The 417,536-nt window shown below is 37.3% G+C and overlaps 25 protein-coding genes and 5 long non-coding RNA genes across 42 annotated transcripts in view; 13 read left to right on the plus strand and 17 right to left on the minus strand.

The window, feature by feature from the left end:
• Window positions 1–920: 920 nt before the first annotated feature.
• Window positions 921–8,073, minus strand: gpr135 (G protein-coupled receptor 135). Its single transcript, XM_028000103.1, has 3 exons — window positions 7,895–8,073; window positions 5,499–5,777; window positions 921–3,811 (listed from the first exon to the last, which is right to left on the minus strand). The coding sequence occupies exons 2-3, from the start codon at window positions 5,591–5,593 to the stop codon at window positions 2,452–2,454; spliced, it is 1,455 nt and encodes a 484-aa protein (XP_027855904.1). The 5' UTR covers window positions 5,594–5,777; window positions 7,895–8,073; the 3' UTR covers window positions 921–2,451.
• Window positions 8,074–8,834: 761 nt separating this feature from the next.
• Window positions 8,835–10,506, minus strand: LOC114133967 (uncharacterized). Its single transcript, XR_003593318.1, has 3 exons — window positions 10,163–10,506; window positions 9,407–9,496; window positions 8,835–9,326 (listed from the first exon to the last, which is right to left on the minus strand). It is a non-coding gene; the product is annotated as an uncharacterized LOC114133967 (long non-coding RNA).
• A 1,414-nt stretch (window positions 10,507–11,920) lies between these two features.
• On the minus strand, window positions 11,921–16,606 carry LOC114133962 (uncharacterized). Its single transcript, XR_003593312.1, has 4 exons — window positions 13,086–16,606; window positions 12,825–12,990; window positions 12,513–12,695; window positions 11,921–12,353 (listed from the first exon to the last, which is right to left on the minus strand). It is a non-coding gene; the product is annotated as an uncharacterized LOC114133962 (long non-coding RNA).
• Window positions 16,607–17,899: 1,293 nt separating this feature from the next.
• Window positions 17,900–23,220, plus strand: jkamp (jnk1/mapk8 associated membrane protein). Its single transcript, XM_028000117.1, has 7 exons — window positions 17,900–18,051; window positions 19,367–19,446; window positions 20,058–20,212; window positions 20,797–21,003; window positions 21,337–21,518; window positions 21,593–21,669; window positions 22,743–23,220. The coding sequence occupies exons 1-7, from the start codon at window positions 18,042–18,044 to the stop codon at window positions 22,959–22,961; spliced, it is 930 nt and encodes a 309-aa protein (XP_027855918.1). The 5' UTR covers window positions 17,900–18,041; the 3' UTR covers window positions 22,962–23,220.
• Window positions 23,221–27,695: 4,475 nt separating this feature from the next.
• On the minus strand, window positions 27,696–31,268 carry fam241a (family with sequence similarity 241 member A). Its single transcript, XM_028000125.1, has 2 exons — window positions 31,073–31,268; window positions 27,696–29,773 (listed from the first exon to the last, which is right to left on the minus strand). Exons 1-2 carry the CDS (start codon window positions 31,169–31,171, stop codon window positions 29,483–29,485), a joined length of 390 nt encoding a protein of 129 aa, XP_027855926.1. The 5' UTR covers window positions 31,172–31,268; the 3' UTR covers window positions 27,696–29,482.
• Window positions 31,269–31,376: 108 nt separating this feature from the next.
• On the plus strand, window positions 31,377–38,235 carry lrit3b (leucine-rich repeat, immunoglobulin-like and transmembrane domains 3b). Its single transcript, XM_028001075.1, has 6 exons — window positions 31,377–33,073; window positions 33,838–34,212; window positions 35,031–35,116; window positions 36,292–36,585; window positions 36,673–36,732; window positions 37,719–38,235. The coding sequence occupies exons 1-6, from the start codon at window positions 32,976–32,978 to the stop codon at window positions 38,036–38,038; spliced, it is 1,233 nt and encodes a 410-aa protein (XP_027856876.1). The 5' UTR covers window positions 31,377–32,975; the 3' UTR covers window positions 38,039–38,235.
• A 1,705-nt stretch (window positions 38,236–39,940) lies between these two features.
• enpep (glutamyl aminopeptidase) lies at window positions 39,941–57,480 on the minus strand. The gene is made up of 20 exons (XM_028000087.1): window positions 56,665–57,480; window positions 55,508–55,649; window positions 53,561–53,695; window positions 53,337–53,457; window positions 52,177–52,331; window positions 48,696–48,809; window positions 48,489–48,623; window positions 48,108–48,173; window positions 47,949–48,014; window positions 47,152–47,312; window positions 46,990–47,072; window positions 45,479–45,615; window positions 45,334–45,389; window positions 45,103–45,253; window positions 44,145–44,218; window positions 43,959–44,063; window positions 43,665–43,838; window positions 42,478–42,618; window positions 40,472–40,553; window positions 39,941–40,309 (listed from the first exon to the last, which is right to left on the minus strand). The coding sequence occupies exons 1-20, from the start codon at window positions 57,321–57,323 to the stop codon at window positions 40,163–40,165; spliced, it is 2,904 nt and encodes a 967-aa protein (XP_027855888.1). The 5' UTR covers window positions 57,324–57,480; the 3' UTR covers window positions 39,941–40,162.
• Window positions 57,481–60,900: 3,420 nt separating this feature from the next.
• LOC114133953 (coiled-coil domain-containing protein 85C-A-like) lies at window positions 60,901–78,945 on the minus strand. Its single transcript, XM_028000116.1, has 5 exons — window positions 78,029–78,945; window positions 65,856–65,935; window positions 64,156–64,248; window positions 63,989–64,087; window positions 60,901–63,233 (listed from the first exon to the last, which is right to left on the minus strand). The coding sequence occupies exons 1-5, from the start codon at window positions 78,663–78,665 to the stop codon at window positions 63,141–63,143; spliced, it is 1,002 nt and encodes a 333-aa protein (XP_027855917.1). The 5' UTR covers window positions 78,666–78,945; the 3' UTR covers window positions 60,901–63,140.
• A 377-nt stretch (window positions 78,946–79,322) lies between these two features.
• On the minus strand, window positions 79,323–108,602 carry ubr1 (ubiquitin protein ligase E3 component n-recognin 1). Of its 3 annotated transcripts, none has more exons than XM_028000079.1 (47): window positions 108,485–108,602; window positions 105,635–105,894; window positions 103,742–103,820; window positions 103,469–103,573; window positions 101,298–101,425; window positions 101,069–101,207; window positions 99,452–99,514; window positions 99,232–99,355; window positions 99,032–99,139; window positions 98,341–98,429; window positions 98,167–98,265; window positions 97,726–97,883; window positions 97,536–97,635; window positions 97,324–97,452; window positions 96,658–96,838; window positions 96,523–96,575; window positions 95,711–95,821; window positions 95,557–95,622; window positions 95,345–95,446; window positions 95,200–95,263; window positions 95,009–95,133; window positions 94,862–94,914; window positions 94,678–94,780; window positions 92,158–92,206; window positions 91,924–92,078; window positions 91,085–91,184; window positions 90,892–90,995; window positions 90,193–90,267; window positions 89,940–90,121; window positions 89,643–89,851; window positions 89,464–89,560; window positions 88,349–88,501; window positions 88,150–88,250; window positions 87,364–87,460; window positions 87,122–87,270; window positions 86,993–87,048; window positions 86,817–86,913; window positions 85,846–85,913; window positions 85,088–85,235; window positions 84,438–84,525; window positions 84,173–84,309; window positions 83,981–84,089; window positions 83,845–83,901; window positions 82,523–82,600; window positions 82,279–82,449; window positions 82,089–82,190; window positions 79,323–80,254 (listed from the first exon to the last, which is right to left on the minus strand). In XM_028000079.1, exons 1-47 carry the CDS (start codon window positions 108,551–108,553, stop codon window positions 80,113–80,115), a joined length of 5,232 nt encoding a protein of 1,743 aa, XP_027855880.1. In that variant the 5' UTR covers window positions 108,554–108,602; the 3' UTR covers window positions 79,323–80,112. The 3 variants fall into 3 exon arrangements, with proteins under 3 accessions (XP_027855880.1, XP_027855879.1, XP_027855878.1); XM_028000078.1 differs by having other exon boundaries at window positions 90,892–90,992; window positions 103,463–103,573; XM_028000077.1 differs by having other exon boundaries at window positions 103,463–103,573.
• A 4-nt stretch (window positions 108,603–108,606) lies between these two features.
• On the plus strand, window positions 108,607–116,261 carry atxn3 (ataxin 3). Of its 3 annotated transcripts, none has more exons than XM_028000112.1 (11): window positions 108,607–108,743; window positions 110,466–110,630; window positions 111,149–111,193; window positions 111,283–111,368; window positions 111,447–111,513; window positions 111,586–111,673; window positions 112,594–112,723; window positions 112,790–112,944; window positions 113,878–114,016; window positions 114,105–114,157; window positions 115,207–116,261. In XM_028000112.1, exons 1-11 carry the CDS (start codon window positions 108,699–108,701, stop codon window positions 115,257–115,259), a joined length of 1,026 nt encoding a protein of 341 aa, XP_027855913.1. In that variant the 5' UTR covers window positions 108,607–108,698; the 3' UTR covers window positions 115,260–116,261. The 3 variants fall into 3 exon arrangements, with proteins under 3 accessions (XP_027855913.1, XP_027855914.1, XP_027855912.1); XM_028000113.1 differs by having other exon boundaries at window positions 112,793–112,944; XM_028000111.1 differs by having other exon boundaries at window positions 112,594–112,944.
• Window positions 116,262–118,677: 2,416 nt separating this feature from the next.
• serpina10b (serpin peptidase inhibitor, clade A (alpha-1 antiproteinase, antitrypsin), member 10b) lies at window positions 118,678–128,517 on the plus strand. Its single transcript, XM_028000108.1, has 5 exons — window positions 118,678–118,826; window positions 119,899–120,534; window positions 121,177–121,450; window positions 126,643–126,790; window positions 127,221–128,517. The coding sequence occupies exons 2-5, from the start codon at window positions 119,931–119,933 to the stop codon at window positions 127,410–127,412; spliced, it is 1,218 nt and encodes a 405-aa protein (XP_027855909.1). The 5' UTR covers window positions 118,678–118,826; window positions 119,899–119,930; the 3' UTR covers window positions 127,413–128,517.
• On the plus strand, window positions 122,559–124,832 carry LOC114133944 (A-kinase anchor protein 9-like). The gene has a single exon (XM_028000105.1). It carries the CDS (start codon window positions 122,989–122,991, stop codon window positions 124,243–124,245), a length of 1,257 nt encoding a protein of 418 aa, XP_027855906.1. The 5' UTR covers window positions 122,559–122,988; the 3' UTR covers window positions 124,246–124,832.
• A 288-nt stretch (window positions 128,518–128,805) lies between the features above and the next one.
• ddx24 (DEAD (Asp-Glu-Ala-Asp) box helicase 24) lies at window positions 128,806–137,239 on the plus strand. The gene is made up of 8 exons (XM_028000089.1): window positions 128,806–130,336; window positions 131,360–131,746; window positions 132,079–132,232; window positions 133,088–133,603; window positions 133,688–133,763; window positions 135,490–135,678; window positions 135,758–135,887; window positions 136,853–137,239. The coding sequence occupies exons 1-8, from the start codon at window positions 129,565–129,567 to the stop codon at window positions 137,125–137,127; spliced, it is 2,499 nt and encodes an 832-aa protein (XP_027855890.1). The 5' UTR covers window positions 128,806–129,564; the 3' UTR covers window positions 137,128–137,239.
• Window positions 137,164–142,248, minus strand: LOC114133956 (ubiquitin thioesterase OTUB2). Of its 2 annotated transcripts, XM_028000121.1 has the most exons (6): window positions 142,137–142,248; window positions 140,897–141,035; window positions 140,689–140,807; window positions 139,143–139,227; window positions 138,266–138,457; window positions 137,164–137,503 (listed from the first exon to the last, which is right to left on the minus strand). In XM_028000121.1, exons 2-6 carry the CDS (start codon window positions 140,975–140,977, stop codon window positions 137,297–137,299), a joined length of 684 nt encoding a protein of 227 aa, XP_027855922.1. In that variant the 5' UTR covers window positions 140,978–141,035; window positions 142,137–142,248; the 3' UTR covers window positions 137,164–137,296. The 2 variants fall into 2 exon arrangements, with proteins under 2 accessions (XP_027855922.1, XP_027855921.1); XM_028000120.1 differs by lacking the exon at window positions 142,137–142,248 and having other exon boundaries at window positions 140,897–141,213.
• Window positions 142,249–142,354: 106 nt separating this feature from the next.
• Window positions 142,355–145,978, minus strand: ccdc197 (coiled-coil domain containing 197). The gene is made up of 9 exons (XM_028000110.1): window positions 145,777–145,978; window positions 145,656–145,698; window positions 145,372–145,548; window positions 145,135–145,292; window positions 144,978–145,060; window positions 143,968–144,140; window positions 143,164–143,274; window positions 142,954–143,070; window positions 142,355–142,596 (listed from the first exon to the last, which is right to left on the minus strand). The coding sequence occupies exons 1-9, from the start codon at window positions 145,878–145,880 to the stop codon at window positions 142,426–142,428; spliced, it is 1,137 nt and encodes a 378-aa protein (XP_027855911.1). The 5' UTR covers window positions 145,881–145,978; the 3' UTR covers window positions 142,355–142,425.
• Window positions 145,979–148,692: 2,714 nt separating this feature from the next.
• Window positions 148,693–157,822, plus strand: asb2b (ankyrin repeat and SOCS box containing 2b). 2 transcript variants are annotated; one of them, XM_028000096.1, is made up of 9 exons: window positions 148,693–148,931; window positions 149,805–149,951; window positions 151,784–151,953; window positions 153,258–153,413; window positions 153,499–153,744; window positions 154,454–154,625; window positions 155,549–156,134; window positions 157,185–157,338; window positions 157,442–157,822. In XM_028000096.1, exons 2-9 carry the CDS (start codon window positions 149,842–149,844, stop codon window positions 157,567–157,569), a joined length of 1,722 nt encoding a protein of 573 aa, XP_027855897.1. In that variant the 5' UTR covers window positions 148,693–148,931; window positions 149,805–149,841; the 3' UTR covers window positions 157,570–157,822. The 2 variants fall into 2 exon arrangements, with proteins under 2 accessions (XP_027855897.1, XP_027855898.1); XM_028000097.1 differs by lacking the exons at window positions 148,693–148,931; window positions 149,805–149,951 and adding an exon at window positions 151,181–151,596.
• Window positions 157,823–158,513: 691 nt separating this feature from the next.
• Window positions 158,514–161,214, minus strand: LOC114133955 (protein FAM181A). The gene is made up of 2 exons (XM_028000118.1): window positions 159,999–161,214; window positions 158,514–159,917 (listed from the first exon to the last, which is right to left on the minus strand). Exon 2 carries the CDS (start codon window positions 159,843–159,845, stop codon window positions 159,075–159,077), a length of 771 nt encoding a protein of 256 aa, XP_027855919.1. The 5' UTR covers window positions 159,846–159,917; window positions 159,999–161,214; the 3' UTR covers window positions 158,514–159,074.
• Window positions 161,215–167,016: 5,802 nt separating this feature from the next.
• LOC114133963 (uncharacterized) lies at window positions 167,017–194,223 on the minus strand. 2 transcript variants are annotated; one of them, XR_003593313.1, is made up of 3 exons: window positions 194,116–194,223; window positions 186,603–186,750; window positions 167,017–167,544 (listed from the first exon to the last, which is right to left on the minus strand). It is a non-coding gene; the product is annotated as an uncharacterized LOC114133963 (long non-coding RNA). The 2 variants fall into 2 exon arrangements; XR_003593314.1 differs by lacking the exon at window positions 194,116–194,223 and adding an exon at window positions 189,699–191,663.
• prima1 (proline rich membrane anchor 1) lies at window positions 167,541–195,866 on the plus strand. Its single transcript, XM_028000123.1, has 4 exons — window positions 167,541–167,962; window positions 171,951–172,092; window positions 178,487–178,619; window positions 192,357–195,866. The coding sequence occupies exons 1-4, from the start codon at window positions 167,678–167,680 to the stop codon at window positions 192,454–192,456; spliced, it is 660 nt and encodes a 219-aa protein (XP_027855924.1). The 5' UTR covers window positions 167,541–167,677; the 3' UTR covers window positions 192,457–195,866.
• Window positions 186,762–192,143, plus strand: LOC114133964 (uncharacterized). The gene is made up of 2 exons (XR_003593315.1): window positions 186,762–188,277; window positions 192,072–192,143. It is a non-coding gene; the product is annotated as an uncharacterized LOC114133964 (long non-coding RNA).
• Window positions 195,867–204,355: 8,489 nt separating the features above from the next.
• On the minus strand, window positions 204,356–267,393 carry unc79 (unc-79 homolog, NALCN channel complex subunit). Of its 4 annotated transcripts, none has more exons than XM_028000074.1 (50): window positions 267,011–267,393; window positions 263,290–263,410; window positions 257,510–257,823; window positions 255,247–255,417; window positions 254,119–254,214; window positions 253,974–254,029; window positions 252,932–253,061; window positions 252,781–252,845; window positions 249,654–249,742; window positions 249,267–249,307; window positions 248,077–248,102; window positions 243,903–244,132; window positions 243,640–243,811; window positions 242,524–242,754; window positions 241,340–241,530; window positions 239,854–239,977; window positions 238,451–238,591; window positions 237,170–237,385; window positions 235,051–235,278; window positions 233,383–233,524; window positions 232,164–232,243; window positions 231,941–232,089; window positions 230,751–230,908; window positions 228,125–228,306; window positions 227,570–227,771; window positions 227,312–227,494; window positions 224,168–224,505; window positions 223,894–224,076; window positions 223,042–223,204; window positions 221,980–222,129; window positions 220,027–221,247; window positions 219,090–219,191; window positions 218,216–218,332; window positions 217,023–217,125; window positions 216,797–216,937; window positions 216,657–216,695; window positions 216,478–216,590; window positions 216,232–216,317; window positions 215,779–215,952; window positions 215,005–215,073; window positions 214,813–214,923; window positions 212,257–212,361; window positions 211,848–211,925; window positions 211,650–211,739; window positions 211,385–211,560; window positions 208,631–208,814; window positions 207,754–207,957; window positions 207,595–207,672; window positions 206,692–206,733; window positions 204,356–205,440 (listed from the first exon to the last, which is right to left on the minus strand). In XM_028000074.1, exons 1-50 carry the CDS (start codon window positions 267,030–267,032, stop codon window positions 205,252–205,254), a joined length of 8,016 nt encoding a protein of 2,671 aa, XP_027855875.1. In that variant the 5' UTR covers window positions 267,033–267,393; the 3' UTR covers window positions 204,356–205,251. The 4 variants fall into 4 exon arrangements, with proteins under 4 accessions (XP_027855875.1, XP_027855874.1, XP_027855877.1 ...); XM_028000073.1 differs by having other exon boundaries at window positions 204,357–205,440; window positions 248,077–248,105; XM_028000076.1 differs by having other exon boundaries at window positions 204,357–205,440; window positions 248,077–248,105; window positions 257,510–257,664; window positions 267,011–267,392.
• A 1,290-nt stretch (window positions 267,394–268,683) lies between these two features.
• Window positions 268,684–271,307, minus strand: LOC114133961 (uncharacterized). The gene is made up of 2 exons (XR_003593311.1): window positions 271,046–271,307; window positions 268,684–268,942 (listed from the first exon to the last, which is right to left on the minus strand). It is a non-coding gene; the product is annotated as an uncharacterized LOC114133961 (long non-coding RNA).
• A 1,197-nt stretch (window positions 271,308–272,504) lies between these two features.
• Window positions 272,505–300,928, plus strand: btbd7 (BTB (POZ) domain containing 7). The gene is made up of 11 exons (XM_028000081.1): window positions 272,505–272,864; window positions 278,746–278,951; window positions 283,282–284,424; window positions 292,901–293,109; window positions 293,815–293,890; window positions 294,878–295,038; window positions 295,753–295,896; window positions 296,635–296,824; window positions 296,930–297,108; window positions 298,148–298,552; window positions 299,266–300,928. The coding sequence occupies exons 2-11, from the start codon at window positions 278,870–278,872 to the stop codon at window positions 300,016–300,018; spliced, it is 3,342 nt and encodes a 1,113-aa protein (XP_027855882.1). The 5' UTR covers window positions 272,505–272,864; window positions 278,746–278,869; the 3' UTR covers window positions 300,019–300,928.
• Window positions 300,929–308,683: 7,755 nt separating this feature from the next.
• itpk1b (inositol-tetrakisphosphate 1-kinase b) lies at window positions 308,684–349,881 on the plus strand. Of its 2 annotated transcripts, none has more exons than XM_028000106.1 (11): window positions 308,684–308,911; window positions 309,296–309,461; window positions 314,415–314,439; window positions 326,362–326,487; window positions 331,590–331,707; window positions 339,890–339,988; window positions 340,073–340,113; window positions 341,940–342,150; window positions 344,506–344,573; window positions 345,643–345,805; window positions 347,124–349,881. In XM_028000106.1, the coding sequence occupies exons 2-11, from the start codon at window positions 309,367–309,369 to the stop codon at window positions 347,393–347,395; spliced, it is 1,218 nt and encodes a 405-aa protein (XP_027855907.1). In that variant the 5' UTR covers window positions 308,684–308,911; window positions 309,296–309,366; the 3' UTR covers window positions 347,396–349,881. The 2 variants fall into 2 exon arrangements, with proteins under 2 accessions (XP_027855907.1, XP_027855908.1); XM_028000107.1 differs by having other exon boundaries at window positions 308,685–308,911; window positions 341,940–342,105.
• Window positions 349,882–351,681: 1,800 nt separating this feature from the next.
• On the minus strand, window positions 351,682–361,453 carry plk4 (polo-like kinase 4 (Drosophila)). Its single transcript, XM_028000088.1, has 15 exons — window positions 361,238–361,453; window positions 360,181–360,276; window positions 359,811–359,906; window positions 358,937–359,051; window positions 357,228–358,158; window positions 357,058–357,146; window positions 356,091–356,347; window positions 355,499–355,603; window positions 355,316–355,418; window positions 354,330–354,479; window positions 354,030–354,258; window positions 353,259–353,361; window positions 353,049–353,186; window positions 352,856–352,962; window positions 351,682–352,039 (listed from the first exon to the last, which is right to left on the minus strand). Exons 1-15 carry the CDS (start codon window positions 361,265–361,267, stop codon window positions 351,928–351,930), a joined length of 2,661 nt encoding a protein of 886 aa, XP_027855889.1. The 5' UTR covers window positions 361,268–361,453; the 3' UTR covers window positions 351,682–351,927.
• A 725-nt stretch (window positions 361,454–362,178) lies between these two features.
• On the minus strand, window positions 362,179–377,912 carry hspa4l (heat shock protein 4 like). Its single transcript, XM_028000090.1, has 19 exons — window positions 377,530–377,912; window positions 375,824–375,881; window positions 374,949–375,089; window positions 374,738–374,860; window positions 374,182–374,281; window positions 373,050–373,183; window positions 372,725–372,969; window positions 371,595–371,671; window positions 371,361–371,512; window positions 371,165–371,271; window positions 370,387–370,520; window positions 369,245–369,441; window positions 368,228–368,302; window positions 366,415–366,558; window positions 364,543–364,668; window positions 364,358–364,465; window positions 363,750–363,869; window positions 363,515–363,676; window positions 362,179–362,807 (listed from the first exon to the last, which is right to left on the minus strand). Exons 1-19 carry the CDS (start codon window positions 377,634–377,636, stop codon window positions 362,637–362,639), a joined length of 2,481 nt encoding a protein of 826 aa, XP_027855891.1. The 5' UTR covers window positions 377,637–377,912; the 3' UTR covers window positions 362,179–362,636.
• Window positions 377,913–379,381: 1,469 nt separating this feature from the next.
• Window positions 379,382–383,221, plus strand: chmp3 (charged multivesicular body protein 3). The gene is made up of 6 exons (XM_028000122.1): window positions 379,382–379,556; window positions 379,973–380,033; window positions 381,321–381,500; window positions 381,579–381,700; window positions 381,779–381,893; window positions 382,931–383,221. Exons 1-6 carry the CDS (start codon window positions 379,512–379,514, stop codon window positions 383,071–383,073), a joined length of 666 nt encoding a protein of 221 aa, XP_027855923.1. The 5' UTR covers window positions 379,382–379,511; the 3' UTR covers window positions 383,074–383,221.
• A 3,190-nt stretch (window positions 383,222–386,411) lies between these two features.
• On the plus strand, window positions 386,412–401,287 carry reep1 (receptor accessory protein 1). Of its 2 annotated transcripts, none has more exons than XM_028000114.1 (8): window positions 386,412–386,740; window positions 389,908–389,980; window positions 390,065–390,141; window positions 391,522–391,642; window positions 391,989–392,102; window positions 393,167–393,326; window positions 394,896–395,116; window positions 398,129–401,287. In XM_028000114.1, exons 1-8 carry the CDS (start codon window positions 386,574–386,576, stop codon window positions 398,198–398,200), a joined length of 1,005 nt encoding a protein of 334 aa, XP_027855915.1. In that variant the 5' UTR covers window positions 386,412–386,573; the 3' UTR covers window positions 398,201–401,287. The 2 variants fall into 2 exon arrangements, with proteins under 2 accessions (XP_027855915.1, XP_027855916.1); XM_028000115.1 differs by having other exon boundaries at window positions 386,413–386,740; window positions 394,896–395,104.
• Window positions 401,288–401,330: 43 nt separating this feature from the next.
• On the minus strand, window positions 401,331–403,484 carry mrpl35 (mitochondrial ribosomal protein L35). Its single transcript, XM_028000124.1, has 4 exons — window positions 403,328–403,484; window positions 402,972–403,137; window positions 401,685–401,829; window positions 401,331–401,600 (listed from the first exon to the last, which is right to left on the minus strand). The coding sequence occupies exons 1-4, from the start codon at window positions 403,356–403,358 to the stop codon at window positions 401,409–401,411; spliced, it is 534 nt and encodes a 177-aa protein (XP_027855925.1). The 5' UTR covers window positions 403,359–403,484; the 3' UTR covers window positions 401,331–401,408.
• Window positions 403,485–404,678: 1,194 nt separating this feature from the next.
• LOC114133948 (major surface trophozoite antigen 11) overlaps window positions 404,679–417,536 on the minus strand; it is a 16,804-nt gene continuing 3,946 nt past the window's right edge. Inside the window, exons 5-9 of the mRNA XM_028000109.1 lie at window positions 417,480–417,536; window positions 408,361–408,449; window positions 408,157–408,269; window positions 406,912–407,068; window positions 404,679–405,925 (exon numbers count right to left, since the gene is read on the minus strand). The exon at window positions 417,480–417,536 is cut by the window's right edge and continues 7 nt beyond it. Of these exons, the coding sequence (XP_027855910.1) occupies window positions 405,768–405,925; window positions 406,912–407,068; window positions 408,157–408,269; window positions 408,361–408,449; window positions 417,480–417,536 (574 nt within the window). The 3' untranslated portion in view covers window positions 404,679–405,767. The remainder of the gene's footprint in view (window positions 405,926–406,911; window positions 407,069–408,156; window positions 408,270–408,360; window positions 408,450–417,479) is intronic.

Raw genomic sequence — 417,536 nt, forward strand, 5'->3', positions numbered from 1 at the left:
ATTGCCTTTCTCTTTATTAATTTTAACCAAATTTATTAAGAGCCATTGTGAAAGGTGGCACATCCGGGGTTTTCACACCATTCCCCCTTGCCATTGTCACAATCATGCTGAATTACATTTTATCATCTAAATGACTACGTTGCAAGCTAAATATTTAGTTCACAATTAAATGTTTGGCTTAATTTTAAATATTTAGTTCCAAAGTACATATTTAGCTCGGACCAAAAGATTTAGCTCGCTAACTATTGCAAGCTAAATATGCTAACTCGTTATTGCTACATATCTAGCTCTAGCAAGCTAACTTGAAATTTGTCTTTGGGTCATTTTTGGTATTGATAAAATGGGAAACATTTTATCTTGTAAAGTAAACTACATAAACTCTTTAATCGACTGGTATTTGAAAGCTACTCCGTGTGAGAAATGACATATTTTTCCGAGTTTCCCATGTCAAAGTGATGCAAATAAACTGCCAAAAACTGAAGGAAAAAACCGCTCTTCGTTAGCATGTTGTCCTGCTGGGCTAGTATTCGCTGTGAAATGCAACTGAAGTTTGGGACTTGAAACTTGATTTATTTTTTTTTTTCGTTTTTATATATCTGCGAAAAAAGACTTGGTTCCACCTCTGATATTTCTGTCGATCTTATTCAGTTTGTGCAGTTCCAGAATGACACTAACAATAATAATAATAATATTATTGTACCTGATAGTTGTCCTGCTAGAGGTCACTGCTGTGTTTGATAAAATCCTTAAGATATGAGAGTTTGGGACAAATAATGCCTTCACTGTCCCAGGAAATAATCCTGAATGCCATAAAATTTTCCCTGTACCATCCCAGTTGTGGGTGACTTTCAGCGCCATCTGCTGGAGAAGAACTGCTACAAATCTTCAATGTTTGCAAAGAAACCGAGTAGACTCTTAAAATCTTTTAAAAATCTTTATTGGAAATCTTTTAAAGTCACAAATTCAATGACAAAAGTTAGTTGTGTGAGACAAAACAATGTATCGTAAAAGTTAATCTTAGTTCATTTTTACTAAAATACTTTCAAATGGTTAAATATTGAATGTTTGTTCTGTAAAAATATGTTTTGAAATGTTTAAAATTCTTTAATTATGCAAAGTAACACCTGTTTCAGCTTTAATGTTGAGGGTAGATTCCTAAATCTGTGAAACTTTCCAACATCAGAGAGGGACAACTGGTAACTTTGACTTCAGGCACCCATTTCAATTCATGAATAATTGAATAATTTGATGCAGCTCCCCCAAAAATCTCTGTTTATCGGCAGATCCAGCTGAAGGCACAGCTTTCAAGGGTAATAATCCAGGAAGTGAACTGGTTTAGTCCACTAAGGAACCATAACCCTTAAAGTAAAATGAATCCCAAATTTCTAATTATAAATATAATTAACCTTCCTCTTCACATCTGAAAACATTTTTCCTTTATTAACTTTTTACTGTTCATGTTTTAGATTGAAAGCAGGTTTAATATTAATTTGATCACAGAGTTTTTTGTTTTAATCTGTAGTCACCATTACACCTGTAGATTCTTTTAGGAAACATTAATCATAAGATAACACAAAACTATTTTTCTTTATGAGTGCATGCTTCAGATGAACAAAAAAGGTATTGATTAATTAGGAGATTGATTTGATTTAGGCTAACCAATGAGATTGTTTGTGTTGTTTATGGGCACTAAAGTCATTCAAAGCAACTTCAGATGTTTAGTTTTCTGAAGAAAAAAGATGGGAAAAAACTCAGCATGTTTGGCAAATTGTAGAGAAGAGAGGTCCAGAGTCCTTTTCCAGATAAATCATTTACACAAATATTCTTAAAATTGTTGTTAAAAAGCTGCTTAAATCAATGCAAAAGATCAAAAGTCAAGTCATGAACGGCTCAGATTGTCCTTAAAGCTGCTGTATGTAACTCTTATGAAAGAAATATGTTTTTTACATATCTGTTAAAACTGTCACCATGGTGTGACAGTTTGTTTAGAGACAGATAATCTGTGAAAATATCGACCTCCTCCCTGAGCTACTACTGCTTTCTGAAGAAATGCACCACCAAAAACAACCAATCAGAGCCAGGAGGCGGGTGTTAGCACTGTCAATCAACACATGAACACGCTAATATTGGAAAATAACGTACCATTATCTGTAGCCATGCTAATTAGGATTAGTATTTACTACAAAGAAGAAACTGTATTGTAATAGAGGGCAAAGGGGAGTGAGCGGCATACACTTGTATGATTGACAGCGCTAAGACCCGCCTCCTAGCTCTGATTGGTTGTTTTTAGTTAGCACTTAGAGAAAGTAGAGGAACTTCATTATTTCAGATTATCTGTCTCATACTATACTATAACAACATGGTAAAAGTTTCAACAACATTGTAAAATAAATATTTTTTTTTTATAAAAGTTACATAGATTAAATTTAAGCCAGAATTTTTCTGACCCGGTCACAGGCTGGTATCGGCTGTCTTTGTCTTCATCTCCCCCCCTGTGTTTGGCAGCGGTGTTGTGTCGTGCCGGGCGTCCCTGCAGAAGAACACGGCCGGGTTCTTGCAGGCCCACATGGCCACCTCTCCTCCTGCTGCGACCACTCCCGTTTTTCCTGGACTGGAACTCGACAGCCGGCTGTTGTTGGGCCCGGCTCGGCTCACATAGCGGTCCCTGATCCTCTCCGCCTGGTTTAGCCGGACCTCTCGGTTCCGGCTCTGGCTGGACAGGTAGGCGGCAATGTTTCTGGTCCGGTAGCCCTCCTGTCGGCTGCGGCCCAACAGCATGCCGATGTTGGGGTTCCTCAGGGCGTAGATCAGGGGATTGATGGCGCCGTTGGCCCACGCCATCAAGATGGCGACCGTGTCCATGGCCGGGTTGAACCTGTAGTTCCAGATGGCCGTAACCAGGCCCATCAGGCAGTATGGCCCCCAGCAGCAGATGATGAACACGATCATGATCAGAACCGTGGTGGCTGTTCTCATCTCGCTGTAGAAGTGCAGCAGGTAGGCATAGGTGGTGACGGGCCGAACCCGGATCTCGGAGAGCCGGACCGTTTTACAGATGTTGTAGTGGCAGAAGCACATGAGGGAGAACGGCAGCAGGTAGCACACAACAATCAGGCAGATGCTGTATGCAGTCCCTACGCCGGAACCTCCAGGGTGGAAGACGTACATGCAGTGGTAGAACCCATGCTTATGGACTCCTGTTGTGGTTCGGACCAGCAGGTACCCGGGTAGCGAGAAAACCACCGCAGTTAGCCACACGGCCGCCAGCAGCTGGGTGGCTTTCTGGCGCCCGATCTTCGCCTGAGGCTGCCGGACGATGGCGTAGTACCTGTCAAAGGAGATTAGCGTCATGGTGAGCGTAGAGATAATCCCGAAGCAGGTGTTGAAGAAGCCGTTGGCCACGCAGAAGGCATCGCCGAACATCCAGACGCCATCTTTGCTGAAGAGCATGATGAAGGAGAAGGGGAGGCATAGCACAGCTGTTAGGAAGTCCGACAGCGACAGCGACATGATGAAGGCGTTGGTCACCGTTCGCAGCTGTCTGTGTTTGATGATGACTACAACCACCGCCAAGTTACCCAGACTGGACAGGAGGAATATGAAGAGCAGCACCAGAGCCTGAGCCGCGACCGCCACGCCCTGAAGAGCCGAGTTCCCGGCGACCACGGCGCTCAGAACCGCCGTGGTCGACGGCGGCTGGACCTCCCCGAAGTCAGTGTCCCTCTGCTCCCGGAGGGCCGACAGGTTTCCCGATGTTCCCACAACAGTCTGCGTGGTGGCCGTCACCAGGCCGGTTACTATGGAAACGACCCTGGAGACATCCATAAGAGATGGAGAAATGAATCAAATACTGATCTCTAACTTCCAGAGGTCAGTAAAGTTCCCAAAAACTGTAAGAGTAAGAGCAGAACTACTTCAACATATTTACTCACCACTGGATTTCTATACATCCACAGATGTACGTCTGTCTAAAAATACTAAGTTGTATATGTGTAGCAGTATATTATTATTTTGCATATTTATGTATTTATAATTTTCTGTGTTTTGTTTCCTGTGTGCTCCGGTGGCCAAGCAATGGCATTTCGTTGTCAATTTCACTGTTTCTGTGCAACGACAATAAAACAAGCCTAAGTCTAAAGTAACCGTCCAAGAAATTACTCAACTTAAAGTAAAAAAGCATTTGGTAAAAGTCTACTGAAATACTGAGTAACTGATCAAATTATCATTTAATATTTAAAAATTATGTAATCAGGCAAGAACAAAAGATAAAGTGAGAGAAATTTTTGGTATTTTAAGGACGAAAATGACAATAATTCACATAACAAAAAATAACAAAATCAGGCAAAAGAAAATTTTTCCCAATCAGTTTCTTTCAATTAAAAATGCCAAAATTTTAACAAAAACTGCAGGTGTGTTTCTGTGTCTGTTTAATTTTTGGTTAAAATATGTTTGTTTTTCCATTCAGTGGGTAGAAAATCCAGAAATTTTACTCAAGAGTAGAAATACTTCATAATAAAATTACTCAAGTAAAGGTAAAAAGTACTCCTAAAAGTACATTGTTTCCAAAAAAAAATCTACTAAAGTAAATGTAATTGAGTAAATGGAACTAATTACCCAACTCTGCTAAGTTCACCATCCAATCAACTCAAATAACTTGAGTCAAATTTTCCTGATTACTTGTGATTAACAGAAATCGATTCTATTAATCTCTCTGTTGCATACTGAGTGAGTTTAATAAAGCTGCAACTAATGATTAGTTATCGATTAATCTATTACTCCGATGATTAATCAGATTTTTTAAAAATTGGCACATTCTGCAAATTTTTTAAGCCTTTTTATGCAGTATTAGAAATACATTAACAGATCCAAACTAATTATTTGATTCCTCTTACAAAGAAAATAAATATTTAGTGAATGCTTGATCAATTGTAGCAAAGGATGTAACAGATAAAAAAAACTGGTTTTTCCTTTAAATTATTTTTGCTCAAACCTATAGGACAGAAGTTGGTCCAAGTATTGTTTACTAAATGCTTTAATAACATATTAATACGGTTTGTGTGCATTTTCCTAAATAAACAAAGTCAAAAAAATTATCAATTGATAGGAAATTGAAACTGTTTTGTTTTACGTAGAGATGAAAAACTACAATATAAAAATAGCTAAATTTCAAAGGGGTATTTGAAACTACAGCACCAATATTACTTTGATAATATTGATCTGATTCTGATACTGATTTGGTATTGATATTATCAATATTTTGGATTGATCTTTGCAATACTTTATCCTACAGATGTGCTAAACTGACAGCGACAGACCACAAAGAACATACTGTATATTGTTGACTGAAAAAAAACAATTTTATGCAAAATTTACAATTACGTATTATTTTAGTTCGGTAGTAATATTTGTGAAATATGAAAAAGTTTAGTAATCTGGATTAGGTTATTAAATTATGCAAAACCAGATTTTAAAATCTGTTTGATGTTTTGTTGGATCACCTGGGTTCCACAGGTGAGGCGGTAATACTCGGACCCACAGAGTCGGCTGTGTAGTTGGTTCTGGACTGTAGGGCCACGCTAACAGGTAAATCCATTGGGTTTCTGCAGCCAAACTGGTTCCCATCAGCTCTTAGTTAGTTCTGCAGCTGTTGATCAATTATTGATATCGGTCCGGGCTCCATCATCATCCTCCTCCTCCTGCTGCTGACCTTCGTCTCCTGGCAGCAGCTTCCGGATGGAGAGGTCATGGACTGGCACTGCGATCGATCCGCAGGAGTCCTCATAAAATATAGATGTTCCCACATTTAGATGCAAATCACACAGAATCCCTCAGAACCGGTTTTTAACTGGTGGCTTCGTGTGGACCCGGTCCAGATGTGCTGGATCATCTACAGAGCAGCTCAAATATTTCAGCAGATGGTGCAGTCAGTTCAAAATGAATCAGAACAAAAACAAAAGAAACAGATCTGGATCAGACCCATAAACCAGATTGAGCTGATGCAAAGATCCTGGATCAGAACCGCAGAGCTACACGAGCCAGAACCCCGATCGATCCTGGACCAGAACCCCATCAGAACCGCGCTCAGCTGTTAAAGCGACCCTGTGGTTTAACATTTCTAATCACCTCCATTGATCCGCTCTCGATCACTTCCTGTGTCCGTCATCTCGCTCCGAGTCGAGCGCGCGCGGACCGGATATTACGCTGCGGGCTCCGTTGTGTTTGGATCAACACCGCAGCTGTCTTCACGATTTTTGGTTAAAAAAAAATAAATAAATAAACAAATGGAAAAGTAAAAAACCTAAAGGCTCTCCTGAGATTCTTCTGAAGCCACGGTCCCCTCGTGAACGCGCTCGCGGCTTTGTGACGGTTGCCACGGTGACCGCTGATGATGCAGAGGCTCCGCAGCAAGTCAGATAGCTGCTGGTTCGTCCCCGGTGCTTTACTGATCCACAAACCAGTTCAGACTCAATCACGTGATGACATCGGTCACGTGACCCGCGCTTCGTCGTGTAAAATTTTAATTAGGTCTGGTTCTCTTTGTGGTTTCCATGGTTACATCAGCTTTTGCACCATCTGGACCAGGAGAGGGCGTGTTCTGTAGGGTTCTGAATGGTACCATTTGTGTTTTGGGTCTTATTTTGCCCTTTACCCCGTTTATCTGAAAGGAATCACAATGCCTCTCAGCTTTTCATTTATTTGCTTTTTTATTTCTCATTCGTACACAAGTTAAAACTTTTGCCAAACATCTGTAACCCTTTTATGTTCATCACAGTTCCAGCAGGTTGACTTCACGACAGATACATTAGGTTCTCTGTATTTATTTTAACAAAAGAGGAAGTTAAGTTGTTGGTTCTACATAGCAGTTTCTACATTTTTTTGTAGAAGTTGCTACAAAAATGGAGCACATTTTTGTCATTTTCGTCCTACAAAGCAATGGCCCCCAATGAGAAGTTGGCAGCAGTTAGTTAAAATTTGTCAAATTAAACGTAGCCAACATGGCTAAAATTAATAATGACAGCAGTTAAAAACATAGACAAAACACAGCAAAATTTCTCATGAAACACTGTATATTATTAAATTTGTCTAAAATATATGTTAAAATATAATACTTGTAAAGAAAACAGAGCTGATCCTAAAACATACCAGTTACAGAAGGCAACAGACAAAAGGACAAGGAGCTGTCAGTTATTAGCAACTATCAGTTACTATGGTAACCACCAACCGTCGAGGCCAGCGTAACAGAACTTAAAACACCAATAAATGTCTGGAGAAACAACTTGTTAACTAAACAAAACAAACAAATTCGGTAAAAAGTCCCATCTATAATATTGTTAAAATAAAACCCTTACACATATGTTCATCAAAATCAGTTGCAAAGTGAAAAGTACTTCGTTACTGAACTTAAGTAGATTTTTCAGATATCTGTACTGAGTATTTATCTTTCTGACGACTTGTTACTTTTACTTCCTCCATTTTAAGAGAAGCGCCTTTACTTTTGCTCCTTAAATGTTCAGATATGACTCGTTACTATGATGAACAAAATAATGACGTGGAGTCAAAAAATCGGAAAAAATCCATCGCTCGCCCAAAAGTGTAATAAATCAAATGCTTCTCTACTTTTCCTAAATTCCTCCAACATTAATATCCTATCTCACATCTCCTACAAACTTATTGTATTGTTTAATTTTTTCCACAATATTTATAATTTTCTGTATTATGTTGCTGTGATCTGAATGAGCCGTTAAGTGCAACGTGTCCAAATCTAAATATTGCTAGTAGTTTCTCTTTTGAATCCTATACCACCTTCCTCTGTTATCTTCATCCCATTCTTTCTGCCACTTTTCCTCAATATTTGCTTAATTATACTTTTTGTTTCTGATTTGGTTGTACTTACTGTGACTTGTCCTGTTGCCTTTTGACGTTTTCATTCTCTTAATCCCAATATGTACTGGAACCCAAAATAAATATAACCGTTAATCCCACCATCTGTATCCTAAATGATTGTTGTATTTCTAATGAAATGTCAGTTCTACTATCTGAATGACTGTTAAAAACTGGTTAGTGCTGAACATACAATATGCGGCGTCAAGCGTTTCTTCGCCGTTTTCACTGTTTCCGACAGTAGTCTACTGCCCCCTATCTTTAAGGAGGATACTGCAACACTGCGCGTCGAGTATAAATGCAACACAGTCAAAAAAAAAAAGCGCTACTACAACTCAAACTTCAATCTGGGCTTTGAAGGGGTCAGAATTCACTCAACAAGACAGGATGGATGGATGTTCATACTTTATAAAACACTTTTTATGGTTCCAAGATTTGCAGATTTGAAATTAAAATTCTTAATTCATGTGAAAATAAAGTTGTCCCCAATGTTCATTTTCAAGGTTTAAAGTTGTCCCCCACTGTTAAACTTTATCCACCAATATTTGTCATATTCAATGTTAAACATTCAGCGTTACCCAGAATATTTAAGTTTGTCCCCAATTTTTTATTTAATCTCCAAAGCTTCATGATATCTTTGTTACACATTTTTAATGTTTATTGTATCTGGGATACTTAATGTCCCAAATGCCAAACATCTCCAGAAAAGTTTTGTTAGGTTAAACACTGGAGATAAATTAAACGTCCCAGATGCAATAAACCTCAGCAATAACCTTCAACATCAATGGCAATGTTAGAAATAAAAATTAAAATTAGGGGACAATATTAAATATCCTGGACGTTAATCAGTGGGATCAGGGATAACATTGTCCCTGTTTAATGTCCCTTTTTCTGTCTCATCTCAAAAAAAATCTTCCTGTCAAAGTTAAACATTCACAACTAAACTTCAAAGATTTTCTGATTTTAATCATTTTTATTTCAGACAGATTGTGAGAACATCCCTATAAAGGAATCAAAATGGTCATATCTCCCAGGACCTGAAGGGAGCTAGGACGATGGTCGGACGAAGGTAGCCAGGTTGAAGGCAGGGTACCAGGACGGATTAAGAAAGCCAGGGTCCATTCCGATGTAGTTTAGCAGTTCAGCTGGGTCTGAAAGCAGCTTCTCATCAGGATGGCTGAGTTGATTCCACGTTTTCATCTCTGATCTTCCCAGTAGGAGAAGCTCGCTGCGTCTCCTCTCTTCCAGCCTCCATCGGCTTGGTGTGACGGGTCGACTCAAACTGAACAGGTGAAGCCATTTTTAGGCTGTGGGATCTCAAATCTTCCCCCAGAAGTGGATGAGCAAGTCATAGCGATGCACTGGTGACCCTTTTAGCTCATTACTGATGGTACTGGAGTCTGACTGCATCAAGCTGCTGCAGAACACAAGATGAAATTCTCCCCCTGCTCACAGAACAGAAAATTAGATACAGCTCCAATTATTTTAAATAGACTGTTGCAAAGATTGAAAATAAAAACCCAACTCAGGGTGAAGAAACTGCTGAGTGGAGGACAATAGGGAAGAAACGCCTCTTCAGGTCCCAACAGGAAGTAAAACACTGAAAATTGAATAACTCAAAAAGGTATTTACAGCCAGAGGTTAGCTTGTCACAGTAAGCAATAAATCAATCACATAATTAAAACAAGCTCAATTTCCATTTGCATGATTTTTCCTCTTCTCCTACCAAAATCTGAAAGACAAAAGTTTTGTTTATTTTAGATGTATAAAATGTCTCCAGTTCCAGTGTTAAATGTTCTAGAATTAAAATTTTATTAATCTTCAAGAATGTCTTCTCGCATTACTTGAAAGTGGTCTCGAAACAATCATTTATCGCAATAACTTCTAGAAAAGTTATCAGCAAAATGGGTTCTGTTAACAGGTAGGCCTGTCAAGATAAATTCTACTGGACAATATATTGTCCAGTAATCAATAAACTTGGTCAAAGATCAATAACCTTTAAATCCTAACAAACATTTATCACCAACTTGAAAACATTTGAAATATCCTAAACAAATAAAATTAATAATTCTGTAAACAAAACTGTCAAAAAATAATTTTTTTTTTTTTTTTTTTTAAATTGTCAAGACCAGATTGCCTAGAGACTTCTTTAAAACCAGTTTTTGGCAGAAATAAAAAAAAAACTTTATAAATTATGCAAATGGAAATCATCAAGCTCTTTTTAATTTATCAAGCAATTCATTTATTGATTATTGCAACAGACAAACCATAGGTGCCTTACCTGCTCACATGGGAACACTTCCTGGGTTTCCCTCAGAGAAGCTGCTGAGCCTGGTGGAAGGGTCACTAATGTCATTCATCAGCGTCTCACTGGGTTTTTGGGTTAAAAAAAAAATCCCTATTTAAAATAAAGCAAGCTTAGCCTGGTGGCTCACCAGGCCGATGACTCGGAGAGAAACCCTGGTTCTGTCAACATTTCTAAGTGGTCTTTGGGCTGCTCTTGGTCCGATCCCTCACCTAGGAGCCGTCTGCCCTGGCGGACCCGACCCAAGCAGAGGCATGAAGCCTCAGACGGCTTTTAGGATCACTGGGACACACAAACCCCTCCACCACGATAAGGTGGCAGCCCAAGGAGGGGAAAAAGATAACAAAGTTTTATTACAAACTGGACAATGAGTAGGAAAATGTAACCCGTCTATATGAATGAACAGTAGTTGTACAAACAATTACCTTTTCATTCCCAGTTTTTTTGTTTCCCCCCCATAGAAGCTACACCTAGTCTGACGTTCTGATTGGCTGTAGTCCTTTCCTGGAGGAGCACATTGGCTGACATGATGCTGCCATCACCAAACAGTTCTCCCACTCCTGCTGCTAACTTGTCACTTCCATGAACATAGAAAGTTCTCCTGATCAGGTGACCCATTGTGTCCCTGCTCTGTCTTCTCTCGGCTCCCGTCAGTCGTGGCAGATGGCTGCTGGTTCTGAGCCAGGTTCTGCTGGAGGTTTCTTCCTGTTAGAGGGGAGCTCTTCTCCCCCGTCGCTTCATTCGTGGTCTGTATGAGGGATTGCTGTGAAGTCAACAACTCAACACAAGTGAGTTGCTGTTGCCCCCTGCTGGTCAGGAGGAGTGAATGCTGTAGGTCAAAGACTCCATGCAATCTGAATGGGTTTCCTTTGGTACAAATCATTTACACTACTTTAATTAACTGAATCTAATGTATTGATAAGTAGAACCAATTGGAATCTATGACTGAATTGAAGTGACTTTGTTAAATGCTTTGACGACAACATTGTTGTGAATTTTTTGAGTTGGTTGTTGGAGTTTTGAACCCTTTTGGAGTTTTGAACCCTTTTGGAGTTGGTTGTTGGAGTTTTGAACCCTTTTGGAGTTTTGAACCCTTTTGGAGTTGGTTGTTGGAGTTTTGAACCCTTTTGGAGTTGGTTGTTGGAGTTTTGAACCCTTTTGGAGTTTTGAACCCTTTTTGAGTTGGTTGTTGGAGTTTTGAACCCTTTTGGAGTTGGTTGTTGGAGTTTTGAACCCTTTTGGAGTTGGTTGTTGGAGTTTTGAACCCTTTTGGAGTTTTGAACCCTTTTTGAGTTGGTTTTTGGAGTTTTGAACCCTTTTGGAGTTTTGAACCCTTTTTGAGTTGGTTGTTGGAGTTTTGAACCATTTGGTTTTTTATATTGGTTGTTTAAGTGTTCGGTTTTGTACAGAGCCAATTCACAACAAATGTTGTCTCAATACATTTTAAAACAATTTTAGTTGATCCACATATTTCAATTGCCATTAGTCAACAGTACAATAAGCTCAATTATTAAATTAGTTTAAATAGTTTGTACCAAAGGAACCCAGTCAGATTGCATTTAGTCTTCACTTGCAGCACTCACTCCTCCTGACCAGCAGGGCACAACGGCAAATCGCTTGTGTTGAGTTGTTGACTTCACAGCAATCCCTCATACAGACCATGCATGAAGTGACAGGGGAGAAGAGCTCCCCTCTAACAGGAAGAAACCTCCAGCAGAACCAGAACCTGGCTCAGTACCAGCAGCCATCTGCCACGACTGACGGGAGCTGAGAGAAGACAGAGCAGAGACACAATAGGTCACCTGATCAGGAGAACTTTCTATGTTCATGGAAGTGACAAGTTAACAGCAGGAGTGGGAGAACTGTTTGGTGATGGCAGCATCATGTCAACCAATGTGCTCCTCCAGGAAGGGACGACAGCCAATCATAACACCAAACCAAGTGTGGCTTCTATGGAGAGAACAAACAAAAACACATTGATAAACAATCAATTCTAACTAACATTTAACACTGGAAGACATTTTAAATACCCAAAATAAAAACAAATAAAATGAAGTCTGTAAAGAGTCCATAAACAAAATTCTCCTTCCGTCAGTGGCGATGAAATCCATTTCCATCCGTGGTTGGGGCCTGGCGATGAATGGTAAAAGATGATCCAGGAAGATTCCTGAAGAACAAGACAGGAAGACAACAGGATATATGCAGGTTTCAGGTCAAAACCTTTAACGACTCTGAATGAAATCACCACACTTGTAAAGTTTATCTAAATTCCAAGTCAAGTTTCAAGTCAAAGTTGATAACTGGGATCAGAAAGCATCTGCCTAACCTGCTCACATGAGAACACTTGCAGGGTTTCCTGCAGAAAACCTGCCTAGTCCAATGGTAGGTCATCCATCAATGGGGGGTCCAGAGGGGCGATGAAGTCCTCTTCTGTTCGATGTTCGGTGGAATGATGAACTTCTCCGTTGGTTGATGAAGAGCGAAATCAGACAAGAATCCAGGAGTATTCCTGAAGGACAACAGGATAGGAAGACAACAGGATGCTGCAGGTTTCAGGTCAAACCATTTAACAACTCAGAATGAAAGAGTCACTTTTTAAAAACTTGCACTTGTAAATATCACTCCAACAGCAAAATACCTGCAGCATTTCTCGAGGAAGACTGCTCAGCACAATGGTAGGGTCACTAAGGTCATCCATCAATGAGGGGGCGGCGATGAAGTCCTCTTCTGTCCGATGGAATGATTAAGAACTTCTCCGGTCGATGGAGGGGCGAAGGGCGAAATGAGACGGTCCAGGAGGATTCCTGAACAACAGGACAGAGGAGGATTTAAGGTCAAACCCTTTAACAGTTCAGAAAGAAACTCAAGATTTGCAAGTGTCACTTAAACAGAAAAATACCTGCAGCATTTCTCGAAGACTGCTCAGCCCGATGGTAGGGTCACTAAGGTCTTCCATCAGCAGTGGTCAGGGGTGAAGAAAGCCCGTCCATCCCGTCGTTCTCAGGTGTAGTCGGTGGGCATCATCTGAAGAAATAATGGATTCTACACAGGTATTTCTAATACTATGACATATTACATGCATTTCAAACATTACTCAAGATCAGAAATTAATTCAAAATCCATTCCAGTTACCATGCCCATGATCACAACACATACATTTCATATAGCCTACCATGTTTTTCCTGTGTCTCCAAGATCTGTTCCAATTGCTGTACCCAAAATCAGAACACCTGCATTTCATATAGCCTACCGTGTTTTTCCTGCGCCGAGTGAATCCAAAATCCATTCCAGTTACCATACCCATGATCAGAACATACCGTTTTTTCGCGTTTTTCCTCCATGTAATGGATTGACCGCTTTGTTGTACTTGTTCCTTACCAATGTCCTTGAACTCATCCGATTACTTAAAATCCCTGAGGAGTGGCTACAGGAAGAAGCAAGCCACATTTCCTAATGTTGGGTTCAAAGTCCAGTACCACGGCGACCATTTTGATATCCATATTTCCTAAATGTTTGAGGCCATCACATGTCTGCAGAGGCTCCATCTCAACAAAAACAGTTGATCAGTTTCCAAATCTTCTCAGTCCAGATACCATGTGGTGTTGACAAGGCCTTAAATTCCCCAACCTTGAGCTCAAAACTACTCTCCATCACCAGAGACATCATGTGGTGTTGACAAGGCCTTAAATTCCCCAACCTTGAGCTCAAAACTACTCTCCATCACTAGAGACATCATGTGGTGTTGACAAGGCCTTAAATTCCCCAACCTTGAGCTCAAAACTACTCTCCATCACTAGAGACATCATGTGGTGTTGACAAGGCCTTAAATTCTCCAACCTTGAGCTCAAAACTATTCTCCATCACCAGAGACATACTGTAGATGCATGTGGAGAGGAAAAGCTTCCCTTTAACAGGAAGACAAAAAAAAAAAAAAAAGCACTGCAGTTATCAAATATTTGTTAAAAGTTGTGAGCTAAAGCCTCTCACTGAGGAGGCATGTGGTGACAGTGCAAAGGAAAAACTTCCTTTTAACAGGAAGTTTCTCCAAGAATGTAAACACTGCACCAGTTATTTAAATTGGTTAAAAGCTACATAAGTAAGCTTAGGCAATGCCTTATACTTAACATGCATGTAGTTACAGTGGAAAGGAAAACTTCCCTTTAACAGGAAGATTTTCCAGAACTAGAACACCAGTTGTCAAACTTTATTTAAGTTACCTAAACTTAAGCAATGCCTCATATTGAGGCTCAATGTGGTGACAGTGAAGGAAAAACTTCCCTTTAACGGGAAGACTTCCCAAAGAAAAACCTAACACTGCACAAGTTGTTTAAATTGGTTAAAAGCCAAGTAAAATAAAGCTAAAGCAAAGTCAGCTAAATCCTCATTTTGAGGCTTCATGTGGCAACAGTGAAGGAAAAACCTCCCTTTAACAGAAAGACTTTCCAAAAATTAACACTGCACCAATTTAAATTGGTTTAAAGGAAAATAAGCTTATTGAGGATCCATGTGGTAAGAGTGGAGGAAAAAACTTCCCTTTAACAAGAAGACTTTCCAAAGTCTGCATCAATCTATTGGTTAAAATTAAAAGTAAGCAAAAGCAATGATTCATATTGAGGATTCTTGTGGTGACAGTGGAGGAAAAACTTCCCTTTAACAGGAAGACTTCCCAAAGAAAAAGCTAGCACTGCACCAACTATTTAAATTGGTCAAAACTAAAGTAACTAAGCTTAAACAATGACTCATATTGAGGATTCATGTGATCACAGTGGAGAGAAAATTTCCCTTTAACAGGAAGACTTTCCAAAAATTAACACTGCACTAATTGCTTAAAAGTAGAGTAAGCTTAAGCAATGCCTCATATTGAGGAACCATGTGGTTACAGTGAAAGAAATACTTCCCTTTAACAGGAAAACTTTCCAAATTAAAAGCTAATACTACACCAATTGTTTAAATAGGTTCAAAGTAAAGCAAGCTGAATCTATGCCTCATATTGAGGATTCATGTGGTGACAGTGAAAGAAAAACTTCCCTTTAACAGGAAGTCATTCCAAAAATGAATACTGCACCAATTATTTAAAAGTTGAGTAAGCTAAAGCAATGCCTCATATTGAGGAAGCATGTAATGACAGTGGAGAGGAAATGCTTCCTTTTAACAGGAAGAACCCTCCAGCAAAACCAGAAGTTGGCTTTGTAAGAAAGGCCATCTGTCACTACCCCCAGGGGATTTGAAAGGAAAGAGCAGAGGGAGACAGAAAAAGAAAAACTCCAGGAGTAGTTCTATAGGAGAAAAGAAAATTAGTTGCAGTAGAAGCTCCTTTGGTGGCTTTATCTAAAAGAAACAATAGTTAAGTGCAACAAAAAGTCAGCCAGTGGCTTAGTCTAGGAGAGAAACTGGGTTAAAAACAGACTTATACACTGAAAGACAGGTCTCACTGGGTCATCTCTGTTAGAAAAACATGGAGTTAATTTCAGCTGAAAACCTGCAAATAAGAGATGGATTAGACAGTGTGAACATTACCTCTGTGACCTCTGATCTTCAGCGCCAGAAGATCTCACCCTTGGCTGTCATCATCCAGAAGAAATTAAATTGCAGAGTCCTTGTCCAGAAGAAATGAAGTTGCAGGAGGCCGCGCATGGTTTCGGCGCAAAACTAAATTGGTTTTTACTTTATAATTTAAATTGTTGAACGTAAATAAAATTTCTTTGAGTTTTTTGAATTATTAAAGTATGGACCCTGTCTCCATTTCAAATTATTAAGTAGATACAAAAAATAAAAAAGGTATGCAAGTTCAAATGTAAATGAGACCATTTTTACCCAAATACCAAGGTTTATTATAGTGATATTTACTATGCCTTAGCTTAATGACTTAATCCTAAATTGTATTTGCCAAATACTTGGCAACCATCTTTCAAAGTATTAACTTCAGATTCTAACACCAATTACACCTAAATTTCTAAAGGTCATAAGACATGTGCTTCAAACGGCACAAACCCCCCATAAACCTGAAGGATTGCAGCAGCAGAATCCTTCTCAGCTCATTGACCCACGGCGGAGTCAAAAAAAAAAAAAACAGAAGCGAGAGGCCTAGCGTTGGCCTTCAACAGCGTTAGCTTCAGCAGCGTGAAGCATAGCGAAACCCACAACAGCTCCTACCCTGAGATGTCTTCTGGATCCGCCATTGGAACAGTTCTTTGATTTAACCAACCTTTGATGGGTTGGGCGGACCTTGTAGCGATTCCTCAGCTTGACGGAAGCGATCCTCAGCTTGATTGAAGGGATTCCTCAGCTTGATTGTAGATCTTAGCATATCCATAATCGATCTGCGGCTAGTTCCATACGCCATTTTCGTCTCAGATATTCCAGGGACGCCAGCAGCCAAACAAACGCGGCACAGACGAGACGCCATTGCCGTGTCGCTCCTCTTCTATTTTAACACAAAAATGGCTTTAATAACTTCATCAAGGACAAAAACAAACAACTTCGAATAATGTTTCCGAACAATAACTTACCAGATAACAAAGGCAGCCATTTCAAACATGGCGTCCCTGCGGCCTACTAGCCCACGCTAGCTGAGCAGGTCGGTGCCAAATTACAAAGCCGTGTCAAGATTTTGAGGTAGAGCCGCAAAAGTTTTCCATCATTTAGGCTGGGCGTCGACGATTCGGCGTCTTAGGAAATCATAAAAGATACTTTTTCTTAATCCGGCTTCCAGAATGGATGAATAGTGGAACGCTGGTTTAATGTCTCCGTGCGGCCAGGTGCGAGCCGGACCTTAATTTAAACGCCCACGTAGAAACTGCGCCATATTTGTATTCAGCATGGCGCATGCGCATTACGCTCATAAAAAGCAAACATGGCGCCAATGCAAATCATGAACTTGGAAAAAAATGATAGAAATTCTCTGTACTTTTTATCTGATCTGGACGTTGCTTCTCTATTGCAGCCCTCAGCCCCCCCCTCCCCCTGCTCTGCACGTTTTAGACGTGCCGCTATTCCAGAACAGCTGATTCTAATGATTGCATGATCATCAAGGCAGAAGCCTGTTAATCACCCACAGATTCAATCCAGGTGTGTGGCAGAAGGGAAACACCTAAAACATGCAGGGCAGGGGGGCGTGAGGACCGGAATTGAGATGACTTCTTTTTTTAAATAGAAACAATATGTGAGTGGCACAGTCCGCTTTACCTCTGCTCTACTTAACCACTAAACAATGTTGCTAATTCAGTTTTATGTAGAATAACTACACTTGTTAGTTAAACCTGTATTCTTTTCTTGAGGAAAAAATGCAAAGGGGTGAAAAGCTAAATGTTTTTTCATATATAAATTACTATTGTAAATAATAATAATTGCACTAGTCATTTTAATGGTTCAAATCAAAATTCAATTCAAATTCAAAAATACTTTATTGATACTAAAGTGAAATTAAGTAACTGATTAAGAAGACTGACAAGAGTTTCCAAACAGCTTTTTACATTTTTATTTATTATTTATTTTGTTATTTATTCCGTTTTTGAGGAACTGAAGGTGCTGAGATGTTTTCAGTGTCACAACAAAGCACATGTTCACACTGCTTTACCCAAAGACCTTATTTGTTATAACAAAAAAACAGTACATTTTCAACATCTCGATTTAATTTCAGGCTTTATAGATTTATACTGATAAACCAAGTTAATACAAATTGTTTTTTTTTAAATAGTGAGAAGGCAATGTTACTCCGGTCCAGACGGGGGCGCTACTGCTCCTTCAAGTCGGCTGGAAACAGTAGCAGGCGGAAGCAGGTCGAAGTGTATCAACAGAACCACATTCGCCTGGATTATTCCCTTTTATTAATTCCTGTTGGATTCTTGTTTGCGCGATGAGTTCAGGTGAGTTTGAGTTTCATTTCCTCTGATCAGTAGTGACTGAACCGGAGCTCCTAGTTCTACTGTTTGGACCGTTTAAGGATCATAATTCAGTTAGCATCATCCAAACCTGCTAACCAGAACCAGTATTTGCCATTCGAACAAACGGACCCTCGTTATGTGGTTCTGGACTTTCTGCTTCGTATCTGTTTGGGTCAAAATTTAAAAATAAATTAAAAAAATTCGTTTAATTTCTCCGGATCAGGAACCGCAGGACTGACAAAATATGAACTGCAGTGACGTCACGCACTGCAGAGCAGTGATGCACTTTAAAAGAATCCAAATAAACTTTATTTATAAAGCACAAAACTTTGTAGCGCAAAACTCAAGGCGCCGGGGCCAAATATGGCCCGCCATAAGTAGGCTAGAGAGACCCATAAAGAGAGCCTCCAGGAAAGCAGATTTGTGCCTAAATATTATTTTAGCAGTCAAATAAAAATAGCCTTTAATCTACATTTTGACTAACTACAAATTATTTTAAAAAGATATTAAATATTATTTAAGTTTAAGTAATCTGTAAATGCACATAATATATGATAATATTGTTGTTTTGGGAACATTTTCTAGTAATATTATAAAAATGACATGAGAACATAATCTGGAAGACATTTTTAATATGCAAAACAAATAAACAAAACAACAGAAATGACAAATAAAATTAATTTTGTCTCTGAACAAAGTTGTCCTTCAAAAAACGAGCTAGTTGATCCCAGAGTGAAGACTTTTACATCCAGTTGTTTTTAAAAAGAGAGAGAGAAGAGAACAATAAATCATGAAAATGGAAATTAGTGAACTCTGTTTAATTTACCGTGTCATTAATTGATTTATTGCTTATTGCAACAGATGTACTTGTCAATCTTTTAGGATTTAATGTCAGTCACATTTCTTTCCTGGAGACAAAGTTTAGTATTTTCTGCAACCTCTTTTGATGTTTTCTCTGTTTGATTTGATCCTTCTTAAACAGATTAACACAGGATGTGTCTTTTGAAATATTGGTTTAAAAAATGAGTAGCTACTCTTTTGCATCAGTTGGGGTAGAGTAACTTGTCAGGTGAAAAGAAATACCTCTTTGCTCAATTAAATCAGGGGTAAACTTTTTGTGTTTGGCTGTAAGCAGAAATCGTGAAATCCCTTTAGATCCTTAGGAAGTTTTCCTCAGAAAACAAGACAAACAGCAGCACATTTTGGCCAGTAGGGGGAGACAATGAGCTGAAATCTTATCTAACTAGTTTCATTTGGGAACCGCAGCATGTTTTGTCTGTGCTTGTTTGTGTTCCAGGCGTGGCTATAAGCTCCACATGCCCCGGTCTGTACTGCGGTCGGATCATGGTGAACGGGACGGTGGAGGGAGAGTGTGGAGTGAGTACCTAACACCCGCTTTCATGTTTCCAGTCTGAACTGGGTCTGGACCTCTGAGGCTGGGACAGTCTGTTCTTCCTCACTAACAAACAAACAAAATAATCACTATTGTTTTCAGAGACATTTGTTTTGTTTTTGTGTTTTATTTTTACGATTTTCCCATGCAGATCAGATCTGTTTGTGTGAATGTTTACCCATTAGTGCTGTTGGGAAACGCGGTAATGTGGCTCTAACTCCCGACAGACAGGCAGAGTGGGAATTGTTTTTGCTGCCTGTGGTGATGCCTCATCACACTCGAATTAGAGCTGTGTCCTCAGCAGTTTCATTGTTGTCTCTAAAGGTCCAAACCCGGCAGCTCATTTCATTGAAAACCCTAAACCTCAAACAGACCTACTTCCTAAAGGAAAACCAGTAGGAGTTTGAACACCTGCTTCACCCTAATCTCCTCATTCTACCGAGTTAATTCCCAACAAGAAACTATTTAATAAAACCAATAAAATAATTGCAGGAAAACCTACAGATTAAAAAAAACATTAGCTTTTCTGATCTTTCTCTAGTTTCATCAGGTACAAACAGCTTTTTTCTAAAAGTCTGATCATCTCTGTCGGAAGGTTTGTCCTCGAGGAGAGCGGGCCAACATTGAGAAGGTCTGCCAGCGCTGCACAGAGTGTCCTGAGCTCTACGACTGGCTCTACCTGGGCTTCATGGCCATGCTGCCGCTGGTGTTGCACTGGTTCTTCATCGAATGGTATTCTGGGAAGAAGAGGTGAGACTGGACAAAGCACAAACCCAAAACATGCAGTTAGGGCAGAGTGATGAATCGATATGATCAATTTGAAGATTTCATTTTTGGAAAATCTGGATTTTGAGACTGATCAATATGAAATGACGTTCAGTGTTATTTAATTCTAAGTAACACTAATTAAATGCAGAGACAGTTTCTCATTGACATTTTAACAGCATGTTAATAGGTTTTATCAATACATTCTGGCACAAAAAGCCCTTAACAACATTCATGATCTTAATATGTTTCCCAAAATGAAAGTGACTTTGACATTTGTAATGTAAACATTTGTGGACAAGTCTAAATGTGATGTGAACCTGGTGTAAACAAGTGTAACCCTAGTGAAACCTGGTGTAAACCCTGTAAAACTGGTTTAAAACAGTTTTAGTGTAAACTGCTGTAAACAAGAAAGAACATTTGGCACAGGTGCATTGATTATTGCAGATCAGGTTTAATTTTTTTGCGTCTTGTTGAACTAAACTAGTGTTGTTGTGGACAGTACCTGCAGACTGATGATGCAGTAAGAAAATATTCTAAAATAGATTCTCTTTCTGGTGTGTTTGCAGCTCCAGCGCTCTGCTGCAGCACATCACCGCCATGTTGGAGTGCAGCGTGTCGGCTGTGGTCACTCTGCTGCTCACCGAACCCGTGGGAAAACTCAGTATCCGGTCCTGCCGAGTCCAGATGCTGTCCGACTGGTACACTATGCTGTACAACCCGAGCCCGGACTACGTCAGCACGTTACACTGCACACAGGAGGCCGTCTACCCACTGTGAGAACACACACACACAAAAACACACTGCTGGTTAGAAAAGGCAGATTAATTCATATTCAGTTTTCTCAAACACGTGATCAGCCAGGGTCAGAGTTGTCAGAGTTGATTTGAAGGTTTTTGTTTAATATGACTAAAGGTTTGGACACCCCTGCTCTGAACCCTAGCAGCTCACCACACTTGAGGTGTTCCTCAGGGATTACGTCTTGATCCTTTTCTTCTTCTGTTTTAATGCAAAGTTAGTTTGAGCTTAAAAATCTGTCCTATTAAAACATTGAATTGATCATCTCATTCTGAGTCTTTAAATCTGTTTGTGTTGCTGGTGTTGCTCAGCTACACCATAGTGCTAATCTACTACGCCTTCTGCCTGGTCATGATGATGCTGCTGCGCCCCCTGCTGGTGAAGAAGATCGCGTGTGGCCTTGGGAAGACGGACCGCTTCCGGAGCATCTACGCCGCTCTCTACTTCTTCCCCATCGTCACGGTGCTGCAGGCAGTTGGCGGCGGTCTGCTGTGTGAGTGTTTTACTGTTACACAACAAAACGTTAGCAGGATCTGAGGGTTTAAACGAGTTTCCTGTGTGGTGCAGATTACGCCTTTCCCTACATCATACTGGTCCTGTCTCTGGTCACACTGGCTGTGTACATGTCTGCTTCTGAGATTCAGGTAAGGTCTCACCTGTGCAGGTTACGGCTGGGCTATCTACGGAATTTTGGTTTTGGAGAATCTAGATCTTTTTTTTTTTTACCAATGCATACAATAGAGTACTGGAGTCACACCAAGAAAATAAAAAATAAATAAAATTATGAGAGTAAATTCAGAATGTTATTTCATTCTGAAAATATTATGACTTTACTCTTGTAATAAATTTTTTTTATTTATGACTTCATTTTCAAAATATTATGACCTTACACTGATATTATTATGACTTTATGCACGCACAACTTTCTCCTCGTAATTTTATTACTTTATTCTTGTAACTTAATTTTAAGATCTTTCTATCAATATGGCCGCCAATTTGTTGGACAAGCGTATTTTTTTTTCAGCTTCTATTTATTTGGACTTTGAATTGATGTCTACTCTTTGAATAAATATAAGGGCCTGGCTAAGTTTTTCTTTCATTATGAGAATAAAATCATAATATTACAATAACACAGTCATGATGATACAATATGTAAATAATCAAAATAATGTCAATATTAACAGAATACAGTCATACTATTAAGAGAATTATGAGAACCCCAAAACAAAAAATGAAAATAAGAAACATTGTGAAATTATACTTTGGTGTCACTCTTTCAGATGATTAAATACTTAATATTTAAACACATCAGCATCAAATTATTATCAATATAGCAAGGCTTTGAAATGACTGTGATCACATAAGATCTTGATAACTATCTACGCTCATTAAAAAACTTTTTTTCTCACTTTTAAGATGTTTTGGCAAAATCGCATTTTAATTCAGCTGATATTATGACTATATTCTCGTAAATAAATAAACATTCTTGCAGTCTGGCCCTAATACTCCATTGTACAGTTCACAGAAGGGATGATTGAAATAAAAACACTTTGAAAATATTTTCTGTCATTTCTATTTTCGTTTTTTTGTAATAGAAAGCAATTAAATCAGATCTGGCATGAGAAAATCTGATTCTTTTATTCATTTCAAGTGGCGTTAAAATGGATCAGCAGCATCAAAACATCTTTAGATGGTAATAATTGTGTTTTCCCTGCAGTCCCTCCAGTCTCTTATCTCCAAGAAGAAGCGCCTGGTGGTTCTGTTCAGCCACTGGCTGCTCCACGGTTACGGGATCATCTCCATCTGCCTCCTGGATAAGCTGGAGCTGTCGCTGCCGCTGCTCGCTCTGGTTCCAGGACCCATGTTGTTCTACATCGCTACGGCCAAGTTCACAGAGCCCACCCGCATCCTCTCTGAGGGCGGTAGCAGGCACTGAGCGCCACCTTCAGGACTGATCTCCATCCTCGCTGCTCATTTAATGTTTAAACTCTGTCTTAGTGTAAATGCTGCTCACGTGAATCTGTAAATATTGACTTCTTATTCTTGTTGGGATTAAATGTTCACAAGTTTCATTGATGTTCCTCCAAGTTCTGCTGCTCTTCTCTAAAGTTTCCTGTTTCTGTAAATATATTTATTTGTAAATGTCAGTGTATTTATGTTTGCTGGTTATAATTATACGTTTCACAAAAACAAAACTCTCTGTTGCAGTTTTGATTAGGGCTGTTCCGATCCAATCGCGTGATCGGAAATCGGGCCCAATTGCATGATTTCAGACTCATTGGAATCAGGTGTTACAACCTGATCCTGCATAGAATATATATGTATGTTTATACCCAAATAGAAATAACTGTATCTACCGTTATGTAGTGGTAGAGCAAGACTTTCTCAAACCGGCACATGCGCGGCACTTTGCAGCAGTGACAGCTGCCGTAAAGTGAAGCAGAACACAGCATCAGCTTCAAGGTGTAACGTTGTTGCTAACTTGGTGTCGTTGTTGCTGTATTTAGCGACTTTTCTGACCTTCCTATAGCACCCTTTCTTTCAAACAAGCGACTAGCGATAAATTTAGCAACTTTGTGTGGTTTATTGGAAACTTGGGCCACTGATAGTTTTGCAGTTACAGCGATTAGTGAGAGAGGCAGTTAGCCTGGCCCAACTCCGAAGCACTTGCGGTTTTCCCAAGTTTTAATATAATTTTGTTGAAATTATTAAACCAATCTGAAGTAGATTAATGATCCACAGCAGGGGCGATTCTAGGATCTGACCTTTAGGGGTGCTTAGCCCCCAGCAGGTCTAAGACACATGAGAAGATATTCGTTGGTGCTGTTTTCTACATTTAACTGTTTATCTACATACATTCACAAACAAAATTAAGAGACATGTCAGTAATTCATAGAATAAAACAATGTTCATTTTACGCAAACATATAAAGAGTAAAATCAGAGAAACTTTAAATTTTTTAAAGTTGTATAAACTCAATTTGAAACAGAATCTCAAAACCACATCATGCCTGCCAACATCTGCTAACATTAATGAGACACAAGCAGCTGTGGAGCGACATGGTGCGGTCTGCTCCCCTGGAAATTAAAATAATATCTACTCAAAACTGCATTTCCAGTTCCATCCTGGGAAGTGTAGTAGAAATGCATAAATTTGTTGATCAAAACATCAAAACAGTTGAGTAAAATATATCTGCCACATAGAAATCTGTCCTGACATGAAAGCACAGTGTAAACATGCCCAAAATCTTAAATGTATTCTGGCTACAAATGTTTTTCTCAGATGTTTCATTCAAACATGGCAGGAGGCTGTTCAATAACTGAAAAGGCTGGCTATGAGGGGATGAGCTGCGTTACACCCACACATCACCTGAGCTAAAATATTCCCAACTAGACGTGTGGCTGCAGCTGCAGGGCGAAAACGTTCAAGTTTCCAGTTCTCTCAACTCACAGCCTGACAGACAGAAGACGCCCCGGGTGAAAACGACCAGAACTATTATTCTTTTAAAGCCTCTTTAACTAAGTTTTATTTTTTAAATTTTGAGGTATGTAACATCTGCTATTAATTGAAAACTAGTTAAAGGCATCATGTTGGCAACAAAGAAACCTTCATATCTGGATTTAAACAGAGATGTTTCAGTTTATTTCATAAAATCAGAACGGATGCATTTTCTTGACATTTCATAAAAGCTGCTGGAATACAAAATACCTGAATAATCACAGTTACAACGGGTTTAATGCAATGTAAAACATACTGGAACAATTTAATATTTCCTAATTTCTTTTCTTTTTGGTCTGAGCGCGATCAGCCTATAAGACAAATTAAAATAAAGGTTAGTTTTCCATTTCTCCTATTTTTGTTGTTTCCATCACAGACAGAACAGAACTAGTTTTTTTATTTATCTGTTCCCATCATGATGCGTAATGATGTTTGAATGTCACATCCCGATTGGCTCATAAAGTTCAAAGAAAGACTTTACAAGAGGAGGGTCTCAATTCAGAGACTATATGGACCAGGTACATTTAGTCGTTTTTAACCAATTTTGCTTCTGTAATTTGATGTTGTAACATAGATCAGATATTCTACCTTTATGTAGCCTTCAATTTATTTCATGTGTGGAGTGAATTCAAGATCCGTTCTTGTTGCTGTGAAAAAAGATCAGGCCACCTATCTTTATGTAGTCTACTGTGTTTTTCTAAAGCTGCACAAATTATGCAAATTGGTTAAAAGTAACCTTAAGCAATACCTCATAATGAGGATTCTTGTGACAGTGGACATGAGAACTTCCCTTTAGCAGGAAGACTTTCCAAATAGCTTAGCCTGGAATGGGGAACATAAAGCGCTGTGGCCCACCAAGCTTTAAGGCACTGGGGAAACTCTGACTTCTGTCTATATCTCTTAGTCGTCTTCGGGCTGCTCTTGGTCCCATCCCTCCCCTAGGAGCCGCTTGACACAGCAGACCCCACCCAGATTCATGAAGCCCCTGACGGCTCCTAGGATCTCTGGGACACTCAAATCACCCAACCCCGAAAAGGAGGCAGCCCACGGAGGGGAAAAATAAAACCTAAAACTGTTAACTGATCTGGAGAAGCCTGAAGGTGGCAGTCTAGAGTTAGATCTGGCAGTATGAGCTGGTGTACAATGGCAGCTGTCAATGAGCTGTGTGTGGGTTCTGTTGGAGGAGAAAAGACCAGACCAGAAGAAAAGCCAACCACAACCAAGACAAGACTCAACTAAAGACCTGACCAGACAGGAAGCAAAACCAGACCAGTTTCCAAATAAAAGTCAATACGTGTTTTTTTTTTTCTTGCATGCAGCAAAACCTGTGTTGCTGTCAAAAAGAATAAAGCCACCTACTTTTATGTAGTCTGTGTTTTTCTAAAACTGCACAAATTATGTACATTGGTAAAGACAACTGTGAGCAATACCTCATATTGAGGATTCAAGTCGTGACAGTGGAGAGAAAAAAATTACCTTTAACAAGAAGACTTCCCAAAAAACAGAACTTCCCTTTAACAGTAAGACTTCCTAACAAATCCAACACTGGGCCACTTATTTAACTTTGATAAAATAAAGATAGTTTTCTTAACCCTCTTATGACCATAATTGTAACTGGGACCCTGTTTTTATTATTATTATTATTATTATTATTTTATGGCTGTAGAATTCTCAAAAAAAGTGCATGGAGTCTGTATTTTTGCTCTTTTTTCCATGACAACCTCAGCTTTCAGTATCTGATAGTTATTTAACGTTTCTCTCTATTAAAATTTTTGACAGTTTAAAGAGAAAAAATAAATAAATTTTAAAAATCGGAATTGAAATTTAAAGGTTTATTACTGAACAAGAACTTCAAGATGACAGAGATTAACAATTTCAACTTAACTATATTACATAAATGCAGAGAAAACTGAAGCCTGGCCTCCAATTTACAAGTTTTTATGCCTGTTCTTAGTAAATTATTTCAGGCGTTTTAATATTTTGTGGTAGACTCTAAAGCAGTTCCTCTCCAGCTACAGAAAGACTCCGTCGTCCTCTGGACTTCCCGGTACCTCAGGTAACTGAGGTACAGCGTCACGTCTCTGTCCCAGCTGTCCTTCGGCGGCGTAACGGCTCCAATAAGGCAGAAACGGCAAGCGAATCGAGGAGAGGAGCTTGGAACCGAAGCACACCACAGAGAAAACAATCCAACAAAAATAAGGAAAGTTATTTTTTAGACTTTCCTCTAAAAAATGAGTAAAGTCTCAGCAGAGTGAATATTTAAACTGACAACAGATATTGAGTTTTTCCACCAATAAAACAACAAGTCATGATAGCAGCTCGTAAGTAATATTTAATAATAAACAGTTTTAGGGTGCTAAAGCTAAAGCTCCCCTAAAACAGGGCTAGAATCGCCACTGATCCACAGTCTAATATTCCACTATGTGATATTCCACAAAATCACTTAACGCCTCCGTCATAAAAGAGCAAGGGTATACAAAGTATAGTCCTGGGGCCCTTTGTGGCCCTTTGTTTTGTTTTTTTCTGTGGCCGCCACTGCAGCTCAAGAATGATACAATTTTGTCTATTAAATTTTTCTTTTTAATGAGGGTAAAATTAAACAAATCAAATTATTTCACTCACCTGGCAGATAAGTGAAATAATTTGCCCATAGTACTTTTTCAGCAATATAATTTTTTGAAATCCCATCTGAATGTATTAGTTTTTTGTATTTTCAGTTAAAAAGAAGTAGTAAATATATGTCAAAAAGCTCAGAAATTTTGTAGAAAAAAATTTAATTTTCCGAGTTTAAAAAGTTGAATATTTTATCTAAGAAACCATGAACTAAAGCTATTTTCTGGGCTTCTTTCTTGTAATTTGAGCACCCCATCAGTCAAGGCAGATGTCTACTTATACATAACCTAATTCTGAGCTTTTCCTCCCCACTGTTGCTACATACTTTGAGGTAAGTCAGTGAAAATGTTTAAATATCAAACACAAAAGGTTCATAATCATCCTAAATGTGCTAGAATAAAAATTCTAAAAAGTTTTCCAACATGCTTAATTATATCCCTGATACAAGGGAGGGAAAGGTTAAACACAGTAAGTCATATTTAATCATCTGTGCTTTTGGTTTCACCCTGTGGTTAGACAGCTGACGTTTAAGCTCAGTGGACAGAGCGTACCAGAGGTGTATAATCAGCAAACCTTTTATTAAATTCACATTTTAAACCAACTTTGCAGTGTCAGAAACACAATTTTCTCATGTAGGAAAAATAAAGAGGTTTGTATCTTTATTGTTTTTCCTCCAAATTGATGTTGAATCTGATTTTTACAACACTGCAAAAACACAAAAGTATTTTTGGTCTGGTATGTAGTGCAATTATCTTTGTACACTTGAAATACGACCAAACATCTTGCAAGTAACTTTTCAGCAAGATATAGGAGTTTGTTTTAAGTAAATAATTCCTTAGTATTTATTAAAAATAAGTAAAAGTCTCACTTAAATCATGGGAAAATGTCTCGTTATAGGAGAAAATCTCAGTGGAACAAGTACTTTTTAGTAAATATTAAGGAATTACTGACATAAAACAAGCTCCTATCTTGCTGAAAAGTTACTTGTAAGTTAGTTTTATCTTATTTCAACTGTACTGAGATATTTGAACTAAAAACTAGAACAAAATACTTGGTAAAAATTAAATTTTTTGCAGTAAATATAGAAGAAAGCCTCATTTAATCACATTCAATGTAGGTAAAGCTTGCAGACGGTGTGACGATATGTTCAGTGACGCCTCAGTTTAGCTATTTGTAGTTTCCTCTGAACCAATAAACACAAAGAAAGCCTCTTCTGAAAGCAACTTAGCTCCAACATTTAAGTTTTAGCTGCTTATTTTATATCAGATATGTTTTTAAAGCAAAGATAAGAGGCTGTATCCATGTCTGATCTTCATCAGAATCTACAAAAAATCAGCCGTTAGGAAAACAATACAATGACTCAGAGTGAGGCAAAGCTGCACAGTTGGTTTCTCCAATTATGAACAGAACCTGAAAAACCGGGATTGATGTGAGGCAGAACTGCATTCAGAACCAGAGAAGAGTTTATCTACAAGCGATTCGAATAAATGGAAGTTTACACACCATACACCGCCATGATACTTTTCAACAAAAACACAAAATCTTACAAAGTAATTTCATCTAGTTTCTAGTGAAAATATTTTAATACACTTGATATAAGAAAACTAACTCACAAACAACTTTTCAGGAAGAAACAGAAGCTTATTTTCATTCAATAATTTCTTAAAATTGATTAAAAAATACTAGTTCTACTGACTTATTATTTCACTCATAAGAGATAAACTACCAATTGAACTTTTTGATCAATATTAAAGAATTATTTACTTAAAACAATCTCCTATATCTTGCTAAACATTTACTTATAAGTCAGTTTTGTCTTATTTCGAGTGTACAAAGATATTTGCACTAAAAACTAGACCCAAAATACCTGGTAAGATTTTGTTTTTGCAGTGAAGCTCCTGAACACAAGCAGTGTTCTGTGAATCTATTGGATGGAGGGTGATAGGGGCATCATGGTGAAACGTAAACTGGACCGAATATTTTCTGGAATACGCCGGAATGATCACTGGAAATCAGAAACGGAAGGTGAAGGCAAGTATTTTAAAAGCAAACCAGGTAACCAGTTTAGTCATTAAATAGGAAACAGGAAATGATCAGGGTGTTTGGAGGAAATGATCATCTTTGGCTGTTAATGCACAGAGCTTCGATTATTATAATTAAAGCAGGAAATAACAGCTCCATTTGATTGTCCAGGGGGAAACCCAAACGTTCGCAGATGAGGGTTTATTTCCACCTTAAATAACTTCCAACTTCCACTAGCGATGCTCCACAAAACATCTGACTATGACCCGCCATCAGCATAAAACCAGTCTGCACCGAAAGAACCCAGCAGCTCCTCTCGGATCATCACTTCTGGATGTAGATGATGATGATGCACAGAGTTCCCACCAATCCCAAAGCCTGGAAACCCAGAAACCAGAGCAGTACCCAGAAGACCAGAACCACCACTGGCTCCACTGTCCGGTCCCCGAAGTAGACCTGGTTGAAGCCCACGCCCCGCAGGCACTTGTTGATCATCCCAAACAGAGTCCCCATCCTCTCGCAGTCGTCCAACTGAGGAGCTGGGACCGCCGGATCATGGGATTGCTGCAGCACGGCTTCGTTTGGAGGGCGTGTTCGGGTCCGGCTGGGATCCATCTGCAGGGATAAAGTTTCATTTTGGTTTCATTTGTCCAGCTCCAGACACAACAATCATCAATTAATGGATAGATGCAGATTCAGCAGGGCTGGCCAAACCCTTTTTGGGACCCTAAGAATATTTTCATTTGAAGCCCCTCTTACCAGCATTACGACAAGGCCATGTTAATAAAATAATAAAATTACGAGAATAAACTTTTAATATTATGAGAATAAATTCTAAATAATATTTTGTAATATTATGACTATATTCTCGAAATATTATGATTTTATTTTGTATTATTTTGATTTTATTCTCGTAATGACTATTTTTGTCATCACTTTATTTTCAAAATATTGACTTTATTCCCATTATTTTGACTTTACTCTCATACAACTTTAGTCTCATACAAGTTCATTCTCTTAATATCATGACTTTATTCTCGTAATTTTACAATTTATTCTTGTAATTTAATTTTTTTATTCGCATGGCTCTAATATTATGGCTACTGTACCAGTATGTGTGTAACATACCTGCTGTCATTAGCGTTATTTCTAATTAGAATACATTATATCAGTGTTATTATGGCTCTTGGGGGACCCCTGGTGGTGTGGAGGCCCTAAGCAGCCCCTTGACTCTCATATGTCTTGGGCCGGTTCTGCAGTTCAGATACACAGTGACCGGAACTGATTTGAGGTACTGATCAGATGCGTGGTGTCAGACCAGGAAGTGCTGCTGTTCCACTCAGTGAAGCTCCTGCTGTGGTGAATGCTGAATCATTAACTGGGTTTAATGGGACACTAAAAGGATCTTATCCATCAGAAGTGTTGATAGCTCTTCCTAGTGGGACACAGCTTCCTGTTTTCCCAACCTTCCTCCCCGTCACATAAATCTACCTGCTCTTCGGACCCCACCCTCTATGATTCCGATAACACCACCTGTCCAACTTGCACCACACTGGTCACTTCTGTGAACATCCCCTGATATTTATCATAAAACTACTGAACCAAAATGAATAATACATAGGCTGAACTGAGCTCAGAAGCCCGCTTGTTACACATGTTTATCAGTTTTACTCTTACTAAACCGAACCGCTGAGTTGACACTAAAACGATTCAATCATCAGATTTTTCAACGGAGTTCGGACTAATCCTGATTGCTGTTTTTAACGGAACAAACTTCAAGCTAAAATTCTTTCAGTTGTTTTAACTCTGTTATTTTCTGAGCCGACCCAACAACACTATTTAAGTTTTCCGAAGAGTTTCCCCCGAGCCCAAAATCAGTTTAAAACAGCAGGTTTTGTACTGTGACAGATTTACCCGGACTGAGTGCAGATCCCCGCGGAAGGTCTGCGCCGCGCTCCGCCTTCTCTGGTCCTCCATAAAGAGCCCGTCTCCATGGTCCGGTAAGGCCGACATGTTCGGGTAACAACTTCCAGAACCCGAAGGGAACTAACCAGGGAAAGCAGCAGTTGGAGTCTGCCCAGAGAGGGAGAAGGAGAAGCGTCCCGATTACAGACAGCGAGGTGCGGCGCGCCCCCTGCCGGCCAGGGAGAGTCACTGCTTCTGTTGACATTTAATGACAAGTTTCTCCAGATTTTATAATCTATCAACTTGAAGGGCAACTTAATACATATTTACTGCATGTTTTATATTTTTGAGTGCTTTCTAATGTTTTAACTCTACATAGTCAATCACTTAATTTTGGATTCACTGAATATGAACATGATTAACAAACTTGACAGACATTTTTGCCCTTAGTTCAACTAAACAGAATTTGTTGAGAGCTGCAAAAGCTACATGAAGCAAATTAGCTTATTTTTACAGCCTCTACTGTAGGAAATCTATTGTTGTCTTTAAGTTTTATAATACTTTTTATCTGTGATTTTTATTTTTATATATCCACATTGACTGTTTTTGTTTATATAGACGGTCGATTGATGCTTAGTTAGGACTTTAGAGAGAAGGGACAATTTATGATGTTTTTTCATTCAAAACCTTTGCTTATGTCAACATGTGACATGTTCATTTTAATCTGAATAAAATAAACAAAATAAAATAACATCTGTGACCTTTACCTGAAGGTAATAAAAATGTATTCTATAGAAAGTTCAATTTCTATTCAAAAAAGGCAGTATTTTGCAACCAAAAGACACAAACTTAATATTACTTACGAAATTAGCATCATTCTTTGCTTTCATGCAAACATGAAAGATAAATGACTGAAACTGGCATTTATTTTTTATTACCTTTACATTTTAAAGCGCTACTCAATTCTTTAGCTTAAATTGGAGGGTCAAAACAGTTACATGTGGCTCCAGAGGCACAAGTTGCAGAACCTCTATGTGTTAAAATATCTTCACAACACTTGCCCGATCTTAGTGCACAATATACAGATACCGGAAAATATGATTCAAATGCTGCTTTGCATGTTTCACAGAAACCGAAATGCAGCTTCTGCAGCAAAGCATCGCCTGTTTCCAAGACTACATTTAGTTCAGTTTAGAAGCAATCTGTGCTGCAGCATCTGATCCAAACAAAGGAGACTGGCATCTTCTCTGAGGATTAATGGGTCACAGCAGTTCCTTCTACCTGTATTCCTGAGCTCTGTGTTCACATGCAAAGCTCTATCAAGCTAAAGGAAGAAATGCAGACAAAAGAAAGTAGAGGAAGTAGTAGGTACAGATAGGTAGAGAGTAGAAATGATGTGAGGAGAAAGCTAAAAGTGCAAACAGAAAAAGATTGCAAAGAGCTGCAGAAAGGACAAGATGCAAATAGGATGAAGAGGTGCAGAGCAAGAGTTGCAGAAATGACAAAGTTCATATATAAACAATAGAAACATAGAAGTAGATGCAGACATGATGAGGTGAAAATATCAAAGGAACGCGAAACAATGGGAAGAAAAAATTATAATATATATATATATATTTATATAAAGCTTCATACATAAATGATTAAAACAAGAAAAGAAAATCAGGGCTGTTTTTATTGTGGTCACTCCTGCTGAATTAATCCAGAGGATGGAGGGTTTAATTCTGCATGGGGCCCCTGCAGGCTCAGGCAGGCCCTCATTGTGTGAGCTGCCACTTTGGCACTGAGGTGAGGGATTACAATCCCGACCGTAAGAACTATAATCCCAGCTAATCTGGGATTCCCTTTCATTCTGCGGCACAGGCAAAGATGAGGACTGGGAAAGCAGAGCAGAGGATCCGTTTGATGCGAGATGTTCCTGCTGGTTCTTCTTCACATCCTGCAGTCGGCTGTGATGACCCGTTCCTGCCCAGCTCTCTGTGTCTGCAGCAGTGGACTGACCGAGCCCAGGTTGGGTTTTTTAATAATCTTTATGGTTCTGTGTGCAGCTGACTGGTTCTGCTTTCTCCATGTAATATTACCGTTTATTTAATAAATACTGAGACATTTGCTGTGAAGAGAAGGTTTCAGAAAACTGTAAAGTTTCAGATTTTTGTTATGATCTTTTCCATGTGTGTTTCTGTGATTATCTTATAAGTTTCAAGTGTTATGTTTTTTTTTCCTTTCAATTGATTTCAGAGCTCCATGCACTACAAAAACACCAAATCTTACCAAGTATTTCTGCCACGTTTATAGTGCAAATATCTTAGTACACTTGAAATAACACAAAACTAGATTATAAATACCTTGTTTCCAAGATATAGAGGCTTGATTTAAGTCAATAATTCATTAATATTGATTAAAATATTCTAGTTCCATTGGCAGATTATTTAATTTATAACAAGACATTTTTCCAATGTTATAAGTTAATTTATCTGCCAATAGAAATAGTACTATTTCATTAATATTAGGGAATTATTGACTTAAATGAAGCTTTTACATCTTGCTGACAGTTATTTGTGAGTTAGTTTTCTCTGATTTCAAATGTGTTAAGATATTTGCAGTAGAAACTAGAACAAAATATTTGGTAAGATTATGTGTTTTTGCAGTGTACAGTAACTCCAAACATCATTGTTGCACCATCCATTCCCCTAGTGAGTGATGACTTTATTGCTTTATTGTTTGTTTCTCTACAAGATAAAGTTAAATCTTAACTTTATGACTGTGTTTGGCAGGTCGGTCCAGTGCAGCGACTCCGGGATGTCAGCACTTCCTGTGAACCTTCCAGCCGACTCGGTCAAACTTCGCCTGGAGAAGACCTCGATCTCCAGGGTTCCCCGAGCAGCTTTCTACAACCTATCGGAGCTACGCTTCTTATGGTTGACCTACAACTCCATAACATCCGTCCACCCGAGCAGCTTCGTCAACCTGAAGGCGCTACGGGAGCTGCGCCTGGACGGGAACCTGCTGACCGCCTTCCCCTGGGAGGGGCTCCGAGACATGCCCCGCCTCCAGACGCTGGGGCTCCACAACAACCGCCTGTCCAGCCTTCCAGCTCACGCTGCCCTCTTCCTCCCCAACATCACCTACCTAGATCTGTCCAGCAACAGGTGGTGTGCAGCATACGAGGCTTTTATCTGTTTTTATACTTCAATTTGGGCTTCTAACAAGAGTCCAAGTGCTTAAAAAAGTTAATGTTTTTGGTGTCTGGAAAATTAGCCGTTTCAAAAACTTACACCACCAGGCGACGCCCTCAGTAGTCCTAGGAAAGTTCAACCCGTTACCTAGCAACCCCAGTGGAGCCCAGCCTGTCACCTAGCAACCCAAGTTGCTTTAACATATTTGGTCAGCTGGCTTTACGTGTTCTTTCTTTTACTTGTTTTGCCTTTGTGAAGCACTTTGTGATCTATATGTCCATGAAAGAAATAAATAGAAATATGACTTAATAAATAAAAAGAAATAAAATTTTATTTACTCTTTTTTTTTTTTTGCAGGTTTTTGTACTTTTATTTGGGTTTCTACTGCTTCTAAAAAATAGAAGTGCTTAAAAAAACATCCAGGCGTTTTTAGTAATAAGTTTTGTTGTTTGTTGTCTAGAAAATGAGTCGTTTCAAAAATCTCCTGAGTGTAGCAAATCAGCAGGCAGTACCCTGTTACCTAGCAACCCCAGCAAACTCCAGCCAGTTACCTAGCAACCCAAGCAGAAAACTTATTTGGATTTAAAGTGACAGAGGCCCTAAAACAGCTCATTCTGAAAGGAATGATGGAAAGACTAAAATCTCATTATGTAATAATGATTTTGTGGGGGGAAAAATGTGATGAACATGTTTTATATATACATAGACGTATCTTAACCTGTTCAATGAAGCATAACAGGTCATTTTTAGAGGTATGTCTCGCCTGTTCATTGATGCTCTCCTTTCCCCAGGTTGACTATATTACCTGCTGAGCTCTTGGATCTCTGGTTTCCTCTTCCAGAACTGCAGGAAGGACCAATTCAAAGAAAGATCTTAGGCAAGTATAGAAGGACACTGCAGTCCTGAAGAATCTGTTGATAACTCATCACACCAGACAAAGATGCACCACATTAGGTGTCCAGTAGCCTTGTTTGCTTCGCTACAGAGGGACTGGACACTCGGTGAATAAGAAACGATTGCTTGCTGGATGCGTGGACTCTGCTGAAGTTTAAGCTTTCACCCACTTGCCAGAGCTTGAGACAAATGTAATATGCCAGTTTGACGCTAAGAAGATTACCAGAAATGAACTTCACTGTAAACAACAATCGCCTGCTGGCTGCATTTCTGTTACAAATGTGTGAAAACTTTATTGCTATTCCACTAATGTCGAAAAAAACATTATTTCGCAATTGCAGTATTTCCATTAAATAAGGAGCGCAATTAAAATCACAGTTTGTAAAAAAACATGCTGCTCCATCATCCTCCTGCCACTTCCTGTTATTTTCTGTCTTTTCCACCTATAGCAACAGTTGTTGATCGCACAACTCGTGTGATGTAAAAAAAGTGCTGCTGTTGCAGTTTGAAGAAATTCTGTAATTTCAAAACAGCCGGAAAAACCACTTCATCCTAGCGCAAAACGTTTTATCGGAAAAATGTGAGTTTTTTCGAAACTGGCATGTTTTCATTAACCAAATTTTGTTTCATAATTCCATCCATCCATCCATTTTCTTACACCCTTGTCCACAGAGGGGTCGGGAGGCGCCGGTGCCGATCTCCAGCTAACGTCCCGGGCGAGAGGCGGGTTCACCCTGGACAGGTCGCCAGTTTGTCGCAGTTTCATAATTCCAATTTGTGCAATTTTAAGATCAGTGGAAATGCAACTATTTCAAGGAGAGATGTGCTGAGCTGAACAAGATGGCTGCTATATTTGGAAGAGTGGCCAAGATGGACTGAATGGTTTAGTTCACTTCCTCCACTGCCATTGTTAAAACTACAGACAGACTACATTTCTAAAGCAGCACATAAAATCAGGGTAATCACTCACAACTTCCTCTGCCTACTCATTGACCTGGTTTAAATTCTATCGAAGGGAATTCAAGTCAATAGGAGAAATCCCAGCGCAGTGAAGGGAGATGAGAATCCAGTGGATTGCATGTGATGGCAACAGATTTCACATTCAGCTTTTTGTGCACTCCTTTGAGCAATATGGGTCAAACTTTGCTTCTCACTCAGGTCTGCATGACAACCCCTGGCTGTGTGACTGCCAGATTTCCATGCTGACATCATTGTCCATGTCCCTGGGGAGCCCGGTGGTTCTGATGGATCAGCTGCTGATGTGCAGAAGGTCAGTGGGTCAGTCCGGGTTGATGCTGACACAAGCCGAGCTCTCTCGCTGTATGCGGCCCTCCGTCCAGCCGGCAGCCACCAGGGTCAGCTCTCCGCTGGGCAGCAACGTCATTCTCAGATGTGATGCTAGCGGTTACCCGACACCGACGCTGACCTGGATTAAAACCTCGGCTTACCCTGGTAAGCAAAGCAGGGCTACATTTGGCACTGAAGTGATGCCACAAACATCTGAGTGACTGAATATAAAGATCTGATTTTCCCAAACAGGTTGTTGTAAACAAGACCTCCTGCAGAACACTGAACAACTTCCCAAGATTTTGGAGAGCTGTAAGTTGTCTCTTGTTTGAAGCATAAATATTTTTTTCTCTTGAGTCTGTGCTACAGTTTGTGCATTGTACCAGTCTTTAGTTTACACTCAACTCTTTACCAATATCAGTAAAAATAGCACTAAATTTTAACCAGTAGTTTTGTTCTAATTTCTGGGGTGAATATCTCTGTACACTTGAAATAAGACAAAACTATGAACAAAAAAAGCATAGGTTCCACAACAAATTATTTCACTTATATCGAGATATTGTTTCTATAAGTAAAATAATCTGAAAGTAGAAAACACTAAACTAAGCTCTGATTATAATTTATAATATGGGAAAAATGTCTTCCAGATTACTGAGTTTATAACTAGAAAAGCACCAATCTGATATTAATATCTGTATTGCTCCCAATATTTACAAAAAAAAAATGTGAATGTTGACAATGTGCCTAATCCATCTGCGCAACATCATGCTTTATTTATTTTACATTGTACTTAAAATTCTTAATTGAACTTTCTCAAACATTGTTTTTGTCAGTTTCTTTCTTATATATTTTACATTGGCTGTTATACTCCTAATTGCACTGGCTGAACAAATGAAAGTTGCTTTGTTTTTACATGTTTGACCAAACTTGGTGTTTTGGTGTATTTACGTGTGTATTAGATTTTTAAATTCAGTACATTTATGTCTGTGTGTAGAAAAAAAAACATTTTCAGTTAGCATAAAATCTGCCGATACTAAACCTCAGATATCTGTATCCGTATCAAAAGTGAAAAAGTGAAGCAGTGCATTCCTATTACTTTTTTTTAAATCAACAGTAAGAAAGTATTGACTTAAACAAGTTCTTATATCTTGCTGAAAAGTTAATTGTAAGTTAATTGAAATAGTTTTATCTTATTTCAAGTGTATTAAGATACTTGCACTAGAAACTAAACCAAAGATACTTTGTAATATTTTGTGTTTTTGCAGTGTGCATCTCAAACTCTCTGCCATGTGTTTCAGTTATGCAGGAATCTCCTCGTGTCGGTGTTCGCTGGTCCATAATTAGCCTCAATGGCCTGTCGTACAAGGATGCTGGGGAATATCGCTGCCAGGCACGAAACATGGCTGGAATATCTGAAGCTCCAATCAAACTCAAGGTTATGGGCATCACAAGACTGTCTCGTGTCCCCAAGAAAAAAGCACAAAAAATGTTGTCCAAATCGTCAACAATAGAAAGAAAGCCGCCCCGAACTCCTTCCACCAGCAGCATCAAGAGAAGGGAGAGTCCGAAAATTACAAATGCCCCGCCATCTTTACAGAACAACACACAGGAAGTTTAAAACCTTATAAACAAAGACCCTCTAACAACTCTACAAATATTCTCCGAAAAGCAACACCTAAATGCGAATCACTAGGAATCAGCGAATTCAAGAAGTTCCAGTCAAACGTTTTCCTTAAACAAATCAGTAGTTTCAGCTTTCAGAGCTCTTTACAAAGTTCTGCACAGCTGTGGATACCACTTATTTATAAAATAAAATGTGATACAGAAACTGAAGTGTGTCATCTTTCACTTTTCCTAGAGATTAAAACAGAGATCAGAAAGTAAAGTAAGAAAGTTCCAGTCTAACCACAAATTTAAAATCAAGTATTCAGATCGAAACAGTTCTTTACGGAGCGTTATCAGTGTCAAAACTTAAGTTATCTTTGGAGCTAAAGAAGAACTATCTAGAGCAGTGCTTCTTAAACTTTTTTAGGCTGAGAACCACTTACTCCATTTAACAAACACTCACAGACCACCTAACTTAAAATTTCCCTCGTAAAAATACACCTTAATATTTACAACCTGAAACAAAAAGATTCGTCTCTTAACTCATTGTCTTTGTTCCTCCTGATATGAAACGTGGCGGTGTATTGTAAATGTGACTGGCGACAGTAAAACCGTAAATAAGTCATTTTGAGTTATTTACAGTTTCTGAAATCTAATGATAGGAAACATGGAAAACAAAAAGCTCTTTACCTAACTTGTGTGCACTAATAAAGTTTTAGGGCTATCTGTAATTTAGAAGCATATTAAAAGAAAAATATAATTTTAGTTACTTTGGTAAAAACAAAAATATTTTTTCAGCCAGTAGATAGTCCAGCATAAATAATTTTATTTTAGGTGTTAAAATGCAGTCAGTCAGCGTGGGGCGCAGCGCCGTTCACCGCCTCTGACCCAGATCTGCAAACCTGCAGCATGCTATGTAAAAACAAAAGTTCTGCAACTCACACTGAGAAACTTTCCACCAGAAAGGGGTATTAAGAACGGGTTTTTATCCATTATTATTTTTAAACACAATCCTTTGTAAGCTAACTGTAGTGTCGCACTTTGAGCTCACTACATGAGTGAGTCAGAGGACCACAATTTGAGAAAGACTGATTACCATACATTGATTATTGCAACAGTGTCTTCAATGACGTTCACATTAAAAGAGAGACTGTCATTGGAGTTTCAGATTACAGCTTCTAAATCTAAACACAGAGTTTATAAAGCAAGATGTTCACAGAGTGTTTTCTTCCACAACAGAACGAAACTTTTATCCAAATATTGAGTTGTAACAAAACAGAGAATAACTGTGTCAGTACAACAGTTCTAGTCCCAAATTTAAAAAAAGCAGTGACAAATTCTGCCGTAAAAGCAAAAAACTCACTTCCAGAAATCATTCCAACACAAGTGTCTCATCATAATGGAGACAGAATTTCTTGACATCTACTTTGATTTTAGACTAATATTGTGTGTTTTTATTAACGCCCTAAAACCACCAGACCTGTTTGAAATTTAATATAAATAGTTGGCAGAAAACAACCATGACACTCTAAAACATCACAGATCATTCATGTTGTACTTAAGTAGTTCAACTCATTTACAATATTACATGTTTTGTAAATACAGGAAATAGTTCATTTGAATGTATGGCATTCCGCAAGGCTCCCTTTAAGTCCCACACTTTTCAATCTGCAGTACAGCAACTGAAAAGTAAATTTTCATTGAAATGCTGATTATGACACGTATCTGCTGATATATTACCATATTTTATTTATTATATTATAATATAATTATATTATTTATTATATTGTTATATTTTTAGTCATGAACGGGAGAGAATTTCCTTCAACTCAATCAGGAGAAAAATGAATCTTTAGCTTCGTTTGGCACAGACGAGGAGAAACTAACACTTTGAATAACTTACAGGACAAAGTGATTATTAATAAAAATATTTTTTATTAAGCTCCATGTTCCTGAAGTGATTCTGATTACAAATACACATTCTAACAGGATATTTTAAAATCATAATTATAAATAAGGGCATGTAATGAATATTCTCACAATTTTCTGAGTGCAGAATCAAAAACTACTGTCTTTGTTCCACTGGGGGTAGATTTTCTAAGCTTCAGTGGACTGGGTTCTGGTTCTGGTTCTGGTTCTAGGGCACATTGCTCTCGAGCCACGCTTTGATTTCGGCCTCGTTCTTCTGGATCCACTCGATGTTGTTCCTCACCGTCTCCAGCGCCTGCTTCCTGGGCATTTCTCCGGCTCCAGCATCTTTAGTCAGATTGAAGAAATTTTCCATCTGAAGGTCCAGAGAGAAAAATACGACAAACAAAGGAGAACAAAAAGAAATCAAACGACAAGAGGGATAAATTCAGAACCAGTTTAGGCTTAAAGTGATTTCTCTAACATCATAAATTTATTAAAATATGATTAGAAGCAGGAAAACATGATGAACTTTGACCTGCCACAGCTGCATCTTGGTGTTGTAGGTGGTTGTGATCCGATTGGGCAGCCGGCCGAGGTTCCTGTCGTTGATGGTGTATCTGTCGTGACGGAGAAATCATCAGCATCGCCAACAGAGGACTGTTTACGATTTTCCAATGCAGTTTTGATTAAATAAATGATCTGAACATTAAATCATTTAGGTTCAATGTCTCAGGAGAAAAAATAAAAATACAAAATACAAAAAAAGAAGTTGGAAATACGGAAGAAAGCCTTGCCACAAAATATAATGCATAAAAACATTAAATATTAAAATGAATCAATAAATATACAACAGCAACAAAATGATTACTACCTTAAAAATAGGTTTGTGGTGGTTCTTTAATTTAAAAAAATGCAGCAAAGAAAAACTAATCAAGGTGTTTTTGTGCTAAAATACATTTAAAATTAGTTTTAATAATCAAAAATAAAAATGCTCTGCAAGATTTAGCAAATCTGTTTATTTATCTTAACCCTGCATGTGTAAAATCGTAACTAAATGCAAAACAAATTAGTAAATTTTTATCAATATTAAAGATTTATTGACTTAAAACAAGCTCCTACATCTTAAACATGTTAGTTTTGTCTTATTTCAAGTGTACAAAGATATTTGCAGTAGAAACTAGACTTGGTAAGATTTTGTGTTTTTGCAGTAAACCAATTGAAACATATTATGTAAAAAGCCGAATATTTGCAAACTTATAATTTGTTTCCAGCATAATTTCTGTTTAAATGTCCCTCACACAGTGACACAGAGTCACATTTAAGTGACATTACAGTGTGAAGCTTTATCAGAAGTAAATTAGTATGCTTTTTAGTGGCAACAATTACTGAATTTGTGAAATTTGTAACAAAAAAATTTGGAAAATAACCCCAGGAACTAGAAAACCTGACAGACGTTTTCAATAAAAAGCAAAATATATATATATATATATATATATATATATATATATATATATATAATATTTACGTATATTTTATGTGACTGTGACTTGGATTAATTAATTTAGATAATGTTTTGCTGCAGGTATTCTGTTGGACAATATTATGTTGGGCCCTTTAAGGTATCCTTAGTTGCCCTTGGTTTCTATGGTAACGATGGGTCTCTGTCCAAGCCGTTCGGAAAAATAAAGACATTAGTAAGAAGTGCAACTGTAGCACGCCCTTCCTAGCATTGTCTTCACTTCCTTGCACAACTGCATCGACTCAACAGATTTAACAGGTGAAGCCAGAAGTTTACATACACAGGTCTCTTTTTCTGATGTTAAGTTTGACCAAACTTCTCTTGTTTCAGGTCAGTTAGGATTAAAAAGTAAATTATATTTACTGATAAAGAGAGAAAGAATGTCAGAAATTTATTTGTTAATATCTTCAAATTTGAATACAAAACCATCAAATACTGAAGAAACTGAGAAAACAATAATAAATAACTGTGACAGATTCTTTCTCTCATTGTTGTGGCGTTTAGCAAATACAGTAGAAGTTTGTTCTGATTTAACTAAAGGCAGTTAGCAATAAACATGGATTATTATTTTTTTGTTTTGGTGTATGTAAACAGCAGTTTCAGGTGTGAATATTTAAAAAACAGAAAGCAGATGCACAGAAGCTCCTTTAAATTTGATCTGGACTTTGACAAGAACCACCTTTGATTAAAACAAAAACTATAATTTTATTGACATCCTGAAGAAAATATTTCACAGCTTACAGGAAGCTCCCTACGTTATCTCTCTCCTGATGAAACAGTCTTTACGGTCTGATAAGTTATCACAGCTTATTACACTACAAAAAGAGCTGGACGTCCGGTGACTGCACATTTTTAAAATATTTTTATTTTTCATGAAAGCCTCACTGAAAGCCTCACTAATTTGTCCCTTAAAGTAACAAATTAGTCTAAGTTTAGAGATTTTGGTTCTTTGGAGGATGAAACATGCTAATTGAATAAAAATGGGTAAGAATCTGAGTTTGTTGTTGCCCCGTCCCACTGACCTATTGACCAGGTAGTCCCAGTTCAACGTGGTCCAGTCCCAGGCCATGGTCCGACCCACTGGGTTGTACGACACATACCGCACCACAGTGAACAGATCCTGACTCTTCACCACGGTTTCATCTTTGGTGGCCTCCAGGAGCCTGTTGGATAGAAGAAAAGTTTCATTTTCATTATTCTTCACAAGGTTTTTACTTCATTTTGGACCAAAAATATTCACATTTTGCATATTTTTATACATCTACCCGGGTCTTGACTGCTTCTAAAAACAACCCAAGCCCATAAGAACAAATTTTCCTGCCATTTTTGGCAGGAAAATGAGTCAAATTACCAGGCAGTGCCCGTTACCTAGCAACCCCAGCAAAGTCCAGTCGGTTACCTAGCAACCCAAGCAGAACTCCAGCTCCCTTAAAGAGGTTAGGATACGTCTCTCTACGGACGATACAAAACAGCTTCATTACATTTTTCGTACAAAATAATTTTTAGATAATGAGATTTCAGTCTGGTCAGTTCAGTCTATTTTGAGTTCCTTTCAGAACGAGATGTTTTTAGGCGTCTTGTCACTTTAAATTTAAATGAGCTGCTGCTGGCCACCACCCCCTTCACCCCCCGACTCCCCAAACCCTACTTTTGCACTGGCACGTGAAAATGGCTGCAAACAGATGTGCAATTAAACAACCGTACGTCTTTGAAAAGCAGAAGTAGAGCTTCCCATCAGCAAGAATGCAGCAAGTGGTCAACAACAAAACACCCGTCTTTTCCAGCAGCCATTGCGTACAGTGTTAAAACCAGTTGACCAAACATGCTGGCGCTCAGCTTGGGTTGCTAGGTAACTCTCTGGGCTTCCCAGGGGTTGCTAGGTGAGAGGCAGTGCCTGGTGATTTGTAACATTTTCCTGACACCTAAAACCATAAACGTATTTATAGAAAACAGCAGTTTTTTTAAGTGCTTGGTCTGCTTTTAGGAGCAGTAGAAACCCAAATGGAAGTACAAAAACCTGTAAAATGTGAAATGTACATAATATGTAATATGTACACAAACCCTGCCTTACTTACTGCACACATTCCTCTACCTTTGAGCCTCCTCAACATCTAGCCTTGTTTCTTACGAGTTGCTGTTTGTCCTGTTGCTTATTGAGGAGATCAAACCTTTACGCCATCTTGAAAATGAAGGATATGTTTTTATTTACTTGTACAGAAGGTCTATGTCCTCCACCGATGCCAGTCCATACAGAAGCTTGTCCTTCTCCTGAGCCAGAGTCGAGTCTTTGTACCTCTGGAACATCTGGTTCCAGTGCTCCGGACTGCCCGACCTCTTCATGCCGTAGCGGTACACCAGCAGCCTCAGGTTCACCGGGACGCTGCTGCAGGTCCACAGGAGTGAAAATACCACTTTTAAACAACAGATGTGTTAGAAATTAAGATTAACATTTTAATTAATGGTCCTGTTTTTCTGCAGGCATGACTGGATTAATAAAGCTAACCTGAGAGGATCGTCGATCCACTTTTCAAAATTATCTGATGCTTCTTTCAGTGCGTCTGCATCTTCCATCTGACATGCAATGCTGAGGACAGTTTCCCTCAGCAACCTGCAACATTAAACAGACAGTAGAATATTATCACCATTATGTAAAAATAAAAATAATAACCACTTTGTATTACTATTGTACCTCTCCGTTTGTGTGCCCTCATCTGTCCACCCGAGTCGTGTCGCAATTGGTTTAACCAGTTCGCCAAACAGTGTCTGGAAAAATGAATAACGTAAATTTATTTTAAATACAACCAGGAAGCAAATAAAATAATAAAATTCATAAATTACAGAAACAGGTTAAGACAAAGTCACTTTTGTTGCAACAAGTTGGAAAATGTGCGTTCACAGAAATGGATTCCCTTAAAAAGATAATTCGCCTTTTTCCAGTATTTATAATTTTGGCTGCTTGGCAAAAAGTTAGACAACAATGATAGGATAAAAAAAACAATTATGCAAAAACTTTGAAACTGCTCCAATATTTTAATAACGAAATAATATCATAATTATTGCACCTGGATTTATTTTTGCAATATTGTGTTTGTATTTGTTTGGCATACTTTATGGTTTATTGTTTGCTTTATTTTTACAACAATTTCTAGGATTTTACAACTTTTTCCATTTAACTCTAAACATTTTTCTTCTTTCAGCAATTCTTAGAAAAACATTGCCTTTGTCACACTAATGAAAATAATATTCATAGTTTCCTTTTTATTTATTTGATATTAATTTATTTAATATTGTTATTTATTTATTCATTTGCAGATGGGATACATTTATAATATTTTTTTCCCCCTGCCTGTTAACTGAAAGCTACAGCTGACATGGAATGAACTTTAACTGAATAAGAGGTTTGTGGTTTTTAACAGAACATAACTTTTATGTAACAAGATAATAAAAAACTTAATTGAGATCTACAGTCGTTTTCTCCAGAGGAATCTGACAAGATGTTTCCAAGTATCGACATTTGCATTCATCCAGACAAATAGATTTCTTTAATTTTAAAATCGTCAAAGCACAAAATAATAAAAACAGCAAATTAGAAATGTAGTTTGACTCCAGATAAATATCTTTATGTTGTGAATTTCTTTTCTGCTCACCTGAAATTTGTCGTAGAGAGCTTCGTTGTTGGACAACATGTCCCGAACGTAGGCGATGGATGAAGCCACACGGCTCCAAACGATGTACTCCGACTCTTCCCTCAGGTACTTTGTGAGATTGAAGGCATTACCGTAATCGACAATATCAGCCCTAAAAACAAAACCAAATTTACAGTATTTATCTTTATTTTGATCTGTAATGTTGACAGGGTTTCCTGTCTATTTTCCTACCTCGCCAGAGCAAAAACGTCATCGATGAAGCTCGTTCGGTCGGCTGCATCCAAGGTCTGGACAAGACATCAGAACATTTGAGCTCTGTGAGTGAGTAAAACTGTAAATGTGAAAACATAAAGATCCGATCTATGGACAGAAATACCATGTGGTTGTCCTGGAGCTGCTGACTGATTACAGTCCACATGCTGTCTTCATGGTTGACTCTGTAGAACCCAATATGGTCGTTATTTATCTTCAGCAGTCCGTCTGCTGAGGGCGAATAGTCAATGACGGCATGTTCTGAAAGAGGAAACAATCATCGTGATTCATTTATGAGCATAAAGTTGTCCAAAACAGACATTTATCCTATTTACTTGTTCTTTCAGTCTCGTTTAGTCTTAAATCTAGACGTGAATTCTACACTGTAAAACATTTGAAGGTGGTTTAGCTTGAAAATGAAAGTCCACCTGCTTGGTTTTAATTCAGAACTTAAAGTTCATGAAGTTGATTTAACAACAAGAGGAAAGTTGCCTAAGCATTGATTTTTAAGTCCATTAATCTTGAATTGTGAGTTTTAACTTAATGCTGCAATTTAAACCAAATAATTATTTCACAATATGCAAGAAAAAACTGCCCTCACCTCGTTAAAGAGAAACATTTCTCTATTATTTTACTCACAATATCAAGTTAAAATAGCTACTTATTTTCTTTTAGAATAATTTAAATTCTTGTTTAAAATTTCATGAACAACATTTCTGATCTGATAAGGAATTTTATTAAATATCACAATGAATTCTGCCCAAAAACATTAAGTGTGAACAGGACATTAAAATAAACATTTGCCTTAACAAACCACTAGAGTCAGATCAATATAACGTACTTCCATCTCAGGATGCAAAAACATGCCGCTAAGCATTCTGGGAAATAATTCTCACTCCCATTTTTTTCTTCTTTCAGTTGTTTTAAGTGCTGACCTGAAAACTCCAGTTTATTCAACTGGAGTTGAGTAACACAACTTACTCCTGTAAGTTTATCGTTCACAAACTCACACATTTAGGTTCAAAATCTAAAACTCACTAAATTCCTTTGACTTAACGAGCAGAAGATAGTAGACACAACTAAACGCGGTTCAAATGTTTTACAGTGTATGCTTCTTCACATAAACAGGCAACAGCAACACAGTCATTTCTGCAGGTGAACTCCTTTCAGAATTATCTGTTTTAGGGCCTCTTGTCACTTTAAATCCAAATAAACTCTAATTCTGCTAGGGTTGCTAGGTAACGGGCTGGGCTTTGCTGTGGTTGCTAGGTAACGGGCAGTGCCTGGCGATTTGTTACATTCCAGAAGGTTTTCAAAAGGGCTCATCTTCCAGACACAGAAAGACAAACTTATTACCGAAAAATGCCTGGCTGGTTTTCTTAAATGCTTTTAGAAACCCAAATGGAAATACAAAAATTGGCAAAATATAAATTTTACTCAATATGTATCATTTGAAATGTACATGCTGTTTTTCAAGATGGTTTAATAACTTTTTCTTGACAATTTTCTTTTATGCACGTGTTTAGAGAATCTGTTTAGATTAATTTAATAAGTAAAATGACAAGTGGATTGTTTTTTTTTTTGTGCCTCAAAACACTTTAAGTTTGTCATTTTCAAGCTAAAAGGGAGAATTACCGGCAGTGCTCTTGTTAAACATCGTCTCCTCTATCTTGTTGCTTTTCATGGAGTACCATTTGACAGGAATGGTCCACTTGTATCTGAAACCCAGACAGAATCATGATAAATAATTATGATAGTTAGGGAATTGATTTATCAGTTTCTCTCTGAGGATCCTACTGGAAAGGTGAGGAAGGCTTGCTGGGGTCGGCCGAGGGGTCCAGGAGGAAACGCTTCTGGGTCAGTTTGGTGTTTGTCTCTGAGATGGTGACATCTACGACCGGATAGCCCATCTGCTTGGTCCAGGTGTCCATCACCTCTGCAACAGGTAAGTTGCTCACCTAAACACAGAGAGCAACATTTGTGTAAGCTTCAAAATGTTTTTACTTTTCCTTTTGTGAAACATTAGCTTAAAAAGAACAAAAGTAAAAGTACTGAAAGTTCTTCAGCACCAATTTAGGCCCACTCACTAGACAGAAGGTGATATTTTCCCTCAATATTTCTATTTCCTGCAGTGCATGTGTCAAACTCAAGGCTTGGGGGCCAAATCCACGCCGCCATATATCTTTTAATGTGGCCCTCTATGTTCCAGTAGCCATTTTATATCAATCATTCCTGCCAGTTTTTTGCACTAATGCATAATTGTCAGTTTATTGCAAATTTTTGAGAGAAGGGGTCAAAAACATTGGTTTAAGTAACACTAACTCCCACCTGCAGGTGGCAGTGTTTCTTACTTTAATGACACTGCTGCCTCAATCTTACTTGGTATCAAGTTTTATCAATACTTCTGACAACCAAAAATGAAAATGAGTTCAAGTCCTCTACCCTACAGGATTGTGTCCAGCTTAACAGTGTTTTGTATTAAATGGAAAAAAGTTGACCTTTTCTTACATCTAAATGTGAAATTCTATAATTTTGTCTTGCTAGAATTTATAAATCTGCCTTCATTCTGTCATAAAAAACACTTTTCAACATACTTCAGCCAGAGAAGCCCAGAAGTTGGCTGTTTTGGCGTTCTTGAAGTAGAAGTCCTTTAAATATTTCTGCAGGCAGAAGAAAGAAGAAGCAGACACCACTGTAAGATAAATCTGAATTGTAAACTTTTATTTAGATGTTCTTTGTGGTAGTCCACTCACCCTGCAGCCGTCTCTGAACGCATCCCTTCCCATCCAGTCCTCCAGCATGCGGAGAACAGAAGCTCCCTGCAAAAAAGGTTGACAGTCTAATTAGAAAACTGTTAGACTATTAAACCTCGAAGGTTTGCTGGAGAACAAAGACTAAGGAACACAGCAGGCAGGTAAGGAAGTTTAGAGGAAGTTTGAATCAAGGTTAGCTGATGTTTTTCTATATTTATGTGCTCAGAAACTGAAATGCTAAGTAATATATTGCAGCATTTTTGGTCAAAATCCACTCAGATATCACAGAGACTTCTGTAGTGTTGCCAACATGTCTGACGAACAAATAAAAGAAAAAGTACATGCAACATAATGTTTTAAAAAGTCACTGAAGGTTTTTACCTTGCTGTAGGAGATGCCATCAAACACAGAGGTGATTTCCGCCGGGCTCGATACGTCGACAATGATTGGATGAGAGGAAACGAGGGCGTCGTCCACCATGACAGGAAGCACGTCACTGATGATCACGATGTCTCTCTGTGAAAGGAGACTTCGTCAGTCTGACGTCCTCAGAGTTTCACCGCCTCTGTGGAGAACTGAAGAACTCACCATGTCCCAGGTCGGCTCGGCCTCTTCAACGCCGATGTACTCGAAGAAACTGGCGAAGCCCTCGTTGAGCCAGAGGTCGTCCCACCAATCCATGGTGACGATGTTACCAAACCACTGAGAGAGAAAACCGACATGAGGATCTACACAAGGTGAGATGGTAAAAACATTTTATGTCATCCACAAGCAGGTGGGGATTGGTATAGAAAATAAATAAAAGTGTAGTATGTTTTTTACATATTTGTTAAAACTGTTGCCCAAAACAACCAATCAGAGCGAGGAGGAGGGTCTTAGCGCTGTCAATCAACTCATGAAATCACTAACAAATATGCTAATGGCGGAGAAACAACTCACCGTTACAGGAAAACAGTTTATCTGCCATTATCCGTGGCTATGCAAACTAGCCTGAGCTTTCAAAACATGCTATGCTATGCTAGCTGCAGCTAGCATAGAAGGATGGTGTTAAGACCCGCCTCCTGGGTCTGATTGGTTGTTTCTAAATAGTACTGGGAGTAATGGGAGACGGCAGAGGGGCTCAATTTTTTTCACAGATTGTCTCATAAACTGTCACGACAGTTTCAACAAACGTAAAAAAAAATATTTTTTATAAAAGTTGCATACTTTTATAGCTCCAGCCTGTGTCTGACCTCCTGGAACACAAGTTAATGCAAAATTGTGAATTTATTGCAAATTTCCCGCAAAAATGTCAAAAATATTGGGTTTAAGTGATACTAACTTCCACCTGTAGGTGGCAGTACTGTTACGTTTATGACACTGCTGCCTTGATGTCAAGCTATCGTCCCTGATTGATATACCAAGGAACAAAACTCCACATTTACCATCATGTACAAGCACGATTATGTCAAAATTCCTTGCAAAAAAGGATCCTAAGCATTAGCACAAAATCTGGAATATTGATTGCAAAAAAAAAATCACAAAAACTGCAAAATCCTGTGAAGACTGGTTGATGTGAAAAGATTACGTCAATGTTATTTAATTCTAATTTAATTAATTTAATGTTTTTAATTTTGCATGTATACTTTAGACATTTTTTGTTTTTTATTATTTTTGCTAATTTTATTACTGAAGTTAATAAATGCATTCATTTTACAAGGGTATTTTTGTAATAAATCTTAAATAAAAATAAGATTTTTACGTAGCTCGAGTTTACAAATACAATTACTTAAGTTGTAGTTCATTCCCAGGTATGAAACATCAGAGGAAGCTGGAGTACCCAGAGAGAATCCACACATTCACAGGGAAACTCCATGAAAAAGACCCTAAGATCCAAGATCTTTTTGCTGCTAACACTACATTTTAGTTAGTTCGTTCATTAGTTCGTTCGTTCCATCCATCCATCCAAGTTGATTTTCCTAAAATTATCCTTGGAAAACTTTTGTTTTCATACTTTTCTATGTTGTGCTGAGAAAAACACTTTTTTTTCACGTTAAAAATGTGCTTTGCCATGAGTTTGTCTGCTCATTGCTGATCTTTGCACTCTGAAGGTTTAAAGGTTCACTGCACAGTTTATGTGAGTCAACTTTACTACGATTCATAAATAACCAGGAACAATCTGGTTCAGTTCATAAAACTTTAAAGATCATCAGCAGACCTCTTATCTTCTTCACCTGGAGAATAAATCATCTCACTTTGTGCATTGTAATAAAAATTTCAAATAAAACCAGTTTTAATGATTTACAGGCAGTGCAATATTTCCGTTTAGAAATGAAAGGAGCCGCAGTGATAGAGTAACTTCTCCTTATCAACAGAGCTAAAGCTTTTATAAAAGCTGAAATATTATGTATCACAATAGATGATAACATTTTATATTCGCTCTTTGTTGTTTCTGCTGGACCTCAGTGCTACAGTTGACCATGATATATTGTTTGAGTGACTGGACTCTTTGGACCAGGACTCAATTAGTTCAAATCTCAACTAGAAAACATGGATTTCTTTGTTTAAATATGCAACTTCTCATAAGAGTGAACAGAAATCAAATGTGGGTGAGTTTCGGTGAAGAGGTGGTGAGGAACATGCTGAGGACCCAGGTTGGAATGAAGAAGTGATGATTTAATGAGCCCAAAAAGCACAATAAGCCAGGCAGCACAGATGAGCAGAAGGCTAATGGTCACAACTGGTAGCAACTGGAAATACAGACAGCTGAAGACTGACAAGACGACCTGACACAACCAGACGGCTTGACCAGACAGATAAGACAAAAACCCGACAAGGAACACAGGTGGGTTTAAATACACAGGGAGCCGATCAGGGGAAACAAGAAACAGGTGTAACTAATCAAGGGGTAGACGGGAAAACACAGAGACTCCACAGAACACAGAAATCTAAATAAACACACAGAAACAACCATATCCTTACAGTGGGGTACCACAAGGTTCAATCCTGGGACTCCTCTTATTTAATATCTATATGCCCCCGTTTGTAAAGGTTTTAACAAAAAAAAGATTAGCTAGCTACGCAGATGATACACAGCTCTACATTATGATGTCACCAGGTGACTCTGAACCCACCCAATCACTGAACAGATATTTAGAACAGATAAATGTCTGGATGTGCCAAAACTTTCTTCAGCTGAACATAAACAAAACTAAAGTTATTATCTTTGGACCTAGAGAGGAACGATCTAGAGTGAAAGCACAGCTTCAGTTATCACAACTAGAAACTAAAGATCAGGCCAGAAATTTAGATGTAGTGATGGATTCTGACCCGTAACCTTCAGAGTCACATAAAGACATTAAAGACAACCCTTGAAACATTCAAGGATTGTCTCCCCCAGATCTAGAGAAACTGGGGGAGGCTGGAGAAACTGAGCCAAAAAAATCTGATCTGAACCTTCAGAGTCACATAAAGACAATTATAAAGTCAGCCTTCTACCACCTGAAGTTCATTTCCAGTATTAAAGAACTAATGATTGAACAAGAACTAGAAAAACTATCTTTAGTTGCATTGTTAACTGCAACAGCAAGATTTCAGACAGCTGCAGCTGATCCAGAACGCTGCTGCTTGCATTCTGACTAAAACCAGGAAGATAGAGCACATCACCCAGTTTTAAAGTCCCTACACTGGCTCCCTGTAGCTCAGAGAATAGACTTTAAGATACTTCTGTTAGTTTATAAATCACTGAACGGCTTAGCACCACAAAACATTAAATATCTGCTGGTGTTGTATCAACCTTCCAGACCTCTCAGGTCTTCATGGAAAAGCAGCATTCAGCTTCTATGCACCACAAATCTGGAACAAACTTTAAATCAGTGCCTTTAAATCAAGGCTAAAAACCCACATTAGATTAGTAGTAACTGGAGTTTTGATCAATGTATTTGATGTATATTTGCTTGATGATTTTGATAATTGCTATACAAATAACCTTGACTTGACTAGAAGTAAAATTTGTTCAAAACCCAAATTATTTATTTGCATCTGGATTCCTGTCTCTTTTTTCCACCAGTATGTTCTCTTCTATCCATACCTGGTGAACCAGTTCATGGGCGATAACGCTCGCCACTCGCTGCTTGTTGGAGGAGGACGACTCTTCCTCGTCGTACAGCAGGTTGGTCTCCCTGTAGGTGATGAGGCCCCAGTTCTCCATGGCACCGGTACCGAAGTCAGGGATGGCTATCTTATCTGGATCAGAACAGCACAGAGAAGCCTCTGAAGTGACTGCATATGATAAGTTTTATTGCTTTCCTGCAGTACTGCATTGTCAAGCTCTACCTTCCTTATAGAAGTGAAATTATATTACATAATAAAACTGATGTCAGGAGACAGAGAGTAAATGATTTGTAAACCACATTTGGTGAACGATGAAGCATTAAATTATGAAATGGTTAGTTTGGAGATTTAATACCTAGCATTTATAGCTAATCTGAGAGTTTCTAATCAAGATAAATTACGTCAAAAACAAACACGCAATTAGGTGTATGAACTGCACTGAGTAGGATGGAAATTTAACTAATTTGAGGAGCTATTTTTGAACAAAATAACACAGATTTTATATGATTTGTATTTGATTTATGACGTGTCTTGTAAATTTACAAAACGTAAAGCTAAATATTTAGATAAAAATAGGGTTTTTGCTGTATTTGGCATTAAATTATGGACTTTAGAGGGTGTAGTTTATTATGGAAGTTAAAAAAAAAAAACAATAAAAAAAGATTCTACAGTTAAAAGAGTAAATTATTTCAAATTGTATTGTATTTGTTTTGGATTTTGGATAGTTAACTTTCCTGTTATGTATCTGTGTAGTACTCTAGTATAAGTGGTATGTTTTGTGATTTTTATATATTTTAATTAATGATGAATGGCTAATTTAGTTTAATTTTATGCGTAGGATAGGCATAAATATAAGCTTTGTGCCATTTCAGTCAAATTGAGTTAATTGTTGCAGTGTTTTGAAATATGGATAATAAGTGATTTGTTGACTGAATAAATAACAAAATAAATAAAATCAAATTTAAAAAATGGACTGTATAAAATTGGATTAAACTGGATTGTATATTGAATGAGTTAATGTTACACTTCAAATCAATTATAATTTGTATGAAACTTATTAATTTTGAATTTCAATCTGGTATTGAATTGGTTTTGTTAGGCTGAACTGGACTGTTCCCAGCTGGTTTTGAAGCGTACCCAGTTTGGAGATGGAGTACGACATGTTGAAATACTCCTCAAAGTGATCAAAGATGACCTTCGTCACGTTTGCTGCATATTCTGCAGTTTTTAACTGGCTGGGCTGGGCGTAGATCCTCAACTGCAGCAGAAAACACCAGAACAATCACTGAAAACTCAACCAAAAGCTCATCATTTGTTTGAATATTTGTTTTAAATTGATTCGCTGATTGTAACAGACTTACAGGAATGTTGCTGGCAGAGGTTCTTTCCACATAACCAAACTGGTGGACAGCAAAACAAACCAAGTAGGTGCTCATTGGAATGGATTTCTGGAAGGTGGTTTTTAGTTTATTGCCTGGCAGTTCTTCAGGAGAACCCTGGAGAGGCAAAGCAAAATTATACATTTTAACTGTTGGCTTGTATTGATGGGAATACACAAAAACACACCAAATCTGGCTTTCTATGACTTTAATAGAAACATATTCAGTTTCTTGGTTTTGTTTGAAGTATTAAGAACACTCAATAGTTAGGATTGTGATGCAAAAACAAAAGTTATTAATTTCTATCACTAGACAATAAACTCCCAATGGACTTGATGGAGGGTTGCATGAGGAACATACTTACTTTGCTTTCCAAAATTTCAATATTTCATTACCAAACTACCAACTATTACCAGTGGAGGACCAAGTACTGAGTCAAAATATTGATCCTACTGGTCAAATAATACTCCAGTAAAAGTAAAAATAACTTTGTCAAATTATTACTTAACTGGGCTTTCAAAAGCCCAGTTAAGTAATAATATTGAAAGCACTTAAAATTGTGAAGTTTTTCTTTAGAATATTTGGGAAAATTTGCTGCTAATTTGGACAGATCATAAATCATTAATAATAATGCATTAGTCATTTGTTCCTAGCTTTTATCGGCACTCAAAGACTAAAGAAAAGTGAAGAAATTAAGCGCAAAGATGCTAAAAGACTCAAAAGGAACAAATGGGTTTTAATTGAAGATAAATAAAACACAAAAAAGCACAATTACGCATTTAAAATATTTGTTTTCACTGCAAGTGTCTGTGATTCAATGAATTATAGATTAACCACAGTAGGACATTAATGAGTTTCCCATAATGGAAATTCAATGGAAATGAACCTTTTACCGGTTTCCTGTTTTTAGACAAGCGCTTGTTTTCCACTAAAGCCTTTGGAAAGAAGTTGTTAGACTTATATCGATGGATGAAGGTGACGTCTTCCATTGCAAAATTATTTTCAGTCAATGTATTATTAATCGTTGATTGGTAATCCAGCTTCGATTGGATAGTTGTGGTCAGAAAGAGACCGATTATTCACTCAAGTTTATTTCAATGTGGTCGACATATTTATCGTAACCGGGAGGAAATGCAACTGTAAAATACCAACAGAATTTTACCGTAGTTTACCGTATAAATACGCAACCGCAGCTGCCGGAATTTTACGTAAATTAGGCTGCGTTCACACTGCAGTCTGAAGTGACCAGATTCCGATTTTGTTTACATAATGTGACCTGTGTTTGATATTTTCACGGCAGTCTGAACAACACACGTCGGATTTTTTTCGAATGCGATACGTATTGGATATCCGATACGTATCATATTTAAATGCGACCTAAAGTCCACGTTGCATTCATCCGATCTGAATATCATTGATACTCGACAAATGTCGCTATTCTGCGTCCTGATACGCGCAAGCGAGAAGAAAATCAACAACCATTACGGCCCATAATGAGGGTTAAGTTGTTACTATGCTGGATCAAAATCGCAAGCTATGCTCCACCGTTAGCATCCATGTTCACTTCCACAAACACTGAGCACTTCTTCTTTACTGAGCTCTCTCTCTGTGTGAAGTTATTGCGCCCTCTACTGCGCATGCGGGACACATTCAGGTCGTTCACAGTTCACACTGGAGAACACATACAGGTCGCCTATATTTGGACGTCTCAACAACCACGCCAAAAATAAAAATCCGATTTGACAAAAAATCGGAATTGGATCAGTTCAGGCTGCAGTGTGAATGCAGCTGTGGAGACGTTTTTACAGTGTGGACTAAAGGTCCACCAGTTTATTGTGAAACATATCAGTATTTCTTGAGTACTCCCTGGTTTTGAGAATCCGTCCTAACAGTTTGATTCAGAGACAACATGGCTGATTGCAGTCCTACCTCTGGCGGCATGTTGGAAAGAGCGCCGTAGTTTTTGTCATGAGTGATGGAGATTTTATAGGTGGCTTTCTTGTTTGGTTCGTCAAAGCAGGGGAAGGATTTCCGGGCATCTGTCGGCTCGTGATCAGTTGCAGCAATCTTCCTGGTAGGAAAATAGAGATGTAGATATTAAAAGCTCCTATCAACATCTTAATACTCAAACTAGACTTGCTATTCTGGGAGCACAATGCACTTCAATGCATCAGGGCAATCCCATGAGACATTATGTTTTATGATGTTAGGATTTGAGAGTAACAGGAGCAATTATTTCTCGTGATATTTGTAGTTGTGTTGTACTAACAGAATGTCTTCTACGGATGTATTTTGTAAATATGATGACTGCTACAAACCAATTTCCCACTGAGATATCAATAAAACTGAACTTAACCTTCTTATGACCATAAGTGTAACTGGGCCACCTGGCTTTTTTATTTTATTTTATGGCTGTAAAATTCTGAAAGATTTTGCAGTGAGTCTGTATTTTTGCTCTTATTTCCAGAACAACCTCAGCTTTCAGTCCTGATAGTTATTTAACATAACTGAACTAATCTAGTGCCATTTCTCTTTCTAGGACCCAACAGTACCACTGTAAGAAAGTATTTTTGGTCTAGTTTCTATAGTGCTAATATCTTAGTTTGCTTGAAATGAGGCAAAAATAACTTACAAGTAACTTTTCAGCAAGATACAGGTAGATAAGTCATTAATATTCGTTTTTAATGCCACTGATTATTTCTCCTATAATATGAAGAAAATGCCTTGTTATAAGTGAAATAAATAGAACTAATACTTCTTAAAATCAATATTAAGAAATTATTTACTAAAACAAGCTCTGATATGCTGAAAAGTTATTTATAAGTTAGTTTTAATTACTGCTTTAATCTATTTTATGAAATAGCCTTTGCTGAGTCTGCAAAATCCAGTTGAAAATTAATTGATTATAAAATGAGTTGACAATTATTTAAATAATCAATTAATCATAATTAATTAGTCATGATTAACCCAATTAATAATGATTAATCTGATTATTTCAATAATTGATTAATCATGGTTAAGATTAATCACAATAAATCATGATTAATCATTTCAGCAATAGTCTCATTTAATGAGTCTTTTCTTACTTGGTCTTCCCCTCCTCTGTGTAGACGACGCTGTAGAACCCCACCACCGATCCGTTGAGCCAGCCCTGGAAGTCCAGACTGAGCACGTAAACCTCTCCTGTGTCGGTGGCGGACAGCTCCTCCGCTGCCTCCAGCACCACATACTGCTCAGCTTTGTATTCAAAGCAGTGGCTGACCTCCACCTCCCTCTGCACCCCGTGGCTGTCCTGCACCTTCAGCCTGGGCTTGGCGCTGACGAATGTCTCCCTGATGTGCAGCCACAGGTGGCGGGTGGGTCGGCTCACCTCCACCTGGATGTCCACTGTGCCCGTGTAGGTGTCATCCACCAGGTTTGGCTCCAGGTGCAGGTCATAGTGGATTGGCTTCACGTAATCGGGCAGACGGAAGTTTTTCCAGTCCCCGCTGGAGTCTGACGAAGCCAGACAGGGCCCCCTGTCAGGAGGGGGCTCTGTTGGGGCTCCAGTTGGGGCTCCAGTTGGGGCTCCAGTAGGGGCTGGTGTGGATTCTGGAGTGGAGGTGGAGGGTCTAGTGAGTCCAACCCCTAAACCAACAGCCAAGGAGCAAACCACTACCGCTGCACAGATGATGGCTGCATGTTTGCCTTGAATGCAGTACCGCTTCTCCTTTCTCTCCAAGTCCATGGACAAGCTGTGGGGCATGCTAACTCTGCAAACTCCAAACGTCTGGAGGTAAAAAAGCTTTGAGTTTTTCCTGGAATCAGGAGCTGCTGCTGGGTTTAGATTAGATGTGTGAAAGTTTGTCCCTGTGCTGCTGTGGGGAGGAGAGAGGAAAGAGGAGGAGAAGTAAAAGGAGAATCTCACACAGTCACTGAGAGTCTTATTTGGTCCTGCATGATGTTAGCACGCCTCTTTTTGTTAAACATCTACTGTCTGCCTGTAAATCAGCAGTTAGGCTTTAACATCCTGTGTTGTTACACTGCAATAACAAAATCGTACCTGGTTTTTGTCTGGTTTTCATCATAGTATGCTTGAAATAAGAAAACTTACTGACAAGTGGCTTTTCAGCAAGTTATAGGAGGTTGATTTAAGTCAATTATTCTTGAATATTGATGAAAAGTGCTAGTTCCATTGGCAGATTATTTCACTCCTAAAATATTAGACTTAAAAGAAGCTCCTATATCTTGCTGAAAAGTTACTTATCAGTTAGTTTTGTCTTATTTCAAGTGTACTAAGATGCTTCCACTAGAACCTAGACCAAAAATACTTGGTAATGGTTGGTTTCTTTGCAGTTCAGGTTACAGGAATACATGAAAAACTAAAAGTTGATGTTTTAACATGAAAAACTAAAAGTTGATGTTTTAACCTGCATTATTGGAGGGAATTAAATTTAAACCCCTGTTATGCATGCTGTTGCAGGTCCTCAGAAAACTGGAAACTTTGGAAAAACACAACATCTTACCAAGTTTTTTGGTTTAGTTTCTAGTTCAAATATTTTAGTACACTTTAAATAAGATAAAACTAACTTAGAAGTAACTTTTCCGCCATAGATAGGAGCTTGTTTAAGTCAATGATAACGGAAAAATCCTAATGAATAAGACTGATTTTTCCCTAATGAACTGTCACTCTTAGTTACCAATCAGAGAAAGCAGACATGTTCAGTGTCAGTTCAGTCTGGTCTGTTCTAACTAGACAGAGTCAGTACTTTGATGAAAAGTTAGTCATAAGTTAGTTTTATCTTATTTCAAGGGTACTAAGACATTTTAAGGAGAAACTAGACAAATGTACTTGGTCAAATTAGTGTTTTTGCACTGTATGTCCTATGTCAGGAGATCTAACTGCATCAGATCAAAGTCTGGTAGTAAAATCTCCCAGAAATGCTGAGTCACTGGTTGCTATGGCGACTCCCTCCTTTTCTGGGAGGGGGGAGGTTGGGCCCACAGGAGAAATCCTTCATCGGACAAAAATTTAAGCCTCAGACAAACTGTAACTGTGCAAACTGAGAGCTGTATTAAACAAATTAAACTGTAAAACCCTTTGGTAAATTAAATTTTATGATAGATTGGGTTAAACATACTCTTCAGTTCAAAATAGATGGAAAAAACTTTCGAGTTTAAGCTAAGTCTAAGCTAAACAGTCAGCATGAAATCTGAAAACGATAAAAATAACAAAACTTAAACTGTGGTTCTGGTGAAACTGTGTCAAAGTTCTCAACTTATCTGATTTGTGTACAATTGTAATTTCTACACAATGATATAATCAACATGACATAATTGGTTTGCAAATCAAACCGATTATGGTTTATATGTTCAAGGACATAAATTCACAAACAAATAATGAATAATAATGAATATTTGGAGTTTAAATTTAGTTCATAACGTTTTTGTAACTATGAACATGAAATACGCAACACTCACAATTACATGTTCCGGGTGAAAAATGGTGAAGACCAACTAAGAAATTGGTTCAAAACAGACAAAGTTTTATTTATTTATTTTTTTTTTAAATAAAAAATTTAAAAATTAAATAGGTAAACTTAATTTTCAAAATTAGGCTTACTGAGTCGTGATGTTCCTGTCCTGAAGTGATGCTCTAGGTTTACATCAGATGTGACAGGAAGCACAACTTACAAAATTCTCCACTTTCATCTCTTTCATCCCATGAAGAAACAAAATATTTTTCCTAAAGGTTTTGAGGATTATCCAAATTTTTGGTTGTTTTTTTTTGGCAAAATTAAGATGGATATTTAAGTTTGAACTCTTCCATGGATGCCATTTCTGACAAGTCTTCGTCTGTTGATAAATCCTAAATTATGAGCCTAACTTTCTCTACTGCTACTAACAAAACATCCTGGTGATATATGACAAAAAAAATAGAAAAAACTTAGGAGACCAAAACATAAACTTCATGCACTGAAGTGGATTTTGAGTATAAAATGTGATTTGACTTTTAAACATTTGGTTTAACTCCTGTTTTCTTCATATCTGTACTCCTGTTTTATTATAATCATCATTGTTCAGTCGTTTATTGTGGTTTGGTTTCTACTTAGGATAAAAACACTTTCACAGACTCATATCTGATCCTGAGCGTCGTAAATCTTTATTGTTTTTGCAGCTTCCTGGTGATAAGATGAGTGAGATAGATAGTGTCCTCATCCTTGACCTTAAGTGTGATCCAAACATCCATCATGACTGTTCATTCACATGTCAAAGTGGTGAAAAACAAGTAAACTGAACCCAACAATCACATGTTGTAGTAGCAGGAGTATCAGGTGTAGTTTCAGTAATTACTTACTCATTTAGTTCCAAAAGTAAATAATTGTGGTGAGAACTTCTCTACAGTAAACTGTATTTACATTCCCGCAGTCTGTAAAGTGGTGTTGTGCAATAAATACAGTGAGATCATCACAAATTCACCTGTTATTATTTTCACATGAGGCAAACAGGCTGAACTGAAAACAGTAAATATGAACTCATATGAAATAATGTCGTTCTACCTGTGGATATGGAAGCTCACATGTGCCACAATTTAAATGGCCTCTCACAAACAAAGTTAGTATGTCTGAGTCTTAAAACATACAGAAAAGGTCCATTAAGAGCAGATTTTTTTATTTTTCTTTAATTAAAAGTACATAGTTTATTGTTTTAATTCTCCCTGGGAATGATGCCAAAGCAATAAAGAGATTTTTAATCCATGCATTAAACTACTGCTTTAGTTTAATTTAATGTCAATACTAGAACTTATTTAATTTCAACATCATTTAGAATTTTTTGTTCCTGTGATCATCAATTTGTTATGTTACCTGCTTATATTATTAATTTTTTTTTGTAACTTTGGATTCCGTGAAATTATTTAGATATTTTTTAGTTTTAGATTTTTAGCAGCAAAAGAAAAAATAGCGTCATGTGTAAGGAAACAGGAATATAAATTGAATAAATAAACTGAATTAAATATTTCTGCACACATGGCAATTTAAACAAGCAATAAAGCAGCACACATTTACAAAAAAAAAAAACAACTTTAATATTCACCTAAAAGTATTTTAATTTTCTTAAGCTATTCTCATGAATAACAGGTTTGCTAAAATACATCTGCAGCTACATACACACATTCAAAAGCCAGCTGTTTCTAATGTTTTTCTTTTCTACCAATCCGTACAATAAAATGTGCTCGTCTGGGTTTTAACTTACAAATAAAAGCGCTTATTTCAGACCATTAAACCTAATTTCAAGCATTGTGTGTATTTTTAAACAAAAAATTCCGAATCACTGCAGGCAGGTTCAAAATCCAGCTAAACTCCATTCATTTAACAGAAATATATGCTGTAAAATCTACATTAAGGCAGCATATCTACTCCTGGTAGCACATAGTACATACACTTAATCACCAGTGGGATCAAATTAACAACAAACCTTTGGGAAAACTAATCCTCTGTTTTCACCTTTAAATGAGGCACTAGCTCACTCAGCTCAGCCTCAAAGTAAGGCATTAATATCTGAGGTTGTTCAGGAGTTTGGAGAACAAATAAGTGTAAAGAATTGGATTATTAGGAAGTGTTTGCACTGATTTTGAGTTTTTAACATCATCTTCTAATTTCAGTTCTGCACAAACAAGCAATAAACAGCAATTTTATTTCAGCTGTAGGTAACTGAAATTTCTAAGAAGAGATTCTTTTTCTAAAAAATCCCTTTGAAGCAAAAACATGCTTTTATAGTCCTCGGATGTAGATGAATTAAAGGTCCTTGCTTTTTAGAGGATATGCATTAGCCAGCTCTGTTAAAAAAACCAACATGCAGCAGCAAACAACAGGAAGATGCCAAACATTGTGCCAAGATGGAAGGAAAAACTGCAGCATGGCTGGTACAGTTCATCATGTTTGCTAAAGTTGTAATTCTGTTGAGACTTAAAGGTGGAAATCTCCTTCTGGGTATATTCACTGAAGTAATAAGCAATTATTCAACCTAATATTGCCTTTCTAGCTCAACACTCTCTGTCCATTCTCCTCTGCATGCAACTGAAAAGTTGTACCTAATAAAGTGGCCAGAGAGTGTGTTGTTTCTGCGTAAGGCTGGGTGATATGGTATGAAAATTAAATCTCCAATTTTTTACCAGATCCAATTTCCAATTTGATTTTTTTCCCTTGCTTTCTTTTATAAAAAAAAAAGAAAGAAAAAGAAAGGAAATTATAAATGACAAAAAAGTGTGTGTGTGTGTGTGGGGGGGGGGTTCTTCCTTCTGTGAGTATTAAGGCCAGGCTACCAGAAGTTTTGTTTAATAATGAGAATATACAGTCATGATATTAGCAGGGAAGTTTTTAAAACAAAAACAAAAAAACTTTTATTAGAAAAAAAAGTTTGGGTTAGGTATTTTTATTTTAAAAAATGTGATTACTACTTAATTTCCCTAAAATTGTGACTTAATTCTCGTAATTAAGAATAAAAAAAAATCTTAGTCTGGCCCAAATATTTTGTTGTCAAAGCCCAAGCAAGTAGAAACTGTCAAACAAAATGGCGGCGCCGGACTAGCCGACATCACTCCGGACTGTGGAAACCCAGGGAATGCTTTGGTTCTGCGTGATTGCAGGATGGCGCAGAAAACAGGCAGATAAATCACAGCTTTGTCTCTTCATGAATACAATCCTCCAGTCTGTGAAGCTGAAACATGAAGCTTCGGGTTTAGAATTTAGCGTTACAACCGGCCAATCAGCGAACAGAAGAAGTTGAGAACGATGACGTCGATTTTCTGCGCTGTTTACAGTTGTAGTCTGTAGTTTTAGCGGAGGGAGTGAACGGAGCCGTTCAGTCCGTGTTGGCCACGGTCCCAAATATTAAACTAACATTGACAGCCATCTCGTTCAGCTCGATGCTTTTCTCTTCGCAGTGGAGGACGGTTGTTTACAACGCGAGCAACTCCCGATAAATTCATAGGGCCGATACCGGCGCTTTACATACGTCACGGCCGACCGTTAGCGATTAGCAATCGTTTCTAAATAGCCGCCGATGGCTCAGGCCCTTTGTAGGAAGCAAAGCGCTGTTTTTCTGGGGTTTCTTTTACCAAGCTAGACTGAAATCGGCTCCTTCAGAGTTTCCCTCTGAGTTTATGGGGGGAAGTCAGAGTTGTAGAGCAGAATGTCGTCGTTAGAGATGAAGGGAGACACGAACTCGCGCCCAGAACTCAATGAAGGGATCCCCAAGTGATCTGGAATCGATCTCCCCAAGTGATCTGGAATCGATCTCCCCAAGTGATCTGGAGTCCGTGGGGAGAAGGACGCCTTGGACCGGTTATCTCCAAGATATCAGGAAAGTGGAAGACAGTGGATGGATCTGCTCCATAAAACCGAAAATTTGCTGATTTAAAACGGTATTTACACCGTAAATCCACATGGTGGCATCAGTGAGCCGTTTCAGCATCCTGTCCAGGACTATTGAAACTTTGTGCATTTGTGTAGTAAAAGGTGTGCCCATTTTTCTCTACTGCTTCTGTTTGAGGATCATGCTGAGGGTTTGATGGTGGGTTCTCCTACTGGACCGGACCTTGGAGCTGGTTTCCTAGTAGCTGCTGTCGAACAGAGAGCTTTGAACCAGCAGTGTCGCCCAGCTTTCTCCAAACCACCTGCAAGGCAAGAAATGCAGCTCTCAGCAAATATTAACCAATCACACTGAGGCAGGCCCTTAAAAATGATATAAATCATCAAAATATTTCCAAAGATTAGTGATCAAACATTTTAAGCTTTTCATTACTTCAAAAGTTAATTATTTTTCTAGATTTGGGTTCATGTTCTGAGATGCACTCAGAGGTTACTTAAACATATTTTTACTTTGTCACAAGTAACATTTACACGATTGTTGATTAATGTGAATTGTCCCTACTAAATGAATATATATATATATATAATTTTTCTTTTTTTTTTTAAGTACCCGTACAAGAAGATATTCAAGTAAGAGTAAAAAAGTGTTTGGTAAAAAGTCTACTCGAATATTAACTGATCAAAACAACAACCATTTAATACATAAAAATTGTAAAAATCAAATGTAAAATTATGTTGAAATTTTGGTATTTTAAGGATCAAAATGAAAATTATTAATATAAGTAACATGTTATTACAAAATTATGCAAAAGAAAAAAAATTGTCTTTTTTTTCAATTTAAAACATGAAATTATATCAAAACTGCAGGTGAATGTCTGTCTGGTTTAAACAAGCTTCATTGAGACGTTTTACTCAAGAGTAATGATACTTCAAAATAAAATTACTCCTGATATTAGTAAAAATACTCCTAAAAATATATTATTTAAAAAGTTGCCAAAATAACTCAGAACCCAACTCTGGAAGTATTCAGGAGAAACACTGAAACAAGAATGAAACTTACGTTGCACATCTCTCTGACGATGGCTTTCTCCTTATCGTTGAGGTCTTCATCGAATTCCCTCGAGTTCTGACTGTCCAGCTTGTCATGGACCTCCAGCACCTACACACACTTAGACTCAATTACAGAATAATCAAAATATTTCTTACCACACAGTGTTCAGAGTTTACCTTCATGGCATGGACTACAGCTTCGGGTTTCTGTGCCAGAGGCAGGTAGAACCCCGTAGGGGACAGTTCTCCACTGGGAGTCCGAGGATGGTTCTGATGAGAACGAAGATAAAAAATCTGTCAAAATTCTGACTTTTTTCAGAATTACAATTTTCTTCTTAGCATTAAAACATTATGACTTCTTTCCTACAAATTCTGATGGAATTCTCTGAATTCAGAAGTTTTTCTCCGATTGCTGACGTTTTTTGAGAATTCCGACGTTTCTTTCAGAATTCTGATGTTTTTCCTCAGAATTTCGACTTTTTCGCAGAATTCCAACTTTTTTCGCAGAATTAAGACGTGTCCCAGAGTTCCGACTTTTTTTTCAGAATTCCGACTTTTTTTTCAGAATTCCAACCTTTTTCTCAGAATTCTGACTTTTTTTTCAGACTTCCAACCTTTTTCTCAGAATTCCAACAATTTCCAAATCTGAATTGTTTAAATTGTTTATGGAAAATCTAGTCGTTAAACTCAAATCTACCAAATAAATTTGGGACAGGCTTTCAGTTCAGGTTCACAAATACTCTTCCGTAGTAACGCCTTTTATAACATGGTAGTATGAATCATGTGGTGTAAATTCAGGCAGATATGATCTGCGACAAACAGGTCAGGAGGGAGAATGTATGGATCGGTTTCTAAACTAACTATTTCCAACTTTTATAAATATCACCGTTTACGAGGCCAAACTAGGTGTGCTAGCTATGGCTATACTGGCAAAAAGAAAAACTTGGGTAAACAATCGCAGTCACTCCATTCAATACTATTGTCCGTCATGTTGCTTAATTAAGTGACATAGTTGCAAAGGGTCAATTCTGTCACGACATAGTAACGATTTAAACAAACGTGTAAAAAAACACTACCGCTTTAACCAAAACCTATGTTATATTTCATGGTTTTTATTCATATGTTTCAGGATTTACAGGTAAAATAAATCGAACTATATAAAGAAAAGGAGGCTGGTGAAACCGAATGTAACAGGAGAGCTGCAGTGTTTGCATTTACTGGCAAGAGTCAGCTGCTCTGATTGAGCTCATCAATAGGTCATGGCGTTCTCCAATACAAATCAGACCAAAGCCTGAGGTGTTGCTCAGTCCCAGACCAAAACTGAGAGCAGCAAAAAATAAACGTTTTAAACACAATCATGTTTCTATTAAAAATAAAGGAGAAGAATCCCAAGCAAAACAACACTTTATGTTCATGTTATAGTGGAACCAGGACTATTTCATCAATGGAAAGGAATTATTGACTTAAAATAACTCCTATATCTTGGTGAAAAGTTTGTTTTGTCTCATTTTTACAGATATTGGTACTAACAATACTTGGTAAGAATGTTAGTTTTTACAGTAGAGATGGAAGTAATTTCTCCATGTGTTGAAATTCTTGTAATAAAACTCAAATACACCGTAAATAATATAAAGTGGCCTTTTAAAAACCATACTAGCATTATTGTACATCAATAAAAAGTGCTGCATTATTTAAAAAGTAACTGATGCTGATAGATTTGATATTATGAGTTATGTCTGCAAAGACAACACAAGTCCTGACATGTTGTTGCAACTCAGAGCCACTGACACAAAACGCTGTAATTAAAAACTTGTGTAAGGGGCCTACAGCAAATAAATGTCAAATAAAGTGAAGACAAGAATAAAAGTGTAAGTTACCTGCATTGTCAACAGTTTCTTTTCATCCTCCAGGATCCTCACCTTGTTCTCTAGCTCTCTGATGTAGCACTCTGATATATCTGCAAGAAAAACACATAAATACTACATTAATTAATGTTTCAGTGACAGTTTGGTGTAAATTCCTAAAGAAACAACATTCTAATTTTAACAAATCATCCTTGTTCTTGAGAAAATTACTATACAAGCAATAAGCAATCTCAGTTTTGAAAAATCGGGGAGGGAAAACAAGTAAATCTGAGTTTTAAACTCAAAAATCAGATCTTTTTGAGGTTCTTCTCATAATATGAGTTTTCTAGAACCCACGTAAATTAACCTGCACCTACAGCTGAGAACCACATTCTTGATTTTTTTTTTTTTTCAAAAGAGATTCCAGTTAAGCCGACTAATCCGGTGGCGAAATCCCAGTATTTAGCGAGACCCAACCCCAGCGTTCGAACGCACGTGCTGATTTCAAAGCACGTTTCCGTTAACGGGGAGGAATTTCTGGCACAAAAGGTCCACTGACAGCTTGGCAGCAAACGAGGGAATGAAACCTGTTCTGTCATGAACTTTCACCTGCAATAAAAGCCGTAGCTGTGGTAAATTTGAACAGGTTTTTGTTTTTATTTCAGTGAACAGCAGAACCCAAGCAGATGTTGATTTCGTTTGGCCACCATGTTTGATGCTGTTGCTGCAGGGCGCAGCTCTCTACAGGTGGCTGGCGCGTTGTTAGCTGATATACCTCACACAGATACTTTCCTGTCAAACGTAATTACAACTTAAGATATTCCAGGATGAGTTTCTGCAGGTTTGACCTGAAAGTTTAAGTCAATAAATTCAAAATATGTCTGATTACTCACCTAATTTGACTGAAAATACTGATAAAAAGAACTAGAAATTATTACATGTAATGCACAGTACATTGTAGGATATTTTCAAACACAGTTAGTTTTGATAAAAACATATATTTAGAGAAGAAACCTATTGTATAATACTTCTTGTAAAACCGTAGAGAACATCGACATTATTTACAGGATTTTTGATTTAAAGACATGTTTATATTTACTCCTAAAGACCCCATTACACTGAGCCAAGAGATTAAAAATGACAACATTTCCAGGATCTTCAGGGACCATTAAGGATCTAATGGTCGCCTCAGAGTTTCCTGACTGGGAACAAGGGGCTTTTATTCAATCCTCCAAATTATTTATACCCTGATTCACACTTTGTCAAGCTACAACCACATTTTAGGTGACATATCAACACAAAGTAGGGCATAATTGTGAAAAGAGAATAAAAAATACATGCACTCTGGCCCTTTAAGAGCATTAATGACCTTAATTTGGCCCAAAATGAAAATGAGTTAAACACCTCTGCCCTAAAGAATAACTGTCTTTAAGGAGTATGCGGCACTTTTCAGATTTTTATTAAAATAAAAACAGATTTACTTTGTGTTGGTCTTGCACACAAGACTAATTACAGTTTGCAGTTGTAGCAGGAAAAAATGTTTACTTTTTACCTCCGGAAGCGTTCCTCTTCTTATATTGAAATGTTTTCTTTTTCCCATCTGTACATTATTTTGATGCAACTTTACAAAGAATTGAAAATGTCAACCTTAGTTTTAATCACAGCCTGTCCTGACCAACTTTATCCAGAAATAACTTTAAGCTGTTCTGAATAAAAACATGTGGCAGATTTATTGGGGGAAAACACAACATGGCTCCACACCCACTCTGCGTAACTTGATGCCACAGTTTGAAATTCTTGCTGTGTATACAGACTTCCATAAATCTATTTTCATCTGGCGTGACAGGAGGGAAATAAAGTGCGGCGCTCGCTGCAACAAAACGCTCACAGCGTTCCTCTGGTAAGGTTTCAATTAAGTCCTACAAGCAGAACCAATTCAGGTCCAACGAGCGGACATGGCTGTTTGTTGGGTTGCATCATCTTCAGGTTGTTGATTTGTGTCCAGAAAAGTGACGTCCTGGAAGAAGTAGTGAAAGTCACCGCTGCAGATAAACTGCTGACCTCACACACAAACACAAGAGCAGACTGTGCTGACAAAATAAAACAGAGGGCATCCTTTAATTACAGACGGTCAGCACAGATCCAGTTAACCTTCCTGTCTTAGTGCCAGTGAGTCTCCACATGAAGACACTGTAACATGGCGGACATTGAAATACCAAGGAGAGACCATTTTTACTCAGGTTTAGTTAAATCTCTGGGTGTTTTTGGATGAGTCCTTACAGGTTTTATACATCAAGTCTTGGATAAAGTATCCAACTTATTGTAGATTGTCTTTCTCCATTAGGAAGGAAAACATGTTAATGTTTCCAATAGGTTTGAAAAACATATTAAGTTGGAGACTAATTGAAGTCAGAGCAACATATTTAAAGCACAAAAACGTAGTCACGGAAATCCACAGCGTACTTTATTAGAGCCACTAGTTTTCACACCGCAAGTACTTTTTAAATGTACGCATATCCTGTATTTTACTGTTGTTGGTTACGAAGCAGTTGATTTTGTACACATGACGAAAACCTAGTACTTTGGTTTGTTCACGATCTTAAAGCAAACATTTCAATATGCAGTATTTCTGCAGTTTTAATTAGACTTGCACCAATTTTGCTTGTTTGTTTTGCAGAGTTTCAGTGCAACAGGTTTGTGTGCGCCAATGTAGAGTAAATTGGTCTAAAGCAACTATCCGGTTCAGTCAGTGTGTCTTCCTCTGGTTAAAGTAGCATTAAACTTTCTCCGATCACTTTTAAATTGTGTTGGCTAAGCAGATCAGTAGTTGGAATCTCCCATTTTAGCTCAAAATCTAACATATTTATATTTGTCAGACCTAAACTAAATTAGTTACAAAATTATAGTCTTAAAATGCAACTTATGTTACATGAAAGTTGTATTATATTGGTGAAAACTGTCACGAGTTGCGGGTGTTGAGGTGGTGAGGCAAACGCTGTAGACCCAGGTAAGATGAATAATGATGATTTTAATAAAGAATAAACACCGTCCAGCAACGGGCAGCACGGCCGAGCAGAAGCCAGGGCTCGACGCCGGTAGCAACCGTTAACACGACTGGACACGAATGACAGCACGCACGTTAGACAATTGCAAGACAAGGACCCGATGAGGAACAAGGAACACAGGTGGAGTTAAATACACAGCGGGTAATCACAGAACGAGACACACCTGGGAACAATCAAGGGGAACACAGGACAACACAAAGACTCAAAGACACAGAAAACTCTAAATAAACACAGAAAAACACAGATCCTGACAAAAACACAATAAAATAATAATTTCATTGTTTCGTTTTAGTCTGTGGACATAATTCTGAAGTTGGCATCTGATTTGTAGCTGACATAAAGGGCCAGTTTTAAATAACAAAGATGCTATTTCAACATTTCTACAACACAATCTAACATACTTAAACTTACCAAAGCTGGACAACATTATTCTTCACTGAACAGAGTTTTTTTTTCTAAGCATTTGTGTTTAAAAATATACTTACAAATATTAGAATGCTTACTTTTTTGCAAGAAAAAAATAGATGCTCTTAGAGTGCTTAAAGTCAAACCTGGACTGAACTATTGATTTGTTATTTTAACTCTTTACTCAACTTCATAAACACAAACTGGGAATTTCAAGTTTCCTTTAAAGTCTTGGGAAACGTTTATTGTGCATCATCTTGTCTCATGAACTGTACATTGTTTTACAACCAACTTTCTAGTAGATAAAAAAAAAACCATGCAGCAAAAGAATGAAGTCCCTGTGAGAGTCTGAGTTTCAGACAAGTCATGAGGTCTCTTTCTAAAGAAAATCATGCGATTAAAAAAACATAAAACTCAACAGTGCTTGAAGATAAGAGCAATATTCAGTGGAAAAAGATTATTGGTGTAAAGGAAGGATTAGCTGGAGTTTAAAAGCTGAAAAAGTGGAGTAGCGCCAGAGCCTGCAAACATGTTTAAACTGGTTAAACTGGCACCAGCTTACTTTGAACAATGCATCTATCGAGGTACAGATACGGGCCAATAGGAACTTTACATTTTGCATATATAAAGATTGTTGCAGAAGAACTACATGAGATGAAATTCAACAGATTTAGTTCTTGAGATTGTCAAAAACCAATCGGAGATCAATTAAAAGGAGAAACGGTTTATTTAGAAATCTGTCAATGCTTGTTAGAGAATATCCTAGAAGTGAATAATGTTCCTTTGGAACTGCTTCTTCTCTTAAATGTAAACAGTTGGGTTGGAAAAAATAGTCAAACCTGTTTTTTCTAAACTCATGATCACCGCAAAACAATATCACAGATATTTCTATGTGAAACACACAGAAGCATCAGAAAAGTTTCATATTGGAGCTGATCAACCTGCAGATTCTACTGCACTGTTTATCACTTATTATATAATAAATGTTATAAGTAAAAAAAATATCTGCAAGTAGAACTGGTACTGTTTTTCAATATTTGCGAATTATTTACTTACAAGCTGCTTTATCTTGCTACAAAGTGACTTGCAAGTTATTTTTTGTCTTATTTCTAGTGCACCAAGATGCACTAGAAATATTTGGAGTGATTTTGTGCCTCTGCAGTGTGGACTGCAAAGACCCACGAGAGGTCGTGGGTTCAAATCCCGGACGAGCCCCCACTTGTCATGCCTGGCTCAAAAGCGATGACAAAAATGGGAGACAGATGATCGTCACACAACATATAGGATGGGTTTTTTTTTAATTTAATACTTCTTGCTTGTTTCATAATGGGCTAATACCTTTTCATAAGTTTATGGTGTGAAGTACTTAGAACTGCCTTGCTGCAATGTGATGTCATGCGCACATGCCCTCCATCTCCCTACTGGAGGGGAAAAACCTGTTCGCTAACAACAACTAGCATTAGTTTTAGCTGTCAAGTTGTCAACATCCATCCATCCATTTTCTGTACACCCTTGTCCTTAGAGGAGTCAGGAGAGGTGCTGGTGCCGATCTCCAGCGAACATTTTGGGTGAGAGGCGGGGTACACCCTGGACAGGTCGCCAGTCAGTCGCAAAAGTTGTCAACATAACACGCTAAATTTTAAATGTACGCATGATATAGGCTATAAAAGAAAATGGGACACAGTGCTTTGCTAATAATTGTTAACATGACATCTATATAACAAGGTCAAAGAAAAAATAGCAAGGAAGAGGGAAGTAGGTCAGTTATGCTAGCTTGACTATGACAACCGTAACATGCAGATGTGCTGCAGAATTTGAGATGTTTTGGTTCAGTTGGAGAAAAAAAAACACCCAACATACCAATTCTGTAGAGCTGGTGTTTAAATGAGCTAATAAAATAAATCACCGCTGTTTTCAGACGATCACTTATTGATAATCACAAACTAAACACCAACCCTGAAAACATAAACCTGTATCATACTGAATGTTTTGTTCTTTGTGTGAGAAATGTTTGCATGTTTTGGGGTTTTTCTTTGCATTGAATCCTGATACAGTAGTGGAACTGTTGTCAGTCAGTTGCTATGGTAATGGGTCTGTATGTACATTAAATATACGAGTGGTTTTGAGTTGTTTCTCTGTGTTATTTTCCCTTTGCTGCATTAAATTAATAATATCCACATATTCAGGTTTCATTTTGCTGACAGAATTATTCTTCTTTGGCAGCACAGCTACAGATGGCAGGTAAAAGAAAAGTCTTTCTGGCCTTCAGCGTGAGAATGTGTGAAATTTACGGATGTAAACAACATGCAACGTTTCTATTCAGATCAACTTGACGCGATTTGGAAATCCCTCGGATGTTTGTGTTTGCAGACGACTCAGTTATCTCTTACAACAAATTAAAAAGTTGTTTTACTGGAACTCTTTCCAGGAACTCCACTGAGTTTGCAGGATTTCCACCTTGAGATATTTCTCTAGCCGTTCTCAAGCTGCACTCCTTCACCCTGACCTCACCAGACAACCCCCCATAAAACCCAGTTTAACCACCGTTTATGTGCGTTTCTGGTCCTGCTAGTTCACCACTCCGCATCTGAACTGTTAAAACAGACGTCAGCTGAGGTGGGGCCCCCATAAAATCTGAGGCTCGACCTCTGACCCCGGCCGTCCCACAGTGGATGGGACAGAGAGGATTGGGAAGGGGGGGAGGTTATGGGAAGCTCTGCACAGCCACTCTTTGAAGAGCGACAGACCCCCTCCATTGTCTGCCACATAAAGCAGTGAGGCAGATGGCACAGGGAGCACAAATGTGTTGGGAATGAGGCCAACTGGGAAAAATACCACCACATCACTGGGAAAGAAAGAAGCACTGGTTCAGAGCACCCATCAGGATGTAGCTGCTTCTACAGCAGGACGACTGATATAGGGTTAATAGGTCTGCAGTGATTTTAAGAATTTATATTCTCAGCTTCGTCTCTAACTTTTGTCTTAAAGGAAGGAAAGGAAACCAATGACTTTATCTGGGTTGTATTAGTTTAGAATAAGGATGAAAGTTACACTGGGTTACAAAAATATTTTTTGGAAGTTGTCTGTTTTTTTTCAACTGAATTAGGACTATTTTGCACCGCTGAATCCAAAAAATACATCTGTTTTTCTCAATCAGTTCTTTATTCTAATTTGATTTACCAATCTTCTGACTGAACTGATGACATTTTTGTGACATAATCAGTTCATTTCCCAAAATATTTCTCATCCAGAAAATGTTTTAGGAGAAAAAAAATTGTTTCCTAACAGAGGGTATTAATTAAATGTTACAAACTTGTATTTCTGTAAATTGAATAATAAACACTAATAAGGGTAAGTGCATGTAAACTGAACATTACGTGTTCATCTCTCCTCCTGCTCATCACTCATTGATCCCAGATTCTCAGACGTGAGAACAAGTCACACATTTTGATGCTCATGTTGCTCCATAGTTCAGAAAGTTTACCTGATGGAGCAAAACCAATGTGATTTTTGGATTCAGCACGTCAAAATTACCCTAAAACAGTTGAAAACCCCATACAGTGTTTTGGCTGTTGACCAATGTTATCGATTAATGAGTTAATATTATTTTATATATGTTTATATTACATTTTTGGGGTTCAGCTGTGTTAAATACTGACTGAATAAGCAGAAAATAGCACTTTTCTCACATTATTAAACGTAGGTTCAAACATGCTTATTGGCTTCATGTTACAAATTTTTGTTATTTACTTCGTTTTTCTGTCATCATCACATCCTCGTTTTTGTAGCTAATCGGTAAGTTTTTCCTTGAATTCGCGCTTCTCTTCTCTTCTGAACAACGCAGCTGTTTAAATTTCAAAACAAAACTGCATGTTTGGATCGTTTCTCTTTCCTGTGATGGTACGGCTCAACATCGCCCTCTGCCTGATGGAGGCCAAACTACAACTACAAAGCAAAAGAAGGCTTAAATGAACGTTATTAGTCAATAGAATTAAACAAATTTTAATCTAATAAACTATTAATCGACATCTCTAGTTTAGCATCCAGCGCATAAGTAAGGAACTTGTCTTGTGACTGGGTTTTTCTAGATAACTTGACTGAGAGATCAGCTAGTTATGAGATATTTCTGATGAATTAGCACTAAAACAAACTGAAACCAATTCAGCTAAACCAAATAAAATTAAACCAAACTCAATTGTAATAAACTCAACTAGTTAGGTTAAACTGAAAATAAATAAGCTGAACTGAATCGAATTGAAATTATCTAAACTAAAATAAACTGGACTCAGAGTTCAGACGATTCTTCACATTTACATGTTATTTCACTCCTCCTGCGCTATCAGAATAAAATGGAAATATTCCCCAGCAGCAGAGCCTGTAAATATTTGACTGCTGGAACTATTGAAGATTAATCGCCTCTAAAAAAAAAATCCGTCACATTCCTGCTGGTGCTGTAAGAAACTGAGGCAAAGAAGAGAAAACAGAGAAAAACTCGACCTCAGCACAAACACGCCCTGAAAGTCCCACACAAAACGCTGCATGTGCACAATGCAAACTCGCACAATGATTTATCTGTTCTGCTCATATTCATCGATGTTAATTGCTCATTTGGCCCGTTTAACCACCTCACCAGTCTCATCCCAGCAGGTGGATTTTCTCCAGCCATGCTGGATAAAACAATGCCTCTTTATCACTTCAACATCAGGGTTTTTTCCCACAAAGCTTCCGGGGATTTGTGCGCTCAGGAATGTCAGGAATTATCACTAAGTAGCTTTTCCTCAACAAATCCCTGTAAGACTTGACAGTTTTTTACAACACAAATTACTTTGTGTGTGTGTGTTTCAGAGATTATCTAAATTGGCAGTATTGGGGAATATTTACATAAAACACAGAGCTTCTTGGTTGGCAAAACTGTGCAGGTTCTGAATCTACTCTTATTTATTTTCTGATACATAATTCAGAATGTCGTTTCACATTTAATTCTGCAGAATTAGTGTAAAAATTACCTCTGAGGCAAAGTCAGATTTATTTACCCGTGTTCTGACTGAGAAATCAGAAAAAGTGACAGAATGTGCATCATTACAGCTCAGAAACTGGGATTTGGGATTGATCTGGTGAGAGGCGTACCGCAGCTAAAGCTAAGAAAAGCAGAGAAAGAGGGCGTGGCTTCTATCAAGTAGGCGGAGCTTTTATGCTAATGCTAAAACACAGTAGAAATAGTTGGGATGTAGCCTGTTTTAAGTGGGCAGAGCTTTTGTGCTCATACTAGAGCCAAAACACACCAGAAGTAGATGGGATGTAGCATGTATCAAGTGAGCTAACGCTAAAGCTAAAAAAACACTGGAAATAGATGAGGCTTGGCTACCATCAAGTGGGCGGAGCTTTTGTGCTAAGGCTAAAACACAGCAGAAATAGATGGGATGTAGCATGTATCAAGTGAGCTAACGCTAAAACTAAAAAACACCCAAAATAGATGAGGCGTGACTTTTATCAAGTGGGCTGGGCTTTTGTGCTAATGCTATAGCCAAAACACACCAGGAATAGATTGGATGTAGCATGTATCAAGTGAGCTAACGCTAAAGCTAAAACACACTGGAAATAGATGGGTGTGGTTTATATCAAGTGGGCGGGGCTTTAGACGACTTGGGCGGGGCTTTAGCCTGGTGGGAGGGCGATTTAACCTAAAGCTAAAACACAGCAGAGAGAATAAGGGATGGCTTATGTCAGACATGCAGGGATCTAGTAGCATCTAATATTTCATTATAAGCAAAAAACAACAAAAACACACTTTCATCAACTTTAATCTTCATTAAAGTTCCTTCTAAGCAGAGATGCTGAGTTTAAGATCTTCAGTGATGTCTCTCTACCATGACAAAGTTTAAAACTCTAAGTCCTGAAATGAGTAATTATACCAAAACTCACACAAGATTTCAAGGATTCTTAAAACAACAGATGTTGTGAATGAGACCAAACTTTATGAAATTGTTTCTATTTTTTTTTTTTCTTCTTTCCTGATTAACCCCAAGCAAACCTAGTTAGTTTCTCTTTGTCAAACATTTGTGACTCATTTGTGTGCATCTAGAAAGCTGGTCAAAACTGGCCCAACAAACAATGTTTTCATTGTGTAGCCAACTCCTTTTCTTGCCATGTCAAGTATAAATTTAAATATAATTCAGGGGAAATCAGTCCTAGAGAAACTGACTCATTGAAAATTGATAAAAATAGTTAGTGTGATCAGTTAAATAAAATCTCTGAAAGGACTGGATGTAAAACCAGGTGCTGTTGGCGTTCAACCGGAACCCAAACAAGACATAATCTCTGGTCAGGATCAGTTTTCCAGTCTAAGCTCTTCAGTAAACAAACTCAAGCAAAAAACTCCTGACTTGCATCTCGACGGCGACTGATCCTCCATCTGTGCTCTGTCTCGTACCGTCACAGCTAAGGTGCTAAATCCTCGTTAGACCTGTTGGAGTAATCACGACCGGACCATCTGTGCTGACCGGGCCAGACAGAGGAAGATCGGTGACAGAAACCATCTGTGTGTGAGGCCAGAAATATACCTCTGACTCTAAAGTCGGACTCTCGTTAGCTGGTCTTTATTCAGGATAGTTACTGAAACGTTCATTTATTTCAGTAACTGAGTGTTTACCTTTTGTTCATTCCAATTATCTTTCTTGTAGGTGACCGATTATGCTTCGCTGAGCCTGTATGTCTACAGGCTTTACAAAACATGTTAATAAATTTTTTTTTTTAACAAAATCAGAGGTTTCACAGCGGTAAAACCAGCTGACCAAACGTCCTGGAGCGCCACTTTGGTTGCTAGGGAACGGCCCGGCTCAGCTGGGGTTCCTAGGTAACCACACAGTTCCATTTTCTGACTTAACAATCGTGAGGTTTTTTTAAACGGCTCATTTTCTAGACACCAAAAACCATTAACACACAAAACAGCTTGGTGGTGTTTTTTTTTTTTTTAAAAAAAACATTGTGGCTGTTTTTTTAGAAGCAGTTTAAACCCAAATGGAAATTTAAAAATGTGCAAAATGTGACTTTTAAAACCTTTAACTAATAAAAATGATAAAAACCCAAAACTCGGTTACTGAGAAAACAACAATACGACAAAAGACAAATAAAAAAAACTACTTTTAATACAAAAATGTGCCTCAACTAAAATAAAAGTTACATTCCTAAAATATTAGAATTTGAAACAAGTCTAGTTTTTGATATTATTCTCATTTATTTACAATAGATGCCCAATTCTAAGAACATGCAATCCTGTTGGTGGTTGTTATAGTAACAATATGGCTTACCATAAATAAACCAAAATTAGAAACATATTAATATATTTGGTTTGGGTTCATAGCAAAAAAGACCCTAGAGAAGGAAAAAATAAAAATAAATTTCATTATTTCCATAATTGAACATTTATACTTATCATTAGTACTTAAATAACTATTTTCAGTGATATTAATACTGTTCTAACTAGAAATTTACACTATATTGTGCTTTTAACCAGCGTGCAGCGTGTTATAAACTGGTATCTATAACCAACATTTAAATTCTCTTCAACATGAGCTGAACTTTGAATTCTCCTTTTCCAGATTAGAGCGACTCCCAAACGTTACGGGCCGATAAACCGGGATAAGTTCAGGGTTTTAAAGCTGCAAAGGGAAAATAAGTCAAATAGAAATAAGAAAAATCACCTCAGTGAATTTTTCTGCAACATCTATTTAAGAAAGCTGAGTTAACAGGAAGTAAATGGAGATTTTTTTATAGCTGAGTGGTTTTATGATCCGAGTAAAGTAGCATTTTTAAAATGGAGGACTGTTTTGTTTACATATATTGTCTTTACTTTTAGTTTATTTTGCTTGGTTTACTTTCACCTCCACTCAACATAATGTGAATATGAGCCGAGAAGAATACAGTATATTATTATTATTACTATTATAATTATTCCTATATATAGTTTTAAACACTTTAAGAACTTTTTGTGTGATCCTTTCTGCCTGAATCTGCTGAATTTCCACTTTGCTGGATAATAAAGACAGTTTCTATTCTACAATTTTCTATCCTGTTCTAATTATTCCAATCAGAAATGAAAGCCATGTTGAGCATGGTCCGTTTCGTGAACATCTTTTTATATTTGTATTGTTACCAGAGGTGGGTAAAGTGCCCAAATATTGTACTAAAAGTAAGAGTAGCACTACTTCAACATATTTTACTCAAGTAAAAGTAAAAAAGTATTTGGTAAAAAGTACTGAGTAACTAATTAAAACTTAAAATTACATCATAAAGACTAAAATATAAAGTCAAAATGTAATTAATATAAACAACATAATTACGAAAAGTAAACATTTTTCCAAATCAGTTTTTTTCAACATAAATCTTAATTAAATTTACACAAAAACTGAATTTTTGGATAAAACATGTTTGTTCTTCATTCGGTAAAGTTACTCACCATGGATTGTGCATCCAGAAATTTTACTCAAGTACAAATACAGATACTTGGTAATAAAATTACCCTAAAGTAAAAAGTACAGCGTAGCAAAAATACTCATAGAAGTAATTTTTTTCCAAAACGTTACTCAAGTGAATGTAACCAATTACTACCAACTCTGTTAATTATCTGCACTTTTAGTTTATTTTACTTAGTTTGCACATTTTTTCCTTCCACCGAACTTTTGTGGATATGCTTCACTCTGTAAAGAACCAGATTCTGCGGTAATCGATAGTTTTCACCTGATCGGAACTCAGCGGTGCCTCCATGAGCTGACAGATCGTCCACGGACCGCCTCAGCGGGCCCGCCTTCCCCCCGCAGCCCTTCAGGTAGGCGGTCTGGTGGTCCGGACTCCCCCCGCTGCTCCCGTCGCCTCCGTCCCGGGGCGGCACCGGTCCGCTCAGGCTGGACTGGCTGTCGATGGAGCTCCGGGACCCGGCTCCGCTCCTCTCCTCGTCCAGCATGAGGACGATCTCCTTGAGCTCGGCGTTCTCCGCCCGCAGCGTCTCCTGCCCGGCCTCCAGCTCGGTCAGCTTCTGCTGGTACAGCCCCAGCTCCCGCCACAGCACGCCGGCCGTGTAGCGGCCGAAGCGCTGCCACTCCCGGGACACCTTCCGGTCCTTCTGCCGGTCGTCGTCCAGGAAGCAGCAGAGCTCCCGCAGCTCCTGGTTGTCCTCCTGCAGCTTCTGGTTCACCTCCTTCAAGCTCCGGATCTCCTGGAGGTGGACCTGCAGGCTGCGGTTCACGTCCTTCATCAGCTTCCCGTGCTCCAGCATCACGTCCGTGCTGCGGTTCTGCAGAGCCCGCAGCGTCCGGATCAGGTCCTCCTTACCGAACCTCTGCAGGTCCTGGTCGGAGAGCCGGATCAGGTCCTCCATGTCCGAACCGGTATGTTGAAACGAGCAAGCAGTCCTCCAACAGGTCTGGAACAGCTAAGTTATGATAAAACCCATCCTGCGGAAGGAACAGAACCAGAACCGGCAGAGGAAAAACACAGCCAGCGGATTCAGAGAGTTCCCAACATCCCAGATCAGAATTTGTTGCTCCTGAAGTAGCAGAGACACAGAGAGAGTGAGGCTGCCACTGAAAACACGCAGGAAAAACAGAAACACTCTGCAATGAGGGGAAACAGCGCCCTCTGCAGGCCAGGCAGGGCCACTAGATTAAAAAAGATAAATTACCACTAAAAAACTCAGACATTTTGAGATTAATCTCAGAAATTTTCTAGAACCCCCCCAGAAATTTCTAATCTGAAGTTGAAAAATTTGTAGAAAAAAACCTCAGACATTTTAGAAATTTCTAGAAAAACATTTCTGAGTTTCAAATGTTCACCTTTTTTCTAGAACTTTTCTGAGATTAATCTAACATTTTCTGAGCCATTTTCCAGCCATCTGTTAAACTTTTCAAGCTCAGAAAATTCCAGGTCCTTTGTCCTGGACGGCAGCATCAAGCTCTGCTTATCCACCTCATTTGCTTTTGCTGCTCCTCGTTTTTGATTTTCTTTTAACTTGTATTGAATGTATGAAGAAAAAGAGTTCAGCTTGCATCTCTCTTTATTTCAACAGCAGGAAGTCATGTGGTACAGTCAAACAAAACAGAAAATATATATTCAAATAGAATATATATATAATAAATTGTACATTTCTTACATTTCTTTATTACTTTTCATGTAAAGAGCATTAACATGACTAAAGAGAAACGGGGTTAAGTGTCTCATAACAGTTCCTTCCATATATTGTAATTACACCATGCTTACTTTTTGGCTTACTGTTGGTTTAAATGAAATGATTTCATGATGGAAATTTTTTAAGAAACTTACATTTTTCTAGAGTTTCTGAAGGATTTAAACTAATACATGTGGGAGGCTTCATTATTATTATTTAAGAGAGAATGTGAAAGTAAGTTACACAGGAGGTTTTCTATACAGGAGTGAAGATGAGAGCAGATAGGTCCATATTATATCTATACACAGAGGAGGGGAAAATCGATTTAAATAGGATTTATAACCATATTTAAACCCTTCAACATCAAATGTTTTCAACACAGAGGAAATCAAATATATGAACTAAAAACGATGTTTTTAAGAAGGTTTTGAGTTTATCTGAAACAAAAAACCAAAACGTCACTCCAAGTGAAACTCATCCGCACCGCAAAACAGACTGAATCAAGGCGACTTAGGTTACATCCTCATCACCGCTCCGGAACGGGTCAGGCCTCTTCTGACAGGAAGGCTTTAAATACCTGCATGAGTGTGTGTGTGTGTGTGTGTGTGTGTGTGTGTGTGTGAGAACGGGGAGATGCGGCGGCGGCGGGTCGGGGAAGCGCTCAGACCAGCTGCCACTCGAAGGCGAACATGACGTTGACGACCTCCAGGCTGCGGGCGATCTCCTCCAGGATGCAGTGCTGCTGCCACAGCTGGTTCAGCTTCCTGTAGCGCTCGGGGCAGAGGTGCAGAGGGTTGCCCCGCCTGGAAAACAAAACATTTCCACTCGCAACAAGGCCTGTCGCAATAAATGATGAATTAAAACAAGCTCAATTTCATCATTCGTTTTGTTTTGCCTCAGTTTCTGACAAAACTGAACAATTTTGTTTACAGACTCCATAATTTAATTTGTTATTTTGTTTATTTATTTTGGATATTTTAAAATGTTTGGTTTGGTTTTTGACAATATGTTGACAATTATTTTAATTGATCCCTTTATTCAATTCATCATAATTAATCGTTTCAGTCCTAATCTGCATTAAAGCAACAAACTCTGGGATGTATAGAGTTTAAATATTTGAAGTATTAAAATAAAATATCTGTGGATATCCAGCCTGTATTTTGTTTTCCACTGCATGAATAATTGTTCTATAAATCTGTTTATCTAACATTTAGCCGCCAACATGGCGTCCATCAAATATTCCTCCAACCAACTCTGGATCTGTTTGTCTATTTTTCTGCCATCTGTAGAAATTATTAGACTTGTCACAATAATCAATAAATCAATTAAATGATAAATTAAAACAAACTCAATTTCCATTTGCATGATTTATTGTTTTTCTCTTTTCTACCAAAAACTGGATAATAAAACTCTTCAGTCTCAACTAACCCAACAATTTTTATTTTCAGACTTCATAAATTATTTTGTTTTCCTTATTCTAATGGACATGATTAGTTATTTGATTGGAACTAATTTTAATGTAATGAACCATTAATTGACAATTAATTGACAATTAATTGTAAGTTGATTTATTGTTGTATAATTTAAAACCCCTGTGTATTTTATTTGTAGTTTACTAATAATGTAAGTAAAAATATAACTTATTTCTGCAGGTACATCAGACTTATCCAACAAAGATAAGAGGGGAAACATTTTATGTCTTCTTTTTTTCAAAGATATTTTTGCTGACTTTCATGAAAACAGCCTGAATTTACAAGGGAATATTTCCTAAAAAGATTACTTTTTGTTCTTCTTAGTTCCTGAATTTAGTCTAAAAAGAACTAAACAAAAGAAAAAAAATTCTAAGAACAAAACACTCCAACAGAAAATATTTCTGATTGATTTATCTCACATTCAGTTCATTTTGACCCATCAGCGATTTTATTTTTATTTTATTTTTATTGTACTTTTTATTTTTTTTATTTTTTATTTTATTGTATTTGTTCTCTTTTGTATGTAATCTGGACTCTGAGTCTGTAATAAAATCTATATATATATAATGATCATGATATTTTATGCTTGTCCACCAGATGGCGGTGTTTCCCCACCAATTCAAATCAAACAGCAACATTTACCACTTCTACTGTTTTCAACAGATGATGCCTGGATCTATAAACATTAATTATTAATTATTAATATATTATAAATATGACTTCATTCTCCTATTTCAATCATTTTTGTACAACTTTATTCCAGAAATATAACCTTATATTATTATTACTTTATTCTTTTAATATGAGTTTACTCTCATTATTACATTATTTACATATTATTGTACGATTTTATTGTAATTACTATTGTAATCACTACTTTCTTTTTTATTACTTTGACCTTTTTCTCGTAATGCTATGACTATTTTTGAAATATTGTGACTTCATTCCATTTCAACTATTTCCTTACAACTGTTCTCGAAATATGGGGTTATTCTCATATTATTACATTATTTACATATTTAGACTATTGTACAACTTAATTCTTGTAGTATGATTTCATTGTCATAATTTTATTTATTTTCTCAAACGGTCCTAATACTGCGTCATATAAAACAGTGTTAAAAGTAGAAATGATGCGTCTGCAGGAGGTAAACGTCCATCTTACCCAAGGTGAGGGTCAGTTTCTCCATAGTCGTCCAGGTACGGAGCGGGGTAAGTGCTGCCTCGCATCTTACTGGCCATCAGGACAATTTCACACTCTCTGATTCTGTAACGAGCCACATCTCATTTACTTACAGCCCAGAGCTTCAACAAGCGTTGGCGAGAGATAAATAAGAGTTTAGGGATGAACTGACCTGAGGAACATTCCCACTCCGGCTCCACAGGTGGCAGCGTGGGCCGTGCACGCCCCCACGTCCTCCCCGTCCAGCTGACTGAGGCAGCAGGAGCTCTGCGAGCAAAGCATGGCGCCGCAGACCAGGCACAGCGTCGGGTGCTTCCTCTCGTCCACCGTGGACTTCGGACACCTGAGGGACCAGAACCAGCAGATGAGAGGAGTCGGATCGAGACGAAGCGAACGGAGACGACGGGGTTCCTTACTGAAAGTGGCTGGCTTTGTTCAGGAGAGCGCTGTAATCCTCTGGAAGATCGATCAACCGATTCCTTCTCCTCGGATATCTGAGGAACGAGCAAGATCACCAATTTATTTCAGGACGTTTTTTCCCGTCGTTCACATTTAAGACCTTTTTGAATTAAATTTAACACCTATTTATCCACAGAAACTTACAAACTTAGTCTAACCAACTGGCGATAAATGTTGAACTCCGGCCTTTACAGAAGCAATAAAAGATAGCTAGCTCGCTAGTTAGCAGGATACATTAGCAGTGAGTCAGAACGCAATGAAGATCTTTGTAAAACTCAACCTTTGTCTGACAGAAAAGTCCTCAGAGGAAAATAGTACATAGTACATACGACTAAATAGGCCTTCCAAGACAAAGTTAGTCAGATGTACTTAGATACTTCGAAGTAGTTAGCAGTAATTAGAATGAACTGCTTCGAGTTACAGAACGAAATAAAGATGTCATATATAAAATGAATATATAAATTACATTAAGTAATCCTACCAGAATTTAAGTCCTATGATTAACGTATTTAAAGCTAATTAACTTTTTATTATTTAAAGATTTTAAGGCTTTAGTTTTAGATATGTGAATTTAAGACTTTTTAAGGACAGAAAAGCTTCTGTAGGTTTCACCAATTCAGACTTAAGACTTTTTAAGATCATTATTAATAATCTCCAAAGAAATGTACAAACGTCGTCGAGCCAATTGTGGATGAATTTTCACTTTGACGCAACAAAAGCTAGCTAGCTAGTTAGCAAGGTTATGTTAGCAGTAAGTCAGAGCTCAATGATGTGATTCTGCACGTGACTCCTTTATTTTGCTAAAAAGTTACTCGTAAGTTATTTTTTGTCTTATTTCAAGTGTAGCTTGCACTAAAAACTAGACCAAAACTACTTTGTAAGATTTTGTGTTTTTGCAGTGCATCACATGGGTAAGCAACAAATGTGGCAAAGATGAACGTTGTCCAGCCAATTGTCGATAATTTAAACTTACCAATGATAGATGCAAAAAAGCTAGCTAGCAAGGCTTTATTAGCAGCTAGTTAGCGGTAGCCTCAACCGACTCGAGTCACAGAACGTAATGAAGATCTCTGCATGCGACTCAAACCTTTGTTTCCCACGAGAAAAGTAAAATGCATAGAAAATCCGAGATTAAACAGTTCTGTCACAACAAAATTTAAGACCTGTGTTTAACGTATTTATAGCTAACTTACATATTTTCTAGTTAATTTAAGATGTTTTAAGGTTTTAAGTTTAGATCCAGGAATTTAAGACTTTTTAAGCATGAGTTAACGCCAACCTGATGGTCTGGGTTTTCCCTTGCAGGGCTTTGGTGATAGAGGGGCTCCCACACCACCTGGGTAATAAAACATGAAGTTAGAAAACTCTCCATTTAGCTAGCGCCTGCTTCAAGCTGCAGCAGCATTTCCACTCACCTTTGAAGCATAGGAGAAACTGCGTCTCTGTAGTCCTGGAAGAGCTGAAATACATTGAAAGGTAGAGCCAAGTAGCTACACAGCGCCTCCATCTGACCTGGAGAGGAAACTACAACACAAAACATTGACCTTAATTTGAAAGGTTTCACAAATTTTAGCTCAATTTGATGCCAAACCCGGAGTTTGACTCACCAGGAGCGCTAAAAAGCTCCTCTGGAGGATGAACTCCAGTAAGGCAGTTAAAAAACAGAGCAGCACTTCGCAGGAAAGGTTCAATTCCCGCCTTCACCCTTTGAGCCACGGAGCCACCAGATAAATCTGGAACCAGCCTGAAACAAAGTAGCAGCTGTTACCACCAAGCATAGAAAAAAAAGAAATAATACGTGGATTTGACATTAAAAATGAAACTATTATCTGTGTTTTTGCAGATAATTAAAGTTAAATAAAAGAAGACAACCTTCCAGTGTGTAGCAACACTGTTGTGTATAACTCTGCTGCTAATCTTGCTTCCTCTGTCTCCTCTCCATCGCCTGCAGCTGGAGAATCTGGGAAAAAAAAACATAGATTTCAGATCCAGTTCAACTTCCTGGTTATTTTCAAATCTGTTTCCCTCCAATTTGGCTGTTTGGCTTGAAGGAATCCCATAGAAGTGAAGTCAGGGATCAATATTGGATAGAAGTGAAACTAAGATAGAGCTGGGCGACATGGCTTAGAAATAAAAGCTCAAATTTTTCCAATTTTAATTTCTCTTTTGCTTATTTTCTTTTCCAAGACAGAAATTACAGAAAATATTTTCAAAAAGTGGCTTTTATTTAAATCAATCTCTAAAGGTTTCGGGATGATGTGACAGTTCTCTTAAATGCTCTTAAAAATGAGGAAGACAGGCAAACATTCAAGTCTGGCAAGTGTCAGAAAATAGCAACAAGAAACCTGATAAACCTGCTCATATTTACAGTCTGAAGAGAACAAAATCAAAAGTTTAAGACAACTGGAACTGCGATGAACGAGGATGAACCCACTGAGCAGAATGAAAAGGAAAACTAAACGACAGCAAATCTTCTGTGTGACACATTTCAACTGAACCAGTTGTCTGTGTAGTTCTGGTACCTGTGGAGGTCAGCAGGACCTGCAGGATGTGAGCCATGGTGACCAGGTGAAAGATGTACATGTTGTTGAAGGCGGAGCTAACGGCAGACGGCTGCAAGTCGATTCCTTCCTCCTGGTACAGAGAAGGAATCGACAACACCAACCCCACCTGACGGAAACAAAGGAGGTTCAAACACTTAAAGGGGAACTATTATGCTTCCACGAACAAGCTAGCATAAGGACCGTAGGCTAAGCTACAACTGGCCAACTCAACGTTTACACTCACATGTGAAAATGGCTGCAAACAGATTAACAATTACACAACCGCACATCGTTGAAAAGCATAAGTAGAGCCCCCTGCACAACCAACCAACCAAAAAATAAGTGGTTTCTGGATGGCAAGTTAACAACAAATCACTTTGTCTTTTCCAGCAGCCATTGTACAGTGCGGTAAAACCAGTTGATGAAACGTGCTCAGCCTGGGTTGCTAGGTAACAGCGAATGTGACTTAACAATTGGGTGGCTTTTGAAATGACTCGTTTTCCAAACACACAAAAAAAGAATAACTTATTGGCAAAAACATCCGGGTGGTTTTAGAAGTGATTGAGACCAAAATGGAAATACAAAATGTAAATTTTGTGTAATAGTTTCCCTTTAAGACACCTGAATGGGGGCCAAAACTAAAAATCAACCTCAATTCTGAAATGCTTTATTATACACACGTGAATTTAAAAGTAGATAAAACAGGATGAAAGCTGCTCCGTTGAAGGGTCGCCTACCAAGAGATGGAAGAAGTCCACATCCAGAATAGAAGGCGTGTTCTTCCTGCTCAGAACCGGCAGCAACACTGAGGAGAAACGCCACGGCTTTGATTACAGGAGCCACTGAATAAACACTGTAAGGAAATGAGCTTCTCTCGCCCTCAGCAACACTAAATAGTCATTTTAGACAATATTGTAAAGGGAACACATTAAAATAAAACATTTCCTTCTCATAAATTACATATGTTAACAATCCTATGAGCTGCAAAACCCAAATATGTGTCTGCAACAGTTTATGTGCAGTTCTAAAACACATTTTTGCAACTTATTTGATTCTTACAGATTATTAAACAGATACAAAATTTTTTAGGCGAATAACTTTCTACCAACTAGCATTACTGGGTATTTAATATGAACACAGAGCTGCAGAGTAATCAATTGATCATTAACTTGAGTATACAATCTCAAAAAAGCCCATTTGCTGAAAGAACAAACTGTACAAAACATATATACATTTAGCATTTAAGATTGAAATGTCTGAAAATGTTTTCTAGCCAGAATTCCTCAATTACCAGTTAGAGCTTCACCCATTTCCAATTCTGTAAAAACGAACGCTTTGCAATCCAATTATTAATCAGTTAATCTAGAAAATGATCGGTAGATTAGCCCTGCACTGTGTTGAGTTCTGTACATTTTGTAATTTTTTTAATTTATGCATCTATTAATACAAATGATAAATAATGCACAAAAGGAATACTGTTATTGAATTTTAGGAAACAAATTATTTTATTTAAAAAAATGTATGTGTTTATTTGTACCATTTCTAATATAAGGCAAAAAGTATTTAAATAAAAGTCTGCCAATTTTTTAGATGATGAATCCATTAAGCATAAAAATAATCAATAGTGGCAGCCCCATATGATTGTTTTTGTTTTTCATTTCTGTAATCTGCCCTTCAAAGTGCTTAAAGGTGAGTTTTCTGTTCATACCTCCCATCATGTCTGCAAAGTGCCTCTGGATTACTCCCTGGGAGCTCTTCAGTCTCTGCGACGCTGCAAACTGAACAATCGCCTTCAGTCCTGCAATCTAAACGCAAACACAGAAACTTCACGTCATTATTCCCAGAATATAAACGCTCAATCTCTGTATTTCTCAGGTGTCTCACCTGTCTATTTTGTAGGGATCCAAACAGCGGCTTGTCCTCTTCCTGCAGAATGTTTTCTATAAAGAAAAGCAAACCAAACTGAGAAAAACAGATGTGGAACTGTAAACCTGGACCCTGTGTGGATGCTACCGATGGCCTGGATGGTGAAGGCGCACGTGTTCCAGGCCATGAGGGGAACGCGGGGGCAGAGCTCGTTGGGCGCCGTCTTCAGTCCCACCCTGTGGACCGTCGTGGCGCACACCACCAGCATTTCAGCGATTCCGTCTGAGAACTTTCTCCTAAATAAAACCAAAACCGGACGGAGAACTTGGCGAGGGCTGCCGTGGAAACATACGCACGTATTGCTGAAAATACTCGATGGCTGGACTCACGATTCTTGAACTCCGTAGGCCAGAATGGATCTGAAGTCCGGCTGGCTGTCACCAAACAGGCCGGTGGTGCCACTGCTGCCGCCGTCCATCTGGACGTCTGAGAGAAGCAAAAATTTTGATTTTATTTTTTTAAAAAGACATAAACCTGTTTCCTCAAGTTAAATTAGACTAATATGTTCCACTTTTTTGCTTTATGTTTATATTACAGTAATTTTGATCCTTTCCAAACACAAATAAAAACAAATACTGGGGGGAAAAAAACTAAAATTGAAATTTAAGACCTTTATCACAACAGAAATGTCCAAATGAAAGTTGCATATTTTATATTGTAGTAGTGTTAAACGTTTTTGTACCGAATGAACGTAGCATCTTATGGGTTAGCAACAGAAGTGAATAAATTTAAACTTATCCATAATATAAGCAAAAAACCTAGCCACCTAGTGTATTAGCAGCTAGTTAGCAATAGCTGCAACCGCCTGGAGTCACAGAACGCAATAAAGATGTCTACGTGCGACTTAAACGTTTGCCTGACAGAAAATATACAAGATTAAATAATCCTGCCACAACAAAATTTATGACCTGTGTTCTTAAATCACTGGTCTTAAGTTTACTTTTAGATATATGAATTTAAGACTAAATAAAAATGCGCAAAAACTCTGAGTCCTAACTAACCTGAAACAGGAAATGTTTAATTTATTTGTATTTTTCCTACTATGTTATTTCAAAAGCAGTTTGTCCTTTCCTCCAGTTTGAGGTGAAAACCTTATTTTCTGAACCTCTTCTCACCGTTGTCCTGCATGACAGACTTCAGTCCTCTAATCCTGGCAGCGAGGACCTGAATCCAGCGGGGCAACGTCAAATGTTGTCCTATTATCTCTGCATTTTCACTACAGAGAAAAACAACATCTTTACACATTGTGCAAGCAACTCAACAAGACAAACCGCCTCAGATTTATGGGTGGGGGTTTAATCCGATTTAACTTACTAGTTGAATGTAAGTGGCTCTAAGGGGATGAGAGGGATGACTGTGTTGCATAGAGACTTGCACAGAGGACACAAGTACTCTCCGTTCTCCAGATCCACGATGAGCTCAGCGTGGAGCCGGTTTCTGGTTGTGTTCTGAACTGCCTCAAAATACCTGAGGAGGACGATGAGAAAAGAGGAGAGAATGATGCAATAAAATCTAAATAAACTAGGAATGCAATTATGGATTATTGACTTAATCTAAAGTTGATTGATCTAAAGATTTATTGGTGAATGGCCATTTAAAAAAAAAAAGAAAAAAAAAAAGACCGAATCTTCTCTTGAATCTTTGTGTCTTTCCTTAACAAAAGGTTACATTTTTCATAATTTGCTGAATTGACAAAAACAAAAAAAAAATCATTTTTCATATTTTGTATCAGCTGTATTAAATACTGACTGAATGTGGTTTTCTCACATTATTAAACTTAGACATATTTAAAAAATCTAACAAACATGAACCTTTTAGGTTGCTGAATATAAAAATAATAAACTGTTAATTCCCCCTGAACAGAAATATATTCATACATAAGTACAGTTTGTAGTAGCTCTTAAAAAAAGGTTAAAACTTCTCTCCATTAAGTGCGACAGCCTCAAAATCATATACCCTCCCTTCTCCCCGCATCTTTTTTCTGCGTCATTTCCACGGCTTTTCTGTCATCACCTTCGTAGCACATCGGTAAATGAGAAGTTGACGCTGCTGCGTCACGCAGCGTTTCGGTTGAATCAGCGCTATTAAAGTGACACTTTAGTTGCTTGTCGAGAGTTTATAGTACGAAACAGAACCGCATAACGTCCATTTTTAATCCCAATACGGACTCTGAGCCGTTTCTCTTCTCCGTTCTAATATGGCCGCCATCTTTGTTTCTGCATTAAGGGCTCCGTTTTATAATGACCAGCGGCGCCTTCTACTGGCTGGAGGCCAAACTACAACGCAAAAAGTAGGTCTTAGCGGACGTTATTAGTTAATGAAATGGAAATAATTTAAATCTAATGAACCATTAATCGACAATTAATCATTATTGTTTGCATCCCTAAGATGAACTGTTCAAATGAGCACTGTTGGTATGAGCAGCTTACTTCTGCCAACATGTGGCATGCATAACGTGTCCACAGCTACCAGTGTGGGTTCCCACTGCGAGGTCAGGGGGCATGAAGAGGGGATAAGTCCCTGTTCCTTTAAGACAATAAGGTAAACTGGTTAGGTGATTCCTGCTCCAGTTTGGATTCCCAGTGCTGGCAGAGTTCAGGAGACTGACCATCTGTTCTGTTAGCTGGGATTCTCCCTCTGCACTGCGTCAACACGGTGGATCTTTGGACGCAGGCTGTCAGCACCATGGCTGGAGCCAGAGGCAGCACCTCCTGCTCCTCCTGACACAGAATGCAGGTGAGCACCTCCCTCTCAGCTGGGGTGGGTCCCCGGAGAGGCCCGAAGGTTATGCACAGCTCCCTCTGCTCCATGGCAGAGCTAAGGCGTAAAAATGACAGATTAGCGACAGATTTTTAAAATAAAAACAAAACAAAAATGCAAATAAATCTGGGAAGTCTCTGCAGACCTTTCAGAGGATGTCACAGGCTCCTCCTGTGTGCCCATCTCAGGCATGTTGTCATAAAGCATTTTGTTTGATTCGATGAAGTTCTTCTGCATCGCCGACATCTGGGCCATGATCTTCTGACGGTGGAGTTTAGCCGCCTCTGCTTTCCTTTTCCGCTCTGCCTTTTCTTTATCCTGAGAGCTCTGGATTAATAAATCAGTCGCAATCAGGTCTAATGTTCCCTCTTTGAATGCTTCATTTTCTTTTTCCTTACCTCTTCTGGCTTGGTTGTGTCCATGCTGACAGTAGGACTGGACTTCTCTCTGATGCACTTCACAATCTCAAACATCTGGAAAAGAAACAACAAAAAAAACACAAATTACACTAATATGATATAACCTAGAATAAATCATCACTGGGCTTTCCCAGAATTCATAATTTTTATATATGTAAATTTCTGACTTTGAAAACAAAAGAAACAAAAAGACTTTTTTACATCACAGTAACTCTGAAAATTATAATGTTTAGTTTTATTATCATATAGGCAAAATGTTTCGTCTGACTTATTTTTTGCTCATTTATTTTTGTTTAGGTTTGGTTTGTTTGTATGCTTTTTTTCTTAGATTTATTTATATTGTATTATTACTTCCTTTATCTTATCCTTTGATACATATTTTTATTTGCAATAACTACTATTTTCTGTTTTGTTAGTCTTTTACAGTATATTATTATTACTGTTAATTTTATTTTTTATATTTGTTTTTAACACCGGGAACTATTTTTGTGTGAACCATGACAACTGATGCTGCTGTTACACCTGAATTTTCTCTTTGTTTCTATTCTGTATTTTGTCATTGCTTTTGATTTGCTGTTTTTTAATGCAAACCTTCTTTGTTTTGCACATTTTTGTTCAATAGAAACATTTCATGAATATCCTAGAACAGGAATAATAAAAGATGATCAATGTCTGTACCTGTAGCAGCCATTTGATCAGGTCTTTCTGAGCTTCCAGCGAGGGCAGAGCCTTGATCTTGGACAATAAGAGGAAAAGCGACTTGCCATGTTCTGAACCAACTGCTGCAAAAATAGAACAACAAAATTTATTCTGCTAAAATTAGTCATGAGATGAAACACCAGGTCAGAGATGACTCAGAATTATCCCTCACCGCGGGCTTTCAGGCTGAAGTCAAAGGTCACGTCTTCCACGCTGCAACTCTCAAGCTGGGTCTTCTCCTCCACCAAAGCCTGGCCAATCAAATGCAGCGCCTGCAAAGACAGGAAGTTATTTCTGCAGCTTCAGATGAACTTATTAACTCATAAAAATTTTTCACTAAATCTGGGCGATATAAAATAAAATCTCAGATTTTTTCATATCAGATCCAATTGTAATTGTTTTTTTGATTTTGTTTTTTTACAACTATATTTTCAAAAAGTGGCTTTTTAAAGTTTTTGTTAAATTACTAGAATGTCAGCAGAAAAAAAATAAAATTTTACCAGAAAATGAGTTAAAATTACAAGATGAAACTTGTTTTAATTGGATAAAAGCTAATTAAGTTATCAGTATCTGATGTGACCAGCTCAGTTCATGGAGTTCTTGTAGTTCTTTCTTTGAATACAGTCATTTTAAAGTCCTGCTGCAAATAATAATTTTATTCTGATGTTTTAAAAGATGAAATATTTCCTAATCTGTAGAACTGATACCAAAATCCACAAAATGTTCAACAGTTCTCATTTAATTTTTTTTATTTTTCACATAGAAGTCATAAAATGACTACTTTACTTCCTTAATATTATGACAAAGTCCAAATAAACAGAAGTTTTAAAACAAGATGGCTGCCGTGGTCAAGATGGCATCACTTTGAACTATGGAGACCCAACAAGTGCATTAGTGAAAAAAAAAAATTAAGATTTTGCAAAAATTAAACCTTCAAAACCAAGATTAATTCGGTTAATTGATCAAATCTATTTTTTTCCCCAGGTCTAGGTTTAACAATGTTTTTTTCACCCTCTGGATCATGGCCTCGGTCCACACACTGGACCGGTCCTCCGCGGCTCTCTGCAGGATGCGTCTCAGGATGTGGATAAAAACATCGCAGCAGAGGAGCTGCACGATCCGGGAGAAACTCGGAGAAAAGGTTGGCGGCACCGGAGGGCGCAGAGCTGAGTGGAGACAGACTGTTAGCAACGCAGCTGAGACTCCAAACCCAAACTCATTCTGACAAAAATGTTAAAAATTCACCTTTATCATTACTCTCTTGAGATCTTCTCTTCTTCTGAGACTCCTCTGCCTGCAAAAAGTTACAAGATATCATTTCAAGCAAGAGTCGTTTGACACAAAACAACCACTCACTGTAAAAACACAACATCTTACCAAGTATTTTGGGTCTAGTTTCTAGTGCAAATATCTTAGTTCACTTGAACTAAAGCAAAACTAACTTTTCAGGCAGAAATAAGAGCTTGTTTTAAGTCAATAATTCTTCAATTTTGATTAAAAAGTACTAGTTATAAGCAGGGATGGACAGCAAATCAATAGTATACATGGCAATAGACATGTGATCTATATCTATAGACAATACGTCCATTAAAATATTCAATAATTTCACTGCACTCTGATCCAGAACAGAACAGCATTATGGGAAATGTAGGCGAAAGACAGGCTTCAGTTGTTGGTGGAATCAACTAACTTACTCACTCTTTGGTTACCTAGCAACAACCTGCTGAGCAACTGTCGCTTCATAACTGCTTAAAACACATATGTCAAAGTCAAGGAATTAAGTATCTATGGCCCTCTGGATGATATTTAATTACTATTAGAACCGACCGCAGGCCACAGCCTTTGCACACACCAACACTACATTCCCCACAATGCAACGGTAGCCCGCAAAGTCACGGCAGTGCGCACAACCGGCTTCATTGTTCATCAGCAATCAGAGCAGAGATCAACTTTCAGGTACCCCCGTCCTCTAAAATGGCTAAATGTATGGTGGACGCTGAGAACCAGTGGCGCAAAAGGTGACTATGTATGCAACGCAAAAACGATGTGGGATTTTTTTTTTCTAGTCAGCATTTTATGTACTTAACCGCTGCTTGTGCATGAAATGATCAATAACAGAGGAACAGCACTGATTAGGCGCCCCTCCCCTCCTGCCAGCCGCTCTCCCCTCCCGTACATGTAGCGTGGGCAGCGGCCCTTCAAGAACGCGCTGAGGCGCGGGGTTTTTTTCTTTTAAATTTGTAGTAATGCCTCGACAAGAGGGAGCTAAAGATGGGGCAGCAGAAAAAAAAACTCTGGGGCACAAAACGGAAGATGGGCAGGATAAAGATGTTGGAGAGACGAAGAAAAGCTTTTCAAAGTGGTTGAAAGGCAGTAGGTAAGTAATAGTGTATCAACAAGAGAGTTGCAAATATTCAGGTTAGCTTAAGCTAGGCTACAATGACAGGCGGTTGTTGTCTCCGCCCGTATTGAACCAATCCGGGACGCGATTTATTCCGTATTGCTATAAATGTCTGATAGACACACCTATCACATACATCTCAACAATAAGTGTTAAGGTCAGCTAAATTGCCGTTGCGGGACCTAAATAGGCCCCCCTCCCCACGAACTGACGCTGTTGTCACGGTTGCTTAGAGACGGACACTGCGCAGCCGCAGGGAGCTGCTATCAACCCGCGTCTTTTTAAAATGTCCACCGATACTGCACCGTCCGTAGAAGTAAAACCTCTGGCAAAAATACAGACGGTAGTGGGAAGACGCACATTCCAGGCTAAACAATTATAGTAATGTTTAATAGGGACATTAAAAAAATGTGTCAGCGATGTTCAGTGGCGCCCAGTGAAATCTTAGTGATATCTGTGTGATATCAGACAGAATGGGTCAGGAGAGGAACCGCAGACCCGTCAGAACCTAAAGAACCAGACATCAGTCTCTTCATCCCTCAATCATTTCCTGAGACCGAAAAATAATATAAATGGCAATTTAAAAGAACAAATCATAAACATAGATAATTGTAAATAGATAAATGTTTTCCCTTGAAGTTACTGACAGAGCCATAACAAAATATTGCTTTATTCTTTTAATGTACAGAACATGCAATTTTTCTTTGAAGGAAGTTCGTTTTTGTCTGTTTGCCGTTTGAAAAATGTTTTCACTTGAAATTACTGACAGATCCATAAGAAAATATTGGTTTATTCATTTAATTATTAAATACACATTGTGTTAGGTCTTGGTTCAATAGGCTATGTGCAATCATTTCTATATGTTTTAATAAACATTGAACCAGTCCGGCCCTCGGCTTGTAGCAAATTTGTTTTTTTGGCCCTCGGTGTATTTCAGTTTGACATCCCTGGCTTAAAAATAAAATCCAATGGCGTGGAGTGAAAAGAGAAAATGATTATTGCAGCTCAAGAGGAAATTGTGGGTAAAAAAAAATCAATAATTATTAATAGACTGATATGAAACCCTTAAATCATGATACATTTTTCAACCATATTGTTCAGTCCTGGTTATAAATGAACTAATTTGCCAGAGGAACAAGACCTTTTTACCATATTATAAGTTAAAATATCTGGATCCATTTATAAAGAGTACTTTTTCCTCAATATAAAGTAATTACTTACTTTAAACAAGCTTCTATAGTGTATTGAAAAGTTACTTGCAAGTTATTTTCACTTGTTTCAAGTGTACCAAGATATTTGCACTAGAAACTAAAAAACATTTGGTAAAATGTAGTTTTTCTGCATAGCGTAATCAAAGCACTTACCTTGCTACGCTGAGATCTGGAGTAGTGGTAAAAGAAAGGGTTAAAATCCATCAGCCGCTCCTTTTTCACCTCATATAAACCATGTCCAGACACGCCCGGCTTTCTGAAAACACAAATTCAATTTGTTTTAATTAAATATGTCCAAGGCAAAGCTGTTTTTTTAAAAACCATCAACTTAAAATACCTGAAAGTTGCAACTTTTGCAATTACTGCCTCCAGGCCTGTTTCATGATTTTCCTAAATACAAAAAAAAAAAAAAAAATTGAATGATTTAATCAAAACAAAACATGAAAATGTTCTTGATCATTAACCAACGTCTCGTGATTCATACGTTCTCTGGAAGGCTTTTCACCAAAGTGCTGTGAGCCATGGGCTCGATGCACAGCAGGTGGATAACCTCCCTCATCGTTACGTCCTCTTTGGTCACATGACTGATCCCGGGAACGTAGCGCTCACCTGGAAGCAACAACACCGGTCAGGTAACGCTACATTGAGCCACACCTGAAGAACACGGCGTCATACCAAAGATGGCAATCAGCAGGAACAACATCTCCTCGGTCAGACGGTTCCACTGCATCAGCTCATCCTGCATATTTAATTTAATAAAATCCCATCAGGGCGTTTTCAGGAGCAGTAATGATTCTTCTTCAGGTGTAGTGATACTCACCTGGTCTTTGCTCACAGAATTCCCATTAAAGTAGTCAAAAAGCTCAAATCTGAGCAGGATCAGCATGAGGAAGTGGTTAGGATCCATTTTGGAAGCAGCAATCTTTTAAAAAAAACACAACATACAAGACACAAGTGATAAGAGTATACTTTTTTTTTTTTTAAAACACAGAAATGGAGGTAAAATGATAAAGATGGCCGACTGATTCCCACCTGAAGCATGATAATATCTTTATCGTACATCTCGTCCCTGCATTTTACATCCTGATAGTAGTAAACCTGTTCAGGAACAAATGAAAAAAACTCCCTTAAAGAACAGAATAGATATTATTAGACAAAAAAATCCAACATTGTGACTCAAACTTACTTGGCTGACCAATGACAGGCCGTTTCTGCGCCACATTTCGGCTGTAACTTGAGCGGCGAGGACAACGCAGCGCAGAGGATGCTCTGCGAGCTGAATGAAATCGTAGCATTCCTGCACAGAGAGAAACAAAGCTTCATGGAAAGTGCAAAAGATGCATCACTCAGCATGTTATCTATAAAACAGCACACAAGTTGAGCTTTTACTTTACTGAGTAAATAAACAAAAGGTGACCTATTTTGCTTCCCTGATAGACCGATAGGTTGGGATTCGTCTATGGGCTACACAAACATTTTCTGAAAAAAATTATTCTTAGATGATGAGATTCAAGTCTGCTCAGTTCTGCCCATTTTGAGCTGTTTTAGGGCCTCCTGTCACTTTAAGTCCAAAAAAGCTGCTACTGGCCACACCCTCCAACTCATCATTTACACTTGCACATGAAAATGGCTGCAAACATATGTACAATTATATAACCATACATCTTAGAAAAGCAGAAGTGGGGCCTCCTGCAAAACCAACAAGAATGCAGCAAGTTGTTTTTGGATGGCAAGTCAACAACAAACCACCTGTCTTTTCCAGCAGCCATTGTACAGCGCATGTAGCGGTAAAACCAGCTGACCAAACGTAATGAAACACAGCTTGGGTTGCTAGGTAACGATGCAGTGTACATGGTGACTTAATCAGGTCGGTTCATTTTCCAGACACCAAAAAATCACGGTGGTTTTTTTTTTAAGCGTATGGGTTGTTTTTAAACAGTTGAGACCCAAATGGAAATATAAACCCATGAAAAATGTGAATTTTGTAAGCTCACTTACGGGATTATCCAGACGTTCAATCACTCCCGTTTTCCACATAAGTACATACAGACCTACAAATGACAAAAAACACAGAACAGTCTGGTACCAGCTTCTCTATAAGCCACTGTTTATGTCAGATTCCAGTCCGTCTACCTGCTAGTAGCCTGGAAATGGGCAGGTGTATGCTGACAGGCTCCTGTGACACTTTGTATGGACGAGCAAGCAGGATGTGCTTGCACATGTAAAAGTCAGTGGCCTCCTTATGGAAAGGCTGGTTGTTGCATTCGATCAGTGCCGAGTGGCACTCCTTAAACGCCTGCAGCATGATGTCATCCTGAGGGGGGAAACATTAAAAATCCTGATCCACTTGGAAAACAGAGAGCTGAAGCTACAAAGCTGCAGATGTTTAAAAAAAGTTGAAACTAATGATTATTTTAGTAATCGATTATTCTGACAATTAATCTAATTTAAAGATTTGGCACATTCTGAAGATTTTTTATTTAACAACTTAAGCCTTTTTTATAAATATGTTAAAAGATGCAAATAAGCATAATTTAGGGCTGCAACTAACGATTATCTTAGTAAAGATTATTTTATTGATTATTGTGATGATTAATCATATAAAAATTGCATACTCCAGTTAACGATTAATTGATTACTAAATTAATACACGATTATTTCAAAAGTAATTTCTGCCTTAGTAGATCGCAGACTAAACTGAACTGCAACAGTCGACATATGAGAAGAAAAATTTAAACTGAGCTTTTATACCCAGTTTAAATTAAAAAAAAAAAATCTGATTAATGGAGGCTCTCTTACATCAGACGAGCACCAGTCCTGAAACATGGCAAGAATGTGACGTAGCTGAATCTGGAGGGTGAAACCAGCCTCCCATTCTGGCTCCACCGCGATATGCTGCCCAAGCTGCCGCTTCACTTCTTCCATTCCCTGGTTATCAAAGTAAAGACATGTCTGGAACCACAGGCTAAACTTAATAAACTAAGGCTAAACTTGTTTGGGATTATTTGTACCTGCATGCATTTAAGAAAACCGAGGAAAATCTTGAATCCCTCCAGGAACTGTCCTCGCAGCTCCTCTGTCCACACACAGGGCTTACTGATCAGAATGTACCTGGGAGGCGGACGGATGGTTGCACATCAGATAAAAACTGAATAATTCAGGATCAAAAGAAAACAAATCATTCAAACATGTTAGAACTACCTGAGGTCGTGGAAGATAACCTGGATCCGGGAAAACTTGTCTGAGTTGTATCCCAGAAAGAAAAAGCGATTGCTCTCATCCAGATGTTCCCGGAGCAGTTCCAGGACCGTATCGACGATCACCTTGATGACATTGCACTCTTCAATCAGCTGTCTGGCCTGAATAACAAAAAATATAACCTTATGAATTAAAAGAGCAGCTTGAGAGTTAAAATCTCGTAAAAAAGTTGCAACTTCTTCTGCCATTTCAGAAAGCAAAACTCATTATGTAGACTCATTACATTCATTCATAAGGTGAAAATTGCACAAAATGCTTGTTACAGTGAAACAAGTGTGCTAGTTTAATTAATTAATTGATCAATTAGTTAAATTGTGGTTAGAGTTAAATATAAATGTCTAAAAATAGAATAGGTTTAATGATATTAGTGCAAACTGAACTCACTAGTGTTGGAACAGTGAAGATCTGAACAGACAGAGCCGTGATGGAAATACTCCTTTCATGGTCATCACTGATGAAGTCCTTCTGCAGCTGTTTATAGTGCTGTAAAAACAAAAACATGCGATACATTAAAGATTTAGATAATTAAACCAATCAATTGTTTCTGTGTTTGTTTACTTTTGTAAACTCGATCGCAAATAGCCTCTTGAAATCAGAGTCCATCAGCATGCTACCGAAAATCAACTCGTGTACGATCTTCCGAGCTCCTGAAAAATGAAAAACACATTTCTCAAAGTGTCAAAAATGTATGGCTGGAACAATTAATTGGATTAATCAGTTATTGAAACAATCAAATAACTTAATAATCGATTAAACAGCCCGATAGAGAATCAAATGGGTCCAAAAGAAGGTCATTTGCTGAAACACCACGGTGAGAGAAGTAATTAAGCCAAAACTGTAAAAAATATGTATGCAACTCAAGATTTAAGATTAAAAAATAACATTCATCTGTAAATATGTTCTACCCAGAACTTTTTTATCTGATTAATCAGCCCCATATTGACATACAGTCAAGCAGAAAGAGTTGAGCTTTTCACATTGTTGATGTCAGAAGTATTTTTAACTCCAGATGCATCCTTAGCTACAAATAATCAAGTATCCACTAAAAAAGTTACAAAATATTAAATTTTCTTAAAATAGAATGTATTTCTAGTATTGTATAAAAAAGGCTTAAGTAGTTAAATGAAAAAGCTGCAGAATGATCCAACTTTTCATCCGATTAATCGTCAGAATTATTGCTAAAATAATTGTTAGTTGCAGCCCTACAAAAATTAATTTAATTTTGATCAAATTTTAAGACGCAGCCTACCTTTATACATGCGTGCATCGTGCAGCATGAGTCTGCTGATGAGACAGGGACGATCTCTGTCTGCATTGGGCTCTAATGCGACCTGGCAGAAGGCCTGTCTGAATCCCACTGCACAGAACAGACGAGACACACGTCAAAACAAAAAAAAAACTTTAAGATTTGTTAAGATTAAATTTAAATAAGCACAACGACTGCAGCACCTGAGTAACCAATGATCTTCTGGAACCAGGAGCCCAGACGGAGAGCGAAAGTCTGATGAGCCATCACTGTTGCATGAAGGATCTCCACACGTAGAGGCTGAAGGGAGATGTGCTCGGAGTTGGACTGCAATGCAGGACGGAGAGGGTTGGAGCGATATTAAAAATGCAGACAGTTGCTTATTAGAAATATCAGTATTAGGAAAGAAAAATGGGAGTTTACCCTGATGAGGTCTTTTGCTTGCTGGCAAGAACGGAGCGTTCCTCTCTTCACCGCCCGCCGACCCTATAAAACAGTTCACCAACCATCAGGAGAGCACTCAGATTTACCAAAGAGAAAAATAAGCAACTGTGGCTACTGAATAAACGCATTTTTTTCTACTTACACATTTTATTATAAAGTAGGGATGCGAGTTATTAATGCGTTACTCTAAAGTTGACTGATTCTTAAAAACGTCAGTTTTCTCTTGTATCAAGAGGGCTAACCGTCTTTCTATAGCATAAAGGGCTAAATCTTTTAGAAATTGTCGACGCTGCTGCATCATGCAGCACTTCGGCTGAATAAGAGCTTATCGAGTGTTGGTATTTCAAAACAGAGCCGCAAAAGGCGAATTTTCCATCCCAAACCGGACTCTGTTAGGACCGTTTGTCTTTTCCGTTATGGTATGGCCGCCATTTTTGTTTCTGTATCAACGGTTGGCTCCGCTTAAGGTGACCAGCGGCGCCCTCTGCTGGATGGCGGTGAAACTTCATTAAAAGAAGGACTAAGCGGACGTCATTAGAACTAATTTTAATATAATAAACCATTAATCGACTCTGATTTAATTAAAAAAAAACATTAATCGACAATTAATCATAAGTCAATTAATTGTTTGCATTCTTGTTATAAACTTTATTGTGTTCTAGTAACAGTAGATATATTTAATACGAAATCAAAAATATAGTATTATATTTAATACTATATTAAGTAGTATTAAATATAATACTTTTAAATAGTAATAATAATGTCAATGTTGGGTTACATTGATTAATAAAATGTAACCCAACAAGCTGACAGCTGCAATTTAATATGTAAAATATTTAGTCTCAAACATATTTTTTATTTATGTAATAAAAACACACATATTTTCACACATGTGAGAATGTGTGTAAAAAAACGTTTTCTAACAAATATAAGCAGATTGGTAGTTTTATATAACAATATTTGTTTTGTCTAAATCAAGACAAATAACATGTCAAAACATTATTACAGTAAGTAGTGACATGCATTTTAAATGGGTTTTATTTGCAGAAAGAAGCAGTTCAACAAAAACAAAATGAAAAAGTACAATTTATCCCAAAGTTTTGCCTGTATATCATGACAAACAAAAGTAGCAAGCAAGGTCTGATATTTCACTGCATGTTTAGTTTGGTAATTAAAGTGTAATAGCTGAGAAAAAAAAATTGACACTGCACTTTATAAAATCTTTCATAAATAAACATTCTCTTGTTAAAAACTCAACATTACGCCTCCATATTTCCTTTTAGCAAATCTCAATCTCGTAATCTGTTGATGACAATGACAATAAATCTTATCTCATCTATCTTATCTTTAGTTTAGGTGGGTAGGATATTTAAGATATTTGATTGAAAAGCTATTTAAAAAAATAAACCTGCATATTCATACTTATACATTAAATAAACACTTTATGTCTGTTTGTTTATTCAATGGATTATCCTGAGGACATCAAATTTCCAGATTTGATTATCTGATGGTAACAGCTGTCAACACAATCAAAACTTGGCTTATTTTATATATTAAAAAAAGAAAAGTCACGAGGACATAAGGCTGAAGAAATACCTCTTTGTCAATAAGAGTTGTGTGTGTTTGTGCTTCAGCCTGATCGCAGTTAACCGATCGCTGCAGGGTGTAGATCACGTGGTCGTACGAGTGATGCTCATCGTTGTACAGCACACAGTAGTACACATTGTCTTTTAACCTGTAGTGAGGATAGAAACACTGAGTTATGAGATTATTTTGCTTGTTTTTGAATAAAAATTCCATTTCCATTTAATCTGTGAGGCCGTACCGGGGCTGGAGTTCAGCTGACAGCTCAAAGTTTTCCTCCCACACCAGAAAGTCGGTAACGTAGCGCATAAGAACCCGGAAAAGTTTCTCTGCACGTTCGTACAATTCTGGCTCTAAAACAGCTTCGTCCTGCGAAAACAGAAGAAGTAGAAGGTATGCCTACATGAAACATGCTTCCCATAAGCAGCTATGGACATAAAGCATAACAGTTATAAGCCAAAATAATAAAACTTTTAGGCTACTTTATTGAAGATTCACATGGAATGCCAAAAATGTAACCTCAAATATTTCCTATGTCCTGTGTCAGAGGCTGTAAGCCAATAACGAGGCCCTGAACTACTCCACATGATTTTCCAAATGAGCAGAGAAAAGCAGCTGGCCTTCCGACATCAACATCGAATCCCGCGGGAACAAACAGAAAATCACAAACGCCACAAAAACTAATAAAAATATTCAACAGGAGCAACAAACAGACTCTGACTGGGTGGATTCTTCCTCGGTTTAAATGTCTGTGTCAAAACAGCCACTGGAATCTGAAACCAGATACTTACACTTTAGAAAAAGACAACCGTTATTTTCTCCCCTTTCACTCTCCAATATTAACTCAAACTAAAACTATTTATTTTTGTTAAATGCCAGAATAATGAGCAATTTTCATTACTTTCTTCAAAGCCAGGGAGATTTAATCGGATAATGATGCAACGGCTTCATAAGCTTCTTCTAATTCTCAGCATTTGAGTTAATTGGAGATTTATTTTATAGCTCAAACTTACTGGTTCTTTGTGTGACATCCTGGAAATGTCTAAATAATTCAGACAAGAGAATTGATTACCTCCACTAGTACAGCTCCTCCTTATTCCCAGAAGTCTGAACATTCATCTTTCCAAATAGCTTTAGTGTCCCAGAGAAAAACGTGTTTTAGTGTGAAATAACTTCAATATCAAAGACAAAGTAACATTTAATACATCATCATTATCAACAGAGAAACAAGTCCTGCTCAGAGAAGAAAAAGTTATTACGTTTTCTGAAGACATGTTAAGAAACTGTTAAAGGAGAAAGTAGCCAGGAGGAATCGGTGCTTTGTGAGAAACAAACATTATGAACTTTGGTTCAATTTGCTCTTCCAGATGGGCAATAACCTTAATCACAACACAAAGTTAGCCATAATGTGGCTTAAGGAAAACAAAATTTACATTTTTAAGTGACTGATATCAGTCATTATAACTGCTCCGAACATCTAGTCTGATTTCATACAAAAGGTTTAAGGCTAATTGATTAATTGAACAATAAGATTGGTACATTGTGCAGAACTTTCATTTAACTCCTTAAGCCATTTTTATATAATACTAAAAATTCATTAAAACATAAATATTTTGAAAAACATTTTATTGACTAAAATGCAATAATAGCATTACTTTAGTGTACGCTTGGTCATCTACAGCTAAAAAAAACGTGAAAGGCTTTTTGCTTGACTTAACACCAAAACAGTGCCTGGCTGATCTATTGATTATTTTTTATAGCAAAAGCTGCTTAATACAAGATTTTCTTTTACAGAATTAGAACCAGGTGAAGCTAAAAATGCCATTAAAGGAAATCTGGGTAGAACATATTTAATACTAAATGCAGAAATCTATATATTTCTGTACAGTTTTGGCTTTATTGCTGCTCTGAATATGTTTTTCTTTCAGGAAATGACCTGTTTGAGACTATACTCCAATTAACAATTAATCAACAATTATTTCAAATTATTTCAGTCTTTAAAATGTTATGAGTAAATGTAAAAATCTGGTTTCGACCTGAATAATGGAGGGACTGTGGCTTATCTTGTTCCCAGCAGAGACGCTGTAGTGAATGCTCATTAAGAACAGGTTTAGATCTGGTATGGCAAACACAAAGCAGGCTGTCAGAAAGCGGCCGGACGTGTTAATGGACCACCTGTTGCTTATGGAAAAAAAAAAAAAAAAAAAACCCAGAAAGAAGCCGGCTGCGTGCTGGCTCACGACGCGCGATCTTATCACAGCTGGGCCTAAACAAACCAATCACCAAGCTGAGTTCAAGGCCGCACAGCTCTCGTTTCTGGAGCCAAACTTCCAGCAGCAGCTTCCATTAAGAAGATGGGAAAATAAGTATTCTGGGGATCACTGACACAGTAGTTACGTAACGCACCGTTACCATGGCGGCGGCAGCCCCCAGGTCATGTTTGGAGCAACACGGGCCGACCTTCCAGGCTTCCACGTCGCCGCAGTCACAGAACCCCCCGCCGGATGACGCGTGCATCTGAAGGAAAAACAGCAAATGAGTCACAGAGGGCGAGATGATGGACACACACAACAGTAATTAAGTTAGAGGGTTCTGTGGGAACCGAGCGGCGCACACAGCATCACAGAACAGAACCTAAGATTCACAGAAAAATGAGCACATGTAAATATTTACATTAACACCAACCTTGTAGCGATGGTTTTTGTGCACACTGTCCTGGAAGCAGTCCATGCACAGCACACAAGTGGGATCTATTGCACAGTCCCTGAAACAGGATGAAGAGGATAAATATAAAACAAAGAAAAATAATTTTATTTAAACTCATTAGTTTTACTAATTACTTTTCCTACTTGATAAAAATGGACAAAAACAACTTCCACTAAGAAAGACTCCAGGCTGGGATTTAAATCCTAAACCTTCTTGCAGAAAGGCAACAGTTCAACCAACTTATGATTAATTATCAATTAATGATTTATTAGATTAAAATTAGTTCCTATCAATTAATTAATAACATCCATTTAGGGCTGGACAATATGGCTGAAAAGCTTATATCACTATACAAATATTTCATATCAGTCTATATACCAACAATTGTTGTTTAGGTTTTTGTTTTAAAAATCTGAAATGCTGTTATATTCTCTTTTATTCAGCTTTCACTCCACACCGTTGTTTAATTTTAAGCAGTTATGAGGAACAGTGGGGAAACTTAAACTGCTGCTGCCTCAGTTACTCCGCAGGCTGTTGCTAGGTAACAAAGAATGAGAGTTGCTTAGCAACCAAAGGAGTGAGTGAGTCAGTCAATTCTACCAACTAGCTTATCTTTCCTCTGCCTACATCTCCCAGAATGCTGTGCGGTTCTGGATCAGAGTCCAGTGAATATTCTATCAGATGTATTGATATTGATCATGTATCTATCGTGATATATATTGTTATTGATTTATTGTTTGTTTTTAAATTTAGCATATCATAAAAAGTGTTGCTCTTTATTTTAAGGAAAGACGGTCGGCACTCGTTGCAAAATAAAACTCAGGTTTTTAAGAAAATGGTTGCTTATTGATTAATTGTTAGTTGATCTATAAAGTGAATAAACTTTCAATTTACTCATTAATCGGCAACTTGTATCCCCAATGTGAAGGGTGAGTTGATTTTCAGAAGAAAACACCAATGACTGCGGAAATAAATAAAAGGTTTGCGACGGGGATGGGTATTTATCATATCATTTATCATGATAAATTTCTTATAATAATTTGGATTTATCGTTGTCATGTTAAATTCCAGTTAATAATCTTTAAAAACCCCTAAACTGTCTGTATTTTCTGCATTGTTAATTTCACCATTTTCTTCACTGCTTGTTCAATGAAAGCATCAATAATTATGATAAATTGCAGTTACGATTCGCAGTTTAATTACATAAATCAGATTTCTTTATGTGACTGGTGTCCTAAAGAAGTGTATTACTAAGGAATGTTAAGGAATTAATAACAATTAATAATAATAATTTTTCCATTATTAAGTAATGTTTTTCAAGAGCAGTATTTGTGTTTGTGGTACTATAATTGCTGTGACACACAATCACAGCCATACAGTTACCTATTATATATATTTCTCTACAGTTAAAGCGCATTTGGGGAAAAAAAACAACCAGAGAAAAACAGCAACAAGAGGAAAACCAACATCGGTTGTTAATATCGGCCGATACCGATGTTAGTGACGATATATTGTGCATCACTACTCTAAACTACACACAATAACTGCTTTTTTTTTTTTGTTTTACCCCTCCAGGGGGTCTTTTGTGGGCTCTAGTGTCCCTTATATGACAGTAGACTGACAGGAAATGGGGAAGGAGAGGGGGGAAGACATGCAGCAAATGTCGTCGGGTCCGGGAGTCGAACCCGCGATGGCCGCGTCGAGGACTCAAGGCCTCCAAATACGGGTCGCGCTAACCACTACGCCACCACGGAACCCACAATAACTGCTTTTAATCACATCTTAGAATTTACTAATATTTATTGATGCTTTCGTGGAATAAGCAGTGGTGAAAATAACTTTTTGCGATAAACTGTCAGTCTTTGAGCAGACCTGCAGGAGTAAACAGTCTCTCCCTCCTTGAACACGCGGCCGCAGAGCTGAGACGAGGCGCTGCCTTGCTGCAGCTTCTGCCGACCTTCCTGAGGATCCTCTCCGAACAGGAAGCACTCCAGAGGATGAAGGAGCCGCCTCTGCGTCAGGTCCTCTTCCTCCGGAGGGCTGAGCTCCTTCTTCAGGCAGAAGATCTGCGGCACCTGGTCTTTCAGGTGCTGCAGCAGCTCCGCCCTGCAATCTGCCGCCTCCAACCATTCCTTTAGGGACAAGGACAAAAAAAACACCCTGTTGACTATTGAAACAAAACTGCATGAGCGTTTTTTTAAAGCTGTTCATATTTGAATTATTATTTCCAGGCCTGTCATGATACCAAATTTTGGTAAAGGCTGGAAATGCACATACATTTTATTTTAATACTTTCAATATTTAAACTCTATACTTTCCCAGATTTTGTGGGAACTCTGCTTATGCCCAAGTGTTTGCTTTCATGCAGATTAGTGCTGAAATAATTCATCGTGATGAATCGATTATTGAAATAATAAGTAACTAATTTAGTAATCGATTAATTGTTAACAGAAGCATCTAGAAAAGGACATTTGCTGAAACAACACACTAAGAGGAGTAATTAAACCAAAAAGTATCTAAATTCTGCAATTAAGATGGAAAAAAAAAACTTAATCTGTAAATATGCTAAAACCAAAACTTCTCAAATTGTAGGTTAATCTAGTTCAAATTCTGTAAATGTCCTTTTCTATTGAACTGATGTTAAATAAAGCAAAAAGGTCTGAGCTGTTCACATGTTGGTGTTAGAAGGATCTTTTAGCTAAAAATGAATCCTTTGCTACAAATGATCAGATGTACACTAAAGGAATTATGTCATTGCATTTTAGGCAACAAAATGTTTATTTTCATACTTATAAAGTGGATCATTTGTTTATTTGTATAATTTAGTGTATTTCTAAAAGTGCATAAAAAAGTTTAATTGAAAAATCTGCATGTGAATTTTTTTTTAAATCAAATTACTCGTCAAAATTATCTTCAACTAAAATAGTCTTTAGCTCAACTAAAACTGATAGTAAAAATGACAGTTGAGGTTTTTTCTATGACATTCACAACAATTACAAAGAAGTTGTACTGAGGAGAACTGTTGAAGTTACTCACATCCAACCAAAGTGGCTAAAATGTCCTCTAAACTCAGCTAATTCAGCTGCAACACTCAGACAAGCGGGTTCCACTACATAACATTACGGTACAGGAGGCTGTCACCAGACAAAGCCAAACTGTTACAGCAAAGTGCTTCCTGGTATTTATCAGATGTTATGCAAATATCGTAAACCATTACAGCCACCTTCACTCACTAGGCCTGTCGCGATAAACGATAAATCAATTAATCGTACGATAAATTAAAACTATCAACCTCATTTTAATTATCGGCATTATCGTCTCTTCCAGCCTTTTTCTCTTTCTGTTGATGACACTGAATGAAAAAAGGCTCAACTCCGGTGCTCTCCACTTTATTCATTTAATTTTTGTTTTTGGTTGTTTTGTTTATCAGTTCCAGCGTTAAGTGTTCTTTTGAAAATAAAATGTATCTATCCTTGGCAGGAAATCGCATGCATTATTACATAATTTCCATTAAATCAGTGTAAAAAGGTCTTCAAACAATATTATCGTTTATCGCAATAATTTTTGAGACAATTCATCGTTCAGCAAAATTTGTTATCGTGACAGGCCTACTCACTGGCCACTTTATTTGGTACATCTGTTTAACTGGTTGATTTAATTTGTTAACAGAACACAAATCATATGACAGCAATACAATGCATTTTGACATCTAAACCTGAAGTTGATTTTCCGATGTTCAAACCAAACAGAAAAATAGCCAGTAAAGGCATTTAAGTGAGTTTGAATGTAGCTGACACATAGATGTTCACACCTGGATCTCTCTCAGGATTTTAGAAAAGGATCTGCTAAAGAGAAAATAACCCAGTAAGGGGAATTTGCAAGGATGAAATAGCCTTTTTGATTATATCTCTGAACAAACAACACAGTGAATTTTGAAGCAGACAGCTTTAATCAACAGAAGACCACACTGAATATCACTTCTGTCAGCTAATATCACAAAACTAGGGCTAAATTCACACCAAAATTGAACAAAAGATTGAAAAAAAGTTGCCTGATCTTAATTCAGCTGCAACATTCAGACAATAGGGTCAGAACAATGCCTAAGGTGATTAATAGCAAGACTGTCTGCATCAAATCCGTATCAAATACAAAGTGTTTTATTGTGTTAATGCCCCTTGGAAAGAGAGTTCAACTGAATTTAGATCGCTATAAAAAAATAGTCAGTAGGATCAGTTTTGCTTTCACATTAAAAACATTAACGAGAACAATGACGGAACAGTCCTGATTTTCACCCGCAAAAACCAGCAAAACATCCGAAACTGAAAAGCATATTTATAAACGGATCAGAGATAAAAAATCTCTAACTAATGCTGCTTTAAACCTAAACAATGAGCTGGATTAATACAACTAAAACAAATTGTGGTTCAAAACACATAAATACACTTAAATAAACTGGTTGTTGAGCAGTAAATATAAAACAATAATGAATCCTGCTTCAAATCCATTCAGATATGTAAATAAACACGTTTATGTACATTTAATTGGAGGCTCTTTGAGGCTAGTTGGTAGTTAGCCTTAGAGCTGCTTTAGCTTAGCCGGAACGGCGCTCTGTCACAAAGCAAAAAGACCGTTAAATTCCCAGAAATGATCCCGGTACAATCCGCGGTCTCCCCTCGGATTGTCGGTCAGCTGTCAGCTGGATTTAATCCCAGAACATCTCACCTGACTGAGCTGCAGCCCCTCTGACGGCTTCTCCCCGTCCGCCATGTTCAGGTGCTGTTTAAGGAGCATGCGTCATAGGGAGACCGTTTCCTGTTACACGGTTCTGAGCAAAACGTCCAAAGCGCTGAGTCAGGCCTACCACCAGGGGGCGCCAGTAAAGATTGTCTCCTGTCGCTGAGCTGATGAATGCGGAAGAGGTGGAGGTCAGAGTTGAATGTTTGACAGAAAGCTGAATATGGATTCCATATTTCATGAGAAAGTAGGTAAAATATTTAATTTGAGTCGCTAATCTGTAAATGTTGACTGCAACCCGTCGTGTGAGTGTCGGTGTCAGTTTAGCAGCCGGTAGCTGCCGCTGCTAGCTGAGCTGTGGTGTTGTTGTTTGTTCTGAATGCTAATTGCTAGCTCACCAGCTAACAAGAAAGGCTGAAAAGTTTGTTTTCAGATTGTTTTAACAGCTGTAAACGAATAATTTGAGGTTCCCAAATTGTGATTTTATTAGTAATGAAAGTTGCATTAATAAAGCGATGTGCTGTCGCTGTGGAGTAAAACCACTAATTTGATGTTTTTGATTAGTTTGATTCCTGAAGACTACTGGAGGTTTATAAATTATACTGTGGGGTCTCGTGATCGATCGGTTACTCTTGTTTAAAATCAAAATCACTATGTTTTAAAATGATATATCCTGTGTTTACAGTACGAATAAATGTAATAATTTAAACTGGTGCGTCTTTTTAAAATCTCTTTTTAAATCTATGAAGGTAGATTCTTCTCTGCCCTTTAGCTATACTTTATTATTTGTGCTGTCTGTATTTATTTGGTCGTTTTTAAAACGTGGTTGTATGTATTTTTAACTTCTGTTGAGCACTTTATGTTAAACAGCGCCGTATGGAATAAAGTTGAACTGACTGGTTGAATTTGATAATTTACCTTCTTACTTTTCATTCTCTGATTCTTTTATTAATGCAAAATTCAATGTGCTTACGACATTCCCAACAAGTAAGATTATTACCAATAGTAGCTCTAATAGTGCTAACAAAAATAATTAAGATAATATCGATGCTAAAAATGCTAAAACAACATAATATATCGAGATAATTTCAAGTATTTACTGTATTGGTGTCCAAAGTGCGGCCCAGGGGCCATTTGTGGCCCTCCGAGTGATTTTGTGTGGCACCCAAATGAAATTCAAGAATGATAAAAAAAAAAAAGAAAAAGTGGCCTGTTCATCACAGGTGCAAACTTTTTCTTACAATAGAAAATATTGAGTAAACTGATACTTTTACTGAAAATACAACTTTGCTGCTAATAAATCAGCTTTTATTTGATTTATTTTAAAAAAAAGTGACTCAGAATTTGAAAACTAAATGAATTTTTTTTAATACAGAAAATTTGCAAAATAATTTTAAAGTTTCAGATTGTCTCTACAAAAACACAGCTAAATCAGACAACTTTAATTGCATCATTTTGAATTGTTTAATGTTTAAACATGATTTTAATTCCACTGTTAGTTTCACTGAAATCCAAAAACAGCACATTGGTTTCAACTAGCCCCTTTTTTGAAGGACACTTTTTTTTTTTTTAACCGCCCCGCAAGGGGTCTTTTTGTGGGCTCTTGTGTCCCTTTTTCAAAGTAGAGTGACAGGAAAGGGAGGAAGACATGCGGTAAACGTCGTCGGGTCCAGGAGTCGAACCCGCGACAGCCGCGTCAAGGCTACGTTGCCTCTGAATGTGGGTCGCACTAACCCCTCCGCCACCACGGCACGCCCTTTGAAGGACAATTTTGCTTACAGCAACTTCATAATTCACTATTTAGTTTTGTTTATTTATTTTTGGATATTTAAAATGTCTTCCAGCGTTAAATGTTCATTAGAAGTTAAAGTTTATTGATCTTTGAGAATGTGTTCCTTCATTGTAATGCCATTAACATTATATCACTTGGGAATTGTCTCAAAACAATCATATTATTTTTGTTTTGCAGCAAGAGGGCTCCCTGTGTGCCCAGCACTGCCTGAACAATCTCCTGCAGGGGGAGTACTTCACCCCCGTGGATCTGTCCTCCATTGCTCACCAGCTGGATGAAGAGGAGAGGATGAGGATGGCCGAGGGCGGCATGGCCAGTGAGGAGTACCGGACGTTTTTACAGGTGACTAGAGGACAAAATGTAGCTTAAAGCAGCATCATGTAACTTTTACAAAAACATGTTTTTTACATATTTGTTAAAACTGTCGTGGTTTAGAGACAGATAATCTGTAAACAAATTGAGCTCCTCTACCTCCTGCCTGAGCTACTGTTGCCGTGTGAAGAAATGCTCCTGACCAAAAACAACCAATTAGAGCCAGGAGGAGGGGCTTAGCGCTATCAATCAACTCATGTACTCAATGCTAAATGTGCAAATGGCAAAGAAACCATTTACTATAACAGGAAAATTGTTTATTCTCCATCATCTGTAGCTATGCTATCCAGCCTTAGCATTCATGACAGGCTGTGCTGGTGGATACAGTGTAGCAGGAACACTAAGGCCTGGCGCTGATTGGCTGCTTCTACTTTTTTTCCCACAAATTATCTGTGTCATCCTGTTCTGTCACAATATGTAAAATATATTAGAAAAGCTACAAACTTTAGCTTTAAATCATTCTTAATGTTGTATTTTTGTGTTTACAGCAACCCTCAGGGAACATGGATGACAGTGGATTCTTCTCGATACAAGTACGTCTTTAAATCCCACCTTATTGCCAGTAAATATAAAGTCCTGACTTCAAATGGTAGAGCTCCCGTTTATCTGCTGGTCGCTACAGGTTATTAGCAACGCTCTGCGGGTGTGGGGCTTGGAGCTGATCCTTTTTAACAGTCCAGAGTACCAGAGGCTGATGATAAACCCAATGTAAGGCGCCGTCACTGTGCTCTGAAAAAGTTAAAACTTACATTTCAGTGGAAACTGATGCCGTCTTTTATGTTTCAGAAATGAAAAAGCTTTCATTTGCAACTATAAGGAGCACTGGTTTACAATACGCAAACTGGGACAGCAGGTATGACGCCGCCTTTTAGTTTTTAATAACTCCAGTTGATGCAGTTCACCAGAAACTCTGATTTCACTGCAGTGGTTCAACCTGAATTCACTCCTGACTGGACCGGAGTTGATATCGGACACGTATTTAGCCCTTTTCCTCGCACAGCTGCAACAGGAAGGTACGGATAAAATAAATCAGAGCGCGAAATCTTTGAAAATGTTTTCAAGGTTTGAAAAGTGTTGATTTCTGTACAAAGTCCTTTGAATGTGCACAGTTTAGCAATAAAATGCAATGTATTGTTTGATTGAAGGTCTGAATTTGGAAAATGTTATTTATAGCTGAAACCAAATATTTTCTGACACCTAATATAAAGACATATTTTTTCTCGCTGTCTGAAGTTAAATCAGTCAAAACATTTCTTGTTTAAGGTTTTGTAGAATTGCCTAAATTATTTCTATTTGCTAAATGCCAGAAAACTTAGCAAGAACATTTTTGAGAATTTTTTTGTAACTTTATTTGTGTTTTAAGCATTTAATTTGAGCTCGAAGCTCATTAACCTTAACATGATTTGTTTGGATTGTTTTAGTGTAATGAACATATATTATTCCCAATTCCTCAAATACTTATTGATCATGTTATACTTTAAATATTAAGCAAAACTACTGAAGTTGTGGGATATTTTTTTGTGTTAAATTTCTGTGTTGTTCTCAGACCAGTGACGTGAATGTGAGACATTTCAAAACATAGAATTTTGTTATATTTTAGCTTAGATTGTAGAATATGATCACAAAACATTTTAACAGTAATAATTATCATATAATCACAAATTGAAACTATAATCTTCTTTAGTTCATTTGTTTATTTTGGTGCTAGAATAGTAAATTGGGTTTAGTTTTTAGTGCAAATATCTTATTTTGATGAAAAGTTACATGTTAGTTTTGTTTTATTTCAACTGATTTACCTTAACTAAGATATAAACTAGACCAAATTACTTGGTAACATTTTGAATTTTGCAGTGTGAATTTTACTGTGCAAACCCTGATAAATACTCTTACATGTCGGGTTCAGATTAGAAATATTAATTCTGTATTTCTGCAGGTTATTCCATATTTGTAATCCGGGGAAATCTACCAGAGTGCGAGGCGGAGCAGATCCTGGGCATCATGCGGGTCCACCAGCAGCAGCGGCCCAGACTCATCGGGGAAGACGAGGCCCAGACCAGCATGGGGTACGTCTCCGCAGCACGCCGGCGTCCCGACCCAAAAGAACAGCTAACTCCGGTGTTTACTGCCAGCAGGACGTCGGCCTCTCAGACGCAGACGGACGTGGGTTTTGTTGTGGAGGACGAGGATGAGGAGCTGAAGAGAGCTCTGGCGCTCAGCAGGCAGGACATGGATGTGGAAGACGAAGAGGCCGACGTTCGGAGAGCCATTCAGCTCAGCATGCAGGGTAACGGGATTAATGGAGTTATTTATCGGAACATGTTCGCCTTTATGATGCAAAAGACTTGGGAAAGGGTAATAAAACAGAAGCGGTATCAGGATTTTCTACTGTTAAATTAACAAAACGGAGTGAAGGAACAGAAAAAAAATCCTGACTAAATCAATACTCGGTTTGATCACCTGGAAAAGTCGAATACTTGACTTTTAGATCTTTGAAAAGTAAGAAAAAATATAAATTTACCAAAAGTCAATTCCCATCTGGTTACCTAAATGTTTCCTTCCTTCCTTCTTAAAATTTTTCATCCTCATGTCCATCTTTCTGTGTCTTTATTTTTTTAATGCTTTTTTTGTCTTCCTTGTTCTATTTTTGTTACTGTCTTCATTTATCTTTCATTTCTTTGCTTGTTTCTTTATGTCTTTCCTTCTTCCTCTCTCTTTCCATCTTGTTTCTTTGTCTTTTATTTCTTTTCCTTTGTTTCTGTTTTTCTTTCTTTTATTCCTTCTGTTTTTGTCTTCCTTCCATTGTCTTTTTGTCTCTGTTTTTGTATCTTTCTTTTGTCTTTTATTCCTCTTTGTTTCCTTTTTCTTTCCCTCCATTTCTATTCCTGGTTTGTTTCCAGTCCTTTTTTTGTCCTTCCTTTCTTCTTAATGCTCTCTTCGGTCCTTCGTTGTGTCCAGCCTTCAGTCTTTCCCTTTTTCCTAATTACTATCCTTCCTTCTTTACTTTCTTTTTTCCATCCTACCTCCTTTCCTTTTTTGTTTTTGCTCGACATTTAAACCCTGCATGCTTTAAAAATGGCTGCCATAATTTCAGAGCAAACTTTATTATTGATCTGTGTGAGTTTACATCTGGAGATTTACAAAAAAATAAAAATAGTTTGAACATTTCAACATATTCTTACTTTCTCCCTCGCTCCTCTCTCTCTTCCATGTTTTTCAGGAGCCGTGATGAGCAACTCGTCTTCGGAGTGCGAGGTTTTAGGTGTGAAATCCAGCAGCACTGAAGAAGGACAAAAAGTCCAGAGCGAGACGCTGACAGCGGAGGAGCTGAGGAAGAGGAGACAGGCCTACTTTGAACGGTAGGATGAAGCAGACTCTTCGTCTCCTCCTAAGAGAGGAATTAAAGAACAAGATTTAGAGTAAAATTGTCTCTGATTCCTGTTTTAGGCAGCAGCAACAAGCTCAGCCAAACATTCCCCAACAGCCAGACACAAATCCAGGTGAGAAAACTCGCTTTGCATCATTAAAATATTGAAACATTTGGGGGGAAAAAAGTTATGGAAATGTTCACATTTCATGCGTTGGGTTAAATTTTTAGTCTATTCCCATTTTACTGCATCCAGCCTTGCCAGTGGAGGCTCCTGAATATTTCTGATCCATTCGGTGGCAAAAAGACATTTAGTGAGAGTCTGAAAACCCAAAAGAAAATAAAACAAATTTTAACAAATTAGTTCGTTTGTCTAGAACAGGGGTATCAAACTCCCGTCCTCAAGGGCCGCTGTCCTGCAACTTTTAGATGTGCCTCTGCTGCACCACACCTGAACAGAATAATTAGGTCATTAAGGTTCTGGAGAACTGATCTTCACAAGGAGGAGGTCATTAAACCATTTCATTCCATTGTTTTGTACCTGTGGCACATCTAAACACTGGACTGGAGTTTTAGACCTGTGGTCTAGAAAGTCTTTTGTTACTGTTTACATTTTGTGGAGAGGAACATTTGCTGTTTCTACTTCTGAGGTTTTGGTGTTGTTTCCTTAGGTGGTTATTGGTGCAGCGCCACCACAGGCAAGGAGGGGAACAAGTTTTTAAATTTGATTTGTTTATAGAACAGAGCGTTAGGGCCACACCAAGAAAATAAAAACAATTTAATTATGAGAACAAAGTCATAATATTACAACTTTATTCTGGTAATATTATGACTTTATTCTCGTATTATTTTGATTTTATTCTCATTATTTTGACTATTCTTGTATTATTTCAACTTTATTTTTGTAATTTATTTATTTTTTCTTAGCATGGACCCAATACTCTCATTTATTTGACAGTGCAGCATGAATGCGAACCACAGCTGCTGAAAATGTAACAAATGTCGCAACTTTAGTCCCCAATCTGGTGTGAAATCACCCTAAATGATGAACAGCTAATTTGAAACATGAACACTTTCAGCTTCTTTCCACAATCTTAAGACTGTTCCTATATCCTAGAGGCAGTTTAATGCAATGAGTAAGAGTGTAATTAAATATTAACCTGAGGCCACGACTTTACCCAGGATCAGCAAACACCGGCTCAGAGGAAGACCAACAGCAAGAGTCCAGCCAGTGAAGTTGTGGAAAGTTTGTGTTGTTTACCAGCAGCCTGGACTGGAACCCCTGCCTGGGGGTAGCTTCGCTCCCTCCTCTAACCTTTTGCATATGCAAACATAAGGACGTAAGGACACGGTTTCCTGTGTTAGTTCACTGACCGACCACAGAGACGAGAAGAAGAGGCAGCACTTTGGTGCGACCCGGTGAAGCGCTCGGGCTCCAGCGGACTCATGATGCAGTAAATCCAAGATTGCAATTGCCTTTTTTACCATGGCGCCTTCTTTTCTATTGTATACAGTTTTTTTTTTATTCCAGTTCTTTTGGGGTTTTTCTGGAAGACCTGGAAAGACAAAAAAAACATGCAAGTGTTGGAGGTTAAAAGAAAACAAAAATAAGATAGGCATTCTGTGAAAGCCATACGAGACCAATGTCTTGGACAGAAAAAGCTTTATAGGCGACGACACACCCTCCTGCGTTTGGTTTGTGGAACAAAGAAATAATTAGGAGACCTAATCCATCACAACTCCTTTATAGTCTGAAATAATCCAACAATTTCTCACCGCAGCAAAGTGTCTTTTGGTCTGAAACACTAACGTCTGTGGATTGTTTATTCCTGATCTGAGTGATAGTTTTACTCAGTTCGTCTTCAACGTTTTCACTTTATTCCTTTCTTTAAATGTACGAGTAGACATTAAATTAATATAAGGGTCCAGTGTGGACAATACAGTTTTTTTCTACAACGTTCCGTTAGAATCTCTCATAAAGCACTTAGTGAGCTAAGAAGGAAATATTCAGTTTGTTATATGTCGGAATATTATTACTTAGATTATACAGCTACCAAACTACTTGCACAAATTTGACCATTTCAGTAGCATAAAGTTGAAACCAGATGTTCTCATTTTTTCCATCTTCACTTTCTGACATCAAATCTTTTATCTTTTAGGTCAGTTGGGATAAAAACAAATTCCTAAACGCCACAATAATGAGATATTTTGGTATCTATTTTCATTCCAGAAGTTTCTAACAATAGTAACAATAGAAACATTTTCTATGGTACTGAAATCAGGAATCAAATGTTTTCTTATCCTGAACCAACTTTATAGATACAGTGGTGGCATTTTAAGGATCATTCACTGGAAAAATACAAAATCCTAAGTATTTTTTGTCTAGTTTGTAGAGCAAATATTTTAGTACACTTGAAACCAACTTATAAGTAACTGTTTGACAGTATAAAAGACTTTCTTAAAAGTAAATAATTCCTTGATGTTAATGAAAACGTACTAGTTCACTAGCAGATTATTTCACTTGTACTATGAGAAAAATGTCTTGTTCTAAGTTAAATAATCTGTCAGTGGAACTAGAACTTTATTTAATCAATATTGAGGAGTCATTTATTTTGAAAAAAAAGCTCCTATTTCTAGCTAAAGTTACTTTTAAATTATTTTTGCCTTATTTCAAGAGCACTAAGATATTTGTAGTAGAAACCAGACCAGAAATACTTGTTTTTATGTTACTTTTGGGGTAATGTCTTTTTCCATGCTGAGTGGCCTTCCAGCCCATGTTGTTAAATTCTGTTTTTACTTTAACAGCTTCAGTCACAAATATCACCAGATTACATTACTTTCTAGATTATAGAACCCAACATCTACCTAATTATGATGAATGCTGGATATTTTCATGCAACGTTTGACAAAATAAACATCTGGAAATCATACCGAATGATAAAACCTGACGTTTTGAGATCCACAAGTCGCTTTCTTTGTTCGGTTTTATTTTCTCATGGCGTCACATAAAGAAACAGAGTGTTTGCCTTAAAATGCTTCCATAGTTTGCTTCCTGTTAGCCTAAATTTTGCAAAGGAAGCCCACAGATGCTTCTGGGATTTTCCAAATTGCTTAAATGATTAAATTATGTAACACGTAGAAAATAAATGTGGTTTTCCTAACTGACCTAAAACAGTAAAAGATGGATTTGATTTGGTTTCACAGTATATAAATCTGGTTTTAACTGCCTTACACTGATACTTCGGTTATTATTAAGGTTGCCAAAGGTCCTTGAACGTCATGTGTTGATAAATAATTATTAAACTCCTTTATCTGTTAAGCTGAGAAATCAGAAACATTTGGCAGGTCTGGAAACCATGTTGTAGTTTATTGCTGGTCTAAAACTATAACCATGCTGTGTTTTATCAGGTTGTTTTTTCCTGAACAGACCACATTAAAACCGTTTGTTAGGAGTCACGATTTCTGGAACCAAGAACAAGTTTGGAGGTCATGCTGTGCAGATCTGATGTTTTCACCGTTGCTCGTCAGGATTGGCTGTAATTTTTTCATTTTAAATGCACTTGTGTGAGAGTATAAAACGTGTTTTTTCTATCATTGCATTGTTTTCAATCACTTCTTTCTTACAGTAATCTGTTGTGTTTGTTTCATGTTGCGATACACATTCTTTCAGTTAATATAATGGTCAGTGTTGCAGGATTAAAGTGATATTAACTCACTGTTTGCTGCGCATTTTTATTGTGACATGTGACTACGGAAGCCCATTTCTGCCATAAAACTAAAAATAAAAGCCCAACAAGAAGTCGAATTAAGAGATTAAAATTCATAATTATAAGCTTAAAAGTCATAATTATCAGATTTAAAGTCATGATTATGAGATACAAGAGCAGTTAAGACACAAATCAGTCAACGTTAGCTTATATTAAAGGTTAGCTTCACAAATACACGGTGTATTACAGCAACAGCAGTAGGTAAAAAGTCAAAATTATGACTTATAAAGGCAAAATGATTACGTACCTCACAATTCTGACTTTGAATCTCATAATAACATCTTTGAATTTATGACTTCCGGTTGGGCTTTTCTTTATTTTAGTCTAGTTTTATTTTGGCAGAAATGGGCTTCATCTGCAGATAATGTTCCTTCTTATCAACAACAAATAAGTCAAATTTAGACATTTTATTTAATGGGGGAAGTTGTGAGCTTTAATATTAATTTGCATGCAGTAACAAAATGCCTGCCAAAAATACTGAAACTGGATAATTCCTATGTAAAGTTGCAGATAAGTTGGTTATCTTTGAGGCAAACCCAACATAGACAAACCTAATATGATAGATACTATTATTAACATAAAATGTTAATAATAATTTTACTATTTTACTTATTAATCAATATTAAGTAATTACTTACTTAAATCAAGCTCTCATTTCTTACATTAAAGTTACTTGTAAGTTAGTACACTTGAAATAAGACAAGATATTTGCACTACAAAGTAGACCCAAAATTTTTTTTAAGACTTGGTGTGAAATAGGCTACTAATCAAACAAGTGATTAATTTTTCTAAGGATAGTTTTAAGGACATAATTCTACATGGGGGTACTTGAGCCCTTTAGCCCCCATGTAGATCCACCCCTGATCAGGTGTAAATCACAGCAAAGTCATTTATGAGTAATGGGGACAATGATGGTGAAAGTTCTCCCCCCTAAAACTTTGTTGTAGTTAATATGTAACCAGAAGAACATACTTGTACTTTGTTTCCCCAAATAACAGAAGCAGTTTACAGAACTCATCTGGATCGAGCCGAAAGGTACGTATGGTGGCTAGTTGGGCTAGGAGTACATTTCGCCGCAAAATTACAGTTTCTCTGTTGTGATAAATGTAGATAATTTACATTTCTTACTCTTCAGATGAACTGCAAAAAGTCTTACCAAGTATTTTTGTCTAGTGAAAATGTTGTAATATACTTGAAATTAAACAAATATAATTTACAAGTAACTTTCAGTAAAATATCAGCCTGTTTAAAGTAAATAATTGTTGAATATTGATTTAAAAAATACTATTTCCATTGGCAAATTGTTCAACTAATAATTCATTTTTCCAGTGTTATAAATGAAAAAAAATGCTAGTGGATTGTTTACTTTAAATAGGCTCCTGTGTCTAGCAAATACATGGGGTCATTCGATGCAAAAATACAAAATCTTACCAAGTATTTTGGTTACTTATCTTGGCACACTTGAAATAAAAACATTAACTAAACTAAACAGTAACTAAACACTAAGTTTAGTTACTTAAACTAACTTTCAAGTAACTTTTCAGTAAAATACAGGAGCCTGATTTAAGTAAAAAGTACTAGTTCTAGTTGGCAGATTTTAACTTATAACATGTAAAAAATGTTTTGTTATAAGAAAGAAATCTGCCAATATTTATCAATATTCAATAATTATTTAATCAAGCTCATATCTTACTGAAAGGTTACTTGTAAGCTAGTACACTTGAAATAAGATAAAACTAAAATATTTGGTAATATTGTGTTTTTGAAGTGTTGTTCATTTGTCCACACTGCAAAAACGAATTCTCACTAAGTATTTGGAGTTGCAAGTGCAAATATATTAGCAAACTTAAAAGAAAACAAAACTATCTTACAAGTAATATTTCAGATATACGTGTGTGTTTTAAGTTTGCTAAGTTTTGTCTTACTTCAAGCGTATTGAGATATTTGAACTAGAAACTAAACCAAAATATTTGGCAAGATTTTGTGTTTTTGCAGTGTAATTAATTTGCTAAACTTGCTACAACACTGGAAGCTTTTTCAAAGTAAGAGTGACTAGACGAAAACACTTGGTAATATTCTGTATTTTTGCAATTAAAACATCTTTCAGGTTCAGAGTTCAAACCTTTCCGAGCTCCAGCTATGGGAACCCACAAACTGGAAATGCCGTTTATTTTCTTGCTAACCTGCTTGTGCTACCTGGCTCCAGTCCATCAAGCAGCGCCTCCAAACATCACCATCTCCGATCTTTCCTACAAGAACATGGACTTCGCCATGAACCTTTACAGAAAAATATCCAGCCACCACGACAACAACATCTTCTTCTCTCCTCTGAGCATCTCCACCAGTTTCGCCGCCCTGCTGATGGCGTCTGGCGGCGTGACGCACCAGGAGATCCTCAGGGTGCTGAACTTGGAGCAGTTGGAGTCGGCCGCCCAGCCGCAGCTCATCCCGAGGCTTTTCCAGCTCCTTCAGGAGAACATCGCGCAGAACGGCTCTCTGAAACTGGACCAAAACATGGCGCTTTTTGTCCGTCAGCAGGTGGAGGTCCGGAATGTGTTTGAGGACAATTTAAGGACGTTTTTCCACGCCGACGTTAAAAGCGTGGACTTTGCGGACACGAAAGGGAGCGTCGGTTACGTAAACGAATACATCAGGCAGAAGACGCAGGATAAAATTACCAAAATGATTTCCTCACTTGATGAAACGACTCAGCTGCTGCTGATCAACAGCATTTTCTTCCGAGGTAATGAAAATGACAGAGTATTAGGACCCTACTCAGAAATAAATAAGTAAAAAATTGAGTTACGAGAATAAAGTAGAAAAAATATGAGAAGTCAAAATAATACGATAGTTATATTACCAGACTAAAGCAATAATATTGTGATTTTATTCTTGCATTATTTCAAACTTATCCTCATATTGAGACTTTATTCTCATATTATTCGACTTCATTTTTGTAATTTTATGACTTTATTAATGCTATATGACTTTATTATTGTTTTATTTTGACCTTATTCGACTATATTCTTTTATTATGGCTTTATTCTTGTAATATTATGCGTTTTTATTTTCCTATTGTTTTGACCTAATTTGACTTTACCATTTTATGACTTTATTCTAATACTTTTCAATCTTGTTCCGTTATTTCGGCTTTATTCTCGTATTACTGCGACTTTATTCAACCTTATTATCATATTACGACTTTATTCTCCTATTATTTTGATCTTATTTTCATAACTTTATGACTTAACTATCATAATCTTATTTCATTATTATTTTATTAGCATGGCCCTAACACTCCATTGCAGAATAAAAAATATTGACTTGCTTTTGAGACTAACTTTAACTATTTACATCCAAGTTAACCGTGTTGTCCCCAATCCAGGTGCCTGGCAGTCGCCTTTTAACTCCGATTTGACCAGAGACGCTCCCTTTTACATCGATAATTACAATATACTGCAAGTTCCCATGATGGTTAAAGAGGACAAGTTCTACACTGCGGAGGATATTCCCCTGGGAGCCAGACTGCTGAAGCTGCCATACCAGGAAGGCGTCTCCATGCTTATCCTGCTGCCAAACAAGGGTATCGATTACACTGTGATTGATGATGAGATCAGTGCCGAGAAGTTCCTGAGCTGGGTCAAAGACCTCCGCAAAACGTAAGTTCATACTGTGAAATTCTTGCTTGGTCGTCATATGTGAATTTGCGGTTTTCACAATAATTTTTTTTTTCTTTTTTTGTGTTTAATTAGTAATTAAAGCACTAAACTTTGCTTCTAGTCCTCAAAAGTTATTGATATTTTAACTGAACAGTTTTGTGATAACGTGTAATTTAACTTTGATTAGAAGATTAAAATTTGGAAAAGGTTATTTACAGTTGAAACCGGATAAAAAATACACACATTTATTTTCTCACTAGAAACTATTAATAATAAGAACTACATTGTGCCTTTAAAAAGATAACAGAAACGTACTGAAAATATAGATGACAACATTCTTTGTTTTAACTGACAGCCATCTTGGTAGGCAGTTGCTAACAACAATAAACAAGCCACAACAATGCTAGTACCTTACAGCTATTACTCATTTACAATTTTTGAGTCTTAAGCCTGATATTAAAAACAAGGCTAAATCAATCCTAACCAACTTTCAACAAGATTTATAAATCAATAGTTATAGTTTTTATCTTTTACTTTTCCATGTTGTTAACATCTATTTATTATAAATTTTCTTTCCCACTCTCTTTTTCCACTATAAAAAAGAAAATAAATGTTTGACTAAACAAGCAAAATTAACTTCCCAATGTATAGATATTGAAAAGGTTTCTCGAGATTATCATATATGTCATGTATGTCAAACTCAAGGCCCGAGGGCCAAATCTGGCCCGCCATTGCTTTTTTTGTGGCCCTCTAAACTCCAAATTATAGCAATAGGCCCCTCCGGTTTTTCACCAATAACTGCAGAATTCACACAAAAACCAACAAATCCTCACATTTTTTCTGAGTTTATCAACATTTTTTCTCAAAATTGGCCAAAAACATTTGGGTGCAAGTGACTGCTGTCTCAGCCTTACTTGAAGTCAAGTTATAGTCCATGACCGATAGAGCAATTAATAAAAAATCATATTTAACATCATATATTAGCGCAAATATCGTAAAAATTCCTTAGAAATATTTCTAAATTAGCTCCACAAAATCTGTGATGTTGATTGCAGAAAACCACAAAAACAATCACAAAATCCTGGACGGACTGATTAGTGTGAAAAGATGCTCAATATTATGTTATTTTAAGAAACACTTACTGAATGCTGAAACACCTATTTATTGATATTTTAACAATTGAATTGGTTTTTATCAATACGATCTGGCACAACAGGCCCTTTATGAACATTCAGAGTTTAACGCCCCTGATATATGGGATAAAAACGAGTGAATCATGGACTATTTTGAATGTAAACAAGAATAAAGAGTGAGATATTTGGTGTTGGAATGATGTCACACCACCAGCAAAGGAAGATTCTGTGATGTCACTGGCATGCCGTGTGTGATGTCATCAACTGCAGAATTGTATGCAACACAATTCTGCATATTTTTCATTGCTTGCAATATCACTGACCAGTTCAGACGCAAAGCTCTTTCAGATCGACCACTCAAGTAGTTTAACAATCAACGATTTTAGTGATTGTATTTAGGAGAAAATGTCTTATCATACGCCGAGATACCAAAGTGGAATGATGGGACCAAACGCAAGAAGGGGAGTCCAGCAAAACCCCCAAGCCAGGTTCCCTCCTGCACACCCGAATGCCTTACACCCCCAAGCCAGGTTCCCTCCTGCACATCCGAATGCCTTACCCGGGGAAATCCAAAGACTCAGCTCCCTTCTGGAAATGGAGAGCGCCGGAAGATTTGAAGACAACCAGAAACTGGCCCACCTGGAGGCAGAACTGGAAGAGACGAAACTCCAGTTAAAAAGGCAGAAAGGTCTCAAAGAAATGTTTATCAACCAGGCCAAAGAAGCAAAGAGGGAACTTGAGAGAGTACAGAAGTTCAGTGACCCAGCAGTCCTTAATGCTGCGGTCATTGCTTCCAAGGTTCACAATGATGTGAAATACAAGAAGAAGAAGCCCTTGCAGCAGGACTTTGTGGAATTGAAGGTGGCCCACATTCTTAGTCAGGAAGCATTTGTAGCTGAAATACAGGCGGAGAGAGAGAAAAGTCAGGCCCTCCAAAAAGAACTGGAAGAACTCCAGACTTCCCACGAGGAATTGCAATCCAAGTATGAAGCAGACGTTGCTCGGCTGAGGCAGGAGGCCGAGACACAAAAGTGTTATGAAGTGAGGCTTAGTGAGGAACTTGATCAAGTTCGTGTTTCATACGAGGAGTTAAAAAGTAGGTATGAAACAGACATTATGGAATTACAGAGTACCCAGGCTGAGTTGGAGAAAGTTAACACTTTGTACCAGGAACTACATTGTCAGTATGAAACAGATGTCACTTCTCTCAAACAACAAGCAGAGAAATACCAGCAAGAGACAAGTTGTTTGAAAAATGATATGCAAACAGCAGTAGAGGATCTACTGCTGCCTGACACTATGAGGGCTGAGACAGAATTTTTCCAACCAAAACCCATCACAGTTTTCCAAGAGAAGGAGGAAGACTTGCAGAGCCAGGTCGACCTGGGTAAAGTTTTAAGCCAAGAGGTTTCTTCGGAGGAGGAACTCTCTGGAGAAACCTTATCAGGTTGCTCCTCGGATCCGGAATCCACGGAAGAGACTGAGATCTCTGGAGAAACCATCCTGGAAGATTTGGAAAATCCAGATATTGAAGCCATGCAGGATGGTAAAAAAAAGAAATCTAAATTTTCGATTTGGAAAAAAATACAAAAAACTCTGCGATTGAAGAAGCCAAAAAAACCCCAAAAGAGTGAAGAACCCCAAAATCAAGAACATGTCTAATGTTCTTGATATTGATATTTAGAGAAGAAAGACATGCAAGAGAGGAACCAAGGACTGGAATCAAACGCATGGAGGTCGTACCCTCTGTGTACGGGGCGCCATGCGACACTCCATCAAGATTAAATTTAAAATGTTAAAATTTGTATCCCCCATTGACAAACTAGAAAATAGATCCCTTCCCAACCCAATTGGAAAAAACGTGGGCAGCACGGTGGTGCAGCGGTTAGCGCTGCATCTTCACAGAGACCATCTGTGTGGAGTTTGCATGTTCTCCCCGTGTTTGCGTGGGTTTTCTCCGGGTGCTCCGGTTCCCCCCACATCTCCTAAAACGTGTAGGTCAGGTCAGTTGGTCACTGCAAATTGCCCCCAAAAGAGTTTAAGAAACTCCAAACATGTGCAGTATTATTGTTAAACTTGTCAAATTAAATTAATTAGCCGTAATTAGCCCTTTTCTCTTTGCTGTTTTAGTGGAAGACGGCACAGTGCCGCAACACTCAGCTCAATTTTTATAGCAACATATTGATTTAAGAATTAAAATTTCTTCTTTTAATAGTAATGATTTCTACAACAAAAAAGTGCAATTTAACATGAAAACCATGTAGAAAAGGGAAAAAGGAAGAACAATTCATGAAAGTATGAAAACAGAGAACTTAATCAGAAATCATTTCCATTACAGGAAGAAATCAATTCTTAGATGAATATTTTGTAATAAATATAAAGCTTTTGTGTTGTTGAGCTCATGTGTTGTCTGCTTGTATAAAAGAGAAGAAAAAGGGGCTAAGAAATGCCTTATTAAGTTATTTTTTTAACCAGCTTTATAGTAAAACTGCAAATTATGTTTTGTTTAGGATGTTACTTATAGGTTTTGTTTGTCAACCTGGGTTCAATTCCCAGTCCTGGGGAATCTGCTGCATGTCATTCCCTTCTCTCTCCTCCCAATTTCCTGTTCAACCACTGTTAAATAACGGCCACTAGAGCCTAAAAAACTTTATTAGAGCCCCAAAAAACTTTAAAATACTAAAAAGTACATTTCACCTCACAAGTGGACCAAAAGTCAGAATATGCTTACCACCTCATTGTGCTCGTTTCCTTATGTTAAAAAACAACTTTCTTTCCCTCTCTCTCCTTTTCTCTCTTTCTTACATAATTAATAAGTTACTTAATATACATACTGTACCCAAATATACACATACATACACACATTTACATGTCCCCTCCATGGGCTGCCACCTTATCGTGGTGGGGGGGTTTTAGTGTCCCAGTGATCCTAGGAGTCTTGCTGTCGGAGCTTCATGCCTCTGATTGAGCCACCCAATGCAGACAGGTCCTAGGTGAGGAACCAGACCAAGTGCAGCCCAAAGATCCCTTATGATAAATACGACCATTGGAAACAGTGGTTGTACTGGCCCGTATATGAGGTCCCACCCTGGAGCCAGGCCTGGGGCTAGGGACAAGTTGGGGAGCCCCTGGTGGCCAGTGGTATGACAATAAAAATCCTTGAATCCCTGAACAATATCAACAATTTGTGCATCGAGTACAAATTGTTGATATTGTTCCGGAGGACCAGTACTGCTCCGTGGACCAATTGGCCCCGGGCGCAAGAAATAATTTCCATTTTATGTATTATTTGAGTCTGAAGGGTCTTTTATTTTGAAAATCCTTTAACCGGACTCTCTCGGTTATGTCTTGCGCCAACAGCAGCCGCTCTATTTGCTGCACTATGATGTGGAGGTGAGTTCTGTTTTTTCGTAGTTAACATTTTTAACTGAATAAACATAACCACATATAATGAACATATATAAAAATGACCTTTACATATAGTAATAAACATTTCCACATATTACCTCCGATGTCCACCGGACTCTCAGTTGCCATGACAACTATTTGGGATTCCCTCCGTTCTTACGTCACCGCGCTTTCTGATTGGCTACCTGTCACATTTAACAGGCTGCGTTCTCGCTCCCAGTCAGGGAAAAAAAACCCTCAGGCTGAGATAATCGGGCCAAGACCACGTTGAATAAGCCCGATTTTTGGATCGGGGCTAAAGAAAAAAAAAAAAAAGGCTTTAGCGGGAACACCAACATGCAGAGAAGCATTATCTGACGGTTCCTTCCCCCACCCGGGCCGCAGCAAAATTGCCAAGTCTTGACCGGTCCGCGGAAATAAAAAGGTTGGGCGCCACTGAGGTACACAACCTCTAGTTGAGTAACCCCAAGATCATTGGGTCTTTTTAAAAAATACATTTGATTTTTTTTTTGGTTCATTTTTTTTTTAATCTCCAAAGTGTTGTGTTGCAAAAGTTTGAAAACATACACTAGAAAATGCTTTTAAAAACACTTGAATTTAGCTCTCTCTTTTTTAAGTGTATGAACCTTAAGTGTCTTGTTCTGTTTGCAGGAGACTGGAAGTCAACATGCCAAAATTCAAGATGGCGGAGGAATATTCCCTCCAGCATCTTCTTCCAGATATGGGCATGACTAACCTGTTCGGTAGTTCAGCGAACCTTACACACCTCAGCTTGGAACCAGGCCTCAAAATCTCAGAGGTGAGTTAGAAATTTCTCCATGTTTTAACCACGTTTGGAGAGATTATCAGTCGACGTCACGTTGCGTCAGCAGCCACTCTGCTCCGCAGGTCGCCTTCCGTTAAAAAGAAACAAACAAAAAACACCTGTCACTGACGTTTGAGCCATTTTCTCTCGTCATTTATTCAGTTACCTTCATTTAATGCTCATATGAATCATTCACTAATGTCAGTTTTATAGAAAATAACTTATTTGATCACGCTGCGATAAACCGTTGTAGTATGCTAACATGCTAGCAGCTAGCTAATGTTAAAACAGCGGTTAACTATGTAACCAGTGAGCGGTTAAATGCCGGTGTTCTGTCAGGACAGTACGTTGCTGGCGCATCCGCTCTGTTTACAGACAAATATTCCCACCTGAACGCTGTTTGTCCCTGCTGTGAAACCCGCAGGTGCTGCACAAAGCTGTGGTTGAGGTGGACGAGACGGGAACGACCGCGGCGGCTAGCACCACAATCGGCATCATTCCCTACTCTCTGCCCAGGATGTTCGTCATCAACAGGCCGTTCTTCTTCTTCATATACCACGAAGTCACTAACTGCCTCTTGTTCATGGGGAGAGTTATTAACCCCTCCAGCAACTAGTTACTGCACTGTTTAAGCTCTGGAGAAGCCAGTTGATGTATTTTCTTTAAAACAACATCAATTGATTGTGCTTTACAGGGTTTCAGTATGTTTTTATGTCAAACTTAGTTAATCAAATATAGCCTATTGAACTTAAATCAGTATTTTCCATGATTGTCTGACTTTAACACCTCTTTACAGCTACCAAAAGGTTTTGGTGAACTTTTAAGATCCCATTTTTAAGCCAAACCTAATTAAAAACATTCCCATAACAAATTAAGTAATGGATGAGATAGTTTACATTTTAGAGGTCAGCAGTCACTTCACTAAACAAGTTTTCACAGGAATTACGGACCACAACCGACTGAATAGCTAAAATCCACAAATACTTGAGGGCTATTTCTAAAAAAAAAAAGAAGAAACGTTTGTAACTTCAACTCATAACCAAATATGCATTAATACACACAGTTTCACATAAAAATTCATAAAAAGGGGGATTTTTTGCGAATAATTTGTAGTCATGTTCCGAATTGTTAATTAGATAAGAATTTTCTTTTTGCAAATAAATTGAAGACATGTTCCACTTAAAAATATGTAACCATGAAGAATTTTTTGTGAATAATTTGGAGTCTTGTTCCACTGAAAGATTCACAAACAGGTTATTCTGTAAATACTGAACTGCAAGCATGCCTGGCTTCACTGCCTCTAAAACAATTTTTTTGTATACAGTTAAGCACCAAATTGTTTATGCACAAGACAGATTTAGGTTTAAAGTAATCTTTTATTTGGACTTTAAACTGGTAGAAAATTAACACATGTGATTGGGGTTATGGCAGTGAGGCTCTCCAATCTCATAGACTTTGAGCTGATTACCAAGGATAAATTGTAAAAATACCAGTTAAAACTTTGCAAAAATTGGTCATCAATTATAAGAAGGAACTGATTGTTGTAAAGTCAATAAAGGTTTTTCCATTAATCACTGAAAAGGGTATAAATAATTTTAAAAATGCCGTTTTTTAAAAGTATTACTCATTTTACTTTGTTTTATCATCTTGTGAAAGAGTGTCTCCTATTATCTAGAACTGGAAATAACATTCTTGGTATCAATAAAACAATTTTAACTGTTTATTATGGGTGCTGTTGATACACATCATGTCGAACCATACACTGCCATCTCCTGGCCAACCAGGGTAAGTGCACAGAACTGTCTCCAGACTCATGTTGCTGTCAACAACTTCAAAACATTTTCCCAGGTTTTTTGCTGGCTGGTAGAAAAATACTCAAAACAATAAGCAACAACTACGGATCAATCTAACAGTTGAGACATGTAAATATTGATTTTTATGTTGAGAAGAGAGTCTTTAAAATGTGTGTTTTCTCTCTCTTTCTCCCTATGCTGCAAAATGACAACCAGCCTTTATTTTATTACTTGGTGCCCGCAATAGAGTGGAGCTTAGATGCTCCTGAACTTTTTTTTCAGTTTAAAATTATTACAATTATTATATTCAGTTTGAAAAAGCATGTTTTGAACAAACATTGTGGCCCCAATTTAGCTCCATACACCCCTGCTCCTTATCGACTGTAAATGCATAAAAGTGGTGGGAAATTTATTCAAATTGTCAGAATTATTTATCATATGTTGCTTGTCATAGGTCTCATATCAGTGCCACCGGTGAGTGTTGGTTTTGTTTAGGTGCATACAGATTAATATATAAAAAGTGCTTTGTTTGCTATCATAAATTTTGTACATAAAGGTTACATTGTTTACTGCTGGGCTGTTCAATTTTCTGGCTTCTCTAAAGACACAAAAACATCCATTGTAAGAGTAATTAAAATATTTTTTAAAAATGTTAAATTGTAAAATAAGTAATCATTTGCAACGAGGATGATCCCGGTTCACTGTTAATGTTTCTGGATGAATAAAGTTTTTACAAACCACGTGACGATACTGTCATGGCTGCGCCCTCGTGTCATGCGTTGTGTGACCAGACTGAAGCCGCTTCGATTTAGGTAAATTGTTGTTATTGATCGTCTTCAGACGGATATTTAGTCTAAAAACTTAACTGTTAAATACATTTGACCTAGTTTTAAAGCGCTTATAGCACGCATGCGCACTCAAATACTCGGTCTTTAATTCAGCACATTGGCGAAACTGGTTACAGTTTGAAGAAAAATGAAGCCGAAGAAGGGGAAAACTGGGGGGAAGCGGAGCTCCTCGGTCAAATTAAGCTTTGATATGAAGGGCAAATGGAAACCTGTGGAGCTAGATCCGCATTTGTTCGCAGAGGAAGGCATGAAGGATCTGGTGTGCTTCGAAGAGCTGACCTCCTACCGTTTGGTAGACAACGAGAAGGCAGTGAAACAGCTGAGAAAGGAAAATAATCGAGCGAAGAAGAGAGAAGCCGAGCAGGCTGGAGATGAACCTGTCAAAAAGAAGAAGAAGAAGAAACGTCAGAAAGTTGCTGAAAATGATCCAGAGAGGGCTGGTTGTGGTACCGATGAGGAGGTGAAGCAGGAAGGAGAGTCTTCCAGTCAGGAGGATGGAGAGAGTCAGAAAGAAACAGCTGCTGTCTCTGAACATGTTCAATCCAGTAACACGGAAAAGAAGAAGAAAAAGAAGCAGAAGAAGAAGAAATCAACACAGCAAACAGAACAGACTGCAGTCAAAGAGAACCAAGAAGCCATCAAACCTCCAGAAGTAGAAAAGCCCCGTCTGGATCAGAGAAAACCTCCCAAAAAGCAGCCAAAGAACTGGACCAACGCGGCGCTTTCTGGTTCCGAGGAGAAAAACTCTGATGTGAGTGCTTGGAAGGATCTGTTTGTCCCCTCTGCAGTGCTGAAGGCTTTAAGCAGCCTGGGATTCACGTCACCCACTCCCATTCAAGCCCTGGCTCTGCCTCCAGCTATCCGAGACCGCATGGACATCCTGGGGGCGGCTGAGACCGGTAAGACTGATCTTATAGGGGACCTATAATGCAAAATTCACATTTCCCATAATTTTTTTACATCCATTTGGTTCTGGACTCCTTCTAAAAACAACCCAAATGCAAAAAACACCCAGTTGTTTTTTGGCAATTAGTTGATGTTTTTTGGTATCTGAAAAATGAGCTCAACCCAAGCTGAGCTCCAGCATGTTTGGTCAGCAGATTTTACCGCTGTACAATGGCTGATGAAAAAGACAAGTGTTTTTTTGTAGACTTACTACTCAGAAACTACTTGCTGCATTCTCGTTGGTTGCACAGAAGGCTCCACTTCTGCTTTTTAAAGATGTACAGTTGTTTAATTGAGCATCTGTTTGGAGGTATTTTCATATGGGGGTGTAAATCTTGAGTTTGTGGGTGTGGCCAGCAGAAGCTTATATGGATTTAAAGTGACAGCTCAAAATCGGCAGAGCAGAACAGACTAAATTCTTGTTATCGGAGAATGATTTTGTGCAAAAACATAAAATATGTTTTTCCATAGCCCAAAGACCTATCCTAACCTGTTCAAGGTGTCATAATAAGTAGAGGTGGACATTTATCATGTCATTAATTATTTATCTTGATAAATTTCTTATAAAATTTTGATTTATTGCCACAATAAATTCCAATTAGTGACACTTAAAAACCCCTAAAACAGTCAAGATTATTTTTACTACTTTTCTCTATTTTTTCAATAAAGGTGTTTCAATAAATATCAATAAATTTGAAAATATGATTAAATCCAGTTATTGTGTGCATTTTCGTTATATAAATCATACTTTATGTAACTGGTCTTCTACATAGTGTATTTTATCTATCATTGCTATATCATGCAGTCAGTTATACAGTTAAACAGCAACATGTAGTTCGTATCGTCACTGTTATTGTTATCACAATGGTACCACAAGATATCGTGATAAAACTTTAAGTCCATATCGCCCCTTTAAATGTCTTGAATAAGAAAATCTTACCTAAATGTTGCTCGCTGAAGCTGTTTTGTAATTGCAGGAAGTGGTAAGACGTTAGCCTTCGGTATTCCCATGATCCACACCATCCTGGAGTGGAAGGATGGTTCGGAGATAATGTCCGAACCGGGAGACACAGATGAGCCCAAAGCGGGAGAGCAGCAGGAGGACGGCATGGAGGCTTCAGGGGAAGATGAGGACATCGAAGTGGATCAAACTCTTGGTTCTGATGAAGACGAGCAGGACTCTGAGGGTGAAGATCAGGACAAACAGCTGGGGTGTGTTCGAGTGATTGACAATGCAGAGTTTGACTTCAAGGAAAACGTACCCGAGGGGCGGAACCGGCCTCTCCTCGGACTGGTTCTTACTCCGACCAGGGAGCTGGCGGTCCAGGTCAAACACCACATCGATGCTGTCGCAAAATACACGGGTGAGTCGTGATGTGAATGTGATGAAGATAACTATGATGAATCACCTGGAACGCCCTTCAAAGTTGGATTTTATTTCTCCACTATGAGAACAAGCCCTTAATGGATGTTTTGCTATAATATTTGAACTTGTATGCCAAATCCTTGTTGGAGTTCATTCATTTTGTCTTTGTGCTCCACCAGGGGCCTCATGCATAAGGCGTGCATGCACACAAAAAATGTGTGACGCACAAGTCGGCATGTATAAAACGCAGGATTAGCTCTGATTTAGCTTATCCCATTAGCTCCGTGTAAAGACTTGTTTTTTTTCCTTTGCTTGTTTCCATCTTTGTAGACATCCAAACGGTCATAGTGGTGGGTGGCATGGCGCAGCAGAAACAACGGCGGATGTTGAAGCGCAGACCGGAGATTATCATCGCCACTCCGGGACGTTTGTGGGACTTGATCAATGAGGGGCATCCTCATCTGCTCAACCTCAGACAGCTGAAGTGAGTCACGGTTCACATTCCTTAACTCAGGGGTGCCCAAAGTCGGTCCTCGAGGGCCGGGATCCTGCATGGTTCTCTCCCTGGTGGTAGTAACAACTTTTTCAGCATGTCAATATTCTTCTTAGGTCTTCTAACGAGCCATCATTGGATCCAGGTGCATTAAACCAGGGAAAGAACTAAAACATGCAGGATGCCGACCTTTGGACACCCCTGCCTTAACTAGTAAAGATTAGAGAAAGTCTGAGACTGAGCATACTACTCCGTCTAAATACTTTTCTAAAAAATAAAATGATACAATTTACACAGAAACCTGCTTTTAAAACCTCCATATGTAGCGCGTATGGCTGCAACTAACGATTATTGGAGTAATCGATTGTTCTGACGGTTAATCTGATAATCAAATTCTACAGATTTTTTATTTGAGCCTTGTTTATACTATGTTAGAGATACACATAAATAAACAAACCAGTTTCTTTTTTAATTTAGAAAATAGTTCGCCTATGAGTAGTGGTCTTCAGCTCTGCTAGAATCTCATATCGGTCTTTGAAGGCTGTTTATAGCAGGTGATAACCAAACGTTGCTCTACTAAGTATTAAAGATGCTATTAAAGATGGATTTGATAGTAATGATGTGGTTGTAGCTATTAAAATTGACATATGTCTAATCTGGAAAGAAATGCTTGTTTTTGTTTTTAACAGTTGCTGTTTAGTATATTTTCTTTGTATATTTAGAACAAAAAACAAATAAATTGTTATGGATATCGACTGATATGAGAAGCTCATATCCTGATACATTTTTCAGCCATATTGTCCGTCGCTAAAAAAACAGAGATAATTGAGTGATGTTGTGCTGCAGGTGTTTGGTCATTGACGAAGCTGACCGCATGGTAGAGAGAGGTCACTTCGCAGAGCTGGAGAACCTCCTGGAGATGCTCAACACCACACACTTCAACCCCACCAGACAGACATTCGTGTTCTCTGCCACTCTGACGATGGTTCACGGCTTGCCCAGCCGTGTCCTGCAGAAGAAGAAGAGGAGGCAGCTGGACAACCGGAGCAAACTGGAAATCCTGATGGAGAAGGTGGGGATTAAGTCCAAACCGAAAGTCCTCGACCTCACCAGGAAGGAGGCGACCGTGGAGACCCTGACTGAAACGCAAATCCATTGTCAGAAGGATGAGAAGGACTTCTACCTGTACTACTTCCTGCTTCAGTATCCCGGTCGCACAATGGTATTCGCTAACAGCATCGACTGCATCAAGAGGCTCAGTGCTCTTCTGGTCATTTTGGACTGCAACCCTCTCCCTCTGCATGCCAACATGCACCAGAAACATCGCCTCAAAAACCTGGAGCGCTTTGCCGAAAAACAGAAGTAAGCCCCGCAGCCGTCACTTCGGGAAAGAGTTGAGTAATTATTTGTTTTTCTGACGTTGGACGTCCTAACTTGTCCCCACAGTTGTGTCCTTCTTACGACTGACGTGGCGGCGCGAGGCCTCGACATCCCCGATGTTCAGCATGTTATTCACTACCAGGTGAGGCCATGGTGTTCTCTCACCGTCAGCCTTAGAGAAGCAGCCAACTTCTCTAAGCAACTGACGATTATTTAATTTATCAATTAACCTGTTATTCTAACAATTAATTGATTAATCTTTTTTTTTAATGGCACACTCTGCATACTTTTCATTCAAGCCTTTTTTTTATACAATATAAAAATATAATACAGTTCCAAATAAACAATTTAATAAAATTTTTAAAGAAGAAAAAACGACTGCATCTCCAGCTTAAAATGAGTTCTGACATGTGAAATGCTCAGCCCTTCCTGTTTGACTTGACATCAATACAGTGTGGGACTGATCTGGTGATTTTGTTTTTATTAATTGATAATTGGATAGCAAAAGTTTCTTAATAAGGATTTTTTAAAGAATTTGAATAAAATGAAGAAAAAAAATGCCACTTGAGGAGTTCTGGGTAGAACATATTTACAGACAAATGTTTTTATTTTAGATGTTTATACTTTGTACAGTTTTGTCTTAACTGCTCTGAGTGTGTTGTTCTTTCAGCAAATTACCTTTTTGGAGCCTGCATCCTCCAGTTAACGATTAATTGATTACTAAATTAGTTGATATCTATTTCATTAAGAATCCTGCACTGATACGTTTGTATTACCTTCACAATATGAAAACTGATGTAAAAATATGAATATCCTCCTTATTATGTACATTGCATGATGATTTATGTATTTTTATTCATTTGTTTTAAACAAAAACTGATTACATTGTTTCCCATCCAAGCTGGTAGACTTACAATACATGAACAAAAATATCTCCATCCACTGGAAAACAATAAAATGTGAAATTTTAGAGATTCCTACACCAGGAAATGAAAACAAAATTAGCAGCAATAGTAGAGGATTTTTAAAAATGCATTTTGAATTGGAATGTTATGAGGAAATCATAGAAAAAAGAACTGTAGTTTCTCCTAGTAGACGCCAAAAAAAAAAAAAAAAAATTAAAAGTGACCTATTATGCTACCTTGTACAGGTTAGGAATGTTTATGGGCTTTACAAAACTATTCATTACATTTTACATTACATACTTTTTTTTTGTACAAATCGTTCTTAGATAATGAGATTTTAGTCAGGTCAGTTCTCCTTTTAGGGTCTCCTGTCTCTTTAAATCCAAATAACCTGCTGCTGGTCACCCCCTCGCCCCCAACTCAATGCTGACACTCTCATGTGAAAATGGCTGCAAACACATGTGCAATTATGCAAGCATACATCTTCGAAAAGCATTAGTTGAGCCTCCCTGTACAACCAACAAGAATGCAGCAAGTGGTTTCTGGATGATAGGTCAACGACAAAACACTTGTCTTTTCCAGCAGCCATTGTACCGTGCATACAGCTGTAAAAGCAGCAGAAGCAACGTGCTGGAGCTCTGCTTTGGTTGCTAGTTAACAGTGACCTGCCTGTCGATTGTGTCTGTTTTTAGAAGCAGCTGAGACCTAAATGGAAGCATAAAATCATGAAAAAGTGAATTGTGGTTAATAGGTCCCCCTTAAAATATTCAAGTGGCTCAATTAAAGTATTAATTATAAAATACTGTATGTGTTGTCTAAGAGCAAACAGCAGCAATCTCATTAAACAAAATGTGTTGATGGGCAGGATTGCTCCTGCATGTCCTTAGTGTAGTTTGCTTTGTGAATCCAGTGCAGAAATAAAGTAAAGTGGATGTAAAAAATTTATAATCATTTATCGTGCAGGTTCCTCGAACATCAGAGACGTATGTCCATCGGAGCGGCCGCACAGCAAGAGCCACCAAGGAGGGGCTCAGCTTGCTGCTCATCGGTCCAGACGATGTGATGAACTTCAAAAAGATTTCCAAAACTCTGGGAAAGGACGAGGAGCTCCCCACATTCCCCGTGGAAAACAAATGCATGAAGGCCATCAAGGTATAATCAATCAGCATCATGTGACAACAGAGCTCTGTGATTTTATGTCTCCATTAACAAACTGTCTGGCACGTTCCAGGAGCGCGTGAACCTCGCCAGGAAGATAGAAAAGATCGAATACTACAACAACAGAGAGAAGCAGCATGACTCGTGGTTCAAGCAGGCAGCAGAGGCCCTGGAGGTCGACCTCGACGATGACCTCCTGATCGGTAAGATTAAGTTAAACCCACTCAGTATTTACAGCTATTCTCAGTTACTTTGGCACATTTCTCAAAACAATTTATGCAAAAAACAAGTTTCTTTCTCAAAGTCCTTAGCTCATCACTCAAAAGTAAAATATCTCTCAATGATTCAGTTTGACCATTCATTTTATCGACAGTCAAATTGCTGTCATGTTAATATAACAGTGTACTCAGGACTATCTGTTTGGATGAGAAGCATTGAAATTATGGGAGATCAAAGAATTTAAATTTTGTTCTGAGAAATGCACAAAAATACTACAAAGAGTTAGAGCCATACTAATAAAAAATAAAAATTGAGAAAGTTATAACGAGACAGAACTCGTATGAGAATGAAGTAATATTACAATAATGTATAAGAATAAATAATACGTTAAGTAAGTTGTATTTTGAGAATAGTTGTAATATTATGACTTTATTCTCGTAATTCTATTTTAGCGTGGTCCTAATATGCTGTCATTGTAGCTAAAAAAACAACAACAATTAAGTAACTTTCCGCCAAAAAATCTCAAGTTTTCTGGGGGGAAAAAAAAAACAAAATTTGAGTTTGAAAAGTCAAAAAATGTGCTAAAAAATTACATTGAGAGTAATCTCAGGAATATTCTAGAGAAGTTGTGGACATTTCTGAATTTGAAGTTGCAAATTTGCTAGAAAAACTCAAATCTTTTAGAAAAAACTTGGAGATCTTTCAATGTTTGATACTCTTCTTAAGTTTCTGAAATTAATGTAAATTTTTTTCTGTCTAGCAAATTTTTGACTTTTCAAACTCGGAAATGTCCTTTATTTGTTCTAGAAAATTTCTGTTTTTCTTTTTTTTCTATCTGCAATGGTTGTACTAAAGCGGCTGAGATAAATCTAACTTTAAAAAAAACTCTCAAATCACTAAAAAAATAAATAAAAATAAAAAAATATTGAAAAACCATCTGTGTCCACAGGTGGCGCTACAGACCAGGAAACAGACATGGAGCAGAAGAAGATGGTTAAGCAGATGAAGAAGAATTTAAAACATCTGATCTCTCAACCAATTTTTAAGAACTTGGTAAAAACAAAGTACCCGACTAAAATGGGGAAGCTGGCCCTGGCGAACATGCCTGTTGCAGGGATGGAAAGCGCCCTGACCAGGATTTCTGGACAGAAGAAGCTGAAAAGATATTTCCCACAACAGCAGAAAGAACAAAAGCAAAGGAAAAGGATGAAGATGCAGGAATAATGTGGTTAAATAAAAAGTTTCTGTACTAAAGAGAGCTTAATTTTACCTTTTAATAATTTTTACTATTTGTGTAGCTTTGTGGATGGGCTGCTATAAAGTTTTGTTTTCATAATGATCTGAAAGCCTGAGTGTGTTTTTATTATCGTTATTTGGCCCCTTCCTGAACTGGTCACAGGCGAGTCCGTTGATAGAGAATGTTGTAATGTGACGTTTGGTAGAGGAGATGCACGGATGGATCCACTCCCTCGGGAATGATGTGGTGCACCAGCTGCTGCCCGTTACCCTCCATGGACACGATGTGGATCCCAAGGTCCAGAGCCTGCGACAGGGCCAAGATGTCGACGTGGTCGCACTCCATGGCCATTACCTCCACTTCCTGAACGAGGTTAAACAAAACTCCATCAGCACCACGAGTGCACCCAAATAATTCATGCCTTATTAGATTAAAATAAGTTCTGCTCTATTAGTTAATAACGTTCGCTTAGTGTTGTAGTTTGGCCGCCATCCAGCAGAGGGCGCCACCCTTGATACAGATGGCGACCATATCAGAACGGCGAAGAGTAACGGTCCAAACAGAGTCCGATTTGGGATGCAAAATGCATAAAGTGCAAATATGAACACCCGAAAAATCCGTTTTGCAACATAAATGCTCGACAAGCTCCTTAAGTTTCACCTTCATCGCGCTCATTCAGCAGAACTGCGTCAACTTCTCATTCAAAAAATATCGATATGATATAAAGACACAAGGGACAACCGATAAAAATTTAAAGGGAAAAACAACATTCTAATAAGCAAGGTTGATTTTGAGGGCTTTAATGCACTTAATGGAGCGAAGTTTAAACATTTCGTCAAGAGCAAACAGATAATACTTCCTTCTGAACATCTCCGTTTATTGGTTCACATGTTAATTCAGCAACCTAAGAGATTCCGGTTTTATAAATATTTTTTAAGTTTAATGTGTTTGACAAGACAGTAAACGCTCTTGATACAAGAGAAAATTCAGGCATTAAAAAAATGGCCGCTTATTAATCTAAAGTCGGTCCATAAAAATCAATCAACTCATTAATCAACACCTTCTTACATCCATTTTAAACTCCCAATAATAAATATTCTCAGCAGGCGTTAGGTTTATCCCTACCTGACGACAGTACACCTTCAGATCTGGAGCCTCAACGAAGTTGCAGAAGAAGTCTTCATGGGTTTGGAGGTGTGCAGACGTGAGCAACCGGAGGAACTGCACAACGCTGTCTGAGATGATCTGTTCGTTGAAGAGCCTGAGGAGAACATCTTCGCGCTCTGCAGCAGTGCACTGATCCACCACATGTAGGACCTGCAGGGCGAGACAAACGGTAAACAGATAGAGCTGCAGAGGCAGGAAACATTTCTGTCATTTTTATTTCTTGCAGCCAGAGCAAGAGATATTTTTAAAGCTGCGTTTGTTTGGATAATTGTTGGTTCTGATGCCAAAAAGTTTACACTAAGTCCAAACCAGTTTGTTGGGCTCAACTGGTTTGATTAAATGCAAGTGAAAGAATGGCTGCGGTTTGAAAATCCCCGTCTGTAGTTCTAGAAAGTTTTGGCTCGGCGATGGGGTAATGTTTATTACTGTAAGTATTTTAATTAATAATCAAGAAGCTGACTAAGACTTAAGGCAGTGGTGTCCAAACGTTTAGCCATAAGAGCCAAAATTGTAAAGTCAAGAGCATTTTATAGCACAAACAAGTAATTGTATTACCTTGAGTGTTATAAAATGCTCTATGTATCAAATATGATTAAGAAGAAATTTGTAATTTAACGCCTTGAAATTGGAACTGTCTCTTTAAGAAACTCCTCCTCTGAATCTCCGCCTTCAGGAAGTCATCACAACATAAATACTGTGCCTTTAAAAGAAACGCTTTGTGCTTTTCTATTTTATCTGTTTAATAATAACCTAAAAATGTTATCTAAATGATCACTTTATCTAAAGTGTATTAATTAGACAAATGTTTCCTAAAACAAAAGAGAGGGAAACTCACTGTGCTCTGGAGGTGGTCGAATGAAGCCTTTTCAAATCCTGCAGAAATCAAAACTTTTCCACTTTGTATTATCTGGTCCTTAAATCTGAAATGAATAAGGACCAGACATAAAACATTTTTCTATGTGGGCTGATACTGACCTCAGCTTGGCTCTGGGTCTCTGCAGAGTAAAGATACTGATGCTGGGATTGTGCAGAGTTCAGTTTATTTCTGACCTCTGAAGTGCTTTGAACAGGAGTGGCCAAACGTTTCGTCACATGGCCCAAAATTGTCAAAATGCTTCTGGTATTTATCCAATACAATTACAATGAAAAATAAAAAATCTTATCAAGTATTTTTGTGGCTTCTAGTGCAAATATCACTTAAAACAAGACTAAACTAACTTACTGAAAGTAATGTTTCAGCAAGATACAGGAGTTTGTTTTAAGTCAATAATTCCTTAATATTGACAAAAACATTCCACTGATAGATTATTTCACTTATAACAAAAAAGATGTTAAAAGTGAAATAATCTGCCAGTGGATCTAGTACTTTTTCATCAAACATTATTTACTTTAAACAAGCTGCTATATCGTTCTGAAAAATTACTTGTTCCTAAAAGAAATTACCATCCTGTCGCCATTTAGCAAACTAGCTTAATGCCGCCAGGAGGAATATGGAGCGCCGTAATTTGACGACAGCTGATAAATAGATTCATAAACATGAAAGCGAAGGATATCATATCTGTAATTTCAGTGTGTTTTAGTTAGTTTCATAAATATTTAATATAGTTCCAGTCATAGTTTTTCCCCATTAGTTACTGCTTTTATTTATTTCAGCTAGCGAAAATGTTTTCTCAGTTACAGTTCTTGTTATTTTGCTAGTTTTAGTAAAAGGGCAGTATTGTGCAAAAATCAACTTTTTTGAGCTTTACATCATGTTACATTGTTATTCCCTCCTCAAAAACACACCTGGAGTGCTGCTTTGATTCTTTCATGCATGTTTGATAAATATTTTAATCTCCATCGCAACCATTCAGCTGTGTAAAACACCTGGATGGACCTAGCCCCGCCTTCGAGCCACAGCTCCTCCTCACAGCTGCAGGTCCTAAGCTTCTGCCTGACAGTGCAGCCCTTCAACACTCAGCTCCTTCAGACTAGCCAGCAGCAATTAGCAAACACCTGGTGGACCAGTTGAGCTCATTTTAAGAGCTACTTGTTAGTAAAACGCTGGTAAAAACTTTAAGGGGTAAATAGAGGAGCAATGTGATGACAAAGATTTAGAAAGAGCAAGAGTTTTTAAACAATCCAAATTCAAGGCGTTAAATTACAAAGTACAGTTATATTTAATATATATAGCATTCTTATAACAACTGAAGTTAACATAGTTGCTTTATTGTGCTATAAAATGGCTCCATGTGCCTGGAAAACACACAATACTGCCCCTTTAAATATAATAACCTTGTCATGGACCCCAAACAATAAGTCCAAGGGCCTCAAATGGCCCGCGGGTCGCACTTTGCACACCCCTGGCTTTGTGTGTCTGCATTGCACAGGTCACTACTGACCTCTGCAGGGCTCTGGGGTTGTGCAGAATCAACTCCAGGTGTGCGAAGAAGACCGCTCTGTAGAAGCAGTTTCCATCACCGTAGACTTTCCTCACTGCCGAAAACTGGCGGGTCAAATCCTAAAAGAAGAGGAGTTGTGTTTGTTTACGACACAGCGGACCGAGTCAACCAGAAGAAGCTGCTTTCTTTTGGACATGAAGCCGCATACTTGGTACTTGGGACTCGGTGTTCCTTCGGGCAGGAGCGATGAAATGTCCTCTATGCATGAAACCAGGCTGCAGTCCTCCATCTGCCGACAACCGAGCAGCTTTGGGACCAAAGCGCAGCTTCACACGGGCACACGCAGCCTGACGCACGTCAATAGAAGCGTTGAAACACGTTTTGTAAAACAAAAAAAATCTACTTCCACTTTCCCGAAAACCGGATGTTTGCGGAAGAGCATGTGCGTAGTCCATTTAAAGGGCCAGTACACGTTTAGCAATGCTGACGTTATACTGAAGAAATTGTATGGTCGAAACATTTACGTCCTTTTAAAAAACAACAGCAAGTTAATTACTGGTTCACTTAAAATATTTAAAAATACTTCATTTGTTTTAGTGTTATCATTTTTATTGTATTGTAGCCTCTAAATTGTTTTCCCTTAAAGATTGACCAATAAAATTTAAAATAAAGCAGTAACACAATGTTACTCTGCAAAATTTAGGAAAATACAAATTTTAATAGGAAAAAAAAATAGCTGGAAAAAAACAACGATTTTAAATAAATATTGTAAGATCAGTTAAATAAATGTAGCTTAAGCGTTTATTTTTTATGCTTTGCTTTCTAAGTTGTCCAGGAATTTTAAATGAGTAATTTTTTATTTAAAGTGTCCATGAACATAACCTGAAAATATTCAAAAATGGGAAAGACAAGAAAACATGTTGTTCAAGAAAGAAATCAGAAAATTACTATTATTTACAGTCAGAATCGAATCAAAATTATTTATTGGTCAATAAATTTTTCAACCTCGTAGACATTCAATATAAATATATAAACTTTATAGGAAATAGAATAAAGAATAAAAGAAACTATATACTGTATATAAGTATGAGCTTAAGCAGCCATTTAAATATAGAAGAAAAAAGTCAGCGCAATAATTAAAAAGTTTAAAACTAGAACTTTGAAAAATAATAATACCAGGTTTATGCTCCGCATGTGTTTTTCTCAGTGTTGGATTCTGATGTAAAATAATTAGTTTTAAGATTTTATCGCAGCTTTAGCAGGTGTGCCTTTATGGAAAAGGGCAAATTAAGCATATTTAATAAAAAACACAGATTCCAGATTATCTGTAGAAACAAATAACTCAACAAAAATCCCCCTAATTTTTTCTGCAAATTGCACTTCAACCTAATCAGAGATAACCATCTCTAACCTCTAATAACTACCAGAGATTAAAACATTTTCCTTACCTGTTTGTCTTAAATGAAACCCTTGTTTTGATGAGTAATTTACTATAAATTAATGCTTGTAACCAAATTGCTCAGACACCGCATTGCATATAGTGCTGGTTATGTCCCTTTCTGCATTATTTGAATCTAATTCTTCATTTTAAAATGAAACAATAGCTACATCCCCATGACATTTTCCTGATTCTGCAGGCAAAAGACGCACTCAAGTGGGAAACTGGTTTAAAACACAAACCATAAAAACACACTTTAATATGTTTAGCAGAAAATACAAAATATGAAAATGACAGCATCAGTTGGACGAGTCGCTGATTTTACTGGCTTTACTTGAGCTTTTGATTTGAGTTTTGCTGCCGATGCTTTTCGGCGACTTTCTCCATCGTTTGTCGGTCAGAGTTGCGGTGGAGCAGGAGTCCAGCCTCCTCAATCTCCTCTCCGTGTCCGCCTTGTCCAGAACAAACTCCTGGAAAACGAAGCCACACATTTATTTCATTTTTCATCTCTAAAAACATGTAGAAAAAGACACAAATATATATATAATTTGTATAAAATAGTATATAATACAAACATGTAAGCTTCTGATGGGTTAGTTCCCAAAGTTTCAGTTAAATAAAGTCAAACCAATGGATGCTTTTCAGAGAGGAAGAAGCCATTACCCCAAAAGCAAGATAAAAAGCCAAATTTCTGTTTGCATTTGCTCATTTTGGACATAAGTTTTTTTTATTTTAATAAAGAATATGTCAGATATGCCTTATAACTCTAGTTATAAAAGTAATCTTTCTTGTTATTCCAGTTTATTATCGGTAGTAAAGAAAGTTACCTTCACCATGTCCATCATAGTCAGGACACTCATGTCTTCCAGTGGTCCAAATTCTGGGCTGTAACACTCTTGTGCAAGATTGTTGACAGCCATAAGTAATTTTCCAACTTCCTCTACCTGCGAGACACAAATACACATTGCATTTTTTCACAGCAGTTCTAATTTCTGTAAATTAACCATCATTGAACTCTAATGTTGAGAAAATCACACCTTTTCTCTGGATGCGCCTCGTTTCATCAGCAGGTTAACTTCAACCTGCCTGTTCTTCTCTCTCAGGCTTTCTAACTCGCTGTGTAGTTCAGAAAGTTCTTTACTGGACATCTGTGCATGAAAGACGCAAACATTAAAGTCACATGATATTCAGAATCAGAGCCGGCCCAAGGCATATGGGAGTTAAGCAGCTGCTCAGGGCCTCCACACCACCAGGGGGACCTCAAGAGCCCCAACCTAACATACTAAAATATAAACATATTTAAAATAATACAAACTAAATTCTGCTGCAGATTTCTGTATTATTTTTACACCTGTTACACAAATAATAGGCTAATTATTTCCTGCTGTTGGAAAAATATGAGATATTGTTAACTTGTTTTCTGTAAATTTAGTGTTTACAAATAGTTAAAATAATACAGCACAATTAAATGCCACACTGCATTTTAAAATCCTTTATTTTAATTTTGCTACTCCTTAAGGTTAAAATTATAAGCCCTAACAACACTAGGACGATGTAAGCTAATTATTAATGATGCTAACAATATTTTTCATATTCATATTCCTTTATTTAATCAGGTAAACCCCGTTGAGATCTAGATCTCATTTTCAAGAGGGACCTGAGCAAAAATTTGCAATACATAGCAACCTGGTTACAAGATAAAAACAATTAATACAATAACATAGAGTAGCTTAGGAATAACAAAGCCTCTGGTGTTGACATGTTGCTATGGGGGGCCTCAAATGAAAATCTGCTGTGGGCCCCAAAAAGGCTGTTGATCTGAATGTTTATGGATCTCTAACCAGTGTTGCTATGCTGTGCTGCTGCTTCATGTTTTGCAGCTGCCGCCACTGCCGCTCCACCTCCGCCTCCATTCGCCTCAAACGTTGCAGCAGCTCCTGGTGGGTGACGGACAGCGTCTCGTGGCGTCGAATGATCGGCACGGCTAAAGATTCGCTGCTGTTGTGGCGGGGAACTGGAAGAGATCGCACACACTTTGTTCCAGCAGAGCAAGTTGGCAAACATTCAATGTATAAAAACACATAAACCTTTTTTCTCACCATCTGTTGTTAAATCAGACTACTCCTGCTTAGGATTACAGAAAACATTTCTGTTTGCTAAATGACAAAATAATGAGAGGGGGAATTATCTAGGGCACATTTGTCAAACTCAAGGCTTGGGGGCCAAATCTGGCCTGCCATATCTTTTTATGTGGGCCTCTAGTCTCCAAATTACATCAATAAGTTCCTCCAATTTTTCACAAACCCTCAAAATTTATACAAAATCAGCTAATCTCCACATTTTTTTCTAATTTTTACTGCAAATTTGTCTCAAAATGAACCAAAAACATTGGATTTAATTGACTGCTGGCTCAGCTGTACCTGATGTCAAGTTGTAGTCTGTGATCGACACGGCGAGTAATAAGATGTCACCTCATAAATTAGTGCAAATATTGTAAAAATTCCTTACAAATATTCCTAAATTAACACCACAAACTGTGGTTTTCATTACAAAAACCACAAAAACATTAATAAAATCCTGGAAAAAATGTAGAAAAAATTTTCAATATTATTTAATTTTAAAAAATACTTATTGAATTCAAAAACAAACAGCTACTTATTGAAGCTTTAACAGTTTAACATGTTTTATCAATACATCCTGGCACAACTGGCCCTTTAAATACATTCAGATTTCTGACAGATGTAGTAATCCTTTAAGTCAGAAAGTGAGATAAAAAAAAATAGGTAGTATGACTTTTTATGAAGTGGGAGGAAGAGGGAGACAGAGCAGCTACCTTTATATTTGGACTTACGGCTAGGGAGACGATCCAGAGTTTTCATCAGATAATCCTCGTAGATTTTGTTTTTGTCTGTTCTCTGCTTTAAAATGTGTCTCCTGTAAGTTTAAGACGTGCTTAGCAAACAACGGGAACCTCTGACATTATTAAATTGTTTGTTTCACATCCTCACCTAGTTTCTAGTTTTGTCAGTTGTTCTGTTAAATCCTCAATCCGTCTCTGTTTCAGGATGTTCTGCTCCAAAGTTGCTTCACACTGTTTCAGCGCTCTTTGTCGCTTCTCTTCTTTCTCAGCCACAAACTTCTCAAATTTCATCTCCTCCTCTTTAGTCTGGGAGAAAAACCAAAAATCGCTACTGGACTTATTTTTCTTCCTGCAGTTGCAGTAATTTTAGGAAATTTCAACTCACCTGCCGTTGTTGAGTTTCCAACTCTGACCTTCTACTAGCAAGAGCCTCCATGCAGCTCCTGAAATCTTGTGTTTTGAGTGCGAGTTGCACGTCCAGTTCATGCAGCTCAGCCTGTTTTCTTGCAATAAGTGTCCTTTTTAGTGCTTTCACTCCAGCCTCTAAGAGTTTGCTTGAAGTCTAGACATTAAAAGAATAATCACAGACATCCAACTCTGGCAATGTGTAGGTAACCATAACAAGCATAACATTTGTTACACACATTTAAAAGAAATATTTATCCTTACTTCTTTTGTAGCAGGTACGCACATCTTCTCTTTTTTCCTGCCTCTAAACAAACCAATCGATACTAACAGTGTGATTTGGTCAAGACATTCTTGAATATCCTGTCCATAACGAGCAGCTTACCTCGGGTCCTCCGGCTGAGTAACAAAAACATTTTTCACTCGTTTTTCCATCTGAAGTTTTGGACAAGAGTCTCCGTCCAAAACTGGTACAGGAGTCGTTGCCATTTCTGCTGTAAATGCGTCTCCCTGCCGTTCTGGTCATGAAACACAATCAACACTCTTCTTCCTAGGTTTGAGTAGCTGTTGCCTGGCAACCACCAGGGAGACTGCCCAGAAGAATGCCTGACAAAAACCCATGGAGAAGAGTTTTTTTTTGTTGTTTTTTTTAATGCTTTATTGGGACTGAACATTTACAAAACTGAACAAATCAGAACAGAAAACAGAAAAAATGTAAGATTAAAATAATCGTAACTGATTCATGGGGCGAAATGAGAGATATTTGTTTTTGTAACAGAAGAAGAGGGAGACAGAGCGGGAGAGCAGTGTTACAATCTAGTGTTACAAACGTTAGAAGCTGAAAGGGTTTTGTCATTTACATAAATATCTTTGCATTTTTTTAAAAAATAACTAAATAACTATATAGGAATAAGTAAGTAATAAACAAACTGCAACAGCTACCATGCGTTCGGTGCTGCTATGGTTGCTAAGCGACAGGACTCCTGCTGAGGTAATGGCGGGAATAAACCTGAAAACTAGACGGTCAACGATGGGCCAAGATAATGTCCACCAGGTAGACTGGGTCCTTAGGAGGATGTAACTTCTGAATTTGGACCCACTAGCAACTTAAAAGAGGTTGTATGGAACGAGGAAATGTATGAAAAAATAGATCAAATCCAGATAATCAGAAGTACAAAGGAATGTTTGTTTTTAACCCAACTCATGTGTGAAAAGAAAAAACCCATCATGTAGGAATACCTGTCCAACAAATGTTCGATTAGAAAGCTGTTTACCAAAACCATTTTGGGTTTGGATTTCAGGTTCAAACAACTCTTGTGCCTCTTTCTCATTCTCACAAAGTTCACTCTTACATTGCAGGCTGTTATTTCTGTGCAGTCTTTTTGGCTTCTCTTGCTGGAGATAAAACCTAATTACTCGCCATTCAACAAACATGTTCTTCCAGAATAAACTTCAGTTCATTCTTCAGTGCATGAGGGCAAAACAAACGAAGCTCGCTGGAACTTCAACAGGTAGTTCTTCAAAAAAAAACACAGACTCAACCGAACCTTACAAGGAAGTCAGGCTTGTTTTTGATTTTGATCTCACACTATCCTCCATTACTCACATTTGGCAGAGAGAGTTACAAAACTCACCTGGGTGTGATGTCACCAGATATTTACACCTGTTTCCTCTTTGTCTGAAGTTAAATCAGAACAAATTTCTCTTGTTTTAAAACAATTAGCATAATCAAAATTATTTCTATTTGTTAAATGCCAAAAAGAATTGGCAAAGACTGTTTCTAGAGATTTTTTTGTAACTAACATATTAGTCTTATGGATAATTTTCTTTTAAACTGTATGAAATGGGTTAAGTGTTTTTGGGTTTCCTTCCTCTAACTGAGTCCATTTTGTAGGCTACTTCACTTTCACACTTCTTTTCAGGTCTAACTAAAACTTTTCCATAGGACTGACATCAAGTCACACCAAAACATTGACTTTGTTGTCCTTAAGCTATAACCACTTTACCTGAAGGCTCAGGGTTATTGTCCATCTTGAAGACTGATCTGCTTCAATTTTTGACTTCCTTTCCTCAGATGTTGCTTCAATATTTCCACATAATATTCTTTCCTCATGATACCATCTATTTTATGAAGTGTACCAGTTCTTCCTGGATCAAAACAGCCCCACAGCATGATACCGCTACCACCATACTTTACCGTTCCCAATCTTTCCTCCAAATGTAAGAAATGTCATTGTGGCCAAATGGCTCCACTTTAGTTTCTTCAGACACAGGACATTTCTCCAGAAATGAAGATATTTCTCTTTGTGTTATGTTTCTTTTGGACTAATGGCTTCTTCCTTGCTGAACGGCCTTTCAACCCATATCAGTAAAGGACAAGTTTCAATATATTAAACGACAATTATCCCTGATACTGACCATTTATATACAAGTTTCTGAATTCAAAGAAAGTTAAGAAAAAAATTCAAATAAATAATCTTTCTAAGTTTTTACAGATTTGGTAAATAGGAGAAATTTTGGTAATTCTAATTAAGCTAAAACAAAAGAAGTTTGGTCTGATTTAACTTCAAACAGCGAGAAAAAAAATCAATTTGTGTCTTTTTACTCTGTGTGTGTAAATATGTTAATTAATAAGGTTTTCTTAAGAATATATAATGCTTATACTCAAGATTTGAGATGTAAAACACCAAATCTATTACACATCACTTCACGTCGCTGTGCCACTTTGCATGTTAATGCTAACTACTAAAGCATTTTTCTGCTGCCAACAGGAACATACCATAACTCATCATAACAATAAAACCAGGTATTTTTCTGGTTAAACATTCCTGCTAATAAAATCAAATTGTTTGAAACGATACATGACAGCTCAATGGAACGGCTCACTTTTTTCCAGTTGGCTATTTCCTGATAAACGCCACAGGACAAGTCAATCCTGTATTCATTTAAAAATAAAAACAAACAAACAATTTAGGCAAATGAACTTCTTGAACTTCACACAAACCTCTTCTGCTTTACAGAATTGGTGAAGCTTATAAAACAGTTAATAAATTGGATTACAGTTCTGACTTGTTCTTGTTTTTGCAAAGCTTAGACAAACCCACGCTTTGCAGCCATGATATGTTGATTTAAAACTTGTTTTCCCACTACACCGATCTTTGAACGCAGACTTTGAAATGTTTTCATTTATTTCACAGTGAAAGAAAAATGTCAAGAATTTTTGACAGCTATGAAACATTTAATGACAAGTTTGACCAGAAATGCCAAATCTGACCAGTGCTACAGTGAACTTAAAGAGATTCTTCCTCCATCCTCGACTGAATTTGGTGACGTTTACTGAGGAAACGTGCATGACAAAATCTAGGGGCCACTTCCAGTTCACAATAAGGAAGCATTTAAAAAAACCTCTTCCTCAGAAGTGATTGTGAAACAAACGTCAGCTGTTATTGTGGGTTTCCTCCAGCACGTTTTCACATTCTGCCTGCAGCTTCGCAAAGAGCAACTTCTCTAAAAGCAGAGGATGAACAAAGCTTGGTGGTGGTGAGTCTTTACAATTAAGCTCAACAGATTATTTGTGTTTGTGTTGCTGCTCTTATTGTTTATGAATCTGATGAGTATTTTGGCAGGTTTTAAATGTATGACGGAGTCTCTTAAGGTAAAATAATCAACATCTCTCTTAGCTGTTTCTTGTTATAATTCCTAAGTTGTGCTTTATGGGTAGAGTACCCAAAAATTGAGCTAAAGTAAGAGTAGAACTACTTGAACATATTTTTACTCAAGTAAAAGTAAAAAAAATATTCGGACACCCCTGATATAAACTTGACAAGGAAATTTTGGTATTTTAAGGTACAAAAATGACAATAGTTCATATCAGTAACAAAACATAACAAAGTCAAGCAAAAGAACATTTTTTCCAAATCAGTTAATTTAATATAAAACTTTAACAAAAACTGCAGGTGTGTGTCTGTCTGATGAATTTTTGGCTAAAAAGTGTTTGTTTTAAGTTTTACTCAAGTAAGAGTAGAAATACTTCATTATAAAATTACTTGAGTAAAGGTAAAAAGTACAGCAGAGTAAAAATACTCCTGAAAGTATTTTTAATTTTTTCATAAAAAAAGGTTACTGATGTAAATGTAACTGAGTAACTGTTAGTAGCTCCTGCCAAGCCGTTTATGGGTCACTGTGATCCTGCAGCAGCAGACTAAACCCAACGCAGCAAGACCTTAAAAGGAATCCCCTCTTCAAACCTGTTGCTCCGATTCCTCCCAGCACCATGTTCATCTCTTTCCCTGAGGAGATGCTGAACTCCTCTCTGTGCTTTTTATTACTCTAAAACATTGGACATATTCCTACAGCACCTGGGTTTGTGCCCGTCTGTATTCACTGTTTTAAATTCTAACTTGTGTTCTTCAGATTTTATTCTGACTTCTTGGTAAAGAAGACGGCAGCGATGACGGCGGTCAGCAGATACAGGCTTTTTTACAACAGACTGAACGGGGATTTGAAGCAGAGACGATCTGCTTGCCTCCAGAGTCGCCTCATTTCACCAAACTTCTTCAGGTAAGGAAAACATACGGAAAATAAAATCTGTTACAAACTGAGCATCTCATCAGACCTGAGCAGCGACTAACGACTATTTTAGTATCGAATTATTCTGATGATTATCGGACAAAAAATAGACGATTTTTCAATTAACGACTAAAGCTTTTTATGTCCAGTTAGAAATATGTTACAAAATGCAAATCAACAATTGAATTCCTATTTCAAATAAGAAAATAAGCATTTTATTGCTTAAAATTAAATAGTACAGCACTGTTTTAGGGAATTTGAAACAGGTTAAGTGAAATCAATGCCACTTGATGAGTTTTTACAGAAAAAGGTTAAACAGGAAAAATATTTTGTGAAATGATCTGACAGTTGAACTACTTTTTAAAAGTATATATATTAGAATTATTGACTTAAAACAAGCATATTTATTTTGATCAAAAGTTACTTTGCAGTAAGTTTTGTCCTAATCTAAGTGTACTAAAATATTTGAATCACAAACTACATTTAGTAAGAGAAGTAAAACAAATCAGATCCTCACTGAAAGACATCTGATTTGTCAACCAGCAGCTTTATAACTCAGTTTATTTTATAAATATTTATTGTGTGAGTATTATTTTTTTATTATTTTTGAGTTTCAATAAGTTTGAAACCATCAAATCTACAGTGAACACAAAGGAAACTGCAGCTGCAGCCTTTACTGGCTGCAGGTGGCCTTAATTTGAATGAGCAGCAAATCCTGCAGCTTCCTGCAGACGCACGACCTGGTGACGTCAGACGTTTGCATCTGGTCGGTCACCGGGTTAGCCCCGCCCCCTGCGGTTTAACCGCCACTCATTGAACTTGAGTGGCTCACTGAGATAAATGCAGTTTTTGCATTTATTAAACAAAGCAGCTCTGTGCAGAGATCGTGTTACGAGTGTGTTCATGGCACACTTTGGAAATACATTTTCTTTTACCTGATTTTGTTATCTTTGATTTTATTATGAATTATTTTCAATTAGGTTTTTAAAAAAAAAAACTGGAATTATGTCAAATTATGTTTTTTTTTTCATCTGAAACTGAAAAAATGTTAAAAACTACTTTCCAGTTACTTTTTTTTTTTAGTTTTGAAACAAAAATAACAAAAAACCCAAAAAAGTAGTTTTGACCTTTCTTTCAGTTTCAAAATATTTTTTTCCCATTTCATTTTTTTTTTCATTTGAACAAACTTTATGGCCCCGATGTAGCTCCATAAAATAGATAAAATACACCTTGCCTCGGTATTTTGTCACCATTTTCAAAGTGTCTGTCAATCTGGTAAATACTTTCACATTTACAAGTCAATGTGGACTGAAAAAAAAAGTTGCTTTGACTTTTCTAAAGGCGTTATTTTTAAGCTTGGTGCTTTGTTCTGGAAAGAAAAAGCAGCCGCGTTATCTTCCTTATCTCTCTGCATGTCTTTGACATATAAGGCTGCAGCCGGCAGGCAGCCCGCCGCCTGACGCTTCTTTCCCAAAATAATCCGACAGCAGCTGCGCCCTGTGCGGCGCGACGCTGCGACAAATCCGCCGCCAACAATGACCAAATTCAGCTACTCCGATTATTTATCGCAGTTTCGAAACGCTGGACGTAAATGCGGAGATGATACGCGGCGCGGAGGATCTGCAGAGCCGCCGGAGTGAGTCTTTGTTTGGGCGGATGATGCGTTTAAGGTGGCTCGGTGTTTGCGGTTGCTGTCCAGAAACATCACAAACGTTACAGTGTTGTCAGCTTGACAGAATAAGTGGAATTTATGTAAAATACTTTAGGATGTGGTTTTAATTTCCATCTGTAATCATAATTTTCTGGTGTTTCCAATCTTTTAGGGATGCTGATCCGGTGGTTTCTGCCGTGAGGCGCGGAGATGTGGAAACCCTGAAGGATCTGGCAGCATCTTCCTCCCACAGCCTGCTGAAGGAAAACAAAGACGGGTGGCTACCTCTGCATAATGCTGCCTATTCTGGCCAGACTGCGTGCCTGAAGACTCTGTTGAAAGGTAAAAACATAAATATAAATCCAATTTGAACCCTTTTCTCCACATTCCCAGCAAATAAGACTTCATTTATTAAAATTGGGAGATCCTAATTATTGTTATAGAGTAGGTGAAGGCTATGGAGTCGCTGTTTGCTTCAGCAAAGAATTAACAGCAATGATCTGAGTTATTTAGCCTGTGATATAGAAAACAATGTGTTCACTTTCCAAAGTCATATTTTCACAATTTTCTTAATATATTTGCAAATATATTAATACAATGTCTGAGTTCCAAACATATTTAGACCTGAACTAAATATTTAGCTTGGAAAATAAATATGTAGTTTCAAAACTAAATATTTAGCTACATACCTAAATATTTAGCTCCAAATTAAATATTTAATTTGAACGTTAAATATTTAGTCTCCAAACTAAATATCTAGCTAGTGAATTTAATATTTAGTTTGGAATTCAGACATTTATAAATGTATGAATAACATGGTGAAAATATGACTTTTCACCAAATAAGTCAGATTATTGCTGTTAATTTTTTACAGTACAACTTTACAAATGACATTCCAAAGTAAAAATAAAAAAAGAAAACACTTGAAAACAAACCAGTAGAAAGTCCTGAAAAATATAAACGACTCAGTATTCAGTTTGAACCATTTTAGGGTTCATTTTAGGGTTTGTTTATAAAGCACTTTAAAAACAACACTGTTGACCAAAGTCCTGTACACCATAACCAGAAATTAAAAACTAACAACACAAATGTAACAACAGGAGAAATAGTCAGCTGTAAGAGAAACCTTTTGTTAGCAAGAGGTTTCTGGATGGTAAGTCAACAACAAAACACTTCTCTATACCAGCAGCCATTGTACAGCACATACAGAGGTAAAACCAGCTGACCAAGCATGCTGGAACTCTGTTTGTGTTGCTAGGTAACGATGCAGTGCCCATGGAATATGACTTAACAATCAGGAGGTTTCCGGGAACAAAAAAAACATGAATATATGGTTTAATAAAATAGAGTTGAGATGATAATTCCACACAGAACAGAAAACCACCGCATCGGTTCTTATCCTGCTCAAACTGGAGAAACTTGTGGAAAATATATATATATTTTTTAATCAGCTTTAACTGTTTTTAGAAGCAGTTTAGACCCAAATGGAAGTATAAAAAACATGCAAAATGTGAATTTTGAATAACAGATCCCCTTTAAAGAAATTGAATTTAGTCAGTGTTAAAACTCAGATCCAGTAAAACCATGTGAAGCTGCTTTCTAAATGCTTACAGTTGCTGTGTGGGTGTTTTTTCTTTCTGCTGCAGCCCATCCAGGCTCAGTGGACAAGCGGACGCTGCAGGAGCAGACTGCGTTGCTGCTGGCCGTGTCCTGCGAACAGCTGCCCTGCGTCCAGTCGCTTCTGGAGTCAGGCGCCGACCCAGACATCTGCAGCAGCAACAAAGAAACTCCTTTGTATAAAGGTACAGCTGTGAAATCAGATCTGCTAAGAAGCGTGATGACGTACGCGAGTGTGAGTGTGAAATGCTGAGTTCTCCGTCTTTACAGCGTGTGAACTGGAAAACGTGAACATGGTGAACGTTCTTCTGTCGCACGGTGCCTCTGTGAACCAGCGGTGCGGTCAGGGCTGGACGGCCCTCCATGAGGCCGTTTCCAGAGAAAACACGGAGATCTGCGAGGTTCTGATCCGAGCCGGAGCCACAATCAATCCAGCAAACACCTACAGCATCACACCGCTCACTGTAGCAGCTCAGCGAGGCCTGAAGAGGGCGCTGTGCTACCTCACTGAGAGAGGTAGCTTCCTGAAGAAAACATTCACTGCTTTCATTCTTACAAACCGTATTAGGGTCATTGTACATAGAAAAGAAAGGAGTACATTCTTGCCAAAAATATAAGAAATTCTGAGATTAATCTAAGAAATTTTTCAAAAAAACAAGAAAATTTATGAGTTTCCAAAGTCTAAAATTTTCAAGAATAAATTCAGAAATTGTGACATATAATTTCAGGAATTTTCTAGAAAAAAATTTAATATGTCTGAGTTCAAAAAGTTCAAACGTTTAACATTAATCTCAGAAATGTTCTAGAAAAAACAGCAACATATGTGAGAAAAAAATTTCAGAAATTGTTAGATTAATCTCAGAATTTTTTTCTAGAAAAACAAGGACATTTCTGAGTTTGGAAAGTCAAAAATTTAGTAGAAAAAATTCTGAAATTTTTAGATTAATTAATCTAAAAATTTTTGACTTGACAAACTGAAGTTTCCACATATTTTCCTGGATTTTTTTATATTGATCTCAACATTTCTGAGCTCTTTCTAGCAAATTTCAGACTTTTCAAACTCAGAAATTTTCTTCTTTTTTTTTTAAAGATTAATTTCAAAATTTCTGAGTTTTTTGGCAGAAATGTTAGTTTTTCCATCTGCAAAGCAAAGATTTGACATACATTCTATGGCAAATCTGCCACAAAATGTCATATCCTATTAAAAGTGTTGCTGTTTTTTCAGGTGCAGATGTGAACATGCAGACATGCGATGGTGTCACAGCGCTGCATGAAGCCAGTAGGAACGGACACCAGGAAGTCGTTGCTTTACTCCTCTCTAAAAACGCAGATGCCAACATTTCTGATAACTCTGGGCTGCTGCCTCTGCACGTTGCTGCCCAGTCTGGACACCATGAGTGAGTCTGCATGTCTCTTATTTTAATCGAAACCAGCAGTTTTACTAGGAAACAGAGGGAAAAGTGTGAGCTTGCTTAACTGATGCTAAATTCATTTTAATTTTAAACAACATGGCGTCCAGTCCAGATTTTCTAATTAACTTTATTATATCAAGTTCAAATTTTGTTACTTCCCCCCTTTTTTAATTCAATTTTTATTCTTTTACTGGAAAAAATAGATAACACAATAATATGTGATTTGTGTAGTTCATTAACCTGAATTTACCAAAAGCACCAGTTGTAGTTTTTTCTTTTTTACCATGTCATTTTTCTAGAAAAAACAAGGACATTTCTGGCAGTGAACATTCAAAAAAGATAGAAAAACATTTACTTTTTTGTCTAAAAAGTAAAAACTATGCAAGAAAATAACTCAGATTTTTTTTTTTAGATTAATCAAAGAATAATAAATAAAAAAACTGGACATTTTCTTTGTTTGTTAAAAAATTAAAAGTTAAAAAGTTGCTAGAAAATTCTGAGATTCATTACAGAAATTTTGGGGGGAAAACTTGAATATTTCTGTGTTTGTAAAGTTGAAGATTTTCTATTAAAAAACTCAGATTATTTAAGAGTTTTCTAGAATTTTTTTTCTACATTTCTGAGTTTCAAAAGTAAAAAAAAGACTTTTAAAACTCAAATTTCCTACGTTTTTCTCTAAAGAAATTTCAGATAAATCTCAAAATATGAGTTTCAAAAGTTGAAATTTTGCTATAAAAACTGAAATTTTCTAGAAAAAAGAGAAAATGTTTTAGCTTTAAAGTCGAACATTTGCTAGGAAAAACTTTTGGAAATTTCCAAGTTTTTCTCTTGAAAATTCCTGAGATGAATCTCAAAACCTTGAAGTAGTTTCATACTGTATTACTAGTTCTGTGATGTTTTGTTTTCAGGATTGTTTCCCTGCTGGTGTCCGCTACAAGCCGCGCCAAGCTGCGCCACAGCTGGATCAGCCCGCTGCACCTGGCAGCGCAGCATGACCGCCACGCAGCGGCCGCCGCGCTGCTGAAAACAGGCGCAGACGTAAACGCCACTCTGGCGCACAGCCGCTCCGTCCAGTACGCGGACCGGCGCGCCACCGCTCTCTACTTCGCCGTCGCCCACGGCAGCAGGAGGACAGCGGAAGTGCTGGTGAACGCCGGTGCGAGCCTGAGCCTGGATCCGCTCAGCCCTCTGTTGATGGCGGCGCGTCAGGGCTGCGTCAGCACCGTGACGCTGCTACTGGAGCGAGGGGCGGACCTGGACGCCACGATCCCGTCTTTGGCTACCACATTCCCAGCTCTGGTTGCGCTCTGCAGGAATAATCTAGCTGTGCTGAAGTGCCTTTTGGACCACGGCTGTGACGCACAGGCCTGTTTCACCTGTACGCACGGTGCTGCGCCCCACCCTCCTTCCGGAGGATCCGACATAAGAACTGCTGGCGGCCATGACTGTCTACCTCCTTTAAGCTGTGATGAAAGGCCAGAGCGGGCGACACAGGTGGGCAAAACCAACAACCCCATTTCACACTGACAACAGGCAGAAGTATGAACTTATTTAATTCTGCTACGTCTGTCTTCAACTGTCTTCTGGTCCTTTTATCTTCAGCTGTCTTCTACTACTTCTGTCTTCTGCTACGTCTATCTTCTGGTCTTTCTGTCTTCTGCTACTCCTGTCTTCTGGTCTTTCTGTCTTCTGCTACTCCTGTCTTCTGGTCTTTCTGTCTTCTACTACTCCTGTCTTCTGGTCTTTCTGTCTTCTACTACTTCTGTCTTCTGCTACGTCTATCTTCTGGTCTTTCTGTCTTCTGCTACTCCTGTCTTCTGGTCTTTCTGTCTTCTGCTACTCCTGTCTTCTGGTCTTTCTGTCTTCTACTACTCCTGTCTTCTGGTCTTTCTGTCTTCTACTACTCCTGTCTTCTGGTCTTTCTGTCTTCTACTACTCCTGTCTTCTGGTCTTTCTGTCTTCTACTACTCCTGTCTTCTGGTCTTTCTGTCTTCTACTACTCCTGTCTTCTGGTCTTTCTGTCTTCTACTACTCCTGTCTTCTGGTCTTTCTGTCTTCTACTACTCCTGTCTTCTGGTCTTTCCATCTTCTACTACGTCTGTCTTCTGGTCCTTTTATAAGATATAAGATAAATCTTTATTGTCATTGTCACAAGGACAACAAAATTCAAAGGGTGCCATCAGTCGGTGCACATGCCCAAAAACAAAAAATAACTGTCTCACAATTCACACACAATGCAAGAATCAACAAACTGGCAAAAAAAAAAAGTAAGAATAGCCACATTCTCACATACATCATTTATGATGCTTAATGGTTGTTTTTGATTGCATTTAGTTTTGTTATTGCTATCAGGTAGTCATCCTCATCATCGTCATCTTCAGCTGTCTTCTACTACTCGTCTTCTGGTCTTTCTGTCTTCTGCTTTTTTTAAAGCCACTGTGTGTGTCCCCCAGATTTCCACACAAATAGATGAATACAGAATCAAAAGAGATGTATGGTTTTTTGTTTTTCATGAAGATTGTTTTACTTTTTTATGGTTTTCAGTTCTGCGAGTGGATCTCAACCCCAGCTATGTGTAAATGGGCCGGCCCGGTCATAGACCTGCTGCTGGATTATGTCGGCCATGTTCAGCTGTGCAGCAAACTCTCTGCGCTCCTGGACAGCAGAGACGAATGGCGCGCCATCAAAAGGAAGTCATGTAGGTGCCAGATAAAAATCAATGCAAGAAAACACTTTGCTTTCATTTCCTCATAGAAAAATACTTTACTTTTTTTAACAACAGTCCTAATCTTGTCTTCCAGTGTCACCACGTCCACTTCAGCACCTCTGCAGATTACGGATTTGGACTCAGATGGGGAGAAACAGGAAATCTGTTACAAGTTTGCCTCTGCCAAAAAGACTAAAAACATATCTGAGTCCTGACAGCTGACTTCAAACAGATAAACCTCAGATTTTAGTCTTTTTATGCACCTCTATATTTATCTTCCTGTTTCTTTTTTTGGTCGTATCTTCAATCTGTTCTGTTTAAATATCTATTTATACTTGAAGCGATGTGACAACCAGGCCTTTTAATCTGTCATTTACGTTCTGCTTTTAAGAAACCTTCAGAGACAGCTGCCAAACACATTTCTTCAGGGAATTTGAGTCTTTTATTTAAAAATAAATCATTTTGGCAAACATTACCTGACAAAGACAGATTTCTCTTGTTAAAAGGGGAAACCGTGACAGAACACAAGTACAAAAAACACATTATTTTCTTTCTCTGTGGACACAGAGTGAAAATAAACATAAAGGTGAAGCTGATTAGTTTATCGGAAAAGTGCAATTTATTCTTTTAGGCTTAAACATCACAAATAGATGCAGCATTCTAGTAAGTGCTTAAAGAAGTGTCCGGTTTTTAAAATACAAGAGAAGAAGCATAAACATGCCACAAAGCTCACAGCTTTACCTTCGCATTTATGGGGTGGCGTTTGTAGATACAAACTCAAAAATTAACAGCAATAATTTGGGTTATTTAGCCTGTCTAAAAGGAAAAAATGGGGGTTAGTTTTTAAAGTTATATTTTCACCATGTTATTCATTCTTTTATAAATGTCAGTTTCAACTAAATATTTAAAAAATATTTTAGCAAGCTAAATATTTACTTTATAAATAAAGTAAATGTTAATTTATTGTATTTGAAGCAAAATATTTAGATATGCAAATTAAATATTTAGTTAGCAAACTAAATATTTAGCTCTGGGTGTTTTGTTTTTAGCTCTGAATCAATATTTAGCTTCTAACTACATATTTATCTCCAAACTAAATACTTAGCTTGCTAACTAAAGCTAAATATTTTTTAGCTAAATATTTACCTTGCAAACTAAACTAACTCAAAATTAAATATTTAGCTCAGAGTTAAACATTTAGTTAGCAAGTTAAATATCTAGCTAGACCCAGATTTTATTTTGGCAGACACTTCCATCTATTGGCAAGTTAATTCCAATATTAGCTAAATATCTAACTCTGAGCTAGCTAAATATTTATTTCCAAACTAAATATTTAGATTGCTAACTAAATAGCTCCGAGTTAAACATTTAGCTAGCAAACTAAATATTTAGCTAGCTCAGACGTCAGCAAACCCAGCTTTTACTTTGACAGACACTTCCGCCTACTGGCAAGTGAATTTGCATACCAGCTAAATGGGTACCTCCGAGCTAAGTAGTTAGCAAGATAGCTTTTAACTCTCAACAGAATATTTAGTAAATAATTAGAATATTTCATTTAGCTTGAAACTGTAACATTCTAAATTTTTTTTTTTTTTTAAAACGTGGCAAAAATGACTAAAAATGAAATTGTTTCTCTCGTAACAGGCTAAATGACCCAAATTATTTCTGTTAATGTTTGTCTGTAACTTTACTAACGGTACCGGATCCTCATGTGACGGGCTTAAAGATTAAATGAACCCAAACACGCTGAAGATCGGAGACTGCGCCGTGGCCTTGGTCGGTATCGGTTTCACCACAACGTGCGTGTGGAGTTTCTGTCCGTACTGATGCTCGGACCTTTGCGGCTCTGCTGCCTTGCTCCACAGACCAAAGGGAGGATGCGGAACCACAATCTGGCTGTGGAGGACCTGATGTCCGTGGAACTGGAAGGGGCAGCAGCTGCAGAAACTCACGGAGCGATGTGAAGTCAGATCCAGTTTCAGCACTTCTTTTTCCGCAGAGCTGCGCCTGCCGGATGAGGAGTTTGCGGTTTTTTGCGCGTCCTCCTGACTCCTTCTCCTCTTTTCATTCTCGCCGCCATCCGATGTCCCCGAGCTGCTGCTTCTTCTCAAATCCAAAAAGGATTTGTCTCTCCTGGCTTTGGTTAGCCTGGGTTCCTCCCAAAACGACGCTGGTAGTTGTCGTTTCCGCATCGGCACCTGGTCCATTAAGCCGCCGACGCTCTGCGCATGTTGCGCATCGGAGCTGGCCTGATCCGTCGCAGTCGCCCTTTGACGCTCAGCTCCTCTGGCGCACCTGTTGTCCGCAGAAGTGAGAGATTGACCTCTCGGGACTCTGGAGAACTTTTGTGAGAAGCGCTTGAGTTGCTTCTGTAGGTATTTCCGGTGATCCACGGAGCGCCTGCAGGGAGCCGACTTATCCAGAGCCGCCTTGATGTCGCTGGACGCCAAATTTACAAAGTTAAGCAAAGTTTTAACTTCGCTGTCTGCGCTTGACATCTTTACCAGAAGCTATTTGGCTCACTTCATGTGTCCATTGTAGAAATATGAACCATAATCCACCGACACAATCTGCAAAATATCATAAATTAGTTTAGATTTTTGCGTAATTGCGCACCAATAAATCTCCGGGTTTTTTTAACTCAAGCTCACCGTTTTAGTCGAAGCTTCCCTCCAGACTGCAGAGGTACTTCAGGAAGCTGAATGAATATAAACCCTTTGTATTTATGCTCCTTTCCTTGAACCAATCAGCGACCCCAGGCCCCTCACAATGCACTCCAATCAGTCTCCAAGCGCCTTGGTATCAAATTCTTCACCAGCGCAAATTGCTGCCATGGAGATCTGGAAAGCCCAGCCCTGGAAACGCGATATTTCCCCCCCAAAAACCGCGTCTAACTCTGCTCCTTGTACGCAAAAATAATTCAACATAAATTAAATATATCGTATTGGATATGCTTTAACTTCCTGTTGCACGGGTTAAAGTTGAGGTTTAATGCCTTCCACATGATGTCAGCTGTAGGATTTGGTGGCGGTGGGGAGATCTAAAGAGCGCATAACCATGGAAAGGGGCTTGAACGCTCAAGAATCTTGTCTTTCTGTTTGCCCCCTCAATCGAGCGACACAAAGGCTGAATTACTCATTCAAACCTGGCGGGACAAAGGGGAAGGAGCTGGATAGCACTCCTGCATTTGTAGTCAAACATTTAGAGACTTAAATCGAGTCGTCATGAAGGAAAAAAGACTCGGACAAAGCCCATAGAATTGCCATCAGCAAACATTTTCCTGTGTCATATTATGGGGTCTCCATGGCTCCCTCTGGCCGGAGGACAATGGCACAAGTTTGCACACTCGAATACTGTCACCCTGCCAACCGCAACAAGGGCCCAAAACAGGACAATCCCTAGAAAAGCATGGGCTCCACGGGGAAGGCTGCGGCGGAGGGGGAACGGGACTTGTGAAATGCTAATTGAGCTTCATCCCTTTATTGAGCTGGGGAAGTGTAGAAATTATATATATATATATATATACACACACACACACACAGCTCAATACTTAACCTTAAAAGGCAAAAAGTTAAAATTTTGAGACAATCTCTTAAATTTTCAAACAATCTGAAATTTTGAGATTAATCTCTGAAATTTCCTACAAAATACTCCCGACTTTTTTGAGTTTGACAAATAAACATTTTTGAGTTTGAACATTAAAGATTTTCTAGAATCTCCTCTTCCCCCCCAAAAAGTTAATTTATCTTAGTTTAAAACAAAAAAAAAATTCTAGATGTTTTCTAGAAAAAAATCGAGTTGTCGAGAAAAAAGTGTAAAGTATACAAAGTCTTTACAAGAAATTATTTAACTTTTTAAACTAGAAAATTGTTTTTACGTTTGAGAACAGAAATGTCCCTTGTTTTTTTTTTCTAGAAAATCTTTAAGGAAATGAAATATCTGAGTTTGAAAAGTTGAAAATTTGCCAGAAATTTTTTTTTAACTTTGATATTAATCTTAGAAATTTTATAGAAATAACTAGGACACGTTTATAGTTGCAAAAGTATTATTTTGTCTAGAAAATCTCAGATATTTTTTAATTAAACTAAAAATGATCTAGAAAGAAAAAGAAAATTTCAGTCTCAGAAATCAAAATTTTTTTTTAGAAAGACATGGACACTTCTGATTTTCTAAAGTAAAAAATAATGTTTGGTTTTTAAATAAAACAAGCTTGACCATCTTTCAGACAAGTTTTGAGAATCCAGAAATTTCACTCAAGAGCAAAAAGTACAGCCTAGTAAAAACACTCATAAAAGTAATTTTTCTCCAAAAAATTACTCAAGTAAATGTAGCTAGTTACTATTCATCTCTGCTGATATGTGATGCTGTAATATAATTTTTAGATAATTTAAATTGGAATAATTGTGTAGTTTACTTTTTTATGTTTCTCCAGAAAAACTTGCATTCCGATTTACGGCCGTTTATTTAGAGAACGACCGACTCCTGCGCTGAGTTTAGAGCCGTTGTTGTTGTGTGGCTGGTTCCGCTGGTTCTGGAGCGGCAGTCAGGCCTCATTGTCCCCATCTCTTCTCCTCTGCCTCACCTCTGTTTAACTGAAAAGGCTGGTTAACAATGGGGACCCCCGCCGTCCACCCGCCTGTCACACACTCCTGCGCTTTTGAAGTGAGGAAGAAAGAGGAAAGAGGAGGAAGCACATCCAGCATCCATCAGTGGTCGGGGATAAAATGTTTGTGGTTCATTTTAGGCATTTCTTGGTTTGAGTTTCAGAACTTTTTACACTTTTACACAGATTTTATTCCAGCTCTAGATGACCTGCACTGCAAAAGCACAAAATTTTACCAAGTGTTTTTGTTTAGTTTTTAGTACAAATATCTTAGTACACTTGAAATCAGACAAAACTAACTTATAAGTAACTTTTTAGCAAGATATAAGAGCTTATTTTAAGTCACTCTTAAGACATTTTCCCCGTGTTATAAGAGAAATAGTCTGTCAGTGGAACTAGTATTTTCTCATTAATATTAGCAAATTATTCACTTAAAACAAACTCCTATGTCTTGCTGAAAAGTTACTTCTGAGTTGGTTTTGTCTTATTTCAAGTAAACTAAGATGTTTCCATAACAAACTACCAAAAATACTTGGTAAGATTTGGTGTTTTTATGTGACAATTTACATACAAGCTCATTATAAATCTTTAAATCCATGCAAACTATGCAGAAAGTTACCACAGAACAGCATCATTATTATTTTTTTCATTTAAAGCACTAAAAATAAAACTGAGATTAAATGAACATAATATGATTTACACTCCTGTGGTTTTATATGTAAACATTCAAGCAAAAACAAATAAATTTTGAAAATTAAACAGAATATTTTATGATTTTAGTTCTTTGTTTTCAAGATGGAGTTGGAGGAGATTATAATGCAGATTGAAGCCTCTCTCTGTTTCAGGGCTGGTGGCCTATATGAGATATTTAAAGCACATAATGTTGCTTTGTTTAGACTTCTTCTGTGTCAGTCAAGCATCTGTCAAATGACTAAATATAGAGTCCTGAGGAAAAGTTTTAAACCTTCTTCTTGTTTTATTCTTTCCTTTCAAGCAGTTATTTTACAAACAAGAAAGAGTCACTTTACATTTTAAGCAGATGGATTTTGAGGTTAGACTTGAACATGCAAGTCTGTATGTTTGATTTTGTACGGAGGCGAGTTTCAAATACAAACAGGGCTGCAACTAATAATGTTTTAGTAATCGATTATTCTGACAATTAATCAATTAATTAGATTTTTAAAAATGGAGAATTCTACAGATTTTTTATAGAACCAATTATTCTTATTCTAAATGCATTTTAAAAATATTGTAAATATTTAACAAAGAAGTACTGTATATTCTATTTAAAAAAAAAATAAAAATTATATTTTGTTTTTATTCTAAAAGTAATATTTTAACACAATATTGTCATTAAAATATCATTTTTAATAAAAATATAAAAAATAAAGTTGACGGCTAACTTTAAAAAAAATTTTTTAAATTAAAAATAATATTTTTTATTACATTTTGTTAATATTTTACAATATAATTGGAAAATATATTTCTAATATTAGTTTTCTGCGACAGACTGGCGACCTGTCCAGTCCAATGTATATATTTTTTGTACAGTTTCGACTTAACTAGTGTTCTGAAAACATTTTTTTTCCGTAAATTCACTTTTTTATGTGTATACTCCACGTTAACAAATTAATTGATAACTAAATAAATCTGATTAATCATTTCACCTCTAGTAAATTTTAAAAAATGCAGGAGATTTTTAGGTAGGAATATGAGTCTTTTATTTAAAACATGGAAAAATTGTGTTTATTATAAGTGAAATACTCTGCCAGTGGAACCAGAACTTTTTCATCAATATTAAGAAATTAATTACTTAAAATGAGCTCATATTCCTACCTAAAAATCTACTTGTAAGTTAGTTTTGTGTCATTTCAAGTGTTTTAAGATAGAAGCTAGAAACTAAACCAAAAATACTTGGTAAGATTTTGTGGTTTTGCAGTGTACATAGTCAAAATCACAGTCCTATTTCCTGCTTCACACTTTTCACTAGATGGCAGTGTACTTCCACTGCTTTTTGACCCACTGTACATGTTCAACCAGATCCAATAATGTTTACACACACTGATATAATAAGAGAGAAACATAGATAGAAAAGATAAAGGCAGCTGTGCTAATCTTAGCTGAACATTACTATTCTGCGGCCGACTGAGGGAAGTAAAATCTTTCTTTCATTTCATGCACTCGGCATTTTCAGGCTTTGTTTGCTAAGAGATGCAGATTAACTATCTTGGCAAGAAAGATAACAGTGAGAGACCACAGTAATTATATAAAGAGGCTTCCCTATCAGTTTATACGGCCGTGATGTATGTTGTGCCAGACTGCTGGTTGTCGGAATGAGGTGAGGTAGCAGGAAGGAAACAGGAGGATGTAGAGCTTTCCTCTTGTCAGATAATCAATACTGGGACTGACTGCTGGAGAGGATGGATGAGCAGGAGCTGCAGACTATTTGCCAAGCTTGTTCTATCCTTCAAAACTCTGAAAAAGCTCTGGAAATGCAGCCTAACATGCAATGGCCGAGGATTTTCCACTCTAAAAGTCATCCACAGCTCTTTGTATGAGCTCATCCCATTACTGTCTGTGAAGTGCTTTTTGATAGGCAAGACATGTGATGAATGCTCAGCCACAACAAAAGGCTGCAGGGCTGGTTGCTGAATTCACTGATCTTAATCCAAACCGGTTTGAATCGTAGGCTTGGAGGTTATTTAAATTATTTGGACTGAGCAGACTCGGTTGGCTCCCATTTCAAATATTTAAACCCCCAGGAGAGGAGAGAGGACATTAAACCGCAACTTATTGAAGATGTGCAAAAATATTCATTTTCTAACACTCGGCAGAGTAGGAGAAGCATTTCTGCTTATTGTTTGCTTATAAAAAGGCAAAAAAAATCTCAGATTTTTACAGGTTTCTGGTTGAGGATCAGGGTTTTATTCTTGTTGTCAATCAGACGTTTGAATGTCACGTTGGCTCCCTGGTACCATGTATGACTGGGGGCTAATTTCATAACCGTGCCCAGAGAAGACCACCAACAACATTATGCAACTCCACTCTTAAAATCCACCCATTGTTGTCTCATATCTTCCACTCTGCCCCACAGCATCACCCACTATTCACTACAGCCAAACCACATATTTACACACAGCACAGAAAAAGAAAACCTTTCATTTCCACTGTCTGACTGCGTGTTATCTTTAATGAGTTAATCTAAAGTTCAATGGTTAAATCGATCGACTAGTTTTATCTTGTATCAAAAGGGTCGAACTTCTTTCCATGACATGAAGAAATACATTTTCACCCGCTGAATGCTAAAAGAGAAATTATTATATTTGAATTTTTGTTTTCTGTCAAATGTGTTAAATACTGATTAACAGAAAATTATCGTTTTCTCACATTACTAAACTTAGACAGCGCTGAAAGCCAACCGTGTTTATTGGCGTCATGTATTTTTATCCGCCTTTCTGTAATCACCTTCATAGCAAATCAGTATTTTTTTAAATGAGAAATTGACTCTACTCTGTCAAACTATTAAGTTGCTAACTTAAGAAACTTATCAAGTGTTTATATTTCAAAACAGAACCGCATAAAGGGAATTTTTCATCCCAAACCGGACTCTGTTTGGACCTTACCTCTTCGCCGTTATGGCGGCCAAACTACAACACAAAAGAAGATCTCAGGACGTTGTTAATGATTGGAATTAATTTTAATCTATAAAACAATTAATCGACAATCAATTAAATGTTTGAAATTTCTCTTCTGGATCACGTGCTAAATGCCAGAATAATTAGAAATATTTGTACTTTTTGACTATAATTTAGAAGATTAAACAATTTTGGAAAGCCCAAATAAAAAATATTATTTTGGTTATTTCATAGCGTTGCAGTCAAAGTAAATCAAACATGTGAATGCATTTAAGGCAACATTTCAATAACACACTCCTTCTTTGTGTCAAAACAGAGATCTAAAGAAATTAGACTTCAGGTAGAGGATCTACACTAGACTGGTTTGTGCTTAGCTGTAATTTCCAGATGCATAAAGGTGCCAATTCATTTGCTAAAACATCTGTTCAGGAAGTAGATAGATACTCTGTCCAGTCTGTGTGTGAGTAAACAGAGTAAACTATTTTAAGGTGATGTTAGTATTAGTATAATTTTATAATTTTCCACAGTGAAATGAGCCCTGTGTCAACATGAACTGAGAGGCCGCTCAGGAAGGAAGAAGCCATCACCCCAAAATGCAAAATAAAGAAGAAGATCCTGATTTTTGGAGGCGTGTTTTGAGGTTTGATGCAAGTTGGGTTAAAGTGTTCGACTATAATGATATGCTCAGATAGACACTAGGTGGTGCTAGAGTGCCTGCTCTGTTTTATTTAACTTTATTTTTATAGTGCATTGAGCAGAATACAGTGCAGAATTGCTTAAGGCAATGGCCACATTTGTTACATTTAGAGGAAAACGAGGAAAATTGCACCCCAACTATGAAAGTCGGTGGCAGCATCATGTTGTTGTTTTCCTGCAATTAAAGCTGCAGTAATCTTTATTTTAAAAAATATCTTTTTTTATATATTTGTTAAAACTGTCACTATGTTGTGATGGCCTAAGACAGATAAAAAATAGCTCCTCTACTTTCTCCCAGTGCTAACTAGAAACAACCAATCAGAGTCAGGAGGAGGGTCTTAGTGCTATCAATCACAACTCTTAACAACTAGCAAAGCCTGCTGTGAATGCTCAAGCTAATTAGCGTACCCACCAATGACGGCAGATGTCCAGGAAGATTTCTCTGTCATTTGCACATTTAGCAACAAGTACACGAGTTGATTGACAGTGGTAAGGTCATCCTCCTGGCTCTCATTGGTTGTTTTTGGTACATTTTTCAGAGTAGAAGTTGCGAAGATCAATCTTTTCACAGATTATTTGTTTTATTTTATTCTGTCAAGATATGGTGACAGTTTTAGCAAATATGTAAAAAAAAAAATTAAAAAAATAAAGTTACATCCTGCAGCTTTAATTTGAAGAAAGTCATGTCAGATCCTGCTTTCAGTTTACGGTAAGAACTGGACTTCAACATCCACATTTAGACTGAAAAGAAGATGAAACTCTTTTTATTGTGGCCGTTTGGATCAGTGTTTATACCGGCCCACTTTTGGGAGTTTGCAGCGCATCAAACACGACTTTAACACGCAACACAGACAGAAAGAAAGAGAGAGAGAGGGAAGGGAGAAACATAAACAAAGAAAGAAAGCCTGCGCTGATTGCTTTGCAGCCAACCACAGGAGCTGCTGCCTGTGTTTTGGAGGAGGAGGGTTAGTTCGTGTCAGGGGGAGCTGAGGTGAGTGGAGATGCGCCACTGCCCTCCGGACTCGCCCATCCCGAATCTTGCCTTGAGAAGTTGAGGTGATGCCGCTGCGAGGACCCGTCTCTGTTTTCTTTCAAAGATCTCCCCTCCTCCTCTTCTTTCTCTCCCTCTTCCTCCTCCTCCTCAACTTGGATGGCTTGAGCGGCTCGTCCTGCGCTCTTGCTTGCCGCCGCGGAGAGATGTAAGGTCTGGGCCGTCCACCGCCCTCACACTGCGCGGAGCAGTGGCGTGATTCAGGTCGCTATCTGACAGAAAGAGAGAGAGAGAAACAAACACACAAAGAGAGAGAGATAGGAGGGTTAAAAAAGAGGAAAAAAACTACTTTGGAGATGTGAATGATCGCGGGTTTGCTGCTCATCCCACCAGCTCGCCTGTCCTATGCGATCGACAGCGGGATGTGAAGAGGAAAATGATTGGGGCATAAACTATTCCCGGAGACGCCTGTCACAGCTACAGCCGCTGAAGTGGAAAGGGTGGATGGTTATTTCGCAAACACTTCAAGCCTATGTATACTCCTGCATTCATTTGTTGGAAACGCTTCCTAGTATCTTCGAGAACAGCGCAGGAGGAATGCTGCTCCGAGATCTGATGCCATTTACTTTAAGTTTTTGGCCTTTTTTCATCGCTCACTGCCTCCTGTCACAGCTTTTACTCTCATGCAAGGTAAGCATCGCGTTGAGGTGCATGAAGGGGGGAAGCAGGCGGCACCGATCCGACTGGAGTTGCATGTTTAACTAACTTACAGCGGTCTGTTTATGCTCATTGTGCTGCAACTGCTACTCTCCGCATGTGAAGATAGTCTAGTTTTTAAATTTTTTTTCGATATTTAGCTTCAATACAGAAAAAATGAAACAATTATTAATGGTCATGAATGACGTTTATTCCACATAATAAACGCAAAAGTAGGTTTTCTCATCTATCGCACATGAGGAGTACAATGTCACTCTGTATTTTGAAGGAGGTTTTCACTGTTTAACACGTTTAGTTTGATGCTCCTTATTCCTGAAGTGAGAATAAACACCAGAAAATCACAATATAAAATTTAACTGGACGATAAATTGCCCCAGCAGTTATTACGATAAATGATAATATCTTTGTTTTGAGAGCATTTTCAAGTAATATAATGGGGGAAATAAAACACATTCTCAAAGGTTAGTAAACTTTAAATTTTAACAAACATTTAACACTGGAACTGGAAGACATTTTAAATGTCCAAAATAAATAAAACAACAGAAACAACCAATAAAATGAATTGTGAAGTCTCTGTAAACAAAATGATCCTACTTGAGACCAGACCACCACACTGAAGAGTTTTGTCATCCAGTTTTTGGTCAAAAAGAGAAACAATAAATCAACAAAACAGAATTTATTGAGCTTGTTTTAATTTATTATAATTGATTTATTGCGACAGGAAGCTGTTTAAAGTAAGGGTGCACCAATAAATCAGCTTCGATTTCCTTATTTTCTGGAGATCGGTGATCGGTCGATACCTACATGTGAAGCCAATATTATCAACCAATATTATTTAACTCGGCAAAAAGTCTAAAAATTATCCACTGTCCTCTTTGTGCTCTGCTGTGAGAAAAATTTGACTAGACCGCCCTGTCAAGTCATGCCTGCATAAATATTAAAACATAAGTAAAATTTGATTTTACTTATTAGAAAAGCTTGGTTATAAAAAGATGAATACTTTGTGTTGTGCTAAACATTTTGCACTGAAAGAAAACTATGTTGGCAATAGGACTGAAATGATTAATCGAGTTAATCGTGAGGAATCAATTATTGGATCGATTGATTGGTATCAGTCGAAATCTGAATCGGCAGGTCAGGCATTGGTAATCGGCCACAAAGGTGCAATCGGTGCACCGATAGTTAAAGAGAAGGCAAATAGGTCTCAAAAGAACTTAAAATCAGGTTTTCTTCTGTTCAGAAAATAAGAGGACATTCAGAATCACTGCTAACGCAGCTACATCTGACCATCCAAGCAAGTTAACCTCAAAAGCAGGCCGCAACATGCCAAAGGAAGTCTCTGTTAAACCTAAAATGTTATCAGACTCTTGCTACTGTCAAGCTAAGTTTAAGTTTTTTGGCAGAGATGAAAGTTAAAGTTTTCTCAGGACAGAGGACATGTTTGATGTAAACAAAAAATTCAGCATTGCAGGAAAATAACCTTGACTCAGCTGGGAGATCTGACCAGCTTCAGAGAACTATCATGGGTTTTATCGTGTGTCAGACTCAAGGAAAATGTGAACCATCTGTAAGAAAGAGAAAAAAAAGAAAACTAAAATGGAAGTGGGCCCTGAAATATGGAAACAAACCAAAATATTTCTATAAATCCACTAACAACTGGTGAGAATAAAGAAATGTAAAATCCAGGAATGGGGATTTGAAACAACCTGAACCCCTCAAACGTCTCATGGCTGAAAGTGAGAAGAGTTAAAACTTTCCTCAGGCTGATCGACGTCAAAGACTGGCTGCAAGAAGCATCTCACTGAAATTATTTCTGTCATTTCCATTTCTTTTGGGCTCGATTGAACAACTTTAATTTCAGTTATGAGCACAGGGTTTGGGTCTCTTTCTTTCAAAATGCTTTCTATTTTAATAAGTTAAATAAAAGCTGATTTGGTGCAAAAAAGTTGACTTTTCAGTAAAAGTCTGGATTAATTGTTTTACTTATTACAAAAAATTAGTTATTAAAAGATGAATACTTTGTGTTGTGCTAAACATTTTTGCATTGAAAAAAAATGAGGTTGATAAAAAGACTGAAACAAATAATCGAGTTCATTGTGACGAATCGATTATCAAATCAGTTAATCATAACTGAAGCATAGACACTCTAAAATGTTTACTGAAAGAACAACATACTTAGCAGCAATTAAGCACCTTTTGCTTTCTAATTATTAATTTGTTAATCCAAAAAAGAATCAGCAGATTAGCCATACACTGTATTGATGATAAATCAGCAGCTTCTCACATGTTGATGTTAGTATATTTTAGCTGCAGATACATCCTTTGCTACAAATAATTAATCATTCACTAAAGGAATGTTGTTGCATTTTAGTTAATAAAAGGTTTACATTAAAAAAAGAAATGAATTATTAGTTTATTAACATCTTTTAATGTATTTGTATTATGGAAACAAGCTTAAATGGAAAATTTGCAGAATGTGGCCATTTTTTATCCGATTAATCGTCAGAATAATTGATATCAATAATTAAAATAATCATTAGTTGCAGCCCTAATTATGTTTGTAATAATTTTACCCTGATTACAAATAAAAAGTCTCCATCTGCATCAACTACCTGTGGTGGATGGGTCACTTTTTTACAATTCTTGCAGTTTGGGACCACACAAAATCAGTCCAACGACCATAAATGGCCCTCCGGCCACACATTGGACATCCCTGTATTGGGGGCTTGGTGATAGTTTTTAGCTATTACCCACAGTTTTATTGAAATGTTTTGATTAATGAGTAAAACGTTAATTTTAGGGCTGTAACTATCGATTAACCTCATGATTAAATCGATTAATCATGTAAAGAAAATTGGCACATTCTAAAGATTGTTCATTTTAAAATTAAGCATTTTTTCATTCAGTATTAGAAATACGTTAAATGATACAAATAAACACATGATTCCTTTTTTAAAATAAGAAAATAAACATTTCATTGCCTTAGATGCAGTAACACATCATTCCTTTATTGAATTTGAACAAGGTGGAGCTAAAACTACGGCACTTAAGGAGATTTGAGTAAAACATGTTTACAAACAGAGGTGGGTTTTTTGATCTTGAATGCAAAATGCATATATTTTTGTACAGTTTTGGCATAATTACTGCTCTGATCATGTAGATTTTTCAGCAAATTGTGACTCCAGTTAACGATTAATCAATTACTGAAGTTGAAGATTAGTTCGATAATAATAATAGAATAATTATGAACATTTATTTGATGAATGAATGATGAACGTTTATTTGTATAGCATGTTTTCAGCAACAGAACAGGTCTAAGATCACATAGTCACCAGTTATGAAACCAATTAATCATGATTAATTGTTTCCAATTAATTTGAGTCTTAGCCTAATTAAGTAACTTGTTCAGACATAATTTTTTTAATAAGATGAAATCAAGTATTGAATATTTAATTGTGTGTCCTAATTAGTCCTAATCAGCTCTCCTGTTCTGGGAACATGAAGTAGCCAGTTGTGTTTTCTGTTTGCAGCATTCCCACCAGGATCCCTGCAGCAGGCATATGTTACTGATGACCACTCTAACCTTTGCCCCTTGCAGCTGCCTACAGATAGTAGTGAGATGTTCTCCACATGCACGCAGTGTTGCCAGGGTTCATGTGTAATGTGATCTGCTCGAGTTTCCAAGTCCACCCACGCACACTCCTCGGGGCAGCCTGCTGCCCACTCTGCTGGTGGGTGGTTTCTTACAGAGAGAGCAGTAGCAGCCATCGACGTGATACTATTCTGCATGTACTACACACACACACACACACACACACAGCAGCCCCAGTGACAACAACAGTGGAGCTGTGATGTGAAAGGAATGCTGAGAGGAGAAAATCCACGGTGCTGCTGAGTGTACACTGCTGATGCTACTCCTGAGTAACGCGGTCTCTCTTCTTCTGCTTTCCCTCGCCATAAGGGAGAGATCCAGAGGTCATGCTCGTGGACGGTGGCGGAGAAAGTTGGCGAACAGTGCCAGGTGGCGTGCCACTGTAGGAGATACCCTCCCCTCCCTCCTCCTCCGCCTCCTCCACCGCCTCCTCGGCTTCTGGGAACCACAGGTAAGAACTCGAATCCGCTCAACTAGAGTTAAAAAACTGGTTTATTTTCTTTCACGTGTCTTTTTATTGATTTTTTAAATATATATTTTGATAGGGCACAAAATCATGTTTAGTTGTCAAATTTTGACAGATTCTAACCCACAAACAAGTCAAAACACTGGAAAATACAAAAAAGTATCTTGGGTCTAATTTCAAGTATTTTGGAAAATAAGACAAAACTAACTGAGAAACTTTTCAGCAAGATATAGGATTACATAAATAATTCCTTAAGTACTTGTTCCACTGCAGATTATTTAATTTTTCTGTGTTTTAAATGAACAATCTGCCAGTAGAAGTAGTACTTTTCTATCAATATTAAGGAATTTTTGATTTAAAACAAGTTGCTATATCTTGCTGAAAAGTTACTTGGAAGTTAGTTTTGTCCTTCCAGTGTACTAAGATATTTACACTAGAAACTTGATGAAAATACTTGGTAAGATTTTGTTTTCTGCAGTGCAATGGCCAGGCCAATACACTGCACTAACACAACGTTTTACCAAGCGTTTTTGTTTAGTTTCTTGTGCAAATAACTTGGTAAAAATAAAATAAGACAAAAAAAAATGACTTACAAGAAACTATCCAGAAAAATATAGAAGCTTGTTTTAAGTAAATAATTCCTTAATAAAAAATTTAAAAAAGTAAAATTCCTTAATATTGATTTTAAAAAGTACTACTTCCACTGGCAAATTATTTAACTTATTACATGGGAAACAATTCTTTTTATAAGTGAAATAATCTGGCACAGGAACTAGTAATTTTAAAATCAATATTAATAAATTATTAACTTTAGATAATCTCCTGTATCTTGCTAAAACATTACTTGTAAGTTAGTTTCATCTTATTTCAAGTGCACTGAAACATTTGTACTAGAACTTAGAGCAAAAACACTTTGTAAGATTTTGTGTTTTTGCATGTTCATCCTGATGTTGTCGGTTTCGCACCAGTTCTTCCTGCATTAAACGTCTACACAGCATGATGCTACCACTCCCGTACTTTACAGCTGGAATGCATGTTTCCATTTTTACCTCTGAATGTAACAATGATTTTAGTTTCATCAGACCACAGAATGTCTCCAAGAATTAACTGCAAGATATAAGCTGGCTTAGTTAGTTTTGTCTTATTTCAAGTGTATAAACCAAAAATACGTGGCAAGATTTTGTATTTTTGCAGTATGGACCTCAAGTAATAGAACAAGTTTAAGGAAAATGTTTGGAGCTTTTCTGTTTTTGCGCAGGGGGGAAAATGTACCATCAGCCCCCCTTGAGATTAGTGCAATGAGTGCAGTTTTGCACTCTTGCATCTGTGCATGTAATAGAGCCAGCAGGATGCTGACAGCTGAACACAGGACTAATTTATGCTGGGTCTGACTTTAGGGAGTACCCAACTGTCTGAGAAATCCAAGCCTGCTGGGTCGCCATGCTCAGAGCTTCAGTGGTAGGGTTTTCCCCGTGAGGAGCCCCGCCGCCCCTGATCATAACACAAAGGAGTTCGTTTTATTCGCTAATAAGGTGCTAATGAAACAGTGCAGCAGTTCCACCTTCAAAGTTTAGCCGGCAGCATGAAGAGACCATATTGGTGCTAATGCACACTGGGCTCTTACAGTACATCTGTGCTGATCTATTGCTTGTAGCGGCAGTTTTCTCCCCCTCATGGGGCCGAATCGTCTCACACTGTGAAGGTATATCAGCTGGCAGAGTGAAAAAACCAGCAGAAACCAGATATTAACACAAAACTGTACTGAAGCAAGAGTAGCACTACTTCAAACGTTTTTACTTAAGTAAATGTAAAAGAGGTGTTTGGTAAAAATGCAACTCAAGTACTGAGTAACTGATCAAAACATCAATTATTTAATATTTTAAAATTACATCATCAGACGGACCAAAATGTAAAGTTATGTATGGCCCTGTTGCAATAAAAAAATGAATCGATTAATCGTATGATAAATTAAAACGAGCTCAATAATTTCCTTTTGCACAATTTATTGTTTTTTCTCTCTCTTTCTACCAAACACTGTGTGATTAAACTCTTCAGTCTGGTGCTTTGGTCTAAACTTATCCATTTTTTGAAGAACAATTCTGTTTACAGAGACTTCATAATTTATTTTATTAGTTGTTTTGTTTATTTATTTTGGATATTTAAGATGTCTCCAAGATCCAATGATAAATGTTAATTAAAATGTAAAATTTATTGATCTTTGAGAATGTGTTCTTGCATTATTTTGCCATTATTGCCATTATATTGCTTAAAAATGGTCTCAAAACAATATTATTGTTTATTGCGGTAACTACTGGGACACTTTATCGTCCAGCAGAATTTGTTATCATGACAGGCCTAGTTATGTGGAAATGTTGGTATCTTAGAGATTAAAATCAAAATAATTCATATAAATACTAAAGTCAGGTGAAAGAAACCATTTTCAACACACCACCATGTAACACACCACACACTGCAGGACGTTGTAAGATTGTTGTAAAGGTGGGAGAGGGGAAGGCTTAGCGGGAACACCAACATGCAGAAGCATTATCTGACACCCCCACCCTCCCGGTCGCAGCAAAATTGCCAAGTCTTGACTGGTCCGCGGTAATAAAAAGGTTGGGGGCCACTGTGGTAGACCACAGCTGCAACATTTGTTACATTTTCAGATGGTGCGGCTCTTTTTCTCGTTGCACTGTCAAACAAACCAAACCTTTTAAAAAACTTGTTCCCCTCCTCACCTGTGGTGGCGCTCAACCAAGAACTACTGAAGGAAATGACACAAAAACCTCAGAAGAAGACGTTCTTCACAAAATGTAAAAAAGAAAAAAATCTAGTAGGATTTCTTTTTTGTCTTTGGTAAAAAATAATGAGCCCTTCCTTCCACAAGTGCTAGACTCTCAAATTTGTTTTGGTTGTATTTACCCAGCATTCCCTGCGCTGTAGTCCACTTCCTGCATTTGGAGCGGCCTCTGGTCCGCTTGGCGTTCATACATGCATTCAAACCACACCAGAGTTCACTTTAACCCTTCCAGATCGAACGTATTGGCGACAATCCAGCCAAATTTGCAGTACCGTAATTCCGCCACACTTTGTGCCATCTGAAAAATTCCAACGGTTTCTGAAAGGGGAGACGTTGCGCTTTCCAGCTGATATCAGGTTATTACGGTAATTTCACTCCCACCATAGAAGGGAGTGAAATTAATCTGAGGGGCGCTCTATTAAATGGCAAAAATAACTTGCTAGATACTGAAAGTTCCAGTTGTTATGGATAAATGGGCAAATATATTATATATAATATATATATATATATTTATATATATATAAATATATTTACTCACAGGACATTTAAAGAACTGCGTACAACTAAAATAAGCAAAAATATCCAGGCCGATATTTAATTAAAATATTAAAGGGTTAATCAAACCGAGACCGAGATTTTTAGCCGGACCAGAGTTAGCTTTTTTTGGTCCGCTTCAGAATTCAATTACGCGTTCACATTTCCCCAAACGAACCGGACTTTCTATGCAAACAAACTAGAGTTGGATTGACTGAACAGGAACAATCTGAATTCACCCAAAAAAAAAACAAACCAAGCGTTTGGAAATAAATTTCATCTTATTAATCTGAGCATTTCTTGCTGAAAGTTTATATAATTATATGATCTCAAGCAACCAGAAAAACAGAGCGTTGAAATATGGGACAGGCGGAGCTGATGGTGCAGCTCTTCTGCGCTACACTTTGGAATCACTCACCTCTTATCCCTGAGAAACGAAGAGCACTTAATCAGTGGGTAGGAAGGTTTTAATCTATCACTCCCAATGATTTTCTTTCTGTCCGCTCAATGTAGATGGATCTCTTCCCCGCACTCCCCACCCCGAGAGTTAAAAATCAAGAGTTATAGACCCTTCGGTGCTTGTTGTCAAGGTCACTGCATGAGTGCTGCCATGGCCATCTGACTGCAACCAAAGGTGGGGGTTTGAACGCCCAATTGTGCCCAGTGGCACATGTACCTTGCGAGTGCTGCATCCGCATGTTTTCAGCGTCCAGCAGCAGCAGCAGCAGCAGCAAATCATAAAAAGTATGATAAGTGGTCCAATTTATATTCTCCCCTAACTTAACACAGAACTGTTTGCAGGAGGTGGAGACGGTATGAATAATTTATTTTAAGAGAGGGCTGTTTTTTTGTTTTTTACTATGTAGAGGCATAATTATCTTGATATTCCTTGTGTAACCTGATTTGAAGAGGTCTTAGAGCTGAAGTTCTGTAGTCTTTAAAAATGCATCGAATATGCATGACCGACATGAAAAACTAGGACAATGACTGGGACCATATCTGTCTGCTAAAAGGAGGTAATAAAAGATTGGAGAATAAGAGTCTGTGTGCTAAAAATGGTTAATTCAAAGGACTGGAGCTTCATCACGCTGCGGTAGATCCTTAACACTGGCTGAATAAGAGCCTTCAGCCGGTGATAAAACGCAGGATTAAAATGAGAGTTTGGCAGATACATGCTTTTAAATTTACAGCGACTTATGACAGAGCCATCGCTTCACTCCGGGGAAATGAGCTGCACTGGAAAATCAAAACTTAGAGCTGAAGTATTTGTTGTTTTGGCTTAAAAAACATCATATTCAGAGTTATTAGTTTATTGTTTAGGTTGTGTGATGTATTTCCAAGATGATAAAGGTGATAAACATTTGCAGGCGACTAGTATGAAATTCTGCATAATGAGTAGAGAGAAGCAGGAGTTGCTGAGGCACGTAACGTTATACAACATCCCGGCGAGTGGTCCGACTCCACGGATCTAATGTGGAAAGAGCAGGAGGTTCTTGCAACGGTAATTGGTGTAGACAAGAGTGCTGGTGTAAGGGGGGCTGACGGGTCCCTAAATGATTCATGGTGTCATGCTGGATATCTCTGAACGCTGAACCTAAGACCTGCAGAACAGGCGAGGCCACAAGAGCATCCGTGCTGCTCACCTATTGGTCTGGGTAAAAAAAAGCTTAAAAATTCAAATATTTTATATGGTTTTCTGCATTTTGTTCAGAGCTGAAATGATTAATCGTGATTAATCGATTATTTAAATAATCATCAACTTATTTAGTAAGCAATTAATCATTGACTGACTCAGAAAAATGTCATTTGGTGAAAGAACAACACAGTTAAAGCAGTAATTAATTCAAAACTGCACAAAAAATATTTACATTTTGCATTTAAATTAAGAAAAACGAAAAAAAATCTGTAGAAAAAAAATCCTGTTGAGCACATTTAGGTATAAATCGGTAAATTCTAAAAACATTTAACAGATCAGCCCTAAAATTTATTGATGTTAAGTCAAGCAAAAAAGGTTGATGCTAAAAGTATTTTTTTTTGTTGCAGATACATCCTTTGCTACAAATAATCACCAAAGAAAATCTAGGCAGCATTTTAGGCAGCAAAATGTTTAATTTCTCATCTAAATAACAAAAATAACACTAATATTATAAATATGTTGTAAAAAGGGCTGCACAGTGGCGCAGTTGGTAGCACTGTTGCCTTGCAGCAAGAAGGTCCTGGGTTCGATTCCCGGCCGGGGTCTTTCTGCGTGGAGTTTGCATGTTCTCCCTGTGCATGCGTGGGCTCTCTCCGGGTACTCCGGCTTCCTCCCACAGTCCAAAAACATGACTGTCAGGTCAATTGGTTTCTCTAAATTCTCCCTAGGTGTGAGTGTGTGTGTGACTGGTTGTTTGTCCTGTATGTCTCTGTGTTGCCCTGCGACAGACTGGCGACCTGTCCAGGGTGTACCCCGCCTCTCGCCCGAAACGTAGCTGGAGATGGGCACCAGCAACCCTCCCGACCCCATTAGGGACAAGGGTGAACAGAAAATGGATGGATGGATGGATGTTGTAAAAGTAATGTTTTCCATATGTTTTTCAAGCATTAACATAGAATAAGCCTGTGTTAAAAGAACAATTTGTAGAATGTTAAATCGATTAATCACCATAATTAATTGATTACTAAAATAATCGTTAGTTGCCGCTGCACTTTAAATTTACATTTAAGGTGCTTTTTCATTCTTAAATTTATTTACATTACTTGTATTAGTTAAATTTTCCTATTTTAAAATATATAATTTTTCCACATGATTGAATATGCTCCTGCTTACAATATTTTGGAAATACAATAATAATGTAGTAACACATGATTCCATAACTATAGTAAACCAACCATGGTATATTTTTAACATTTATTTCTAATATTAGCATGGAATAAGCTTAAGTGGTTAGATAAAATCTGCAGAATGTGAAAATGTTTCATCTGATTAATCGTCAGAATTAATCGATTAATCGATTGCACCTGTTATTTTGCTTAATTATTTCTCTCTTTTCTCCTTTTTCTCAGTGGCACAGCCCATGGTGCCGTTGTTGAGGCCCTGGTGGACGGAAGTGGACGTTATAGTGCTTGGGACAGTGAGCTGTGCCTCAGTCGTCTTCCTCCTTTCTGCCATCATCATCTGCTACAAGGCTATCAAAAGGTTAGAGGAAACTCTTCTTATCGTGTAAAGCACCTTGAACTTGAAACTTATTTTTTGTTTAAATTCCAATATTTGGAAAACTAAAATAGAAATCTGTCCTAAATTGGATTTCAAAACATTTTGGGTTTCTCCCCAAAACAATTTCATTTAGATGTTCCAGATATTTCCACTGTCCAACATATAATTAAGCCGGTTTTAATAAGTAATAAATGAACTACACTGCAAAAACTCAAAAATTAACAATTAATTTTGGTCCATTTTCTAGTGTAAATATCTTATTACGCTTGAAACAAGACACTACTAGCTTACAAGTAACTTTTCAGCAAGAAATATGAGCTTATTTTAAGTAAATAATTTCTTAATATTGATAAAAGTACTAGATCCATTGGCAGAATATTTTACTTATATTAAGACATTTTAGAAGTGAATTTGTCTGCCAATGAACTAGAACTTTTTCATCAATATTAAGGAATTATTGTCTTAAACCAAGCCTCTATATCTTACTTTTTGGTTAGTTTACTTGAAATAAGACCAAACTAAGACATTTACACTAGAAAAAAGACCAAAAAACTTGATAAGATTTTGTGTTTTTGCAGGGTAATCCATTTAATTTATGGTATCTGTTGTGTGTGGTTTTTATCTCTGTTTTATGTATTGTTTTTGTTTTACTTATTATGGATATTTAAAATATTTCCCAGTTCCAGTCTGGAGTGTCCTTTAGAAAATTTAAATTTATTGAATTTTGAGAGGACAAACTTGCATTATTACGCCATTATCATCATATTAGTAGAACATTGTCAAAACAACAACAGTATCGTTTATTGCCAGCAATTTCTTTTTATCGTGACAGGCCTAAATCTAAAGGCAAATTTTTATTAATTGCTTTTTTGACCTTTGCCACTCTGCTAAAGGCACAGAAGTCACAAAGGTTACAAGAATCAATTGCTACAAGCCTTAAAAAGCACCAGATTCCTTCTGCAGCCTCTCAATTTCTAGTTTTTCTGTAATTTCTCAAAGTGTAGACTGAAACGATGGAGAGAGTCCAAACGCAGATCAAATCTATTAAATAAAATTAATTGTTAAACAAACTGTGCAGCGCATGGAGGAAATTCCACATCAACAGAGGAGAGCAGATCTATTTAATACACAGATGATGAATAATAATTTAGTATTTAAACAAGGACAAATTACAGGTGTGATAATTAGAAGAACTGGGCCCGGAATAAAGAAACAAAACAAAATCCAAGTTATATAATTAAGAAGAGGAGATCCGAAAGCATGATGTTCGTCAGCATGATTAACCAAACAGCAAACACAGCAAACAATATCGCTCTGAACAATTTCCATATGTGACTAATGCTTTGGACCGGCTTTGTGAATGTGAACAAAAGAGGCAAGAATTGGGTTCCCAACACAAAGCATTCTGAGCTTCCTTCCCATTCTGCAAATTAAAAGATAAAAGTTGAGCTTAGCGCCTGCAGCAGCAACAGATTCAGACTTTGTTTTGAGCAGCTTTAGCTACGAGTTGTCACACAGATTCTCTGACCTCCAGATAAAAGTACAAGCAAAAGTTGTTTACATCCTGCTTTTTAGTTAAAAATATACACGTTTCTTCTGTTTTTGCTTCTTTTTGTCACATTCATACAATAAATTCATGTAATTAGACAAAGATAAACTCAGTAAGTACAAAAAGTAATTTTCAAATAATTTAATTGATTTTCTATTATCTGTTCATCTCATGAATTTTTGTTTTGCTTTATTTTAGGATTTGTCTGTCCCTGCTTTTTATATTTAGTTCATTCCTTTGAGATTTATTTTTATTCTTTAATTATAAATCTACTTTGAAAACCTCTTTTCTATTGTTTGATTCTGTTCTCAAACCTTTTGAATCGTTATTTCTCCTGTTGTGTTTGTTTACATTTCTGTTGTCTCGTTTCTTGTGTTATTATCATCAAGTTTATTTGTGGTGCAATTTCAGCAACAAAGCAATTCAAAGAATTTAACATGATACAATTATAACACAATAAACAAATAAAAAGCATTAGATTTCAGTGGCTACATAAAGAGAAACAATAAGTTGCAATCCGGAGTATATTTAATCTATTTTCCAGTTACAGGATAATAACTGGGAGCTCTAAGCAAATGGGTTTTTCAATTGGTGTTCTAGTTTTTTGCAGTTTTCTGGAAGTTTGTTCCAGATTTGTGGTGCATAGAAGCTGCTTCTCCATGTTTGCTTCTGGTTCTGGTTCTGCTGACTAGTCCAGTACCAGCAGACCTGAGCGTTCTGGAAGGTTGAGACAACAACAGCATATCTTTAATATATTTTGGTGCTAAGCTGTGATTTATAAACTTCCAAGTCTAATTAATCTTTTAAGCAGACTTGTGATGAAACTGTCGCAGTAATCAATAAACACACAGACGAGTTTCTCTAGATCTTGTTGAGATATTAGTCCTTTAATTGTGGAAATGTTCTTCAGGTGATAGAAGGCTGTCTTTGCAACCGTCTTTATGTGGCTCTGAACGTTCAGGTTCACTGCTTGACTGCTAGTTTCCAGCTGTAATAACTGAAGCTCTAAATTGTTCCTCTTTAGGTCCAAAGGATATTTTTGTTTCTGTTCAGCTGGAGAAAGTTTTGGCACATCCACACATTGATTTGTTCTAAGCATCTACGAAATGGGTTTAGAGTCAATTGGTGACAATATAATATAGAGTTGTGTATCATCTACATAGTTATGGTAGCTACTCTTATAACATGTTATAACCTGACCTAACTGGAACATATTAAATGGGAGTGGCCCAGGATTAAACCTTGGTGTACCCCACATGTGACTTCTGATGAAGTTACCCTTATTTCTTGTCAGTCCACAGATCTTAAAACTCTTTGGGATCATTAAGATGATTTTGTTTTGCAAATGTGAGAAGTTCCTTTGTTTTAGTCTTCTATCTTACCCATGGATGTCACTTTTCTCTCTTTCTTACTGTTGAAACATAAACTTAACTAGAGCACTGTACTTTCCATGTTGTTTTGTGATTTCTTTTAGCCCTCCTGGAGGAGTCACAGATGGGCTTTTGGAGTAATTTTCTCTGGAGGGCCACTTCTGGGAAGGTTTCATGTTTCTCTCTCTGTAAATGATGGCTCTCTCTGGGGTTTGCTGGAATCCCAAAGCTTTAGAAATGGCGGATAGATGTCAGTCTGTTTCTTAACTGTTATGGTGTTTTCACATCTGACAGTTTTCACATAGACTCAGTTCGATTGGGAATCAAAATTGCTACATTTGTTACATTTTCAGCTGCTGAGGTTTAATTTCACACTGCTCTGCGTCAAACAAACCAAACTATTTGAAAAACCTGTTCCCCTCCTCGCCTGTGGTGGCGCTGCAACAAGAACTACAGGAAGAAGTGACACAAAAACCTCAAAAGAAGACATGAACGCAACTTTCTTCTTCATGGAATGTCAATGAAAATGGAGTGGCGTCAAATTATAGCGGTTGTGGGATTTCTCTTTTGTCTCTGGTAAAAGACTATGAGCCATTTCTCCAATGGGTGGTTCCATTTACCCAGAATGCCCTGCTCTGTAGTCCACTTCCTGCTTGGCGTTCACATAAGCATTAGCATCATGCCAGAGTTCACTTTTACTGAACTGAAACCTTGCTTTTTAGACGGAACAGAGTTTACTTTTTTGGTCGATTGATTCTTCACTCCTCCCCTAACGAACCGGACTTTCTAGAAAAAAAATCTGGAGTTGGATTAAAGCGGATTAAAGAGGGTTGGTGTGAACACACCCTTAATTTTCAGAGCATATTGTGTATCTTTATAAGATATGTTAGACAACTTCATGATCTGGGTGTAACATTTACCGTAGCTGTTTTTATTTTAAGTTTTCTCTCTTGATAAATAAAATCATAATTTTAAACCTATTTTTCGTTTTTGCTTAGGTTTATCCGATACTAAAGTAGGTTAATTGATGTGAAACAATAAAACTGTGACTAAGCAAAAACTGTAAATGCCCTCATCCCTAAACAAACATCTAACACACATACATGCATAATTTGGCAGATTTACACTCTCAATAAAACATGGAGCAAACATGGATCTGACACTTCATGCGAGAAAGGCCTTTAAATTAGGAGCTATTCTGTAATTTATTTATGCAGTTTTAAAGATATTTACTTTCATTCCTCTGTTTATTTATGGACGTGTATTAAGTGTGCTTTCCTCAGCAGAAACCTATTCCACCTCCTCTTTATTTAAAACAACAAATGGGCAAAGTCAGGGTGTGGAAGTAATGGGTGGTTGGCTCAGGAATTCATTAAGGCAATTCTCCATCCTCCCGTAGCCAACAGGCACCATTTTTAATGCAGCAGTGGTAAGAACGTGCCGTCGCAATACGAGCTGGGGCTCCAAACCCAAGCCATTATTTATGGATTAATTTGCGCAGTCATTCAGTGGCAGACCACATCTTTTATACATGCGAGAAGCAGGTTGTGTCCTTAAGCTGCCAGGGCCCCAGACTGCCGGCTTCATCATGCTCTGCTCCAGACTGCGTCATTACGCATTCATCAGTCACCAGCCGCGAGATGAGCTGGTCGGGTTAAAGTGTGATGCCATGAGCGCTCTGATCATCCAGAGGAAAGGGCAGATGTGATGTGTTTACTGAGCAGGGGCGTGTCTAGATTTCTCTCTGTGGGGGGGCCACAGACTGTAGAAGGGTGGTACAATAAAATTATAATTTCATCTAAATTTACTGCAGTTTTAGCTTGCAATGAACATTTATTTACCCAAACAAAACATGAGTCTATTTAGGATGAGAAAACGATGAAGTAGATTTGTTTATTACAGTGGCAGGGTTTTCCAAAGTGGAGGCCTCAGAAATTTGAAAGTAAGATGAGAAAGATAATCTTTAAATCAGACATTTTATTATTTTTTAAAATTCAGTTTTTTAGTCACTTTTGTAATATATAAGTTAGTATAACTTATTGGAGACTGAAACGGAAAAATTAAATAGTCTTTATTGTTATTTGCCATGTTTATCTTTGATTGGCTGCCAGTCAAATTTCAACAAGTTGCTTTGAAATTACATGAAAAATATGAAAGGAAGAAACGACTGCAAAAAACCCAAACTGCAGAGATTAAATAAAATCTGATGGGATTAGTAAATGGTATAAGAATACTACATATTTTCTTATCAAAAGAGGGGATTGTGGTGGAAAATTTTATTTTATAAATTTTACATAAGATTAAAAAAGTCATCATATATTTCCTGATAAATTTTCCAACACAGAACTCATAGCCAACTAAAATCAGAAGAGGGAGCATTTACGCTAAATAAATATGATAATTATTGAATGATAAATAAAAGTGAGAAAAAATATGTAAAGATAATTCAATGTTTCTTTACATATTTTGTAGAATTGTCTGGAAAAGTTTGGGAACCCTGAGGCAAATTTTTCTTGCCTGTTTAGCTTAGCTTAAATGTACAAAACTTTCTTTTTAGCACCATCATGCTGACTCTATTCATCTTATAGTCAAAATTATTGTACTATTACAGACTACAAATTGCAAACAACTGTTCAATTACCCTTTTTTCTATTGTGAGGAGTAAGATTAATTTTATTAATTGTGATTAACTGATTATTTAGTAATCGATTAACCTCTAACTGGAGTATAGAGACTTAATAAAGGTCATTTGCTGAAAAAAAGATCATTAATCAGAGCACTAAATAAGCCAATATTCACAAACAAAATCATGGTTTTGTAACGCAGCAACGCAGTCTGCTTGTGTGGAATTAACAGTAATCTAATTACTTTCTTTGCAATTATAATCTCTTATTTTACTCGTTATTTGAAATTAGTGAGCTTTTTCACGCCCCTGTTACTGAACCAAGCGAAGGCAGTAATTCAGCGTCTTGGTCAGTAACAATGTGAGAAAGAGTTTGTCACTGTGAAGAACACATTAGGTTATATTTAGCCCTTCCAGCCGCTCAGTGGTCCGGGCTTTCCCAGTGAAAACCAACTGGCTGAGGGCCAAAGCCGGAGCATCACAGACAGAAGATGAGCCAGCTCTGCAGGTCCCAGCCCTGCTACCCTTTATTTCGTTCTTATAATCTCAGTCTGCCAGTCATCTGTCAGAAGCAAAAGGGCTGAAGCAGAAAAACAACTTCCATGCAATCCTTTTCTAAAGTCAACACCACCAGGGAGTGTGCAAAGGATTCAGACACATGCTGCGTTTCAGTGTTGCTGTGCCATCCAAAGCAAAAGACATGATGCTGCAGTCCAGGCAGTTGGCCATCTACGAAGCCAAAACAAATGAAACCCAAACCATCTGACTAATGAATGCTTTTCCTAATCACTCCCTGCTCTGGGAGGCTCGTCTGAGGATAATTCAACCCCAAGCAGATAACCGCAAACAGGGGAAAAAAACTATAATCTCCAGGGTTATAACAGCTCGGGTTTCTTCGTTATAACTTCATTTTGTTTTGCTGCGACTTTTTGTTTGTCTAATTGGGTTAGTTTTTAAGACTGTCTTCTATCTTTTATTAGTTATTAGTTAAATGTTGTTTAGTTTCAGTTTAGTTTTTATAAGTTATGTTAGTAGTTTTCGTTTTTTCATACTGGCGGAAAGGCAACAGCTGAGAAGGGTAAGACCAATCAGCACCAAGGAAAATAAATGCTGCTCCTGGATTGGCTGCTTTTCAAAGACTGGCCAATAGCGTGTAGAATAGGGTTACAGTAGTTTTATAGTTTTATTTCGTAAAAAGTTAATGTTTTTGGTGTTTGTAAATGCGCTGTTTCAAAAACCTCCCACTTGTTGAGTCATAATCAAGGGACACTGCGCTGTTACTTAGCAACCCCAGCCAAGCCCAGGCCCGTTACCTAGCAACCTAAACAGTACTCCAGCACATTTGTAATCTTTTCGTTCTCTCATTGTTCTGGCATTCAGAAAATACAAAAAATTTTGAATTTGAACTTGTCTAATTCAGTTAGTTTTAGTTAGCTATTACAGTGTGTTTGCCATCTTTTACTAGTTAAATGTAGTTTAGTTTCAGTTTAGTTTTTGTGAGTTATATCAGTAGTTTTAGTTTTTTCATAACTGAAAACTGAGATGGGTAAGACCAATCAGCGCCAAGGAAAATAAATGCTGCTCCTGGATTGGCTGCTTTTCAAAGACCGGCCAATAGCATGTAGAGTAGGTTTGCAATAGATTCAGGGTTTACGTTATAGTTTTATTTTGTAAAAAGTTAATGTTTTTGGTGTTTGTAAATGCGCTGTTTCAAATAACCTCCTAATTGTTGAGTCATAGTCAATGGGCACTGCGCTGTTACCTAGCAACCCCAGCCAAGCCCAGGCTCGTTACCTAGCAACCTAAGCAGAGCTCCAGCACATATGTAATCTTTTCTTTCTCTAATTGTTCAGGCGTTCAGAAAATACAAAAGATTTTTGAATTTGTTTGTCTAATTCAGTTAGTTTTAATCAACAAACTTCTTGCAGGGGAATAAATAAATAAATTTCACATCACTTCGAAAGGCTAATAAATTTATTCAGAAACATGAAAACGAAGAATATTGTGTCTATAATTTCAGTGTGTTTTAGTTAGTCTTACAAACACACAATGTAGATCCAGTTAGTTATAGTTTTTCCCCATTAATTACAATTTTTAGTTCTGTCAGTTAATGAAAATGTTCTCAATATTAGTTTTTGTTATTTCATTAGTTTTAGTTAACTGTAATAACCTTGATAATCACATATTTGCCAACACATTATTCAGCTATTTATTAAAACTGCCAACCCAGCAGCATCAAAACTGAAGCCACGTTTTACAGCCTGTGTTTAATATTTCTACTTTTTACTCCAATTTCCAGATGGCCGGTGTAATTGTAAACAGCTCAACACATGTCCCAATTTCTCCACCATCCATTCCCCAAACTTCAAACAGGAAAGTGTGCGCTGTGATTGCACAGCTTTGACATGAAATATTCATCTCACCTGTGAAGGGTTGTGTTGCCACCTGCCATATGCCGACAGCATGACATTTATTATTGAAGGGCCGGGTAGAGGTCGCTCCGAGGGCCCGGCGCTGTGGCCCCGTGCGGTGGCCCGAAGTGACATGGTCACTCCGTGGAGAGATTACATCCTGGGGAAAATAAACAAACCTGAAATTCCATCCAGAATGACACATGAAACATCACATAAACAGCTTTTATAAGCCTGCTTTGCCTCTGATTATTTATTTCAATTAAGTAATTAAGAGAACTACTGCAAAAAGGACTGCTTCTGTAACTCTGCTAAGCTTTTGTGAGTAAAATAATATATTTATCAGGAAAAAAAATCTTTTTTGGGTCTTTTTCTGCAGCTTAAACAAGTACAGTTTGAGTCGGCAAAGGCAGTGCGCCAAACAGTTAGGAGAGACAGACAAAAAGATGCTGAGGTCAGCAGGACCAATTTACTTAATGAGAAAGATAAAGATAAAAGAAGGCAGTCAGCAAAACATGAGGTTTGGGCGAGGCGGGATTAGAAATGAACAAGCAGCCTCAGTGAGACGAAGGATAAGGAACCATAAATGGTGGCTTGTTAAATGTTGGATCTAATGAAGCTACTTAATTATATTTATTTACTTAAATTTAATCATTCTCATTAAGACAATACAGCATTTCATTAATTTAATATGTGCTCTCCTGGGGATTGTTCGCCAAATTAAAAGTACATTTTGAAAATAAACTTTCAGCAGATGTTAAACATTTCTTTATCAAAATCATAATATTCTATATTTCATTAGCTGTAAGCAGAAATCGGTGAATTAAATTAACTTTGTTTATAATGCGTGTGCGTGGACTAAAAGGATCAGAATTATTGTCTCAAACCTTTTGTTTACATTTTCAGAAGTATAGCAGGTCATGACGTTCAGAGTTTGAACTTTGTTTAAATGAGTCTAAATAAAAAAATAATCATGATGCCTCAGCTATAAATTTTGCACTTGGCCATGGTTTAACAATTGCAGAATTCAAATATTATTTCAGTTCAGTCTAGAGTCTGAAGATGATGGCTTTCTGCACAAGCCTTGATCAGAGTATGTTTTATCAGATTTTTGAGTGTCTGTGAAGCTACAATTCAGCTCCAGGCTGTTAGTCTCATGTATAGATGGAAGTATAATGCTACATATTAAACTCTCCCACTCCATATTCAGCCACTTAAAAGCATCCTGACAGAATGATACTGCCCTCACCATGTTTCACTGAAGGCTGTTCCTATATTCACAGCTGTAGTGAATTTAAATGTGACCTATTATGCTTTTTTGAGCAGGTTAGGATAGGTCTATGGGCTATACCAAACATACTCATTAGATATTTAGCACAAAATCATTCTGCCTGATCTGTTTTAGGGCCTCTTGTCATGTTAAATCCAAATAACTTGTTGCTGGCCCCAACTCAACGTTTACACTCACCCATGAAAATGGCTGCAAACAGATGCAGTGCAATTAAACAACCGTACATCTTTGAAAAGCATTAGTAGAGTGTCCTGCACAACCAACAAGAATTTAGCAAGCGGTTTCTGGATGTTAAGTGAACAACAAAACACTTGTATTTTCCTGCTGCTTTTGTACAGCACATAAAGCAGTAAAACCAGCTGACCAAATATGCTGGAGTTCTGCTTGGGTTGCTAGGTAAAAGGCTGCGCTTTGCAGGAGTTGCTAGGTGACTGGTAATACCTGCTGATTGGTAATTTTATCTTCCAAAGGTTTTTGAAACAGCTCATTTTTCAAACACCAAGACATTAACTTGTTGATAAAATAAACAGCTGAGTGTTTTATGAGTGCTTAGGCTGCTTTTAGAAGCAGTAGAGACTCAACTAGAACCACAACAAAATGCAAAATGTGAATTTTACATAATAGGTCTCCTTAAAAGGAACATCATAAATCAATCACTCATGTTATCTTAGTTGGGACAGAAAACTATTTAAACTTTTTAAAGTTGTAATTGACTTTGTATGTGGGAGCTAGTATTTCCAATTTACAAGATTATTGTTAGAATTGGTCATTGATTGGAGATTCAAATCCTTTCAGGAGCTGCAGGTTTGTTGTGATACGTGAAAAGTAGGGAAATTTCCTGGCTGCTTGTACACACCGGGATCCATCGGTGAAATTCTGGTCTATCCTAATTCCCAGAGCTACAGCTGCATCAGTGCGGCATCTCAAACCCAACAGCAGAATGTGTTTCCCCCCTGAGGCTGGGCACTTTCATTTCTGAGCGTCCACATGGTCACAGCAGGCAGCGTCTGTCCTACATGGCCATCCTGTGTCCCTGGTGTGCTCTGATACAAACCCAGCCAGATGACACAAGTCTTAGTCATCGTCTCACACTTTGTTCACAGTTTTTTTTTCTCTCTCGCTAACTTTCATGACCTTCAGCGAAAGAATGCAACTTTGAATTTATTAAAAAGCACAGGATTATAGGGTGCCGTATGTAAAGTTACACAACACAGTTAAAAAGTAATAGCAATAACTTGGTTTATTTAGCCTGTCATAAGAGGAAATAAATTAGGGTTAATTTTTCAAAGTCATATTTTCACCATATCTTTCATTTATCCATTTATAATTGTCACAGTTTCAAAATGAATATTTAATTAGCAAGCTAAATATTTACTTTACAACTAAATGTAGCTTCAAACTACATATTTATTTTTGAAAACATATGCTAAGCTCATCTAGACCAAGTCAAAAACACTAGAATCTTTCCCCAAACTACATATCTAGTTCGAAGATAAATAACTAAATATTTAGCTCGGAGTTAAATGGTTAGCTAATATGGATTTTCACTTACCGAAAACCGGAAATAAACTACCAAAATAAAAGGGAAGCAACTCTTGCTGCGTGACTGTTGCTCATGGCATCTCTTCAGTATTGCTTCTTTTCCTCTCGACTTGTACAACATTTCAGCTCAAAAAACAGATTGTGTCGTTTTAAGTTAAATATTAATTATTGTGTAACATTTTATAGCTCCAAGATACACGCTATTTAGTTAGCAAGCTTAATATCTAGCTAGCGCAGAGATAAATGTTTAGCTAATATGAAAGTTCTATACTTACCGATAACTGGAAGTGGAATACCAAAATAAAAGTTTTCGTAGCAGCTCCTGCTGGCGTGACTGTTGTTGCTCAGGTCACTTCTTCAGCATAGTTTCTTTTCCTCTCGATATGTACAACATTTCAGCTTAAAACATAAAATGTGCCGTTTTAAGTTGAAGATTTATTTTATAATATTTTATATTTATATATTTAGCTAATGCAAGTTCACCTACCGATAACCGGAAGTGGACTATAAAAATAAACTGTTTCTTTTCCTCCTAATGTGTAAAACATTTCAGCTTAAAACAAAGGACGTGGGATGTTTACCAATGGATCCACTGCCACACTGACTCACCAGCTGTTTAGAGCTAAAAAATATCTAGCTTGTTAGCTAAATATTTAGTTTGGAGCTACATATTTAATTGGCAATCTAACTATTTAGCTTATTTAGGTTGCTTACTAAATATTTAGTTTAGAACTAGTAAATATTCATGTTGCTAATGAGATATCTATTTTGAAACAGCAACATTAGTAAATAAATGAATAATATGGAGAAAATATAACTTTGAAAAATGGACTCATGACAGGTTAAATAACCAAATAATTTCTGCTAATTTTTTAACTTTACAAACGTCACCCCATACTGGATTGTCTATGTATCTCTGTACCATTTTTTCCACAATGATTACAATCATAAATACCTTTCATTTAAAATTTAATTAAACATTAGGTGTTAAGTTACTTTGTAAAACCTCTGGAAATATAGCTGTAAATATTCTAGCTTTTCACATTTATATTATTTGTTGACCTTAGATCCACAAAGTAGCTGAACTCAGTCTGACTGGAGACTATCTTTGAATGTCAATTTTCAAGTCTTGCCACAGATTTTTGTTTGGATTTAGGTCTTTGACTTCCCCCAGTTTCCAGTTTCAAGTCTTTTGTAGCTTCTAACAAGTTTTCTTTGGTCTGGTCTGATCTGCATTTGGAAACAGAACAACTTCACTGCTGGGGAAAATACTTCCCTATGACATGATGCTGCCACTACCATGTTTTGCTGTGGTCATATTTGTTTTCTTCCATACTGTGCTTTTCATTTATCTCACAAACAACTTTTTTTTGTTGTTTTTGCTTCTGTAGAATTAAACAGAATATTAACTTGAGCTTTCAGCCATGAGGACAAAGTACGAGACACACAGTAAGAATGTTGCTCTGATGGTCAGGACCAAGTACAGTGCTGAGTTGGACAATGACTGTACTCACTGTATTCAGTTCTGTCTCCAAGTTACATAAGCCTGTGTGGGGACAGAGGCTGAGGGGGCTGATGAAAAGCCACAGTACACTGGACAAATATAATATAACCAAAAAGGCTTTATGGAGTGCATGAAAAGGGCTACACTGAGTGAAACGGCTATTAGCGACGAAGGGATCATGGGTTGTAGCTACATTTTGTAGCAGACCTTACTCACAAAAAGGATGGAGTTTAGTGTGGAGCACAAATATTACATGTCATGTATTTCCCAAGCTGTTTTGACAGCCTTGCATGCTTATTACTTAGAGGGGAAATTACGTCTACCAGTCCATGTAGGTAATTGTCATATCTGCTGCATGGTGATGTATTTTTCACTCCTGTCTCCTTGCAAAATTGACTTTTAAATATTGAGCTTATTTACAGGAAGGCTTGCCCACATCAACAAATCCAGGAGAGGAGCTGCAGAAATCAAATCATCTTAAACTTGACATATTGTGCTTCCTTGAACAGGTCAGGACAGGTCTATACAGGACATCTTCATTACATTTCTGTCAGTTTTGACAAATTTTAACTTCTCTCAGAATGAGTTGTTTTAGGGCTCTGTCACTTTAAATCCAAACAAGCTGCTGCTGGCCACGACCCCAACTCAATATTTACACGCAGACGTGAAAATAGCTGCTAACAGATGAGAAATTATACAACCGTACATCTATGAAATGCAGAATTAAAAATGCAGCAAGTGGTTTCTGAATGGTAAGTCAGAACCAAGACAGGAGTTAAAAAAATTCTAATAAAATTTTATTTGTATAGCACATTTCAGCAACAAGGCAGTTCAAAGTACTTTACACCATAAAACACAAAAATCAACAATTAAAACATCACATTTTTTGCTATTCAGTTGTAAAAAACTGAATAGGAAAATAAATTGTTATAATATGGATTGTTTAAGATAATTGTATATAGAAATCTACTGAATGATACCTGTAAAAGAAGGTCACAAAAAAAGGGACAAAACACTTGCCTTTTCCAGCAAATATTGTCCAGCTAACCAAACATGTTTTAGCTGAGTTCTTGGGTTTCTAGGTGACGGGCAGAACTCTGCTGGGGTTGCTAGGTAACGGGCGGACCTCTGCTGGGGTTGCTAGGTAACAGGCGGACCTCTGCTGGGGTTGCTAGGTGAAGGCCAGTGCCTGCTAATTTGTGACCTGTTACATTCAAAGATTTTTGAATAGGCTCATCTTCCAGACACCAAAAAAACATGAATTTATTGCCAGTGGTTTTTAGAAGCGTTTGGGACCCAAATGGAAGTACAAAAATGTCCAAAATGTGAATTTTACATAATGTGTCTCCCTTATAAAGACAAACAGACTGGAAATTGTAATGACACATGAACGTTATGCCTCAGAATTTGTCCTTGTGTTTGTTGGCAGGAAACCACTGCGAAAGGAGGAGAACGGGACGAGTCGCGGGGAGTACGCCATGAGCATCCGCAACAAGAAGGCCATGGGTACAAACAACACTGTGGTATAGACTTTTCTCCTGGTCCAGGAAGTAAACACCATCATGTCTACATCATGTCTCCTGAAAACAACAGGCCCTTTCCAACCTTTAGCACAACATGAGTTCACCAGAAGCTTTCAGACAGGTAAACCTCTCCTCTTTGTTTGGCATTTAGCCCGGACTGACGATGCCCTTTCACTCAAGAGGAGCTGAAAAAAGATGGAAAGCAGAGCAAAATCGGAGCAGAAAAGACAGAGAGACAGGATCCACAACTCCCTGTGGTGTCAAAAGTGGCACAGCAGACCGGGCATTATGCTTTTAGTAACAGCAAGTGTTGCTGACAGGCTGGTTGGCTGCAGGCTGGAGAGGAGCTGTCTGCCAGTCTGCGGCAGATCCAGACCTCACGCACTGTTGACGTCTGCAGAGAGACAACAGGCAACCAGACGGGGAAACCAACAACATGCATGATGTTTTTACAGAGAATGAAAGATTTTTTTATAACCCTCCTCTCTGTCACAGTGTCCACCTTTTGTTCTCCGTTTTACCACACGCTTTGCGAAAGGCAGGATCTGCCTCTGAGATGTGGATTCATCTGACTATGCAATATAAAGAAATTAATATTAACAGAGAAAAAGAGCAGCATCAACACGGGACGTCCTGGTTGTTTTACCACGCCAAAAAAAGAGACTTCTGTTCCCTGTAATATATTTTAAGTCATTCATTTATTTATTTTATTTAACTATCTTCAAATTTATTTTTATACTTAAAGAAAACTGTCCTGTAATTTACACACATGCTTACAAATCTTGGACATTTTGAGGAATTTGTCCTTTTTCTTGATTGCTCTGTTTTTTTAAGCAAATAATTTGTAAACTATGTTAATCACTAGTGATCTTCCTGTCAGTCTGCTGAGACTCTGGTTTTTCAATCTGGGTGTTGAGATACAGACAAGGAAAGAAGAAGTTAGGTCCCTGATTACATTGGATTTATAAGGGAAATTAGCAGCCAGGTGCTGCTGATCATGCAAAACAGAAAATCTTACCAAGTAATTTTGGTCTAGTTTCTAGCAAATATCTTAGTGCACCCGAAATAAGACAAAAATAACTTGCAAATAACTTTTCAGTATAAAATACAGGCTTATTTTAAGTTAATATTTATTTAATATTGATGAAAAAGAGATAGTTCTGGCAGATTATGTAACTGATAACACTGGAAAAACGTATTGTTATAAGTTGCAAACACAACTGCATATCTACAAAAGAATGCCTGAAAAATAAGACGAATCGAGGTTTCACAATGGCCTAGTCAAATTCCAGGCTTCAGCCTGTTTGAAAAGTTGGTTGGGAATTTCAGAGAGGGTTGCAGTGATAAGACAGAATGGAGCTCCAACTTAAAAAAAAAAAAAAAGAGTTAATTTGTTCTATGTAATAAAATTAAGTTTGTAAAACGTGTTTATTTAAAGCTTTTTTAACACTACAACTTAATAAACTTAATATATTTACTTGTATATAAGAAAATATACTGTATATAACCTGAATTTGTTTACTTGTGACAAATTAACATTTTTTAAAGTGAGATCACCTATTTTTTTTTTCAGTTTGGGCAATAAAAATGTAAAATACACTAAACATCTGCTTTGTTGCTGCTAATGGTGGCTGTAAAAGCTACGGAATCAAGAGGTGTACTTACTTTATTTTTCCCATGTCTGTATTTCAGCTCACCAGATTTAAAAACTAAAGTCAGCCTCTATGATGTGCTATGTGAATGTGTGTTTCCAGACGTTTTTTTCTGTACTCCTTCACGCAATAGTCTCAAATCTTAACGGTTTGTTTCCAGTCACGTGATCAGCCTGTACGGAGAGAAATTAGTTCCAATATTATTGTGAGCAAAGACATAAGTAAAAAAAAAATTTATTGGAAAAAAATTTATTTCAAAAATTAAACTTTGAAAAAAAAATCTCAATCAAAAAATGTTAAAGAATAAAGTTAGTCAAATTTAGTCTGAATTTTTCTGGAGGGAAAAACATAAAATATATAGAAATAAATAAATAAAATATGAAAAGTATCAAACTGCAAAAAGTTAGCACAACTTTTGGATAAATATTGTAAATTACTAAGTAAATTGAAGTTTTTTTAATAAAAATTTTTGAAACAAGTATTTGGGCCAAAATACTTGTCCCAAATATTTATATTTTATTATAGATAATAATAATAATAATAACAATAATAATAATAAATTTACCATAATCAAGTTGCACAAGAAAAAAGTCGTATGCTAATATCATTTTTGTTCTCACATTATTTAGATTTTATTCTTGTTCAACTTTATTATCATAATATTATGACTTTATTGTCATAATACTATGACTTTATTCTTGTAAAATTACAACTTTATATTCATAAAATTGTTACTTTATTCTCTAAGTATTATAACTTTATACTTTTTACGACTTTTGTCTTGTATTATTTACTTTTGTAAAATTACAACTTTTTTCCCTTATGAGTTCATTCTCATTATTATTTCTTTTTTTAGCATTGCCCTAATACTCAGTCATAGAATTTTTTTTTCAAATTAAAATTTTTTAATTTTTGTTTTTTATTTGCAACAATACTGGAACAAATTCCTCTCCATAAGCCCGACACCTTCAGCCAAGTTTTGTCCAAATCTGACACTCTTCATTTTTTCCATCTTACACTGAGCTTTGCCTGTAGTTGCAGAAACAGGGGATGTGAGTGCTGGGCTGACTTTGTGGCTGAAGACTTATCCAATAGCAACAGGATCAGGTTGCACTGAGGATTTCCACAGCAGGGAGGATTGTGACTCAGTGCTGTCACAGCCATCCTCCACATCTTCAGTGGAAAAACACAACGGCTCTGCTTTTTCTTTTTCAACGTTAAAGCAGCGTGTGTCCATGCATGTGAGTGTGAATGCGTTTGGATGTGAGTATCTGTCTGTATGCGAGTGTGCATGCAGATGAGGACTTTGAGATAAGAGTCTGTGAATGTCAGAGATGCATAGATATTGGCTAAACTGTTGAATTTTGGAAGAAAAGAAGAAAAAAATTTTAAACACATGCTTGCATGTAACCATGCACAAGTATTAGCTAACAGTATACCCCACCATGTACTTATATGAGAAAAATGATGGATGCATGAATGTAAATATTGATATTTAAATATCTGCCTTCTGGACTGTTGATTCATGTACAGCGTAACGGCTCAGACGTTTATACATAGTAATTCTCAATGTGCTACCATTTAGATCCATGTAAATGTTGTCATGTTGATGGAGCAAGCCATTAATGTATATATGGCAATCAATAGTACACACAAAATTTGTGCATTATGACAGATAAAAAAAAATATGTGCAAAACTTGATCTCACTGCTGAGTTTTTCAGCAGTGAGACTGCTGAGTTGTAAATAAAACTGTAAATAACAACGTGGAAAAACTTGCAGATTCGTTTTTAGTTGCTCAGAGGAAAGCGAACGAGTCGGCATGTGATAAAATGACAGACTAGACATTGTTTTAGTCCACTTTGCACACACACACAGGAGGACATGCCCCCAGTCTGTCTCACACATTGCATCTTTAATGAACCTTACCTACCAGACCAGTACTGGGGGGTTTTAATACACAGAAAACCTACATGATCAGTCAGGATTTCATTAACGATTGTGTGTATATCAGAAAAATATAAACAAAAGAAAAAGAAAAAGCATCTCAAAGAGGTTGACCATATAAACATTAAAAAATGAAGTAAATTTGACAGTTTTCTTGTTGAAAAAATGCTTCTTGGCTATAGATTTTATACTGTTGGTGCAACATTTGTTGCATTTGTTGTAGGTTCAGCTGCAGGGTTGTCCTTTCTATCAAAGCCTAACAGCTGCTGGTGAAGGCAGTGTAATGCTGTGGGATAGCATCTGTCTCACTGGAAAAACAAAGCTTGCCCTCATTGGATAGAAGCTGATATTCATTCATTTTCCTTTATCTTCCCTTTTAGAAAGCACGGATTAAAACTATTAATCAATTTCCGATTAAATATCGATTAATGTTAATCAGATTACAATTAGTTTCGATGGATTTTCTAGTAACGTCCGTTTAGAGACTCTTTTTAGTGTTGTAGTTTGGCCGCCATCCAGCAGAGGGCGCCGCTGGTCACCCTTAAGCGGAACTGATACATAAACAAAGATGGCGGCTGGACCATTGCGGACCGGAACAGAGAAACGGTCAAAATGGAGTCCAGTTTGGGATATAAAATACACTTTATGCGGTTCTGTTTTAAAATATAAACACCCGACAAGTTCTTAAGTTTTACCTTAATACAGCCGAACTGCATCACGAAGTAGCATGAGCTTCTCAGTCAAAAATTACTGATGTGCAACAAAGACGAGGATGTTATGACAGAAAAGCGGAGAAATTTTTTTTCTGCTTATTCAGTCGGTAGGCTATTTCTACGGAGCCCTCTAAGGGACATGGGGAATTTTTTTTCTTTTGCGTTACCTCGCAAAACTTTTGCGTTACCTCGCAATACTTTTGCGTTCCCTCGCAAAACCTTTTGCGTTACCTCGCAAAACTTTTGCGTTCCCTCGCAAAACCTTTTGCGTTCCCTCGCAAAACTGTACTGGTCAGTTATGCAGCATAATTGAATACTGCAAGCCTTTCTTACGGTGGGCGCCGTACTTTATGCTTTAATATAAGGTTATGTGAGGTTTTTCCATGAATTTTAGTATCTTTTTGTGAAATATCTGAAGTTTTATATCTTTCTTTAGGATAGAAAGGCACCACAAACCTACGATATAAACAGAAACCTTCCGTAAGTAGGAAAGAAATAAAAATACATTATAATTTGGACTATTTCTGAGTTATTATCGCGGGTAATAAATCATCTGACAGTTTTGATTGTGTCTCTGTTGTGTTCTAGTCTGAATGGTTTAAAGAGCTGCTTTCAGTGCCGCTCCATCTTCGCCTTAACAGACATAAACATGCAGTAATAAATCGATTTTCAATCAGTGTTTTGCACCAAACAGTTTTTACTGTTAACAAGTTTTTATTATTAAAAACACGACAAACTAATGATGGTAAAGGACCGCACTGGGTTAACTCTGGGAATCTCATCTGTCCGTTTATCAATCAACTCCAAACCTTTTCTTTGTTCTGTCACAATTATCGATTTATTCCATTTTGATGATCAGGTTCCAAACTTTGCAAGGACTGACCGCCCCGCTCACCTGCTTCCTAATACACACAAAGCCAGTATCCTTCCCATTCATACCTGGTGACGTCACGCCCACATCGACACACCCACCACACAAGTGTCAAAGCCGCTGCTCCTGTCATATCAATAATTACTTATTTCATTCATATGGCTCTTACAGAGCCTCAGTGAAAACTTGTTTATTATTATTAACTGTTTGGTGCAAAACATTGATTGAAAATCGATTTATTTTTTACTGCATGTTTATGTCTGTTAAGGCTAAGATGGAGCGGCACTGAAAGCAGCTCTTTAAACCATTCAGACTACGAACACAACAGAGACACAATCAAAACTGTCAGATGATTTATTACCCGCGATAATAACTCAGAAATAGTCCAAATTATAATGTATTTTTATTTCTTTCCTACTTACGGAAAGTTTCTGTTTATATCGTAGGTTTGTGGTGCCTTTCTATCCTAAAGAAAGATATAAAACTTCAGATATTTCACAAAAAGATACTAACATTCATGGAAAAACCTCACATAACCTTATATTAAAGCAAAAAGTACGGCGCCCACCGTAAGAAAGGCTTGCAGTGTTCAATTATGCTGCATAACTGACCAGTACAGTTTTGCGAGGTAACGCAAAAGTTTTGCGAGGGAACGCAAAAGGTTTTGCGAGGGAACGCAAAAGTATTGCGAGGGAACGCAAAGGTTTTGCGAGGTAACGCAAAAGTTTTGCGAGGTAACGCAAAAGTATTGCGAGGTAACGCAAAAGTTTTGCGAGGTAACGCAAAAGTATTGCGAGGGAACGCAAAAGTTTTGCGAGGTAACGCAAAAGTATTGCGAGGGAACGCAAAAGTTTTGCGAGGGAACGCAAAAGTATTGCGAGGTAACGCAAAAGAAAAAAAATTCCCCATGTCCCCTAGAGGGCTCCGTATATTTCAACACATTTTCGATTTTAGTTTGTTTTTTTAAAATTTAGCATATTATGAAAAGACAGTCGATCCTCTTGATGTAAGAGAAAATTCATGAAAATCGCCGCTTCCTACTGAACCGTTAGTTGACTCAATCAACTTTAGAATTAGATAGATGAAGTAATTAAGCGACAACTTGCGCCCTAGAATACATTATTTAGTAGAAAATATGTCTGCTTGTTTTTTATATTTTCATCATTCATTCCAATAAATGGCTCCAAACCAAAGTCAGCAGCAAAATAAGCTGTTTGACATTAACAGAGAAGTTTTGAAAAGTTTTCTCTGGGACAACTTTCCTTAGAAATGTGGCACCATTTAAGGGGAAATAAACAATCTTTCCAACTGTATTGTAAAGAAGCATTGTTATTTTAAAAATGGACAGACTAAACACAAATTTTAAAATTTTTTACGCTAAGTGTACATGAACTGTAGCTCGCGGTGCAAAACAAGCACAGATCAGACCTGTCTGATGGACAAGACCAGTGAAGAGTAATGCCGATGAATTAAAATGCGAAAGAGGAGCTATAGAGTACTCTGCCTTCCCTGCTTTCGATGGGGGTTGATGGTGATGCCAGTGGACACTGTGAGCAATTTAAACATTCATGCATTGTCCAGCCAGGGAGCTGTGGATTTGACTGTAATAAAGGCAAAGTGACAGCGCTCAGCAGGGAGTACCAGGGTTTGTAACCGCCTCAACAAATTTTCAAGGCTCTCAAAGGGCACTTCAGTGCAGAGAGCGCATCTAGACTCTTTGAAATGTACATTCTTTAACCAAGGGCTGAAACGATTAATCGTGATTAATCAATTATTAAAATTATCGTCTAATTACTAATTTAGTAATCGATTAATCATGAACACAATTCTAAAGAAGGCAATTTGCTGAAAGAAGAACATATTTACAGCAGTAATTAAACCAAAACTGTGCAAAAATATATAAGTTTTACATTTCTACCTAGAACTCCTCAGAATAGTTTTACCTTCTCATGCTATCCAATTATTAAGTATCCAATCAATAATCAACATATTAAAGGGTTGGACTATTTACATATTGATGTTAAAGGTATCTGTTTAGCTGCAGATGCATCCTTTGCTATAAATAATTGAGCGTACACAAAGGAACTTAGCATGGACCCATGCTAAGAAGATAAAAAATAAATAAATTATGATGATATTGTCATGCAATTAGGAGGATAACGTTTATGAGAATAAAGTCAGAATATAACGAAAATAAAGTTGTGTGAGAATAAAGTCAAAATAATACAAGAATAAAATCATAAAATCACAAAAATAAAGTTGAAATAATAGAATAAAGTTGTAATCTTACAACTTTATTCTCGAAAAGTTATTACTATATTTTCATTTTATGACTTCAGTCTCCTACAACTTTATTCTCATAATTTATTTTTTTTAATTTTGTTTGCTATGTGTTACTTTTATTTGTTCTTCATTTTATTGCCTGTTATATTATTGCATTTTAGACAATAAAATAATTTTTTCTTCTTTTTTTAACTAATTTCATTATTTATTTATTTCTAATACTGTGCATAAAGGGCTTAAGTCGTTAAATTAAAAATCTGCAGAATATTTAAACCCGATTAATCGTCAGAATAATCGATTACTACATTGCGCCACCTGTTTCCGGAGCAAAACTGACCTTTACAACGTCTAAGGACCGTCACACACCTCTGTCTGCCGGCGTTAATTACCCCAGCTCGGTGCCTCCAGCTGCCGGCTCATCGGGTCAGCCTCCCATCTGGACCTCCAGGAGGCGGCCGGGCGGGGCGGGGAGCGAGCTGGATACCTGTGGGACTCTGATTGCATAAGCTGCCGCTAATGAGAGAGAGGCGCTCTGTCGGAAAAGGGCCTGCGAGTTCAAACGATCACAACGGTGGCAGTGGCTGACAGATGCAACCCCGGAGCAAAGGGGGGGCTTGATTAAACCCGCGCACACACCTGTGCACGAGCGGCGGACTCATGCACGTACACACTTGCATCCATCATCACTTGAAAACGCGGTAACCCACGCAGGGGGCGCAGCAGGAGAGAGGCGCTTTGATGAGCAGGACTGATGAGACGCTGCAGTCTGATTCAGCAGGTCACAGCGGAGTGTGTGTGTGTGTGTGTGTGGGGGGGGGGGGGGGCGAGGGGTGTGTGTGTGTGTGGACTTTGGATTTAGTTTGTCCATGTTTATTAGTCACACTGTCATTCAAAAATTGTACTCAAGTAAGAGTAGCACATCAACATGTTTTCATAGTAGTTACATTTACTCAGTTACATTTACTTGAGTAACGTTTTACCAATGGACTTCCATGAGTATTTTTTTACTGAGCTGTACTTTTTACTTTTACTTCAGTAATTTTATTATGAAGTATTTCTTCTCCTACTTGAGTAAAACTTCTGGATTTTCTACCCACTGAATGAAAAACAAACATGTTTGAACCAAAAATTCACCAGAAACAGACACACACCTGCAGTTTTTGATAAAGTTTCTAAAGTTTTTTTTATTGAAAGAAACTGATTTGGAAAAATGTTTCTTATGCCTGATTTTGCCTATTTTGTTATATAGTAATATTGTACATATAAGTAACAATAATTTTGTTACTTATATGAATTATTGTCATTTAAATACCAAAATGTTCACTTTTAATTAAATATTAAATGATTGATAATTAGATCTTTACTTAGTACTTTTACCAAATTCTTTTTACTCTAACTTTAATAATTTCTTGTACGGCTACGTTTTACTTTTACTTGAGTAAAATTTCTGGACACTCTACCGTAACGTCACTGTTACAAAAAATTACATAAATGCTTTATTTACAGAGTTATCTACAGTTTAATTAAGAGTAAAGTTTCTTGTTTGTGTGCAAATTTTGCTCAAAAGTAGCAACATTTCATAATAAAATTACTCAAAAGTAAAAACTACAGCGCAGTAAAAATACTCCTAATACATTAAAGGTTACTCAAGTAAATAACTTGCTACAACCCAACTCCGTTATTTAATATGAGTTGGGTTGTAACTTCTTACATTTACTTGAGTAACTTTTTGGAAAAAAAATTCTTTGGTAGTTATACTTTTGCAATACTTTTAAAATGAAGTATCTCTACTCTAACTTGAGTAAAAATACGTGACCTGTAGACGCACCAACAGTTAAAGTTTCTTGGGGTTTTTTTGCACAAATCTTACTCAAGCAAGAGTAGCGATACTTTATGATAAAATTACTCAATTAAAAGTAAAAAGTACAGCGTACTCAAGTACTTTTCCCCCCAAAACGTTACTCAAGTAAATGTAACTAGTTACTGCCCAACTCTACAGTTATTTGACCAAGTTACTCAAGTTCAATTTACTTGAATAACTTTTTAGAATTTTTGGGGGTAGTTATACTTTTATAATACTTTTTAATGAATTATCGCTACTCTAATTTGAGTAAAAATACATGACCTATAGACGCACCAACAGTTAAAGTTAAAGTTACTTGATTTTTCATAAATTTTACTCAAGAGTATAGCAATACTTCATAATAAAGTTACTCAATTAAAAGTAAAAAGTACAGCGTACTCAAGTACTTTTCCCCCCAAAATGCTACTCAAGTAAATGTACTACCCAACTCTAGAGTTACTTGATCAAGTTACTCAAGTTCAATTTACTCGAGTATTTTTTTGGATTTTTTTTCTTTGGTAGTTATACTTTTGTAATACTTTTTAAATGAAGTATCTCTACTCTAACTTGAGTAAAAATACGTGACCTGTAGACGCACCAACAGTTAAAGTTTTTTAGGGTTTTTTTGCACAGATTTTACTCAAGCAAGAGTAGCGATACTTTATGATAAAATTACTCAAGTAAAAGTGAAAAGTATAGCGTTCTCAAAATGTTACTCAAGTAAAAGTAACTTAGCTACGACCCAACTCTGGTTTTAACAAACATAAATGGACTAAAAAAAGTTACGTTTTAGCCAGAGAAAAAGGGTCTTTATTTCATCCCATATAATTCATCTTAAAGCTCGATAATAAAATCTTTGCAGCAAGGATGAAGATGAAAACAAAGATTGATGCTCTGCTCCGCTTTCTAGCCCTGCTGTCATGTCATCTGTTATTCTCAGACAAGAGCTTTGCGGTAACAAAGTTAGACAACAATGCTTAATCACAACAAACCTCATTAGTCCAAAAGGTAATTGTGTTTGCGTGGCATATGCGCGGGGCCAATCTGTTTTGCTGCTGCCAGGGTGGATCCAGCAGGTAAGGTTGGGAGTGGGGAACAACCCAAATGTTCTTGTTTACCTCCAATGTCTGGCTCCGTGTTATCGAGTTACGAGCCGCTGCTGCTGCGGCCCGATCGGCCTCTGATCGATCTGAGCGCTGATGGCGGAAGGCAGCGTGACTGACAAGCATCTCAGACTTTCTGCCCGCCATGTCAGGGATTTTTTTGTTTTGTTTTTTAATATATCCTGCAGGCGCCTGAGCTGATTTAATCGCACCTTCATTATGGTAAACTGGACATTTTCCACGTCTGCGAGGACATCAAAGGGGCTGAATGTCACATTTGAATTTTCCAGCAGGAGGAAGAGGAGGATGAGGATGGCGATTCATACAAAATGACCCTCTGTTTAGAAGAAAAAAAAAAAAAAGTTTAATATCCAGCCTGAAAATGAAGCGACAAGGATATGGGTTAAAAATGGAAAAAAAAGAAAATAATAATATCAGATGCAATTTCCGATTTTAATTGATTTTTTCCTTGCTTTATTTTCTAGAAATAAAAAAGTCAAACAGAGTATTAGGGCCATACTAACAAGAAATAAAAAAATAAGATACAATTATGTGAATGAAGTCGTAGTATTACAATAATAAAGTTGAAATACGGAAATGAAGTCGTAATTATTTCAGAATAGTTGTACGAGAATAAAGTCAAAATAATGAGAATAAAGTCGTCTGATAATAATATACTAGAAAAAAGTTGTAGCATTACAAAAATAAAGTTGAAGTACGAATAAAGTCATAATATTATGAGAATAAAGTAATACAAGGTATAGAACACGAGAATGCAGTAAAAACTAGAAAAAGTCAATATTATAATAATAAAATAACATTACATTAATAAAGTTGAAATAATGCGAGAATAAAGTCGTAATGTTATAGAAACAAAGTTGAAATTGTAATTATTAGAGGACAGTGTACGAGAATAAAGTTGTCTGATTATAAAGTCAAAGTTTACAGAAATAATATGAGAATAAAGTTGAAATAAAATGAGAATAAAGTCACATTACAGAAATAAAGTTGAAAATGCCAGAATTTACTCATCATAATAAAGTCATATTTCAAAAATAGTCATATTATTACAAAAAGGAAAATCACTAATGACAGACAATACTTTCAAAAAGTGGCTTTTATTTCAATCATCCATTCTGTGAGTTGTACAACGGTGTATTAGAGTCAGGCTACAAGAATTTTTGTTAAATTACAAGAATTTAATCATATTAGCAGAAAAAAGAACCAAAAGCTTCTTAAAATTACTAGAAAAAAAGTCGAGTCATCAGTGTGTGTTGTTCTTTATTTGAAGTAAACGCCGTTTAAAAGTCCTGCTGCTGCTAACAATTTGATGCCAGTGTGTTAAAAATAAATATTTATGTTAAAAATGAATTAAAACAAAGTATAACTTCACAAGATGTTCAGCTTTCCTCAATTTAAGTTTTTGTTTTGCATGTGGGAGTTCCCATAAAATTATTACTTTATTCTCTTACACTACACTGTAAATAAACATAATCTTACCAAGTATTTTTGGTCGAGTTTCTAGTAAAAGTATCTTATTACACTTGAAATAGGACAAATTAACTCATAAGTAACTTTTAAGTGAGATATATATTGTTTTAAGTCAATAATTCTTGAATATAAAAGAACTGCTACTTTTACAAGCATTTTTCCATTAATAATACATTTTCCTCATGTTATAGTTAAATAATCTGCCAATTAATTTGTACTTTTTATCAATATTCAAGAATTATTGAATTAAAACAAGCCGGTAAACCTTGTAGAAAAGTTACTATAAGTTTAGTCTTATTTCAAGTTTACCAAAATATTCGCACTAGAAACTAAACAAAAATACTTGGTAATATTTTGCAATTTTGCAGTGTAATATTATTATTTTCTTGTATTATTTCAGCTCTATTTTTGAATCACTATATTTTTGTAAAATTATGATGTAAACACACACAAAAAAAATTGTAACCAAGCCCTAATATTCAGCTGTAGAGTTAACTTTAATTCAAAGTCTAAGTAAATAGAAGCTTTAAAACAAGATGGCCGCCCATCTGATCTATGGAAACCCAAAGGAGATCATTGGTTGAAAAAAAAAATCCAGATAATCCATAAATTAAATCTTCAAAAACTAAAAAGTCAATCTGTAAACTTGATTTACCTTAACAGAGTCAGAAGTTTTTGCTTTTTAGCAACAATAGAAAGTTTTCACAGTCGTCCTTCTTAGGCACAAAATAAAAACATTTATCCAACTTTTAATCACCACTTTTACAGTAACTACTTTAAAATAGCAACGGTTTGCTGTACAAGTATGCTTCCTTCTGAAAATTAATCCAGCACAGTATCAGTGGATCCTGTTTTGTTGGATTTTTGGTCACATGGTCCAACCGCGGCATGCCGATAGGTCACATGGGGTAGAACTGCGACGCCGCCTCTGACGACTGGATCTCCACCTGCGCCATCTTGAACTGGGTGCACTGTAGCCATTTGCGCAGTGCGAATGGCGGTGCCCCGGACGTCTGGCCGTGCAGGCACTGGTGGTTCACCCGGTTCTGGATGGCCTGGAGACGCAGCTGCAGCCCCGCTGACAGATGCTGGAAAAAAAAGGACAGATCCGTTTGAAATGGTGGAAAAGTTCTGATTATTCTTCTAGAAATGTCAACTTTTGTTCGTATTGTTTAGTTGAGTCATTGCAGATTTGGACAATTATCCACTCTGTACAGCAGGAATGATTTTAACTCAGGATGGTTTGCTATAATGCGTAACCATGGCAACAAGGTGTTTTTGTTTTGTTTATTTTATTATGATCAAGCGATCATATCCCCTACTTCAACATCTCTTTATCCAGCTTACTAACCACAGTGGCACTCCCGAAAGGGGGCCAGCTGGAGGCCATGGCCCCCTCTTGAAAAAATAAAAGCAAATGTAAAACCCAAGAAATGAATAAATACAAAATAAATATGTGAATTAATAAATAATTTAACTAATACAATTATATTAGTATTATATATATATATTTTGTTGTTGTTGTTGTTTTTTTTTTTTTTTCTTGGGTGTCCAGGCCAAGAAAATATTTTTTCTTGGCCTGGACACCGTTATAAACGTTTTCTTTTGGCGTTACTGTGCAGCCAGACAGAAATTTAAAGAGGAGTGGCAAAAGCAAAAGAGGTGGAGTAGCAGACATTGACAACATTCTGGTTCATTCTTTGTCAGCTTTTGCTAATATTCTTTGGTTGGTTGAGGTTGATGCTGTGCAGCTGGGATGATTTTTTTTTTTATTTAAAAACTTTTGGACAGTTTGTTATTATGCATAACAATGGAAACATGTTTTTCCCCCTTTCAATTAAGGGACCATATCCCCTACTCCAACATCTCTTGGCAGAGCTTTATAGCCACAGTGGTGATTCCCAGTGGGAGGCCATGGCCCCCTTACATTTTGACTGGCCTGGATACAAAAATACTCTGGGGGTGCTACGGTACAACCAGACATAAATTTATAGAGTGGCAAAAGCTAATGAGGTGGATTATCAGAGCTTGCCAACAAATAAGGGTCTCATTCAGAACATGCTCAGGTAGAATATTGTCTCTGCTTCCCTGAAATTGAGGTGTTAGCATGAAATTACAGTCATGAGACTTTGATACAGAAACACCTTCAGTCAGAGGTCTCTTCAGACTCATTCCAACACTGACTGCTACAGGAGACCCTGCCTGCCCACAGAATCACCATCCACAATAACTCTTAAAATTCTTGGATTATATAAGTCACAAGAACATTTAAATTCCCCTTTGGGATAAATATAGTTTTTTTTATGTTAGCTGAACTCAATTTAGTGTGGAAGTCTTACCTTCAGGTTGGCCTGAATCATTGGCAGCCACATTGGAATTAACTAAAAAAAAAAAAGGAATGAAGATTAATGTAAAGTGATGTAAAAAAGTAAACATTTCTTTTGTTTTTAATTTTCTGGACACACTTAGATTTTTCGGAGTTGTACGACAGAGTATTAGGGTCAAACTATAATAATCTTTTGTTTAATTACGAGATTATAGTCACAATATTAGGAGAATAAAGACGCAATTTTACCAGAAGAAGAAATCCTGGTCTCTGAAGTTCTTTATTCAAAATGGACACATAGTAATTTGATTCTGATGTGTTAAAAGATGAAGTATTTTCTTATCTGTAAAACTTGTAATGCACAATATTCCTTATTTAAATTTTTTGTGTAAATTCTTATTAAGTCACAATTAAATTTATATGAAATTGTGACTTTATTCTGGTAATATTATGACTTGATTCTCTGAATTAAAGAAAACCCAGCCTGGCCCCAATATTTCATCACAGAGTTGGCCTCAATTCAGATAAATAGAAGTCGTAAAACACTCTTGTGAAACAAGATGGCCGCCTTGGGTATGCTGACATCACTCTAAACTATAGAAGGAACTGATAGGTGAAAAAAATATCCAGATTTTCAAAAAATTTAATCTTTAAGAACCGAGATTTCAGCGCTAACTGATTGATATCAGTGACTGTTTTCCACCTGATATTTTTTAAGTCTACTTCCTGCTGCCAGACGGGTTCTGTTTAAGCGATTTCTTAATTTTAAAAGCCAGGAAAAGATCAGATTTACTCGGATTATGTTTGTCTCATTCTAAAATCAGTTTGATGATCAGAAACAAATAAGTGTGACAAAAGGTAAAAACACTTGAAGTCTCTAAAACATTTTTTAAAAATAATTAAAGTTGAATCAAACCTTCACAAAGATGGTTGAGTTGCATTCCTGCAGTGCTTCCATCAAACTGATGACATGCAGACAAACCATCTCCACCATCTGAGAGACGAACGTGAAAATATAATCTGTTATAATCTGACATGAAAAGAGTTTATGACATCACAGGAGGTGAACTCTTACCACTTTGTTGTGGGCCATGAGCTGGAGGATGCTGGGAGTAACCCGACTCCAGAACTCAAGGCCCGTAAGGATGGCGCTGGATGAGAACTCGGTCTGGTTCTGGTTCTGGAGCGACGGCGCGGCGGCCGCCTGCTCGCAGTAGATGGTCCACAGCTGGGCGAACATGAAAGCGTGGAACAGGGAGCACATGTGCAGCACCGACGTCTGCAGACGGCGGAAAAAAAAGGTGTCCAAAACGTTGCCTCAAAGTAAAATTCATGAAATTTAACGTTTTCAAACTTTTCAGCTACAGAAGTGGAAAAAAAACAATCCTGACTTTAACCTCAGAATATTAAGGTCAGAACTCTGATTATAAAAAGTCATACTCCTGAAAAAAGGGCATAATTCTGAGATTAATCACGATTCTGAGAAAAAAAATCATAATTTTTAAAGTCAAAAGTTTGAGATTAGAATCATAATTCTGAGATTAAGTCATTTTGAGCAAAATCTCATATTTCTAAAGTTAATGTCATAATTCTGAGATAGAAGTTATAATTCCGAGAAAAGTTATAATTTTAAGATTAAAGTCAGATTTTGAGAGAAAGTTGTAATCCTGAGAAAAATCTCATAATTCTGAGATTAAGACATTCTGCGAAAATCTCATATTTATGAGGTTAAAGTAACAATTCTGAGAAAAATGTCATATTTCTAATATTAAAGTCATACTTCTGAGAAAATCATAATTCTGAGAAAAATCTCTTATTTCTGAAATTACTGTCATAATTTTGAGATTAAAGTCAGATTTCTGAGATTAAATAATTAATTCCTAGACTTACTCATGAACCAGAATTGAATTGACTAGTAAGCGACAGTGTGAGCAGATCAGTGTCATCCTGACCTTTGACTGCTCCGGGAAGCCGATCAGGATGACGATCAGATGGTCTGCGATGTGGGAGCCGGCGTCCAGCGGGATGGGCATGCAGGAGGTGGAGCCCTGGTGCAGGGCGCAGTGGGTCAGCGACCCCAGCAGCAGCCAGGACAGCTGACGGATGTGGGACACGCACTCAATGAATTCCTTTGGCCTGCAAGCAGGAAACAGAAAGTGAATTCAGATTAACAAAGCGGCTCAGGAAGCGGGCGCCGCATCCATCATCCTCTCACTCTGCCTTCACGAAGGCAGCCATGCTGATGCGCCAAGATAATTTCAGCTGGCTTTAGTAAGCATCACTTGATGTGGAAGCCCTGTAAATTATTCAGAGACCGAGCCACTGGGAAAACTCCTGATCCAACCAATGTAATCAATCTTATTTACAGTGCAGTAAAAGGTTATTGTTGCCATTATAGATTTATTGTGTTTCTGTTTTTTTTCCTGCCACAGTTTAATGTTTTTTTCAAATAAATGCTATTAGATTCAAGCCCAGTCCACATGTAGCTGGACATCTGGCAAAACAAATAAATTTTAATGCGTTTTGGTCCTTCATCCCCACATAAACTCCATTTTATATCACTAAAAACGATTATTTATGAAACACGATGTCTGCAGATTTCACCAACTAAAACGTAAGACTTTTTAAGACCATTATGAACAAAATTTAAGATCTGTATCACAACAAATGTACAAAAGACAATAAATTGGCAACAAATTTGCACTTATAAGATGGAATTAATAAAGCTAGCCAACTTTCTTTTTATAGCAGTGGTTAGCAAGTTAGCTTGCTAACCACTGCTGTAACAGAAATATATCAGCTGCTAGTCATTGATAGCTTCAACCGCTTCACGTCACAGGATGCAGTAAAGATGTGGGTGACTCAAACTTTAGCCTGAAAACAGCGCTTCTTCAGGTTTCATCAACATTGTCTTATATTTTCAGGGTTTACCCCCAGTGTATTATAAGCCTGGCGGCCCGCCATGCTTTACTAGCCCCCCACCAGGCTAAGCATTGCTTGTTTTAAGGAAAATAATTTATTCCTAAAATATAGGTTTATAGAAGATAGGTTTATACTTTATGCATTTAAAGCCGGCAGAGCGGACCAATCACAGAGCTGTAGCCTCTGCGCGTTGCCTCGCGCGCCGTCACTTCTTTGTTTTTTTTTAGTTTATCTCAGCGGGGAACACACGCACCTCCTTTCACTAAAACTGGACACAGGGTGACATGTATGGATATTTACATCAACCCCCTGTGAAGAATTATGTCTCTTTGCAGAACTCTGCATCGAGGTAACCGCAGCTCTATGTGAACCGCAGGAATAACTTGTAGTCGCTTAGAAGTAATAACTAGAACAGGTCCAATAAGTAATGTGACGTTGACCATTACTTGCTTTAGATCTTTCTCAAACTGTGGTTCCTGGACCACTGGTGGTCCGCGGGCGCCCCCTGGTGGTCCGCCAGGCATCGCATGTAAACGACCGTTTATTTGCTGTGATTTAGCTCAAAGTACGATGCTACAGTTAGCTTGCCAAAAAGGATTGTGTTTAAAAATAATAATGGATAATTGGTTTAAAACAGTTTATGCCGCAGCAGGTACGGAAAACCACAAATGCAACAATTCAGTCATATATAAATCTCTTGTTAATTTTTTCATTTTAAATAAATTATATATATATATACTTTAAAAAGTAGAACCAAGCAAGATGCAGGCTAAAAAAGAAATCTAAACGTACATAAACTGATTTATTACACCTCATGGTCCAGACTATTTTAGACCAGCAAGAGACGTAATGTTGGAGAACTTTGATCTCTTATCTTTAAAAATTATGATGAATGACTTTACTGTGGTGAAAGTGCAACAATAGCTTAGTCAGATAATTCTTGTAAAATAATGTGTTCCTTTATGTTAGTGGATAATTGTACTGAAATCCCTAGAAAACCCACAATTAGTAAGAAAACATTTATATAAACTAACCTTGGAGATCATAAGTAATAGTGATGCATGACAGTAATAAAATAAAGAGAGAAGGGTGAAGATAACAAACTGAATAAACATTTATTTTATTATAGGTTTGAACTGAAATCCTAAGGCAGCAAGTGGTACATGTGCCTCTGTGATCCGGCTCATTCGTCCTCCTAATAAGAATGTTGAGGCATGTTCAACACTTCATAATGACATTTGGTTTGCACCCTCTTAACTGCACAGCGACAATTTTATGCAAAATGTATATTTATTTTATACAGTTTCAGCTTAATTACTAATCTGAATATGAAGTTTTTTTTTAGCAAATGGCCTTTTTAAAGCTACAGTTAATGATTAATCAATTCCTAAATTAGTTGCTAATTATTTCAATAATTGATTAATCACTACTAATCCGATTAATAGTTTCAGCACTAAATATGTTAATGTAAAGATTCATCTTTTTATTATCTGCGAGCAGAAATCCATCCTACCTGACAGAAATAAAAGCTTTAAAAAAGTGTAACTTTTTAATAATATTCTATTTTTATTTACATTTGACTACTTCAGAATAATTCTAACTGAATTTTTCTTTTTCTTTTTATATGTTTATGATATTATCAGGGGGTTTTGCAAGTGAAGCTTGTTTACTGCATCAGTGAAAAGTCCCTTCCCCTTTCTTTACTCTATAAACACTATTAGAACAAAACATCTCCTCTGAATCCGGCCTCAGTGAGTGACGGGTTTCGATGTGCTTGTTCTCACCCTTGCTGCATGGTGGAAGGCGGATGGTAAAGCCAGGGCAGATACCGAACCACAGCTTTGTTATCCCGGTGGTTCCCTTTGTTGATCTCCATGGCTGCAACTTGTGCCAAACCCACTTTCAGGTTTCCCCCAAAGGTGTCCTCATGCAGCGGCTGACAGCACGCCTTCATGTGGTTCTGAAAAGTTAATTTAGAAAATGAGAAACATCACCAAAGAGATCAAATGTAATAAAAAAATAATAATCTACCGGTGAAGTAAGACATACTTTTAGTTTAGTTAGAGTATGCATATCTGCAATGAAGTCCAGCAGCTCACTGGTGTACTGCCTCATGCACTCCATTGCTGCAGTCGTACACTGTAGGGGAAGAAAACAGCTTAACTTTATAGAGGTCCGTCTGTTCTTCCTGCTGTTTTATTGGGCTCGGCTTAATAGTGTTGTAGCACACACGGTTTTATGTCTCACCCCCGGCAGCGTGGAGATCATGTGCTTCTGGATGATGGTGGATTCTGCCAGACGCGTTCCTATATCTGCACAAACAAACTGGCAACATTCACAGCATTTTAAAGAGCTGCATTCATTATCTACTATGACTGGAACAATTATTTTAGTAATTATTCTATCAAATATTCTGCCGATTAATTGATAAATCGGATAAAATCCGTCACTTTCTGCATATTTTGAGGATTTGTTTTATCTTAAATGTAAAATGTATGTATTGTTTGTATTGTTTGGGCTTAATTACTGCTTTGACTGTGTTTTTCTTTCACCAAATGATTAATTGATTACTAAATTAGATTAATCGCGATTAATCCGATTAATCGATTTAGACAGATTTACCAAAATGAACAGATCTTTTCTTCTTTTTTTTTACCTGGACCAGCAGTAGCAAGTTTGTATCAGGCAAAGGAGACTTGAACTTGAGAGCCTGCAGAAGCTCCAACACCACAATGCGGGACATGTAGAACTTATCTCGCTCCTGGATGAGAGGGGATGAAGAGGCGAGTAAATGTACTGGAGCAGCAAGACTGCCTTTTTCTATTATCACTCTTCCTTACTCATGCTGCGTGGAAAGCATAAACTCTGTGGCTTGAAAAGAGGGGGAAGGACAGGCAGCGGGAGGGAGCGGAGGGCAGGCAGGGAGAGTGAGAACAGGGAAGCTGAGGAGTAGATTTAGGCCAGTCCAGATCTCTCCTCCCAGAGTCCCAGGCAGCTCAGATGAGGCTGTCAGGCTGCCTTCTCCCTCCCTGAGGACGGGCTGCTCTCTTTGTTCATCCCTTCCACACAAAGCCCAGCTGCCTGTTTACAAACCACACTGTCATATTACAGTTTCTCTCTCTTTCTTGCTTCCTCTTTGCGGTCGTGTTTGCTCATGTCTCTTTTTGCTCCTGCACAACTGACGTTTCTCCCTGTGTGTCCATGCGCGTACCTGTTCGCCGCTCTCTTATAATTAAAAGTTAATGGAGCGTGCCGTTTTGGTAAATAGCAAATGTAGCGGCTGTTCTTAAGCTCCGGTAAGACGGTCTGGTCAAACAGTGTGCAGTGCAGCAGCGAGAAATGGTGCATGAGATGAGAAATGTTCGATGCAATCTAATCTAATATTACAGAAACTTCTTAAACTACTTTGAATAATTAAGTAAGCTTATTGTATGGTTTAATAACTAGGACCAACTGGAATGTATGTATGATTGAATTTAAATATAAAAAAATTCTGCAAAGTGTCATGAGGCAACAATTGTTGTGAATTGACACTATGTCAATAAATAGAATTTTATTAGAATTTTCCTTTTCTTTAAATTCTTTGTTTTATAATATTTTTGTATGTTATGTAAATGGATACAGGTGTGCCTTCTGTACCACATTAAATTATTATGTACCCTCTAGTAATAAAATTAAAATGGTAGTCGATTAAAGGTGACCTATTATGTTTCCTTGAACATGTCCTAATAAATGTGTGGTCTATACAAAACATGTTCATTACATTTTTTGCACAAAATTATTCTTAGACAATGAGATTTTACAGCAGTGAAACCAGCTGACCAAATGTGCTGGAGCTCCCATTGGGTTGCTGAGCAACCGGCTGGGCTTCTCTGGGGTTGCTAGGCAACGGGTGGGGCTTCTAATTCCGTTACATTCCGAAAGTTTTTGAAACAGCTCATTTTCTGGACACCTAAAAACATTAAATTATTGTCAATTTAATGGGTGTTTTTTTAAGCACTTGGGTGGTTTTTAAACCTGGAGACAAAAATGGAAGTACAACAATGTGCAAAATTTTAATTTTGCATTATAGGTTCCCTTTAAATCTAATCTACTCAATCCAATGGTCCCATCTTTTTAAAAAATAAACAACATTCTGTTGTATTCTGATACAGAAAGTGATCCTTATCATTATGAAATTATCAGACAATTTTGGCCAAACTGGGCTTCATTGTCAATGCTTGTTAGATAAAGCTATTTTCTGGTAATAGCTCTTTTGGCTCCTGTGCTTAGAATCTGAAATAAAAGCTTTTTTTTTTGTTTGTTTCCAATGCAAATATCTTACGAGTAACTTTTAAGGGCGAAATAGGAGCTTGTTTTAAGTCACTAATTTTAAAATATTGATGAAAAGTACTGGTTCCGCTGGCAGATTTTTTATAACAAGACATTTTTCCCATGTTATAAGTGAAAATATCTGCCTGTGGTGCTGGTCCTTTTGACAGCAGGACCAGAAACATTGCTGGAGTCCAACACATTCTGTTGAAGCAGCTGCAGGTTTGGAATTGCAGTGTTTGTAAGGTGAGAAATTAAACAGAGTGGAAAATCAATACAACAGGCGACATAAAGCATGCGGTGCTGACAGTGGCGGAGACCAGGGCAAGCTCCATCTCTGTCACAGAGAAATGCCCCATACATCACCTCCTCCGGCACACAAACTAATCTCGTCAATCAATACCGCCTGATTATTTACTTCATCATCTTTGACATGAGGCCACATTTCTAGCTGAGTGGAGAGCCGGGGAAGCAGGAGCGTCACCTAAAAGTGATGAGCGAGAAGCCAGCAGATTGCAGCAAACCGGTTTAACTCCTAAACCCCCGGGCCAAACCGGATTCATTTACCCACTTTTTAATTGTCCCTCTGATTCACTTTTTCCATAGTGAAATTCAAGCACTTTTCAAGCATTGTCAAGGTAAGTATTCAAACTTTTACACCACTCTGGTGTAAAAAGGAGCAGCAGGTTTTTTAAGAGGGGACAATGGCCCTTCCTGGCCCCCAGTAGGGGTGTCACTGCTAACAACACAATCCTCCAAGTTAGCATAATATCAAAAAATAGCATTAAGATGTAAAACATTTCTTTAGAAAGATGAATAAAAATGCGAGGCTGCAGCATTTAATTTTTCAAACTATTTGTTTTTCTCTGTGTGGACATGAAGAGGTTTCTGACAACAGCACCTTGTTGAAGGCTTTGTAGCAAAGTCCACACAGTTCGACGAGGTAGGAGAGGCTGAACGATCCGTACTGGATGACGAAGCTCAGCAGCTTAGAGAAAGGCTCCAGCAAGCTCTGCAACATTTCAACACGTTTCACCTTTAAAAGATAAATTTCACATCTAGTTACATTTCAAAGGTTTTGCTTTGAACTTACCCGAGTTGCGTTTGTAGTTGGGATCTTCAGAAGACAAATAATAATCCTTAAACTGGAATCCATTGGGCACTGTGGAGAGACACGTTGCAACGTATTTGATTAACAATTATTTTATTCTGTCAAGCAATCAATTATTCTGAAAATTAATCGGATAAAATTGCACGTTTTACAGATTTTTCATTCAACCACTGCAATATTAAAAACACCTAAAAAGGTATAAAGTAAAGAAACAATTCAATTTATTTTTTAAATAAGAAAATAAACATTTTATTGCCTGAAATCCAATAATATATCATTCCTTTAGTGAATTTGAACTGGATGAAGCAAAAGCTGCGCCGTTTGAGGAGTTTTGGGTAAAACATATTGACAGACAAATGCAAAATATGTATATTTTTTACAGTTTTGACTTAATTACTGCTCTGAGTGTGTTGTTTTTTTCAGCAATTGGCCTTTTCTCCAGTTAACTATACCTTGATTGCTAAATTAGTTGACGATTAATCCAATTAATCATTTCAGCCTCATATTTGACCACCATAGGCTGTTATCATGCTTTAAAAAACGGCGCTCAAACCCAAACATCTGGTCCTGTTCCTGGATGTTGCGTGCTGACTAATTTGACATCCAAGGTTAAAAGCATCAGAGTCAAATCAATTACAATTTTAAGACTCTAATGTTGAACCAGACAAGGACACCGCTAGATGCTTTTTCCTTCAGCTGTAATCACATTAAAGCATATCAGCCTGTGACTGAGTGAGCGGAAGAGTTGATATCTACCTTCAGAGGAAGAACGCAGGGCAGTTTTGTGAGGAAGGTCTGGAACTGGTTGCAGATGGTCGTCCACAGGTTGCTGGGAGAGTCCATGGGGAGAGCCTCCATGAAGGTGGCAATGTTCTCCAGGCAGTGCAGCATGGTGCCCCCTGCTGGTAGACTCTTTTTGTTGTTTAAGCCCTATGATAAACACAAAGAAGGCTTATGTAATATAGTTCTTTTAACACAGAATATTTCCACTTAGGTGATCATTTAGTTCTGATTTATCAGTGTTTATGATGTAATGACGTGGTTGAAAACAGCTCAAGGAGTTATCTTTTTATATTATTTAACAATAATACCAATAAACACTAGCATGTTTATTGAAATGTTTAGACAGTTTCTTGTTGTAAAAAGACTTCTGCGGCCAGAGCCAAGAAAAGCTTATTGTTTGACAAGCGCTCCCCCTGCTGGTTGTACCTCAAGTAGCATGTTGAGAGCAGCAACAGAGCTCAGCTCATTGAAGTCTATCAAAGACAACGCAAGTGTTCGCAGGAAACTCCCATCTGTGAAGATATTAAGAAAGAAATGATTTTATTCCCTGTAGGATTTTTGAAATCAATTGCTGGTGGATATACTGTATATTTTTTAATTGATCTGGTGGAGATATTTGGTTTGGTGTGTACGAGGCTTCAGACTGAGTTTGGGTAAAAAGTAGAAGCAGACCTTTGATGTTGCTCTGGAAGAGCTGCGGTAAGATGCCATTAGGGGCCAGCTGGTGAAACATGCAGCGCAGGAACTGCTTGGCCACGCCTGCTACATTTCCAGGGATCAACATGCTGAAAAACAGAAACAAAGTATTTCTGCATGCACACCTGAACACCTGAGGCTTGAAACTGTCTTACCTCTCGGCTTGTCCGGAGAAATTGCCACTCGACGCCAGCCTACAGAGATCAAAGCATCAGATTCGGACTCAGGGAGGAATTATGCATGAGCCAGTTATGAAACCATGAAGTGGTGTGTGGATGGAGCTGCAGCGCCCTACCTGCCCACAGACTGCATGATGTCGAGAAGCATGGGAGCAGCCAAATCCGGGCTCAGGTGGATGAACATTGACAGAACTACGACTGCGAGCGCCAGAGTCTCCTCATCGTATTCCTCCAGCACGGCGGCGCAGTCCCGGCACCTTAGGCGAGGAACAAAAAATATAACATGTGATTCTGGGTATCAAACTCTGGTTTTCATCCAGGTGGAGGCGATGAATTATTCACCGGTCAGACATGGTGGTGGGCTGCTCGTCGATGAACTCCTCAGGTGCCGGAACAAACATGCTGACTGTGCTCGGCGCTGAAAGCAAGCTGGTTTTTGTGGGACCTGCCAAGGAGAAGACGTGGTTCAGTTCTTGTTTTATCATCTCAGTAGGGCTGGGCAATACAAATGAAAAATAAAAAAAAAATCTGATTTTTTCCCTACCAGATCTATGACTAGAAGCCGTTGTAGATAGAAAAGGAAAAAAGGAGTAAATTTCTGCCAAAAAATTCAGAACTCTTCTAGAAAAAATGTGGAAATTTGAGTCGTGCAAAAAATTTCCAAAAGTAAACAAATTCGACTTTTGAAACTCACAAATTTCCAAGTGTTTTTCTAGAACATTTCTGAGATTAATCTCAAAATTTCTCAGTTTTTTATTGCAAAATTTCACTTTTCATATTCAGAAAATTCCATGGTTTATTTAGAAACTTTCTGAGATTAAAAAGTTTCTATTATTTTTAAACACATTTTAGAATTTGAAACTCAGAAACATTTTTCTAGAACATTTCTGAGATCTATCGGAAATTTACTCCTTTAGTTTTTTCTGTCTACAATGGTCCTAATACGCCATCAAACAATCTGATTTCTGATGTCAATCATGTCTTCTTTGAGCTTTACAAAGTAGTACTACTCAAAAGAAATTGTACTGCGAGAATTTTAATAATTCTCATAATTTTTTACTATGGGAATTATTAAGATTTTTCATTATGAGAATGAAGTCAAAACACAATTTTTCCAGAATTAGAAAGCTTGAGTAGAGTAATCGCAGTCTGACGTGAGCATCTCAGATCATCTGGTTCTTTCTTCAAAATAAACATTTGTTTGCACCATCAGATGATGGTGATACTCAATAATTTGATTATATATATCTAAGCCTGACCATACTACCATTGCAGAGTTGACCTGAATTCAAAGTCAAAATAAATAGAGGCTATAGAGCATGTTTGCCAAACAAGATGGCCGCTTCGGGTGAGCTGACAATGAAATCCCAAGGAGGAGTGAATTGATGAAAAAAAGAAATAAATCTAGATTTTCCAAAAGTTAAATCTTCAAAAATACAAATTAGATTAATCAAAACTGATCTGTTGCCCAGTCCTACATCTCATTTTGTGTAATTTCCTGAAAACGTTTCGTTGCTACAGAGAAAAGTCCTGACCGGTCTCCCAGGTGCAGATGTTGTGCGGCGCACTGGACTGGTGCTCCAGCTGCCTCTTCATCAGCTGACTCATCGTAAGGGCGCCCAGAGAGCCTCGCTTCGCCTGCCGGTACTGAGCTGAAGGTCACACAAGACAAAAAAAATACTAACAGTCACATAACGCTTAGTTTGACTTATTTTTGTTAGTTCTACAGTCTGAAATTGCATATGGCCACCTTTCTAAAGTAATGACCCAAGTAATTTTTTGCCAAATGTAAAGAAATCTTCTTTTTTTTTGGCAAATCTCTCTTGACATTTTTGGGCCTTTATTTTAGGAAGGTGACAATATTTTAAGAGTTGTAATCAAATGTTAACACATATCGTATAGAAAGAAACAACCCTGTTTTTCTGACTGTCTATCATTAAATCAGATTAAACTTTTCCTGTTTTAGACTATTTAAGATTACCAAAATTGTTTGTATTTGCTGAATGCCAGAATAAGGGGAGAGAAAACAAGTTCATTTATAAATGTGCTGGAGTTCCGCTGGGGTTGCTAGGTAACTGGGCTGAGCTCAGCAGGGGTTGCTAGGTAACAGCAGAATATACATTGAATGTTACTTATCGGGAGGTTTTTGAAATGGCTTATTTCCAGACACCAAAAAAACATTAAATTGTTGCCAAAAAATGTCTGTGTGATTTATTTTAAGCACTTGGGCTGTTTTTTCTAAGAAGTAGTTGATACCCAGGTGGAAGTAAACTTTATGCAATAAGTCCCCATTTAAGCCAAATTTAAAGTCATTCAGAGAGAAAAAGGGTTTTATGTATTTTTAAGAATATCGGAAATGGTTTTAGAAGTTCTTCAGACAGATTTTGTGGAGAAGTTTGTGATTCCTACTTGACACTGAGGAGCGATGGCTCGTTTCAGGCAGAGCAGCTTCAAGAGTTGGAGCTGAGGCCGATTCCCTGGGCTTTTCCAACGCAGACATGCCTTTGTGATCTGCAGGGAAATGGAGAGAACATATGCATTACAATATATTTGCACTTCCTCTGACTCTGCTTTATATATAATACAATATCTGAATAGACCTTCAACAACAGAACACAAGAGTAGTAGAAAGTGTATTTTATCCATCACAATAAAGGGTTTATGCTCCAAAAATAGGAAAAAAAGCATTCTAAGTCCTTAATATCATCATAAGATTAATTATATGCACTAAATTTTTATAAATCGTCAAGGACATCTTTAGAAATGCAAATAGGTTTTGAGGAATATCTGTTAAAGCTGTCACCATGTTGTGAGAGTTTGTTATGAGAGAGATAATCTGTGAAAAGATTGATCTCCTCCACCTCCATCCTGGGCTACTATTGGTGTCTGAAGAAATACACCGCTCCCAATTAAAAACAACCGATTAGAGCCAAGAGGAGGGCCTTAACGCTGTCCGTCAATCTCATGTACTCGCTGTTAAATGTGCTAATGATGGAGAAACAGCGTATAGTTACAGGAAAACCATTTAACTGCAGTCATCAGTGGCTATGCTAACTAGATTAAGCATTCTTGGCAGGTTCTACTAGAGAAGTGATTGCTAAGACCCCCTCCTGGCTTTGATTGATTGTTTCTAGATAGCATTGAGAGAAACAATGGAAAATACACAGATCATTTGTCTCATACCATCATCACTTAATGACAGCTCCAACAAATATGTAAAAATATATTTTTTCTAAAAGTTACATACTGCAGCAAAAACCTCAGGATCTGTGTCAACTATTAGAGATTTGTTCCAGTGTTCTTTTCCAACAAGCTGAGCTAATGACCATTTTATTTCGAGTCTTACCCGTCTCAGTCGTCGCCTCTCCTCCCAGCTTGTCGAACGTGTTGAACGAAATGTCCAGGTATTCCCTCTGGATGGCGCTGACGGCGATCTTCCTCTGCTTCCGCTGCCGGGGAACGATCTGGATTTTGAACTCTGCTTCGTCGTTATCGTCTGCGTTGTCGGGTTTGGGCTCGCTGTCGGCTTCGTCCCCCATGTCTTCGTCTTCCTCGTCGTCTCCATCCTCCTCTTCGTCGTTGCTGTCTGTCTTGCTTCTCTCTGGCGAGGAAAGCGGCTCGGCTTTGTCCTCCGGGATGTCCAAGAAGACGGTCCTGCCGGAGGGACTGGAGCCAATCACAGAGGAGTCGTCTAACGAGGAGTCGGGGACATTCGGAGTCTTCCTCAGTAGATCTCTCTTCTGCTTCAAGGTCATCGGGCTTTCATAGGAAACGTTCTCCAGGCGTTCATGGATTTCTAAAGAGGCGCTTTGAGTCAAACCTTTGAGTTTCCTCTCTGAAGATGGCAGCTCTTTTCCAACCACAGCCTCTGAGTCGTTTTTTTCACTGGAGCAATCCTCAAAGCTCACCTGAACCACAGGAGACAACCTCAACGTGTTGCTGCTAGCAGGGGATGCCAAGACCTTCGGACTTCCGCTGAATCTGGAGCCAATGATGGTGTTGAGGTCGAACTCTTCGTCGCTCTCCACGATCCTCAGCGGAGGCAGCGGTTCGAACACCAAGGAGTCGCTGTCGGACATGGAGAGCAGAGAGTGTTTTTCTGGAATGGAGGTGCAGTCTGACGACAGGTCGATGAGGTCTTGGTCCTCTTTCTCCTGAGCCGACCCTTCTAACGAGCCCTGGTCCAGTTTGTCCTCGAACGTTTCCATGCAGCTGAGCCGGACCTCTGGGATGACGGGTTTGGCCGTGTCCGACTGGCCGCCACGGGAACCTCGGCGATCCACGGGATCAACCCGAAACGAAGAACCGTCGCAGGATCCCTTACCCTGGTGCCTGCGGGACGAGGAGAGGACCGCAGTGGGCGCCTGCAAGTCGCAACGATCGATGCAGGACTTCCTGCGGTGTTCGTCCAAACTGAAAAGGATGGAGTCCGTGTTGGAAATGTCCAGAGACTTTTGCTTATGCATGGCCTGGAGGCGCTTCTTCCTGGTGCTCTCCTCCCTGACGCAGTGCAGGATGCTGTCCTGGAGCGCGCTGGCTTCACGGTACTCCGACAGCTCGATTTCACCTGACGCACAGAACAAAAATGAAGATGAGGAGAAAGGGACTCCTGAAATCACAAGCTGTGTTTCCATTAAACACAAAACTCCACAAGTTCGGAGTATGAAAATAAATTTGCTTGATGGAAACACGCAAATTTTGCTAAGATAGTTTTTCAGCCATATCGTAAAAGACATATTTCACAGAACTGCAACAGAAACACTGTTTTCGCATCACACGGGTCACGTTATCAACAGCCAGTTTTCACTCCTGGCGAAAACCACGAAGATGATGACAGGAAGTAGTAGGAGGAAGATGTTTTTTTTTTTTTTTGGACAGTGTCCAGCTGGCTCCACCAGAGCTCTCACAGCATCACAAAGTTCATAAAAAGTTGCGTGTCATGATAACATGTTGAATCAAGAGCTCTTCTGCAAAATGGCCGAATGCAATTTCCCTAAAATGCCGAATACGTATCTGCTCCCAAGTATAAGCGGATCATCTCTGCAACGGCTGAATAAGATGCTAACGTCTCGTCTGATGGCTAATAGATGATGAGCGCTGGCGCCATCCATCACTGCTGTTATTTTGAATGACTTATCACGTAAACAAGCTTATTTACGTGTGATTTTAATTTTATTTCTTATTTAACAGAAACACCATAGCTGCAAAATCATGTTTTTTTTTTTAACATTAGCAGAATATAGACAAACATTTGCAAACGCAGCTACTGATGTGGTTTATAAAGGTGAAAACTTCTTACTTCTCTTGGCGTTCAGCTCCACTGGCTGATACTTCACAGACTTGCTGCCTCCAATCCTTTTCAAACGGGCAAAAAATGTCTGGGACTCCTTGTTGGCAGCTCCAGTCGGTGTGTCATGGACGTCTGACTCATCGAAGACGCTGTCTTCCTCTGATGTAGAGAAACAATACAGGACATGGGATTTATTAAAGATGATGTATTATACTTCCTTGAACAGGTTAGGATTGGTCCATGGCGATACAAAACATGTTCATTACGTTTTTGCACAAAATAGTTTTAGATAATGAAATTTTAATCCTTCATTCCATTCAGAATAAGATGTTTAAGGGCATTCTGTCACTTTAAATCCAAATAAGCTGCTGCTCGTCATGGCCTCCAACTCAACGTTTACACTCACAGTGAAAAAAGATGCAAAATAATGTGTAACTGTACAACTGTACAGATTTGAAAAGCAGAAGTGGAGCCTCCTGTACAGCCAACAAGAATGCAGCAAATGGTTTCTGGATGGTAAGTCAACAATAAAACACTTGTCTTTTCCAGCAGCCATTGTACATTGGTAAAACCAGCTGACCAAATGTGCTGGAGCTTTGCTTGGGTAGCTAGGTAACAGGCTGGATTTGGCTGTAATTGCTAAGTCAACCTCAGCCAAATATACGTATCAACAAATACAGCACAGCATCTGTCGATTGTATGGTGTATGGAAAATGGCTCATTCTCCATACACCAAAATATATTAAATTATTGCCAAAAAACGGTTGGGTGAGCTTTTTAAGCATTTCGGTTGACTTAGAAGTAATTAATACCAGATGGAAGTATAAAAAATGTACAATGTGAATTTATATTTACATAGATCTTACAGAAAATCTCAAAATGTAATTATTTTGTTATTAAATATCCACATAAGCCTAAATATGTTAGAAAAATTCACAGGTTTCTGTGGAGTGTATTTTATGATTTTTAAAACAGCCAATCAGAAAATGCTTCTCTGCTTCACGATCTTAGAATCGGTAGTTATTAACGACTGATAAAATGGCAGAGTTATTAAAGTGTTTCTTTTTTTACCTTTCTCCTTCTCGCTGTAGCGGCTTATGTTGGAGTTGTCGCTGTAGAGCGGCCCGGCGGCAGCGTGTGGACGGCAGCTGTGATACTGAGCGTTCAGGGTGTTGATGGTGATGTGCACCAGGTGAAGCACCACTTTACTGCCATCCATCTCTCGATAAGGGTACTGCAACACAATAAGTACATGCTCTGTAGTTCAGAGTCCACCCAGGTTACAGTTTTTAATTTTTCTGACTGAAGATATTTGCTGCTTCCTGACGTTTTTTTATTAATTTCTTCTATTTCTATGGATTTTTGGACTATCTCGTCTCATCATCATAAATAAAATGTTGAAATCAACATAAAGAAACTAAATTAAAATATATTGTATTACTTGTTATTTTGTGCCAATAACAGCACAACCAGTAATTTTGTAAACTGCCTAACTGGTCTCGTTTTAGAGGTTGTAATTTTTCTTAAATATTCATTTGGAGATTTTGCCCCTGCAATAAATGTTTAATTTATTTTTATTTAAATGTGAAGGGTGCTGAATAAATATGGTTGAAACCAGAAATTACCAAACACTATAAAAGAGGCAATATTTTTTCCTCACTTTGACTGTAACTCAAACTTACCAAATTACCAAAAACTACTGTGAGAAACTTGTGATCTTTTTTTAAAAAGTTTAAAACTCAGTTATAAAAAAGTGCTACTTTAAAATATCAAGAATTATTCATGCAACTTTTTTGCTGAATTGCGATTTAAAAAATGGGTTGAAAATACTGAATTGTAATATAGATTTACCGAGATACTTCAGTTTGAGAAACCATGACTGTAAATGACTTCTGTGCTGTATTTTTTTTCTTATAGAAATACCTTGTAGAGGATAACAAGCAGAGCTTTGAGCCACATCTGCCGAATATGTGGCTTTAAAGCCCACAAAGAGCATCGGGGCGGCTGCTGAAAATAGTGTCTGAGCTGCGGACAAGCGCAGTACTTCAACACCTGGACCACCAGGGGGAGCAGCTGCTTTCCCAAACCGATATTATAATCCATCACCTGAAGGAAACCACAGTCAGAATCACATTGTTTACAATTCAAACACAATGAAGTGATGCAAAAGTGGAAAATTAAATCAGATTTCAGTCACTTGTGCAATCCCAGCAATGAAGGCGTTGAAGCAGGTGGAGGTTCGCATCTTCTGAGGTGCAATCATGAAGCAGCCTTCCTGTTGATCATAACCCAGCAGCACGTACAGGTGCCTCTTTACGGTGTTGAACGCCTTGGCGCTGCTGATGTCAGCGTCGGCGCTGCTCTGGTCTTTGGCCATGAATTTCATGAGCACCATGATGAGCTGGTGAACCGTCTGGTGGTCGATGCCGGCGTCTTCGGGCAGCAGGTCTCTGATTATGGTGTCGTCCTCAGGAGAAGGAGTCTGGCCTGTAAGAGGTGCTGAAGCGTCAGGGTTAAAGTGCAGGAGGAAGCGTGCTAAAGGGAGGAGGAGAGGACAGGGAGCAGCAGCAGGGTGGGTAGGGGCGTAACAGCACAGAGATGGGGGAGTCAACTCAACCAGTTCAGGGATAATGGAGACACAATCATGGAGCATAAACACAGAGTTTATGGGGTATGTAAATGGGAAAGAAAAACAAATGAGCAGCAATCTGTTCGCAAAGGAGCACATCTTAATTATTTTCATTTTAAATGTTAAAACTCAACGAATTTAGAATAGAATAGATCCAAAGGGAAAATTGCTTATTCGCTGACAAGCCACTCCATCTAAGGTGTTAAATATAAATAATACAAATTACAGATAAAGTCGATCAAATATGTATAACTAGAATGATGAAAGTAATTCAGTATGACTGAATATAAATGAATAAATAATAAAGAAATAAATAAGCATGCACATGCAAGCGGCCATCTTCTTAAACAGGAGTTTTTTTCTTGTGTCAAGAAGGCAGACACTTTCCATAAGATTTTCATAATATTCAGAATTTTTTAAAATAACATTATTTTTGTCAGCTGTATTAAATACTGACTGAATAACAGAAAATTGTAGGTTTCTCATTGGGCTAACCTTAAGCTACATTTATAAAACAAAACAAAACAATCACCACTATTTTTCTATGGCTGAATAGAAAAATAGATAACAGATTTGAAACACATAATTCTCAATGAACGGAGAGACGTTCATACAGAAGTATGAAGAAATGCTAAAACCTCGCTTCAAGTGCTTTAACGCACACAGCCCTGAAAGTCATCTGTGCTTCTAGGCGCCATGTTTTTTTCCCATTGTGTTACAAATTTTCTGCGTTATTTTCCCCCCCGTTTTTCTGTAACCATAAAGTGCATTTTGAATCCCAAACCGGACTGTTTCAACCGTTGCTCTTCACCCCGACGCCATCTTTGTTTTTGCATCAACGGCTCCTTTCAAGAATGACCAGCGTCGCCCTCTGCTGGATGGCGGCCAAACTACAACACTAATAGATCTAATTTTTAACTATTAACCGACAATTAATCATAAGTTATTTAATTGTTGCATCCCTAAGCTCAATTGCTCTGATTTTCACTTTTAAATGTTAGACTGAATGATTTGGTTTCTCCCAAATATGATACAATATATAAGTATGTTTCAGATCTGGGTTGTAGTTTACCTGGCAGGACTTTCTCTATCATATCGCAAGTGCTGGTGCAGATTGCTCTTGCCTGGTAAGTCTTAGTGCTAAAAACCACAGATGAAGAACAAAATTTAGGAAAATGTACAGGAGGCGATGGAACTGGACACATGATCTTTGAACATGTGATAATAAAAACATAATGAAAACGTTTGATTAAAGACAAAAACCATGACATGTCCATACAAGTCAGACTGTTTGTAAATGAATGGCATTGAAGGAAATTCATCCTTATTTTACCACAAAGAGCAGCACTAACTTGGTAAAAAAAAAAAGTTCAAACTTAAAAAATGTGCTTGGACTTTGTGGAAATAAATAGTGATTTTTGTAACAGAAGTAACTCAAAAGAGATATTTATCAGATGTCAAATGGACAGGATCAAAACAGAAATCAGCATCAAAGACAAAAAATGTAAATATTAAAATTTTTATTATTCTAAATAAATGAGAAAAATCTCCAGAAAATGTTTGAATGTCCATGAAAAAAAAAATTGTTATAAAAGACTTTTAAATTTTTTTTTAATTTGTTCACTCCCCCTTGGTAAAAAAAATAATAATAAAAAGCTTTCCACCTTTTATTGAAACAGTGTAAGCTTACACTAAAACATTTAATCACTGTTATAAAAATTGCTTTAAAGGACATTATCAATGGGAAACGTGATGCAGTCAAAACAAATGTAGAGTAACTAAGGTTTTCTTAGAGGTATGTTTTCAGAGTTTAAAGGATTTATTTCCAAGACCTACCAGGCTAGAGGAGAAGAGTAAGGGAGGGAAAATGTCCAACGCTCTCAATGGAAACTGGAGCCGCCTCTGGGGAAGTCACCAGTTCTCCATAAAAACCATTAAAAACCATTAGATGCTATCCAGTCGCCACATGTTTGCACGCCAGGAAAGAGCCTTTCAGTCCCACTCTCATGGAATGTAAATATTAAGTTTTCTTTACTCTACTGGGACTTTTCACTTGAACTGTGTGCTTTGCTCAGATCTCACAATGTTAGTATTGATTCAATACTGATGCCAACTTAGTGTCAATATTATCAATAGTTTGGATAAACTTTATTGGCTATATGAACTCATCCCAGAACATTGCAGCTGCAGCTAATGATTATTTTAGTAATCTTTAGTTGATAATGATTACTAAAATACTTATCAACTAATTGATTAATCAACTATCTGATTAATTGATTAATCAAGTAAAAAAAACTGCTTGGGTAACTTTTTAAAAAATATACTTTTATGAGAAGTTTTACTACATTGTACATTTACTTGTACTTGAGTAAAATTTCACCTACTGTGAGTAACTTCGCAGAATGAAAAAAAATGCTTGAAATACAGGCACACGTCAATTAAATTCAAGTAAGACTAAATTTTACTCTAGTAAGAGTAGCAATACTTCATAATAAAACTACTCAAGTAAAAGTAAAATGTAGTAAAAATACTCCTAAAAGTAATTTTTTTCCCAAAAACTTACTCAAATAAATGTAACTGAGTAAATGTTTCTAGCTATTCAGCTCTGCTTGTAAGAGTCTTGTGTCTTTAAAGGTCTTTGGAGGCAGAGTTTGACTGCTGGTTTCAGCGCAGTGAGGTCAAAGGTCAGATATATCGTCTTGTTCTACTCACGAAGTCGGTTGCTCAGCGACTCTGGGAGGGAAAAGGTGCGTTTCGATTCCTCCTGGCCTCCCTTCACGCTGTCACGTAGTGAGCGCACGCTCTTCTGCTGGTTCCTGGCGAAACGCGCCCGCCGTATCTTCCACATCGCCGCGTCGCTCAGGTTCGCCACATTGGTTCGCACAGCTGTGATCGCTGTGAAAAAGAAAAGAGAAACCTTAATCTGTAAAGGCGATCGGCTGTAATTCATCAAGCGTGACGACTACGTACTGGTGGGGAAGGGAAACTCCTTGTTGCAATCCAGGTGCAGCTGAGCCTCCAGCGACAGCGTCTCAAAGCGGTTGACGAAAAACTCCCAGCTCAGAGCAGGAATGTCTTTCTTCAGGAAGTGCAGCAGGAGAAGTTTGCTGAGAATGATGGGCCGATCCCTGACAACGGTGTCAAACTGGAAGTCCAGACACAGACACAAACCCTGCAGAGCCAACAGGTTCACAAACACAACAAAAAAATCATCTTACTCAATATTGATCAAGACGTCCACACACTAATATCAGTTTTGAGTACTCTGTCCACCTCTTCCTTTAAGCAATTTGACAAAGACAAAATTAGTTCATGTAGACCAAAAGGTGAACACTCACAAAAAATAGACACTTCTAGTCTTTATAAGCTTTGAAACAGCATATAAATTTACACAAATAGTTCCTCAGAAAGAAATAAAAACTTCGGACATTACTCGTGACAAACATTTGATTTGCAGAACTACAAAAAAGAAAAAAGTGACCCCAATGTTTCCTACATATCAGTTATTTTCTGCTATCGGCTGACCTGCAGCGCCGGCCTCTTGATGGTGTCCAGCAGCAGTCTGGCCCTGGTGGCCACCGAAGGGTTGACGTCCTCCACCGAGGCCAGGAAGCAGCAGAAAGCGTGGGCTAAGGAGTACTTCAGCAGGTGGTTTTTGGTCACAGCGCTGATGTCCAGAAAACGACACAGCACCGCCACCTTCTCGACTAGAGAGAAAGAAAAATTATGAGGAACAAACTGTAAATAAGAGGAAAGAAGCTACTACATGCTAGGGACACAAACAAATTAATAGTCAGTCGATTAATGCCTTATTAGATTAAAATTTATTCCAACTGATTAACTAAAACATCCGCTTTAAAGTCCTTTTAGTGTTATAGTTCGGCCGCCATCCAGCAGAGGGCGCAGCTGGTCATCCTTAAACGGAGCCGTTGACGCAGAAGCAAACAAAGATGGCGGCGGAGCTAGAAGAGTAACGGTCCAAATTTTTAAATTAAGTCCGGTGTGGGATGTAACATGCATTTTATGCGGTTCTATTTTGAAATATAAACACTCGACAAGCTGCTAATGTTTCATTTTGACAGCGCTGATTTAGCTGTGTTGAATTAAACGTTTGATTTTGAGGGTTTTGTGAGTTAGAGCACATCATGGAGCAAAGTTTTAACATTCCTTCAAGAGCAACCACAGATATGAACGTCTCTCTGTTAACTGTTTTTCATATTTTATAATTTCCATCTTTTATTTTTCTATTCAGCAACCTAAGAGGGGCCTCTACTGTTACATTTTATAAATATGTCTAAGTTTAATAATGTTAGTAAACGAAATGTTTTTATTAGTCAATACTTTGTATTGCTAACACAAAATAATGTAACATTTTTTTATATATAAATATATATTAAATTCAGGATATTATTAAAAAAATGTGCCCTTCATGTTCTGGAAAGAGTTACAAGTCAGTTTTGTTTTTTTAACAAGGCCGCTTATTAATTAATTGTAGTCAATCGATAAAATCAATCAATTTTAGATTAATTCATTAATCGATAACTTGCATCTCTACAACATGCCCAGCAGTATTTCATTTAATACAGATGATTTATGGTGTTTTAGTCAATGTATTTTTATTTGTATAGATATAATTTTAAAGTGACCAGTAGAATCAAGAAACCATTTGAATAGCACCTGCTACACAACATGAAATAGACTTAAAGATCTAAAAAATCCACACATAACGCTTCAATCTAAAAAAAAAAAAAAAAAAACCCTCAAGACTTTCTGAGAAACAAAGTCATTCTCATCAATTGTTTCTCTGTTGTTCTCAAAACAGCAGAGAAACCATGGAGAATTTGTCTTTGAGCAGCCAGTCAATCACAAATACTCCTTGTATTTAATTTCACGTATTTCAAAAAATGTATTTTTTAAAGGCAGATGTTGTAGTTCCCACATAAGTGCAATCATTGAATGTTATACCCTGGAGGCAGTTGTCTCCTCACTTTGAGAATCACTGCTTTAGAAACATTTGAAAATCTGATGTTGACCACTAGGTGTCAGTATGGGAGAACAATTGAGTTTAGGCAGCGGTCTGAAAGCCTGTTGGTGCCATTTATGACTGAAATATATTGGAAAATAATGCCAAGATGTGTACATTTATAATTCTGACACGAACTTTAGATAAATACATAGTTTCTGCATAGAAAGTCTTATTTAATAAATTCCAAAACTCTTCTTTTTCTGAAGCGTTGCTGAATCTTTGTGTTATTTCTACTTATTTCCAATAAACCCAGATATCTACTGTTACCGTATCATTTGCCTAGTGCTTTGTGTCAACATTGTAAAGCGGCTCTCCATCTGCAATAAGGCAGGATAACCATTATTAATTACTAACCTAATAGGACTGACACGAGTAAACGGCTTAATCACGATTAATCGTTTATTGAAATTATCCTCAACTAATTTACTAATCGATTAATCATTAACTGGAGTATTGAGACAAAAAAGGGAAATTTGGTAAAAGAACAAAACAGTCAAAGTAGTAATTATCCAAAAACTACAAAAAATATAACAATTTTGCATTTAAGATGAAAAGAAAATCTCCTCAAGTGGCAAAATTTTAGCCACAAATCTGTTTAAGCACTTCTTACTACCTATTAATCAGTTAATCCAAAAAAACAGACACAGATCATCCCTACACTTTATTTACAGCCCTACTTTATTTATGTTAAGTGAAGTAAAAGGGGTTGAATTTTCACATGTTCACGTTAAAAGTATGTTTTTTAGCTTCTTTGCTACAAATAGTCAAGCATTCACTAAACGTAATGGTATATTATTGCATTTTAGGTAATAAAATATTTGATTCTTATTTTAAAAAAATAAAAATTATACTAATATTGGAAATACATTTTAAAAATTAATATACAAAATGCTTAAATGGTGAAATGAAAAATCAGCCGAATATCCCAGTAATCAATTAATCATCAGAATAATTGTAAGTTTCAGCTCTAAATCCTAAAACGTCTCATTTGGCAAAACATAAAAACACTAGTTTACTAATTCTGCTTGTACAGGGAAATATTTAATAATATACAGTATATATATACTGTACATACATATATTAATGTCAGTAAAGATTAGGATACTAACAATCAAGCTCTCTCACCAGCTTCAAAGCGTATTTTCCAGTCTTTGCTGTTGAAGTTTGTGTTGATGAGCTTCCAGAAGATGTCGGCTCCGTGGGACAGTGAGAGCGCGTGGAGGAGCTGCGGCACGGCCAGCGAGGCCAGCTGGCAGAACTCGGACTTCAGCATCGACCACAGGCTGAAACACAGAACGCACCAGGAGTCACAGAGCGACCCGAAACTAACCAGACCAACCGGGGTGCAGGCCTGTCACCATAACAGATTTTGCTGGATGATAAATGGTCTCAGAACTTATTGCGATAAATGATAATATTGTTGTTTTGAGACCATTTTCTAGCAATATAGTAGCAATAATGGCTTAATAATGCAAGAACTCATTCTCAAGGATCCATAAAATTTTAATTCTAGTGAAAACTTAAACACTGCAACCAGAAGACATTTGAAATATCCAAAATGAATAACAACGGAAACAACAAATAAAATGAATTATGAAGTTTGTGTAAAAAAAAATATCTTTCAAAAAAAAAGGAATAGTTGAGACTGAAGACTTTTGTCATTCAGTTTTTGGTAAAAAGAGAGAGAAAAGAGAAAAAAAATGATTGAGTTTCTTTTAATTTTTTATGCAATTAATTGATTTATTGTTACAGGCCTAGAGGGGCGTCCAAAGTACGGCCCGGGGGCCATTCGTGGCACTAAAAACAAATTTCACATTTGAAGAATTACCTAAACTTGGTTTGGTGGTTAAAATCTTAAAATGGAAAAAGCAACGTGCAAAAAAAAAGTATTTATCCGGGGTTTTACTTTTAATTTAATTTATTAGTAATAAGGACCAAAACCATCCAGTAGCTTTTATTAAAATGCAGACCTGGGGATGCACACTGGAAAATAAAACAGGAGTGAGCCATGAACTGTTCTTGTCGCTAAAATGAGACAAAAAATCCAGAAAAAGATGAAAGATTTATGATTTGCTGTTTTGCTTTGTTTTAATCTGGCAAACCTGCAAGACTATTTTGTTTTAAGCCTACAAAGAACTACAGATATTTGACTGCTTTGCTCATTTCATCAAAATATTGTGTTTATTTAGTGAGTAAAAATACCAAAATAAAATAGTTAGAAGTCCTAAAAATGTTGTGGCGCCTGGAGAAGATAAAACTTGACATTTTTGGCCCGTATGCCAAAAGGTTTGGACACCCCAGCGTCCTTTCTCCACCTGGGGATGAGCTTCTTCTCCTGGATGTAGGCCAGGAACTGCGGGTGATCCTTGCAGGCCAGGTACAGACACTCTCCATGCAGGCACAGGATCTTCAGGCAGTTCAGCATGTTAAACAAGATGTCAGGCTCCTCAAACTTGGACATTTCCTGACAACACAGCAACAATCCATGACTAACAATCAAAATGCATAAACCAGCATGTACTGGTTCAGAGTAGCTACCTGTAGGATGGTGTATATCAGCTTTAAGGACACAGGAAGCTGCTGGTAGGAGAACTTCTTGTCAGAGTTGTTCTTCATGGCTGGAAGGAAAAAAACGATTTAACACAATTCAACTAAATAATAAACAAATTTCCTGTAAACGAGGCTCTGGTGATAAAGTTGCACATCACAAAACAATAACCGTATGCAAAAATGTAAAATGGTAAACTAAGTAGAAGAGCAGTGAATCTCAATATGTAAAAAAAAGGCAGTTTTCAGTTGTTTTTCTTTCATCTATTCAAATGTACATGGCCATAAAGGTGCTGGAATTCTGCTAGGGGTTGCTAGGTAACAGACTGGGCTTTGTTGAGGTTGCTAGGTAACGGCACAGCTCCTGTAGAATATAACTCAGTAACTGGGAGGTTTTTGAAACGGCTCATTTTCCAGACACCAAAAAACATGAACTTACTGCTGGAAAAACAGCTGGATGTTTTTTAGAAGCAGTTGAGACCCAAATAGAAGCGCAAAATGTGCAAAATGTGGGCTTTGCATCTTAGATCTAGTTTAACAAAGTTTTTGCATTAATCCTAATTTTATAGAAGCTAGAATCACAATTATTGAGCTGATTTTACTCAGAAGAAAATCCTTGCAGCGTCCTGCCAAAAAATTACAAACTGTATGCTGATACTATCATGTTTTGTATCCACAATGACTTACTGATCTGTTTTTGTAAATAAAAATTTTATTATTTTAATGATTTCAACAAAATTATATATTTTTTGTTTATTACATTTGACTTTTTACTGTAAAATGTAGATCAAATTTAAAAAAGGCCACAAAATGTGTGCTTTTTGGATCATTGATGTTGTCTTTGAGTTATTTTGGTGGCAAAACTAACCACCTTAAAATGAGCTTTTCTCCAACCTTAAAAATAGATATGAAGACTTTATCAGGTCGATATGTATCAGTGACTTTGTTTCTCACCTGTTTTTGAATTTCTTTAAATCGGGACAAAATATTTTATGAGATCTTTTACTTCATCTTGTTCAAACCGTAATTAATCCTGAGTAAGGATGGAGAAACTGAACCAAACAAATTTGTTTTATCACGGCCCGTGAATTAAGTGGGTGACAAGTTTTAATCTTTTTTCCATCTATAAACTGCATCTAAGTGTGACAAATAAAGGCATCAGTTGTTTCTGTTTCTGTTTCAAGTCAGCCACAGTGAGACTGATCCAGACCTGGGTTCTCAGGAGAATGGTTGTTGGGGTTGTCGTTGTTCGGCTCACTTGGGTTTTCTCCTTCCTCACTTCCATTTTCCGTCCCAAGAGAGAAGTCTGGTTGACACGGGATCAACGTGTCCTCCAAACAGTCCGTTGACTCCTACAGAGACAGAAAATGTCTCATTGTTAATCTCCTGCGTGATGGATCACGTCTTGACGTTTATATTCATAGTGTAGCTGAACTTCACTTTCCCAACTCTTTTTCAGGAAAATGTCACTAAATGAAGAAGCTGAAAGACGGTTTGAATAATGAGTCAAATGTGGGGTTCATTCCTGGTATTTGTGTTGGTATTTTAAAGAACAAAATAAAAATTATTTAGATAAAAAACTTATGAAACTTTAACAAAAACTGCAGGTGTTTCTGTGTCTGTTTAAGTTTTGGAAAATCCAGAAGTTTTACTCAAGAAACAGTAGAAATACTTCATAATAAAATGACTCAAATAAAAGTAAAACATACAATGTAGTAAAAATACTCCTAAAAATAATTTTTTTCCAAACAGGTTGCTCAGGTAGATGTAACTAGTTACTACAAATCCATAAATTTGACTCAAATTAGAGAAGCGATACTTTATAATAAAAATACTCAAGTGAAAATTAAAAGTACAGCATAGTTACAATACTCCTAAAAGTAATTTTTTTTCCCAAAAACCTACTCAAGTTAATGTAACTAGACTACAAATCTATAATCATTTGAGTAGAGTAGCAGCTAGTTACAGTTACTTAGTTTGCTTGAGTAACTTTTTGGAAAACATTTTACAACATTGTACCTTTTATTCTTATTTGAGTAAAATGTCTGGATACTGTACCTACTGTGAGTATCTACACAGAATGAAGAAAAAACAAAAAGTGCTTGAGATATAAACACACCTATAGATTAAGTTCAAGTAAGAATACATTTTTACTTCATTATAAAAGTACTCAAGTAAAAGTACAAAGTACAGAGTAGTAAAGATACTCAAATATTTACTCAAGTAAAAGTAACTAGTTACTACACAACTCTGGAGTCATTTGATCAGAGTTGGGTAGTAACTAGTTACATGTACCTGAGGACCGTTTTGGAAAAAAATTACTTTTATGAGTGTTTACGACTTTTACTTTTACTTGAGTAGTATTTTATAAAGTATTGCTACTCTTACTTGAGTAAAATATCTGGATTCTCTACCTACAGTGAGTAACTTCACAGACTAAAAAAAAACAACTGTATGAGATATAGACTTATTTAGCATTTAAGTTAAATCAAGACTTCTTGTTTGTGCCCAAATTTTACTCAAGTAAGAGCAGCGATACTTCATAATACTCAAGTAAAGGTAAAAAGTAAAAAGTAAAAATACTCCTAAAAGTAAATTATTTCCAAAAAGTTACTCAAGTTGCTTCGCAAATGACTCTAGAGTTGGGTAGTAACTAGTTACATTTACTTGACTAACCTTTTGAAAACAATGCACTTTTAGGAGCAATTTTACTACGTTGTACTTTATACTTTTACCCGAGTAGTTCTATTATGAAGTATCACCACTCAAATGTAACTACTTACTACCCGACACCGAGGTAGATGGAGGTATTTGATGGTTGAGACAAGGAGTCTGCAGGGCTTAAACATAAAGCAAGGTTAATTTATGCGCGTCTCACCACCAGGCGGATCTCCTCCCGGGGGGTCAGCCTCTCCAGAAGCTCACAGCCCAGCTGGTAGCACAGGATGCTGGATTGGCACAGGCTACACTCAAGGGCCTTCTCATCCTTCTGGCAGGTGTGGGATCCGCCCCAGGGGGCCTGGAAGACGTTGTTGATGATGCCGACAATATCCTTCCCCAGGCTGCTGTCTAGACCCAGCATCACACCGTCGTCCTGCAGCTCCATCTGCGCCGGCATGGGGGAAACAGACACGTAACGGGGCAGAAAGTGGAGCGTGACACAAATTTAAAGATCCCACCTGTGGGCCGCGCTGGAACTGAAATGTGTGTGTTAGATTTAAGCTACTGCGTTCAGCTGAAACCGGATAATTACCTTTTTTTTCGGTCTCTATTTTCCTAATTTAGGCCTGTCATGATAACAGCAAATTGTCCCAGAAGATATTGCCATAAACGATAATATTGTTGTTTGACACCATTTTGAAATAATATAATTGTGATGGTATAATAATGCAGGAACACATTTTCAAAGATCAATGACCAATAAATGCTAATGAACATTTAACACTGGAACTGGAAGACATTTTAAATATCCAAAATAAATAAACAAAACAACAGAAACAACAAATAAAATGAATTATGAAGTCTCCAAAGCAACAAATTGAAGACCAATTTTGATAGAAAGAAGGATGATAAATCATGAAAATGGAAATTATTGAGCTCGTTTTAATTTATCAGGCAATAAATTGATTTATTGATTACTGCGACAGGCCTACTATCATTTCTATTTGTTGAAAGCCACACCGAGAGACTTTGATTTATTGTGATTGTGATTTATTTTTACACTCTTCAAAATTCAGAGGCTCACGCACATTTCTTTAGAATTTGGCAGAATTAATTTTGAACTGTATGACACGTTTCATCAAAACACTGATTTTCATTGACCTAAAGCCACTTTGAGACTATTTTAGTAGCAGTTTTAAGGTCATTTTCCATTTGAAAAACTCATATGTGCCAAAGCTTTAACTTTCCACTGCAAAAACACAAAATCTTACCAAGTATTTTGGTCTAGTTTCTAATGCAACATATTAGTACATTTGAAATGAGACAAAACTACCTTACAATTATCTCTTTAGCAAAATGAGCTTGTTTTAAGTAAACAATTTCTAAATTAAATAATATTAATTCCACTGGCAGATTATCAAGAAACCCATTGTAACATGATCAAAACTCTTTAAAATGAGATAGTTTCTTGTTATGATAGATATAAAACCACAACCCATTCTCACTCCCTACTCGTCATATATTGACGCTTGTGCAGGTCCCTCAGCATCATATGTTGACACGTCGGGTACCCCCTTCCCGTCAATAATTGATGCGAGGGGTGAAGCGTAAGCCTAACCATAACTTTTCCCCCAACCCTAACCAGATTGTCGTTTTTTGACGCTTAGGGAGCACCCTTCTCGTGAATTATTGGCGCAAAGTGGTTTCCTGACGCGTCAACATGTGACGCTGAGGGAACCTTCCAAAATCGTCAAAATCGTCACGTCATATATTGACGCGAAGGGAAAACCCGTCGCGTCAATATATGACGCATGGTCACAACTCATCCCGACTCGTCAATATATGACGAGTCGGGAGTGAAAATGTGTTGAAAACCAGCTGGCCAAATGTCCTGGAGTTCTGCTTGGGTTGCTAGGTAACGGGGCCAGACTTGGCTGGGGTTGCTAGGTAACAGCGCAGTGCCCATGGAATGTGAGCAGTCGGTTTTTGAAACGGCTTGTTTTCCCAGCAACAAAAACATTAATTTAATGCCAAAAAACGTCTGAGTGTTTTTTTTAAGTGCTAGAAGCAGCTGAGACCCAAATGGAAGTAAAACAAAAAGTGAGTTTTGCATAATATACTGCTCAAAAAAATAAAGGGAACACTTTAAGTGTTAAACACCTGTTTAAGTGTTCCCTTTATTTTTTTGAGCAGTGTATGTCCCATGTAAATGTATAGTAATCCCAGTGTGTGTAAATTTCTGAATCTGATAAAACTATTAGAAATATAACAGGGTTTGCCTTTTACCAGTCATACATAAAACTTTCCAAGAATAAATTAATGATTTTATGTGTCACCTGCTTTAAGATGAGGTCAAACATGAGGATGAAACAGCCGAGGTTCATGTCGTCGTCGTCACAGTCCAGGTCCAAGGCACAGTTTCTGGTGGCGTGACCCAGGTTCTTAAAGGGGCTGCAGTGCAGCGGGCTCCTGAAGGGGCTCCTGAAGGGGCTGGGGAACGGGCTCAGGGTGTTGTGCTGCCCGCGTCGGCCCGGATCCGACACGACGCTCACCTAAAACGAGCCGGACCGCCATCAGACAAACAGAAACTTATTTTTCAACTTCACGTTTCAACCGTCTTTGCTTTTTTACACACGTTCTTTAATCCTGAACAGCACAAATCAAGAGCCTTGCTGGTAAAGATGTAGACATAATGTCACATCGCAGCCAATTCCAATTAAGACCCTCCAAGACGGCTATTTTTAGAGAGCGGTGGTTACCGTGGCAACGAACAGCACGTCCCAGTGAGTGATAAAAATACATATCTAGAAGAAAATACATGTGGGCAACCTGCACTGCAAAAACACAAAATTTTAACAATTATTTTTGGTCTAGTAGTTTCTAGTGCAAATATTTTAGACACTTTATTTATTTATTTATTTGTATTTTTTCTTTACTTTTTAAAATGTCAGTTAAAGTCAATTCTTCTTTTTTGTATTATCTACTTATCTATGTATTGATTTTTTTTATATTGCTATGTTTGTGTGGTTAAGTGAATAAATCTGGAAAATCAAAATAAATAACTTTTAAAAATCTGTACGCTTTAAGATTACACTTCAAAAAACACCTAATCTTACCATGTGGTTTTGTTTCTAGTGCAAATATATTACTACACTTTTTTTAACTGGTTCAAATGTCATTTTAAAGTTCTTTTTTCTTTTTTTCAGTATTATTTATTTACGGTAATTATTTGTGTGTTTTATTGTGCATTGTTATGCGTTTGTGTGGTTATGTGTTCAAATCTGGAAAATCTAAATAAATAAAATAAAAATCGAAACATTTTAAGACTACACTGCAAAAAACACCAAAGCTTACCAAGTATTTTTGGCCTAGTTTCTAGTGCAAATATCTTATTACACTCGTAATAAAACAAAGCCAACCTATAAGTAACTTTTCAGGAAGATACAGGAGCTTGTTTTAAATAAATAATTCCTTAATTTTGACAAAAAAAAGTACTTGTTCAACTGGCAGATTATTTCACTTGTAATAAAGACATTTGTCCACGTTATAAGTGGATTAATTTGCCAGTTGAACTGGTACTTTTTCATCAATGTTAATAAATCTGCCGTCCTGCTCACCCGGCGAGCGCCGGTGTTGCCAGAGAGGTCGGAGGCGCGAGCTTTTCTCTGATTGGCCAGCTCCTTCAGTGAGTTCACGCCATCGGAGAACACCCCGATCAGCAGCTGGAGAGGCACAACGATGTCCAGCTCTGACAGAACCTTGGTCCAAACAAAACACAGAAACCAATTCCAAGGTTTAGCATCTGCACATCTCAAGAAGGAACAAATTTGAGTCCTACTTACTTTTATCAAAAAATGTGATTCAATATTTACCTATTGTTGAATTTTCAATGCTGCTATCTGCAGAATTATAATCTGTAAACAAGGCTAGCATACAGTATGCCTGAGAAATAGGGCTGAAACAATTAATCGTGATTAATCAATTATTGCAATAAATCATCCTCTAATTTAGTAATCAATTACTCGTTAACAGGAGTATAAAGACTCAAAAGTGGGACATTTGCTGAAAGAACAACACATTCAAAGCAGTAATTTAGAAAATTGTGCAAAAACCAAATACATTTTGCGTTAAAGATAAAAAAAACTTTTGTCTGTAAATATGCTCTTACCAAAACTCAACTTTCATAGTTTTAGCTTCACCTGGTTCAAATTCTCTAAAACAAAATCTCTTAAGCAACTTTTTCTATCCATTTATAAATTGGTAAACACAAAAACAAACAGATCAACAGTAAATTATATTAATGTTAAGTCAAGTATTTACCAAGTACCAAGTATTTTTGGTCTAGTTTCTAGTTCAAATATCTTAGTCCACTTAAAACAAGACAAAACTTACTTAAAAGTTACTTTTAAGCAAGATTTAAGAGGTTTCAAGTCATTAATTATTTAATATTGATAAAAAGCACTAGTTCCCCTGACAGATTATGCCACTTATAACAAACATTTTTTACCACTTTATAGGCAATACAATTTTCACTTTCTTATTTAAATTAGAAACTGAATAATTTTCTTGTTTACATCTTTTAATATATTTAATATTGTATATAAAAGGCTAAAATCTAATTAAACGATTAATGGTCAGAATAATTTATAACTAAAATAATTGTTAGTTGCAGCCCTACACATACATATAAAATTTGTAATTTAAATGAAGTCTGTTGCACATGCAGCTGCTCTTTCGGATGTGATTTTGACCCAGTTTCTGAGAGGAAACATAAGTAATCTCTTGATAAAATCTGAGACAGAAATCATGAAACTCTTCCATGTGTACAAGCAGAAAACTGTGAGTGCATATGGGATGAAAGCCCAAATCCCCCGCCGCCGCCATCAGTCTCAGTCTGTGACCCAGATCCATATTCAGCAGGGCCCCCGACCGGACTCTCATGCCCGGTTACACCTGTTCAATTCACACTCGCTGTGGACGGAGCTGCAGGAGGAGAGCAGACCTGTGTGTGTTTTCTTACATGCAGCCACAGAAGAGCCTGCTCTTGCACCGACGCCGGGTAGCCGGAGAATCTGCAGCTGATGAAGCCGAACATCTCCTCCATGGAGAAAGGCAGGGGGCACAGCTCAATATCGAACATCTTACTGCAGGCAGAGGAGCAGAGAACAGAAAATCAGGTCCATACACTGCAAAAACGTAAAATCTTACCAAGAATCTTGGTCTAGTTTCAAAATAAGACGAAACAAGCTCCTTTATCTTGATGAAAAGCTACTTTTAAGTTATTTTTTTGTCTTATTCACTGCAAAAACACAAACTCTTACCAAGTAAATTCATTCTAGTTTTAGTGCACTTGAAATAAAAGAAAAATAACTTACAAGTAACTTTTGAACAAGAGCTAGACGCTTGTTTCAAGTCAATAACTGCTTAATAAAACATTTTTCCTGTTTTTAGTGAAAGAATCTGAAAGTAGAACTAGTACATTTTTAAGTCAATAATTAGGAATTAATAATTAGAAATTACTGACTTACAACAAGCTGAAAAGTTACTTTTTAAGAAAGCTTTGTCTTATTTCAAGTGTAATAAGATATTTGAACTAGAAACTAGACAAAAATGTTTGGTAAGATATTTGTGTTTTTGCAGTGCAGAAAGCACAACTTCTGTGCAAAAATAACACACCATTAATCAATGGTAATAAACAACAAATGGAGACTTCTTGTCCTTATTGTGCAGAATAACCATCGGGAAATCATTTTAAATAGCACGCTCAAGTATCACGGTGTCTATTTTAAGAGTAATGGTAGTCCAATCCTGCATCCAAGAAGTCCTTTCACTGCAAAAAACAAAATCTTACCAAGTTTTTTGGGTCTAGATTCCAGTGCAAATATCCTACTACACTTGAAATAAGATAAAACTAACTTACAATTTACTTTTAGCCAAGACAGAGGAGCTTGTTTTAAGTCAATAATTCCTTAAAATTAGCAAAAAGTAGGAGTTCCACTGGTAGATTATTTCATTAATTGGAAAAAAAAAGTCTTGTCAGCTTAATAATTTTGGCCAGTGTAGCAAGGACACAAGGAGGCATGTTACAATAAGCAATAAATCAATTAATCTCATGATAAATTAAAACAAGCTCAATAATGTCCATTTGCATAATTTAGCGTTTCTCTTTTTTCTACCACAAACTGGGTAATAAAAGTATTCAGTTTGGTGTTTTGGTCTCAACTATACATTTTTTGAAAGACAATTTTGTTTTTAGAGACTCCATGATTCATTTTATTTGCTGTTTTGTTTATTTATTTTGAATATTTAAAAGGTCTTCCAGTTCCAGCGTTAAATGTGGATTAGATTTTAATGTTTGTTGATCTTTGAGAATGCATTCTTGCATCACTGTTATATTACTTGGAAATGGTTTCAAAGCAATAATATTATCGTTTATCGCAATAACTATTGCAAAATTTGTTATCCCGACAGGCACAGACTCAACTGTTAGCAGAAGACATTTGTACCTGAGCACCTCCCTGAACTCTTTGAGCTGGTTGTCAGGCACCTCGGTGCGGATGGCCTCCAGCCACTCCGGCATGAAACACTCCCACAGCGGCTGACTGATCACATTGTAAGGTATCAGACACAGGATCCGGTTCAGACCCTCTTTCAGCTGTGTCACCTTGCTACATGACTTATCCCAGTAACCTCCCACCTGTGGGAGAAGACGCTGGTGATTAGCTGTGAGTAAACACTGCAAAAGCACAAAATCTTATCAAGTATTTTTGTCTAATTTCTACAGCAAATATCATAGTACACTTGTAATGTGGCAAAAACAAAAAAAAAATTACCAAGTAATTTTGGTTTAGTTAGTAGTGTAAATATCTTAGTAGGCTTAAAATAAGGCAAAACTAACTTACAAGTAACTTTTCAGCAAGATATAGGAGCTTGTTCTAAAGGGAAAATTTATATTTTTCTCAATTTTGTACTTCCATTTGGGTCTCTACCACTCCTAGAAATATCTGAAGCGCCTAAAAAAGAAACATCCAGCTGTGTTTTTCCAATAAATTAAAGTTTTTTGGTGTCTGTGGAATGAGTTGTTTCAAACTCCTTGCAGGCACTGCCCTGTTACCTAGCAACACAGCGGAATTCCGCTCGTCACCTAGCAACCGGCTAGATTTAAAAGAATTAGTTCCTCTGGCAGGTTACTTCACTTATAAGAAGATATGTTTCCCATGTTATACTCTGCCAGTGGAACTCGTACTTTTTTGTTAACATTAAGGAGTTATTGACCTAAAACAAAGTTCCTATATTTTGCTGAATAGTTACTTTTTGTTTTACTGCACTAAAAACTAGACCAAATGACAGTTTGGTAAGAGTTTTTTTTTTTTGTGAATAAGACAAAAAGTAGCTTTTCAGCAAGATATAGGAGCTTGTTTGAAGTAGATTTCTTTTTCACTTATATCATGGGGAAAATGTCTTCTTATAAGTAAAATAGTGTGTCAGTGGAACTAGTACTTCTTTTAAAATCAACATTCAAGACTTAAAACAAGCTCCTACATTTTTCTGAAAAGTCACCTTTAAATTAGTGCTATATTGCTTCAAGTGTACTAAGATCTGGACTGGAAACCAGACAAAAATACTTGGTAAGATTTTGTTTTTGCAGTGAATGCAAGATGATGATGAAGATCATTAGTGTTGACCCTACCCTGGCAAACTCGACCGGTTTAGGCAGCAGACACATGACCATGACGTCAAAGCGCACTTCACACACCGTCTTCAGCCATTTTGTGACAAACTGTGGCTTCAGCTTCTCCACCAGGCTTCCCACTTCATCGTCCATCATGTAGGCAGTGGAGTGAAACCACTGGAAGACCATGCTGACGAGCCGCGCCAGGCTCTCCGTAGGCGTGATCTCATTGGGCGTGCACAGGCTCACCTGAACGCACAATAAGAACCAGTCAGAGCAGGTAACTCTGGATCTAGGGCTAGGGAATTAATCAAATTCAATCAAATAATTGATTAGTCAAAATTTTGGTTTTGTAGATTGAATTTTTGGAAAATATGGGTTTGTTTTTTCACCCACTCCTTGCGTTTCCATATTTCAGAACAATGTCAGCTCACCCACGGCGGCCATCTTGTTTGACAAGAATGTTTTGCAGCTTTTATTTGTAAGGACATTGAATTCAGGTTAACTCTGACAGAATATCAAGGCCCAGCTACAATTTTATTTTTATTCTGGAAATAAAATTACAATAATGCAACACTGATTGACAATCAATTTCACCTGCTGTTGTGCAAATGGAACTTTGTACAGAACAAAGTATTCAATGAGAATATTTCTTTCATTCAGATCTAGGATGTGTTATTTGAGTGTTCCCTTTATTTTTTGAGCAGTGTATTTTTACCTGCAGATGCATCCTTTGCTACAAATGATCAAACATTCACTAAAGGAATGCTGTTATTGCACTTTAGGTGTTAAAATGTTTATTCAAAAGTGTTTTTAAATGTATTTCTAATATTATTGTAGAATGAGCTTAAGTGGTAACATGAAAAATATGCCAATATTTGTTATCCGATTAATCGATTAATAATTCAAATAATCAATTACTAAAATAATCATTAGTTGCAGCCTGGGACTAATAATCCGTTGTACAACACACAAAAGGGATAGTTGAATTGAAAACCACTTTTTGAAAATATTTTCTGCCATTTGTAGTTTTGAGAAGAAAGAAATTATAAAAATCGGCTCTGGTATGGAAATAAATCAGGGATTTTATCTTTATTTGTGATCGCCCCTCCCTCCCTTGCTGATGACACACACCAGGAACCAGATGCCGAACTGACTGAGGAGCCGCTGGTCGTGCTGGTCGTCCTCCTTGTTGTCAAACTCGATGTTGTCCAGGGAGTGGTGGGAGGCGGACAGGCCCATCTGACGACGCCTGTTCAGCTCAAACTCACGCTGCTCTGCATAGATTTCTGCCTCCTTCAGAAGGCTGGACGCATTTAAAGAGAGGAAGAGGAGTGAAAACAAAACGCATCCCCATGATTTCACGTTACAGAACCGCAGCAGATCTGCGTTTGTACCTAATGACAGCTTCCACCGTGCACACCAGCTCCTCCGCGCCGCACTCCCGCGTGTTGATGGGGGGGGGCGAGGTCTGGTATAGATGGGTCTCCGCCGCAGCCCCCACCTCGCTGCTGTGGTGGTTGACATGGCAACGCTTGCAGTAGCGGACGGGCCTGTTGCCATGGCGCTCGCAGCAGCCGGCTGAGAAGCAGGTGACCACGGCCCTCCTGACATGAGAGCTGCAGTTCTGCGAGGAAAAGGAGGAGTGGGAGGAGGAAGAGGCAAAGACTGTTTATTTCTGATGTGAACAACCACGTTTTTTTTAATCAGCTCACTACTCTCTGATTGGAAACCTGTGCACATCAAAGTGAGAAAACAGCACATGTCAGTTGCTGGAGGTTTCTAAAAATAAAAAGGGAGGCATGGTAATCTGATCAGCCTCTTATCTGGCACCATTAGAGGAATACACTGCTGCCGATCAAATTAACACATCCGTCATGTGATGGAGAGCAGCTTCATTCAGCGTTCAACGACAAAACATTCATCAGCGGCTGTTATGTGCTCCGGCACATTGTATTTATTTCTGTCTATTTTTTTTCACTTGGATTATTTTGTAAGGAAGTTAGTTGTATGATTTTTATTGTTGTTGTTTAATATACTTTGGAGTTTTGATAATTTTTTCTTGTAATTGGTCCGTTAATTTGTGACGCTGTTGGACAGCCTATAAATAGGCTGGGTTGCGCCAGGTAAAGGCGCCGCCCACTCCCAACCAACACCCAGGATGCGTTCTGACGCGGTGCGCACGTCTCCAGCCTGCCACACGGTAGTTTTTGTTAGCTGTTTGTCTGGTTGATGTTTTGTTTTTGTTGTAATTTTTGACCTGGTGGGACCGGTTGTCCTGTTTTCGATTTTTCTTTAGCAGTAGTGTCTTTTTTCTTGTAGTCCGGTACTAGCAGGGGCTTCGACGGCCCTGTATAGGGTTGGCCTCCTGCTGTACCGTTTTGTTCTTTTTGATCGGCTCATCAGGTCCAACTTTCTGTTTATACTTTGGGATTTTTGTGTTCTTTCTTTTTTGGGACACGGGGAACCGAGGATTTAATTCTCTTTTTCTTCACAGAAAAATCAAAAGAAGCTCATCTTAAACAAAAAGGTCGAGAGAATTAAAAATAAAAATTACTTTTGAATCCTCATTTTTGTCTTCGTGTCCTCAATATGTTGTGCCCTTTGTGGACGTAACAGCGACACACAGAAACACAAAATCTGAGCCCTGTTGGGTCCGCTTTAATTAAAGTTTGTCTAGAACAGTGGTCCCCAAACTACGGCCCGCGGGCCAGATGCGGCCCGCCTCCACATTTGGTCCGGCCCCCTGAACAATACCAGAGTATTTTCATATATGTGCATTTTTATTTGATAAGTTGGACTTTTGCAATAAAATGTTCCTTAGTAATGAACTTTATTTATTATTAACTACTAGTTAGTAACTATTTTATACATGCATATAATTGACCCTAACCCTTTTTTTTATGTGGAGAACCCAGTGTTATTTGGTTATTATTTATTTCATAAATAGTGTTATTTCCTGACTTTTGTTCTCTGAAGAATCCAGAAAAGGTTATTTGATTGTGCTTTCTGAAAAACAATACATTTTTATGTTTAGCACTCTTACAATCATCACACTTTTTCTGTTACAAACTGACCCCGGCCCCCCATCAGAGAAGGGACAAGTTATGTGGCCCTCACAGGAGAAAGTTTGGGGACCCCTGGTCTAGAAAGTCCCGTTGGTTTAAGCATCGAACTCTAATGCAGAACAAAAAAGCAAACTCTGGTCTGGTCGATTAAAGTAAACTATTCGAACTATGTTCGAATGTGGATCCAAGTGGACTGGAGACCACTCTGTAAGCAGGAAGTGAACAAGACTAAACCGGAAGTTATCCGCATGATCTTAGAAGGCACGTGCATGAGCAATGCATAATGAACTCATGATGGCTTCCAGACCAACAAAAAGAAAATATGTGTGATCTGTTGACCAATGTGCGAGAGAAAGATACATGGACAAAATGGCTGCTGTCTGGATCGATCTGCATGAGACGGAGAAGGAAAACATGTCGGACGATGTGGACAAGCTGCCTCCGATCTCATACTTCGATATAATGAACTATTTAATGAACACCAAGACGCATACAATCAGTGTTTCAACGGCTTTGTAAAGGACGTACGAACACTTCGTGTGAATAACAAGGTTCTGGTGACCGGCAGAGTAAGTACATGTATAATATACTTCTTAGATAGCAGAAAAGGCTAAATTAGCTAAGCTAATCGAGTAATAGTTGTAATGTGCCTGTACTATATATACAAAAACCTATCGCTAGTGGGAGAAAGGGCTCGTAGTTTTTACTAAAAACAAAAGCAAGATCATACAACCGCTACAATCTGACGCTACTCCATTTTTGTTTACATTTTGTGAAGAAGGAAGATGCGCTAATCAGTGTCTTCTTCAGAGGTTTTCATGTAGTTTCCTTCAGTGGTTCTTACTGCAGCGCCACTACAGGCGAGAAGGGGAACAGGTTTTTCAAAAGGTTTGGTTCGTTTGACACAGTGCAGTGTGACGGTGAACTGCACCAGCTGAAAATATAACAAACATTGCAATTTTGGTTTCCATTCTAACCAAGCCTAACAGACTATCAGGTGGGAAAACATCCTAAAAGTATTTTTTGTTTACTTTCTAGTGCAAATACCTTAGCATACTTGAAAGAAGGCAAAACTAACTTACAAGCAACCTTTCACCACAATATTGGAGCCTCTTTTATGTCAATAATTTCTCAGTATTGGCAGATTATTTCACTTCTAACATGGGAAAAAATGTCTTGCTATATGTCAATAACCTGCTAGTGCAACTAGTACTTTTTCATCAATATTAAGGAATTAATTACTTAAAACAAGCTCCTTTTTCTTGATGAAATGTTTCTTGCAAGTTAGTTGTGTCTTATTTCAAGTGTACTAAAGTATTTGCACTAGAAACTAGACCAAAAATACTTGGTAAGGTTTTGTGTTTCTGCAGTGCAGGCCTCATGTTGTATTTTTAGGTAGAGTTCCCGTTTAATAACAACAGCGTAAGTGTAAATCTAATTCCTCAGAGTGATCAAGGAAGGATGTGGATTACATGGTGCTGAACAAACAAACCAGGGCGGAGCCCAGCTGTTTCCACAGACAACATGGGCCTGACAGGATTACCTGAGACCTGAGTCTCCGTGGAAACCAGCAGGGAGCACTTAGCCTGTGGCAGAGCATTCAGCAAGAGCAAATAAACATCACGGCCCAGTAGCAGCAGCTGCGTTTGAAATGGGGTGTGCTGCTTTCTTAGTCCAGAATAAAATAATTTTAGATAAGAAAATGTCTTGAACACATTTACATAGATGTAATTAAATTAAATAGATTGATAAGCTAATATCAACAAAAGGCTGCAAACGTTAACCTATCTAAATTAGGGATGCAAGTTAACGAGTTAATCTAAAGTTAATTGATCTTGTGCAATGACTAATGAAAAGGTTTCTTAAAAACTTAAGTTTTCTCTTGTATCAAATAGGTCTTTACATAACATAAAGGGCAACTTTTTTCTTAATATGTTGAATTTAACAAAAACATAACTACATTTTAACATGGTTTTGTGTCAGATGATAGATTATTTTGATTTTTTCACATTATTATTCTTAGACATATTTATAAGATATAACAAAAACAGGAACATCTGCTGAAAAGAAAAAAAGGATTAAAAAAATTAAATATGTCAAACATTTAATTCCCCAAGAACAGACAGATGTTCATGCAGAAGTAGCATCTGTAGTTGCTCGTAAATGTTTCTCCATTCAACTCAAATGTTGTGAATTAAGCTAACAGCTATCAATGATATCAAGTTATGACATCACAAATTTCTTAATCCCAATGTATATAGAGGAAAGCAATTAAAAAGCCTTCTCTTTGTCATTATTCTGGCATTTAGCAAATACAAATTATTTGGTAATTCTAAGTGACTGTAAACAGGAAGCGTGATTTAATGCCCAACAGCGAGAGGAGACAAGTTAATGTGTCCTTAAATACAACTTCTGTAAATACATGGCTTTATCTGCATAAAAAAATTAAACAGCAAGATGTATTAACACAGATCACGGTGAATATAAATAATATTAATCTTACCTTCTTTTGACAAATGGCAGATATCTCTGCTGCAAAGAAAATAAAGAATGATGAAAAACTAGAAAACACAAATATTTTTATGTCATGACAGATCAATTCTAAACATTAGAAACATGATTAATAAATGGAAACAAATTTTCATTTCATATTGCCTCTTTTTTTTATTGTCACACTTTAAACTTCATTTCTCTTAAGTGCAACACTACATGTTGGGAAATCTAGAGTTTTAAAATGTAATAACAGATTATCTTAAAATGTAAAACCAATCATTTGAACCTTTGTTGCAACAGATATATATTTATATATTTCTTTGTCTAATTATGTATTTAAATTGTTTTAGCTCTCGGTGATGAAATGAGGAATCTGTCCTCATCTAATGTTCCACATTTTATTACATTTTGTATCATCTTTTACATATTTTTTAACATATTTATTGAAATGTGCTGACAGATAACGTATCTTCTCCTAGTGCAAACTAGAAACAACCAATTAGAGCCAGGAGGCGGGTCTTAGCACTGTCAATCACTCTCTGTGCAGCGCTGCTCCTTTCCCTCCCTAGACAAACACTACCACAGATTGTAGAGAATGCTAAGGCTAGTTAGCATAGCCACTAATGACAGCAGATAAACTGTTTTCCTGTGACGCTAGGATGTTTCTCTAACTTTAGCACATTGATTAGCGCATACATGAGGATGCTTGACAGCGCTAAGACACTCCTTCTGGCTCTGATTGGTTGTTTTTGGTGGGAAGAGGGAAGACATCGATCGTTTCACAGATTATCTGTCTCATAACTAACTGTCACAACATGGTGACAGTTTTAATAAATACATAACATATCTTTTAATAAAAGTTACATACTGCAGCTTTAAGAAGATTTGAGAGGTTTGCTTCTCGTAAAAGATTTAATCATGTGAAAACTGCAATTTTTTTAATCTACTAACTCAAGGTGTCTGTCTAGTACTAAAATTTGTTCATGAAAACACACAAAAAAGAAATTTGTCAGGGGGCAAATAATGTTTTTACAAAAAGGCCCACAGAAATAACCAGTAAAAATCAAAAATCTTAAAACAGTTTGAGGCAGCTGTGAACAAGGCTTTAATACGGCATACTGGCTGCAGTGTTTTGTATGAAGAACCTTTGCTAGGCATGATTAATCCATCTTAAAATGTTTATTTGCTGTACATGCTCACCTTGTGGCAATAGGACATCAACAAGCCATTCAGGATGATCTCTGCAAAGGTCATAGAAATAACAAAACGTTGCATGATTTAGAGGTGAAATGCTGCACAGAGACTTAAACACAACAAATTCAGCTTCCCAACAGAGCATAAGCACTACTAAGCATCCTGCAAAGCCATGTAATTATAATCGTCTACATTCTGGAGAAATGAGGAAAAAGTGCATGCACGTTTTTCTGTGATGATGATCTCATTAGCGGCACAGGGGAATTGCATAACCCTGGCTTTGTGCTTTGGCTGAAGTGGAGACAGGAACAATGAGCCTGCAGGCAACAGGAGATGTGAGTTTGCAATGATTGTGTGTTTGTTTAGGAGAAAAGAGGTGAAGCAGATGCATACCCAGCGATCCTCTGGCTGCACTCCTCGCATAAATAAAGAGGTGGCGGCTTGTCTCCCAGCGCTACAGAGAGAGTCGGGTCTATGCACATCTGTAAGAGTCACAAATACAGTGGCTGCGTGGATTTCCAGCTCAAATACAGAGAATTTATTCAAAAGATGACAGATTTCTATTGTTGTTGAAAGTGGAAATTTTAGGCATAATGTTTATAAAATGTTTAAATATCGAGTCGTCATTATCATTTGAACCATATCACAATTACAACACTGAAAAGACAGAAAATCTTACTTAAGTATTTTTGGTCTAATTTCCAGTGTAACTATCTGAGTACACTTCAAATTAGACTAAACCAACTTACAAGTTCCTTTTCAGCAACCTATAAGAGCTTGTTTTAAGGCAATAATTCCTTAATATTGATTAAAAAAGAAATGCTGGTCATTTGTGAAATAATCTACCAACGGAGCAAGATATTTTAACTTACAATATTGGAAAAATGTCCACTGGTGGATTATTTCACTTAAAACTAGTATTTTTTCATCAATATAAAGGGTTTTTTGACTTAAATCAAGCTCCTATATGTTGCTTAAAAGTTATTTATACATTTGTCTTATTTCATGTGTACTACTACTGTCAAGTTCCTCTGTTATTAAAATTCTTCAAGGGAAATTACCTTCCTCGAAGGTTGGTTAAGTTATGTGCATCATGTTGCGGCCAGCTGATTATTTATGTTGCGCAACGCTCTCAATTTCTCCTATGAGTTGTTGACGAAAGCTAAACGTTAGTAGCATAATGCCCAATTTTCAAGTTCGGTCCTAGAGGATTTAATTGATTTATGATAATGCCCGGATTAAAATACTTGGTAATATTTTGGGGTTTTGCAGTGAAAGTACTTCTTAGACGCAATATTTGACCAGACATTACGTTTCAATTGTCATCCGTGCATATTCTATATATATTTTGGCCCATTTTATAGACTTTTATTGACTTTAATGACCAAGTATGATGCATATTTCTGGTCTTGTAAATGCTAAAAATAACAAAGATCTGCTGGACAAATGCAAAGAAGGAAAAATAAGAAAAGACTCTGGAAAATGTACATTAAAAATCCCCAGTTTCATTTTCACTAGTATTCCTTTTCATGTCTCCTTGATATTGTGCAGCCTTATTTAAATGTTTAGAAAATTGGATCTTTAAATCCTAATAATTTTATGGTGAAATTAAAATTTCCCCATGTAAGGTTGCAACAATTTTACTCATCGATTAATCGATTATTCTATCAATTAACCAGATAAAACAATTGGTACACTGTGCAGATCTTTTTAATTAAGTCTTTTTTATACAATATTAGAAGTACATTAAGTGATTCAAACAAACAAATAATTCATTTCATTCTTTAAAATAATAAAATGAACCCAGTTTTGCCTAAATAACACCAACATAGTGCTCATTAAGTGGATCATTTATGGCAAATCTGCACCTACAAAAACACTCTTAACATCAACATATAAAAAGTTCAGCTCTTTCTGCTTGACTTAACATTAATACTGACCGGTTGATTATTTTTTGTATCAACCAATTAATAATTGCATAGCAAAAGGTGCTTAATAGAGAAATGTTACAGAATTTGAACCGAGTGAATCAAAAAATGCCACTTGAGGAGTTTATGTACGTCTTTTTTTGTCTTAAATACAAAATGTACATATTTTTGTATAGTTCTGGCTTAATTTCTGCTCTGAGTATGTTGTTCTTTCAGCAATCTGCTTTTTTTAGTCCGTATGCGATTAATCGACTCATCACAATTAATCTGATTAATCGTTTCAGTCCTACCGCACTAAACAGATCGTGTAAATAAAACACCAGGACACATTTATCTGCTCCTTAAAGCTCAATAACAATGGCTGTGTGCATATGCTGTGCCTGAGTCTGTGCTAAACGCTGCTGGCCTCAATGTTCAGATGGTGCACTGTAATTTACTGTGCTCACTGGATGCCACCCTGTCCTCCAGGGCTGCACAGGGTCACCGCTTCCAATTAAGGCCCCCTGCCCCATGCCGCCTTCCAGCTCCCGGTAATTGAAATCCAGCCCCCATCCCTGCTGCCCCATTCCAACTCTATTTGTCAGTTTGGAGCACAGTTGAGTCAAGGCAGGCGGGGATGATAAAGCAGAGAATCTGTGAGCTTTGAGTGGAGAAAAGCGGTTGTTGCCACCGCCTCATGTATTTACTGAGAGGACAACAAAAGGTGAAAATAAACCTTAAATACACAGGAGCTAATTTATCATTGTAACTGGTGAAACATAGGGCTGTAACTAATGATTATTTTTAGTAAACGGTTATTCTATTTGATTAGGGCTGAAATGATTAATCGGATTAATCATGATTAACTGATAGACATTAAATATGTTGGTCAGTGTTTAATTTAATATGGTTCAAAAGGTTTTTAGCCTAGATTTAAATTTAGTAACCGGTTAATCATTAACTGTAGTACACAGACTAAAAAAAAAAGCTATTTGCTAAAAAAAAACATATTCACAACAGTAATTACGCCAAAATTGAACAAAATAAGCATAATTTTTTAATTTAAGATAAAAACACCTTTGTCTATAAATATGTTTTACCTAAAACTCCTCAAGCGTCATAGTTTTAGCTTCACCTAGATTAAATTCATTAAAATAATGCTATGTTACTAGCTTTTGGGCAATAAAATGTTTGTCTTATTATTTGAAAAATTAACGGAATTGTTTTTATTTGCATCTTTTAATTTTATAATGTTATATAAAAAGACTTAAGTGGTTAAATAAAACATCTGTAGAATCTGCCAAAACTTTTTCCGATTAATTGATTAATCATCATAAAATAATCTTTACTATCAGTTATTCTGATGATTAATCGATTAATCTGATCAAAAAAGAAATTGGCTCATTCTGCAGAGTTTTCATATAACCACTTCAGCCACATTTCTAATTACTATTATAAATGTGGCTTTTTATTTTTAACTGAATGGCCTTTTTTATAATCTGCATACTCTAGTTAACGATTAATCAATTACTAAATTAGTTGATGATTATTCAAATTAATTGTGATTAATCATTTCAGCTCTAGTGAGATATGCGATAGATTTTTTTTGTTACCTTGACTGCAGGTTTGTTGATGGCGTTATGGCACTCGATGTGTTGACAGTGGATAGGATTCCAGGCTGAACAAATGAAAATTTTGATTATTGAATACTGAATCAGTTTGTTCACATCTAAAATAGCAAATATGGCCTCCAGGGAATCAAACCTGTGTACTGCAGCCCTCTGTATTCGCTGATGGCTCCTGGTGGCTTCAGATTGGGCCAGTAGTGAAACAGCATTTGCACAGCTGGAGGTTTTACTTGGGATGGGCCGTAAGATATGACATAAAGCAGGTCCTGAAACAGAAAATGTTTACAAAAAGCTTTATGTTTCCGCTTTAGGTAAAGAGTAACACAAAGAAAATATTATTTTGCTTTTGTCTTGTTTTAACTTTTATTTTCTCAAGTTCAAACTGAATTTGGTTTATGCTGCAGGTATACCAGAGACCCAAACATTAACAAATTAGTGTGTGTTTTAGATTTTTCTTTTTCCAGAAATCATTCAAATTTATTTATTCACTCTTCTGATGAAAGGTTTTCAATAAAATTTCTGAATGATTTCTGTTGAAGTATGAGAAACTGAAACCTATTCTAAATATTCTACATTTTTCACAACAATTTTGTGTCCTGCTAGTTAAGTTATTTATATTTATATCCTGGATTCACAAAGCAATGTTTAATATGAGCTCAAAGTTCTTGCTCTTCCTTCCGTAAAACTGGTTGCAGAAGTAAAAATATTTTTATTTTTATTTTTATTTAATATGTAAGTAACCCTCCATTGCTCTTTGATATTGTTTTGTCTTGTCTGGATTTTATGTTTGCGTAACATTGACTGTGTTGATTGAAATGGCCTAAAATTTGACTAGGTTGTGTATTTTGTGTATTATTTATTTTCCAGACACTTTTATGCCTTTTAAACCTGGAATAGTGTGTGTTTTTGTGCATTGGATTGCAATTTAAAATAATCTTTTAAATGCACTATTCTTCCAATGAAAGTAATTAATCTGAATAATCATTTCAGTTCTGGTGAAATGATTAATCACAAATTCAAGATATGTTTCCACACACATTAAATCTAACAATTTGCATATATGAGTAGCAGAAATGAACTTTTTGTTCTGTGACAGAGTTTGTTTTACCAAATGAGAATAATAAGGATCATCTTTACACAGATGTCTGCTTCAGATGGGAAAGGGAGCGTTTGTTTACCTTCCACACTTCCTGTTTGTGCTTCATTAGGCACTCCAACAGCTGACAGTGATAAACTGGAACAAGGCAGAGATTGTGCTCTAAAGTAAACAGATAAAGGAGCACTTAACTGTGCAGTTTTCAAACTAGCCAACATGGCAGTTACCTGGGTTTGAGGTGTACTGCATTGCGATCATGAGCATAGATGAGGCCGACAGGTTGACGTAGGCAGGCACTCCGCCCTCCCTCCGAGTTGATCCCACTGCACACAGAAGGACATACTTAAAATATCACTTTTATGATACAAAGACACTATTACACATTATATTTGAACATGGTAAACTGAATCTGCTTAACTTATAGTAAAACTTGTTTTTCTTTTGCATTTTAATGTAGGGCTGAAACGATTAATCACATTAATCATGATTAATCGATTATGGAAATAATCGTCAACTAATTTAGTAATCGATAATTTAGTTATTCAGACTCTTAAAAAAGGCCATTTGAAAGCCAAAAGTGTGTAAAAAATATATAAAATTTGCATTTCAGATAAGAAAAATCGTATTTATCTGTTAAAATGTTCTATCTAGAACTCCTCAAGTGACGTAGTTTTAGCTTCACCTGGTTCAAATTCTTAAAAAAAAAAATCTCCACTTTGGTACATTTTGCTACATTTTGTTAACTAAAAAAAGAAATAATCAACAGATCAGAAAATAGTTAAAATTCAAATATGATTAACTCATCAAGAAGTTGCAGGCAAATTTTGAAAGTGAATTTAATTTTTTTTTTTTAATTGTATAAATAATTGAACAAGATTGCGACAGACTGGCGACCTGTCCAGGGTGTACCCCGCCTCTCGCCTGCAACGTAGCTGGAGATAGGCACCAGCAACCCTCCCGACCCCATTAGGGACAAAGGGAGAACAGAAAATGGATGGATGGATGAATTGAACAAGATAAAAATATGATGCTATAAATTCAGTGTCTAAAAAGTTCATTCATGTTCTAAAACCTTTTAATGTGGCTGAATTAAAACAAGTTTAGGTAGAAATTACTCATTTCAAATAGTCGATTAAAAACTGCTTTTAATATTTATTTATTTGCCTGATGTCAAAATTAGTTTAAGTAAAACAAAAAGGCAGAAACGGAAATAATCTTTGATGAATCACTGCACTGTTCAGACTATTTTCTGTTTGCTTCAAATGTTTATTTTCAGTATTTTCTATTTGCTTAAAGTTTAAAAATGACGGGATGTGAATGATTTTTGAAATCCTCCGTCTTCAGGTCGTACTCACGTATCGCCATGGGGAGGAAAGAGGTGCTCAGGTACTCAATGATGTCTTTATGGAGGAAGGGGGGGAATGTGGCTAAGGTGGAGATCATTGTATAAGGCAAAGTGCTGAGAATATCGTCGCTGAGGAAGGGAAGAAGGCAGGTTGTTGTGTAAAATATGGACTGTCCCAGATCTGATGAGAAACAGAGAGGGCAAAAAAACAAACAAAAAAGGACAGAGATACACAAACACGCATTCAATCATCTGCGCATACAGCATCCTGATACTGTATGTAGCCACTGGGTTACATGAATGGCATTTATTTAATATTACAGCAACAGAAAACAAAAAACAACAGGATTAAGAGCTGCTGTTGAGGTCAGTTAGCTGTCTGCAAAACGCTCTGAGGTACAAATCAGAGAAATCTAATCTAGAAGATGGCTTTTCATGCTTTAGAGCTTAGTTTTATAAAATACTGTGATGCAGGTGTGGTGCAGAGCAGAGTGATTATACTTGGGGCTGAAACGATTAATCAGATTAATTGTGATTAATCGATTCTTGAAATAATAGTCAACTAATTTAGTAATCGATTAATCGTTGACTGGAGTAAACAGACAAAAAAAGGTAATCTGGTGAAAGAATAACACAGTCAAATCAGTAATTAAGCCAAAACTGTACAAAAATATAAACATCTTGCTTTTATGATAAACCCCCTCATTTTTAGCTTCACTCGGTTCAAATTATGTGAAAAAAATAGCAATTATATTAACCACCTTTTGCTATCCACACTGCAAAAACACAAAATCTTACCAAGTATTTTTGTCTAATTTATAGTGCAAATATCTTATTACGCTTAGAATAAGATCTTTCTAACTTAAATAAAACTTTTCAGCAAGAAATTCACACTTATTTTAAGTGATTAATTCATTAATTTTGATGAAAAAGTAATTGTTAGTCTGCCAGATTATTTCATTTATAACAAGACATTTTTCCCATGTTGTAAATTAAATAATCTGCCAGACAAACAATTACTTTTTCATTAATGTCAAGAAATTAATTACTTAAAATAAGCTTGAATTTTTTGCTAAGAACTTATTTAAAGTGTACCAAGATATTTACCTTAGAAACTAGACCAAAAATACTTGGTAAAATGTTGTGGTTTTGCTATCTAATTATTAATCAGTTAATCCAAAAAAGCAAACAACAGATTAGCTATACACTGTATTAAATTAAGTAAAAATGATTTAACTTTTCACATGTGGATGTTAAAAGTACAGATGAATTCTTTTCTCCAAATGATCAAACTTACACCACAGAAATGCTGTTATTGTTTATTTTCTTATTTTAACAATTAAAATAATGGTGATATCCAAAATACATTTAAAAAATAACATATTTTAAATGTATTTCAAATATTTAGTATAGAATGAACTTAAAAATCTGCAGAATGTGGCCATTTTTTATCCGATTAATTGTCAGAATAATCGATTACTAAAATAATTGTTAGTTGCAGCCCTAATTATACTCTGAATTATTCTTATGCTGCAAAAACACAAAATCATATAAACTTTTTTTGGTCTAGTTTTTAGTGCAAATATGTTATTACTCTTGAACTAAGACAAACTAATTTAAAAGTAACTTTTCAGCAAGATATAAAGGCTTGTTTTAAGAAAATAATTCCTTAATACGGATGTAAAAGTACTTGTTCTACTGCCAAATAAAAGAACTTATAACATCAAAAAAATTCTTGTTTAAGTGAAATAATCTGCCAATGGAACTACTAATTTTAAAAATCAATATTAACAAATTATTTACTTAAAACAAGCTCAAAAATGTTGCTGAAAAACTACTTTTGAGTGAGTTTGTCTTGTTTTAAGTGTATTATCATATTGCAGTAGAAATTAGACCAAAATACTTGGTGAGATTTTGTGTTTTTGCAGTGCAGGTGTGTTCTGAATGCATCTAAAGACATTACATTAGACTATATTTGCACATGACAACGTGTCTAAAACATTTTTTTTCCCAATCAATTTTTTTGCATAACAACAACATGCAGTCAGGTTATGGTGCACAGAAGAGAAGGCGTAATTATGTCTGGATTATCCAATGGCTTATGAAAAGTTGACAGGATCCAGCGTGCTCCCAAGCACCCCATGCATCCCTCAAGATCCTCAGCAGGACGTCTCTCCAAAAACGAGGCCAAAAAAAGCAGCAGTGGCTTCATGCAGGCCAGGCGGCTCGAGGATGATGATGACAAACAGTGGAGCACTGGGGCCTTGACTCACCATGCTGACCGTGCTGCAGCAGGGGCACCAGGTCAAGCAGGGTCACGAGGGTCACATAGAGGCCCTGATAGTCCAGAGAGGGGTACTCTGAGAGCTGAGCGTCCCGACTCTGCTGCCCCTGCCCCCCGCGGTCTGACGGGGCATCGCGCAGAACGCTGTAAAGGAGGGAGCGAGTAACTGTAGGGTTGATGGAACTGACTTGTGGTCTTAGAGATGGGGTGAGTGGGAATGGCACAGGAAAAAGACACATGGTCATGGGCACGGCCGAATTGGAAGCTTCCTGGTTCTCCTTCCTGCCTGTGCGGGACAGAATGCTGCTCCGGGGGCGGGAGGGGAGGGTAGGGAGGGTAGGAGAGGGGAACAAGGGAAAAAAAGAGACAACAAAGACACAAAAAAACAGCACATTACATTGAAATGGCACTACAGAGACAGCGTAAATAGAAAAAAACAAACCCAGATAAACCCCACATAGGATGCAGTGTCTCACTGTTGGCGTGTCGCTGAAAGACACGGGTAAAAAAAAAAAAAACATTTTTCCCTGCTTCATCCGTTCAGAAATTTAATTAATCTCGTTTTGACTTGCAAAACAAAATATAAAAGAAAAACATGAGCACAAACTGCAAATGATCACTGCATCTCATGCGTATCTGGTGACAAGGAGCAAAAATATAAAAAATGGCATGTTTTCAGTGGCAACCCCATACTTCTCCAAAAAGGGACAGCGCAAAGGACTGTCCCTCAATGGCTGCCGTAGTCCAATCAAGCAAAGCCTGCAGCTGCCGTGCAAAAATAAACGCCAATTGGAGGTGGAGTTTTGCAATTTAAAATAATTTTTTTCATGTTTTGTGGGGCTGTCAAGGATGGGAGTGACACCAGATTGGTTCGGGAAAATACAGAGGTGACACTTTTGAAACATGCTTGAGCCAATAATAAACATGTGTGTGAGGTTAGATCAAGTGCTCCTAGGTCACAGCACATGTTTATTGCACCAGAGAGATAATGTCCGTATGCATACGTTATGATACTGCACCAGTATCATCAGGAGAAATAATGAGATCCAACAGGCATATGGATTCAGGTTTCTAAAATAGATGTAACGACTAATCTACAGTAGAGAATTAATGACAAAGGAATAGGTTGTATCAGAAGGGGGGAGATGACTGGTAGCATCATGTTTGTGAGCTAATGCAGGATGGACAATTGTGTTTGCTGTCCCCTGGGGAAGGTGGTGGACAAATTGGACTTTGGGAGAAGGAGAACAAAAGCAAAAACTAGTCGGGTTGAGTGTGGAGGGAGGAGAGAGGGGAGGGCCAGAGAGCATTGCTCTTTTTTAAAAATTCACATTATAAACTCTATTCTATCAGGCAAAAATGATCAGGATTTAAATGACAAGAGCCCAGATTTTCTTTTTAAATCTACTTTGTCTTAAAGGTCACTCAAAAAAGTAGACTTACAGCATCTAGAGTCCGAGGCAAGTGAGAAAGGGGATTTAGAGGCAGTTTTTACATTTAACAGCAGAACATACAGTACAGCATCGGACTGATCCCCTCAAAGTTATACTCTGCAAGAGCCGAGTCTCTGTTCACTGCAAAAACACAAAATCACACCAGGTGGGTTTCTAGATTCTACTGCAAATATCTTAGTTCATTAATTTAATGGTAACGTTTCAGCAGATAGGAGCTTGTTTTAAAGGAGGCACATTTTGCACGTTTTTGTATCCTTTCAAATTCCTACTGCTTCTACCCTGCAAAAACACAAAATCTTAAGTATTTTTGGTCTAGATTCTTGTGCAAATATCTTAGTACACTTGACAAAAGAAAAAACTAATTTACAAGTAACTTTTCAGCAAGATATAGCAGCTTGTTTTAGGTCAATAATTGCTTAATATTGATTTAAAAAGTACTAATTCCATTGGCAGATTATTTAATTTATAACAAGACATTTTTCCCATATTATAAGTGAAATAACCAACAGAACCAAAACTTTTTCATCAATATTAAGGAGTTATTTACTTAAAACAAACTTCTGTGTCTTACTGAAATGTTACTTGTAAGATAGCGTTGTCTTATTTCAAGTGAGTTAAGACATTTGCACAAGAAACTAGACCAAAGATCCTTGGTAAGACTTTGTGTTTTTGCAGTGTAAAAGCAGCCTAAGAGCTTGAAAAAAAAAAAATTTGTCCATTTTCTTGCCAACAAGTTAATGCTGTTTAGTGTCTAAAAAAATAACTTGTTTCAAAGATCTCCGGTATGTTAACGTCAAAGTCAGTAGCCACTGCCGTTACCTAGCAACCCCAGGAGAGCCCGGCCCGTTACCTAGCAACCCAAGTTAAACCGAAGTTAACATGAATAGTAACTTATTAGATGATGCTACAGATGTAAGAGGGGTGGATGTAAAAATAAGTTCATACTTCTTCCCACTCATTTGAACATGTAAATGTACTTTACTACTGTTCTTCTTTTGTTTGTTGGCTTTTGTTTTAAATTTGTTTTGTCTGTATTTAACGTTGTTAATTCTTTTATTACCCTACGTTCAATAAAGTCAAGCTCAAACCTGAGCAAAGGACCAGCACGTTTGGTCAGCATACAGCGCTGTATGCACTGTACAATGGCTGCTGGAAAAGAGAAATCCTTTCTCGTCCACTAACCGTCCAGAAACCACTCCTTGCATTCTTGATGGTTGTGCAGGAGACTCCACTTTTGCTTTTCAAAGATGAGCAGTTGCATAATTGTGCATCATTTATTAGCCATTTTCACATGCGAGTGTAAACGTTGAGTTGGGGGCGTGGCCAGCAGCAGCTTATCTAGATTTAAAGTGATAAGATGCCCTAAAACAGCTCATTATCTAAGAACAATTTTGTGCAAAAATAAAATTGAAGAACAGTCTATTGATTATTGTTTAATCAATAGACTAACCTGTTCAAGGAACCACAATAGGTCACTTTTAAGTCAGTACTTTTTTAATATTGATAAAAATAAAAAATGTCAGGCTTTCTAACTTATTACAAGCTGTTTTTTCCATGTTATAAGAGAAAAATCTGCCAGTGGAACCAGTACTTAATATAAACTCCTTTACCTTGATAAACACTTTCTTGTAAGTTAGGGGTTTTTTTTAAGTGTACTAAGATATTTGCAGGAAAAACTAGACAAAAATATTTAGTGATACTTGTTTTTGCAGTGTTGGCTCAAACTGGGTGAACGAGAGTCTGCAGCTCAGAGTATGACTTTTTCACTGCCCGTTCATCAGAGAGAAAACATCATTAATTTGAACAATGAACACAGACATAAACAGTCACACACACCCTTTCTCTCACCCATACACACACAGTGGACATATACAAACAGAGAAAACACTTATGAGTCACACACACACCCACGCATACAGACAACAGAAAGAACTGCAAACATAAAGGACACCAAACACATGTAGAATGCACTGATACAGTAACATGACATACATACACTGTAAAACTCTACAGTGCTCACTATATGTGCAGTAATGGACGTGTTCGTGTGGGAATGGCTACAATGAAGTCTAAAGTCTAAACTCTGATTTCCCTCATCTTTCAGGAAACAGATGCAAAAAAATATCATTCTTTCATTTTTTGCAGCTAACTGCAGAATTAGGGGCTGAAACGATTAATCAGATTAATCGCGATGAATCAATTATTTGAATAATCATCAGCTAATTTCGTAATATATTAATTATTAATTATATTAATTATTAACACATAAAAAGTCATTAAGCATCTTTTGCTATCCAATTATCAATAATTTAATCCAAAAATAATCAACTTGTAATGATAAAAATGATCAAGCATTTTAGGCAATAAAATGTGTATTTATCTTGTTTATAATAGGAATTTAAAATAAATAATGTTAATTTGCAATTTTTTATGTATTTCTAATATTGTGTAAATAAACCTTAAATGAAAAATCTGCAAAATATGAAAACAAAAATATATTGATTAATCAGTTAATCGGCAGAATAATTGATATGAACTATAATCCGGAGATGCAGCCCTAGTATGAGTCAGCTGATTAATCTGTTATTGAAATAATCATCAACTAATTTAGTAATTGATTAATTGTTGACTGGAGTATACAGACTCAAATAAAAAGTAATCTGCTGGAAGACCAACACACTCAAAGCTGTAATTAAGACAAAACTGTGGAAAAAAAAAAAATTTGCATTTAAGTGAAACAAAAAACAAACATCTTTTTCTGTAAATATGTTGTGTCCAAAACTCCTCAGGGGGCATTTTTAACTTTACATAGTTCAAATTCTGTTAAAAAAGTATACATTAAAGGAATGCTGTTATTCCATTTTAAACTGTGTATTTTATTATTCATAATAGGAATTTTAAATAAATAATGCAAATTTGCAGTTGTTAATGTATTTCTAGTATTGTATAAATAAGCCTTAAATGAAAAATCAGCTAATTTCATTTAAGGCTTATGCTGATTAATTGTCAGAATACTTGATAACTAAAATAATCGTTAGCTTGTAGGAATCAGCTGCCAACTCCACTTTCTGTTTTTCTCCAACCATAAATGCTCGTCTTTGTTTCCTTTTTCTGGTTTCCTCCACGCCCGGCCGCAGGAAGCGCAGGTGTACGGAGGATCCCAGAGTCCCAGCAGAGGAACTCGGCTCGTCTAATGGTGGGCAGAGGGATTTACTCTGCATATCTGAGGCTAAGAGGCCGCTCCAAAGGAAGACATCAAAGCTGTACTGAGGCTGACTGACAAAAAAAAACCAACTTCACACTGCAAAAACACAAAGTCTTACCAAGTATTTCTGGTTTCTAGTGCAAATATCTTAGTGCACTTGAAATAAGACAAAACTAACTTACAAGTAGCTTTTCAGCAAAATACAGGAGCTCATTTTAACTTAATAATTAATTAATATTGCTGAAAAAGTACCAGTTCCATTGGCAGATTATTACACTTATAACAAGAAATATTTCCCATATAGTAAGTAAAGAGTCTACCAATGGAACTAGTCATTTCTAATTGATTTTAAGGAATTATTGACTTAAAACAAGCCTCTATATCTTGTTGAAAAGTTACTTACTTATTTCAAATGTAATTAGATATTTGCACTAAAAACTAGACCAAAGGTACTTGGTAAGATTTTGTGTTTTCACAGTGTAGGTGGATTCGATTTGTGCTGGGAGCTTCCAGCAGAGGAATAATCCTGAGGAATAAAGTGGAGAATTGAGGCCAGCTGCCAATCTCTAATCTCTAGATTGCACCATCAGCTGATAATAATAATTTCAGTGGAGCATGCAAAGTCACCCGTATTTTTTGGCAAATGTTAGCTAAAAAGAGAAGGCGAGACAAGGCCAGCCAGGAAAACTCAAATCCCTGCAACTAAGATAACAAAAATGAGGAAATGACACATCTTAAGATGGGATGTGTCTAAAATGGCTGCCTGCTTGACCCCGCTGGAGAAGGAAATAACACACTGTTCCTTCTTCACAGCACCCAGGAGAGCAGGATGACCCTCCGGCTGCACAGTCAGAGCAGCAGCCCCTCACCCCCCTGGGAAGGACGAGGCGAGGGAAAACTCATGGCAGCTGAGCACTGAATCAATAAACATCACCATCTACCCCTACGCTAATACCTTGAAAAGACTCAAATAGGCTGCTTTCCTCACAAATCCTACTCCACTTCCTGTCATGCTCGGTATGGTGTCACTGTCATCCCTTTCAGCAGTGTTGTGGAATAATCTAATGTGTTGAACTTCATGTTTACTTACTATGCACTCAGAGTACTTACCTGAGGAGGGTTTGGGAAAAGTATTTCAGTGTGTTTGCAATGTCTGTTCCAGAGGGCACAGGGTAAATATTGTGTTGCACACGGTTGTGATACTCTTGCAAGTATCGTATCTTAGAGGCAACTAGACAAAATAAAGAGCAGAGTAAGAAATCACTGTTTTATCTCGACACAAACACACAGAACTGTACATAAATGATGATAACAAATATCTCCGCCACGTCGTTTCAGGAATAAAATTGCGTTTCCATCAAATCCGCCCCTGAAGGTTGTTTTAAATATGCCAAACCCATAGGGGGCAGTGTGGCGCAAAGCTAAAACCTGTCAGCCAATCAGAATCCTTCAAAACAACAGCGGCTTTCTGTTAGCAAAACAAACATGGCGTCTGGAGTTTGCTGGTGTACATTTCTGTCAAAAAACTCAAAAAGTTTGAGATTAATCTCAGAGATTTTCTACAAAAATTTAGGAAATTTTTGTGTTTTAAATGTTGAACATTTCTTACTTTTGGAACTCAAAAATATTTGAGATAAATCACTAAATTTCAGATGTTTTTGGTGGAAGCTTTTATTTTAATTTACTTACTAATACATTAGCATTAAATTCCCTTCCAAGTTTTGAACTGACAATAAATATCCACTTAGAAAAAAAATTAAAAATAAACAAAATTGTGCAACGTTATTTGCTTGATTTTACATTGGGGTTGATTGGCACGCGGCTACTTTTGAGTCAACATTCTGGGCCTTAAATGTAGCTTTTCTGCTGCTGCCTGGCAGGGATCCACTTGTGCAGCTCTGCAGTTCACAACGTGGATGTTTTAATTACATTTAAACTGTTTCTCTGTTCCCATGACTGCACCAGCTGACCTTTAACGTGCTGCAGCAAGGTCACTGCAACCCCTAGAGGAGGCAGCAGCAGCCTGCTAGCTCATAGTCAAAAGGCTACTGGTTCAAGTCCCAGTACTGGCTGGGAAAATCTGGTCTGTGTGAACGTGGGAAGGAGCTTTTAAGGCATGACACTGTGGGACATTTCAACACTAAGCCCAGCTGGCTGCCTGTGTTCTTCTGCTCCCTGTGGTGTTTATGGGACTTTGTTGTTTTTGAAATATAAACAGAGTTGAAACAGAGACATGCTGACCCGGTTTCTGTTGCTTCAGCAGAGACTTTTACTCTCTGACCTGTAAATGACCATCCCTGAAAATAAAGGCTGCCAGACATGCCGTAACTCTACCTAAGAGATTAAATCACAGAAGCAACCAGATATTTATATACACTGTATTAGGGCTGAAACGATTAATTATGAAAAATTTATTATTAAAATAATCATTAACTAATTTAGTTATCGATTAATCGTTAACTAAGAAGGGCCGTTTGCTGGAAGAACAACACACTCAGCAAAAATTTATCCAAAACTGTACAAAAAATACACATTTTACATTTAAGATGGAAAAGGATTTGTCTGTAAATAAATGTACAGATGTGTTTTTACATTGTATTGATGTTAAGTGAAGCAGAAAACGTTTACCTTTTTACATTTTTAGCTGCAGATGCATCCTTTGCTACAAACAATCAAACGTTCACTAATGAAATGCACTGTTATTGTATTTTAGGCAATAAATTGCTAATTTTCTAAATTAAAAAAGAAATTAAATCGTTTATTTGCATCTTTTATTGTATTTCTAATATTGGATCAGACTATCTGATTAATCGATTAATCGTCAGAATAGTTGCATCCCTGCACTGTATGAAAACACACCTAACAGTTTTTCTTACATTCTGACTTTAAATCAGATTTTATTTTTCTTGCTTTAGGTCATTTAGGATTCCCAAAATAATTTCTGTAATCTGAATGCCAGAACAATACGAGAGAGGGTTAACTTTCTTGAAACTCGGAGGTTTACACATACGTCTTAATATTTAATTTAAGCCATATAACTTGGGTCAACCATTCTGTTTTCCTTCCACATGTTTGTCATAATAGTTTGCAGTAATTTTGGCCCATTCCTCCCAACAGAACTGGTGTAACTGATCAAGGCCTCTTTACTCGCACATCTTTTCTTCTCTTCCCACTGTTCTTCTATTCGTCCCAGACTTTGTGACGGATGCACCAAAGCATTAACTTTTCTGGCATTAAGTCAGTTTGTAGCTAATTTCATGCTACGATTAGGCGTCTCTGTCGATCTGGAAGATGGATTTGCATCCAAGCTAGATTTTTAGATGTTTAGATGAACATGATGCTTCCATTAGGCCTGTTGCAATTAATTGCAAAACAAGCTCAATAATTGCTCACATGATTGCTTGTTCTTCTTGACTTTTGCTTTCTATCGAAGACCGGATGACAACAAGCTTCACTCTGGTCTCAATAAGCCCCATTTTTAAGGATAATTTTTTATCACAAAGACTTAAGTATCCAACTTATTGATTATTTTGTCTTCTTATTTATTTTGGATATTCAAAATGTCTTCCAGTTCCAGTGTGAAATGTTTTTTAGAAATTTGACAGGCTGTATTTGCATTATTATGTTTTATATCACTTGAAAAGCTTAGCTTCCATCCCGGACAAACACATTTTAGCTTCATCAGTCTGCAGGATATTTCTCCCAGATGTGTATTTCCAGTCCTCTAATGTGAGTTTTTAATATTGCTTTTCAAGTAATGGCTTCTTCCTCATTCAGTGTTTTTTTTAGTCCAAGTTGAAACATTATTTTCTTCACTCTTTTAGCAGCTTCAGCTAACATTTTCACAAGACTTTTTGCTTCTTTTTCTCTGGAGTCAATTAACTCAATTCACACCTAAATATGTTTATCTCTGGATGTCTGGTCTGATTTATTTTTGAATTTTCCATTTTGTCACACAAAAAGTATCAAGTTTGAAATGTGAGACATCATACCCTGGGATTTCACTAATTATGCAAAGGTTAATTTATAAACATATGACTCATAATTAATAAAACTTTTGACATATATTGTTCATTAACATCCAACCTATAGTTTATAAGAGAGACCTATTTATATAAAACATTATAAACACAGCAACAAATATGAGTTAAAAACATAATATTTCTGTCTGCCTCCTTTTATTCTGGCATTTATCAAACAAAAATATTATTTATGAAATCCTGGCTGTCCTACAACTCTAAATATTAACTCTGATTTAATGTCAGACAGCAAGAAAAATATATTATTTGTCTTTTTATACTCTAAATATTAATATGTAACAGAACCACTGACCTTTAAGGTTTTAATCAATATTATTTGGGGGTATTTTAGTAAAACCACAGCAACAGGATTCTTTTTTTTAAAGCAACAGACAACTTTAAGGCTTCTGACCCCAGGTTTCCTGTTTCTACGGCAGCAGCAGCAGAGCTGCAACCTGTTTAAAATGAAGGGAAAATCTCTGCAGCAACAGATTTAAACACTGAGGGACCAAAATCCCACCATCTGATCCTGTCAGAACCGAACCTTTCATCTCGACCTTGAGAGCATCCTCACGCCACGCAGACACGTCAATCATTCACACGGAAACGAAACACCGCGACCAACATCATCATCATCATCCTCCTCCTCCTCATCCTCCGCAGTGAGGGGACGCGTTCATCACCAAGGACAGCTCCCAAATCCCCCTCATGTCGCTTTCTTGGTTAAATTTAATTTTTTTTTAAATCACATTTCTCCAGAACCAACAGGGATGAGAGAGGGGAGGGAAACACGCACACGCTCCGGTACTCACACTGCTCTGCCTTCGTGGACATTTCGCAGACACTTCGGGAGACATAAACCCGGACTGTCAGGTGTTTTGGTGTTTAATGTCCCTCCCGGTGGTGTGTTTCCCTCACTGGATGCGTGCGCCCTTTCCTCCAGCCAGGCTCCGTCTGATTGGACCATCTGCGCCGCGGACAAAGCGCTGCGCTGCGTCGGTTTCACACATCCACATTTAACCAAAATTAAACCAGAACCCGTTTTACGGCTCAAGTTTCCATCCCGGGAATGTTTTTAATTTGTATGCTGCTGATATGAAGGGAAATGCTGGCTGGGTTCTGGCTCTGCATCCCTTTCCAAATGGACTGATCCGGATTTGACAAATTGTCATTCAAGAATCCGAACAACCCAATGAGCTGAAAACAGGAAGGAAAACCCTGTCGCTTATTTTACATTAAAACAACCCGCTGGACACGTCAGGACTTGTAACAGATTAAGAGGAATAAATATGCAACAGATGGTTTTTTACCTGCTTTAATCTTACACCAACATTATGATGCTTTTTTAATGTCTGCAGATATAAAATCCAACATTTTATCATTATATTGTATTAGTCTGTGAGCCTTATTGTTGTAAATGTATTTTGAGCTCCAAGACTCAGTTTTAAGGTCTATAACTCCTTCATTGTGATATGAACTTTTTAAAAAAAAAATCAAGGCAAATATCACAAAGAAAGTTATAGATTTCCACAAATCTCATATATTTTGAGAACAATTTCCAGTTGACAATTATTTGCAGATATATACCTCTGGAAAAAAAAAAGATCTGTTTCTGTAATTTCACTTTTTATAGGTTTATGTTTGAGTAAAATGAACATTATTCTTTTATTCTATGAACTACTGACAACATGTCTCTGAAACTCCAAGCAAAAAATGTAATATGTCTTAGCAGAAAATGAGAAACGGTCAAAATAACAAGAAACACGCAACGCTTTCAGAGCTCAAATAATGCAAAGAAAACAATTTCCTGGGACGAGTTTTAGTGTGAAATCTGTCTATAAGCTGAAAAACTCAATAAAAAAATGAAGATGATGGAACAACGAGAGAAATGAATCCTGCTTCCACATCCCCTGGAAAGCCGTTCAGTAAAGAAGAAGCAACAAATAAAGCAAAATTACAGTTTGGAAATCAATAATAATTTCAAAAATATGATTTTTTCTAACATAGATAGATAGATAGATAGATAGATAGATAGATAGATAGATAGATAGATAGATAGATAGATAGATAGGCCTGAATTAAATAAATATACTATTCATGTTTTTAAGTTTTTATTTCTCTGCATGATGATGATTTTCTGCTCACATCTCATAAAAACATTTAAAATGATCCAGAAAGCTGTAAAGCTTAAAATAAATACATGTAATCTAGGAAAGATGTTCGATATTGGATGAAATAAAACACATTTATGGAGCGAATGAAAAGTAAATTCACAGGTCATGAAAAAATATCCAACCTGTGAACCACAAAGAAGAAAAATGTTATAACTGATGACTTATGGAAGGCAGTTTTATCATAAAACCCGTTTCTTCTGACTATCCGTAATTACATTCTAGATTTTTAAACTATACTTTGACTAGACACAACTAAATGTCAAATTAAACAACACAAAATGTCCATAACGTGTAAATAAAAAACTTCTGTCTGAATCTGTGTCAGTAAAGTTTATTTTTTTAACCACTTTTCACAAACAAAAGTCCTGAGAAACAGTAACTTAAAATGAGACACATTTGAAACACAGATTAAACAGAAAGTCTGTTTAAATCAGAATAATTAGATTTTTATTTGGTTTCCTCCGGATGTCAGGGAGTCGATCTCTGCCGGTATTCTGGGACGTGATGCAGAATCCATCCAGCCGGCACCAACAGGGCCGTCCCAAACACACACAGGGCAAAGGCCGACTGCTGCAACGCAGGCACAGACATAATCTGAAGTTTTTCTCAATTTCTTGTGTGATAAACATTTAAAACTGCATAATAGCAATTATATATGTCACTTATAGTGATTTAATGTCTCAAAAAAGCATGTAAAACAAACTAAACCAAGTAATTTGGTTTAGTTTGTTGTGTAAATATCTTATTACACTTGAAATGAGACAAAACTAACTTACAAATAATTGTAGCTTTTTTAAAGTTAATTATTCCTTAATGTTTTTAATTATACTTCCACTGGCTGACTGTTTCACTTATAACAATACATTTTTCCTAAAAGTTAAATAATCTGCCAGTGGAACCAGAACTTTTTCATCAATATTAACAAATTACTGACTTAAAACAAGCTCCTATAGGCGTCTGAAAAGTTGCTTGTAAGTTAGTTTAAGTGTATTAATATATTTGCACTGGAAACAAACCAAAATACTTGGTAAAACTTTATGTTTTTGCAGTGCAGGACCCTAGTTACACAAACACAAGCATGTTAATCAAGTTTTAATGCAAATATCTTAGTTCACTAAAACTAACTTACAAATAACTTTTCATCAGGATATAGTAGTTTGTTTTAAGTCAATTATTCTAGTTATAAGTGAGATTATTTCACTTATAACAAGAAAGTTTTTCCTAAAAGTGAAATAATCTGTTAGTGGAACCAAAACTTTTCAGATAAATATTAAGGAATAATTAACAAAACAAGCTCCTGAATGAAAAGTTACTTGTAAATTAGTTTAGTGTAATAAGATGTTTGAATTTTTCTCTAGAGACTAGACCAAATTTTTTGGTAAAATTTTGCATTTTTCTGTGTGTCTTCACACCTCATAACCACATGCACAGTTATATGTTGTCCTTCCATGAAATTTCCCTTGCTGCTCTGGTATTCCTAACCAGTTATAAAAGCCGGTCCCAGAGGACAGATCAGCAGGTTTATAGTGGCGTAAATGTTTGCTGCTGTGTTGCAGTCGTATCATTGGATCCTTTTCAGAGGCCAAAGCCTGCAGAATGAATAAAACATCTCCCCCACTCTGCAGAGGAGAGCAGAGTGTCTGCTTGAGTTCATCGCATTACAGCCAATAAAGTATCTCAGAAAAGGTTCTGCTCTCCTGAAGCAGGTTTGTAGGTCCAGTGGATCTTAAAACGTGGTTAATTTATCAATGTTTCATGTTAATTTACATGAAAACGACCATATTACAGATCACATTTATACCACAGTGGATTAGGGTTCATTTAGGTAGAAAAAAGGGAGTACATTACTGCCAAAAAACTGAGAAATTTTCAGACTAATCTCAGAAAGTTTCTGGAAAAAACATGGATATTTCTGTGTTTCACAGGTAAAAACAAATTTAAACTTTTGAAACTCAAAATTTCAGAACACTTCTGAGATTAATCTGAAAAAAAAAAAATCTGATTTTTACACTAATTTTTATCTTTTGACAATCAAAGAATTACAAGTATTTTCTCAAAAAGTTCTAAGAATTCAGCTCCTAAATTTAAACTTCTGGAGCTCAAATACTTCTTTGTTTTTTCTATTTAAAAAAAATCTGAACTTAAACTTTGTTTTTGTTTTTTGTTGTTATTCTTTCTAGCCCATTTTTGCTATTGGAGCTTATAAATTTTATCGTTTTTTTCTAGAAAATTTCTGAAATAAATCTAAAAATTTCAGATTTTTTTTCTCACAAATTTTCAACATTTTACATTCACAAAATTCCAAGTTTTTCTAGAAATATTCTGAGATTAGTCTCAAAATTTCTGACTTTTTTTTTTCTCACAATTTTTCAACTTTAATTAACTAATAAATTAATTAATTTATAGTTTTTTCTGGAATATTTCTGAAATTAATCTCAAAATTTCACATTTTTTATAGCAAATTTAAACTTTTGAAGGTCAGAAATTTCCAACATTTTTTCTAGAGAATTTCTGAGATTAATCTCTGAATTTATCTGCGTTTTTTGGCTGAAATTTACTCCTCCTCCTTTTTATTTTTTTCAGTCTAGAATGGCCCTAAGTTGCTGTCATACATTCCTAGAACATTATTATAAACAGATTTGCTCAAACTGGAAAACAAATAGTCAGTCCTACCGCTGGGCTGATCTTTTCCTTCGGCGGTTTGCTGTAGATGGTTTCCCTTTGGTTTTGCTGAGCAGTTTTCATGAGGAGCGTCCTGGTCAGTGTTGCTCTCCTGAAGATGGAAGACATCCTTCTTGCTTCGCCTCTCAGTTCGTGTCTTTAACTTAAAGGAAATGTTTCTGCACAAATCCCCCTCTACGTCCCCTGAGGCACAAGCAGATAAGATCAACTTTAACAAGTTCCCATCGTTCATCCGAGGAGGAGTCACTTCCATAAACCAAAAACACTTAAAATAACAGGAAAAGGCTTCATTAAGGCAGCACCAGTGGTCTAGGTTGTGTGGCTGCAGGAAAAGCACAAAATATGTTAGATTTCTAATTTGGCTTTAAATAAAACCCTAAGTGTAACACAGAATAAGAGGATGGTTTAATTGTTGACTGTCCTTGCATTCAATGCTAATCAGACAAAGCAATAAAACGTGATAATTGCATGACTTGTCACTTCATCATAAGAAAAAATAAATTTGTTGCCAAATCAGATTCTTCTCATTCAAGAAAATCACGCATCTCTACATATGCTGCTGCAAGTTACAAACTAATTCAATCTATATTTAAACTTCTGTTTACCAAAGATACCTGAAAAAATTAATTGTTTTGTCATTTTCTGTTGTTTTCAACAGTAACACTAAATAACCACTTCCAGTACTAATCCAGGGTCGCTTTACACAAGTTAGTTACACAAACCTCCATCTTGATTTCTCTATTGATTAGCAGAAATTGAACCTCAGTGCATTAGGTGTATTCTGGCGCCCTCATCAGGATGCAAAAAAATGATCTGCAGTGGCAGATAAATTAATTAAACACATTAAATCGCTACTATCATATTTATATGTGAGGTAGTAAGTGTTCGTTTGGATTTTTAATAATATAAAATCACTATATATTTTATACGCAATACATGCGAGCAATAATTGCCTTATCGCACTTTAATTTCCTAAATGTCTGTCTCTGATAAGCAAACAGACTTGTATTGTAAAAATCTAGTAGTGTAAAAATCTATATTAAGACATATGCTACATCTCTGAGCACTTTGGTAAGTTTTGTTTATGAATTAATTAATAAATTAAATTAATAAATTAGTCTTGTACTTTTTCTCCACTGTTAATTTATGTAAAGAATCGCTAGAGGGCGCTCGCAAATGAAAAATTAGCCAATCTGCTCTGAGTTCTTATGTTCGTTTCTGCAAGTAGAGCGAAAGAAGCTGTCAAGTTAGCGGAGCTTTCATTTCACTTCCGGAGTTAAGAATAAGCACACCCAAATGTTAATGCGTTAACATTTAAAATGTTTTATCTGTATCAAAACTAGAAATGTATTAAGGTTAACTGTAGATGTTAAATATTCGACTAGCGTTCATAGATAGTTTCCGACTATTCACTGTTAAGTTTTATTTTGAAACGCTAAACCGGAAGCTGTGATTTCATTTCAGCCAGCTTGGACTCGTTGGCTTCGGGATAGGCCGTAAAAACCACCCAACAAGGCGTTGTGGGGGAAATACCGAGCCGAACCGAGATTAAATAAAGCTTTAGTTCAGTTTTAGGTGGAGATAGATTCTGAGAAATGAGGGGAAGTCGACGGAAGTGGAAAAGGCTTCGCATTTTTACGGTTTAATTTGGTGGCTGACGTCGATCGGAGCGTAATGAGCAGAGTTGGAGAAAGAAGGAGCTGAGCAGCTTTTTTTTCCTCCCTTCCTCTGCTGATCAGACAACTTGGACCGGACTGAACTGCGCTGTGATCCGGGTGCAAACTATGGACAGGAAGCTCTGAAGTTCCAGGTAAATACGATCCGAACGGTTTCTGTTCAACAGATGTTCCTCGGCTTCCAGGAAAACACCGAAGAGTTAAAGCCACAGATAGCTAAGCTAGCTGCTGAAGAGCTGCTGCTAATTACACTGAAGGGGGACTTAGGAGGTCCGAGGAGGACTGAACAGAACCGAGGAAGTGTCAGGAGGACTGAGACAGGACGAACTGGACTGGGGGGAACTGAAGAGTGTTGAGGAGGACGGAAGAGGGAGACTAGAGAGTCCTGAGAGGGACTACTGACCCTTTCTGATGGGGACAAAAAGGGACTTGGAGAGGTAGACTGACAGACTGTGCAGCACTAAAGAGGTCAGAGGTCGTTTGACGACATTTGAGAAGGACTGAGAGGGTTTGAGGAAGACACAACAAAACTAAAAATGCTTAGGAAGGACTGGGGAGTACTCGGACTGAAACGATTAATCGTGATTAATCAATTATTGAAAAAAATTGTCAACTAATTTAGTAATCAATTAACCATTAACTGGAGTATACAAACTCAAAAAAGGCTGAAAGAACAGCACATCCAGAACAATAATTAATGGAGGGATGTCCAAGGTGCCATTTGTGGCCCTCTGGAGAATTTTGTTTGGCCCCTCGGTTTGCAAGTATCGGGAGAGATTTTTTCAGACCAATAAAATTATCTTATATATATATAGTTGTTCCCCTTTGGTTCTCTCAGTTTGACAACTTGGGCCCTAATAGCAAAAAGTTTGGATACCAATGAATTAACTGTTCTAAAAATACATACATTTTGCATTTAAAATTTTTGTAAAAATAAATCTATTTAGAACCTTTTGCTTTTGAATCATTAATCAGTTAATCTAAAAAATAATCACTAGATTATCCTTATGGTACTGCATTTTATGTAATAACACGTTTTTAGTGTTTATTTGCATATTTTATTGTATTTCTAATATCGTATTAAAATAAGATTATGTAGTTAATAAAAAATCTGCAGAATGTGCCATTTAAAAAAAAAAGATCACTTACTTGCTAGAATAATAGTTTGAACCCTACAGCTCTGGATGAGGATTGAGGACTGATCGGGACTCTTTATTATTTATTATTATTTTCAAACATTAATGACAATTTCCATCAATGCTGCTCTGAAATAAAATGTTTGGACACTTCTCTGACCTTTTCTGCTTCCCTCACTGATCTGCAGAGCTCTTTTGTCTGTCATATGTTAATTAAATAAAAGTAGATTTGCATAGACCTTTAAAGTGACTTCTCTGAGGTGCAGTTATCTTGAGATCGTGAGGAGCCATATGCAGGCTGTGATAATCCTGCAGTAATCTCTCTGAAATTGTGGATCCACTCCCGGCCATTGTTTTAGATCCTCTGTGAAATGTTTTTAGTTGAACAGGCTAAATGCTGTTGCATTGATCATTAGATGACTGTAATTGTTGAAGTTTTATCCTCAAAAACCAAAACTTGGCATGAAGTTAAAGGAAGTAAACTCTGAGTATCTGAAACGTCTTTGGATGCTCCTTTCTCTGATTGGCTGAATGGAGAACAAAACAATGTTACTGTTTCCTGAGATTCATTCCCCGAATGCAGTAATTTTTATTCCGAAAGATCCTAAAAACAAATTATTGGTAGAACAATGTTTTTGGTTTTGTTTCATGGCCTCCAGAGCTAAACGCGACCAGCTGACTGTCTACGTTGAAAGGGGAACTGTGTAGAGGAGCAGTTTGTATTGTTAATTGTTCTCCGTGAGTCATCGAAGACTTAAATAGATTTTACCATTTCATTGTTCCTATTCTAGGTCTGCAACTAACCATTATTATTGTCATCAATTATTCTGACGAGTAATTAATTAATCAGATTTTTTTAAATGGGCATATTCAAACCACATAAGTGTTTTTTATAGAATATTGAAAATACATTAAAAGATTCAAATAAATAGTTTACTACCTTTTTTAAATAAGAAAATGAACATTTTATTGCCTAACATGCAATACAATTGCCTTTCTGTGGTGAATTTGACACAGGTGAAACTAAAAAATATGCCGCTTGAGGAGTTTTTGATAAAACATATTTGCAGACAAAGGCGTTATTTTATCTTGTATGCAAAATGTATCTATACTTTGTACAGTTTTGGCATAATTACTGCTCTGAATATGTTGTTTTTTTCCCCGGCAAATGACCCTTTTATTTCAGTGTGTATCCTCCAATTAACGATTAATCAATTACTATATTAGTTTTATCAAAACGGTTTGGTCTTGCAAATGAGTAGTTGATTATTTCAATGACTGATCATAATTACTCTGATTAATTGTGATAAATCAGATTAATTGCAAATAATCCGATTAATCGTTATTAATAATGATTAATCAGATTAAAAATTAAGCTAATTTGATTTAAAAAAACAAATTAGTTTATTTCAATAAGCAATTAATCACTATTAATCTTATTATCACATTAATGATTGATTATAATTAATCTGATTTATCACTATTACAATTAAACTGATAAAAAATCAAAGTAATTTGATTAAATAACAAGTTTGTTAGATTATTTTAATAGTTGATTAATCACAATTAATATGATTAATCACGATTAATATGATTAATCGTTTCAGCCTTTTATTTACAGTCTTTTCTGATTCTTTTAGTTTTTCGTGCCTCCTTTAGTCGGGCCTGTAATCAGCCTAATGAGAAACTGATTTAATTGATTGGAGCAGCCTGTCGCTGGCGTCCCTGCAGTCATCCTGCTTCCTCAGGGAACGGTGTGAACTGTTTTCCCATCCACCTGCAGTCCTCTCCTGCAGTGTGATGATGTGTGCATCGACACGTCACAGCTTTGGAGGTCACTCTTTGTTAGAAAGTTCTGGTTTCCCTGCGCTGCTCTGTTTTATGACCTCGTTTTGGAGCACATCTGATCATATCAAATATCTCCCGAGTCAAACCGAGTCTATAATTACTCACTATTTCTGTCCAGTTGGCTTTGCTAAGCACACAATGCCCACATCTCACAGGTCATGTTACAGGTTTTGATGCAGCTAAACTGTAAATTTACACTCCAACAATGTTAAACTGAATGAGCTGCTCATGAATGAACACTGAAGATGTGCTTCTTTTTTTGTTTTAGCTAATTGATTTCTCAGGTTATAAAGATACTTCCAGCTCCCATTTTCTCTCGCCATGATGAGAAAATCCTCATTAATGATTGATGGGCCCCAGCGAGTCATTTGAATAATGAATCCTCTCCTTATGTCATGCATTTTCAGGTAGATCCAGATGTAGTTCATGTTTTGGTTCTGTAAGCCTTTCATTGTGTTTTAAAACAGGAAGAAAAGGGAAATGCTGATACAAGGTGAGCAGCTTGAAGTGTGAGGGGGCAGGGAGTGTCTCATGTCACCTCTCATTAGGGACGCATAGTCCAGCTCAAACTGTGTCTGCAACACTAAACCAGCTCTGTTGGGAGCAAAACGTAACCAACAGCTCTTTATTGAGGCCTGAATGTGCAGAAAGGGCTCTTAACGTTGCACCTTTACTGGAGATTCAGGTCTCAGTAATAAACTCCTGGATGAGGCTGTTATAATTCTGCTGCTTAAGTTGAATTTGGGTTCTTTTGTTTGGCTCCAAAGTGTTGTAAAGGTGGGCGTTTATGGTATCGCTTATTATTGATTGCGAAAGATTTCTTATCATGGTAAGAATTTTGATTTATTATGGTAAATGTCAACTGTTGATGTTAAATAAAACTGACAGTGTGATTGGGAATTTTGTTTTTGCTATTTTCTAAAATTTTTTTGTCTGAAATTTTGCTAAATATAGAAAAAAAGTGGATCAGTTGATAAAAGTTGGGTGAGTTTTGTTAGCGGTTTGTTATAATTTGTTAATTGGTGCATGTGTTCATTCATTGGTTCAGTTTTTTGGTTTGTTGGTACACTAGTAGTATGTTGGTTTGTTCATTTGTTTTGTTCATTCATTCATTCTTTCATTGGTTTGTTTTATTCATTGGTTCATTCATTCATTCATTGGTTCATTGGTAGGTTAGTTCGTTCTGGTCAGAAGTTGTTGTCCTCTCAACATTAGACACTTCTGGGATTTCCAACAGGATTCTAAACACACGTCATTGTTTGGGTTTCTCTGTCACTTACTGAGGGAAGTTTAAACACATATTAATGCGTGAAGTTATATATATATTTGAGCCTGTAATTTTGTACATTTTTCAGTTTGTGAACTTATCAGTTGCTTGTTGCACTCTCAAAAATGAGGCGTTCAAATGATCACAAAAAAAAGGAATTGTAGATGAATGCCAACAACTTCCTACAATAAAATCTGCTTTTATTTAAGACTATAAATAATAATGTAATCAGTAAAGCCTTGGTTCATCTGTTGTCATTTGTTAATAAAATAAAATAAAAAGTCCAGTCTGGTCCCAGTTAAGTCTTTGGATTTTATGGTGATCATGACATGTTAACGATCAGGTTGACGTCACATACTATTCATTCTCTCCACCTACCTGCAGTCAGAGCTAAAGGCTGTATTTAAATCTGTTTCCACTTCTCTGTAGGTGCTGCTGAAATAATCTGTCACCCAACTGCAGGTGGCAGACTCCAATACCTGTCCTGTCGCCTTGTTACACTAAAAACAGTTTCAAATGACCTAAAATATTAATTCTGATTCTCTAAATTCATGCTCCACCATTGCCATGTAATGGGCATAGGACTGGAATGTCCTGTGTTTGTGTATCTGTTTGTTTTAATGTTGAAGCCAAGCTGCATTAGATTTGTTGTTGACTGCAATCAGTTTCCTGAGGGGAGGAAGAGGAAGTCTCTGTTGAAGATTGCAGATAAAAGCCTAAACACGAAGATCTGAGAAGGAAAACTCCCTGAAGTAAAAACCTCAGAACGTGTTTTTTTTAAATCCACACAGGCCGTTGAAACAGCCAGGACGGCTATGATTGATCGCTGCGGTAAAATCAATGTGGCTGAAAGGAGGTGATGGATGTAATTAGGTGTTTCTCTGTTCAGCCTCGTCAACGCTGGCGCCGCCGGGCGTTCATTATCTCTCACAGGGTCTGGGCGACACAGCTTAAAAATAAAATATACCGTTTGTTTCGCACAAAATCTGATTTTTTTTTTCTTTCTCTCACTTTTTTTTCTAAAAAGAAATCACAAATGACTGATGAGAAAAACTTTGTTCAAATGTTTTTTTAAAAATTGAAAAATTATTTTTAAACAAAAATATGAAGAAAAAAAAATTGAAACTAAAAAAAGAGTTACAAATACTTCTCAGAATTTAGTTGGTTTTTTTCCCGCAAATCTGAAAAGTAGTTTCAACATTTTCTTTGTTCAATTTCAGATTGTTATTGTTTGAAGCTGAAAAAAATTGAAATAGAACAAAAACCTGAAATCTGTAAAGTAGTTTTGAAAATTTTTTCTCGGTTCCAAAACTTTTTTTTTTTCAGTCTTAAATTTTTATTTCCAGTTTAAATTTTTATTTTTTGTTTTTGTAAAATGGCTTTTATTTCATTCATCGCCTCTGTGAGTTATACAGCAAAGTACTAGGATTGTTTTTAATTATTTAATTGTACTGTGTAAAAAACTGTGGTTTAATTCTTGATATTAACACCTTATTCTTGTAATATTTCACCTCTATTCTCCTAATGGTTTGGCTGTATTCTTGTAATATTAAAAAGAGGAAATCTGACCCTAATATTTCATTGTAAAGTTCACCTGATGTCAAACAACGTGATTCACTCTGAACTGTGGAAGGAGTGCATTGGTGGAAAACAAATCCAGATATACCAAAAATTAAACCAAAAATTTGATGGAATTGAGATGCTAGACGCAGTTTGACTTTAACTTTCTATTTGTTCTCTTCCCCCATTTTTTTCGGGGTTCAGCGGCCGGGGCCTGGGGCTTGGAGGAGGGTTCAGGAGGTCCATGCCCGACCCCCACAGCTGAGGCCCGAGCAAGATGACTCAGCACCCGGGGGGCCCCCCAAACAACAAGTGAAGAGACGTAAGGATGGGGGCCAATGGATCCAGTTATCCACATTCCTGCTCCCCGCGCATCGGGGGAAACATGCAGTCGCAGCAGACCTTTATAGGTAAGTTCATTTAAGCTTCTCCATGCTGCGTTAAACTATCTCTGTCGCTTCTCATGTAGGTTAAAAACCTGATTTTTTTTTTTTTTTCTGCGTAATGAACCAGTATATATGTCTATCCTTCCTACAAATGCATACTAATATGGCTCTGCCATGCACTTACTCACACTTTAGATTAGATTAACCTGCTTCCATGGCAACTGATGGTGCAGGAGGTGAATAATTTTGTGCATAAGAGCTCTTGAACCAGGCTGTTGACTCATAGAGCCGAGGCTGGAGCATTAGCAGGCGCTTCCATGTGCCTTTCTCTGCCGCTTGGCCTTGTTTTGAAGCATAGTCAAAGGCAGGCGAGCAAAGAAATGCAATTTCAAATCTCATTGACCAGAATGACATCACAAAAGGTATTTTTATTATTTTACACCCTGTGGACTCACAATATGTTTGCTTGGTATGTTTATTAGGGCTGCAGCTTATTTTAGTAATCATTTGTTCTGATGATTAATCGATTAATCGGATAAAAGAAATTAGCATATTTTACAGATTTTTCGTTTAACCACTTAAACCTTTTTATGCAGTTTTACAAATACATTAAAAGGTGCAATCAAAAACAAATAATTCAGTTACATTTTTTAACTAAAATAAATATTTTATTGGCTAAAATGCAACAACAGAACGTTCTTTTAGTTAATTTGTATTGGTGAAAAATATTTTTGTACAATTTTGGTTTAATTAGTGCTCTGTTTTATTTTCAGCAAATGGATTTTTTCTGAGTCTCCAGTTAGCGATTAATCGATTACTAAAGTAGTGACTTATTTAAATAATTGATTAATCATTATTAATCCAATTAATTGTTTCAGCTCTAGTTTAGATTCTTTGTGGTCACAGTATGTTTTTTTTGACTTTATGTTTTGTTAGTGCTGCAGCTAACGATTACTTTAGTAATCAATTATTCTCTCGCTTATTGTGACTAATCGATTAATCAGATTAAAAAAAAGTGGCACTTTCTACAGATTTTTTGTTTCACACATTTTGAGATGTAAATATATAATTTAGGACCTTTTTTAAATAAGAGAATATGTTATTGCTTAAAATGCAATGACAGCATTTCTTTACGGTAGTTTATTTGGACGGGTTGAAACTGAAAAGATGCTTTAGCTTAGTTTTAGGGATCTTAAAAATGTAAATTGTTATCTTAAATGCAAAATATACATTTTGCATAGTTTTGGCTTAGTTGCTGCTCTGAATGTTGTTTTTTCATCAAATTGCCATTTTAAAACATCTGTTTACTCCAGTTAACGATTAATTGATTACTAAATTAGTTGATGATTATTTCAATAATTGATTGCTCACGATTAATCGTTTCAGCCCTAAACATTAAATGAGAGGTACACATTTCAAAGCAGCCCTTTGAAATGTGACCCTGGTTTTAAACTGTTTCTCTGACAGAACAGGCTGTTATTTTGCTGTGATAGCTGGTTTTAGAGTTGAATTGAACCCTGACTGTCTTCTTGAAGGAAGAGAAAGAGACTTCTTTGATCTTCCTGTGGAGTTATCATGAGCTTCGTCTGAGAGGTTAAAGTTTCGGTTTCTAAATGAGTCAAGCCCCAGTTTCTTTTGAGCGGGGGGGAAACTTCAGAGTGAATGTATTGTTAGAAGAGCCAAATGATCTTCATTGCCTGCGATGTCCTGGAGCCGCTCAGTTGATCTGGCCCGGCCACAGATGATTCAGAGTTCCAGTGATTACTATGTGGGTCACATTGATGGATCCTGACAGGAGGTCAGGCGGAGAGGATCTCCTTGGCAGAGCCTCCGCTGACGTACCCACGCTGTCTCAAGCCCAACATAACTGCCATTTAGTGGAACAGATTGGTCTAAATCTGTGAGAATGGCTTAAAGTTTATAGGGCTGAAACAATTAATCGGCTGAATCATGATTAATCGATTATCAAACGGAATCGTCAACTAAATTAGTAATTGGATAAGCATTAACTGGAGATCCTAAAACGTGTCATTTGCTGACAGAACACCCTCAATTAAGCAACAATTACATTAAAAATATGTTTATTTTGCATTAAATATGAAAAAACGACCCAGAACTCATCAGGTGGCTTAGTTTGACCTTCACCTGTTCAAATCCTTTTAATTAGGCACCTTTTTGTTATCTATTTATTAACTAGTTGATCCAAAAAATAGTCAACAGATCATCCCCCAGAGTACTAATAAGTTTTTTGCATGTTTTTAAATCATTTGTAGCATCATTCGCTACAAATGATCAAGTGTACACTAGAGGAGTTACAGATTATTGCATTTATGGCAATAAAATGTTTATTTTCTTATTCAAAAAGGAATTTAATTAATTGTTTGTTTTTATTTTTAATACTATATAAAGTAAGCTTGAGTGGTTAAATGAAAAATCTGCAAAATTTGCCAATTTTTAAAATCCGATTATTTGATCAATCGTCAGAATATTTGATAGACTAATAATCTTTACTTGCAGCCCTAAAAGTTCACAAAGGAGCACAGCGTCTTGATTGGCTGTTACTCTGTGAGGAACCAATTTGTGCTCTGAAATCAAAAGAAACGGGGGTCCTGGATATCTTGCGTTGCCGCTGAACGTGATCCAGGTGCCTGATCAGGCAGCGTGCGCCCGACCTGCAAGGGATGCCAGAGGCAGGTTGTGTTTCTGTATGTCCGCCTGCAGCAGTACCTCTGGTATGACTACAGAAACTCAATCAAATCTTATTTGTTATTGAATCACCTACAACTGGTTGCCCATGAGTGGCGTTTTGGTTCTGTTCAGGCTTGTGGAGCCAACACAGAGGTTATTCACACACACTCGTGGGTAATTTAGAGCCTAATGGAGAGCTTCTGGGCAGTGGGAGGAAGACCAAATGTCTGCAGAGAACCCACACAGGCTCCAGAGAACATTAATAAATCATACCCAGAGGCTCACGCCAAGATTTAACAAAAAGCTAGCTTCCACATCACCTTGGACCCTTTTAGCAGATTAGTACTAAGGGTGTTTTCACATCTGGTAGATTTGGTTCAGTTGGGGACCAAAGTTGCAACATTTGTTACATTTTCAGCAGATGTGGTTCCCTTTCTCATTTCACTGTCAAATCAAACCCTTTAAAAAAATCTGTTCCCCTCCTCGCCTGTGGGGGGCGCTGCACCAAGAACCACGACAAGAAATGTCACAAAAACCTATGAAAAAGAACATGGGTTGCAACTTTCTTTTTTGTAAAATGTAAACACAAATAGAGTAACGCCAGATTTCAGTGTTTTTGTTTTTTGGGTTTTTTTGGTAAAAGACCACAAACTATTTCTCCTTCTAGCGCTAGACTCACACGTTTGTTTTGGATGCATTTACCCAGAATGCCCTGCGCTAAAGTCCGCTTCCTGCTTTTGGAGCTGTCTCCGGCGCGCTTGGCGTTCACATATGCATTCTAACTGCATCAGAATTCACTTTAACCGAGGTTTGCAGGCAGATTAGAGTTTTCTTTTTTGGTCCGCATCAAAGTTGTGTATTCACACCTCTCCAAACGAACTGGACTTTCTAGATAAACAAACTGGATTTTGATTGAAGCGAACTAAACCAAAGCTCCAGCTTACACTCATCTCTGGGTCAGACAATACTACAGTTCATATCAATGATATAAACATACCGCTGCATCTCAGTAAATTAGAATTCATAATGATGCTAGCCCAACTTTTGGAGCTCTTACAGCTTTAAATCTGCTGGGAAGTCTTTCTTTGGTCGTTCTTCCAGAGACACATTTTTGAGGTTAGACACTGATGTTGGACAAGAACGCCTGGCACCTTTTGCTATCCAGTTACTAAAATGTAATCCAAAAAAATAATCAACAGACTTTTAGCAGATTTTAGCAGATAGCCCGACTTTTCACTCGCGTTTCAAAATGCCTGAAAATCTGAATGTCTGATGATAAGTAGGGGTGCACCTAAACCTTTGTAGATCGGCCGATACTTCCACGTGAAGCTGATCTAGATAAGATTGATAGTTCTGATCTACCTTAGCAATGCTCTAAAAATCAACCACTGTGCTCTTTTGCTTTGTTGTTAGAGGTTTGACTGACCCACCAGTTCATGTCTGCATGTTTGCTGTTAACGATAGTCACCCCACTCTTGCCAACTCAATGACATTCTTACTATATTGAGCAACATTTCAGACAAAAAGGTAATTATCGGCCAAAGTCGGAATCGGCAGATCAAGCTTTATAAAGATCGTTAATCAGCCACTGCAATCAGTGCACCCCTAAAAATAAAGCGAAACATCGTTTCCTCCTTTCTTATTTCTTCCTGTGCTTTTGTTCCAGGAACGTCTTCGTACTCCCAACAGGGTTATGGCTGGGAGTCCAAGCTGTACAGCCTGGAGCACGGCCATGAGCGACCGGCGGACAGGAAGAAGAAGAGCCTGGGTCTGGCGACGCTCAAACGGCGGTTTATCAAAAGGAGGAAGTCCAGCCGCTCAGCGGACCACGCCCGACAGATGCGGGAGCTCCTGTCCGGTTGGGACGTCCGCGACACCAACGCCCTGGTGGAGGAGTATGAGGGAACCGCCGCCCTCAAGGAGCTAAGCTTCCAGGCCAGCCTGGCCCGCGCCGAGGCCCCCAGCCTGCAGCGCGACCTGGCCGCGCTCTATCAGCACAAGTACTGCACTGACGTGGATCTCATCTTCCAGGGAACCTGCTTCCCGGCTCACCGCGCCATCCTGGCCGCCCGCTGCCCCTTCTTCAAGAACCTGCTGTCCTCTTCTCCTGGTTATGGTGCCGAGGTCCTCATGGATGTCGACACGGCCGGCATTGACGTGCCCATGTTCTCCACTCTGCTTCATTACCTGTACACGGGGGAGTTCGGGGTGGGCGGAGCCGAGGACAGCCGGCTGCAGAACGTGGACATGCTGGTTCAGCTCAGCGAGGAGTTCGGTACGCCCAACTCCCTGGAAGCGGATATGAAGGGCTTGTTTGACTACATGTGCTACTACGACGCTCTGCTCAGCTTCTCCTCTGACTCTGAGATGATCGACGGCTCCAACGAGAGAGGGGCGGTCGCCGCGGTGCCAATGGGCTCAGGAGGCGGCGTCGGTGGCGGGGCGACCCCAGAGGAGGACCTCAGGGCCCACAAGGCCATCCTCTCTGCGCGCTCGCCGTTCTTCAGGAACCTTTTACAGAGGCGCATTCGCACGGGGGAGGAAATGACGGAGCGCACGCTGCAGACGCCCACCAGGATAGTTTTGGACGAGTCCATCATCCCACGGAAATACGTGCAGGTCATCCTCCACTGCATGTACACGGACGTGGTGGACCTGGGGCTGGTGCTGCGCGGCAGCCCGTCGTCGTGCAGTTTGGGCGAGGTGCAGGCCCTCGTTTCAGGGTGCAGGGGGGCAAGCACGCGCACGGAGGAGGCCATGGAGCTCTACCACATCGCACTGTTTCTGGAGTTCAGCATGTTGGCTCAAGGTAGGAAACCATCTGCACACACGGAGACGGCGAAATTAACCAGAGATCTGTGTAGGGCTGAAGTGATTCATCGTGATTAACAGACAATTTAAATAATCATCATCTAATTTAGTAATCGATTAATCTTTAACTAGAGAATACAGACTTAAAAAAAGGCAATTTGTTGAACGAACAACATATGCAGAGGTGTAATTAAGCCAAAACTGTACGAAAATATATACATTTTGCATCTGAAATAAAAAACCCACCTTTATCTGTAAGTATTTTCTAAACAGAAATCCTCAAGTGGCATTTTTAGCTTCACCTGTTCCAAATTATTGAATTTTCTTCTTTTGTTTGCTAGATTATTCCTTCTTTTCTATTCTTCCTCCTTCCTTTCCTGGATCCTTGCTATTCTTCCTTTTCTTTGGTAGATCCTTCCTTCGTCCTCTTCCTTCTTTCCTATTCTTCTTCCCTGCTCATCGTTCCTTCCTCCGTTCCATCCTGCCGTTTTCTATCCTTCCTTTGTTAGTTCTTTTGTTCCTATTGTCCCGTCTTTCCTATCTTCCTCTACTCCTTCTTTCCCATCTTTACTTCCTTCCTTTGCTAGATCTTTTCTCCCTGCCTTCTCTTCCTCCCTTTCTATTTTTTCTTTCTCTGTTCCTATCCTTCCTCTCTTTTTGCTAGGTCCTTCCTTCTTTTCTTTGTTCCTATTCTCCCTTTGCTTCGTTTCCCTTTCTATCCTTCTTTCTTTTGTTCGATCCTTTCATTCTTTCCTTCCCTACTTTTTTTAAACACACCAGTCTCTTTGTCTTTTATTGTTTCCACTCTTCTGGTGTTTTTGTCCAGTTGTTTGAGGTTTAGCGCGGCCAGAGTTTTTATGATCTGTAAATTTGCTGATGTATTGTGTTGTGTAATCCAGTGAATTGTTAGTTTGGTCTCATTCCTCAGTAATTCCTTCCTTCCTGTTTGGTCACTACCGCTGAAATAAACCCTCAACCCGTCGTGCGATAACATAAATCATCCTTGCTCGAGTTCCTGAATCGATTTGCACGTCCTAATTACAGCATCTGCTGCATCATGAGATGTTTTTGTCACATCTGGCTCAATTTTATTTGTTTTTCTACGTTAATTATAGCCTTTTTAAAAAAGTTTTTTTTATACATGTTGTGTCTAACCTTCAGCGCTGACTATGCAGATTAAAACGCGGGTTGCTCAGCATCACTAAGTGAGATATTAGGCGGTGTTAGTGCTGCGCCTGGCGGGAACATATTGCAACAAGCAGCTTCTGGGAGCGGACATCTGGTACATGCATTAGAGCCTCCGTCAACACTTTATCGCCGTTATATCTCCACTCAGATTACACATCGCTTTGACTCCCCACACCGTTTTACACACTAAAGGTTGGCGTCCTGCTCTGACTTGAACCAGCTGTTTTAACGCGCGCTCCGCCTACGTGTGAGCGCTGCAGTTTCAACGAAGGTTAATTAACTAGAACTATAACGTGCATTTATAAAACTAGATATAATACCCTTTGTTTTTGTGTTTATAAATCTATTTATTAGCCTTTTTAACTGTTCTGAAATAGATTGTTTTTTTTATTTCTGTCACACAGTAGTTTACGTCAAATTGTGGTCCACCATTATTCCTCCTGCCGGCATTTACGCTAGTCCGCAAAACGGCGACAGCAAAAGCTGAAAGAGAACACCAGTCAGTTGGTTGTTCAACAACATTTCAACACATTTTTGGAAAATTGTATCTTCTGTTGAAAATTAACAACATTCAACCTATATAAACTGAAAAGAACTAGCAAACACACTCTAAAAACTAAATAAAATTAAGTTAGACAAACAAAAAGTCACAACGAAATAAAGTTTCAACCAAGGTTATACAGTAGTTGACTAAAACAAACGGAATAATTGAAATTTAAATTTAAATTTTTGTCATCTGAAACAAATAAAAATGGTAATTAATGGGGAAAAACTATAACCTTCCTTCCTTTTTTCCTTTCTTACATCCTTCCTCCTTTCTTTCCGTTTTCCTTCCTTCCTTCTTTTCTTTGTTCCGCCCTTCCTCCCTTTCTTCCTATCCTAGTGCTATATTTTCATTCTTTGTTTCCTAGTTATACATCTCCTTCCTTCCTTCCCTAGTTCTATACTTGCTTCCTTCATTTTTTCCCAGGTATACATCTTTCCATATGTTTCTTCCTTAAATATGAAACATTTTACAAACCTCTCTTTTGTAAAAACATTTCTGACATAAATTCAACATTAGCTTCTTATATTTAAAGTGAACATAAAGGACTGAGAACTCTGGAATTCTGGGAAGTAGAAAATCTTTAAGACGTGCAAAAACTCCACAGACGACACAAAATAACTGCATTAGATCATATTTTGAAATATAATTTCATATATAGATGTAACAAAAAAGTAGCAATTCCAGATGCATGATCAAAATTTGAACTTTGAAAACATCAGTTTGTTCTTATCACAGCGATATTTTCCTCCCAAAACATTAAACAAAATAATAACCCATCTGTGCAAACATTTTGTTTTCATTTAAAATGTGTGAAATGATTTTTAGCATATTTTACCACCTTCTGCTATGTAATCCACAGAAAACCCAATAATATTTATTCTGATTTATTTACCGTATTAAAAAGGCATTTAATGGTTTGTTCTGGCTCCATGGACTCTCTGCAGATGTTCCTTGTGGCTTTAATTAGATTCAGCAGACGTAGTTTAATGGGTTTAGCATCTGTTCATGCAAAGTTGCACACTAATCCATAAAGCCAACTCGTTTACTTATAAAGACGCTTCATCCTTCTCATCGATGATGCAATCCAACTGAGTGGAAATATGCGACTCTTTTAGCTTAAAACAAACATCTGGTTTGAGGAGAAAGACGAGACATCTCGCAGGAACAGATGTTGGAAATGATTTCAAAGGGTTAAAGGCGATGTAAATAACTCAAACTCTCGCCTGTCTGAAAGGCATATTTCAGTAAATAATAGGGTGTCACCCTGTTGGTCATTGTGGTTGCTCAACCGGTGATCTACTCTGTTCTGCACAGATCACCGAATGTGACCTGCTGCCGTCTTTCTGAGCTCATTCTGCAACGCTGTAAACCTTAATCAGGATTCACACGGGTGCTGGAAATCCTTGAAAATGCTTGAATTTTAATTACTTATTTCCAAGGTTTTGGAAAGTGGTTGATATTCAAACTGCAAAGTTTTGCATCATTTGATTAAAAGCCTAAATTTGGAAAATGTTTTTTACAGTTGAAACCAAATATTTTTATATGCAATTGTTTTTTTCTCACTTTTTGAAGTTAAATCAGAATAAACTTTTTATTTTAGGTTAGTTAGAATAACCAACATTATTTCTATTTGCTAAATGACAGAAAAAATGAACAAGAATTTTTTTTTTAGAGATTTCCTTTTCACTTTTTATTTACTGTGCTTAAATATCTTAATTTGAACTGGAAGATAATTTACCTTAACACAATTTGTTTGAATTGTTTCAGTGAGAGGCTGGACGATGTGGCTGAAAAGCATATCACGATATAAACGTTTCATATCTGATGATATTGATAATTACAGACTTAATTTTTTGTTTTAAATATCTGAAATAATTTTAAATTTTCACTCCACACTGTTTATTTTTAAGCAGTTATGAGACACAGTGGGAAAAACCTAAAACTGCTGCTGCGGAAGTTACTCAACAGGTTGTTGCTAGGTAATGAAAGAGTGAGAGCGTTGCTAGGTAACCAAGGAGTGAGAGAGTTAATTCCACAAACCCTTCTCAGCTTACTGTAAGAGGTTGAGCATCTAGTCTTTCCTCTGTCTACATCTCCCATATTGTATATATTAAATATTGAATTTTCTATCAGATGTTTTATCTACTGATATTGATTACAAGTCTATTGTGACATACAGTATATTATTTATTTATTGTCCAACCCTATTTCAGAGTATTAAATATTTATTATTCGTAATTGCTCAATGACTTACTGATCTGTCCAATTGAAATAAAGGTAGCTTATATTTTATATGCCAAACTTATTGAAATTTACATTAAATTTTTGCTCTCAAAGCAGTCAGGTGTATATAATGTGTGTGAGAGACATTTCAAAACATAAAATGTGTATTTTACCTTACTTTATCCCTACTGTAATACTATTCAGAAGATATTGAAAACGCATAAATTATATAATATTGAATTGAAACTGTCTTTTTGGTCCATTTGTATTATTTTATCTCCAAACTCTGGTACGTTTTCAAACTTACCTTGAAAATTTTTTTAATTTAACAGTGGGAGAAGTATGCGAACCCTGCTTAAATGACAAATCATCTTGCCGTACATTGGTTAAGTATGAGGTCCGCCATGTCAAACATCAGCGACTCCCAGGTTCCTTCAGGAGGCAGCAGAGAGGCTCGTGTCGGGGACAAAACCGTCTAATCTGTCACAGTCCTCCCCCTCCTGAACTCATTACCGTTTCTCTTTGACAATATGAAGCTCTGCTTCTCCAAGGCTTTGATTGTCCATATTAATTCCCATGCATCCCATTTAGGATTACATTTTACTTGAATTAAAAGCTGTGTTCATTTTAAAGTACGCCACTGAGCTTCTGGATGGAAACCAACCTCCCTCCCTGCCCTACACTTTGTCTGCTGTGTGTTCCATCCATCCATCCATTTTCGCTGTGTGTTGTGACTGTTAATTAAAGCCGCAGCACCTCAGCAATCATCCAATGATTTCCAAGCAGACTTGTTTAGACTACTGAACGCATGTGATGTTTTACTTTTGGGACTGCGCGCCAGGAAACGGCTTCAGGTGAAAACATCTGAAGTTGCTGTGGGTCTGCTAAGCTCTGTAAAGGAGGCGTCCCGCCCTGTGGAGAGAAAAGGGGAAGCTTGGTGTTAGATATAAGACTGAGTCTAATCTCATGCTCATAATAAAAGTGCTGCGCTTTAAAAGCCAGGCTGGGAATGTGGGTTCTAATGGACCTACAGAGCAGAACCCGCTGCTGTCTTGTCCCACATGGGGGACCGTCTGCTGCTGCCCGAGATGGAGGCACATGTCTTTGCTTTAAATCTGCAACTTTTATTAAGAATATGTTTTTTAGATATTTGTTAAAAAATCTTGTGATGGAATAATATGAGACAGATAATCTGTGAAAACATCGATCTCGTCCATGAGCTACTATGTTCGTCTGAAGAAATGTACCGCTCCAGATCAAAAACAACCAATCAGAGCGAGGAGGCGGGTCTTAAGCCAAGTATTTGGGATATGGCATGAAATTCATATTGCGATATATATTGTGATATATATTGCGATATATTGTGGTAACGATATATATCATGATATGAGTTGTGTACAACTTACAATAAAAACAAAAAGCTAACTGAGTGGAATGTGTATATTTGTATGTGTTAAAACTTGTTTAACACTAATTAAATACTCCTTACAAACAGGTTATTTGTATGTAATGTTTGTAACTGTTTTGCTTTATGCTGAGTTCTATCTATGAGTCTGTCTTTAAAAAAAATTCCCATTTTAAGGGAAACCTGGCAAATTACTTGCATTTTCTAACTTCCGCACACACTTTACAGATTACATTTTTCTGCTCCCGGTTTTACTCTTCAACCTTCCTGTGGTCTTAAGAGATGAAGTCATTTAAACCCCACAAGTTTTTTTACTCTATGCTCGGTCCAGCACTGTGCGCTTTTACAAGGTTTTCTTTTTGTGGTTTCGGAAAGTCACCCAGTCCCATGGTGCTTCTCCGCTGTCCGACCGTGACATCTGCCTTCTCCTCCTGAGCGTCGCACTAAAACAGCGGGAAGGGTAAGAAACGGGATCCATTGGACTCAACGAGCTTTCCCAGCAGGGGTCGCACCGATCCTACAGAGCTTTTACCCCTCTGCCCTCCGTCGGCTGACCGTGACATGTGCTGCGCTCCTCCTGAGCTTCACGCCAAGACCGCGGGAGGTTGAATCCGAACCAGGTCCAAATAATTGACGTTTTTGCACCTGATTTTTTAACGGGCTCTGCTCTTCCGCTCTCAGCCACGCTGCTTCCTGCTTGCTCTGTTTTGATGCAAGCCGTTACATCATCAATAAGCATTACCGCCTTTAGCCGGTAGACTGCAGATCTCAATCATAGGCCAAATTTCTATCATTTCTACCAGATACAGTATATATTGCGCATTCCTACAATAAACCTCATATACTCGCTGCTAAATGTGCTAATGGCAGAGAAACAACTGACCATTACAGGAAACCAGTTTTATCTGAAATTGTCGGTGGCTATGCTAACTAGCTTAAGCATTCACAACATGCTATGGTAGCTGAAGTGTAGCAGAGCGCAAGATTGACAGCACTAAGACGCATCCGGGTTTTAATTGGTTGTTTCCAGTTAATTTTATTTTTTTTCTTCCACATATTATCTGTCATACTGTCTATTGCAATATATTATCGATTTATTGTCCAGCCCTGATGTCTAGTTTATTTTTCTGCCAAATAGAGATCATTTTATTAACCCTAACTGTTCTAAAATGGCAAATTTAGCTTGATTTTATGCCACATTATATATAGTTTAGGTAAATATCTTGTTGTAACATATCTATTGGCAGTTTATTGGTTAATAGTCCTGATTCTGATCATTACACTGCCTTTGCTGGACCTGCAGTTAGACTCATTGGGTTTCCGCTCCAACGTATAGCAGCCGGTTTCCCAGGCGGCGTCTTCAAAGCAGTGGTTTTTGGCCAGAAGTGCAGCTTAAATTTTCTGTTTTAAGATAAGATGGTCCCCGAGGAGCGATGCTGCTGCCCCATAAAAGAGATTAAAGACGAGACCGGCCGCAATCTAAAACTTTCCAGGTTTCTATGTTAGTTAGGAGCAGGTTTTGGACGTCCAATCCGATGTGTTAAACAAGCTATGTGAAAGTACTCTTTTGTGTGTTGGCATAGATGCGCCTAATCTGAATGGACGTCTGATTCTGTCTAAATGGATCCCTCTTAGATTTACTGCTGGAGCCGGCGCTGGCTGAATCTGCAGAGCGCAGTTTGTTTTATTGTTTAGCTTTTTTTTCCCTCCAATGCTGTGAGCAGCGCGTACATAATTCCCTCGGCCTTCTGTGGCTTTTAATGCAATTTTGATTTATGTACACACGTGTCTCCACAGTTGCTTGGTGTGTTTGTGTGCTGGCAGCGGCTGTGTTTATTTAACACGGTGAGAGGAAGGCAGCTTGAGACTGAAACACATCAAGGTATCAAAGCATTTCTGTGGGCTAGTGTGTTTCAGGGTAAAGCCGCTGCCTGCTGCTCTGGTATGCGCTATGATTTAGGAAACGCAGCATGGAGGGATGTGGCTCCATGGGACAGTGAAAAATAATCAAACCTGCTGATGGTCTGGCAGCGGTATGGCTGAAACGATTAATCGGAGTAATCGTGATTAATTGATTGTTGAAGTGATTGTCAACTAATTTAGAAATTGGTTAATCATTGAATATAGAGTCTATTCAGAGCAGTAATTAAGATAAAAATGTACAAAAATATATATGTATTTTGCTTTTAAGGTGTAAAACACCAAACCTTCATCTGCAACTCAAAGCTCCTCAGGTTGACATAATTTTAGCTTCAACTGGTTCAAATTCTTCTGTACAAAAAAAATCTCCTTTTAAGCACTTTTTGCTATTCAGTTTTTAAATGGTAATCAAAAATCAACAGATCAACCTTATTATATTTATTTTAAGTCAAGCAGAAAGGGCTGAGCACAGTAATGTGCTCAGCCCTAAAGTATCTTTAGCTCACAGCTAAAGTATTTTTAGCTGTAGATTCATCCTTTAATGCCAGCGTGCATTAAAGGGATGCTGTGTTATTGCATTTTAGTCAATAAAATGTTTTTATAACTTATTTTAAATGAATTAAATTATCTGTTTATTTGCATCTTAGAATGTACAGTATGTATGATATTGTATAAATAGACTTGAGTAAAAAATCTTAAGAATTTACCAAATTTTTTATCAGATTAATCGTAAGAATAACCGATTACTACAAAAATTATAACTAATTTGATAATCAGTTTCACTGATTACTAAAATAATCAATAGTTGCAGCCCTACTAAACTGTGTTTTATTTGGTTTTTGAGGGTTTTTTGTGCTTTTCAGGATTTCCCACAGCTTATTATAAGCCTGGAGGGCCACCGGCTTTACTTGTGACCCCACCAGGCTAAGCATTATTTATTTTAGTTTCTTTAATCATTTTTTAAAGACTTTATAGTTTGTGTTTAGGTATTAATTTTCCAGTCTTCCAATAACACACAACTGTCAAGTGATATTTTCAAATTTCCTGTCAACTTTAAACATTTTCTAACTCAAAGACATGGCGGCCAACTGGATGAATGACTGCTCTAGCGCACTGAGTTTAGCAAGCTTTCTGGGGAAATCTGCCCTTGGACTGAATATCGGCATATAAACTGCTTCTTTCCTCTGTCAGGGTGCGAGGACATCGTTGTGGAAAGTTTGTCCCTGGACTCTCTGGTCCCCATCCTGAAGTGGAGCTCCCAGCCGTACGGCTCCAAGTGGGTTCACAGGCAGGCCATGCACTTCCTGTGTGAGGAGTTCAGCCAGGTGGTGACCTCTGATGTCCTGTACGAGCTCGGCAAAGAGCACCTTCTCAACGCCATTCAGTCCGACTACCTGCAGGTAAACATCCACACCTTTCAGCTCGTTCTGTGCTCTGCTGTTATCCAGATGATGAGACTCTTAACGCGTGCAACGTGTCAGAGGCTTTCGAGCTCTGAATCTGAGTCATGATCGCATCAAAACAAGTTCAACTCTTGACCAGATGGTTGAGAAAACGTGCTGTGATGCAACCAACCAGGCTGGAGCTTAACTGGGACTCAGAGTCCCTCATTTCAAACGATACAATTTTACCAGTTTACAGAATATAACCTGGTTTTGTTCTTAATTTGTCGCTTTCCTTTTGTCCTACATCTTTTTCTCTTCTCTGCATCCTTTCCCACATCTGTTCATCCTTTCCCATCTTCCTTTCCCCCTTTATATCTTTTCCTTGCTTTCTTATATCCTTTCCTCATTTCTTGCATCCTTTTCTCGCTTTCTTGCATCCTTTCCTCACTGTCTTATATCCTTTCCTCACTTTCTTGCATCCTTTTGTCGCTTTCTTGCATCCTTTCCTCCCTGTCTTATATCCTTTCCTCGCTTTCTTGAATCCTTTCCTTCCTTTCTTATATCCTTTCCTCCCATCCCTGTGTCCTGTCCTGTTCATGTCTTACGTTTTCTCCCTTTCCTTTCTCACCTGTGTCCTTTTCTTCCTCTCTGTTCTCTCCTTCCCCTTCTTCCCCTCCGTCCTTTCCTTCTTCTCATTTCTCACCTTGGTTTTCCTCCCAGGCGAGTGAACAGGACATTCTGAAGTATGTCGTAAAGTGGGGCGAGCAGCAGCTGATTAAGAGGATGGCAGACAGGGGTAAGATAATACACTCTATAATTACCCTCTCAGCTTCCCCCCTAATTGCTCTGAGGAAATTGCTCACTTACCAAAGACCCAAAAAATACACTTAAGAGCTGAAAAAAGGCTTAACCTCAGAAATGGAGTCAACATAAAGTGGCCTAATTTTCATTGGCTTTGTCACTGCTCTAGCCTAATGATAAATGAGATGCTGTCGGGTTAATGCTCCAAGTGGCTCCAGAAACATGATGCATGCTGCAGGAGAGGCCATATTTAAGAAGATGTTTCACTAAATTAGTTGTTTACAAACTTTGTGGCATTAAAATCATAGTTTTAGCTAAATAAATAACCATATTTCTAGGGCTGCAACTAACGATCACTTTAGTTACTCGATTAATCAAATGATAAAAATCTACAGTCTTTTCATTTAGCCACTTTTTATACCGTATTAAAATACACTAAAAGATGCAAATAAACAAATTATTCAATTCCTTTTTGAAATAAGAAAATAAAGATTTTATTGCCTAAATGAAAAAAACATTTCTTTAGTAAATTTCTTTAGGTGAAGCTAAATCTGCCACTTGAGGGGTTTTGAGTAAAATATGTGTACAGACAAAGGGTTTTAATCTTAAATGCAAAATTTGTATTTGTTTTGTACAGTTTTGACTTAATTACTGTTCAGAATATGTTGTTTTACATGAGTCTGAGTACTCCAGTTATCGATTAGTCGATTAATAAATCGAGTCATCATAATTAATCATTTCAGCCATAATACAGTGCAAGGATAATCTGTTGACTTTTTTGGATTTTAATCGGATTTATTATTTTTTTTCCCAAGAATGTGAAGTAGGTGAAGCTAAAACTATGCCACCTGAGGACTTACCAATTAGCTGACGATTATTTCAAGTCTATTAATCACGGTTAATTCGATTAATTGTTCTAGCCCTACATATTTATGTGTTTTTGTATGAATTCAGCTGATTGTTTCCGTCTTCGCTAACCCAGAGCCCAACCTACTGAGCGGCACAGCCCACAGCGTCAACAAGAGAGGCGTGAAAAGGCGAGACCTGGACGTGGAGGAGCTGAGGGAGATCCTTTCTCCACTCCTGCCCTTCATTCGGACGGAGCACATCCTGCCTCCCAACAGTGACGTCCTCGCCGACGCTGTCAGTACTCCTCCTCTACTTCAGTTAGCATTTTAAATGGGACCTTATTAAGCAAAACTCACATTTTGAATGTTTTCGTACTTCCATTTGGGTTTCTACTAATTCTAAAACCATGGTAAAGGCTTAAAACACTTGTTTTTTGGCAATAAGTTGATGTTTTTTTGGTGTCTGAACAAAGAGCTGTTTCAAAAACCTTCTGATTGTTGAGTCACGAATCAGCAGGCACTACCAGTCACCTAGCAACCCCAGCAATGCCCAGTCTGTTGCCTAGCAACGCAAAGCAGAGCTCTAGCACGTTTGATCAGCTGGTTTTACTGCTGTGTGTGCTGTACAATGGCTGCTGGAAAAGATGAGTGTTTTGTTGTTGACTTACCATCCAGAAACCACTTGCTACATCTTGTTGGTTGTGCAGGAGGCTCCACTTCTGCTTTTAAAGATGCATGGTTATATAATTTTGCATCTGTTTCGAGCCATTTTCACGTGCGAGTGTAAACGTTTACTTGAGCAGCTTATTTGGATTTAAAACGACAAGAGGCCCTAAAACTGCTCAAAATAGAACAAGCTGACTAAAATATCATTGTGTAAGAATGGTTTTGTGCAAAAAATGTAATAAAAAGCTTTTAATAGCTCATAAATTTGTCCTTACCTGTTCAAGGAAGCATAATAAATCATCTTTAAACACTGTGAGCTTCACCGGTTGATCTCTGTTCACAGCTGAAGAGGGGTTTGATCAGCACCCCTCCATCAGACATGCTGCCCACAGCCGAGGGGGGCAAGGCCAACGCCTGGCTGCGGCAGAAGAATGCAGGGATCTACGTCCGTCCGCGCCTCTTCTCTCCTTATGTGGAGGAAGCCAAGGTGAGACTGGCCAATACACCAAGAGTCTCATTATCAGGATGGAAATTCATTTTTTATTTTTTTTGGGTCCATTTGCAAATTTTCATTACGACCTGTCGGCCTTCCCGGGTCTATGAATATTAATGAACATGTCTGCAGAGCAGTGAGAGGCGTTATTAAGAGAGCTGTCAGTCAGGTGGAACAGACCAGGAAAATCTACAATCCGTCTTTGACTGTTATTTTTAGGGCTGCAACTAACAATTATTTTTAGTAATCAGTTATTCTGACGACTAATCGAATAATTAGATTAGAAGATGCAAATAAACAAATGTGTCCTTTTTTTACATAGTAAACATTTTATTTTCTAAAAAGCATTTGTAGTAAAGAATGCATCTGCAGCTAAAAAAATACTCCTAACAACAACATGTGAGAAGGAGATTTCATTTTATTTTTTTACACATTTTGAACCAGGAGAAGCTAAAACTGTCCCACTTGAGGAGTTCTGGGTAGAACATAAGATGGTTGTTTTTTTATCTTAAATGCAAAATGTTTATATTTTTGTACAGTTTTGGTTTAATTACTGCTGAGTATGTTGTTCTTTCAGCATTTTTACCTTTCTTCGAGTCTGCATACTCCAGTTAGCGATTAATCGATTATGGAAATAATTATCAAACAATTTAGTAAACGATTAATCACGATTACTACGATTAATCATGTCCGTTATTTTCTCTTTCGTGTATTTTTTTTACATGACTTCAGTCTGTGCTTGATGAGATGATGGTGGAGCAGACGGACCTGGTGCGTCTGAGACTGGTGCGCATGTCCAACGTCCCTGACACTCTCTACATGGTGAACAACGCCGTGCCTCAGTGCTGTCACATGATCAACCACCAGCAAATGGCGGGCAGCTCCAGCACGGCTCCCTCCGTTGTGGCCAACGAAATACCAGGTAGGGCGACGAATGAGTTAATAAATGAACGTACATCAAAATGTCTGCAGGAGGTAGAAAAGCAGCGGGTATATTGTTGGTATCGATGCTCTGTGTTTCTTCCAGTGCCTCCTCTGTCTGTGGTGAAGGATATGATCTGCAGGCTGCATGAGCTGAGGCACACAGAGCAGGTCCAGCGGGCCTACGCCTTGAACTGTGGCGAGGGAGCCACGGTCAGCTACGAGCTGCAGCTGAGGGTGCTGAGGGAGTTTGGCCTTGCAGATGGAGCCACGGAGCTGCTGCAGGTAAACCCAGCAAACAGGAGGATTCTCCAGGGGAAAATCAAACCTCTTTAAAGGGACGGTATCATGTAAAATCAACTCCGTTGACCTTTACATCATCTTATAATGTTATTCCCTCATCAAAAACATATCTGGAGTGTTTTAGAAATCCTTCAGTTTCCCATGGCAAGCATTTGGTTTCGGCCTTAGAGAGGAATTCGCCCACTCAGCTCCTTCAGACTAGCTGGTAGCAATTAGCAAACACCTGGTGGAACTGCATGTCTGCATTGCTCATTATAGGAACTACTTCTCAGTCCAATACTCCGAAGAACAGTTCAAAACTGTATAATGGAGGTGTATTGTTTGTCAAAGAGTAGGAGCTTCTTAAAGAGGCAGAGGCCCAATTTCAAGGCGCCAAATTGCAAAGTCAAATTTTTGTTTAAGTTATACAACTGAAGGTAGGATAGGTACTTGATTGTGCTATAAAATGGAATTATGTGGCTGGAAAATATGTAATGCCACCTCTTGACAGGAGAGAAAATCTTTCTCTCCTGTCAAGAAACGATGATTTTACTAATCGATTATTCTGACGATTAATCGAGTAATTGGGTAAAACATATTTGCATATTCTGCTGATTTTTAAAATGAATTCAGCTCATTTTATACAATATTAAAAATACATGTAACATGGAAATAATATAATTTCTTTTGTTAGTAAGAAAACAAATATCTGATTGCCTAAAATGCAAAGACGTGGCATTCCTTAAGTTTATGCTTGATCATTTTTAGCTGCATATGCAACAAAAAACATAAACCTTTCACTGGGTAAAACATATTTACAGAAAGTTTTTTTTTTTTTTTTTTTTCTTAAATGCCAGATGTATATATTTGTTTGTACAGTTTTGGCTTAATTACTTCTCTGTGTTGTGTTTTTGCAATCTGTTTGCTCCAATTAGCGATTAATCGATTACTAAATTAGTTGATAATTATCTCAATAATCAATCAGGATTAATCCAATTAACTGTGTCAGCCCTGATCTTTGTTTTCTTTATTTTGCTTTCAGAACCCATCCAAGTTCTTCCCAGATGAGCGTTTTGGAGACGAGAGTCCGATTCTGGCCCTGCGTCAAGTGGGCCGTTGCCGGGTCAACAGTAGTCCGGCTATGGACAGCATGATAATGGACCTGGAAGGAGTGGCAGGCTTCCACCCTCCGCTGCCTCCTCCGCCTCCTCCCTACCACCCTCCCGCCACGCCCAGCCACGCCCAGGTCAAAGGGGGCTGGCGACCCCGGGTTCCCATGCCGACCCCGACCCGCTCCTTCTCCTACCCCTGCAACCGGACCCTGATCCAGCGCCACGCTGCTTCCAAACATGGCAGTTCAGAGTACTCCTCGGCACCCAGATCCCAGCCTCCAGACTGCACCAACCCCCAGGCTATGGGCCGACCTCTGCTGTCAAACCAGCAGGCGGTAAGTGTGCTGTGAAATAAAGCTCCAACTAACAGTTATTCTATTAATTATTCGGACGATTAATCGATTAATCGGATACAAAAATTGCCACATTCTGCAGATTTTTCATTTAATAACTTAAGCCCTATTCTCCAGTTAATAATTGATTGATTTCTAAATTAGCTGATGATTATTTCAATAATTAATTAATTGTTTCAGACCTAGTTTTGGGTAGATCATATTTGCAGATGATGTAAAATGCATATATGATGTAAAATGCATATATTTTCTACAGTTTTGGCTTGATTACAGCTCTGACTGTGTTCTTTCAGAAAATGTTTTATTTAGTTTGTATTCTCCAGTTAACAATTAATCAATTCCTAAACTAGTCGACAATTATTTCAATAATCGATTAATCATGATTAATTGTTTCAGCCCTAATTTTGGGACACATTTTCTTTATCTTAAATGCAAAATGTATATATTTTGTACAGTTTTAACTTAATTACTGCTCTGACTTTGTTGTTCTTTCACTGACTGGCCTTTGTTTAAAGCCTGTATTCTCCCTTTAATCAATGACTATATTAGTTGACCATTTTTTCATTATTTGATTAATCATTGATGAATCCAGTTAATCGTTTCTGTCCTAGCGTGAAGCCTCTTGCTTTTACATCTTGTGCTCCAGTTGAGAAGTTTCCTTCGATCTGTTCATGTTGTGTCTGCTTCCTGATCAGATGGGGGTGGAGCCGATGATGAGGGAGTTCATGCCGGACATCGCGCTCGGCGTCTCGGTCATGTCTCTGAGGGAGCAGCACATGGCCGACATGGATGGCGAAGGCCCTCACAGCCCCATGGGCCCTTCAGGCCACCACCTGCCCTGCTCTGCTGCGCGCCTCAGCCACGGTTACGGCCCTGGACACGGCCACTCCTGCAAGAGGCACGCTCCAGAACCCAAGCTGGAGGCCCAAGCGGAGTTCCCCGACCTGTACGACTTCTCCTGCAGACCCGTGACCCCGACCTCCGCCCATCCTCTGCCCGCTTTCGCAGGACCGGATCTCTACAGCCACAGCTGCACGCAGTCCAGCTCCTACCCCCCTCCTTACGTTTCTAACTGCCAGAGCCACGGCCACCTGCAGGGACGGACCGCCCCGGACCCGCTGCGACTGGACGTCCTCAGCTTAAAATCCCAGAGACACGACGGCGTCCTCTCCAGTCCGTCTGGACCGCAGCCAAGGGCGGGTCCGTTCCCGAAGGGGCGGCCAAATGAGACGGACCTCACCCACGGTTTGGGTCATCTACGCTCCCCCAGTGGGAACATGGACTGCTACGAAGAGAGACCCAGAGACGCTCCAGAGGAGATGGTTCTGGGCGGAGATCCGTCGGGTCCGGTTCCGCTCCAGCAGTCTCACAGTGTAGGCGAAGAACTCCTCAGAGACCGCAGATCGCCCAGCAAACCGGACTACCCCTATAAGAAATCTGCACTTTAACCCCAGTTCAGGAGCCGGGGTTGAGTTGAAGGGAAAAGGGAAAAATGCGATGAGCACTAAGTGTGTGTGTGTGCGTGTGTGGGTGTGTGGGTGTGTGTGTACAAGAGTCAGAGAAAAGGGTTGTAGCTAGAGCTGGGCGATTGCTTTTCATTTTTACCACTTTTATTTCAAAATACGCATTTTCTGTCATCGGAATAAAAAAAATCAGAATCTGGTCCTAATATTTTGTTGTAGAGTTGATCTGAATTCAAAATCTAAATAAATAGAAGCTGTAAAACACGCTCGTCAAACAAGATGGTGGCCTGGGGCGTGCTAACATCTAAACTATGGAAACCCAACAAGCACATTGGTAATAAAAATCAAATAATTTTCCAAAAATTAAATCTTCAAAAGCGTAATAAATTAATCGCCCAGCTCTAGCTGTAGCTGCTTCTGTCCTACCTCTACAGCGCTGCGCTCTCATCACACAGAGTTTAGACAGGAAGCCGCTCTGCTCCCGGCTTCATGCGGATTTCCGCAAATATTCTCTCGATTTTGGTCAGCTTGAGGTCTGCAGGAGACGCACCGATCAGCGGAAACATTTAATCTGAGTTTATGAGCCAGAGTAACAGCAGCACACGGACTCGGAGGAAGTGATGCAACAAAACGTAGAGTTAGAACATAGATCCGCTCTGCTGGTTTCTCCTTCATGTAGCATTTCTGACGACACGTCCTCACCCCGATCATCTCTGACAGGAAGTACACTGCAAAAACACAACATCTCACCAAGTAATTTTTGGTCTAGTTTTTACTGCAAATATCTTAGTACACTTGCAATGAGACACAAACTAACTTACAAATAACCTTTCGGCAAGATATATGAGCTTATTTAAGCTAATAATTTATTAACATCAATTTTAGAAAGTACTTGATCCATTGGGAGATTATTTATAAGATAAGATAAGATTTATTTGTCATTGTCATCAACAGATTACAACAAGATTGAGATTTGCTCGACTCGAGTTAAGATGCAGGTTATGTGTATATACATAATATACAAAGATAAAGAAATAAATAGTACAAAATGAGAAATAAATAGACATCAGAAGATGGTTGCAGCGCCTGGAGGTGTCGCAACAGAATTTACATTTTTAACAAAGTGGTGTCAAGAGCAGAAGTTCTTATGCCTTTGAATTTAGTGCCATGATTGCCATCGGGTAAAAACTGTTTTTTAGGCGATTTGTCCTGGTTTTTATTGCTCTGTATCTCTTGCCTGATGGCAGCAGCTGGAAGAGACCATGGCCAGGGTGTGAAGAGTCATTTAAAATGTCCAAAACTTTCTTGTGGAGCCTGGAAGTGTAAATCTGTTCCATAGTGGGGAGGGGGCAGCCTATGGTTCTCTCTGCTGCCCTAACAACCCTCTGGAGCGCCTTCTTGTCCGCGGATGTGCTGCTGCCGTACCAGACACACAGACCGTACGTGAGCACACTCTCTATGGAGCAGTGATAGAAGGCCTGCAGCAGGTCTGAGGGGAGACGGTTCTTCTTGAGTATTCTCAGAAAGTACAGTCTCTGCTGTGCCTTCTTCAACAGCTCCTTGGTGTTGGTGCTCCAGGTTAGCTTGTCCTCCATCTCCATGCCCAGAAACCTGAACACTGGGACCCTCTCCACACAGGTCCCACTGATGGTGAGAGGCTGGATGTCCATTTTGTTCTTCCTGAAGTTGATCACCAGCTCCTTTGTTTTGGAGGTGTTGAGGAGCAGGTTATTGACTTTGCACCACTCTGACAGCCGCTTCACCTCATCCCTGTACTCCAGCTCCCCCTTCTCGCCTGAGATGAGACCAATAACAGTCGTGTCATCTGCAAACTTTATGATCTTGTTGCTGAGGTGGTTGGAGACACAGTCATGAGTGTAGAGGGTGTAGAGAAGTGGGCTGAGCACGCAACCCTGTGGTGATCCGGTGTTCAGGCTCAGAGCAGTGGAGGTGTGGGCGCCCAGTCTGACCCTCTGGGAGCGACCTGTTAGAAAGTCCAGGATCCAACTGCAGGTGGCTGATGGGAGCCCACGGTTTGCTAGCTTGGACACCAGACATTTTTCCAATGTTTTAAGTGGAACAAGTGGGAATTTTGATAAGTTTATACTACCACTCACTCCTTTTTAAACATATTACAAAAATGATGACATTATGCTTCATGCTGTGTTTTTTTTGTACTTACTCAAAAACTAAACAAAAAAATAATAATCTGCCACTGAAATTTGTTCTTTTGATTCAATTTAAAAATACTTAATTGATGCAAAAAGGGAAATTAAATGTTGTAACTCATTAATTCAAATTAAAAGCATTGATCTACTCCAATCTGAACGCCGCAACAATAACTCTATATCTTGCTAAAAAGTTAGAAGTTAGTTTTGTCTTTTTTCAATCGGATTAAGATTCACTAGATAAAAAATACTTTGTAATATTTTGTGTTTTTTGAGTGTAGCTCATTAGTAATGAGTGACAAAAGTGAAGAAAGGAACATCTGCTTGCTGTGATTATCGTTTTTGCAGCAAACAAAACTGTAGGAACCTTCTGTCAATCAGAGAGGCTTATCGGAACTCTTTAGCCAATCAGAGAGGCTTATTGGAACCTTTTAGCCAATCAGAAGCAAGTCAGGTGTTTTGAAATCTCTGTGCTACAAATCAGAGTCGGAGGTGTTGTCTAGCATCAAGTAACCACATTTAAAGCCTTAACAAGCGCTTCAAACGTCATTTATTCACATAAAAACATTTTCAGTCTTTCACTTTGACTCTCTAGGTTTGATTTATTCATTTCTGCATTTTCCTCTCACATTTCAAAAAAAATAAAAAAAGTCCAAATGTACATATCAGGACTTTTGCAAACCTCATTAGCACAGGATGCACATGCAGTGTTGATAACTGTTAAATATGTAGTTGGAGACCGGCTGCAGCTGTAGCTCCGTACTTCTCGTTTCTTACAGAAAGACGGCAAACAAAAAAACCTGCATCTCAAACTGAAATGTAACCGATGGTAACGCAAAGTCGGCCCGTGCTGGCTCAGGTCTCCAACGAGGAATTGTGTATATATTGATTTGAGTCCAAAACATTCAGATCGCTTGTGGTTTTTTTAATAGTTTGTCACATTTTGGTGGTTGTTGAAGGTCTGTGTGTTTTTACTGTAGTGAAGAACACTGTGTGCTCGTCTTTGTCATAAAACTCTCACTGAGAATGTGTGCTATAAAACAAAAAGATTGTGTTTAGGATGTTTTTCATAAATGTTATGCATTAAGGACATTTATTTTTAGCTGTAGATGATGTGAGGATGTTTCCTCTCTGCTTTGCATTGATAGAACTGCCAAGCAGAAAAGTATTTTCTTTTTTTTTTCTCCAGCAAGTTGCTTCATGGGGAAAAAATGCAAAACTCCAGATTCTTCCCCGTCTTCATGTTTGGTAGCTTTTAATAATTATTTTTCCAGGCCAGTGTTCCACTGAGTCCCAGGCGTTTTGCTCTGTGCTGTAGAGGAGTCGGTGCCTTTTATTGGAGGAGTGACTTTGATGTCTATGCAAGCTCTTTTCTACCAGCTAACCAGCATGCATCAGATAGTAATTTGAAAACCCATGTAGCTCGTTTTGTGTACAGTGTTATTTAGCAGCTTTTTAAAAAGAAAAATAACGAAAAAATCAACCATCGGATGGATGTGTGTTGAACTTTAACAAGTACATTGTACTTGTATGCTACCGTTAGATACCTTGTTTGTAGATTTATAAGTTGCATTTAGTTTCACTGAATCTATTTTTCTACTGTTGCCTCAGAAGGTGCATCACAGTGGTCAACTTCTCAAAATAAACACTTTAATATGACTGGGCTGTTTTTTTGTTCTTGTTTCACCATTAAAATGTTATGTCAAAGGAAATGATCATATCTGGAAAAACATAGAAAAAAATTACCTACAGAAATGCAAGTTCTGGGTTACTGTCATTTTTCAGGTACAGTTCTGCTTCACCTTTAATCTTTTTACAAATAATTTCATACTTTTGTCAAATATCCTCTATGTGAGCAGGTTTTCTACTGTTCCTTGAACAGGCTAGGATAGGTTTATGGCCTATAAAAAACATGTTAAATACATGTTTTGCACAAAATCATTCTTAAATAATAAGATTTTAATCTTCTAAAGTGCTGTTTTAGGGCATTTTGTCTCTTTAAATCTAATTAAGCAGCTTCTGGCCACTCCCCCCAACTCAGCGTTTACACTAGCACATGAAAATGGCTACAGGGATCCTAATTGTACAACCTTATCCGGATGGTAAGTCAATAACAAAGCCCTTGTCTTTTCCAGCAGTGATTATTAATCTATATAGCCCATAAAGTGGCAACACCAGCTAGCCAAAAGCGCTGGAACTCAGTTTGGGTTGCTAGGTAACGGGCTGGGCTATGCTAGGGTTGCTAGGTAACGGCGCAGTCCGCTTCCATTGTGATTTAACATTAGGGAAGGTTTTGAAACGGCTCATTTTATAAACAAAAAGAAAACTTTTTGTCAAAACTGGGTGATGACGCATTTTTCCGACTTTTACGTCATTGGCTTCTACATTAAAGGAAGTCAGACTGGATGTAAACGAGGGTTTAAGGGACCTTAAATAATTATAAATAATCCAAGCAGTCTTTCCTACAGAAACAGCAGTCGATGCTCCTCAAAAAGCTGTTTCATTAGCTTTGTTTTCTTTTTATTAGCTTCGATCGTCTTGTTATGAACTTGTGACGATTTTGGTTGAATAAACTACAAATTATATGCACCCACAGCCTGTAGTTCGCCTAATATTCGAGGTTTAAACAAGCAAAATGTTGAGTAATCGTGAGAGGGTAAAAAATGTGGGGATTTCTTAATTTATTGTAACAAATTTCTATAAATTTAATTCATCAGTACTGTTCCATCCATCCATCCATTTTCTGTTCACCCTTGTCCCTAATGGGGTCGGGAGGGTTGCTGGTGCCCATCTCCAGCTACGTTCCGGGCGAGAGGCGGGGTACACCCTGGACAGGTCGCCAGTCTGTCGCAGGGCATCATCAGTACTGTTGAAATTTATAAAATATCCACATCCTTCTTAAAGTAACAGTAACACCATTATATTAAGGAGAACATGCATGCAGAGCAAATTCTTTCTTTGCAGTTTATGCAAGAGTTGAGAGCGCAGAGCAGCTTCTTGTCTCAGCTTGTCTGATCGCTGCAGGGTCTGAAGCTCCTGCAGATGTGTCCGCATCTCCCTCACCATCTCTGCACTCCCTGCAGCCTGCTCTCTGCTCTATTGTTTTGGCCTTTAACAAGACTCTGCACTTCCTCGTTAGTTTGTTTGCAAGAGGAATTCCTGTTTTCAGCTTCCTGTGGAACATAAAAACACCTGATGAAACATCGACTCAAACACTCAACAGTGATCATATCCATCTGAAGAGCTTTTTCTAGTCTGATTATTACCCTGAGGAATAGGAGGTACAAGATGACAAAAGCAAGTTATCTCGGCTCACAGCTCCACCTGGTGGCAAGCTGGGGTATAGAAGTTAATGTTATGTATTAAATAGGAATGATGTCAGTTTGCTTCTTTGCCAGTTTACATTAAATCTGCAGTATGCAACTTTTGTAAAAAAAAATTTATAAATAAAATAAAATAAATAATCAAATAAATAAAAAGGATGATCTGCCTTCTCTCAGTGCTAACTAGAAACAACCAATCAGAGCCAGGAGGCGGGTCTTAACGCTTGTCTCTGCTTTTCCCTATCAACAAATCTTGTTTTGAACGCTAATACTAGTTAGTATAGCTAACGCTGATGGCGGATAAACGGTTTTCTTGTAACCATAAGTTGTTTCTCCGCCATTAGCGTATTTAGCAGTGTGACATTGATTGACAGCGTTAAGCCCCTCCTCCTGGTTCTAATTGGTTGCTTTTGACTATTTTTCAGACAACTCAATCTTTTCACAGATTATCTGTCACTTAATAAACTCTCACCACATGGTGACAGTTTTGACAAATATGTTTAAAAAATACTTTTTATAAAAGTTAAAACTGCACCTTTAAGGCTGCTGTATGTAACTTTTACAAAAATATGTTGGTTTTTTACATGTCTATTAAAACTGTCACCATCTTGTGACAGATTGTTAAGGGACAGATACGCTGTGAAAAGATTGAGTAGTTTAAAGAAATGCCCCGTTTCCAGTCAAAAACAACCAATCAGAATAAGGAGGAGGGTCTTAGTGCTGTCAATCATGCCTGTGTACATGCTGCTGAATGTGCTAATAGCATAGCAAGAACTCACTGTTCCAGGAAAACCATTTATTGGTTATTAGCTTGCATTAGCAGTTGTTGCAGGCTACGTTGTGGTGAACCAGCTGTGGTGTAGCAGAGAGCTAGTGGAGGGTACACAAGAGTGATTGACAGCGCTAATACCCTGATCCTGGCTCTGATTGGTTGTTTCTGACTGAGTGGTGCATTTCTGCAGTTAATACTGGGAAAAAGTAGAGGAGTTAAAAAAATTTTTAATCTGTCCTATACGATCATGAGACAGTGATAATTTCAACAAATATGTGAAAAACATGTTTTATAAAAGTTAAATAGTGCAGCTTTAAGTCATGGATATATACAGCATGTTTAAAACAACTGAAGCTAACATAATTATTGACTGTGCTATAAAATGACACTATGTGCCTAAAATATTTAATTATTGAATCAGATCAGGTTTATGGGTGTTGGTTCCAACATAATAAAAAAAGGAACATAATTACTCAAAAATCAATCAATCAATCAATCAATCAATCAATCAATCAATCAATCACTTTATTTTGGTAAATTGTCCACATTAAACACAGAAAACAACAAAGAAGAAAATAAAACAACAATAAACAAACCCATAATTTACCAAAAAAGGAACAGGCTGAAGCCAAGCTTATTCTTGCTTACCCTATTTTTATACCTAATAACCAAGTTATCTTCACAATACACATATAAATCTACATAACAGCGCAAGATTTGATCATTTTACATTTTAAAGCTCTTCCTTTGATTCTTCTTTTAGAAACTCTAACAACCCATAAACCTGCAGATCTGCAGATTTCTGATTACCTGTGAAAGAGTTTTACCAGTGAGGAGATTTTTAAAACTATTCAGTACTTTACTGTCTCTTTACTGTACAAGAGACAGTAAAGGGAAGACAGGATTGCAGAAATACGGATTCCCCTTCTTACTTCTCATTATTACTCTCACTGCCTGCAGTGCTTTGAAGAAGCAGGAGAATTTTTTTTCAGATTTTTGGTGCAATGTTCTGTAAAACAAAAAATGACAAAAATCCACAGTTGAACTAAGAATGTGCAGTTAAACGAAGGAACTAAAATTAGATTCAAAAATCTTCTGTCTTGTTTAATGTGAAAAAGCAGAAACTTTACACTGCATAATTAATTTTAACCTATTTTATTAATAAACTGGACTTCACTGCATCTTACAATGAATGCAATGGACTTTTAATCTTTCTACAAATTTGGTTTAAATTTTCTGTTTTTTCTTTTTTGGTGCCTTGAAATTGTATTCTGAAAATAAACTAAATTGTACTAAACATAACGTAAACTATAAACTATTTGGGTATAACTTACAAGTTAAAGAATAAGAGGAAGCAAATGCCGTTTATACTTAAAAAAAACACATATTTTTAGTGTGGTACGTAGAAAGATTTGGTTAAATTAAATCTAAAGCTAAACGTTTTTATCTATTCTATTTATTTCAAAACATCGCCAATGACCCAGTTTTCCAGCAGGTGGCGTTATTGTTCCATAACAGCTCTTTAAGGTTATCCGCTATGTTCCACAATCGCTTTTACTGAGTCGCATCTACATGTTTAACAGATAACTTTCTCCGTTTGTTTGTTTACGTCCTGTTTAAGTTTTCGAAAAGCAGATAAACCAAAACATATCGACCTTATAATGGGAGTTTTGGGGGTATATTTTTATTATATGGCATAAGTATGTTGACAAGATAAAGAGAAAGGTAACCATTACAGTACAGGCAGATTATGTGAACTCAGATCGACCTGATAGAGGTTTTATTTCTGAGCTGTCAGTAAACGCAGCAGAAGGTCCCAGTTTTTTTTTTCCACCCAAAAAGTTTACACAAATAAAAGTAGCACCACTTCAATATGTTTTTACTCAAGTAAAAATAAAAAGCAGCCGTCCAAGAAATTACTCAAGAGTAAAAAAGTATTTGGCGAAAAGTCTACTGAAGTATTGAGTAGATCATGTTTTTTAATCTTACATAATCGCTGGAGTTTGACACCTGTGATTCATTCAGTGGGTAGAAAATCCAGAAATTTTACTCAAGAAATACTTCATAATAAAATTACTCTACTAAAAGTAAAAAGTACAGTGTAGTAAAAATACTCGTGAGAAAAACAAAAGTTACTCAAGTAAATGTAACTGAGTAAATTGTAACTAGTTACTATCCAACTCTGCTTTTATGGATATTAAGCTTGGCAAAAAAAAATAATTAAAAAATAAAAATAAGACCAGGTTGGAGTTAGAAATATGACAGAGGAGTCTTTCTATCTATGAAACCAAACAAAACATTTTCAAACTAAAGAAGGGAATCTGGTTTGATTTTATTGGAGCAGGAGGACCCGGGGTGTGTGCGGTCAGCTCCCAGGATTTTGTCATTTCCGTGCCGTCAGTGAAGGCAGCAGCAGGACCCAGGGTGTGTGCAGTGAGTCAAGCTGACAGAGGGACACAGGGAGAGGGAAACACGGGGAACATCTGTGCCTGGTTCCGCCGTGTCCGTCTTCGGTCTCCTCGGGTCTCTCTGCGGTGGTCGGACCGGATCATGGACCGGTCTCTGAGCTAGTTCCCGAGGAAAACACGGACCGACCCCCGGAGCTAAACCTGCAGGTTGGTTAGCGGTGCGGTCCTCCCTAACTGGTCTAGTCAGTTAGTTTATCCGCTGGTTAGCAGCTGGCTGTCGGCTGTGTGATCTTCTCACGCAGCGAGGATGAGCATCTGAGGTTCGGATAAGCGGGTTTCAGCGTGGGGCAGCAGCTAGCTAAAGTTAGCTTCTCAGAGTCACAACAGCTAGCCTGCTAGCGTTAGCCGTTAGCAGCGGAGGGAATGAGCGTGCGCGCGCGCGTGTCCAGACACCCAGCATATAAAAGCAGAAAGCTCCTCCTGCGTGGGTCAGGAGTGTTAGGTCCACTCCTCCCGGGACTGACTGTTGGTGGTTATCCCCGCCCGTGTGGTTGGTTGGCTGGCCGCTGACTTCCTGCCCCGTCCCCGCAGGTGGAGCCTCCATCATCTTCACCATCATCTCCGCCAGTTCCGCCCAGAGGAGCCCGAGCAGCGCAGCCAGGATGCAGACCTTCCTGAGGGGTCGCCGGGTGGGATACTGGCTCAGCGAGAAGAAGATGAAGAAGCTGAACTTCCAGGCCTTCGCGGATCTCTGCAGGTTGGTGGTTCTGTTGGGATGGTTTGGGTCTGATACCGGGTGGTGGGGCAGGAGGTTGGAACCAACTGAAGAGTCTGGAAATGTTCTGGTTCCTCTCAGCTTCACACATGGTGGCATTTCATTTTTTTATACTTTTTTTGCAGTGTTTTTTATTATTATTAATGTATTAATTTTTTTACACCTGGTGGAATTTTATTAAATTAATTATCTTTATTTTTTATTTTTAAATGTACTGATTTTTTTTTATATATATACAATTATTTTTACACAGTGCTGTTAATTAATATTTTACAAGCATTTTATTTTATTTTTTTATCCACAGTGTCATTTTATTAATTTATTTTACACTTTTTATTTTAGTTTTATTTTATTTATTTTTTACAGATTTTAGCACCTTATTTAACTACATGTTTTATTTATTTCTTACACATGGTGTGTTTATTTAGTTTTATTTTTCTTACACCTCATATTTTATTTTCATTTTTCAATTATTTTTTATTTTTTTGCATAGTGGTGTTTTATTTATTAAATATTTTTTACAGGTGGAAGTTTTGTTTATCTAGTTTCATACTTTTTGACGATTTATTTTAAATTTTATTTATTTATCGTATAAATAAATGAATGTTGTTTATTTTTCTTTACACACTGTGGTGTTTCAAACTTTCAGCTGCCACCAAAGCAAACTAATTCCAAGAATAACCCCAAACCTTTTGCTTTTCTGGCCTCTCTTACATTCAACCTATAACTTTTTCTTTAATTTCCACTCTTGTGAAGTTGCATTTTAATGCTTTTCCATCTAAATGGCTGCAGATTGAAATCAGTCCTGACTCCATGAGGAAATCCTCACTCTTTATTTTCCGTTTAATCTCTCCCAAAGCTTCTCTGTCTTCTCTCTGGTTCTTCTGTTACACGTCTCTGATTTGTGAACAGTTCCAACGTTGCAGCTTGGAGTTAAATCCATTATTTAAACTGCAGTATTTTGAAAGTCAGAAGGTAATATCCAGAGGGAAGCAACAGGAGGGGAGTTTCTTGTCGAGGCTGGATTCCTGTGCGTTGTTAATGGACTGTATTTTTCTGGAGAGTTTCCACCAGTAACGGTGCGTTCACTGGTACAAAGAGCGCTGTGATTTTCTTGGATAAGTTCAACTGATTGTCAGTTGGAATAAAGAAGGGCAGTGCAATGCCTCCATTATCTCCTGTCACAAACATGGCTGAAGGGCTTTTGCTGCATATCTGAGCTGCGGGATTCCTAAAAAACAAGACAGACGACGTTTCGTTTGTCATGTGAAGCGGTATTTTTCTCCGCCGGGGATGCTCCCTAAGCAGGTCGCAGGTCAGGAGTGCTGAGTGTGTTCTCACCTTTCCTGCGGTGGCGGTGTTGACCTGATTGTACCAGCTCAGATTATCTGAACGTAATCCAACAAACACAATTTTAATCTCCTCATAAACGCCCCACAAACACCTTCTGCCTTCTTCTGCCTACTCCTGCAGCCTTGAGGAGTAACTATTACATTTACCTGAGTAATTTTTTGGGAAAAATTTACTTTTAGGAGTATTTTTACTTCACTGTGTTTTTAAATTTTGGATAAATTAAAAACACAGTGTTTTTAATTTTGGATAAATTATGAAATATCACTACACACACCTGCAGTTTTATTTTGAATAAATCTGATTTAGAAAAACTGTTTCTTTTGCCTGCTTTATTTAATGCAGGCAAAATTGAGATTAATGCTACAGTTTTTATCTACTCTTCTCAGTCTGCTGCCCATAGACACAGACTGAACAATGTTAGAAATGAATCTTAGCCGGCTTTGTCTCTTTTGACCTAAAAGCCGTGTTTGAAATGTTTCTGTCACCAGTTTAACTGCCTCCTCTCATTGAAACTCTTCTTCAGGTTCTTCTCTCTGAACCGAGAAAGTTAAGCAACAACTTATCTGCAGGAGGAAGGAAATGATTTGACTGATAACAATCTGATGTGTCTGGATATCTGCAGTAGACTCAGTTTTCTTTTCGTTGTTTTTTGTTTAAATCACAGGAAGATTTTCCAGTTTTAGTCGGTCTTGTCTTGTCTTTTCTGGGTCCTGTCTGTTGCAGCTGCAGATAAATCCTGCAGGTCAGGAGCAGCTGCCTGCTTTCTGTCTGCGGTGTTCGCCGCAGATCCGACGGCCTTCGGCGCAGTCGAGTCTGAATGTTTGATTAAAATGGTTCTAATCTTGACAAGGTCGCAGAGTTCTTCTTTAACAGGGTTGATGAGATTAAACCTGGTCAAACCCGCACACGTTAAATCACGACAGCGGATGTAAACATTTAAACTTGTTTCTGTCAATAAAACACCAGATCACTGCAGGCAGTTACTAGGTACGCCATTATCCTCGCTCAAGGTTGAGGGTTGAGTAAATACAGAGTTCAGTGTTCAAGTCAATATTCCATTTATAAAATGGGAAATGTTTCCCTGCACTGCAAAAACACAAAATCTTACCAAATATTTTGGCCTAGTTTTTGACCAAATATGTTAGTGCACTTAAAATACATCAAAACCAACGTACAAGTCACTTTTCAGCAAGTTATAAGAGCTTGTTTTATGCAAATAATTCCTTAATATTGATTTTAAAAAGTGCTTGTTCTACTGGCAGATTATTTCATTTATAACAAGGGGGAAATGTCTTGTAATAAATAAAATAATCTGCCAGTACAAGCTCTTATAACTTGCTGAAAAGTGACTTGAAAGTTAGTTTTGTATTATTTTAAGTTAGTTACTTGGTAAAGTTTTATGTTTTTACAGTGTGTGTAATAAGTAATAAACCAGATCTGCAACCTGTGGCTCCTAATGACCTTTAGCTTAAAATAAGGGAAGAACAAAAGTTTAAAAATATAAATATAATTTTAAAAATGCAGTTCAGCAGTTTTTTATTGCATTTATAAATAAGAATGACACTAAAAAGTGCCAGTAATGTTCTATATCTTTCATATTTTTTTATTAAATTGAAAACTTTGTTTAAATATTTTTGTGACATGCCCATCTAAATAAAATGTTGGTTCTGCACAAATAATATATTTCCTACTTTAAATTTTAATCAAAAATTACAAATGGTCTTTTTCCAAAAACAAACAAACAAAAAAAGAACTTGTGGGTCTAAATAAGTTTTTATCAAAAATGGTTCTTTGGATGGCTGTGGAAAAGTTTTAGCCAAGTCTTCTTTGAAGAATTGTTTTAATTCAGCCATGCTGGAAAATTTTCCAGCGTTAACGCCTTTCTGTGTTGGAAAAAATAAAATTAAAAATTCACAGTTGTGGTGTTTCCCTTAATAAAAGAAACGCAATTAAAATCACACATGAGTAAGTTTACCTTGTCTCTAAAACATGAACTTCCAGCTACTTCCTGTTGTTTTCTTCTTCATAGTTTTCATCAGTAGTAACACCCAGTTGTTGGTCATGTGACTAATGTGATGTGAAAAAACACTGCATTCTAGGGCCAAAACTTTTGATCCAAAACTTTTTTTTAAAAAATTGTCATCTTTCCATTGCAATTATATGGTCAATGGAAGAAGATGCTTTCTAAACCCTTTAGCCTACTTCGTGTTGTCAGACAAGTTCTGCTTTGATGATTATTTGAATCTACAGTAACCTGGATGTGAAACTGAACTCTTCTTTTCAAAATAAAACGTGGTTAATCATGAGATACTTCATGATTTGACAACAGGGGACACATTTTTCACATGTGGCCATGTTGGTTTTAGTAAACTAAATAATCTTAATAAAACGTGTTTGATGATCTGAAACGTTTTATGTGATGGTAAAAAGCAGAAACGGAGGAAATACTTTTTCTGACGGGAGACTTTTCTCCCGGTTCCTCCAGATTTTCTCCCTCTGCCTCTTTAACAATGCATCAGAGCGAAGTGATCTCCATATCTGAGGTGGGTTGAAACTGAGGCTCCATTCATGCCACATGAAACCCGCCAGCTGCAGGATTAAATATCTGCATTGTTGCAAAGCTGTGAATGGCCACGCTGCTGTTACCATGGCGCTGTAAATCAAGCTGGACCGGCTGAGCCGTACCAAGGCTCGACCGGTTTTCAGTTCCTCTCACCTGCAAATGTGTGAGCTACGGATGCAAGTTATCGATTAATGAGTTGATATAAAGTTGATTGATAAATTACAATTAATTGATAGGCGACGATTTTCTTAAAAACTTGTTTTTTCAACAAGTAAGAGTAGCGATACTTCATAATAGAATTACTCAAGTAAAAGTAAAAGTACAGCGTAGTAAAAATACTTGTAAAAGTAAATGTTTTTCAAAAAAGTTACTCAAATGTTGAGTAAATGTAACAACTCAACTCATCTTTCTATAACGGCTAAATTTTTCACAAATAATAAAAAAACATAATTTGTCCTCTGCATCAAATACTGAAAATTCGAGTTTTCTTACCTTATTAAACATAAAATATTACAGAACAGGAACCTCATAGGTTGCCGAATAAAAAAATAAAACCTGAAAACAATAAAATATTCAAAACTCCCCGTGAATAGAGATGATTATACAGAAAGTCTGTTGTTGCTCTTGGAGGAAAGTTAAAACTCGGCTCCATGAAGTGTGTTATTAACTCGCGGCTCTCAGAATCAACCGTGCTCCGTCATTTCCTCCGCTTTTCTGTCACCACGTCTTCGTAGCAGAAAAAGTCATGTTTGAATGAAAAGTTGACGTTTTTCGTCACGTAGCGTTTTTAAAGTGGAACTTAAGGAGCTTGTTGCGTTTTTATACTTCAAATAGAACCGTATGAAGTGCAGTTTGCATCCCACACTGGACTCTGTTGTACCTGATGTACCGTTCAGTTAATAACTTTTATTGGCATCGCATGACATTGATGTTTATATGGGTGACATAATTATGGTAATAAATTATATTTGACTCGTTTTAGAATAAAACTAATGACATTTTCTTTTTCTTTTTTTCAGGAAAAGGGGAATAGAAGTCGTACAGGTACGTGATCTCTATCTTTTTGTTCAACTTTTATTTGTTTTGTATGATTTAATTGATGATTTGATTCTGCTGTGTGACGTGTAAGCAGCTCCTGATGAGGAGGAGAGTATTAATCCGTGTTAAAACATCAATTCTTCAAACTGACAGATTATCGCCACTAATATTGGTGTTGAAAGGGCTTATTCTCTTTATCTCCTACATATTCAGCAGTAATTAGATCCTGGTAAACTGATGGAAGTAAAGAATGAAGTTATGAATGATTAACTGAACACAGCAGCCAGTCTGCAGCCGAAGAGGAACCCCGACTCTTGTCTTCATTTTTTTCTTCTTGAGGGAGTTTGGAGTTTCCTACGTTGTTTTCATCCCTTCCTGAAAGTTATTTTCTTCTTCTCGCTGTTGCGATTATATAAAAGGATTCAACAAGTTCTGGGAACGGTCCCAAAGTAAGCAGTGCTTTGTTTCCGAGTCTCTTCTGGGAGACAGCGGGTCCGAAACTCGGACGATGGGAGACTGACGTTTAATCTACCTGTTGTCCACTGAATCCGTTGTCTTTACCAAAGATCTGCAACCTGCAGCTCTCCTGATCTTCCGAATGTAATAAAGAATTAACAAAAATTTAATATAAATGCTTAGCCGTTTTAAATTTTTTAATTGCATTTCTGCAAAAGAATGAAACTAAAAAGTGGCAGAAATGTTTGCAGATCTATTTTACTACTTATTAGATAGAAAACATTGTGCTTTTAAAAAAAATATTATGTAGAACTGAAGTGATTAATTAGATCAATCGTGATTAATTGATTGTTGAAATAACATCAATTGATGAAGTAATCAGTTGATGTCATTAATGGCAGTATGCAGACTCTGGTTAGTGAAAAAAGGCTGAAAGTACAACATATCCAGTGTAGCAATTAATCCAAAACTGTAAAAAATAAATATACATTTTGCTCTTAAGATAAAAAACAACTTTTGTCTATAAATATGTTTATATGTAAATATGTTTCACTCAGAATTCCTGAAGTGGGATAGTTTCAGCTTCACCTGGTTCAAACTCTGTAAAGAAAAACTCTCATTAAGAACCTTTTGCTACTGAATTATCCATCGGTAATAGAAATAAAATAGACGACAGATCAGCCCTTAGCAGAAAGAACAAATATTAGAAGTATTTTTTAGTTGCAGATGCATCTTTTGCTATAAATAATTAAGTGTTCACTAAAGAAATTCTGTTTTATTTCATTTTAGGCAATAAAATGTTATTTTTATTATTTAAAAATTGAATTTATTTGCATATTTAAATATTGTATAAAATAGGCTGAAGTGGTTAAAATTCATTTTAAAAATCGATTAATAATTAGTGAAATAATCATTAGTATTACTAAAAGAACTAAATATTTACTGTGGTGTCTTTTTTCATGACTATCTAAATAAAGCTTTGTGTTTAAATAAGGCGTGTCTTTGCCTCCATCCGTCAGGCCTGAAGATTTGTGTGTCAGAAACATTTCCTGACAGAAAGAGTTTGGGTCGCCGCCGGGTTAGCGGAGTAAGAGCAGGATGTTTACTGCAGATAAAACCCGTTTCTGTTTTGCTCATTCACGTTTCATTTGAAGCTTTAAAGACGGACGGTTTCACAGCTGCTGCGTTGACAGCCTTCAGAGGAAGCTGGTAGGAGATGATTTGTCTCTTTCAGTCTAATCAGCTGGCCTTGTCTCTGGAGAGAGACAGACCAGCTGACCCTGGCGGTGACGGCTCGACCCTGGAACAATAAGCAAACCACGGAAAAATAAATCCTTAAAGCAGCTCGTTTACCATCTTCATGTTTGGTTTTAGCCCAATAGAACATAATAAACACTGTTTATTGCTTTTAGACTGTTTTTGCTCTGCTAATGAAGAAAATAATCATCAGCAGAGTCAGAAATAAACCAAACAAACTTGACTAAATCAGGAAGGGAAACAATTGCAATTGAGATAATTTATCTCTGGGCTCTCACTTGTTAATATTAACCAGGTCTGCAACTAACATTTATTCTAGTAATCAATTATTCTGACGATTAATCAGTTTAATCTGAGTAAAAACTTTTCATTAAACCACTTAAGCTCATTCTATACTAATACTAGAAATTCTTTTAAAACATACTTTTAAAATGTATTTCTAATATTAGCATAATTTTCATTTTTTAAATAAGAAAATTAACATTTTATTGCCTAAACAACATATCATTCCTCTAGTGAATGCTTGATCATTTGTAGCATCTGCATCTACAAAAAAAAGAAATACACATTTGTAATCAATTTGTGAAAAGTTCAGCTGTTTGTTAAACTTAAACATCAACACAGTCGCTAATCTATTGACTGCTTTTGAATTAAGCAGCTAATAATTGGATAGAAATTATTTTTTTACAGAATTTGAACAAGGTGAAGCTGAAACTATACAACTTGAGGACTTCTGGGAATAGCATATTTTCAAACAAAGGTGTTTTTTAAATCTTAAATGCAAAATGTGTATATATTTAGTACAGTTTTGGCTTAATTACTGCTCTGATTATGTTGTTTTTTCATTAAGTGGTCTTTATTTGAGTCTGTGATTAATTTAGTTGACAATTATTTAAATGATTGATTAATCACAATTAATTGTTTCAGATCTACACAGATCTCCAGTTATTTTTGACTGTCTCCGTGTGTGCAGATGGTTTCAGACCTGTTCTCTGTAAAACAATTTACAGGCAAAGGTTTATTTATCTTGTTTTGTATAATTTTGGCTTAATTACTGCTCTGAGTATGTTGTCAGCAAATGGCCTTTTTGAGGCTGTATACTCCAGTTACAGATTAATCGATTACTGAATTAGATGCCAATTGATTAATCATGGTTAATCTGATTAATCGTTTCAGTCCCTGTATTATCCAGTAGGTTTTATTGCTCCGGGGTGTTGGTTGTGGGTATGGTCTCACCCTTTCTTTGCCAAATCTGGCTTCCCCGGGGATCTCATTTTGTGTTTCCATTTCCAGTGTGGGAAAGCCGTCCACTTTGAGCCCCTCAGGACCGACACAGATAGAAACAAAAAAAATTCTGGATGACTATCGGAAACACTCAGATCTTCCTGTTGCTTTCTACTTGCGTTTGCGTCCCGTTATTGCTGCCCCTGCAGCTCCTGAGTGCGTGGATCCATCCGTCATCCACACAGCAGCCGGTCGGTATGTCAGAGCTGATGAGATTAACTGTGCCGGCTTTGATCCGATATTCACTCACAGAGAGAGGACTTTTTATTGTTTCAGTCTGAGGAAACTCGTTACTCTAAGTGTTTAGAAAAGCATGGGGGCTGAAAAACAAAGTCTCAGGAGTCTGTCAGGTCTAACAGTGATGATCTCTGACCGCGTTAGGCTTTCTGTGAGTGGTTTCTGATTTCTTAGAGGTTTTTTCTGTTGAGAATCAGGTGATTAATGACATTTATCACTAGGACTTCATCATATATTGAATTGCAGTATCGATGTCTCCAACAATAGTAAACAAAAGAATTCAAGAATAGAAAATACTTCAGGAATACAACACTTTCAATGGCATTTAGGCCTGTCGCAACTAGCAATAAAGCAATTAATGGAATGATAAATTAAAACCAACTCAATAATTTTCATTTGCATGATTTATTGTTTTTCATTTTTATTTCTTTCTACCAAAAACTGGATGATAAAAGTCTTCATTTTGGTGCTTTGGTCTCATCTAGCCCCTTTTTGAAGGACAATTTTGTTTTAAGACTACATACTTAATTTGTTTTGTTTTGTTTATTTATTTTGGATATTTTAAATGTCTTCCAGTTCCAGTGTTAAATGTTAATTGGAATTTAAAATATATTGATCTTTTTGTCTTCTTGCATTTTTATTTTATTACTTTTATATTACTTTTATATTACTTTAAAATGATGTCAAAGCAACAATATTATCGTTTATCATATTGACTTCTGGGACAATTTATTGTCCAGCCGAATTTGTTATTGTTACGGGCATAGTGCCATGCATGCAAATTTTGAAAGCAAATGATTAATTTTATTAATTATTATTAGGGATATACAGATATGAACATTTGAGCCAATATCAATATCTGATATTAATTGTGCTGACCTGGTCGATAACTGATATTTACCAATCTTATATACTGTATTTCCAGACTATAAATCACAATTTTATCATAGTTATGCTAGTCCTGCAGCTAATGGTCCATAGCAACTTTTATAGTTTTTTTTTCCCTCTTCAGGATGCATTTTCTGTCTGATTGGATTAACACCAGCCTTGTTTAGTCCACTTTAATCAAACTCCAGTTTGTTTGCCTAGAAAGTCCAGTTAGTTTGTGGAGGTGTGAATTTGTAATAAAACTCTGATGCGGACCAAAAAAGCAAACTCTGGTCCACCTCAAAACCTCGGTCTCGGTTTGGTTGAGGTGAACTCTAATGTGGTTTGAATACATATATGAAATCAAGCGGGCCAGAGGCCACTCCAAAAGCAGGAAGTGGACCATAATGCAGGGCATTCTGGGTAAATACAACCAAAACAAATGTGAGAGTCTGGAGTTAGTGGGAGAAATGTTTTGTGGCCTTTTACCAAAAATAAAAGAAATCCTACAGACTCTAAAATCTGACGCCACTCCATTTTTGTTTACATTCTGTGAAGAAGGAAGTTGTTCTGTGACATGCAGCCTTACTCATCACTCTGCACAGTGACTCACTAAAATACTTCAGGCCTGGTTTGTTGTGGATTTAAACCCAGTGGAGCAAAACCTTCTCCTAATAATATTTAGATGATAACATCGTTCGCTTGTGGAGCATCAGAGCTCGCTTTAACCTGCTACTGATCCAGTTTTAACTCTGAGCTTCATCACCATCACAGAGCGCAGTCTTCTTCCTGCTGGACTCTGGAGTATTGAAGAGATCCCATTAGCCTAATGAGATCCCAGCTCAACCTTCCTGGAGGATTTAATGGTTTCAGGGGAAATCCTTCATGCCACTCTCATGTTCTCGTATTTCTGCCAGACTCTAAAACCTTGGTGTTTAACTTGAATATAAACTTTATTTTTATCTGAGAAGAAGAGTTTGGACCACTTAGCACCAGTTCAGTCGGACATCTTCTTTGTGGTTTTCCTAGAAACAGAATTTTGAGTTTTCATTTGTTTCAAACCAGAATCATAAAAAATAAACTTTTATATTTGTCACTATAGATATTTGTCACTATAGCAGTGGTGGGCACAGCTAACTAAAAAATTACCCTGAAGCACTAATTATAAGCAATAGTTCTGCTAAAGTGCTACACCAACACAGTACTAAGTAGAAACTAAATTGCTATAGCTACATGGTTTTTACAGAGGCTAATGCTAAAACACTATACACAATGTTGTGTTGCCTAACATTGGTATAGCATAGCGTTACTGTGCTATACCGACACAGGATTCAGTGGAATGCTAATGTGCTATACTGACACAGTTTTTACAGAGGCTAACGCTAAAACGCTACAACAACACAGTATTTATGAGAAGTTAACACTAAATGTCATATAGACACAATGTATAGTAAAAGCAAAAGTGCTAAACTAACACAGCTATTAGAAGAAGCTACTGCTAAATGTTATACTAGCATGGTATTTATCAGAAGCTAATGCTAAAGTGCTATATGAACACAATAAAGGAAGCTAAAGTGCTACTCCAACACAGTTTTATGTAGGCTAGTGATAAAGTTCTACACAAACACTGTTTAGCAGAAGCTAACGCTAAACATTATACTAACACTGTATTTAGCAGAAGCTAATGCTAATGTGCAATATCAACAAGGTTTTTATGGAGGCTAACGCTAAAGCGCTACACCAACACAATATTTGTCGGAAGCTAATGCTGAAGAACTATCTTCAATTCAAATAATATTTTCCTTGAAAGACTACAACTCTTGATCAGCAATTTAATTTTATATTTCATAATTTACGTATTCTATGATGCTTAGATATTGTATTTATGTTTATTTCTTCTTGAAGACATCTGTTGCCTCATTCCACACACAAAATAAATGTTTAATCAGATTGTTTTAGCAACTAGAAAAAGCTCAGTGATGCTAGCTTGAGGAGGTCTGGAAAGGCTGTAGTCTTCCTCTCTGGGCACAGCTCAGCCCCACAGCGGCTTTTCATCAAAACTGGAAATATATTGAGCCCTGACCTCCCCTATCTCACCGTCATTTGCCTGTTTTCTGTTCTGTCCATCAGAACCAAGGCCCAGCTCTGCTTTTTATTCCCATTGGGACACGGTAAAACGTCATCGGACGTTTCTGCTTACAACATTTAGCCAGACGTTTCTGCTGAGCTCCAGCATGAACTCTAAAGCGGGGTCAATTTGTCTACGAAATGTGTCTGCAAGCGGGTGATGACCTCCTCCCCACTGCTGCACAGTCCTGTTTTTATGGCGAGGCCAGACCCTGGACGGGCCCTCTGTGTTGTGTAAGCGGGAGATTAAAAGCCGTGCCTCGGTGGAATTAGAGATTCGGGTCCAGCGGGCCTCATCACTCTAACATTGCTGGCTAAACAGAAAGCAAAAGCACGTCATAGCAAGTCATCACCGCTGCTCCGAAACAGTTGGCCTCAGACACCCAAGAACAGATTCCCAATGATTTCCAGGAGCAGAAAGGAAATTAAATGGCTTCTTTTAAAGTATGCTAAATTTTGGTACCAACAAACTCAATAAGTTGAGTTTGTTGCATTAATGCATTATTTGCAGTTTTACTTGTAGATAGTGTTGTGTTTATTTTATGCACAAATATTCTGGCATGTATTTTCAATTATCACCTAGAGTAGAAAAATAAAAAATCTAGAAAACTAAACTACTCAGTTGTGTTTTCTCTAGTACAGCACGATTAATTGTGATTAATCTATTATTGAAATAATCGCCAACTAATGTAGGAATCAATTACTCATTAATTGGACTTTATAGATTCAAAAGAATGCCATTTGCTGAAAGAGCCACTTACTCAGATCAGTAATTATGTCAAAACTATACAAAAAATATATACATTTTAGAGCTGCAACTGATTATTTTATTGATTAAAATTCTGGTTCGAACTGTAAATATTAGACAAGAAACAAACTAAATGCAGTGTTTAGATGTAGGCGCCTGTTGGGAAATGGGCCAATTGAAATATGATTTTGAACGATGTGAAAACTGGAATTTGGGCTTTGGGATAAAACAATTAATCCGATTAGTCATGATTAATCGATTATTGAAATAATCATCAACTAATTTAGTAATCAATTGCTAACTGGAGTTTACAAATAAAAAGAATTTATTTGCTAAAAGAACAAAATACTTGGAGCAGTAATTATGTACAAAAAATAAATTTTATAGCTGAAACTAATGGATATTTTAATAATCGATTATTCTATCAATTAATCGGATAACCAAAATAAAATAAATAAATTTTATTTGTTTTTATTTAACCACTTAAGCCAGTGGTTCCCAAAGATTTTCTTCTGGGTCCCCCAAAAAAGAAAAATAAATCAACTGGGCACACACATCGTTCAACCAGACAAACCTAAACACATATTTTTTTTCAAACTCCACTGAAGTTTATTTCACACTTCAGGTTGCAACAAACTACAAACCATCTTTACAGTGAAACACGTTTGTGTTTTTTTTCATTCATCCATACTGCTTCCCGCGGCTCAACCCCCGGCCCCCCCCTGCAATAGCACCGCGACCCCTCTAGGGGGCGCGCCCCACACTTTGGGAACCACTGACTTAAGCATATTTTTTTACAAGTTTAAAAGTATATTTTTATTTTCATTTCTGTTATTCTGCAGCTTCTACCTTCTCAATACTCTGGTGTGGAGCGTTGAGATAAATATTGTTGGAAGCTTTATGCTGAAAGTTGTCCGTTCAGCATAAATCGACATATCTGTAGAGACAGAAAAGTGCTGACTGGGTTTGACAAGGCGGGGCTTTATGATCTGATATGTAATCATTTATTTAGTTGTTATGCAACTAAATAAATGTAGCCTGTAGCCCAGGTTTTCCAGTTTAATTATGTTATTTGGATGTTAGTGCATTGTTTCACTCTGTATTTGGCAACTTCCCCAATATAAGTTGACTCCAGGGTTGGAATGCTTACGCAACTATAAACGCCCCATTGTGGTATGTCTGTCACCGATTGGCATAATAACTTCAATATATCTGTGAGTTTCTGCAGCAGTGGTCTGCATGTTACTTTGGTCTGCAGGCGTGTTTCTGCAAGCAGAGGGGGAACGAAACCAAATACCTTTGAAAAAGAAAAAAACCACAAGATAATGTAACATAATAAGCAGTCTGGGAAATTTGGTCAGCGTAAAACTGTTGTTCAGACATGTCTCCTCATGTTGAAACATGACCCACTGATTAGATTTAAAAGGAAAATTTACAACAATAATATGTTTAGCAACAAATGTTCTCTGGGTTTTCTGTTGCTACAATTAGTCAGGTGTACATTAAAGCAACGCTATGTTGCCTTTTGACAATAAAAGGTGACTTTTCTTATATAAAAAGGAATGATGACATATTTTAATCGTTTTAATAGATGTTGAATCTTGCATAAAATAAACTTAAGGGTTTAAATGAAAAATCATCAGAACTTGACAATTTTTTTTATTCGATTAATCGTCAGAATAATAAAAAATAATTAGTTGAACCCATAAAATATGCAAATGTTTTGTACAGTTTTGACTGCTATGACTATGTTGTTCTTTTAGCAAATGGCATTTTTTAAATCTGTATATGACAGTTAGCATTTAATTGATTACTAATTTATTTGTTGATTATTTTAATAATAGATTAATCACAGTTAATCGTTTTATTCCTAAGCCCAAGTTCCAGTTTTTACATTCTTCAAAGTCAGATTTTAATTGTTGTTAAGATACCAACTCTGTACTGGTAAAGTGCACCGTTTGTTAATTTGTTTAGTTTATTTAAAACAAGGACAATGTGAAAAAACATTAATAAAAAATGCCTCGTGGCAGATTTAGTTTAAGCTCGTTTCCATCTGTTATCAAGGGAGATAATAAAACAGTCAGACGTCATAAAACATAGGTTGGAAGTTTCCATACACCCTCTGTATACATTAACTCTACACAGCAATTGTAACCCATTTCCACCTTGAGAAATCACTTTGGAGCCTTCTGTCTCGGGTCGGACTCGGATAGGTAATCAGTCACCTATCCCTCACACCTCTCACAATCATTAACCAGCGCTGGCTGCGCTTACCCCTAAACCAACTGAAACTGTACAGGTTTACAGCTCCTTCATTGATCCACACCTGTGTGACAAAGGTGTGTATTCACCATCAGCTGATTCAGAGTCAGAACGGGACAAAGAACAGCAGGGTTCTGCTGCTCTCTGGCCTGTTTGCACAGGTGTGGCTCCGTTGTTTTTGTTCGCTAATGATCCAAAGGGGCCCTGCTAGCTGATTAGTTTATGTGCAGTTGCTTTAATACAGTTTTCTGACCCACGTGTAAAACAAACTTTAGTTAGGGAAACTCCAGTTATGCATCGGTGGAGGCCTCAGCCTGTCCTTCCTGTTTCTACTGTTGCATCACATGTGTGCTTACTATTCCCTCGGTTCTAACCGAGCTTCTTCACTGCTTGGTATGTTCAGGCAGCCTTTCTGCACTGCTGGGCTTCAGGGGAATGCTAATGAGGTGTTTTCTTGTTTCTTTTGAATAAGCCCTGTAGGATCAGCCAGAGGGAGGCTGAGAGGCTTTTTACAGATAGTTGTAGTTATAGAAACAGCTGTAACATATTTACAGCTCCGCAATTAATGCTTTCTAGTCTTAACAAACAACAAATAAAAATGTCTTATGAAACAGGTGATCAGGTCAAAAACAAACTGGCACTGCAGGAATGTTTGTTTTGAATTTTAAACTTATTTATTCTTAGAAATGCAAAAATATTTTTACAAAGAGCGTTAGGTACTTTTGAAACTTGTTTACTCTAGTTGCAATCCCTCCATTTTTGGTTTCAGAAGATTTAATTATTTGAAAATCTGGATTTTTTTTCCCCACCATTGCGCTCCTTGGGCTTCCATAGTTTGGATGTCAGCGCGCCCAAGGCGGCCATCTTGTTTGACAAACATCTTTTACAGCTTCTATTTATTTGGACTTTAAATTCAAGTCAGCTCTACGATAAAATATAAGGCGAGGATTTATTTAATTTTTTTAGTAGAATAAAGTCATAATGTTGCAAGAATGCAGTTGCACAAATATGAGAATAAAGTCACATGATGATAAAGTTGAAATAATACAAGTCTACTAATATAAACAGAATAAAGTCATTACAATAAGCAGAATGAAGTTGTAATTCTATGAGAACGCTAACAAAAAATAACATTATTTATCCAAGTTTTAATTAAAACAACCTTTTCCTGCACAGATAATACATCACAGTAAATTTAAATTTACTCTTAATTTTAAGATTCTTCTGGTAAAATTGCATCTTTATTCTGCTAATATATTGGCTATATTCTCGTAATTAAACAAAAATTCTCAAATCACAAAAAGACTTTAAAAAAAATATTTCCTGTCATTTATAATATCTTTTTCAGAAAATAAATCTATTACAATTGGAAATCATGTCTTATATGAAAACAAGCTGATATTTTATTTTTAAACTATATTGCCCTAATTGCAGCTTTTATTCCCACTAATCTCTCCTGCTGGTTTTTCTCGTTCATCATTGGAGGCTGTATGACGTTAGGAAGAAGCTGCATTTAGATATTAATGCTAAATACTATAATGATGATGAAATCAGTTACATTTATTCCACATTTCCTTGCCTTCTATCCTCCCACTACTCTTTCTGATGTCAGATTTATCTCGGCTGTGGGCAGAAAAGCCAGTTAAAGCTGTAAAACGTCAAGCACATCTTTATGATTTCGATATTACAGACATTTGATATTTAGATTCAGTTTTATATTCATATTTACTGCAATGCAGTAACTGCGCAGCCTGGTGAAGACTTGCGGCTTCAGTCTCAGTCCTGGTCGGCGCTGGCTCGTTCCTCAACACTGTGTCTGATGGAAACTGTATAAATATCAGCACAGCTTTAAAAAAATTCTGCTATTTCTGCTGGAAAGGTTTTGCTTTTTTCTCTTCGCTCCAGACTCCCACAATCCCTCCTTTACGTTCCCAGTTTCTGCAGAAGAACGATGTATAGGTGGTCAAATCTAACCGGTGTTATACTGGAGGATGCTTCATAAGAAACAATGAAAATAAATCAATTCTACTGACTGAATAAATCAATTTATACTAGTGCTGCAATTAACAATTATTTTAGTGATCAGTTATGTTGTCAGTTATTCTGACGACTAATCGGATAAAAAAAGTAGATCCTACAAATTTTTTAGTTAAGACAGTTTTATAAGCCATGTGTATTTATAAATAAACAAATAATTAAATTCCTTGTTGAAATAAGAAAATAAATGACGATTAATCTGATATTCTGTGTCAGTATTAGAATGCATTAAGGCGTGCACATAAACAATTCAGTTTCTTTTATAAATAAGTAAATAAACATTTCATTGCCTAAAATGTAACAACATAACATTATTTCAGTTGAATAATGATAAAACTCTTTACAGATGAACACTTTATAATCTTAAATGCAAAATGTCTACATTTTTTTGCACAATTTTGGCAAAGCAAAGCAGATTAGTCGATTACTAAGTTAGTTGACGATATTTCAATAATCGATTAATCGGGATTAATTGTTTGAACCCTACTAAATGGTTTCAGTTTTACAATTTCAAGAATTATTGAAGTTTTTTTAAAATCAGTTTGTTCCAGCTGTCTTCTTAGTTAAAAGCACAACACCTTTTGAAAATAACAGCTTTTCTGACGGACTTGTTTTGATCAGAGGGGCTTGTTCCTGTTTTCTTCTGCCTTCAGCTGGACCTCAGCCAGCCTCTGGAGGACCAGGGTCCGCTGGACCTCATCATCCACAAACTGACCGACCTCATTCTGGAAGCGGACCAGAACGATTCACAAGCCGTGCTGCAGGTCCAGAGAGTACAGGTATGAATTTGTGGACAAAGTCTCAATAGAATCCACAAATCCAGTGGATCAAAATTAAAAAAAATAAAAAGTTCACACGCAGACATTTTAAAGATGGCAGCTATTCAGTATTTTACTACCGAACTGTAAAAAATTCAGCTTAATTCTTAACTGGAACTAAACTGGGTTCATACTGGGTCGACACAGCAGCAGGGTTGGGTGATATAGACTTTTATTGTGGTATTATTGTGATAATGATAAAGGAGGGGTGTCCAAAGTGCGGCCTGGGGGCCATTTGTGGCCCTTGGATTGATTTGGTGTGGCCCCAAACTGCAATTAAAAATATTATACAAATTTAGCCTTTAGGTCCAGATGGAGGCTTTTAATTTGTAATAGAGGTAAAATATATTACCAACATATTTTTTTCTTTACACAGGAAAATGTAAAGTTCAACACAAAGTATTTGTGTTTTTGTAACCAAGCTTTTACTGACAAGCCAACTCTCTAAAAATGTCATTTTGTCTGCTGTCAGTTTTTTTTTATTTACCATCAATAATTAAAATTTATTGTGGCAGGATGAGAACATTTTTACGATAAAACGATGCAATACATTCCCACCCCTACACAGCAGTCACCAAAGCCTTACCTATGAGGGAAAGGAAGTGTCACCACTTTTCTAGATTAAAAAAACTACAAATTTCCAAAGAATCAGTTCTTCTGAGGCTGTGAACACTCTGATTATGTAACGCTGTGCTTTAACTGAGCCATAAGCAGAATAAATCCCGGTCAGCGAGATCCAAACAACTCTGCCCAGTATGTGGCGACCTCTAAGGGTCATGAGACCCGGCAGCAGTCTGAGAGATTTGCTGCCGGTCCGTATCTGTATTCTGTTTGTTGCCAGAGACAGTAAACATTTATGAGGTTCATATTTTCATCTGAAACTGGTCCCAGTTCAGGGAATCAGGAACGTCATCGGCTGAACTTCAGCACTTGGTAAACCTGGAAATCCGAGGTGAGGATCCTCCCACGGGTTAGCGATCTGCTGTTTGTGAAGCTGGCAGAGCAGCAGATGGTGTAAAATGAATTTATTGCTCTGACTTTGACCCGGTCACTCCGGCGGATTTATAGAAACTGGGATGGTGATCGGCGGCATGTTAATGGTTCTCCTGACACCATTGGGAGGACAAACAGGAAGTCAGAGCGCAGCGTTCTGTAGTTCTGGTACAAGTGTTGGTACTCAAGGAGAATATAAAGCTTAGTTACGCCCAATCAGCCAAATAAGGCAAAACATTATGACCACTGGCAGGTAAATAGCATCAATTAACTCTCCATCATGGCGCCTGCTAGTCAGTGGGATATTTATGCTTCCTTTAACAGATTAGGATAGGTCTCTAACATAAACATGTTTTTAAATTTTTTGCACAAAATAATTCTTACATAATAAGATTTTGGTCTGGTCAGTTCTGCTTATTTTGAGCTGTTTTAGGGCGTCTCGTCACTTTAAATCTAAAGTTGCTGCTGGCCACGTCCCACAACTCAGCATTTACACTCGCATGTGAAAATGGCTGCCAACTCATGCGCAATAATACAACCGTACATCTTTGAAAAGCATTAGTAGAACCTCCAGCACAACCGACAAGAATGCAGCAAGTGGTTGCTGCATAAAAAGTCAACAACAAAACACTTTTCTTTTCAGCGCATTACAATGCCCAAGTCTGTGCTATTTGATTCAAATATTTTCTGCGCTCATTTATAGATTATTTATTGAAGAATATATTGCATCTGATTGCTTGTTATTTATTTATTTTTATATATCTAGTAATTTTGAACAATTCAATTTTTATTATTCACTCTTAGGTTTATATATATATTTTACAAACTTTGTATTTATCACCTAAGATGCTTTCAACAAATAAGCAATTTCCCCTTGGAAATATCAGTTTTCCCCTGCCGTGAAAAATTTGAATTTGTGTCGCATTTTGGTAAAAGAAAACAAAAAGAAAGAAAAACATAGCTATAATGTTTTGACTCATCAGAGTACATTTTGTTAAAAGGTATTTCTCAGAGCAGAACAGGTCGGGTTAAACCAATCCTGGGTTTCCTCTGTGTTTACAGATCTGTGTAAATTATAAGTGTTGGCTCCTTTCTTCTTATCATGCTGCTGTTATTTTAATGAATCCTTGTGCTGCAGAGGAAGAAGCATTCCTCTCTGTTATAGCTCTTTAGTTAAAACAAAATGTCATGCTTGGTTTCTCTGCGGTGACTCAGAGGATAGAGCTGCGCTCTGTGTTGCAAAATAAATGCAGAATATTTCTCTGGAGCTGGCGGAAGACCCGAACCCGGTTTCTACAAACATTAACTGTGTTCTGGTGGATTTACTGCCTGATGTAAATCCAACCCATTTGGTGTCTGTTGATGTAAATGCAGAAATGTGCCTGAATGTATTTTATGTGTTAGACTGAAAGTATTTGATCTCCAGCGAGGAGATTTGCTCCAGAACAGAGAAACATGTGCAGGCCTCTCCTACTCCTACGCTGACATACGTCTGGCTGCTTCTCTCCTGCAGCACCTGCTGAAGAGCCTTTTCTCTCGCCTCCCCCTCTCCTCTCCGTTCTTCTGTTTTTCTTCTGAGATTCAGAAGGTCTGATGAGTTTCTGCATCTTGGACTTGTATAACATTAGGGCTGAAACGATTAATCGTGTTGAATTGATGATTGAAATAATCGTGGACGAGTTTAGTAATCGATTAATAGTTAACTGGAATCAAAAAAGCCAATTTGCTGAAAGAACAACGCACTCAGAGGAGTAATTAGGCCAAAATTGTACAAAACATATATACGTTTTCAAGGTTTCTCCCAGAAAACTTGCTAAGTCCGGTGGATCATTCATCCAGCGGCCTGTCATGTTTTTGAGTTAAAAAATGTTTAAATTTGACAGGAAATTTGAAAATATCACTTGATAATTATGTGTTGTTGGAAAATTTATACCTGAACACCAATTATAAAATCTTAAAAATTGCAAGCATTTCAAAAAAACTTAAATAAATAAACAATGCTAAGCCGGGTGGGGGAACAAGTCTAGCCTGGTGGCCCGCCAGGCTTATAATACACTGGGGGAAACTGCATTTTACATTTAAGATAAAAACCCCATAGGTTTTACCCAGATCTCCTCAAGTGGTACAGTTTTAGCTTCACCTCGTTCAAACTGTAAAAAAATCTCCTTTTAAACAGAGAAAAAAGAAATGGCACATTCTGCAGATTTTTCATTTAAATCTATATAATATTAGACATACATGAAAAGATGCTGATAAACAATCAAGTTCCTTATTTAAATAAGAAAATAAACATTTTATTGCCTAAAATGCAATAACATGGCATTGCTTTAGCTACTTTGAATCGGGTGAAGATAAAACTATGAGGCCACTTGTGGAGTTTTGGGTACAATATACTGTATATAAACGTTTTCTTACTTTAAATGTAATATATATATTATATAGTTTGGCTTAATTATTGCTCTGAATATGTTCTTTCAAAAAAGGGCCTTTTTTAAGACTGTATTCTCCAGATAACGGTTAATCTTTTAGTAAATTAGTTGACGATTATTTCAATTACCGATTAATCACGACTAACCATACTAATCGTTTCCGCCCCAGTAGAGATTCTGAAGTACCAGATCCTAGCAGACGGATCTGTTGAACGTGGAGGGGGGTTGCTGGGTGTGGAGAGAGTTAGCAGAGTCACAAACAGACGGCAGGAGTGGAGAAAGAGCGTGTGGTTATGTAAAGCAGGCGACCTCATGCTGACCGAGCAGCCGGCAGACAGAGTCGCAGTGATGTAACCTCCACAGAGCCGCCGGCGAGCACCGAGCGATCCGCCAAGCGCAGACCAAACCACGCTCTGATTCAGGTTTACATATCCAGGGACGGATGTGTGAGCGGAAAGGTGGCTCGTGGTTTTTGCTTGTGGTAGAAAAGCACAAATCAGCAACAGATTGGGGACGGAGTAGTGAAAACATAATGGAGGTGAACAAACAAGAAATGTCAAGACTTCAAATAAAAGTTTAAAATTATAGTTTTCAGGATACAGAAACCTCCTGGTCCTCTCCATGAGCCAAAGCAACTCTTAATTACGATTCGTTTCAAATCCCTGAAAATGTTTGAATTTCAATTTGGTGTTTTCAAGGTTTGGAAAGTGCTTGAATTCTGTTTGAAGTCCTTGAAAGTACTGGATATTCAAACTGGACGTTTTTGTAGTAAGGTGTAATCTAACGATGGATTAAAAAAATTTATTTGGAAAACATTCTTTACAGTTGAAACAAGATAATTTCATACAACAAATAAAAAGATTGTTTTTCATTGTCAGAAGTTAAATCAGACCATTTTTTCTTAACCTAATAAGGTTAATTAGAATTACCAAAATTATTCATATTTGCTAAATGACAGAAAACATGGCAAGAACATTTTTTTAGAGATTTTTTGTAACTTTCTTTATATGCATTTAATTTGAAAAGAAGATCATTTACTTTAACATGATTTGTTCGGATTATTTCAGTGTCATGAATATTTATTTTTCCTAGTGGCTCAATAACTTATTGAAATTGTTGGTATGTATGTAAGAGAGATGTTTCAAAACTTAAAATTTTGCTATATTTTAGTTTACCTTTCCCTGCTGTAGAATGTAAAATACAGTAATAAATGATGTCAGAGTAAAGTGAAAATGTCTTATTTTAGTTCATTTGTTTTGTTTATATCTCCAAAGTGTGGTGCTTGGAAGGTTTGGAAAGCTACCTTGGAAGTGCTTGAGTTTTACTGTGGGAACAGTGTTTGAACCCTGACCGTAACCAGGCTGTCATGAGTTTTCATACGCTGCTATTTTCTTATCTGGTTATATAGGGAACATCGAAGCAACAGAGAGGAGCTGCAAACTCGTCATGGTCGTAAAACAAGCTCCAACTCATTTAAATCATCTCTTTTATTGCGATTTAAGAAGAATTTCTGTGATGTGGTCTTACATCATGAACATTAGCCCCTGTCAGTAGACTTTAAAACCTGATTCTCTTGGATCATAAATGTTTTAAAAACCTGTAAATGATTCCAGATGTTTTTATTTCCATCTCCGTTTTCAGGACTACATTGACGCACACCCTGAGACCATCGTCCTGGACCCTCTCCCTGCCATCCGAACCCTGCTGGACCGCTGCAAGTCCTACCAGCTCGTCCACAGAATAGAAAAGTGTATGCAAGGTAAGAGCGCTGCTGATTGGCGGAAGAATCGCTTGTTGCTGCATAATCAGGCCGGAAGAGAGAGTTTTGTAGATTTCTTTAAAGAAATTAAGGAAGGAGGACGAGGAACATGTTGGATTTAAGCAAGTTTTTCCGTAACAGAGGGATTGTAATTTTGCAGTTTCATCATCCATCAGCAAAATCACATGTCTGGTTAAAGTCAAAATTCTTTGGGGGGGGGGGAGAATATATATATATATATATATATATATATATATATATATACAGTATATATACTGTACATACAGTACAGTATATATACTGTATATATATGTAAGAAAAAATATATATAGTCAAAATTATGAGAGAAAATTAGAATTCTGAGAAAAAAGTCAGAATTTTAAGAAAAATTTAGAATTTTTCAAAATGAGAATTCTTTTTTTTTTTTTTTATTCAAAATTCGGAGAAAAAAAAATCTGAACTTTGAATTCAACGTCAGAACTCTTGGGGGGGGGGGGGGGGGGGGGTTACTTTTTTCTTCTTTTTTTTTTTTTTTTTTTTTTTTTAGAAAACATAAGAATTCTGAGATTAAAATCAGAATTTTGTATTTTTCTTCTCTTTTTTTTCTCAGTGCCCCAGTTCTGGATTGTCAGGTTGAAACCAGATTTTACCATGAACAGCCATTTTCTTCCTGTAGCCTTAGATCATATTAAATTTTTCCTGTTTTTGGTCAAGTGTGGTTACCAACATAATTTCTAAATAAATTATGATGAGAGAGATATTTTTAAAGATTTTTTTTTAGATTCTTCTGACTTCAGATTTAAACATTTTTTCACGCTTTCTTATCATTTGGCATAACCGTATGATTTGGGTCGAATGTTTTGGGTTTCCTTTCACAAGCTTCTCCTTTCACAACAGTTTGTGGATTTTTTTGGTATGTTTTCCTCATAGAACTGGGAGAACTGGTGTAACTGGGTCAGATTTTTTGTTCCAGAGTGCATTTCCAAATTTGGCTTTTCATGTCGCCTCTGGAGTTGCTTGAGCCCACATTTTCACTTTCCTCTGCCTACATCCCCCAGAATGCTGTGGGGTTCTGGATCAGAGTTCAGTGAAATTATTGAATATTACATCTATTGATATTGATCACGTGTCAAGATATATTACTATTGATTTCAGAAACCATTGTGGGCTTTTCAGTTGGTGTCCATCGTACTTTGTAAGATCAGTGAAGGAAATTTGCTTCGCAGCTTCTGTCCTCTGTTAAACCAAAACATTTCTGTTACTGTGGATTCGTGCAAAGTTTGCTGTTTAAAACCCCGTCCCTTCTGGCTTGGTTTCTACTTTTTAATTCCGAACCCATAACTCCTCTCCTTGTTTACAGGAGAGCCTCTGAAGTTGTAAACTGGGCTCGGAGTCGTTCGTTTCCCGATCAGCCCATAAAGTGTGTTTTAGCCTGCGGGTCGCTGACGACAGGGGCCACATTCCCCGGTGGGAAATCACATCCCGTCACCTCCCTATAAGGCAGGGAGCGTAAACCTTTAAATTATTTGTTGAGAGCGAGGGGCTGCAGGCTGGAGTCGGAGCATTGGATTGGCGGGTCGGATGTGTCTCAGTGTTCCTAAAATAGAAGCAGGAGAAGAAGAAGAGGAGCCGTTTCTTTGTTTTTTTCTGTCTAAACAGATGCAATGGCTTGTTTCATAACAGAGCCGATCTGCATTGTTTTGTCTCACTGTCGCAGGCTGGTTCCAGTGGATCACAGCCATGTCAGAGGATTTTGGTTGTTATGTTCGTGATGAACTGGGCTTAAACTGGGTTCTGGAGTCCTTAAGCGGCTGCCATACATAGCAACCCAGGCCTAAAAGGAGGATCCCCTCATCTCCAGAGGGTAGTGGTACAAACAATTAGTCGGCTTGCAGTAAATCGTCGATTTAATGGTTTATTACATTAAAATGGGGTCCAATTGATTAACTAATAGCGTCTGTTAGACATTATTTTAGTGTTGTAGTTGGCCGCCATCCGGCAGACGGCGCTGCCGCTCATCATGAAGCGGAGCCGACCGTTGATGTAGAAATAAAGATGGCGGCGGTACCAAGACACTAAAGAGAAACGGTCCAAGCAGAGTCTGGTGTGAGATGAAAAATACACCTGCAGCAGTTTTGTTTGGAAACATAAACGCTCAAGAAGCTCTTTACTGTAAGTTTGAAGTTAATAGCGTTTAATGTTTCCTCTCCGAGTCAGAGAAGGTGCCTGTTTATGTTCGTAGCTTAGAAGTAACGTTTACAATTAAAAATATTGGCTACAGTCTCAAAACTACTTTAGTTTTTGTATAGAATAAAACAAATGGACAGTTTTAACCGCCCAATATTAAAATTATACTACTGTCAAGCTAAATTTTATAAATTCAATTACAACTTGTGTTCGCTAAGCTGCCGTTCAATAATGCTTAAAGCGGAAGTTGTCCTGTCAAATTAAAAGCGTCAAACCAAACAATCGGAAGTTAACCCGAGATTATACAAATAAAAGGGAGTAAAGGCAAAAAGGTGATACAAACAAGTGAGGAGCTTAATTTTTACAAATATTCCTGAATCCCGTTGATCTCCACCTGAAAGACACAAAATCTTACCAAGCATTTTTTGTCTAGTTTATACTACAAATATCTTAATACACTTTAAAAAAGACAAAGCTAACTTATAAGTAACGTTTGTGCAATATACTAGGTTGTTTAAGTAAAAAACTCCTTAAAATTGATGAAAAAGCATTAGTTCTTTTGGAATGTTATTTCACTCGTAACATGGAAAATGTCTTTTTATAAATCAAATAATTTGCCAGTGAAACTAGTTCTATTTTTAATATGAAGGAAGTATTTCCTTCCCATTGAAAAGTTACTTGTAAGCTAGTTCTGTCTTATTTCAAGTGTACTAAGATGTTTGCACTAAAAACCAGAAATACTTGGTAAGATTTTGTGTTTTTAAGTCTAGACGGATGCATCAAAGCAGCAGTTTATGAGCAAACGGATGGAAACTCTGTTGTCCCTCATTGTTTGATAAATGAGTATTACTGAACTATTTGGTAAAATAGCAGAAATGTGTCAGATTTTCCTATTTTAATAACTCATCATTTTGAGCGGAGTTCCGGTTCTTCGAAAAGAGGAAGTTTTTTGAGGGGATTTTTGTGAGCGAGCTTGAAAGCAAAATAAAAAGTAAATGAGATGATTGTTTCCTCACAGCCTGAAGGTCTGAGCGTGCCTCCAGGTGTTTGACAGACTTTTGGTGACTGAGTTGTTCGGCTCTGATGGGTCTCCTCCAGGCGTTCGGTGTTTAGACAGAACCGCAGATTGATCCTCCGGCAGAGCGCAGCATTCCCGCTCCCTCCTTTCTTTACCATCAATCGTCGGCTCTGGACCTGAAACGCTTTCTGTTTGACAAGGTTTCAGTCGTGTGACGGCTGTTTGACGTGTCTTTACACCAGCAGCCCCCGTGGTTTGCTGATGCAATGTGGACGCTGCAGCATCGGGTGTTTTGTCTGTGGAACATCAAGCGGTTATTTATGACTCTCCACAGTTTTCCAACTCATTTTAAACAGAATCAGAACCGGTTTCAGATTCGTCAAGCGTCATTCTTCTTCTCTGAACTTGTCATCAAATGGAGCGTTGCAAACTGTCTACAGTTTATTTAAACAACTTCTTGTCTTTTTGCAGTATTTCTTTTGTGCAAACTTATTAAAAATATATTCTTTAAAAAGAAAAACATTAATATGATCACCGTTAAATGTCTCATATGCTGCTTTTATGCTCACAAATCTGCCTAATATCAATGTGTTTCATGGGATTAAAAGCAGTTTACATGGTATTTCTAAAACATATACAGAAAAAATTTAAAGAATATAAAAACTGGTATTTCTTGCACACATATTCACTGTGAGAGTGAGATTAATTCAGACGCCTAAAATAAGGCAGCTGTTAGTTTTTGAGCAAAAAATGTCAAAAAGATTGATTAGCAAAGCTTCCAGCTTCTGTTTTAACTTGATGTTTCTGTCATTGCAAGTAGGAAAAAAAGCTCAGAGAAACCAAAATAAAATCTATTTTACATTTTATCAGCTTTTATCAGTTGACTACCATCAGAAATTGATTGTGTGATGTATTGATAACTTTGTTGCTCATCGAAAACGAATCTGCAGATAAATGCCATTCAGAAATCAATAAAGGGAAATTTAACACCTTTTTTGTCTGTCCATTTTAAACTGGATCTGATGGTTCTGAAACATCTGGAGATGATGGTGCAAAGAAGGATTCCTCATAAAATCAAGAAAATTATGGACAGAAAACCTCTTAATGAGTGTCTTCAGTCAGATGCTTCCTCAGAGCCACAGTAGTACTGACTGCTACAGCAGATCATTCCTACCCACGGCCATCAGCATCTACAATAACTCAGATGGAAATTATATAATATAAAATACAACAACATTTAATTTCCCTCTGGGATTAATTCAAGTATTTTTGAATCTGATCCAGATGCTTAAAAATCGTGAAAGAAGTGAACATAGAGATAATAATAATAATAATAATAATAAAAACTCATTCATGGAAAATGTTTTGTGCACTGATGTCCTGAATGTTGTAGAAACTAATGAAAATATCTGAAATAAAAAAAAGCTGTAAAATGTGACTATTTTAAAATCTATTTTATTTTTGTTACTTTTTAAATTCTACTAACCCAACAGTAACTGCTGCTGGTTCCCCTCGCTCCTCTGCAGCAGCTTCTCCGGCTCAGTGGGATTCTGCTGACTTTGGTATAGTTAAATCCCCAGAGCTGGAGGACCCCGGCTTCAAACCCACAGCTCACAAAGGTCATCACCTCTCTATTGTGTTACAGGTGTGCCTCAAATATCTTGATGAGTCAGGGGGTGTACTTACGGTTTCACTGCTTCCTTTCAAATTCAAGACAACATTTTGACTTAAACTGTGTGTAACTTTTTTTGTATTTTCTGTTATCTATGACAAAGCACTAGAGCCAGGATAAGAAAAAAAATTAAATCACGATATTAAAGCCATGTGACTAGATTAAAGTCTTACAACAGAAAGTCAGAATATTACGAGAATAAAGTTTCAATAAATAATACAGGAATATAATAGAAACATTATGAGAAAAAGTCATAATAAATGGAATAATTATTATATTACCAGAATAGTCATAACAGTTTGACAAAAAGTTGTACAACTTTTGTTTTTTGTTTTTTTTGTTGATCGGCCATCACTGTAGGAGAATGTAGTTGTAATATTGCGAGAGAAAAGTTGTACGACAAAAAGTCGTAATAACTATGAGAAAAGTCGTAATATTGCGACAAAGTCACACAAGTCACACGCCAATATGACGTTTTTATAATTTCTCAGAGTCTGGCCTTAATATTCTGTTGTAATTATCACCTGTTTATCCATTTTGTTTAAAAAAAAACCACTCAGTTTTCACAGCTTCTGCTGTCTGTTGCATAAAAACAGGCCAGGCTGTGGTGTTCGGTTTCATCTGAGCTAATATTTACTTCATTTAAGACGCGCGCAGCGAGCAGATAGATGCAGCGCTCTGGATCCGGTTCACTCCTGCTGGGAGCTTTCTGCTGCAGGAAGTGATGCAAACCATGATGTAAACAGGCTTTTATTATCGTCTGCTAGAGATAACACGGAAAGAGGCCGAGCGTTGGCCGTAATGGGAGGCTGACAGACCTGATGACTTCTTAACCACGGTGCGCCGGGAGTGCAGTTCCTCCTGAAACGGTTGCATAACCCCTGGGTGTCCAGTCAGTCACAAACTGGTGTGTTTAATGGTGAAAACATTTAAAACAATAACGCATGCATGACTGATTCACCTGCCTGTCGTATGAGTCAGGTGTTGAAATGTTCACAGCTGCAAATCATTTCCGGTTTTATCTGGAAGAGGAACTATGTTTTTCACATTGTTCCTGCTTCGGTTTTATTCAGATATGAGAAACTTAAACGCAAAAATGAACTGATTATATTTTTCTGACTGGCTTCCCCCAATTTTATTTATTTTTTTATGCAGCTTGTTCTTTTGAAATGAAAGTTTAGCCTGTTTCTTGGGGCTTATGTCCCAAACCTTTATTAGATTTCTAATGAACGAAAAGCTAGAGCAACTATTTTGCTACAATCAAAATGATTTATGTTTAATATATTTATCTTCAAGTCTCAAATGTTTCCCAAGTTCAGCACTGCATTTTTAAAGCTGCATTTTATTTTACAGTTTGTTTAGCTTCATCTAAACAAAATGTGACAAAGTGAAGATGTACGGAGTCTATATTTTTGCAACTGTTGTAATATTAACAATAATATTAACTATTATTACATCAGATTTATGTATGTATGCTTTTCAAGTTTCTTCTAAAAGACTTCACACTGAAATCAGTAATTTCCTTTCACGTAATTAGTTGTTAGTTTATTTATTTATTATTGGTCTTAAATCTTTCCTTTTAATAAGAGTAATACATTAGCATTGATGTGTTTATATACCATTAAAAACTTATAAAAATACTTATTTCCCCACTATTTCTTCTACATATAAACCAATGAAACTCATTGTGTTTAAATGGGGTAACGTCTTAAAGTTTCTTTTATTATTCGTTTTTATTTATTTTTGATGTCAAAACATGTTTTGAAGAAACATAAAATAACTTTAAAACTCATATTTATATTTAAATATCTTTGAGAAGAAAGTGGAACTGAAGTTAAATTCTGTTTTCAAAAACTTTGAAAACCCACATCTGAATTTGAATGGTTGTTTTATTAATATTACAAATTTATTCTGTTAATGACTGACTAAAAGTAAGAAGCAATAAACTAACAAGACAAAGTCTGGCATTGACAGGACAATAAGGGAAGTTAATATAATAATTAATAATGAAAGTGTGGCTTTATGTGGCAAGTTATGCATTTGGAGTTTGACAAAATGAATAAATTTTTTAATCTCTGTTGATTAAACGTGGATCATTTCACAAGCTCACCAATGGTGTTGGTTTTTGGAATTGATTTAAATAAACATGTAATTAAAGTTTATTTCAGCTCAATCCAGAGGCATAATTAAGGCTTTTTAAAGGGCATGATGAGAGCAGTAATGACGTAGACTTAGACTGACTTTATTATCATTTTGCATGCACAGGGTGTATACAGAACGAAATTTCGTTGCATACGGCTCAGAACAATGTTAAATGTGTGAGAGAGGTCAGTTTCCACAAACATTAAGGCTCCTGTAAAGTTGTTCCTGCTGCTGGATTTGATTGTCCAGTCACGTTTCACTAATGTTAGCTATGTTAGCGCCACAATATAATGATCCAGCTGCCTTGTCATTTACTAAGATTAAGAATTACTTCCTACTAAATATTTAGCTCCAAACTAAATGATTTGCTTGTTACCTGTGTAGTTTGAAGCTACATATTTAGCTTGCTAACTAAATATTTAAGCTCAATCTTTAGTGTGCCAACTAAGTAATTGTTTGAAGCCAAAGCTTAATATTTAATTTGAAGCAAAATATGTATAGTCTACACTCCTCAGTAAGCAGCTTGCCAACTAAATGTTTAATTTGAAACTAATTAGCTTGCTAACTATTTAACTGTCTATTAATTTCAAACCAGATATTCAGTTTGAAACTAGAAAGTTTGAAGCTAAATATTAACTTTGCTAACTAAAACTTTAGCTGTGTATCTAATTGTTTAACTGAATATTTAACTTGCTAATTAAATATTTATTTTGAGACTGACATTTGTAAATTAATGCTTAATGTGGAGAAAGTCTAATTTTTAAGAATAAAGCTGTTTTTTTCTCTTATGACAGGCTAAATAACTCAAATTATAGCTTCAGGTACCGGGGCGTGCCGTGGTGGCGTAGGGGTTAGCGCGACCCATATTTGGAGGCCTTGAGTCCTCGACGCGGCCGTCGCGGGTTCGACTCCCGGACCCGACGATATTTGCCGCATGTCTTCCCCCCTCTCCTTCCCCGTTTCCTGTCAGCCTACTGTCATATAAGGGACACTAGAGCCCACAAAAGACCCCCTGGAGGGGTAAAAAAAAAAAAATTTATAGCTTCAGGTACTAAAACTCTATCCATTCTGGCACAGGCTTGGTGACGTTAGCTAAATGTTTGTGGTTAAATTGTCTGGTATAATCTGTTTCCTCATGTCCCTCTTTCTTCTGTTTTTGTTAGATGAGAGGATTTGCTCTCCTCCGTTCATGGTCCTCAACACGGAGTGCACCCCGGATGTTCTGGAGCAGATCAAGCTGCAGGGTCTCACATTCCCCTTCAGTGAGTCTCCATCCTTTATCCACGATTTTTATGAACTCCGTTGGAGATTTGTTTGAGTTCTGACCATCCGAATTTCCTCCACAGTTTGCAAAACTCGTGTGGCTCATGGCACCAACTCCCATGAGGTGAGAAGCTGTACTTCCTGTAGATACTAGAACACCTTGGGATTGACCATTAACTCTGTTCAAACACCAGAATGAGATGAACAGGAAACCAGCAGCATTGTTGCTCCACTTTAGGGATGCAAGTTATCGATTAATTAATCTAAAGATGACTGACCCTATCAATCGACTGATTACTTGATAAGTGGCCATTTTCCTAAAAACCTCACGTTTCTTCTGCATAAAAAGGGCTCACCATCGTTCCACATCATAAAGGGTTAAATTTTTTATATAATATACTGAATTTAAAAAACAAAAACATTTTGTGTATTAAATACTAACTAGATAATTAGAAAAAAAAAGTTTTTCTCACTTTATTAAATTTAAAAAATAGTTATAAAGTATAACAAGACAGGAATGTCTTAGGTTACTGAACAGGAAAATAAAAAAATGAAAATAATCAGAGTACACAAAAATTGTATTCAAGTAAAAGTGAAAAGTACCCATCCAAGAAGTTACTCAAAAGTAAAAAGTATTTGGTAAAAAGTTGACTCAAGTATTGAGTAACTGATCAAATTATCAATCATCTGTTTAAAAGTTACATAATCTAATGGACCAAAATGACAATAATTTATTAAACAACAAAATCAGGCAAAAGATTTTTTTCCAAATCAGTTTCTTTCAATAAAAATTTATAAAACGTTGACAAAAACCGCAGGTGTGTGTCTGTTTCTGGTGAATTTTTGGTTAAAACATGTTTGTTTTTCATTCAGTGGATAGAAAATCCAGAAATATAACTCAAGTAACAGTAGAAATACTTCATAATAAAATTAATCAAGTAAAAGTAAAAAGTACAGCATTGAAAAAATATTCTAAAAATAAAAGTATTTTTTCCCAAAATAGTTATTCAAGTAAATGTAATTAGTTACTACCCAACTCTAAAAACAATAAAACATGTGAAATGCTTAACTTCCCATGAAAAGACAGATTGTCTGTTTTTGCTCTTGAATTAAAGTTTAAACTTCCATGAAATGCTAAAACTCAGGCCTCAAAATCAATCATCCTTACTGGCGCCATGTTGTTTCTCATGTTACAATTTTCCTCTGCTTCTCCATCATCAGTGATTTTTGAATGAGAAATGCTATTAAGGTGAAACTAGTTACTATCCAGCTCTGCTTTCTATAATATGACATTATTTGTCATCTGTACTAAATACCGACAACTGTCGTTTTTTCACATTGTTAAACTTAAACATAAAATATAACAAAACAGGAACCCTTAGGTTGAAATATAAAAACATGAGAACTGTAAAATATTTGAAACTCCCCGTGAATAGAGATGTTTGTACAGAAAGTCTGTTGTTGCTCTTGAAGGAAAGTTAAAACTCGGCTCCCTGAAGTGCGTCATTAACTCGCGGCGGCTCTCAGAATCAACCGTCATTTCCTCCGTTTTTCTGTCACCACATCTTCGCCTTCGTAGCGCAGAAGTCATTTGTGATGACGTTTCTTCGTCACGTAGCGGTTTTAAAGGGAAACTTGTTGAGCTTGTTGCGTGTTTAAATTTCAAAATAGAACCGCATGAAGTGCAGTTTGAATCCCAAACCGGACTCTGTTTTGACCGTTACGGTTTACTGTTCTGGCATGGCCGCCATCTTTGTTTCTGTTCAACTGTTTGGCTCCGCTTAAGGATGACCAGCGGCGCCCTCTGCTGGATGGCGGCCAAACTACAACACCAAAAGGTCTAACTGAGGCTATTAGTTAATACATTGGAACTAATTTTAATCTAATAAACCGTTAAAACGGCGAACAGCACTGATGTGGGTTCAGCTTTAACATTCTTCCTCTCCTCAGATGGCCATTATCTTCAGCGAAGAGGACCTGAAGGACGTGAAGCCTCCGTGTGTGATCCAGAGCTTCATCAACCACAACGCGGTGCTGTACAAGGTGTTTGTGGTGGGGGACTCCTACACCGTGGTGGAGAGGCCCTCCCTGAAGAACTTCCCTGCTGGGCCTGCAGGTGAGCAGCGGCTGAGGAGTCCAGAGGCGGCGCACATCCACACCGGTCCGTCGGTACAATCTGCTCTGCTTGTTCAGATCACCCAATAAAAGAGCTCATAAAGCGGCTCTGAATGTCCCTGTGATTGCAGCTGTTGGCCTTTTAAGGGCTGCAGCAGACTTTAGCCCTGCTCAGAGTAAACACGGCTTTTCCTCAGCAGCAGGACGGAGCCTCAGCGGCAGGGCTGTCCCCCGGACGGATGGCTCCTGTATTTGCATGTTGCACGGTAGAGGCCCTCATGCAAAGCGTTTTCACCTGCAGTGTAGTAAGCTGCTTTGTTTGTCGTTGCACACAGACGGTTACGTTCAGCAGGGAAATTTAGTCTGAAGCAGGATCCTCACTGGGATTGGACCAGTTAGATACTGGGGGCCATCTGGGCCCTCAGGATGATTTTAAATAGCAGTAATTTGGTCCAACAGAACAAATAGTTTTCTTAAATACTCTGAAAGTTGGCCAAAACAATTAATCAGATTGTTAATTGAAGTATACAGTTAACGATTAATCGAGTATACAGACTCGAAAAATTTTTTATTTGGTGATAAAACAACAACCTCACAGCAACAATTAATACAAAACTGTACAAAAAAATATACATTTTGCATTTACAATAAAGACGCCTTTGTCTGTAAATGTATTTTACCCAAAACTCCTGAAACAGCAGAGATTCAGCTTCACTCGGTTCAAATTCACTAAAGGAATGTCATGTTGTTGCATTTTAGGCAATAAAATGTTTATTTTCTTATTTAAAAAATGAATTGATTTATTAATTTGAATCTTAATGAATTTTTAATATTGTACAAAAAAAGTCTTAAGTGGTTAAATGATAAATCTTCAGAATGTTTGTAATCTGATTAATCGATTAATCGTCACAATAATCAATAGAATAATCGATTACTAAAATCATCTGTAGTCACAGCTATTATAACAGGTTTTTGTCTCTTAATAACCACAGAGGAGAGAAACAGAGAAAACTCAAAAAACACGAAATTAGACACCAACAAACCAGAGCTGCAGCTCTGGTTGATTATTATACTCCGCTGATTATTCTGACGATTAATCAGATAAAATAATTGGTATATTTTAAAGATTTTTCATTTAACTACTTAAGCATTTTTACACAATATTAGAAATACATTGAAAGATGCAAATAAACAAATAATTCAATTACATTTATTTATTTTTGCCTAAAAGACAGGAACAGGTGTTCTTTTAGTAAATCTGACCCAGGAGAAATTAAAACTGACAATTTTTTATTTTTTTTTTATCGCCCCGCAAGGGGTCTTTTTGTGGGCTCTAGAGTCCCTTTTTCAAAGTAGGCTGACAGGAAAGGGGGAAGACATGCGGTAAACGTCGTCGGGTCCGGGAGTCGAACCCGCGACAGCCGCGTCGAGGCCACGTTGCCTCTGAATGTGGGTCACGCTAACCCCTCCGCCACCACGGCACGCCCCCATAACTGTGACACTTGAGGAGTTTTTGGTAAAACGTATTTATAGACAAATCTGTTTGGGTTTTTTTTTTTTTACCTTAAATGCAAATGTTTATATATTTTGTACAGTTTTGGCTTCATTATTAAATTATTTGAATGTTATTTTTTTCAGCAGATGGCTTTTTCTGAGTCTATATTCCAGTTAACGATTAATCAATTACTAAATTAGTTGATGATTATTTCATTTATCGATTAATCAATTCAGCCCCACCCAAATATTAAACTTTGTTCTATTAAATATTTTCTTATTTGTTTTATTATTTAGCAGGTAAATTTCTTTTTTTTTTTTCGTATTTAAATTTGTTGTTTTGTGATCCATGACTTTTGTCTACTTGACATTTTTGGTTTGTGTTGTAAAACGTTTTGATCATTATGAATTTAGATTTTTTCCTCTTCATCTTCAGAAAAATAGAAATAATGCATAAAAACAGACGGAAAGTGAAGGTTTAAAATGCAGTTTCAACCTTTCATCACAGTTCCTCCTGCATGAAGAATCTTCTACATTTCAACACCTGGAAAAACTTTTAAACTTAAAAAAACTTAAAAAGTTCACTTTGCAGATTCTTCTTTAAAGCGCAGTTTGTGAATTTTGTTAACGTTTCCCCCTAACTTCTGTTTTGGGGGAAACGTATATAAGAACCACAGTGTAACATAAATGTCATGTTTGTGTTTCTTTCAAATTTTACTTTCTGAATCAACATTTGACGTGTCAAATCAAACACAAAGCAGCTAAATCTAACCAATCAGTATTTTAAAGCAACTCGCTTTGGGTTCCTGTGCGACTCGTTGTAACTGCTGACCTCTGCTGCCACCTGCAGGCCGGGATGTGAAACTCATCTTTTGTTTTTCTTTGTTTCTTCTTCTACATCTTTCAGAAAGAAAAGCCATTTTCTTCAACAGCCACAACGTCTCCAAACCCGAGTCGTCTTCAGACCTGACCTCGGTGGGTCTCTGTGTTTCTTTATTCAGGGTTCGTACGGGTGCTGGAAAATCCTTGAATTTCAATTAGGTGTTTCCAAGGTTTGGAAAGTGCTTCATATTCAAACTACACAGTTTTGTAATAAAAATGCAATCTAACATTTTATTAAAAACCTAAATTCGGAAAACATTTCTTAGAGTTGAAACCAAATATTTTCAAAAAGACGCATTTCATTTTTTTTTCGTTACAGTCTGAAGTTAAATCCGATTTTTTTATTTATTTATTTTTTTCCTTTTCAGGTCAGTTGTTATTACCCAAATTATTTCTATTTGCTAAATGACAGAAAACTTACCAAGAATTGTTTTAGAGGTTTTTTGTAACTTTCTTTTTATATTGTTTTTAAGCATTTAATTTGAGCAGAAAGGTCATTTAACATGATTTATTTGGATTGTTTCAGTGTATTTATTATTTCTAATGGCTCAATGACTTATTAATCATTTTATATTTTAAACAAAGTTGGGATTTTTTTTTAAAGTCGGTGAAAGAAAATCTTGCTATATTTTAGTTTACAATAACAAATTATATAATGTTTTTTTTTTCTGCTTATATTATTTTTTATCTCCAAATGCAGGGCTGGAAAAGTTTGAAACCCTGCCTTGAAAAATGCTTGAAAAGTGCTTGAATTTTCCTGGAATCACCAAAATCATTTTTATTTGCTAAATGACATAAAACCTGGCAGGAAATTTACTTTATTTTATTTTTTAATATTTAATATTCGTAACATGTCAATGACTTAATGATTTGTGTAATAGAAATAAAGGTTGGCTTATGTTATATATGTTTAATAAACTCATTTAAATTTGTTTTTAGTTAGTGTTTTGTTCTCGGACCAGTCAAGCGTGTAAGAGAGACATTTCAAAACATTACATTTTGCTTTTATTTTAGTTTACCATCACAAGAAATAATAACAGTAATAAACAATATCATATAATAATACATTGAAACTACATTGAAAGATCTTGGATCCTTGAATTTCACTGTTGGAAGAGTGTAATATTTGTTTTTTTTTTAACTCTCCTCCCGTTGGCCTCAGAGGGAGAACGTGGAGGGCGTGTCCCAGCCGCCCTGCGATGATGTCATCAGGGAGCTGTCCAGGTCGCTGCGGCAGGCGCTGGGTGTGTCCCTGTTCGGCATCGACGTCATCATCAACAACCAGACGGGTCAGCACGCGGTCATCGACATCAACGCGTTTCCCGGTACGTGCGGCTTCGCTCTGAATCATCTCTGTTTGTCGTTGGCTCAGGAACTGGAGCGGCGTTTCGCTCTGGTGTTCGTCGCAGCCGTTTAAAAATGACGACTTCCTGTCACTGCTGTGGCGCTGAGCAGTTTCAGATCAGTGTGGCCTAAGCGCTAGTTTACCCTGTAGCCAATTAACATGGGTTGTTTATGTTCCAGAAGCTCATGTTTAGCTGAAGAATTGTTTATTCTATCAATTATTTTGATGATTAATCGATTAATCAGATAAAAGAAAGGCAGATTTTTTATATAATCACTGAAGAACCACATCTACTCATTGACTTGCACTCTAAAGTACATTTTGGTGAAGCCAAATCTGCTTTTAATTGATTTATTAGAACCAGGGCTGGAACGATTAATTGGATTAATCGTGATTAATTACAATTAATCAATTATTGGAATAACCCAAATCTGATTTGGATGCAGCAAACTTGAATTTTCAGTTGAAGTTTCTGGATAGTTTTACTTATTATAAAAGCTTAGTTATGAAAAGACAAATAGTTTGTATCATACTTTGTATTTACCATAGTAAGAAAATTATTTCAGTAATAGGGCTGAAACAATTAATCATGATTAATTGATTATTGGGATTATCGTCTCATTTAGCAATCGATAAATTGATAACCGGATTATGCAAAAAAAGGACATTTTCAGAAAGAACAACACAGTCAGAGCAGTAATTAAGCCGAAACTGTACAAATATGTACATTTTACATTTAAGAAAAAAGGACTCTTCTCTGTTTATGAATATGTTTTACTCAATACTTCTCGGGTGCAACAGCTTCACTCAGTTCAAAGTCTGTAAAAAATATCTTAAACACCTATTGTTATCCAGTTATTAATCAATTAACCCAAAAATAATCAACTGAGCTTTTCACAAGTTGATAGAAGTACTTTATATTTGTGGATGTATCTTTTGTTACAAATAATCAAGCATCCTCTAAAGGAATGTTATATTAATGCATTTTAGGCAACAATGTTTATTTTCTCATTCAAAAAAGTTATTAAATTGTTTGTTTGCATCTTTTAACGTATTTCTAATATGGTATAAAATAGATTTAAATGAAAAATCTGCAGAATGTGCCAGTTGTCTTATCCGATTAATCATCAGAATGATCAGTTAATCATCAGTATAATTGATTAATCGTCAGAAACAATCAATTAATTGATAACTAAAATTATTAACCCAATGAATATGATTACTATTTTCTTGTTTTTGCTGTTTTTTGGTAAAATGAGCACCGTCTCGTCGTTTCCTGAGCGTTTCTCTGCTTCCAGGTTATGAAGGCGTTCCGGAGTTCTTCAACGACCTGCTGAGCCACATCAGCGGCGTCCTGCAGAGCCACAACCCGGACTTCGTTCCTGCCGGAGATCAGCCCAAAGGCCTGACGGTGAGCGGCGGCGCCGGTGGCGCCGGCCCCCAGGCTCCATGCGGCTGCAGCAGCGTGCGCGGGAAGGAGCTGCAGAGACTGGGCTGCAACTCGGCCATGTCGCCCAACTTCCAGCAGCACTGCGTCTCCACGATAGCTACGAAGGCCTCCTCCCAGTGACTGAGCCCGGCCCGACCCGGCCCGCTTGATTCCTCAGCAAATCACAGTGGTGACAGTAATAATAATAATGAAGATGAATAATAATCAGAGTAATTATGATGTTAATAATGTATCTAATCAAAAATAGGCCTCTTCCTCTGTGGTTACTGAAACTGTTGGTGATTGGGTGTAAGCTTCTTTCCTCTCTGCCTTTTTGTACATTTGGTTCTGTCCAATGAGACTGTATCAGTACTGTAATGTGAACCTTTGGGAACCGAACAGCTGAGTTCAGTTTCGCTGTAAAGAAAGAGTCCAGGCGAGGTAGCTAACGGCGGCTAACGGCCCGATCCCGCCAAACGCTTAGACTGAAGCACATCCGCAATGTGACGGGCCGCGGTCCTGCGGGCCGCTGTCGGGTCAGAAGAAGGGAGTTCTTCTCGAAGTGCCATGAAGTTAGTTTGAGAGAGAAGAGTTGAACATCCGTGATCACGTGACCAAGTTTGGTGGCGTTTCTGCAGCTGTTTGGCTCCAGATGTTGATTCTCTGCAACCACATTCCCCGTTCTGCATGTCTGCAAAGAAATTCCAGGATTGATTTCCGATATTCCAGTGGATCGTCTCCTTAAACGAGCGTGTCACTTTAAAACAATAAACTAAAAGATTCGAGATTTTCAAAGTGTGAGACGCCTGAGCTCCTCAGAAAAAATATCCACAAACATTTAGCCAACTTCACAAAGCTAGAGACAAATGGGTAAATATTTAGAACCTAAATCAGTTTCATTTCTGGTGATTATTTAAAGTTTGGATTTTCATGGTTTGGATGTTAAGATGCTCCACTATGGGGCAATAATTGAGTTATTTAGCAGAGCAAAAAAATGTAAATCATATTTTCTTTGTATTACTCATTTATTTATAAATGTCAGTTTCAAACGAAATATTAAGTTAGCTGCTAAATATTTAGCTTCAATTAAATGTTTACTTAGCCAGCTTAATGTTTACCTTAAAGCAAATATTTATTTTGCAAATTAGATATTTAGCTTCAATCTAGATATTTAGCTAGGAAGCTGAATATTTAACTTCAAACTAAATATTTAGCTTTCATCTAAATGTTTAGTTGGCAAGCAAAATATTGAGTTTGAAACAAAATGTTTTGTTAGCGAATCATATTTAGTGTGAACCAAAATATTTGATTCAAACTAAATATTTAGATTGAACCAAATCTGGATATTTAGTTAAATCTAAACTAAATATTTAGATTGAAACTAAATATTTAGTTTGAAGCAAAATATTAAGTTAAGTGAAATATTTAGTTTCTATCTAAATGTTTATTTAGCAAACTGAATACTTAATCTAAAGCTGCATATCAAGTTTGAAACTAAATGTTTAGTTAGCAAGCTAAACATTTAGCTAAAAACAAATATTTAGGCATTTGCCTTCAAACTAAATATTTGATTTTGTTTCACATATTTAGCTTTATATGATGATTAGATGATTTCATATAAAGCTAAATATGTGAAACAAAATGTTTTGTTGGAGAATCTAAATATTTAACTTCAAACTAAATACTTAATTTGAAGCTAGGTATTTAGCTTCAGTCTAAATATTTTGAATGAGGCTAAATATTTAGCACAGCCAAAGGTATTTTGGTGTTTTAGCAGGTAAACCACCTCCAGTAACTTTAACAGATTTTCAGAAACAACATTGATGAAATGGAGGACAGTTTTCTATTTGCTCTCACACTTTGAAAACTTCTGGTCTGGATGATTTAAGGAAGAATCTGTTTTCCTGTCGCTCATCCTCTCCTGCAGAACTCCTGTCTGTCGCTTCGCTGAGCTCGGTTCTGACCCGGTTCCTCTTCCAGCTGCTGTATCCGTGTGAAGGGAGGAGGTCCAGCTCTTGTTCCCAGTGTTCACTGTGATTTCTTTTTTTTTTTTAACTCTGGTTTGTTTATACTTTTGTCTTGACATCTAATGAGAGTAACTTTATTTTATTGAGATTTTATGGGAAAATGTTTTATATAAATAAACTGAGAGCAGTGATGTTTTTGAGCATATTTTACAGTAAAATGGCTCGCATGTTGATCAAATCAAACCAGAACCGCGGTTCAGTCTGTAAATGATTGCACTCCTCTGAGCCTGAATCCTGGAGATCATTCCTCCCATTTTATTTTCCATTTAATTGTCTCTGCAGCTTCCTCATCAGCATCTCTCTGGGCCAGAACCTTTAAATCTATACTGGTGATCCGAACTACAGCGTTGTCAGGAGAATCTAATGCTTCCCTGTACTTCCTGTTCTTCACGGTGAAAATAATCTGCAGCCCAGACTGTTTCCTGCTCCTAGCTTCACCTCAATGTTTACTTCTTGGGTGTCTTGTATAATGTTTATATGCGCCGAGGCTTAATTCCATATAGTATGTTTTGTAAGAGTTCTGTAATTAAGATCCACAATTTTGACCTTTTTTTAATTAAAGGGCCAGTACAACAGGCAAAAATAAACATGTGAAACCTCTGTTGTCTTAATATGGTGACCTGATTTTGTTAAATCATTCAGGTGTTTAATAAGGAAGGTTAGTTACAAGTGAAATCAGAAGTTATTTTTGTAACTGAAGTTAAATAAGACCAAGTGTCTCTTGTTTTAGAATAACAATTCAGTTTGGTAAATGTCTAATTTTACCACAAGGCCCTTATAGAAAGAAGAAATTAAATTTCTGCCAGAATTAAATTTTTTCTGAAAAACAAAAGTGGAAATTTCAGATGGTTTATAAATAAATAAAAATCATTTCTGAGGTTACCGTATTTTTCGGACTATGAGCCGCTACTTTCTTCCCACGCTTTGAACCATGCGGCTTATTACCCTGTGCGGCTTTTCTGTGGATTTTTCTGCAACCACCAGGGGGCTCTTTAGCAGGAAGGGAATCATTGGAAGTCAAAATTGGTCAATCAAAGAAGAAAGTGCTGATTTTCATTTAGAACAAGCGCATGCTAGCAGCAGACGGAGAAAAGTTTTCAAACCCAAACCCGCTCATCAGGGAAACAACAGAAGAAGTTCATATGATGCAGCTTTTAAGATGAAGGTTATCGATCTGGCAGTACTGCACATAAGCTCGGCGTGAACAAATCCATGGTTCGGCGTTGGAGACGTAGGTCCTTGTGACAAACCCAGCGGTGGAGATACCAGCGGCCTATAGCCCAGTGTCGCTTGTAAATGTAAGTTTCCAGTTTTTTAAAAACAAACTTTGTGGTTGCGGCTTATAGTACGGTCCGCTCTATAGTCCGGAAAATACTGTAATCTCAAAATTTCAGGGCTTTGTTCTAGCAAATCTTTGACTTTGAACAATAAAAATTCTAGAAAGGTTCATTAAATCCGAAAACATTCTTGGAAAATTTTTAACTTTTTGAATGCAGGAATTTTCTATTTTTTCTAGAACATTTCTAACAGAAAATTTGTGGTCAATCTCAAAAAATGATTTTTTTTTTCCTAGCCACGTGTTGACTCTTTGAGCTCAGAAATGTCCTTGTACGTTTTAGAAAATTTAGACAATTTCAAAATTTTACTGTTTTGTAGCCATTTTTTTTACTTGACTTTAGACAAAAAAACAGTCAAGTGAAAAAAAGACCAAAAAAATTCCAAGCTTTTTTGCCAAGACATTTTCAACTTTTCAAACTCAGAAATTTCCAGTTTTTTAAAAACAAACTTTGTGGTTGCGGCTTATAGTACGGTCCGATCTATAGTCCGGAAAATACTGTAATCTCAAAATTTCAGGGCTTTGTTCTAGCAAATCTTTGACTTTGAACAATAAAAATTCTAGAAAGGTTCATTAAATCCGAAAACATTCTTGGAAAATTTTTAACTTTTTGAATGCAGGAATTTTCTATTTTTTCTAGAACATTTCTAACAGAAAATTTGTGGTCAATCTCAAAAAATGATTTTTTTTTTCCTAGCCACGTGTTGACTCTTTGAGCTCAGAAATGTCCTTGTACGTTTTAGAAAATTTAGACAATTTCAAAATTTTACTGTTTTGTAGCCATTTTTTTTACTTGACTTTAGACAAAAAAACAGTCAAGTGAAAAAAAGACCAAAAAAATTCCAAGCTTTTTTGCCAAGACATTTTCAACTTTTCAAACTCAGAAATTTCCAGTTTTTTCTAAAAACATTTCTGAAATGTTTAAGTTCATACAGTGAGATAAAGAAGTCTCTGACGTATCTTTTCATTCAGTATATGTACATTTCTGGTTTCAAGTGTAGTTTCACTTTTACATTTAATAGCAAATATATTGTAATTATAATAAATTGTGAAGAGAAAACCAATCAGATCTCTAGTTCTCCACCTCCAGATGTTTATTGCATTACCAAGTTCATATGACAGGAAAACTTTGCAATACGTCTATTTTAGACACTATACAACATTTATAAAAATAAAATCTTTACATAATCAGTCTTCTGTACATGTAAAAAAAGAAAGAAAAGAGCAAAGATACAGACAGAATATTTACAGCAACAGCAGAGCGGCGACAATCTGGAGGTTGCTAATGCTAACGTGTTCTCTGCAGACGGCTAATGCGCATGCGCGTGACGAGGCGCCGGATTGGCCAGCAGGCCGAGTATGGTGGAGAGGCAGTGCAGCTTCTCTTTGACGTGTTCAGGCAGCTTCTCGTTCTCCTTGTACCTGCAGAGGAGATGCGCCTTAAAACCTGGGTTGTTTGTTGTACGAATGCAAACAATTGGTGGTCAATTAATGTTTTATTAGATAAAAAAGAATTCCAATCGATTAACTAATGTCGTCCGCTTAGACCTTTGTTACTGTTGTAGTTTCCAGCAGAGGGCGCCGCTGGTCATCCTTAAGTGGAGCCAGAAATAAAAAGATGGCGGAACGGGACAAAGTAATGGTACAAACAGAGTCCGATATAGGATACAAAATGCGCTTTATGCGGCTCTGTTTTGAAATATAAACACTCGACAAACTCCTTAAGCGTCAAAAATACTTTGCTACAAGGTGAGGATGTGGTGACGGAGTAAAATGGTGACATGATGCAGGGGGGAAAAGAACATGGCGCCGCTAAGAACGGTTGGTTTTAGGGTTGAGTTAATTAACTAAATGGACCAAAGTTTTATCATTCCTTTAAGAGCAAAGACAAACAGGACATGTCTGAACATTTCTCTGTCCATGTGGAATTACTTTATCCTTTTCATCCTTTTCTTTTCAGCTACCTATGAGGTTATTGTTATATTTTATAAATATGATTTAAGTTTAATGTGAAATAAAGAGAAATTTGTGTTATACAGTCAGTATTTAATACAGCTGATACAAAAATAATGTTAAAATGTAATTATGTTTTATTTTAAATTCAACATTATAAAAAAGCGCTATTTATGTTGTGGTCTTGATATAAGAGAAAACTCATGTTTTTAAGAAAATGGCCGCTTATGAATTAATCATCAACTCAACCAGCTTTAGACTAACTAAAATCAGTTTGTTTCCCACCTGGTGACTCTGCCCTCTGCAGACGTGTAAGTGATGCAGGAGACCCCGGCCTGCACCACCAGCTGGGAGCCGTCGTTGAACTGGACCCACACTTCTCCACTCGTCAGCTTCAGAAACACAAACCCGATGCTTTAACAGCTGCAGCCATCAACAGATCAGAGACTATCCTGATCTTTTTTGTTCTTTTTTTTACCTGGGATGCCCATCCGATGTTGGGCACGAATATCGACTTCACCACCTTTCCTGCGCTCTGAACCGAGTCCTGTCGGACCGGGGAGCATTTCTTACTCAAGCTGGCTGAGGTGAAATCCGACCCGTCGTAGGAAATCATCTGAAAATAAATTAGATCGTTACAGATTGGATCTGGATTGTTGTGGTTTTATGCTGAGCCGGCGACTCTTACTGAAGGAGTGATCTGTGGAGGTTTAGGAGGCGTTGCCAAATCGGGAGGAACCGGCCGTGACGGCGCCGACCCGGAGGATAAAGACTCTGAGCTGGCCGGCCTCCTACGAAGATTAACACACAGAATGACTCCTCAGTAGAAGAAGAAGAGCAAGAAGGAAGAAAACAAGAACAAGACCAAACAAGAAGAAAATATAAAGGAACAAAAACAAAATAAGTAGTAGATCTTTTTTTTTCTTCTAAGAAAAAGATTAGAAGATGAAGAAAGAAAAGAACAATAAAAACAAGGGCAAGAAGCAAAAATAATGAAAACAATAGAACAAGGAGAAGAAAAAGAAAACCAGAAAAAAAACAACTAGAAGAGCAAAAACAAGAAAAAATAAAGCATAAGAGAGAGAGATAAGATAAATCTTTATTGTCTTTGTCACAAGGACAACGAAATTCAAAGGGTGCCATCAGTCGGTGCACATGCCCAAAAACAAAAAATAACTGTCTCACAATTCACACACAACGCAAGAATCAACAAACTGGCAAAAAAAAAAAAAAACAGAAAACAAGAAAAAAATGGGTAAGAAAAAGCAAGAACAAACAAAAAAAAGAAGGAAAGAAGAAAAATAACAAAAAGAAAATTACTAGAAGAAAGACGAGGGAAGAGAACACAAAAAGCAACAAGGAAAAACGAGAAGAAGGAAAGAAAAAACAAAAAGAAGAATGGGAACAAGAAGAAAACGAAGAAGAATCCCTCCATGTATATAAAAAAGCATCTCTCTACCTGCCAATCGTTATGGGGAAGAACAGGACGTTCTTGGCGCTCCGCTGCTCCTCCGCCGTGATGGCGGCCTCTAGTGACAGACACATGCTATGGCCTTCGTCGGACAGCTCCACATAGAGCCGGCTCTCCGGGCTCAGGCCGCTCAGACCCACTTCTCCCTTCACCGTGTACGACTTCCCGCTCCTCTCCACCACTCGCACCAGCTCCGACGTCTTGTGGGTCTTTGCTCCTAAAAGACGGAGTCAGAGTCAGCCTCTTCTGCAGCGACGGCCCAACATCTGCCCAACATCTGGGACTCACCGTCGTAAAAACAGACTTCCAGGTCCGCGTCCGGGGAGTTTTCCATCAGCATCACTTTAGCGAACTTGGTGTACAGAGTCACTTTAGGAGTTTTGGATTTTACAAGCTGCACAAACTTGGAGGCGTATTGGTACTTCTTCCAGTATTTTTCTGTGAAACAAGTTTATGAAGGCATCAGTTCGAACTGTTTTTAGCTGTAAAATCCAAGAACTTTTCAAGCACTTTCAAGGTAGGCTTTCAAACCTTTCCAGCACCAAACTTCGTAGATAAGACAATACAAATTTACAACTATACCTGGTATAATTTATTACAGTTATTAATAATGAATTGTGGTAATATTTTAGATTCTACAGTTTCTTCTAATGTTTCTTAGATTTAAACATTAAATCTAAGAAAATTTAATGTTTTGAAATATCTTCCTCACAAACTCTGTACACCTAAATGGTCTGAAAATAAAACCAAAATTTTACAAAAAAATCCCATAATTTCAATAACATTATAGTAACATTATATATTAGATATAATATATTATATCTAATATATATATTTATTTCAGTTACACATATCAATAAGTTACTGAGTCATTAGTAATATATATTCATTGAGATTACGTGAAGGTAAATTACCTTCCTGCTCAAATTAAATGTTTAAACACAATATAAAAAAAGTTACCAAAAAAAATGTAATTTAGCAAATAGAAATAATTTTGGTAATTCTAACCAAGAAAAATTTAGTCTAATTTCAGACAGTGATAAAAAATTTTTTTTAAGTATTTTTATTAGGTTTATGGAAATATCTGGTTTCAACTTTAAATGTTTTCCAAATTTAAGCTCTAAATCAAACATTAGATTGCACTTTATTACAAAACTGTGAAGTTTCAATCAAGAACTATAAAAACTAAAGTATTTTTAAACTCACGTATAAACCCAGTAGTTTATTGTATTTATTGCCATTTCCTGATATTAATAAAGTCTGTGTTTGTTTACCTGGAAGGTCGTCGTAGCTACAGATGAGAATGTCCTCTGGGGGCGCTGGCGGCCGGTCCAGCACAGGTAACCCCTTCCCGCCATTGGGCTGGTATATCGTCACCTACGGCAACAGCAACACCACCACGGTTACAACATGCTGAAAAACATGCAAACAGCAAAGCGTGCGCCGTGTGACCGCACCATGGAGCCATCGCAGGAAATCTGCAGGACCTCTTTAACCCTTTCCTGGCCGTTTTGGGATTTTAAAAGCTCCATGCAGACTTCACCTGTTTCCAGGATGCTGACCTGCAAGAATAAAACAAGATATTACCATAAAGGTGGCCGACAGGGACTTTATTATCACAATAGTACTGCAATAAAATCAAAGACTATGATAAAAAAACGATTTACTTGTTTTACTTAGGTAATAAATATTTCATCATAGCATTCATACGGCCACAAACATAAATATTGTGAAAAACATTCTCATCTCAAATATGCTTCTTGAGGATGCCACTTGCTTAAAAAAAGTGACTTGTATCACTTAACTGGAAAAAGTAACTGCATTTAATCATATTTTTAAATTTACTGATGATCTGGTGGAACAAAAAGTGGATAAAAAAAGCAAATAACTTTCTGATCTGTTTTTTTATTAAAACTAAAATTCAAACTAAAATTTATCGTAACAATAAATCAAAATTCTTATCATGATAAGAATTTTTTCACAATAAACGGTACGATAAATGCCCACCGCCAGTCAGAGAGAGTGTGAAAAAGAAGAATCTCAACCTACAACTGCGTTTTTGGTTTTCTGCCTGATGGGCTTCAGTCTGTGGGCACACAGTGGAGACACAACGTCTCTCAGAGTTTTCCTCTTCTGCTCCCTGCTGTGAGGAGGCTGGAAGTCTGTTCCCGCTGTGATGTCCCGGGACGATTCGGGATACGGCTGCAGACCTCGGCCCGCGGGCTCGGACCAGGAGCTGTGGACCCCGTGGGGTCCTCTGCTGTGGAAGCTGCCGCCGCTGCCGTCTGTGGGCCTCGGGCCGGACCCTGAGTCAGAGGACACAACACTTTGACCTCACACTCTGAGGCGTCTGATGAACAGTTTTATCATTTCTAAAGAAAAACCCTTAAAATTTCTCTGAGGGATTTAACAAACACACACCCTAATTATTGATTTATGAGTTCATCTAAAGTTGATTAATCTCTCTTTAATGAAGACAGTCGATCATCTGTTCAAAAAACAAAATACTATACTTTTCATAATATGCCGAATTAAAAACCCCCCATAACTTTTAACATTATTAGCTGTATGAAACACCAACTGAATAAACAGAAATTTGTGGTTTTCTCACATTACTAAACTTAGACTTACATATAAAAATAAACAGAAACATCTTAAGTTGCTGAATAGAAAAATAAAAGATGAAATGAATAAAATATGTGAAAAGAGATGTATTGATACAGACAGCTACTTTTTGTGGTTGCTCTTGATGGCAGCCCTCAAAATCAACTGTCCTTGTTGACGCCATGTTTTTTCCCCTTCCTGCTACAATTTTTATTTCTTCCATTTCTCTGTCATATTATCTTCGCCTCTGAAGAAAATCAGTAATTTTAGGTTGAGAAGTTGATGCTTAAGAATGACCAGCAGGCGCCCTCTGCTGGATGGCGGCCAAACTACAAGGTCTAAGCGTAACTAATTTTAACCTAATAAACCATTAATCCAGAACACACCCACAGATTAAAAATCAAAGCTCTACCTTCACTGTTGAGCCAGTTAGAAACTCCATCCAGGTCCTGATACTGGGAGGTCGGTGGGTAAACCATCTGAGCTGGCAGATATCCTGAGCTGAAACACAAAGTGAAACGCTTCAATAAATCTCAATCTGAGACCCGAAGAAGAGATCCGACCAACAGGCAGAGGTCTTACTGTGCCGGCTGTTTGACGGGAGGGGAGGGAAGCCTGCCATAGTCTGAAAACGGATGAGGAGTGGAGGATGAGGGGAAGAGGGGCCGTCCCACCGCCGACAGAGTCTCCTCTGAATGGCATCTGCCCAGCTCATGGTGCGAGGAGGTCAGCCCTGGTTCTGCAGAACCGCAGCGGTCCGATGAGTGAGCCCTCCGGAGGAACCTGGAATACGGCTGTCCGGTCTCTCCGACGTGAGCAGCCCGTCCTCGGGACCCGTCCCCGTCGTCGAAGCTGCTCGGCTGCCGTGGAGGAACGTACGTCATCCGGTTCGGCAGCGCCGGACCAATGGCGTGCTTGGTTCGCTGATGGAGGCGGGTGCTGCTGCTAGCGGAAACGGAAGACGTGCAAGCCGTCGAGATGGTGGCGATTCCGCTGTCTATGGAGCTGTCGTCGCCCAGCCTCGGCTCTTTGGTCCTGACCAGCAGGTTCTGGGTCATAAACGGGTGGTCCAGCACGGCGGAGAGACTGGGCCGCAGCGCAGGGTCCCTCTGGAGCAGCTGGTGGATCAGGTCCTGAGCCTCTAACGAAACGTGTCTCGGCATCTCGTAGTCCCCGAGCACGACCTTGGACAGAGTGTGCTTGACCGTGTCGGTGTCAAACGGAGGGCGGCCCATCAGGAAGGCGTAGAACATGCAGCCCAGAGACCAGACGTCAGACTCTAGGCCGTGAGCGCTGCGGGTGGCCACCTCCGGGGAGATGTAGTTGGGAGTCCCACACATGGTGAAGTGCTTTTCATTGGGCAGCTTGAGCTGAGTGGCCAGGCCAAAGTCCGCTATTTTAATGTTCATGTTGCTGGTCAGCAGCAGATTGGACAGCGTCAGGTCGCGGTGCAAGATGCCGTGAGTATGTAAATACAGCATTCCCTTCACGATCTGATGCATGAAGTGTCTGGCTGCAGAAACAAACAAATAAATGTTTTAAAAATCTAACTGGAACACATGCCTGTCAGATAACAAATATTGCCTGATGACAAATTGCTCCAGCAATTATTGCGATAAACAATAACATTGTTGTTTTGAGACCATTTTCAACTAATAATGCAAATTCTTTCAGACAGCAATAAACTTTAATTTTGTAAAAAAACACTAGATACTAGAACTGGAGAACATTTTAAATATCCAAAATAAAGCACAACAAACAAAAATGATAAATAAAACAGAAAGAAAAACCACACACAACAGAAACCATAAATAAAATGGATTAGGATATCTCTGAAAACAAAATTTTCCTTAAAACAATAATCATCATCAGAATGGAAATTATCGAGCCATTAGATTTTTAATTGCTTATTGAGACAGGCTTTCTAGAACATACTACTTTTGCAGCTTTTAAATAAACAGCAAAAACACAAAATCTTGCCAAGTAGTTAGTTAGTTCATTTGAAATAAGGCAAAACTAACTTAAAAGTAACAAGGAGCTTGTTTTAAGTCAATAATTTCTTAATATTGATGAAGGTTCTAGTAGCAGTGTTATAAGTGAAATAGCCTGAATAAAAATTAAATATCAAGGAATTATTGACTTAAAACAATTTCCTATGTCTTGCGAAAAGTTTAATTAAAGTTAGTTTTACTTTACTTTAAAAGTACTATAACATTGGAACTAAAAACTAGAGTAAAAATACTTGGTAGTATTGAGTGTTTTTGCAGTGTATGAGAAAACTTGCAGCTCACCTTCATCTTCGGAAAAAGGCATCTTCCTCTCTTTCAAGTATCGACTCATCTCCCCGTTGTGGCACATCTCCAACACCAGATACACATAGTTGCTGTCCTCAAAGTAATTGTAGAGCTTTAGGAAAAAAAAACATTTTGTAATTTATTTATTAATAAAAATAAATAAATAAACAGATCAATACATTGTATTGATGTTAAGCAGAAAGGCTGAGCTTTTTACATGTTGATGTTAGAAGTATTTTTTTAGCTGCAGTTGCATCTATTGCTACAAATAATCAAGCACAAATTATGAAATAATATTTTTTGGAATTTTAGGCAATAAAATTGTGATTTTCTTATTTAGAAAAGGAAGTAACTGCTAACTGTGCATCTTTTAACAGATTCATAATACTGTATAAAAAAAAGCTTAAATGGTTAAATGTAAAATCTGCAGAATGTGGCAACTTTTTTTCCCTACTTTTCATTGATAGAATAATCGATTACTAGAGTCTTAATCTAAGATTCCTGTGTAATCCCTACATCCAGTTTCTCTGGATAATCTCGTGTGTAGTTCATGCTGGTCACTACCTAAAAAACTGTGAACTAAATATTTCTGAAAAAAAATTTGTGTTTTTTGAATGAGATAGAAGAGACGTGTTCAGAGTTACTGTAAGTAGAATATGATTAGCTACACACTGCCAGTCAGCTGGCTTCCCAGTGCTTTCCAGAATGTGGCTATTTAAAAAAGTACTGATAACGTAAATATAGTAGGGGGGAATTAATCAAATATCTGATTGTAATTCTCAATCACAAACCTCACATCACGAAACTCTACATGAAAATATGGTATGAATAATTTTATTAAACACTTATAAACTACACCTGCAAACATTACCTCAAGGATAGAAGGATGCTTCAGTCTGCAGTGAATCTCCACCTCATTTGTCACACGCTGGACCATCCCAGCTTTGTGCATCGCTTTCTTGTCGATCTGCAGATGGAAATATCACAGGTAATTATACCCCTCTACAACGGACTAACAAGCACTGTGGGACTGAGCTGCCAGCAGTGTTTGAGTCCTGGAGCTAATAGCCAATCTGTTAGACAACAAGGCGTTACCAACCGAGAGCTTCTCTCTGGGTAGTTAGGGGACCAGGAGAAGCCCTTGGGAGGTAACTAAAGTCTAATAACCCAACTGTTGTAGTTTACAGTTCAACTGTCTGTTGCTGGCAACAGCTTGTATTTCTAAGACAAAATTATCTTACCATTTTGATTGCAACCTCCAGTCCAGTCTTAACAGATTTTGCCCGGTAAACACATGCAAAAGAGCCTTTGCCAAGGAGGGTGAGGACTTTAAAATCCTACAACAAGAAGGAAAAATACACAATAAATATAATATTTACAATATTTTCACTTCAGATGACTATTGAAAATCCTGCAGCAGGATCTTTAAACGCATGTACCTCAATATGAACGGCTTCAAGGCATGAAACACTGTCCTCCTCATCACCAAAGAAACTTGAAGAGAAATAATCTATAATCTGATCAAACATCAATGTCCCTCTAACCTGCGACATGTTGAATGCTCAAAGGAACGGTCACTCCAGCAGCTAAGGACACCAAATCCCACCACAACAAACCACAACTGTCAAACACCTGACGCTGTTATCTGGCCAATCAAAACCTTTAATTATCCCGGCTTTCTCCCCGTTAACAAGGAGAGCAAGCTGCTAACAACAAGCTGCCGTTTCCAGGCAGCTTGTTGTTTACAAACGGATGAGGTCCCAGGAGTACCAGGAGAGCGTCTTGTAACCAACCAAAAACACATATTTATATATATATATATATATATATATATATATATATATATATATATATATATAATATTCATTCGAATATAGTACAACATAATATCAATATATATAAAATAATAATATGTTTATTATTATTACTCATATTACTCTTATTGTCATTATTATTAATGGCATAATAGATACATTATTATTGCTCATTATAATGAAATAGTCTCGATCATGCCAATAATAACAACAATAACACCATAGCATTTTGTCGTCTACCACAACAGGTTAATTTAGCTTGAACTGATTCCAGCCTACTAATATCCGTCCTACGATCATAAATCACCATCTATTAAATATGTAAAAATATTATTTTCAATTCATAGACGTTTCTACTTAGATAAACGGTGCTAAGAATCTACTTCGCTGCGTATTTGAAGCAGTAGTTGCTGTAACGCTCGGTAAGTACACCAACCCCCCAGTCAGCGCGAGCTGCGTGCGTTAGCCTAACAAAGGGACCCACCTCGATCTTGTCGCCGATTGAAACGCTCATCCTGCTGGATTTCGATCTCGCAGGTCAGCGCCGGTTTGCAAAAATGATCCTCGGTCGACAGAAATCATGGAGGCCCGGAATAGCCGCTCTCAGAAGGTAAAGAAACTTAGCGCTCTCGTTCCCCTCCAAAACTCTGACATTTCTTCCATTTTGAAAATATCCGCCCGTTACTTTGTGGCTACGTCACATCTACGTGTCTTGGCAACAATAGTCCTGGCCACGCCCCAATTTAAAGGGCCCATACATAATTATTGAAACGTCAGCGCTACTTGACATCTGAGCTCAATGGCGTTATTGTCACGAATTCATGCATGAAACGTGAATAAAGAGAAACAACACAAATAACACGGTAAATTACTAATGTTTTTATATGCAATTGCACCGTAATAAACTAGAATGACTTCAGAAAGTGAATTTATTTCTGTACTGCAAATATTGTATATAAAAAAAAACAATAAAATTACATTTACATGGAAAGTCTCATAGTGTTTCATGTAATCTTTGCTTTTTTCTTTGAACATACTAGGATTTGGTTATATAAGAGCAGTTAATGCATAAAGCTGTAATAGAGGAAAAACTAAAACCATGCTGTTCTAAATGATTTTAAGCTCCTTTGCATAGATTTTGTTTCTAAACTTCTCATTCAAAGCTATTAAAATGCTTTTGATTTTACAGTTGTTATTGTTGGAGAAGGAAGATGTTGACATTTTGTTGAGAGACAGTCCTCAGTTGCCATGAGATGAGGCACAATAGATCTCTTGAATGTGAAAAAATTGTCGTTTTTTCATTTAGATTTAAATAATTGTTGCTAATTTTGCATTTTATGACTAAAAAACAGGAAGTCATGAAAATATACATGGATACATGGATTTTACTGAATAAATATGGTTTTGCAACATTAGGAAAAAGACATTTATATTTATCCAGCCTGACTTTATTTACTAAAATCATATTTACAGTTTCTAAACATCAGCATCACTTTAACCCAATAAAAACAGATACATATACAGGATTTGTATTTTCGCAGTCGAACTAATTGTTCTGCATTAACAGTTGCTTGGACAGTACTTATTATTCTTACTGGTCTTTGGGATTACTGGTGGTAGTGGATGGATCTTTATGGTATAATCTGAATTTAACCAGTTACAGAACTCTTTTACTTGCATGTGGAAGATGTGAGAGAATAAAACACAGCACTGTCACACGTGGGAATAAACGGTTTGAAGGCTTAAAGTCTTGATGGGAGAGAACACGAAAAAATCCACCGAGGAGGCTGGTGACAACTGAGACGTTTCGCCAAGATTTTGCTTTATTTTTCTACTTCCTAGGAGGGGCATTATGGAGAAGGATGATTGTCAGAGTCCGCTCCTCAGTCCACCTCCATGTGTTTCGCTCCAGGCTTTGGTTGCTGGTTTCCCTTCCCGTCTGCTTCCTGCCTGTCCGTGGGGCCATTGTGAGCCTCCTGATCGCCAACGTCGGACAGCTCCTCTGCAACCGGCTTTGGCCTGTTGGCAACCGAGCCGCAAACATCCTCCAGTTCCTGGTTTGGATAGAAACAGGAAGTTAGTAAAATGGGCATGTCAAAAATAGGGCTGGTTATCAGTTAATATAGCGACTGCTTTTAGTGATTGATCGATTAATCAGAATTTTAAAATTTGCAGATTTTTCTTTTAAGACATTTTTTGGGCAACATTAGCAAAAAATTTAATAAATAATTCAATTCCTTTTTTAAATACAAAAATAAACATTTTATTGCCTAAAATGCATTCATTTAGTGTATATGTGATTATTTAAATTGATTATCTGCAGCAGAAAAATATTTTTATCATCAAAATATGAAAAGTTCAGCACTTTCTGTTTGACTTAACATCAATCTGACAGCTATCTTTTATATTACTAATCCTATTTGATTAATAATGAGATAGGAAAAGATGATTAACAGGAGATATTTCTCACAGAATTAGAACCAGTGAAGCTAAAACTATGCCACCTGAGTTTGGGTCGAACATTTTTACAATATTTATTTTTTAATTTAATCTTAAAAACAAAAAATATTTATTTTTGTCTTAATTTCTGCTCTGAATTTTCTGCTTTCAGAAAATTGTCTTTTTTGAGTTAACGATTAATTGATTACAAAATTAGTTGACCATTACTTCAATATTTGATTTATGGTGATTAATCTGATTAATCATTTCAGCCCTAATGTAAAACTCACTAATGGAGTATTTGTAAAATATTTATCCATACCTGAATTTTTGCAATGATTTCTGCTACTTTAACCACTGGGTCTTGAGTTATTGCAGTTCTGCTTTGTGCATTTATTTTGTTGTTCATCCAGCCCATGCTTTCATTCACAAATTTCTCCACAGCGCTCACGTCCTCTGGGCTTAAATGTGAGAATCGTTCATCCTTTGGAAAGTGAAGAAGACATTTAGGAACAGGATTGAGGTTCATTAGGAGATAATTAAAGACCTTCTGTTACCTTCTGTTTGTAGGAATCTACAAACTTCATGTAGAGCTGCAGTTTCTTCCCCAGTTCTTCAAAAGCTCTTGGCCTTTCCTCGCTCTCTCTGTGCCGCTCTTGAATGGGCTCACCAAACATCTGGCAAAATTACATTATATTAATGAAGACAGCAGATTCCAAGTAGAGCAGAAAGTAGATCTGGGAAATATGGCTGAAAAATTTATCACAATGTAAGCGTTTCATATTCAAGGATTAAAGGATTTTATTAATTGCCATACCACCGTGCTTGTTTGTGGTACGAAATTTGGATTTAAAAAAATTACAACACAAATAAATAAATAACAAAGTAATTTCTTTGTAGAAATCAAATTATTATTATTATTATGATCAAATTATTGATTTGGTTTTGGTTTTAGATGTCTGAAAAAATGCCAAACTTGGGTTGTGACCTTTCCTGTTTTATCCAGTTTTAACTCCACTCTGTTGCTTTTTTTTATTTTTGAGCAGTTATGAGGCACAGTGGAAAAAATCTGAATCTGCTGCTGTGCCAATTACTCAACAGGTTGTTGCTAGGTAACCGAAGAGGGAGTGCGTTGGAATCTGAAAGTGCGATGATGAAGTGAAACCTTGAGCGCGCCCAGCTTCTCCTCGTAGACGTTTTTCGGCTGGTCCTCTCCCTCCTCGTACAGCCAGTTCTCCGTGTCCTCCAGCATCAGCGTCAGCCGGTTACTGTCCTGTTACCAAAGGAGAACTGCGTCGGTCCGCCTGCTCCATCTAAGAAGTGCTGTTAAAGTGAAAATGTTGAAGTTACCTCCTCGGTGATGTACTTCTGATAAATCCCGCAGAGCTTTTCCCGCAGGTCGTACACGTACTCTTCTACTGCGTTTTTAGCGTCGTTCAGCTCTTTCACCAGTTTGTCCTGGCAAATCATCTGTCGCTGGAAGGAAGAAAGTCAAAAATGAAAATATTCAATGCTAAGAAAACATAAACTGAGAGAATAAACATTTCTTGGGATCTAATTAAAAGTTGCTGCATGTCAGGGGTGTCCAACATGTGGCCCCGGGGCCATTTGTGGCCCTTTGACTGATTTTCTGCAACTAATGAATGATACAAATTTAGCCCAGGTGGTTGATGCAGAAAGAGATTCTTTATTTGTAGTCAGGATAAAATTATGTCCAACTAGGGATTAAACTATCAATCAGTTCTGTAATTGTTTATTCTAGCGATTAATTTGATGATTGGATAATAGGATAAAAAAAAAAACCTGGCTTTTAATCTGTTGATTATTTTTGGCATAAAGTCAGAATTATAACTTTAATCTCAGAATTCTGACTTTATGACTCAGAATTCTGACTTTAAAGTCATAAAGTCATAATTCTGACTTTATGACTCAGAATTATGACTTTAAAGTCATAAAGTCGTAATTCTGACTTTAATCTCAGAATTATGACTTTAAAGTCAGAATTCTGAGATGAAAGTCATAATTCTGACTTTAAAGTCATAAAGTCATAATTCTGACTTTAATCTCAGAATTATGACTTTATGACTTTAAAGTCATAATTCTGAGATTAAAGTCAGAATTATGACTTTATGACTTTAAAGTCATAATTCTGAGATTAAAGTCAGAATTATGACTTTATGACTTTAAAGTCATAATTCTGAGATTAAAGTCAGAATTACGACTTTATGACTTTAAAGTCAGAATTCTGAGATGAAAGTCAGAATCCTGACTTTAATCTCAGAATTATGACTTTATGACTTTAAAGTCATAATTCTGAGATTAAAGTCAGAATTATGACTTTATGACTTTAAAGTCATAATTCTGAGATTAAAGTCAGAATTATGACTTTATGACTTTAAAGTCATAATTCTGAGATTAAAGTCAGAATTACGACTTTATGACTTTAAAGTCAGAATTCTGAGATGAAAGTCAGAATCCTGACTTTCATCTCAGAATTCTTTTTTTTTTTTTCAGTAGCCCTAATCCTCTTCCGTAGCTCTGGGTAGAAAATGTATACAGACAGAATATTTTTTTTGACTTACATGCAAAAAATATAATTCTTTTTGTACAGTTTTGCTTAACTAGCATGTCATTCTTTCAGTAAATTAAATTTTTTAGTCCTTACACTCCAGTTAACGATTAGTCAACCAAATTAGTTGATTATTACTTCAATAATCAATTCATCATGATTAATCACCATTAATCGTTTCAGCTCTATTACTGACATAACTTTTCCTACTATTGAAAATGCTAAATGCAACAAAAAGAATCAGTCTTTTTAAAAACAAGTTTTTATAGTAAGTAAAGTTTATCCAGCAACTTTAACTGAAAAGTCAATTTTGCTGAACCTAAATCAGCTTTTATCTAATTTAAAAAGTGACCCAAACCCTGTTCTTATGATGAGGATAAATTTGTTCAACTGAGCAAAAGAAAATTTGAAAACTAAATGTATTTCTTGTAACACAGCAAGCATGCACATTTCTTGTTTTTTTTTAAGACTACTTTATTTGCTTACTATTAGTATCACGTTACATTCTGTGAATTGATGCACTCTTCTTTTACACAATTAAAATTCTCTGAGGCAGAAAACAGTTTTATATGTTCTCCTTTAGCACCTTCTTCATATTCTTCATATTTTGCACAGAAATCACGACTCAGCTTTTTAACGGCAGCATCTCTCACCTCATACTCAACAAAGTTGGTAAGAACGTCTCCGTCCAGTTGCCGAATGTTGTTGGCCACAATGGGAAGATCAATACTTTTCACCTTGACGTTTGGCTTGCTGCCTCCTGCTGTTGCATCCTGCTTTTCTGCAGCTGCCCCTTCCTTGGACAAAACAACGGATGCACATTCGTGAAAAAAAAAAGTCTTGTGGCTGAAATATTATTCCATGTAGTTAAATTAATCAGTACAGATAGTGTGAAATATGTATTTTAGACCTGCATCATCTCATTAGCATCTAGGCAAAGAGATGACTCCAGCATCTCCAGGGTATCTGCAGGTTTCAGCAAGTTAAATTTAAGACTTTTAAAGACATTTTCAATGCCACTTTAAAAGAAATGTAAGATAAAAAACACTATAAATGCAGGGGATGGTTGGAGAAAATCGCTACAATACAATCAAGCATCACAAAACCTGAAAACTCTGGGGTCTGTTAGCAGCTCTTGGCAGCAGCTTTGTGCTTCTCATACACTGTACTTAGTTTCCCTCTGGGATCAATAAAGTATTTTTTAATTTTTTATCTTATTTTGAATATGGCTCTCTATGGCTTTAACCTCATAAAGGCAAATAAGAACGTTGTCCAGCCAACCGGCAATAAATTTGTACTTAACCCATGATGGACGTTGTTATAGCTCCTGGCCTCCAGCTCTTTTTTTTTTGTTATGCAGGTTCAGCTGTGGGAAAACTCCTTCCTGCTTGCTTGCCTGCTTGCTTGTAACTGACTGTTTTGGCCAGCTTGGAGGAACTTTGTTCTGCTGACCCATTTTTGTTCTGCTTAGCAGTTTTGACTCTGATCTTGATTGCTTCTACTCAATGTTGAAGATTGTGTTTGGGAGGCTTGGTGCTCCAGTTAGTATTCCCTTTGTGTTTTCTTTTGGGATATTTTGAGTTTACTTTAGACTGACCTGTTTGGACATTTTTGTTAATTAATTTGCACGTAACATTCTTTAGTTTTAGTCCTTTTTGAGTGTTAATTGAGTTAAATTGTGTTTTGGTTTTGTGAAACCATCCTTTTGTAATAAATCCTTTTAAATTCCATTTGTTTTCTCTGGACACGTCTTTATGTCACATCCCCTGAACCCCTAGACCTTGGGGCCGTAACAGGTGTAAAAAAAGCTAGCAAGGGAATATTCGCAGCCAGTTAGTGGTAGCCTCTGAAGGTAATGTCTGCGACTCAAATTTAAAAAGTGCTGTGAGAGAAAAAAACTACATTAAAGTTGTTTATTTCAAAAGGGACAATTCACATAACATGCCAGATTTAGCCGTAAAGGCTAGTTTTCATGTGTAGTCCCTCAAGGTACAGTCGATTTAAATACAATATGTTACAGTGCAATGGAGACAACTTAACAAAAACAGAGAATGATAGTGATAAAAAGTATTATCTAAACGGAGAATACAGAGTAACAAAATTAAGGAAAATAAATGGCATATAGCACAAGAAGTTAAGACGTGATTAAAGTATTTTTGGCCAACTTACATTTTTTAATATAAATTTGAGACATTTTAAGGGTTTTGTTTTAGAAACATGAATTTAAGGGTGCGTAAACACCCTAATCTCTCTTCTTGGCTTTCTAACTGTACATCAAGACAGACTTAATGAAGAGTGGCAAAAGCAAATGACGTGGATTTGCAGGAACAGGTAATGTTGATGTAAAGAATATGACCAGAAATTGAGCCGTTAGCATGTCACGGCAGTCTTGAAACACTGTCAGAAACAGTCCACTGAATGTGGACTGAATGTAAACCTGTTTGTGCCAAATGACCCTTGACTGACCTTAGTGCTGGAGCTGCCATCCTCACTTGGCCCCTCCGCCTGGCTTTGACCCTCCTGCTCCACCTGCATTTTGCTCTAAACCAAAACACATTCAGTTATTTCATGCCAGCTACAGTAAACATAAATTATATGTTTTCTTATATTTCTAGTGGCACAAACTGTATTATCTTTGCTGTTTTCAAAGATTCAAAGCGCAGAAATGAGAACAAGTTGAGTCTGCAGGACAGAAAATCCAGATTAATGTGACTTTTTCCCTAAATTTACTGGTTTGTGTCAGACTCAATCATTCTGCAATCACTGGTTGTAATAGTTGTTTAGATTTATTTCCTACAATAATTTATTTGGCCTGTTTGAAGAATTTTATCCGATTAACTACAATTTGTCACAATTAATCACTTATATTAAAATAAAGCAATTTTTCAGATTAAATAATTTATTGCCTAAAATGCAATAACGTAGTATTCTTCTAGTGAACATTTAGTTTATTATTTGACAACTTTTTTGCATTAACTGATTACTTATTAGGTAGCAAAAGCTATTTTGTTTTTCACAGAATTTTCCAGCTGTGGAGTTTTAGGTAGAACATACTTACAGAAATTCTTTTTAATCTTAAAAGCAATTTTTTAAAATAAGTTTTGACTTAATCACTGCTCTGATGGTGTTTTTCTTTCAGCAAATGGGCTGTTTTTGAGTCTGTATATTCAATTAATTGATTACTAAATTAGTTGACGTTATTTCAATAATCGATTAATCATGATTAATTGCGATTAACCGCTTAACAATTTGAAAAATAGACCAATTTTTCTGAAAATTTTCAGGTTCTGAAAGGACTCTAAAAGAGTCAGAAACTATTGATACAAGGTAAAAGAAAACTTGGTTGAGTTTGACCATTACTGTCTAAATCTAAGATAAAATGCTGCACCGTTTTTTCATGTGTCAGACGCCTTTAACACAGAATATTGTTTTCTTTTTGCACTGGCAGCTTTCAGTGTAACATGGTGGAGATCAGAACCTCACCTGCTCCTCTGCTCGGCCTTCATTCTGCACCAGTGGCTCCGGCTCAATCTGCATGTCCTCCGCTTCCCCTTTCAGCTTCTCTATGAGCGACGCGCTGGACACGCTCAGAATGCCATGGATGTTGACGCGCACTTTGACCTTTACCTTTGAACTGTCTCCGTCCGGCTGAGGAACCACGTTCTGCACTGAAAAGCAGCCTGATAGCAGATGGAGAGAAGAAAAGCAGATTATTGACTGTAAAAAAAATTAACCTGCCACTCAGTGAAATTAAAATGTTTCAGAGCATCAAACATAAATAGAAAAAGCAGTTTTCAAATTAGCATTTAATTTATTATGAGTAAAAAACTGACCTGCCATAATGTGAAAGAATAATTGCTCCTCACTGTTAGATTAAGAAGTAACTGTGATTAGGGCTGCAGCTAACGATTAATTGATTAATCAGTTAAACTGACGATTAATTAATCAGATTTTAAAAAATTGTCACATTTAGCAAATTTTTGAATATTAGAAATACATTGCAAGTAAGCAAATAATTAAAAACCTTTTTTTACATAAGAAAATAAAGATTTTATTGTCTAAAATTTAATAAAAGCATTTCTTTTGTGAATTTGAACCAGGTGAAGCTGAAACTATGCTACCTGGGGAGTTTTGGATGAAAATAAAAACTACCATTATGTGTAAATATGTCTTAACTTCAAAATAAATTTATTTTTTGTACAGTTTGAACTTTACTACTGCACTGAATATGTTGGTCTTTCAGCAAATGGCTTATTTTGAGTCTCTGTAACGATTAATCGATAGCTAAATTAGTTTACGATTACTTCAATAATCAGTTTATTGCGATTAATCATGAATAATACTAGTAGTCATTATTAATTGGCTGTGATTAAGCATGATTCATAACGATGAATTAATCCTGAACAATCAGGACTAATCAGATTAATCACAATTGATCGGATTAATCCGATTTATTGTTTCAGCCTTACTCTTTTTAATATGAATATATTTCGCGATCTGAAACATTCAGGTCTAATAAAAAATGCAAAAACAGAGTAAATCTGTTTATTTTTCCATAGTGCTGTAGATAAGGTTTTCTTTCTGTAAAAGCAGGAGCAGCAGAAGTGCAGAATCAGCACCAGTACCTATCCTGTGGTCCGGGTAGGGGAGCTCCTGAGGATTACTGTAAAACGCTTCCAGGTCAAAGGGCTCCTTCTTGTGGAACGTGATCACCTTGGAAAATGGAGCAGCATGGTTCTTACCGAAAACCTCGCATTCTCTGCAGCAGAGGAAAAGCCAATGTCAGGAAACGGAAAGAAACCTTCAGTTAGGGCAATACAGATAAAAAAAATACATTTTCTTTCATATCAGATACGATTTTAATAACTTTTTCCTCGCTTTCTTTTCTAGATAAATTCCAAATGACAGAAAATATTTTCTAAAAGTGGCTTTTATTTCTGTAATCCCTTCTGTGAATTAGACGACGGAGAAATAGGGTCAGGCGACAAGAATTTTTGTTTAATCACATTAATTTAGTCATGATATAAGTAAAATAAAGACGTAATTTTACCAGAAGCAGAAAGCTTGGAAAGACATCACTTCAGAATCCTGATACTCATATTAATTTGATGTTGATGTGTTAAAAGATTTTGTATTTTCTGTAAAACTTGTAAAATTCAAAAGATACTCAACATTCCTGATTACATTTTTTGCATAAAAGTTCTAATAAAATTACAACTTCGTTCTCCTAATATGACTTTATTCTGGTAATACTATGGCTTTTTTGTCATATTTATTTTGACTTTATTATCGGAATTAAAAAAATATTAGCCTGACCCTACTATTTTGTGGTTGTCACCTTCTGCAGAGTATCAGCTGTTAGCATGGTGCTAACTGGGTTAGCTTCTACCACTACATATTTACCCCAGTCCATCCTCTGTGGGCGACTTCCAACGGAGAGTGATCGGAAACGGAACCACATCCGTGATGGAGAATTCCCGCACCTTAAACGCTGGAGATAAAATTGCGCACTGCATCCAAAAGCAGACAAACACAAAGGGTTATTAAGCGCTGAGGCTAATTTCCTGAGTCGGCTGCTGTTGTCAGAGAGGATTCCCACCTGAAGCGCACAGCCTCTGGCTACAGCTTCGTCAGCGTTCAGCGTGGTGCTGACGTCTTTGCAGAAATATTTGGTGATTCTCTCTTTGATGGACGGGATTCTCGTGGCTCCTCCGACAATCTCCACTGCATAGATGTCGTCCCGACTCAACTCTATTAAAAAAAACACACAGAGAATACCGAGAAAAACCCTGGCTTGTTATCAGATTGAGATAATACTTTCAAATATTCGTACTTGATTGCTCAAAGGCTGTTTTCAGCGGCGTCTCCACTCTCATCAGATACTGAGCGCACATTACTTCAAAGTGAGTCCTGTAGACACACAAAGAAAGATATTAAGATTACAATGTTCTTTTAAAGATTGTCATTAAAATAGTATGTATTACTAAGCAAATATCCTATCCTTTATATACAAATTATAGCTGAACAATATGGCTGAAAAACATATAATGATATAAGCATTTCATATCAGTTGATATCAATAATTATTGATTAGTTTTTTGTTTCAAATATATAAAAACTTCCCAAACTGGTGACCTTTCCTGTTTTATCCATAGTTTTCACGCCACACTGTTGTTGTTTATTTTTAAGCAGTTAAGAGTCACATTGGCGAATCCTTTTAGACTGCTGCGGCGTCAGTTACTCAGCAGGTTGTTGCTAGGTAACCAAAGAGTGAGCGAGTTGCTAGGTAACCAAAGAGTGAGTGAGTTAGCTGATTCCACCAACTTTGCTATTATTATTGTGTTTTTTGGAGGGGTCAGATTACAATAATCTGCCAAAAAATTCAATGTAATGTGTCTAGAATATGCATCTAAATAAATAATCATAAAAACAAGAATTTTTAACTCAAATGTGGTCATTAATCTTTACCTAATCATGACATAGTCTAGGAGATTTGTGTAAAATATGGCTAGAATTGCTTGAAAGGTGATACAAAAGGTTACCCAAGTGTGACTCAAGATAGTTAAGCCTAGCTCTAACTAGCTGCTAATATTCACTTGCTAGTTATTTGTGTCTATAGTGGGTAAATGCAAATTTATCACCAGCCACCTAGATGAAGTTTGTACAATTTCTTTAGAGATATAGGTCTTAAATGCTATTCAAAATAGTCTTAAAATGTCTTAAAATTAAGTCGGTGTAGAGGCCTTGTATTACAAAAACACAAATACTTTGTGTCGTACTGAACATTATCCATTGTAATAAAACGTTTCCATCTGCATCCGCCATCTGTGCTCTATGGGATAAAATGTTATCTTTCCTGAACTGCAGCTTGGGGCCACAAAAAAATTACTCCAAGGGCCACAAATGGGCCCCGGTCTGTGCTTTGGACACCTCTGTTCTAAAAGAAATACCAAGGGTGTTGACCTGTTCATCCTGCTGGAAACATCAATGTCGTTCATGAAGCACTCTATGTTGAGAGGAAGGTCAGAGGAGTTGGCGCTCATGAGTTTCTTCAGCTTCTCGCATTCCTGATGCAGCCGCAGCAAAGCCCTCGGGTTGTCCCTCACGTTCAGCTTGTACTTTGTCTTAAACTCCTCGCAGAAATAATCCACCAACGCTTCGTCAAAGTTACGCCCTCCGAGGTACAGGTCAAACGCTGTGGCGAGAACCTAACGAACGATCGAGACGACTGAGCCCAACTTCAAATCAGAAAATCATGTGTAAACATGAGGCTGAAGGAAAGGTTCACCTTGAGTTTCCCCTTGTTGAAAGCAGTGATGGAGACCTGGAACGATGAATGCCCCATGTCCACAAACACCACATTCCTGGGCTTCTCCTCAGGCACAGGGAGGTCTTGTTTGTAGATGCCATAAGCCAACGCCACTGTTCAGAATAAAGTGTTTATTGGGATCATTGTAATGCAAAATTTATATTTTTATACTTCCATTTGGGTCTCAACTGCTTCTAAAAACAGCCCAAGCACTTAAAAAAAACCCACCCAGCTATTGTTTGACTATAAATTAATGTGTTTTTTTTTGTCTGGAAAATTAGCAGTTTAAAAAAACCTCCCAAATGTTGAATCACATTCCACAGGCCGTTTCCTAGCAACCCCTGCCGAGCCCAGCCCCGTTACCTAGCAACCCAAGCTGAGCTCCGGATCATTTGGTCAGCAAATGTTTAGCTGTTGACTTACTATCCAGAAACCACTTGTTTAGTTTTTGAATATGTGCAAAAAAATGCTTACAGTATGAAGCATAATACTAATAAAAAGTATTTTTTTATAAAGTTTGTAAAAGCATAATTTCAGAATAATCTCTACTATAGTAGTAGAATAATGGGGATCCTTAATTAAACAAATAATGTCAAAACTTACATATTTTTTTCACATATTCAATATTCCCACTCCCTGTCCACCTACATAATCTTACATTTATTACTTGTATTATAGCAATTAACCCCTTATTTAATAGTTAGCTCAGCAATACAGCATGTATTTAATTTTATTTATAGTGGATGAACAATCATTATTTCTTTAAATTTCACCAAAAAACAAAACTAGCGTCAATAACAAAAACACCCATGATAATTAAATTGTTGGTTGTGCAGGAGGCTCCACTTTTGCTTTTCGAAAATGTATGGCTGTATAATTACGCATCTGTTTGTAGCCATTTTCACATTTGATATTTAAAGTGACAAGACGCGCAAAAACAGCTCCAAATAAGCATCTCTGACCAGACTAAAATCTCATTATCTAAGAATGATTTTGTGGAAAAAATTTAATGAACATGTTTAGACTTATCCCAACCAATTAAAGGAAGAATAATAAGTCATCTTTAACATTTCCTTCAGCTTTTTCTCAGCATAAACCAAACAACTCTGACCTGCTGTGGTGTCGTTGATCAGTCGCAAACAGTTCAGCCCTGCAATCTGAGTCGCATCGAGGACTGACCGTCTCTCTGCGTCTGTGAAAAAACTTGGGACCTGAAAAACCAGAAGCCAGAGTTCAGGAAATCTCCCTGGAGCTTTGAGTTACACCCACTAGGCCTGTTACAAAAACAAGTTTTGGTCAATAAATTGTCCCAGAAGTTATTGCGATAAACTATAAAATTGTTGTTTTGAGAGAAATTTCATGTAATATAATGGTAATGCAATCTGACAGCTGGAAGACATTTTAAATATTCAAAATAAATAAATAAAACAACAGAAGCAACAAATAAAGTGAATTATAAGGACTCTGTAAACAAAATTGCCCTTCAATGAAAGGGCTAGTTGAGACCAAAGCACCAAACTGAAGACTTTTATCATCCAGTTTTTGGTAGAAAAAGAGAGAAAAGAAAAAAAAAGAAAATTATTGAGCTCATTTTAACTCATCACGTGATTAATTGATTATTACTTATAGCAACAGGCCTAAAGCTGACATCAGTCTGCATCGCTCACAGAAACCACGCAGTCCACCACCGGCTTCTTCAGCGCGCTCTCTGACGTCTCCTTCAGTTTGGTGAGCAGCATCCCGCTGATCTGCTCCACCGTGAACACCTTCTCCTCATCCAGGTAGCGCACCTGGAAACGGTTCACAACGATGAGCAGGGGAAATATCTGCAAACGGTTAATTTACAGGACCACGGTGTGTCGTTGTAAAACGCTCCACCTTAATCCCAGTGCTTCCATTGGCTAGCTTGTCGAGGCTGTAAGGCAGCTTGCTCCTCTCTGATTGGACGAACGGATCATCAAACGCTCTGCCGTGAAACTTTTTGAAGCCGTGTACAGTGTTTTTAAAGTTTGTTATGACCTGGTAGAAAAACAGGAGAAACATTTTGAGCTTTTAGATACAGGATAAAGACTCTGCCACTTTATTAGGTACACCTTGCTAGTGAGCTGGACCCCTGTTTGCCATTAAGTCTGAAACAATTAGTCAGATGAATCATCATTAATCGAAATAATTGCTAACTAATTTAGTAATTTAATTATCATTAGCTGGAGTATACAGATTGAAACATTTGCTTAAAGAACCCTGTGAGCATAAATTAAACCACAACTGCAATTATTTTCATTGTAGGGCTGCAACTAACGATGATGTTAATTATCAATTAATCTATGAATTATTCTGACGATTAATCGATTAAATCAGAAAAAATTAGCACATTCTGCAGTTTTGTCATTTAAGTCTTCATTGTACAATATTAGAAATACATTAAAAGATGCAAATAAACAAGTAATTCAGTAAGAAAATAAACATTTTATTGCCTAAAATGCAACAACATAGTGTTCACTTGATCATTTGTAGCAAGGAATACATCTGCAGCTAAAAAATACTTTTAACATCAACTCGTGAAAAGCTCAGCGCTTTCTGCTTGACTTATAAATACATTGAAGGGTAAATCTGTTTACTATTTTTGAGTTAACCAATTTATAAAACAATGCTAATAGGAGATTTATTTTTTTTACTACACCACTTGAGGAATGTAGCCAATGAAGTTTGGGGAAGAATACAAGTAGAAGACAAAATGCAATGACTGATCTTACCTGACTCTTGGCTGCATTTCCAATCATCCGGTTTTTGGAGGCCAAAGACACACAAGCCCTAAATGCAACGGAGCACAGGAGTACATTAGGAGGGATATAATCTGCGTCGGTGCAAAACGAGAAGCAATGAGCTGAATATTTTACACAAGGAGTGATGAGATTAGGAAACTGCAACAGGGGAGTCTGAGGAAGAGCCACAAACGAGGGCAGTGAGATAAACCAGTTCACCTTCAAAATTCAACTCATCTTGTCTGAAACAAGGAACAGGAACTTCCCGGAGGAACTATCATCAGCTTTAACAGCACTGTGAAAAAGTTTGTGCATATTCCTTTAGTTTTGTGTGTCACACTTCATCAAACTCATTTTAATATATAAAAAAAAAATAACCTGAGCAAACACAAAATGTGATTTTGAATTAGTATTTAGAGTAAAAGGCTATTAAAACTTATTTGTAATAACAGTAATCCCCCCTTAACTTTTATTAGTTCATATTTGAATTAAAATGTCCTGAGAACCAGCCAGCATTCATGCCAGAATGCCGAGAATTAAGGAGGCACTGGTATGAAAATTTGGTCCAGTATCAACATCTGATATTAATATTGCTTTTAACTGATATTTAACCAATACTTACTGACACTTACTTACTGAAATTTGTAATGGAATAAATACTTTATCATGCCACTGTAACGGCTGCTGTGTTACTTTAGAATTGTATCGCAATATTTTATAGTAATATTGTGATAACTATAAATATTATGATTTTTAAAAATCTATTTGTTACTTATTTTTCAGATAATAAATCGTTTTGCACAGCATTTAAGCACCACAAATACAATTATTATCATTGAAAAACATTCTCATCTTAAATATGCTTCTCCAGGAAGCCTCTTAATTATAAAAGTGATTTATATGACTAAACTGCACATAGTAGATGCATTTAATCATAATTTTGAATTTGGCGATATTTAAACAAAAAGTGGAGAAAATAGCAAAAATAATATTTCCAATCATGCTGTTGGTGTTGATTTTTGCATTTAACATCAATAACTGAAATTTATCATAATAATAAATCAGAAGATCTTACTCTGATAAGGATTTTGTCACGATAAATGATCAACGATACGATAAATGTCCCCGCAGTGTGATGGGATCCAGTTCCCACTGGCTGGCACTCCCTAGTTTCACCTTGCCACAAAAAACACACTGCTCCATTTAGTCAAGTGCAGCTGCACTTCCCTGTAAGAAGCTGCTGTAAATGCAGTTTGCACACGCTGAGGCCAGCATGTTAACAACTTAGAAAAATGTCTGACATCCTGGATGAGAGTGAGCATCGCCGAAGGGCTGATTCCGTTGCATTTCTGGGCTCGGTCCTGGAGAATTTTAAGGATGTGGAAAAGCCTTTCAGGGTCATGCAACACCCAATGTCGCCGTGTGATGTTAAAAAGCTACAGATAGTACTCCTGTCATAATCAGTGATTAAATGAAGCATTTAAAGAGCGACACCGGCTGCAGGTTTAACTTCAGATTACTGCTTCTTAGAGTAGCAGGTAGAGGGGCCAGGTAGAGGCCTGGACCTCTACCTGGCCCGGAGTTCAGAAACACAAGAACCTCTGATTCATGAGTATCACAGCACGCAGCGAGCCTCCATTAGGCTAAATATTGCGTAACAACCCGCGTCCATGATGCTGCTCGGCGTTAATACTCACGGTGTGCATCTGTCACTGTACTCATTGGCCACCGTTTCAATGCCGCCGCTCCTGGCCACAGCGATATAGCAGTTCTGGAAACCCACATCGATGCCAACCACTGACATGATGAGCACCTAAATGCACCTTCCCTCTGAGTTTTCCTGCGCAAAACCCGCACCGACACAAGGGCAAAACACAAAATGTGACTAGTTCTCCAGTTCTGCAAACAAATCCAGGCCTCCCGGGGCTGAACAAAAGTGAATTAGAAGCTCTTATGTAAGCCGAGCTGTTTATAGCAAACTCATTCAGAGTAATCCCCGAAGAGACCAGAACCAGAGCGGATTCTCCAACTCCGAGGCGGCTCTAGCATCACCCAGCGCCGCTGACTGTGAGGATGCTTCTCGAATCCGCCCCCAGAGCGCGCTGATTGGCTGCGCCGCGCTCGCTGTGCTGTACGTCATTGGTGCCTCAGCCAATCGATCACAGAACAATCTAGAACCTCACCCTGAAAGTGGAGCTTGTTTACGTCACTGAAGCGAGACGGTGACGTTGCGAGCACGTTTGCTGTGAATTCATCATGTCAGGTGAGAGTTTCTGTCCTCACTCACCTACCTCAGAGCGGGGACACACACACACACACACACACGCACACACACACACACACACACACACACACACGCTTATTTAGTTTATTATTATTAATAATAATAATAATAATAATAATAATAGCTATTATTATTATTATTATTATTATTATTATTATTATTATTATTATTATTACTTAAATACATCAATGTAGTGAATTAAAAGTAAAAAGTAAATAAAAATGATTTAATGTTTTTTATTGATCCCAAAGGAATTAATAACATATTGATCCCAAAGTATTTTTTGAACTGAATTGAATTCACTTTACACACACAAATACACCATTGCTTATTAAATTTAATATGAAATCATATTTAATATTAATTAATTTAATCATATTAAATAACATTACTTAAACACTAAGCATTAGTAAAATGTAAATTAATTAGTATTAAATGTAGTATTTAAATAAATATTGTTAATATTTATTAAATAATTACATGTATAATAAATATTAAATACTACATTAAAAAGTACTAAATATTATTTATTATTTAAAAAAATACTTTAGTGATACCCTTTGGGATCAATGATTTAATCTCATCAATTTTGTAAGGACAACTAAGCCAATAATTTTGCAACAATCTATTGTGACAAGGGCTATATAATTATCGAATAGTAATTAGACGTATAAATACACACATACATAATACAAAGTTTTGTCATTATATATACATTTGTTTGAGGTTTTTTGGTATTAAACATTTTACAGTATGGTGACTGCACTGCATTCATAGCAGACAGAAATATTATTCTTGAAAAGTTTGATTTAAATCACTAAACTGCGCACATTTAATCACATTTTCGAATTTACTTGATACTCTTGTGGAACAAGAAGCGGAGAAAATAACAAAAATAACATTTCCGATCATACTGTCAATTTTGTTTTGTTTTTTCATTTAGTATCAATAACTGAAGTTTATAATGATAACGATAAATCAAAATCCTTATGGTGATAAAAATACAGTTTTCACCCGCTGGGCCAGCATGTTAATAACTTAGAATAAGATCTGACATACTGGATGATAATTTAGAATTAGAATTTATTTAATTAGAATTTAGAAACTGTAAGAATGAGAGTCGCTGGTATTGATTCAGTTGCATTTCTGGGCTGGATTCTGTTTTGTTTTTTAACACAACTTTCTTGCCGTAAGGGTCTCGTTCGGTTTCTGTCGCGCTTCAACACTGCGGGGCTTGTTTAGTGGCTGAGAACCGAAGGGACTGAAGATGTTTTCCTGTTGGAACGCAGCCGTAGAGACCCGGGGTTAGACACCAGGAAGTGCTCGTAGTACAACCTCTCCCAGCTAGCTAGCGTCAGTCAGAGAGGTTAGTACGGTTGAAACACAGCAAACAACATGGGGCTGTTCGGCAGGACACCGGATAAACCCCCCAAAGAGCTGGTAAATACTTTATTGTGAATATCTGGACTGTCTGGTTGAATTTAGCTCATAGTTAGATAACTGCTGGAGCGTCTTTAGCTAACTAGCTAACGCTAGTTGTCAGTATAACCACCGCAGGTTTAACGGTAATATTTCTCTTGATACCAATAGTGCTACTGTTATTGACCCAATAACTGACTTATGTCCTGTTAAAAATTAAGCCGCTGTTGTTGGTTGTGAGTGTTTTTATTCAATGTTGTGGAAGTTATGTCTATTAGCGTACATGCTAGCTGCTATCAGCTGTCAGTCCCATCAATGTAAACAAACCCAGATGATGTTTCAGCTGATCTTACATTAGGCCAGTTTTACAGGTACATAAATATTATAAGGTTTTATTGGTGTTATAACTTAGTGTGTTTTTCAATGTGTCGTTCCAGATTAATGAGTGGTCTCAAAAAATCAGAAAGGAGATGAGAGTCATTGACAGACAAATTCGAGGTAAGCCCTGGACATAATCAGACAGCAACAAATTACATCAAAACTGCAACTGCATATAGTTTACACGCATTAAATAAGAGTGCATATAGTTTAACTTGAGTATCCAAAACAAGTCTTTAATGTAAAATTTGTACATATTTGTCATGATGTTAATATTGTATCGAAATGTTGGACGGTAAAGGTGCTTTATTTGTTTAAAAAGCTTGCGGACCTTGTTCAAATTTCTTGACATACACAACTATTAGTCAGATTTTCATGTTGTAAACAAAGCAAATGAGAGTAACTTAATATTAGTCGGGATAAAGGTAATAATATACTTGCTATTTGTTCAATAAATTCATTTCACTTTATTATGTAGCAATTTACAACACAGTACATTGAAAGTAAAACAACTGCATTTCACATCCAGAAATCTCTTATATTGACAGTTTCTAAGTTACTTATTTGCATTACAGTTCAGTCCTGATTATAATATAGTAGTAGAGTCAAATACTCCTTATAAAACTAACTGAGGGAAAAGTTTTTTTATTTAAGGACCCCCAGTTTATTGTAATTTTACAGAAATCCCTCCTCCTAAGCAAGTTTGGAAGGTTGCTTGAATATAATCAGCAACTGGAATATCTTTCACAAATTATGTGAAATATTAATAGTTTTATTAAAAAAAATTATGACTGCACCATGTTAAATTATTTTTTAAATGAATTCTTCTACTAGTTTAAATATTATATGTTTAGTTGTGTTTTTATTTCAGAGGAAGAAACTTTAAATTAGAAATTACAGGTGCACTTCAAATATTATTACTATATTTGTGGGATATTTATTGTGACAACAATAAAAGTATATACAACTTCTTTGCAGACTTTTTATTGTTAAGAAAACTGTAACTTTAAAGCCTTGCAGATATAAACACTGCTTACAAAAATCATACCTGTTTTAAAATAGGCTTCTTCATGATACTAGTCACATAAAGAAGCATTATTTTTATAACTAATCTGCACACTGTAACTGAATTTAGTCATATTTGATATTTAATAATGCTCTCAGTGAAGAAAACAGCAAAAGCAACAATCCAGAAGGAAGATTTCTGCCAAGTCAAAGACCATCTTTGATAACATTTCACCACTATAAACTTCATTTGACTGCATTGTTTTATAATTCAGATTTAAACAGAACATATTTAATTAAATCTGAAGCTGTTGATATGATTTTATTGATCTAATAATGTTGTGTATTTCTGGGATTTAAATTGCTCCTGGTGATTGTTGCTTTCATGCCCGTTTCTTCCAGATATTCAAAGAGAGGAGGAGAAAGTTAAACGCTCCATCAAAGATGCTGCCAAAAAGGGACAGAAAGATGTTTGTGTCATCCTCGCTAAAGAGATGATTCAGTCAAAACGGGCCGTCACAAAACTTTACGCCTCCAAAGCCCAGATGAACTCGGTGCTTCTCAGCATGAAGAATCAACTGGGTGAGTGAGTGAGGGAGCGCAGCCTCGATCGTTGTCTTCCACTCAGTCGGTTAATTAACACGTCTGTTTGTTTTCCAGCTGTGGTTCGAGTAGCTGGAGCGCTGCAGAAGAGCACAGAGGTCATGAAAGTCATGCAGAACTTGGTTAAAATCCCAGAGATCCAGGCCACAATGATGGAGCTTTCAAAGGAGATGATGAAGGTCAGACAAACTATAATCTAAGATTAATATTTGCTAGCATTAAAGCAAATATAATTCATCGTAGATTTGAACTTTTAGGCCGGAATAATTGAGGAAATGCTGGAGGACACGTTTGAGAGCATGGAAGACGGAGAGGAGATGGAGGAAGCAGCAGAGGAGGAAGTTGACAAGATTCTCTTTGAGATCACAGCAGGTGGGGATTTTAAAGAAAAAACATTAACGCATGTTTCTGCTTTGTGGAATATGATGGAGTATTAGGGCAAGGATAAGAAAAATAAAATGAAATTGTGAGAAGAAGGCCATAATAAACACATCAGCTTCAGATTAAGTATTTTCTTATTAAAAAACTGAAGTATAGCTTCACAAGACGCTCAATATTCCTCATTCTACCGCAGTCGTGATACGTTTTTATGTGTCTCATAGTATTACAACTTTATTCACATATGATTGTGACTTTATTTTTGGATTACTACGACCCGATTCTGGAAATATTATGACTTTATTCTCATTAAGACTTTATTCTTGTGGAATAAATAAATGTAATTTCTAATATATTCAGCAAAGAATGTAATTAGGACTTTATATGATGAGAATAAAGTCCTAATTACTAAGAGTATAATAATTATGTTTTAAGAAAATTATTCCTCAATGTTGATGAAAATATTAATATGTCATTATTAAAATTTTATTTTAATATAACAATAAAATATTTGATTAAAATATCAATATTTTATTGGTAAAATGTTATTATATGTAAATATCAATATTTTATTGGTAATAATATAATATGAGTAATCATGTTAATATTATTCATATTAATAAGACTTTAAGAGGAATAAAGTCATAATATGTCTATAGTCTTGCATTTTTACAACTTTATTCTGGTAGTATTTTTATGTTATTCACATAGAATAAATAAATTCTCTAATATGACAAGAATAAAATCTTATTATTATGACTTTATTCTCATATGACGTTATTCTGGTAATATTAAGATTTTGTACTTGTAATATTATGTAATATTTTTATATAATATATTTTTATATTATTACGACTTTATTTTGATAATAATTTGACTTTATTCTCATAATTTTATAATTTTATTTTCTTTATTTATATCTCTTATCCTGGCCTTACCACTCTCCAGGTTTTAATTTCTTAATATTAATTAAAACAACCCAATTTTACCCAGAGAAGCTGAACATGTCTGGTTCTGCTCTGGTCCTTTAGGGGCTCTTGGTAAAGCTCCAAGCAAAGTGACGGAGCCGCTTCCGGACCTGCAGCCTCCCGGAGCCTCAGCTGCTGCGTCGGACGAAGAGTCGGAGGAAGACATCGAAGCCATGCAGTCCAGACTGGCGGCTCTGAGGAGCTAGAGTTCCCCGCCGCGGTTAGAGTCACTTTGCACATTTCTCCAGTGCTGAGCATCCTCCGCTTCATTGTCACCTGGGTTAACATTGTGCTTCAACAGTTGTTTCTTTTAATCCAGCCTGATTAAAAAGGTGATGTTTTCTGTTATCTGCAGTGACTCTAGCAACGTCTTTATTCTCCAAAGTCAATCAGAAGGTTTATGGGGGTGTATATAATGTAAGTATGATCAGCCTTCTGTGCCTACAGTGGTTATTCTCTCTCTCCTATGTCAGTGTTTATGACCCAAACTGACCAGCTGGGGAGGAAGTTTTTAATCTTTTAGGAAACTTTTTGTTCAGTTACCAGGAATTAATCCGTCAACGATATCTGAAACACTAGAGGTGATGGGCAGAGCTTTCATTTGTTTCTATTTCCATTAATATATCTGTTGTTTTTTTCGTGCTCATGAGTGTTATGAACATTAAAATACTACTTCTACACTGCAAAAACACAAAATCTTACCAAGTATTTTTGGTCTAGTTTATAATGCAAACACTGAAATACGTTCATAACGTATTCAACTTATTTTCAGAAAATAATTACTTGATATTGATGAAAAATTGCTAGTTTGACTGGCATATTATTTCATCTTAAGCAAGACATTTTTTCATTGTATAAGTGAAATAATCTGCCTGTGGAGCTAGAACTTTCTCATAAATAATAAGTAATTATTTACTTATAATAAAGTAAAGTAAATAATAAAGTAATTATTTATTATTACTTTACTATAGTAAAGTATACTATAATTTTATAATTTATACTATAATTTATTTGACATATTATAGTATATAATACTTATACACTATAAGTAGTGTATAAGTAATACACTACTTATTTGAAGTGTGATAAAAACCAGACTAGAAAAAACCTCAGATTTTTTTGTTTTTGCGCTAAATAAAGAACATCCTCACTGCAAAACGACAAAATCTTACCAAGTATTTTTGGTCTAATTTTAGTACAAATTTCTTGGTACACTTGAAATCATACAAAACTTACTTACAAGTAACTTTTCAGCAAGATATAGGAGTTTATTTTAATAAAAGAATTCCTTAATATTGCTAAAATAAAAAAAGTACAAAGTTCCATTGGCAGATTATTTCACTTATGTCTTTTTATAAGTGAAATAATCTGCCAGTGGAATTAGTACTTTTTCATAAATATTAAGGAATTATGTACTTAAAACAAGCTCTTACATCTTACTGAAAAGTTCTTGTAAGTTAGTTTTGTATGATTTCAAGTGTAATAAAAACTAGACCAAAAAAACTTAAGATTTTTGTGTTTTTGCTCAGTATAAAGAACATCCTCACTGCAAAAACACAAAATTTCACCAAGTATTTTTGGTCTAATTTTAGAACAAATTTCTAAAGTGGATAGTTCCTTAATTTGTGAAAAAGTTCCAGTTCCACCAGCAGATTGTTTCACTTAGAACAAAATTTTTTATGTTGTGAAATAATCTGCTAGTGGAACTAGCAATTTTACAATATTAGCAATATTAAAGAATCATTTACTTAAAACAAGCCCTTACATCTCGCTGAAAAGCTACTTGTTAGTTCTCATTTCAAGTGGACTAAAATATTTACACTAGATATAGATATAGTTTCTAATATAGAAGCTAGACCAAAAAGACTTGGGAATATTTTGTGTTTTTGCAGTGTACTCATGTTTTGCAATAAGCTTCAGCTTGTTCACCGTTTGACTTTGAGTCGCTGTAGTTTTCTTTCTCCAAAATGCAAAGGAAGTAGAGCTACTGGTTACTGCAGAACATGTGTATCGTTAAATATTGTGTGTATAATTTTTCTATGTGGATGGACAAAAACAAAAAACTAATAAACTTTTAAGAAAAATGCCAGTTCTACACCTGTGTGACATATCGGCATTAATATCGGTATCGGATTATTTTGGTCATGTTTTAACGTATCGGTATCAGTCCAAACTGGGCCGATATTAATATCCGGTATTTATTTCCATGTTGTTGCTGTAACTGTGTCAGTTTTTCGACAGGAGGGGAGATGCGAGGCAGTGAATTTGAAATTTCCAATATAGTATGAAGCAGGTTAAATAAAAAATCTGCAGTATGCGATTATTTTTTTATCCGATTAATCATCAGAATAGATTAATCGATAACTAAAGTACAGTAATCGTTAGTTGTGACTTTATAAGACTACATAATGATTTTCTTAGATGTGATGCGCCTTGGGTTCAGCATGTTCCAAACATTTACTCAGCTTTTAAAAAGAACAGAAGTGTTGGGTTTCCACCTGCTACTGTCCTCCACTGAGGCTTTTGTTGTCCTGAAACCGAAACTCGGACTTTATTCTGGATTACAGGCTCCAGTCTGGACAAAGCCGCGATACTGCAGCTCTAACAATGAATCTGTTCATAGTTTATAGGGCAGATAAATGTATCCTCTGCATACAGGTATCTCTGTATCCTCTGAAGTAAACAGCACTTAAAAACATGACTGGTCTGTAGATTCACAGTTGGTTGATTCTTCAATATTTATTAACATTATTATTTATGCATAACTCATTTAACCAGTATGACCAAATATGAGGATCTTACTCAGAAAATAAGATAAAAATACAAGAATAAGGTTGAAATAATATGAGGAAAAAAGTCCTAATATTATGAGAATAAGGTCGAAATAATACACAAGAATAAAATAATAAAATGAGAAGAAAGTCATGACAATAAAGTAGAAATAAGAGAATAAAGTAGAAATATTACAAAAATAAGGTAGAAATGATATGAGAATAAAATCGTAACGATATGAAGAAAAAGTAAAATTCTGACAATAAAGACGAAATAATACGAGAATAAAGTCGTATTATGAGGGGGAAAATATTACAATAAAGTTGAAATGTGACGAGAATAAGGTCGAAATAATGCGAGGATAAAATCATAATAATATGAAACAAAGTGATAAAATTATGAGAATAAAGTAGAAATACGAGAATAGTCATGAGAATATTGTTGAAATAATACGAAAATGTAAAGTCGAAATATTACGAGAAAACATTTTTAATATGAGGAAAAAGTAATGAAATTATTAGAATAAAGTAAAAATACGAGAATAAAATAGCACTGAGGAGAATGTAATACTATTACGAGAATAAAGTTGAAATATTACAAGAATATGTTCGAAATATGAGAATAAAATCGTAAAAATTTGAAGGAAAAAGTAAAACTATAACAATAAAGATGAAATGTAACGAGAATAAAATCCCAATAAAATGAGGAAAAATAATAATATTAAGAGAATAAAGTTGAAATATTACGAGAATATTGTCCGAAATAATATAAGAATAAAGTCGTAATAAGATGAGAATGAATTCATAATAATATGACTTTATTCACGTAATTATTTTTATTTTCTAAGCGTAGCCCCAGTACTCCCAGTACTCCCAGTACTCTGTCGGAACTATGAAGCCTCGGTGTTCATCGCTGCAATGCAACAGTGCCATCTATGGAGCTGCAGCCCCGTTCTGCATGCATCACGTTGCAGCCTGTGTGCGTCCAGACGCCGCCGCCTGTGGACGCGCCTGTCATCTGGAGGAAACTCCTCCCCGCAGACAGCGCGTCCTGTCGCCTTCCCAGCGCAATGGTCTCCTGGATCATCTCTAGACTTGTGGTGTAAGTCGTTTTATTCGTTTTATTATTTTTTTTCCTCCATTTCTCTCCGTCTATACCTTCAGCGCTATAGGAATGAGACAGAAACGGGTTGGAGCGGATCTGAGCCTCTCCGTAACGGTGCAGCGGCCCCCGCAATCTCCTCCAACAGCCTAATTTAATCAGAATCAAACGCGACAGCGGATCAGGTGACGGGATATAAATTTTTCACTGAACAGGGTGTTTTGAGCAGGACTGCAGTTTGGACCCTGAGCAGGAAGCTGAGCCAGGCCTGCAGACCTGTTCTATTTCTGAGGCAGCGCTCTGCAGCCAACAGCTCTTTGTGTTTATCAGGCAGATTCTTACAAACATGACGGAGCAACTGAGTTATACAGTACAGTGCTGGGGATGAGTCAGATCATCCGGAGGTGACAGGAGCCGAAAGGTCACTAGTGTTTCTGAACAACAGCAGCGGTCTTTCGGCGTTTGTGTCCCAGATTGGAAGCGGTACAAAGGGGATGGCTCAGTCTTCTCGGGTTACATTGCAACACTTGAAAATGTCTTGGCAGGAAGGATGCAAGTTATCCATTAAAGCTGCAGGACGTAACTTTTATAAAAACATATTTTTTAAATATTTGTTTGAACTGTCACCATGTCATAATCAAGCTCCTCCGCCTTCTCCCAGTGCTTCCAGTGCTAACTACAAAACAACCAATCAGAGCCAGGAGGCGGGTCTTAGAACATCCTGCCCCCTCCCACTTCTCTGTTAGGCTGCTGTGAATGCTAAGGCTAGTTAGCATTGTCACCAGTGTCAGCGGATAAACAGTATTCCCGTATTGGTAAGTTAAGTTTATCTACTATTAGCACATTTAGTAGCAAGTACATGAATTGATTGACAGCGCTAAGAAGCTCCTCCCAGTTCTGAATGGTTGTTTTTGGTCAGAAATGGTGTGTTTCTGCAGTAGCTTCTCTCACAGATTATGTGTCTCATATTATACGTCACTATAAAACTTACATACTGCGGCTTTAATGAGTTAATCTGAAGTTAATTGATCTTATAGATCTTGATTGATAATCGGCCATTTTTGTACAAACCTGAGTTTTCTCTTGTATGTCAAAGGCCAACCATCTTCCAGTTACCTAAAAGGCTAAGATTTTCATAATATGCTGAATTAAAAAAAACCCAGATAACTGTGGTTTCTCACATTATTAAATTTAATAAAGAAACAGGAACCTCTTACACGGCTGGATAGATAACTTAAGCTTGTGAAGTGTTTGAAACAGAACCGCATAAAGTCCATTTCGAATCCCAAACTGATCTCTGTTTGGGCCGTTTCTCTTTACCGTTCTGCTAAGGCCCCGCCGCCATCTTTGTTTCTATATCAACGGTCGGCTCTGCTTAGGAATGCCCAGCGGCGCCCTCTGCTGGATGGCAGCTAAACTACAACACTAAAAGAAGGTCTTAGCGGACTTTAAGTTTTATTTTATTACTATTTTAAACCTTTATTTAACCAGGTGAGTTATTAAGAACAAATTCAAATGTAGAATAACGACGAATGGAAGATCAAGCATCTCACTTTACAATAAACAACAAACATTAGCAACATTGTTGAAATCATAAAACAGTAACAGATTGACGTTATTAGTTAGTCAGTTAGAACTAATTTTAATCAAATTAACCATTAATCAACAATTGATTGTAAGTTGATTAATTGTTTGCATCCTTCCTGTGCATTCATGGTGATATTTTCCTTCAATAACTGCAGTTATCGTGATGACAGTGACGTGTGGGGGGGATACAAACAGCTGGGTCACCAAGCCTGGAACAGTCCAGAAATTAAATTTAGAATATAAGATCCTGTTACAAGCTGGAGCTCCTCAGCTCCGGCTGTTAATCAGAAGAGCTGATATTCTGACTCTCCTTGTTCTGTTGATCTCCGTTAGCTGGCTGACCAGGCAGGCTTCAAGGTTGCAATGTGATGTGGGTCAGTAACCTGATCTCGTCCTGATCTGTGTCACCAAAACACAACCCTGCATGGCGGGCAGGTGTCTGCTGCAAATCCAGAGGAATTTCAAGAAAAAAAATCTAATTTTATCTTTTGCATGCTGGGCAGCTTGCAAAGCCAAATCTGTGGTGGGGAAATGTGTCTCTGCTTCATTTGGATTGGCTATATTTAAAGAACAGTTGCACACAATCTGTTGTTTGACTCAGCAAGAAGCCGAGGAGATATAATGACTGCAACTAACGATTGTTTTAGTAATCAATTATTCTGATGATTAATCAATTAATCTGATAAAAATGGGCACATTCAGCATATTTTTCATTTTCATTTAAGCATTTTTATAAAATAACTACATTAAAATATGCAAACCAACATATAATTCAATTCTGTTTTTAAATAAGAAAATTGACATTTTATTGCCTATAAAATAACGTAGCATTCTTTTAGCCTACATTTGATTATTTATAACAAAAGATGCATCTGCAGCTAAAAAAATACAATTCTAACATAAAACTTTACAATAAACAACAAACATTAGCAACATTGTTGAAATCATAAAACAGTAACAGATTGACGTTAGTCAGTTAGAACTAATTTTAATCAAATAAAATTATCTAAAACTATATGTAATCAAATTTAATCAAATCTGCTTGCAATCTGTAGGAATGATCTGTTGATTTTTTTTATTTAACTGATTTATAAAGGGTGCTTAATAGATTTTACTTTACATAATCTGAACCAGGTGAAGCTAAAACTTTGTCCTGAGGAGTTCTGAGTTGAACATATTTACACACAAATTGTTTTTTCTTTATTTTAAATGTAAAATGTACAAATTTTTGACTCAATTGTATGTTGGTTTTTCCCCAATAGTATTTTTTTTAGATTCATCAGTTAGCGATTAATCGATTACTAATTTAGTTAACAATTATTCCGACTAATCACAATTAATGCGATTAATCATTTCCGCACTAGATTTAAGATATTTCCTAAAACTGGTGGAGAAATTGATTCAGTTATTAATCATGATTGGTGCCTTTTTAAAGGTTGACATGTTAAACCTGAACTTCCCCGCTGTGAGACAGTAAACGATATTTCATTGTACTATATTCTAATCTGTTTTAAGTCCTGATTTTATATGATTCATTCATATTTGGACTGGGATTTATTTGAACCATTTCTGTCCTTTAGACTTGTTTTTGGTACTCTATATCCTGCTTACTCGTCTTATAAGGCTGTGAAGACAAAAGATGTGAGAGAATATGTAAGTACAGTTTCAGAAATAACTAAATCTGGTTTGTACACTGCTGCTCTGTGTGACTAAATATACTTTCCTTTGGTTTTTCAGGTGAAATGGATGATGTACTGGATAATATTCGCCCTTTTTACTACAGTGGAGGTGTTTACAGATATGTTTCTTTGTTGGTAAGTCGGCTCACAAAGATACGCAGTTTGTTCTCTTACTGCCTGAAGTTAAATCAGATCAAACTTCGCTTTTTTTGGTCTGTTAGAATTACTAAAATTATTTCTATTTGCTAAAGGCCACAATAATGAGAGAAAGGTGTCATTAATGTCTTCAAAATCAGATATAGGGTGTGAAAGCATCTTTAGGTGCATTCATGCTAGCTCTGTTTAGCTAGTTTAGTCGAACTGCAGCTCGTTTGTGGAGAAAGTTCGGTTTGTTTGAGTAGATGTGAATGCATACCGACCAAGAAAGAAAACTAACCCGGCTAAAAACCCAGGTCTGTTAAAGTGAACTCTAACAAGGTTCGAATACATATGTGAATGTCAAAGCAGAAAGTCAGACTACAGCGCAAGGCATTCTGGGTAAATATAACCAAAACAAACCCAACGGGAGAAACGGCTCGCGTTCTTCTACCAAAAACAAAAGATAAATCCTTCAACAGCTAAAATCTGATGCTACTCTATTTTTATTGACATTTCGTGAAGAAGGAAGTTGCACTCATGTCGGTTTTCATGTCGTTTAGGTCAGTGGTTTTTGGTGCAGCGCCCCCACTGGTGAGGACGGGAACAGGTTTTTCAAATAGACAACTGAAAGTGAGAAAACATTTACTAGCGGCGGCAAAATGTTAAATAACCATTGCAAATAAATAAAAACTGTAATTAATGGAGAAAAATTATAACTAACTGGAACTATTTAATATTTTTCCTTTATTTAATTTTAGCCTTTCGAACTATTAAACAGTTTGAAAGGCTAAAAAAATTAAAAATAAAAATAAAAAATGTTTTCCCCACATAAGCCGTTCACATGAGCTGTAGGGACTCTGTACTCCTGGTGGCATTTGTGCCAGTACGCAAAATGGTGACAGCAAAAGTTGGGAGAAAACATCAGGATCATTTGGTTTTTCAATAATAATTTTGTTGAGCATTCATTACCCAATTGATGTTCATTATCGCAATACAATACTTTGACCTTTTTGAATTTTGCACCTAAAAATTAACCAAAGTATATAAAACTAAGAAAAATAAAGACTGTTTAGCTAACAATAACTAATGAAAACGAACAAATACGCTTTAATGGCTAATTAAAACTAACTAAATTAGACAAACTATAATGAAAAACCCAAAACTATTACAATCCTGAAAATGTCCCCAATAAAACCGGGTCTATCAGCCATAAAAAAGTTTATGTAAACATTTGACTTTGAAAAAGCAGTAAAAAATAGGATAAAAATGTTTCTTGTGTTTACAAACTTCTGGTTTTGACTGTATTTGCTGAAATAATTAAGTTTAAACACTGAGAGGAAAGTAGTTTTTGACTGAACACGGTTTCTGTCCTTCCAGGCTTCCTTTCTACTACGAGCTGAAGATAGCCTTCGTTGTGTGGCTCCTGTCGCCGTACACCAAGGGCTCCAGTGTGCTGTACAGGAAGTTCGTCCATCCCACGCTTTCCTCAAAAGAAAAGGTGAAGCTCCTTTCCTCTATCTTGCTTTGTTTTCTGCTGTGTCCTCTAAAGTTCACAGATTTTCAGCCTGCAGGCTGGAAGATTAAGTGACTAAGAACAAAAGTCCCTTTATGCCAAGTTTCTTTCCCACTTTAGCCGTTAAAATGTGTTTGGTGATGGAGTGAGAGGAAATGTCACGCTGCTTTTCCACTTCTACTGCGCTTTTTTTCCCCTCAAGGTACCTCAGGAAACAGATAAATTGTTTTTCTCAGGATCAGAAATGGCAGCAGCTAGCTGAGTGATGTGATAACGAGGGAAAATCTCCTAGTGGGAATTTTAAAATGTTTTTTTATGTTGTTATTTTAAGGACATCGATGAGTACATCTGCCAAGCAAAAGACAAAAGCTACGACACATTGGTGCATTTTGGGAGGAAAGGACTGAATGTTGCAGCCACAGCTGCAGTTATGGCTGCTGCAAAGGTAACACACAATATACAGACATAGTGTAGTTAGCATTAGCTGAAGGGTAGAAAAACACTGCAAAAACACAAAATGTTACCAAGTAGTTTTAGTCCAGGCTCTGGTGAAATTTCTTAGTTCACTTGAAATAAACCAAAACCTACAAGGAACTTATTAGCAAATTATAGAAGCTTGTTTCAAGTAAATAATCCCTCAAAACTGATGAAAAAGTTCTTGTTCAACTGGCAGATTATTTCACTTATAGCATGAAGAAATGAGAATCTGGAAGTGGATCTAATACTTCTTATCGATATTAAGGATTTTTTTTACTTAAAATAAACTGTCTCTTGCTGAAAAGCCACTTGTAAGTTATATTTGTCTTATTTCAAGTGCACTAAGATATTTGCATTAGAAAATACTTGGTACGATTTTTGTATTTTTGCAGTGTTTTCTACGGAAGCTGAAAGCTGACATTTTCCACATATATTTTTCCAGATGGTTTTCCCAAGATAAGTAAATTTTCCGCTTTCTCGAGATAAAGAGTTAATTTCATCTTGTGAAAACAAACTTTGTTTTAACTCGTTATCTTAAGAAAACAGTTAGAAATTAGCTCGTTATCTCGCAAAAATCTGAATTTTACTCGTTAATTTCATAAAACAGGAAATATCTTGAGATAACAAGTTAATCTCAAGAAAACAAAATTAGTTTTTTGAGATTAGGTTTGATTTCTCGAGATTAACTTGTTATTTCAAGAGTATTTCCTTATGGTTTTCTCAAGATTGAATTAATTTCCTGTTTTCTCAAATTAACGAGTAGAATTCCTGTTTTTGCGAGATAACAAGTTAATTTCCATCCGTTTTATTAAGATAACGAGTTAAAACAAAGTTTGTATTTACAAGATGTACATTTTGAAATTAACTCGTTACCTGGAGAAAACCATCAGGAAAATGTAAACATCCGCTCTCAGCTTCTGTCGATTTCTGACCTTCCTGATTTAATTTACATTCTTCAAACAAAAAGCCTTTAAGCAGTTACGTATTTATATCTACTGGATTTAAGCAGAAAGCCTGATGTCTCCGATTTAGGGTCAAGGTGTTCTGTCGGACAGATTACGGAGTTTCAGCATGCAGGATCTGTCGTCCTACCAGTCTGACCCGAACCAGACCGGACCCAGCGCCGCCCAGCCCGCCGCAGCTCAGCACCGAACCAGACCCATCATCCGCAGCAAGTCAGAGAGCCACAAGGGTGAGACGGTCTAAACACTCTGCTGCTTTTACAGGATCACAAACTGGTTTAAAGCACCTACAATGCTCTGCTTCCATATTCACAACCTGTGATTTTTTACCTGAAACTTTAATTAAATTGCATCTTCAAGGCGCTATGAATGCTTTACCATGCAGTCACCGTCCTGCAAAAAAGTAATAAATAAGTTTTTAAAATCATTATCTTTATCACAATAGTACTACCAGAGGTGGACAGAGTACCAGAAAATTGAACGAAAGTAAAAGTCGCACTACTTCAACATGTTTTTACTCAAGTAAAAGTAAAAAAGTACGTGGTAAAAAGTCTGCTGACCAAATTATTAATCATTTAATATAAAAAATTACATAATCAGACCAACAAAAATGTAAAGTTAAGTGGAAATTTTGGTATTTTAAGCACAAAAATGACAACAATTCATATAAGTAGCAAAAAATAACAAAATCAGGCCAAAGAAATTTTTTCCAAATCAGTTTCTTTCAGTAAAAAAAACTCTTGAAACTTTTACAAAAACTGCAGGTGTGTGTCTGTGTCTGGTGAATTTTTGGTTAAAACATTTTGTTCTTTATTCAGTGGGTAGAAAATCCAGAAATTTTACTCAAGTAAGAGTAGAAATAATTCATTATAAAATTACACAAAGCATAACGTAGTAAAAATACTCTTAAAAGTAAACAATTTTCTAAAGTTACTCAAGTAAATGTAATTGAGTAACTCAGAGTTACTACCCAACTCTGAGTACTGCAAAAGTCCATATCGTCCACCTCTCTTTATTCTTCTTGCTGAAACAATCGTGATAAATCGATTATTAAAATAATCATCAACTAATTTAATAATCGATTTATCTTTAATGGGAGTATAAAGACTCAAAAACATAAATGTGCTGAAAGAAACAAACTCAGAGCAGCAATAAGCTGAAATAGTTTGCAGACGTTGGAGTGAATGAGGTTTTTTTTAGGAAATCACTGCATTAGATAAAATGGAGATGAGGAACAAAAAAAATACTGAATACACTGCAAAAACTAAAATAGTACCCAGTTTTTTTGGTCCAGTTTCTAGTACAGATATCTACACCAGAAATATGACAACATTACTTACGAGTAACTTTTCAGCAAGAAATAGGAGCTTGTTTAAGTAAAGAATTCCTTAATATTGATGAAAAATTATTAGTTTCACTGGCAGATTATTTCACTTATGTGCTTTTTAATCTATATGAAAAGATTATTGACATAAAACAAGCTCTTATATCTTAATGAAAAGTTACTTATAAATTTGTTTGACCTCATTTCTAGTTTATTAAGATATTTGCACTGGAAACTGGACTAAAATCTTGGCAGAATTGTGTGTTTTTGCAGAGTAATAAAACTTTTATGCTAGTTTGTGCTCCAACAAATTGCTCTCTGTCTCATTATGGTTTCTTCCAGCAGTTTTTCTTATTATCTGAGCTTTTAAGTCTCCACCAAACACAAAAACCAGTTCAGTGGCAGTAACCCCATCCAAACCCGACTTCCATCTGCCCGTCATCCTTCCACCAACGTCTGTTTTTCCACGGTGCAGATTTTGACATGAATGAGTATGAGGTTCTGGGCTTGGAGCAGTTGGACTCCGCAGAGTTTCTGGCTTTGCCCCAGTCCGGCCCGCTCTCCGCTCCCGCTCCGCCCGCCAGTCCTGCAGCTCAGGAGCAGACTGAGGAAGGGCCGGGGAAGGAGGTGCAGGCCACGTCGAGCTCCCCGCAGCTCAGGATGAGCAAGAGGAGAGCTCCGGAGGTACGCAGCCTGGTGAGCGCGGCTGCTGCCTGACGGCAAACCCAGATGGGAACTACGACGCCGGGTCAGAGCCGGTCCAGAGCCGGTCCGGGTGGAAAAACAAAGGAGGAGCACATTTACGCCAAAAAAACACAGAAATGTTGAGATTAAAAAAGAAAAAACATGGAAATTTCTGCGTTTCAAAAGTTGGAATACACACAAAAAAAACGTTGCAAAAACGTTGAAAATTTGGAGATTAATCTCTGAAATTTTCAAGAAAAAACTTGGAAATTTCTGAGTTTGAAAGGTTTAACATTTGCTCCAAAAAACTCCGAAATTTTGACAATTTCAAAAAATTTCCTGAAGAACTTTGGAAATTTCTAAGTTCCAAAGATGAAAAGTCTCAACTTTTAAAACTCAAAAAATTTCCCAAGTCAAAAATGTTTTGAAACTCAGAAATTCAGAAAGTTATTTTCTAGAAAATTTCTAAGATTAGTCTCAAAATTTAGATTTTTTTTCTGGCCAATTTTCAACTTTTCAAGTTTGAACATTTCTAAGCTTTTTTTATAGAAAATTTCTGAGATATATCTCAAAATGTATTGTTTTTCCCAGCAAATTTTTGACTTTTCAAACTCAGACATTTCCTTTTCTTAGTTTTCTCTAGCAAATGTTTGACGTTTCAAACTCCAAAATTTCCAAGTTTTTTAGGAGAAAATTTCTGAGATTAATCTCAAATTTCTTTCAGTTTTTCTGTCAACTTTTCAAACTTAGAAATTTCCAAATTTTTTCTAAAACATTTCTGAATTTTCTTCTACCAAATCTTTGATTTTTCAAATTTTTTGTATCATTTTTAAAATTATTTTTCAAGCTCAGAAAATTTAACGTTTTTTTCCAGAATATTTCAGAGATTAATCTAAATATTTCAGTGTTTTGGTGGAAATGTGCTCCTTTCTTCTTCCACGGCCCTGATACGCTGTCGTCCTCTAACGCACTAACTTCTGCAGCTGCATCTTTAAGCGATCCTCTCAGTCCAGAAGTCGGTCTGCTGAGTGCGGCTGTTCAGAGAATCTCTGCAGTAACGCACTAACCTCGTATGCATTTACATCGATTTAAAAGCATCAGTGATCGCTCATGTTTGGAAATGTGGAGGGGGAAACAAGTATTTAACAAGTCAACGTCTTTCTCAATCATTTCGCTGAAAATCCTCCCAAGTTTAGTGCTCTTTTATTTAACAGCCTTTTACTGGGATGCTCTCACCTCCTGGTGATGTGTCAAACTCAAGGCTCAGGGGCCAAACCTGGCCCACCTTAGCTGTTGATGTGGCTCGCTAGATCAAACCTTTACAACCTAGAGAGACATTTTTGCTTTTAGTCCAGCTAAACAACATTTGTTTAGAGCCAGAAAAGCTACACGAAGCAAATTATCTCATTTAGCTTAGCCTATTTGACGTGTTTGGCTTTTCTAAATGCTCTATGCCGGACTTAAAACCAGCTTTTTCTTCAGCAGTGGAGTCTTGTGCAGTGAGCTTTCGAAGAGGTTGGGTGTAAAACATCGCATCAGCTGATTCCAGGTTATTGGCTTTTTGAAATGTTTTCTTTTGAGTCTTCTGTCAGAGACCTTGTGAGGCGAACCTGGTTGTAGCTGGATTATGATGAAATTATGCTAATCCTGGCTCCAATTGACTTATTCAGAGGTTTGTGGTGAAGAGAGCTCTTTGCTGTTTTTGATCATAAAATGCTTCTTGGTAAAGTGAAACTTTTACCCCATTAAACATAAATTTACTGAGGAAAATATTGTTTTGTTCCATACAGTTTTCCCCCACTTTCTCATAGAAAATTGCAGTAGATTTCTGACGTGAAGTGCCTGCCGCTGTGTTTTATCCAGCTATAATATATAAACCTCGTGCTTTGTGGAGTGGAGTGATGTTTATTTAATATGGAAGCTGTTGCTTATTTGTGATATAATACAAAGATGATACCCAAAACAGATTTACATTTACAGAAACATTACAGGAAAATAAAAGAGAACATTTCCAGTGGTTACATAAACATGTGGATAATATTACATTTATTTTTCTGTTTTTAAGGACAATTTCAACAAATCATTTCAATTAAAGAAGAAAAAACACAGAAATAGTATTTTATTTGATTTAGATTATGACTGTCATGTTGTTTTCAAAATTATGATTTACTGAAAGACAAGAGTCTGAATTGAGACTTTGTAAATATATATTTTTATTAGATTTTTACTTTGTTATTGAAAAGTATTGCCTTTAAAGTCCTGAACATTTTGTCCAGAAATAGTCAGCTGAAAAGAAACATCCTTTTTAAAAACTCAAATCTCAAAAATATGTTATGATTTTTTTTTATCTATTCAACCATAATATAAGCATGAACTATTTTAAGTAAACAAATGATAATGTTTTTTGTTCATTTATTTATTTTTGTTTATAGGCTTATAGATCCAAAACTTCAAATGATTTTTGAATGTTTTCCTTGTTATATGAAAAGCAAATTGACTGACTGAGTTGGTCTGATTGAAGAAAACTGAAAAGAATATTTTCTCTTTGATTTAGGTCAGTCTTCATTTGAAAACACTTTCTATATATAGCTAAGTTTTAGTATAGCAATAAAAAGCAGACAAGGTGTACAAGGAGTAGATGTAACCATGACAACAGTAGGAAAGCAGAAAGCTTAGAAAAGATTATCATTTGTGTCGCCTCTAGCATTTTTATAAGTAGATTTTGATGTAAAAGTTGAAGTTTTGGCCTAATTTATTCTTGAATTGTAGTCGAGGGCCACAAGAATCAATCCGAGGGCCGCAAATGGCCCCTGAACCTTACTTTGAACACCTTTTGATATAAAAGTTTCAATTGACTTCAAAGATTTCTGTCATCAACTGAAACAGTTTGCATAAGTTTAGTCTTCTATTTGATTTTACACATAAAAACAATAAAATGAACCTTTTTTCTGAGCTTGATGATCCAAAATGGCGGCAGCAGCTTGAGCCGGTCTGATCACACTCCGTCTGCCTCTGTGCTTCCAGCCTCCTCTTAGAGTCCTGAGGCCTCTCACAAGATCCAGGAGTGCTCTTTCTTCAAACAACGAAGCCATGTGAAGCCGTCTCCTCCAGCTGCCTTCGCTGCAACGAGTAAAAATACCGAATGGCCAGAAGCTCCACGACTGAAGCAGCCCTGCTTTGAAATGCCGTTTTACCAAAGTGACCTACGAAGACCCCTAATTCACAGCATATATATATATATATATATATATATATATATATATATATATATATATATATATATATATATATATATATATATATATATAAACCCCAGTGGCTCATGATGTTAAGAGGAACGAGGTTTGGTCGCTCCATGTTGACAGACACTTTGCATTTAAATATGTATTTATGTACAGTTTGCGTACTTAATCTCATGCTTTTGGTTGTTTTTATATATCAGAGGTGGTTGCATGTGTGTTCCTCGTCATTGGTCTTAGTTTTTACGAATGTATTTTAGAGGAAATCATCACCATGGAGAAGGAATGAGACTCAAGCCGAGGACTCAAACAAAACACTGCTTTTGTTTTGTTTTATTTATTGTGATTCACGAAATTATCCATGCTTTCATCGTCCACTTATCAGACGTTTACCTCTCTCTATTTCTTTCTCTCTCTGTGGGCCTTAAAGAAACAGAAACCCAAACTTATTTGCACTATGTCAATAATATACATCACTGCCCTCAGACAAAGTTGTGGCTCAGTTTTCTTATCAACTATTATTTTTAAGAGTTTGATTTCTTCCGTCTGTGCTTCACTACAATCACTTTGGTTTCTAAAGACTGAATATTTCTTAAAAGATTTAAAAATTTAAAGGTGACTTATTATGAAAGATTCACATTTTGCACGTTTTTATACTTCCATTTGAGTCTCTACTGCTTCTAAAAAGAAAAAAAACACTCTGCCATTTTTTGGCAATAACTTAATATTTTTTGGTGTGTGGAAAAGGAGCAGTTTCAAAAACGTCCCCATTTTTAAGTCACATTTGCGCCACGTTGTTACCTAGCAACCCTAGCCAAGCCCAGCCCTGTCACCTAGCAACCCCAACCAAGCCCAGCCCTGTTACCTGGCAATCCCAGCCAAGCCCAGCCCTGTCACCTGGCAACCCCAGCCAAGCCCAGCCCTGTCACCTAGCAACCCCAGCCAAGCCCAGCCCTGTTACCTGGCAACCCCAGCAGAACTCCAGACTAAAAACTCATATTTTCAGAATGATTACATGATACATGTTTTGTGTCGCCCATAGATCTATCCTAACCTATTCAAGTAAGCATAATAGGTCACCTTTAAGGCTGAAAACTGCTAAATGAAGTGAATTTTTATGTTTGAAATCACTTATTGCTGTTGACTGAGCAGCTCTGCACACTCTGGTTGTTCCTCCTGGTGACCTGAGCCGCTTTTTGTTGTAGTTTATTCACTGAGCCCGAACCTGATTTTCACTGTGTTGGTGTGCAGTAATCTTACATGGTTGCATCTGTATCTTTTACGGTGGTAAAAGAAGAAAAAAACTCAGAAGCTTCTCAGGTACAACTGTTCTGTTTACATCATTTACTCTGATATTGTAGATATACTTATTATGCACATTAAACTGTTCTTTCAGTGGATTAAATTGTGGAAAAGAAGCAGGATGTTTCTAATCACGTGTCAGTGCAGTCAGTGATAGTGTTGGAGGTGATTTCCATACATTAAATTTAATGCTCAAGCTTTCTGCATGATATTAATTTTTATGAACATTTGATGATTTTATGTGAAGCCACTCTGGTTTAGTTTCTCTGTAGACACATAAAATATAACGTATTTGGTTGTACTACCGAAAAATCAGCTTTCTCAGACATTTAGTCATGTGAAAAAATGAGGACACCCCCAAAAATTATTTCTTTGCTCTAAAAGAAGAAAAAGTACATTGTTTTACATAATAAACACAGGAAAAAATCCCACAGGAGCTCAATGAGACCCAGATCTGGGCCAACTTGCTTCATTACATTCAATTCCTTTGTTTCCAGTCATTTCGTTGTGAATTTCCCGGCATGTTTTGGGCCATTTTCAGGTTTAAAATGGCTCTACTTTAAATTTTTCATGATGAATTTCTTTAGATTGAGCCGGACATTTGGTTTGCGCCAAAAATGTCCTCTGTTCTTGTATCTGAATACAAGGTTTCAGCTGGTTTCAAAAACTCAAATTTAACACTGTTATGATTGGAATTTAATTTTAGTATTGTGACAGAAATGTGCGGACGTCGTCCAGCCAATAAATTTGCATCTACCTATGATCGCCACAAAAAGCTAGCTACTTAGCTAGCGAAGATATGCTAGCAGTGAGATGTCGCTAACTACAACCGTTACATAACGTGTTCATATTGCTTTTAATATCAACAGTAGCAAGATCCTGCTGTAGATTCTGAGAGGTTTTTGAAGACTTATTTTAGCATCTTGGAAAAAAGTCCGATTAGACCTTCTTTTAGTGTTGTAGTTTGACCGTCACCCAGAATAAGGCGGCGCTGGTCATTGGAGCAGCGGAGCCGTTAATACAGAAACAAAGATGGCGGGCAAAGCAAATTGGGGGGAAAAACGGTCCTAACAGAGTCCGGTGTGGGATAAAGAAAGTATTTTATGTGGTAGTTTTAAAATATAAACAATCAATGAGCTTCTTAAGTTTAACATCAACAGTGCTTATTCAGCCGAACTGCATGACGGACAGCGTATAATAAAAGAAATTGCCACCATACTCTTGATAAAAGGGAAAACTCAGGTCTTTACGAAAATGACAGCTTATGAATTAATCATTAGTAGATTAGGATCAATCAACTTTAGACTAACTCAACTGATCACTGATCAGACCTCTTCCCTATCAAACTTACCAGCGCTTTCATTTAATATTTATTTTTCTATATTGATAACCCTGGTTAATATCTAAATGTCCCAAAATTAAATATTAGCAAGCACAGGCTTTAGCAGGTTGTCCTAATTTATTCACGACTGTAAATCCAATTCAGTCCTTCAATTTTTCTGGCAGGCCAGAATGAAACATTTCTTCAGTAACTAATTGATGTCAACTCAAAGTAAAAAGCAAAGTTGTGATGACATAATTCATAACTGTTGATTTATGACTCCAAACAACTTCATACACAATAATAAAAAAAAATAGCACATTTGATGGTTTCTGTCCAGTTTTCTTCAAAGAACAAGTATGAGATGTTTTGACTTTAAGTTTTATTTTATGACAACAATATGGATGTTTGATATTATTACATTGCATTTAGGATTAGAGCATTATTTTATTCGGAGGTTGACCCGGTCGTGGTACTTCTGATATGGATCATTAAGGAACCAGTTTCTCCGTTTCCAGTAAGAAGAGGTCATTTTGTCCAGGAGTCTGCACTGAGTCTTGTTACAGAAAACAATTTCCCTCAAGCGCTTTCGTCTGGCGGGCAGCTTCTTCCACAGCTTCTTCTTGTACCCAGCCTGGTCAGAGGGCAAGAACTCTTTGTTAAATGCAATTTAAGCAGAAACTAGTTTTTCTGACAGGTAATAAAAAAAAAGGCACACCTTGCGCCTGATCCAAAGGCCACAGTGCAGCCGCATAAACCGGTCGGTCACCGCGCTTACTGTTTTCCTCTTTCCTTTCTTCAGGCTGACATATGTCAAGTTTCTGCAGGGTTGCCAGGTCAGGCTGGGAACCAGAGCTGAAACCCTGAAACAGCACACAGAAACGTTAAGTAAAATAGAAAGGAAGGAAAAAATAAATACTTCGGAAAATATCCAGATGTCACTTTTTGATGCAAATATGCAACTTTTCAATCTTTAAATTTCTCACTTCATAACACTGTAAATTTATTCCTTTAATTGTATAAAAACTTTACCTTTTTCTTGAAAATTTGCGACTTTGACAAAATATTGAATTTTTTTTCCAGGGAAATATGGGATGTAGATCAGTGGAAGTAAATAGCATGTTTTTTCCAAAACCACCTAAAAACTGTCTATTGTAAAATACTAATACCTGGAATATTAGAATTAAGAGAACAACTGAAACTTGACAATTGAAGACAAAACAGTTTTTAGTCACAACTACCACAGACAGATCGAGCAGGGAGTAAACAATGCATCATGCATCATGTTTTTCAGGTGAGAATTTGTTGCTTTACTCTGATGTCTGCAGATTAAATAAATAGCATTTCCTCACAATGTTTTTCTCTGTTCATTTATCATAATTTTCCCTCCTTGTGAACCAAATAAATAAATCATATTTCAGTATTTTTAACACTCATTCCATCCAACAAGTGCACCTTGAATGTTTTTGGGCTACATGATTGTGAGACTGGTTGTCCTCATTTGATTATGTGGAGAAAAGTGAGACTTTCTGCTGCTTCCATTCACTGCTGCTTGTGCAACACAACCAAACAACAGCTAATCGCTATGAACTATTCACAGCTGTTGAGAGAAATTGGACTGCTGACACTTTATCTCTTCTCATTGCAGTTGTGAGGAATAAAATGCAGAATGTGCTCAATATGGAGGTTTATGTCCCTCTGTAAGGGTGCTGGTGGGTCAAATTTACGACTAGGAGGTTGTAAATTCTCCTTTCCTTTGAATAAATCTCCATAAAATCTCAACTTTATGAGCTAAAAAGCTGATGACTTTGCTAGCAGGTGGGTGTGACGTTGATTAAAGAGATCCGACTTTCAGACGTAACATCGTCAGTCTTCGGCTGTGATCTCGGATGCCCTGTGCCTATTTCTTTTTTACACGCATTTCTCTATTTTGGTCATCAAAAATTAATACAACTATCGTGAAATACAAAAACCGCGTATAAAATGGTAATAAATAGACGGTTACCGCTGCAGGAGGGGGTAGCGGGGCGTCTGAGCCGTAGTAGCCCGGATGGGAGCGCAGACAGCGGCTGTAACTGTTCCGAAGAGAGGCTGAGCCCGGTTGAACCCGGACAGCAGACGGATCTGAGGAGAACTGGTTCCTACGGAGCGGGATAGAGGTCTCAGCAGCCCTGGTACAAAAACGGAGACATCATAAAACATAACGGGGAGGAAAAAGCAGATTTTCCCCACTTTAGTAACCACCGGAACGTCCAAGCTAACCGGGTCAGACCACAAAGTGTTTCCTAAAATTACATTAACAACATAAAATCGACAAATTTAACACACACAGAAACAAGAAGAAAAACGTCAAAAACACACCTGACAACCTTCTGACCACCGCGGCCGCCATGTTTTCTTCTTTTCTAATTCCTACCTACGGTGTCCTACTTGGGCAAATTTCTTTCATTCGATTGTAAAGTTAACCTACATGATGAACATCACTGCCCCCTAGCGTTCAGTGCAGAACACTTGCAGTTATTTACGGAATCTCCGAAACGTCTCAGTGAATATCTGATATTTTTCCTTTTATCCTGCACTGAATTACTTTCAAAATAAAATGATTGGGGTCACTGAGAAAAAAATTCTTCTCATAATTTTGAATTTAATTTCAGAATTTTGAGATTACAGTCAGACTTTTGGATTTTTAGTGGACTTTCTTAATTTTCATTGTCAATAGTTATTTATTAGTATTTTACTTCCCTGCTGCTATGCTTTTCTATAATCCCTTAGTCCAGAGTTTCTGAAGTACAGTTTTTTTTCTATGCACTCTCGTATCTGAGTATTTTCAGAAGAATTTAACCCTGAACTTTCAGACATCCAGGTATAAAAACCTCCTAAACTGAAGGAATCTTCAGACATGTCACTACTAGCACAGAAATAATTTGTTCTTTAGCTTAATCTATGCAAAATACCAGACAGAAAAACAAAATTGCAGCATCATTAAGTTGATTTCTGAAGAGCTGAAGCTGCAATATCTTAAATGATAAACTGAAAACTGAACTGTTTATCAGATGCATGTACATATTTCCTCAACTTCATTTGTCTTCTTTTGTCCCTTTCAAATAGGTAGCTACAAAAGATAAGTAAAACTAGAAAATTAGAGCATCCAAAATACAACTCTTAAATTCCCTTGAAAAGTACCAATAAAAACCACAAAAATTAGAGAAATGTCAGGCTCATAAAGCGGAAAAGTATCCCATGAGCTTGATTTGTTTATTTAATTATCCTTTCTTTTCAAAAACAGGGGGGGAAAAAATCCCTGACCCTTATTAAATTTAAAAGGAAATCCAGGTTTTGCTTGTGTAAAACCTTGAAAGCAGCTTCTGCTTCCTGAAATCCTCTGTTGATATTTTTGATTTATTGACGGTCTCCTATGGAAACATTCCTCTGCAGACATGCTTATCTGATCCTCAAATGCGCCATTTGTCACAGTCTTTGGATGAATATTTAGATCTGCTTCCTCTGAGTATGAGTTCAGTGCTGTGGGATTAAATATATATTTTGTGACAGAAGTGTTTATGGGTTGTAGCAGTGATGGCTTTTCAGATAGCAGAATATATTTTCATCTTGAACCTGCAGCGTGTTTCTCTTGTTCTGACTTTTTACAGATAAAGTTCTGTCTTGGTCCAGCATGTGCGCAAAAAGTCATAATTTCTAGACTGAGAACAGATAAAAATCAAATTAATGTTTTATTTATTTTACTTTTAAAACCCACAAATGAAACATCCAACATAATATACATCAAAATAAGCAAATAAACAGCAATCAGCAGATAATTTTCCAAAGGAAAAAACAAGCCAAATATAAAGGCACAAAAATTTTTTACAGCACACTGAATGCATCCAAACAGCTGGATGTGGGATAAATTTAACTGAAGTGAACAATGCCTTTATTATTCTCTAACAATGAAATGAAACTGTGTAAAAATTTCTTTCCATAATAAAAAAAACATGTTTTCCACCACATTTTAAAGTAAAACTCCAATTATCCAACATTAAAGTACTTTGAGAGGCTGTTTTTCTCAGTTAAACGGTTTGTAAAAGATGACATCGCAAATCCCAGAATTACTCACCTCTGTTTGTCGCTCTCGTTTTAGGTAATTAAAGTGTTTTCAGGCACCAGTTCAGAACTTTAAAGGGGACCTATTATGCAAAATTCACATTTGCTCTTTGATTTGGATCTCAACTTCCTAAAACAGTAAAAGAGCTTAAAAAAATAAAAAAAATAAACAAAAAAACAACCAGCTGTGTCTGGAAAATTAGACATTTCAAAAACATCCCAAGTCACAAAGGGTGCTGCACCATTACCTAGCAACCCCAGCAGAGTTCCGCTCGTCACCTAGCAACCACCTCCGGCACGTCTGATCAACTTGTTTTGCTGCTGCATGCGCTGTACAATGGCTGCTGAAAAAGACATTTTTTGTTGTTGACTTACCATCATGTAACTTCTTTCTGCCTTCTTGCTGGTTGTGTGGGAGGCTCTGCTAACGCTTTTCAAAGAGGTATGGTTTTATAATTGCGCGTCTGTTTGCAGCCATTTTCATATATGACTGCAAATGTTGAGCTTATTTGGAAGTGACAAGAGTACCTAAAACAGCTCAAAATAGGCAGAACTTAGCAGATTAAAATCTCATTATCTAAGAAAGATTTTATGTAAAAAATGTAATGAGCATGTTTTGTGTAGGCCATAAAACTATCCTAATATGTTGAAGGAAGCATAATAGGTCACCTTTGAAGTTACAGTTCAGTTTGGAAAGGGTTCACCAGCCGGCATAGACTGGTTCCGTGTCGCAGGGCAGGCCGTAGTACCGACCCTGAGGACGCTCTTTGCGTAGTAGAGGAGCGCGGGCGACTGCCAGCTCTCCGTCAGAGTCCCGGCGTCGACGAAGAACCAACAAAATGATGAGGAGTAAAGCCACTGAAGAACAGAGACAGGAAGTGATCAATCAAAGACTGCACTGATGTTTCAGCATGACTCTGATTATTCATTATGTTTTAACTTCTAGCAGCTGACTGTGCCACATAAGATCCAGTTACGTATGAAGATAAAACAAGAAAAGAAGAAATGTGTTCTGATATCACCACTTCTTCCGGAAAGTTTAAATGTTTTCCTGTTTGCGCTTAACAAAACCCGAAGCAATGAGTTACAAAACAAACAGTTCCATAAGAAAAACACAACACAAACCTAACATATACTAAAATAATTGAGAGACGTCTCAGATGTATTGAAAGTTGCGCTGGGTGATATCACTTAAAAATAACATTTCTGATTTTAATAAAATTTTTTCCTCTTTCTTTTCTAAAGAGGAAATTACAAATGATAGAAAATATTTTCAAAAAGTGGCTTTCACTTCAATCATTCCTTCTGTGAATTGTAAGATGAAGTTTTAAAGAGAAGCTATGAGAATTTGTACTTAACTATAACAGAATAGTCATAGTTTTAGCATAATAAAGTTGCAATTTTACCAGAAGAACATACTAAAATCAAAATTACAAGAAAATAGTTGTTTTAATGAGAAAAAAAGTTTGTATAATTAATTTTTATTATTCATGTTGAAGTTCTCATAAAATTACAACTTTATTCTGGTAATATATTACTACGAATGTATTCTTGTAATATTATCATTTTATTATTGTATTAAACAATTGTAGCAGCTTGACCCTTATACTTTGTTGTAGAGTTGATATGAATTCAAAGTTCAAATAGAAGCTTGTTTTACCAAGTGTAAAACATGATGGTAAAAGAAGATGGCGGCCGCGGGCGCGCTCACATCACACCTTACTGTGGAAACCCAAGGGGTGTATTAAATAATAATAATAATAATCTTCGAAAACAAAATATAGATTAATTTATTGCAGCTTATTTTTCTAAGTTCTGTCATTTTGTTCAAACCAACCACTCACCGCCCCCTCCGACGACCAACAGAGCTATAGTAACCGGCGCCAGTTCACAGGTGTCCCCTGCTTTCCTGAAGAACGTCTCCATGCAGTAACCCGGCGCCGTGCTGCCTTTGGGGCAGAAAGCATCGCTCGGACACTGAATGGGGTTCACGTCCGGGCTCTGAAAGAACAACCGCTCCGTCATACAACGAAGAGATTCTGCAGACGCTCCAGTTGCCTGGGAAGTGGGAACCCTGAACTGGGTTTGACGTCACACCCGACGTAACAGCGTTCTCGAGGACCTCTCCCGATTGGACGAAATTAACTTTAACCTTTCAACTTTTTTCTTTTTTAAAATATCGCTAGCTTACTTCGCTAGCATCGGACTTTCCTTTGTCTTTTTTTTTAGTTTCATGAGCTTGCTGTTATAACTCATGATATCAGAAGACTTATTAGCCCTTAAATATATAACGGTAGGAAGATTAACCGGTACAACATTAGCGGAGTCTCTCCCTTCCCGCCTCTCTTAACACAGAACCGGTTACATTTTCAAAATAAGACAATAAATCACACTGTTTTAATAAAAAACATTGTGATTTTTCCAAGTTGTTTTTATGTAGGGAGGGCTAAATGCTGATAACCTTTTGGTTAATGAAATAATGTGAAACTAACATAAGAAGTTTTTAAAAATGAATAAAGATATTAAAAAACAATCAAAAAGTAATATAAACTGGCCTTAAGACAAATAAATTGTATTGTTAAGTTCTTGTTTTCTTGTTAATCTTTTTTAAAGCAGTCACCCCAGATGATTTCTGTAAGTTCCCGAAAGAGTTCTGCTGCTGGAAGTAGCCACTGTTTAAGAAACGGCAACTTTGAATCTGCAGAAAACCCCTTCTCTAAAAGTCGGAATTTCAACATGGCAACGCCGTAAACATTGTTTGCAATTGCTCTTACAAACTATTTTAAGCTTTACTTTCCATAAACAAACACATTTTTTTTTTTCAGTTTAGAGTTGCAAGTGCTACATGTAATATTGATTTTTAGACTGACTTTTTCATATGTGTTTTGTAAGATAAATATGTTTTACTCTTGATGTGAGAAGCAGCCATATTGAAGCACATATCTTCCCAGTGGGAAAGATGACTTTTGAGGGGCATTCCAATTGACTTTTCCAACTGGGGAGTCCGAATTTCCCAATTCCGAGTACAACTGGACGCAGCATTTCTTCCAGTTCAACCATTGTTTGTTCTGAGAGTGTGCGGCGCTCACAGGGCAGTAGTGGCTCTCGGGGCAGAGGTCACAGCTCTCCTGACCCCAGAGGATCTGGTAGAAGCCACTGCTGCAGATTTGACACATCGTCTGATGGGGAGCTTTGTGCATACCTGTTGAAACCAAACTGGATTCACAACAATTCCTCTGTTTTCTGTTGGATTTTTTAAAAAACAAACTGCAGGAAAATGCTAATGTGAATACCTGGTCGGCAGGGGGTGCAGTCTTTAGCAGAGGTCTGGAGAGCTTCTGTTCCTCCGGGACACATCGGGCATTGTGTGCAACCAGACGAACTGTCGACAGAAGAAAAGATGCTTAAGGTTGTTTAAAAAAACACCCCAACTGGATTTCAAGGCTGCGATAAGTAAGATCGAAGATGGGTCTTCACTACACTGCAAAAACAAAAAATCTATTTTTGGTCCAGTTTCTACAGAAAATGTCTTAGTACACTTGAAATCATTCAGAACTAAGTATCTTTCAGCAAGATATAGGAGCTTGTTTTAAGTCAATAACTCATCATTGATTTAAAAAAAAGATTATCAGATTATTTAACTCAAAACAACATGTTCCCATGTTATAACTGAAATAATCTGCGAGTGGAACTAATGGTTTTTTAAAATCAATATTAAGGAATAATTTACTTAAAAAAAACAACTCATATCTTGCTGAAAAGTTACTTGATGGACTGTGGTTGCTAAGTAACAGGGCTGAGTATGTGATGGATTGAAATGTGGTTATTTCAGAGGCTGGCTAGTCTGATTTGTCTGAAGCAGTGGTCAAATTCAACCAGCAGGGGGAGTCTAGCGCTTGCGCTAGCTATAGTGAAGAGCACCGGAACTTCCTCCTTAGTTAATAATAACCGTTGGAGCAGAAGCACCGTGTCCAGCTCTTTTATTAAAACACTCCCCTTCTTCAGGTATGAGTATATATATATACACACCTGTATATTGTAAATGAGTTTATTGACTTTCAGAAAGCTGTGAGTTCTTTTGGCACTCCGAATGTTAAATTCTGTTGTTAGCTCCGTTGTTAGCGCTGTTGCTAACATACTGCTGTTAAATCTAGTTAATAATAACCGTTGGAGCAGAAGCACCGTGTCCAGCTCTTTTATTAAAACACTCCCCTTCTTCAGGGCATTTACATTTGGAGGCACCGCTCGGATGTTGATGGTGAGGCGCTGGAATCCTACAGCAGAGGAGAACGCCCCATATCAACCATCCCATTATCAAAACCCAGGTAGTGGAGAGTGCAGCTACAACAAGGTGACGCCCAGCCAAGAGGACTTTGTATTCTGAGGTGCAGAAAAGCTACTAGGAAACAACAGTTCTGCGGTAACTGGCAAACACTATTCTTCAGCACACTTTACCACTGACGTAGAAGAAGAAAAATATATATATACATATATGAAAAAAATGGATTCAGAAATGGACAATCTACAGTTTGAGATTAAAGGAGCCCTCTTCCAACTTACCAGTGACCAGCTGAGCGAAATATGTGATTTCCTGGGAATTTCAGGAACAAGCAAAGACAATATTACAGGCAAAAGTCGTAATATTCTTGTTTCAATGATCATCAAGTATATTGAAAGTGACGAACTGAGACAATTAGAGGATGAAGGAATGTCAGCTTTGCTGAGTTTAATGGACATGATAAAATCAGTGCAGACAGTTGTCAAAAACAGCGCAGCAGAAAAAGAAAATGAGGAGGAGGAGAAATTAAGCAGAGAACTGGAACAACTAAAACTCATAGTTCAACAGAAAGAAACTGAAATGAAAACCCTGGCAAACAAAAATACAAAGGACATTAGAACAGCGTTTGCCCAGGCTTCCCCTGCCCATGAAAACAACCTCCCATGGAGAAAAGAATTTAAGATCTCAGGTCAAATTGGCGACCCTGGACAAAAGGATAGGTTAACATTTTCCAGTTTGGCCCGCCAAATAGAAAATGGTCTTAGCAAAGGTTACCCTGAACCAGAGATAGTGGATGCTGTCATTAGGGCAATAGTACCTGGCCTACAACTGCGCAGCTACTTAGAAGGAAAGAGTGACCTGTCCCTTCCCACTCTTAGGAGAATCCTTCGTTCACATTATCAAGAGAGAAGTGCAACTGAGTTATATAAACAACTTACCACAGAAGTGCAGAGCAGCAGAGAGACAGCACAGAATTTTGTGATCAGAGCAATGGACTTGCGCCAAAAAATATTGTTTGCTTCACAAGAGGCTGAGTCTGGCCTTAAGTACGATCCTGCATTAGTGCAAAGCATGTTCATGCACACGGTTCTCACAGGCCTTCAGAGTGATAACATAAAGACTGATCTCCAACCTCACTTGTTGAAATCAAGTACTTCAGATGAGCTGCTCTTAGAGGTTCTCAATACTGCCTCTGCTAATGACAAAGAGAGACAGGATAAGAAGAGAAACACCACACAAAGGTCCACCGGTGTGCACGCAGTTCAGTCTAATGATACAAATAATGAAAGGAGACATGGGGGACACCAAAATGTTGCTGCACTTCCCCCAGATGTGCTGTCTGATCTGAAAGAAATCAAAGCAGATATGGTTTTGCTCAAAGATCTCAAAACTGAAGTTGCACAAATCAGAGAATCCATTTACAACAAAGAAGATAAAACTAAATTACAACCTGATGTGTGTCAAGAAGCAGAATATGGTTTTCCCCACCACAGGGCTTATGCTACTCCACAGCTTGCTCCCTGGAGCACCGAGGGTGCAGCTGCTCATCATCAAAGAGGACCTCTGCAGGAATATCAAGGAACCTATGATCCGAGGTCAATTAGAGGAACTACTCAATTTCAACAGAGATTTGCACCACAAAGATACCCAGTGCCACGCCCCAGACCAAGGTGCCTTGCATGTCAGCAGCAGGGAGAAAATTTCTGCCAGCACTGCTACAGGTGTGGAAGCAGCGAACATTTCCAGGCTGGATGTAGAGGATATCAACGCACGCCCTCCACTGCAAGAGAACACCCTTTAAACGAAGGAAGGTTGCCCCCGAGGGACAGGGAGTAACCATGTGCACCAAAACGTCCCAAAAATGTGCCAATTGTGGAAGAATGGAAGGATCCCAAACGTTTGGACAATGTTCAGTGTGCAAAAGAGTACTTTACTGTTCCAAGGAGTGCCAGGAGAGTCATTGGCCAGAACATAAAGAGTGTAAGCCACCCACAAACACTGAAACAACTGCTGAAAACATACATCTATGCACAACTATGACAGGTAAAAAGAAAAACACACTGTCACAGAAAGACTCTACATTAGTTGACCTTGTTGGGAAGAAGTGTCTTGTTAGCTGCTATCTACAGCAGAAGAAAACACAGGCGCTCTGGGATACTGGTTCGCAGGTTTCTGCAATTGATGAAGCCTGGAAAGCGGAGAACATCCCAGATGCGAAACTTCGAGATATAGCAGAAATTGTTAACTCAGATGATCCCCTACAACTTGAGGCTGCTAATGGCACAGAAATGCCATACATAGGATGGGTAGAAGTAATGTTTAAACTAGCAGCTGGTCTTGAAGGGTTCTATGTTCCAATGCTTGTTATGAGAGGCAGCCATCTTCCCCGTCCCATAATAGGCTTTAATGTTATTGAACGTATTATTATTAACAGACACAAACAAATGAACTATGAAGAGACAGAGGAACTTTTAAAAACAGTGAACATGGCTTTCCCAAAACTAAAAAAAGGAAATGAAAAAGCTTTCATTAAAGCAGTGAGTGTGGAGCGAACAAGTGAGTACCTAGTTAACACAGCATGTCAGAGAATGACTGTACCAAGCCGTAGTACCGTCCAAGTAAAATGCAGAATAAATGTCCGACCTTTCAAAGAGGACACAACTCTAGTGTTTGAGCCAGATGAAAACCCACTGTGGCCAGAGGGACTTCAGTTTTGTGACACACTATTTCGAATACACAGAGGTGCACAGCCCAATGTTATCCTTAGTGTACAAAACCCCACTGATCGTGACATTACACTAACAAAAAGAACAGTTATAGGCACAGCACAGTCAGTTACATCTGTGTATCCATTCAGCCTAAACGACGATTCACATTTGTCTGCTTCTGTAAATCAGATTCAGACCCACCATACCAAAGATGACGCTTCCACAGAACCCTGGGATCCACCGATTGATCTCAGTCACCTGAATGAGACTCAAAGACAGATCGTACGTGAGATGTTAAGGGAGGAGTCAGATTCTTTCTCCCTATCAGATAGTGATATTGGCTGTATAGAGAAACTACAGTTAAAAATTAAACTGAAAGATTCTGAACCGGTTGCTCGTACCTACATGTCTGTTCCTAAACCATTGTACGATGAAATGAAGAACCACCTAACTGATTTGATTGTGCAAGGATGGATTGAGAAATCTCACTCATCCTATGCTTCCCCCATTGTTTGTGTCAGGAAAAAGTGTGGTTCGTTGCGTTTGTGCATCGACTACAGAGAACTAAATCGGAAAACTTACCCTGATCGACAGCCAATCCCCAGAGTTCAGGATATTATGGATGGACTTGGTGGAAACACCATGTTCTCACTGCTTGACCAGGGAAAGGCGTACCACCAGGGGTTCATGGCGAAAGACAGTAAGGAGTTGACAGCTTTTGTCACGCCCTGGGGCTTATATCAGTGGGCTAGGATTCCATTTGGGCTTATGAATGCCCCAGCAGCCTTCCAACGCTGCATGGAAGAGTGCCTAGAAGGGCTGCGTGACAAAATATGTGTACCATATTTAGATGATACACTAGTTTTTAGTAAAACATTTGAAAGTCACGTTAATGATGTTCGAAACGTTTTGCAAAGACTCAGACAACATGGGATAAAACTAAAACCCAGCAAATGTGAGCTGTTTAAGAATGAAGTCCGTTACCTCGGGAGGATTGTATCAGCCGAGGGAAATAAGATAGATCCTTCTGACACTGCAGCTGTCCAGGTTTTAAAAGACAAAGAACCAAAAACAGTCGGTGAGTTGAGGCAAATTTTGGGACTGTTAAGTTACTACCGTCAGTATATCAAAGATTTCTCCCGCATTGCTGCCCCTCTGTATGATCTAACTAAGGGGCCAGTTAAAGATCAGAACCAGTCGTGCTGTAAGGGGAGGAAGTCACAAAACTGCAGGAATGCAAAAGTAGTGCCATCCCACACTCCAATTGAGTGGACAGACAGTCACCAACAAGTTCTTGAGCAACTGATAAATTGTCTGACTCAGCCACCCATATTGGCATTTCCAGATTTTTCTCTCCCATTCGTTCTTCATACAGACGCATCCAGTAAAGGCCTTGGAGCCGTACTGTATCAAAAACAAAACGGAAAATTGCGCGTCATTGCATATGGATCGCGAACACTGTCAGCACCAGAAAAAAATTATAATCTTCATTCAGGCAAATTAGAATTTCTTGCTCTTAAATGGGCTATCACAGAGAAATTTCGCGATTATTTATACTATGCCCCCTTTTTCACCGTTTACAGTGACAACAACCCTCTAACTTATGTGTTATCAACTGCAAAGCTGAATGCCACAGGGAGTAGATGGGTTGCAGAGCTCGCCGACTTTAATTTCACAGTTAAATATCGTCCGGGCAAAGAAAACATTGATGCTGATAGCTTGTCTCAGATGCCACTGGATGTAGAGAACTTGATGGCTGAGTGCACAGAGGAGATGTCTTATGATGCTGTAGGAGCGACTGTAATGGCAGTAGAGACACAGTTCGAGCCAAATGCCTCCTGGTCAATGCCTACCTCTATTTGCAGTATGCTAGACACTCAGGGGAACTCTGTTTCATTAGCCCCAGCAGCTATACAACAAGACCAAAAAGATGATTTACTTACTGGGGTGGTGTTGCAGTCCAAATTGTCTGGAGTGAGACCCCCACGACATGAGCTAAACAGGCTTGGGCCACAGGGTCGGTGTTTAGTAAGGGAATGGGATAAATTGGAGTTGGATGAATCTGGGGTGCTTTGGAGAAAGACTGCCCACAGGAAGCAATTGGTTCTTCCAGAACAACACAAAGCAAGGGTCCTAAATGACCTACATGATCAGATGGGCCATCAGGGCACTGATAGGACAGTATCATTGATCAGGGATCGTTTTTTTTGGCCCTACATGCGGCGCGAAATAGAACAGTATGTAATGAGATGTACCTGTCTGAAACAGAAAAGACCTAGCCGTGAGACAAGGGCTCCCCTTGTAAACATAGTCACCACACAGCCCTTTGAACTTGTGTCAGTGGACTTTCTCCATCTAGATAGGTGTAAAGGTGGCTATGAATACATATTAGTGATTGTGGACCATTTCACACGATTCGCACAGGCATACCCTACAACATCAAAATCTGGAAAGACAGTAGCTGACAAAATATTCAATGATTATGCACTAAGATTTGGGTTCCCAGCACGGATCCACCATGACCAAGGTGGCGAGTTTGAAAACCAACTTTTCTCTCAGCTCTCCAAATATTGCAGTATGGCAGGATCAAAGACTTCCCCATACCACCCTCAGGGAAATGGTCAAGTCGAACGCTTTAATCGGACACTGATTCAGATGCTCAAAACCCTCACAGACAGGGACAAGACAAACTGGAAAGACTCTCTGAATAAACTTGTCTTTGCCTACAACTGCACACGCACAGAGGTGACAGGATTCTCACCATTTTATCTGTTATATGGCCGCTCCCCAAAACTACCCATTGACTTGTTGTTCGGCCTACCAGCAGAAACCGGTAACCAGGATCACCATGCTTATGTTGAACAGTGGAAAGAAAGGATGCAGCAGGCGTATGCCATTGCACAAGAAAATGTGCAGAAATCTGCCCAAAGAAACAAAAGAATCTATGATGCAAAAGTAAGGAGCTCAATGTTGTTTCCAGGAGACCGGGTGCTAGTGAGGAATTTGACTCCTCGTGGTGGTCCTGGTAAACTCAGGAATTATTGGGAGGATGTCATACATACCGTTGTTCGCCAAGTGGGAAAAGATGTCCCAGTGTATGAACTAAGACCTGAACATGGGAAAGGAAGATGTAGAACACTTCACAGGAATCACATCTTGCCTTGCGATCACTTACCACTGGAAACTAGGACAAACAGACCTGTAAAGAATAAAAGAAAAGCTACAGCAAAAGAGGACACTAGGGAGGAATGTGAGGAAGAGGACGATGAAGATGATTATTATCCCATGAACTTATTTCATTCATCAATTCAGCCAGCGACATCAGCAAGTGAGGCACCTGTAGCTACACCTGATTCTTCTGAACCAGCACCAATGGAGCGCGCATTGGAAGCTCACCAGCTTGACTTTGATTCTGAACATCAGTCAGGAAACCAGGTGATTCAAACTCAACACTCACCTGATACTGGTGCAGCGACATCCATGACCCCAACTGATCACACTTGTTGCTCTTCTGAATGTGAAATGGACATAAGACCACATCGACCACAAAGACTGCGTCGGCCCCCAAAGACACTAAAATATGATAAAATGGGTTCTCCATCGTGTTACAGTATTGCTGCACTTCCCTCTTATGCAAGACTTCCAACTTGGATGCATCCTGTACAGCTATGCAACAACCAGCACCTTTACTTGTATGGACTGTAAAATGAAATATGTGGACTTTTTCCAAATGTGGCACTTAAGAAGTGATAAGGAAAACAGACTGGTTTTGAGGATGCTTAAGGCACCAGAAGTGAGGACATTATAAACTTGCTTATATGATTTGTAAGAAATACTGTGAACTGACTTATGTGGAAATTTAAAATTTCAATGTTCTTTAGCAGTGTTCGTGAAGCTTTTCTAAGTTTTTCGAGTGACAAAATGTGACTCAAAAAAATTGTATGTTTCATAACTCCAGGTTTGTAAGACTCATTGTAGAACCGCCCTTATAAAAGTATTTCATGATGTTGAGGACAACATCTAACTTTGAGGGGGAGTATGTGATGGATTGAAATGTGGTTATTTCAGAGGCTGGCTAGTCTGATTTGTCTGAAGCAGTGGTCAAATTCAACCAGCAGGGGGAGTCTAGCGCTTGCGCTAGCTATAGTGAAGAGCACCGGAACTTCCTCCTTAGTTAATAATAACCGTTGGAGCAGAAGCACCGTGTCCAGCTCTTTTATTAAAACACTCCCCTTCTTCAGGTATGAGTATATATATATACACACCTGTATATTGTAAATGAGTTTATTGACTTTCAGAAAGCTGTGAGTTCTTTTGGCACTCCGAATGTTAAATTCTGTTGTTAGCTCCGTTGTTAGCGCTGTTGCTAACATACTGCTGTTAAATCTAGTTAATAATAACCGTTGGAGCAGAAGCACCGTGTCCAGCTCTTTTATTAAAACACTCCCCTTCTTCAGGGCATTTACAAGTGCAAGTATGGCTGCTAGGTAACAGTGCCTGTCGAATGTGACTAAAAAATTGGGGTTGTTTTGAAATGGTTCATTTTCTAGACACCAAAAATGTTAACTTAGTGACAAAAAAAGGCTGGGTGTTTTTTTAAGTGCTAGGAGGGGTTTTAGAAGCAGTAGAAACTCAAATGGAAGAATAAAAACACTCATAATGTGAATTATGCATAATAAGTCCCCTTTAAAGATGCATTTGTTTCCAACAAATGGAATCGTGACCAGGTCTTTGTTGTTCGGTTTCTGGGGGGGAAAAAACTCAGATACTTTTTGCTAAATCTGAGAAATATTTGAAGAGATCAAAGTGTAAAGCTAATTAGAAAAGAAAGTGGGTCATGCTGTGAAAAATTTTCTTCTAAAGAAAGATTAACAAAAAAAAACACAATGGAAGTGTCAAAGTTCTCCTGACTTTAAAGCTGTTTTGATCGATGAAATGATAATCCATGTGCAGAAGCCTAACAGAACCTAATTAGTTATAATGATCCAGTCTACTTTGCTTGACCGTGTTTTATTCAGCAACTGAAAGCACCACTGTGCATAAATAAACAAAAACACACAGAACAAATAAAACGCACAGAGTTCCTCGGAAATGCTTTGGGAAGCTGAAAAAAAATTTCCTCTGCAGAATCTCAGACAGGAAGCTTCTTTCAAAGGCAGAACTACAAGTCACCGAGACGAGATAATACACGGCGCTTTGATTTTTATGCAGTGAATACTCAGAACCCCAGCTGTTCAGTCTGTGTGTGTGTGTGTGTGTGTGTGTAGTGGCAAAAGACAGCCATGGGATGGAAGCATGTGATGTTCAATTTAGAGGTTGAATAGCTGATTATTTCTTCCCCTTTTTGCACAAAAACAAACATTTGACCATTTTGGGTCCTGGTTACGGAACAAAACAAACAAAAATATAAATAAGAACAAGTTACTTGCAGAAGCTTCCCTGGGGACATGGTGTGCAGGAAGTAGAGCCGAGCTTTGATGCA

Source organism: Xiphophorus couchianus, chromosome 19 (assembly GCF_001444195.1).
Source record: "Xiphophorus couchianus chromosome 19, X_couchianus-1.0, whole genome shotgun sequence".
In the NCBI taxonomy this organism is placed as follows: domain Eukaryota; kingdom Metazoa; phylum Chordata; class Actinopteri; order Cyprinodontiformes; family Poeciliidae; genus Xiphophorus; species Xiphophorus couchianus.

Coding starts and splice junctions, on each gene's coding strand:
- itpk1b (XM_028000106.1), top strand. CDS start 309,367: ATGCAGACCTTCCTGAGGGGTCGCCGGGTGGGATACTGGCTCAGCGAG. Junction 314,440..326,361: donor GGGGAATAGAAGTCGTACAG/GTACGTGATCTC, acceptor TTCTGCCTTCAG/CTGGACCTCAGCCAGCCTCT. Junction 340,114..341,939: donor ATGGCACCAACTCCCATGAG/GTGAGAAGCTGT, acceptor TCCTCTCCTCAG/ATGGCCATTATCTTCAGCGA.
- unc79 (XM_028000073.1), bottom strand. CDS start 267,032: ATGTCCACGAAGGCAGAGCAGT. Junction 257,824..263,289: donor TTTTCCCAAACCCTCCTCAG/GTAAGTACTCTG, acceptor CCCCCGGAGCAG/CATTCTGTCCCGCACAGGCA. Junction 221,248..221,979: donor GGAGCTGAACGCCAAGAGAA/GTAAGAAGTTTT, acceptor TCTGTGCGTCAG/GTGAAATCGAGCTGTCGGAG.
- ccdc197 (XM_028000110.1), bottom strand. CDS start 145,880: ATGGCAACGACTCCTGTACCAGTTTTGGACGGAGACTCTTGTCCAAAA. Junction 143,071..143,163: donor GAGGCGCATCCAGAGAAAAG/GTGTGATTTTCT, acceptor TGTGTCTCGCAG/GTAGAGGAAGTTGGAAAATT. Junction 142,597..142,953: donor CTATGATGGACATGGTGAAG/GTAACTTTCTTT, acceptor TTCGTTTTCCAG/GAGTTTGTTCTGGACAAGGC.
- prima1 (XM_028000123.1), top strand. CDS start 167,678: ATGCGATCGACAGCGGGATGTGAAGAGGAAAATGATTGGGGCATAAAC. Junction 167,963..171,950: donor AGCTTTTACTCTCATGCAAG/GTAAGCATCGCG, acceptor CCTCGCCATAAG/GGAGAGATCCAGAGGTCATG. Junction 178,620..192,356: donor TGCTACAAGGCTATCAAAAG/GTTAGAGGAAAC, acceptor GTTTGTTGGCAG/GAAACCACTGCGAAAGGAGG.
- reep1 (XM_028000114.1), top strand. CDS start 386,574: ATGGAGCTGCAGCCCCGTTCTGCATGCATCACGTTGCAGCCTGTGTGC. Junction 393,327..394,895: donor CAAGTCAGAGAGCCACAAGG/GTGAGACGGTCT, acceptor TCCACGGTGCAG/ATTTTGACATGAATGAGTAT. Junction 395,117..398,128: donor CTCCGGAGGTACGCAGCCTG/GTGAGCGCGGCT, acceptor CTGTGCTTCCAG/CCTCCTCTTAGAGTCCTGAG.
- asb2b (XM_028000096.1), top strand. CDS start 149,842: ATGACGGCGGTCAGCAGATACAGGCTTTTTTACAACAGACTGAACGGG. Junction 153,414..153,498: donor AGAAACTCCTTTGTATAAAG/GTACAGCTGTGA, acceptor CCGTCTTTACAG/CGTGTGAACTGGAAAACGTG. Junction 156,135..157,184: donor GGCCAGAGCGGGCGACACAG/GTGGGCAAAACC, acceptor TATGGTTTTCAG/TTCTGCGAGTGGATCTCAAC.
- LOC114133944 (XM_028000105.1), top strand. CDS start 122,989: ATGTCTTATCATACGCCGAGATACCAAAGTGGAATGATGGGACCAAAC.
- serpina10b (XM_028000108.1), top strand. CDS start 119,931: ATGGGAACCCACAAACTGGAAATGCCGTTTATTTTCTTGCTAACCTGC. Junction 120,535..121,176: donor CAACAGCATTTTCTTCCGAG/GTAATGAAAATG, acceptor TCCCCAATCCAG/GTGCCTGGCAGTCGCCTTTT. Junction 126,791..127,220: donor CAGGCCTCAAAATCTCAGAG/GTGAGTTAGAAA, acceptor TGAAACCCGCAG/GTGCTGCACAAAGCTGTGGT.
- plk4 (XM_028000088.1), bottom strand. CDS start 361,267: ATGAGCGTTTCAATCGGCGACAAGATCGAG. Junction 354,480..355,315: donor TAGCTACGACGACCTTCCAG/GTAAACAAACAC, acceptor CTTGTTTCACAG/AAAAATACTGGAAGAAGTAC. Junction 353,362..354,029: donor TTCCCCATAACGATTGGCAG/GTAGAGAGATGC, acceptor TAATCTTCGTAG/GAGGCCGGCCAGCTCAGAGT.
- lrit3b (XM_028001075.1), top strand. CDS start 32,976: ATGTTCCTGCTGGTTCTTCTTCACATCCTGCAGTCGGCTGTGATGACC. Junction 33,074..33,837: donor AGTGGACTGACCGAGCCCAG/GTTGGGTTTTTT, acceptor TGTGTTTGGCAG/GTCGGTCCAGTGCAGCGACT. Junction 36,586..36,672: donor TAAAACCTCGGCTTACCCTG/GTAAGCAAAGCA, acceptor TTTCCCAAACAG/GTTGTTGTAAACAAGACCTC.
- atxn3 (XM_028000111.1), top strand. CDS start 108,699: ATGTTTGACAGAAAGCTGAATATGGATTCCATATTTCATGAGAAA. Junction 111,194..111,282: donor GTGGATTCTTCTCGATACAA/GTACGTCTTTAA, acceptor TGGTCGCTACAG/GTTATTAGCAACGCTCTGCG. Junction 111,514..111,585: donor TACGCAAACTGGGACAGCAG/GTATGACGCCGC, acceptor ATTTCACTGCAG/TGGTTCAACCTGAATTCACT.
- enpep (XM_028000087.1), bottom strand. CDS start 57,323: ATGCCCCACAGCTTGTCCATGGACTTGGAGAGAAAGGAGAAGCGGTAC. Junction 47,313..47,948: donor TCTGGGCTTCTCTGGCTGAA/GTATGTTGAAAA, acceptor CTCTGTGTTTAG/GTGAGCAACTTACCTGTTGC. Junction 45,390..45,478: donor AGCTCCAGGACAACCACATG/GTATTTCTGTCC, acceptor TGTCTTGTCCAG/ACCTTGGATGCAGCCGACCG.
- gpr135 (XM_028000103.1), bottom strand. CDS start 5,593: ATGGATTTACCTGTTAGCGTGGCCCTACAGTCCAGAACCAACTACACA. Junction 3,812..5,498: donor GCCTCACCTGTGGAACCCAG/GTGATCCAACAA, acceptor GGATGTCTCCAG/GGTCGTTTCCATAGTAACCG.
- LOC114133955 (XM_028000118.1), bottom strand. CDS start 159,845: ATGTCAAGCGCAGACAGCGAAGTTAAAACTTTGCTTAACTTTGTAAAT.
- chmp3 (XM_028000122.1), top strand. CDS start 379,512: ATGGGGCTGTTCGGCAGGACACCGGATAAACCCCCCAAAGAGCTG. Junction 379,557..379,972: donor ATAAACCCCCCAAAGAGCTG/GTAAATACTTTA, acceptor GTGTCGTTCCAG/ATTAATGAGTGGTCTCAAAA. Junction 381,701..381,778: donor TTTCAAAGGAGATGATGAAG/GTCAGACAAACT, acceptor TTGAACTTTTAG/GCCGGAATAATTGAGGAAAT.
- ubr1 (XM_028000077.1), bottom strand. CDS start 108,553: ATGCTCCTTAAACAGCACCTGAACATGGCGGACGGGGAGAAGCCGTCA. Junction 103,574..103,741: donor ACAAAAACCATCGCTACAAG/GTTGGTGTTAAT, acceptor TTTTTCCTTCAG/ATGCACGCGTCATCCGGCGG. Junction 89,561..89,642: donor CCCAGCTAACAGAACAGATG/GTCAGTCTCCTG, acceptor ATTGTCTTAAAG/GAACAGGGACTTATCCCCTC.
- mrpl35 (XM_028000124.1), bottom strand. CDS start 403,358: ATGGCGGCCGCGGTGGTCAGAAGGTTGTCAG. Junction 401,830..402,971: donor CGCTACCCCCTCCTGCAGCG/GTAACCGTCTAT, acceptor GTGCTGTTTCAG/GGTTTCAGCTCTGGTTCCCA. Junction 401,601..401,684: donor GCCTTTGGATCAGGCGCAAG/GTGTGCCTTTTT, acceptor CCCTCTGACCAG/GCTGGGTACAAGAAGAAGCT.
- btbd7 (XM_028000081.1), top strand. CDS start 278,870: ATGGGGGCCAATGGATCCAGTTATCCACATTCCTGCTCCCCGCGCATC. Junction 293,891..294,877: donor TAAGAGGATGGCAGACAGGG/GTAAGATAATAC, acceptor TCGCTAACCCAG/AGCCCAACCTACTGAGCGGC. Junction 298,553..299,265: donor TGCTGTCAAACCAGCAGGCG/GTAAGTGTGCTG, acceptor CTTCCTGATCAG/ATGGGGGTGGAGCCGATGAT.
- LOC114133956 (XM_028000121.1), bottom strand. CDS start 140,977: ATGGAGGACTGCAGCCTGGTTTCATGCATAGAGGACATTTCATCGCTC. Junction 139,228..140,688: donor AACCCCAGAGCCCTGCAGAG/GTCAGTAGTGAC, acceptor TATTCATTTCAG/ATTTAAGGACCAGATAATAC. Junction 137,504..138,265: donor TGAAGGTGTACTGTCGTCAG/GTAGGGATAAAC, acceptor AACCTCGTTCAG/GAAGTGGAGGTAATGGCCAT.
- fam241a (XM_028000125.1), bottom strand. CDS start 31,171: ATGTCGGCCTTACCGGACCATGGAGACGGGCTCTTTATGGAGGACCAG. Junction 29,774..31,072: donor GGGATCTGCACTCAGTCCGG/GTAAATCTGTCA, acceptor TTATCCCTGCAG/ATGGATCCCAGCCGGACCCG.
- ddx24 (XM_028000089.1), top strand. CDS start 129,565: ATGAAGCCGAAGAAGGGGAAAACTGGGGGGAAGCGGAGCTCCTCGGTC. Junction 130,337..131,359: donor CCTGGGGGCGGCTGAGACCG/GTAAGACTGATC, acceptor TTGTAATTGCAG/GAAGTGGTAAGACGTTAGCC. Junction 135,679..135,757: donor AATGCATGAAGGCCATCAAG/GTATAATCAATC, acceptor GGCACGTTCCAG/GAGCGCGTGAACCTCGCCAG.
- jkamp (XM_028000117.1), top strand. Junction 20,213..20,796: donor TGGTATTCTGGGAAGAAGAG/GTGAGACTGGAC, acceptor GTGTGTTTGCAG/CTCCAGCGCTCTGCTGCAGC. Junction 21,519..21,592: donor AGTTGGCGGCGGTCTGCTGT/GTGAGTGTTTTA, acceptor TGTGTGGTGCAG/ATTACGCCTTTCCCTACATC.
- LOC114133953 (XM_028000116.1), bottom strand. CDS start 78,665: ATGGAGGACCTGATCCGGCTCTCCGACCAGGACCTGCAGAGGTTCGGT. Junction 65,936..78,028: donor CACCGCTGAGTTCCGATCAG/GTGAAAACTATC, acceptor TTTTTCTTGCAG/ATATATCAGAGTGCTACATC. Junction 64,088..64,155: donor CTGTAGTCCATGCCATGAAG/GTAAACTCTGAA, acceptor AAGTGTGTGTAG/GTGCTGGAGGTCCATGACAA.
- hspa4l (XM_028000090.1), bottom strand. CDS start 377,636: ATGTCAGTGGTTGGCATCGATGTGGGTTTCCAGAACTGCTATATCGCT. Junction 373,184..374,181: donor GATCAACGACACCACAGCAG/GTCAGAGTTGTT, acceptor TATTCTGAACAG/TGGCGTTGGCTTATGGCATC. Junction 362,808..363,514: donor AAATCATTGCAAAAATTCAG/GTATGGATAAAT, acceptor TATCCAAACCAG/GAACTGGAGGATGTTTGCGG.